Source organism: Bos mutus, chromosome 3 (assembly GCF_027580195.1).
Source record: "Bos mutus isolate GX-2022 chromosome 3, NWIPB_WYAK_1.1, whole genome shotgun sequence".
Classification (NCBI taxonomy): domain Eukaryota; kingdom Metazoa; phylum Chordata; class Mammalia; order Artiodactyla; family Bovidae; genus Bos; species Bos mutus.
In genome coordinates this window covers 23,416,446-23,993,161 of record NC_091619.1, presented here as the reverse complement: position 1 = coordinate 23,993,161, position 576,716 = coordinate 23,416,446, and the positions used below count along the sequence as shown (strand labels likewise).

The following is a 576,716-nucleotide window of genomic DNA, read 5'->3' as shown; positions in this document are numbered from 1 at the left end:
GATGATCCCCCGGAGAAGGGAAAGGCTACCCACTCCAGTATTCTGGCCTGGAGAAATTCAAAGAGTCTCAAAGAGTTAGACATGACTGAGTGACTTTCACTTTACTGTCAGATAAAAGCAAAACTTGACAGAGGAAAATCACACTGCAAACACCATCAAAATAGTCTCAATCATGTCACTAACACAGCTCTGAGTTTCTCTTTCTCTAGATTTTTTTTCATTGAAATTTGTTCTTAGAATAGTTTGGGCAGTTGAGAGTGGTTGACAGCCTGCCTTTCTATAAAGGTAGTCCATGTTCAAGATGAGGAATAAGGAAGCTCAAGCTTGGAAACAGCGTCTGGGTTTGAACAGCACATAATACTCCCTGGTTGTGTTCTCTCTGTGTGCCTCTGTTTTCTGTCTGTGTGTGGAGATAATAACAGTTTCTGGCTCTGGGATTATTAAAAATTGAAAGAACACCTAGTATATAGTAAGTACTCAATAAATCCTAGCTCTCATTATTTTTATGGGGCATCTAAGTATTGGGTACTCACTATGTACCAGCCACTGTGTGTGCATTTGTGTGTATGTGTACATGTAGTTCAAATCCTAAAAGATGATGCTGTGAAAGTGCTGCACTCAATATGCCAGCAAATTTGGAAAACTCAGCAGTGGCCACAGGACTGGAAAAGGTCAGTTTTCATTCCAATCCCAAAGAAAGGCAATGCCAAAGAATGCTCAAACTACTGCACAATTGCACTCATCTAACACGCTAGTAAAGTAATGCTCAAAATTCTCCAAGCCAGGCTTTAGCAATACATGAACCATGAACTTCCTGATGTTCAGGCTGGTTTTAGAAAAGGCAGAGGAACCAGAGATCAAATTGCCAACATCCAATGGATCATCAAAAAAGCAAGAGAGTTCCAGAAAAGCATCTATTTCTGCTTTATTGACTATGACAAAGCCTTTGACTGTGTGGATCACAATAAACTGTGGAAAATTCTGAAAGACGTGGAATACCAGACCACCTGATCTGCCTCTTGAGAAATTTGTATGCAGGTCAGGAAGGAACAGTTAGAACTGGACATGGAACAACAGACTGGTTCCAAATAGGAAAAGGAGTTCGTCAAGGCTGTATATTGTCACCCTGTTTATTTAACTTATATGCAGGATACATCATGATAAACGCTGGACTGGAAGAAACACAAGCTGGAATCAAGATTGCCGGGAGAAATCTCAATAACCTCAGATATGCAGATGACACCACCCTATGGCAGAAAGCGAAGAAGAACTAAAGAGCCTCTTGATGAAAGTGAAAGTGGAGAGTGAAAAAGTTGGCTTAAAGCTCAGCATTCAGAAAACTAAGCTCATGGCATCCGGTCCCATCACTCCATGGCAAATAGATGGGGAAACAGTGGAAACAGTGGCTGACTTTATTTTGGGGGGCTCTAAAATCACTGCAGATGATGATTGCAGCCATGAAATTAAGACACTTACTTCTTGGAAGGAAAGTTATGACCAACCTAGACAGCATATTAAAAAACAGAGACATTACTTTGCCAACAAGGGTCCATCTAGTGAAGGCTATGGTTTTTCCAGTGGTCATGTATGGATGTGAGAGTTGGACTGTGAAGAAAGCTGAGTGCCAAAGAATTGATGCTTTTGAACTGTGGTGTTGGAGAAGACTCTTGAGAGTCCCTTGGACTGCAAGGAGATCCAACCAGTCAATCCTAAAGGAGATCTGTCCTGGGTGTTCATTGGAAGGACTGATGCTGAGGCTGAAACTCCAATACTTTGATCACCTGATGCGAAGAGCTGACTCATTTGAAAAGATCCTGATGCTGGGAAACATTGAAGGCAGGAGAAGAAGGGGTGACAGAGGATGAGATGGTTAGATAGCATCACCGACTCAGTGGACATGGGTTTGGGTAGACTCTGGCAGTTGGTGATGGACATGGAGGCCTGGCATGCTGCGGTTCATGGGGTTGCAAAGAGTCAGACACAACTGGCAACTGAACTGAACCTGTAGTATATCTACAGATCCGCATGCACTTTGTAATACTTGTTTTTTGTGAAAGTGAAGATGTTGGTCACTCGGTTGTGTCTGTCCATGGGATTCTCCAGGAAAGAATACTGGAGTGGGTTGCCACTCTCTTCTCCAGGGCATCTTCCCAACCCAGGGATTGAACCCAGGTCTCCTGCATTGCAGGCAAATTCTTTACTGTCTAAGCCACCAGGGAAGCCCTGTTTACTGTAAGTCTACCCCAATTTTCACCAAAGTAGGTACTTAGACTATTTTATTCACTTCTGGCTCTTTGTACCTGGAGCAATGCCTGGGCAACCCCCAAATATTATATGAGTAAATAAGGGAATCTGTAAATATATACATACATATGTATACACACACATTTACCCATACACACATAAACAATTATATATATATATATATAAATATACACACACACACATACACCCACAATTAGGAATATAAAGTATTTTCTTTCCAGGAATCTTGATACTGACACAGAGGACATGGTAAGCTGGCAAAGAGATGACTGTGAGAGATTTGTTGAGCACAGTCCAATGTCAGGAAATATTTTAGTATACAAATTCTGAGGTTTCCAGAGAAGAGGTTAACATAGAAATCTGAAGGAATCCAAGAAGAGAGAGCAGGAAGTTGTCCCGAACGAGGCGATGATAAAGAGGAAGAGAGCTAGAGGAAGTCACAGAGGAGCCTGAGAATCTGGGGCATCCCAGTGCCGATTGACTGGGTGGGTCTCATTGCCCCTGACTCCCACCCCCAGGGGAGGCTGCCATGGAATCCCATGGGGCTTCTGCAGGGCAGGATTGTACTCTTTCCAGGGCTCCCTCTTCCTATCCCAAAATTGCTTTTATATTTAGGTCAGTTTGCTCAGTCTCCCAGAGCTCTAGGGACGCTATTAGCTGACAAGTCCTGGACATTTTAAGACCTTCACTGAGTCACTGCTTAAGAACTTTTCCTGCAAAGAATTCTGAGACTCCCTTGACTAAGGCAACAGGCTTCAGCATCACAGCCGGAGCAGCAGGCTCTCTAACAGCAGCTGATTTCGAGGTCATACGTGTGAGCACATGGTGGAGAGTCTCAGTTATTTCTGACAGCGGGCTGATTGGGTGTAGACCTTTCTCCATGTGTTCTTCTCCTGGGAGATCCAGGCTGCTGTGACCTCAGCTGGAGGTCTCTGTGGTTCTGCTCAGCTTCTCCTGGAACTTCTCAGGCCCATCCTTTTCTCCATCGCAGTGTCCCCGGAGACAGTCCAGACATGAGTGCTCAGGCTAAAGAATGTGAGGAGCTGGTGTGGATCACTTCCTGTGCTAACTTCTCTCTGGAGAAATAGCAGAGATTCATGTAAAATGCAGTTCAGCAATTGCACACTAAGCCATAGGTCCTTAATAGCGTTAGTCCTCCTCATCTGGGAATTTTTGAGGCTTAGGGAGACTCTGCATAATTCCATTAGTTCGGCATTGGCGATGTAGAAAGAGAGCCCTTTATCCACTTATACTAAACTTAGTTAGTAGCAAGCTTCCATATAACAATAATTAATGAGCACATTACAAATGGTTTTATCTAGTTAAAAAGGGTGGGCCTTCAAAATGAGTTCATTCATTTGAGCCTTCTTCATCCATTAAAAATATAGTGAGAACTTACTAAGCAAAAGGCTGTTAGGCAAGTGGGGAATAGGGAGATAATTAGGAAGGAATGAATATTGATTTTGTTGCACATAATGTTAGGGACTTTGCCGATCTTTGCATTTAATGTTTGCAACAACTCTGTGAAGTAGTTGTGGCAAACACTGGTACTTGCCTCTTCTTAACCATTCCTAGCTGCTTCCTTTTAGTAACATAAGCTTCCCCATCTTGAATTTTAGCATTGTATGTGACTTCCTAGCTATTCCTGAATTGGATAATGGCACAACAATCAGGTACTCAGGGCTGGTAAGCGTTTCCAAGCTTCCCTTACAGTTAGGTGTGATAATGTGATTAAATTCTATTCAGTAGGTTTTGAACAAAATTGATATGTACAACTTTGGGTAAAGTCATTATTAAGGGAGCTATTTCCTCTCGGCTCACCTTCCTGGGCCCTGGAAATGGATGTGGTTGTGGGGCTGGGGAGTGAGCTTTAGCTCATCTGGGCAACATTGGAGCCGTGTAACAAAAAGGACCCAGGCCCCTGGCTGGGCTCAGAGACCAGGGTCCTATCTGTCCTCAACCACCTGCCCACCTATGGACATTACATGAAAGGTCAATAAACTTCTATCTTATTTGCCTTTTTCTATTTGAAGAGTCAGTTCTAATATAGTGGAAAAGAAATCTATTCTAATGGTGAAAAATTAATGTAGGCAAATTTTCTAAAATCAACAAGGTGATAGGTGATATGGCAGAACTCAGGTTCAGGGGATTCCCTGCTGGTCCAGGGGCTAGGGCTTCATGCTCCCAATGCAGGGGGTCTGGGTTCAATCCCTGGTCAGGGAACTAGACCCCATATGCTGCCAACAAGAGCCCGCATGCCACAACTAAGACCCAGGGCAGCCACATAAATAAATAAATATTTTTTTAAAAAAGAACCCAGGTTCAGACTCAGGTCTGATTTTGTTCTGCTATCCCATACTCTTGTTTCCAAAATAAGCAGAGAGACACAACTGTGAAATCCCTGGACTCCTCAAGAAAAGTTGTACTGCAGAGATTTAAGCCGCTGATCTTACAAAAAGCTTGACAGAAAAGGGGAGACTCTAGCATTCACTGAATGCTTGCTACATGGCAGGCACATGGATGTGCATTTTACATATGATATTGCAGTAAAGACACAGATGTTGGTCTCAAAATACACACAACCTAGGATGGTGTGTACTTAAATGACAAGAATTTCCAAAAGGAGAAAGAGAGAGAGAACAAAAGAGTGCTCTCTCCTCACTTAGGAGAGGAGGCATCCGGCTGGTGGGATCAGGAACAACTTCGAGGAGGTGGTGGCACTGGAGCTGCTTCCTGCAAAGTAGGTAGTATGTATTTGGGGGAAAGGGTGTTGCAAGTAGAAAAGGCAGAGTGAACAAAGGAAAGCACCAGAGGCGGCCCCTCAGCTTGGCCAGATGGAGGCTCCAGGAGGGAGGCAGTGACACTGGGCCAGGTCAGATTGGGGACGGTGTCCAGGGACAGGCCAAAGAGTTCAGACACCATGTGTGGGGGTTGCAGAGCACCTTTAGAGTTCTGAATAAGATGCTGGAAAGATCAAAGACTCAGGGTCAGCGAACATCGACTAAGCCATTGCTTGGTCCCAGGCATGGATGAAGACAGACCTATCTGTAACGTGGAAGACGCCATGGAGGAGGACAGACAGGAAACCAAGACAGGGAGGCAGCTAGGAGGCTAATGAGGTAAACAGCAGCCACAGGAGAGAAGGGTCAGGATGGATATAAGAGACAGAGTTGTGTAGTCAGGGCTGACAGGGCTTGGCAGCTGACTGGGAGCGGGAGGTAAGGGAGAGAGAGAAACCCAAGATAATTTGGAGGTCTGTTTTCATCTAGAAACTTAGAAAATTAAAGATAAATTCTGACCAGTTTTAAAAAATTAATACAATGAATGACATAGTAGTTCACAGTAGTTCTACAATGAACTAAGAAGGCCTTCCTTTTCTGAGGAATATGTTGCAATCAGATAAGCAAAAGAGGCATGGTCACAACATATGACATGTCTCTGAAGATGAACATGCTGGTGGAGACTTGAGATTAGTGAACCTTCAAATCTACACTTTGAAGACCAGATTTCATGCTTTGCCTGGGAGCTGTCATGGCTGAAATGATCATGAGCAGTGTTACTGAAGCTCTGGGGTTGATTTTTTTTTCTTTAACCGTCAGATAACTTTTAAATCTGTAAATTTTTTCTAAAGTTTGAAAATACCTTGAAGAATCTTAGGAATCTTAGTAATCGGTGAGTGGACTATCTGTATATCCATGACAACTCCAAGCTTCAAACACACTGTCTCAGCCCTCTCGCTCCTCAGCGTGGGTTGAGATGTTAATATTTTCCTTAAATCTGGCTTCCTCTTTCTTTGCCTTTCTCTCTCATATCTTCAGTCATCTTGTATCACAGGACATATGTAAGTATCTGGGAAGTGTTCAACTCTGACTAAATCAAAATCAGAGACAAAGGCAAGTGTTTAACTTATCGTGGTCAAACACAAACCCACATATGAAGTGTTTTAGGCTCAAAGAAGTCAAATATTCTGCATTCCTGAGAAATCTAAATAGTTTCCCATTCTGATGGATATTTTTATGTTGCATTTTGCTGCCACAAACCAAGTGGGTATACTTTTTGAGAGTTGATTTATCACTAAGAAACCAAATTGAGAAACTGAAAGAAAACATTTGGAATCTACGTATTTTTTTTTTAATCCACCCCTTGGACCTAGAGATTATCATACTGAATGAAGTGAGTCAGAGAAAGACAAATATCATATAATATCACTTATATGTTAACTTTAAAAATGATACAAATGAACTTATTTATGAAACAGAAACAGTATTACATACATATAAAACAAATGTATGGTTACCGAAGGGAAAGGTGGGAGAAAGGGATGCATTAGGAGTCAGGGATTAACATACACACACTACTGTTATAGGGCTTCCCAGGCAGCTAAAGAACCTGGCTGCCAAGCAGGAGACATGGGTTCAGTCCTTGGATCAGGAAGATCCCTAGAAGGACACGGCAACCCACTCCAGTATTCTTGCCTGGGACATCCCGTGGACAGAGGAGCCTGGCGGGCTACAATCCATGGGTTCACAAAGAGTTGGACATGACTTAGCAAACAGATAGCAGCAGCAACATACTATTTATAAAATACATAATTCACGAGGACCTACTGTATAGCACAGGGAACTCTACTCGATATTCTGTAATAATCTAAATGGGAAAAGAATCTGAAAAAGAATAGATATGTATATGTGTATTGCTGAATCCCTTTGCTGTACACCGGAAACTAACACAACATTGTAAATCATCTATTCCAATATATAATAAAAAATAAATGAAAATAATCTATCCCTGAAAAAGAAGCTAGATGTCAGTTTCCAATGGGGTGGGGATGTTCTCTTGGAGTTACCATAAAGCTAATCCCATACACTTCATCTTTTTGTTCTTGAGCAGATTCTCTGGTGTCCAAGTCTTCCTGTTCAGGTCAGGAAGCTCATTCAGTGGTAGTGCAACATCCCCCAGAGGCAACTTGTCTTGTCACCAAGCTTTGTCAATCAAAGCAGAGGTCCTCCCATCTCTCTTTGCCTCGCCATCCACCCTCCTGAGCTGCGATCTTTCAGGTTGACACCTGACCTGCCACAGTACCTGCCTCTGTGGAGCTTATTCTGGTTTCTATCCATCTCACACTTTCCCCACTAACCTAGGCCTTAGTTCTTGCATCTAAGCTGTGGTCAGTCTGGAGCTGGGGCCTCAGCTTTGCTTAGTGAGGACTCCCAGATGTCAGCTCCTCTATGAGGGGAGGAGGTAGTGTGGGCACTTGCAAAATGAGCAATCAGTTTCTTTACTTGGGCCTCATTATTCATCCTACAACCACTATTTTACATCAGCTCTTGAATAGGCCCTGTTCTTCAAGGCACAAAGCTGAATTCAAAAGGGACTCACTTTCCAATATCTCATAGTCTATGGAGATACAGACAGACAGAAATGGATGATTACAACGCAATGTGGAGGCAAGGAGATAGAGATAGGCCCAGGAATGATAGAGGCAGGGCAGCGACAAGGGCCGGCTGACCCCTGATGGCCAATGGCAGGGGCCACCTTGTTTTCCTCCAGCTCACACCAGGAGTGTGTTCAAGTCTTCCTCCTCCCCACAGTACTCAAGACTACTGCGAACATCTTCTGTTTCAATTCAGTTTTTATTTTCATCAAAATGTTCGAATTATGAAACGTTTCAAGCATGTATCAAAATACTGAGAATGATATCCTGGAAGCTCAGGGGTGGTTTTGTGTGACAGTTGGGAGCATAGGCTCTAGAGCTGAGTGCCTGCAATCAGTCCCAGCTCTGCCTCCCGCCGACGGGTGATGGAAGCAGCGAGCTCTTCTCTGACACAGTGACAGTCACGGCCACCTTGTCAGACTGCTGTGAGGTTAAGTGAATTCACCCTTGTAATGCCCTAGAACAGAGCCCAGCAAACAGCCAATAAACGTGTTAGCTTTTATCGTTTCTAGCAGGCATAACAGTAGATGTCGTTTTTGTCATCAAGTTGCCTGCATCTGAATCCCAGCCTGCTCCGTCATCTGGTGATGGTGTGATCTTGAGTAGGTTTTTCACTTTCTGTGCTTCAGTTCCCTTATCTGAAAGAATATAAATAGTACTCAAGCAACCTCATAGGATTGTTTTAAGGAATTAAGTGAAGTAAGACCTGGAAGTTTCCTACAACGGTTCTGGCACATAATAATTTCCACAGATACTATCTACTTATTACTACAGAACAGAAACTTGTCATTTACATTTTATAGATCACTCGTGGCAGCCAGAGTGATCTATTAAAAGGCAAACAAGGAAAGGGAACAAAAGCAATGCAATGGAGCAAAGAGAGTTTTCTTAGCAAATGGTGCTGAAACAATGGGACAACCACGTGCCAAAGGATGAATCTAGACACAGACCTTATACCCTTCTCAAAACTGTAAAACTCCTAGAAGGTGACGTAGGAGAAACCTAGATCACTTGGAGTATAGTAATGCTTTCTTAGACACAACACCCAAGACATGATCTATGAAAGAAATAATTGACAAGTTGGACTTCACTAAACTTAAAAACTTCTCTATGGGGCTTCCCTGGTGTCACAGTAGACAAGAATCCACCCGCCAGTGCAGGGGACATGAACTCAATCCCTGGTCTGAGAAGATTTCACGTGCCACAGAACAACTAGGTCTTTATGCCACAACCACTGAAACCCATGTGCCTAGAGCCTGTGCTTCACAACAAGAGAAGCTGCTGCATTGAGAAGCCTGTGCCCCAAAACAAAGAGTAGCCCCCACTTACCACGACTAAAGAACGTTTGCACTCAGCAGCAAAGACCCAGCACAACCAAAAATAAATTAAAATTTAAAAATAAATAAAATTTTTTAATTAAAAAAAAAACAACAACTCTGTGAAAGACAATATCGAAAAGGTTAGGGGACGGGAAGACAAGCCACAGACTGGGAGAAAATGTTTATGAAAGACACAACTGATTGACAAAGGATGCTATCCATAATATACAAAGAACTCTTAAAACTCAACAATAACAAAACAATCTGATTTTAAAAATAAGCCAAAGACTTTAACTGACACTGCTCCAGAGAAGATATATAGAGAACAAATAAGCATATGAACAGATGCTCTATGTCATGGCATCAGGGAAATGCAAATTAAAACAATGGGGTACCACTAAATACCTGTTAGAATAGCCAAAATCCAGAACATTGCCAGTGCCAAATGCTGATGAGGACGTGTTTCAGCACCAGAAATTGCTGGTGGAAACGCAAAATAGCACAGCAACTTTGGGAGATAGTTTTGTCAGTTTCTTATAAAACTAAGCCTACTGTTACCCTACAATCCAGCACTTCTTGGTATTTACTTGAGGAGTTAAAAATCTACATCCACACGAAAAGCTCCATATGAATGTTTACAGAAGTTTTACTCATGATTGCCAAAATCATGAACCAAGCAACTAAGACATTGTTCAATAAGTGGATGGATAAATAAACTGTGATACACTATTTACAATAGATAGGACATGGAAGCAACCTACATGTCCGTTGGCAGATGAATGGATAAGGAAGTTGTGGTACATATATACAACGGAATATTACTCAGCTATAAAAAGGAACGCATTTGAGTCAGTTCTAATGAGGTGGATGAAACCCATTATACAGAGTGCAGTAAGTCAGAAAGAGAAAGACAAATACTGAAATATTAACGCATATACATGGAATTTAGAAAGATGGACATGATGATCCCATATGCAGGTCGACAAAGGAGACACAGATATAAAGAACAGACTTTTGCACTCAAGGAGTTAAAAATCTATGTCCACACGAAAGCTCCATATGAATGTTTACAGAAGCTTTACTCATGATTGCCAAAATCATGAACCAAGAAGGCAAGGGTGGGGTGATTTGAGAGAAGAGCTTTGAAACCTGTACATTATCATATGTAAAACAGATGACCAGTGCAAGTTCCGTGCATAAAGTAGGGCACCCAAAGCCAGTGCTCTGAGACAACCCAGAGGGATGGGGTGGTGACAGATGTGGGAGGGGTTTCAGGATGGGAGGACACGTGTATACCTGTGACCAATTCATGTTGCTGTATGGCAAAAACTGTCACAATACTGTAAAGTAATTCTCCTCCAATTAAAATAAATGAATTAATTAAAAATAAAAAATATAATTGCTAAGGGAACTATAACTTTGAGTTATTTCACTTTGGGAACTTATAGCTATATTTTTAAACAACAGTGTGAATGAATATCTGTTTTTTGGAGAAGGCAATGGCACCCCACTCCAGTACTCTTGCCTGGAAAATCCCATGGATGGAGGAGCCTGGAAGGCTGCAGTCCATGGGGTCGCTAAGAGTCAGACACAACTGAGCGACTTCACTTTCACTTTTCTCTTTCATGCATTGGAGAGGGAAATGGCAACCCACTCCAGTGTTCTTGCCTGGAGAATCCCAGGGACGGGGGAGCCTGGTGGGCTGCCGTCTCTGGGGTCACACAGAGTCGGACACGACTGAAGTGACTTAGCAGCAGATAAAATGCTTCAGGACATGAGGAAAAGGTGTTATACCATTTTTGCTTTTTCAAAAATGCTACCATTAAAGTAATTTGGAACCTAAAACAAACACATTAACTGAATCCAAGAATGGTATGTTTTCCTTTCATATAACCAAGATGAAAACTGGGAAGCCATCATTTGACTGTCAGAATTGTACAATTTTATTCACTGATACTATTAACTGAATGAACTGAGGTCTCTATTTCAATTTGGCTATGCAGGATTTCATGTTTATATTTTTTTCAACTTATTTTTTTTTAAATCATGGTTTTTAAAAGTTAACACATTTTGGTATTATTTAATACACTGAATTTAATAATGATAAAATTGTATTAGCCAAAATAGAATCCTTAAATCTTTGAATAGTCACTTTTGATTATGGTATGTTCTCAATTCAGAATTGCTAAGGAAAAACTCCATGCAAAACAATTTTGTCACTCAGATATCAAGGTTATTATTAAAAATAAAATGCTATTTGTTTCCATGCTGGGGAAAAAATAAACTGTGATACATCCAGACAATAGAATATTATTCATCACTAGAAAGAGCCATCAAGCCGTGAAAAGACATGAAGGAAACTTACATGCATATTACTAAGTGAAAGAAGCCAATCTGAAAAGGCTGCATGCTGTATGCTTCCAACTCTACAACATTCTGGAAAAGGCAAAACTAGGGAGACTATAAAAAGATCAGTGGTTGCCAAGTGTGGGAGGCGGAAGATATGAACAGACAGAGCACAGAGGGTTTTTAGAACAGTGAAAATACTCTGATATTATGAAGGTGGATGCATGTCATTATACATTTGTCCAAGCCCATAGGATGTACAACACCATGAGCGGTAGACGATGGGTTCAGTGTATGTTCATCTTTGATAACAAAGGTATCATTCTGGTGAGTGATGTTGATAATGGGGGAGATTATGTGTGTGTGGGTGCAGGTGTATGAAAATTCTGTAGCTCCCTCTCAGTTTTGTGGTAAATCTAAAACTGCTCCAAAAAATAAAATCGTTTCTATTTTTTAATGTGGAGCATTTTAAAGTCTTTACTGAATTTGTTACAATACTGCTTCTGTTTTATGTTTTGATTTTTTTGGCCAAGAGGCATGTGGATCTTAGCTCCACGACCAGGGATTGAATCCACCCTCCCTGCATTGGAAGGTGAAGTCTTAACCACTGCACCGCCAGGGAAGTCCCTACAAAATCTTTTTAAAAATTGTAAATCAGTTCCTGTTACTTTTCTGTGCAAAACCCTCTGTTGGTTTCCCATCACACTCAGAATAAAACCCACATTCCAAACTGTGATATGTCATACCCTCAAGATACACTCGCTAGCTTCCTGTCCCTACTTCTTCTTCTTGCTCTTGTCCTAAAGTAAAAGTGTAAAGTGAAAGTCGCTCAGTAGTGTCCGACTCTTTGCGACCCTATGGACTATGCACAGTCCATGGAATTCTCTAGGCCAGAATATTGAAGTGGGTAGCCCTTCCCTTCTCTAGACGATCTTCCCAACCCAGGGATCAAACCAGGGTCTCTTGCATTGCAGGTGGATTCTTTACCAGCTGAGTCATAAGAGAAAGAATACTGGAGTGGGTAGCCTATCCCTTCTCCAGTGGATCTTCCCAACCCAGAAATCAAACTAGGATCTCCTGCCTCGCAGGCAGATTTTTTACCAACTGAGCTATCAGGGAAGCCCTTGTCCTGCTGGACTTTTTGTGCCTTTGAACTTGATACCACATCCCACCTCGGGGCCTTTGCATCTAAAATTCCTTCTGCCCAGAGTCTGCTTGCCCTGCATTCCCTTGTTTCACTCAGGTCTCTGCTCCGAGGTTACATGTGTCACGAGGTCCTCCCTGAATCTCAAAAGAACTCTTTCACCCCTTACCTGCTTTCCTTTTCCAACCAGTCAGAATCGATACTGCGCATAGCTCTAGAGCAGGTGTTTCTGTTATTGGATCTTTGTGAGGTGTTGGGGGCCAGGGAAAGGGGTTGGTGTGACCAGGATGGGCAAGGGGAACAATGGAGGACCACTTAGGGTAGCAGCTATTTGCCTGTTGATAGAGATTTCTTTCCATATTTTAATCAGGAGGGTAGCATGGGTCCATTCCACTCTACCACTAGGGCCTAGAGTCATGCCAGGTAGATATTAGGCACTCAAGAAATGTTGGTTTAATTAAGTAAATAAATAAACATAGACCAGCAAGAGCAACACTTTGGAGTGAGGAAGTCCAAACAGCTTGAGGCATGAGGGAGGAAGGTGGAGAGGTGCTCCTGGATGCTGAACTTGATGGAAGCCAGGCAAGTGAAGAAGGACCAGTCTCCACCCCTTTGGCGGCCACTTCTCATCCACTGCAGCAAAGGGGGGCTGCTCTTGTGTCGTCCCCTGGGAGTTGCTCCTCTGGCCCACTGTGCCTGCTGATGACTTTGCTGGAGGGGTTGGCCTACTGATTTGGAGACCTGGTCCAGCTCCAAAATTCACTCTTCCCTCCACGTGGGTGGCATGGAGTGAAAGTGGGGGAGGGACAGCACTCCCTGACCTGCCCTGCCTGTAGCGCTTGTGCTACCACCCAAGGCTCTGAAGGTGCTCCAGGGTATACTCAGGGCGTTTCAGGGTGTAACAGGGCCCCATGCTCAGAAGGACTCTACACTTGGTTTAATACTCTGCTAATGCCACTTAGAAATTTTAATGATTTTTGAACAAGGGATCTTGTTCAAAAGGTCATTTTGCATTGGGCCCTGCAAATTATATGGGCTTCCCTGGTAGCTCTGCTGGTAAAGAATCCACCTGCAATGCAGGATACCCCATTTTGATTCCTGGTTTGGGAAGATTCCCTGGAGAAGGGGATACCCACTCCAGTATTCTTGGGCTTCCCTTGGTGGCTCAGATGGTAAAGAATCTGCCTGCAATGCAGGAGACCTGGGTTTGAACCTGGGGTTGGGAAGATCCCCTGGAGGAGGGTGTGGCAACCCACTCCAGTATTCCTGCCTAGAGAATCCCCATGGACAGAGGAGCCTGGCAGGCTAGGAGTTGCAAAGGGGTTGCAAAGAGTCAGACGTGACTGAGCAACCAAGCACAGCACAGCTGCAAATTATGTAGCTGGACCTGAGAATATCAGTCCTGTAAAACAGGAAAACAGCTCACCCAAGTTCAGCCCCACCCTCAGAGAAACTAAGTCTTCTCACTGTGGGAGGAAACCACAGAGCCCTGGGCCTGCCTGCAAAGCAAAGTGAAGCCCATCACCCAGCTTCATACCCTCGGGCAGCCACACAAAATTAGAAGTTTTTAAGAACTGGTGAGCTTCTCCTTTTCTTCTCTCCAAGCAGAAAGGTCAGCATCAGGATTTACGATTCTCTGGTATAGAGAGCCTGTAGAGAGCTCTAGGCATGCAGAGTACATGGAGAATGAATGCTCCCTGTGCAAGTGCACCCATACACACCTCAAGGTCTTTGATTTTATTCGTTGGTTTTTTGCTGGTGGGATCTTGACAACTGAATTCTAGCCTCTGAGACTTAGTGTGCTTGCTAAGTTGCTTCAGTTGTGTCTGACTCTCTGCAACCCTATGGACTGTCACCCACCAGCTGTCCATGGGACTCTCCAGGCAAAAACATTGGAGTGAGTTGCCGTTTCCTTCTCCAGGGGAATCTTCCAAACCCAGAAATCAAACCCACATCTCTTAGGTCTCCTGCATTGGCAGGCAGGTTCTTTACCACTAGCGCCACCTGGGAAGCCCAAAGAGCTTCCTCACAGACACTGGATGTTGCCCTGTGAGACTTTCAGGTGAGAGACAGGAGAAGACCAAGCTTGAGGCTGTGGCTGCATGGAGCTCCAGGTCATTCAAGCTCAGGTGTTTGCTTTTTTTTTTTTCCAGGGGTTTGAAGCCTCCAGAGGCCAGGTCTGTTTTTCATTTACCTGGGTACATCTACCACCTGACACAATGCCTTAAGTATAGCCTGGCTTAATCAGTGTTCATTTTAACCAGTGAATTAAAGCCACTGGCCCATTCAGCAGCTGTGCCCTGAGCCCCTGCTATGCGGCAGGCATAGTACTATGGTATGGGGGGCTTCAGCTATGAGGCATGTGAGTCTCCTTTGGGCTGCAGTCTGTGCATCTGGCTCTCTTACTTGATCTTAAACTCAACATGCCCAAAGGTGAGCTCACAGGCCTTGGCCAAACCTGGTCCCCCACTCTAGTTCACCACTGAGTGGACAGTGGCATTATTTAGAGCAGCAACTGGCAGCCCCAGAGCCAAACCGCCTGAGTGTGGGTAGTGGCCAAGCCCTTTGGTTGAATGTGTTACTCTATGCTTAATTTCCTCAGGGAGTTGTGAGGATTGAGTCAGCTGATGCATGTAGAATCATACATGCTGTGACCACCTATTATGATCACCTATACAGGTACTCAGATTTCCCTGGTGGCTCGGACAGTAAAGAATCTGCCTGCAATGCAGGAGACCTGGGTTCAATCCCTGGGTTGGGAAGACCCCTGGAGAAGGGAATGGCAACCCATTACAGTATTCTTGCCTGGAGAATTCCATGCACAGAGCTTGGTAGGCTAGAGTTTATGGAGTCAAAAAGAGTCAGACATGAGTGAGCAACTAACACACAAACACATACAAGTACTCAAGTGAGAAAACCAGGCTTGACACCTCCTCCTCCAACCTATATCCCTATGTCCTATTAGATCCCTTCTCAGTGGCTGAGGAATCCGTTCAGGTCTTTCTCTCTTTGCCAGCAAAGTCCTGGTCCAGTCTGTCAACTGGACCATCTGTCAATTGGACTACTACAATTGTCCACAACTGATCTTTGCACCTCCGCTCTTGTCTTTTCTGTTCTTCATGCTACATCTAGACTGATCTTTCCAAATATTTATCTGTTCATGTCACCCTGCCTACACAATCCTCAGGGTTTTCAGCCTCTACTCACACCACTTTCCCCTTTGCTCTCTGCTCCACCAACAGAGGCACCACTGACATTTTGAACCAGATCATTCTTCGTGGCAGGGGATTGTCTTATGCATCATAGGATATTTAGCAGCCTCTCTGACTTCTGGCTACTAAATGCCAGGAGAATCCCTCCTCCTAAGTTGTGACAAAAAATATATTTCCAGACATAGCCAAATGTCCCCTGCAGATGCAAAATCACCCCGTTAAAAATCTTTGATGTAAAGTGCTGTTTTCTCACCCGAAACGAGGGAACAGGCTGCTCCTTCTGCTTAGAGTTCTCTCTGGGTCTTGCCCTTCTTCCTAGTTAACCACTTCTTGACCTCAGAATTTCCATTCCATCATCACTTCCCCAGGAGAAGCTTCTCTGACACCCCTACCTCCCTGGTCCCCCATCATAAATTCATCTAATGTTGGGTATTCTCCTATGTGGAATATGTTACAAGGCAGTCAAAAGATGGTGCTAGTGATAAACAATCTGCCTGCCGATACAGGAGACACAAGAGACGTGGGTTCAATCCCTGGGTCAGGAAGATTCCCCTGGAGCAGGAAATGGCAACCCACTCCAGTATTCTTGCCTAGATAATTTCATGGACAGAGGAGTCTGGTGGGCTACAATCTATGGGGCTTCAGCGAGTTAGACTGAGCAACTAAGAACACACACACAAAGCAAATAGTTTTTTTTTCAAACCACATAGTTGTAATTTTGCTGTTACTTGTGTGCTTATGTATACTGACATTTGTCTCATCCAACAGACTGTAAACTCCAAGAGGGCAGGTATTGGACTTGCTTCCAGCATCTTGTAATCCTAGGATACATCGTATAGCTGTGACTGATACACAGTTGGTGGTCTATCAGTATTCGATGAATCAATAAATGCATGAATATTCAGCCACTACCCTCATGGAGTTGCTTTCTAGGGAGGAGATAGGCAAATCAACAAGTAAATTCAACACAAAGTTCAGTGATGAAGTAAGTCTTCATGTGAGCACACAGTCTTAGGGAGGCCAGGGATGCTCCTGGAGGAGGTGGTATCCCAGATCCTGTCAGGAGACTAGAAAGGTATTTAGAACTGAACTAAATGAGGGACAGAAGAGAAAACATGGGGAATGTAGGGGGCGCCAGGTGGAAGAATCAGCTTGAGAAGACTTAGAAGTGAGACCACAAGCTTTTCAAGTTCTGCTTCTTCTCTAACCTTTCTGCCCCTTTCTAACTCCTATTAAGTCTCTGCATAGATGACCCCCATCAGAAGCAGGTGGGAATGGAGACAGGATGAACCCCTGCTGGCTCTCAAGTAGAGGGACCAACCAACCTATGTGCTCAGGACTATCTTGAGTTTAGCATTAAAAATCCCACATCCTAGGAAACTCCTGTTCCCTGAACAAATCGGAGAGCTGGTCACTCTGCCCGGCATTTGCCCATGGCCATCCCTTCCCCTGGAAAGAGCAATATGGCATCTGACCACCTGGGAATAATCTCTGGGTTTGAGTCTGGCTCCGTTCCTCACCATGTCTATAATTCTGGGGAGGTTTTGTCTTCCTCTCATGCTCAGACTCCCCTGCCTCATGCATCTGGTGCAAGGGCCTGATGAGAGGATGTCTATGAATAAGCTTTGTAGGCTTTGAAGTATGAGGAATTTTTATGATTATTCCTCTCTGGATCATTCAGGTCTGAAAGTGCTGGAAATCCCTGCAGGGCCCTACTCAGGACTCAGGGAGGCTGCTCACTCACTCCGCCCTGAACCATCTGCCGGCCAGGTGGCCCCTGCCAAGGCCCGTCTGTTTGGGCGGCTGCCCCCTGGACTTCTGGTCTGGCACTCGACCCCAGCTCGCGCCTTCTTTTCCTTTCACTGGGGAAACAAACATGTTTAGAGTTAGAGGAATAAAGCCACTCTATAAAACACTGGTCTGTAGGAGAAAAGCTTCTCATTGCTTTAGAGAGCGTGCACACCACAGAGCATGGCTCCCCAAATGCTTCTCCAAGTGAAACACACAGGAGCCACTGAAGCCAAGAGGCAAGCACATTGGGCGGGCCCTCACTGTAGAAGCAGGAGCCTGCATCCTCTCCTCTAATCTCTTCCTGGAAACTGTCTTTTTCTCCTGCAGCTCAGGGCTGTTTACTCTGGTTTAGCTCCCGCCTGAGTGGTTCACATCCACATGGCCCACACAGAGGCTGCATGTGACCTGTGACTCTGACCACCTCCCAGCTCTGTGGTTCTGGGGCTTCCATGAGGGCTAAGTGGGCTTGACAGTTGCTCATAGGCCTTGGGATAGGCTTGCCAGAGAAAACAACGGGATGCACAAATAGTACTCAGGTCCTACTTACACTAAAAATTTTGTGTTGTTTCTCTGAGATTCATTTTTTTAAAAATGTGAACCACTTTTTTCTTAAGTCTTTATTGAATTTGTTACAATGTCATTTCTGTTTTTTGTTTTGTTTTTTGGGCCACGAGGCATATGGGATCTTAACTCCCCAACCAGGGATCAAACCCACACCTCCTGCTTTGGAAGGTGAAGTCTTAACCACTGGATCACCAGGGAAGTCCCTGAAATTCAACTTTAACTGGGCTTCCTATATTTTTGTTCACTAAATCTGTGAAACCCACCTTGGGAGATCATTTTTCCACCTTGGCAGCCTGTTTTCACTTCCTGGTGGGACTGGTCTATGCTTTTCCTTTCTTGCTGAGATTTCTGGGTTCAGGCTTATTCCTGTCCCCTGCTGATGGGTCATAAAATTCCCAGGCATTATCAGGTGGGTTTTCAAGTGACTTGCTCTAAAGTCTATACCTACTGAATGGATGAGAGAGTTGATGTGAGATGAGAAGGCAACCAAACCAGGGCATCTCACAAGATTGTGAAGAGAACACTTGTAGACACAGAAACTATAACCACAGTTGGCTTCAGTGAGTGAAATAGGTGTGGGAAGATCTTTGGCTGGGTAGCTATCTGTTGCTGAGGTGCTGGAAGTGAAAGGGTTAGACAGTGCCCCTGTCTTTTAGCTTTGGAGTTTTGGCTACTGGGAAGAATGGCGTGTCATATGTCTATTCGTATCCAGGAGTTTGCAAGGGCCCTGGAAGAAAAGGTGTTGCGGTTGCAATCTCTTTTCTTGGACTTTCAAAATATTAGGCCTTGTGTGATGGAGGAAGTAGGCTGGGCTGAGGCCAGAGAGTAGGGAAGGTAATGGGGCTGGAGGTGTGGGGTGGTGGGACTCTCTCCAGAAAACACTCACAAAGGAAGGAGGTGGGAAGAAACGGGGTTAACGAAGGAGTGATAATTCTAGACATGGTGTAGCTGATTTGTTGTCGTTTAGTCACTAAATCACGTCTGACTCTTTGTGACCCCATGGACTGTAGCCTGCCAGGCTCCTCTGTCATTGGGACTTGTCAGGCAAGAATGCTGGAGTGAGTTGCCATTTCCTTCTCCAATGTGTAGCTGATGGTGGAGCCCATTTTGATCCTGGTCCAACTTGGGAGTATTGGAGGGTGAGGGAAGAGTGTGAACTAAAGGAGCTGAGCCGTTAAGAGTTGTACACTTAGGGCCCAGGCAGTTTTTCTGCAGGACATGTTCATTGTGGGGATTGTCTCCGTTCCCTGAGGAACACTAAAACTGGACAACTTGGCACAATCTTTGAGGGCAACTGTAGAGATACCAAGCTGAGCTATGGGAACAACTGGAGAGGTGACTCAGTCAGCCCTTAGCTTGGAGCTTGGCCAGCACCTTGGTACCCTCTCTGATACACCTGCAGGTTGGAGGCAACTGAGGTGCAGATGGCGGTTTGGAGCTCCGAGGGCCTCAGGACACTATTCCGTGATGGCCAAGTTTCTTCTCTTCCAGCAGGTGGCAGCAGGTGAGTAAAGAGAAGCACCAGGTTGGTTTGAGGGGCACAGATAGAGAGGGAGGGATGTGTGTGTGCAGATTGGGGGAGGACACCCTGGGTAAATAACCATACTTTTCCAGTTTGGCAACTGGGGCCTCAGTTATCGTAATTCATTTATTAAAGAAATGGAACCTGACCGGATAGTCAAGGGTGAGGGAGATCAGGCCCTTCTCCTTTAGGAGAAACATATTCAGAAGGAGCTGTCCTTTTGGACACAAGCTGACATCAGATTAAACTTCTTTTGATTAAACTTCTTCCAAAAGAAAGGGCTTTTTCAATTTTGTTATTTGTTATCTTTCAGGAACATTCAACTTGTAAAGAATGAGGGAAAGAGAGGGTTAGGCCTACGTTTAGAGGGTTCCCCTTTCTCTGAGTGGGTACAGCTGCCTCTGAGTTCTAGAAAGCGGAAGGCAGGCTGGATTTCAGGCCCCTGAAACTTCCTCAGCTTTGGGTCTCAGCGCAACCTTGTTGTTATTGAATCATGAAGTCACGTCCGGCTCTGCGACCCCATGGACTGCAACACACCTGGCTCTTCTGTCCTCCACTATCTACTGGAGTTTGTTCACATTCGTGTCCATTGAGTCAGTGATGCTATCTAACCATGTCTTCCTCTGCTGCCCCCTTCTCCTTTTGCCTTCAATTTTTCTAAGCATCAGGGTCTTTTCCAATAAGTAGGCTCTTTGCATTAGCTCCAGCCATCAGTCCTTCGAATGAGTATTCAGGACTGATTTGATCTCCTTGCAGTCTAAGGGACCCTCAAAAGTCTTCTCCAAAACCACAGTTCAAAAGCATCAATTCTTCAGTGCTCAGCCTTCTTTATGGTCCAACTCTCATATTCATATTGACTACTGGAAAAACCATAGCTTTTACTATATAGACATTTGTTGGCAAAGTGATATTTCTGATTTTTAATATGCTATCTAGGTTTGTCATAGCTTTTCTTCCAAGGAGCAAGCGTCTTTTTTAAATTCATGGCTACAGTCAACACCTGCAATGATTTTGGAGCCCAGGAAAATGAAATCTATTACTGTTATACTTTTCCCCATCCATTGGCCATGAAGTGATGGGACCAGATGCCATGGTCTTAGTTTTTTGAATGTTGAGTTTTAAGCCAGCTTCTTCACTCTCCTTTTTCACCTTCATCAAGAGGCTCTTTAGTTCCTCTTTACTTTCTGCCATTAGAGTGGTATCATTTGCACATCTGAGTTTATTGATATTTCTCCTGGCAATCTTGATTTTAGCTTACAATTCATCCAGCCCAGTACTGGATGAGGTACTCTACAGAGAAGTTAAATAAGCAGAAGTTAAATATACAGCCTTGACGTACTCCCTTCCCAAATTTGAACCAGTCAGTTGTTCTTTGTCCCATTCTATTTCTTCTTGACCCACAAACAGGATTCTCAGGAAACAGGTAAAGTAGTCTGATACTCTTTAAAAATTCTCTTTCAAGAATTTTCCACAGTTTGCTGTGACATACACAATCAAAGGCTTTAGCATGGTCAATGAAGCAGAAGTATATATCTTTCTGGAACACCTTTGCTTTCTCCATGATCCAATGAATGTTGGCAATTTTATCTCTGGTTCCTCTGCCTTTTCTAAATCCAGCTTATAAATCTGGAAATTCTTGGTTCATGTACTGCTGAAGCCTAACTTGAAGGATTTTGAGCATTACTTTGTCAGCATGTGAAATGAGTGCAATTGTATGATAGTTTGAACAATCTTTGGCATTGCTTTTCTTTGGGATTGGAATTAAAATTGACCTTTTCAGTCCTGTGGTCACTGCTGAGTTTTCCAAATTTACTGACATATTGAGTGTAGCACTTTAACAGCATCATCTTTTAGGATTTGAAATAGCTAGGCTGGAATTTCATCATCTCCACTAGCTTTATTCGTAGTAATGCTTCCTCAGGCCCACTTGACTTCACGCTCCAGGACGTCTGGCTCTAGGTGAGTGACACATGGCCATGGTTATCCAGGCTGTTAAGACCTTTTTAGTATAGTTCTGTTCATTTTGCCACCTCTTCTTAATCTCTTCTGTTTCTTTCAGGTCCTTGCCATTTCTGCCCTTTATTATGCTCATCTTTGCATGAAATGTTCCATTTGTATCTCTAATTTTCTTGAAGAGATCTCTAGTCTTTCCCATTCTATTGTTTCCCTTATTTCTTTGCATTGATCACTGAGATCAGATCAGATCAGTCACTAAGTCGTGTCCACTCTTTGCGACCCCATGAATCACAGCACGCCAGGCCTCCCTGTCCCTCACCAACTCCAGGAGTTCACTCAGACTCACGTCCATCGAGTCAGTGATGCCATCCAGCCATCTCATCCTCTGTGGCCCCCTTCTCCTCCTGCCTCCAGTCCTTCCCAGCATCAGAGTCTTTTCCAATGAGTCAACTCTTCGCATGAGGTGGCCAAAGTACTGGAGTTTCAGCTTTAGCATCATTCCTTCCAAAGAACACCCAGGGCTGATCTCCTTCAGAATGGACTGGTTGGATCTCCTTGCAGTCCAAGGGACTCTCAAGAGTCTTCTCCAACACCACAGTTCAAAAGCATCAATTCTTCGGCGCTCAGCCTTCTTCACAGTCCAACTCTCACATCCATACATGACCACAGGAAAAACCATAGCCTTGACTAGACGGACCTTTGTTGGTGAAGTAATGTCTCTGCTTTTCAATATGCTATCTAGGTTGGTCATAACTTTCCTTCCAAGGAGTAAGCATCTTTTAATTTCATGGCTGCAGTCACCATCTGCAGTGATTTTGGAGCCCAGAAAAATAAAGTGTGACACTGTTTCCACTGTTTCCCCATCTATTTCCCATGAAGTGGTGGGACCAGATGCCATGATCTTTGTTTTCTGAATGTTGAGCTTTAAGCCAACTTTTTCACTCTCCACTTTCACTTTCATCAAGAGGCTTTTTAGTTCCTCTTCACTTTCTGCCATAAAGGTGGTGTCATCTGCATATCTGAGGTTATTGATATTTCTCCTGGCAATCTTGATTCTAGCTTGTGCTTCTTCCAGTCCAGCATTTCTCATGATGTACTCTGCATATAAGTTAAATAAGCAGGGTGACAATATACAGCCTTGACGAACTCCTTTTCCTATTTGGAACCAGTCTGTTGTTCCATGTCCAGTTCTAACTGTTGCTTCCTGACCTGCATACAGGTTTCTCAAGAGGCAGGTCAGGTGGTCTGGTATTCCCATCTCTTTCAGAATTTTCCACAGTTTATTGTGATCCACACAGTCAAAGGCTTTGGCATAGTCAAGAAAGCAGAAATAGATGTTTTTCTGGAACTCTCTTGCTTTTTCGACGATCCAGAGGATGTTGGCAATTTGATCTCTGGTTCCTCTGCCTTTTCTAAAACCAGCTTGAACATCAGGAAGTTCACGGTTCACATATTGCTGAAGCCTGGCTTGGAGAATTTTGAGCATTACTTTACTAGCATGTGAGATGAGTGCAATTGTGCAGTAGTTTGAGCATTCTTTGGCATTGCCTTTCTTTGGGATTGGAATGAAAACTGACCTTTTCCAGTCCTGTGGCCACTGCTGAGTTTTCCAAATTTGCTGGCGTATAGAGTGCAGCACTTTCACAGCGTCATCTTTCAGGATTTGGAATAGCTCAACTGGAATTCCATCACCTCCACTAGCTTTGTTCGTAGTGATGCTTTCTAAGGCCCACTTGACTTCACATTTCAGGATGTCCGTCTCTAGGTTAGTGATCACACCATCATGATTATCTGGGTCGTGAAGATCTTTTTTGTACAGTTCTTCTGTGTATTCTTGCCACCTCTTCTTAATATCTTCTGCTTCTGTTAGGTCCATACCATTCTGTCCATTATTGAGCTCATCTTTGCATGAAATGTTCCTTTGGTATCTCTGATTTTCTTGAAGAGATCCCTAGTCTTTCCCATTCTGTTGTTTTCCTCTATTTCTTTGCATTGATCGCTGAAGAAGGCTTTCTTATCTCTTCTTGCTATTCTTTGGAACTCTGCATTCAGATGTTTTTATCTTTCCTTTTCTCCTTTGCTTTTCACTTCTTTTCACAGCTATTTGTAAGTCCTCCCCAGACAGCCATTTTGCTTTTTTGCCTTTCTTTTCTATGGGAATGGTCTTGATCCCTGTCTCCTGTACAATGTCACAAACCTCATTCCATAGTTCATCAGGCACTCTATCTATCAGATGTAGGCCCTTAAATCTATTTCTCACTTCCACTGTATAATCATAAGGGATTTGATTTAGGTCATACCTGAATGGTCTAGTGGTTTTCCCTACTTTCTTCAATTTAAGTCTGAATTTAGCAATAAGGAGTTCATGGTCTGAGCCACAGTCAGCTCCTGGTCTTGTTTTTGCTGACTGTATAGGGCTTCTCCATCTTTGGCTGCAAAGAATGTAATCAATCTGATTTCAGTGTTGATCACCTGGTGATGTCCATGTATAGAGTCTTCTCTTGTGTTGTTGGAAGAGGGTGTTTGTTATGACCAGTGCATTTTCTTCGCAAAACTCTATTAGTCTTTGCCCTGCTTCATTCTGTATTCCAAGGCCAAATTTGCCTGTTACTCCAGGTGTTTCTTGACTTCCTACTTTTGCATTCCAGTCCCCTATAATGAAAAGGACATCTTTTTTGGGTGTTAGTTCTAAAAGGTCTTGTAGGTCTTCATAGAACTATTCAACTTCAGCTTCTTCAGCGTTACTTGTTGGGGCATAGACGTGGATTACTGTGATATTGAATGGTTTGCCTTGGAAACGAACAGAGATCATTCTGTCGTTTTTGAGATTGCATCCAAGTACTGCATTTCAGACTCTTTTGTTGACCATGATGGCCATTCCATTTCTTCTGAGGGATTCCTGCCCGCAGTAGTAGATACAATGGTCATCTGAGTTAAATTCACCCATTCCAGTCCATTTCAGTTCGCTGATTCCTAGAATGTCGACATCACTCTTGCCATCTCTTGTTTGACAACTTCCAATTTGCCTTGATTCATGAACCTGACATTCCAGGTTCCTATGCAATATTGCTCTTTACAGCATCGGACCTTGCTTCTATCACCAGTCACATCCACAGCTGGATATTGTTTTTGCTTTGGCTCCATCCCTTCATTCTTTCTGGAGTTATTTCTCCACTGATCTCCAGTAGCATATTGGGCACCTACTGACCTGGGGAGTTTCTCTTTCAGTATCCTATCATTTTGCCTTTTCATACTGTTCATGGGGTTCTCAAGGCAAGAATACTGAAGTGGTTTGCCATCCCTTCTCCAGTGGACCACATTCTGTCAAATCTCTCCACCATGACCCACCCATCTTGGGTTGCCCCACGGGCATAGCTTAGGCAGCAACGAGAGGAGTTACCTGGAGCCGTGGCTGCGCGGGTGCAGGAGGGCCTAGAGGAGCTATCCCACCTTGAAGGTCAGGAAGGGCGGCGGTGAGGAGATACCCTTCGTCCAAGGTAAGGAGCAATGGCTGTGCTTTGCTGGAGCAGCCGTGAAGAGATACCCCATGCCCAAGGTAAGAGAAACCCAAGTAAGACGGTAGGTGTTGCAAGAGGGCATCAGAGGGTAAACACACTGAAACCATACTCACAGAAAACTAGTCAATCTAATCACACTAGGACCACAGCCTTGTGTGATCACTGAGGAAGGCTTTCTTATCTCTCCTTGCTATTCTTTGGAACTCTGCATTCAGTTGGGGTATATCTTTCCCTTTCTCCTTTGCCTTTTGCTTGTCTTCTTTTCTCAGCTATTTGTAAGGCCTCTTCAGACAACCACTTTGCCTTCTTGAATTTCTTTTTCTTTGGGATGTTTTTGGTCATTGCCTCCTGTACAATGTTATAAACCTATGTCCATAGTTCTTCAGGCACTCTATCAGATCTAATTGAATCTATTCTTCACCTCCACTGTATAATCATAAGAGATTTGACTTAGGTCATACCTGAATGGCCTAGTGGCTTTCCTTCCTTTTTTCAATTTAAGCCTGAATTTTGCAAAAAGGAGCTCATGATCTGAGTCACAGTTAGCTCCAGGTCTTGTTTTTGCTGACTGTATAGAGCTTCTCCATCTTTGACTGCAAAGAACATAATCCATCTGATTTTGGTGTTGACCATCTGGTGATGTCCATGTGTAGAGTCATCACTTGGGTGATTGGAAAAGTGTTTGCTTTGACTAGTGTGTTCTCTTGATAAAACACTGTTAGCCTTTGCTCTGCTTCATTTTGTACTCCAAGGCCAAACTTGTCTGTTACTCCAGGTATCTCTCGACTTCTTACTTTTGCATTCCAATGCTCTATGATGAAAAGGACATCTTTTTTGGTGTTAGTGCTAGAAGGTCTTGTAGGTCTTCACAGGACTGGTCAACTTCAGCTTCTTTAGCATCAGTGGTTGGGGCATAGATTTGGATTACTGAGACATTGAATGATTTGCCTTGGAAACGAATTGGGACCATTCTATCATTTTTGAAGTTGCTCCCAAGTACTGCATTTCAGACTCTTTGTTGACTATGCGGACTACTCCATTTCTTCAAAGGGATTCTTGTCCACAGTAGTAAATATAACGGTCATCAGAGTTAAATTCACTGATTCCCATCCATTTTATTTCACTAATTCCTAACACGTTGGTGTTCAATCTTGCCATCTCCTGCTTGACCACGTCCAATTTACGTTGATTCATAGATCTAACATTCCAGGTTTCTATGCAATATTTTCTTTCCATCAACTGACTTTACTTTAACTATCAGACACATCCACAACTAAGCATCTTTGCTTTGACCCAGCTGCTTCATTCTTTCTGGAGCTGTTAGTAATTGCCTTCTGTTCTTCCCCATATCATATCAGATACCTTCCGACATGGGGGGTGGGGCTCATCTTCCAGCATCATATCTTTTTGCCTTTCCATACTCTTCATGAGGTTCTCCAGGCAGGAATACTGGAGTGGGTTGCCATTGCCTCCTCCAGCAGACCACGTTTTGTCAGAACTCTTTACTATGACCCATCCATCTTGGGTGGCCCTGCACTGCTTGGCTCACAGCTTCTTTGAGTTGTGTGAGTCCCTTCGCCATGACAAAGCTGTTATCCATGAAGAGGCAGTGCAACCTTACATTCTAATAAAGGATGTTCTAGAACAGGGGTCCCCAACCTCCAAGATCTAATGCTGATGATCTGAAGTGGAGCTGATGTAATAATAATAAAAATAAAGGGCGCAATAAATGTAATGAGCTTGAATCATTCCAAAACCATCCCTTCACCCACCCCAGGTCTGTGGAAAATCTGTCTTCCACAAAACCAGTGCCTGGTGTCAAAAGTTGGGGACCTCTTTTCTAGAACATAAGCCGCATTGCCCCATCATGGCCTCATTGTAGTAATATAATCAGTGAGCAATGACTGTGTACCAGGTACTACTCTAAGCACTTCACATATTTACTTGAAACCCTTTGTTCCTTACAGCAGCAACTTCAGGTGAGAAAACATTGTAACTTGCCAAGGTAACAGTAGAGGTGGAGCCTGGTTGCTCACTTACACACCTGCTGTCCTGCTAGACGTCGAAGGTTCTGTAGGGAAATTCAGGCAAAGCAAGGAGAAAACGAGAGAAAGGGAAGCCGAACCACAAGCAAAATTGGCAACAAAGCGCTTGGCATGAAGTCCTATTTACTAGAGAGAAGCCACATGCATAGTTAGCTCTTAGCTTTTCTGCAATCAGTGGGGAGAGGAAAATCAACATCATCTTAAGAATCTGAGTATCTCTAAGGTATAAAGTTCAAGTACAGGGGAGAAGCACAACTATTTGTGGAACTAAGATAAAAGGAAATTGTCTCCCGCCGGTCTTTGAAGAGCCACTTATCCAAGGTCTCACAGCTGCTCAGCTAGAATTTAAACCACATGGTTTCAGAAACCACATTCTCAGACACAGCCCCCTCTGCCTCTGGAGCTGGAGCTGTCGCCCCTAGTAAATGTTTCTCAAATGGATAAGTGACCAACCAGTGCTTTCAAATTCAGGAGTGTCTGGAGCAGTGGGAGGGCAGCTGTATGTTATGGTGTCCATTCTTACATAAGAACTGATTATAAATTAATTGTTTATGCCTCAGAGACTGCCTGTATTAATAATAACCTTAGCACACTCCCGAAGACCAAAGCAAACCAACTTCTAAATGCATTCACTCAACCTAGAGGGGTGGGAGGGAGAGAGGCTCAAGAGGGAGGGGACATATGTATACTTAGAGCTGATTCATGCTGTTCTACAGAAGAAACCAACACAACATTGTAAAGCAATTATCCTCCAATTAAAAATAAATTTTAAAAAGATATTTTGAAATAGGAATATCACCAATTTTATGTACTAAATCCCATTGAATATTTTTTAAAAAATTAAAAATAAATAAATGCATTCACTCAGAGAAGCAGCACAGATGGCTCTTGTGTGTCTTCCTTTTCTGCTGCAGAACCTAAGAATTTGCTTGGAATCAACCTGATATGAATGGAATTTCACTTACTCACAGGAGTTTCGCAAAAAACTCACATTCTCTCTCCTGCCTCTCTCTTCTGCCCTCCTTCCCCTACAAGACTTAGATGGGCACAAGGCTGGAAATCAGATACTAGGCTGCTCTGATAGACGGAGAGAATATTATTACAAGTGTAAAAAACTACTTATAAAATTCTTACAGCAATTGGAAAAAGAAATGGAAATATTAACAGCTAAATCCCAGTTCAGCTTACACTTGATTAAATAAAAAATCCTTCAAACATGATAATCAATCCAAGAGGCCCTTACTCAGCATAGTTGAGCAGAATCAAATCCATGGCCAGTGAGAAAGAGGCAGATGGCCTCAAATTCATAAAAATCCCCAAAGCTCCACAGTCAGGCTTATATTTTCCCCAAACAGTGTCTAAAAATCTGTGTAGCACCTCCTACACTGAATGCCTGAAACTAATACATTTTGAGAATCTGCTACACTCTGGCACCATTTTGGGTTCTTTTTACACACATTCCCAACATCAACATCAACCCTGGGATTTAGGTTGGGCAGATAGTTTTGTAGTTAAGAACATAGGCTTAGAGAGAGAAAGGAACTTGCTGTGGGTTATAAGTGAAGAGGGGCCTTCTGGAGAGCAGCAAAAAGCCCAGAATTTAAACTTGGGTCTTCTGCACTCTAACCTCTACTCAAGACATGAACCCCTACCCACTGGAAGGTCAGAGAACTATGAAGGAAAAAGGGATGCCAGGTACCAATTGAGCCCAGCTCCACATCTTCCAATGGACCCACTTTTCCTGCTGATGGGGATGAGGAAAGGTAAGATCTTCAGGCCAGGGACTTTGCTGGTGGCCCAGTGACGAAGACTCTGTGCTCCCAATGCTGGGGGCCCAGGTTTGATCCCTGGTCAGGGAAGTGAGATCCCACATGCTGCAGCTAAGATCTAGGGTAGCCAAACAAACAAACAAAAAGAAACTTCAGGCCAAGCCTTTGCAATCTACTCTGTGGCGCACCATCAGAGCACTCTCTACTGAGGCTTCCCAGGCCATGTTTTGCAGTCTTCCCCCTCCTGTTGTCATGGCTGAGCTCCCTTTGACAGCACTGATGCATTAGCATGCCCATTCCCAGCCTGCAGATGTGGGGGCCCAAGAGGTAGAGGCTACTGCACAGAGGCACGCTCACGCTCCAACAAGCTCTGCCTCTTCTCTCACTACACCTGTGTGCCAGGGAAGTTTCCTAATCCCTCCTGGGGTTCCTGTGAAGGTCAGAAAAGGTGAAAATGTACAGATAGCCCTACTAATCTTCTTCACATGAGAGTTTTAGTGATCCTTAACCTTTCACTCATTTATTGAGTCATTCATCCATGTCCTGGACAATTTTTGTTGAGCACCTGCTATGTGCCAAACACTGTTCTCAGTATGCAGCCACGGACAAAACAGACAAAAATCTGTGCCCCTAAAGAGTTTACATTCTAGGGTAGAAATAGATAAAAAGAAAACAGAATCAATAAATAATTGCAGCATATAATCAATATAGTGAAGAAAAATTGGGTGATGTGATAGAGAATGGTTGCTCCTGGAAGGCCTCCTGAAAAGGTGACATTTAATCTGAATTCTGGAGGAGGAGAGGAGTTAGTTAAGCCATGAGCCTGGACAAGAACTTGCCAGCCCTAGAAACTTCAGCACTGGGATGAGGGTGGAAGAGACCTTAGACTCTCGCAGAGCTGTTGAAAGATCTGTGTGTCAGAAGTTGAGGAAATGAGGACAAGGGGTTCAGGAGGAAGGGTGGGAGAAAGAAGCAGAAGCCACATCTTACCACCCTTGGAGGCCATGGTAAGGTGTTTCTGCACCTGAAGAAAGGCAGGGAGCTACCGTGTGGATACACTTGGCAAGAGAGAGCCAACAGTAGAGGCATCAAGTATGTGGTGGGTGCACGTATGTGTGCACTTGTGTGAAACACCTAGAAATATACCCTCAAAACACAGAAATCAACAACTATCAGAACTTCAGGGAGAAATGGATAAACCAACAGTTGGAGATTTTAACACATCCCACTTGCAAACTAATAGAATGCATAAAAATCATAAAATCCATAGATATAGAAGATATAAAAATTCAGTAAACAAATAAATGCACTATACATACTTTTTTTTTTTAGTGGACAAATTATTTTTGATTACACATGGAAAAAGCTGGCTTGAAGCTCAACATTCAAAATACATGGCACCTGGTCCCATCACTTCATGACAAATAGTTGGGGAAAAAGTGGAAGCAGTGACAGATTATATTTTCTTGGTCTCCAAAATCACTGCAGATGGTGACTGCAGCCATGAAATTAAGACACTTGCTCCTTGGAAGGAAAGCTATGACAAAACTAGACAGCATATTAAATAACAGAGACATCACTTTGCCAACAAATGTCCATCTAGTCAAAGCTATGGTTTTTCCAGTAGTCATGTATGAATGTGAGAGTTGAACCATAAAGAAAGCTGAGTACCGAAGAATTGATGCTTTTGAATTGTGGTGCTGGAGAAGATTCTTGAGAGTCTCTTGGACTGCAAGGAGATAAAATCAGCCCATCTTAGGAAATCAACCCTGAATACTCTTTGGAAGGACTGATGCTGAAGCTGAAGCTCCAATACTTTGGGCACCTGATGCAAAGAGTTGACTCATTGGAAAAGACCCTGATGCTGGGAAAAAATGAAGGCAAAAGGAGAAGAGGGCAGCAGAGGATGAGATGGTTAGATAGCATTATCAATTCAATGGACATGAATCCAAGCAAACTCAGGGAGGTAGTGAAGGAAAGGGAAGCCTAATGTGCTACAATCCGTAAGGTTGCATACGCCTATGCAACCAAGAGTTGGATATGCCTTAAAAACTAAACCACAACATACAAGGAACATTTCCAAAAGTGCCCGTGTACTGAGTCAGTAAAGAAGCTTCAGTAAACCAAAAAGAATCAGCATCATTCAGACTATATTCATCTAAAATATGAAAAAAAAATTAGAAATAAAAGAATGTTCATTTAAACACCTATGAATGGGATCACTTGGGTTAAAAACTAACTTATAAGGGAAATAAAACAACTGAATGACAATGAAAACACTGTAACTTGAAAGGTAAGTGTGTTGTTTAAAATACATTTATCGGGATGCAAGAGAATTTGAAAACTAGTGAGCTAAAGTCATCAGCTCAAAAAATTGGGAAAGAAGCAACAGAGCAAGGCCAAAAGAAATAAGATAGTAGGAAGCCATAAAACCCAGAGCAGAAATCAATGAAATAGGGTGACAATCACAATAGAAATTAGAATAGCCAAACTAAAACTTATTCTTTCAAAAGATTAATGAGATAGGGTTTTGTCAAGATAGATCAAGGGAAATAATGTAATGGAATGTGTGTGCTCAGTCGTGTCTGACTCTGTGTGACCCTGTGGACTGTAGCTGCCAAGCTCCTCTGTCCATGGAATTTTCCAGGCAAGAATACTGGAGTGGGTTGCCATTGCCTACTCCAGGGGACCTTCCTAACACAGGAATCGAATCCTCATCTCTTGTATTTCCTGTATTGGCAGGCTAACTCTTTACCACTGTTCCACCAAAAAGACAATGTACAAATAAACATCATACTGAAAAATATAGATATAACAAAAAATTTAAAGTGCAGTTATGGACTGAATGTTTGAGGTTCCTCTCCCCCTCAAATCCATATATTGAAGTGGTAATACCCAAATGATGGTATTTGGAGGCGGGTCTTTGGGAGGTAATTATGTTTAGGTGAGATCATGAGAATAGATGCCATATAGGATTAGGGACCTCATAAGAAGAGTTGGACTTCCCTGGTGGCTCAGACAGTAAAGCATCTACCTACAACGCAAGAGACCTGGGTTTGATCCCTGGATCAGGAAGATCCCCTGGAGAAGGAAATGGCAACCCACTCCAGTACTCTTGCCTGGAAAATCCCAGGGACAGAGGAGCCTGGTAGGCTACCGTCCATGGGATCGCAAAGAGTCAGACATGACTGAGCGACTTCACTTTCACTTTCTAAGAAGAGCTGGGGACGTCCCAGGTGGCTCTGTGGTAAAGAAATCAGCCTGCCAATGCCGAAGATGAGGGTTCACAATCCCTGGGTCTGGTACATTCCCTGGAGGAAGACACAGCAACCCACTCCAGTATTCTTGCCTGGAGAAACCCATGGAGAGAGGAGTCTGGTGGGCTACAGTCCATGGGATTGCAAAGAGTCCGATGTGTCTTAGCGATTAAACAACAAGAGTTGGAGACACCAGAGCTCACTCACACCCTCTCTCTCTCCATGCACACACTGAGGAAAGTCTACATGAGCACACAGCGAGAAGACAGCTGTCTATAAGTCAAGAAGAGAGCTCTCACCAAGAACCCAATCTGCCGGCACCTTGACCTTGGACTTTCCAACCTCCATAGCTGTGAGACAACGTCTATTGTTTATGCCATGCAGTCTGTCCTATTTTTCTTGAGCAGCCCATGAACATAAGTACATTATGGAAACTCTATATTAAGACATTTGAAAATCTAAATGAATAGGAAATATTTCTAGAAAAATATAAAATAAAAATTGATAGAAAAATTTAAATTTGAAGAGACCAATAAGCACTCAATAAAATGAAACTGTAATTAAAGATTTCTCTTAAAAATCCCCAAGCCCAGGTAGTTTTCATATGAATTTTACCAAATTCCCAAGAACAGATATTTCCTATGTTAGAGAAGCTCTAGACAACAGAAGAAGAATGAAAACTGCTCTACTGTGAGGCTTGTGTAAGCTTGTTTCCCAAATCAGATAAGAATAGTTCAAGAAAATAAAAATAGGACTATTTCACCTTGAACACAGATGTGCAATGGGCTTTCCCAGTGGCTTAGCAGTAAATAATCTGCCTGCAATGGAGGAGACACAGCAGATGTGGGTCCACTCCCTAGGTCATGAAGATCTCCTGGAGGAGGAAATGGCAATCCACTCCAGTATTCTTGCCTGGAAAAATCCCATGGACAGAGGAGCCTGTTAGGTTATAGTTCATGAGGTCACAAAGAGTCAGACACAACTGAACAACTGAGTACACATGCATAAGTGTGTAAATCCTAAACAAAATATTAAACAAAATTAGAAAAGAAGTACATAAAAATCATAATAATCATCAAATATGATTTATCTTAGGATGCAAGAATGGTTCAGTGTTAAAAAAAATTCTGCCAGTGTAATTTTCTGTGCTATGAAAGAAGAAAATAATTTGATTAACTCAATGACACAGAGAAAATATTTGGTAAAACTCATCATTTGTTTATGTTAAAAAGAACTCTTAGAAAATACAAGGAGAAAAGAATTTCCTTAACTTGGTGAAGTCTATGTACTCAAACCTTAATAGTATTCATGCACGCATGCATACGTGCTAAGTCACTTCAGTCATATATGACTCTATGTGACTCTTTGGGCTATAGCCTGCCAGGCTCCTCTGTTCATGGGATTCTCCAGGCAAGAATACTGGGGTTGGTTGCCATGCCCTCCTCCAGGGGATCTTCCTGACCTAGGGATCAAACCCACGTTTCTTATGTCTCCTGCATTGGCAGGCAGGTTCTTTAGCACTAGCATCACCTGAGAAGCAGCAATATTATTCACACCAAGAATTAATACTAGCATAAAGTGTTAATAATATATCTGAGTAACTTCAGCTGTATTTCCTTTAAGATCAGGAATAAGACAAGATGCCCACTAACACCATTGTTTAACATAGAACTGGAGGCCTTTACTACACTTTAAGGAAAGAAAAATAACAAGTATAGATTGGAAGGAAAGAAATGAAACTGTCATTCTTTGTAGATGATTTGGTTTCCTATAGAGAAAAAGCAACAACATTAACAAATATTAAAACTGTAAGGCTGTCAGGTATAAGCTCACCTCATAAAAATCAGTAGCACTTTTGGCCATCATCAGAATTCTTTTTTTAATAGCAAGGTAGCCATTTGGTGTAGGAGCTTCTGAACAAGGAAGTGCCTTGTTCAGACATATATTTAAAGGGTGGCCTGAAACAAAGCGATAATTAATTGTATCCTCTGATCCTGGGGTCAGACCAACCCACAGGCAAAGAAGTATGGATACCAAGGGGGACAGAGAGATGGAGTAGAAGCTGGAGAAACTGTGGCATCAAGAGAGAACTTTTAAGATGGGAGAGATGCAAGGGAATACTAGTCTAACAGGAATGATTCAGTAAAGGGATTAATGATGGTGAAGGAAGAGAAGGATCCAAGATGAGAGGGAATGGGATCCACAGCCCAGATGGTGAGACTAGTCTCATTTGAAAGAAGAGACACATCTTCAGTTCTAATGCAAGGAGGAAGAGGAGCATGTTGATCCCTGGATATCAAAAAACTTGGTGGTGGAGAGAGGACAGACTTCCATTTGCCCAATCAAGCATGAAGCCAGGTCATCAGCTGAGAGAGGGGATGAGGAAGGGCTGGGGAGAAGATATGGGAGTTTTGAAGGCAGAAGGCATGACATAGTCCTCAGCGATAGGATACAAAGCCCAGACTGGCTCTGTAACCCCAGAGCCTAGGGCTGGTAAGTGCTCAGTAAGAGTATGTTGAGTGACTGACAGAATGGGGGATGGCACAAACAGTGGGGTCCCAGAGGGCTCAGTGTGGACACCTGGGCTGGGCGGGGTGTTTGGGCAGGGAGCTTGGGCCTGGATGACCGAAAATCAAAGATCAATCACTAGATGTGGGAGCGAGAGACCTAGCATATCAGTCTGGCTCTACCACATCCCCTCTGTGGGTTCCTGAGAACTTTCTGGGCTTCAGTTTTTCTCCTCTGGAAAACAAAACTCATGGTGCCTGCTGCCTTCACCTCCCAGAGCTGATGTGAAGATTGTGTAGTTTACTTTTTACTTGCCACCTGCTGTCAGATCCTTTCTCACCCTTTCCTGCCCTGCTGTCTGCCCTGGGAGGCTCATCTCAGTGGACTGCAATTCCCAGTTCTTTGCCCTCTGGCTTTTCTTGGGGCTCAGCCAGCGGGAGGCATCAGTAGTGGAGGAGAAGCAGAGATCAGAGCATTTAATGCCCTCAATCCCTCCCGGCCTTGCTATGATTCCGGCGGTGCCTGTACAGTCACAGCTCCTTATTAAGCAACGCCACATTCCTGATTCCAGTTCTCATGGGCTCAGATAACACCCTTCCCTCTTCTTGCCCCTCTGGGCCTAAGACTGGTAATAGCCCCTCCTGCCTCTGGTCCTGGGGTGTTTTCTGACCCTGCCCAGACCCCTGTAAATGCTCCTTTTATTAAGCTCTTATCAGACTCTTTTGAGGGTGCCATTCATTCCTGCCAGGCCTTGAACACAAGAGCCAAGGACAAAAAGGTCATCCAGGTGCCAAACGAAAATGAGAGGAGTGGAGGTGGGGAGGATGCGCAGAGCAAACAAGAATAAACAAGGGCCATCTGTAAAATTGACCCTGGTCTGACCAGAGAAGGATAATTCTGCTATTTCCCCATGGCCTTGGTGCCGCCTCCCCCTTGAACTGGGGAGAATGTTCTGTTCTTTAGGCACAGAAAGAGATCAGATTAATACTGAAGTGTAAGGAGGTTGCAGAAACCAAACCGCCATGGTCCTACCCAACAGAGGGCCGAAGGAACAGGTAAAGACAGCTCTGCCCTTGGGCTCAGAGTGTTCTTGGAAGCCACTGACCTATAACAAAGGTACTCAGGTTTCCACCAGAAAAAAATGGGCTTGCAAAAAATAGGGTAACAAACAAATCATTGATAAGGGGAAAAAAAATCATTGCTGAGACTAGCCATTCATTACATAAGTGGATCTCCAAGACAAGCTTCTCTATATGCTGCTGTCCCGTGTTTATTCAGAGTGCCTTTGAGGCTCTGGGTGGCAGATCAGGGAGGACAGGACAGCTTTAGGGTCCCAGCTTTGTCCTGTGAAGGACAAACCTCTTCATCTCTGCTGTCTCTCACTCCTTCATTTGCAAAGTGAGGAGCTTGAGGGCCATTTGGTCAATGTCAGCCTTCTCACTCTGGTTCTTCTTCCAACTTCACCCAAATAAACCCCCCGGGCCAGGGCTGACAGCCCACACGCTTGTGGTCATGAAGTCTGTTCATCATTCATCATCACTATTATGTCTCCTATTTCTATTTCTAGTGGGACCAGCAGACCCAGCATGCAGGGCTCTTGACATGAGCACTGAATCCCTTGATCTCTCTCCGTTTGCAATCAGCCAGATCCCAACAGGCACCTTGGGAGCAAGGCCCATGAACTGGAATTGAGTGGACCTGAGCTACTCAAACTTAACTCCTTGCCTCTGAGCCTCATTGTCCTCATCAATAAGAGCAGAGTCTAGAACAGCTACCCCAGGCTCCTGCTGAAGTGCCTCACAAGATGTCTAGCACAAAAGACAACCAAGGAAAGGGAGCACCTTCTTTCCTTCATTTTGAGAGCCTCCTGCTGCCTGCTGTGTGAGTCCCAGGCTTGCCCTGTGAATGAACCTTTGTAGTAAGCATAGGGGATGGGCTCTCACTGGACATTGTCTGGACTTCCCTGTTTCCCTCTTAGAGGATGATCCCTGAACCTAGGGTAGGCTACTACCTCACCCTGGCCCAAGCTTCTTTCTTCCTTTTCTCTTCCTACTTTCAGCTTAAACCTGAGTAATAAAACCCGTGAGCACCCAAATTCCTTATTGCTTTATTCACATAAGACAATGAAACTATGTTGAGATCTGTGAGATGTGTGCAAATGGTCTGTATTCACCAATGGCAGAGGGTAGAATGCTTGACATCCTTTCAATTACTTATTATTTTATTTTTTAAATTTTTTGGCCATGCAACAGAGCATATGGGATCTTAGTTCCCCAAAAAGAGATCAAACCAACATGCCCTGCATTGGAAGTACTGAGTCTTAACCACTGGACTGCCCAGGAAGTCCCTGCTTTCAATGATTTATATATGACATTTAAAGATGTAGTATTATTCTTCTAATATTTGACCTAAAATTAACGATGAAGAAAAGAAAAAAAATAAAATTAATGATGAGCTAGAATAATCCTTCCTTTATTATGTATTAACAATCATTTTATTGGACTATATAGAATATTTGTACAAGATTTGGATAGCTCAGGTCTCCCTAAAAAGTTATTCAAAGATATCTGACATGTTTTCATTTGATAACATTTCCCTACAGTAAATGGAAACTAAAAATCACACCATAGCCCAAAATCTGGATAAAACTATAATTCAAAAAAATACATGCACCCCTATACTCATAGCAGCACTATTTACAATAACCAAGACATGGCAACAACTTAAATGTCCATCAACAGATGAATGGATAAAGAAGATGTGGTGTATATACACAATGGAACACTATCAGTCATAAGAAAGAATGAAATAACGCCATTTACAGCAACATGCATGGACCAAGAGATTATCATACTAAGTCAAGTAAGTCAGAGAGAGAAAGACATACCATATGTAATCACTAAAATATGTGGAGTCTAAACTATGACACAGATGAACTGATTTATGAAACAGAAATAGACTCACAGACATAGAGAACAGACCTGAAGTTGCCGGGGTGGTAGGGGCAGCGGGGAGGGATGGGTTGGGAATTTGAGATTAGCACACAAACCATTCTACTTGGATGGATAAACAACAAGATCCTATAGCATACAGCTGCTGCTGCTGCTGCTAAGTCACTTCAGTCGTGTCCGACTCTGTGCGACCCCATAGACGGCAGCCCACCAGGCTCCCCCGTCCCTGGGATTCTCCAGGCAAGAACCCTGGAGTGGGGTGCCATTGCCTTCTCCCCTATCGCATACTACAGGGAACTTATTCAATATCCTGCTATAAATCATAATGGAAATGAGTATGAAAAAGAACATGTGTGTGTATATATATGAATATATGTGTATGTATATATGTATTCATATATGTATGAATCGCTTTGCTCTATAGCAAAAATTAACACAATGTTGTAAATCAACTATACTTCAATGAAACACATTTAAGAAAAATCATACCATAACCCAATATTAGAGTTGGTTCCTAGTGAGGGCCTTTGGGGAGAGATTGCGAGAGGGAGAGGGACAGTGTGAGGAGCAGCATTCCACTCTCATTTCTCATTTGGTACCATTTAAATGATCTAGCCTTACGTTTGTATTACTCTGGTTTATAAGCATGTCAGTAGAGGCTGGGAGTACATCAGTGATATTTTGATTATCTGCTTTGTTTCCTTCATTTAAAAAGATTACAGATTTGTGTGCTTTATGTACTAAACTGTTTATAACACAGACTATGATATATATAGTATATATTTTATATATACCATCTGAATAGAATCTGTATGCAGGTCAGGAAGCAACAGTTAGAACTGGACATGGAACAACAGACTGGTTCCAAATAGGAAAAGGAGTATGTCAAGGCTGTATATTGTCACCCTGCTTATTTAACTTATATGCAGAGTACATCATGAGAAACGCTGGACTGGAAGAAACACAAGCTGGAATCACGATTGCTGGGAGAAATATCAATAACCTCAGATATGCAGATGACACCACCCTTATGGCAGAAATTGAAGAGGAACTCAAAAGCCTCTTGATGAAAGTGAAAGAGGAGAGTGAAAAAGTGGGCTTAAAGCTCAACATTCAGAAATTGAAGATCATGGCATCTGGTCCCATCACTTCATGGCAAATAGATGGGGAAACAGTGGAAACAGTGTCAGACTTTATTTTTGGGGCTCCAAAATCACTGCAGATGGTGACTGCAGCCATGAAATTAAAAGACGCTTATTCCTTGGAAGGAAAGTTATGACCAACCTAGATAGCATATTGAAAAGCAGAGACATTACTTTGCCAACAAAGGTCCGTCTAGTCAAGGCTATGGTTTTTCCTGTGGTCATGTATGGATGTGAGAGTTGGACTGTGAAGAAGGCTGAACACCAAAGAATTGATGCTTTTGAACTGTGGTGTTGGAGAAGACTCTTGAGAGTCCCTTGGACTGCAAAGAAATCCAACCAGTCCATTCTGAAGGAGATCAGCCCTGGGATTTCTTTGGAAGGAATGATGCTAAAGCTGAAACTCCAGTACTTTGGCCACCTCATGCGAAGAGTTGACTCATTGGAAAAGACTCTGATGCTGGGAGGGATTGGGGGCAGGAGGAGAAGGGGATGACAGAAGATGAGATGGCTGGATAGCATCACTGACTCGATGGACATGAGCCTGAGTGAACTTCGGGAGTTGGTGATGGACAGGGAGGCCTGGCGTGCTGCGACTCATGGGGTCACAAATAGTCAGACACGACTGAGCGACTGAACTGAACTGAATAAACAATAAGATGCATATATTTGATGAGTGCTAACATCTCTACACCAGAGAAGGCAATGGCAACCCACTCCAGTACTCTTGCCTGGAAAATCCCATGGACTGAGGGGCCTGGTGGGCTGCAGTCCATTGGGTCACTAGGAGTCGGACACAACTGAGCGACTTCACTTTCACTTTTCACTTTCATGCATTGGAGAAGGAAATGGCAACCCACTCCAGTGTTCTTGCCTGGAGAATCTCAGGGACGGGGGAGCCTGGTGGGCTGCAGTCCATGGGGTTGCTAGGCGTCGGACACGACTGAAGCGACTTAGCAGCAGCAGTAGCAGCAACATCTCTAACACACCCATTAAACTATTACCACAACCAAGATAATGAACATTATCTATGCCCCCCACAAATATCCTTGTGACCCTTTGTTATGCCTCCCTCCCTCTCTCCCACCCGGCCTCATCCATCCCCAAGAAACACTGATCTGCTTTCTGTCATATTATTTTGCATTTCTAGAATTTTCTACAAATGTAATCACATAATATATAGTTTTTGTCTGGCTTCTTTCACTCAGCATAATCATTTAAAGATTTAATGTTGGATATATCAATAGTTTATTCCTTTTTATTGCCAAAGAGTATAGGAATATGCCAAATTTGTTTCCCGTTTGGGGTTATTACAGGCTGTTTCAGATAGAGCTACTCTGAACATTCATGTACAAGACTTTGCATAGACTTTCTTTAAAGCAAATACTCAGTAGGGGAATGGCTGAATCAGGTGGTATATGTATGTTTAACTCTTTAATAAACTACCAAAGTGTGTTCTAAAGTGATTGTACTATTTCCCATTCCCACCAGCAATATGTGAAGGTCCCAACTGCTTCATGTCTTTGCCACATGTGGTATGGTCAGACTCTTCATTGTAAATATTCTGAGAGGTATGTATTGGCATCTCATTGTTTTAACATTCAGAAAACTAAGATCATGGCATCTGGTCCCATCACTTCCTGGCAAATAGATGGGGAAACAGTGGAAACAGTAACCAACTATTTTTTGGGGCTCCAAAGTCACTGCAAATTGTGACTGCAATCATGAAATTAAAAGATGCTTGCTCCTTGGAAGAAAAGTTATGACCAACCTAGATAGCATATTGAAAAGCAGAGATATTACTTTGCCAACAAAGGTCCGTCTAGTCAAGGCTATGGTTTTTCCAGTAGTCATGTATGGATGTGAGAGTTGGACTATAAAGAAAGCTGAGCGCCGAAGAGTTGATGCTTTTGAAATGTGGTATTGGAGAAGACTCTTGAGAGTCCCTTGGACTGCAAGGAGATCCAACCAGTTCATCCTGAAGGAAATCCGTCCTGAATATTCATTGGAGGGACTGATGCTGAAGCTGAAACTCCAGTACTTTGGCCACCTGATGTGAAGAACTGACTCGTTTGAAAAGACCCTGATGCTGGGAAAGATTGAAGGTGGGAGGAGAAGGGGACGACAGAGGATGAGATGGCTGATGACGTCACTGACTCAGTGAACATGAGTTTGAGTAAACTCTAGGCGTTGGTGATGGACAGGGAGGCCTGGCGTGCTGCAGTCCTTGGGGCTGCAACAGAGTCGGACATGACTCGGTTCAGTCATTCATTTGTTCAGTTCAGTTCGCTCATTCGAACTGAACTGTGACTAGTTTTGAGGATCTTTTCACGTGCTCGTCTGTCATTTCTTTTTTAGAACCTGTCTTTTAAAAAATATTTATTTATTCATTTGACTGTCTCAGGTCTTAGTTGGGACACACGGCACAGCGTGCAGGCCTAGTTGTTCTGTGTGGGATCTCAGTTCCCTGACTAGGGATTGAACCTGCACACCTTGCAGTGCAAGCTGACTCTTAGCCTCTGGACCACCAGGGAAGTCCCCATGTCTTTATCTGATAAAGTATCTGTTCAGATCTTTTGCCCATTTTTAAATACTTAGTTGTTTGTTCTCTTATTTTTGAGTTTTAGAGTCCCTTATATATTTCAATATAAGTCTTTTATCAGATATGTAATTTCTAAATATTTTCTCCAAGTCTGTAACTTATCCTTTTATTCTCTTAGTGGTGTCTTTTGAAGAAGTGAGAGTTAAGATCAGTTTATAATTTTGATGAAGTCAATTTACCAATTGGACTTACTTTGGTGCTATATCTAAGAAATCTTTGACCCAATGTCACAAAGATCTTCTCCTATTTTTTCCTGTAAGTTTCATAGTTCTAGGCTTAGATTTAGAGTTTTTATATTTAGATCATTTGGACCTTTTAGATCATTTTGGTCTTGAGTTGATTTTAGCATTAAGTTCTGTATATTGTGTGAGGTATGGATTGACATTTTTTGTTGTTGTTATACAGATATTCAATTATTTCAGCACCATTAGAAAAGATATGCTTTCTTCACTGTTTGTCTTTGCATTTTTTTTCAACAACAAGAAAATACAGCTTTATTATTATAATTAACAGCAATTTTATTTTTTTTAAATTAATTTATTTTAATTGGAGGCTAATTACTTTACAATATTGTAGTGGTTTTGCCATACATTGCTGAAAGTCAACTGACCATATATATGTGGTTTTATTTCTGAACACTCTATTGGGGTTCCATTGGCCTATATGTATGTCTTAATGTGAATACAATATTGTCTTGAAGATTGTAGCTTTACAATAAATTTTGAAGTCAGGAATGTAAGCCCTCCAAATTTATTCCCATCTTCTCAAATGTGTTTTGGTCCTTTGTATTTTCATATAGACTTTATAAACAGCTTGCTAATTTTTTTTACAAAAAAGCTTAATGAGATTTTGGTTGAGATTATGCTAAAACTATAGATCAATTTAAGGAGAATTGACATATTAATAATATTGAATCTTTCATTCCAAGAGCCTGGTATATCTCTCAATTTATTTAAGTCTTCTTTAGTTTCTCTTATCAGCACTGTGGTTTTCAGAGTGTAGGTATTGCACATACATTATACAATTATCCCTAAGTACCATATATTTTTATGCTATCATAAATTCTATTGTTTTTTCATTTCTATTTTAATTGCATGTTACAAATATATAGAAATGCAGTTGACTTTTATATATTGACATTATATTCTGCAAACTTGCTGCTGCTGCTACGTCGCTTCAGTCGTGTCCGACTCTGTGCGACCCCATAGATGGCAGCCCACCAGGCTCCCCTGTCCCTGGGATTCTCCAGGCAAGAACACTGGAGTGGGTTGCCATTTCTTTCTCCAATGCATGAAAGTGAAAAGTGAAAGTGAAGTTGCTCAGTCGTGTCTGGGCCTCAGTGACCCCATGGACTGCAGCCTACCAGGCTCCTCTGTCCATGGGATTTCCCAGGCAAGAGTGCTGGAGTGGGGTGCCATCGCCTTCTCTGGCAAACTTGCTAGGCTTATTTATTATTTACAGTAGCATTTTTGTACAGTGTTTAGGATTTACAGCATAGACTATTATGCTGTCTATTAATAAATCTGGCTTTACTTCTTCTTTTCCAGTCTGTATGGATTTTACTTATTTTTCTTACCTTATCACACTGTCTAGGACCTCCAGTATCATGTTACATAGAGGGAGTGAAAGTGAACATCCCTGTCTATTTTACAGTCTTAAGGAGAAAAATACTCACCATTAAAATATAATATTACCTATAAGGTTTTTAAAATAGATGTTATTTACATAATCTCCTTTATATATATGGATAACAGAGTTTTATTATGAATGAATATTGAATTTTGTTTCATGCTTTTTCCATGTCTACTGAGATAATTATGTGGTTTTAATTTTTTTAATCTCTGTAACGTGGTCAATTATATGATTGATTTCTGAATGTTATGCCAACTTTGCTTTTGTGGGACAAACCCCCCTTGGTCATGAAGCATCATTTTTTTTACATATTGTTGGACCTGATTTGCTAAAACTTTAGCAAATTGCATTTATGTTATGAAGGATATTGTTATTTAGTTTTCTGTTATTATTATGTTCACTTATTTTTAGGTAGGTTTGATATAATCTGTGTCTTGTCTTTATGGATGAAAGCAAAGGACAAGAGTTAAAATCTCTGAGAGATTTGAGTGTGTCACTGACACCCACAAAACTTTAGTACTCAGGATGTTTATCCTAATGTTTTATATCACTTTATGCATAAAATTATACAAATAAAGAAAAAGAAGAAAATTGACCAAAATTTTAATAGTAGCTTCTCCTGGGATCTCCAGACATCTGAAGAAGTCCCTTAATAGGGAAGAGAGACATAAAAATAAACAAATAGAAAATGGGACTTTCAGAGAAAATAGCTGAAGAAATGAACAAAGGATAAAGAAGTTCAAATTATTAGAACAATTGTTATTCTCATAGTGATTTGAGAACATATTTCAGTCAGAAGACAACATCATATAAGAAAAAGACAATAGGGAACAAGAAAGAGGTCATGGAAAATTTAAAAAAATATGATTATAACAAGGCAAATGATCTTAATCTTATAAAGAGGTACATAAGTCTTGTAGGGCTTTCATAACAGAGAATCTCAAAGTGAGTGACTTAAACAACAGAAATTTATTTCTCACAGTGCTGGTGGCTGCAAGTCCAAAACTGAGGTATCAGAAGGTGTGGTTTCTAGTGAATACTCTCTCCTGGTTTTGCAGAAGGCCATCTTCTTGCTGTCTTCTCACATGGCCTTTGTCTCTGGGAGCATGCCCTCTTGGCACCACTTCCTCTTCTTATAGGGACACCAGTCCTATTGGATTAGGGACCGACTCTTAGGACCTCATTTAACCTTAATTACCTTCTGAAAGGCCTTATCTCCAAATATAGTCACCTCAAGGATTAGGGCTTCAACATGAATTTGGGGGGAACACAGTTCAGTCCCCAGCAAGGAACTGAAAAAGATTATCTATGGTCAATGGAAAAGAAAAATATGCATATACATGTAAGGAACTTAATATTCGAGAAACTCCATATACTGACAAATATATTGGAGCATCTAGATAGGAAAAGTTAGAATAGAGACGTAAATCCCCATCTAGGAAAGCAGAGAGTCACAGGATACTACTCTGAGTTTATACATTCAGAAATCGTGACAGAAGCAAAAGATACAGCTAGGATAAACAGCTGGAAGGGTTGAAAGTGGTTATCCCTAGGAAGGAACAATAGAATTTCATTTCATTATGAACCCTCTCCTTACCATTTTAGCCACATCTATGTAATTAATATATATGGCTTCCCAGGTATTTGGGTTTCTCTGGTGGCTCAGACAGTAAAGAATTTGCCTGTGATGAAGGAGGCCTGGGTTTATGGGGCAGGAGGATCCCCTAGAGGAGGAAATGGCAACCCACTCCAGTGTTCTTGCCTGGAAAATCCCATGGACAGAGGAGTCTGGTGGGCTACAGTCCATGGGGTCACAAAGAGTCGGACATGACTGAGTGACTGAACATATATGATGTATTTAACAAAATCTTAGCAAAAAAAAAGGAATTAAATAAAATAAATGTGTGGCTTCTCCATTTGTTCTGTTCTTTTTTCCTTCCAGTTATACCCTTCATCAATATTTCTAAATATAGGGGCTGTTTTGGAAACTCAGGCCTGGGAGTTACGGGCTCAGCTCTCGCTCAGTGTGTCCAATTTCCTCTTTTATCCCTTTCTGATTTTATCTTTGCACATGTTTATTTCAACAGTCAGAATGTAGGTTGCTTTGAAGACTTATCTATGGCTCATCTCCAATGCCTTGAACCAATAACCTGGCACATGTAGATGTTCAGGGAATACTTACTTTACAAACACAGATCTTGTTATCCCTTTTGAGAGCAGTTCTTATCAGCATCTCCTCATCAGTTGTCTCCCAGCCCTTGGAACCAGTGCAGAGAGAGTCTCATCAGGATCATTTTAAGGCAAAATGCCCTTTTTACATTTTAGATTTCCATTATCTGTTACAGAAAGTGATATCAAAAATTGCTATGGGAAATGCTCTAAGGAACCCTCTCCCCCTTTACTTAAACATTAGATTTTTAACCTTTATGTATCTTCTTCACTCATTCATTTATAAATTTGTTCTTAGTGGATTTTATTATGTGTAAAGTTCTATATAAGTGCATAATTTTGCAAATAATGACCCTATCCTCAAGGAAATTATAAATTTCCCTCAAATGTGAAAGTCAGGGTTGTTAGGTAAATATAGAATTAATACCATAAAAACTCAAAAGAGAGCTGAGTAATATTCCAATGTGTATGTATTTATATACCACATTATGAAATAAATGTTACAGGTATAAAATGTACACGGTGAGGAAAATAGTCAATTACTATGTAATATCTTTGTATGGTGACATAGCATAACTGGGCTTCCCAAGTGGCGGTGGAACCTGCCTGACAATGCAGGGGACTTAAAAGACACAGGTTCAATCCCTGGGTCGGAAAGATCCCCTGGAGGAGGGCATAGCAACCCACTCTAGTATTCTTGCCTGGAGAATCCCCATGGACAGAGGAGCCTGGTGAGCTACAATCTATGGGGCTGTGGAGAGTCAGACATGACTGACTCGACTTAGCACATGCATAGCTTAACTAGAGTTATCATGATGATCATTTTGAAATATGTAGAAATATCAAATCACTATGTTATGTGCTAAGAAGTAACACAACTTTGTAGATTATAGTTCAAAAACAAACTCATAGAAAAAAAGATCAGATTTCTGGTTACTAAAGGTAGGAGTGGGGGAAGGGAGGGTTGGATGAAGGTTATAGAAAGGTACAAACTTTCAGTTGTAATCTAAATGAGCCCTAGAGATATAGAATACAATGTGATAAATTAACACTGCTTTAACTTACATAGGAAAGTTAATAGAAGAAATACTGAGTTCTCATCACAAGGAGAAGGTATTTTTTTCTATTTGATTTTTTATTGATATGAAATGATCAGTGTTCACTAGACTCACTGTGGTAATCATTTCATGATGTAAGTCAAACCATTATGCTGTACGCCTTAAACTTACAGCGCTGCATGTCAATTATGTCTCAGTAAAACTGAAGAAGGGCTTCCTGGGTGACTCAGCAGTAAAGAACCTGCTTTCAATGCCAGAGACAACAGTTTGATCCCTGGGTCAGGAAGATCCCCTGGAGAAGGAAATGGCAACCCACTCCAGTATTCTTGTGTGGAAAATCCCATGGACAGAGGAGTCTGGTGGGCTACACAATCCATGGGGTCGCAAAGAGTCAGACACGACTTAGCGACTAAACCATCACCACCAAAGCTAAAGAAAGAGAAAAACTTCAAAGGGTATACATACACATATGCCTCTGCCTTGATAAAGTTCATGGGTTTGTTGAAAACTAAGCCAGAACTTAAATTTGTTGTCAGATAAATCATAATCCCTCATTGCTTAATGCTGCTAGCTCAGGGATTTCTTTCCTGCATTTCTGATTTATGCTAACTTGACAGAAGTTCCTGGGCCTCTTGCTCTAAGTTCTCTGCCAGACCCAAACTCCTTTACATAGTTAACAATCTGGGAAATATGTTCTGCTCATTCCTTTCAGAAAGGAATCCTGTGTGAAGGCCAGCAGGCCTTTGGGGAAGAAGATGGTCATTCTTTGCACAATCTCTTTGGCATAAAAGAGGCCCTGAAGCACTTAGCTTTGGAACAGGATATCCTGTGACTTCTGCCACTGGGAGTGCTCCTGTGCCTGGGTTCCCAACATCCAGATCCCCAGGTTCTCAGGCTATTTATAGAGTCTCCCAGGGACCACCTCAGGATGGTGGGGGGAAGAACAAGCAGTGAGTTAATGATCCGCTCAGAATCCTCTCTGTGGGCGTAGGCTAACTCTAAGTACTTTGTTATTCAAAAGATACTTATTGAGAACTTAGACTTTTAGGAAACTCCATAGCTGGCCTTTCCTTCTGCTCATTCCCCAAGACATGGACTCTGCTATTGAAAATCTTGCTTCAGGTAGACATATAAACACATAAAAAGAATGCATTGCATCCCAAGAAATAACTGGAATAAACACAAGATTCTGAAGAAGCTTGCAAGAGAGGATGAATGATTCTATTTTGGAAGGCCAGGAAAGCAGGAGTGATCAGGTCTGTCCAGAGTTTTGAAAGAAGGGTCTTAAATGAAGTTTGTCAAATACTTAAAGTGGAAGAAGATTCCAAACATGAGAGCAGCCTATAAAAGTGAAGATGATTGTGATCACAAGGCGTTTAAAGGAGTATCTATTGTGTGTCTACCACCAGATCTACATATATACCTGCATCTATGTCCATTTTATTTTCGAATCTCTTTTTAAGCTGGAGCAAATATCCCTTAGGGAGACTAATATCTTTCTGACACTGAAATTTTCTTGATTAACATGGTATACATTTCCACCCATATGGATCTTCTTTTATTGTCATTTAGAAAAATTAATTTTTTTCCACAAAGATCTTACATATGTTTGGGTACCTTCTGCTTTGGGTGGTTGTTGTTGTTACTACTATAGATATTCACTTACTGTATTGTATAAAAATATAATACTTTTGTATATTGCTCCTCTATCCAACTACCATTTAAATTTTCTTCATTCCAGTAATAAGAAAATTATTTTCAATTGACTATGGAGACAATCATATTGTCTGCAAATAATGACCAATTTGGTCTTATATCTTTTATTTATTATTCTTGTATTGTTTCACTAATTATCGCCTATGATACAATAGTGAATTCATAGTATGAGCAGGCATCTTTGTTTTATTCCTGATTTTCAAGGGTTCCATTCATTCTCTCCAGGGTTTCCATGGTAGCTCAGCTGGTAAAGAATCCACCTGCTATGGAGACTCCACCAGTGCAAGAGACCCAGTTTCAATCCCTGGATTGGTAAGATCCCCTGGAGGAGATCATGGCAACCCACTCCAGTATTCTTGCCTGGAGAATCCCCATGGACAGAGGAGCCTGGCAGGCTAAAGTCCATGGGGTCGCAAAGAGTCAGACATGACTGAGCAACTAAGCACAGCACAGCACAGCATTCATTATTTCCTACCTCCATAGCTCACTCCGCTGACATTGATCTTGCTAAGGCCACCAATGACCTCTATATTGCTCACTTCAAAAGACACTTTAAAATGATAGTTTGTTTGACCTCAGTTGCATTGACATCATTAATCATGTCTATTCCTGAAGCATTCTCTTCTTTGACTCTCCAATACCACATTCCCCTTCTGTATCTCTGACTCAGGTATTCTTTACTTAATATCTATCTGTCCTCCAAATGCTGACACTCTCCTGGGCTTCATCCTGTGTCTCTTCTTCACTCTACACTTCTGGTAATTGAAGTCATCCATTTCATGTTTCTATATGCCATTTGTTACACAGACACAGACACACACACACATACACACACACACACACACACACACCTGCCAACTTGATATTCTGCTTAGATATCACAAAGGCAGCTCAAACGTAATATGTTCAATATTAAACTCATTATTTTTCCTATACTAATGGAATCTTCCTGTGGTCCCCCCATCTCAGTAAATAGCACTTTCAACCACTCAGTTACTCGAGACAGAAAATCTGGGTGTTATCTTTTCTCCTCCCTCTCTTTCATCTCCTTCAGGCCAGTTCAGTTCAGTAGCTCAGTCAAGTCCGCCTCTTTGTGACCCCATGAATTGCAGCACGCCAGGCCTCCCTGTCCATCACCATCTCCTGGAGTTCACTCAAACTCACGTCCATCAAGTCGGTGATGCCATCCAGTCATCTCATTCTCTGTCGTCCCTTCTCCTCCAGCCCACAATCCTTCCCAGCATCAGAGCCTTTTCCAGTGAGTCAACTCTTCGTATGAGGTGGCCAAAGTACTGGAGTTTCAGCTTTAGCATCATTCCTTCCAAAGAATACCCAGGACCAATCTCCTTTAGAATGGACTCGTTGGATCTCCTTACAGTCCAAGGGACTCTCAAGAGTCTTCTCCAACACCACAGTTCAAAAGCATCAATTCTTTGGCACTCAGCCTTCTTCACAGTCCAACTCTCACATCCATACATGACCACAGGAAAAACCATAGCCTTGACTAGACAGACCTTTGTTGGCAAAGTAATGTCTCTGCTTTTCAATATGCTATCTAGGTTGGTCATAACTTTTCTTCCAAGGAGTAAGCATCTTTCAATTTTATGGCTGCAGTCACCATCTGCAGTGATTTTGGAGCCCAGAAAAATAAAGTCTGACACTGTTTCCACTGTTTCCCCATCTATTTGCCATGAAGTGATGGGACCAGATGCCATGATCTTCGATTTCTGAATGTTGAGCTTTAAGCCCACTTTTTCACTCTCCTCCTTCACTTTCATCAAGAGGCTTTTGAGTTCCTCTTCACTTTCTGCCATAAGGGTGGTGTCATCTGCATATCTGAGGTTATTGATATTTCTCCCAGCAATCGTGATTCCAGCTTGTGCTTCTTCCAGCCCAGCGTTTCTCATGATGTACTCTGCATAGAAGTTAAATAAGCAGGGTGAAAATATACAGCATCATCTTTCAGGATTTGAAATAACTCAACTGGAATTCCATCACCTCCACTAGCTTTGTTCGTAGTGCTGCTTTCTAAGGCCCACTTGACTTCACATTCCAGAACGTCTGCCTCTAGGTCAGTGATCACACCATCATGATTATCTGGGTTGTGAAGATGTTTTTTGTACAGTTCTGTGTGTCCTTGCCACCTCTTCTTAATATCTTATGCTTCTCTTAGGTCCATACCATTTCTGTCCTTTATCGAGCCCATCTTTTCATGAAATGTTCCCTTCATATCTCTAATTTTCTTGAAGAGATCTCTAGTGTTTCCCATTCTATTGTTTCCCTCTCTTTCTTTGCATTGATCTCTGAGGAAGGCTTTCTTATCTCTCCTTGCTATTCTTTGGAACTCTGCATTCAGATGCTTATATCTTTCCTTTTCTCCTTTGCTTTTCGCTTCTCTTCTTATCACAGCTATTTGTAAGGCCTCCCCAAACAGCCATTTTCCTTTTTTACATTTCTTTTCCATGGGGATGGTCTTGATCCCTGTCTCCTGTACAATGTCACAAACTTCAGTCCATATTTCATCAGGCACTCTATCTATCAGATCTAGTCCCTTAAATCTATTTCTCACTTCCACTGTATAATCATAAGGGATTTGATTTAGGTCATACCTGAATGGTCTAGTGGAGGTGATGGAATTCCAGTTGAATTATTTCAAATCCTGAAAGATGATGCTGTGAAAGTGCTGCACTCAATATGCCAGCAAATATGGAAAACTCAGCAGTGGCCACAGGACAGGAAAAGGTCAGGTTTCATTCCAATCCCAAAGAAAGGCAATGCCAAAGAATGCTCAAACTACCGCACAATTGCACTCATCTCACATGCTAGTAAAGTAATGCTCAAAATTCTCCAAGCCAGGCTTCAGCAATACGTGAACCGTGAGCTTCCAGATGTTCAAGCTGGTTTTAGAAAAGGCAGAGGAACCAGAGATCAAATTGCCAACATCTGCTGGATCATCAAAAAAGCAAGAGAGTTCCAGAAAAACATCTATTTCTGCTTTATTGACTATGCCAAAGCCTTTGACTGTGTGGATCACAGCAAACTGTGGAAAATTCTGAAAGAGATGGGAATACCAGACCACCTGACCTGCCTCTTGAGAAATCTGTATGCAGGTCAGGAAGCACTAGTTAGAACTGGACATGGAACAACAGACTGGTTTCAAATAGGAAAAGGAGTACGTCAAGGCTGTATATTGTCACCCTGCTTATTTAACTTCTATGCAGAGTACATCATGAGAAATGCTGGGCTGGAAGAAGCACAAGCTGGAATCACGATTGCTGGGAGAAATATCAATAACCTCAGATATGCAGATGACACCACCCTTATGGCAGAAAGTGAAGAGGAACTCAAAAGCCTCTTGATGAAAGTGAAAGAGGAGAGTGAAAAAGTGGGCTTAAAGCTCAACATTCAGAAATCGAAGATCATGGCATCTGGTCCCATCACTTCATGGGAAATAGATGGGGAAACAGTGGAAACAGTGTCAGACTTTATTTTTCTGGGCTCCAAAATCACTGCAGATGGTGACTGCAGCCATAAAATTGAAAGATGCTTACTCCTTGGAAGAAAAGTTATGACCAACCTAGATAGCATATTGAAAAGCAGAGACATTACTTTGCCAACAAAGGTCTGTCTAGTCAAGGCTATGGTTTTTCCTGTGGTCATGTATGGATGTGAGAGTTAGACTGTGAAGAAAGCTGAGCGCTGAAGAATTGATGCTTTTGAACTGTGGTGTTGGAGAAGACTCTTGAGAGTCCCTTGGACTGTAAGGAGATCCAACGAGTCCATTCTAAAGGAGATTGGTCCTGGGTGTTCTTTGGAAGGAATGATGCTAAAGCTGAAACTCCAGTACTTTGGCCACCTCATGCGAAGAGTTGACTCACTGGAAAAGGCTCTGAGGCTGGGAAGGATTGTGGGCTGGAGGAGAAGGGACGACAGAGAATGAGATGGCTGGATGGCATCACCGACTTGATGGACGTGAGTCTGAGTGAACTCCGGGAGTTGGTGATGGACAGGGAGGCCTGGCGTGCTGCAATTCATGGGGTCGCAAAGAGTCGGACATGACTGAGCAACTGAATTGAACTGAACTGAACTGAATGGTCTAGTGGTTTTCCCCACCTTCTTCAATTTAATTCTGAATTTGGCAATAAGGAGTTCATGATCTGAGCCACAGTCAGCTCCCTATCTTGTTTTTGCTGACTGTATAGGGCTTCTCCATCTTTGGCTGCAAAGAATATAATCAATCTGATTTTGGTGTTGACCATCTGGTGATGTCCATGTGTAGAGTCTTCTCTTGTGTTGTTGGAAGAGGGTGTTTGCTATGACCAGTGCATTCTCTTGGCAAAACTCTATTAGTCTTTGCCCTGCTTCATTCCGTACTCCAAGGCCAAATTTGCCTGTTACTCCAGGTGTTTCTTGACTTCCTACTTTTGCATTCCAGTCCCCTATAATGAAAAGGACATCTTTTTTGGATGTTAGTTCTAAAAGGCCTTGTAGGTCTTCATAGAACCATTCAACATCAGCTTCTTCAGCATTACTGGTTGGGCCATAGACTTGGATTACTGTGATATTGAATGGTTTGCCTTGGAAACGAACAGAGATCATTTTGTCATTTTTGAGATTGCATCCAAGTACTGCATTTTGGACTCTTTTGTTGACCATGATGGCCACTCCATTTCTTCTAAGGGATTCCTGCCCGCAGTAGTAGATATAATGGTCATCTGAGTTAAATTTACCAGTCCATTTTAGTTCACTGATTCCTAGAATGTCGACGTTCACTCTTGCCATCTCCTGTTTGACAACTTCCAATTTGCCTTGATTCATGGACCTAACATTCCAGGTTCCTCTGCAATATTGCTCTTTACAGCATCAGACCTTGCTTCTATCACCAGTCTCATCCACAACGGGGTATTGTTTTTGCTTTGGCTGCATCCCTTCCTTCTTTCTGGAGTTATTTCTCCACTGATCTCCAGTAGCATATTGGGCACCTACCGACCTGGGGAGCTCCTCTTTCAGTATTCCTATCATTTTGCCTTTTCATCCAGTCTATTACCAGGTATTATTTATTTTAACTTCTAGAAGTATTCCATTGTTTCTTCATGTCATTTTAGTCTAAGCTACTATCCTTTCTTTTCTGACTTATAGAAATAGTCTTCTAACTAACTGATGTTCTTAAACATTGGTTCCTTTACAATCCTTGGACAACACAGTTAGAGCAATACTTCAGAAATATAAACCAGATCATGCTGCTCCTTAGTGTACCTTCAGTGACCTTTCACTGAACTATGAGAAAAATCCAAAACCTCAGGATGGCCTTGAAGAATCTGAAAACTGATTTTTTTTCCTCTCCATCTTTATTCTGTGCTACAAATCTCTCATTCACTGACCCCTAGCCACCTGGACCTTTTTATAGTTTTCTGACAGGCCCAGTTTTCCTGCCTAGCATCTTTATACTGATAAATTCCAAGAGGGCAGGGACCATATCTTTCTTGTTCTCAGTTGTATACCCAAGGATGTATAAATAGTCAATAAATATTTGCTACATAAGTGAATAAATGAACGAATGACTTTTTTTATTTTAGTTAGAATGTCCTTTCCTCATTTATTCTCCTTCATTTATTATCTTTTAGGTCTCATCACTTTAAATATACATTCCTTGAAGATGTCGTCAGATGCCTGTCCCTCACCTCACCCCTCCCTTCTTGAAGCAACAGCCCTCACTGTCTGGCTATAGGGGAAGGTCCTGACTCTGGCTGGACCAACTTCATAGTTTCCCATTCCTCTGGTCAATCAGAGTCTTCTCAGATTTTCCTATCTGGTTTGACAAAGAAGGCAACAGAACCACTTGATTGTGAATCACTTTCTCTGATGTGTGGAGAAAGTTTGTCTGCAATGGGAGAGGGTGAGGCCAACTCAGAAAGACATGGAGAAAAGAGTCCAGATGGTGTGCCAGTCTCTGGATCTCATCAGCCCCCTTGAGGCCTTCTCCAAGCCTGGATTGTCAGCTCTTCCTTGCTTCTCTGAGCTACCCCAATATTTGCTCCTTTTTGCATGCATGTGTGCTCAGTCACTTCAGTCAAGTCTGACTGTTTGAGACCCTGTGGACTGTAGCCCGCCAGGCTCCTCTGTTCTCCAGGCAAGAATATTGGAGCGAGCTGCCATGCCCTCCTTCTCCAGGGGATCTTTCCTCCCCAGGGATCAAACTTGAGTCTTTTGCATCTCCTGCATTGCAGGCATATTCTTTACCCACTGAGCAACCTGGGAACCTTCCCTTCTTTAAACTAATTCAAATTGGGTGTCTATTATTTGTGATTGAAAGATTGCTGAATACTACACATTCTTTGACCTCTCAATCTGTGTTTAGTCCTCCTGTAATACTTCTTAAAACACCCAATGTATTTCCTTCAGAACACTTACCAGAATTTATAAGTATGTATTTATTTGCATATTTGCTTAATGTCTGACTCCCCATATATAGATGATGGAAAGCATTTTTATTTTGTTTACTACTTTCTATCCAGCACACAGTGTAGTACTTTACTCATTGCAAGCACTCAATAATATTTGTTGAATGAATGACTGAATAAATGACTTTACGACTGAGTCATAAATATGAAGGGGGACCAGAAAGAGAAGAAGCTTAGGATAACTCCACAATGTCTGGCTTCACTGAGAGAGCAGAGGATGATATTACTGATTTATACTGAGAACACATGAGGAGGAATCAACGTAGGTATAAAGAACATGAATTAAGTTTGGGGCATGAGTTTGGGGTCCCCTAGCACCCATGGTGCAGTGGAGCTTTCCAGCAAACAGGGAAAGCTGCCTTCAGCTTAGGAGAGGGGGCAAGTTGGAGACCTGATTTGGGAGGCCTTCGGTAATAGGGAGCATTGGAATTTTGGGGGGCAGACGAGATCTTCCCAGGAGCATGAACTGTGGGAGAGATATGACAATTGAGGAGAGGGCCTGAGGAAAAACTGCCCTTCACGCTAGCCTAAATCTAGGGCTGTCCAGTGGTCCTCAGGTTCTGGCTGATTCCTGGCTTCTAGCTGGGGCACAAGAGCTACTGGCCAAGAAGTTTAGCTGAGGTTTTAGGGAATCTCTGGGGAAAAGGAGATATAAGGCTGAATCCAACATCCTTGACCTCTTTGGCAGTTCAGTGACTTCTAGAGCCAGGCAAGTCTTCCCACGTACACATAGCCTCTGTCTATCTGCTCTGAACTCTGATCCTCCACCCAGAACTGTCTTAAGGTATCTGACATGTGCCAGAAACTTTGAAAATTTTCCATATGGGATCTCATTTAACCTTTAACTATCTCAGGTATAAACTATTATATCCATTTTGCAGAACAAGTATCAGGAGATGAGAAGGTAAAAATCTTGCCCTGGATTTGACATCCTGGACACACTCAGGCTCAAACTCCCACACCACAATCTTCCCACCTTCCAGGCTTCCTTTTCATCACAGGTTTATACCATACAGAGTGGGAGAGCAGATATGTCCACAAGAGCTGTGGGAACAAAAGGTCCAGAGGGCAAAGCCTGAATATCAACCAATTGCCAACATTTGCCAAACCCACTTCTTGGAGGAGAGGGAGGGCAAGTCACAGACCCATCTCACGCAGGAACCTCTCTCTTGGTGCTCCCTGTGAGTCTGCATGGTGACGTCCAGCGGCCCTTGCTTCAGGGCTGGTCCCCTGACTGGCTTGCCTTCTCGGAAGTTTACCAGCTTCTCTTTGGCCACTGGCAGAGTAGTACCTCAAGGAGTCTCCTTGATTTTCCCTGGAAGGTCCTGGCAAACGGAGACCTGGCACTCTGAGCTGAGCTGCCCTCCAGATTCTTTTCCTAATTCTAGGAGTAGGATTATTTGTCTGGAGAAGTAAAATGTCTGGAAATCCAAAAGCAACAGACCAAAAAAAAAAAAATCCCCTTAAAATAAAAAAAACAAATTTTTGGAAAAGTGACCATGTCTTCAAGCACTTTTTGGATATCATTGCTGATCTAAAGCCATTTTTATTAATTTGGGCCCATAAAACATATTGTAACTCAGTTTGCTCCAAAAGCTATCACATCTGATGTATTTGGAGACAAGCAGGCCTGAGGAAAAATGGAAAAAGTAGAGGAGAGAAGAGAGGATTTCTGTATTTCTCTTTGAATTTTCTAAGAAAACAAAAGTTTTTCCAGAAAAAAAATCTTCCCTCAGATTTTATTGTGACCCAAGTCTAATTGTGATCCAGAAAAATATACTCACAAAAGCCATCTCTCCAGGTCAATACATGTCATATATTTCCACACTGGAGGGAATATTATTTATCCACATGTCTTATTTTTTTATTGCTCTTTTGGTCTATTTTTTATACTAAAACATGTACTTTTATGTTCTAGTTGACATTTAGTACCATTCAGTCCCTAAACCGAACATGAAATTTGTGATTTGAAAATGTGTTTGTTGACAAGTTATGCCTTTTTGAAAATTAATTGAGTTATATAAGCAGAATCTCTCATTTTCACATGCCTTCATCTGCTTCTAAAGGGTTCATCAGGCCAAAGTTGCAATGCAGGACAGGAAGGTGGGGGAAGGGGTAGTGGCAGCTCACTACCCCTTGTGGTTTGTCTGGCACAACCACACCCAAACCAATGCATCTTGTAGAAATGGAGACAGTTGAGTCCTGAACAAGAGTCATAATCTAAGTTTCTATCTAAGACACACATATAGCTATATCTCCCAGGAAACTCTTATACCTGTTGTATAAGTATATAATTTAACATCATTTCCTAGGCTTCCTCCATGCGTGTGCTCAGTTCTCCAGCCATGTCTGACTCTTTGAGGCCCCATAGGCTGTAACACAACAGGCTCCTCTGTCCATGGAATTCTCCAGACAAGAATACTGGAGTGGGTAGCCATTTCCTTCTCCAGGGGATCTTCCTGACCCAGGGATCAAACCCACATCTCCTGCACTGGCAGGCAGATTCTTTACCACTGCACCACCTAGGCTTCTTCCATGCCAGGAATCCAACAAAAGGATGGAGTTATAAAGCTGAATGAGCCACAGTGCTCTCCCTGGAAGATCTCACAGCCCAGTGGGAGAAATCAACAAGCAAATCAACGATGGGTGAGGTGTACATAGGAGGCTCCACTTGCACTGGCCCTATGGAGATAGGGTGGTGGGGGAAACATAGAAGGGTGTGGTGGAGCATCAGGGAAGACTTCCTGGAGGTAGAAGACCTCCTGAGCTGTGTCCTATTGGACCAAAAGGAATTAGCTAAGCAGATTGGGAGAAGGGCAGTCAAGGTAGAGGGAGAAACACGTGGAAAAAAAGAAACAAATAAAAGGAAAAAAGGAGCATTTGGCATTTTACTGGAGCTAGAAATAGACAGTATGACTTGAGAGATCAAAGAAAGAAAGGAGAGTGGAGATGAGGCTGGCCAGGAAGGTAATTGGCTCATGATGAAGGGATTGGGTTGCTGGATTTTATCCTATAAATCAGGAGTCAGCAAATGTTTTCTGGAAAGAGACAAGTAATGTGTATTTTACATTTTGTGGGTCATGTAGTCACTGTCACAACTACTCAGCTCTCCTACTGCAGCATAAAACCAGTCATAGACAATATGGAAATGAATGAACATGGCTATGTTCCAATAAAACTTTATTTACAAAAATCGGCAGTGGCTTGGATTGGCTTGCAGACTGATGTTTGTTGAACCTTGTTGTAAATCATAATCACCCATAATTGGGTGACTGACTCATCCCGGTTTGCCCATGACTTCAACTTTATCACTGAAGGCCGCATAACCTGATAGATTCCTCAGTCTCCCCGGGCCTGTCTAGGTAAACAGAATAGTTCGTCATCCTACCTCAGAAGATTGTTTAAAAATACAGAATCCTGATGGAACTCGTGACTTGAATCAAAATCTACCAAGGGGACTTTCCTGGTGGTCCAGTGGTTAAGACTCCATGCTACCAATGCAGGGGGCCCCAGTTCAATTCCTGGTCAGGGAACTAGATCCCACATGCCACAACCAAGAGTTCATGTGCCACAACTAAAGATCTTGCATGCCACAATGAAGACAGAGGATCCCTTATGCCGGAACTAAGATGCAGTGCAGCCGAAAGAATGAATAAGTAAATTAAAAAAATATATATCTACTGGGGTTCAGAGAGCTACAGAAGATGCGGCACCATCTATAGGCAAGATATCAGATGGTTTGCTCTCAAGGCAGGAATACGTACCCAAATACCCCTGTCCCAGATGACAGGAGAACGTGATCATAATGGCCCTAGATTCAGCCCAGTAGGAGCACCTGGCTTGATACTGGACATTAACTGGTTTATGCAAATGCTTTTTCTCTTGAGTAATCACTGCCCACTAAAGATAGGGGATGATCCACAGAATCCAACTGACATGACCTCTGAGTGGACCACTCAGGGTAGGAACCAGAAGAGCAACCTCATTCTGAGACCAAGGCTCCGCAGACCAAGGAGGGCCTCGCCATTTGTCTAGAGCAGCCACACCCAAATCAATGCTCCTTCTAGAAGTGCAGAGGGGAGTGAGTCCTGGGCTGGAGTTACAATCTAACTTTCCAGCAAAGGCAAGCATACAGATACAGAAAATAAGCAGACAGGAAGGTAAACTTTTAGGCCTAGATGTCAATCTTTGGAAATTTTAATGGTCAGCCCTTATCAGCAACAGCTCTGAAGAGCCAGGTCTGAAATTTTCCTTTCTGAAGCAACAGGTGTTTTCTTTCTCTTAGAAATGGCAACTGTTTGGCTTGGACAAACAAAAGGTTTGCGCTAAAAAGACTAAGAGTGTTCTCTTTACTTTCCTTAATCAGTTCTTTTCTAATTTAACTTTGGAGCCATGGGGGAATTTTCCACTTAATTACAAACAGTGCTTCCTATCTTCTGGATTGCTCATTTCCAAAATAGCTGGGTCTCGTGCTAAGAAGATCAATATATGAAAACCCATGCTCACAGTAGAGATAATCTGAATTACATAAAAATTCTTAATGTTTAAAATAGGTAGCCCTTTGTACACTGTGGAGTTTGTTTATGAACCATTAAGCCCATTAACTCTTTGGCCAGCATTCTTTAACTATTGCCAAAGGGAGAGCAATCAGAAATAAAAATAAAATCTATTTTACACAAATGGGGAAATAAGTAGCCTTGTAGTTAATCAGAGCTTAGTAATTAAAAGAAATGGCTTTTGAGTCTAAGCGTCTCTTTTGGAAACCTTTTTGCTTCTCACTAGCTTTGTGAGATTGGGCATGTTAATTCATCTTCCCAGACCTCAGTTTCCTCATCTGTGAACTAGAAATACTAATAACAGTTTCCCCATAGAACTGTTGTGAAGAAAAAATAAGGAAATATAAGTAAGGGCTTCCCTGGTGACTTAGTGGTAAAGAATCCGCCTGCAATGCAGGAAATGTTGGTTTGATCCCTGGGGCAAGAAGATCCTCTGGAGAAGAAAACAGTAACCTGCTCCAGTATTCTTGCCTGGGAAATCCCATGGACAGAGGAGCCTGGCGGGCTACAGTCCATGGGGTCGAAAAAGAGTCGGACACGACTTAGCAACTAAACAACAGCAATATAAATAAAGGGCTTACATATAAATAACAAATCTTTCCCAGCATCAGGGGCTTTTCAAATGAGTCAATTCTTCACATCAGGTGGCCAAAGTACTGGAGTTTCAGCTTCAGCATCAGTCCTTCCAATGAATATTCAGGACTGATTTCCTTTAAGATGGACTGGTTGGATCTCCTTGCTGTCCGAGGGACTTGCAAGAGTCTTCTCCAATACCACAGTTCAAAAGCATCAACCCTTCAGTGCTCAGCTTTCTTTATAGCCCAACTCTCACATCCACACATGACTACTGGAAAAACCATAGCTTTGACTAGATGGACCTTTGTTGGCAAAGTAATGTCTCTGCTTTTTAATATGCTGTCTAGGTTGGTCATAGATTTTCTTCCAAGGAGCAAGCATCTTTTAATTTCATGGCTGCAGTCACCATCTGCAGTGACTTTGGAGCCCCAAAAGATAAAGTCTCTCACTGTTTACAATGTTTCACCATCTATTTGCCATGACGTGATGGGACTGATGCCTTGATCTTAGGTTTCTGAATGTTGACCTTTAAGCCAACTTTTTCACTCTCCTCTTTCACTTTCATCAAGAGGCTCTCAATTCCTCTTCACTTTTTGCCATAAGCGTGGTGTCATCTGCATATCTGACGTTATTGGTATTTCTGCCAGCAATCTTGATTCCAGCTTGTGCTTCATCCAGCCCAGCATTTCTCATGATGTACTCTGCATAGAAGTTAAATAAGCAGGGTGACAATATACAGCCTTGACGTTCTCCTTTTCCTATTTGGAACCAGTCTGTTGTTCCATGTCCAGTTCTAACTGTTGCTTCCTGACCTGCATACAGATATCCCAAGAGGCAGGTCAGGTGGTCTAGTATTCCCATCTCTTTCAGAATTTTCCACAGTTTGTTGTGATCCACACAGTCAAAGGCTTTGGCATGGTCAATAAAGCAGAAGTAGATGTTTTTCCAGAACTTTCTTGCCTTTTCGATGATCCAACGGATGTTGGCAATTTGATCTTTGGTTCTTCTGCCTTTTCCTAACTTAGAACTTCACCGTGAACGTGAAGTTCACGGTTCACGTACTGTTGAAGCCTGGCTTGGAGAATTTTGAGCATCACTTTACTAGAGTGTGAGATGAGTGCAAATGTGCAGTAGTTTGAGCATTCTTTGGCATTGTCTTTCTTTGGGATTGGAATGAAAACTGACCTTTTCCAGTCCTGTGGCCACTGCTGAGTTTTCCAAATTTGCTGGCATATTGAGTGCGACTCATGCCTTGTCTCTCATGGACCTACAGTGTGAAAGGTTTAAGTCTGCTAGTTCCAAAGCTGGAGCCGAGACTAACCTTGTTTTTATCATTTCACAGCCTGTTTGGTGCTCTTTTGTCAAAGTAAAGAGCTCAAGATATGTTCTTTTAAAGCCTGAGTTCAAGATCCTAATTCGACAGAATCCTGCCTTTCCCAGAAGCCCCTCAGCTCTGTGTGTCTTGGGTGTTCCCAAGCCGGCAGTTGCCTATTTTCTGTCAGGCAGAGGATGAAACCCAGGTACATGACTTGTTGCTTGTTGCCTTCTTCTGGGAGCCGTTCCATCCACAATTGGCTGAGTTCAGGGTTCCTATGGTATTTTTTAGACATTTGCTTGTTGTAACCAAGTCATCCACAAACATTGGAGTAAGAACCCTAGCCAACATTTCCCCAAACAAGGTAGGGGAAATCTTCAGTCCTTGAGGCAACACTGTCCAGCAGTACTGTTGGACTCCCTGTGTTTCTGGGTCCTGCCGCCAGAAAGCAGACAGCTGCAGTGGTTCTTCTGCAGTAGGAATGCAGGGGAAAGTGTCCTTCAAGCCCAGAACTGAGAACCAGCAGTATTGTCCCACAGTAGTTGTGAGCAGAACATATATGGATTACTGTTACAGGCTGCAAATCTTGGGCTGTCTCACAAATGGCCCTCACGTCTTCGACAATGTTTTGTACACTGCTGAGTTCAGCTCTTTGGGAGGATATACTAGATTGGGAGGGGTCAGAGAAAGCTGCCCCGTTGAGGGGAGCAATGTACCCCGTTGAGGTAACAACTGAGCTGAATTCTAAGGGATGTATAGAAGTATTGTAAGAAGTACAGGGGGACTTCCCTGGTGGTCCAGTGGTTAAGTGGTTAAGAATCTGCCTGCCAGTGCAGAGGACATGGGTTTGATCTCCGGTCCAGTAAGGTCCCACATGTCAACTACTGAAGCCTGTGTACGCTAGAGCCCATGCTCCACAGTAAGGGAAGCCATTGCAATGAGAAGACTGCGCTCTGCAAAAAAGAATAGCTCCTACTCGCAACAGCTAGAGAAAGCTCGTAGGTAGCAATGAAGACCAGTGCAGCCAAATAAAAAACTAAATTAAAACATGTTTTAAATATTTAAAGAGGGATTTCCCAGGTGGTCCAGTGGCTAAGACTCCTTGCTCCCTAGGCAAGGGGCCTGGGTTCGAACCCTGCTTAGGGAACTAGATCCCATATGCTGCAACTAAGTGTTCGCATGCCACAACTAAAGATGCTGTGTGACACGATGAAGACTGAAGATCCCATGTGCCTCAGCCAAGACTCAGTGCAACCAAATGAACGAATAAAAATAAGTATTTTGAAAAGGTTTAAAGAAGTATAGGTAAAAAGGACATTCTTTTCTGAAGAAATAGAATGTCTGTAAGAGATCATAGTGGAACCTTGGAACAATGTAGCATTTCTCTAAACTGGATTTAAATTACAACATAAAGGAATCTGGGGAACAGAGAGATAGACAGAGGTCCAGGTCATTTGGGTCTTATATGAGGAGAGCCTTGAATAAGAACCGTGTTAAGGAGCTTGGATGTTTTTCTTCAGACTAACAGGGCATCATAGACAAGTTTGAATCAAGGGAATGCTATGGTCTAAATTATATTTTAAATCTGTGGCATTGTGTAGGGTGGACTTTATATTCAGTGATAAAAGTCAAAAAGAGATGAGAAATAAAGTAGGGAGTAGCAAGAGGATGAAGTAGGGGCTGTGAATTTGAGTTATGTTAAAAGCTATTGATAGAATGATTCTGCTATGGATTGGATATAGAAGATAAGCAAATGGCCTAACACTAATGATAATTTTGGTAGTGGAAGGCAGAAGGGTAGATGAGCCAGCCCAGGTAGTGTAGGTGGGGTAAGATGAAAAGATGATGGAAGACTGGCTAAAGAGCAAACCAAGAGGGGAGTGGAAAAGAAGCAACCAGAGAAGTTGGAAGACAAACAAAAAAACAGAAGAGAGAGTTACCAAAAAATCAAGAAAGGCAAGGGTTTCAAGTGGGAAGTCAACAGGGTCTTAGTATTAGACATAGCAATAAAAGGGCAGTTATTGATCTAGTCAGGAGTAGCGTCAATGAATGGTAAAGACATAGCCAGATTGCAGTGGGCTGAGGGGTGGGTTGGAGGTGACGAAGTAGAGAGAGTTCATGGGTGGCTTTCTCAAGAGGCTCAGCCATGAGGAAAAGAACAGGTTTTTAAAAATGCCAGAGAGCGGAGGGAGAGATATTTTTTTAAACGAATTTTAAAAACCTTTTTAAAATTTTAAGCCACTGCAATATCTGAAAGCATTTATATGGAGAGGAGAGAGGCTGAGCCTCAGAGAGGGGAGAGGTTGAAGATAGAGACTGGGTGTGAGGGAGCCCTCTTCAACAGTGACCATGCTCCCCTCAAAAGGGCACTAATAGAGCAGATCCACTGTCTATTAGTGCTAGAGAAAGGGCTTTTCTTTTGATCAGTCTAGATGAACCCAATGATACCTTCTAGCCTGTAGATGCCTCAGTGTGACGGTGATTTATTGATCTGTTTGTATTTATATTGCTGCACACCGACCTAGGTGGGACATTCAGATAGACTGAAGCCACCTCTTAGTTTGAATCAGTCAGTTCTGCAGTCAGATGACTTGGTCCCTTTGGCCACTCGCAGTGCCCTGAGATTTGGAAGTCACAGTGAATTAATTCAGGCTAGAGGTGATTGTCAGGCCAGTCATCTCAACAACCTTCCCACACCTACCTTGGGGAAAAACCACGCAAGGCCACTTCTCTCCAACTTCTAAGGCATTATTTGCCTTCAAAGTCTACTTATTTAAATTCAACTCAACTCCATTCAGTCAGTCAAACATCCATTGAGCCTACACTGCTTGCCAAGGTTGTGGGATAACCAAAACAGGCTTCCTGTCCCCAGAAATGCAGTCCTTCCCCAATCATTCATCTTTCCTGTGAATTGGAGGTGAATAGAAAGAAATTAGTATGACAATCGGGGGAGTGTTTTTTGAAGTATATTTACAAAGCCCTTGGATTCGAAGGAGGCGCTCCCTGACCAAGGAAATGGATGGAAGGAGAAGACGCACAGGCTCCATAGTTCCCCATTTCAGCTTCAACTCAAGCAGCTCCACTTTCTTTTTATTTATTTATTTTTAATTGAAGCACAATTACAATATTGTGTTGGTTTCTGCCGTACATCAACATGGATCAGCCATAGGTATACATATGTCCCCTCCCTCTTGAACCTCTCCCAGCCCCCACCCCGTCCCACCCCTCTAGGTTGTCACAGAGCCCTGGTTTGAGTTCCCTGAGTCATACAGCAAATCCCCACTGTCTCTCTATTTTACGTATGTTAGTGTATATGTCTCCATACTACTCTCTCCATCGTCCCATCCTCTCCTTCTTACCCTGCCCCACCCCCGTGTCCACAAGTCTGTTCTCCACGTCCACGTCTCCATTGCTGCCCCGCAAGAAGGTTCATCAGTACCATCTTTCTTCATTTCATACATTTGGGTTAATATACAATATGTGCTTTTCTCTTTCTGACTTACTTCTGACTTGCTGCTGCTGCTGCTGCTAAGTTGCTTCAGTCGTGTCCGACTCTGTGCGACCCCATAGACGGTAGCCCACCAGGCTCCTCTGTCCCTGGGATTCTCCAGGCAAGAATACTGGAGTGGGTTGCCATTTCCTTCTCCAATGCATGAAAGTAAAAAGTGAAAGTGAAGTCGCTCAGTCGTGTCTAACTCTTAGCGACCCCATGGACTGCAGCCTACCGGGCTCCTCCGTCCGTGGGATTTTCCAGGCAAGAGTACCGGAGTGGGGTGCCATTGCCTTCTCCACTTCTGACTTATGCTCTGTATAATAGGCTCTAGGAAGCAACTCCACTTTCATTTGCTTTATATATTCAGGTTGTCATAGATTTTTGTTTGAACCAGAGTTTCAGTGCTAAGAGATGCTGAAAACCCCACTAAAGTCATACTTGCTAATCAAAATCAAGAAAGGCATAACTCTTAATACTAAGAACTACCAGAAAGGCAGATTAAAAGCATTGAATAAAGAGGTTCTTCCAAAACTCTGTTGAGGTATTACTTCATCTGAAACACAAACATGTAGCGGTAGTATATAACACCAGTTCCATGTTGGGCACTGGGGAAATAGAGGCAAAGAAAACCTGCTCTTTGCCCTCACAACTTCATAATCCAGTAATGGAGACAGCCAGGGGAATGCTCGCTGTCTGGGATGGTAAGTGTCACGATCAAGCTGTGGATTAAGGGTGCTGGGGAGACAAAGGAAACAAGAATGAACTTTGTCTGAGAAGTAGGAGGAGAAGATTTGTCAGGAAAAAAAGCTTCACAAGAGACCTTTCTGACCTGAGTCCTAAAGGGCTTCCAGGGGTTTTCCGGGACAGGGAGGAGGATGGGGGTGCACTTAGTCCTATGGGGGAGCCCCAAGGGCAGGGAGGCAACAGGCAGGAGAAGATGAGCTGACTCTGGTGCTCAGTAAATGTGTGCAGGTGAGCTGAGTGAGCGGTCTTGGCAGCTCTGTCCTCAGGCTGCACCTGGGCCTCCCAGAGGCCCTAAGTCCTCTAGAGCCCTTGGCACCAGTCACGGACTTCAGCTCCGTGCCCTTCCACGTACTGCCACCTAGTGGTCACGCTCGATGTCCACGTTTCCCTGGAGAGTTGAATCTGGATGCAGACTAGGAGTCATCTTGATCTTTCCACTGATTGGAGGAAACAGTGGGCCTAAAGCAGCCATCAGTGACTCCTCTGGGAGCACAGGGTTTGTGAGAGCCGGGGATGGAATACAGCCCAGCTCTTGTGACTCCAGGACCAGCCTGGGTGTGATCTAGCTTGCTCACAGCCACACTCTGGCTCTGGCAGGCTTAGGCTGAAAGTCAAGTGAAACTCAAGCTGTTGATTGGCCTCTGGAGTGTGCTTAAAAGCCTCATCTCAGGCTTTGGTGGGACGGGGACACTTTAAGAGAGAAGGAATGTGGCGGTAAGTAGTTGAACTGGAGAGAAAAGAAGATATATTCTCTACATACCCACTGGTCCAGCCTTCAGATCTCTATTAGCAATGAGAAAAAGGTAGCTAGTGATGTTCTAGATGGATAGAGACTATATACTTCAGGCACTGAAAGCCAGCATGTCCAAGAGAGACGGGGAGAGGGCTCTGCAGCCAAGTCCTTCCTGAGGAATAGATGAGGGTGGAGGAACCCCAGAGCCACAGGCAAAGGAGACTAGTTCAGGGACAGGCCTAGAGGCCTCTGAAAACATTGGTCAGCTGCTGAATGTCCAAAAAAGTGCATTCAAGAGGGATTCTCTGTTTAAGCCAACCATTTTCATGCATTGTGTTTCAGAAGCCAATGTGGAATTGCAAAACCCATTAATGTTCCAACCTGCAGTGTGATAAAGCACTTTTTTGCACTTTTTTGATTAAACTGCCTTTGTCACAAGTGCATATGTGTGGTTGTACCTCATGGGGTCTGCATGTATTTTATATTTTATAAATATAGCTGATATGTATATGCTTATTTTATACCCAGAAGCTAATGCAGAATGGATTTTTAAAACTTTACAATAAACATCATAGAAACAATAAGGCTAGTTGGTTGACATAGTCAAAAGAAAATAGAAACTAGATAATTAAGGAGGTGGGAGGAGAACTTGATGTATTGAACAACAATGGTTTCAGGCAGAGGACTCCAAGACTTAACCTACGCTTTGGTCTGAGCATCCCATCAGCTTGGGAGAGAAGAGAATTGCCACTTATGAGCTCTGAATGAGCACCAGGCATCTCATACATTATTACATAACATGCTATCAGGTAGGTATCTTGATCTTCATTTTGTAAAGAAGAAAACTAAGGCTCATGGGGTTATGTGACTTTCATGCATACAGTCATTCTATGAAATAAGAAATGGGAGATCCCTAAATTATTCCACTGGCACCATAATCTGTTAATCTGTTTACTTCCAAAACCCTGAGCTGTCTCCACTCCCTCTTGCTTTTTTTCCCCAAGCATCCTCAGAATAAAGGCTTCTGGCACAAGGAGAGAAAGCTTTCTGGCTGGGACTAAGATGAGCTGGGCTTGCTCATAGCTCATGAGAGAGTCCTGGCCAAGGTGGGCTCACAAGATACTCCCCTCCCAACTCCCAATCGGAAAACTCCTTCAGTTGTTTCTGAACGTCTGATAATTGAGGCTAGGCGGCATGGCCAGGGATCAAAGCCCTGGAACTTCTACTTGCACCCATCACACTGAATTCATAGAGGGAGGGAGGGAAGAGAGATGGAGAGGCTGGAGGCTGCTTCTGATTAGCCTATGTCTTCTGCCAAAGTGAGATGTCCTCTCTCTCTCTCTGCGGACTATTAAATGGGTCTCATGAACCTGCCATCTGGACTCAACAAATGTGAAGTGGCTTGGTGTCTCTCCACCCTACCCCATCCTGGCCAAGCCAGAGAGATTTAGAAAACCTAGCCCTTTCCCCACTTCCCACCCTTCCTGGCATGGCTTCTGCTAACCCAGTCCTCCAGCCACCCTCCTCTCAATGGAGAAAGCCAGCCCAGGAACTGACCCTCTCAGTGGTCCTGAAAAGGGCCAGGGAGCCACCCCTGTCACTGGGTTGGACCTTGGGACAGGGACTTACGGCCCCCAAAGAAGAAAGCGGCATCAACTTCCCAATCACTCCCAGGGATGAAGTTCTTGGAGAAGCAAAGCCCTGACTCAGTCACAGCTTACTAACAACCTCATGCCTTGCTGTGGCTATTACTGTTCCTGTGTTTCCGAGTGAATTGACACATGGGTGGGCCAGGAATGGGTAGTGCCAACAGAAACAGGCTCAGACAGCGTCATCAAGTGGGGAAGGAATGTCTGCCTTCCTTGTCCTGTCTTCTCTGGGCTTATCATCCTCACTTAGTCATCTACAGCCTCAAATCCATGTATTAGCAAACATATACTTTGTTTACTTCCGGTTTACCCGGCACTGTGCTAGGTTCAAACCGTGATATGACCTATTTCTTGGCCAAGGAGGATAAACCACCAGGTAAGCAGTGAGATGACTATTAGGATTACAGAGAAGGGACCATGAGAAACCAGGGTGAAGGCATGAGAAAGACCTCTGAGACAGATCTCAAAGGCTTCAAGGGAGCTTTCTGAGCTTAGGAGACAGCTAAGTGCACGAAAATAAGGTGACTAACAACTGCAGTATGCTTTATTTCATACAATGCTTCCTCCTGAGTTATCTCTTTTGATCCTCAAGATAACGCTTTTAAGTTGGGAAGGGAGACATTATAGTCCTGGCCCACAGCAAGATAACTCATCAATATTTTCCAAGTGCGTCAATCTCCCTGTTTTATATGAGGAAACAGCTTCCAGACAGAGTAAATCTTTCCCCTAGATTGCAGAGCAGGAAGCAGGGAGCCAGGGTTCAAATCCAGGTCTCTGACTTTGAATTCTGGGTGTTTCCCACCACATCTGGGTGGTTTTCAGTATGGGTCACAGACCCTCATAAGTTCTCTGTGAGGATTTTCAAATGTTGTGTTTATTTTGTTGATAGTTTAATGGATTAATGTAGACATATTCTGGGTCACTACGCGGACTCTTTGTAGACAAGTACACATGGGATTTTGGTGCCCACATCTGTGTTTGTATTTACATACAAATCAGAGGCACCATGGATTGGAAAGGAAAAAGTACAACTGTCTTTATTTGCGGATAGCATGATTATCTCTGTAGGGTATCTGATGGAATTCACCAAAAAAGCCACTAAAATTAATCAACAAGTTTATCAAGGATGTAAGATCAACTTTAAAAAGTCAATTGTATACCATAATGAAGAACCAAAACTGAAACGTTTTAAAATACCACTTACAAGATTAGAAAAGAAATAAAAAAATATTTAGGGATAAATCTGATAAATCCTGCACTTTGAATACTAAAACTCATTGCTGAGAGGAATTAAAGAAGACCTAAATAAATGCAGACAGATACTGTATTGACAGATCAGTAATTCAAAAGGTATCAATTTTCTCCAAGTTAATCTGTAGATTCAAAGCCAGCCTAATCAAAATTCCAGTAGGCCATTTTATAGAAATTGACAAGATTCTAAAATTCATTTGGAAGTGCAAAGAGTCTGGAATAGCTAAAATTTTGAAAAACAAGAAAAATGTTGGAGGACTAGAACTACCTGACTTTCAGATTTTTTTTTTTTTAATTGGTTCCACAGCATGTGGGATCTTAGTTCCCCAACCAGAGAAATATGGAGTCTTAACCACTGGACCATGAGGAATGTCCTCCCAAATGTATCTTAAAACTTATAGTAATCAAGACAGAATGATATTGGTGTCAAGACAGACAAATAGATCAATGGAAAGAATAGAGAATCCAGAAATAGACCCACATACATAGGTTAACTGTGTTTCAGCAAAGATGGAAAAGAATTTAGTAGAAAAAGGATAGTCTTTTCAACTGTTGATACTGACATAATTGGTCATGTATGGATGTGAGTTGGACTGTGAAGAAAGCTGAGCGCCAAAAAATTGATGTTTTTGAACTGTGGTGTTGGAGAAGACTCTTGAGAGTCCCTTGGACTGCAAGGAGATCCAACCAGTCCATTCTGAAGGAGATCAGCCCTGGGATTTCTTTGGAAGGAATGATGCTAAAGCTGAAACTCCAGTACTTTGGCCACCTCATGCGAAGAGTTGACTCATTGGAAAAGACTCTGATGCTGGGAGGGATTGGGGGCAGGAGGAGAAGGGGACGACAGAGGATGGGATGGCTGGATGGCACCACCGACTCGATGGATGTGAGTCTAAGTGAACTCCGGGAGCTGGTAATGGACAGGGAGGCCTGGCGTGCTGCGATTCATGGGGTGGCAAAGAGTCGGACACAACTGAGCGACTGAACTGAACTGAACTGATGTTAGAAGAATGAACATTGATTCATACCTCACACCGTGTACAAAATTAATTCAAATGGATGTAAATCTATAAAATATTTAGAAGTTTTACAGAAGGAAACAGCAGAAAATCATAATCTTGGATTAGACAAAGATTTCTTGGCTACAACACCAAAATAAAAGAAATAATTAACCAATTTGGCTTCATCAATTATTAAGAATTTCCTCTTTTAAGAGAATGAAAGACAAACCACAGACTGTGAGGAATTATCTGCAAAACATAGTTGATCTAGAATATAAGAAACACTCTCAAAACTCAAAAATAAGAAAACAACAACAAATAGGAAAACGTGGAAGAAACATTTGAATAGACACAATACAAATGGCAAATGAAAATATAGTTATTACTGATCATTCAGTTCAGGTCAGTTCAGTTCAGTCGCTCAGTCGTGTCCGACTCTTTGCGACCCCATGAACTGCAGCACGCCAGGTCTCCCTGTCCATCACCAACTCCCAGAGTTCACTCAGACTCACATCCATCGAGTCGGTGATGCCATGCAGCCATCTCATCCTCTGCCATCCCCTTTTCCTCCTGCCCCCAATCCCTCCCAGCATCAGTATTTTCCAATGAGTCAACTCTTTGCATCATTAGAGAAATGCAAATTAAAACCACAATGTGATATCACTGCTCTCCTAATAGAATGGCTAAAATTTGAAAGTCTGACCACACCATGTGTTGGTGAAAATTTGGAGGAACTAGAACTCTATACTGCTGGTTGGAATGTTACAACTTTGGTAAACGTTACAACTTTGGTAAACAATTTGGCATATCCTTAAAGTTTTAAATACATGCCCACATATGATCCAGCCATTACACTCCCAGGTATTTACCCAAGAGAAATGAAAGCATATGTTCATACAAAGACATGTGTACCCACATTCTTTGCAGCTCTATTTGTGATAGCCCCAAACTGGAAATAAAAATAGTCCTTAACAGGTGAATGGATAAACAAATTGTGATATACAACTCATCAATAAAAAGGCATGAACTATGGACACACATGAAATGAATGAATCTCAATATAATTACACTGAATAAAAGAAGCCAGGTGAATACAAGAGTACATACTGTAGGATTTCGTTTATATAAAATTCTAGGAAATGCAAACTAATGTATAGCAACAGAGAGTAGATCAGTGGTTGCCTATTGATGAATAAGAAGAGGGTAATGTGGGATGGAGGAATTACAAAGAGTGCCAGAAGGCTTTAACAGATAATAGATATGTCCATTTTCTTGATCATAGTGATGGGATATGTCAAAAATTGTCAAATTTTACACTGTCAGTGTATGTACCTTTTGTATGTTAGTTGTAATCTGTTTAACAAAACTTAAATGTAAAATCTTTTAACTTCTTTGTTTAAATGTCTTATCACCCTTATTTTTATTGTCTGTAAATAGAGTACAATTTTTTATTGAAATATAGTTGATTTACAATATTATATTAGTTCCAGATACACCAGAGTGATTCAATATTTTTCTATTTATACTCCATTTAAAATTCTTATAAAATATTGGCTATATTACCTGTGCTGTGCATTACAACTTTGTATCTTGTTTATTTTATACTTAGTAGTTTGTACCTCTTAATCTCCTTCCCAAATTTTGCTCCTCATCCAACTCCTCTCCCCAGACAAGTCCAAGCAACAGTAGTTTGTTCTCTGCTTCTGTGAGTCTGTTTCTGTTTTATTATATTCATTCATCTGTCTTATTTTTCAGATACCACATACAAGTGAAAACATACTGCATTTATCTTTCTCTGTCTGGCTTATTTCACTAAGCATAACATCCTCCAGGTTGACCTATTTTGTTGCAAATGGCAAAATTTCTTTCTTTTTAATAGCTGAGTAATATTCCATTGTGTGTGTGTGTGTGTGTGTGTGTGTGTATTATACACCACATCTTCTCTATCCATTCATCTATTAATGGACTTAGTTTGCTTCCACATCTTGGCTATGGTAAATAATGCTGTAATGAACACTGGGTTTCATGTATCTTTATGAATTAGTGTTTTTCTTTTCTTCAGATATATACTCAGGAGTGGAATTACTGGATTATATGGTAGTTTTGTTTTCTTCAGAACATTCTTTGTAGTGAAAATAACTACCATATAAACTAAATTTTTATTTCCAGTCAAACTGGTTGTCAATCCAGTTGACTGTGTGGTATAGTGTAGCACAAGGGATGCCCGTCTGATTAGTGGTTTATTGGGGAAAAGAAATGAGTGACTGGGCATTCTCCAGACCAGTACTTCTCCAAATTTAATGAGCTTCTGAACTGCTTTAGACTTGTGTTGTTCAGCACAGGAGCCACTGCTACATGTGCCCATTTAAGTTAGAATTAATTATGATTAAATTAAAATTTTAAGCTAGTTCATAAGTCATGCTTAGTCTTCACAGCCACTTGTGACCTATGGCTCCTGTATTGGACAGTGAAGTCAAAAAACATTTCCATCATTGCAGAAAGTTCTGTTGGACACTGCTGTTCTGGAGACTCGCTTTTCAAATGCGTGGTCAGTGGAAAAACATTACGGTATCCTGAAGTTTGTTAGAAATTCATACTCTCCCCTCCCAGGGGCTTCTATGCTCATGAAAGTTTGAGAAGTCCTTGTCTAGGCAGCCTAGAAACAGCTACAGGATGGATTTTGAGGTATAGGGGGATTTAATGTTGCATATCAGGATAAGAGACGTCGTCTTTCCTCTGAGCAGCCATCATGAAGCTAAACACTTAGGGAAAGGAAAATGAGCTTTCATGAATCCAAGCTGGATCCTGGAAAAAAACTAGAATACTATGGGGATAGTTGCAGAACACAACCAGACAGTGAGATTCAATCATAGGTGACCAGTCCCTTAGCTAAGGTCAGGAAGAGGAGTGGCGGAACCAGGTGTGGCGGTGGATGCACCACAATTCCATTTCACAGGCAGGGACGGGACAGGCCAGAGCCCCAGAACACAATCTGGGGCTGTCATCACTGTTTGCTTGAACACCTGCCTGCCTGCCCCTGGTTCTTTTTCTTCCAATTACAGTGTTCTCAAATCTCAAAGCTAGAGGTCCTTTACTGGCAACTATTACCTCATTATCACTCAAATATCATATTGAATATTGTATTTACACTAAGACTTCTACAGGCTTCCTGCATTTGTTCCACAATCACTAAGCATCTACTATATGTCGGAAAGAGCCTCTGTCCATCTCAAAGAGAACTGTGGAAGAAACCTGGTCTTCCCCTTTGCAGGAATAGTAAGTTTCTGACTATTGCCACTGACTGTGACAGGTACTGTTCTAGGTAATATTCTAAAAGTCTGACTCAGGAGGCCAGAGACACGCACTCTCAGGACTTGAACATTTTGGATAAATGTTTAAAGTCCAGTATGCACAGTCTTCCCCCGTGGTTCAAGTGGTAAAGAATCCACCTGCAATGCAGGAGATGCAGGTTCGATCTCTGGGTCAGGAAGATTCCCTGGAGGAGGAAATGGCAACCCACTCCAGTATTCTAGCTTGGGAAATCCCATAGACAGAGAAGCCTGGTAGCCTGCAGTCCATGGAGTTGTAAAGAGTCAGACACAACTGAGCTACCAAACAACAGCAAATGCATACTCTTACCCTTCCTTGCTTCTTGCAAATATAACCCTGAATAAATGGGCCAGTTATCACTTCACATTTGTTGAAATGCAACCATACATTTAAAACCCACAGTACTGTACCTCTGCCTTCTTGGGCTTCCTCATTTCCCTGTTATGCTGTTAAACATTATTTGCCCCCTGGGACTGCTTTTGGCCACACTTCTGTCCTCTAGCTTTATTTATTTATCCTCCACACTTTATTCCTCTAGCTAACCTCCCATTTCACCTCCGTGCCCCACCCAGCCCTGAAGAGTGACTGATCTTTTGTTTCAGATCACTTTCCTAGGCTGCTCTGACCTAGGTAACTTTCAGCTCCCTTTGCTAATTGCTCTCAGTCCTGCTGGGTAAACTCCTTGGTGGTTGGTGTGCGTAACTTCTCTGCAGTTGGTATGTGTAACTTGTCTATAGTTGATGTGTTTTGCACATTTTCTTGACATTTGTTTGTTCCTGTTTTAAAATCATTACAAAGATGTTAAATAAAACCATATCTGACCTTGCTCTCCAGGGAAGTGCCCTCAGCACCCCATTCCCTTCACTGGAGCTATTTCTGGGTGTTTATATCATTATGCTTCATTTGTGATCTCCCAGCCAGTGGTGGAGTCCATGTGACCACATTCTCATCCAAAGCAATCTGAACTGGCCTTAGAGTAGAAATGGTGTGGCAGGCTGAGCAAAATCCTTCACCCAGGTTCCAAATCCTTTACTAAAGACCTGGCCTCACTTGAATTTTCTCTTCTGCCGAGTCTCTTAAATTCATTCCTTTCCATAAATCCTTTGTTTTATGGATACAACCCACTCCAGTATTCTTGCCTGGAAAATTCCATGGACAGAGGAGCCTGGCAGGCTATAGTCCATGGAGTTGCAAACAGTTGGAGATGACACACACATGCATGCACACACACGCACACTGTCCATGGAGCATGCAGGAAAACTACTTCATTCTTTCCAGATATTGATGGATTTTTCACTGTTAACATCTGTTTTATTACTATGATGATCCAATTTACTGGCCAGTAATTTCCACAATTAGCTTTCTTTTTTAAATGTTAACACCATATATATGGCCTCATCTTATTCTCTGACCTTGATTCTCAACTCTCTTTTTAGTTCTCCAATAATTTTTAAACTCTTTGCACTTTAACCCAGGATGGTGATGCTCAGGCCATCATTCTTGGTGACAGATTTGAGCATTAACAGAGGTGTGTCTTAACCTGAATTTGGAGCTATTAAATTTTTTTTGCCAATTAATTGTCCAGGATTTTCTATAAAAATCACTGAGATAAAAAGAGAAAATAATTTAAACAGTGATATTAATAGTAACTCTACTCATTTAAAAGCCACTTATGTAGTCACTCAGGTATCTAGAATTATAGCAAAAAAGAGAGCAAAAAACATATAAAAATCTACAATGAAAATCAGAAAGAGTCAGAAAAACCACTACAAAGCCAAAATAGATATCATTAAGTCCACATATTGAATGATGCCAATTTTCATCCCTTTTTGCATTCCTAGGAATTATCTAGTAGTTTTCCTGCATGCTCCACGGACAGTGTGCATGTGTGTTCATGCATGTGTGTGTCATCTCCAACTGTTTGCAACTCCATGGACTATAGCCTGCCAGGCTCCTCTGTCCATGGAATTTTCCAGGCAAGAATACTGGAGTGGGTTGCCATTTCCTCCTCCAGGGGATCTTCCCGAAGCAGGGATCAAACCCCCATCTCTTGTATCTCAGTCATTGGCAGGTAGATTCTTTGCCACTGAGCAACCTGGGGATGATGGTTCCATGGACAGTAAGATATGTTATCTCTCAATTTCTTAGGCATCTTCTCTAGAAACACTCTGGTACCAGGTAACTACTTTGGTGTTCTCCAGACCTGCCTACTACGAGGACCTGCTATCTGAAGGCTCAGCACTGTATGATTTTCAGTGAGAGAGAAGTAAATCTGAGATTAGAACACCATTCAGCCTAACCCACTTTGTAAAGTCATAGCCCACATAGCTGATAGCACTTTTTCTAACTCCTGAAATTGTCTTCTCCCCCTCTCTCTCCACTTGAGGAATTCTATTTACCACCTGAGATCCTTTGACTTCCAAGTCACATCAGAACAAATGAGCAAGGGACTTCCCTGGTCCAATGGCTAGGACTCTGTACTCCCAATGTAGGGGACTCAGGTTCAATCCCTGGTCAGGGAACTAGATCCTACATGCTGCAACTAAAGATCTCACATGCCACAATTAAAGATCCTGCATGCCACAGTGAAGATCAAAGGTCTTGCATGCCACAGCTAAGACCCAGAGCAGCCAAATTAAAAATAAAAAGAAGAAGAACAAATGAGCAAGTCAGAATGGGTGGGAAGTGGGGTAGAGAGGTGGAGGGGTTTAGGGTTGCTAATAATGGTTGCTGTAAGTAGTCACTATAATAACAACAAAAAGTGATAGCCGTCAGGGAAGAGATAGAAAATCTAAAAAGTAAACCAAATCCCAAACCTCTGGAGGCTTAGAAGTTTTGGAGTCATTTAGTATAGGGGCAAATAACTCCATACAACTTTAACTTTTTGTTTTTTTTTTTTTTTTTTGCATAATGCTATTTAGGAACAAGGCAACAAATATTATTTGTAGTGATGACCTTGATTCAGAAAGAAGAGTTATACTGGGTTCAGCAACTACATTGAAAGAAGTAAGGAAGTGTGTCATTTGTTTTAAATTAAGAGGTAATGTATATACAAAGAGTTGGACAAGAATGAGCGACGTCACTTCACTTCAATAGATATACATCATTTAAAACTCAAAAGGTAGAAAAGATACATAGTGAAAATTAAGTCTCTGTCTACCTCTCCCCCTAATCTCCAAGTCATCCTCCATGGATACAGCCACTGTAACCATTTACATTTGAACTTTTCCAGAGACATTCTAAATGGCTTTAGAAAATGCATTATAAATCATTTAAAAAATTTTGGATTCTAATGAGTAAGCTCCAATGATTTGGAAAATTCACTTAGATGGAACTGCTTATTTCCCAATGATTCAGAGTAAGTTAGGCATCACAGAGTGTGAATTTAGTTTTTTTAATTTTTTAGATTATTGGATCAAAAAAGCATCATTGTCAACCTCAAAGAGACTGTAGGAGAGACTTGGTTTTGCTCTTTGAAGACTTAGAAGTTTCTGATAATTACCACTGATTTCTGTGGTAAGGATTGTTTTCTCAACTCTATTTTCTCAAGTTTTCCTTAATTCTACCATGAGCAGATGCAGGGTGGCTGGGGGAAAAGCAGAGCTTTAGGGTCAGGGTGAGATGTAAAGAAGAATGAAATTTCTGCTCATGAGATGCTTAGAACTTAATTTTTAAAAAGGTAAGGCATGCATAAAGTGCTTTAATGTAAGGTATAATATTTGTTATAAGAAAATTTAGAATGCTCTGACAAGAGACCCTGCTTACTTGGAGCTGGAAGACTCCAGGAAAGTGTCATAAAAGAAGTAGCACTTGAGATAACCCTGGAAAGAAAAGTAGGCCAAGATGGAAGAAGGCAGAGAACAACCTAGGGAGAAGAAAAAGCATGAACAAAGTTTGGAATGGAAAACCGTTTACAGAATGATTATTCGGTGTCCATTTGCTTTCTTTCCTGAAACACTTTGAGCCTGATATTAGAGCTCTCAGATATTAGAGCTGTGACTGGACATAGGTCTGCAGACCCAAGAGATGTTTTGGGGGAGGGAGCAGTGATCATGTTCAATCAGGATTTGTTTGCAAGAGCAGCCAACAGTCACCTCCGCCCTGACTCCAGCAAGTCTGCTCCTGGCACCTCTTTGCTGGCCTCGTGTGCCTAAGCCATGAGTCTAGTTACAACTCCTTCTTTTCCTGGAACCATCCCTCATTTCTGTGGTAGTACTTGGAGGAATATGCCCAGAACGTTCCCAGAACGCTAGGCCATCTGCTCACTCTGGCTTGGATGGGCTCCCTGGCTGCCTCACTTTCCTGAAGCAGAGTCCCTGAAGTAGCACCGAGAGCCAAGGGAAGGGGACCCATGCCAGAAGGTAAACTTTCCTGGAAATGGGTTTGCATTTTTCTGACATGGTCTCTTCCACACTTTCCCAGAGGTAGGAATGGCCTGAGACCATGTGTTTGACATTTCCCTCTGGCAGAGACCTGCAAGCACACGCATGTACAAAATGGATTTAATGAGAGAGCCAGACAAAGTCTTTTGTTTTAGGCTGGAGGGGTGCTTTCATAGGTGTTGGGTTCTTTATTCCTCTGTATTCAGCCCACCACTCTCAAACCGCAAAGAGAAAAGGCATTTGCCTTACCAGAACACAAAGGTTTGTTTGAAGTATTTTCTTTTCTTTTTTTAATCCTAGAAATACACATTTACAGATCTCCAGAAGAGAACTCCAGGGTCACCTAGTTCAAACCTATGCAGAAATCCCCAGGTACCGGGACATGCTGTCAGATTTGAAGACCCATGAGGACAGACAAGTGCCTTGTTTACTACACTGTATTCCCAGTAGATATTCTGTTAATAAGTGTTGAATGAAGATAGTTCAGTCTCTTTTGCATGCTTTCAGGGACAGAGATTTCAGTCTCTTCTCATTCTTTCTCATGGGGAAAATATTTTGAAACTGATAAAATGATTTATTTTTTATTTCAATCACATATAATCATGTTATTTTTTTTTTTTTTTTTTTTTTGCAACTACCTTTAAGTTTGAGGGAGAGGACAGGACCAAATACTACCTTGAAAAGGAGGATGATCAGAAACAGTATAACTCTCTATTGGACAGATGTGAAAAATGAAAATTAAAGAAAAATATAAACCTAAGACCTAACAGAAGCAGAAGATATTGAGAAGAGATGGCAAGAATACACAGAAGGACTGTACAAAAAAGATCTTCATGACCCAGATAATCACGATGGTGTGACACTCACCTAGAGCCAGACATCCTGGAATGTGAAGTCAAGTGGGCCTTAGAAAGCATCATTACAAACAAAGCTAGTGGAGGTGATGGAATTCCAGTTGAGCTATTCCAAATCCTGAAAGATGATGCTGTGAAAGTGCTGCACTCAATATGCCAGCAAATTTGGAAAACTCAGCAGTGGCCACAGGACTGGAAAAGGTCAGGTTTCATACCAATCCCAAAGAAAGGCAATGCCAAAGAATGCTCAAACTACCACACAATTGCACTCATCTCACACACTAGTAAAGTAATGCTCAAAATTCTTCAAGCCAGGCTTCAGCAATATGTGAACTGTGAACTTCCAGATGTTCAAGCTGGTTTTAGAAAAGGCAGAGGAACCAGAGATCAAATTGCCAACATCTGCTGGATCATCAAAAAAGCAAGAGAGTTCCAGAAAAGCATCTATTTCTGCTTTATTGACTATGCCAAAGCTTTTGACCGTGTGGATAACAATAAACTGTGGAAAATTCTGAAAGAGATGGGAATACCAGACCACCTGACCTGCCTCTTGAGAGACCTGTATGCAGGTCAGGAAGCAACAGTTAGAACTGGACATGGAACAACAGACTGGTTCCAAATCAGGAAAGGAGTACGTCAAGGCTGTATATTGTCACCCTGCTTATTTAACTTATATGCAGAGTACATCATGAGAAATGCTGGGCTGGAAGAAGCACAAGCTGGAATCAAGATTGCTGGGAGAAATATCAATAACCTCAGATATGCAGATGACACCACCTTTATGGCAAAAAGAGAAGAACTAAAGAGCCTCTTAATGAAAGTGAAAGAGGAGACTGAAAAAGTTGACTTAAGCTCAACATTCAGAAAACAAAGATCATGAGATCTGGTCCCATCACTTCATGGCAAATACATGGGGAAACAGTGGGTGACTTTATTTTTGGGGGCTCCAAAGTCACTGCAAAATGGTGACTGCAGCCATGAAATTAAAAGATGCTTGCTCCTTGAAAGAAAAGTTATGACCAACCTAGACAGAGTATTAAAAAGCAGAGATATTACTTTGCCAACAAAGGTCTGTCTAGTCAAGGCTATGGTTTTTCCAGTAGTCATGTATGGATGTTGCGAGTTGAACTATAAAGAAAGCTGAGCACCAATGAGTTGATGCTTTTGAACTGTGGTGTTGGAGAAGACTCTTGAGAGTCTCTTGGACAGCAAGGAGATCCAATCAGTCCATCCTGAAGGAAATCAGTCCTGAATATTCATCGGAAGGACTGATCCTGAAGTTGAAACTCCAATACTTTGGCCACCTGATGCGAAGAACTGACCCATTTGAAAAGCCCCTGATGCTGGGAAAGATTGAAGGTGGGAGGGGAAGGGAATGACAGAGGATGAGATGGTTAGATGGCATCACCAACTCAATGGACATGAGTTTGAGTAAACTCCAGGAGTTAGTGATGGACAGGGAGGCCTGGTGTGCTGCAGTCCATGGGGTCACAAAGTCAGACAGGACTGAGTGACCAAACTGAACTGTGGGTCCTAGAAGCTATTGTGATGGTGACTTAGTCACTAAGTTGTGTCCGACTCTTGGGACCCCATGGGAGTAGCCCTCCAGGCTCCTCTGTCCATGGGATTTCCCAGGCAAGAGTACTGGTTGTTGCTAAGTCACTTCAGTCGTGTCCGACTCTGTTCGACCCCATAGACAGCAGCCCATCAGGCTCCCCTGTCCCTAGGATTCTCCGGGCAAGAACACTGGAGTGGGTTGCCATTTCCTTCTCCAATTCATGAAAGTGAAAAGTGAAAGTGAAGTCGCTCAGTCGTGTCTGACTCTTAGCGATCCCATGGACTGCAGCCTACCAGGCTCCTCTGTCCATGGGATTTTCCAGGCAAGAGTACTGGAGTGGGGTGCCATTGCCTTCTCCAGGGGATCTTCTCCACCCGGGGATTGAATCGTGTCTCCTGTATTGCAGGCAGTCTAGTCTCCTGCATTGCAGGTGGATTCTTTACTGACTGAGTCACCAGGGAAGCCCCCTGTAAGCTATAAATATCTACAAAATTCTTACTAAAAACAACCTAGGATTACAATGGCCATTAGAAGGAACATTCCAACTAGGTAAGATCACTTAAGAAGTGCATTTAAAAGTAAGAATTTCCTAATTAAATAAACAGAATGGGATACACATTTTATTGTTAAACTTCTAGAAGGCTTCAAAATTCCAAAATAGCTTCATTAAAAATTCATTGCAAAAGGATAATGAAAATTTTGACTCAGATTATAAACAAAAGCCCACCAAGTTAATAGCCTTACAGACACTCCCATGTCTACTCCCATGCCCAGATGACACCAAGCAAGACCCTGTGGTGGTCCTGGGCACAAAGCCTTTTTGTGTCTCCCTTTTCTTTGGTTATAGGAAATAGCCTTCATTCAGCCTCCATGACCTTCCCTGAGTTCCAACAGGCAGATTCCAACAGTTGCTAATTAGGGAAGGGAGGGGATATGAGACCAGGAAGAAATAACCAGTCAAGAGAAACAATAGTGCAGCCTTGGGGCGAGGTCCTGGTTCCCCATCAATGACATACAACAATATCTTTGAGCTATTTTGCAGATACTGAAATCCCCTCCAAATGGGAGAAGTTAATGATTAATGTTGGTATGCTGTCCACAATAATGTGGATTCCAGACCAATGGAATCTGAAGGTTGATGCTGACTCCTACTTACCTCACCACTAACCCATTGAAGCATGTCTTTGAGCAGATCATGCCCTCTTTGAACCATCACCATAAAACTTCTCACCATCCTCTCCAAGTGAGGGCACATAGTTTCTGAGGCAGGAGCCCACTGTGTCCCCCTTTGCCTGGCAAAGTAATAAAGCTATCCTTTTCTACTTCTCCAAAAACACTGTCTCCAAGACTTGCTTCAGCACCGGTGTACAGAGAAGCTGAGCTTTCAACATCAGAGAGTTGGTGGGACTCTGAGGAATTTTCTGGTAAGCTAATGACTATGTTATTCTCTTGCATAACCAAGAGGAAATTAAAATTAATTAAAAAAAAAACTCTTGCCAAATTCTACAAATATCAGAGCTGTGCTCTCCACTTTACCTCAGAGCCTGCAGATGGGATCCTGAGAGAGTTTGCAGAAGTCAGTGAAGTGCGAGAATTCTTACCAGAGTTGACTCTCCTAAATCTTCATCTCAAATATGTAGGGAGGAAAATTAAATTTCACATTGTCCCTTTCTTTCCAAATCCAGGCCCATTGGTTATTGACTCTTTTTCTTCTAGGGATAGCTATTGTCTTCTGTCTTGTATCATTTTGTATCCTGAGAGACTGGCTTGGCTTTCTGCCTGCCTGGGACATGTAGGCTGTCAGTTCTTTCTTTTGGCTTTTCTTTGGGAGTGACTCTGGTTATCGAGAACGTAGTACAATCTGCATCTTCCCTGGGGACACCTCTTGAATCCAAGAGGTTGTTCAATATTGCCAGAAATATTTGCTATTCGTCCCAGATGAAACCTGACAAGATATTTAAAAAGATTTAATAATTCTATGATTAGAATTATTATGAAATGTTGCCATTTTGGAAGCTGATATTGATAGTGTGATAGAAAAATATTAGGCCACCTATCCTAAACTAAATATACTCAGAGGGAAAGAAAAACTTTCTAAAGCTCTTACAAAAGGATTTATGGTGGATCAACCTATGATGTCATTTAAGTTGCAACCCTGTTCTTTGAGCCATGAAAAGCAACTGTCTTTATCCTCGGTTCTTTGTCTCGTCAATATAAATCTTCGCAAAGCCAGAAATGCAGCTCCACAGTTCAAAATTTACCTATTCCTTCTACCAACCCCCCAAACCTCTCTTTTTTTATTTTAAAAGGCTTGCAAATGTTGGCCTTGGGAAACCAAAGTCCTTCTTTTGGGAACTTGTATTCCTTCCCTTGTACCTTTGAGGTATAAATATTCAAGAGCACTAATAAATTGGATTAAAATTGAATAAGTGCATATATGAGTTAAAATATAATAGAAATTGGCATCTTCCCTGGTGGCTCAACCTGTAAAGAAACCACCTGCAATGCAGGAGACCCAGGTTCAATCTCTGGGTCAGGAAAATCCCCTGGAGGAGGGAATGGCAACCCACTCCAGTATTCTTGCCTGGATAATTCCATAGACAGACGAGCCTGGGGTACAGTCCATGGGGTTGCAAAGAGTCAGACACGACTGGGTTACTAACACTTTCACTTTCATAATAGAAACTAACCCACATGTTTTCCAAGTTTGTTATCTAGGGTTAATCTTTAGTACATTAAAGTTAGTTTAATGTTGTTGGCTTAATTAAAACAGATATTTGTTTTTAGAGTTATCAACATTGAATATAAGGCAAATATACAACTTTTATACTGCTTGGATTTACTAATCAAATAAAATACAAAATCTGTCAACAAGAAAAGTACCTTGGTATGAAAAAATGTTCATAAGTCATCTAAATCTAATTGTTGAAAATGAGCAGATGTAAGTGGGATAAAGGTTTTAAATGATTTTTTTAAAAACAATAATTGGATCACAGCCATTCTGACTGGCGTGAAATGGTACCTCATAGTGGTTTTGATTTGCATTTCTCTGATAATGAGTGATGTTGAGCATCTTTTCATGTGTTTGTTAGCCATCTGAATGTCTTCTTTGGAGAAATGTCTATTTAGTTCTTTGGCCCATTTTTTGATTGGGTCATTTATTTTTCTGGAATTGAGCTGTAGGAGTTGCTTGTATGTTTTTGAGATTAGTTGTTTGTCAGTTGCTTCATTTGCTATTATTTTCTCCCATTCTGAAGGCTGTCTTTTCACCTTGCTTATAGTTTCCTTTGTTGTGCAGAAGCTTTTAAGTTTAATTAGGTCCCATTTGTTTATTTTTGCTTTTATTTCCAGTATTCTGGGAGGTGGGTCATAGAGGATCCTGCTGTGATGTATGTCAGAGAGTGTTTTGCCTATGTTCTCCTCTAGGAGTTTTATAGTTTCTGGTCTTATGTTTAGATCTTTAATCCATTTTGAGTTTATTTTTGTGTATGGTATTAGAAAGTGCTCTAGTTTCATTCTTTTACAAGTGGTTGACCAGTTTTCCCAGCATCACTTGTTAAAGAGATTGTCTTTTCTCCATTGTATATTCTTGCCTCCTTTGTCAAAGATAAGGTGTCCATGCTGCTGCTGCTGCTAAGTCGCTTCAGTCGTGTCCGACTCTGTGCGACCCCATAGACGGCAGCCCACCAGGCTCCCCCGCCCCTGGGATTCTCCAGGCAAGAATACTGGAGTGGGTTGCCATTTCCTTCTCCAATGCATGAAGGTGAAAAGTGAAAGTGAAGTCGCTCAATCCTGTCCGACTCTGAGTGACCCCATGGACTGCAGCCTACCGGGCTCCTCCATCCATGGGATTTTACAGGCAAGAGTACTGGAGTGGGGTGCCATTGCCTTCTCCGAAGGTGTCCATATGTGTGTGGATTTATCTCTGGGCTTTCTATTTTGTTCCATTGATCTATATTTCTGTCTTTGTGCCAGTACCATACTGTCTTGATGACTGTGGCTTTGTAGTAGAGCCTGAAGTCAGGCAGGTTGATTCCTCCAGTTCCATTCTTCTTTCTCAAGATAGCTTTGGCTATTCGAGGTTTTTTGTATTTCCATACAAATTGTGAGATTATTTGTTCTAGCTCTGTGAAGAATACCATTGGTAGCTTGATAGGGATTGCATTGAATCTATAAACTGCTTTGGGTAGTATACTCATTTTCACTATATTGATTCTTCCAATCCATGAACATGGTATATTTCTCCATCTATTAGTATCCTCTTTGATTTCTTTCACCAGTGTTTTATAGTTTTCTATATATAGGTCTTAGCTTCTTTAGGTAGATATATTCCTAAGTATTTTATTCTTTTCGTTGCAATGGTGAATGGAATTGTTTCCTTAATTTCTCTTTCTATTTTCTCATTATTAGTGTATAGGAATGCAAGGGATTTCTGTGTGTTGATTTTATATCCTGCAACTTTACTATATTCATTGATTAGTTCTAGTAATTTTCTGGTGGAGTCTTTAGGGTTTTCTATGTAGAGGATCATGTCATCTGCAAACAGTGAGAGTTTTACTTTTTCTTTTCCAATTTGGATTCCTTTTATTTCTTTTTCTGCTCTGAAGCAATAAATGCTGGAGAGGGTGTGGGGAAAAGGGAACCCTCTTACACTGTTGGTGGGAATGCAAACTAGTACAGCCACTATGGAGAACAGTGTGGAGATTCCTTAAAAAAACTGGAAATAGAACTGCCTTATGATCCAGCAATCCCACTGCTAGGCATACACACTGAGGAAACCAGAATTGAAAGAGACGTGTGTACCCCAGTGTTCATTGCAGCCCTGTTTATAATAGCCAGGACATGGAAGCAACCTAGATGTCCATCAGCAGATGAAGGGATAAGAAAGCAGTGGTACATATACACAGTGGAGTATTACTCAGCCATTAAAAAAAATACATTTGAATCAGTTCTAATGAGGTGGATGAAACTGGAGCCTATTATATACAGTGAAGTAAGCCAGAAAGAAAAATACCAATACAGTATACTAACGCATGTATATGGAATTTAGAAAGATGGTAACAATAACCCTGTATACAAGACAGCAAAAGAGACACTGATGTATAGAACAGTCTTTTGGACTCTGTGGGAGAGGGAGAGGGTGGGATGATTTGGGAGAATGGCATTGAAATATGTATAATATCATATATGAAACGAGTGGCCAGTCCAGGTTCGATGCACGATACTGGATGCTTGGGGCTGGTGCACTGGGACGACCCAGAGGGATGGTATGGGGAGGGAGGAGAGAGGAGGGTTCAGGATGGGGAACACATGTATACCTGTGGCAGATTCATTTTGATATATGGCAAAACCAATCAGATCAGATCAGTCACTCAGTCGTGTCCGACTCTTTGCGACCCCATGAATCTCAGCACGCCAGGCCTTCCTGTCCATCACCAACTCCCGGAGTTCACTCAGACTCACGTCCATTGGGTCAGTGATGCCATCCCGCCATCTCATCCTCTGTCGTCCCCTTCTCTCTTGCGCCCAATCCCTCCCAGCATCAGAGTCTTTTCCAATGAGTCAACTCTTCGCATGAGGTGGCCAAAGTACTGGAGTTTCAGCTTTAGCATCATTCCTTCCAAAGAAATCCCAGGGCTGATCTCCTTCAGAATGGACTGGTTGGAACTCCTTGCAGTCCAAGGGACTCTCAAGAGTCTTCTCCAACACCACAGTTCAAAAGCATCAATTCTTCGGCGCTCAGCCTTCTTCACAGTCCAACTCTCACATCCATACATGACCACAGGAAAAGCCATAGCCTTGACTAGATGAAACTTTGTTGGCAAAGTAATGTCTCTGCTTTTGAATATGCTCTCTAGGTTGGTCATAACTTTCCTTCCAAGGAGTAAACGTCTTTTAATTTCATGGCTGCAGTCACCATCTGCAGTGATTTTGGAGCCCAAAAAAATAAAGTCTGACACTGTTTCCACTGTTTCCCCATCTATTTCCCATGAAGTGATGGGACCGGATGCCATGATCTTCGTTTTCTGAATGTTGAGCTTTAAGCCAACTTTTTCACTTTCCACTTTCACTTTCATCAAGAGGCTTTTGAGTTCCTCTTCACTTTCTGCCATAAGGGTGGTGTCATCTGCATATCTGAGGTTATTGACATTTCTCCTGGCAATCTTGATTCCAGCTTGTGTTTCTTTTCTCATGATGTACTCTGCATAGAAGTTAAACAAACAGGGTGACAATATACAGCCTTGACGAACTCCTTTTCCTATTTGGAACCAGTCTGTTGGTCCATGTCCAGTTCTAACTGTTGCTTCCTGACCTGCATACAAATTTCTCAAGAGGCAGATCAGGTGGTCTGGTATTCCCATCTCTTGAAGAATTTTCCACAGTTTATTGTGATCCACACAGTCAAAGGCTTTGGCATAGTCAATAAAGCAGAAATAGATGCTTTTCTGGAACTCTCTTGCTTTTTTGATGATCCAGCAGATGTTGGCAATTTGATCTCTGGTTCCTCTGCCTTTTCTAAAACCAGCTTGAACATCTGGAAGTTCATGGTTCACGTAGTGTTGAAGCCTGGCTTGAAGAATTTTGAGCATTACTTTACTAGCGTGTGAGATGAGTGCAATTGTGCGGTAGTTTGAGCATTCTTTGGCATTGCCTTTCTTTGGGATTGGAATGAAAACTGACCTTTTCCAGTCCTGTGGCCACTGCTGAGTTTTCCAAATTTGCTGGCATATTGAGTGCAGCACTTTCACAGCATCATCTTTCAGGATTTGGAATAGCTCAACTGGAATTCCATCACCTCCACTAGCTTTCTTCATAGTGATGCTTTCTAAGGCCCACTTGACTTCACATTCCAGGATGTCTGGCTCTAGGTCAGTGATCACACCATTGTGGTTATCTGGGTCGTGAAGATCTTTTTTGTACAGTCCTTCTGTGTATTCTTGCCATCTCTTCTTAATATCTTCTGCTTCTGTTAAGTCCATACCATTTCTGTCCTTTATCAAGCCCATCTTTGCATGAAATGTTCCTTTGGTATCTCTGATTTTCTTGAAGAGATCTCTAGTCTTCCCCTTCTGTTGTTTTCCTCTATTTCTTTGCATTGATTGCTGAAGAAGGCTTTCTTATCTCTTCTTGCTATTCTTTGGAACTCTGCATTCAGATGTTTATATCTTTCCTTTTCTCCTTTGCTTTTCCTTCTCTTCTTTTCACAGCTATTTGTAAGGCTTCCCCAGACAGCCATTTTGCTTTTTTGCATTTCTTTTCCATGGGAATGGTCTTGATCCCTGTCTCCTGTACAGTGTCACAAACCTCATTCCGTAGCTCATCAGGCACTCTGTCTATCAGATCTAGGCCCTTAAATCTATTTCTCACTTCCACTGTATAATCATAAGGGATTTGATTTAGGTCATACCTTAATGGTCTAGTGGTTTTCTCTACTTTCTTCAATTTAAGTCTGAATTTGGCAATAAGGAGTTCATGATCTGAGCCACAGTCAGTTCCTGGTCTTGTTTTTGCTGACTGTATAGAGCTTCTCCATCTTTGGCTGCAAAGAATATAATCAATCTGATTTGGTGTTGACCATCTGGTGATGTCCAAAGTTAAATAAAATAAAATTTTAAAAAAATAAAGTAAAAATAAATAAATAAATAAAAACAATAATTGTTTTATGATGTGTGTACTTAAAAATACTCATTGAAATCTCTTTGGTGACTTCCACTGTTAAGAGTTTTGCCAAGCTAAATTAAATGATAGAAGTTCATTGAATATGTAGACCATTTCTAAATAAGATAAAATGTTGAAACGCTAATTTTTGAACATAGGTTAATCTAGCTTTGGCTTCCTTTTGCAGAGGAATTAAAGATATTTGGGTATATCAACAAACATGTATTATGTAATTTTCTATAAAAGGGCATATGTTTCTAAAAATTATAAAGAAAATATTGATAAATTTGTAAGCAACAGAATGCTATTACAAAAGACAGTTTTCACAAATGCTTATTTCTTAACTTTCACTAGAAATTAAGGCCTTCTAAGGCCTTTCATTAAAAAACAAAACAGAACTAATACTTGTGATTAAAGCTACAAGAAATAATAAGGAAACTATCTCTGTATGCAGGAACATGGGATGTACGTTTTCAGTAAAAGAAGGTGTAAGGAAGGAATTCCCTGGCAGACCAGTGGTTAGGACTCTTAGCTTCCACTGCAGGGGGTACAGGTTTGATCCCTGGTCAGGGAATTAGGATCCTGCATGCTGTGTGGTGTGGCCAAAAAAGCAAATAAGCAAAAACAAAAAAGAAGGTATGAGGAATAAAGATGCATTCTCTGTTGAAGGAAAAGAAAGTAACTTTCTTCTAAAGGACAACTGAGAAAGAGAACAAAACACAGGACAAAATCTGAATGTAAAAAAAAAGGGGGGAAATATTTAAGGTTTATTAAAAGAAAGGAATCTTGGAAAGGAATTTTGTGCATTGTCAGGACTTGATAAAATCAGAATAAATTTAATTGAATCAGTGAGTTCTAATCTAATATCATAGCTGCTGCTGCTGCTAAGTTGCTTCAGTCGTGTCCGACTCTGTGTGACCCCATAGATGGCAGCCCACCAGGCTCCCCCATCCCTGGGATTCTCCAGGCAAGAACACTGGAGTGGGTTGCCATTTCCTTCTCCAGTGCATGTAAGTGAAAAGTGAAAGTGAAGTCGCTCAGTCGTGTCTGACTCCTAGACCCCATGGACTGCAGCCTACCAGGCTCCTCTCTCCATAGGATTTTCCAGGCAATAGTACTGGAGTGGGGTGCTATTGCCTTCTCCAAATATCATAGCAAGCTGGTATAAAATTAAAATTTGATTTTTCTTTCTGTTAAAGGAACAAAGTATTATTGGACTATGGGTCTTCTCTTGATAAGAGACTGTAAAAGTTGGGTTTTTCTTTTTCTTTTTTTTAATCTTTTAAAATAATCTGCTTGAAAGCAATGGTTCTGTGTTTTGTCAATAATTTTCTGTGTTCAGAAAGCTAAATCTTCTAACTAACAAAACAAAAAGCAAACCAAAAAAAGCTAAGGTTTTTTTTACAACTATTTACCTTTCTGTATTTGCCTTTAACATCTTCTATTGTCACTTTGATTAAACAGTTAACAAAGTATAATTTCACAGTTGCCTATGATCCTACTTGACCAAGTGGTTGAAAACACCAATACAGTATATTAACGCATATACATGGATTTTAGAAAGACGATAACGATGATCCTATATGCAAGTCAGCAAGAGACGGATATAAAGAACAGACTTTTGGACTCTGTGGGAGAAGGTGAGAGTGGGATGATTTGAGAGAATGGCATTGAAACATGCATATTACCATATGTAAAATAGATGACCAGTGCAAGTTTGATGCATGAAGCAGGGCACTCAAAGCTGGTGTTCTGGGACAACCCAGAGGGATGGGGTAGAGAGGGAGGTAGGAGGGGGGTTCAGGATGCGGGGACACATGTGCACCAGTGGCTGATTCATGTCAATGTTTGGCAAAAACCACCATAGTATTGTAATTATTCTCCAATTAAAATTAATTTAAAAAATCTTTCTGATATTTTTAAAACAAACCCCTCTTCCTCAAAATCAAATTTTAAATAAAGTCTTTTTCACCTCAAACTAAATTTGAAATTTTCCAGGGAAGCCCTGGAATATTTCAAAAGATTTGTTCTTTTTCCTTATAAAAAGGGAGACATTAAACTAATCAGGCTAATTTGATAGGTTACATTACATGTAAAGTAAGAACTAATACAAAGCCTTCTTTATGTTATGTTTGTATAGGTATGTGTTGTATGTTTCAGAAACTATGTAATTCCTGGAAATCTGATATGTCCTGGTATAGTATTAGCAATCATAATACCAGTTATCTGAAAATACTGTGTACGACAAAAATGATCACATTTTTACTTCCCTGGTGATCCAGTGGTTGAGAGTCTGCCTGACTATTCAGGGGACATGGGTTCAATCCCTGGTCCAGAAAGATTCCGCATGCTGCAGGACAACTAAGCCTGTGTACCGCAACTGCTGAGCCCGTGCTCCACAACCAGAGAAGCTAGCACAATGAGAAGCCTGTGCACTGCAATTAGAGTAGCCCCCACTTGTCAGAGAAAGACTGTGTGCAGCAACAAAGACCCAACACAGACAAAAATAATAAAACAAAAATAAATAAAGCCAACCTTATTTTTTTTAAAAGAAATAAACACAAATTTCCTTGTCAATTTCATTATAATAAAATCTCAGCAGATCTTTAATAATGAGCATTTTTAAGTCTTTTGCCATCTATAGACCGTTATTGTTTTATTCAGATGCTTTTACAAAAATGTTCCTGCAAAAGGACTTCATTCTCAAGGAAATTCATGGAAAGGACTTCTGACAAGTGCAGGTTTCTGATTAGATCATAAAACTGAACTAGGTAACAAATTATATTTTCAAATATAATTTCAAACAAATGGTATAACAAATTATATTTTCCTCTAAAGGAAAAGCTGATGGCCTCATAAAATTTCTGATAGAAGATCAAGGTCAACAAAAATTAATAACATGGGACTAAATAAATTGAGGAGGATGATTATTTCTGTTTGAAACATTATTTTAAGGAAACCTTTTGTCTCAAGCTGTTTATAACATTATAATTTTCACAAAAATATATTTTTGCAAACAAGAATGAAATATTTTTCTCCTTACCTGATCCCTCCAGAATCTGGAGATATAACTATTCTTTTTATGGCAATATAATTAGTTATTTGCATAAGTTCCATGAGAATCTGTTCTTAAAAAATGACACAATTGGAAACTTTTGGCTGTATTACTAAGGCTTTGACTGGAATGTCATATTTGTAAGAGATAGTCATAGACTCAGATACAATCAGGCAATTTTAAGGAAATGCTTGAACTTTAACTTGGCTTCCTAGCCTTGAGAATTTCTTAAGAAGTTCAATCAGAGGTTCCATATAAAAAGTTTCAGCAAAGTAGTCTTAAAAGTAACATGTAGTCAATCACTATTCTTGCTGCATTTGTGTAAATAATTAGGCCAAGCTTAATGCAAACGAATTAGTTGTATTGTGATTATCCTTAGAAAACTATTTGGGATAATTAGGGAGAAAAAGTATGTTTGCACTTTTGTAGATGCTATTTTCTAGTCCTATTAATTGTCTTTGAGGTTTTGTTGTATGCATTTAAACTAGACTGGATCCTGAATTCTTCTAAGTTTTTGCAAATATCTGGCTATTATTCTCAAAACTAATGCTTCCAATTCTCCCCCACTCTTCTAATTTGGAATGAGCAAGAACAATGATTGCCCTTAAATCTCCTTGTAAGGGACTATACCAGGTCTTCTTCAGTACCCAGTGGCAGCAAAACTTCAGGGATTCAAGCCTTGGGAATACATTCACAGCTTAAGAAGACTCCACTTGACTTGTGGTCCTGTACAGATGCTGGAGACCTCCAAATCAAATTGACTAGGAAGAACAGTAGCTCACATCAAGATAAACTGCTTTCTCCAAAGATGCCAGATCAAGACTTCATACTTTAATTAAACATGAATCCCTTTCTTTTCTTTCTTTTAGTCTGGCATTGGCCTGCAATGATAATTCTATCACCCATGTCTCTTGCCAAGACAGCTAGATTTGTCATCTCTGATTTGTCCATTAACAGTGCCATTCTAATGCGAATGCCTTGTGCCCTGACAAGGTTTGTTTTTGGCTGTGTTGGTTATCACTCTTCTTGGGCCAATCAATATCCAGGTAGCTGGCAGAGTTGGGCAATACTTCTTAGGTTATCTAACTGTACTTCTGCCGACAAACAGACTGAGGTACCTCACTGGTTGACTTCCCTGAATTTACAGTGTCAAGTTAAAAAGAAATTACCAGGAGGCACTCATGATTTAGGATTACTTCCTTTGGCAGGACCCTACTTCCCTGATTAGAAGTAAATATGACGCTATGACCAGAAACCTCTCCTTAGCTCTTGAAAATATTGCAGAATCTGCTGCAAAAGCAATAGGGGTCCAACAAAAGTCCTTAGACTCTCTGGCCAAAGTTTAAGCTGCACAAGAAGGGGTTTGTGCTATAACCAACAGTACTTGCTGCACCTGGATTAACACCTCTGGAGAAGTTAAAACTCATTCCTGTAAGATCACCAAGCAAGCCACTTGGCTTTTAAAGGTGACTCCTTCAGGAGAGTCTTTCTTTGACTTGTTTGATTTTGACTGGTTTAGGTCTTAGTGTTGTAGCCATGCATTCCGGGAAACAAACTCACTCAGAAGGACAATGCAGAGAGTGGAGTGTAGTTTATTACACTGGCAGGCCCAAGGTAGAATCTCCTCTTACCCAAGGACCTGGACCAGTTTTTGTTAAAACCTTAAATACCCTAAGTGTACATGCTCAAACTCACCTCCCCGAATTCCCTGAAACTAGTCTGAACAAAGGAGAAGAAAGATACAAAGTTAACCCGTGATTCATTTGCCTTAAGCCTAGGTAGTTAACAGTGGACAATTATCAATAGGCCTGTGGCCATACCCCAATAAGCATAATAGAATGTATGATTCTATTCAGTTACACAGACAATTAGGGTATTCTTTTAGGCAACAGAGAGCCCTGGGGCTCTTCCTTCTGGGGGCCTGGTTTTCCAGTTGGTATGTGGTTTTCATAGATAGTGGGCTTATAGCTCGAAGTCCACAGTCCGGCCCAAGATGGAGTCCTGCTTTCAAGATGGAGCCTCTTCTATTTCCTCCTTCATTAGTAAGCATGGATCCAAGTGAAAGTGAGTGAAGTTGCTCAGTTGTGTCCGACTCTTTGCGACCCATGGACTGTAGCCCACCAAGCTCCTCCGTCCATGAGATTCTCCAGGCAAGAATACTGGAGTGGGTTGCCATTTCCAAAGTACACTCTAAACGTTGGGAATTATCCTGTTTATTACAATCATAATTTCCTTTATGCATCATATTCCTCAAAAGCTTTAAATGCATGTTCATAGCCACCAACTGCCAAGCAAATGTTCTCCCGAAGACTAGAATATGAGAAAAGGAACAAAGTGAATAACTGACTTAAAAATTATGAACCCAAAGATGTGACCTGTGAATATGTTAGCGATTAAGCAAAAAAAAAAAAAAAATGCCCTTAACTGTGAATTACACACAAATGATGAACCAAAGCTGTAAGAATTATAGAGAAGTAGGTGAAAGTGGTGCTAATGCCTTAAATTTTGATCATATCTCTAAGTTAAGCTGAGAACCTGATCAAAGAGGGAAATTATTATAAAGGAAACAACAGGTCCAAGATAGAGCCACTCTTGGTAGGTCCAATGCCAGCAAACCAAGACTTAATACCTAATCTAATAATTTCAACTAGGAGGTTTCAACTTCCCTAGGAATGTGACCTTCAATTAGTCACTCTGGAATATCCTAATTAGCACTAGGAAATCTGCTGATAGACTGTTTTCATTATCCCTAGGAGGGCAGCCTTGCCTAAAACAATGAATGCTTTGCTAATAACTTCCTTTTGTAAGCTCCTTCTTTGCCTTTAGAAATTTATTTCCTGCACCTTGACAGAACTTCTCTCTGCTTAGTAGGTGGGATGCTGCCTGAGTCATGAATTGCTCAGTAAAGCTAATCAGCTCTTTTAAACGTACCCAGTTGAATTTTTTTAACAGAGTCTGAGGAAAGCACAAAGTCTAGAGAAAGAAAGGACAAAAGCCACCTCTACGTCTGCATTTCAAGCACTCAGCCTCCTGGGGAGATGGATGCAATAGGCATTAGGATTCTTAGGCTCACTCCCTGGTTTGGATTCCATGCTCATCAAATCACTTTCTGATACTAATTTGGCTTTCCATGTAGACTTCCCAACAGAGGAGAGATTCTGCTAAGATGATATTTGATTTTTATTCTTAACTGAGATGAGGCAGAAGATAGATGGGCCGCTGGTGCAAACAGTTGGAGTTTGTTCTCTGTGGACAGATACTCCAAAATGGATAGCAGGACAACTGAGGGAGGAGGCTGGGGCCTGCCCAGATAGAAGTTAAGAGACCACGTATTTCTCAGTCTCACAGTCAGGAGACCTCCTCAGCTATACCTGTGCAGAAAGGCTCCTTGGAGGTCAAAAAGGGAGTGATGCTAAGAGATGCTAACTCCCCATAGGCTTTGTTGGTGGAATCCAACTTGGTTAAGAGATGTGTGCTCTCACAGGGGAGAATCCTGAGATATATCAAATATGGACTCTGAACCAGGCCAACCAAAATGATTGGCCAAAGAGAACTTGGAAGAAATGCCCCAAAAAAGAGATTCAAGCTGCCACAGGGGTGCAGCTTTCTCTGTCTGTCTGTCTGTCTGTCTGTCACATGTTTGTCCATGTGCACTATGCCCACGTGTACTGTACTCTTTTTCCCTCCTAAAAAATACTTTCACTACTCTCACTATACTTTGTGGGAATTCTTCTTCTGCAAGGCCAAAGAGCCAGGGCTTTGTCACTGCCCACTGGTCAAGTGGCTAGGGTTTGGTGTGCTCACCACGGTGACCCAACCTCAATCTCTGGCTGTGAACCGAAGCCCCACTTCAAGCTGCTGCAGGCTGAAACCACTCGAGATCAGGAATATATACACAGGCATCTGCTTTTATGTGGGTTGTTTGACATTGGTCTCCCTAGTCAAATTACCTTTGAGTGAACCAAAAAGCTTCAGTTTTGAACTTTGTAAAGCTGAGAAACAGACCTAGATTATGGTTATCACAGCAAGACATAGCAAGTCTCCTCAGCTACATTTTGGATCGTCACTCTAACTTGAACACCCGTGAGTACTTTAACCCAGGAAGAGATTAAATAATTAATATAGCTGTGTCTGTGCCTCTGTGTTAAATTTCACTGTGTGATTGTAACTTGTGAAAATTAATAACTCTAAATTATATTTTCTATGGTAGGGTACTTAGAACTAAGTAATTATTCCACCTACAAATGAAATAAATGCCAGCAACAGCTATATTTCTAGACTTTTTTAAAAAGCAGCTTTCCTCTCTCTTTCCCTAGTCTCCTTACTTCCCTTTTGGTCTTTCTCTCTCAATTGTAGTAACACTTCCACAACAATAAATGCCTTTAATTTCTGATGCAAATTATTAGATTTGGCTCTGAAGGGTTAAACTGAAGTGAAAGTCATAGATTTCCCGTTATGAACACATGGAAGTTTTCCTCCACAAGGTCTTTAGGTGGGGTCCTTAAACACTCAGGAAGGCAATGCAGATATTGTGTAAACCGAAATGCAACTCTTGAATGGGTCAATTAGCCTACACAAAAGAGTAACTCTGAAATTTATAAACAAAACTGCACATATCTAACTATAGAAACTTAAAAAAAAAAAGAGTTGTTTGATTCAACATATGATGAGAACTTTGCTTCAGGATCAGATGGCAGGTCAGCGTGGCTTGTTCACACCTTGTCTGTGAAAGGACCCCCTCACCCTCCACCATGTGGCTGACTGGTGCTCCATGGTCATGATCTCCTGTCCCAGCAGACTCCGTGCATGGAAAAGCCTCTCTTGGCCTGACAAGAAGCTCAGCCTGGGAGGCTAACCTGGGGGCTGACCAAGAGCAAAATAGAAAAACCATAATCAGATCCAGCTGGAATAAATAACCTCTATTTTGGGAAAATAATGTTATGTCATCACGACACATATCTAAGTCTTGTGTTTCCAACTGAACAGGCCAGATATGCGAGCAGTAACTCTAGCCAGACTCAGCTTTTCCGCTGAAAGACAGATTTATTTGTGTTCATGGTCTTGCTCTTCAGGTGTGCCTTGCATTAAGCAACTGCATTATCAAGAATTTCAAGCACTGGAAATTTAGGGAGGCTGCTTCTCTGACATAAAAAGAGATCAGAGTCAGAAGTGATTTTTAAGTGATAAATGCTGGATTTAATGGCAGCAGCCTCTGTTGCACCTTTAGGAACAATGCTCCATCCTAAGGAGGGAGGGACCAGCCTTTCGATAGGGAACCACTTGGTACCCTAAGCAAGTGAGGCATTTCTATGGTCTTGGTCTGAGAAAACATGAGAGGAAAGAAAGGGAAGAGCTGGGAGGCCACCAGAGCAAAGAGAAGAGCAGTGAGCTATAAAGTGTCATGAAGTAAGTCACCCTGCCAGGAGCCAGGCACAATACCCAGCTTACAGTAGTGATGCTGAAAGCTCAACTTCTCTGTATGCTGATATCAAATCAACTCTTAGAGACAGAGTTTTGGATGAAGTAGAAAAGAATATCTTTATTACTTTGCAAGCAAAGCAGGCCACAGAGAATCAATGTCCTCAAAACCATGTGTTCCCATGGGGAAAATGGTAAGAAGTTTTATAGTAATTGTTCAAAGAGGGCCTGGTCAGCTTGTGGACATTCTTCTGATGGGTTGGTGGAGAGCTAAGTAGGAGTCAGCTGGTCTTGGTTCTATATGCCTGTGGGAAGCATACCATTCAATTCAGTTCATTTCAGTTCAGTTCAGTCGCTCAATCGTGTCCGACTCTTTGCAACCTCATGGACTACAACATGCCAGGCTTCCCTTCCTATCACCAACTCCTGGACCTTGCTCAAACTCACGTCCATTGAGTCAGTGATGCCATCCAACCATCTCATCTCATCTTCTGTCATCCCCTTCTCCTACTGTCTTCAATCTTTCCCAGCATGAAGGTCTTTCCAATGAGTCAGTTTTTTGCATCAGGTGGCCAAAGTATTGGAGTTTCAGCTTCAGCATCAGTCCTTCCAATGAATATTCAGGGTTGATTTCCTTTAGGATTGACTGGTTTGATCTCCTTGCAGTCCAAGGGACTCTCAAGTGTCTTCTCTAACACCACAGTTCAAAAGCATCAATTCTTCAGCACTCAGCTTTCTTTATGGACCAACTCTCACAGCCATACATGACTACTGGAAAAACTGTAGCTTTGACTAGATGGACCTTTGTTGGCAAAGTAATGTCTCTGCTTTTTAATATGCTGTCTCTGTCTAGGTTTTAGTCATAGCTTTTGTTCCAAGGAGCAAGTGTCTTTTAATTTCATGGTTGCAGTCACCATCTGCAGTGATTTTGGAGCCCAAAAAATAAAGTCCGTCACTGTTTCCATTGTTTCCCCATCTATTTGCCATGAAGTGATGGGACCAGATGCCATGATGTTAGTTTTCTGAATGTTGAGTTTTAAGCCAGCTTTTTCACTCTCCGTTTTCACTTTCATCAAGAGTCTCTTCAGTTCTTCTCCACTTTCTGCCATAAGGGTGGTGTCATCTGTGTATCTGAGGTTATTGATATTTCTTGTGACAATCTTGATTCCAGCTTGTGCTTCACCCAGCCCAGCATTTCTCATGATGTACTCTGCATATGACCTCCCTGGTGGCTCAGATAGTAAAGTGTCTGCCAACAATGCAGGAGACCCAGGTTCGATCTGTGTTGGGAAAGTCCTCTGGAGAAGGAGATGTCAACCCACTTCAATACTCTTTCCTGGAAAATCCCATGGACAGAGGAGCGTGGTAGGCTACAGTCCATGGGGTTGCAAAGAGTCAGACATGACTGAGCGACTTCACTTTCACTCTGCATGTAAGTTAAATAATCAGGGTAACAATATACAGCCTTGACATACTCTTTTCCCAATTTGGAACCAATCTATTGTTCCATATCCAGTTCTAGCTGTTGCTTTTTGACCTACATAAAGATTTCTCAGGAGGCAGGTCAGGTGGTCTGGTATTCCCATCTAAGAATTTCCCACAGTTTGTTGTGATCCACATAGTCAAAGACTTTGACATAGTCAATAAAGCAGAAGTAGATGTTTTTCTGAAACTCTCTTGCTTTTTCGATGATCCAGTGGATGTTGGCAATTAGCATACCATTGTTAATCGTCAACTTCTCCCACCTGGAAGGGGTTTCAGTACATCCGAAATATGTCAGAGATATCCTTGATGGGGGAAACAGGACTTTGCCCCAAGGCTGTTCTTGACTGTTTGTTTCTCCCTGGTCTCATATCCCCTTCTTTCCCTAATTAACAACTGCTTGAATCTGCCCAGGGATTCTCAGTATCAGGTACATAAATCTGAGTACCAGTACCAGGGACACTCAGGGATATCAACAACAAGTGCAGATGATATCACTCTAATGGCAGAAAGGAAGAGGAACTAAAGAGCTTCTTAGTATGGATGAAAGAAGAGAGTGAAAAAGCTGGCTTAAAAGTCAACATTCAAAAAACTAAGATCATGGCATCTAGTCTCATCACTGGGGAAAAATTGGAAGCAGTGACAGATCTTATTTTCTAGGGCTCCAAAATCACTAGATGAGGATTGCAGCCATGAAATTAAAAGATGCTTGCCCCTTGGAAGGAAAGCTATGACAAAACTGAAAGTCAAAGGGTTAGTCACTCAGCCGTGTCCAACTCTTTGCGACCCATGGACTGTGCCCACCAGGTTCCTCTGTCCATGAAATTCTCCAGGCAAGAATACTGGAGTGGGTTGCCATTTCCTTCTCCAAGGAATCTTCCTGAACCAGGGATTGAATACATGGCAAGCAGATTCCTTACCATCTGAGCTGCCAAGGAAGCTATGATAAACATAGACAGCATATTAAATAGCAGAGACATCACTTTGATGACAAATGTCCATATAGTCAAAGCTATGATTTTTCCAGTAGTCATGTATGGATGTGAGAATTGGACCATAAGAAGTCAGAGCGCCGAAGAACTGATGCTTTCGAATACCGCTGGAGAAGACATGTGAGTCCCTTGAACTGTAAGGAGATCAAACTAATCAATCCTAAAGGAAATCAATCTTGAATATTCATTGGAAGGACTGTTGCTGAAGCTGAAGTTCTAATACTTTGGCTACGTAATGTGAAGAGTTGACTCATTGGAAAAGATCCTGATGCTGAGAAAGACTGAAGGCAAAAGGAGAATGGAGTGGCAGAGATGGTTAGATAACATTACCAACTCAATGGACATGAATTTGAGCAAACTCCGGGAGATAGTGAAGGACAGAGGAGCCTGGCATGCTGCAGTCCATGGAGCTGCAGGGAGTCAGACACAACTTAGTGATTGAACAACAACAAATTGTGCTTATCTCATAGGTTGTTGTAAAGATCAAGCCAATTAATAAGTGTACTACACTTAAAGTAGTGCCAGATAAATAGTATTATATAAGCATTTGTTATTGGAATATTTTTGTTGTTGCTGTTTAGTTGCTTAGTCATGTCAGACTCTTTGCAAACACATGGACTGTATCCTGCCAGTCTCCTCTGTCCAGGGGTTCCCTAGGCAAAAATACTGGGGTGGGGATATCCTCTTCCAAGAATACTTGTAAGTACTTGCTACTTTCACTTTCCTGACAGCTCACTTGGTAAAGAATCCTGGGTTGGGAAGATCCGCTGCAGAAGGGATAGGCTAACCATTCCTGTATTCTTGGGCTTCCCTCGTGGCTCAGCTGGTAAAGAATCTGCCTGCAATGCAGGAGACCTGGGTTCAATCTCTGGGATGGGAAGATCCCCTGGAGAAGGGAATGGCTACCCACTCCAGTATTCTGGCTTGGAGAATTTCATGGACTGCACAGTCCATGGGATGCGAAAGAGTCAGACACGACTGAGTGAATTTCACTTTCACTTCTAAATGATTTACATATGTTGACTTACCTAATCCTCATAAAAACCCTATGAAGTAGGTTCTGTTATGGTCCAGGTTTTATGAATGAGGAAACCAGGCACAGAGAGCTTAGGTAACCTGTCTAACCTTGTCATATAACTAGTAAGTGGTGGAGCCTCTTCTGGAGTCTGTGACCTCAACTGTCTCGCTATAGAGTAATGTTCTTTTAAATAGGGCACACACTTTTGTTCACCACAGTGCTCAGCACTTTACATTGTATACATATTCCTCTTCTATCTCCCCATACCTCACCCTTCAGCTTATTTTCCTTCCAGTTGGCATTTGAATTTGAGACCCTAATCTAGCATAATGGATATGCTGCATTGCTGATGGACAGTCCTCCATGTGGAGCACCTTTCCTAACAATAGCCAAGCAGAAGACAAATTGTGTCTATCAAGGGCCTACTCTAGTGTGGGTAGTCTGTGCTAGTGAAGTGTGGCCCCCAGAGAAGCAGTATCAGATCACCTGAAACTTATTAGAAATGCAAAATTGGGGGCCCCATGCCATGTCTACTGAGTCAGAAACTCAGGTGTAGAAATCCCAGCAATCAATGATTCACTAAGTCCCTCTAGTGATTTTGATGCAAGCTAAAATTTGAGAATCAAAGCCTTAGAAGGTCATAGTCTTTTATGTAAAATACAGAAGCTAAGACTTCAATGGTGAGGGATAACCATATCAGCTCCTACAGAGTTGCCCAAGAGAAAGATGTAGAAAAATCACAGAAATACTCCAGTGGAAGCTGGGGACAACATAGCTTTCCAGTGAAGCCATCAGGAAGAAATAGTAGCATATTGTGTGCTTAGGCAATTAATTAATGACACTTTTTGTTTATTGTCCTATAAATTACATGCTTCCTACAGGATGAACCAATTAACATTTGGAGACCCACTGTTCAAAACTATGATCTTAATTTTATGGGAGCATTTATTTCCTGGCAATAGATGGACAAAAGGTCCAATTGTGTGCAGAGGCCAGTATGAAGGAGAACACATGTCCACAAAACCTCCTGTGGTGGTGTGCAGAGGCCAGTATAAAGGAGAACACATATCCACACAACCTCCTGTGGCGGTGTGCCTGCATCAAGTCCTGCAAAAGTTGTTGCAGAAAATTACAATCTGTCAGGACTCTGTTATAACTGACAGAAACCCAACTCAAACTAGCTTAAGCAAAACAGGAAAAACATTTTAAAAATAATACTGACCACATTGAGGTTCAGAAGATGAATGTTTTGGTATAAAATATAAACCAGAGGTAATTTTATGTGGGTCAATAACACCTAGGCAGAAGAATCTAATTACTGATCCCAACTTCCTAATAATTGAGTCAACCTTAATTAAACCCCTGATGACTTGACTGGGTCATCGGAGGAAATAATTCAATGAGCGATAAAGCCAATTTGTGAATATAGCCTCATAGGAGAATGTCCAGAAAGACCAAGCCCCGCTGGAGGGCAGTAGAAATAGAGGAAACTTAATACAAATCTGAGGCCTGAACACAGACCAGGCTCTTGCTCTTTGGTGCAACACACAGTCTATTTGGATCGCACCATGACTCAACTCTACTTCCCTAATTATCCTGGGATGGACAATGAGGGATCTTGCAGCTGATCTATTGTCTGGGAAGAGCCATTAGCATGGCACTTGCAGTCAGCAAATTCATATGCAGGAAAAGAATGCCCAAACCTTGAAAGCATCTTGCCCTGGAATTATGGCAAAGGGAATGAGGGTGGGTGTGCCACTTCCTTCTCTTGGAGTAAATTGAGTGGTACCACCCAATAAATAAGTGGATACCTATTGAGTACCACCCAATAAATAAGTGAATCTCCTCCTCTTTTTTTAGTTTGTGGCTTAAAGAATGTTTATTTGAAACTTATGTGTAGGCTATAGGGCATTTGGCTAAGATGGTCCAATTGCTCTTCAGTAATTCCATGTTGAGTTTTTACTTTATCCTGAGGGCAGTGGGAAACACTGAATGATTTTAAGAAGAATGACATAATCAGATGTGAGTTTTAGAAAAATCGACCATGGTTGCTATATGGAGACTAGAAGGATTATAGTGTTCAAGGCAATAGTTGATACTGGCCCGGAAACAGTCTTACACTATCTTTGACAGATTCTGCTCCTCTTGTAAAATATCAGGTTGATAAATCAACACCTATAATTTGTTAAAGAGTAAACTTGCATGAAACTTCTTTGAAATGTCAGACAAGCTAGTAATCTACAGAAGACTGTCCATTTTAAAAAAGTATAATAGATGATGCTTTTGTTTCAAAGAGTTAGATTCAAACCTGTGGAGTTAAGCCTATTGGAAGGAATCAGAACCCAGTTAATACAAACTTTGACTAGTTTGAGAGGAAAAATTTGTTATGATCACTTAATATTTTAAGCAAGTAACCTATATAAAGAAATGTCCATGAGTCAAGGCAACAACCCTAGAACTTTAGAGCTAAGAGAAACAGGCCTTTTGGGCATAGACCTGTATCTGTATTTTTAGGGCCTCTTTCAAACAAAACTGTGCTGTGGACCATGACTCTAAAAGATTCTCATCTATGGTTACAAAACCAGACCTCTGGCTTCTTACAAGTATTTATTGCATGTATGTTAAGTCACTTCATTCATGTCTGACTCTGTGTGACTCTATGGACTACAGCCTTCTAGGTTCCTCTGTCTATGGGATTCTCCAAGCAAGAATACTGGAGTAGGTTGCTCTGCCCACCTCCAGGGCATGTTCCCGACCCAGAGATCGATCCCACATCTCTTAGGTCTCCTGCATTGGCAGGCAGGTTCATTACCACTAGAGCCCGCTAGGAAACCCATTTATCACACCCAGATTTTCTGGAAGCAATAAGTTTAAAATGAGATCTAAATTTGATCAATTCATGGGCCATAGAAGGTAAGCAAAGTAACTTGTTTTCCTTTATGAGTCAGCACGTCCAGGTAGAGTTTACAGTTCATTTCCCTTTGGCTTTCTAACATGCTTGTCAAATCAGGAACTTGCTCAAAAAGGAAGAAGACAATGCTGGACCCAGTTTATCAACAGATCCCCTGTAATAGGAAAAAGGGGATGAGTCTCATCTAAGCAGAGGGTGGAAATCAAATAATTAAGCAATGAGAAGATCATGGTATATTCTGCAAATAGTGGACATTTTTATAAAGAAGGTAAGTGTCAGTCAGTCAATTCAGCTGCTCAGTCATATTTGACTCATTGTGACCCCATGGACTACAGCATGTCAGGCTTCCCTGTCCTTCACTATCTCCCAGAGTTTGCTCAAACTCATGTCCATTGAGTCAGTGATGCCATCCAGCCATCTCATCCTCTATTGTCCCCTTCTCCTCCTGCCTTCAATTTTTCTCAGCATCAGGGTCTTTTCCAATAGTCAACTCTTTGCATCAGGTGGCCAAAGTATTGGAGTTTCAGCTTCAACATCAGTCCTTCCAAGGAATATTCAGGGTTTATTTCCTTTAGGATTGACTGATTTGATGTCCTTGCTGTCCAAGGGACTCTCAAGAGTCTTCTCAGCACCGCAGATGGTATGTGTAGGGAACTTTTAAGTCTTTAGGAAGGGCACTGCTCTTCTAGCAATACCAAAGCCAGCTGCCGTGATGGGTAAAGCAGCCCACTACATTCTTTGTATGTCAGAACCTTCTTGGGTTGAGGCCTTGGCCCAAATTAAGCCAGTTCTGAGCTTTTCAAGTATTTCTAAATCAAGTCCTTCAGAAATTTGCAGTAAAATTTTGTTCTTGCTGTTACCTCTCAGTGATGTTAGCTTTAGGCATTTCCAGACCTTTCTGTCCAGCTGAGTCCTCTAGAGGAGACTTGTACAATTCTGCCTTTTGTTTCTATTTGTAAAAAGTCCTTGCTTCTTCTAGGACATCTGTGTCTCCTCCCTACTGGAGGAGGAAACTCTTGCCCTCCACCCACACTCAGGGCTATAAGGGATAGGTTCACAGCAGGACAACTGGTTTAGTCATGCAACTCAAAATTGCTAGGTACACAAACTAAGCTTAGACCAGGGAAATACAAAATGTGCTCTCATGTTTGGCATTGTATAAGCTTCTATTATCACAGAATTTAGAATTCAGATTCTTGTGGTATGGCATAAGCCACAGAGAAGTGGAGAACTAAAAATCAAAACCAACTTGGCCTGATTGAGGTGTCCACATGACACTCTATCAGCCCAGTGAGGAGTGGCCAGCAGGGTTCTGCAGAGATGAGCTCACACATGGTCTCACCTAGTGGTGTGCATGTAAATGCTGCTCACACTGATGTTAAACTGGATATATGTTTATATCAAAACCAAGAACCTTGAAATAGATCATCCACATGGCATGCCTGTGACTTCCTATCCTGGAGTATGAGATGGCTTCTTTTCAACCATTTATGAGCAACACAAATTTTTAGTTTGCTTTCCCAAGTGAATTGCAACAACTCATGATGGGAAAGATTCCACCAAAAAGAGAAAAACAGTCCCAGTCACAATTAAAAGAGATGTATATCATTTTGGCTAGAAAGGAACAGCATTCCGAGTCTGAAATATAAGAGCCTGCCAACTCTCAATGGGAAGGGGGATTAATGTGACCCAGTAAGGCCTAAGCAGAGAAGAATCTACTAATTCTGAGCTGCTGTCAGACTTATAAAGAAATTGGTGTGGAGGAGTAAGAGCTAAATTGGGAATGCTCTTGGAGATGTTTCCTGAGGCCAGCACTATCATGCTGAAGATGGCGAGACTTGTCCTGATATAAGAATTCAGGATTACTGAGGATTGACATAACCAGTCCCCATTTGACTTGGCAAATGGATGTAGTAAGTAGACAGTAGGAACTGCACGCAATATTTTGGTCAAATCTTATCAAAGTTTGGTTGGATGATATATGCCATGTTTTGTTGACAAAAGACAGTCTAGATTAAGGACCAAAGCAAACATGTGCTAACCCAAACCCTTTCCCTCAGAAGGGGAAAGCAACTTGATTATTCACTGATGGATGAATGGATACACAAAATGTGGTATATGTGTACCATGGAATATTATTCAGCTCTAAAAAGGAAAGAAATTCTGATAAACACAATACATACTTTCCCCTTCTACCAGGTGAGGACACAGTGAAAAGACCACTATCTATAAACCAGGAAATGGGCTCTCACCAGACATGGAATCTGCTGGCACCCTGACCTTGGACTTCCCAGACTCCAGAGCTGTGAGAAATAAATGCTTTTTATTTAATTCAGCCCACCCAATCTATGGTATTTTTATTATAGCAGCCTGAATGGACTAAGACATGGGAATTGTTGTTTGATGGGTAAAAAGTTTCAATTTTGTAAGATGAAAAGTGTCCTGGAGCAATGTAAATATACATAACACTATCTAATTCTATACTTAGGGTAAAATGGTAAATTTTATGTTATGTGTATTCTAGCTCAATTAAAATTTTTTAAACATATGAAACTGCATATTTTATATTGGTGCAGTTTATTGTATACCAGTCATACCTCAATGAAACTGTCTTAAGGAAAAAAGAAAAGCAACTACTCCAGTTCAGTTCAGTCGCTCAGTCATGTCCAATTCTTTGGGACCCCATGGACTGCAGCATACCAGGCTTCCCTGTCCTTCACCAACTCCCGGAGCTTGCTCAAACTCATGTCCATTGAGTCAGTGATGCCATCCAACTATCTTATCCTCTGTTGTCCCCTTCTCCTCCTGCCTTCAACCTTTCCCAGCATGAGGATCTCTTGCAATGAGTTAGTTATTTGCCAAAGAAGGTGGCCAAAGTATTGGAGCTTCAGCTTCAGCATCAGTCCTTCCAATGAATATTCAGGGTTGATTTTCTTTAGGATTGACTGGTTTGATCTCCTTGCAGTCCAAGGGACTCTCAGGAGTCTTCTCCAACACCACAGTTCAAAAGCAGGTGGGGTCAACAGGGATGAGGTCATGTCCTGATGGTCAGAGGAGGCTACAGTGCAGGTCTACATGGGATAACTGTACTAAATGGATGTGAGTAGATTCACGAAGTAAACTTTGTGAAGTAGTCAACACTAGCATTTTGTTGTCTGAATCATCTTTCTGTTTGTGAATCCATGTCTAATGATCCCATGATTCAAGTCCTTACTTTCTCTTAGTTATATTTTTTGAGTAACTCCCTAAATTGCTTTCCCACCTAAAAAGTCATGTCAGTGGGTTTGGTGAACTGTGACCTTTGAAAGTACAATTTCAGTAGAAAAGTAGGATATAAATTATGTCATAACAATCATCACTAACACTAATTGGGCTATATTCTTAGTTGTCTCTTCACTTAACCCTAACAAGAATCCTGTAAAATTACATACATTTTAGAGATTAAATCTGGGGTTCTGAGTGGTTGAGCAATTCATCCAAAATCCCCAGCTATATTGCCGGACAGGATCTTGGCAAGGGGGGAATTTCATTCAGATATTCAAATGAAAGATACTGTAATGAGTGGACCACTTCCAGGGGTATGTGGGCCAGGTTAAGGAAACCAAGAAGAAGTGTCATGTCACACAAAGTCTAATAAAAATGAAAAGCCATTTCTATATGAGAAGAGGCCAAAGAGGAAACAGATGGGTGAAAAATCAGATGGTTATAGGATTGAGATCATATGACAAGGTGAGCTAAGGGGAAGAAAGTGTGAGAGAGGTTGAAAAAGGGAAAACTAAGGAAGCAGGAGGAGACAGGAATGGGTGTGATCAAGAGCACAAGGGGAGTTAGTGGGGACAAGAAAGAACACATCTTCCTAGCAGACAGGAGAGCAGATGGGGAGAGCAATGAAGATCACATTGTCCTCTGAACATAGAGTAGATGGTGAGGATATCAGCTAGGAGGAAGGAGCCTGGGTGCCACAGGATCAGAGAAGAGCTGACACAACAGCTGTTGGGGTGATCTGAAGGAACCTCAACTGGAGATGGAAAAATAATTAGTACATGGTTTTAGGGGACATACAAATGCCTGTGGAACGCAAAATCTGCAACATATTCAGTCAGCATTGTCACAGAGCAAACATCACATCAATTCTTTTATTGATTTCATCTTTAAGAAAATGCTCTAGGGACATCCCTGGTGGTCCAGGGCTAAGACCCCATGCTCCCAATGTAAGGGGCCTGGGTTCGATCCCTGATCTGTGAACTAGATCCCACATCCACAACTAAGAGTTTGCATGCCTCAACTAAGACCTGGCATAGCCAAATAAAGAAGTATTTTCTTTTTTAAGAAAATGCTCTAAATAATAAAATTGAAATGGTAAAAAGGGAATCTAAGAGATACTTGCTGCTGAGTCACTTCAGTCGTGCCCATAGACCCACAGTCGTGCCCGTGCGACCCCATAGACGGCAGCCCACCAGGCTCCCCTGTCCCTGGGATTCTCCAGGCAAGAACACCGGAGTGGGTTGCCATTTCCTTCTCCAGTGCATGAAAGTGAAAAGTGAAAGTGAAGTCGCTCAGTCATGTCTGACTCTTAGCAACCCCAAGGACTGCAGCCCACCAAGCTCCGCCCATGGGATTTTCCAGGCAAGAGTACTGGAGTGGGGTGCCATTGCCTTCTCCAATGCATGAAAGTGAAAAGTAAAAGTGAAGTCACTCAGTCGTGTCCGACTCTTAGAGACCCCATGGACTGCAGCCTACCAGGCTCCTCTGTCCATGGGATTTTCCAGGCAAGAGTACTGGAGTGGGGTGCCATTGCCTTCTCCGAAGAGATACTTCTCTTACTTAAGTAAGTAAGAGATGAGTACTTCTAGAATTACAGCTACTAGTAATCTGTATTAGTCATATAAATATATATATACACACACACACATATACATGTGTGTATCTACCTATAGAGAGTTTTATATATATGTATGTGTGTGTGTGTATATATATATATATATAAAATTGTATATGACACGTAGATTTATTATAAGGAATTGGAGGCTGAGAAGTCCCAGGATCTACATTCTGCACTCTGGAGGATCAGGAAAGTCAGTGGTGTAATTCAGCCTGAGTCTGAGGCTCTGAGAACCAGGGGAGCTGATTGTGTAAATCCCAGTCTGAGGGCAGAAGATGAAATAAGATGTACCAGCTCAGCAGTTAGGCTGGAAAAAGGGGGCGAATTCTTCCTTCCTCTCTTTTTGTTCTATTCAGGCTCTCAGTGGATTGGACGTGCCCACCTTAGGGAGGGTAATCAACTGAATCCATGGATTCAAATGCTAATCAGTCTCATCCAGAAACTCCATCATAGATACAAACAGAAACAGTGTTTAATATGGCACTCCATAGCCCTCTCAAATTGACATAAAAAATTAACCATCACAAGTCCACCCCTGGTCAACTTGACACACCATACATCTCCTTAAATAAAACCACAAATCTGCAAATTGAGACAATAATAGGTCATAATTTCACCCAACATGATACAACTAACCTGCATACAACTGAAAACACACTAACTCCTTCTCTCCAAAAAAGGAGGTAAGGTCCTTGAGTGATATTTACTCTTCTCAATATGCTATAACATAAACACAATGATGTAAAATTAACAATAGTTAAATACAATGATATAAAGTCAATACATCTTATGTTATATGATAAAGGAATAACAGAGGAAAGAAAACAAAGACTATCTATCTACCTATCTATCTATCACTCCATCTATCTAATGGTTTTTGGTTCCAGTCTATTAATAGCGATGTTCTTGGCTAGAACCTGAGGCGCTCACCCCAGGCAGCATTTACTCATAGACAGCCCCAAATTCACTCCACCCCTCACGAAGGCTGATGCTGTGGCTGGGCCAGCCCTTATGGTTCTTATAATCACTGGATATGTTTCAACAAGAATCTATCAGGGAACTTTGAAGAACAAAATTTATTATTCACAGGCCCTAAAGGGTAGATGGCATGCCTGATGGCCACACAGAGTTCAAGGGGAGAGAGAGAAAGAAGCACAGATTTTGAGCTCTGCCTTTTATTAGAATCTGAGGGTGGAGTGCCTAAGGTTTTGCAAGTCCACTCTGCATTAGTGAATTAGTGTATTAATGAATTTTAAAGCAAAAGAGTTGGAATTGGGGCATGAGAAGGGAGAAGCAGGGTCACTCAAGCAGTCAGGTTACTCAGGGCTTTCTAAAAGGGGACCTTCATGGGCAGAGACAGCCTGGTTCCTTAGTTGCTTTGCTAGCAGCTGTGTCACACAGCTGGTAATATGTTTATTCAAGATGAATGTCTTCAAAAAGAATACGTTGGCAATCAAAAGCTTAATGTCAGGTACTACTATATACTTCCGTATCTATCTATCCATCTATGTCAGTAACATAGACTTCCACTCGCCAAGGCCAATCTGACATACCCTGAGGTAGCACAGTACAGATACATTGCTGGCCTTGCCAGCTGAAAGCAAACTGCTTCCGTGGGCTTTATGTACAGCTATGGAGAAAGAGGTGTTTGCTAGATCTATAGCTACATGACACAGAGTTTTGGTATACTGTATTTCCATTTTAATTTTTCTCATGATATCTTTGATTTCCCTTTGACTTCTTTAACTCATTGGTTGTGCTGGAGCATATTGTCTAATTCCATATATTTATGGATATTCCAGTTTCCCCCTTGTTATTGATATCACTAGCTTCATATTCCAGTTTTCCCCTTGTTATTGATATCACTAGCTTCATATCACTGTGGTCAGAGAAGATGCTTCATGTGATTTCAACCTTCTTAAATTTGTTGACTTGCATTGTGGCCCAACATACGATCTATCCTGAAGAACATTCTATGTGAACTGGAGAATATGTATTCTAGTGCTGTTGGATGGGATGTTCCAGATATGTCTGTTAGGTGCCTTTGATTTCAAGTATAGTGTAAGTCCAATGCTTCCTAATTGACTCTGTCTGGATGATTTATTCATTGTTGAAAGTGGGGTATTGGTTGCCTACTATTATTGTATTGTTATCTATTTTCCCCCTCACACCTGTTAATATTTGCTAAATATATTTAGATGCTCCAATATTGGGTGCATATATATTTATAATTGTTATGTTCTCTTGATGTTGATCCCTTTATCATCATATTAAGACTTTGTCCCTTGTTATAGCTTTTGAGTTAAAGTCTATTTTGTCCAAGTACAGCTATGCTTGCTCAACTTTAGTTTCAATTTGCCTGATATATTTTTTCTATTCCTTCACATTCAGTATATGTATTCTTAAAGGTGAAATAAATCTCTAGTAGGTAACATACAGTTGGACCTTATTTTAGTCTATTCAGCAACTCTAAGTCTTTTGATTAGAGAATTTAATGCATTTGTATTTAAAGTTCTAAATGATGCATTAGCACTTACTATTGCCTTGTAATTATTTTCTGAGTATTTTGTAGATCATATATTCCTTTTTTCCTCTCTTGATGTTTTTCTTTGTAACTTGGTGATATTCTATAGTGACATGTTGTGACTCCTTATTAGCTGTTTTTAGTGTATCTACTATAGGTTTTTGCTTTGTAGTTGCCACGCATAGAACATCTTATAGTATACAAGCAACATCTTATAGTATACAACACCTCCTTCTCCATACCTGTACATAAAGCCCACCAGAAGCAGTTTACTTTCAGCTGGCAAGGCCAGCAATAACATGAGCTAATAACAACTTATCTTTGATCACATACAAAAGCTCAAGATTTTTACTCTTCTCCACATATTTTATGTTTTAATGTCACAATTTACATTTTTTAAAGTGTATATTTGCTTACAAGTTATTGTATTCATAGTCATTTTTCATAGTTACAGTCTTTTATTTATAAGATTTATAAGTAATTTACACAGTACCATTATGATATAGTATTCTAAATGTGACTCTGTATTTACCTTTACTGGTAAATTTTATACTTTCACATGTTTTCATGTTACTAATTAGTGTCCTTTTATTTCAACTTGAAGAACTCCCTTTATTATTTCTTGTAAGTCAGGTCTACTGGTGATGATTTCTTTAGCTTATATTTGCCTAAGAATGTCTTTCTCTCTCCTTCAGTTCTAAAGAACAACTTTGCCAGGTAACAGATTCATATTCTTAGTTGACAGGTTTTCTCCCCACCCAGCACTTTGCATTTTGTTTCATTCCCTACCCCCACAGGTTTGGGAAGTTTTCAGCCATTATTTCTTTGAATAAGTGTCTGCCCCACTCCTTTTCTCTCTCTGTGCTCTCATAAAGCATATATTTGTCCACATGATAGTGCTTCCTAAGTCCCTTAAGTTATAGTCACTGTTTTTCATTCTTTCTCTTTTTGCTTCTCTTGTTTTGGGTGATATCCGAAAATTTTGTTGACCTTTTGCTGAGTTCACCAATCCTTTCTTCTGCTTGAACTAGTTTAATATTGAACCTATCTATTGAATTTTTATGTTCAGTTATGGTGTTTTATGGCAAAGCATCTGCCTGCAACGTGGGAGACCTGGGTTCCATCCCTGGGTTGGGAAGATCCCCTGGAGAAGGAAATGGCAACCCACTCCAGTACTCTTGCCTAGAAAATTCCATGGATGGAGGAGCCTGGTGTGCTACAGTCCATGGGATCGCAAAGAGTCGGACACGACTGAGCGACTTCACGTCACTTTCATGGTATTTTTCAGTTCTATGATTTCTGTTTGGTACTTTTAAAATATTTTCTATCCCTTTGTGGAAATTTTCACTTTGTTTATACATTGTTCTCCTGACTTTGGTGAGTATTTTATGACCATTATTTAAAATCCTATAATGAACAAATTAACAAAATTTAAAAGTGAAATTGATAAACCTGTCATCAAACTAGATTTTAACATACCCCTCTCAAATATTATAGAACATATATGCCAAAAGAATATAGCACTGTAGGTGATTTGAACACAATTCATGAACTTGATCTAATATATAGATGATATATAAACACTGCTTTTGAAGACTAGAGAATCATCTTTTTCCTTAACATTCACAAACACTGATTATAAACATGTAAAGCAAACTACAATAAATTTTAAAATGGGTACATAGAAAATAAAACTCTGATAAGAGTATAATTTGCTAAGAGTCAGTACAAAAAGTTTTAAAGTCTTCATATCTGAAAATTTAAAAACACTCTTCTAAGTAAATCATAGGTCAAAGAACAAATTGTATTGGATATTAAATTAATTAGATCTAAATAATATTAAAAATAATGTATATCAAAACTTGCTGCATGCAATTAACAGAACTTTGAGGGTAATTTACAGCCTTAAATGTTTATCTTGGAAAAGAAGAAACCTGAAATAAAATGAGATTAAGAAAATAGAAAAGAACAAGGGAATAAACACAAAGGGAAAAAGATAATGATGAGTACAAATCAATGAAATAGGAAACAAAGATGTAAGAGAGAGCATCTCAAAAGTGAAAAATTAAGTCTTTGAAAAGGCTAATAAAATTGCTAAACCTCTGTTAATATTCATAAGGAAGAAAAATGAAATGTACAATTAAACACTATTATATTGGTAGTGATTAAAAGGAAAAGATACTACAGACTTTATACCAATCAACTTAAAAATGCAGATAAAATGGACATATTTCTAGAACTTAAAACTGACCCTGGAAGACATAGAAAACCTTAATGGCCCTACTCGTATATAAAGAAATATTGAAAACTCTTTCAATAATAAAAACTAGCTGTACAAGTGAATTCTACCAAATTTTCAAGGTACTTATTCCAATCTTACAGACTTTCTTACAAGGCAGAAGAAAAAGAAACATTCCCCCAGTGAATTCTACAAGGCAAGAGTAATCTTAATGCCAAAACCAGACAAGGATGGTAAAAGAAGTCGAATAATAGGAAAAAAACACTCATGAATTTACACACAAATATATTAAATAAAGTTAAATCCATCTGTTCTCTAAAAAGAGAATATAGGGGATTGACTGCAAAGGACATGAGAGAATTTTATGGTGAAAGAAAAGATCTACATGTTGATGGTAGTAACGGCTAATGACTACATATGTTTGTTCAAGTTCATTGACTAGACACCTTAATAGGTGGATTTGGTTTTATGTAAATTATGCCTCAGTAGCCTTTTTAAAAGAGAGATTTTACGGAATTTCACACTCTTTCATGATAATTTTTTTTGTAAATTACCTGAATAAAAGAAAACATTCTTCCTCTGATAAAGACTATCTACCAAAAGTATACATCAAACATCATTCTTAATAAAAAATATTAAAAGTATTATCTTTAAAATTCAAAAGAAGACAAAGATAGCCACTATTAAGACTTCTATTCAATATCATACTGGAAATTCTTGGCAAATGGTAAGACAACAAAAGCCACTAGAGGCATAAGAATAGGAAGAAGAAAGAAACAAAACTAATATTTCCAGATATATGTTTGTCTATAGTGAAAATCTCAAACAACAGAGTTAGAAATAATAATAGAATTTGGCAAGGTGACTGACTAAATAAGCAAGAAAACAGATAAACGATAAATTTGTATTTTATGCCACCAAGAATCAAAACCATTTTTAAAAGGAAATCACTTGGAATAGCAATAAAAAATGAAGTATTTAAGAATAAATTTAACAAAAAATGTGCAAGACACTTGTAAAAATTTAAAAGTTTTCACTAGAAGAAAGGAATGGAGAAAGTTTCTTTGCCTATGAATAGAAGGATTCGATATCATAAATATGTCAAGTATCTCCAAGTTAATTGATTGATTCTAAAGGAGATCAGCCCTGGGATTTCTTTGGAAGGAATGATGCTGAAGCTGAAACTCCAGTACTTTGGCCACCTCATGCGAAGAGTTGACTCATTGGAAAAGACTCTGATGCTGGGAGGGATTGGGGGCAGGAGGAGAAGGGGACAACAGAGGATGAGATGGCTGGATGGCATCACTGACTTGATGGATGTGAGTCTGAGTGAACACCGGGAGTTGGTGATGGACAGGGAGGCCTGGCGTGCTGCAATTCATGGGGTCACAGAGAGTCGGACACGACTGAGTGACTGAACTGAACTGATGCACTTTCAATCACAATTCCAAGTGGTTTAGAATGCAACAAACTTATTCTAAAAATGCATTCTTAAGGGCAAAGCTATGAGAAAGAAAGAGAATACACTGGGGATTTTTGCCCTACCAGTTACCAAGACTTTTTATAAAGTTACAGGAATAAAAAGACAGATAAATTGATTACTAGATAAAAATAGAATAGGCTTACACATACATGGAGCTTTATATAGGTAGCATTGCAAATCAGCAGGGGAAGGAAGGACCATTCAACAAATGGTACTGGGGTTGATTACTCATATAGAAGAAAATGTTATACTGGATCCTCAACCTACTCCATACATAAAGTCAATTCTAGATGTGTAATACAATGAAATCTGCAAGGCTTTAAAAATGCAAAAATATGGTGAATGTCTTTCTGACCTTAGGATAAGAAAGCCTTAAGCAAGACAAAATGCAATAACCATAAAAGAAAAGATTGCATTAAAATTAAAATTTTCTCTTCATTGAAAGACAGTAAAAAAGTAAAAGAAAGTGAAAACACAAACCACACACTGTGGTAGTAGAGAATGATACAACTACTTTGAAAAATAATTTGACTCTTCTGATTAGCTGACATCCTGTGGTCTAGCAATTGCACTCTTGCTTTCATACACTCGGCAAGCAGTGTAAGAACATTCATAGGGGCGCTATGCATAAGGGAAAAACCTGACAATTATCCAGGTGTCCTGTTGCAGTTATCCTTTCCTGTGTAACAATCAGCCTCAAAGGTTAGTCACTTAAAATGACAACACATGAGCCTGCAGCTTTAGTAGGGCCTAGAGGAAACAGCTTCGGAGAAGGCAATGGCACCCCAGTACTCTTGCCTGGAAAATCCCATAGATGGAGGAGCCTGGTGGGCTACAGTCCATGGGGTCACTAAGAGTTGGATACGACTGAGCGACTTCACTTTCACTTTTCACTTTCATGCATTGGAGAAGGAAACGGCAACCCACTCCAGTGTTCTTGCCTGGAGAATCCCAGGGATGGGGGAGCCTGGTGGGCTTCCGTCTATGGGGTCGCACAGAGTCGGACACGACTGAAGCAACTTAGCAGCAGCAGCAGCAGAGGAAACAGCTTAGTCTCTGTCCACCAAGAGTCAGCTAGGGTAGCTGGAAGACTAGGAGCTGGAATCATTTGCAGGTGCACTTACATGTCTGGTGGTTGATGTTTGCTGAGACCTCACTTAACACTGCTCCCTTTCATCTATGAGAGACTCTTCTATTGATACGCTGGCTTCCTCAAAACATTGTAGCTGGGTTCCACATAGGGAGGAGGATGTGGAAAGAGAAAGAGGGAAAGGTAGAGGGAGGAAAGGAGAGAGAGAAAGGGGAAGGGAGAGAAACGTAAAAGAGAGGAAGGGAAAAGAGAGGATTATATAATAAACAACTTTTAGCCTCAGGAATCATGCAGTATCAGGCCTTCCCTGGTGGCCCGGTGGCTAAAATTCTGTGCTCCCAACGCAGGGGGATCTGGTTTGAGTCCTTGTCAGGGAGCTAGACCCCATATGCTGCAACTAAGAGTTTGCATACCACAACTAAGGCCTGGTACAGCCAAATAATAAATAAATATTAAAAAGAATCACTCAGATCATATTTGCTGCATTCACCAAATATATTCATCAAAAGTAAGTTACTAAAGTCAGCCCCTATGCAAGAGAAGAATTACCTTTTGATAGGAGGAGCATCAAAGAATTTGTAGATATGTTTTAAAGACCACTACTTGTCCTATAACAGAAGAATAGATAAAACATTTTAACAATTAAATATTATCTATAGCAGTGAATATAAATAAACTGTAGCTACCTGCCACACTATGAATGAATTCTTGAAATACAATTTAAGTTGATGCGGGGTGGTAAGCCATCCCAGAAGATTACATCAAGTGTAATATGTTTGTACGTGTTTAGTCGCTTGAGTCGTGTCACACTCTTTGTGATCCCATGGACTGCAGCCTGCCAGGCTCTTCTGTCCATGGGATTCTCCAGACAAGAATACTGGAGTAGGTTGCCATACCCTTCTCCAGAGGATCTTCCCAACCCAGGGATCGAACCCGCATCTCCTTCATTGGCAGGCAGATTCTTTACCACTAGTGCCAACTGGGAAGCCCATTATGTTCAGAAACCCCAAAGTCAAATAAAAATAAATAATACATAATTTAAACACATATTTACATAATTGACAAAACTACTATTTAAAGAAAAAATTATATAAAATTCAGAGTCGTCTTTTATCTAAGTGGGCAGGAGGAGGAGGCAGAAGGATAAAATGGGAAGAATAAATAGGAAGCTATCTGTTGCTGAAGAGTTCTGGATTTGATACTGGCTGGTGGTTATTCAGGTGCTCATTATATTACTATACATTATCATATGTGTATATATCTGTTTATAGCCTGCACATTTTTGATACTTTTATATTCAAAAAATACTTTTTTGAATATACCAGGTATTCTATTAAACACAATAGAGGGGATGCTTCAAAAATGAATGAAGAAATAAAAGGCTGAGACGGGATAGTATCTACTCAACTTAAATTTTTGTCTTGAATGTTAAAAAAATTTTGCAGATGTGGCTGCTAAAATCTTGAGGAAAATCATGTGTAGGAGATGTGACAGTAAGTTATTTATTTATAGCTAAACAAATATCCTGAGTTTTTAGAAGCTAAGAAAAGTAGACTTCAAAAAAGAATTAAAATTAACTTATTACTGATTTCTGTCACACATTTCTAACAGATGACATGTTGGCATTTAGAAAAGAGTCCTGTGCTCACCGGGAGCTTCATGGGTTACTGACAAATGTAATTTCCTGTTTTTACTGGGCAACTGAACTTGGAGCATTACTAGGGTAGGCATGAATATAGTGTAACATGATTTTAGCAAGGCTTTTGAGTCTTGTCTGTTCAGAGATCTGCGGGTTCAAAGCCGTAGAATGTTGGGGGTATGTGACTGATTAAACAATCCAAAGGATATTGGTCATTATCAGCCCAAGGTGAGGTACAGTGAGCTCTGTGTTTGGCCCACTTGTCTTTCTACGCAAATGTAAAATGTGGAAGGACAGCTGATGCATTGAGTGCCGGAACTAAGACTGAGGAAGACCTGGACGAGACGGAAGAGACACAGATTCAAAACAAAGCCCTCAATTTAGGTTGAAAACGTACTTGATGATCCAGCAATCTCACTGCTGGGCATACACACTGTGGAAACCAGAAGGGAAAGAGACACGTGTACCCCAATGTTCATCGCAGCCCTGTTTATAATAGCCAGGACATGGAAGCAACCTAGATGTCCATCAGCAGATGAATGGATAAGAAAGCTATGGTACATATACACAATGGAGTATTACTCAGCCATTAAAAAGAATACATTTGAATCAATTCTAATGAGGTGGATGAAACTGGAGCCTATTATACAGAGTGAAGTAAGCCAGAAGGAAAAACACCAATACAGTATACTAATGCATATATATGGAATTTAGAAAGATGGTAACAATAACCCTGTGTACGAGACAGCAAAAGAGACACTGATGTATAGAACAGTCTTATGGACTCTATGGGAAAGGGAGGGGTGGGAAGATTTGGGAGAATGGCATTGAAACATGTAAAATATCATGTATGAAACGAGATGCCAGTCCAGGTTCGATGCCTGATACTGGATGCTTGGGGCTAGTGCACTGGGACGACCCAGAGGGATGGTATGGGAGGAGGAGGGAGGAGGAGGAGGGTTCAGGATGGGGAACACATGTATACCTGTGGCGGATTCATTTTGATATTTGGCAAAACGAATACAATTATGTAAAGTTTAAAAATAAAATAAAATTAGTTTTAGTAAAAAAAAAAAAAAGAAAGAAAACGTACTTGGAAAAACACAGTTTTGAGGAACAGCTAAATTAGCAGCCAATGTCTGAAAAAGGGATGGGAAGCGGCAGAGACAAGAGGTATTTACTCCAAGTTCAACATGAGGAAATGGTCTGCCAGGGCTGCCAAAAGAGCTGTAAGACTCCCACTCTATTTTGCTGATGGTTAGAATGAAGGGCATGGCAACCCACTCTAGTGTTCTTGCCCGGAGTATTTCACGGACAGAGGAGCCTGGTGGGTTACTCTCCATGGGATAGCAAAGAATCTGACATGACTGAGCAACTAACACACACACACACAGAATGCATCAGGAGTTTGGGCCCAATTTTGGGTAACATATTTTAAAATAGAGGGACATTGACCAACTAGAAAGAATCCCGTAGAGGACAGGTTGACTGAGTATGAGTCACACCAGAAAGAGTCAAAGAGATTTTAGAATTTCTTTGATTAAAAAGGAAAATCCTTAGGGTGTGATGGTTACTTTTAAATATTTAACCTACTATCGTGCTAAGGAAAAGGATTAGGGATTAGATTTAGGCTCTAGAAAAGTCTAACTTGGTTTGGTAAAAGGAATCTTCAGGAAGACAGATTTTCTTTCTGGGATGGGGTGCAGAGAGAGAGAGAGAGAGAGAACTTTCTAACAAAACCATCCAAAGACTGAATAGCTGCCTCTCACAGAAGTGAGTTCCCATAACTGGAAGTGATCAAGCAGTTCTGGGTGTTTTACAAGAAGTCCACCACTGATGAAAGGTTTTACTACATGACCATCCAGATCTTTACCAGCTGTTAAGGTTCAGGGATTCTATACATAGCCCTCACCAAAACCCCTTCAACCACGCTACTGAGGTGATATTAGAAAAATGCTATTTGACTATCAGTTGGCTAAAAGTACAATTGCTTCTGGAAGTAGCAAGCTTTAAGCAATTAGCACATAACCCTAACCTAATTTGTCAAAGACTGGCAATACAGCCCGCCTTAAAACTCTGGAGGGAAAGGGAAAGAAATTTAAAAAATATTACTTTTATTAACAAAATATGATCACAATTGTAAAGGAATTTTTATGGCAGGAAAAGAAGTCACCCTTGCCCTATTGTCTTAAAACTGATTTCACTTTGACATTTCCTGGCATTTGTCACTTTGCACACTTAGGTCTTTTCTTTCTATTTCCTTTCTTTCTCTTCTTCTTTCCCTCCTTCCTTTCTTCATTTTCCTTTTTTGGGGAGAACATAGTAGTAGACATATTTTGATGGGATAGATCAAAATATGTTGGGGGGATAGATTTAGACTTAAAAGTTAGAAGCTTGGCTCAGAGCAGAAGCGTCCCAAGAGCCTAAAAGTAAAGGGCTGGGAAGGGTGAAGGAGAAAAGGAACTGACTGGTTAAGGCCCAGAACAGTGCAAAGAACGTGCTTTCGGGAGGTGATTTTCGACTTGCCAGGTCCTGCTTCACTCAGGACGAATGGCCATTCCCTCTTCAGGCAAAGCCCACATGCCCTGCCCACTTCCATTGCTGATAATTCTCTTGTGTCCTCTACTGCTCTGCCTCCTGGGCCTCTTCCTGCAGGGAAGCCCAGCCAACTGAGCCTCCTTTTACTGCAATGTGACCAGATACACTCCCAGTTCCAGATGTTGCTGGCATCAGTTGAACAAACCTCATTAAAGCCATAAAGCCATGCACAAACCCTAGATTAACTGTTTTTGATTTTTTTTTTTTCTTTCTGGGCCAGGGGTCTCAATCTTTTTCATGCCTCTCTCAAGTGAAAGCTATGTGGGGACAAGCAAAAGTCACAGTTTTCATCATTAATCATGATTGTGTAAGAAGAGCATAGGGTCCAGGAGAGACTACTGAATGTTACCAAGGGTTCCAGATATGATGCTGAGGAATCTGGCTCATTCCTGTTCAGCACAGTGGGGTTGTGGTCTAATTGGCCTAGAAACTTCTAGAAAAGCAACAAAAGGAGTATTTCCTGGCTGTCCGGTGATTAGGACTCTGAGCTTTCACTGCTGAGGGCCCAGGTTCGATTCCAGATTGGGGAAATAAGATCCCACAAACCACACAGTACAGTCAAAAAAGAAAAAAGTGACAAAAAGATATTTTAAGGCTTGTTTCCTTACTTAAAGATAATGAAACACATCAGGATGGCACAGAAAAATATTCCTCCATTAATGCAAGTGCCAATTCATGCCAGAGTTGGGTGAACCCATGACCTATGAGTGCTCAGTCCCTCAGTCATGTCTGACTCTTGGCAACCCTTTGGACTGTAGCCCACCAGGCTCCTCTGTCCATGGGATTATCCAGGCAAGAATACTGAAGTGGGTTGCCATTTCCAGGGGATCTTCCCAACCCAGGGATCGAACCCACATCTTCTGCGTCTCCTGCATTGGCAAGTAGATTCTTTACCAACGAGCCATCTGGGAAGCCTACAGCCCTTGTGAGAGGCATTAGAAGAAGAAAGGATAGTGCTGTGATGGTGCAACACCAGGAATCTGTTCTCCCAGGTAGAGTCCAGTCTGGGTTCCATGAGGGAAGCTGTCACCTGTAATGCTAGAATCCTGATAGGGCCTGGAGCCCTGAGTATTATAAGCACATCAGGCCCCAAAAGTTAAGACAAATATTTACTTTTTTAAAATCTCTAACTCACTCCTATGCCTCTGGGTCAATGTGTATGTTATTCCCCCTGCCTAGGACTCCAACCCTATCCTAGATCCCTTTGTCTGGTTTCTGCTCATCCTTTAAAGTGCTTCTCTATGTAACACCTCTGGGACATCTTGCTGAACCATCACTTCCAAGTCCAAGTTCCCATGGCTCTGTGATTGTGTTATATGTTTTTGTCTCTAGTCTGCAGGGTCCTCTGAAGTTCGGGTTGTGTTTTGTCCACTTTGTCCACACAGAAGACACTCAGCATTGTTATTTCAATAAACAAATACAGGAATGGCACCCTGGGATTCTGAGGAGCTGCAGCAATAGCAGCAGAGATATCCTAAAGAGACAACATCATCAGAAGGGAGTAGAGAGACTTCTCTCCGGGACCTCAAGACCAACAGTTCTCATCAGAGTCAAGGATGGGAAAGAGAGTGGAGGTGCAGGGATGGCTTGATGGCCATGACGCTATTAGAATTGGATAGGCAGAATGGTGTAGCAGTTTAGAGGCAACTTCCAGAGCAATGAGGCCTGTTTTAACTTACAAAGTGCCTCAAAACAGCATTGGGAGGGGCCCCCCGAGACATTTGAATATGGCATTGCCTCAGAGCGGCTTCCAGGGCAGGACAGATAGGAGCCCCAGTTAACCTGTGTTCTTTTACCAGATACAGGGCAGCGTGTCCAGACAACCACGGGGATGGTCACTATGGTGTAGGGCCTCGACATGATAAAGCAAAGCATGAGATCTGGCACTACTTTGAGTCAGTTGAGTTGCCACGCATGACATAAAGCTCATAATTCTTGGCAGAGTTAGCTCTGTGTATGGGAGAATCATAATGGCAATTATGTCATCATTATTATCAAGCCAAAAATTAATATGACTCTAACATTAAATGGCCAATTATCTGTGGGTGGAGGGGTTGACTATTTATGGCTCAAATGGTTTCACCATGAGATGAAAGGAATAGGGATTAAGTGGAAGCCAGGAACCCAACTAGGTCTGGGCATCAAAGGCCTTGGGAATATTGCATTTTACCGGTTGATACGTCACGTTAGATAAACATCGCATAGATTTATGCTAATGGGCAACTGTTTGGCTTCCATGACACGTCTTTTGTTTCTGTCCCTGTGGCATCAAGAAGTTCTCACTGAGAGGAGTGGTAAGAAAATTGAGGGAGTTTGCCCTGGGGAATTGCTGCCCTGCTTCAACCAGCAGGTAAGGGCTCCTCACGCTCTCTCTCTCCTGGAGCAGGAATATCCTCATCTCTACAGGGTACTGTGCTACTTTATGGGAAGAGCAAGGTAGCTGTGTCTCCTTTTGTCACTGACTTTTTGTTGTATGGCATTCACTAATATCTTTCAAAGGCTCAAGCACCTTTTTTCTTTAATATTTTGTTTTGTTTCGTTTATTTATTTGGCTGCACTGGGTAATAGTTGCAGCACGTGGGATCCAGTTCCCCAAGCAGGGATCGAACTTGGGCCCCCAGCCCCGGGAGCATAGAATCCTAGCCGTTGGACCACCAGGGAAGTCCTATAAGCAACTTCTGAATAAAACACCCACAAACCACTTCAACACAGCAGAAACAATCTGGGGGCCTTATTCGAACAAGCCTCAGACTAGTCAGGGTATATTCTAGGTCAGAGGCTGATGATTTTCTTTTCTTTTTTTTTTGTAAAAAGCCAGAAAGTAAATATTTCAGGCTTTCTGCAGACCGTGTGATCTCTGTCACAATTACTTTGTCCTTGAAACATGAAAATAGCCGTAGACAGTATGTAAATGAATGCTGTGGGTATGTTTCAATAAAGTCTTACTTACAAAATGGTAGGCCATATTTGACCATGGGCCATAGTTTGCTGACCACCGAGTTTGATCATCAGAAGGCTGTGATTACTGAAATGGTCTTTCCATATTACAGCAGGTTACTGGAGTGTTTCAGTTTCCTCTGGGGAACAAGGATGAGGATGGGTGCCCTTGAGGGCAGGTGGTTCACAGTAGCTTAACAGTCCTGTACTATTGTTCTCAAGGCCAACCTGAGAAGGGAACAAGAGGAGGAGGGACTTTTCAGGAAGAGAGAGGAGGAAGAAGAGAGAAAATTAGAATGCATGGTGAGAAAGAGAATTCTGTCCTCTGGATCTGAAACAGTGGGGCAGAGAAGGGATTGGGGAGAGGTTGGTGGAGAGTAAGACAAGTGGATGAGGGTAGGTAAGGACCTTTGCTTTAGCCAATCTCCTTTCTCTGGGGCTGGGACCAGAAAATACCATTGGTCTTAGCCATAGCTGACTTCTCCCAGAAGCTGCTGGACAAAAATTCCAACAGCTTGAGCTGGGTCAATCCTGAGTTGGTCCATGGTGTAAAGACCTGGTCCATTCTTTCTGCTATCTCACTTGTTGCATCCCTCTCCCCCAAAACTCACTAACACATATTTACTTTCAACTGAATGCAATGAAATAGATGGTGTGCTTAGAGGTGTCCCAGGGCAAATCCTCACTTCCCAGGCCTGCTTCTGCTCTCCACCACTGCAGAGCTAATCTTTCAAAACATTGAGTGCCCAGGATAGTCATGGACTCCCTATTGGATGAGAGGAAATACCCAGTGACTGTTTTCTTTCTTGGGTTTCTTGTAATACTTCTTGTGTTGGGAATTCTGCTCTGTTTGCTGTTCACAGCTCCCAAATAATGGATGGTAAAGTCATGGGACGACTTCAGAAATGGCAGTCAGCTCAATGACAAAGTACAGTCCTTCCAAGGGTGCTTCGGTCATGAGGAGTTCTACATTATGCCTGCATGAGGGCTTGGTAGAGGGATGCATGGGGTGTGTGGCTCCATGGTGAGAAATTTTGAACAAATATTGCACTGGAAGGAAGCATACAGGAGACTGAGTGGCCTCTGGGGAGCCTTTTCTTCCCTCTCCTGGCCAAGACTGTTTTTCACATTGACTGACATAGGGGAGAATAGCAGAGTGCTTAAGAAGGGAGGCTCTAGAGTGTGACCCTAAGTCCCTCCCTTGATTCTTTACCATTGAGCCACTGGGGAAGATGTATTAGTCTGCTAGGGTTTCCATAACAGAATACCTTAAAGTGAGTGGTTTGAACAACAGAAAAGATGTAAAGACATTCCCATAAAACCCCCAGACCTCCTGTTCTGAGCCTTTTCTAGCTACATGAATTCTCCAATGGAGATAGCTTTGAAATAAAAGTAAATCTCTCTAGAGATAGAACAAGGTACATCATTATCTTTATATCTCAGGGAGAGTTGATATGTTCCTCTATGCATTTTTCCTTCATTTCAATGAAACACTTTTAAATACATTACCATGCTCATACAATTTTGGAAAAGTAAGGTCAGGGAGGGATCATTCTCATTTTACTGAGGGAAAAATGAGTCACAGAATCTAAGTCATCCTGCAAGAGCCTGGACAGAAACCAAGTTTTTATTGCACTAGGAGAGTTTCTTGGCGACTGGTCCAAGGATGCTCCCTGGTCCAGAATTATTTTGGAGACTTAGCTAAAAATGTGCATTCCTGGCTCACATCCATGTGAGACCTATTTAATTAGGCTCACAAGAGGTGGGGTCTGGGGATCTGTATTCCTAACACATTCCTTATGTAATTCTGATACATATTACAGCTGTGAAGATCGTTCCTCCAGAGTCTGCACCAGTGGTTCTCAACCCCAGCGGAGACATCTAGATTATCTGTGGGGTTTACTTAAAATATACTCAAGCATGCCTCAGCCCCACATTCCAGAATTCTGATTTAGTAGGTTCAGGGTGGATCTCTGGCATCCACAGTGATTCTGATCCTCAAACTAAAGTTGAAAGTTTCTGATCTAAAACAGCAGTTCTAACTTGGCTGCACATTAAAATGACTTGCACAGGTTGCACCCCAGATCCATGATGCCAGGACCTCTGGGGCTAGAATCTGACCATGGCTACTTAAACATCTCTCCCAGTGTTCCCAATGTGCAGTCATGGCTGAGAACCAGTGGTCTAGATCAGGGGTCAGTAAGCTTTTTCTATATGGTCCATGTAGGAAGTATTTTTTGCTTTGTGAGCCAGGTGGTCTCTGTCATAATCAGTGCTGCCATGATAGTGTGAAAGCAGCCATAGACAATGCACAAATGAAAGGGTGTGCCTGAGTTTCAATAAAACTTTATTTACAAAATTAGATGATAGGTTTGGCCTGGCTTATGAGCCAGAGCTTGCTAACCTCTGGTCTGGATCAATGCTTCTCAAACTATCTATGGTATAGGATCATTGTATTATAAAAATTTCCAGCCTGTGGTAGACCAATTCTTCTGTAAAATACAATGAAGGTGAATTATAACAAAAATGAAATAAAAAAGACAAAAGGTAAGCCCACTGATTAGGGAACTGGTTGTCATAGCAATGTCAAGTCCCTGTCAGTTTCTGAATACTTTCTTTATTTATCTTGCATGAACTGGCAACAAACATTTCAAGACTAGATCCATCCAGGCTATATCTAGAGCTGTACTGGTCAAATCACAGTAATTTTTCTACTTAAGGGATAAAGGAACAGAATGAGATAAATTAGTTGGTATAAACTTTGTAGAGAAAGAGCCTTTGAGTCCAACTTTGAAAAAGGTGATGGGCCTTGATAGAGGAAAGACAAGGCATCTTAACATAATACTTGCCACTTAAAAATCTTTTAGTAAAGTGAGCTGGATTTGAATCAGGGAGTGGAAAGCAAGATTTACCTGTTAAACAAACAGAGAGAAGTGCTTTTGCCACTGTGTACACTGTGGTGTCGAAGGACCCCTAAGTGAAAGAACACTGAGGGGTTTTAAGGATTGAAACCTGGTGTTGTCACTTGTTAGCTGAACTGGGGGCTATCAGTGACTTCCTCTACGAAGGCAAGGCTACCATTAACTCCCCTAGACTGATGAGGGAATCTGAATCACACACACAAAGTCCCTACCTCAGTACTCATGCAGCCATGGAGGACGGTGATTGTTGCTGAGAGCACCAAGCCCCAGAAGAAGACACCATCGCTGCAGTCAGGCAGACTGAGTTCAGATTCTGACTCTGCCCCATGTGTGACATTGGGCCATGTAAATCTCTGAGAACATACATTTCTTTATCTCTAAAACAGAGACATTAATACCCACCTTTCAGGTTACACCAGGATGTAGGGGTTATAAAAAATATGTCAAGTGCTAGCACACACACACAAAAGAAAAAAGTGCTTAAAAGGTGGGAGTTATTATCGTTCTAATTTTTTATTGAGTGATATCCATATATCATAAAACTCACCCTTTCAAGTGTACGATTCAGTGATTTTTTAGTATATTCACAAGGTTGTGCGAGCACAATCACATCTAATTTCAGAATAGCTATGATTCTTTAGTTCATGTGACTCAATAACCCTGAGGTCGCCCTCTGCTCTCACACTCTCCTGAAAGCTTTAGTGTTAATAAATAAAGCTTGCTGATTTGCTCAGTTGTGGCCGACTCTATGTGATCCCCTGGACTGTAGCCAGCTAGGTTCCTCTGTCCATGGAATTTTCCAGGCAAGAATAATGGAGTGGATTGTCATTTCCTTCTCTAAAATGAAGCTTGAAAAGGGACAAATCAGACCACAAACACTCAGTACCAGCACTCAGTACACTTTTTAATCGTTTCTTCCCGAAGTTTCACCTGGACGGCAGCTGCTCCAGTCTAGTTTCCGGAACTCCATTTTGACCGGCTCTCCTTCTCACTCCTCTCCCTTCTCTCAGCTCTTCTGTAATCCTTACCCCATGACTTCCACGTGCTTTTCCCCTGGGAGTGATGTATCCCATTCCTTCAGCTTATTCCTTTTGCACTTCGGATCATGACTTCACTGTGTCAGGGACAGGACAGCTCGCTGTTTTTCTGAGATCCGGGCTCCTCTCTCATAATGAGGCAGTCTCGCGGAGGTTCTTAGGATGGAGCTACATTTCTCAACGCTGCCTGCCCTCCACACCCCTGACCCCATCGCTACCCCACTACCCCAGCATATCTGGGTGGAGCCCTGTGGCCTAGGTAGACTAGACTTCATCACTAGGAGGTGAGCAGAAGTCATGCATGTCACTTCCAGGCCAAAGTGACTGACAACTAGGTATTGCTGTTCTTCTTTCCCTTTCTTTGTCTGCCAGATAAAGGCAAAGGACCCCAAGGCCCCAGGGGATAGCTCAGCCTCAAGCAAGGAACCTGCAGGTCCGTGAATCATAGCGTGAGACTGTCTGCCAGGTACTTGATATGGACTGATGGGAGCAACAAAAAAAAGTTGGTTATGCTACTGACTGTTGGAGGACTTGCTTATTACAGAGGCTAGTTTTGCCTTAATTAGTATACCTGGCCAGCCCAAAGGAAACAGAAGCTCTTTAAATCTCAGAAGTCCCCAGACGGAGAATGGTTATAAATATTTTGCTTTATATAGATTTTTCTGTTACGTTTCTAGTACTCTTATTGCATACCCCATTCCATTTAAGCCTGGTATTTAAACCTGAGAATAATATTAAGATGTCCCTGGTGGCTCAGATGATAAAGAATCTGCCTGCAATTCAGGAGACTCAAGTTTGATCCCTGGGTCAGGAAGATCCTCTGAAGAAGGAAATGGCAACCCACCCCAGTATTCTTGCCTGGGAAACCCCTTGGACAGAGGGACCTGATGGGGTACAGTTCATAGGATCGCAGAGTCAGAAACGATCGAGTGACTAACACTTTCACTTTTTTTTCCCCACTTTGTTGACAAAGAGAGATATTGAGTTGCTCCCCCAGGGTGAGTGCTTCTGGGGTGGTTGGTGAGAGCCCTCCACTAGCTGGGCCCATGAATCTGAAGCCAGAAGCAATTGGCAGTCAAGTACTTTCCAAGGAGACACAAGATCCCACACAGAGAAGAGAACAGGAGACAGGCAGAGAAGACTTCACACTGAGTCAAGGAGTAGCCATAGCTGTTGAATACAGGGAGGGTGACCTGCAAATCAGTACTGTTGTCTCAAGCCTGGGAAGATGGTATTCTGTGGATTGGATGGTGATTCAGGCTTTGGCTCAGGGAGACAGTGGGATGGACATGGGGCCCTGCAGGTGAAGCTCTGAAAGCCCAGAGCCTTCAGGGTCATCCGTGAATATCTTGCCCAAGTCCACATTCCTGTGGCCATAGCAGCAAGGTGGGCATGGGGTACAATCTCTTTTTCTTATATAGCTCCACCTCCTACATGATCCCTTTTACAATGTCTTTTTTTTTTTAATCTCCCAAGGCTGCCTTTCATCCACCTGTGTCCTTATTTCACCTTACTGTTAGTGGAAGAAAACACAGTGTGTGAGTGAGCAGACGACTGGCCAAGAGTTGAGGATGTCAATAGCCCACCTCCCTCCCACCTCTATTCTAGAATGAGATGCTCTAACTCAGCTCCCGACTCAGCTGGTCAGTGGTTTCTGATGTTTATTCATTTGTGCATTTACCTGTTTGTCTACCAGACATTTTTTGAGAGTTTACTCTGCAAACAGCACTATGTCAGGGCATGGAGAAATGAAGAGGTCATCATCCCCATCCTTAAAAAGGAGAACAGAGTAGTGAGAGCAACAACTTGTAATTCTGTCTCTGTCAGTGGCAGTAATCCTCTGGCAGTGTATCAAGAAGGCCTGGGGATTTGGTGGGACTGAGAAAGTTGGAGGCCCACAATGTTCTAGGGCCTGTGGTCAAGAAAGATGAAGCCTTTGGCAGTGACTGCTCCATCTTGCAGCAGGACTAGGGTGGAGCCCATTGGCATGGTGCTAAAGCACAATAATGAGAAGGCAATGGCTGCTTGGAAGTACTAGGGAGTAGGTTCTGACTGACTCCAAACAGAGATGACACCTGGATCCCTGAAGTTGGCTGGAATAGTTCCAGAGAAGAGAAGAAAATCTTCCTTGGAGACTGGCACTTGGGCTGAATTCATGGCTAGGCCTGGCACTCTCCTCTTTCTGCATCTTCAGCCCTCAAGCTCACCAGTCCTTAAACCAACAGTGCAGGTGGAACATTGGCCAGAACCGTCCTGTCCAAGAAAACTCCGTGGTGTGTCACCTGAAGGGAATCCAGCACACCTTTCTCTAGTGTTAGATTAGAGGATGGACCTGCTGTGTGTGTTGGGGGGCAGTGGGAGTCCCCTGCTGATGAGCAGGACCCCTCTGGGCAGGTGCAAGGTTTTCAGGCCACTGCTACCTCTTTCCTCTCTCCCCTAGAAGGAAGTCAAGAGGCTTCCTAAGGCTGGGTGGGTAGGCAAAACAAGTTTGAAATCCACCTGCAATCTGATCTGGGGGCAGCTCTGGGGTCAGGTCACCCAATGGTTTGATCTCTTTGGTGTTGTTGAAATTCACAGCCACACAGAGAAAACACCCACTGTTTCCTCTTTACAACAAGGTGAGAGAGAGAATGGGATCATCTGATCATGGTTCCAGAGTCTTTCCATCTGCCCCGGTGACCAGAGGTCAGAGAGTATGTCACAAATATTTGTGCTACAGGACTCAGGTATCCCCACAAGGAGCCAGCCCCAAGCTCACGGATCAGATGTCAGCCATCAAGGCTTCCCAAACTCCTTCCCAACTGCCCAGTTCTAGACAGAGCATGTAGCTCCAGAATTCTCATTTCCATGGCAAAATATCACTTCTCCAGTGATCAACTCCCTCTGTGTGAGATGTTTCCTTACTGTACTAAATGATGCCTCTGGGAGAGAGAATTGCCCGAGGTTTCCATAGCTGGTCACCAACATCCAGAAGTTAGCTCTCAGCTTTGCTGGTCTGGGAACTTAATTCCATCAGTTTCTCAAAGATAAGCAGGCTAGAGAGAACTGGTTCTCTAAAAAAGAGCATGAATGACAACTGAGATATGGACTTGTCAAAGAGGGGTATCAGGTAGCACCACTGGGATCCAACCTTTCTTCAGATCACCCCTGAATATAATCCCACTGTGGATGCTGAAACATAAAGCAGATATTTTTTTCCAAGAAGACAAAAGTAGAGCAAAGCCTCCAGAGTGAACCCGTTTTTAAGAAATATTTCATCATTCTAGAGTATATGGATAAACTGCCCTTCTGCATCCTGGTGATATTTCTGGATAAACAGTGCTGGTTCTCAGAATTAGAGGGCTCCCACTCTGGCACACAGAGCCATCTCCCCCTGTGATGCCAGCTCTGCCTCAACATAATATGACACAACTGAGTATATAACAACTTTCTTTATAAGTTAGCACTTTCCAGCTTTCTGAGCATCGCTGCACCTTACTGCACCCGTACACATGTCTATATGGCATACTGGGCTGAACTGATAAAGGGACTCCAGTCATCCCAAATCCTGTTCTGCTACCTTAAGGTTTAAAGGAAGTAAAAGCCCGCACACATCTTTGACTCATCGTTGCCCATAAGTGGGCCTTAGCACATAGGTTGGAAAGCTCTGGTGCATACCATACTCTTCTTCACTAGATCTGGGAGTATTTAGTAGAGACAGTAAGTACTTCAGTCTCTAATGAGCAACACACCTGTATTTAGGATCTGATTCTCTTCATGCTGTGTCTTGAGTTGTTTTGATATTACTTTCAGCTGGTGAATTCTTCTGACTCTGCCACCCCCAAATCTGGAATGTCTTCTGTAGAGAATACTTATATTCTCTCCAGATCCCTTCTTCAGGGTTGATCTACCCAGCTCCCAGCTGCTGATGCCTCCCAGCTATGTCCCTTACTAGACAATGCCCTTGGCAGATAACTGCCTGGCACAAAGTGAAGCCCCTCCCAGTGTCGGCTCCAAGCCAATGACTGGCTAATGCAGCGATATAAAGGTTGGGCCTCCTTCCTTCAGTTGGAGAGAATTCTGAAAGCTCATCCCAGCTCTGGAGAAGGCAATGGCACCCCACTCCAGTACTCTTGCTTGGAAAATCCCATGGACAGAGGAGCCTGTTAGGCTGCAATCCATGGGGTCGCTAAGAGTTGGACACGACTGAACGACTTCCCTTTCACTTTTCACTTTCATGCACTGGACAAGGAAATGGCAACCCACTCCAGTGTTCTTGCCTGGAGAATCCCAGGGACGGGGGAGCCTGGTGGGCTTCCATCTCTGGGGTCCCACAGAGTCGGACACGACTCAAGTGACTTAGCATAGCATAGCATAGCATCCTAGCTCTAGAGCTCCCTGGAAGATTGCCTAAGGCCTCAGTTACCATCATGCCAAGGGTCGGTTTCTCCTTTTGACCAATCTTTATATGGAAACACGCCCAGTAAAACTTTTGCACACGATTTTCTGTCACCAAAGCTGCTTCCAGTAAACCACACTGTCTTGGAGGTCTCTTTAGCATTTTAAGCACATCGTGTCATCTACCTTTTACTATAGAAAAGGATCAAATTTATATCAGCACAGATTAAATTGTTAAGTTACTCGATAATGTGAGGATTGGCGAGCTGTTGGAATGTCCGGGAAAGGACAGTAATTCAAAAGGAAAAATTGAGTTTCCTTATGGGAAAGAAGAAGAACCCAGAGGGACTAAAAGGTCATTTGTCTTCTACACCTTCTAGGACAAGGCACCTTTTTTCTCTGGGCCTCAGTTCCTTCATCCATCCTATGGTCAGGTGACCACCTGATTGCTCTGTATTTTTTTTTTTTTTTTGCACCACACAGCATGTGGGATCTTATTTCCCTGACCAGGGATTGAACCTGTGCCTCCTGCATTGGAAGTGTGGAGTCTTAACCACTGGGCCACCAGGGAAGTCCTTCACGTGATTGCTCTGCTCACACTTCCTATGGATCTATATTTCTGTTTTTCTAAAGCAGTAGTTTTCATGCTTGAATGTGCATCAAAACCTCTTGAAAGACCCATTAAAACACAGATTGCTGGGTTCCACCTCCAGAGTTTCTCACTCAGTAGGTCAGAGCGAGACTTGAGAATCTGCATTTCTCACAAGTACCTGCTGGTACAGAGGCTAATACTGTGGGTCTGGGGTCCACACTCTGAGAACTACAGCTCTAATGGCATGGGAAGGGCTGTCTGTTCGCTCAGCTGGAAGAAGGACCATTTCACAAATCGTAATGTAGTGACATTACTACTCCAGTGACTTTAAAAGAGTTAATGCAACTTCTTGATTTGCTTGGTGAGAAACTCTTTGTCAAAGAAAAAAAATGTTCCAAGCCCAACAGAGGCCTAACTATCTAAAGCTAAATCTTATGTGAAAAAAGAGATCACTTTTTCCAGAGGAGACTATGAAGATCATAAACCAAACAGATTTGGATTTAGGAAAAGTTCGTCTAAGCAAGAGGAAGGAGGGAGGGAAAGAATTGTCTTTTAGAGAGGGTCTTCCTGGACCCTCCGCACCCTTCGTGTGCAGAGGACCCTTGCCACCTGCACGCAGTCCGGGATGCTGAGAGCGTCAGATGCTGAACCTCTCGCTTGTGAACAAGATCTCAGACTCCAACCCCCTGAGACTCTGGGGCATGTCCAGTGCCAGCAAGAGTCGTCTGCACAGCGCTGCACTGCTGGAAGCACTCTCCCTTCTCTGGCCTGGGGCCTTGCCACCCAGTCTGTTTTTACTGGACGTCTTGGAGGTCTGAGAGCCCAGGCGTCAGGGCACTTCCTTCTTAAGAGTGTAGTGTCTGGGACGCTGAACCCAAGCCTGCCAGTTCCCATGCACGCCTCCAGGCCATGATGTAGCCCTGCTGGCTGGAGGAATATAGGCTTTGCCGGTTCTCACAGAGTATTCGGTTGGACAATGCCCTGGAACTGTGCTCTGGAGGCACTTGGGTACTGCATGGGATAAGGAAAATCTTCAACTAAATCTTTCCTTTCTCCCCAAAGACAAGTTACCCATCTTTAAGGCATCAGAGAATCTCAGGACTCTGAGGACCCTTTGGAGACCATCTGGTCAAGCTCTCTTTAATAATCATAAAATCCTATTCATAAAGAAGGCTGAGCACTGAAGAATTGACTTTTTCAAACTGTGGTGCTGGAGAAGACTCTTGGGAGTCTCTTGGATAGCAAGGAGACCAACCAGTCAGTCTGAAAGGAAATCAACCTTGAATATTCACTGGAAGGACTAATGCTGAAGCTCCAATAGTGTAGCAGCCAACTGATGCAAAGAGCTGACTCACTGGAAAAGACTCTGATGCTGGGAAGGATTGAAGGCAGGTAGAGAAGGAGGTGGCAGAGTATGAGATGATTATATAGCATCACTGACTCAATGGATATGAATATGAGCAAACTCCAAGAGATAGTGAAGGACAGGGTAGCCTGGTGTGTGGCACTCCATGGGGTCGCAAAGAGCTGGATATGACTTAGTAACTGAACAACAACAACAGCAGTTCATAATAATGATGATAACATTTTACAGTTGGAGAATTTTACAAAGTGCTTCCATGTACATTACGTATATCTTCACAGGCTACATTGAGTCTGTGAGAAAGTCCTGTTGGCTCTTCCTCAAAATTATGTCCCATTGCTCTGTCCACTCTCTCCGTCTTTTCTGCTACTGGTCTAGCCAGTACCTCTTCAGCACCAGCCACCAAATATATTTCTCCTCTGGACTCTTGCTTCTTGAACACCATCCACTTCCTACACAGCAACCAGAATGATCTTTTAAAATATAAATTGGTGGTGATTGTACAACATTGTGAATGTCACTGAAATGTTCGCTTTAGAATGGTTCATTTTACATTATATGACTTTCACCTCAATTTAAAAAACTGTGTGTATATAAATCAGAACATGTCACATGCTGGCAGAAAAACCCTTCAGTGGTTTCCACTGCACTTAGAGTAAAATTCAAATTCTTTACCATGAGAATAGCAGTCTCCCTAATGGATCTTGTAACCTTACCTATGTTGTCTCCTCCTTTTTTTTTTTTTCAGTATTTATTTTTTTGACTGCACTGGGTCTCAGTTGTGGCATTCTGGATCTAGTTCCTTGACCAGGGATTGGACACAAGCCCCCTGCATTGGGAGCACAGAGTCTTAGTCACTGGGCCACCAGGGAAGTCCCCCCTGCCACTCTTTATCACACTCACTTGTTCCCAGGCACACCTTCTTCCCCTCTGCCCAAGCACACGGAGGTCATTCCTAAGAAACAATGTGTTCCCCTGTCTATAGCAATGCTTCACCCAGATTCACTCAATCCAAAGGAGCTTCACCCTTCACTATCAGCTCCCTGTTTTGTATTTATTCACATCACTCCCAGGTATTATAAGGGATTGGCTCACATGATTATGGAGGCTGGTCAGTCAAAAATCTACAGTGTGGGCCAGCAGACTGGAGACCCAGAAGAGCTGCTGGTGTGGATGAAGCCTTAAGGCAATCTGCTGGAGGAGTCCCTCTTGATGGGGGAGGCTGATCTCCTTGTTCTAGTCTAGCCTTCAACTGATTGGATGAGACCCACCCAGATTATGGTGGGCAATCTGCTTCCTCAAAGTTCATCATTTTAAAAGGTAATTTCATCCCCAAACATTCTCCAAGGTGACACAGTAAATTAAGCATCACAGTGAGTACTTTATAGGTGTTTGTTAATTGAATGATCTAATCTGGCACTTGGAAATTCTGTGGTGTAGGGATTACTAGCCCCACTTCATAGGTGTCCCTGGAGCAAGGAGGTTAAATGATTCATTGAAGAACATAGAGTTGGAAAGTGGCAAAGGCAAGTCAAGTCCCCTCTTCCACCACTGAATCTAGAGCTTGAACAATTTAACAATGTTCAGTGCACTCTCTATGCATACTGTCTCATGTGTATTCCTGTTAGGACTGCATCCAAAGAGGTAAGAATCCTCTCAACTCTTCTCTCTGGAAGTTGCTCTGTAAACAGTTACAAAAATCATCCTGCTAGGAAAGCAGGCAAGAAGAGAAGAATCTGAAGAACAAGTGTGGTGCTTTTCCCTAGGATTCAACACACTTTGGTTTCTTGGGCCCTTTGCCCTTCACTCATTCTGCTTTAAGTCAGTCACTAATGCTTCCAAGGGAAAAACTGATCCACATTTCTACTCTAGCCCAGTACTAGCTAAAGTAGCTACCATTTATCAGATGCTTACTATATGACAGGAAGCCTTAGAGAGTAGATATTATTAACTTCCATTTTTAAGTTGAGAACATGAAGGTTTGGAGGATAAGTAACTTGCCAAGGTCACAGCTTGTAAATAGCAAGAGAGATTCAAATCTTGTCTGATTCCAAAATTAGTCTTCTCACTATACCATGGGACCTCTTAAAAGTATTCAGATCTGTGACTCATTCCCCCTGAATCCCCTCCTCACTCCCTTCTCTTCCTCTGCCAAACTGAAGCGGTCTGGTATAGTGGACAGTTCATAGGTCCTGGAGAGAGAAGCATTGGGCCCTTTCCGGCTGTCTGAACAAGTTGTTTGGTGTCTCAATCATTCTATAGTTTACTCATGTATAAAGCGAAAGAAAAAAGTCCCACTGTTCAGTTGAAAAGAGATGCTGTCTGTGATGCTGAGTATTAGAATGCTGTGTATATTAATTAGGATTGTTGTCATCTAAATATGTCACTTTCTTTCTAGATCTGAAGGAAAAACTTAACTTGCAGGAGTCTTTTTCCACTTGACACAAATCCGTTTAATCATTTGCTTGATTTATACACCTTGAGCATTAACAAGTAATTATGAGCTCATTTTCAAATAAATTGGGTGTTTGCTTTTTCTCTTCAAAGGGACTATTAACCAAGGCAGGGATTTAATTTTCTATTTCTGTTTTATCTTCTTATCTTGCCCAATGCAGGGCTCTTCATTTACCAGGAGCTCAATAAATTCAGGATGAAGAACTGACTCAAGAATGAGAATCTGTGGGAAAAGTCAAGATGTCATTATGCTTATGGAGAGTAACACATTTGATGAAGACAAGTCTGGGGAATCCAGAAAGTGCAAGTTAAGTTGGGGAGATATGTCCCTAAATGGATTAGTGAGAAATAATGGGGTCATAGAGAAGGGCAAAGTCCCTAAATCCCAAACTCACATTCTGTGAGGATGGACAGTGGTTCTTTCTGGCTTAGGATGGTATGGTGAAGTGTAAAAATGACTAAACTAGGACTCAACATCCCTGGCTGCAGATCTGATTTAACATCTTTAAATCAGTTAAAAAATCTGTAGCATGATGAAAGTGAAAGTGGAAGTTGCTCAGTCGTGTTCAAATCTTTGTGACCCCATGGACTGCAGCCCACCAGGGTCCTCTGTCCATTGGATTCTCCAGGCAAGAATACTGGAGTGGGGTAGCCGTTCCCTTCTCCAGGGGATCTTCCCAGCCCTAGGGATTGAACTCGGGTCTCCTGCATTGCAAGCAGATTCTTTACCATCTGAGCCACCAGGGAAGCCCTTGTAATACCATAGGCTGAACTAGATTACTGTCAGGTTATTACTTCTGCTTCAAAAATGTTACAGAATCACAAACAAGAGACTGACTTCTAAGTCTTAACATATAAAAACCTTCTACAAATCAAATTTAAAAACCCAGTAACCCAACAGAGAAACGCTGGACTGGAAGAAACATAAGCTGGAATCAAGATTGCTGGGAGAAATATCAATAACCTCAGATATGCAGATGAGACCACCCTTATGGCAGAAAGTGAAGAGGAACTCAAAAGCCTCTTGATGAAAGTGAAAGTGAAGAGTGAAAAAGTGGGCTTAAAGCTCAACATTCAGAAACGAAGATCATGGCATCTGGTCCTATCACTTCATGGGAAATAGATGGGGAAACAGTGGAAACAGTGTCAGACTTTATTTTTTTGGGCTCCAAAATCACTGCAGATGGTGACTGCAGCCATGAAATTAAAAGACACTTACTCCTTGGAAGGAAAGTTATGACCAACCTAGATAGCATATTCAAAAGCAGAGACATTACTTTGCCGACAAAGGTCCGTCTAATCAAGGCTATGATTTTTCCTGTGGTCATGTATGGATGTGAGAGTTGGACTGTGAAGAATGCTGAGCGCCGAAGAATTGATGCTTTTGAACTGTGGTGTTGGAGAAGACTCCTGAGAGTCCCTTGGACTGCAAGGAGATCCAACCAGTCCATTCTGAAGGTGATCAGCCCTGGGATTTCTCTGGAAGGAATGATGCTAAAGCTGAAACTCCAGTACTTTGGTCACCTCATGTGAAGAGTTGACTCATTGGAAAAGACTCTGATGCTGGGAGACATTGGGAGCAGGAGGAGAAGGGGACGACAGAGGATGAGATGGCTGGATGGCATCACTGACTCGATGGACGTGAGTCTCAGTGAACTCCAGGAGTTGGTGATGGACCGGGAGGCCTGGCGTGCTGCGATTCGTGGGGTCACAAACAGTCGGACATGACTGAGTGACTGAACTGAACTGAACCCAACAGAGAGGGTGAAAGATGTAAGTAGAGAGTTCACAGAAAAGAAATCACAGCAACTTTTAAACCAAAAGAGCGATGCAAGTTAAAACTACAAAGAAATTCAATGTTTTCAACTATCAGGAAATAATGAGTTCCACAACACTCTGTGTTCACTGTGCTGCTGAGCGTGACGAAGCCAGCACTCTCAAAAAGTAGTGGAAGTGTACATTGGAATATCCTCTAGGGAGGACAGTTTGGTCATCACCAAATTACTTATTAAAATTAAGGGCTTCCCAGGTGGCACAGTGGTAAAGAATCTGCCTGCAATTCAGGAGATGCAAGAGACACAGATTTGATCCCTGGGTTGGGAAGATCCCTTAGAGTAGGGAATGGAAACCAGCTCCAGTTTTCTTGCCTAGAAAATTCCAGGGACATAGAAGCCTGACAGGCTACAATCCATGGGGTTGCAGAGTCAGATGCGACTGAGCACACCTGCACACACATGCACACACACACACACACACACACACATTAAAAGTTCACATACCCTTTGATGTGGCTATTTTACGCCTACATGTTTATCCTATAGATATACTCACACATGTAAAAGGACATTCACTGCAGCATTTTTGTCCTACCAGTGGATTTAAAACAAACTGAATGTCCACCTATGGACTGCTATTTAAATAAACTATGGTATACTGTGTTTCCATACGATGCAATCATGACAACCTTTCAAAAGAATAAGGCATCTCTAAATGTACTAGCATAAAAAAATCTTCAAGATATATGTTTAATAAAAAAAGATAGGAGCAAGATAGTGCATATAGTATAGTACCATTTGAGTTATTAAACAGAAAACATATTTATTATATAATATGTATATTCCTTTTTACTTAGAAATACTTTAAAACTTACAAAGTTGTAAAAAGATATAATCTTTATTTTTTATCTTTATGGAAAAATAAAGATAAATGACATTCACATACCCTTTACCCATTCACTTACTATCAACATTTTATCCCATTTGCTTTACCATATGAATATATACAGTTTTAATGTCTCTGGAAGCTGTTATAAGAAAGCTGTAACAATGGTTGCTTTGAAGGAGGGAACTGAATGACTAGAAGACTTACTTTTTACTCTATGCCCTCTGGGACCTTTTGAATTTTGTATGACACTTTAAAAATTAAATTTAAATTTATATGAGCATCTCTGCAAAAATTCTGAGGTCTGTAACTTCAGAGTAAAGACCACTATTCCACTGAAGGAAGACAGATATCTGAAAATGAAAGTCAAAAGGTAGCCAAGAGTGACTACACAGAGATGAGGGGTAGTTTCTCTTTATAGAAGTCTTCCAGCTGATAAAGAAAGAAGGGTGATTATTTTATCAGCATTTGTAACCCCTGTTGTGTCAGTGGGTCAATAGCTGTTAACATCAAAAGGACATTTATTAATACATTTGGATGTCCCCTGATGGAAGTACACACCACTGCCTGTGAAGGATTCATACCCACACAATTGATCTTGAATTAGATCAGCTTCCACTGCATGTACTCAGTCGCATCTGACTCTTTGCGGTCCCATGGACTGTAGCTCATCAGTCTCCTCTGTCCATGGCATTTTCCAGACAAGAACACTGGAGTGGGTTACCATTTCCTTCTCCAGGGGATTTTCCCAACCCAGGGATCAAAACTGAGTCTCTTGTTTTCCTGCATTGGCAGGTGTTTTTTTTGTTTGTTTTTTTAACTGCTGTTACCACCTGGGACTATAAAGAAGGCTGAGTGCCGAAGAATTGATGCTTTTGAACTGTGATGTGGAAAAGACTCTTGAGAGTCCCTTGGACTGCAAGAAGATCCAACCAGTCCATCCTAAAGGAGATCAGTCCTGCCTGGGTGTTCATTGGAAGGACTGATGTTGAAGCTGAAACTCCAATACTCTGGCCACCTGATGCGAAGAGCTGACTCATTTGAAAAGACCCTGATGCTGGGAAAGATTGAGGGCAGGAGGAGAAGGGGACGACAGAGGATGAGATGGTTGGATGGCATCACCAACTCGATAGACGTGGGTTTGGATGGACTCCAGGAGTTGGTGATGGACAGGGAGGCCTGGCGTGCTGTGGTTCATGGGGTCACAAAGAGTTGGACACGACTGAGCGACTGAACTGAACTGAACCACCTAGGAAGCCCTCAACTTCTGGACTTAATGTATCAGTTATAGGATACACAGGGATCAGAAGAATGCATCATCCTTGGTAGGTGCATTCCTGTGGGCTGTGCTCACCAGCTCCTGTGTCGGCAGGCTTCTGGTATATTCAGGCCATGGGAGGTTCTGGGAGGTACGTAGGAGGCTGAAGTTGGAGAGAAGCCAGGGTCTTGTCTATCCTGTTGTGCCCTTCATGGAGGCCCCCCACACTGGATACTTCTTTTCTGTAGCTCAAGCTCCCATTAGTTACACCAACATGATTCCTATCTCCACCTCCTGACTTTATCCCTTAGACTCCAGTAAAACCTTCTCTTCCCTTTGTTCCTTGTGGGTTAGGGGTAACAGTTGTTTCCTCCTATTGTAACTTCACTTGTTTGGCTTTTTTGCTCCTCCCATCACCTGTGTAATTAATTCCCCTCTTTTTAAATACTCTGAGTGGTTTCTGTTTTCCTGATTGGACACTAACTGATATACATGGCTTTAATGATTATTTCAAACATATGTGCCTTGGAACAAATAATTTACAAAGTAAGTATTTTTCAGGGCATAGAAAAGAGATCCTCTGGTCTCTATTTTATGAGATTAGCACAGTCTTGAGACAAAACCTGTAAAGATGACACAATAAAACTATAAGCAAGTCATAAGAACTGGTTTTCATATGGCTTCCTGATTTGTGACAAAGATGCCATTACACTGCAGTGCAGGAAAGTCTTTTCAAAAATGATGTTGGGTCAATTAGAACTCATTAAAATAAAAAAGAAACATCGATCCTCTAATTCACACCATATCTCCCCAAAAAAGATTGTGATGACCTATTGGCCACCTCACGTGAAGAGTTGACTCATTGGAAAAGACTCTGAGGCTGGGAGGGATTGGGGGCAGGAGGAGAAGGGGACGACAGAGGATGAGATGGCTGGATGGCATCACTGACTCGATGGATGTGAGTCTGAGTGAACTCCGGGAGTTGGTGATGGACAGGGAGGCCTGGCGTGCTGCGATTCACGGGGTCGCAAAAAGTCGGAAACGACTGAGTGAATGAACTAACTGAACCGAACTGATAGATCTATACAAGCTTCCCTGGTAGTGCAGTGGTAAAGAATCTGCCCGCAATATAGGAGACGGGGTTTGATCCCTGGGTCCAAAAGATCCTCTGGAGTAGGAAATGAAAACCTGTTCCAGTATTTTTGCCTGGGAAATCCAATGGACAGAGGAGCCTGCTGGGCTACAGTCCATGGGGTGTCAAAGATTCAGACACAGCTGAACATGCACACGTAGACCTATATATAAACCCTAAGGCTATAAGTTCCTAAAAAAGCCACGGGGGAATATCTATGATATAAGGTAGACAAAAAATTGTAAAATAGTACTTAAAAATCACTAAACAAGAGAAAAGCTTAATATGTTGGTTCATTAAAATTAAGAACTGTTCATCAAAAGACAACATTAAGAGACTGAAAAGGCAAGTGATAGACTGGGAAAAGAAACCCTCTCTCTGTGTGTCTCTTTCTCTCTGCCTCCCTACCACGCCTACCCTACCCGCCTCCATGATAAGGGACTTATCCAGAACATGTAAAGAAGCACAAGTCAAAGGAAAAAGACTTCCAGTCCTATGGAAAAATGGGAAAAACTGAAATAGGCACTTAACAACAACAACAAAAAAACACATTCAAATGACCAGTAAGTATATGAAAAGGTGCTCAAAGTCATTTGATCAGAAAAACATAAGTTAAAGCCATAATGTGATATCACCAGAGTACTGCTAAAATTAAAAGGACTGGATAAAGCCAAATGTTGGCAAAGATGTGGTAGACAACTAGAATTCTTATACATTGCTGATGGAATATAAATTAGTTTAACCACATTGGAAAATTATTCAGTAGGCTTTTTAGTTTTTAATTGCTCTGAGGTATAATTCATGTATAATAAATTATACATTTTTAATGCATATAATTTGATGGCTGAGTTTTGACCTATGTGTGCAACCATGAAATGACTACCACAGTCAAGAAAATGAACGTGTTCATCATCCCCAGAAGTTTCCTCATGCCTTGTGGAATCCATCCCTTCCTCTCTTCTCCCCTCAAGCCCATCCCTAGGCAATTACTGATCTATTTTCTATCACTATGAATTAGTTTGCCTTTTCTAGAATTTTATATACATGGAATCACATAGTATTTTGTATCTAGCTTCTTTTACTCAGTTATTTTGAGATTTATCTATGTTGCTGTGTCTTTCAATAATACATTTTTTACTGCTGAGTAGTATTCCATTATATGGCTATCCCTCAATTTGTTGATGTAGTCATCTGTTGGTGAATGTTTGGGTTGTTTCTGGTGTTTTGCTATTACAAATAAAGCTATGAACATTAGCGTACAAGTCTTTGTGTGGATAGATGCCTATTTCTCTTGGGTAAATACTTGGAACAGAATGGCTGAGTCATAGGTCAATGTATGCGCAACTTTTAAAGAAATGAGCAGAAGTTTTTAATTGAACTAAATATTCAACGGATATTGAATGGATCACATATTGAATGGATAACATATTCTCTGTGATCCATCAAATCCACCTTGGATATATTCCTAAAAGAAACGAATACATATGTCTGCCCCAAAATACATATAAGAGTATTCACAATAGCCAGAAATCAATCAGATGTCCAAATGTGTACAACAGTGGTCAAGGATCGTCCACCATTGTGGTGTTATAGAATTTCCCTGGCCAACAAGAATACTTTGTTGTTCAGTAAATCTGACTGTCATGACCAGTCCATGACATACACCCTCAGTTCCCCTGTCTCTCTCTTCCATCAATGTTCTTATCTGTCAAACATAACACTTATCAACCCAGATTTCTGCCTGTTTCCTGCCAGTATCCGAGTTGCTGAAGAAAAGCATACCATAATCTTGTGACTGGTCCCCAGTGTTTCTCAATTGGGAATAGATTAGCTCCCTAGAGGGTACTTGGAAATTTTGTGGGGAACATTTTTGATCATCACAATCAATGATATAGGTATTACTTAGGGCCAGGGATGCCAGAAGCTGAAAAGCATGCATTCCCAAAAGGCTAATTGCATCTCCACTGAAAAACACTGCTTGATCAAAAATCTCAAGTGTTCAGTTCAGTTCAGTTGCTCAGTCTTGTCTGACTCTTTGCAACCCCATGGACTGCGGCATGTAAGGCCTTCCTGTCCATCACCAACATCTCACCCTCTTCTCCCTTCTCCCCATGTCCATAAGTCTATTCTTTATGTCTGTTTCTCCACTGCTGCCCTGTAAATAAATTCTTCAGTACCATTTTTCTAGATTCCATATATGTACATTAGAATAGGATATTTATCTTTCCCTTATGACTCACTTCACTCTGTATAATAGGTTCTAGGTTCATCCACCTCATCAGAACTGACTCAAATGTGTTCCTTTTTATGACTGAGCAATATGCCATTGTGTATATGTACCACAACTTCTTTATTCATTCATCTGTTGATGGACATCTAGGATGCTTCCATGTTCTAGCTATTGTAAATAGTGCTGCAATGAACAATGGGATACATGTATCTTTTTCAATTTTGGTTTCCTCAGAGTATATGCCTAGTAATGGGATTGCTGGGTCATATGGTGGTTTCATTGCTAGTTTTTTAAGGAATCCCCATACTGTCTTCCACAGTGGCTGTATCAATTTACATTCCCACCAGCAGTGCTAGAGCATTCCCTTTTCTCCACACCCTCTCCAGCATTGATTGTTTGTAGACTTTTTATTGATGGCCATTCTGACTGGTGTGAGGTGATATTTCATTGTGGTTTTGATTTGCATTTCTCTAATAATGAGTGATGTTGAGCATCTCTTCATGTGTTTGTTAGCCATCTGTATGTCTTCTTTGGAAAAATGTCTGTTTAAGTCTTTTTCCCACTTTTTGATTGGGTTGTTTGTTTTTCTGGCATAGAGTTGTATGAGCTGCTTGTATATTTTGGAAATTAATCTTTTGTCAGTTGCTTCATTTGCTATTATTTTTCTCCCATTCTGAGGGTTGTCTTTTCACCTTGCTTATAGTTTCCTTTGCTGTGCAAAAAGCTTTTAAGTTTAATCAGGTCCCACTTGTTTATTTTTGTTTTTATTTATGTTACTCTAAAAGGTTGGTCATAGAGGATCTTGCTTTGATTTATGTCACTGAGTGTTCTGCCTATGTTTTCCTCTGAGAGTTTTATAGTTTCTGGTCTTACATTTAGGTCTTGAATCCATTTTGAGTTTATCTTTGTGTATGGTGTTAGGAAGTGTTCTAATTTCATTCTTTTACATGTAGCTGTCCAGTTTTCCCAGCACCATTTATTGAAGAGGCTGTTTTTGCCCCATTGTATATCCTTGCCTCCTTTGTCAAAAATAGGGTACCCAGTGGTGCATGGGTTTATTTCTGGGCTTTCTATCTTGTTGCATTGGTCTATATTTCTGTGTTTGTGCCAGTACCATCCCGTCTTGATGACTAGCTTTGTAGTATAATCTGAAGTCAGGAAGGTTGACTCCTCCAGCTCCATTTTTCTTTCTCAAGATTGCTTTGGCTATTTGGGGTCTTTTTTGTTTCCATATGAATTGTGAAATTTTTTGTTCTAGTTCTCTGAAAAATGCTATTGTTAATTTGATAAGGAGCACATTGAGTCTGTCCATTGTGTTTGGTAGTATAGACATTTTCACAATATTAATTCTTCCTACCCATAAACATCTGTTTATGTCATCTTTGATTTCTTTCATTAGTGTCTCATAATTTTCTGTGTACAGTTCTTTTGTCTCCTTAGGTAAATTTATCCTTAGATATTTAATTCCTTTTTGTTGCAATGGCGAATGGGATTGATTCCTTAATTTCTCTTTCTGATTTTTCATTTTTATTATATAGAAATGCAAATGATTTCTGTGTATTGATTTTGTATCCTGCAACTTTGCTAAATTCACTGATTTAGTTCAGTTCAGTTCAGTTCAGTGGCTTAGTCGTGTCCGACTCTTTGTGACCCCATGAATCGCAGCACGGCAGGCCTCCCTGTCCATCACCAACTCCCAGAGTTCACTCAAACTCATGTCCATCGAGTTGGTGATGCCATCCAGCCATCTCATCCTCTGTCGTCCCCTTCTCCTCCTGCCCCCAATCCCTCCCAGCATCAGAGTCTTTTCCAATGAGTCAACTCGTTGCATGAGGTGGCCAAAGTACTGGGGCTTCAGCTTTAGCATCATTCCCTCCAAAGAACACCCAGGGCTGATCTTCAGAATGGACTGGTTGGATCTCCTTGCAGTCCAAGGGACTCTCAGGAGTCTTCTCCAACACCACAGTTCAAAAGCATCAATTCTTCAGCACTCAGCTTTCTTCACAGTCCAACTCTCACATCCATACATGACCACTGGAAAAACCAAAATTCACTGATTAGCTGTAGTAATTTTCTGATACTATCTTTAGCGTTTTCTATGTACAGTATCATGTCATTTGCAAACATTGAGAGCTTTACTTCTTTTCTGATCTGGATTCCTTTTATTTCTTTTTCTTCTCTGATTGCTCTAGCTAGGACTTCCAGAACTATGTTGAATAATAGTGGTGAAAGTGGACACACTTGTCTTGTTCCTGATCTTAGGGGGAATGCTTTCAGTTTTTCACCATTGAGAATAATGTTTGCTGTAGGCTTATCATATACGGCCTCTACTATGTTGAGGTAGGTTCCTTCTATGCCCATTTTTTGAAGAGTTTTAATCATAAATGGGTGCTGAATTTTGTCAAAGGCTTTTTCTGCATCTACTGAGATTATCATATGTTTTTAATCTTTCAATTTTTTAATATGGTGTATCACATTGATTTGCATATATTGAAGAATCCTTGCATTCCTGGAATAAACCCAACTTGATCATGGTGTATGAGCTTTTTGATGTGTTGCTGAATTCTGTTTGCTAAAATTTTGTTGAGGATTTTGGATCTATGTTCATCAGTGATATTGGCCTGTAGTTTTCTTTTTCTTGGTTGTCTTTGTCTGGTTTTGGTTTCAGGGTGATGGTGGCCTCATAGAATGAGTTTGGCAGTGTTCCTTTTTCTGCAATTTTTTGAAAGAGTTTTAGAAGGATAGGCATTAGCTCTTCTCTAAATGTTTGACAGAATTCTGTGAAGCCATCTGGTCCTGGGCTTTTGTTTTTTGGGAAACTTTTGATTACAGCTTCAATTTCAGTGCTTGTAATTGGGTTGTTCATAATTTCTATTTCTTCCTGGTTCAGTCTTGAAAGATTGAACTTTTCTAAAGATCTGTCCATTTCTTCCAGGTTATCCATTTTATTGTTATAGAGTTGTTCATAGAGTCTCTTCTAGTCCTTTGTATTTCTGCATTGTCTGATATAACCTCTCCTTTTTCATTTCTAATTTTGTTGATTTGATTCTTTTTTTTCTTGATGAGTCCGGCTAAAGTTTTGTCAATTTTGTTTATTTTCTCAAAGAACCAACTTTTAGTTTTATTAATCTTTACTACTGTTTCTTTCATTTCTTTTTCATTTATTTCTGCTTAGATCTTTATGATTTTTTTCCTTCTACTAATTTTGGTTTTTTTTTGTTCTTCTTTTTCCAGTTGTTTTAGGTGAAAAGTTAGGTTTTCTATTTGAGGTTTTTCTTGTTTCTTGAGGTAGGATTGTATTACTATAAGCTTCCCTCTTAGGACAGCTTTTGCTGCACTCCATAGGTTTTGAGTTGTCGTGTTTTCATTGTCATTTGTTTCTAGAAATTATTTTTTATTTCCCTTTGGAATTCTTCAGTAACCTGTTGGTCATTTAGAAACATGTTGTTTAATCTCCACGTGTTTGTGTTTCTTACACTTTTTTTCTTGTAATTGATATCTAGTCTCATAGTGTTGTGGTCAGAGAAGATGCTTGATATGATTTCAATTTTCTTAAATTTACTGAGGTTTGATTTGTGACCCAAGATGTGATCTTTCCTGGAGAATGTTCCATGTGCACTTGAGAAGAAGGTGTATTCTTCTGCATTTGGATGGAATGTCCTGAAGACATCAATGAGATCCATCTCATCTAATGTATCATTTAAGATTTGTGTTTCCTTATTAATTTTCTGTTTTGTCCATTGGTGTGAATGTGGTGTTAAAGTCTCCTACTATTATTGTGTTACTGTCAATTTTTCCTTTTATGTTAGTGTTTGTCTTATGTATTGAGGTGCTCCTTTGTTGGGTGCATAGATATTTACAATTGTTATATCTTCCTCCTGGATTGATCCCTTGATCATTATGTACTGTCCTTCCTTATCTTGTAGTCTTCTTTATTTTAAGGTCTTTGGTCTGATATGAGGATTGCTATTCCAGCTTTCTTCTGCCTCCCATTTGCATGGAATATATTTTTCCATCCTCTCACTTTAGTCTGTATGTTAGGTCTGAAGTGGGTTTCTTGTAGACAGCATATATATGAGTCTTGTTTTTGTATCCATTCAGCCAGTCTGTGTCTTTTGGTTGGAACATTTAATCCATTTACATTTAAAGTAATTATTGATATATATGTTCCTATTGCATTTTCTTAATTGTTTGGGGTTGATTTTGTAGATCTTTGTTCTTTTCTTGTATTTCTTGACTACATAAGTCCCTTTAAGATTTGTTGTAAAGCTGGTTTGGTGGTACTGAATTCTCTTAACTTTTGCTTGTCTGAGATTTTTATCTCTCCATCAATTTTGAATGAGATTCTTGCCAGGCACAGTAATCTTGATTGTAGATTTTTTCCATTCAGTACTTTAAATATATCCTGCCATTCCCTTCTGGCCTGCAGAGTTTCTGTTGAAAGATCAGCTGTTAAGTGTATGGGGTTTCCCTTGTATGTTATTTGTTGTTTCTTCCTTGCTGCTTTTAATATTCTTTCTTTGTGTTTAGTCTTTGTTCATTTGATTAGTATGTGTCTTGGTGTGTTTCTCCTTGGGCTTATCCTGTATGGGACTCTTTGTGCCTCTTGGACTTCATTGACAATTTCCCTTTCCATGTTGGGGAAATTTTCAACTATAATCTCTTCAAAAATTTTCTCATACCCTTTCTTTTTCTCTTCTTCTGGGACCCCTATAATTTGAATGTTGGTGCATCTGATATTGTCCCAGATGTTTCTGAGGCTATCCTTAGTTCTTTTCATTCTTTTCACTTTATTCTGCTCTTCAGAAGTTATTCCCACCATTTTATCTTTCAGCTCACTGATTCATTCTTCTGCTTCAAATATTCTGTTATTGATTCCTTCTAGAGTATTTTTGATTTCAGTAATTGTGTTGTCTCTGCATGTTTATTCTTTAATTCTTCTAGGTCTTTGTTAATTCATTTCTGCATTTTCTCTATTTTGTTTTCAGGGTTTTTGATCATCTTTACTATCATTATTCGGAATTCTTTTTCAGGTAGTTTGCCTATTTTCTCATTTATTTGGACTTCTGTGTTTCTAGTCTGTTCCTTCATTTGTGTAGTATTTCTCTGCCTTTTCATTACTTTTTTTTAACTTACTGTGTTTGAGGTCTCCTTTTCCCAGGCTTCAAGGTTGAATTCTTTGTTTCTTTTGGTTTCTGCTCTCCTAAGTTTGGTCCAGTGGTTTGTGTAGGCTTGTCATAGGGTGAGATTTGTGCTGAGTTTTTTGTTTGCTTGTTTGTTTTTCCTCTTATGGGCAAGACTGAGTGAGGTGGTAATCCTGTTTGCTGGTGACTGGGTTTGTATTTTTGTTTTGTTTGTTGTTTAGATGAGGTGTCCTGCACAGGGTGCTACTGGTGGTTGGGTGATGCTGGGTCTTGTATTCAAGCGGTTTCCTTTGTGTGAGCTCTCACTATTTGACACCCCCTAGGGTTAGTTCTCTGGTAGTCTAGGGTCTTGGAGTCAGTGCTACTCCAAAGGCTCAGGGCTTGATCTCTGGTCAGGAACGAAGATTCCATAAGGGGTTTGTTATGGCATTAAGTGAAATTAAAACAAATATCCAAAAATGAGAAACCAAAGATGAACCCCAGACAAATGGCAGTTACAAAATCAGGCAAATAATAATTAAAGTAATGGAATATACACATATACATAAAAACCCATGAGCAAGTCAAAACAGTCCAACAAAAATAAAGTGCAATAGATTGACCTGGTGAACAAAGGAAATAAAAAATTATATTTACCAGTTAAGAACAAAACTAACTAAAGCACAAACTGGAAAACAAAACTAAAGCAAGGTGTCAAGTGGGAAATAAATCAATGAAAACAAAACTAACAAATATGTTGAGAGGAAAGAAAGCAAAGAAAGAAAGGATAGATATACAAAGTTAAATAGAGTTAGATGAAGAAGATTTATATACATTAAAGATTAACTGCAAAGGGAAAAGAGCAGTAGGAAAGACAAACAAAGGAATAAATATAGAAAAAATATAATAGGTTTAAAAAAATTAAAAGTTAAAATTATAAAAAGAGAAAAAAAAAAAAACAGAAGAAGAAATAAAAAAGAAAAACTCCACAGAACTGCAAAAGCCCAACCTAGATGCAGAGGTTTATAACATCAGTAAAAAGTGTGACTGAATATACACATATACATATATACCCATAAGCAAAATCATAACAGTTTAACAAAAATAAAGTACAATAGATTGACCCAGTGAACAAAGGAAACCAAAAGCTATATCTAGCAGAACAAAACTAACTAAAGCACAAACTGGAAAACAAAACTAGAGTAAGGTGCCAACTGGGGAATAAAGCAATGAAGATAAAACTAACAAATATATTGAGAGGGGAAAAAAAAGGAAAGAAATAATAGACATACAAAGTTAAATAGAGGTAGATGAAGAAGATTTATATACATTAAAGATTAACTGCAAGGGGAAAAGAACAGTAGGAAAGGCAAAAAAGGAATAAATGTAGAAAAAATATAATAGGTTTGAAAAATTAAAAATTAAAATTATAAAAAAAAGAGAAAAGAAAAAAATGGAAAAAGAAAGAAAAAAGGAAAACTCCACAGAACTGCAAAGGTCCAATGTAGAGGCAGAGGTTTGACTGACTATACACATATACCTATACACCCATAAGCAAAATCCAAACAGTCCAACAAAAATAAAGTACCCTAGATTGACCTGACAAACAGAGGGAACCAAAAATCATGTCTACTAGAACAAAACTCACTAAAGCACAAACTGGAAAACAAACTAAATAAACTAACTTTATTCCCAATTGGGAAACAAAGCAATGAAAAGAAAACTAACAAATATGTTGAGAGGAAAGGAAAGAAAGAAAAGAAAGGATAGATACACAAATAGAGGTAGATGAAGATTTATATATATTAAAGATTAACTGCAAGGGGAAAAGAACAGTAGGAAAAGCAAATAAAGGAATAAACGTAGAAAAAAATAATAATAGGTTTAAAAAATTCAAATTAAAAAAAGAGAGAGAGAGAAAAAAAAGGAAAACTCCCCAGACCTGCAAAAGGCCAATGTAGAGGCAGAGATTTATAACAATAAAAAGTGTGACTGAGGAGGAGGGTGGGGGGGAAAGCTCAAAAGCTTAGATTTCATAGTGCCAATAAAATCAACAACTACAACAGAGGGGGGATAAAAAGGGAAAAAAATCCAAAAAAATCTACAGAACAAGTCATAACACAAGAATAATAAATGTCTTTCTTGAGTCACTGCCGTCCGAGTTTTCTCCCTCTCTGGGAGTCACAGCCCACCTCACCTCCCTAGGATGCCCTCTAACACTGTGCTGATCTCAACCTGCTGTGAGGGCAGCTCAGATTCTAAGCTGCCCCTACTCCTCTGTGTTCTTGCCTCCAATGTCCACAGCTATCAGAACTAGTGCATTTTCTTTTGTGGGAGCTCTCAATGACCTTTTATATATTCCATAAACACAGAGTCTGCCTAGATGATCATGTGGATTTAATGTGCAGCTTGTACAGCTGGTGGGAGGGTTTTGGGTCTTCTTCCTTAGTCACACTGCCCCTGGGTTTCAATTGTGGCTTCATTTCCACCTCTGCATGTGGGTCATTCACTGGGGTTTAGCTCCTGAGGCTGCCCTGGAGGACTTGGGTCTGCCCCTGTGAGGGCCAGGTGTGGAGGTGGTGCAGCTGCTTGGGTCACAGAGGTTCTGGCAGCACCAGGTACTCAGGGGAGTTGGCAGCTAGGGCAGCAGGAAATATAGTGCTCTATAAGGGTATGGCAACCAGTATTGGCCAATACACTCCAGTATTCTTCCTGGAGAAGCCCCCTCCCTGACAGAGAAGCCTGGCAGGCCACAGTCTGCAGGGTCGCAGAGTCGGACACTGCTGAAGTGACCCTGCTGCAGAGGCACAAGACTTTTTTTTGCCTGTGGTAGCTCTGCTCCAGTGAGAGTTGAGCATGACGGTGGCACAGCTGCTTGGCTTGTGGGGACCCTGGTGGTGCCAAGTGTGCAGGGACATGGACTGTCTCTACAGCAGGAGTTATGGCCCTATCAGAGTCTTTTTTTCCAGCCTCTTGTAGCTAGCCATCAGAAGGCCTCTTTGGCCGGTCTTTCTCCATAGCTCCACCTGTTCAGGCACTTAGAGGGCTTCCTTGCCTGGGGTCCTTCTCTGTGGTTCAGCGCATCAGGCACATAGAGGGGGCCCCCCGACTGGGGTCCTACTCTGTAGATAGGCATGTCAGGCACTTAAAGAAGCACCATGGGGTGCATCAGGCATTTGATGGGCCAGCCTCTCTGTTGTTCAGCTGCCAATGCTGGTGTGCTGGGGGAGAGAGGCTATGGTGATGGCTCCATCTGCTATGTGTGACAGCAGCATCTCCTTGTTTCCATGGCTGCCCAGCTTTCCTCCACAGTCATTTCCCACCACAATCTCCTCCCTCACAGCCCCTTGATCCGTCTTTCCGCAGTCAGCAGCAGCCCTCACCCAGGGAGTGTTCCACAATCCCTGAACTCCAGCTCCCAGCCGCTGCATGGTCTGGGGTGTGTATGGTTGCGGGGAAGGACTGATTCTCATTCCATTTAGGCTGCCACAGATCAGCCTCACACTCAGCCTTAAATGTTTCTTCTCTGACTCAAACAATTGCATTGATATGGGGACTGGACCCCTGCTTCAGTTCCCCCACCCACCAAGGGCAGGTCCACTAAACTAACACTCCTGTGTTTCTCCTTAGTTCCTTTGCCCTACCGAGTTTTGTGTGGGTCTATATATTCTTTTCCGCTGGTCAGGTACTCCTGTCCCCTCTCAGCTGGTGTTCTGCATGTACTTCTGTGTCTGAAGGTGTATTCCTGTTGTATCCGCGGAGAGAGATGCACTCCATGTCCACCTACTCCTCCGCTATCTTGTCCTAAACCTCCCATATTTCTTATTCAATAGAAAAAAACAGAAGAGTTCAGGAAAAAACTTCCACATGCTCTTGATATCTGCCGATATATGTACATATACACCCCCACACTCAATGTCCCCTATTATCACTATGGGTAAACTGTTCAGGCCGTTTTCTAAGTCCTTTATTCAAATACTGGATTCCATCCCCCCCTCACTCAACAACTTCCCTCCTGCAATCATTGTATCATCGATTTTCCTCTCTCTGCTCTACTTAGTCCCATCAGGACACAAATAATCCGTATAATTTCATAACCATCAAATATTTTCCCCTGACACCATGTTCCCCTCTACGTTTTAGAAGGTATTAAATTGCAGGGAGTCAGGGGACCTGGCTCTGTCACCATCTCATCTTGGGTGGTTGAACTCTGGCACGCCTCAGTTTTCCCATCTATACAACAAAAGGGTGATACTAGTTCATCTCCAAGGTCCCTTCCCTGGTTAACATTTGACATCTATGACATGTCACCTTACAATGTATACATGTGGTAAGGCACCGAGGAAAGTCAAGTTGTTTAAGAAAGCTGTCAGGTTCAAGAAGCACCACAAGAAGGGCAGGGGTGGGTAAGAAACACACTTTTCCACCTGAGAAAATGTTGGGGGACCGAGATAAGAACACAATGATCCTGATTCCATCACACAAGAGATGGAGAATGTCCAAGTGAGATTCAGCTCGAACATTTGAAGATAAAGGAAATACTGGTAAGAAGATGAGGCTGCAAAAATAGGCTGGAGTCACATTGTTGGGATCTTGAGGTTTGGATGAAAAGCTTGTATCCTTTAGGAGAAGGCAATGGCAACCCACTCTGGTACTCTTGCCTGGAAAATCCCATGGATGGAGAAACCTGGTAGGCTGGAGTCCATGGGGTCGCCAAGTTGGACATGACTGAGCGACTTCACTTTCACTTTTCACTTTCATGCATTGGAGAAGGAAACGGCAACCCACTCCAGTGTTCTTGCCTGGAGAATCCCAGGGACGGGGGAGCCTGGTGGGCTGCCATCTATGGGGTTGCACAGAATCGGACAAGACTGAAGTGACTTAGCAATTTGGTCAAAAGACATTTGGAAATTATAAACAGAGAATAAATAAGCAGCCCCCAAATATTATTAAAGAACTTTTCTTTCTGATTACTACTATACACTGAAGTCTGGCATCCAGTCTCTCCGAATCAAAAACACTCAAGTCACCATAGGAGAATACCCATTTCTTGTTTCATACTGGGACGTGCTGTTATTTGTGGAGTGGCCAAGACAAGTCTTGTTATAGGAAGGGCAGTTATTTAATGATACGACATACTCAGTTCTAAGGTCAAATATACATTCCCATTCAATTGCTAACATATTCTTCTTTGTTTTGTATAAAGCTCAACATTAAACACTTCAGTGCCTAAGAACCTTTAACACTGATGCCAGTTGCAAGGTTTGTAAGGCTGTCTGAGGAGCCCGAGAGCCTGAATTCCCATCGACCCCACCATCATTCACAGGGTGTCCTTAGGGAAGGACCTGACTCTATTAGTTGGAAAATTGGAAACCTGGGGACTTCAGTACTAGGTTCAAATCCTGGCCCTCTTACTGATGTGACTCAGAGCCCTAACTCTCATTGTGCCTCAATTTCCTCATCTGTAGCGTGGGGATAATAACTAGCTTCATAGGATTCTTGGGAGAATTAAATGTGTTCATAGATAGAATAACCCCTGGCACATAAGGGATTATACATACCGACTGTTATAGTACTCACTTCACCGTGATATTTCAGCCTCTCTGAGGATATCACTGCTTACTGAAGATTTTCAATACAGAAGGCAAGAACATAGTTTCAGTAAACTCAAATGACTGAGAAACAGAATTCAGGATGCTCAGAAATGTGACTTTATACTTCTACTTCTTCTAGACTCACTGGTGTGTATCCTATGATCAGAGACCTCTGGGAAGAAAGAAAGAAGTTCTGTGAGAGTTTTTCCTTTGAGCTGGTCACAGTCATCCCCCAAAATAGCATGTTCTTCAGGAAAACTCTTCCCCTCACCCACCATGTAACCCATTTCCATCTGCCTTTTTCAATGTCTTGTTAGTTCCTTTCCCTTTTTTTCCTTTTAATTGGTTTGCTGATGTCAGTTTCTCTTTCCTTCCTTTCACAGCCCATTTTTCATGTGTGTTTATGCACACATGGCGGGGAGTTGGCGGGGGGGCTTTCCCAATGGCTCAGTGGTAAAGAATCTGCCTGCAATTGCAGGTGACACAGGAGATGTGGGTTCGATCCCTGGGAACCTGGAAATGGTAACCCACTCCAATATACTTGCCTGAAAAATCCCATGGACAAAGGAGCCTGGCAGGCTACAGTCCAAAGTGTTGCAAAGAATAAGAACAACAGAGCAAATGTGCCAGAGGTCCAAGCCTGATAACTTGGGTCAGAATATCTGTGTCTCTCTTAAGAGGGTGATAAGAGAGTGTAGAGCTTCTTGGTTTACACAATGAAAGAGTTTTGGGAACCATGTAGGAGACTTTCAACAGCAAAATTTCCTCTGGAAAATATAGAGAGCATGCATTTTTTATTCCTGTGTGCTTCCCTCACACTTGGAGGAAAGAGAGTTAAAATTTCAACTCATGAGTGCCCGTGCGGATGCTCTTAAGACAAGGTAAAAATGCAGTTGAGTTCAACACACTCTCAGACCTGACCCTCTGGAAAATCTCTGCAAGGTCACAGCTCATCAGTACCGTGACAAAACAAGGACACCCTACATAGTGTGATTACTATGGAGTATTTCTGGAACAGCCTTGAATGCAAATAAAGTTCTAGTCTCCAAAAATGCTCACTTGCAACTGTCATAGAGTCCCAAATGTTTATAAGAAAGAACTAAAACTTTAAGACATGAAAGTACAATATACTATTCTTGTCCATAGGTGAACCCTTGTTCACCCAGAACAAAGGTCAGGACTGACAGTTCTCTGCTGGAATGTGTTTATTTTCAAGTCTTCACAGCAAAGTGGGATTCTTTAAATAAGATAGCAATAATTTGATGAGGAGATGGCCAGTTCTCTTGGCCTTTATCACTGAATGCAACATCCTTGTCTGCCCCCACTCATTCCATGACATATCTGCTTGAGGAATCTTGACATTTTCATCACTTCTTTTGTCTGTCTTCAGGTTGGTTGCCAGCCCTTGCTAACACAGCAGCAGGATGTAATCATCAATCAAAACTTAGAGAACTTTGTGAACTGCTTCTGTCGCACTGTGTTCTTTTCAGGAATTTGCTTTGGCAAAGTCCTTGCATTTATTATGTTAGACTTAAGTGGCCAGAGGTCATTGCTGAAAAATGTAATTCTAGTAGATCCTTACAGTATCCAGAGTCAAAGGGTTGGTACTGAATTTATAAAGGATGTGATGAGGATTCTTTACTAGTTGGATATTGTGCTTCCCAGTTCACAGTTCATCTTCAGCTACATTTTGAGGTGAAGAAGTATAATTATAAGAAGACAATAAGCTTAGAGACAAAGGCCAGATAGATTAAAAAAAAAAAAACTGAGAGGTTGGGGTTCAAACCCAGGTTTTCTAATTTCAGAGCCCATGTTCTTTCTGCAACATTCTACCAAGTTAAGTGCTATAAACAAGGAAGACAAGAAGAAAAGGAATCTTCAGCTCTTAAAACATAGGATACTATCAAGCCTTTATAAATAGGGGCAGGCTCTCTTTCACCAAAGAATGTACTGTTGGTGAAAATATATCCATCCTTTATGTCTTTACAAATAACTCATGCAAGACCAAAAGTCATTTAGATATTTAAGCAGAGCAAGACATTGATTTTCCTGCCTCTTCTTCTTCCTACCTTCTCCATCCCCCAGTTAAAATGCATGGCTTTGTAGATACATGTCTAATTGTTTTTCACGATAATATTACAGTATAAAGCAAAAAAAAAAAAAAAAAAACCCCCACACACACATAAAAATGGGTGTGAAACTGTTAAATACTGCCCATATCCCTGGCAAGAAGTAGGATATTTTAAAAATATTGTATGGGGCTTCCTGGGCAGTTCAGTGGTTAAGACACTATGTTTCCACTTAAGGGGGAATGGCTTCAATCCCTGGTTGAGGAACTAAGATCTCATATACAAAGCAGCCAAACAAATAAATAGGACATGAGTTTGAGCAAACTCTGGGAGATGGTGAAGGACAGGGAAGCCTGGCATGCTACAGTTCATGGGGTCACAAAGAGTCGGACATGACTTAGTGACTGAACAAAAGAAACTCTCTGTATTAAAAAAATAAAATGTGGTGTAGTTAAGGAGTGCATATTTATATTGTCATAGCCAGAAGTAACTATAAAGGGCAGGGCTTCTGATTAATGTGAGAATCCAAAGGGGCACTTAGCTCAGTGTCAGTGAAAAAAAATACTTTCGTGCAGGTGTTGTGCTCAGCGCTGTAGATACTGGGGTTTTTAAAACAGGTCCTGCATGGTTTCCCCTGCTGGAGGGTACAGTCTAGGTGGGAAGCTGTTGTCTTTTGCCAAAACCTACATGGAAGGTTAACACAGTTCCTTTCGTTACTGTAGCAATATGAAGAAAATATTTCATGGCAGGCAGCATCCAGAGGTCTATTTGCATAATTGATGAAGCTTGGCAAATCTGAATACCACAAAGGTTTCCCAAGTTTCCAATAGGTAGAGAGACGACTGCAGTGACAGAAATACAGCTGCTAAAAATCTTACATTTACAAGCTTGAACCTAGAGAAACCACTCATAGTGACAAGTAACTCTCTGAAATTTGTTGCTATGTGAAAGGAAGGTCACCAGTCTCTAACAGACCCCCTGGATACCACAAGCATATGCATGATGCAGACCAGCAGAATCTAAATAAAGACAGGACTCTCATGAATCAGGTATTGGCCTCCTAATGGTGACACTCTGCTGGAAGAAGAAAGTGTTATCAGGGACTGAGTCATCATAAATGGGGAGTTGGTGGTTCCCCTTCTGAGGATGGGCATGTAGTCCCCAAACACATTCAAAGGATAGATGCTAATATTTAAAGAAAGATGGGGGGCGGGGGGCTTGTGATCCAGTGGTTGAGAATCCACCTTGTGGTACAGGAGATACCAGTTCATGGAGCAACTAAGCCTGTGTGCCACAACTACTGAGCCCTCGCTCTAGAGCCTGTGAACTGCAACTGCTGAGCCCACGAGCCACAACTCCTAAAGCCTGTGCTGTGCAACAAGAGAAGCCACTGCAATAAGTCAGTGCCCCGCGACTAGAGAAAACCCACATGCAGAGACAAAGACACAGTGCAGCCAAATGTAAAGAAAGATCTCAGAGTGTGACACGGGAAGTTCTAGACAGGGACATTTCTCAGAATGACGTGGAAGCAGTGAAATGCACAGCGAGAGAGGCTAGAATGATGGTCTGGCCCTGATTAAGTAGAAAGCCCATATATCACCTTGCAGTAAGTGGGTCAATGAGTCTATGTGCTTCCAGACATTCAAATACCAGACACATGGCAGTCATGGAAAACTGGGCAACTACATGGTACACCAACTGTTACTATTAGATTTCAGCATTTTCTCCTGCTCAGCCCAGGAGGACAGCATGGTCATTCTTACCACAGTGATGCAAGTAACTAATCAGAGTTAGTATCCAAAACATAAGCTTTTTGCAACACTCGGATTAAGGTTTTTCCAGACCTCTCTTCTGAGTGGGGAGGGACATACTAACTTGTTGCATATTAAGATTCTCACTGGATGCAGGACTGTGAAGGGGAGCTTTCAGGTAGCTGATCACATTTTAATGCAGAAAGGAGAAGGACTCAGAATATACACTTCTTTAGTCCCTCTGGCTAAGGATTTCGTCCATCTCCTGTTGTAAGAGAACTGGTCATTAATACCAGATTCACATTTGTCCTGCATGTTTACAAAAATTTTTTAAAATTTAACATCCCTACCAGGCTATGAGATGCATGAAGTTTAGAACTATGACCCTCTTGTACAAGATTATATTCCAGGAGCTCAGGGCATAGTTGCTGCTTGACCATTATTTTTTGAGTACATAGTAAACTTGTAACTCCAGTAGGACACAATAGCTTGGGTTCAGTTGCTCACAACTACAGCTGATTCTATTATTTGTGATCCGTATGTTCTATAAATTTGCTGCAAACACTAAACACTGCTTCTAAGAGAAATACAAAGATGAAGTTCCTTTGAGCCTCTGGCCACATTTTCATCAACCAATCAATCCATCACTTTGTTTTATGTGTGTTTCTGTTTAAAGATTCTTTGTATGATATAGACTGTTGATTCATTAACATTGAATTCATGGCCAACAGTACCATAACTGATGCCTGAATGAAGCTTATTCAACACTTCATGGAGTTATTTTCTCCATAAAGCACACCATAGCCTTCTTGCATTTAGCAATATGAGACGGCACTTGAGCACTCTTCTGGGAGCCACTTTAAACAGAGAAATCAATAAGGAGAAAAATTGCCAAGTAGATGGCACCAAATAAACACAAAAAGGAAATGTGCTTATAGTATGAGACCTGAAATGCGTAGGCAGCAGCAGCACCTTGTTTCACATCAATTCTTTTGCTGTCCTGAGGGGGAAAACACAGAACCTCTTTGGTATGATTAAGAAGAGTCATGGACCCAGACGGCAGTCTGTGGTTACCACTGGGTGCCCTGCAGTTCCCCAAGAACACGGGGCCTGATCAAGAGCTATTTCCATCTGGGGATGGTGTCACAAGACAAGAGACATTAGGAAGATGAATGTGGCACAATTTGATTTACAACTTAAACCAAATTGTAAAAAGCTTTGTTTAGCTGGTATTTCTCAAACCTTAAAAAAGGCATTTTTAGAAAATAAAATAGAAGATTCTATATCACAAAGTAAAAATAAAAAGTAAGAGTACAGTTTGGAAACAGCTTCAGAAGTTCAAGGACATTCAGAAGTGGCTTCTGAGGACAGACAGGAAGTGTTAGAAAACTCTAAATCATGTACCACACTAAATTTTGGATTCTGCTAAAATGATGTGAAATGCACATTTCTTCTCTATTCCCTAGCTTGACAAGACACACACGCTGATGTGGTACCCAGGAATGTGCAGGTGAGCTTTACCTGAGAGGAAGGAGAGAGGGGAGACCGTGAGCATCCACTCTTTCTCTGTGTGTGTAGATGCCCAGCTTCCAGGAAGGGTAGGAACAGCTCTGACTGCATGGGCTTTACAGCTCAACTCAGTTATTCTGGGTGACTCCGTCTCCACCAGCACAGAAGACTGCACAAAACTCCTCGGCAAGCCTACCTCATCATCTCAGAGCCTTGCCTCAGGCTTCCATGCCTTGTTGGCTCAGCGTAAGACAATCGGCTGCTGCTTCTCAGGTCTAGTATTTCATCATGAATGAGGCAAATTTGGACCTGAAACCCAATCCTCACTTACATTCACCTTTCCTGAAAAAAAGCAAATTATTAAGAGCTAATGTGGTGAAGCAAGGCTGCTCATCAAAGGAAAGGCCATTTGGCTGAGACCTGACTTGCACTTGACTCATGTCTTTTCTGCTCCCATGCCTTATTAGGTCATTCCCAAATCCTGATTGATCACGTGGTTCTCCTGCTTTAGATCTAACTTCTTTGATAACATAAGCACAAAACACAATATTTTCTTTTAACAATTATTTAAAAGCCTACTACCCACTGGGGACCGTTCAAGGAGATTGGGAATATAGCAATGCATACAAAGGAAATGTTTATACCCCTAGTCATTCATATGTATTCATGTATCTATTCATATACACTATATAGTATATATGAATGGGTGAACTCATACACACACATATATATAATACATACACATACACACAATATATATATATATATATTTATATATATAGTAATATAGTCCACCTAGTGGCTCAGATGGCAAAGAATCTGCTTGCACTGTGGGAGACCCATGTTCAATCTCTGGGTCCAGAAGATCCCCTGGAGAAGGAAATGGCAACCCACTCCAGTATTCTTCTGGCCTGGGAAATCCCATGGACAGAGGAGCCTGGTGGGCTACAGTCCATGGGGTCACAGAGTGGGAAACGACTGAGCCACTAATACATATGGTAATACTCTAGTGTGATGTTTAAACGGGCATGGCATTGGAACTGACCAGTCAGAAGAGACACTAGTCATAGTCTTGGAGTGGGGTTCTAGAAGGGCAAGTGGCATTAACCCTTTAGTTGCTGGATTATAAAGAGAGAGGAAACTGGGGGAGGGATGGGGTAGCAAAGGATACTTGGAGGGCTCAGGAGAGCAGCTATATACCAACGCATACGGAGTATTCCAGTATTTTTCACAGTTGATGTGGCTGGATATGAATCCTGGTAATAAGTGCAATGGGGAGAAACTAAATGTTATGACATGACCAAAGTTATGAATAGAGAGACTTGTCCCAAAAACGCTGAAAGAAAATACTCATATTTCAGAATGGGACTTCTTTGGGAGAATGCAATGAAAGAAAGTAGGAAGGCAGTATTACATGATTGTAGTTCCTTAATGTTTTTAAGTTCCCATAATCAACAGATTTTATTTTTATAACATTCTGTGAAAACAATTTATTCTTAATCTTACTATTTGCCTGGAGTGAGTCATGATCATAAGGTCCTGATGTAAATGATAAGTGTATATAAAGAATAGCTGTCTTATAGAAGAAAACAAAATTCAGTTAACATCTGAATTTAATAATATTGGAGTGTCAATAACCCCTTCTCATCGACTTCACAGAAGGCCGTGGGGTAGAAAGTAAAGCTGTAAGTAACTGACAAGAAGCAACAGCAGAAGGCCTCTTCTGAGTGACTTACTGGATTCAGATCCGGTTGGCCGTGGGTAGTGAGGAACAGACACTGCTCTCACAGCTGTATCCCTGAAGGCAAAAAAGTGCATGTTCATTTTAATAGGGCTTGGTTTCTCCCTTTTCATGTTGAAGCAACTTGGACCAATAAAAATCACTTTTAAGTAACATTTTGAAAATGTGATTTTTAAGAGAATCCAGAGTTTTAAAAAGTATGCCTGGGAGCTATGAGCAACTGCAGAGAAGAAAATGTTTTAGGCCTTAACACTTTTAATATCATGATTTAAAGTTATCTTGACAAGAAGAAACAAGACACCTCCAAATCCTGTTTCCATACTTAGCGTAAGAATTATAATCAGTATTATTCAGAGTATGTGAACAGCATCTTCTTTGAGCAGCTAGCCAAATACTTAAGGCAAAGTTTCTCAGTCTGAAATTTATCTGAAGAGATGGTTCAGAACTTTAAATTATTTCCCAAATGTATCCCTGATCTTAAAAAAGATTAAGGACCACTGGCATAATGGATGAATTCCTTCATTCATGAATTCAGTTAAGTATTTGTGCAATGTTTATTATACGCCAGGTACTAGTCTAGGCACTGGGGGATTTAGCACAGAGTGAGTCCAATGAGGTGCCTGCTGTCACAGAGTGTTTTCTATAGAGAAGCTTAGAGGGTTGATAGGAGTCAGATACCTGGGTTTAGACACTGGTACTGTAATCTGGCGGAGAAGGCGATGGCACCCCACTCCAGTACTCTTGCCTGGAAAATCCCACGGACGGAGGAGCCTGGTAGGCTGCAGTCCATGGGGTCGCGAAGAGTCGGACACGACAGAGCGACTTCCTTTTCACTTTTCACTTTCATGCATTGGAGAAGGAAATGGCAACCTACTCCAGTGTTCTTGCCTGGAGAATCCCAGGGATGGGGGAGCCTGGTGGGCTGCCATCTATGGGGTCACACAGAGTCGGACACGACTGAAGTGACTTAGCAATAGCAACAACTGTAATCTGGAGCAGATTATTTGCCTCCGAGTCTCCATTTCTTCATCTGTAAATGAAGATAAGATTCATCCATCTTTAAATGTGGATAATAAGATTGGAACTAACATGATTCAAGTATAAGCACAGAAGCATAAATTCAATAAATGAATAAATGATAAATATTATTAAACTCCCTTCCCCAGGAAGGAGTAGGTGTGGGTCAGAGAGTTATTACTTCATTTTTATAGATTAAGCTCTTTTAAAGGTTAAGCTCAAAGTGGTTGCATGACTGTGTTAGAGCAGGGAGTGACTAATACAGTTATGACCTGGGCTAGCTAGTTGATAGATCCACTAGCTCTTAATGTTCTTCCTTTGCATTGCTTTTCCCTAGTGAGCACTTTGCTGTATTCATTAACTTTAAAGAATTATTAAATTATTTAAAAAGAGGTTGGCAAAACTAAGGCCAGTCACTGTCTGTCTTTATAGGGTCTTCAAGCTAAGTGTGACTTAGACCTTTTTAAACTGCTGAAAATAAAGAGAATTTTAATATACTTGAAAATGTAAATTCCAGCCCCTGTAAATAAAGTCTTACTGGAACACAGGCACACTCATCTGCTTGAGCATGGTCATGGCTGCTTCCACATTACAGCAGCACAGATGAACAGTTGTGACAAGACAACATATGGCCTGAAAAGCCTAAACTATTTACTATCTAGTCCTTTCCCCAAAATGTTTGCCAACCCCTGATTTAAAATGTCATTTCCTCTGGAAGGAGATACATACCAAATACAGCATACATCTTCTGAACTGGTAATATGACACAACTTACAATTAAGGGTCAAAGGCATCAGTGTGCAAAGGTGAGACATTTTGATCATAGCACTTAGAATATTTAAATGAGAAAACAGCTATTATATTTGAGAATTTTAGAGCTATTAAGTCATTGGATACTCACAACTCTAAGAGGTAAGTACTTTTTACATATGAAAGAACTGAAATTCAAAGAGATAGGGACATGAGTTCAAGGTCATAGAGCTAGTGAACGGTTGAGATACAGATTTGAATAGAAGCCTCTCAAAGAGTGGGACACGACTGAGCACACCTGTACACACACACTATGCTTCTATATACCAGACCGATGTCACTACTGGACAGCCCAAGAGTTTAAGAAAAATGCTTTGTATTGGTAGCTACACAATCTTCTCTGCCCTTCCAAAACCTATTCCCTATGGCCAGTTTCTTCACCTTAAGAATCCCACTCCCCGCCCTCCCCTCACAAAATGGGGGAAATATCTGCTTGCAAGCTTTATCCTAAAGATGAGAGATAATATATTTACAATGCTTGGCATTTTGTAGTTGACAATGACTAGGATTTCATTACTGTTGTGTAGAAAAGGCTTTTGCAACATGCATGCACAGCAAATCTGCTGAGGTAACTCCGGGGGCAGAGGGGAGGTGGCAGCTTTAAGAGAGAAAAAGTTAAATATGGGCCATAGTCCCTGAAAAGCCTATCAATCAGCCTGAGGTTGCCAATTGACCAAATTAGGCAGCTTATCCTCCTAGAGAGGGTTTCTGCACCCCTGGTGATGGAAAGGAGCAATAAATATTGCTGAAGTTGGGGTGAGGGTGTGGTAATCCACCTTGGAAGGTCAGTCTGTCTTTACAGCTGATGGACAGTGCTTGATTCTGTGCTCAGTATGGGCCCTCCGTGAGACTCAGCATCAGCAGCAGTGGAGAGGAAATGGCCGGCAATGCAGAAATGGGAGAGGCCGCAGTTGTGAGGTAAGGAAAGTAATCATAAGTTGCATTCCAGAATTCCCTTTTCTTTGAGGAAAGAAACTGGGGGACTGAGGTCAGGAAAGTGCACTGCCACTACTTTGAAGCCCTCGGGTTTGACCTTCATTAGGCTTCAGAGCAATCTGGTGGCGGGTATTTCCCCTGGTCATCACCCTAGGGGTTTCTCTTTCTTGGATGAACAAATTCATAATTGCCTTCATGGTGTGGGTCGGGTTCTATGCCCAGTGCTTAACTGTATTTTCTCCAATGATTCTCACAACCATCTACATGTCATGGATGTCAAAACTGAGGGTGAGAAGGGCTTGTTGTTCACTCACTTGGTCGTGTCTGACTCTTTGTGACCCCATGGACTGCAGCATGCCAGGTTTCCCTGTCCTTTACTATCTATCTCCTGGAGTTTGCTCAAATTCAAGTCCATTGAGTCGATGATGCCATCCAACCATCTCATCCTGTCGTCCCTTCCTCCTCCTGCCCTCAATCTTTCTCAGGTTCGTGGTCTTTTCCGATGAGTTGGTTCTTCACATCAGGTGGCCAAAGTATTGGAGCTTCAACTTCAGCATCAGTCCTTCCAATGAATAATCACATTTAATTTCCTTTAGGATTGACTGGTTTGATCTTCTTGTTGTCCAAGGGACTAACAAGAGTCTTCACCACACAGAAAAGGGCAAGTGGCTCTAAACCCAGAACAGCACTGCTGGTGAGTATCAGTCAGGATTTAAATCCAATCTTTTGACACGGATTCCACTGCCCTTTCAATTACTCCTAAGTTGCCACCCCCTAGCTGGTGGCTTTGTGGGTCTTAACTTATTCAACGAATATTTATTGAGACTTTCTTCCAATGAGCGCAACACAAAGTATCTTAGAGGCAGGACCCATGGCAGCAAGATCCAGATGCAGGAGGGAGGTTGAAGAAGAGCGGGAATTGGGAATGACAGTACATGGGTATGGAGCTTCCCTTCAGGACGCTGACGACACTCTGTGTGTGCGCTAAGTCGCTTCAGTCGTGACTGACTCTTTACGACCTTATGACTATAGCCCGCCAGGCTCAATGTAGACAGTGGTGATGGCTGTGCAACTTTGAATTTCCTAAAAGCCACTGAACTGTACACTTTAAATGACTGAATTTTATGATACGTGAACTGTGTCTTATTAGTGGCTCAGATGGTAAAGAATCTGCCTGCAGTGCAGGAGACCCAGGTTAAGTCCCTAGATCTGGTAGATTCCCTAGAGAAGGGAATGGCTACCCACTCCAGTATTCTTGCCTGGGAAATCCCATGGACAGAGGCCTGGAGGGCTACACTGCAGTCCATGGGGTCACAGTCAGTCAGTCATGACTGAGCATCTAACACTTTCACTTTCAAAGCTGCTTAAAAAAGGAAAGAGAAAATAAACATACAAAAAAGGATATACGCCATAAGACTGGAATAGAAATAGAAGTCTTTATATTCACAAAGAATATAACATAGAATTATATTATAATTTGATTTTGGTACATGTTACAAATTATAAACATAAACATAATTTATAAATTATAAACATAAAGATAAAACAAACAAAAAAACACTAGATGCAGAGTGGCTTTACACTGTGCCATTTCACTACTGTGACTAAAACACGGGATTTTTGCCTTTTTGCAAGTGTAAGTCCTGTGGGGGTTAGATGAGGTTCAAAACCAAATTGGTTTGTACAACATACCAACAAGACGGATTCAACAGGAAAGTGTTAGTGCCTCTTAGTTCTGGTCTCGCACTAAGTGTTGTACAAAGGAAACAACCTGTAACATTTTGGATCTCACTTGTCAGATGGGCAGGATGATTCCTCTATGACTTGGGAGGCCAGGTCTAAATGCATAGGGGCATATACGAACTTAGACTGAGATGCTCCCATCTGAACCTAAATGCCAGTGGTTCTTGTCTTGTTCCTTTCCTTGAGTGAAAGCCATAATAGTTAGTCTTTCAATTTATTTCCTAGTTTTAAATAATCTGATGAACTACAGTAAGCCACCCATAACATCAATAAGTGTAATTTAATTAAACTGAAATTTTAAAATTGTAACTTAGGAGCAAGAGGAAAAAAATCAAATAAGCTGATATTAGGATCTGACTTTAAAGATGCTTTTACATCTCAGATTGTATTCTTAGAGCAGTACCTATTCAGCCTTAACTCTGATAAATTTCTAACCACATAACCACTAACCACATAGGATTAAGAGAAACAGTTTTAAAAAGATAAACCCAAGGTGCTGAAAGATCTAGATATGCTTTCTAAATCATTACATAAAGCAAAAATTAACTTTAATATGCATATATTACACTTACTAAATGAGGCACAAAGATTATACAAGAAAACACATTTCCAAAAGGCTGAAAACCAAGTTATTTTCTGGTTGAAGCAAATTAGTTAATTTATAAATAAATGGTTTTTCCTGTTTCAATTAATCTAAGGTTACTATATATAACTAAAGTTCCTTAAGAATTTACTGTCTCTCAAGGTTTGGCATGTAAGTAGATCATGTCCGTATATACTTTAAAGTTTACCAAATTCATTGATTGAGATCGTGGTTGCTGTCTATATTAGGGCTTACTACGACAGCTGCCATCTTTGGGGTTGCACAGTCAGACACGACTGAAGCGACTTAGCAGCAGCAGCAGCAGCAGGACAAACACCATTCGCTGACTTTGGAAATGTTTATTTTTTCTGAGCTGACACATTTCTAAGGAACACTAAACCATATGAATAAAAGACCTCTCACCATTTCAAAGGGCTGAAGTCCTAAGGGTTGAAAGAGAATGCGTTCAAAGAGTTAACAGTTCAAAGAGCTGTGTCTCCTTACAGTTGTTTTTTAAAGTAAATACTTAGTGTAAGAAAATATCCAATGCTTGCTGACAGGTGTTATTTAACATTTGCGACATTATCTCTAGAAAGATACCCCGATATCCAATTACCCCCACTCTACAGATGAAGGGAAGGGACAGAGTTGGGACAATAGGGCTAAAGTCACACTAATAAGTGTCAGAGCCAGGATCACAGTGTGACTCTCAAAATTAATGTGGATGCCAATCGCTGGGGGAACCTTGATAAGATGCACAGTTTGATTCCATAGTTCTGGGATAAGGCCTGAAGAGTATGCATTTCTAAGAAGTCAATACTCTTGATCCACAGTATTGAAGTAGTAAGATATTATAAGATGCAGTACCAGGCATCTGGATGCCTCCATATTCTTCCTGCTCTAGAGTATAAGCACATTTGGTGTAGAGGGTCTGAACCAGGAGCTTCAGTTTACAGATATGTCCTAAGCTATGCCATGGGATTTTGTTTCAGGCAAAGTTGTGATCATGTGCCAACGCCCTTCTCTGACGTTTGACATCTGTCTAGTGGAGCATTTCTTTCATTGCAGGGTAATTTATTCCTTCGTGGTTGGAACATATTTTTTATATTTTTTCTAGCATGTAGTAGACTGCTTGGATTATTGCCAAGAGCTGGGCACCAAGTTCCTATGCCTCTCTTCCTGGGCCCAGTTAGTCTATATTCCCCACCTCCTGACCTTGCTGTTAGGTGTAGCCAATGATTAAGTTCTAAATAGTGGAATATGAATGGAAGTGCTATGTGTCACCTCCAGGTCTGGCAAGTTCTCCGTGTTCTTCCCCTTCTGCCAGCTTGAAATGGAAAAGTATGTATCCTTTGAAAGCCACGGGGCTTCCCTGATGGCTCAGAAGGTAAAGAATCTGGCTGCAATGCAGGAGACAGGGGTTCGATCCCTGAGTCAAGAAGATCTCCTGGAGAAGAGAATGGCTACCCACTCCCTATTCTTGCCTGGAAAACTCCATGGATGGAGGAGGCTGGCTGGATGAAATCACAAAGAGTCAGACATGACTGAGCAACTAACAATTTGAAAGCCACATGTTGAAGATGATGGAGCCACAAAATTGAAGGAGTTTAGGTCTCTGAATCAGGACTAGGAGTGCTTGCTCACCAGTAATATCTATTCAGGCTTTATGTGAGAAATACATTTTCTAATGTGTTTAAGCCATTAAGCACGTTCATTGTTGTTACAGCAGCCAGCATTATTTTAATGTATAGATCCTTAGGAACTATTTACTGAACGAGTGGAAGAAGTATAGCATTTCTCTGCACTGTGACCTTGCTCACTGACTTAGGAAGAAGTAGAGAATTTCTATGCTATAAAACTACATGACAGAAAAATGGGCTCATATATAAGAGTTTAGTTTCTCCTGCAAGAGCCTCCACAATGTTAATGCAGAGCCTATTTTAGTGTGCTTTAGCACTTGATAGGGTAGCAGTGCCCAAGTCTGTGCAGTTCTCCAGATGGTAGAAGTTTATCATTTTCAGATTGGCATTTTCTGTGTCTACAAAATAAAATGCGTTAAAAGCTGCTTTCTTGTTCAGTTTTGTCGGAAGGAGGAATTTTTACTTAAGAGGTGGGCAATGAATGCGAGTGAATGGATAGTTGGGTAAAAAACTAAAATCTCACACCTATAACTTCAAGTGAACAATTATCTCCCATCCCCAAATATTTTCACAGTCCCTGAATGACTGATAACCTCTGCCGTTAATTCCTGAACTTGGTCCTTCCCTGGAACTTGGCTAAGTGCAATATAAATAAAAAATGATAAAAATAAAATCTGCTTTGGAGGACATAAGAAGGAATGTGAAAATCAAGCAGCTGGGCAAACATAGTTAAACCAAAGAGCTGCAGCTATAGATGTCAAGGTCACCTTCAAACAATCTGAAATCCACAGGATCTGGTGAGGAGTCCAGGCTGCCTTAACCTGCCTGGGCCTCTACTTCTTCATCAGTAAGATGAGAGAGTTCAGTGGTTCTCTACTCTTTGAGAACCACTACCCCCTTTCACATAAAATTTTAAAAACCTACTTTTAGTACAAGAAATAAAATTCATAGAAAACATAACCCATCTATGTTTAAAAAGTCAATGATGTTATAATTCATAAGTAGTATTTCAGAGTGAAAATGCCAGACACATCTGAACTAGAAGACATAATGAAATAGTCACATGCTTCATGTACCTACTTACAGAGAATAAATCTGGATTTTAAAGAGGCAAAAAACCAGAAGGCATTATATCCAAATATTAAGAGAAAAGGTAGAAAGAACCAGTCTTAAAATTAATACAAGAAAGAGGAGAATAACATAAACTGAGGAAGGACTCATACCCCAAATCAATTAACAGACTGCTAAAATAGAGAAAATCAGGTAGAGCTTGGCCGTATCTGTAACATGAAGCCACATAAAGATTTGTATGCTGTGATATGGGGTGAGGCAGTGAAGTAACACAGAGAACACATCTTTTATCTTGATAACTCACATGGACAGAGAGGCTCACATTCATTGAGCTTAGAGATCTTGCTGATGGGGTGGGGCAAAGAGGCCGGACTGGAAAAAGAATCAGTAATTTCCACAACAGAGATTATCCTGCTTCTATGTACGATGGCATAAAGGGAAGTATTTTTAAACAGATTTTAATGAAATTCAATGACAGCCTCACATTTCATGTGTCTCCAACTAATTCTAATCATTTACGCAAATGTTTACTATCTTTGTTAATAAATGAGTTCCTCTTACAACTCCCTCCTAGTATAGTCTCCCAATACCTAATTAGAGAAAAAAAGCAAAACAAAACAAAAAAAGAAATAAACATCTGGCCAACAGATGTTTGTTTTTTAAAACTCTAGTTTTTTTTCTTTTTTCTTTTTAACAGAAAACTAGGAAATGATAGACGTATCAGTAGTAACTATTTTAAAGAACAGTTAGGACAATTTTTAACAATGTGTTGCACAGGTGAAAATTAAGATGTTTGTGTATTATTTCTCAGACTATCAAGGAATACCAGGATAGTACCATGGGAAGGGGGAATTATTTTCTGCAAAAAAGCTACATTGAGAGATTCAATAAGAATCTCATGTTATATAATACCATTAGTTACAGGTCTTAAATATGCAAGAGAACAATAATGCACAAGTGAAGCCTACTGGACCTAGTATCTTCACTGGACCACAACCTAGCAAGAGAGCCTTTAAAAGAAACTTAAATTTATTATGTGTCAATTTGATTAGCACATCATACAACATTAAAACGAACCTCAGCCATTTCCCCTTCAGGGAAACATCATTAATTTTGTAACAAAAATTTTGAGAAAATACAATTTAACATTAAATAACTTTTTAAATAAGCAACTTAGTGTAGATGTTCTATACTAATTATTTTTTATAAGAGCATGAGCTTTGCAGTCAGACTTGGATTTGAACTCCAATCCTACAACTGAAGCCCCAATACTTTGGCCACCTGATGCAAAGAGCCGATTCATCTGGAAAAGACCCTGATACTGAGAAAGACTGAAGGCAAAAGGAGAAGAAGGCAACAGAGGATGAGACAGTCAGACAGCAAAACTGACTCAACGGACATGAATTTGAGCAAACTCTGGGAGATAGTGAAGGACAGGGGAGCCTGGTGTACTGGAGTATGTGGACACAAAGAGTCGAACACAACTTAGTGACTGAATAACAACAATCTACAACTCAGTATGTAAGATAACATATGCAAAGAGTTTAGCAACATTAGAGGCACAAAGTAAATCGCCAAATGTTACTTATTATTACTTCTAATCAAAGCTATGGTAGCTACCACTTATAAACACTTACTATGCATGTTTTATGAATGATTACATTTATTGCTCTTAATTATTGAATCAGTATTATTATCCCTGTTTAATACATGAAAACAGTGAAACTCAGAAAATGCTGAGAAACATGCCTAGTTCTGAATCCAGGTATGTCAGAAGCCAAAGGACCAATGCTGTTAACCGCCATGAAAAATTCTCGTTGGGAGAGAGGGGAAAGGGGAATTAAGAGTCTCTGTGTGTATGTTTGTGGGATGAGAGACTCAGGAGTTTACTATGAGAATTAGACTGTTTTCATGTTGATGGAACTTCTAAAAAATAATCAGTATTCATGTTCTGAATTATCTGGATAACTGCCTTAAAGCCAAATATGTTTCACAGCCCTGGTTTGCATCATTTAGCCTGGCGTGTTAAAGCCAGGCTCTGCTTTAGCTGTGGAAGCTTATGAGAACAGAGACTAACTTAATAGGGGAACGATGTGCTGAAGCTACATGAAGACCAACCACCACCACTATGCGCTACACAAAGAAACGTTACAGTTTGAACAAAGAGCGGGAGGACTGCGTCACCACACACGTGGTAGCAGGGGCATGCTGAATACGTAACCTGTGGCACAGGACTCAGTACCGTAATCATTCCACAGCTTCACCTTGGCAAAACACCGTCAGCCTCCACACCTAGTCAACGCTATTTTAAATTGCATTAGTTTCATAGTTTGTGTCTGATCTGTAAACTTTCGATTTTATATTTGTGCAAGCGCTATAAGCATAAGGCATTTATATGTAACTTTATATATACATAGATAACACTATAATAAATAAAGTAAAAAACTGAGGAGCTAAGAGAATTTTTCTGTATTAAAAGGGGATATGTGTTATTCAAGTTTGAGAAACAGGGCTCTATACTGCACTGCTTGTGTGTTTGGGCTTTAGCAGCACTTAACCTCTATCACCACATACTCCAGAGGATTTGTTAAGAGGATTAAATGAGATAAGGAATGTGGGAATGCCTAGCCTGCAGAAGGTATTATTACAATGATAAATTCTATCCCTTTTACCAGAAACAGGGACAATATGGAAGCTAAATATAGTCTAGGCTCTTGAAGTGTGGTCTTTCAACCAGGAGCATTGATATCACCTAAGAGCTTGTTAGAAATGGAGAATTGGGAACTTCTTCAGTGGCCCAGTGGTTAAGATTCTGGGCTTCCAAGGCAGGAGGCATACGTTCAACCCCTAGTCAGGGAACTAAGATTCCACATGCCATGTGGCATGGCCAAAAAAAAAAAAAAGAAACTGAAAATCCCAGGCTCCACCCTGACCTACTATATCAGAATCTGCATTTTAATGTATTCCTGGCTGATTTAACATATGCACATTAAAATTTGAGAAGCACCAGCCTAGGTCTCCATAGAGAAGGTTGACAATAAAATTTACTGCATTTTATACTGCTCTGTAGGCTAATTTACGGGATTAGAAAAATGCCAGGTACAGTGGCCATAAAAGACTGTCCTAACCCTGGGGTTCAATATAAACATTACCATTTTACTAACTAGCTCTTAATGGCTGTATTTGTATAGAGGGGGACTCTCTTTAAAAGGGATGTAACTTCTAATTCAAAAAGAACAAAATTTATTTTTAAATGAAAAATATTCAAAACTTTTGAGTTTTGAATAAACAAATCTCAAGATCACATCAATCAAAACTTTGTTAGGTCTCCTTTGCCCAAAAGCAATTAAAATCATTTACATATGTTCAGCTCGTGTTTAAATGTTTTGGTCCACACATCTGGTTTGACAAAGTCTTGGCTCAGTTTATGATGACTGTGATTACACTAACAAAACACACCATCAGAAAAAAAAAAAAAAGATATGATTGTATATGCAAAATGTGTTGGTTTTAACTGTTCAACAAAAATATTAGCTTACATTCAGCAGTTACGATTTTGTCAGTGTAATTTACCTAGAGAATATTTATACTTTTAATCTTGAACTCAGACTTTGTTCATGTTAGTTGCTCAGTCATGTCTGACTCTTGACATCCCATGGACTGTAGCCTGCTAGGCTCCCTTTGTCCATGGAATTCTCAAGAATACTGGAGTGGGTAGCCATTCCTTTTTCCAGGGGATCTTCTCAACCCAGGGACTGAACCTGAGTTTCCTGCACGGCAGGTAGCTTCTCTATCATCTGAGCCATGAAGGAAGACCTGAACTCAGAGGCCCTATACATTTAAATCACGTTGTACTTAAGATTCAGAGATGCTGTTCTTAGAAACACAGAAAACAAAGTTAGTAACTAATATCCAAGGGAGTCACTAATATCTAAAAAGACCTTGATACCATCTTTTCAAGGGCTATTTTGGTAAAATCAAAGCTTAAACTAGGCTATTTATTGCTTTATGTTCTCTACATATGGGCCATTTAAACCACAAAGAATGCAAAACAAACCAGATTACTGTGTGTAAATATAAATATGTATGTAGATATAGATATACACGTATAAATGGTTAGACCCTCTAGGCAATCCTTATAATCTGTGTTTATGATGCGACCTTCAGTTCAGTTTAGTCTCTCAGTCATGTCCGACTCTTTGCGACCCCATGAATCGCAGCACTCCAGGCCTCCTTGTCCATCACCAATTCCCGGAGTTCACTCAGACTCACGTCCATCGAGTCGGTGATGCCATCCAGCCATCTCATCCTCTGTCGTCCCCTTCTCTTCCTGCCCCCAATCCCTCCCAGCATCAGAGTCTTTTCCAATGAGTCAACTCTTTGCATGAGGTGGCCAAAGTACTGGAGTTTCAGCTTTAGCATCATTCCTTCCAAAGAAATCCCAGGGCTGATCTCCTTCAGAATGGACTGGTTGGATCTCCTTGCAGTCCAAGGGACTCTCAAGAGTCTTCTCCAACACCACAGCTCAAAAGCATTAAAACCCTCCTTTATCCTTCTCGTTCTTTGGCAACTGCAAACCAAGAGTCCATCCCATACTGTGAGGTATACTGGCACCTACCCAGGTGAAACACTCTGGTGCTTGTTGATTATGACTATAACCTAAGAGAACCACAATCTGAAAGTCACTGGCTAACTCTAATCTTAAGAGGCTTACATGCTATCTTGTAGTAACTTTTGGTCCTTAATACAATCAACCCGTTACTAGAACCATAAAAATTTTCTCTTTCCAGGGCAAATTCCAATAATTTCTGTTCATATATTAAGCAATTTAAACTATATACATACATACATAGACAATGTACCAGGGGAAACACCAGGAGTGATTTTGTAGCTCATACTGAACCTACATTTTCTGGCTTTCCTATTAACTGCAGCAAAGGAAAGATTAAACCATTATCTATAGTTTGAATTCATTAAATAATATCTGAGCAAAGACAGGTAGAAACAGGCAAGCCATGTTTTGCTACTACAGTGATTATACCCATCTCTCTCTAGAAATGAGATTAAATCATTTTGAACTTCAGACATTTGATAAAAAAAATCTATATCCATTTACCCTAAAAAGTAATCTAAAAATCCTCTATTAGTCTCAACTATTATAGAGGGTTTACTTTAGAAAAAATAAACATAATGCAGCATCAGCCAATGAAATAAGATATATATTAAATAAAGAAAAAAAATCTTTAAGATACGAACCACCTGGTCTCTAAACCTTGAGTCTAATAAATACTGAGCTTTTCTCAGAAGGTCTTTTTGCCATCAAGAAATAGCAAAATAGATGAGTTAAGAATGAATACAGATAAGTTAGGAACCCAAATATATACTGAAGCAAGAAACATACTTATTTAAAAATCATATTATGTCTTCCATGAGCTAATTTAAATTAACTTAACAGTCTATAAGTAGTTTCTACCTCAATTCAACTAGCATTTGTCATGACAGAAATTTAATTAAATTAAGGACTTGATGCTTTGAATTAATATCAGATGCTAGGGGTCATCTCCACCCATTTATTCTCTAATGTGTATATCCTTGAAAGTGGTATGTGTCATCTAGGCAGATATACCCTGAACGTTACTCTATCATTTCAACATCAAGGTCACTATGCTCCCCTCTTAGGATTTAGTACATTGAAAGAACTTCATTACATAACATTTCAGACAGCTATATAAAAGCATGAATCTGGTCCAATACCAAATTCAGTTTCACCGAGAAGAGCAACCTTATCTTTAGTCATCATTAAATTATTAAATGCAGTTGATATGTATATAGCCCCATACCACCTTTACACTCTAGGACATCATTTGAACATTCTGGCTTGTGATTAATCATTAATATATTGCTGTGAATATTGCAAAGGGATATCTTTTATAAAGTATTGCCTATAAGAAATTGTAAAATTTGGTTCCAAACAGCAAAGTAGCTTGAACCTTCTAAGGAAATGATTCAGGCCAGATGCCAACGTAAGGTAGCCAAGTCCAGCTATAACAGAGAAAAGTTGGTGTATTTTTACAACTGGTCCTAGTGAAACGCCACCTCAAATACAATCTAAGAATTGACTAGAGAAGATTAAGCTAATTTTTCAGATTTTTAAAAGTCAAGGTTCAAAGGATTGAAGTAATACTGTTTGAGATGAAGGTTAATACCAGACATCTGACTGGCTGTCTAGACCCGATGACCTAGGGAACATAACAGGAAGTCCTTAACAAATAAGCATATGCGAGGAACAAGTGGTTTTGATTACTGGCAGAAAGCAGATGTGTCCATTACATGCAGAAGATAAGATTGGTTTTCTGAGAAATGTAAAGGCCCTTCTTGTTTATGCAGGAAAATAGAGGATGGGGTTAACACAACTACAGGGCATTTCTCTATCATAAATGAAAAATGATGCTTCTTTTATCTCCACTGAAGAACTAATTTGGACCTAAGGGAGTGGGACCCTTGGAAGCATCAATCCTGAGCGCATTAGAAGAATTCTAATTTGTCTTCTCCGAACTGCCAGTGTACATGATGGGGTGAGGGAGACTGAGGGGTGGGGTGGGGCGGGGAATGCAGGAATTAAAAGGAGTATTTAGAAACCCAGATGGAAATGATGTCAGTGTGACCTTCATTCAAGAAGTAACATTTAAAATGGCTACACATGCCTCTCGCTAAAGTGTAGCGCTGGAGAAGGAGAAGGCCAGAAGATACCTGGACAAAATAGGAGGGGATCCTAAGGGTTGGGATTCTGCACTAACAATTCTTGTTCCAAGAAAAGGGAAGTCACTCAACATGTGCCAAGGACAAGCGGAGTGTCCTGTAGCCCTCCCTCAAGGATATTTATTCTCATTGAAAAACTAACTGAAGACACCCCACCGCACAGCATTTTTCATCCAAAGATATCAAAAGCCCTTTCTGAATGCTATCCTTATGATACCTCTGTGAGGTAGCTAGCATAATTCTAATTTTTAGTCAAGCTAAGGCACAAATAGAGCCTGAGTTGCAAAAGTGGTCTGCCGTTTTGCTCATGTCAACACACTTCCTTCATATTGACGTAGGCAACTCAAGACACACTGCTAGGAAATGTCCGCAGAGGAAGTAGACCTAAGAGCCAAATAGAATCATTCACACTCTGGGAAGGCAGCACTCTGTAAAGTTCCCCGATGGCATCTCAGGAGATACCCTCTACTAAGATTACTAATATGCGCTGTCCTGTTGAATATGGAGACCAAACCACCTCTGATGGTAGGAAAAGGCTGGAGCAACAGCCTTCTTGTTTTTCTTCCACTGTTGTGGCCATAACAGGGACAGTCTTAAGTCATACAAGCTCAGCAACTTTAGTCCTTAAGTCTTTATCTTAACTGGTGCAGGAAAGTTCTAAGACCTGTATCTTGCTAATGATTTCTGACATTTTTGATCAGATACTTTTTTCCCTACATCCTTGATCCCAGATGATTCTTTTATCCTCACCAAATTATCTTTAATAAAACATAATGCCAGGATCTGAAGCAAACAATGCATCCGGTCAGCATACATTGGTTCTATATATTTTGAGAAACACTTGCATATACACAGAAGGCGTGCAATGTGAGAGGCATGATGTGAATGATATTGCAGCTTGTCTAATGGAGAATCCAGTGTCCTTCCAGGAAACTGAAGATACTCAGAAGTTGCTCCCCAATTGCTGTTAACAACCCTCTAAAAGTGAACATTTTCATTTGATACAAATATACAAATTTAAAATAAGTGTACAGTTCAGAATGGCCTATCATTTTCAGATTGCCTATGTGCCAGAAAATATACAGTCAATAAAAAAATACCAGAGAGGTGGGGGACAAAAGGCTCTCTGGAGCTGTACAGCAAAAATGAGCATTGCTTCAACAGGTAGTGGATCTGCGGAGAAAGTGGAGTCTTTAGAAACCAGATGGCTGAATGACAGCAGGTCACAAATCTGGTGATGGAAGATAAGACGTATAGTAAGGCCCATTTTCCTGCAGAAAGGAAAAATGACAAGAACATTAAATACTAAGACCAATGTAACTGGGAATATAAAAGAGAAGGATTTAGAGTCAATGATATAATATATGTGAAATGTCCAGCACATGCCTGGAACACTGCAATTTCACTGGGGTCAGTCAGAATTGCTATAATGTAGGCAGAAGTAATCAGGATAATGATACTTAAAAATATTACCATTTATTAACATTCAATATGCCAGACACTTAATCAGCACTTTTCTTTCATTATCCTTTTATATCCTCACATAATGCCATGAAGCAGGTAACATCCACATTTTACAGAACAGAAAACTGAGGGTCACATAGATTAAATCACCGAGCTGGCAACCAAAACAGCCTGAATTTAAATACATGTCTATTCAAATCTAAAGCCCAGATTCTTTCGTATTAGACTGTGTTGTCCTGCTGTGTGCTGAATCTTTGAGATAAACAAAAATTCTCCTTGAGGAATTTAATAACCAGATCAGCAGAAAACAGCTTCTTCATGACATGCCTGAGTGGCAAGGCTTTTAACAAGGACAGTTTTTAGGGCACTCAGGATCAAGATGGAGAATCAAATGCCAGAATTTTACTGTCAAATGCAGAAAGCAACAAATCAGCGTAAGGGGAAAGTTTTTGACTTTATCTTGGCTAACTTTATCTTAAAAATCAAGACAGTTTTAGCCGGTCTCTAAATTAGATTTATGAGACTTAAGATTCATTTCCTGTTATTAAAGTATTTCTTTGATGAGTAACTTTTTTAGTAAGCTATAAACAAAAAATGCTCAAAGTAAGATAACAATTAGATATGAAGAATGAGGTAGGGTGAAAAATAGCATTGCTTGAGGGTATATTTCCATTATAGTTCTGGAGCATTGAATCTATTCGGTCTTAAACACAGTAGGAAGGTAAATGTTATTTGAGAGACTAAGTCAATCAAAAGTTCTGTATTCTTCAGAGCAGACGCTTTGGAGCAGAAATTGATCTGGGACCTAAACCAGGAAAACAAAGAGAATATCTAGGAAAACTTTCTTTTTTTAAAACTTTCTGATTATAAACCTGACAAGATAGCAAAAAGATTAAAAAAATTTTTTTTGGTAGAACCAAATCTGAAGACTGGCTACATTTTGGGATACTTGGGGGGAAAAAAAAAAAAGGAAATTTTTTTATTTTGTATTTTAGAATTTCCTACCAAGATCTGTTATACTAACCCCACCAGTATCCTCAATATTATGCACAGATGCTATGCTTAAGATACATGCCTGAAGAGAGAAATCCTGAAGTTCAATTAAAAAGAAATGGTTTACTATCTATCTTTAAGATTTCTCCGTTTTATTCCACTATGGTATTTTTCTAAGCTTCCTATATTAACATTAAATTGTGATAAAGTAAGAAGGGAAAATCTAATTCTTAATGCTATGAAATAGATCTTTTATATTAGTCTCACACTGTGGAAGAGCCTGCTGAGCAATCAAATATTTTCTCTATTTCTGGAAACAACTGTAAAACTTTGAAGAATTGTGACCAGGTAAATCTCTACACTCTCTTCTCTGACTATATGAATGCTGACCAGCTCCCTTTCTGAAATGGTCTCAGTACCATTTTGATCTAGATAGATAAAAATTACCTTCTAATTAACATCAAAAGTGACTTTTAATCCTATAAAACTTCTGTTGCTATTCTAAGTCACATAAGATCCAGAAAAATAGAAGCTGACTGCCAATGGCACCCCACTCCAGTACTCTTGCCTGGAAAATCCCATGGACAGAGGAGCCTCGTAGGCTGCAGACCATGGGGTCGTGAAGAGTCAGACACGACTGAGCGACTTCACTTTCACTTTTCCCTTTTCCCTTTCATGCATTGGAGAAGGAAATGGCAACCCACTCCAGTGTTCTTGCCTGGAGAATCCCAGGGACGGGGGAGCCTGGTGGGCTGCTGTCTATGGGGTTGCACAGAGTCGGACACGACTGAAGCGACTTAGCAGCAGCAGCAGCAGCAGCAGCATATCATACATTCACCAAATAATCTACTATGGGCAAAGCATTCTTGAAGATGATAATCAAATTGACCAACAATACACTCATTTCCTTTTCTCTAAGCATATTTTTAATTCTTTCTAGGAAAGGAAAAGCTTTTCTTTACAAGGAAATACCTATCCAATTTCTAGACCTTCACTTCAACGTCTCATTTGTTGTTCAGTCACTTAGTTTGTAACCCCGTAGACTGCAGCATGCCAGGCTTCCCTATCCTTCACTACCTCCCGGAGCGTGCTCAAACTCATGTCCATTGATTGAGTTGATGATGCCATCCAATCATCTCATCCTGTGTTGCCCCCTTCTCCTCCCATGCAGCACCTCAAACCTAATGTGTCACAAACTTAAGAGACCACCTGTCTCCTCTCTCTGAGCGTCCCAGTGCTATTTCTCCAAACTGCTTCTCTGGGATGGTGGCAATAACATTCTCCAAGTCTTCCAAAGCAGAAATGTTGGCAGTTACCTCAGGCTTCTTTCCTCCTTTATTCCTCCCAGTGGTTGGCTGCTTGGTCACCATAATGCTGGGGATTTTATTCCCTAAAATATCTAATTTTAACTATCCCTTAAGATCTTCAAACCTTACCATTATCACTACCACCGCCTAGCTCTAGTCTCAAGCCTCCCCTGACTTTCTTGAATAGCCTCTTACTTGTCTCCTTGCCTAGGGTCTTACTCTGTCTAATCCTTCTCTACATGGTTTCTTTAGCCATCTTTCTAAACAGGAACACAAAAGTTCTCCATGTACAACACTCTCCACTGACCACAAAGGCACCAAAGGACTGCGGCATAAAGTGAAGAGCTCCAGGATCTAGGGATGTGCTCTCTGCCTGCTCTGTCCACATCATCTGCTGACACCTTCTGCTGTTTCTTCTCTCTTCTTATTCCTCTCCTTGGCCTTAGGTATAGAGCACCTAATATTTCAGTTTTAGAAAGCTCTAGTAGGCAATGGCACCCCACTCCAGTACTCTTGCCTGGAAAATCCCAAGGACGGAGGAGCCTGGTAGGCTTCAGTCCATGGGGTTGCGAAGAGCCGGACACAACTGAGCGACTTCACTTTCACTTTCACGCACTGGAGAAGGAAATGGCAACCCACTCCAGTGTTCTTGCCTGGAGAATCCCAGGGATGGTGGAGCCTGGTGGGCTGCTGTCTATGGGGTTGCACAGAGTCAGACATGACTGAAGCGACTTAGCAGCAGCAGCAGTACAGATACAGAGAGATAATCCAGAGATGATGTTATATTGCAGTTTATTTAATTTTGATTAATAAAATTATTAATTAGGCCTGTATTTGATAGATTAAATCTTAAAAAAAAAAAAAAAAACCTAAAAGCACATACATATAAGACAGAAAAACAAAACCAAGCTTGAGGATGGTGTTGATATTTAATGAAAGCCTTCTTTGTAGGCCCTTAAGAATATAGAAAGGGCTCCCCTAGTGGTTCGGTGGTAAAGTATCTGCCTGCCAGCGCAGAAGATGTGGGCTCGATCCCTGTGTCAGGAAGAACCCACTCCAGTATTCTTGCCTGGAAAATCCGATGCACAGAGAAGCCTGACGGCCTACAGTCCATAAGGTTAAAACAGTCAGACATGACTGAGCACACCACCTATCACATAAAGGGAAACAGGAATCGCAACTGCAGTTGGAGAAATTTTAGAGAAAAAATGTCTTGTAGAATATTTACTTTACTATATATATGTTGTACGATAGTTAAGGAAGAATAATTCACTTTAAGTTTAAGATAACCTACATATATATGCTCTGCTTCATCCCCCAAAATATGCAATCAGCATTAATTAAATAAGGCAACTGATAATTGCCTTACCATCACTTGCCTTATTTGGCAAGCATGTTACACTTTTTTAACTACTCAAGTGATAGTGAATAACCACAAAGGACTAGAGCTCAGATGAAATTCTAGAGTAGCCATTTCTTAGTGTTTAATATACTGTGTAAGTAACAATGTTAATATTGTTGATTGACACTCTTACAAACGTTATACAAACGGAACTTTTAGTAGGGTAAAGACTAAAATAGGTTACTTGGCTTACAATGAATGCTGAAAAATGCTGGATATCAACAGATTCTTTTGGTTCTATTTATGTAGATGAAAAGTCATTTAGTCTTAATAAAATCAGGCAGAGGTATGTCTCAGAGGTGGTGGAAAACTGATAACACAAGCAAGGACTGGATTTATACTTACAGTGAAAATGTTTATCATTGAAAAGAGGGGGAAGGCCCTAGGGGGGGGAAGGCCTCTCTTAGAATCAAACATTTTCCTAAAAGTTACCTTAGGAGAAGAATGTCAAATGATATATCCAGTTTACTAAAACACATTAATTGTATTAACAGCATCTTATAATGAAAAGATTATGCGCTTAGACCCACTGCATTATAAAACAGTTACAATAATACCCTAGGTGAGGAAGAATTCCTGGTACTTCTTACCCTGGCATCATATTCAAGGACGAAAGGAGGAAAGTCGATCTGTTCTGGAGAGATGGCAGAAAACAGCTGGTGGAGGCTGTCCACATGGTGGATTTTGTCCTTCAGTCCTGAGACAGAAAAGGTGGTAAAAAACCATGTTGATACCTGATTAATAGAAGAAAAAAAAAATGATTTAAGACTGGCAAGAATCAGAAATACACACATGATCTTGAAAATTTATGTTAGATAAAAACGATTTCAGAATTGAAGTTGGTTTCAAAAAAGTCTTATAATGAGCAGTGTTTTTTGAAATGCAGGTCGCGGTGCATCACTGAATTATGCAATCAGTTTAGTGGACTGTGAACAGTATTAAGAACAACAGAAAGAAACATGCTAGAGCAACAATTCCTAAGGACTGTAGTAAGAATGCGCTTTGTCTCCTGAAGCTCAGCTTCTGTCATATGCCTGTGCCTGTAGTGTCCTGTGATGTGATGCAATGTGCTTTTTGTTGTGGGTAGTGGTCAAAACCACTGCACTCTGATGGAATACTGCCTCACTGGTACTGTGAAAACGTTTAACACCTCCAAATCTCAGAAACACTTTTCACTTTTTTTAAAATGAGATTGAAACTTTTTGCCAATTTTTGAAACATTTATTTTTCAGTGGACACTTGGCATGCGATCTCTCAAAGTGCATTTTCTATGGATGAGCCACTCTTGGTCATTTTACTTCACAACATGCAATTTTTCTATAAAGATAACCTGTAAAATTTGCTCAATGCAAAAAACAAACAAACAAACAGAATTCTTGACAGCAAACAATACTGGCATGAACTAGGTAACAGCTAGAACTTACAAATTATTATTCATCTACCCAAACTGACCACCATAAATAGTCTTGTTTACCACAGGCTTGTACAACAGTTCTGTGAGGCAGGTATCCCCACTTATAGAAGAAGGTAATCTACGTATATGAATTCTCAGTGTACTGGCACAGCACATTCCAAGGTATAACCAGGTACATTATAAATATACTACACGCCACTTTGGGCAACTGCCCATCATTTTGTTAGTCTCTCTGACAGCCTATCATGGTTTTCAGGGCTTGTTCCAAGCCTTGCACATATTCCTAGTCCCTAATGCAAAATATGTCCTTCATGCTCACTTATGAGAAAAAGCGTGGACTAACAGAGCCAACACGGAACTTATCTTTATCAGAATCTCGCCCAAACTTCCAGACTTGGCAGAGACCCATCTCCATTTCTCCCTGACAGCTCCAGATTATCCCATCTATTGAATTCTCACAACCTTATGTTTAAATCTCATGTACAGCACTCATTTCTATTTCACAGGAATATAAACAGTTTCTTATAATTTCCCTAGCACTTGGCAGGCAATCATAGAATGGTCTACAGTTTTAAAAGCTACAGACAGAACCATGCATTCATTGAAAAAGAATGAATGAATGATGATAAGATCTATTTCATAATGAGTTTTATGACCTGGGTCACTATTCTATTTTGGCTGTACTATGAAAGACTGGTGTAAGGCCTCAATATTAACTTTACCCTCCGTACCCTCACCTTAACAAGTTTATTTGGAGGGTGGTGGAGGGGAGGGGGACACACTCAGCCTTTCTAGAACAAAGTGAGTTAATATAAATCAAATTAGGCAGTCATTTAATTACACACCAATCCCCAGTTTTTTTACATCATTTTTTTTTAAATACAGGCTGTTATATACCTAACTGACATAAACTTCTGCAAACTAGATGAGTGAAAATTCTAGATTAGGATACAACCAGCCAAGAGTTAGCTGATAAATTAGTAAGAGCTTCAGAGAGGCCATGGAGATTTTAGAGATCCTAGGAAGAGTTCAAGAGAATAAGACTGCAGAGTCAGAACAGAGAAGTATCTCGAGGATGTATTAGGAGATGCATTTGCACAAGGAGTTACATATTTCCTGGGAATCTACTAAGTTCTAAGCATTGTGCACAGCTTTCAATAATACAGGCTAACAGTGACATGGCCATTCCTCTAATGAGGAATTAGATTCTAGTAAAGGAGCCAGCTCATAAGCAGAATAACAATCTCCTAAGGCCAAAAAAAAAAAAAAAAACCTAAATACAATGAATGGTTCAAGGACATACACAACTACCTGTCCTAGGCAAGGCACCATGCTACTTGGATAAAAGTATAAAATTATGGAGCCAGAAGAAACTACACAGGGAATTTGTGTTCCATGGTCTCTTACCTCAGGACATTTTTACATGCTGCTTTGTTTACTCCTAACCCCCTTTTCTTCAATTCTTTGCCTGGTGAAAACTTGTCCTTCAGAGCTCAGGTCACAATTCACCTCCGTGAGAAAGCTTTCACTGACCACCCTCCACCCAAAGTGCGAGACGCAGCTTTCCTCTAAGAGTTCCAACACCACCGTGTTACTCATATTACTGTGTAACTGACGTTCTCTGTGGTAGTAACTGATTCTTTCAACCAATTCCCCCTGTGGGGATTGTCTCCTTCAATACTGTATTTGTAGGGTCTAACCAAAGCCCAATGTGAAAAGTAAGCAATTCAATATATGTTGAAAGAATTAACAAATAGTTTCTGGACTTACGACTTTACTATGTAGGGATGGTCTAATATTCTTCCATTCTACAATAAAAACAAATGTACTCCAATCTGGGCCCAGTCTCTTCATCTACAAAGTGAGGAAGTTACACCCGAATGATTTTTAAAGTCCCTCTTAGTTACACAGTTCTGTGAAAGGACTCGACTACGCTGCACATACTGACATGGTGAGGGGCGGTGGTAAATTCAAAGAGAAGGTGGGGTTTAGGAAGAATGGGCAGTGATCATATATACACTCAGGATCTGAAGGACAAACACATTTCTCCATTGCATTTTTTCCCCATTACCTCCCTTACATTCTTCGGGCATTAACAAGAGAATGTTACTCAAAGCAGACGGAAGTTGAAACTTAGTTAAAAGTTTTCTGTCAGGGAGACCCAAGAGCATTGTCTTCAGTTTTTGTTTTATTTTTATAAAGCTCAGCTTTTAATTTTTAAATCAGTTCCGTTTAGTAGCTCAGTCGTGTCCAACTCTGCGACTCCATGGACTGCAGCATGCAAGGCCTCCCTGTCCATCCCAACTCCCAGAGTTTACTCAATGTCCATTGAGTCAGTGATGCCATCCAACCATCTCATCCTCTGTCGTCCTCTTCTCCTCCCGCCTTCAATCTTTCCCAGTATCAGGGTCTTTTCAAATGAGTCAGTTCTTTGCATCAGGTGGCCAAAGTATTGGAGTTTCAGCTTCAGCATCAGTCCTTCCAATGAATATTCAGGACTGATTTCCTTTAGGAGGACTGGTTGGATCTCTGTGCTGTCCAAGGGACTCTCAAGAAGCGATGGTGGCAGATGCGTGGGTTGGTGGTGCCTGCTGCAGGGTCAGGGGCACTGAGTGTAGCAGTGCTGCATGGCACCTTCTGAAGGAGGTCACCATTATCTTCATTACCTCCACCATAGTTTGGCCTCAGGTCAATTAACAGGGAGGGAACACAGCCCTGCCCTTCAACAGAAAATTGGATTAAAGATTTACAAGCATCTGCCCATCAGAACAAGACCCAGTTTCCCTCTCAGTCAGTCTCTCCCATCAGGAAGCTTCCATTAGCCTCTTATCCTTCTCCATAACAGGTCAAACAGACTGAAAACCACAATCACAGAAAACTAACCAATCTGATGACATGAACCACAGCCTTGACTCACTCAGTGAAACTATAAGCCATGCCATGTAGGGTCACCCAAGACAGACGGGTCATGGTGGAGAGCTCTGACAAAACGTGGTCCACTGGAGAAGGGAATGGCAAACCATTTCAGTATTCTTGCCTTGAGAACCCCATGAACAGTAATTTTCAATTACTTACAACATAAGCCATACATATACATTTATTTAGGTAAACTTGCATTACTCAGTATCTATTATTTTAAAAAACTGAAGAAAACTTTCCAGGTAAGGATACTGGAGTGGGTAGCCATTCCCTTCTCAAAGGGTTCTTCCCGACCCAGGGATTGAACCCAGGTCTTCCAAACATGGAGGCAGATTCTTTACCATCTGAGCCACCTGGGAAGCCCAAAGAAAACTAAACATTTGAAAAAAAGACTGCTAGAATATTCTGTGAATTCCAGAAATTATTTCACCCAATTATTCATAAGTGCAGAGCCAAGAACATGGGATCACAAAACAACATAAACTAGGAAAAGATTGTTCACATGTGTGCACTTAAGTGATCTAATAGAGCCAGAGTCAACAGTGGGTTTAAATATTATTAGCTTGTGTTCTATTAGGAAATATCAAAAAAGAAAGAAAGTAGTGATTTATACGAGCAGTCAATTTATTATCACTTTGGGTGGAGTGCACTGGAAAAGATCTGAGAAGTACGGAAATCAGAAGAGTGTGATTCAATTGTTTTATTATCCCTTGATTTCTTTTCATCTCATTCTTTTATAATTACAACCACTCCATTTACAGTTATTGACTTAGTATAAAATAATGGTGGATTTCTTTACATATGAGCTTTATTCTCAGTCCTCCAATGGTTTCTCCATGCCAAAATGCTATGGAAAGGTAATGTAATGGTTCTCGCTTCATGCATTTCCCCTTCAGCCTCTGCCCAACCTGTCATTCGCATGGACTCCTACATGAAGCAGTTCTAGTGACAGCCAAAGCGAGTGGCTCTAACACTGAAACTTCTGGTAACGTTTATCCACTGATGTCACAGTGAGGGAAGGAAAGCTGTTCACTGACTCCCTCATGTGTGGGGGAGGAGAGGTTAAGTCAGATCTTAGCCAACAGTGGCTATATATTTTCATAAGTCTGGTGAATTCACAAAGGAATACTCTTTAGATAAGTTTGAATTTGTGGTGAGTAAAAAACAGTTTTGACCATTAAAAAAATTATGAAAGTGTTCCAACATTTACCGAAGTTGAAAGAATTTTACAAGGAACACAGGTATAGAAACCACTCAGACAATCATTAACATTTTCCTTAAGTTTTCTTTTTTTAAATTGTTTTGTTTTATATTAGTTCTGTCATTCATAATAAATTAATAGGATTCAACTTTTTCTAGCTTTATGAATAGATACTGAGGACCACAAAAACATCTTTTAAATTTTAGCCATTCTAGTAGGAAGGTAATATCTCACGTTGCTTTCATTTGTAGTTTTCTAATAACTAATTGTGCTTGATATCTTTTCATCTGCTTACTTGCCATCTGTGTATCTTCTGGTTAAGCCAGATTTTTGTACAAATCTTTCGTCTATTTCTAAACTGTTTCCTTATTACTTAGAGATTTCTTTATATATTCAAAAAACAAGACCTTTATTAGATAAATGTTTAATTTACAAAGATTTTCTCTTAGGCTGCAGTTGATCTTTTCATTCTCTTCAGTTCAGTTCAGTCACTCACTCGTGTCTGACTCTTTGCGACCCCATGAATTGCAGCACGCCAGGCCTCCCTGTCCATCATAAACTACCGGAGTCTACCCAAACCCATGTCCATCGAGTCGGTGATGCTATCAAGCCATCTCATACTCTGTCGTCCCCTTCTCCTCCTGCCCCCAATCCTTCTCAGCATTAGGGTCTTTTCCAATGAGTCAACTCTTTGTATCAGGTGGCCAAAGTATTGGAGTTTCAGCTTCAGCATCAGTCCTTCTAATGAACACCCAGGACTGATCTCCTTTAGGATGGACTGGCTGTATCTCCTTGCAGTCCAAGGGACTCTCAAGAGTCTTCTCCAACACCACAGTTCAAAAGCATCAATTCTTCAGTGCTCAGCTTTCTTTATAGTCCAACTCTCACATTCATATATGACTACTGGAAAAACTACAGGTTTAATTAGATGGACCTTTGTTGGCAAAGTAATGTCTCTGCTTTTCAATGTGCTATCTAGGTTGGTCATAACTTTCCTTCCAAGGAGTAAGCATCTTTTAATTTCATGGCTGCAATCATCATCTGCAGTGATTTTGGAGCCCCCCAAAAATAAAGTCTGACACTGTATCCATTGTTTCCCCATCTATTTCCCATGAAGTGATGGGACCAGATGCCATGATCTTAGTTTTCTGAATGTTGAGCTTTAAGCCAACCTTTTCACACTCCTCCTTCACTTTCATCAAGAGGCTTTTTAGTTCCTCTTCACTTTCTTCTCCTAACTATCTTCAAAAGAGCAGAAGTTTTTAATTTTTATAAAGTTCAATTTCTTTTATAGATTATGCTTTTGGTGTTAATTTAAGAAATAACTTGCTTTACTCAAGGTCACACAGAACTTTTTCTCCTATAGTTTCTTCTAGAAGTTTAAAAAGTTTTATGTTTTACATTTAGGTCCTTGATTCATTCTCAGTTAACTTTGTACATGATGCAAGTCACAGATCAAAGTTCATTTTTTTTACATATTGATATCTAATTGTTCCAATATCATTTGTTGAACAGACTATCCTTTTTCCACTGACCCAACTTTGCACTTTTGAAAAAGATCAGTTATCCATATACATGTGGATCTATTTCTGGATTCTTAATTCTGCTCTGTTGATCAATTTGTCTGCCTTCATGCCCATACCTCACTGTCTTGAGTACTGCAGCTTTAGAGTTAGCCCTGAAAGCAGACAGTGCTGGTCTTCCAACTGTGTTCTTTCCCTGAGTTGTTTTGGCTATTTTAGATTCTTTGCATTTTAATTGGTCAATTTCTACAAAAAAAAAAAAAAAGCTTGCTGAAATTTTGGTTAGGACTGAACTGAATCTATAGCTTCAGCAAGAAATGACAATTTAACAAAACTAAACTTTCTAATTCACACATACAGGATATGTTTTCATTTATTTAGGTCTGTTTTGATGCATGTCATCAATGTTTTACAGCATATACAGTGGGCTACGGTCCATGAGGTCACAAAGAGGCAGACACAACCAAGCAACTACTACTACTACTATTATTACTAACTTGTACAATGTATAAGTCTTTCACATTTTTTGGTCATAATTATCATTAAGTACTTAATATTTTTGATGCTAGTGTAAATTATAATGCTTTTTAAATTTCAAATTATTTCTTTCTAATATGGATAATAGATTTTTGAATATTGATCTTAAACCCTGAAATTTTGCTAAAAAGTTACTCATTAATTCTAGTATTAATAGCTCTTCTGAGGATACTACAAGGTTTTCTACATAGATAATCATGTCATCTGTCAATCAAGACAGTTTTATTTACTCCTTTCTAAATTGAGATGCTTTTTGTTCCTTTTTCTTGCCATATTACACTGGCTAGAACCTCTGGTACAATTCTGAGTACAAGTGGGAAATAGCAGGTGTTCTTGCAAAGACATACTAAAAATCAAGCTAATCCTTCTGTGTGTCTCCATTTAAGAAAAAATTTCAGTAGCTACTGGATGAATAAAAAAGAAAATGGATGATGAAATTGTGGGAAATAGTCAAGCATTACTTCCGTAAGTGCTATAGAAAAAAAGAAAAAATTAGCCACCTGCTGAGCATAATGAAATTAACTTCCCCAAGAGTGGGAAAGTTAATAGTATACTATCTGCTAAGACTATGTAGTCAGAAGTCCATTGAAAGAAAAGCAGGAAAGACAATTATAAGTGATTTAATTGACTGCTCACACATTTTATGTTTTTAAAAAAGCCTGACCAAGCAGTGTTCCCATAAGCATAGCACTTAATACTGTGATGTTGTAACACTGAGGGACCAAAAGGAAATTTGCAGCTTTAAAAAGGATTATTTAAAACACTTCATGCAAAATTTAAAGATGGTATTTCAATGAGAAACAACAATTTTGTAAACAGTGACAAATTTCTCAAAGTGGAAAACATTCTCACGGAAGTCTTCACTCATCTTAGTTATGAAATATAATGAGGACTTTTCACGTCTTATCTTACTTCTCTACAGCACTTTATTTATTTTTTTTTCTACAGCACTTTAAAATAATAACTATTTCTACCATCTCTGATGCTTTGCCTGTCCACTGGCTTCCACAGCATTAGTCAACCTTGGTTCTCCTGCTGCCTTTTTGATTACTTCTTGGTTTCCTTCCCTGATCCCAGTGCTCTGTCTTCAGCTGTCTTTGGTCTAAGTCTGTGATTTTATTCATTAACACTTTTAAAGAGTTAAAGCTCTATTTACTTGATGATGACTCTCAAAATTTATATCTCAATCCATGACTGCTATATCTGATGACTTGTAGGAGTACCTACTAGTGGCAGGATTGGTCAGAGAGGTTTCTTTTTTCCTTTTTTACATAAAGTAATTGTTGAGCTGAGATCTGAAGGATAAAATAGGAATTAGCTAGGAACAGGGGCAGGAAAAAGCCCAGATTAACTAAGAGCTGTGCTTAGTCGCTCAGTCATGTCCGACCTCTCTGCGACCCCATGGACTGTAGCTCACTAGGTTCCTCTGTCCATGGGGATTCTCCAGGCAAAAATACTAAAGTGGGCTGTCATGTCATCCTTCAGGGGATCTTTCCAAACCAGGAATCGAACCTGGGTCTCGCGCACTGTAGGCGAATTCTTTATCATCTGAGCCATCAGGTAAGCCCAAACAAAGAGCACAGAGAGGCAAGGACAGAGGGGCTAATGGCTTGTAAAGGTCACTGACAAAGATATCCGAGTTACATGGGACCAAAACATTAGGACCACAACTTGAGATCACTTAAAAATGAAGGGTAAACAAGGAAATTAGCAGTCACAATGGTAACAGCAAGAATTAGGATGATGAAATATATCTTAATATGCAGGTATATAGCGCACTTAACGTCAAGATTTAGCAGAAAGAAAAATACCTACCTTTGAACGAAATGTTGGATGAACAAAATAAACAGCTTTCAAATTCCTCTTGTACCTGATTCAAAACAAACAAAAAAGGGTCAGTATAAGCCATGCCTAAAACCAATCAAAGTTATGAACAATTAACTCTTTCTCCAGGAGTTTAGAAGCAGGAAAAAGTTTACATATGAATTTACTCTGATACAAAATAAACTGGAATTAAGGGGAGGCTCCTATTATTAAAATACCCAATCTATATATTATAAAAATCTGTTATATGAACTGTCCTTTCACAGAATATACCACAATGTTTGCTCCTGCTTAATACTAGCAAAGGAAAAAGCTATTGTTCCCCTTCAAAATTTGAGAAACTAACTTGACATCAACGACATCATAGAGTTTCTTCAGGAAGTCTGAGTCCAGGTGATTGTATTCGCTGGTCAGTGTGTGAAAATACACTAATACATATTCCTTCACAGCAATGTGGTCCATTACATGGATAAAATATAAGAGAGCCTAGAAGAAAAAGGAATAAAAGTAATGATCATTTTGTATAGTAGTCTATTTCACAGTGTGTGTGTGCACGCACACGCACACGTGCTCAGTTGTGTCTAACTCTCTGAGACCTCATGGACTATAACCTGCCAGGCTCCTCTATCCATGGGATTTTCTAGGCAAGAATATTGGAGTGGGTTGCCATTTCTTACTCCAGGGGATCTGCCTGACCCAGGGATCGAACCTACATCTCTTGTATCTCCTCCACTGGCAGGTGGATTCTTTACCAATGTGCCACTTGAGGCCAAGAGAGAGAAAAAACCCAGGAGCTTAATCTAATCTATGCTCCAGACACTGCAGACATCAGGAACAAGTATCTCTTCAAAAAGATCTTCCCATATAGTTCCCATAATGCTATGGTATGTTCCCTTTCTGTCCTAAGTGATGGAGGAGAATATCTCCATCCTCCCAAACGAGCTCTTTGTATATACAAAAGAGCTCTTCAGTCAACAACCAGGTCTTTTCTCTCTGGGATAATGATTTCAAAACTGTTAGAGAATTTCTAGACTTTTAATCATTCTTGAAGGTTCTACCTGAGCTCAGTGACAAATCTTTGCGGTCTCCACTGAGATACAGACTCATGCCTCACATGGCTCACTTTGAGGGCTAATCTGTTCAGCATCTTTAACATTGAACTGAATGAGGAAAATGAGAACAGGTTTAGTGAGCAGAAGGCAGTGGGCTGGGCAGCACTTCTGCTCTGACTCAAACTTAATGTGACCTGGATCAGTTAGAAAAGTATGCCATTACAAGAAGGATGAAATTTAAGAGAAACATTAAGTACAAAGCAGAGACACAACATGGGCAGGGCCAGCATGACCCACTGGTGTATCTATAAACAATGACACACATGGCGCTGAGAGGCAGCCCCTGAAGGATTACTATCAAACAGGCTATTTCCCCATTTTTGCCTCAAGGGAGTCCTTGGCATTCACATGAATGGACTACTGAGGATTAGTTAGCATGGGTCCAACTGCTACCAGAGCAGACAGAGGAGGGCTTTAAGGAAACACATTTTACTTCCAGTCGTTAGCTGGTTTGGGCCTCACGATATAAATGAAATGATACATCACAAACATTCAGAACACCATGCAAATACACATCAGAATCAAAGGGGTTTACGCTTTTATTGGTATGAATCACATTATTAATGCTGTGAATAAACGTCATACTGATTATTATAAATAGTTGAGCATTTAAAGGGTGTGTGTGTGTGTGTGTGTATGTGTTTATTATTTCTGCTCTTACCAGACTGCTTCTGGTCCTCTTTCTGTCCACTTACTACCTCCTGCCCAGGGCAATTAAGATACCCATTTTCAGCTTTAAATTCTCCATCTTTAACTTAAAGTTTTTCATTTATAAAGAAGTATAGCCACATGACAGAAAAATATAGAAAACAAATTCTCCCTAAAACTATGAAATCCAGTTTAAAATACTGACTTCCAGTTTTTACCTTTATGTTTCAACTCCCATCCTGCTTCCCTCGCCCAAAAAAAGGGCAATGTATACATACTATGTATCACTTTTTCTTCTATTGATACCATATCATAAACATTTCTCTATAGTACTTAACTTCATAACCATAATTTTTTCAGGGTCACAGAACATTCCATTTATGGATGCAAAATAATTAACTTAACAGAATTTGTTATTTTGTGTCACAAATGAGCCTTTGAGTAACATGCCAGATCTAAGGCTTTCCCAATTTTTTCTTCTATCTAAACACCAGGGACCAGGACTCTAAGGGCTTAGCCAGGTGTAATCATCTGCTTTTGCACAATGGTGTTTTATCTTAAAATTGTATGCATCTTTTACACTTTTGAGTACTTTTTTTTTTTTTTTTACTATAGTTAAAAATTATTTATTAAAGTGAGTCTCTTCCTTTGCAGTCAGTTTCTATTACGACTGATGTTCTAGGATGATCTATGTATTTATCTTTTGGATTTGACTGTCCCTTGCCCAAATATTCCACAATTTGGGCAGTTTCTTGGCCAATAGCTATTTTCATTCCTAGGATTACTACCTTAGTAGTTAGTACAAATTCTCAGAAATTACTAGGTCACTTTGATAGTTTTAATTAATCTTTGATGACAATGATTATTATTTAAAAGTAATGGCTACAAAATAAAAACAAAAAAAAGTAATGGCTAATTTTGAAGGTGAAAAAAGATACCTCATTTTAATTCACTTTTTTTTTTCACTACTAATCAGGTTGAACATTTTCTTATTTACTAGTAATACCGTTTCTTCTGCTATGAATCATCTGTTTTTGTCCTTTAACTTCAAAAGAAGGGATTAGGAAATGATGACATCTTGGGTTAACTACATCTCTGGTTTCTTCTCTTCAGATACATTCTCAAAAGTTTATGTTTCTTTTTTCAAGAAAGGCAGATAATACAGAATGAGTCCGACCAAAAACTTGCCATTTATGTCATGTCCAAAACACAGCAGGTGAGTTTTTGGAAATCACCTTGTGGCATTTGAGTATTCTGTTTCTCCTCGGACACAAGGCCGGACCCCTAACTGACGGAAATGGTGTGTGCCAACCTGTAGAACCAGGGCTGCTACTCAGTCACAGACATGCAATTCTGTCTCATCTCATATTCTAAGCCCTGATTCCAAATTCATACCCTACTTATTTTTTTAAAATGTTATTTACAAAACAAAGCCTTTTTATGGCTTACCTTGTCCATATCTATTAATGTTACAGGAATGTTTCTTCCAACTACCACCATCACCGTGCGACCACAGTTATCCACACCTACAAACAGGAAACGTAATCAGCACCCAGAAACTTTATTCCAGGAGTATTATTTGTCCTGGGCTCTGACCGTATAAAAATATTCTAAACAAATGTAAAAGACGAAAAACTAGGAACATAAGCTTTTCAAATTTCATCTTCAGATTTCTTTCACTATGTGGAAAACCACTTTTTCATTTTTTTTCAGCTTCATGAAGTTTTGATGACTGTCCTTGGTTTTAAGGTAAGCCCTCTTATAGGTTTTAAATCTGGGCAAACCAAAGGTAAGGTCACAGGGTAAAGATAATTTTATAAATAGCTTTTTATTTAAGTTAACTAATAACATTAGTGATCTAAAAAAAAATAATGGAACTCAAATCTCTGAAAAAGAAATATAAAGGGGGAATCTGACAACTTTCACAGTCTCTGTTATATATTTATATAACGTTTGAATTCTGTATAAAGAGATTATGGTACTTTAAAACTAGGAAAAAATTTTATAAGACACAAAAAAGGAAGAAAAAGGACTTCATTTGGCCAATATAGAATAACTAGCTGAAAATCTTACAGGTTAATATGATATTTTTAACATATTAATCATGAGCAAAACCTATCTTCATTGTACCAAAAAAAAAAAAAAAAAATCTATATGTAGACAAAATGGGCAAAATCAGAGAAGAATGAAGTCCATAACAGCATACCAAATAATGTCTTTTAATCAGTAACAGAATAAGTTGCCATGTCTTTAAGCTCACCTGTTTGGTATAAGGCTTTTAGAGAAGCAATATCAGATAGATCCTCAGATCTTGCTTGACACAACCAGCGATTATAACTAGGGAAATAAAGGATATGATAATTATAACAAACAGTTGTAAATCTATAAATGAGACCTGTTTTTAGCTTAAAGAATGCTTTATTATAATGAGGAAGGAGTTAAAGAGGCTGTTACACTATGCTGAATCTCTACTGTTATTAAAAAACAAAACAAATGAGTTACTGAGAAAGGAAGATGTTCACACCAGATGACTTTTAAAATTATTTTTTGAGCAAATGAAGACTACTCATATAATTGGCTAAGATACCTAGTACTCAAACTAACATTGTTTTTAAAATACTATTATTTTCCTCTACTTGAAAGAAAATGCAAACAAAGCTTAAAGCAATAGCAGTTTTCCACAAGAGATGTTCACTCATTCAACAAAGACTTACTGACTGCTTACTTCATGAGAGGTATTGAGAATACTCTAGTGAATAGACATGGTCAGACACTCAAGGAACTTACTTTTCAGAAGAAAAACAGCTAAGTGTTATACATGTTTTGCCAGATCACGAAGAAACTAGGTACACTTTTTTCTGGGAAGTCCAGGCTTATTTAATGACTGACTAATCACAGTAGCTCTACTGATACTCCATATACCAGATCATAGAGATTGCATTTTGGCTTTGGCTAAGAGAATGTTAAAATTGGAAAAAACATTAAAAATCTCAAAGAGCTTTTAGGTCTCATCTGGCAACATCCTACAACATGAAAAACAACAACAACAACAAAACTGGTTGGAGAGAGGATATTTGGGTTCTCATCTTATCACTTTCTGTGCAACCTTAATAAAGACACTTCAGGTCTATGGACCTTAGTTTCCTGATCTGCAAAACAGTGTTTCTGCAGAACACCTTTCAGCTATAAAACCACATAACTAAGGATATTTAATAGGAAGTCTATTACATAGGGATTGTAATCAACAAGTGATATGCCTGCTAGGTTCATGGAAATTGTTGCTTGTGAAAAATAAGCTTAGTATTGGGAATTCCCTGGCAGTCCAGTGTTTAGGACTCTGTGCTAGATTCCTGGTCTGGGAATGTAGATTCCACAAGCCATGCAGCATGGCCAAACATTTATTAAAAACCAAAAAAAAAAAAAAACAAAACCACACTTAGTATTACACAGCTCTATAGTCTGCCTTTTTAAATTTAGAAACATACCCACCTGTGCTAACTGAATTTAAAGTCAACAGCTTTTAATGTTAGTTTAAGATACAATGTGCAAGTCAAGAAAAGATCTACGTTTATTTTAGTTCTCCCTATTCATACGTTCAATTCCGTATTTTCACACGGAGCTATTTCCCAGGTTATTTACACTAATCCCCCAACTGTACTGCTTTCTAACTGTTTTATGATTAAACCATCTCCATATCAAGACTAAAGAGAACAGTATATCTTAAGTGTCTTATGAGCACCACAGGTTATACCACAAACATGCAACAGGAATTCAGTAAATATCTGTTCATTTCTATACTCTGTGTATTCATTACCTCATTTTTCAAAGACTTATTGCAAAAATGCAATGCCTGCATCATATCAGGGATTCAAATCTTTGTTGAATGAAATAATAAACATAAGTATTATTCAGGGTATTTTGGAGCCCTGAGAAGAGTAAAAGGCCCTTGGATTCAGAGTTTCAGGCTGAACATATGAGACAGACATATTACAAAGACAACTAACACTGTCATAATTCAGTATGAGACAAGCAATCTAGCAGACATCTAAATGCCTTATCAATCAAGTATGTCTCTAAGAGGGGGACTGTGGGAGTAGGGGTCCGGGCTAGAGTGAGGAGCGGGTGGAAGCAAATTCCAGAACTGTGGTAGAACTGCTTCCCGCTTCGTATCACAAAGATCAGCACAAGGCTTCTTTCCCCACTCACTGCAGTATTTGTGTCCATTCTGCTAGACCTCGAGATAGGGACTATGTCTTCACTGTCTCTATATTTGCAGGAAGTCCCTAGGGTTGTTCCTGACACTCAGTCACTACATATTCAATGAACTCTAAAGAAAAAAAAAATTTTTAACTGGAACTCAGATGCACAGAATAGAACTAATCACCTTGCTTCAAAACATTCTCATGACTGGTACATGCATGGTTCTCTTTTAAAAAGTAGTTATCTAGTTAGTTATTTTTAATGATGTAATAAGCATTCCAAAATCTACCCAAAACAAAAGTCAGCACCATCACAAACCTCCATCTAATCACCATGGTCACTCTGCTCCAATTCTAGCTTCCGCCTCTCCTCACTCATCATCTGGAATCTCAGGTTCCTCATTTTCTAGTTTTCCTTTTTATATCATTTTAATTCATCTACACATATTCCTAAAAAGCTTTTTGGCTGTTTTTAACTATTCAAAAAAGACAAAAGCTTATCACAAAATTTTGGGGGTCTAGTTTTTGGACTTACTGCTAAAATTCCTCTCTAATGTTGGGTATCAATGCTGTTCATTCTCTTTGACTATTACCCATAATGTACTCACACTACATGAACACTGTAGTTTTCATCCACTCTCCTACTGACAGGTATTCAGGCTATTCCCAGGTTATTGCTACAGTGAACGTGCTACAATCAACTTACTTTACATATCTCCTGGTATATGTGTGTTTGATTTCTCTTGGGGACACTCCTAGGAATGGAAGTGGAACATACAGGGTATGTTTGGTTTCAAGGTCTAAACTGTTTTCCACATTTTGTACTGGTTTATACTTCTGCAAGCAATGAACAGGAGGTTCTAAGAATCCATGTCCTCTTCAACACTTGATCTGAGCAAATATTTTAATTGTCAATCAACTGGGTTTGAAATTGTATTTCATTTCCCTGGTTGTTAATGATGCTGAGATCCTGTTCATATTTCCTGGCTTTTTTCTTTTTCTGTGAGATGCCTGTTCATACTGTTTGTCCATTTATCTATTGGGTTGTTTGTTCTTTTCTCACTTGTTTGTAGGAGTTCTTTATATATTTTTGATTTAATCATTTGCATTAGATCAAAAATACAAAGGTTCGTGACACTGTACAGGAGACAGGGATCAAGACCATCCGCATGGAAAAGAAATGCAAAAAAGAAAAATTGCTGTTTGAGGAGGCCTTACAAATAGCTGTGAAAAGAAGAGAAGTGAAAAGCAAAGGAGAAAAAGAAAGATATAAGCATCTGAATGCACAGTTCCAAAGAATAGCAAGGAGAGGTAAGAAAGCCTTCCTCAGAGATCAATGCAAAGAAATAGAGGAAAACAACAGAATGGGAAAGACTAGCGATCTCTTCAAGAAAATTAGAGATACCAAGGGAACATTTCATGCAAAGATGGGCTCAACAAAGGACAAATGGTATGGACCTAACAGAAGCAGAAGATATTAAGAAGAGGTGGCAAGAATACACAGAAGAACCGTACAAAAAAGAACTTCAAACCCAGATAATCACGATGGTGTGATCACTCACCTAGAGCCAGACATCCTGGAATGTGAAGTCAAGTGGGCCTTAGAAAGCATCACTACGAACAAAGCTAGTGGAGGTGATGGAATTCCAGTTGAGCTATTTCAAATCCTGAAAGATGATGCTGTAAAAGTGCTGCACTCAATATGCTAGCAAATTTGGAAAACTCAGCAGTGGCCACAGGACTGGAAAAGGTCAGTTTTCATTCCAATCCCAAAGAAAGGCAATGCCAAAGAATGCTCAAACTACCTCACAATTGCACTCATCTCACATGCTAGTAAAATAATGCTCAAAATTCTCCAAGCCAGGCTTCAGCAATATGTGAACCGTGACCTTCCAGATGTTCAAGCTGGTTTTAGAAAAGGCAGAGGAACCAGAGATCAAATTGCCAACATCTGCTGGATCATGGAAAAAGCAAGAGAGTTCCAGAAAAACATCTATTTCTGCTTTATTGACTATGCCAAAGCCTTTGACTGTGTGGATCACAATAAACTGTGGAAAATTCTGAAAGAGATGGGAATACCAGACCACCTGACCTGCCTCTTGAGAAACCTATATGCAGGTCAGGAAGCAACAGTTAGAACTGGACACGGAACAACAGACTGGTTCCAAACGGGAAAAGGAGTACGTCAAGGTTGTATATTGTCACCCTGCTTATTTAACTTATATGCAGAGTACATCATGAGAAACGCTGGGCTGGAAGAAGCACAAGCTGGAATCAAGATTGCCGGGAGAAATATCAATAACCTCAGATATGCAGATGATACCACCCTTATGGTAGAAAGTGAAGAGGAACTCAAAAGCCTCTTGATGAAAGTGAAAGAGAATAGGGAAAAAGTTGGCTTAAAGCTCAACTTTCAGAAAACTAAGATCATGGCATCTGGTCCCATCACTTCATGGGAAATAGATGGGGAAACAGTGTCAGACTTTAATTTTGGGGCTCCAAAATCACTGCAGATGGTGATTGCAGCCATGAAATTAAAAGACGCTTACTCCTTGGAAGGAAAGTTATGACCAACCTAGACAGCATATTAAAAAGCAGAGACATTACTTTGCCAACAAAGGTCCGTCTAATCAAGGCTATGGTTTTTCCTGTGGTCATGTATGGATGTGAGAGCTGGACTGTGAAGAAAGCTGAGTGCCGAAGAATTGATGCTTTTGAACTGTGGTGTTGGAGAAGACTCTTGAGAGTCCCTTGGACTGCAAGGAGATCCAACCAGTCCATCCTAAAGGAGATCAGTCCTGGGTGTTCATTGGAAGGACTGATGTTGAAGCTGAAACTCTTAATACTTTGGCCACCTCATGCAAAGAGTTGACTCATTGGAAAAGACCCTGATGCTTGCAGGGATTGGGGGCGGGAGAAGGGGACGACAGAGGATGAGATGGCTGGATGGCACCACTGACTCAATGGACATGAGTTTGAGTAAACTCCGGGAGTTGGTGATGGACAGGTAACCTAGCGTGCTGCGATTCGTGGGGTCGCAAAGAGTCGGACACGACTGAGCGACTGAACTGAACTGACTGAGCTGAATCATTTGCCAGTTGTGTGTATTGTGAATACTCATATTCTGCAATTTGCCTTTCACTTACTTTAAGCTTAATTGCCCCACTTTCTGTAGTTCTTATCTTTAATATAGTCAAGATTAATTTTTCTTTTGTAGTCAGTGCTTTTTATATTTTGTTTAAGAAATCTGTTTTTTCTTATTGGTATGAGGAATACTAGCCTATGACTCCTCCTATGAATTTTAATTTTTTAAAAACTTAAGTTTAACCCATCTAAAATTAATTTTAGCCCATAATATGAAGTAAAATAATGTAAACTCAAAAATGTTTTCAACCTCATCTGCAATAAACAACTTGAGACCCTAGGATAGGCAAATCTTTATGAACATGATTATGGAAGAAGGTTATAGCTTACATCAGATTCTTAAAGGCTTTACGATTTAAAAAAGGTTCAGAATCACTGCTGAGACACTGGCAACTGTTATAGTTTCTAAGAACCTTGAGATGAATTCCAATGCAACAACTTACAACTGCCATCTTCATCTGGTTTCTTCTTTATTCTATTTGTCCCCTCCATTCTACAGATTGTGTAAATTTGCTTTGATTATCCCTGCTTCCCCCACCTATTCAAAGAATATTTTAAACTTTCCATTATATTTTTGAAAACTGCACTTCACTTTTGCTAGTTTCCTTTTATTTCAATGAAGACATGGAGCCTTTCATCCTAATCCAACAATTAAAACAAAAGCTAAAAATCAAACAAGAAAAACCACCCCAACCTCAAAAGCTTTTTATTTTGATAGGTAAAATATAATCACTGGTTAACAGTCACACAAAATACATCACAATGGCAACAAAAGTACCCACTACTGTGCTCTCCAGGCAGATACACTGAGTAGATGGTTTCTCAATAGACTGCAGTCAGCTAAGGTTGGATGTTGCCCTCACAAAGCAAACACAAGGCTGTTTCTTCTAGTTAATAAATTACCATCCAAATGCTCAACCAAGAGTTAAATAATGAAGAAAATCCAAGCTTAATTACTCTTAAAAGTCCACTAACTAACCTACTTATTGGTATACCACCAACAGCCCAGGGAAAATTTTCAGTTTGAAATTAACAGAAGCTTTTCCTGACCTCATGCAGCTGTCCCACATTGGACTTAGTTAAAACTCTTGTTATATATACTCTTAATGCATCCTGTAAGTTAAATACATTTTCATATATTAATGGGCTTTCTTGGTAGCTCAGCTGATAAAGAATCCTCCTGCAATGCAGGAGGCCCCAGTTTGACTCCTGGGTTGGGAAGATCCCCTGGGGAAGGGAATAGGCTACCCAATCCAGTACTCTTGAGCTTCCCTGGTGGCTCAGACAATAAAGAACCCGCCTGCAATGTGGGAGACCTGGGTTCGGTCCCTGGGTTGGGAAGAACCCCTGAATAACAGCTACCCACTCCAGTATTCTTGTATGGAGAATTCCACGGACAAGGGAGCCTGGCAGGCTACAGTCCATGGAGTTGCAAAGAGTCGGACATGATTCATGCAGCTGTCCCACACTGGACTTAGTTAAAATCCTTGTTATATATACTCTTATTGTATCCTACAATTTAAATACATCTTTATACAGTAATTAGTTTAACATTTTTTTTCTCTGCAAGACCTTAAGCTCAATGCTGCCTGGGGCTAGATCTGCCTTGCATGTCACTTTGTTGTATTTGTAGCTTGGCACAACAGTAAGGGTTCAATAAATATTTAATAATGAATGAGATAACATTTTTACTGTGAGAAATGACCTAAGAGTTACAGGCAACTGGATCTTAAGCCAATCAAGGAAAAAAGAAAAAGAAAAAAGTACTTGAAAAACAATTTAAGAGTTTTAAAAGCTGGATCTTTGTAAAAGAGTATCTAGATTGCTTGCTAATTTTTGTAAGGAAGCCAACTCCTATCTTATGATACACCCAGATTAGTGTCACAATTGGGTGGAATAACTGGAAATAATAATCAAGAATTAGACAACTTATCTAATTGTTTTAGATGTTAAAGTGAATTATTACACAGAGAAAAGCCAATGCTACAAAAGGAATGAACTAACCCTATAACCTATCCATGTGACCATTAATTTTGTTTCTGAAGCAAGAACTGAAGGGTTTCAAAAAGATATTCCTAACTAAAGACTGCCCTTTGTTTCTTGGTTCAGGCTTTAAGAACCAGAGGTGGTACTCTTCATCAAGCCTGTAGGTTGATGTGTTATTATGTGTTAACTAGACGTCCACAACAACCAGAGCACCATACGTAACACACCCTGACGTCTTACGGTAGTGTGGCTCACTCATGGATTTCTAAAGGGATTACCTTCTTTACCTGTCTATTTCAGTTCTAGAATAGTACCCTGAATAGAGTAAATATCCAATGCTTCCTGAACTGAACAGAAACTGTCAACTCTGAGACTGATTTGAATCTCAAGATCATCACTTTCTACCAACAAGGGCAATGCTTTACATGCTGCATTCATAGTCCTTTCTAACCTACCCCTTTGCTGAGGACCCCTTTCCAGAAAGCATGGGCTCAGTGAATACAGATTTATTTTAATAATACTGGCTTGAACAAGTCATTCACAAATCCCCCCACTAAAAAGAGAGACACAAGACAGGCAAGTATCTAGTCCAGACACAAACAAATGCCAGTTTATCTGTATTACCCACAGAGAAATGAAAAAGGTGTGTGTGTGTGTGTGCGTGTGTGTGTGAGAGAGAGAGAGAGACAGACAGACAGACAGACAGACAGACAGACTAGGGTGATTGATTTGAGAAAGGTGATAACAACGTAATTCTCTGCACGTGCATACAGAACATGTCTGGTCCTTTCCCAGCTTCTCTGAATCTGGTCTCTGTAGGTGGCTGGAGATGGTAGCAGAGAAGGGAGATCAGCTTCAGTGTAGCTCATCCTCAGTTAGTTGTGACCATGGTGAAGTCACTCTTGGTGGTCAATTTACCCTTCTACCCTTCTAAGTTAAAGGGGTCAGACCAGATCAGGCACAGAATAGTCTAAGAAATCATTTAAGAAACCTTAGAAGGATGGACCCTGAGCCCTCCCCACAGAGGTTCTGATTCAAGAAGTTTGGTGTGGGGCCTGTGAAATTTTAGAAAGTACCCTTGGTGATTCTAATGCCATACTACATTTCAGAAAACCACATCAGGTAATTACCAAAACTCCTTTCAACTATAAAGTACTGCTAGGAGACCCAGACCAGTGGTTCTCAAAGTGTGGGCCACAGTCTGAAGACATTTTCAGGGGCTCTGCAAGGTCAAACTATCTTCATGATAAGAGCAAAACATCATTTTTTTTTTTTTTTACTGTGTCGACATCTGCACTGATGGTACAAAACAAACTGCTGCATTAGCATGAATACAGGTGGAAGCACCAGATCATACTAGTAGTTATTGTGTTTTTAACTGTCAAAAGACTCGGGCGGAAAAAAAGCCAGTTTCATTTAAGAATGTCTTCTATGAGGAAGAAAAAGTTATTAATTTTATTACATCAACCCTTGGGAATACATTTTTTTAATATTAAATGTGTCACAAAATGGGCAGAACACACAAAGCATTTTTGCAGACTGAAGCCTAAGGCTGTCCTAAAGTAAAGAACTAACTGTCTGACCTGCTAACTGAACTAACTGCTTTTTTTCATGAAACACCATTTTTCTTCAACTAATGACGGGCAAACTGTGATTATTCAATATGAGTTTTTGGCAGATATTTTCTCAAAAATGAATAAAGTGACCCTGTCATATCGAGAAAAACAACCAACAGTATTTGTTACCAGTGATAAAACTTGAACTTTTATATACATACATACATACATACATATATATATATATATATATATATATATATATATAAAATGCTGGCAAATTTATATCCATCACCAGAAGGTAACCATTCCTAACACTTGAGGACTTTTCTGATGACAGCAGTGGTAACACTAACAAATACAGTATTTTGATATTGCGTAATATAATGTGTCAATATTTGGAACAATTGATTAATTCAGTGAGCCAAAGCACCATGTTATAAATTCATACTATCAACTATTACAAAATCTACTCAAAGTGCAGGATAAAACAACACATTCTAATATAACAATACAAAATTCATAGATATAGTCTGAAATTCCATATTACAACCAAACATTATTAAAGTACCATTGATTGAGTTATGGTGTAATATCAAAGAATATCCCTATTTTAAAAGGCTAGTAAAATACTTTTTCCAATTATGTATCTAGTGAGGTCAGATTTTCTTCATATACTTCACACAAAACAACATATTGCAACAGTCTGTATGCTGATATTAGAATCCAGCTGTTTTCTATTAAATCAAACATTAAAATATTTGCAAAAATGTAGAATGATGCATTTCTTACTAACTTAAAAAAGTTTTTTTTTTTTCCGTAAAAACATAATGGGTTATTTTCCAAGTGAATTAACAAATAATTCTGTTGTTATCGTTTATTTGCTAAGTTCTGTCTGACTCTTTGAGACCCCATGCACTACAGCCCTCTAGGTTCCTCTCTGTCTATAGGATTTCCGAGGCAAGAATACTGGAGTGGGTTGCCATTTCCTTCTCCAAAGGATCTTGACCTAGGGACTGAACCCACATCTCCTGCACTGGGAGGTGGATTCTTTATCACTGAGCAACTAGGGAAGCCCGAACAAGTAATTTATCATATAATAAATATCAGTGGGTACAAGCTGTAAAGATAAAAGCTCTTTGGGGTCCTCAATAATTTTTAAGCATGCAAAGAGGACCTGAGACCAAACAGTTTGAGAACTACAGCTCTAGTCCAAACAAAGGTATCCAAATCTAGCAGGGCATGAATCATAATATGAAAGTTTCAAAATATATATAAAGGCCAAAGTCCCAGACATGTGAGGCAGAGCCCAGTCACTGTATTTAAAGAAAAATGTTTGCCGGATGATTCTTACGCATGGTCAAGTTCAGAAACCACTGAAGCTATCATTTGATGGTGCATGCCTTTGGAAAAGCTGTTTACTGATGCCCCCTAGTGGCTAATTTGCTTTTCTTTATGAAAATAATAAAGGGAAGAGCAGGAACTCAGGAAAAACAAAATTCTAATTCTATAAGGGACTCGGAGATTATCTAGTACAACTTCCACTTTATATATGGAGACTGACAACCGCACATCATTACAGTATAGTGTAATAAATGCTAGGCTATGCTTTTGTTGGTTAAGTATAGGGTGTAAAGAAAAAAGTGTATGGGGGAGACAAGACTTCTGTTCCATCTACTCCAACTTATCTCCAGGGAGCTAAGTTTCTGGAGGCAATCAAGTCTGAGCTGAAACCTGGAGAACGAATTGAAGGACAAGAGTAATCCAGTCAAAAGGGGTGGCAAGTACCCAAGCTCAAAGGTATATAATAGGTCAAAATTTGCTCAGTATTAAAGACAGCAGCAGTGGCCAATTTTAAGAGCTTGCTAGAATTACCAGGTACTGTGCTAAGTCCATTACACTATCTTATTTAACACTCACAACAACCCTAAGAGATGGTACCCTCTCAATCAACCCTAAAAGATAGTGAATATTAACCAATTAGGGTTTATGATTTTTCCTTTCCTTTAAAATTTTTTGAAAAGCAGCTAGTTTTCCAAGGGTAATCTGTTAGTACTTGGACAAACTTACCCAGAAATAACAAAGCTGCTTTTCTTTATGTGTCAAAAAGGGTTTATTCAGAATTGTTTCAGAAAACATGTAAAAGAAATGGAATGACTTCACAAAGTCCTTGGGATAAATCAGGGGGAAATAAAACTCTTTAACCATTAATACGACAACCATAGACTATGCTTTAATTACAAATATAGTAATGTTAAACAAAAACTTTGTAATTCGGCTTCCCCTTTTCCGTACTTTCTGCTGTTAGAATATAATCTAATTTTATAGAGGTACTATAACTGCAACAAAGTGCAGAAGCTCTGAAATCAGAGGTGCATCTGAACGCTGACTTCATCACATATTATCTGTGACAAATTAACTTTGAATTTCTGCATCTACTAAGTGGGGACAGTATCTTCCTTACTGGATTGTCAGGAAGAATAAAGGAGACCACATTATATGTAGACCATTTAGTAGAGGTAGCCCCTATCTTGTTTCTCTAGTCCTTATGTGTCTGTCCAAAGGGTTTGTCTTACTTTCTCTGATGCTGCTTCTGTAGAGCTGCCTCTGATAACTGCCCTTGAAGGATCAGTCTTCTTTGCTTGTCAATATCTCCTTCCATTCGGGCAAAAGCATGAGAGCCAATGAAAGAGAGATCAACTCCCAAGCCTTCGTCCTCCTCTTCCTGGTTATCTGTAACAAAAAAGCTATCAATAGCTTATGGCTATTTATCCATATGATTATTTTATGTTTTGCTAGCAGCCAATCCTTTGGGAATGGATCACCTCTTAATGTGTTCTCCACTGCCTCACCAGATCTTTTTGAGGGGGAAAAAAAAACCCAAGACAAAACAGTTTTTTTTTCAAGAAAGAAAAGCAAACAAACAGAATCCATGGACGATGGCGGGCTTCCCAAGGCAATGCCACCATCTGAGCTGTTCAGTTGGGACTTCTTCACATTTGTACCACTGTTCCTCAAAGTGTGATAGGCAAGATTTTCAGAGTTTGCTTTTATTAAAAAATACCACTAAATGAATCTTCTTTCAATCCCTCAAGCTGATTTTACATCTCCTTTAACAGATTCAATGTTCTACCTGAAAATATTTATGAAAACTACAGCCTATCAAGTGACAATATTTTTTGAGATACTGGTGGAAGTCAAGCAGTGTTTGAGGATGGTGGACAGAAGGGAACCTTGTGGCTAATGACCACCCAGCACTGACACCTCAACTGGTTTTGCTCTTCACTGCTCATTGTCATACAAAATGCATTTTGTGCATTTAAGAAAAATGATATTCTATCATGGCAGTCACAATTCTGAGGATTTCTGAATGAGGCTGGGCATACTTCAAGCCTGTACTCTATTGGAATCTCTCTAAAGTACTCCTCCAGCAAAGCTTGGTTATCAGACATTTTCTGATGCTAAATCATTTATTATTCCTTCCATTTGATTTAAATCTGTGTACTGGTAACAAAAAAGAGATGAGTAGCCTTCAATAGATTTTAACTTGATGCTCATTTAAAAGTGTTCACAGTAGAAATCTCACAGTAATTCTTAAATCGCTTAATTTTGAGATCGGGCCCCAGCAATGACGATTGTGAGGCATGTCTCCAACTATGATCTTGAACATATATCAGTGAAGATCAGTGCAAGCTGTCACACAGAACGGCTCAGAGGGGCTCCCATCCGGCCCTGCTCTATTAACACTTCAATCTCCATTGGTATGTAACCTAAAGAAGCAAAACACGTGGTTACAGCATTCCCGTTTTAGGTATGGCTTTCAGAGGACACAGTTGAATCTGCCGAAAATTTTAATAATGTACTGTTTCCTCAACAGTGTCCTGTGTGAAACCATAAACTTCACAAGGGTACAAATGGTGTCATACCCACCTCTGAATCTCTACTGCCTAACGCAGACTTCACATCACATATATAATTTAAAGAGTAAATCTTAACAAGAATAAGACTCTAAAAGCACTGATGTTGGTCTTGATCTTGGTGTCACACTAAAAGCTTCCTAGAGAACAGGCTGAACTTGCTACGTCTTGGTGGCTGATGCTTACCAGAGCCGCTGCTTCCTGAAGAGGGAAGGTAAGAAAAGGAGAGAACTCACCCTCTGGGGCGCCAGGTTTTTCACTTATTCTAATCTGCCGTTCAGGTACCACAGGCTCCCCTTCTGCATTGCCAATATCTGCAGGTAGGCATGGCAACGAGCGGCTCTCCTCCTTCAGTGACCTTGGGAAGTACAGAGGTAGCAGCTTTTGGTAAGTAGCCTGTGTAAGAAAAGCCAAATGTTCTGTGAAAAATACCGGAGTGATGGAACAGGCATCAGCAGCACTCACGCCACTCCACAGACTGTGAAGAGCCTCCATCATGAACTAAGGCCGCGCCACGCCTAAGCTCAGACTGGATGCTGCCTGGGCCCCTCAGTCAGTTTCTGTGTCAAAGACCAGGATTCGTTAGTCACTCAAGAAGACCCATGAGTCCTGATCCTGACAGCTCCAGGTCACTGAAGCTGGAATGGATATGTCCTGTGACCCCTATCCCCAGCCCCTTCTTCACCTCACTAATGATATCTGTCTTTCAAGATTCAGCTCAGACACAGACACTACTTCCTTAATCCTCAGTGTGCCATCAGGGTCCATGTGACCTAGATTTAATATCTGACAGTTTTGTTTTTAAACAGTTCTCTCTGAAAAGATTGCTATTTCCTGACTTTTATTCTTTCTTAGAGGTTTCCCAAACAATAAAGAGATATCTTACTTTAAAAAAATTAGAATAAAATTCACTGTATCTTATAACTTCCATACAGGTTGGTCCACTGGACTCATTCTAAATCCATGATATATTATGGATACTTAGTGCTCTTATTTTTCCTCAGTCTTGAAGCTTTGGAGGGAATGATGCTAAAGCTGAAACTCCAGGACTTTGGCCACCTCATGCGAAGAGTTGACTCATTGGAAAAGACTCTGATGCTGGGAGGGTTTGGGGGCAGGAGGAGAAGGGGACGACAGAGGATGAGATGGCTGGATGGCATCACCGACTCGATGGATGTGAGTCTGAGTGAACTCCGGGAGTTGGTGATGGACAGGGAGGCCTGGCGTGCTGCGATTCATGGGGTCGCAAAGAGTCAGACACGACTGGGCAACTGATCTGAAGCATTTTGCTTTTTTTCATCATCCTAGAGTCATTTTATCGTTACTCATCAATTATTACCAACTATAACAAACTAAAACAGAACACTAAGAAACCAAAAGAATGATGGAACTATCTAGAAGGACAGTGAAATCACTGAATAAATTATCCGTCAGTCTCCTTACTGTGTCACCCACAACACTGCATCATCTTTCATGCATATAAATATATATATGAGGCATATAGGCTCAGCTGGTAAAGAATCTGCCTGCAGTGTGGGAGACCTGGGTTCAATACCTGGGTTGGGAAGATCCCCTGGAGAAGGGAAAGGCTACCCACTCTAGTATTCTGGCCTGGAGAATTCCATGGACTGTGTAGTCTACGGGGTCGCAAACAGTTGGACACGACTGAGTGCCTTTCACTTTCATTTCATGAGGCATATAAAAAGACTGGATTGTAAGTCAATTTAAAAAAATTGTACCTCAATTTAAAAAAAGAATTAAAAAAAAAAGAAGACTGGAGACACCATCTTTGTAGCCTTTTAAAAAATTGAAATACAATTCACATATCATAAAATTCACATTTTAAAGTATACGATTCACTGGGCTTTAGTATATTCATGAAGTTGTGGAATCATCACAATTAATTCCAGAACATTTCATCATCTCAAAGAGGAAATCTAAATTCATTAGCTAGGTTATTCTCCATCCCTCCCTCCCCCAGCCCCTGGCAACCACTAACCTGTCTGTTGTATGGATTTGCCTATTTCAGAGTATGCATTCCATTAAAATGGAGTATGGTATATGGTTTTTTGTGTCCAGTTTCTTTCATGCGTCGTATGTTTCTAAGGTTCACCCATGCTGCAGGATATGCCATCACTCCATACTTTTTAATAGGCTAGTGACATTCCACTGTTTGTGTATACCGCATCCACCTATCCATTAATGACATTTAGGTTGTTTCCACTTTTTGGTTACTATGAATATTGCTGATGTGAATATTTGTGTGCAAGTTTTTGTGTAGACATATGTTTCCAATGGGCTTCCCTGGTGGCTCAGACAGTAAAGACTTTGCCTGCAATGTGGGAGACCCAGGTTCGATCCCTGGTGGGGAAGATCCCCTGGAGAAGGAAATGCAACCCACTCCAGTATTCTTGCCTGTGAATTCCCATGGACACCGAGCCTGGCGGGTGAAGTCCAAGGGGTCGCAAAGATGTGGACATGACTAAGCAACTAATACTTACTCATGTTTTCAATTTTATTCTGCACATACCTAAGAGTGGAATCTCTGTTTGACTTTCCAAGGAACGGCCAGACTGTCATTTTGCCACTCCTAGCCTCACATTTTGGAGAAGGCAATGGCAACCCACTCCAGTACTCTTGCTTGGAAAATCCCATGGACGGAGGAGCCTGGTAGGCTACAGTGCATGGGGCTGTGAAGAGCCCAACATGACTGAACGACTTCACTTTCACTTTCATGCATTGGAGAAGGAAATGGCAACCCACTCCAGTGTTCTTGCCTGGAGAATCCCAGGGCCAGGGGAGCCTGGTGGGCTGCCGTCTATGGGGTCGCACAGAGTCGGACACGACTGAAGTGACTTAGCAGCAGCAACAGCAGCCTCACATTTTATGCAATACACTACACTCTTCCTGCTATTTCTTACATGTGTGCTTGTACTTACGCTTGTATGACTACCATGATTTGCCCTTTCTCTGAAAATCGTAGTTATTTTTTACAATGATTTCACGTCACATATCTCTTCCTACAGGAAGTTATTTCCTGACCCCACGCCAGACTGGAGCCGTGTGCCCTCATCCTTCCCATGCTTCCACTAGTGCACTTATCACAGTTACTGTAGCTTATCTGACTTCTCTGAACCCACCAACAGACAGTGAGTTCCTTGGGGATAAAGACTGTGACTCACTCACTGGTGTAGTCCCAGAACCCAGTGGAGTAAACCTGATATATGCCAGACATTCAATAAAAGGTCACTGAGAGAATGAATGAATAGGTAAACCAGGTAAAACAAGAAGAGACACAGCAAACATGGTGAATGTGTCTGTCTTCAGCAAATTCAAGACGGTTTATGTTTATATCTCATATACGTACCTATATATACTCTGGATATTTCACACGTACTAATTCATTAATTACAAAACTCCTGTGATATAAGTACTGTCAGTATTCATATTTTATCCAAGCACAGAGAGGTTAAATAACTTGCCCAAGGACACAAAATTCAGAAATCATACAAGCTGAATGGGACAGAGAACACTACAGCTGAACAAAGCTTAGTAAGATTTTAACAAGAGCTAATTTCCTAAAACGGCTCTAAATTAACTTGAAATATAATAAACCTCACCACATACAATGAAACATAAACCTCATAACTTACTCAATACTCGCCACTAGGCTAGGCTGTCACCTGTTTCCAGGTCAGGTAGACACCACAGTTTTTCCAGCAGAGGCTGTTTCCCAACTCTGTTGCCCAAGGGCCCAGTGCTTCATCATAAGGTAATGCCTTGAGATGTCTTGAGAGCTGTGTCAGAGCAGCTATGCCTTGTAAGGTTTCACTATGTGATAACAATTTACCAGTGAAAAATATGAACAAAATGCTTCTTCTTGACTTGCTTTTAGTCTCTAATATAGTCTTTCATCGCAATGATGGTAAGCCCCACTGCCAAATATATGTACAGATAATGAGGATTTGCCTGCTGGCAATTCAGTTAACAGATAATGAAGACACAAAGGCAAACACAAGTAAAAATAAGACTCAAAACAATGCAAGATAATTAGCAAAATACCTCTTCTAGTTCAGAGACAGCAAATACTACTTTTTCAAGAGTCTCTCCATGAATTTCAAGGAATCTCCTTACAGTGCCTAAAGAAAATAACAGAAAGATTATTAATAAATAATAATAAATGAGAAATTACTTATGTGTGAAGAAAAATCAGTCTAAGTTTTATTTTTGTAATGGATCACTCCTCCATTCATTCAGGCCTGTACTCAATGGCACCTTATCAGTAAGGCCTGCCCAGGCCACCCTATCTAACAACTCCTCCTTGATTTTGCTTTCCTCCACAGCAACTATTTTAGACATTTTGTGATGCTTCCTGTTTATTGTATATCCTCCCCCTCTGTCCCTGCCCCATCCAATAGAATGAAAGCTCCACACAACAGCAAGAGTTTTCTTTTATTTACTGCTTTATTGCCAGTAAACAGTGGCTGGCCATAGAAGACGCTGACTCCAGACAATTCTCCCTTATCCAGTATATTCCTTCTGTTCTCTGAGGCCTCTCTCTCTGACCAGAATGTTCTAGCAAAAATGCCTTCCCATTCATCTGTTACAGTATTAGATGCCCTACTCAGCCCTTTTATTGTTGCTGTTCAGTCGCTCAAACGTGTCTGACTCTTTTGAGACCCCATGGACTGCAGCACACTAGGCCTCCCTGTCCATCACCATCTCCTAGAGTTTGCTCAAACTCATGTCCATTGAGTCAGTGATGCTATCTAACCATCTCATCCTCTGTTGCCCCCTTCTCCTTTGCCTTCAGTCTTTCCCTGCATCAGGGTCTTTTCTAAAGAGTCGGCTCTTCGCATCAGGTGGTCCTGTCAACATTCTATCAAACCAAAACTGAATCATTTTTTCTTCATTTCTATCTTATTCTTTCTCTAAACTTGTTAATAATGAGACCGAGTCGCCTTTTCTTAGTCCTTAACTTACCAGCAATTTCGTTCTAGATGCTCATGCCCCAACTTTTAAAAATGTCCTCTCCAGGTTCTGTCCTCCACATTTTTTGTTTTCTTTATATATATATATATTCTCTTGAGCTCACTAATTTGATGGTTAGATAGTGCTCCAAATGTTGATGGCTCCCAAATTTTTATATTGTTTTCTTTTTAAAATTGGAGCAAAGTTGCTTTATACTGCTATGTCAGTTCCTGCTGTCCAGTAAAGTGAATCCGCCGTATGTATATATAAATCCCTTCTTTTTTTTGGTTTCTCATTTAGGTCACCACAGAGCACTGAGTACAGTGTTATACAGTAGGTTCTCATTAGTTATCTATTTCATACATCAGTTCACTTCAGTTCAGTCACTCAGTCATGTTCGACTCTTTGTGACCCCATGAACCGCAGCACACCAGGCCTCCCTGTCCATTGCCAACTGCCAGAGTCCACCCAAACCCATGTCCATTGAGTTGATGATGCCATCCAATCATCTTATCCTCTGTCGTCCCCTTCTCCTCCTGCCCTCAACCTTTCCCAGCATCAGGGTCTTTTCAAATGAGTCAATCCTTCACATCAGGTGGCCAAAGTATTGGAGTTTCAGCCTCAACATCAGTCCTTCCAATGAACACCCAGGACTGATCTCCTTGCAGTTCAAGGGACTCTCAAGAGTCTTCTCCAACACCACAGTTCAAAAGCATCAATTCTTTGGCGCTCAGCTTTCTTTATAGTCCAACTCTCACATCCATACATGACCATTGGAAAAACCATAGTCTTGACTAGACGGATCTTTGTTGACAAAGTAATGTCTCTGCTTTTGAATATGCGATCTAGATTGGTCATAACTTTCCTTCCAAGGAGTAAGCGTCTTTTAATTTCATGGCTGCAATCACCATCTGCAGTGATTTTGGAGCCCAGAAAAACAGTCAGCCACTGTTTCCACCGTTTCCCCATCTATCTGCCATGAAGTGATGGAACCAGATGCCATGATCTTAGTTTTCTGAATGTTGAGCTTTAAGCCAATTTCTTCCCTCTCCTCTTTCACTTTCATCAAGAGGCTCATTAGTTCTTCTTCACTTTCTACCATAAGGGTGGTATCATCTGCATATCTGAGGTTATTGATATTTCTCCCGGCAATCTTGATTCCAGCTTGTGCTTCTTCCAGCCCAGCGTTTCTCATGATGTACTCTGCATAGAAGTTAAATAAGCAGGGTGACAATATACAGCCTTGACGTACTCCTTTTCCTATTTGGAACCAGTCTGTTGTTCCGTGTCCAGTTCTAACTGTTGCTTCCTGACCTGCATACAGATTTCTCAAGAGGCAGATCAGGTGGTCTGGTATTCCCATCTCTTTCAGAATTTTCCACAGTTTATTGTGGTCCACACAGTCAAAGGCTTTGGCATAGTCAATAAAGCAGAAATAGATGTTTTTCTGGAACTCTCTTGCTTTTTCGATGGTCCAGTGGATGTTGGCAATTTGATCTCTGGTTCCTCTGCGTTTTCTAAAGCCAGCTTGAACATCTGGAAGTTCACGGTTCACGTATTGCTGAAGCCTGGCTTGGAGAACTTTGAGCATTATTTTACTAGTGTGTTCAGATCAGATCAGATCAGATCAGTTGCTCAGTCGTGTCCGACTCTTTGCGACCCCATGAATTGCAGCACACCAGGCCTCCCTGTCCATCACCAGCTCCCGGAGTTCACTGAGACTCACGTCCATCGAGTCAGTGATGCCATCCAGCCATCTCATCCTCTGTCATCCCCTTCTCCTCTTGCCCCCAATCCCTCCCAGCATCAGAGTCTTTTCCAGTGAGTCAACTCTTTGCATGAGGTGGCCAAAAGTACTGGAGTTTCAGCTTTAGCATCATTCCTTCCAAAGAAATCCCAGCGTGTTAGATGAGTGCAATTGTGCGGTAGTTTAAGCATTCTTTGGCATTGCCTTTCTTTGTGATTGGAATGAAAACTGACCTTTTCAGTCCTGTGGCCACTGCTGAGTTTTTCATATTTGCTGGCATATTGAGTGTAGCACTTTCACAGCATCATCTTTCAGGATTTGAAATAGCTCCACTGGAATTCCATCACCTCCACTAGCTTTGTTCGTAGTGATGCGTTCTGAGGTCCACTTGACTTCACATTCCAGGATGTCTGGCTCTAGGTCAGTGATCACACCATTGTGATTATCTGGGTTGTGAAGATCTTTTTTGTACAGTTCTGTGTATTCTTGCCACCTCTTCTTAATATCTTCTGCTTGTATTCGGTCCATACCATTTCTGTCCTTTATTGAGCCCATCTTTGCATAAATGTTCCCTTGGTATCTCTAATTTTCTTGAAGAGATCTCTAGTCTTTCCCATTCTGTTGTTTTCTTCTATTTCTTTGCATTGATACCTGAGGAAGGCTTTGTTACCTCTCCTTGCTATTCTTTGGAACTCCCATTCAAATGGGAATATCTTTCCTTTTCTCCTTTGCTTTTCGCTTCCTGTCTTTTCACAGCTACTTGTAAGGCCTCCTCAGATAGCCATTTTGCATTTCTTTTTCTTGGGGATGGTCTTGATCCCTGTCTCCTGTACAATATCATGAACCTCCATCCATAGTTCATCAGGCACTCTATCAGATCTAGTCTCTTAAATCTATTTCTCACTTCCACTGTATAATCATTAAGGATTTGATTTAGGTCATACCTGAATGATCTAGTGGTTTTCCCTACTTTCTTCAATTTCAGTCTGAATTTGGCAATAAGGAGTTCATGATCCGAGCCACTGTCAGATCCCGGTCTTGTTTTTGCTGACTGTACAGAGCTTCTCCATCTTTGGCTGCAAAGAATACAATCAATCTGATTTCGGTGTTGCCCATCTGGTGATGTCCACGTGTAGAGTCTTCTCTTGTGTTGTTGGAAGAGGGTGTTTGCTATGATCAGTGTGTTCTTTTGGCAGAACTCTATTAGCCTTTGCCCTGCTTCATACATAGTGGTGTATGTATACATGTCAATACCAATTTCCCAATTCATCCCTTTCTATCCCCCAGCCAACACTATTTCCTCCTTGATATACGTGTTTGTTCTCTATACTCTGTTTAATGAACAAAAAAACCCTGAAATCCCTACTTGCCACCGTGACCTCAAACTCAACATGTCCAAACCTGATCCCAACAGGTCCAGACCTGACTTCCACTTCTCCCTACACTGTTGCTCCTTTACATTTCAGTTATACAGCAACATCCAACCCCTCACCTAAGCTAGAATCCTGAATTTTCTTGACTCTTCCTTCATTTCTTCCTTCATCCTGTACTTTCAATGGGTTATTATGTACTTTATATTCTATTGCTAACATTTCTAACAGTCATTCCTGCTCTCTTCCAGCTGCTCTCAGTGTCTCAATGCTTACAAAAACTTTGGCAATAAGCTCTCAACTGCTCTCTTGCTTCTCTTTTCCAAGCCTACATATTCACTGTCGCCCCTAGGTTATCTTATGTTATCCACCTTGCTAAACATTTTTGTTGGCTCCACACTGCTTACAGGTTAAGATCCAAAGGCCCCAGCATGGCTCTCCACATTGACCACTAACTACCCTTCCACCTCCACCCCTTAGTTCTATTTCCAACTACAGCATATGCTTCAGCCACTGGCTTCTTTGCTGGACTCAGAATACACCACTTGCTGTGATGTTCCCCTACTTCTGCTTTCATGGTCACCTTTGACTAGAATACCCTTTATCCACCATGACCCTCTCTTAGTGAACGCCTGCTCATTTCTCACTACCCAAAGACCATCTCCTTTGTAGATAACGCCATCCTTCCTTACGTTACCCCTGTAATTGTCTGAATAGCCCTCCTTGTGTGAACTTCTCGCAGCTGTTTATAGCTAGACTGTGAGCTTTCTGAATGTCAAGTAAACTTAACACTAATATTACTAAGGCCTACCACGCCTTAGGAATATGGCAAGTAATCATTCAAAAATAACTAACAACTGAAAGAACATTTTATGGCTCTGGTTACTGATGTAGTACAGCCTGCCTTGTTCACTACTGTACCTCGAGAACCTAACAGAGGAGACCCATTTGTTGAAGGACTGAACAAAACTTCCTAATTCTCTCTCCATCAGGTGACAAATTTCTCATCTCTCCCTCTGTTCTGCTTTAATAGTTAAAAAAAAAATTAAAAAAGGAATTTCTTCCACCCTAAATTCACTTTGACACCAAGTTTTTAAGTTTACATACAATAGTTTCCCAGCATAAAACCGTGGGATTTCCTTTGGAAGACAAAATACAACACTCACTAGTAACCAAATTGAATTCTTTCAACAGCAGAGTTCATTCAGAAAAGTAATTCTGTGAAAAGGAGTGAAAAAAAAGAGTGCTATCATGGCTCCGTGGTTTTAGTGGTCCACACCCAATCAGAATGCCATGTGCCTAACTTTTAGTAAAAACTCTTCAACGGGAGACCCCGGTTCGATTCCTGGGTCGGGAAGATCCGCTAGAGAAGGGACAGGCTACCTACTCCAGCAGTCTTGGGATTCCCTTGTAGCTCAGCCGGTAAGGAATCTGCCTGCAATGTGGGTAGACCTGAGTTTGATCCCTGGGTTGGGAAGATCCCCTGGAGAAGGGAAAGGCCACCCACTCAAGAATTCTGGCTGGAGAATTCCATGGACTGTATAGTCTATAGGGTTGCAAAGAGTTGGACACGACGAGCGACTTGCACTTTGACCATTCCCAACGGGTGAGAATCACATGTAGGACATTAAAATTTCCAACCTGGGAACACAGTAAAGACAACATCGTTGCCTTTTTTTCTCACCATTGTATTCTCTACCACACAGCACGGCTTAGAACACAGTAGTCACTCAGACTTCTGTTGAATGAGTAAATAACCTGATAAATGTATCTAAGTGCAGATGGTTCTTTAAGGTTTCTTCTGGAGAAAAACTAAACTGCACATGAACTAAGGAAAAATAAAAAAATAATGAGCCTTGGTACAACTATCAGGAAGACATTACTTAGACTTCAGATGAAATAAATTTCAATGATAGTTTAATAAGTGAGACAGCTTTTGGAACTAAGGACTTAAGAGTCACATCCTTAGATTTGTTTTTGGCCCGTATATGCTATAAAAGCCTAAAGGCCATTTATTTCCCAGATACTCAGAAAGCATTTGGGCAAAGAGCACAATTGGGTTTGTGTGTGTGAATATATTTTTTAATGAAATAGTATAGTTTTGCTATTAGATTTAAGTTGTAATAAGTCAAGTAGGTCTTCTAAAATACAGGTTAACCTGCTTATCTTAAAGCTTTACATTTCCTTTGTGCTAATTAAATCTCTGGAAGTTGTTTCACCAAAGTCCCTTATGCATATTTTTGATCTTTATCTGCTATTTCTACAATTACTGTTCAAAGCTGACTCCTTTATGGTACTGCATCAAGTAACTTTTCTGGGGGCCACAGAGCTAGAATTAGATTAGTAGAACTGGGACCAAAAACCAGTAGTCTTAATTAGTTTTTCAGAGCCTTTTCTACAAAATAATGGTGCCTCTCTTTAAATTCTAATCCACATGATTATTTCAGTAAAAAATGGAGACACAAAAGGCCTAACTCAAGCTATGAGATAGGGGCACAGGTTAAGTGAAACCAGAGACAGTTGAAACCTGCCAAAAGCCTTGCCAGGAAGAATTATATAGAGGCAGGAACTTTGCTTTGGTAAGGGATCACTGAGAATACATGCAGGCTAGCCATAACACAGTAGTTTCCCACCAAAGCAGTCCTAACTTGAGCATAATGAATTATGTAGTATAATATACAGGCTACTAGACTTGGGAGTCAGAGGCCTGGGTATATGTTCCAAGTCTGCATAACTCTAAGAACATGATAAATTTCTGAGCCTCTTTATTCGTAAAACAGATACTACAATATTTAAAGCTCAGGGTTGATGGAAGAAATAAAATGGAATTTCTTTATCCCTTTTTAAGATATGTATTTCTTCAGCAAGGACCATTTGTAAAGTACTAGAAATACACAGATGATAAAAAAAGATCTCTACTCCTCAAGAAGCTTAACGTAGGTATAATGTATATAAGCTGTAACTATAAAATATATAAATTTACTATAAAATCCTTGCATAAGAAGAATTTGTTTTCAAAATAACTAATCATTAAACACATTTAAGATTGAATATGCTCTCACTCTAAATTTTAGACATATAACCTAGTAATAGCAATAATAATTTCATACATTCACACACTTTTGTAATTTTTTGGTGAATATAAGACTTCCAGCTTTCCATCTTTAAATTCCAGACATAGAAAGGGGTTGTAAAATGATCTCGTATAGTATCCCTCCCAAATAAAATGATATTTAGCCTCAGTGTGAACATTCTAAATGACAAAAAATTCACTTAAAATACCTTTCTATTGCAGATAGTCCATCTCAGGTGGGACCAAATCTTCCTTGGCACTTGGTCTTAGACCTATCTTGTAAAGCTGAACGTCTTACCTACAACCTTTTTCAAGGATGTGTGAACTTCCTGAAAGAGCATGTAAATGTCCTACGTATGTACATTCCTCTGGGAAAGCGTCCACAGCTTTCTTTCATCAGGTGCTCACTGTAGTTTATGACGACTTCCAAAAAGGTTAAGAACTACTGCTCTAAAAATGTCACATAGAATAAGTCCACATGAGACTCCTTGAGATATCTGGGTACCATGCATGCTAAGAGCATGCTCTTCTCTAGGAGAAATACCACTAATGTTTCAGACTGTTTGCCCTCCAATCTGTCAGTCTCATGAGATATGACACGGAGAACTATATACAAAACTCGAGATGTGGTCTGAACCTGTATAAGACAGTAAGATCAGGGACTCCCTAGAGTATCATATTTTCACATAACATATATGACATTCTGACTCACAATTATTGAGTCTAGTCTTTTAAAAACCTAAAGGCAGGGTTTTATATTTAAATAGCACATGTGAAAGCTACTGTTTAAACTGCAAAGGGCTATATCAATCTGATATTATAAAATCTGTTTTGACATCATTGTTCCAATCTGCTAAGATTATTCTGAATTATGATTTGAATACCAAATGTGTCTCAGCTTGGTATCATTTTTCAAACTTAATAGGTAACTTTTCTAAGCCTTTATTCAAATGGATTAAAATGTCAAACCTAGAAAGTAAACTGAGAGCTCTGCAACCTGTCAATACAAACTTCCCTCCAGGGTGCCATGATCAGTTAATCAACAAACCTTCTTTAGCTATAACTATTTAACTAGTGATAAAAAGCTTTTCTTTTTAAATTCAATTTATGTACAGTATCCCCGATCCTACTTAGGAAATGTTATGCTGATTTATATAGTTTCTCCAACATTACTTACGAAGTGCTATGTGTGTTGCGTCCTCTAAAGGGTAACCCCGTTTTGCAGAGTTGATGACACAGAATCCAACAGAAGACATGGACTGCTCTCTGCAATCAAACAGAAAACACAAAAATTATACTACAAACCTTCAGAATAACTAAATAGAAAATGCAGCTTCATTTCTCTTTCCCTGTCCCTTCAACAAATCTGCCATAGTTAATCCAACTGCACTATATAATAATTATATTAATATATAACTTAACTGCACCATTTGGAGGAAATACATTCTGAGGAAAATGGGAACTAAGTGAAATGGGAACAGGTTAAATTCTCAAGTCGCCTAAATCCATTCCTTTTATTCTGTCGAGTTTGAGAAGATGATGAATTCTACTTTCAGGGTCCTCCTAAATTGTCTAAATTCCTCAAAATTTGACTTTCAAAGCTGGGTTTCATTTTAAAACAGGGCCTTTAACAATATATGGCATGCTATGTCTAGGAATTGAGTTAGCCGTACTTTGCCAGCTGGAGTACGTTTCTGTAGCAGCTGTACAGGGAGCTCTCAGCGGCGGTGCGATAGCGGCTCTTGTATTTAGGTCCCACCGTATGAATGATGAACCGGGCAGCTAGATTAAATCCTTTGGTTAATTTTGCTTCACCAGTCCGGCAACCTAGGAATAATGGAGAATATGTAAGTCATGGAGTAGTTAGGAAAAACAACAACAACAAACCAACAGAACAATGCATGAAACAGAGAAAGTATTAAGAACTTTGAGAAATTTCAGTTAAAAATATGGACTGAACACAAACATCTCTAATCACCAAATGACAGTAAAGCAATACAATAGGTATAAAAACAGAGACAAAGAGGGTGGGAGAGAACATGAAGCAGAAAAAAACACCATCAAAATTTTGGAAGGAATAAAGTCAGTGGACTAGAAGCAACTGATTAAGTAAAGCAGAGAAACCTAACTGCTTGCAGAAATGGGATGACCAGTATGAAGCAAACTGGTGTGCTCGGCAAGGCAGTGTTGGAGAGAAGACAGACTGGTCTGATTCAAATCCTGAATCTACCATGTTCCTGCTATGACACTTTGGACAAAGGTTTGGCCTCCAATTTCCTATATAAGAGAGACACTAATAGTACTTACTTCACAGGATTAAATGAGTTATTAATCTATGCAAAGTGAATTCAGAAATTAGCTATTAATATTATTGTTGTTGTTATTACTGAAGAACACTAAAAAGGCTCAGAAATTGGAGGTCCTAAGAACTTCTAAAGACTATAAGGTGAAGTGGGACTAAGAAGAGTCTGAGTTAAAAGTCTGTATAAAAACATTTAATCTGCAGCAACCTCTCCCTCAGCCAGCACAGCGAGGTGATGATTTCTTTACCACCACAGCAACAGGAAGGTTTATTCTCAGGAGATACTGAAGTAGAGAGTTTCTGGACTCCAGAACCCCAGGCACGGCTGAAAAGATGGGATTTCATTGAAGTGTTATACTCAAGAGTAATAGCTCCAGATCTCTGCTCCTAACTGGCTTCTAACACAGACAATCATGCTTATACCCCTGGAAGATTCTCTTTCAGGAAACTAAGAGGCTCAAGCCAAAGGGCCTACAGATTCTGATAAATTAGGGATGGTTCCTCAATGAAACAGCAGGGTTCCTGCTGAAGCAGATGGTGGATCTCCATCTGCTTCTAGATCCACCAAGCAATTAACGATCCCTGCCTATGCACACCAGAGAAGGCAATGGCACCCCACTCCAGTACTCTTGCCTGGAAAATCCCATGGATGGAGGAGCCTGGTGGGTTGCAGTCCATGGGGTTGCACAGAGTTGGACACGACTGAAGTGACTTAGCAGCAGCAGCAGCAGCAGCAGTCTATGCACACAAAGCTTCCCAGTAGCTTCTCAATTCTTCCCTGCTCAGTAAGCTGACACTTGATCACCAGAAGTGAGGAAATGTTTCTGTTGTTGTTCAGTTATTAAGCCGTGTCCAACTCTTCACGACCCCATGGACTGCAGCGAGCCAGGCTCCTCTGTCTTCCACTATCTCCCAGAGCTTGCTCAAATCCATGTCCATTGCATTGGTGTTGCTATCTAACTATCTCATCCTCTGCTGTCCCCTTCTCCTTTTGCCTTCAACTTTCCCAGCATCAGGGTCTTTTCCAATGAGTTGGCTCTTTGCATCAGGTGGCCAAAGCATTAGAGTTTCAACTTCAGCATCAGTCCTTCCAATGAATATTCAGGATTGATTTCCATTAGGATGGACTGGTCTGATCTTCCTGCAGTCCAAGGGACTCTCAAGAGTCTTCCTTCTCCAGCACCACAATTCAAAAGCATCAATTCTTCTTTGATGTTTCTTTGATCAACTCTCAGCCTTCTTTAGGGTCCAACTCTCACACCTGTACAATGCTACTGGAAAAACCATAGCTCTGAATATAGTGATCTTTGTCGGCAAAGTGATGTCTTTGCTTTTTAACACACTGACCAAGTCTGCATAGCTTTTCTTCCAAGGAGCACATGTTTTTTAATTTCATGGCTGCAGTCATCATCCACAGAGATTTTGGAGGCCAAGAAAATAAAATCTGTCACTGTTTCCACTTTTCCTCTTCTATTTGCCATGAAGTGATGGAACCAGAAGCCACGATCTTAGTTTTCTTAATGCTGAGATTCAAGACAGCTTTTTCATTCTCCTCTTTCACCCTCATCAAGAAGCTTTTTAGTTTCTCTTCCCTTTTTGTCATCAGAGTACCATGTGCCTATCTGAGGTTGTTGATATTTCTCCCAGCAATCTTGATTCCAGCTTGTGATTCATCCAGCTTGGTATTTCACATGACATACTAAGCCTCTCACAAATGGAGCAGAGAAAAGGCAGAGGACAAATGCTAAAAAAAAATAAAAGACAACGTTGGGACTTCCTTGGTGGTTCAGTAGTTAAGAATTTGCTTTCCAATGCAGGGGAGAGTGATTTGATCCCTGGTCAGGGAACTAAGATCCCACATGCCATGGAGCAACTATGCCCACATGCCACAACTACTGAGCCCACGCGCCACAACGAGAAGCCCTTGCACCACAACTAGAGAAAGCCCATGCGCCACGACAAAGACTCAGTGCAGCCAGGAAAAAAAAAAGACAATATTGGGAAGGAAAATTAAAAAGAGAGCAAAAAAACTCCCAACACCGTAATTACTGCTCTTGGAGAGAGAAAGAAAACATAGTACATCTGAAAACAAAAGTACAAGGTTATATTTAAAAAAAGAAATATTCAGAGAACAGGAAAAGGCATTTATCTAACTGTTATAGCTAAGTGACAAATATGACAGCAGGCGTAAAAAGTTCAATAGACAAGTTAAACCTAAAGTTGAGGAAATCTACCAGAAAATAAACAGATGGAAGACAAGAGGTAACAGATATAAAACTTGGAAGATGAAACGGGAGGTACAGATTCAATCAGGTTTCTTCAAAGACAGAACAGAGAATACAGCGGGAAGAAAATTATTAAACAAACAAAACAAGAAATTTCCCCTAATGGAAAGATGTAAGTTTCTAGACTCAAAGAGCATATGGAATAACCAAACTAGACCACACCACATCACTTAAATTACAATAAAAGAACATCAGAAATAAAGATGAGATCATAAAAGTTTCCAGAAAAGAAACCAGTAACATACAAAGAATCTGGAACAATAACATCACATTTTTCAATAGCAATAATGAAAACCGATAACAATGGAGCAATGCCTTCAAAGTCTGGAAAATAATTTCTAACCTAGAATTTTATTTCCACCCAAACTACCAATTAAGTTTGAAGGTAGAAATAAGACCTCAATAGTTTTGTCCCCTTTCACCTTTCCCACAAATCTTACGGTGGATTTACTCACAAAAATGAAGGATTACATCAGAGAAAGGCAAGTGATGTTACTGGTTTTATTATTACAGCTTCATAGTACAGTTTGAAATCAGGAAGTATGTTGCCGCAACCTCTGCTCTTCTTTCTTAAGATTTGTTTGGCTATTTGGAGTCATTTGTAGTCCCGTAAATTTTAGAACTGTTTTATCTATTTCTGTGAAAAATACCATGGGAGTTTGGATAGGGATTGTACTGAACCTATAGATGGCTTTGAGTAGAAATTAAAAATATTAAAGTAACAATTTTACTTCTTTTGGATTTGGATGCCTTTTGTTTCATTTTCTTATCTAACTGTTCTGGCTATGTTGAGGTATGTTTCCTCTTCATCAAATATTTTGAGAATTTTTATCATGAAAGAGGTGTTGAATTTTGTCAAATGCTTTTTCTTCATCTGTTGGAAGGATGATATAATTAAATTGCCGATGTGTTTGGTTTGCAACTACCTTGTTGAGAGTTTTTTTATCTATACTTATCAGGGATATAGGCCTATATTTTTCTTTTCTTGTAGTTTCCTTGTCTGGCTTTGTTTTCAGGCCTTGTAAAACAAGTCTGGAAGTATGTACTCCTGAACTTTTTGACTTGAGTTTGAAAAGAATTGAAATTAATTCTTCTCTCTCTCTCTCTATATATATATGGTATAATTCACCAGGGAAGCCACCAGGTCATGGGTAATCTTTGTTGGGAGGTTTTGATTGCTGATTTAAACTCCTTACTTTTTTCGTCCATTCAGATTTTCTATTGCATCATGGTTTAGTCTTGGTAGATTGTATGTTCACTAGGAAGTTATGTTTTTTCTAGCTTATCCAATATATTGGCAAATAACTGTTCATACTAGTCTCTTATAATACTTTGTCTTTCTATAGTATTAGCTGTAATATCGCCACTTGCATTTAGAATTTTGTTTGAGTCCTCTTTCCCTCTTTGGTGAGTCTGGATAAACATTTCTCCTTTTTTAATTTTTATTTTTTTAGTTTTAAGTCAACTCTTTATTGCTTTTTTTCAACTGTTTATTTTCTAATTTTTATTTCTGCTCTAATATGTGTTTCCTTCCCCCTTTGATAATTATAGGTTTAGACTGATTTTTCTTTTTTTCTAATTCCTTGAGGCCTAAAATTAGGCTGTTTGAGATTGTCCTCCTCTTCAGTTCAGTTCAGTCGCTCAGTCATGTCTGAATCTTTGCGACCCCTTGAACTGCAGCACACCAGGCCTCCCTGTCCATTATCAACTCCCAGAGTTTACCCAAACTCATGTCCATTGAGTCGGTGATGCCATCCTGCCATCTCATCCTCTGTCGTCCCCTTTTCTTCCTGCCCTCAATCTTTCCCAGCACCAGGGTCTTTTCAAATGAGTCAGCTATTTGCATCAGGTGGCCAAAGTACTGGAGTTTCAGCTTCAACATCAGTCCTTCCAACGAACACCCAGGACTGATCTCCTTTATGATGGACTGGTTGGATCTCTTTGCAGTCCAAGGGACTGAATTTGGCAATAAGGAGTTCATGATCTGAACCCCAGTTCAGCTCCCAGTCTTGTTTTTGCCGACTGTATAGAGCTTCTCCATCTTCGGCTACAAAGAATATCTGATTTTGGTGTTGACCATCTGGTGATGTCCATGTGTAGTCTTCTCTTGTGTTGCTGAAGAGGGTGTTTGCTATGATCAGTGCATTCTCTTGGCAAAACTCTATTAGCCTTTGCCCTGCTTCATTCTGTACTCCAAGGCCAAATTTGCCTGTTGACTTCCTACTTTTGCATTCCAGTTCCCTATAATGAAAAGGACATCTTTTGGGGGTGTTAGTTCTAAAAGGTCTTATAGGTCTTCATAGAACCATTCAGCTTCTTCTCTTCTCTTACTGTAGGCATTTATTGCTATAAATTTCTCTTATAATTGGGTTTAAAAAATTTTTTGACATCCCATAAGTTTGGCATGTTTTATTTTCCTTGTCTCAAGATAGCCTCCTTACTAGTCTTCTGTGTGGATGCCTCCTTACTAGTCTTCTGTGTGGATGATTTATCCAGTGTTAAAAGTAGGGTACTGATGTCCTCAATTATTACTGTATTGCTATCTTATTCCTCCATTCAGTTCTATTAATATTTCTCTTTGATACATAGGTGCTTCAATGCTGGGTGCATACATATTTACAACTGTTATATCTTCTTGATGAACTGATCCCTTTACCTCCATATAGTGACATCTGTCTCTTCTGACCAATTCTGACAGAAAGTCTATTTTATACAATATAAGTACAGCCACTCCTACTCTCTCTTGGTTTCCATTTGCAAGGATTATCTTTTTTTAGTCTCTTCACTTCCAGCCTGTATGTGTCATTTAAGCTAAAGTGAATCTCTGGTAAACAGCATATTGTTGGAATTTTTTTTAGTCCTTCAGCTACTCTGTGTCTTTTAGTTGGAGAATTTAGTCCTTCTGCATTTAAAATTATCATTAATAGGTAATTATTGTCATTCTGTTAACTGTTTGATGGTTTTTTCAGTCCTTTACCCTTCAGTCCTCTCTTACTGTATTGCTTTTTTTTTTTTTAACTAGTATGCTTTGATTTTGTTCTCTTTATCTTTTGTGTATCTATTGTTACCTTTTGTGTATCTATCATAGGTTTTTTCTTTGTAGTTATCATGAGGATTACATCAAACATCTTATAGACTTAATTGTCTATTTTTGCTGATAACAAACCTTCACTTGTGATGTTACAAAAAGATGCATCTGATACTGTTGGTGTTTTCAGTAGAAATGATGCATTATCACCTCTGAGTCTCTAAGTTAAAATCCCAAGGAATGTCTATTCATTTATTTATTAGCTACTGAAAGGATGCCTTTACTGTTCTTGGTATTGGGAACACAGAGGACAGTAAGACATGCAGTTCCTGTCCTCATGGAGTTCAAAGTTTGATGGGGACATAATCATTACATAAACAATTCATAAAATTATAATTAAGAGCTCCAAGACAAGTACTGCAGGCTGGAAGCATATACCATGGATAGAATGATCAATTCTGAAGAAAAGAAAATAGTGCTTTCAGGAAGAGATGTAAGCAAAGACTTCAGAATTAAGAGAACACTAGTACATGCAAAATTGAAAAGGAGCTGGGTGACAAGGCAACGGGAGATCAGTTTAGTTCCAGCACATTGAGGAAGGTAAAAGGGGACCTGGAAGTGAGTGAGTGAGATCTTGCAAGCCCCTGGAGACCAGTATAAGGAGTCAGGATTTTATTTTAAGCGCAATGAGAGGCCACTAAATGGTTTGAAGCAGGGGAGCAATAAGAAGGGATTTACAATTTAAAAAGAAAATACTTCCTGTATGTGGAAAACAGATTTAAGAAAAGAATGGATGTAGGGAGACCAGTTGGGAGGAAGGCGATGACTATAATCCAGATGGGGATGATGGCAGCACAGGCTGGGATGAAGGCAGTGGTAACATAGAGAGATTCAAGGTTGATTTAGGGCTTAAAGACAGACATATGGGGAAAAAGAAAGAGCAAGTGTTAACCCTAAAGACTTTTGCATGACAAATGCGGTGGTTGATGACAGTGCCATTTTACTATTAGGTGAGATAGCAAATTCTCACCTAAGAAAAGCTGTTAGATTGAGCTTTCCCATTCTGAACTTGGGTGATTAATGTTTTAAACTTACTGCAATACTTTTATATTCATCCCTGTCAATTTTTTCCATTTTTTGGCTCATACTTCAAGGCAATGGCACCCCACTCCAGTACTCTTGCCTGGAAAATCCCATGGACAGAGGAGCCTGGTGGGCTGCAGTCCATGGGGTCGTTAAGAGTTGGACACGACTGAGCGACTTCACTTTCACTTTTCACTTTGATGCATTGGAGAAGGAAATGGCAACCCACTCCAGTGTTCTTGCCTGGAGAATCCCAGGGATGGGGAGCCTGGTGGGCTGCCGTCTATGGGGTCGCACAGAGTCAGACACGACTAAAGCGACTTAGCAGCAGCAGCAGGAGTCTAGAACCTAATGTCTCTCCTCTGTTACTCCATCACCATAATTTATTCTTCATGATATACTTTGTATTTTTTTTCCATTTTAAAAATATTCACTGAGGACAGACTTAAGTATTTATGTGTCAGGAACTTTCTCCAGGTTGGGGATTAATTAATTATCAGGGACTACTATCATCTGAATCTTAGGATGTTTAGAGATATGGAAAAAACAGGCACAGAGGCAGGAGCCTGGGGTCCTGCAGGTCTTAAGTCACATAGTTCGTCAAGGACAGAGTTAGTGTTCTTATGAACCCTGGTGGGCTGCCGTCTATGGGCTGCACAGAGTTGGACACGACTGAAGCGACTTGAAGACTCTCCAAATTTATTCTGCTAAAAATTTTTTATTTTTAAACTAAATTCAGGAACTGATTATTGTTTTTATTTTATTTTTTAGGAAACAGGCACAGAGGCAAAGTCTTAAGTCACATAGTCAAGGACAGATTTAAGGTGTCCAAAGATATGCTGCTAAAAATTGAGTTTTTATTTTGTAAACTTAAATTTAGTTATTTTATTTTTTTAAAAGTCGTAAGTCCAGATTTAAGGTGTAAGTGAGAATATGCGCGCGCGCGCACACACACACACACACACAGGCCATCAGGAATTTTTCCAGACCAGTTTCTGTTACTCTTTTCAAAGAACTTCTCAGCTTTATCCCTAATACATTTTGTAATTTCTACATGTTTTTCATAGCATCATGCTTTTAGTTAAATTGAGGGCTTTTTCCCCCACTTCTCCCCTCCCGGTTAAAGTTTAGTGTCTTGATCAGATAGATTATTTAACTCTTCTCTCTCTATCCCTTCTTTCATGGTCAACATTATAAATGTTCTTGTTCAAATTCTAATATCTTTATTAGGTTAGAAACCAATTGTCAGTGTTAAGTGGCAGAGGTCTAAGAAATGAAGACTTTTATAGAGAAGGGATTTGTTGTTTACATTTTAAGAAAAATTGCTTTATTTCATAAATATTTTTTATAAAATGGGATGACTACATTTCACAATATTCTCTTTGCACTCAAATAATAATAACAAAAAGTTGCCAGGTTGGCAAGTTAAGAAAATAAATGCAAATAAAGTAAACAAGATTCCTCCTATTTCCAATTCCAAAGAAATATTCCAAGAATAACATTCTGGTTAAAACATACAAACAAAAACAGCAAGTACAGAATTAACCCAGAATGCATTTGCTCTTAAAATGCACTTGTGGTTTTTTGCCAGTAATTCAATTTCATTACAGAAGTGCAATACTCTTATGTCCAGGAGGTATATAAAAATTTCTCTGTCAACATCAAAACTCAATAAAAAAAGCTTCAGTTTAGACAGAGCATAATTGTTTTATAAGGCTTATCAGTGCAAGACAATATACAGTCAAGAAAATGTTACCAAAGATCTAACCTGCTATGACAACTGTCATTTTAAAATTCAGGAACACGAGAGAGTTTTACTGAGTAAAAGTCTCAGCATTCAGTTTCTAACACATTGTGGGTTTATCAGAGGCTGTAATTGAACAACACCAATAGAGCTAAATCTACTTAGAATGACACTATACTTCTTCAAACATCAAAATATATGCTTCCTAAGCACTAACAGACCTAAGAAAGTTCACTTGCCTCTAAGTTTCTGGAGGTCCTCCTTCAAATCAGGCCCTGCAAGCATGAAGATACTCTCTGACACAGGATTCTTATCCGTGAGACTTTCATTGCTGGTATTCACAATAGCTGTACAGTTCAGTAATGCCACATCTCCTTTCCTGAGGAAACAATAATTAAGAGCAAGTGTAGGGAAGAGGAGGCAGATGAGAATGTTAGTTTCTGATTCTTTCAAAACATTCTGTCTTCAATGCCTTCACATTGGTTTTACTAGTTCACAGACTTAAGCAATAGTAAAAAGTTGTTCCTAATTCAGAAAGGCTAATAAGGCATCTCAGATAGATCCTGAATGAAAAGTGCTACAAATGTGAAACCCATAAAGCTATCATGTCATTCCTTGGCTTCTTCCATATGCCTGTTACATTGCAACACAAGTCTTACAGAGCTGAAAGTAGGTGGTTTTTAGAGTTTAAACATAGCAACATTATTCATAATAGCCAAAAAGTGGAAACAACCCAAGTGTCCATCAACTATTGAACTGATAAACTAAATGTGGTATACCCATGCGATGGAATATTACTTGGCCATAAAAAGGATTAAATTACTGATTCATACTACAACATAGATGAATCTTAAGAACATTATGCTACATCACAATTGATTCCATTTATATTATAAAAAGTAGATTAGTGGTTGACTGGAGCAGAGAGTTGGGGGTGGGTACATTTATTTACTAGCTCACAAAATTGAGCAATAGTAAAAAAGTTGTTCCTGACTCAGAAAGGCTAATTCTTGAATACAAGTGCTAAAACCTCAAAACTCACAAAACCATTATGCCATTCTTTTCCTTCTTTCTTAAGAGATGTGTATAAGACAGGGAGTGACAGCTAATGGGTACAGGACTTTGGGTTGATGAAAACTGTCCATGGTGATGGTTGTACAACTTTGTGAATGTACTGAAAACCACTGACTTGTACAATCTAAATTAGTGAATTGTATAATATATGAATTGGGGGTTCCCAGCTGGCTCAGTGGGTGAAGAATGTACCTGCGATGCAGGAGATGTGAGTTCAATCCCTGGATTGGGAAGATTGCTTGGAGGAGGGCATGACAACCCACTCCAGTATTCTTGCCTGGAAAATCCCATGAACAGAAGAGCCTGGTGGACTAGAGTCCATAGGACTGCAAGGAGTCAGACATGACTGAAGTGACTGAGCATGCATGCATGATATATGAATTCCATCTCAATGAAGGTTTTTTAAAAACAGCTTTTTATAAACAGAAGTGTACTATTACTACCAATACATGCAACAATATAGCTCAATTCTCAAATAATTATTCTGAATGAAAGAAGTCAGACTAAAAAAAAAAGGATGTGATTCCATTTCTAGAAAATGCAAACTAATCTAGAGTGACAAAAAGATGAATGGTTGCTTGGGGATGTAGAAGCAGGGAGGAGCAGGAGAAAGGGATTACCAAGAGATACACAAAAAACTTTTGGGGGTGATAAATATATTCACTATCTTGATTCTGATGACTGGTTCACAGGTGTATGCATGTCAAAATTTACCAAGCTGTACACTTTAAGTGAAGTTTATTGTATATCACTTATGTCTCTATAAAGCTGTAAATGTATATGAAAAGTAATATTTCAATAATGAGAGGTTTTACAAAAAGAGTTTAGAAAAAAACTATGAAAAAAAGAATTTAGAAGAAATTATCAGAGTATTATATCACGATATGATTTAAACAAGGAATTACCAAAGAACCACTTTTCCATTGATATCCTTATTATAAAGAAAAGGTGATCTAATAGTCTCTTCCTGGTATGTTTCAGCTGCAATCTCAGAAGCATTTAACTGATCTTCACAAGAGTTGCCCCAGCTTGGCAGTGTATCCACATCCACAAACTGGGAAGGTGCACCCAAGGGATCCATGGAATGGAAACTTCAGCTTGTCTTTTCCCAAATTTCTCAGCAATTCAATATTCACTGGGGACTTTAGCTTGAGAGAAAAGAAAGAATCATTTTAATAGAGAAGCACAGATACTACTTCACTTCTATTAGAGCAAAAAACAAAACTCTACTGTGAAATGCTCCAATAGGATATTGTGTGATTACAGTCACTTACATAGTCCCTTAAAAAATCAAATGTACAACAATGAATTACTACAGTTTTTTAAATACAGAAAGAGAGATTATTTAAACATAAATTATTTTCCAAGAATTAGTCATTTAAATAATCACATGTCCCACCAGTTCTACTTTCCAGAAACACAGGACTATTCACTCAACTTTCTTTGAGTGTCTGCTACTGGCAGGGTGAGGGGAGTGTTAGATGTTGCAAGAGATACAGAGACACATATTATGTACAACTTAGAGAGTTCAGTCTAACCTGGAGACTGAGAAGCAGGGAGGTTACTGAAATCAGGTAGTAAGAAATAACAAAGGTCTCTAACTATGTAGAGAAGGAGGAGGAGAGGAAAGCATAGATTTGTGAGGCAACATACGAAGGAAGCCTTAACAGGATCTGATGATTTAGAGAATACAGGGTATGAGACACTGATGAGGTAGGAGGTTGGTTGTAGAGAAATGTAGAAATTAAAAAAGAAGAGTGACAGGAAGACACACAGCGTCAAGTACCACAGAGAACTCACGGGAAATTTAACATGAGAAAAGGATATTTCATTTGCCAATAAGTCAAACAGCTGTTTCAGTAAAACGGTACACTCACTCATTCAATAAATCTTTGGAAGCATCTGTTAGGTGTCAAGCATTGTTTTAGTCACTGGGGACATAAGAATAAGATAGAGCAGTCCCTGCTAAGCAGTCCCTTAGAGAGCTCGTGCTTCCCTGAAAGGACATGAAAAACAAGCAAGCAAGCAAGCAGGTATCTAACAGAATGGCTGGAGGCAATAAGTATTATGAGGAAAAGGTGATATTTGAGCAGAGAGCTAAAGTGAGAGAGCAAGCCATGTAAAGCTCTAGGGGCGTGTGCCAGACCAAGGCAATAGCAAGTACAAAGGCCAAAAGGGCAGGAGGGAAGGTACTCTGTTCCAGGAAAAGTGTGGAGGCTGGTCTGGGTTAGAGTAGAATGAGCTAGATAGTGAGTAGCAGGTGATGAAACTTGGTGAGCAAGGAGAGGTCAGATGAATCAGTCTATAAGTCATGATAAGAGGTTTAGATCTTGACACAAATAAGGGCAAGCTATTAGAAGATCCCTATAAAGATAATGATTAATATAAATAATATTTGAAAAGATTACTCTAGCTACAGTGAAACTGAGTGGGGGCAAGAGTAAATGCAGAGACCGGGAGAAAACAAGTGGAGTAATCCAGGTGAGACGGTGATGAAGGTGGTAAGGAATGGTTAGAATTGGATGAATTTTCAAGACGGAGTCAACAAGACCTTCTAAATGCACCTGAGGGGTGAGGGAAAAGAACAAAGATTACTCTTAGATATCCTGCTTGAGCAGTCAAATAGATGGTAATGCTATTTACAGAGAAAGAGAAGACTGGAGTAGGTTGCAGGTGCAGTAATAATCAAGGTCTTTTTTTCCTTATGTTTCTGCATGTGTTAGGTTTGAAATGCCCATATATACTCAAGTATTTGTATCAGACATGCAGTTGGTTACCTGAGGCTAGAGCTCAAAGAAGAAATCAGGTTAAATTTGTAAAATTGGAGGTCTCAGCATATAGATGCTATTTAAACCTATGGGAACTGGGCAAGACCACAGAGACAGAGAATGCAAATAAAGAAAAGACCCAAGGACTCAGTCCTAAGGCAGAATTTGGAGGTTGGAAAAGAAGAAAAGTGAAAAAGAGAGAGAGAGAGAGAAAAGGATTGATAAGAATGGAAGAAAGATCTGGAAAAGTGTGGTAACATAAAAGCTAAGTGAAGAAAACAACTTTAGATGGGATGCTCAAGAAGGATCATCCAGGGTTAAATGCTACTGAAAGATGGAGGAATAGGACTAAAAATTAGTGCATTTGGTAAGTGAAAGATTGCTGGTAACACTGTACATACAGGAGAGCAGACAGATGATGAGGGAATGACAGTTGGTGTGTGAACTTCCTGAGGAGTTTTTCTGTATGATCCTAATGTTCGTTAAGAGTTAAGGAAAACAAGCATGCCCCTCTATACCTAATTTCTTGATGTTTCTTGCTCAGAGACATGGGATACTAATTGGGATGAACTACAGATCTGATACAATATTCTAATTCCTGTACCAACACTGTGTGGGAGGAAATGTGTTCTTTTATATAACAATCTCAGAAAAGTCTTGCAGATCACGAAAGTAGTGAAAGTGTTTGTCACTCAGCTGTGTGTGACAGCTGGAGAATACTGGAGTGGGTCTCTGCATGGGGATTCCCCTGGAGAATCTCTAGTACATCTTCCTGACTCAGGGACTGACCCCAGGTCTCTCGCATTGCAGGGAGATTCTTTACATTTGAGCCACCAGGGAAGCCCAATTTTGTATCAGAGGATTATTCTCATTTAAGTACTGCTTTGATGTTATTTTGAAATAAAGAAACAAATTCTATCTAGAAGTTGATGTTCAGTCCTGTCCAATCAGCCTTTGAAACTAGAATGTGTGTTTTTGTATGTGTGTGTTCAGTCATGTCCAACTCTTTGCAGCCCCGTGGACTGTAGCCTGCCAGGCTCCTCTGTACATGGAATTTTCCAGGAAGGAATACTGGAGTAGGTTGCCATTTCCTACTCCAGAGGAAACTAGAGGCAACCACAAGTCCTGTTGATCTGTTCACAAGTATTCAGCCTGGAACTGGACAACTGAATAGAGTAAATGTGAAGGCTACATTCACCGTCTATGGCTGAACTGCTTTCAGTTCAACGCAAAGACACCCTGTAGAAATTCATACTTTCCCAACATTATCCAGATTTTTGGTGACTGACTCATGCTGAAACTTAACCAAAATATTTAAAAATCCATTAAAAATTTACTTTCATTTTGCAAACTTGAACATCAAATTACAGGACAAAACCACTTACTTTAAAATAACTTTTTTCTCCAATTCTAAGTAATAATCACTCATCAGTTCAGTTCAGTTGCTAAGTCGTGTCCGACTCTGTGTGACCCCATAGACGGCAGCCCACCAGGCTCCCCTGTCCCCAGGATTCTCCAGGCAAGAACACTGGAGTGGGTTGCCATTTCCTTCTCCAATGCATGAAAGTGAAAAGGGAAAGTGAAGTCACTCAGTCATATCACTCATAGAACACTTGAAAAATACCAAAAAGGGAGAAAAAACTTTCAAAATCTGATGTAGTTCCTACTTTTTTTCTATGATAGGTACATATAATACAATTTGAATCCAGTTTATTTAGTATTTTAAGGTAAAAATTTCCAGATGAAATTGCACTTTGAGGTAGAAGTAGGCTGGTAAAAGCTTGGGCTCTGGGGCTTCCCTGGTGGCTCAGATGGTAAATAATCTGCCTGCAATGCGGGAGACCTGGGTTTGATCCCTGGCTGGGAAGATCCCTTGGAGAAGGGAATGGCTACCCACTCCAGTATTCTTGTCTAGAGAATTTCATGGATAGAGGAGCCTGGTGGGCTACAGTCCACGGGGTCACAAAGAGTTGGACATGATTGACTAACACTTCAGACTTCTGTTATCAGGCCTGAGTTTGGGTCTAAGACCTACCACCTAATAATTTCATGATCATTGACTCTGAAGCAGAGTTTTCTTATTTCTAAAAGAGTCAGAATGACAGTTCTTTTGAGGATTAAATGATTATCATCTGTAAAATTGCACAGCAGACCACCTGGCACAAAGCGAGGCACAATAAATGCTGCGTGTTATAACCTTTTCAGTCAATATGAAAATCACCTGCACCATTGTTGAGATACAGATGCTTTCACATGTAGCAAAGATCAAGACGCTGTCAAAGATTCCCTAACGAGCACCAGATAAACCAGACACAAACTGCTGAACTAAGATACACTGTTATTTGTCTGCCCTTGTAGTGATTTGTTAATCCCTAAAACACCTAGATCAACCCAACATCTGTTTTCTCTGATTCTGCTCCTGTGCCACTAGGGAAAGAAAAATCACAAAGTATTCTCTCTGCTGTCAAAACAAATGCATGTTTTCTTGTGTCAGCTGGGCCCTCCATCAACACTGAGAGAAAATTGTTTGAGTCATTCTTGGATGACTGTGCTACTCCACACAGCATCCGTGGTAGACAGCCTTCAAGATGTCTTTCAATGATACCTGCTTTCTGATATGAATGCCCCTGTGTAGACCTCTTCCTTATGAATAAGGCTGGCCAATGTACCCAACTGGATATTGCAGAAACGACAGCTTGTGACTTTCAAGGATGGGTCATAAAAGATATTGTGGCTTCCGCCATGCTCATTTGGACTGCCTGTTCTGGGGAAGTACGCTCTCGTGATCTGGGGACACACTCATGCAGCTCATGAAAAGGCCCCTGTGTGGAGAAACTGAGTTCCTGCCAACCACCACCACCAACTGCCAGACACAAGAATGAATCACCTTGCATCCTCCAGCCCCAGCTGACATCTTGACCACAACCTCATGAGAAATGCTGAGCCAGAGCCACACAACTAATCAACTTTTGAATTCCTGACCCATAAAAACTGTGAGGTAATAAATGCTTATTTGCCTATTATGTCCCAGGCATTCATTCATTCAAGCACTATTAAGTGCTGAGTCTCTAGTGGAAAAGACAGCCCCACAAAAATCGCACAAACTTATAATCATAGCAATAAATACATATTGCTACAACAAAGAAGGGGAGGCTCTTTAGGCTGAAGAAGCAGAGAATGTCTCTTCCAGAAAGTGAGAGTTGAGACCAAAAGTAGCAGAAGAGTTCTAGAGACAGCAGAAAGCGGACATCTGGGAGCCCCACAGGTACCAAAGGTACCAAAAAGGTATCAAAAAGCCTAAGACACTAAAACAAAAGAAGGCCACTATGGAAGGTATGAGCCATGAGGTACCAGATCTGTTAGAAATATGCTTTCTAATCTTTACAATAATCCCACAAAGTAGGTATTCAGTTCAGTTGCTCAGTTGTGTCCAACTCTTTGCGACCCCATGAATCACAGCACGCCAGGAGGCCTCCTTATCCATCACCAGCTCCCAGAGTCTACCCAAACCCATGTTCATCGAGTCGGTGATGCCATCCAGCCATCTCATCCTCTGTTGTCCCCTTCTCCCCCTGCCCCCAATCCTTCCCAGCTTTAGGGTCTTTTCCAATCAGTCAACTCTTCGCATGAGGTAGCCAAAGTATTGGAGTTTCAGCTTCAACATCAGTCCTTCCAATGAACACCCAGGACTGATCTCCTTTAGGATGGATTGGTTGGATCTTCTTGCAGTCCAAGGGACTCTCAAGAGTCTTCTCCAACACCACAGTTCAAAAGAACTCTTATTTTACAATGAGGGCCTCAAGAACCAGAGATTCAATTACCAGCTCAAGGTAACAGAACTAGTAAGCAGTACCTTGAGATCCAGATGGAAGACCAGTTAACAATAAAACCCATGCCATTTCCATTACATCATACCACATTGCCTCCCTTCTTTTCCTGATGCTCTGAGAAAAGAGAAGTCATTGTTCAAATTACCTTCTCTACAAATCAAAATGTCTCTATCTTCATTCACTCTTTTCAACTTGCAAGGGATTTTCAGTGTATTTCACACTTTTAAGCTTGCCAAATCACCTTCATTTAAGCCTTTTACTGCACCTGACTAGATCTCCTCTAAGGGAAGGTAATAACATCGAGTTTCCCTTCACAACATCTGATTCTCCTTCCCCTGAGTCTCCTACTCCAATTTTTTTTTCTAACCCCATTTCTTCAGAATACCAACAAACTCCACATTTCCCCATTTAACTTTTTAAGAGTAGTCTGTTTCACAGCTCTAAATTCTTTTCCTCCATGTACTTAACCCACTGCAGTTCTGCTTCCATCTTTGTAACACTAAACCTGCTTCTTCAAGGTCAACAATAATTCTCCAAATGTCAAGTTCAAGAGCTAATTAAATTTTAGCTGCACCTGCTATTTATTATTCCCTTCTTGAAACTCTATTATCTTCTTTGATAGTACACTTTGGTGGTTCTCCTATATCTCCAACCACATCTTGTCAGTATAATATAAACAAGTAGTAAGAAATATTCAGAGCTCTTACTGTAGGGCAAAGTTTAATGGCATTATATGAAAGTATCATGGTATTTAACAAAGGGTGAATTCTTTTTCAGTTCCGTCTCTAAACAGAAACATATTTTTCTCATTAAAAAGAGATTTAAATCCCCCCTTCCCTCACCACACACACCTTGGCAATAAAGCAAATGGAAGCAGCAAAGCCAAGCTAGTCAGGACAAACTGATCCCTGATCCTTCAGGAACAGGGGTTCTTAACATTCTTGGGATCATAGACCCCTTTGAGAAAGATAAACACCCTTTTACCAAACTGTGAGTACATGAGCTCATACAAGCACTGATCTGGAAATAAATCTGAGGGGTTTTCCAGACTCAATTAGTAATCCCACTGATAAAAGAATACAGAGTGCTCAGGTGATGGAAAGAGGAGAGAAAGGCTAAAACAATCTATAGCTGTATACAGAACTTCAGAGGGCTTCCCAGCTGGCGCAGTGGTAAAGAATCCATGTGCCAGTGCAGGAGACACAGGTTTGATCCCTGGGTCAGGAAGATCCCCTGGAGTAGGAAATGGCAACCCACTCTAGTATTCTTGCCTGGAAAATTCCATGGACAGAGGAGCCTGGTGGGCTACAGTCTATAGTGTCTCAAAGAGTCAGACATTACTGAGCACACACACACATACAGAATTTTGGAAAGCATTAAAGAAGAGGGGGACTTTCTACTGAAAATCAATTGATCATTTCTGTATTTTAAACAGGTTCATAAGCAAACACAAAACCTTAGTAAAAAGGCTCCTGAAGCAAGACTTTTATGTCCCAGAATCTGAAAGTTTACCTAGAACAAACAGAAGATTCCAGAATCAGACCTACTTCCTTAGCCATACTATCTTAAGGGTTGTCTTCAGTACCTGCTTGCTGCTGCTAAGTCGCTTCAGTCGTGTCCGACTCTGTGCGACCCCATAGACGGCAGCCCACAAGGCTTCCCCATCCCTGGGATTCTCCAGGCAAGAACACTGGAGTGGGTTGCCATTTCCTTCTCCAATGCATGAAAAGGAAAAGTGAAGTGAAGTCGCTCAGTCGTGTCCGACTCTTATCGACCCCATAGACTGCGGCCCACCAGGCTCCTCCATGAGATTTTCCAGGCAAGAGTGCTGGAGTGGGGTGCCATTGTACCTGCCTAGACAGGATAAAGAGAACTCACAATGTATCTTTTATAATTCAAATTTGTAATGAGTATAAATAGTTCTTATTACAGTGTAGCTTGTCTTTTTTCTCAAAACCTTGTCATCTTCTAGTTTAAGAAGTCCTCTAAATAGTGCTTTATAAGAATAACCGGATTGTCTAGAGAGATCAAATTTTTAATGTTCAAGACAGTGCAGAATCAGGCAGAACATCTTAGATCACTGTCTCAAAAAAACCCGATGTTTTGCCTGAATAAGGAGAAAACTATATCATTTAAAAGAGAAAAGAACTCCAAATCTGTCTTCTTGTTCTTCAAAATGCTTACATTGATTAGACAGGCCTGTATAAAAGTACAGAGTTGCTGGTCTGTGCTTTTGATCTCCACTAATTACCAGCTCTATTTCACTGTTTTTACATAAATTATAAGTTTACCATTCTTTATGTCTTTGTATTTCAATATTTTAAATTTCAGGATACATTAGATACTTCTGCACAATACCCCTACCCTAACACCAAATCTATTATATTTAAGAATCATTCTATGCAAATAGAAAGAATGACTTTTTTAGACAAAAGAACAAATGGAAGCAGTCAAATTATGTCAACAATAAATACAGTATAATTCTAAGCTCTGTCAGTGACCCAGGTCAAATCTAACACCATCATTCAAAACCAGCCAAAGCACAAGCTCCAATGGTGAGTTCGTACTACCAACTTTATATTAAAAGAACTTTACTATGTTTCAATTACAATATTAATACATTGAGCAATTCTGAAACTTTGAAAACTAAGTTTATGCTCTTGAAGTAGTGTATTGGGAATTTATAAGATGCATTATCTTAGCACTCATTCATAGTTGATCTTAAAACAACTTTTATTAAAATTATTTTTTCTATTTGTGGTTGTCCCTCCCCATATTTAATAACATTAATTTTTAAGACAGAAAATCATGACTCATTCAAATACAAAAATGAACATGGTTTAATATTTTAACTCACAAAGGAACCTGCCAGATGGCTGATAAAGGGAGGCCCATAAATCAGGCACATTAATAGATCAAGAATACTGAACCCAAAGTATATGAGGCAAAATCGAACATTTAAGAGACATTTCCATGTCTATAGACAAATTATTTAGTATTTACAACTGTAAAATAGATTTCTTAGAATCAGATAATCCAAAGGGTATCATCGAGACTGAATCTAGACTAGTGAAGCACATTTATTTTTCATATATATAAATACACACATTTTCATGGATGTGATATAATGCACATCACCTTAAGACATATTAACCATACCTCCATCCGTCCTAGGTCGCTTCAGTCGTGTTCGCCTCATTGTGACCCCATGGACTGGAGCCCACCAGGCTTCTCTGACCATGCGGATTCTCCAGGCAAGAACACTGGAGTGGGTTGCCATTTCCTTCTCCAGGGGATCTTCACCACCCAGGGATCCAACCCACTTCTCTTAAGTCTCCTGCACTGGCAGGCGGGTTCTTTACCACTAGTGCCACCTGGGAAGCCCAGGTTCCCATATACGTTCACCTAAAGGCTCCATTCCTCATCAAACTTACTGAAATAATAGTCTATTGCTACAATTACTTCCCTCCTCATTCATCCAACCCACAGTAAGCTTCTTTCAAACACCTACACTTTTACATCTATTTACAGCCTGATCATATCCATTCTTTACTATGGCAATTATCTTGAATACAGCAGACTAGGTGATCATGTCTTAAAAACTCAAGAGACGCCTGAAGAAAATCAGATAATATAGGTAAAAGTCTAATTTCGAGGCTGGCTGAAGCTATCCTGTACAGTAAGTGAAGGACAGTCTTATTTTATATAGCTCTATGTTAACTCTAATTTTCCACAGCTACAAACATCAGAACTCATTCCTGTGCAGAACACTTCTAGGCAGCCCAAGAATAAATCGGACGGAACTACAAGAGAGAAAAACTAATTCCCACTTGGTAACAGAGCACCTAAAGCCTCAATTATCAAACAAGGAGGAGTCAGCGCTGGTCACTTCCCCCTCCTGCGGCCAGGGAGCGGAAACCGAAAGCCAGACCAATGTCACTCCAGGGACTGCGGGGATCCAGACAACTCAGCATCCTGGGCTCGGTGCCTACTCAGCCCTGATTCGAGCCGCTTTCGATTCGTGGAACGCCCAGTCCACACGGGCGACCACACAGACTCGACTCTGGGGCTACAGCCAGCAGGGCACCCGGCCGCCCAGTTTCATCTGCACCCCAGGGCGCGCGTCTCCCCGAGGGCAACAGCAGCACAGTTCCTCGTGCCCGACTCTGCCTACCCTTTATCTTCTGGTGGGTAACTTGTCCCTGACAGCGCCTCGGGCGAGAGGAACCCGAGCAACAGCAGCAAAAGAAGCACCAGGCTCTTTTTTGCTGAGAACGGACAGAACCAGCCTTCTCCCGCTCCCACAGCCGGGGCCAAGTCCCGCGCGCCTCCCGCCGCCCGCAGCGACCCCGGCCCGCTCCGCCCCGCCTTTCCTCCCGGCCTCCGTCCCGCCTCTCACAGCATTCCGGTGGTTCCATCCGGGCGGCAGGCGTGACGGGCTAAGTTCCTCGTGGACAGTGGCCGAGCTGCATCGCCGGACAGCCCTTGCCAGGCGTTAGGCAGGTAAGACGAGCCAAAGTCCCAAGAGGCTGGAATGACCAGCTGCAGGAGCCGTGAGCTGCGAAACACCGCCTTCCGCTCCCGGCTGGTGCTCACGAATCGGAGCCCGGCTTTTACGTCATTTCCCCCAGAAGGCAAAGGGAACGTTGGGCGGAAGAGGGTCCGTGAGCGGACCCGGAAGGGGTGCGTTCGGTGGGCGGGTTTAATCTGCTCCGAGCCGCGTGGAGGCCCAGGTAGGTACCGTAGGTGCGCTGCGGTCGAACGCCTCTGCTCGGCTCCTTGGATTTGTCTGGTCCCGGCAGAGGCCTTCGTGGTCCTAGCAGCAGACGAAGCAGGGGGATTTGGGGCCGGTCTTGAGGGTGGAGGAGCACCTGAATTTCTATGAGTGCCCCACCGCCGTCCTGGGAGGGCGCGGACGAACGCCCGAGGTTCATCGGTGAGATGTGGAGCGAGTTGACCGGCACCTGCAGGGCTCGCTTAAAGATGCTCTGGCAGCGTGGTGGGTGTCCGGAACCCCACCTCAGCCTCTCCTGTCTGAAGACTTGGTTTTTAGACGTCTGACAGGTCTGTTACCGCGGTCCAGCCTTGCAGCGCATCATAGAAGCATGTTTTAGGGTACTATGGGTTAGGAAGCAGGGAGAAAGGAGCATAGAGAAAGGTTAAGTTGTGAACTTTTTCCCAAAAGAGTAGAAATATATGCGTGTGAGACACAAGTGACCAGTACTAAGTTGTATGAAAGATCGTGGAAGTATTGATACAATACAAAGACTTTAGCCTCGAAGGAGGTGGGTCTCAGAGGAAAACACTTAGGTAAACGGGAGAATGCACGTTATTCTAAGTACAGTGTGAAGGAAGGCAGGGTAACAGGACAAGGAGGGACACCAACTAGCCTGACAGACAAGGTTATGCGAGATGTAAAGAGGAATAGGTAGGATGAATTCTTGGGAACTGTGGTTTGGCCCTTAAAGGGCTTCGGGGTAGAACAGCATGTTTGGAAAGATTAGTCAGGTAGTATTAATGACTTTTAAAAAGGAAAGAATGAAAAGCATGGAGGTGGGAGTGCTACATAGAAAATTAGTGCAGGAACCCAGTGATAAAGAGCTGAAACAGAAGTGGAAAGAGGGAAAGGATCCTACTTCAGAGAAACAAGTTTCTGAAGAGAGAGGACACAGGCAAAGAGAAGTAGTTTAGTGGTTAAAAGAAGAAATTTGTTGGAATTTGGATTCTAACCTGGCTTTGGCATTTAAAATGAACCGAATGATGTTGGGCTAGCTACTTCGCATCTCTCTGGCTAGATGCCTTGTCAGTAAAATGGGGTAAGAATAGTACTGTGCAAGGTAATTGTGAAGGACTTTTAAAAGTGCTTTACATGTATTAGGGCTTCGCTGATAGCCTTTACTCAGTTGGTAAAGAATCTGCCTGCAATGCAGGAGACCCTGGTTTGATTCCTGGGTTGGGAAATCCCCTGGAGAAGGGATAGGCTACCCACTCTGGTTTTCTCCGGCTTCTCTTGTGGCTCAGCTGGTAAAGAATCCGCCTGCAATGAGGGAGACCTGGGTTCGATCCCTGGTTTGGGAAGGTCCCCTGGAGACGGGAAAGTCAACCCACTCCAGTATTCTGGCGGAGAATTCCATGGACTGTATCATCCATGGGGGTCACAAAAAGTCAGACACAACTAAGTGACTTTCACTTTACATGTATTAATCCACTTAAATAACTCAACTACTATATGTAATTATCTGCATGTTTACTCAGTTATATACATTTTATGTATTAGTTACCAGATAGTAAGCACTCTTAAAGTATTGGTTGCTTAAATAATATTATTAACGAGCCACAGGTTACTACAAAGTTTTGCTCCTAAATGGCTTGGAGAGTTGAGTGTCGCAGAGTCAGAAAAGAAATTAATAGGGTTCAGGAAGCAAGTTAGGTTTGTTTTTATACATACTAAATGTGACACTGGAAGGTATTTGGATGGAGATGTCTGATAAGTTCTCAGAGCTCTGTAGTTAATATTTGTCTGTGGGCAGAACTGGAAATAGAGATGCCGGAGTCTCTGGGCCTAGGCATGCTATATGAAGTCTCCAGGGAAAATACTGTGGTGGCTGGCCAGAGACTACTAAGAAACAATTACAGTTAAGGGGCTGGGGCCAGGAGAATAAGACGAATTGGGAAAGAATTGATCAAATGGCCTAGGTTAAGAGCATTATTGCCATGTTAATATTATCTTTCCTTCATTTTTAACTGCCTTTATGTTGGTTCCTAGAAGAAAAATGAAGCCAGTGGGTGGTCATTAAAATATCATTGAAGAGGAATATTAGCAAAAACATTGAATATTTCCCTGTTAAAGTAGACTAAAACAAGAGGTTGTACTCTGAAAGAGACACCCTGTAGCATTAAACCAAACTGAACCACCACCACCAACAAAAAAATAGCTCTGAAAAACTGTTTAGTATTGTGGGTTTCAGTTGCACAGGTGTTTCAGGGACTACTTTTCACATTTCCAAACAGTAGACAAGCTTGTTATCTCCTTTCCCTGTTGTCTGTTTCCTCCATAATCAAGTGTTTCCAGTGAATTTGATTTAGTGCAGTTGTTACCACACCAAACTTTGATCGCTCACCTGTGAGCACTCAAGCTAATCTCCTGACATGGGGTTGTGGTGAGGGAGAGTGCAACATTTATATTGCGAGCCCAAACAAGGAGAATGTGTGGTGGGGTGGGAGGGGGTGGGGGTGGGGGGCCAGGGGAGGTGATCTGTGTGTGCGCGCGCACGCACACACACATACATACACACACACACACACACACACACATATACACACACACAATTGGCTTTCAGGGAAAGGTTTTTAAAGACAAAATGAGGGAGAGGAGGTGGGATGTGTAATCAGCTGGTGGACATGGTAATTGGGAGTCAACACCATCAACCTGGTCCAGCCAGTTTGGGGTGTAAGTGCTGGTGGTCAGCATGCAGTTAACTTCTTCCTCCTGGTGGGGATATCAATATCTGAAAAATAGCTCAAGGATATGACTCAGTATCATCTGTATAGCCCTTGAGAGGAAACTAAAGGCCCGTGATTTTGTTTAATGGCTAAATTATTAATACTTTGTCTTGATTAATTTCTTTGTTTTTGCATTTTCTCACTTTTGATTAAATTTGCTCTTTGGAACTCAGGGAACTTTAGGAGACTAAAGTTTTTCTATAAACAGTAGGCAGATGGAGGGGAGTGTTGTCTGACTTGACAATTTCAGTCTTCTCTGGTGGCTCAGTCCATAAAGAATCCACATGCATTGTGGGAGACCTGGGTTTGATCGTTGGGTTGGGATGATCCCCTGAAGGAGGGCATGGCAATCCACTTCAGTATTCTTGCCTGGAGAATCCCCATGGACAGAGAAGCCTGGCAGGCTACAGTCCGTGGGGTTGCAAAGAGTCGGACATGACTGAGCAGCTAGCACGCAGCACACACGTAGTGTCCTACTCAGTCACACAGGAACGATGAAATCTGTCAAAAATAGTGTGCAATTTGTATTATTTTTTTGTTCCAAGGGAAGGTGGCTGCCCTGATTTGGAAATCAAGGATCAACCTACACATGTTATATAGTACTTCTGAAAATGAGGAACTGCAGCAGCGTCACCTGGGAACTTGTTAGACTTGAAAAATCTTGGGCTCCACCCCAGACCTACTGAATCAGAAATAGACACTAGGGAGGTGAGGGAGGTGGTTCCTACTATCTGTTTTCATAACCACTTGGGTGATTTAGATACATTCTGGAGTTTGAGAGCTGCTGCGCTCAAAGATAAGTGACACAAGATGAGGCATTTTTGTTTTGCTCAAGACCATATTGCTAGCATCTAGATTAGTGCCTGTCTAATTATTAGTAGGTTCACAATAAATGCTCATTAATAAATATTTTCAGTCTGGGACTGTCAATCTCAGTTTAAAATCTTTGGTAGTTGAACTAGGGGTCAGAAGCAAATTGTTCAGGTGCATCAAGCCTTAACACCTGTCAGATATTTGTGAGGTGGGCATGCAGTGTTACCAGTTTGAAACTTGAGGAATGAGAGATGACATGTTGAGTCACCCCGTGAATAAAAAATGAAGCCGTTCAGGTATTTTATGTCAGTGGTATATTCAGAGTAAATGAAGGTTTAGCAGCCACGGGGTCAAAGACTTTGAAGCACATGATGAATAGCTGGTGTTCACCAACTCAGCAGAACCGAAGTGCCTGAAGTACTGAGTCTTCTTTGTTTGTAGGTGCAGCTGCCTCACTTGCGGTATCAGATGTTAAAACATGGGGCTCACCAAGCAGTACCTGCGCTATGTTGCCAGTGCAGTCTTTGGCCTTATTGGCAGCCAAAAAGGTAACATTGTCTTCGTGACACTTCGTGGTGAAAAAGGACGCTATGTGGCAGTACCAGCCTGTGAACACGTTTTCATCTGGGACTTACGGAAAGGAGAGAAGGTAAGCCAGCAGTCATCCAGGTTCATACTATTTATGGGTATTTGAGGGTGGAGGCAGAAGTGGGAGAGGTCTGTCTTATTCACAGATTTTTTTCTTTACTGTGTGTGCCTCTAGAAATTGTTTTTTTAAATCTTTGGATCTGGATAGCCAAGTATTGTATTGTGAAATAGAACACGATAGAAAAGATTCTTTTGTGTTTTCACACAGTGGAAAAGATTCTATTGTGTTCTTCTACACTAAACTCTGAAAAGCATAACCAAATAGGGGCTTATCTTTTAGGTATTTCTTTGTAGTGATGTTTACAGGTAATTATTTGTAATCATTATTCCCAGCATTGTTTTCCATTTTTATTCATTGTTTTTCCTCTGCCAGTTCTCCACTTTTCAACTTATACTTGCCCTCAGAACTAATTGTGGAGTTGTTATAGTTGTTTTAGTCGCTAAGTCGTGTCTGACTCTTTTGCAACTCCATAGACTGTAGCTTGCCAGGTTCCTCTGTCCATGGGATTTTCCAGGGAAGAATACTGGAATGGGTTGCCACTTCCTTCTCTAGGGGATCGTCCCAACCCAGGGATTGAACTTGCATCTCCTTCATTGCAGGCAGATTCTTTACCCCTGAGCCATCAGGGAAGCTCAGTTACAGAATATTAGGCATTTAAAAGGAATATGTTGACTGAATCTTATGCAGATGAGGCCAAAGGGTTGTTAAACTAGCCTTTGATATTTTGTATAACTCTGAATTCCTAAGCCTACCACTTCTGCCAAACCAAATACAGGCATTTTGATCTTGTCCACTCTCTTTGTGACTCCCAAGAGGTTAATACTTATTGTCCCTCAAAGTCCCTTGGGGATAAACCACTGGAGCACTCTAGTGCCATGCACATTGGTTTCTGAGATGGGGCTCACTTAAAGCAAGGATGTGTTCATAAGCCTTTCTGGAAAGTCATTTGGTGTTGACATAGAACAAGGACTTAGGAATTTATTCCTTTGCCTGGGAAATTTTGGCGTGTATAAGGAAAGTTATGACCAACCTAGATAGCATATTCAAAAGCAGAGACATTACTTTGCCAACAAAGGTTCGTCTAGTCAAGGCTATGGTTTTTCCTGTGGTCATGTATGGATGTGAGAGTTGGACTGTGAAGAACGCTGAGCGCCGAAGAATTGATGCTTTTTAACTGTGGTGTTGGAGAAGACTCTTGAGAGTCCCTTGGACTGCAAGGAGATCCAACCAGTCCATTCTGAAGGAGATCAGCCCTGGGATTTCTTTGGAGGGAATGATGCTAAAGCTGAAACTCCAGTACTTTGGCCACCTCATGAGAAGAGTTGACTCATTAGAAAAGACTCTGATGCTGGGAGGGATTGGGGGCAGGAGGAGAAGGGGATGACAGAGGATGAGATGGCTGGATGGCATCACTGACTTGATGGACGTGAGTCTCAGTGAACTCCCGGAGTTGGTGATGGACAGGGAGGCCTGGTGTGCCGCGATTCATGGGGTCGCAAAGAGTCGGACACGACTGAGTGACTGATCTGATCTGCTCTGATCGATACTAATGTAAAGCTTTGGAGAAATAGTGTAGTATAGCTTTACCTTTTCTTGAATGTTTCATTACCCAGTGCAAATAGTAGTTTCTATATTAAAGAACTTGAGACAGAATGCAGAGTTCCGTTATTATTCAGAAGAGCAATTTGGAATTATTGATGCTTTTAATTTTACTGTGCCTGACAGTCCCACACTTTTTCCTTGATGACATGCTTAACTCCTCTACGTTATTTTCAATTTTTATTATTTCAGATCCTCATCCTTCAGGGGCTTAAACATGAAGTCACTTGCTTGTGCCCCTCCCCAGATGGGCTGCACTTAGCTGTTGGTTATGAGGATGGATCTATCCGAATCTTCAGTCTCCTGAGTGGAGAAGGAAATGTGACCTTCAATGGACATAAAGCAGCCATCACATCCTTGAAGTATGATCAGCTAGGAGGCAGGCTGGCTTCTGGATCCAAGGTGAGACCTTGAATTAGGTGTCTTGACTTTGATCTGGCAAAGGAGCATAAGACTGAACAAGCTGAAGCAGGTTGTTCACAAAAATTGTTGGCTGAAACAGGGCACTCTGTGTACAAAATAGTATCAGTGGTAGTATAGAGTGAGAAGGATGGATTTGAATTGGGTGGTCCGTTTTGTTTCCTGTCAGATTCTCTGAGTAAAGCCTGTAAAATATGGAAACAGGATGAGGCTGTCCATGATAATTACCATGTGACATTGTTGTACATTTGCCTACCCAAAACAGTACACAAGTGGGTGGAGGAAGCATTGGAAAGGCAGAGGATGCTTCTTGGCCATTCATTTGGTAAAATATCTCACTTTCCTATACCTCAGTCATCAGTTAGAAAATAGAATGTAAATGATTCCATTTACAATTGTGTGTTAAATAATGGACTCAAAAATATTGTGAAACTTTACTGAAGAATGTTACAAAGACTTGAATGAGTAGAGACACAAGCCATGTTCTTGAATGGCAAGACGAAGTGTTGAGATGATACTCCTATGTTCTAATTAGTTTATATAGATAAAACGGATTAAATATACCAAAGATTTTTTTTTTTAACATGACCAAATCATTTAAAAGCACATGTGTAAAAACAAATGAATATAAACAGCAGAGTTTTGGGAAAAATTAATAAAAGGGTTTCTGATTCTTTTTCAGGGCTGGATTTTTTTAAGAGGTTTCAAGTATTAGAATGCGTTATGAAGTCACAATTTATAATATGTTATATCAAGCTGGCATTAATACAAAATAGTCAGATTATTGCAACCAAATGGGAATACAAGAAACATATCCACTTGATATACCTAGTTAGTGTGTGTGTGTATATATATGTATATATATTTCCTAATTACTTTAAAGGTGACATTTTTGAGTAGAACAATGATGGATTACTTCTGAAGTAATACTTAAACAATTGGCTCACCATGTGGGGTGAATTTTAAGTTAAAACTTTACCTCATGCCATGTACCAAAAAAATTCTCAAAGACTTAAATCATGGTGTTTTAAGTAAACTAGAAGATACATAAATAAATATCTGATATCAAGGTGATAAAATATCTGATATCAATCTGATAAAGACTTCAAGCCTATGGGTAAGGAAATAAATTAGAAAGGAAATTTTGAATGCTTAATATTTGAATATTTACAATGTATTTTAAAACATTAAAACAATATAAGAAAGTTGTTAAGAGTAAATCCTAAGAGTTTATATCACGTCGAGAAATTTTTTCTCTTTTTAATGGATCTAAATGAGAAGATGGGTGTTAGCTGAACCTATTATGGTAATCATTTCACAATATATGTAAACTAAACCATCATGCTATATGCCTTAAACTTATACAGTCATATATGTCAATCATTTTTAAGTAAAACTGGAAAAAATAAAGGACAATGAAAAAGGGAAAGTATTTAATAGTTCTAGAATAAAAGGCAAATATTAATATCATGTCTTAATAACAACAAGTAAATAAGACCCAAAGGAAGATGAAAGACATGACTTGACAGTTCGCAGGAGGTACAGAAAGGCCAGTAATCACCATAGAGGATGTGCAGAATTTCTCATTGGTATTCAGAAATGCAAATCAAACACTGAGGTAGCCTTTCAACTTGTGAAATTGGCAGTGGTTTTTGAGCAACTGATAATACCCAGTGCTGAAGGGATGAGAAAACTGGTCTTGTCACACACAGCTCCTGTGGACCTTTAGACTGGTGCAACCTTTCTGGAGATCACCCTGAATTTCAGATTAAATTCCATTAAAATTATTATTCTATTTAAAGGTATTAAAATAGAAAAAATACCTTTTAACCCAAGAATGTCCCTTTTTAGTCTTTATTCTGATCAGAGATATATAAAAGATTGATGTACAAGAATGGTCGTTTCCACATATTTATAATAGCAGAAATTGGTAACTACCTAAACGGCTGAAATAGAAAAAAATTTAAAATAATGATATATCCTTAAGGTTGGTTACCACATGAGTGTTAAAAATGAGAAGAGTCTGTAATGACGTGGAAATAGAGAAATATATTAAAGGAGAAAAAGAAGGTTCTAAAATGATAGTAATAGCATGATCTCAGTTAACAGCATGTATGTACACATGAAGACTGGAGCAGTGTACACAAAATATCTATGTTGATCACGTCTGGGTGGTGAAATCAGCTGGTGTTTGTTTCTTCTCTATTGTTCTGTGTGCTTTCCAAGTTTTCTATAAGAACTACATATCAACTTTCTAATAAGAATATTACACCCTGTTTTTTGTCAAGTTAGGCCTTATGTGATAAAGTTCTTCTATATGATTTGATTCCTTTAGGACACGGATATTATCGTATGGGATGTGATCAATGAAAGTGGCCTCTACCGTCTAAAGGGACACAAGGACGCCATCACACAAGCATTGTTTCTACGAGAAAAGAACCTGCTGGTTACAAGGTAAAGTAGTGGAAACAGTTTCGTGTCCAGTTCTTTTTCTAGGTGAATTGACAGTGAGGCTTTCACAGAAGGAATTTGCTTGATTCCTTACTCGTTTCTTCACGCTACACTCAAGCTTATTTGCTAGTTGCCTCTTCTCTCTGCTTTCCTCTGCCCCTGCCTCCCCTCCCCAACAGTATCATGGGTGCTATGCAGAGTTCTTTATAGCATTCTTTAATTCCCTTTTCTGATTTGTCATTATTTCCCCCTGATAACTCTTTGACAGATGCATGAACTGTCTACTTTCTGGATCCCTAGAAAGTCAGGAAAACCGAATATGGAACAGCGGGCAGATGTGACTACTAAATGTTTGTTTTAGCCTGCCTCTTTAAAAGAGACTTATTTACTCCATCCTTAGGGCTCCTGAACATCTAATAGGTTGGACCATTTGTATGGGTTAAAAGTGATATGTCAGATACCAGCAATTTCATATAGTTCAGCCTAAATGTAATAGTTACCATTCCTAAGGAATGGCTACCCAGGAAAGTTTGAAATCCAAAATGTTGCCAGGCAGTACTTAGAAGGACCACAGTAATTAGTAAGAACCACAGAAGAACCAGAAGCGGTGTAGAAGAGCAGCACAAAATGCTGTCCAAATGGTGGATTTGTCCCTGTGGGGTAGGATACAGGGGTGGTAGTGTGTCTTGTTCAGATAACACGAGGCAGTGACTCTACAGTTCCTAGAATATACATACACCTGAGAGCTTAGGGGATGTAAGGAAAAGGAAATGACACCGGGAGGTAGGATTGTATAGGAAAGGTTTTGTAAATTGGGTTTTAGGATATTTCCAGTTTTAATCCTGGTACCAGCATTATGGTAGATTTCTACTGGTGAAGAAACAGAGAACAGGCATTTGAGGCAGGAAGAGTAGAGCCTGTTGGCAGGGAGATTAAGAGCCAGTGAATGGGAGGTTTGGGGAATGGTGCCAAAGAGCTTGATTTTGATTTCATAGAGAATCTTGAGTTGGTGCAAAGTTAGGAAATTGAGATTATCTGCCAGTGGTGTATTGGATGTGATGAGGTAACAGATTCGAATAGACAGAGACCACATAAGTTATTAAAATATAAAATAATTCAGGCAATAGGACTTAGATTCAGGTTTGTGTACAGAAATGGATTGGAAGGAATCAAGGCTTAGAGACTTCCCAGAGGAGGCATTTTCAGGACCTGGAGACTAGCTGAACATTGGAAGACAAGGGAGCAAGAGAGGCTATGCTCTTTCTAGTTAGATGAAGGAATGTTGATGCTATGGCTGTGGAAATGATGTGTAACAGCCCAAGTTTTATGTTCTGTAGCACTCTGAATTCAAGGTTATTTTTGGAACATTTTATTTTCTACCTGAGAATAGCCATATAGAGAATTAGGATTCTTTTTTTCTTTGCCCCCAGCAAAAATGGATTTATTTAGGATCAGCAGAGAATTGCCATTTCATTTCCACTCAGCAAGGGAAAAAGAGCTTTCTCCTTTTATAGAGGGGAAAGGAGGTTGGGTGGCTGTAATCAGCGAAGAGTCCATGGCTTTTCATTGACTCAGTTCTTGCCAGGAAAAAAGAGGAGTGTTTTGAGACTTAGGATTCTTTTTTCAAAAGAAAGGTAAATATTAACATTAGACATCATTGCTGTGTATTATGTCTTTTTAAGGCAACAAATGAGTCCTTGATCTTCATGTTCATTTGATTCTTTCTAATAGGATTTTTTTTCCTATTTCTTCTTTTAGTGGGAAAGATACCATGGTGAAATGGTGGGACCTTGATACCCAGCACTGTTTTAAAACAGTGGTTGGCCACCGAACTGAGGTACGTGTAGGATTATGAGGCCAGGGCAAGAATGGCAAGGCAGAAAGGAAGAGAGCATTTCTTTACTGCTAACAATAATTGGCATATCCTGTCTTGAGAGAAGTTGGGATGGTGGACAAAGTGCCAACCATCACAGCAGATAGAGCTGCTCTGCTGCTGCTACTGCTGCTCTGGCATTTAGTAAATATTGGTCTTACATTAGTTTTTAACCCATGAATATGGGTTTCATCACTTTAAATTATAAGCGTCCACCTTTATGATTGTAGGGAAGTATAGTGATACTGCATGTATAGTGCCTGGCCTGGTGACATGTAAACAGCAAATTATAGCCATTATAATAGTTACCTGAACATAGATGTGTTCCATAGAGATCAGGGAATATTTTACATCTTTGCATCCTCTGTGCTTTGTTCATATTAGGCAGAGGCGAAGGTGAATTAGGGGTAAAAACTTCCAGTTGTGGGATGTAATGCATATACAGGGTACATAGTCAGTAATATTACAACAATTTTGTATGTCAATGGAATGGTAACTTGTCTTACTGTGGTGATCATTTCAGAATATATAAAAATTGAATCACTGTGTTGTATGCCTTTAGCTAATAATGTATGTTAATTATAAGTCAGTTATATAGATTTATATGTGTATATGTATGTGCATGTGTATATACACCCTAGAATGTATGAGGAATATACACATCCTAGAATTAATGAGGAAAAGCAAATTAGAATTTTATGTTGATTTGGAACAATACTGTTACTTTCAGTGTTTATCCATGCATGTTTGAGTCTAAAAATGATACTCTGATAGATATTAATGAGCACCTTTTATTTGTAAGCACTGCTAAAAGCAAAGAAGTGCCAGATTTAAAATTATCACTTGAGTGGCTTCTAATTAGGATTTATTCTGAACAGCCATTATCTAAATTTAAGGATAGGAAATTACAGAGAAACTGCTAGTTACCACATAAACAACAATTCTACCCTAGATCATTTTCTTTCTAAAAGTGGGCTTTCTTTTAGTGTCTTTTGAAAAGGTTGCCCTTAATATTAGACTTTACAGTGCCAAAGTGATTTGACTACAGCATACTTAGATTTTTGGGATGTCATGTCCTACATCCTGGATTCCCTTAAATCATATTATTTGAATCTGTTTATGCTCTGTAGGTGTGGGGGTTGGTTCTGGTGTCTGAAGAAAAGCGACTCATCACTGGGGCTTCTGACAGTGAACTGAGGGCTTGGGACATATCTTATCTACAAGAGGTAATTGCTGATTTTCTGATCACGGGCAGGGTCATGTTTCAGCAGTTTCATAGTTTTGTTGAATTTAGAATCAGAAGTAATTACTGAGTACTTACACGTTGTGTTGGAATTTTCTCTTACTGATAACCTGTGACTTCCACACAATTTTTTTTCCTTCATTCTGTTTTATTTCTATTCTCATTTGCACTTGGAAGAAGGATAGCTTTAGGGTTACAGCTTTTGGTAATGTTAATGTTTTAGTTTATAGGGCTCTTAGCTTGATTGATATTCCTTGATCTTTGGGTGTCCATGGATGGACTTCAGGATATCTGTGACCCTCTTCTCTCAAACAAATATCTTTGTAGAATTTCTGTATGTTTATATAAATATGTATATTTTGAGAAGATCTATAACTTTTTCTCAGATCCTCAAAGATTTTGTGTGGATAAAAGGTCGTGTACCTTTTATCCAGGGTTTAATTGGGGTGAGATATGTGGTGGTGTATCCAGTAGCCATTCTGATGGGTTCTACATTAGTAGGCTAGAGTTTATCTTTTCTTTATATAAGAAGAAAATGTAACCTCTCATATAGTGTGTTTTCAATTTGTAATGCCAATTTGAATCCTTCCTTCTAGAATATGGTGGATCTTTCACCTAAGATTTTAAAATTAATGAGGTCATCATTTTTTCACTTTGTTATGGAACAATGGTCCGTATACTATGGGAAGTTATTAAAACTAGTATGATGAATAATGTTTTGTGTTTGATGTAGTCTGTTTTTAATATGTTCTGGTAAGTGTGCTGCCATCGAAGAGATCAGAGAGGTCACTAAATGGAAGTTATCAGTAGCCATGAAGACAGGTTTCTAAGTCATTAAGGGTAAGAGTCACCTCCTAGAACTAATTATTTCACTTTTTATTTTCCCTTTTTTATAAAAACAGATTGAAGACCCAGAAGAACCAGAACCCAAGAAAATCAAAGAATCTTCTCCTGGTATACAGGACTCACATGAAGCAGAGGATGGTACCCTTGAGATGGATGAAACTCCTGAGGATGTAATTCATTTTTGTTTCTTATGTTCAGTTGAGTTGAGTGCTGGGAAGGTATTCATTTTAGGAATGATCTTTGTTGCCTGCATTTGAAATCCTGTCTTTTCCGGGGTTAACAGAAGTAACTGTTAAGCTTCACCTTTTCTCTTGCTTCTTCTGCAGCGCATCCTTACATGCAGAAAAGCTGGATCCATAATGCGGGAAGGAAGGGACCGAGTTGTGAACCTTGCAGTCGACAAGACAGGCAGGATTCTTGCTTGCCATGTGAGTATCAGGCTCAGGAGAAAATAACAAGGACTCCGCTGTTCCTTTCAGAGACTCATTTAGTATTTGGTGTGGACGTGAGTTTTTCTTTGGTCCTTTTAAGATTTCATTATGTGGTACCTTGTGGATCTATACTCCCTAGCTTCTGTTAGCATAATAGTAATTACTATTATCACTGTTGTTATTAGCAAACACTGATTAAATCCCTGCTTTTCTAAACAATTTAAAAGCATTAACTTCTTATTTAGTCTTCAGAGGAACACTGTAGAAAGTGGTATATTTCCGCTTTACAGATGAGACGACAATTACAGAGAGATTAAATTGTCCATGGTAATACCAATAGGGAAGAAAAAGAAATGTTCTTACAGAGAAAAAGCTGAATTAACAAGTTGCCTCTCCTGGACTCACATCAGCCTTTTCCTTTTCTAGGGAACCGATTCTGTGCTAGAAGTGTTTTGTATCCTTTCCAAAGAGGAAATTCAGAAGAAAATGGACAAGAAGATGAAGAAAGCTAAAAAGAAAGCAAAGTGTGTTTTCTTAATATTTACTACTAATAAAGTACCCTGGGTGGGCCACATTGTACTGATAGAAAAATTGGGGCTTCCTTAAAGGAATATTTACTCTGTTTCCAGTTACTATTAAATGCTAGGGAAGGTTTTAAGGTGTGCTGGTAGTCCAAGTTGTAATTTCTATGTATAGTTTTATAACTTACCATATTCGTAGATCTTGCATTGAGAACCACACAGAACTAGAAAGACAGCACAGATATTTAAACATAGCTTCTGAATGATTTGGCTTCCCTGATAGCTCAGTTGGTAAAGAGTCTGCCTGCAATTCAGGAGACCCTGGTTCGATTCCTGGGTCAGGAAGATCTGCTGGAGAAGGGATAGACTTCCCACTCCAGTATTCTTGGGCTTCCCTTGTGGCTCAGCTAGTAAAGAATCTGCCTGCAATGTGGGAGAACTGGGTTCGATCCCTGGGTTGGGAAGATCTCCTGGAGAAGGGAAAGGCTACCCACTCCAGTAATCTGGCCTAGAGAATTCCATGGACTGTATAGTCCATGGGGGTCTCGAAGAGTCGAACACGACTGACTGACTTTCAGTTTTCTAAAGGATTTAATTCTGAGAGGCTAGCAGTATATCTTCAGTGACAGCAACCTATACAGAAGGGGACTGGATTGCTTGGTGCTGACCTGTGGGACTGTGGGAAAGAAGACTGGTTGGACAGTTACATAATTGAAGTTTAGGACAGTATCACCTTAATTAGGTCATTATAGCTATAGAAATCAGTTTCTCAGTGGTTGAAATTTATCAAGTCTCAAAAAGTCATCCTTTCTTAAATTTTTTATTTGCTAGAGCAGATCTTGTGAGACCTCTGGTTTGTTTGACATGGTTGAGTTCCTAAGTGTAGGCTAATGGATTTTCTAAAAAGTCCCAAAGATAGAGAAGTTTATCAGAAACACTTCAGTGGAATAGTTTGAACTATGAACTCATCGCAGCAATTTTATGGACTACTGCATTTGGAATCCATTTATTAAGGGTACCTGTTGGATGGAATAATACTTTATATTAATTGCATTGTGGTACACGATGCATTTCTACATACACTTCATTGTTTAATTTTCATGGTAATTTCATGTGGTTAAATGACTTTCCCACACGGTTTGTTGGTCTTGGACCAAAACTTGACTCAAGTAATAGCAAAACTTCTAAAAAAGTGATAGGATGATACTTTTTTTTCCTTTTCTCCTTTAGATTAAATTCTTGCAATGAGGAGGAGGAAGACCTTGAAGTCAATGTCAAAATGACTCTGCAAGATGAAATCCAACGGGTAGCTAATATCAAAACTTCTGCCAAAATCAAGTGAGTGAAAATGTAGTAGCTGAAGTATCTGAAGTGTTGTAGAAATAGTAACCTGCTAAGTTGTATCAGCTTTTCATCCTATTTGTAAGCAGTCGCTACAAATTATATCTGGACACAATGGTTGTGGGACTCGGTTTCTCCTGCTCACCATGGCCTCACGTATTCATCGTCTTCTGTGCTTCATTATGATAGCCTTTTATCTTTTCATTTATAGTTCTTTACTGCTGCTAATTACAAAGAAAAATGGATAGCCCGTGTTCCAAAAGGATTTTAGGTCACTTAGAAAATATACACAGAAACAAATCAGATCCAGTGTCTGAGCTCAGGTTTCTTGGACTTGGTCTGTACTTGACTACTGTCCAATATTCAGAGCACTCTTATAAGTAAAATCCTTTACACTTGTTAACTTACAAGTGGAGAGCATTGCAAAGCCTTTCTCCTGAAAAAAAGTTAATGCTGAAATGAAGATGGTTGCTGGAACATTTGAACATATGTGAATATTTTCTCATGCAGATCCTTTGACTTGATTCATACTCCTCAAGGAGAGTTAAAGGCGGTTTTCCTGCTGCAGAACAACTTGGTGGAATTATATTCACTGAATGCTTCCACGCCGGGTCCTCAGCCTGTCCGGACAAACAGAATTACCATTGGAGGTCATCGCAGTGACGTGCGGACTTTGTCATTCAGCTCAGACAATATTGCTATCCTTTCAGCAGCAGCTGATTCCATTAAGATATGGAACAGGTTTGTGAAGTGATGCCCTTCTGTAGCTCTACTCAGTAAAGTTTTCTTCCCTTTGAGTTAGTTTTTAGTACTCTTGATGATTAGTTTTTCTTAGGGCCCTAAATACAGTCCCTTGAAAATGTATTTTTAGTGCATTTTGACTGTAGACCTGTGGAGTTTAGAGTAGGAAAAATTGCCTTTTTAGATTTGGTGCAAAAAATGCAAGTTTCTTCCATGTCTAAAGCTTATTGCTGTACTTCGTTAGACACAAACATATCACCTACTCTAAATTCAAGTAGGCTTAGTGCTTTCCAGTAACTTTATCTTGATTTCTAATTCCTCACTTTCCTAGATGACTCTCACACCTCCTTACTTCTCACATCTCATATCTCTTGCCCTTTTAAGCTGATGACCTTGTTTCGTTGTTCACTGAAGAAATCAGTTCGGTTCAGTCGCTCAGTTGTGTCCGACTCTTTTGCGACCCCATGGACTGCAGCATGCTAGGCTTCCCTGTCCATCACCAACTCCCAGAGCTTGCTCAAACTCATGTTCGTTGAGTTGGTGATGCCATCCAACCATCTTAGCCTCTGTCGTCCCCTTCTCCTCCTGCCTTCAATCTTTGCCAGCATCAGGGTCTTTTCCAATGAGTCAGTTATTTGCATCAGGTGGCTAAAGTAATGGAATCATCCAAAAACATTCATATGCTCCCATTACAATTGGCAATTTAGCTGCATCTGTATCACATAATCTTTCTTCCTATGACTGATGGTGCTCCTAACCAAAAGTTAATCACAACCTATATATCTGCTTCTGGCAGTTTCTCTCCCTCTCTTGCATCATTAATTTTCCTTCTCTGTTGGGTCATTCCTATCAGTATAAAGATCTGAGGTGGCCCTAGTGGTCAAGAACCCGCCTGCCAACGCAGGAGACATTAAAGAGACTCGGGTTCAATCCTTGGGTTGGGAAGACCTTCTGGAGGAGGGTGTGGCAACCCACTTAAGATTTCTTGCCTGGATAATCCAGTGGACAGAGGAGCCTGGTGGGCTACAGTCCACAGGGTTGCAAAGAGTCGGACATGTCTGAAGTGATTTAGCACGCATACGTGCATGCTATAATATCTCCCATCTTAAAAGAATATGCTGTCTCATCCTTACCTCCCTCTCCAGTTATCTCTCCCATCCGCTGATCCTTTTCTTCATCAGGCCTTTATCCCCACCATTTCACCAAAGCAGCTCTTGTCATCTCATCAGTAGTCTTCATGTTTTTAAATCTAGTGACTGATAGGCTTTGTCTGACATCCTCCTTGAATTGGTAACTTTTCTCCTCCTTGAAACACTGAATTTCATTACTTCCTCTTCTTCTTCTGGCTGGTTCTCCTCAGTCTTGGCTGAATCCTTTGTACTTTACTGACCTGTAAATGTTGAAATGCTTCAGAGCAAAGTTTTTGAACTTTTTCTCTGTCTTCACTTCACTTTCTGTGCTCTCTAGTCAGATGGCTGTCTGTGCTAATGACTCATAAATTTGTGTCTCTAGCCTCAGCCTCTCCCTGAACTTCAGACTCTCATTCCAAATCCTTTTTGTGTCACCCCTTGGATGTCTAATTAGGCATCTCAAACTTTTATGTCCAGATCACATTTGTGATCTTCATTTCTTCAATAGCTTCCTCACCCTCTGTTCCTACAGACTTCCCCATCTTAGTAAATAACTACTACTTGCAGTTAAAAGCACAAATCCTTGTAGCCATTCTTGATTTTCTCTCTGATGTCCCATGTCCAGTTCATTAACAAAACCTGTCAGCTCCACCTTCAAAATGTACCTGAAATTTCAACCACATCTCGTCACCTTCACTGCCACGATTGGGTTCAGACCACCACCATCTCTCATCTGGATGGTAATAGCTTCCTGACTGGCGTCCATGCTTCCTTACTTGCTCCCTGTGGTCTGTTCTCAGCGTGGCAGCCAATGTAATCTTTTTATCATGGAAGTTCCATCACTTCCCAGAGCTCCATCTAACGCTAACTGGAAGTCACAGTCCTTAGGGCTGCTGTCTCACCACTCTCGCCTTCTCCACTGCAGCCCCTGGCCTTTTCACTACCCCTTCCAGGCAACAAGAACGTGCCCGTGCTGTGGCCCTTGTGCTCCCTCTTCTTTCTTCCTGGAGCCAGCTTCCCATTCGGCTGCAGGCCATCCTCCCTCTGCTGTCATCACATGGCCACCCTGCTGTTCCCTGCCTCCCCTCGCACTGTGAGCCCCCTTCCCCCAGCTCTGTGTTTCTCCACAACACCTGCTAGCCCCTGAGATACCCATACACATCTTACTTCCGGAGGATGTTAAGCTTTATGGAATTCGGAATCTCTTGTGTTTAACTCGCTGTCTCATCTCTAGCACCTGGAACAGGACCTGGCATTCAGTACATACTGGAGGGAGTGGGTATTTGCTGAATGGGTGAATGTTAATGGTCCACTAAAATGAACTTGACTTGTAGGGATATAATATGCTAATTTGACTTAGTCCTCTGGGCTCACACACTTCTTTGTAGCAGCAGATCGGGTTCTCTTGAACCTAGCAGATGGCTTTTTTAAACTCTGTTTTTGTAGAATCTGTTCCTTAGGATTGGGAACCTCCTATAAAGAAAACAAAGTTAGGGGCCATTTACTGTTTTCTCTCTGACTGTAATTAAGTCAAGAATCTGTCTGCCAATGCAGGGGACATAAGAGACAGGTTCAATCCCTGGGTCGGGAAGATCCCCTGGAGGAGGGCATTGCAACCCACTCCAGTATTCTTGCCTGCAGAATCCCATGGACAGAGGAGCCTGGTGGGTACAGTGCATGGGGTCACATGAGTTGAACACGACTGAAGTGACTTAGCACACACGCGTTCAGACTTTATCCTCTCTTGTCGACCATTCTGTGTGGCTAAGTATGTATTAATATTAAATGTGCATGCTGCCTTCGCAGGTGGAGAAGCAGGCTCTCTTTACTCCTTCTCCCTCACAGGTCTACGCTGCAGTGCATTCGCACGATGGCCTGTGAATACGCGCTCTGCTCATTCTTTGTGCCTGGGGATCGGCAGGTGGTCATAGGGACAAAGGTAAACAGACTTTTCCATGGATTTAGGGGACTTTTCTGCTCAATAGTCTTCAAGTTGTTTAAGAAACCTGCTTCCTTAGCATATGGGAAATGTATTAAAGCTGGATAATATGAGAGTATGATAGTTAATTGCCCTTTTTTTTGAGGTTTTTATTTTTTTTTAAGTTTTTTTTTTTTTTTTGGTAAACCAAACCATATGTTAAATTATGAAGAAAATTAAAATCATGACCCAAAATAACTATCATTAACAATTTGGCGATCAGCCTTTCGTGCATATTTTTATAAGCACACATGTAATTGTGTTTTGAGAAGATTAATAAAATACATTAAATACCAGCATCAGGTGTGGTAGATAGAAGCATTCAGTAAAGAGAGACCAAGTGACCAAATCTTCAGCTGTAATCACATGGGGAGAGAACCTGAGGGAATGCACAAACATGGATTTGGATTCAGATTCTTCCCCCTAAAAAATGGGTAACTTGGAGCAAGTTGCATAAACTTCTCCTAGTGTGTTTCCTTATCTGTTTTAGGACATGATGGCACTTGCTTTTTGACAGAGCCTTTTGTGCCAAATTGCCTGGGTTTGAATCCCAGCTCGTCTACTCAACTAGCTATGAGTTGGGCAAGTTACTCCACCCTGTAAGCTTTGATATCTAAAAGTAAAAAGACTGCCTCACAGTCTGCAAAGCAGTTAGCACAGAGACTGGCTCCCAGAAAATAACGAATAAGAGCTGGCAGTAGAAGTAGCATGAATGGTGATAGTCGGAGTTGTAGTGGGAATAAAGTGTAATAGGTCTGTGGAATATTTTGAAAAGTGCTTTGCAAGTATTTGTCATTATCTCCTTAAACCAATGCCATATGTGCATTTTTATTAGAAAACCTGTTATCACAATGGATATTTTTTTTGCCCACCAAAAAGTATAAAATAAGTTGGAGAGAGTTCAAGAGTCAATGTCACAGAACGTTAAATTTTAGTTAAAAGTACCCTCATTTTTCATTCATTCACCAAATGTTCATCCACTATTAATCGTTTAAAAAACTGTTTGTATGACTCAGAATCCCTAGCCTCGTCTCTGTGCTAGGCCGTTAACATACATTATCTCATTTAATCCCCACAACTGGTTAGAGAGGTTGTTAATATAAACTCCATTTTTCAGATGGAAAAATGGGCTCATGGACATGAATTTACTCATAGTCAGAGTTAGAGAGAGGCAGCCCTGGGAGGCATGTCTTCTGCTTACATTCTTCCCACCGCATGTTTACAGACTCAGCATGCAGCAGGCTTGGCCACTGTGTGCGTTCTGTTCTGTGCTGGCCCCAAGACCACAGCATATACAGGGTCTAAAGAGGAAGTGTGGCTGATAGTTTTCTAAACTACCACGATTTTTTTTTTTCCAAGTTCATTGTCCTTAGCATTGTAGGTGGTATTTATTACTGTCAGTGTATTCTAGAGGGGAAGCCAAAACTAGATGGAGAGGAGTTGTTAGTCCACCTAAAGGACTGATTACATTTTTAAAGGTTTTTAAATCCCCCATTTGCTGTTATGTTTACTCTGATACACCTCTGGCCGCGGTATTTCCCATTTGAAGTTGGGGGACCAGTGGAAGTGACAGGAGTCCTGTACTACAAGGTTGTAGCATTCCATAGTTGCAGAGTATAGTGACCCTGCCAAGATTAGACCGGTATGTCCGTAGGAGATTTAACAGCGCTTCTTCACAGAGGAAGTACAGTGGGTAGACCATGGAAGCCGTTTCCTGAGCACTCGGCCACATCGTTGCTGCTTGGTTATGACACTGTAGATAAGCATCGTGGAGGTTGCGGGTGTGTTCATTTTGTGTCTTCCATAGACGGGGAAGCTGCAGCTTTATGACTTGGCCTCAGGAAATCTGCTGGAGACAATAGACGCACACGATGGAGCCTTATGGTCCTTGTCTCTCTCTCCAGATCAGGTAACTGAACCAGATGTGACGATCTGGACTTGAGTACTCTTGCTGCACTTCCCATCTCTTATATCAAGTTCTGCTGCTGCCTAACAGGAATTTAAAGAAAGTCCACTCTTTGTGTAATCTCTATATATGGTGCCATATTTTGTGCCTGATAATACGAAGAGCTGTCACTATGATCTAAATTTTTGTTCAGCTGCTCTTGATCATGAGCTACATGACATGACAATATTTATCCTCCTACATTACCAGTGATTTGTGATACTTCTTAAGAGGAAATATTTCCTTGGGCAGTGCGGTACAGAGGTTAGAGCAGTCTTTTCTGCTCCCCCTTCAGTCTATATATCCATGACTATACAAGTCTAGTGGTTTTTAGTCAGTTTGTGAGCCTTTTCCAGTCAACAGCAGTGTGTTTCCTTTCAAAGGAGTCACTGGAGACCTCAAGTGGTGCTATTTGTTGCTCAGAACATTTTGAGATTTTTTTTGACAATACCTGAAGGGATTGTGGCCCATTTATTTGAATGTCCTCAGTAGTGGCAAATCTGTATTCCCTGAAAGTAGATATTTTTGGGAAAAAATGGAACCTGGAATTTAGATTGAGTAATGCCATTGGGGGCAGAAATAAAGCAGCATTTAAAATGTAAATAGTAGTTAGCATCTTGGGTTTGTGGAGTGTTCTATTTTCCAAAGTGTTTTCATATCCATCATGTCATTTACTATTATTTTCACAACACCTATATAAACTAGGTAGTCTTTCTCTCTTTAGCAACACTAAGCATCATTGTAAGGTTTTTCTTTCTGTGTTACAGATCTTTGAAACGGCAGAATAGACATTTGAGGTCCAGTTTTTTTACTCCGTGTTCCTTATACTTTACACTAACCCTAAAATGTGATGAGACCAGTTTAATACTTCACAGCAAATTCTTTTGACTGTTGCATTACCCTGTAGTAGTTGTTGAGTCTTTCTTCCTGACACCGAATGAAAGTGTAACTAGAACTTTACATCAGTTGTCATCTGACTACATGAGGCACTGCTAGGAGTTAGTTCTCAAATAAGACCTGTGCAGGCAGCCCTAAAAGAACAAGAAAGGGGGTTAAGGAAAAACCACACATCTTAATTCTTGTCCCATGCCTTAAATAAAAATGGTCTTTTGTATTATTTTGAGGTGTCTTACCAGTTTCTGCATATCAATAGCCTCAGATATGCAGATGACACCACCCTTATGGCAGAAAGTGAAGAGGAACTAAAAAGCCTCTTGATGAAAGTGAAAGTGGAGAGTGAAAAAGTTGGCTTAAAGCTCAACATTCAGAAAACGAAGATCATGGCATCCGGTCCCACCACTTCATGGGAAACACATGGGGAAACAGTGGAAACAGTGTCAGACTTTATTTTTGGGGCTCCAAAATCACTGCAGATGGTGACTGCAGCCATGAAATTAAAAGACGCTTCCTCCTTGGAAGGGAAGTTATGACCAACCTAGATAGCATATTCAAAAGCAGAGACATTACTTTGCCAACAAAGAAGGCTGAGTGCTGAAGAATTGATGCTTTTGAACTGTGGTGTTGGAGAAGACTCTTGAGAGTCCCTTGGACTGCAAGGAGATCCAACCAGTCCATTCTGAAGGAGATCAGCCCTGGGATTTCTTTGGAAGGAATGATGCTAAAGCTGAAACTCCAGTACTTTGGCCACCTCATGTGAAGAGTTGACTCATTGGAAAAGACTGATGCTGGGAGGGATTGGGGGCAGGAGGAGAAGAGGACGACAGAGGATGAGATAGCTGGATGGCATCACTGACTCGATGGACGTGAGTCTCAGTGAACTCCGGAGTTGGTGATGGACAGGGAGGCCTGGCATGCTGCAATTCATGGGCTTGCAAAGACTCGGACACGACTGAGCAACTGAACTGAACCAGTTTCTGTACTAAGATACTTTTCTAACAGAAATGTCCTTTGATTTTCAGCGTGGCTTTGTGACAGGTGGTGCAGATAAATCTGTCAAGTTCTGGGATTTTGAGTTGGTAAAAGATGAAAACAGTACCCAGAAAAGGTGAGTAGACTTTTTTTTTTTTAAATTTGTGTCCATTTGTTGGAGTGAAAATGAGGCACCACTGAATGGGTTTTTGACGCATGTATTTCTGTTGAGCTCTAGAAGGTCTTGGGAGACTTTGCCTCTGTACTCATTTTTCTTGATGCTTTCCATGATGCTAGACTTTCTGTGAAGCAAACCCGAACCTTGCAACTAGATGAAGAAGTTCTGTGTGTCAGTTACTCTCCCAATCAAAAGCTGTTGGCCGTGTCTTTGCTGGACTGTACTGTGAAAATTTTCTATGTTGACACTTTAAAGGTACGATGGTTATGCCTATGGGTATTTTCTTTCTGACTGAACTTGGGTTGAGACTATAGAGTAGTGGCCTTGACTATTTCCAGCAGTAATATCTTTTTGAAAGCTGGTTTGTGAATCAAAACATTGCAAGTGCACTAGGAAGGCTGGATTTCTGAAAGAATCCTTTGGTTCATAAATTTTGTTTAAAGCAAGTTATATTTCACATGTTCAGAAAAATCTGTGGACAAGAAATCCTGTTGCAGCCAGTAGTTTTAAGAGAACTGCTCGCTGTCCTAGGCAATGATCCCACACTTGGCAGTACCTCAGGATCATTTGGGTTGCTTTTAAAAATATGGATTACTGGGCTCTACATCCAGAGTCTCCGTGGAACTGTATTAGGCCTGGAGGTATTGTTGTGAACCAAGTGCTCCCCAGACTCTTTAGCTAAGAGATCCAGAGAACATCCCTGTGCTGTGTTCTGACTGAGGGAGTAGGCCTCAGCAGCATCACAGGCTCCACTCTACTGCAGTGTTCTTGGCAAGAGCATGTAGGGCTTTATGCTAAGTTGTATGGGTACAACCTTCAGTGGTTTGTCGTCTTCTTTGAAACACAGACATAAAAACAATTCAGGACTGTGTTTAGCACTGTATTTAAGGTTATAGTTTAGATCTACATATAATAAATTATGCCTGCATTTTATAGATGGACATAAGTTGTTTATATTCTTTTTTTTTTTTAATATTTAGTTTTTTCTCTCACTATATGGACACAAACTGCCTGTAATATGTATGGACATATCTTATGTAAGTAAAATTTAAATAGTGTCTCAGTGACAAGTTATCTTTTCTAAAGTGCTTTGTTCGTTCTTGGCTTGACAGCTTCACTTCAGTGTTTTTCAGTCTGGTATATAACTGACTATCCTAAAAAATTACAAAAGTATTTATTATAATCATACCTTAAGTATATATTTCTTTAATTGTTTTAGGATGTTTTCACAGATACCTGAATTAATCCTCTTAACTAACTACCTGGTTTGGATTCCCCAAATAGTATTTTCTTGTCTAAAGGACTATAATTGGTAGAATACCCTAAATTGTGAAGGACTTTCAAAAATGCATCCCTGCTTTGTTCTGAAGTATAACGTTCATAAGAAAAATGGAACTTTGCGATATTTATGGTATTTTTCACTGTGTATACTTTTAGTCTCTTGACCAAAGTCATATGTTTTGCAGTGTCTAGTTATGAGTGGCAGTATGGAGGGGTGGGATGGTGTGGGAGGTGGGAGGGAGGTTCAAGAGGGAGGGGACATATGGCTGATTCATGTTGATGTATGGCAGAAACCAACACAATATTGTAAAGCAATTATCTTCCAATTAAAAATGAAAAAAAATCTAGTCTGTGTAAAAGGAATTGGCCCCCGCCCTACCTATCTGCACTCAGTGCATGAACAGAATAAATTGGTGTCAGAAAATATTTTTCTTCTTACGTGGACAGCCATTTGAACTAGGTGCTAAAATAGAAGAGAAACAGCGATAGGAGATATGGCATAAAAATGTCTAGGTCGTAAGCATTTTAGTAGCTTCTTTCCCAGGCTCATTCTTCTCTTTTCCCCTTTTCTCTGCCCCCAGCTCTGTCAAACTCTGTGACAGAGATTAGGGAGTCTTTATCCTATCAATTTAAACAAAGTAAACAGATAACCTACATCAAAGCACAACACTGCCCTGTAGCAGGACCAGAAACACCTGAGCCACACAGTTCTTGCTCACTTAACAAGCTTTTTAAGTAGATTTGTAGGTAAAAGCAGGGATGTGGGTGCTCTTGATACAGAGATGAAATTAATTTTTTGGCACTGAAAAAAATTTTTGGCACTGACATTTTTGAAAGAAATGGGATAAATGTTCTGGTTAACTTTTCTCTATCTAACCAGGGTTTCGGATGAACTAGTAACGTTTCATTTCTCTTCCTTCTAGGATGGAGCACTGATAGCAACTGGCTCTGCAGACAGGAACGTGAAAATCTGGGGTCTGGACTTTGGGGACTGCCATAAGTCTCTGTTTGCACATGATGACAGGTAGATGTCGTCTTTTCAAAGACCTCCTGTTGAGTTACCTATCAGTGTCATTTCCTGGGAGCATCTTTTAGTGTTCTCAGATAGTCAGAAATTTAAAATTCTATTAATAAAACTCTAGAACTAACTGTCCAAAAGCGATTTATGTGTGTTTAAAACCTTAATAATGAGGAGATTGATGACGTTTGAGTATTTCTCTCACTTTTCAGTGTGATGTACCTAAGGTTTGTGCCCAAGTCTCACCTCTTCTTCACTGCTGGGAAAGACCGTAAGATTAAACAGTGGGATGCAGACAAATTTGAACACATACAGACTCTAGAGGTAACCTCTTGCCTACTTTGACGTGCTCAGTACTTCTTTTAAGGTTGAGCATTGATTTCCCACCAGTGTAGCAGTCTATGAATAAGGTATTCTCACTCAGGATTTTTGATTTTGTCTTTACTCTCTGCAGGGGCACCACCAGGAAATATGGTGCTTGGCTGTAAGCCCCAGTGGGGACTACGTTGTATCATCATCCCATGACAAATCTCTGAGACTTTGGGAGAGAACCAGGGAGCCTCTTATTCTTGAGGAAGAAAAGGAGATGGTAAGGACTTCAGGCTTGGTAGGTATCAGTCCCTGACACACTGACTCAGCTGAAGGTTCCTGTCTAGTTCTGCCACACCTCACATTCAGTGCTAGTCCACTGGCCTCCAGAAGATGTTTCCAAGACTGCCAACACCACTTGGGCAGCCCAGTGGAGATAAAGATCCCAGGAGGGGGTTAGATTGTGAAAGAAGCAGCTTCTCACTGCCTTACTTCACATAATGATCATGTTTTATCTTTGAAATTAATTCATATCCATCTCTTGACAGCAAAGGGAAGCAGAATATGAAGAGAGTGTGGCCAAAGAAGACCAACCAGCAGTAAGTAGATCTTCCGGGATCCTCATACTGTGCCCTGTCATTTTCTTACTGGCATTTACTGTAATTTCAAGAATTTCTAATGGAATTAGAACTGGGGCTAGATGCCAAAGTCATCTGCAGCTGATATGAGAAAGAATCTGTGTAGTCCTTCTTAATTTAGCTGTATATCCTGATTTTATGGGACAAATGACTTGGTATTAAATGATTGTCATTCTTGCTTTTTTTTTTTTTTTGAGGGAGGCTTTAGGGAACTGTTTCACTGTAAATCAAAAATCAGAAAGAATTGAGAAATGAAGCAATCTCTTTAATCATGTGTTGTAGAGCAGAGTATTCTTATGATAATGCATGTAACACATTTAACATAGTGACTGGCACTTACTCCTGGAGAAGAGAATGGCAACCCGCTCCAGTATTCTTTTCTGGAGAATTCCATGGAGAGAGGAGCCTGGTGGGCTGCAGTTCAAGAGGTCGCAGAGTCGGACATGACTAACACTTTTCACTTTCTTTCCCTGGCACTTATTAATTTCTCATTTAATGGTAGCTGATAACACAATGTAACAACAGTCATCATAACATAGTATGTCTATTCTTTTCTGGATAGAAGATTAATTTGTTGGTTCTTTAACACCCATCAGTGTTATGTTAAAAGGATCTCTTTGTTTCTGGCAGGTTCCAGGAGAGACTCAAGGTGACAATTACTTCACTGGAAAGAAAACTATTGAAACGGTCAAAGCAGTAAGTTGATATAAAATGTTGTGTCTCATTTTAATTTTTTATTTCCAAAAAGTATTTTATTAAAATCTAAAGAAAAACAAAGGAAATAATTACAAGAAATAAAATAGCATGAAATTGCCCTGTTCCCATATTTGACCCTAAAATCACCAAATAAGCTTTAAGAGCCCCTAGTCTAATCTCTTTACTTGATGGCAGAAGTTCTCAGAGTGGAGCCCCCAGACCTACTGAATCTGAACCACACGGGAGGGGTTAGCAATAAGTGGGGGTTTTTGTTTGCTTTTTTTATTATAGACGTTTTAAAGATCGAAGTATAGTTGATGTACAGTGTTGTGCTAACTTCTGCCGTATAACAAAGAGATTCAGTTATATACATTCAGTTCATATATATGTGTATACACACACATTCTTTCAAACTCTTTCCCATTATGGTTTATCATGGGATACTGAATGTAGCTCTCTGTGCTATACAGTAGCATTCCATATGCAGTAGCTTACATCTGCTAACCCCGGCTTGCCACTCCATCCCTCCCCCAAAGCAGCTATGAATCTATCCTCCATATCCATGAGTCTGTTTCATAGACAGCTTCTTTGTCATGTTTTAGATCCCGCATATAAGTAATATTATATGGTATTTATCTTTCTCTTTCTGACTTACCCAGTATGAAAATTCCTAATTGCATCCATGTTGCTGCAAATGGCATTATTTCCTCCTTTTTTTATGACCAAGTATATATTCCATTTTATATGCGTACCACATCATCTTTATCTATTCATCTGTCAGTGGACATTTAAGTTGTTACCATGGCTTGGCTTTTGTGAATAGTCCTGCTATGAACATAGGGTTGTGTGTATCTTTTTAGATTACAGTTTTGTTTGATTGTATGCCCAGGCGTGGGACTGCTGGATCATATGGTAATTTGATTTTTAGTATTCTGAGGAACCTCCATACTGAACCAATTTACATTTCCACCAACAGTGTAGGAGGTTTCCGTTTTCTCCACATCCTCTCTAATTGTTATTTGTAGAGTTTTTAATGATGCCCATTCTGACCAGTGTGAGGTGGTACCTCGCTGTAGTTTTGATTTGCATTTCACTGATAGTTAGCAGTGTTCGCCATCTTTTCTTGTGCCTATTGACCATCCGTATTTCTTTGGAGAAATGTCTCTTTAGATTTTCTGTCCATTTTTTGATTGGGTTGTTTGTTGTTGAGTTGTAGGAGATGTTTGTGTATTTTGGAAATTAAGCCCTTGTCAGTCACATCATTTGCAGATATTTTCTCCCATTCTGTAGGTTGTTTTTTGTTTTTGTTTTTTATGGTTTCCGTTGCTATGCAAAAGTCTGTCCCATTTGTTTTTTATTTCTATTGCCTTGGGAGACTGACCTAAGAAAACATTGGTAGAATTTATGTCAGAGAATGTTTTGCCTATAATCTTTTCCAGGTGTTCCATGGTGTCATGTCTTATGTTTTAAGTGTTTAAGACATCTTGAGTTTACTTTTGTGTATGGTGAGAGGGTGTGTTCTAGCTTCGATTTACATGCAGTTGTCCAACTGGCCAACACTTGCTGAAGGCTTTCCTCACTGTATGTTCTTGCCTCTTTTGTTGAAGATTAGTTGACTGTGTATGTATGGGTTTATTCTGAGTCTCTGTCCTGCTCCATTGACCATCTGGAACAGTCTTTGTGCCGGTACCACACTGTTTTGATTCCTGTAGCTCTGTGCAAAAGAATTGTCTGAAGTCTGCCTCCTGCTTTGTTCTTTTTCTTCAGGATCGCTTTAGCAATTGTGGATCTTTATGGTTTCATATAAATTTTAGGATTATTTGTTTTATGAAAAATGTCATGGGTAACTTGATAAGGATCACTTTAAATCTGTAGATTGCCTTAGGTAGTGTGCCCATTTTAACAATATTAATTCTTCCAATCCAAGAGCATGGGATATCTTTCCATTTCTTTGAATCCTCGTCAGTTTTATTAATAGTTTATGGTTGTCAGTGTGCTAGTCTTTAATTTCCTTGGTTGGGTCTACTGCTGCTGTTGCTGCTGCTAAGTCACTTCAGTCGTGTCCAACTCTGTGCGACTCCATAGACGGCCTCCTACCAGGCTCCTCTGTCCCAGGGATTCTCCAGGCAAGAACACTGGAGTGGGGTGCCACTGCCTTCTCCAATGCATGAAAGTGAAAAGTGAAAGTGAAGTCACTCAGTCGTGTCCGACTCTTAGCGACCTCATGGACTACAGCCTACCAAGCTCCTCTGTCCATGGGATTTTCCAGGCAAGAGTACTGGAGTGGGGTGCCATTGCCTTCTCCATTTTCTTTATGGCCTTTGTTTTAAAGTCTATTTTGTCTGATATGAGTATTGCAACCCACACTTTCTTATCATTTGTGTTTGCATGGGCTATCTTTTTTATATGCCCTCACTTTCAATCTATATGTGTCCTTTGCCCTAAAGTAGGTCTCTGGCAGGCAGCATATTGTAGCTTTTTTTTTTTTAATCCAGTCTTCCACTCTGTCTTTTGATTGGAACATTTAGTCCAATGTTTGATAATTAAGGTAATTATTGATACATATTTATGGCCATTTTAACCATGTTTTCATATTGATTTTACATTTTTTCTTTGTCTCTTTTTCTTTGTGTTGTTCTTTTGTGGTTTGTTTCCCTTTTGATTATGTTCTCTTTTTGATTTTTTTTGACTCTGGTGTATGCTTTGAAGTTGCCCTGTGTTTCAAGTATGTGGACCCCATTCTATATCTACTTGCTTCAGTTGGTAGTCATATAGGTCAAACCCATTCCGGGAAGTGAAAAAACAAAAAACAACCCTGCATTTTCTTACTCTCCTGTCCCACAGTTTATGATTTTGATGTCCTCTTTCACATCTTCATCCTTTTGCTATTCATTGTAGTTACCATCATTTTCACAAAGACGTTTTCTTTTTTTTTCTTTAATCTGTATGTTGGCTTATTGAAGTGACTTACTTTCCAGTTGTGATTTTTCTTTTTCCTATCTATTCTTACTAATTTTCTATTTACAGAAGACCTATAATATTTGCTTTAGGATGGATTTAGTATTGCTGAATTCTTTTAGTTTTTGCTTGTCTGAGAAATTCTGTATATCTCCTTCTATTCTAAATATAATCTTGCTGGGTAGAGTATCCTAGGATGCAGATTTTTCCCTTTTAGGACTTTGAATATATCTTGCCACTCCCTTCTGGCCTGCAGTGCTTCTGTAAAGTAATCAGCTGATAGCCTTGTGGAAGTTTCCTTGTGATGAACGTTTTTTTTTTCTTGCTGCCTTGAGAATCATCTGTATTTTGCCATTTTTATTATAGTGTGTCTTGGTGTAGGTCTGTTTGGATTTACTTTATTTGGGCCCTTCTGTGCTTCCTCTACGTGAATATTTGTTTCTTTAGGTTTGGGAAGTTTTCAGCCATAACTTCTTCAAATACAGTTTTAATCTCCTTTTCTCTTTCTTCCCCTTCTGGAGCTGTATTATGTGTAAATTGGCACAGCACAATTTATTATTATCCCATCAGTTCAGTTTAGTCACTCAGTCGTGTCCCACTCTTTGCAACCCCATGAATTGCAGCACGCCAGGCCTTCCTGTCCATCACCAACTCCCAGAGTTCCCTGAGACTCACGTCCATCGAGTCAGTGATGCCATGCAGCCATCTCATCCTGTGTCGTCCCCTTCTCCTCCTGCCCCCAATCCCTCCCAGCATCAGAGTCTTTTCCAGTGAGTCAACTCTTCGCATGAGGTGGCCAAAGTACTGGAGTTTCAGCTTTAGCATCATTCCTTCCAAAGAAATCCCAGGGCTGATCTCCTTCAGAATGGACTGGTTGGATCTCCTTGCAGTCCAAGGGACTCTCAAGAGTCTTCTCCAACACCACAGTTCAAAAGCATCAATTCTTCGGCGCTCAGCTTTCTTCACAGTCCAACTCTCACATCCATACATGACCACAGGAAAAACCACAGCCTTGACTAGATGAACCTTTGTTGGCAAAGTAATGTCTCTGCTTTTGAATATGCTATCTAGGTTGGTCATAACTTCCCTTCCAAGGAGGAAGCGTCTTTTAATTTCATGGCTGCAGTCACTATCTGCAGTGATTTTGGAGCCCCCAAAAATAAAGTCTGACACTGCTTCCACTGTTTGCCCATCTATTTCCCATGAAGTGATGGGACCGGATGCCATGATCTTTGTTATCCCGTAGATCTCTTATATTGCTTTCATTTCTTTTGTTTGGCTGCCTATTATCTTGGTTGGGTGATTTCCATCTTTTTTTTTCCAGGTCACTTATTCTGCATTATTTATTCTGCTCTTACTGTGTTTAGTTCAGTTTTTGTCTCAAAAAGTGAGTTTTCTTATTTTTCTTGGTTCCTCTTTATAATTGGTAGTTCCTTTAAGTTGGTGTCTGTTAGACTGAAGAGGTCTATTAGTGTGGTCTTACAGGGCAATTTATATGTGAGACCATCCCTGTGTAGCTTGTGTGTGTTTGATATTTTTGGTGCAAGGACTGTTTTTAGTGTGGATGCCTGCTGCTGCTTTCCTCAGTGTGTGCTGGCCAGTATCCCCTCGATAGGGGGTGTGCAGATACAGCACTGGGTTCTCAGCGGCAGTGGTGTCTCATGCGCACCCCTGGAGCACACAGTGGGAGCAGAGGTGGCTGGCAACCACTCCAGAAGCCTGGGGCATTGTGGCGGCTCACTGCCACTCCTAGAGCTCATGTAGGCAGTGTCCTACAGCCTGAGCAGTCCCTCAGAGGAAAAGGCTGTAGGGTGGACACCATGCCTCCCATCGCACACTGCCACACAACAGCACCTGGCCTCTAAGCTGGCCCAGGCTTCAGGTGTGGTTGCACTAGACTCCAGACCCTTTAGACTGTTTTTGCACAGCCCACCCTGAGGCCCGAGCTTCCACATCTAGCCCTCACATGCACCAGTGGACACATGTCTCGGGCTGGGAGTGTAGAGGGGTGGCACGGACTGTCTGCAGGCCTCTCTCTATTCTAGCTGCTGCAAACCAGTTGCTGTATTCTCCTCTGAGGCTCTGAAGCTCTCCCTCTGTCCTCGCTGACTTCCTCCTAGTGAGGGGACTTCCCAGGGTGCAGGAACCTTTCCTCTTTCACAGCTCCCTGCCTGGGGTACAGGTCCCAACCCAGTTCCTTTCTCACTTTTGTCTTTTGTTCTACCCGGTTATGCTCATGTGGAGATTTTCTTGTTCTTTCAGAGGACTGAAGTCTCTTACCAGTGTTGAGTAGATATTCTATGAGAATAGTTCAACATGTAGATGTATTTTTGATGTACTTCTGGGAGGAGGTGAGCTTCATGTTCTTCTACTCCACCATCTTGATCACTGCCCCATATCTCATTTTTAAAAAGGTCCCAACCAAATAGCCCTTTTGTGGCAACAAGATTGATGAAATTTAATGATGGAGATCATAATCTCTGTTTTCCTCCCTTGTAACCAAGGACATGAGTAGTGCTGAATCTGTTTAATCAGTGTGTGGTTTCTAAGAAAGGCAGGGTTGATCTCAAGTGTACCTGTCAGGTGTACCTGGGAGCTGCCCTGCTGAAGGTGTCCACTTGCAGTCTCACCTGAATTCACAACACTTAGTCTCCTTGTGAATTAAAAAACAAAAGCCAAAGACATCTTTGAATGCTGTTTGGGACGCTCTTGGCACATCTTTATTAAACTGATTCAAGCAGTTTAAGTTGATAACTTTTTGTCAGGCCTTCCATTTGCAGTGTTGTGGGACGATGAGTGTATCGTGATGACTTCCATTCTTTGTCATCGTCTGTAGGCTGAGAGGATCATGGAGGCTATTGAGCTGTACCGAGAAGAAACTGCAAAATTGAGAGAACACAAAGCCATCTGTAAAGCTGCAGGGAAGGAGGTAAGACGGTTCATTAAGTTACATTCTGAGTGACATTTATTTATAGAGATAATTGCTGAGGGAAAAACCTTATTTGTATAGATGTGATAGAATCTCTTCTAATTCAAACATTAGAAAGAAAGAATTGAGAAGCTCTATCTTAATAAAAAGTCAAGGATAGTTAATTTGAAATCGATGTGATTACTGTTTTGAGTTGGAAACTCAGGTTCCTGCTTCAGTTTGGGAGGCTGGTGAGCCATTTTGGATTTCTACATGAAATGTATTACTCAGACTCATTCATAAGCCCTATTGAAACTAAAAATACATTCTTATATAATAATTCTTTAGCATCAGTTTTTAGGGTCTCCTTCAGAACTATATTAATGGACTGTTATGACCCTGCCTGCGATAAGCACTATCAAAGGCTTATTTTTTAATGACTTGATTTAATCATTTCTTCATAGGTTCCTCTTCCCATCAACCCCATCCTGATGGCTTATGGCAATATCTCTGTAAGTAGAATGTTTAATGGTTTCCCCCTTAAGGTTTAACCACCATTCTAAGGTTAAATTCAGGCAGGCACAAGAGGGGAAGTGAAGAGGCATTTGATTTGAGAATTGACATATTGGGAAATACTTTGTTGTCAAAAATCTCTGTTCAATGTTGGAATCCTTTAGGATATTTTGTATTTCAAAAAGACCATTTTAGTGGAACTTTCAAGTCATCTTTTCTGGTTGGACTGGACTGGTTTTTGTTTTTGTTTTCTTTTAGTGCTTATTTATGTTTAGTATCCAAAGCGCTCTCTGAAGGTTCTGTTCATTGAAACTGAAGTTTTTGGACAGCAAGTTGTTACAAATCAGCCAGATAAAAAGAGGAGAGAGGGAGAATCACAGGACAATGTATACTTTAGTAATCTTTAATTACTCAATGCTTTGCTTTCATCCATCACAATAGTAATACATGTCAGTGTCTTCATTTTATAGACAGGAAACTGTCCTGACTTACAGATTGAAGGGAGCATAGTTGGCAAGTGGCAGAGTCAGATTGTGAACCCAGATCTGACTCAGTCTAAGCCCGTGCACGTATTGGCATTTTTAGAACATGGTTTCTCTTGAGAGAGATCCCTGGTTTTTAGGAGATAGAGAGTAGAGAGCTTCAGTTAAGAAAAAGAAGTATCACTAATGCTGTCACACTTCCATTCTAGCCTTCAGCTTATGTGTTGGAGATTTTTAAAGGAATCAAATCCAGGTGAGTGCCAGTGCACGGATTATTGTAAGTTGGCAGCTAACACCATTTACTAAACGTGAGATAAGTACATTTTAATTGATGGTTATTTTCCTTAGAGGATTAACTATGTCAAAACTTGGATGGAAAATAATTCATTATAATGTTTGTTTTGAATTAGAACTAGAAGGCTCCTCCTAAAATATGAAGGGAGATACTTTTAAGGACAAATGAAGGGCAGTGCTACTTTATATCATAGGTAATGAGATAATTTGCAATTCAGTCAGAGGTACCAACTATTAACGTTTTTTGTTGTATATTTCCTTTGGATTGTTTTCTGTGTATGTACAGAGTTGAAATCATGTGTATACATTTTTACATCCTGTCCTTTTTCACAGGATAGTTCCTGAGCATTTGCTTGCGTTAGTAACATTCTTCAGAAACACATCATTGAATTAATTCAAAATATTCCATTGTACATATAGTTACTATGAGGTGTTGTATAAGGGTTTTTGCTATTATTAATACTGCTTCAGTGAACACCTTTACATATAAATCTTTGCCATCCTCACTGATTATTTTCTTAACGGTCCTAGCAGTCTGTTAACTAATTAATGGACATAAACTTTTCAAAGGTTTATGTTGCTTACTTTTCAGAGTGCCTGTAATGACTTTCACCAGGCTTTTAAAAGTTCTTTGCTGGTTTGAGAGGCAAAAAGTGGTATTGTGTCATTTTCATTTTTAATTAACAAAGTTAAAATTTTCTTATATTTGTTGGCCATTTGTATTTTTTCCTGTGAATTTTTACTTTCCCATTCTTGTGCTTTATGGATGTTTTTCTTACTGGTTAAGAATTTTTTTTAATATATCTTTCGTCATTTTTGGAATAATGTTTCTTGTTTGTGATTTATCTTTTGGATTTATTTGAGTTTGACCTACTTAGTTATCATTTTTATAACAAATCACAATATCCGAGTATGTCCCATATAAGAATTAAATAGAACCTAAGATAATGAAACTTTGCTAGAGAAATGTAAAGTAGAATTTAGATTAATGGAGGTAGGGTGCATTCATAGATGGGAAGACTCTGTGTTTAAAGATTTAGTTTTTCTTAAGCTAATCTATAGATTTGTGATCCCAATTCAAAGCCTCTTGAGAATTCTAATTGGAATCGATGGAATGATAACTAGCTCAAGAAAAATAAACAAACCAACCCAGAATAAGAAAGAGATTAAAGAACTATAAAAACAACAAAATTGAAACAGTACAGGATTGTCAGAATCAATCATCAAAACGGACTCTAAAGCCCTGACGCAGGCTCTGTCATATGGAAGGACTCAATCAATGGTAAAAGAAGTATCATACAAAGATAGGATATTCAATAAAAAGCTCTGAAGAAATGAGTTATCTGAAAGAAAAAAAGATTCTCCTACACTCATGGACCAAAATGCATCAACTAGGTTAAAATACTAAATATAAGAAAAATAAAACATGATAAGAGAGAGCCATCCATAATGCAGATGATAACTCTGGATGGGTAAGATCTGTTGAAGTACATAAAAGGAGAAGAAAAAAATTGGAGGGGAAAAGATTTTTAAATTGACCATGTAAAGAAACGTGACATTTTTAATGTTTATTTTTCCCTCTCCAGCGAGCTGGAAGAATCTCTCCTCGTGCTGCCTTTCTCTTACGTTCCAGACATTCTCAGGCTCTTTAATGAATTCATCCAGCAGGGCTCCGATATTGAACTCCTGTGTAGGTGCCTCTTCTTTCTCCTCAGGTAACGTCCTTTCCCAGAAGAACATCATATGTCTCATGAGCATAACCCCTCCAGTAGTGCCTCACCTGAAGCCCTCTCCATGCTTTGCAATTAATAAATGTGACACTTCAGTTTCAGAGACTGTTAGGAATTTCAGTGCTGGCCAGCACAGATTATTTCTTACCCTTTGGTGGTCAGTCTTGCTCCTAAAGTGCCGACAGTGATGACCCACCTCTTGAAGTACCAGGAGGTACTACGCTGCTCAGGATGCCCAGGCAGGCGGAGGTCTCCAAGTTACAGTCTAAGGCAGTGGCCCTGGTTCTGGGTAGGGTGCTGAAAGCCCATCCCTGAATGACCAGTCTCCTTCAGTGGTGTTTCTAACTGTTGAGTTTAAACTAAATGGTTTGGTTTTGTTTCCATAACGGAATTTTAAGGAGCAGTCAGCTTATTTCCCAGGCCTCTACAAATGCAAATGGAAGAGCAGTGGCGTATTTGGAGGGAACTAAGAAACATAACTGCTTCCCAGTAGCTTGGATAATAAAGGATCTGCCTGCAATGCAGCAGACCTGGCTTCAGTCCCTGAGTTGTGAAGATGCCCTGGAGAGGGAATGGCTACACATTCCAGTATTCTTGCCTGGGAAACTCCACGGACAGAGGGCCCTGGCAGGCTGCAGTCCGTGGAATCGCAAAGAGTCGGACGCAACTGAGCAACTAAGCACTCAAGAAACAAAGAAAATGTTTGTTACATTATATTCTTAAATAGAATTTGTATTAAATATGTAACAGAGGAAAAATGTATTTACAAAGGCTTAGTATATTCTTGGTAAAGGAAATGGCAGCCCACTCCAGTATTCTTGCCTGGAGAAGCCCATGGACAGGGGAGCCTGGTGGACTGGACTCCATGGGGTCATGGAAAGTCAGACATGACTGAGTGAATAGCCCACACACACAATACATTCTTATCTCCCACTCTGTCCCCCAGTCTCAAGCCCTTGTATAAGAGAACAGGAATATTGGCAAATTTGAACATTCCCTAAAATGCTGTTAGGAAAACAGTAGAAACTGCTCAGCCAATACCAATTAATTAAAAGAAAATGATGTACTTGGTAAATTGGCATTTTTTTTTCATAAACCTTAACCCTTCATTCCTTTTTTTTTCTTTCAGGATAGTAGCAAATGAAGATATACATATCTACAGTGTATTTCTCATTGCTATGGCATATGTTGAATCAGGGTCACTGATTCTAAGAGAAACACTGAATATTTCTAGCATATTGGGGTTGTAGATGGGTGCTATCTCGCAAGTAGATATGGCAGGTCACAGCTGTGAATGAGGGTGAGTGTGGAAGTTAAAAAGCATGAAGTCATCCAGGGCATGTTGGTACTCTTGGTCAGAGTTTGATCATCTCTCTCTCTTTTTTTTTTTTTTTGCTGAAATATAAATCTTTGAGTTAGTGTTTCTTAGAAGGCTCATTTTCCCTCTGAAATCCCCATAGGATACTGTTGTTAAAAATCTGTGGCCATTTGATAGATTGCTGGGAAAAGTCAGCTTTTTAGATGTTAGGATACTAGGTTTTAAAATTATTAGATAGAACTGAATAGTAGGGAAGAAACTTCTTTAGCCCTTTTTGCTAGAAGCATTTCTATATTCCCATGATGGGTGAAATGATTTTTTTTTTTTTTTGCTTTGATATTGTTTTGTTGCTGGTTCTAGGAGGTGTAGCCAAAACCACTATTCTTTGTGACAATGCTTGGTGTTGTTTTTCTATTAGGATTCACTTTGGCCAGATCACTAGCAACCAAATGCTTGTGCCAGTGATTGAAAAATTAAAGGAAACAACCATTTCAAAAGTCAACCAAGTCCGGGTAAGTATCTTTGTAGAGGTAGCCGTAGAATAAGAAGGGGAAATCCTAGTGTATATGTGACTTACAACTAGCATGGTGTGTTGTGCCCAGTCTTGTGTGATACTGACCTGACGTATATACATATTTAAATGAGGTTTTTGTTGGAGCTGGTAGACATAAGGAAAAAAGACAAGAAAAGACCTTAGGGAGGGATGGGTAGCAACACATGAAGCTTTGGTTCCTCTGACTCACATAGCTATGACACTGAACTGAAGTGAGGGGAAGTTCGTTTAATCTCTCTTCTATTCTTCCTCAGGATGTTATTGGCTTTAACATGGCAGGTCTCGATTATCTCAAGAGGGAATGTGAAGCGAAAAGTGAAGTTATGTTTTTTGCTGATGCTACCAGCCACTTGGAAGAAAAGAAGAGGAAGAGGAAAAAGAGGGAGAAGCTAATTTTAACAGTGACTTAAAACTAAAATGTGCCTTTTCCAACTTTTGCTTGAGAAGGACTTCAAACTAAGCAACGGTAGCGTTGGTGTAATATTCAAGAGATTATCATGTTGTAGAGGTGATATCACATGATGTATTTCCCAGCTCTGCCTGAAGGAATTTCAGCATAGGAGTGTCTTGGATTGAAACAGACTAGTTTAAAATCTGTGCTCTGAATGGGGAGCCCTCTAAGAGGCATGCCCTTTATAGTCTAGCAGGAAGCAGAGAATTTTTTAAATTAGGTATTGTTTCACTAAAGTTGAAACTTTAACATTTCAAAATGTTTCCTTATTTATGTCAGAAGATTTGATGAGTAATTTGTTACCTCTCCAGATTAGGTTTTATAGCCCACTGAGATAGTCAGGTATGATATTGATCACCTTCTGCCCATAAATGTAAGTCTTGAACTTTCAGAGCCAAAAGGGACCATAAAAGTTACCTGGAACAGCCTCCTTAAACTTAACCTCTTGCAGGTTGTTTTGTCGTTATATAAGACGATCCTAATTGCTATTTCTATTCCTCTAAGTACTTGTTTGTAATTAAAGAGCAGTCAACCTGAGATACCTGGCTGTGCTTTTTGGGTGACTAGTATGCTGTATATATATCTTCGTGGTGGGGAGGTGGCAGTGTTTTAGGAAAGGAAATGGACACATACCTTTGGGGCTGGGCTTTTCTTTGTGGGAAGTTTTTAAATCACTAACTGGATCTCCTTGTTAGAAATCAGTGCAGATTTTCACTATCTTTTTGAGTCTGTTTAAGTAGTTGTATGTTTCTATGAATTTGTCCATTTCATCTAGATTACTATGTTGTAGTACTACCATTTTCTTGTCAATCTCGGACGCAGTTCCTATCTCTCCTAAACCACACGCCTATTATTGTTCCTAAGTGTTAACACAGTCACTGAACTGAAGTAAGGAATTGAATAGTACTATTTTTTTTTTAAACAATGAGAGTAAAAAGAATTTAGGCATAGAGTTCCTGAGACTTCACCGTGAAAAGGCAGGAGGATAGACAGTGTGATGGATTCTAGGTGCATTCCACTCTGAGGAATCAACCTTTTAGGCAGTTATTCCTACCACCAGAAAGAGGAATTACTTAAAGTGTTTCTCAATGACAAGTATCATAAATCACATTCACCCCAAAGAAATCTAGCTGAGCACCTAGGGCAGTGACCAAGGAGACAGTGGTGTCTGTCACTGGGATCTAGGGTTCCACTCACCCATCTGTACAGCCTTTCCTGGGCAGATGAGGCAGGAGCTCAGGAAGAAGCACCTAGTCTACAAACAGGCTTCCCTGTGGCTCAGTGAATCCACCTGCCAATGCAGGAGGCACAGCTTCCATCCTTGGGTTGGGAAGAGCCCCTGGAGGAGGAAATGGCCACCCATTGTAGTATTCTGGCCTGGAGAATTCCATGGACAGAGGAGTCTGGCGGGCTGCAGTCTATGGGGTCACAAAGAGTCACACACAACTGAGAATGCACACACTGCAAACAGTATATACAATACATCCCTTTCCTCATAAGAGCCTGGGTTTTGAGATAAGACTAACGCTCTTAAGGATAACATCTTATATTCTAAGTCCTGTCACTATTTCTGAGGTTAGGGGATGGAAGCAGCTCTGATATATACAGCAGTCACTGGCCCATCCCTTGTTAGGCCAAGTGCTAGCTGCCGTTGGATAATTCCTACCCTTTAAGCATAGGCTGGACCTGTTGACCTGCTTCTAAAGAATAGAATAAATGTAATAGGATATCTCTTCCAAGGTTAGGTTATTAACACCCTGAATTATGCTGTGCTCACACGCTCTCAGATCTTCTTGATCGCTCTAGTAAACATAAGTTGCCTATTGTGAAATGCCCTGAGAGCAGTCTCCTGACACCAGCCGTGAGGGACTGAGGTCCTCCTTCTAACTGCCTGCAAGGAACTGCATCCTGCCACTGAGTGAGTGAGCTGAAAGCAGATTCACCCCTAGTTGAGCCACAGTAACAACAGCTATATGCCTGTATTCCTTACCCACACAAGCTAGATCAGGAGTGTCTGTTGCTTTAAGTTACTGAGTTATGGAGAAATGTATAGCTTAGTATCTTAAAGCAATAAGCATTCATGATGTTTTGATAACAGATAGCTGGAGTACTTACCACTGGCTCAGAGTAGAAACACACAGAATATGTTACTTTTTCTGTTTGAGACATATACAATATAAAACTATATAATGATGCCAATAGGTAGAAAAGATTGGGAAGAAATAGATGAAAACGTTTTCTGTCAGATATCACAGAATCTTTACAATAGGTATTTAAAAGATACTCATTGTACTTCCGTTAATATCATTAACTGATAATATGAACAAAGAAGCATAAAGACGTACCATTTAAGACATTTCTATTAGGTACACTCATGTCATTACTTTTGATAGATTGGTGCTAACAGGCATTATGAATATTGGAAAGCTGTGCTGTAGTTTTCAGAATGGTCCAGCTAGAGTTTCAGACTTCATCACTTTTTAGTTTAGGGTAACTTCTGAAAGTCATGGACTAGAACCAAGATAAACCACACCTTAATCAGTGGTTTCTAAAGAATGTTCCCAGACCTTTAGGGTCTGAAGACCCTTTTGAGAATCATCTGCATGGTCAAAAATATTTTAAAATGATAATAGTGTCCTCCAGAAATTCATGTCTACCCGAAACCTATAAATGTGACATTTGGAATTAAGGAGAAGGAAATGGCAGCCCACTCCAGTACTACCTGGAGAATCTCCATGGACAGAGGAGCCTGCTACAGCCCATGGGGTCACAAAGAGTCAAACATGACTGACTATTTGGAATTAAGTTATTTATAAAACATTCTCTAACAAATAACCATGTGCAAAAATACACAAAAAATGTATCAGTCCATAGGCTCACAAAGAGTCGCACACAACTGAAGTGACTTATCACGCACACCCAGGAAACTAGTAACAGATTTTGGTACTGGGAAGTGAGGTGCTGCTTTAACAAATACCTAAAAATGTGGAAATGGCTTTGGAATCAAGCAATGGGTGAAAGCTGAAATTATTTTGAGCTGCATGATAGAAAAGTTCTATTAATAGATTACCTTGAAAAGACTGCTGGTAGAAATAATGGATATTAAAAGCAATTTTGATACAGGTTCAGAAGGAAGGGATAGGGACAGTAAAGAACACTTCAGGCATCTTAGAGAATTTCTGTATTGTAAACAGACTGTTGGTAGAAATATGAACATGAAAGGTGTTTTTGGTAAGCTCTCAGATGGAAACAACATATTATTGGACAGTGGAGGAAGAGAGATCCTTGTTACCATGTGGCAGAAAACTTGGCTGAATTGTCTTCTGCTTTTGGATAAAAAGTAGAACTTATAAACAATGAAATTGTATTTTAGGTTGAAGTTTCCAAGCAAAATATGGAAGATGTGTCCTGATTTCTTGCTGCTTATAGTAAAATGCAAGAGGAAAGAGATAAATTGAGGAAGTAAATGGTCAGCAAAAAGGAACCTGAACATGATGATTCGGGAAATTCACAGCCTGTCCATATTGTAAGATATGCTAAGGTACACTCTGAAGAGTTTATCTAAGGTTTAACTGGAAAGCCTGGTGGAAAAACAGGTTTGTGACCAAGATGAGTACCATCAGCCATCTCAGCAGAAGCCAGGAACAGAGGTGAGACTTGAGGAAAGACCTGTGGAGAGCCCTCACACCTAATGGTGTGGAGCCCCTTGACAATGAAAACTTCAGAGAATGTTCTGTCAGCAGAAACACTGCCTGCTTGGCTTGGGGGCCAGAGGCAGGAAATGAAGGGAGGCTGCCAGACTTCTGGGCTTCTATAAGCAGAAAGCGGGCTGCCCAGAGGATAATACTTTATCGGGCTAAGGACAGAGGGTGGGACCCAAACAGCCTCTGAGGGTCCAGAGGGTGGGGCTGGGTAAGGCCCTGGCCCAGAGCGCAGCTCAAGACATAAATGATTGTGTTCATACTCTGAAACCTCAGCAAATCTGCCCTGAGCATTGCAAACACGTAGCCTGGTGATAGCTTAATTCTTTGCATCTTCTCTTTTTAAAAGGAGAATGTCTTCTTATGTTATCCCAAATGTTATATTGCAAATATAGTATTTTGCAAGCAGACGACTTGTTTCTGAGTTTCACAGGTCTGCAAATGGAGAGGACACCAGGATAGGTGAAGGATTTGGGGAGTGTTGGGATGGACTGAGTGTATTTTGCATGTGAGGTGGATGTGAATTTTGGGGGACCAGAGGGTAGACTATATTGAGTTTGTCCCCACAAAACGCACGTCTACCAGGGACCGATGAATGTGACCTTATTTGTAAATAGGGTCTTTACAGATGCAATCAAGTTAAGATGAAGCCTTATCTTATTCAAGTGCATGCATGCCTGCTAAGTCGCTTCAGTCGTGTCTGACTCTTTGTGACCCCATGGACTGTAGCCTGCCAGGCTCCTCTGTCTGTAGGATTCTCCAGCCAAGAAGAGTGGAGTGGGTTACCATTTCCTCCTCCAGGGGATCTTCCTTATCCAGGGATCAAACCTACCTCTCTTGTGTCTCCTGCATTGGCAGGTGGGTTCTTTACCACTAGTGCCACTTGGGAAGCCCATTCAAGATGAGGGTAGCCCCTTCATCCAATGAGGAGCCCCTGGTGGCTCACACAGTAAAGAGTCTGCCTGCAGTGCAGGAGACTCAGGTTTGATCCCTGGGTCGGGAAGATCCCCTGGAGAAGGAGATGGCAACTCACTCCAGTATTGCCTGGAGAAGCCCGTGGACTGAGGAGCCTGGCAGGCTACAGTCCATGGGGTCGCAAAGAGACTAACACTTTAAGTCATATGACTGTTGATCCTATGAGGAGAGAGGTATAGAAACACAAAGGGAAGAATGCCACTGGAGACAGGCAAAGATGAGAGTGGTGCGTTATAGGCTGAGGAACACCAAGGATTGCGGGGAACCAGCAGAAGTTAAGGTCATAGAACAAGTTCTCCCTCAGAGGCTACAGAAGAACCAACCCTGCTCACACCTCGATTCCAATCGTCTGGCTTCCCAAACTGCAAGAGAAGAAATACCCGCTGTTTTAAGTCACCTGGTCTGTGGTACTTAGTTATAGCAGCCTTGGGCAACAAATACAGATTTGTTACAGCAGTCCTAAGAAACAAAAGCAAGATGTTACTGACCTTTTTCTCTCATGACTATACAGTGGAGTCTTCCAGAGACTCTGCAATGTGTGATATGGTGACAGATTGAAGACAGAGCAGCTGTGAGAATCCAGCTATGTTCTGTTGAGCCAAACATTAAAAGATTTGCCAAAATTTAATCTTCCCCTTATTAACTTTTGTTTGGAAAAGTTATTTTTCATTAACAATTTATTTACAGTAATGAACTTTTTTTAAAATATAAGTTTTAAGGTTTTCCCAGTTTTAATTCTAATATGGTAAATACTGATAAAAAATGACCCACATAAACAAAAGCTTTGGGGGATCCTCATTCTTTTTTTTTTTTTTTTTTTTATTTTTAAACTTTACAATATTGTATTAGTTTTGCCAAATATCGAAATGAATCTGCCACAGGTATACCCGCGTTCCCCATCCTGAACCCTCCACCCTCCTCCCTCCCCTACCCTCCCTCTGGGTCGTCCCAGTGCACCAGCCCCAAGCATCCAGTACCGTGCATCAAACCTGGACTGGCGACTTATTTCATACATGATATTATACATGTTTCAATGCTATTCTCCCAAATCTCCCCACCCTCTCCCTCTCCCACAGAGTCCATAAGACTGATCTATACATCAGTGTCTCTTTTGCCGTCTCGTACACAGGGTTATTGTTACCATCTTTCTAAATTCCATATATATGCGTTAGTATACTGTATTGGTGTTTTTCTTTCTGGCTTACTTCACTGTATAATAGGTTCTAGTTTCATCCACTTGTTCCATTGATCAATATTTCTGTCTTTGTGCCAGTACCAAACTGTCTTGATAACTGTGGCTTTGTAATAGAGCCTGAAGTCAGGTAGGTTGATTCCTCCAGTTCCATTCTTCTTTCTCAAGATTGCTTTGGCTATTCGAGGTTTTTTGTATTTCCATACAAATTGTGAAATTATTTGTTCTAGCTCTGTGAAGAATACCATTGGTAGCTTGATAGGGATTGCATTGAATCTATAAATTGCTTTGGGTAGTATACTCATTTTCCCTATATTGATTCTTCCAATCCATGAACATGGTATATTTCTCCATCTATTAGTGTCCTCTTTGATTTCTTTCACCAGTGTTTTATAGTTTTCTATATATAGGTCTTTAGTTTCTTTAGGTAGATATATTCCTAAGTATTTTATTCTTTCCGTTGCAATGGTGAATGGAATTGTTTCCTTAATTTCTCTTTCAGTTTTCTCATTATTAGTGTATAGGAATGCAAGGGATTTCTGTGTGTTGATTTTATATCCTGCAACTTTACTATAATCATTGATTAGTTCTAGTAATTTTCTGGTGGAGTCTTTAGGGTTTTCTATGTAAAGGATCATGTCATCTGCAAACAGTGAGAGTTTTACTTCTTCTTTTCCAATTTGGATTCCTTTTATTTCTTTTTCTGCTCTGATTCCTGTGGTCAAAACTTCCAAAACTATGTTGAATAGTAATGGTGAAAGTGGGCACCCTTGTCTTGTTCCTGACTTTAGAGGAAATGCTTTCAATTTTTCACCATTGAGGATAATGTTTGCTGTGGGTTTGTCATATATAGCTTTTATTATATTGAAGTATGTTCCTTCTATTCCTGCTTTCTGGAGAGTTCTTATCATAAATGGATGTTGAATTTTGTCGAAGGCTTTCTCTGCATCTATTGAGATAATCATATGGTTTTTGTTTTTCAATTTGTTAATGTGGTGTATAACATTGATTGATTTGCGGATAACACACAAGGGAATTCCCATAAGGATAACAGCTGATCTTTCAATAGAAACTCTTCAAGCCAGGAGGGAATGGCAAGACATACTTAAAGTGATGAAAGAAAATAACGTATAGCCCAGATTATTGTACCCAGCAAGGATCTCATTCAAATATGAAGGAGAAATCAAAAGCTTCTCAGACAAGCAAAAGCTGAGAGAATTCAGCACCACCAAACCAGCTCTCCAACAAATACTAAAGGATATTCTCTAGACAGGAAACACAAAAACAGTGTATAAACTCGAACCCAAAACAAAGTAAATGGCAACGGGATCATACTTATCAGTAACTACCTTAAACGTAAATGGGTTGAATGCCCCAACCAAAAGACAAAGACTGGCTGAATGGAGACAAAAACAAGACCCCTACATATGTTGTCTACAAGAGACCCACCTCAAAACAGGGGACACATACAGACTGAAAGTGAAGGGCTGGAAAAAGATTTTCCATGCAAATAGGGACCAAAAGAAAGCAGGAGTAGCAATACTCATATCAGATAAAATAGACTTTAAAGGCTGTGAAAAGAGACAAAGATGGTCACTACATAATTGTCAAAGGATCAATCCAAGAAGAAGATATAACAATTATAAATATATATGCACCCAACACGGGAGCGCCACAATATGTAAGACAAATGCTAACAAGTATGAAAGGAGAAATTAACAATAACACAATAATAGTGGGAGACTTTAATACCCCACTCACACCTATGGATAGATCAACTAAACAGAAAATTAACAAGGAAACACAAACGTTAAACAATACAATAGACCAGTTAGACCTAATTGATATCTATAGGACATTTCATCCCAAAACAATGAATTTCACCTTTTTCTCAAGTGCACATGGAACCTTCTCCAGGATAGATCACATCCTGGGCCATAAATCTAGCCTTGGTAAATTAAAAAAAATAGAAATCATTCCAAGCATCTTTTCTGACCATAATGCAGTAAGATTAGATCTCAATTACAGGAGAAAAACTATTAAAAATTCCAACATATGGAGGATGAACAACACCCTGCTGAATAAACAACAAATCACAGAAGAAATCAAAAAGAAATCAAAATTTGCATAGAAACTAATGAAAATGAAAACACAACAACTCAAAACCTGTGGGACACTTTAAAAGCAGTCCTAAGGGGAAAGTTCATAGCAATACAGGCATACCTAAAGAAACAAGAAAAAAGTCAAATAAATAACCTAACCCTACACCTAAAGCAACTAGAAAAGGAAGAAATGAAGAACCCCAGGGTTAGTAGAAGGAAAGAAATCTTAAAAATTAGGGCAGAAATAAATGCAAAAGAAACAAAAGAGAACATAGCAAAAATCAACAAAGCCAAAAGCTGGTTCTTTGAAAGGATAAATAAAATTGACAAACCATTAGCCAGACTCATCAAGAAACAAAGGGAGAAAAATCAAATCAATAAAATTAGAAATGAAAATGGAGAGATCACAACAGACAACACAGAAATACAAAGGATCATAAGAGACTACTATCAACAATTATATGCCAATAAAATGGACAACGTGGAAGAAATGGACAAATTCTTAGAAAAGTACAACTTTCCAAAACTGGACCAGGAAGAAATAGAAAATCTTAACAGACCCATCACAAGCACGGAAATTGAAACTGTAATCAAAAATCTTCCAGCAAACAAAAGCTCATTCATTTTTAAGAATACATAAGGAGGGCTTCCTTGGTGGCTCAGTGGTAAAGAATCTGCTTGCCAATGCAGGAGACACAGGTTTGATCCCTGGTCCAGGAAGATCCCACATGCCACAGAACAATTAAGCCCTTGCACCACAACTTCTGAGCCTGCACTCTAGGGCCTGGGAACCGAAACAAATGAAGCCCTTGTGCTCTAGGGTCTGTGCTCTGCAACGAGAGACACCACCACAATAAAAAGCCCATGTGCCACAGCTGGACAGTAGCCCCTGCTTGCCACAGCTAGGGAAAAACTGTGTAGCAATGAAGACCCAGCACAGCCATATATACATATGTAAGTATATGTATATAGGCTTCCCTGGAGGCTCAGACAGTACAGAATCCACCTGCAAGCGGGAGACCTGGGTTTGAGCCCTAGGTTGGGAAGATCCCCTGGAGGAGGGCATGGCAACCCACTCCAGTATTCCTGCCTGGAGAATCCCCAGGGACAGAGGAGGCTGGCGGGCTGTAGTCCACGGGGTTGCAGAGTCGGACATGACTGAGAGACTAAGCACAGCACATAAGGAGTCTTTGAGTCCAAAAAATGTAAGAACCACTGACCTAACTGTAAATTCTCAAGTACAGAAGGGCATCCTGCTGTTGATGTTCCTACCCTTGGAAAGTCAGATCAATGTCAAAAATAGCACTTGAAAGAATAAACTTTAGAATCACACTGAAGTAAGTTAGGTTTTTTACTTCTTCAAGATTCTCTGAGCCTGAGTTTCCTTATTTATAAAGTGGGGGAATATCTACCTTGTAGATAGTATGAGGATTAGATGGATAATGAGTATAAATGGGTAGCTGTTATTATTAGAAACAAGTATTTTAATTCCACCAGACTAAGTGGCTCAGTGGTTGCTGGCTGAATGAAGATGAGAACAAATGTGAGGTCTATGGCCTCAAATTTGAATGGATGACAATCAAATTACAAATGTATTACTTACCTGACTCCTAATGTGGAGAAATTTTACGGGACATGAAGACTCCGAGTGCAGAGGAAGAAATTGTAGAAATCCTCTGGACCGTGGGATTTTCTTTTCCCTGGGGAAAATCTTTTGGTCTCTTATCATAATTGCTGCTTGTTAAAACTGGTAAAATACCCATTAAGGACTATTATTTTCATGAACAAATGAATTGTATACACAAACTCAGGTAATATTTTAGAATTAGAATCTTTAGCATCATCAGATCACTTTTAGGTATTTTCTATTTAATGCAAATTCTATATGCCAAGCTTAGAGGATGAAGGATGGATATTGATCTGGAATTTCTCTGGTGCCCTCTAGTGTATGTTTCTCTGCTACATGACTGGCCTTTCTATAGGCACCATCAGTCACCATAACCAGGTCCCAGAACACACCAACATGCAGATTTCACGCTTTTTTGGTGTGAAGGGGAGGGAATAGATCTTGAGAAATGGGCTATGAACTATCATTGTTGACCCTGGAAGTAGACTAAAGATTTAGTAAAACTCTTTTCCCATCTCTCTGTGCCAGACAGATCGTCTCTAATCTGTAAGCAAGGAAATAGAAATGTTATTAGAATAAATGCAAAATTATTTAAATGCTGTGGTCATCAGCAGGGATTCAGTTATTAGATTCAGCATCTAATAACTTGTGTGAAGAGGACATAATTCCCAGAGGGGGGAAATCCTTCTCAGTGAGAAGGATTTTTAAATTTACTCATTTTAAATTTTAGTCCTTAACACTCCCTGTACTTCCTTTCCTATGTTGTTGCTGTTGTTTAGTCTCTAAGTTATGTTTAACTCTGTGCAACCGCATTGACTGTAGCCCACCAGGCTCCTCTGTCCATCAGATCTTCCAGGAAAGAATACTGGAGTGGGTTGCCATTTCCTTCTCCATGTGCTTCCTTTCTTATGTTACATTTTCTATTTCTTACATTGTACTTATTACCATTAGAGTCCACATTTCACTTATTTTGTCTATTGTCTGTCTTCCTACTGGAATGCAAGCTACATAAAGGCAGAGATTTGTCTCTTGTTCATTGCCGTACCCCTGATGCCTAGCACATTAGGGATACTTATGATCTTTGAAAGAATGAACTATGCGTGCTCAGTTGCTAAGTCATATTTGACTCTGTGACGCCTTGCACTGTAGCCTACCAGGATCCTCTGTCTGTAGGATTTTCCTGGAAAGAATACTGGAGTGGGTTGCCAGGGTATCTTCCTGACCCAAGGATTGAACTTACATCTCTTGAGTCTCTTGCACTGGCAGGCAGGTTCTTTACCACCGAACCACCTGGGAAGCCCATAAACAAATGAATACAACTCCACTTCTATTGAATCGTGATCACCTGACACAATTTCCCCTAATTTCTCTTTCACCTTAGAATGTCTAGACCCTTGGTCATCTTTACTCTCTCCCTTGCCCATCTTTACCCTCTCCCTTGCCAAGATTAACCCTTCAGCTCTGCTCCTGATTAGCTTTTCGCCTTCTTTTGGATATTGCTGCCTCAGTTCTCTTATACATATTTTTAATATTTCTCTTCTGATCCATTCTTTCCAGCCTACAAGCATACGAAATATACCACACTAAACTGAAAATCTCCCCTTTGCTCTGTTGCCTCCCCGAGTCTGAGACACCATATTCTCTTGCTCTTTCCTTCAATAATAAATTGAAAGTGTATCCATACTCAATATTTCTGCTTTCTCAACACTCAGCCATTCTTTATGTTTTGCAGTTTTTTGTCCCCAAAAATCTAGTGGTTCTATTTAAATCAGAATCCTCCTTGACATCTCCATAGCATCTGTCAACTGTGTCCATATTTTCCTTGAAATTCTTTGAGATATTTCACATGTTGCCAATTGCTTGTTCTCTCTCTCCTGGCTTCTCTTTTTTTCTCCTGCTCCATAAACAAACCCAAATTTCTACTCATTTCCCCCATACTTTCTATCACCACTTCTGCAGCTGACAATTACAATTATTATATTTCCAACTCTGACTCCTCCACTGAGACCCAGTCCCGAATCTCCACGATTCATTCCCTGAACCCCAACCCTTGCCAGTGAACTCTATGTCCTCTAACTTCCTTTTCGTAAGGGGTCCCAGCTGAGGTTTTACAGTACCCCATGCCAGAGGCCTTTCACCCACGCCCCTCTTGCACTTCTACTGTTGCCACACTATAGCTCTTGTCCTTACACTTGAAGGCTTGCTGAAGGAACCTTCTACTGGTTTGTTGCATATCCAGTAGCTCTTCTCCTTCAACACAGCCTGTATGATAACAATGAATTCATTTTTATAAAGACATGCTGATTATATCACCCAGTCGATCAGAATTTCAATGATTCAGTGTTGCTTATATAATAAAGTTTAAGCCAAGAATTCAAAATCTCCCACAACTTGATTCCAACCAGCTTTGCCACTATATTACTAATACTCTAAGCTCTCAACAAATTGAACTCCCTGCTTACCCTCCTGAACAATTGGAGCTTTCCTATTGCTACAGTTTTGTTCATTCTTCCTAAGTCTCTTTTCATCAAAAGTTTTTGTATTCTATAAGACCCAGCTCAAATATCAAATAGATATACCTATAATACAAAGTGGTATATGATTCATACTATTGGAGTTACAATACAGGAATCAAGTGTGAAAATTTTATTCCTGCTACCAGCTTATGTAGCTTTTTAAGATAGAGTTCAATTTTCACTTTTATATTTGATAAAATATTTCATACAGTACATGGCATATAAAAGGTTCTTGGTATCTATATATTCTATATACAGGAGATACCAATATGAAGGAATGTATGTGTAATTCAATACTTATTCATTCTGTTTCTATAATAAGGTATATCCTATCCCCCAAGAAGATGACCAGGTTTTTTTCTTAAGACAAAAGACTTGCTTTTTAAAAAATTTCTGACTGTTTGATACCTCAGAGATGGCCAATAATATTGAGATTTATCCAACTTAAAGTTACATGTACTATGTGTCAGGCACTTTGCTAGATGCTTTCAAAAAACAGATGAAGAAACAAGTCTTTGTCCTAAGAAATTTAACTCTGTGGTTTTAAAACTAGAATAAATGAAGCTACAGAGGGCAGATGTGAGGGGATTGGGAAACACCATTTTGACTTCTGTGTTCTCCTTGCTCAAATGTAATTTTTACACTATATGTGGTGACTCAAATTGAACTTTAAAGGATATTTGCTTCCACAGGTAAGAACAGGACATCATGCTCAGTCATAATCTCTATATTGTGAGAGATGTGTGCCAATCCCTTGGCGCCATCCTCCCCAACAGCCATGGCAAATAACTCCACTTTCAGATCTGCCTGCAAACCAGCTGCCACCTGAAATGCACAATGAAGCTTTAGAATCAGACATACAGAAGTTCAAAATTTTCACATGATTTTGAGCAACTTATTCAAACTCTCCAATCTAGCTCCCTCATCTATCAATTTGGCCCAAAGGAATGACTGCTGTTTCAGCACTTAGAAGAATTACTTCATGGATTAGATAGGTAGATTTCCATTGAGTTAGTGGGACCCAGGATAAATTGAAGGAGAAAGTCAGGTGCCATTTAGGAAAAAGCATAAGGAAACTAAATGCCAGGGTGCTGGAGGGCAAACTCCTTATGATGTCTGTAATTGTGCTATTTCTTGAATATCAGTAGCGAGGTTCTATTTATTGTCATCTCTGTAAACAAAGATAAATTTAATCAAAGATAAACATAAATTTAATATTAAATTTAAGAGACTAGGTGAATCCCACAATTTCTGTGTCCATGCCCCATGGTTTAGCATGTTCCTACTGTAGGACTTGTAACATGGCAAAGCCAGTAGAGGGAGACAGAATTAGTTTAAATGCCAAACTGCTTAGATCTGAAAGATACATGGAAGAGGATGTATCAACAAAAAAGAAACCTGATATACCATGAAGGAGAAACACAGCAAGGAATGCGCTTCTTGCCTTGTCCCCTGAAAAGAACACTAAGCCAGGAAAGAAAGGGCTGTTTATGTTTGGAAGCCACCTCCCTAGGAGGTGGGTTAAAAAGGCAATGTGAGAACAGTTATCTGGAAAAAATAAATCAGAAACTACCACACAGAAAGCAATTAGGTACGAATATAATTTTTTTTCTTCGATTGGGTTTTATAAATAATAGAATTGAAAAATGTTTCAGTTTTTTCAGTGCTGTGCTTGTGGACGTCCGCACGCTGGAGGGTATCCAGCAGCTTCTGAGAACCAGGCCCTCAGCCCTCCAAGCCCAACAATCGGAGCAGGGCGGGGGGATGACGACGCTGCACCAGGGGAGCTGGAGGGCTGCCATAACACAGGTCTACCTGGGTTTGGAGTGCATTCATGTAGTGCTGGCAATGAACCAAGCTGAACAGTGGTGAGGTTTAGATACAGAGAAGTCTGTAGGCTACATTTTTCTGCCAGAGCCAAAACTACCATCAGAAAGAAAAAAGGTATAGAGTGAGTTTGGGTTTTTAGTATGGATAAAGGTTGATTTAGCAGTCGTTTAGGGTTTTGGCATAATCCCTACTTAAAATGAAAAAGATTTGCGAACTTCCCAGAACAGTGGGAGAAAAGCTTCCTTTAACTGTGCTTTTTTGTTCTATGTTGTGAAGATTCTGAAATTCTGACATGGGACAGTGATGAAGTGTTTCAGAGAGGTCCTCGTAAATTAGTGGATTGAATCCCCAAAAGGATTTCTGTTTTTGAATTGCGGCCTACATATTACTGTTTTATAGATCATAAGATATTGGAGCTGCAAGAGGGCTGAGAAATGATCAGTCTAAGCTCCTTTTATAGATGAGGAAAGCAAGGCGCAGAGGATTAACCAACAGCATCACAGAGCTGCTTGGTAGCACAGTTACAAGAAACCAGCTGACTTTGAACTACAGCCAACCGATTCTTCTGTGTCAACACACAGCCACCGTGACTGCTTTAAGATCTTGGGATTCAGTCAGCACAATGTGCTGGTTATGGGACTGGATGCGCTTGCTCAGAGTTCCCATGAGCCTGTGCAGTCCCCGTCAGTGATGAATGGTTCATTTATCTACCAGTCTTCCTTACACCATCTGTTACTCAGTCACACATCTCTTGAGTGCCCACCATGTGCCTGCTTTGTATACTTCTTATGTCTCACTCATTTTTAACATCTCCTGTAGCCTGGCACTATTGCTGGCATACGGGAGGAGCTCAAAGCTTGTTAAAGGAGATGACAAGAGTGTTAAAGCAAAAGATGATATACTGACCAAGAAATAAAAGTCAAGGTTGATGAGTGTGATTTTATTATATTTTGAGATAACCTCGTGTTTAATCATAATACACCTCTGAAATTATATTTTGAAGTAAGTGGCAATACACATTTTATACTAAATATAATGTATCAGATAAAATCAGAACAATTTGACATTTTGGAATTCATATTTTCAGAGATTTTTGGAGAAATGAGACAGATGGTTAATTTAAATTTGCTACTATTCTTTACTATTCTCTGACAAATACCAGGAGGGCGGAACAGATTTACATAAAATGTAAAGAATGAAGTATTTATTTTTTCCAATGACTTTTCACTTTGCAGAAGGAGCTGTCACAGGATATCTTTAGGTAATCAGTTTACCAAATGCATGTTAAATCATATTTTAATTTTTTTAAAGGCATTTCCAGACAACTGTATAGAATTGCAGTATTGGGGCAAGTGAAGTGAACTTCAGAAATGGTTCCATAGCTGGAAGTTTAATTCTACTTACACATAGGAGTGCTTATGGTTGTTACATGAAATAAGTGACAACAGCCACAGAGTGTACCAGTGCCAGGAATCTGTGGCTTATGATACTAGAAAAAGTCGACTTACAAATGGCTTAAACCGAATTGGTAGAATGGCACGAAAGCTCACGGCACTTGAAACATAGACACATCTGTACGTACACACATATGGACACACGCAGGACACAGCACATGGACTTACGGGCCCAGGTGTGTAAGTCACTTTCAGCCCAGTGCTGGGTGGAGGCTGCTTCACCCTAAACCTACCAGGAGAAAAAGATGGGGATAAACTAATGCCATAATGAAAAACATGAGCACGAATGAACTGGGAAGTAATAAAATCAGGAAGGTGTTAATATTGGCTACACGGGAGCAGGGGGTCCAGACTAGTAGAAAAACAATCTAATATCCAGTTGGAAGGAGAATCTGGGGCCTGTTTCACAACTGCCTTTCCAACAGTTTTCATCGGCGTCAAACTGACTCCAAACCGGGTTTCAACCCTTTGTTATCGGATGCTGACGAGCAGCTTGGGCCTGGGCAGAGGGTTGTGAATGTTTGGCTGGCGTGTGCACTGCGGCGTAGCCGCCAGCATGAACACAAATGCTGACTGCCAGATCATTAAGCTGAAGAATAAAGGCTCTTTTGGAAAGCAGTGGAGCGTGGGAGCCAGTCTTGCTCTGTCGTGGTATGGGGTTTGCATGTTTGGGGAGAACAGAAACAGAAAAGGCTCAGAAATGGTAGGAGAACTTGAAAAGCCCTGGACTCACACATGGTACTTGTTGATCTCTTCCCCTTCCTGCGGTTTGTGGGCTCTGCCTGAAGGTTAAAGACCTGGAGTGAATTAAAATGCCAAGGGCAGTCTATCTCCATGTTGACCCCAACTGGGTTCCCTCTACCATCTGCTTTGCTATCTGCCCTGTAGTGGCTGAACTGAACAAGCTGAGGAGTGAAATCTATGAAACTAAAATTCTATACTGGACACACAGGGTCTCCTTGGGTGAGTTTAACCAAGTTTGAGGTTGACTCTCCATTTCTCCCCACCCATTTTGTGGCAACAACCCCAAAAAGCAATGATGTCTGATCTGGCAGTGTGATGCCCTCATCAAGTTTTTTCCAAGGAAGTGAACATGATCCCTGAAGTTGAGGACTTGCCTCAACTAAAATGGGACAATGATCTTCTCAATCAGATGCTCCTGTAGCTATGCCCTGTCTGACTTCCAATCCTGAGTCCAGAATCATAAATGCTCTCAAAGGACTTGTTAGTGACACTGAGAATAACTCTGCATTCTGAAATATACATGTATCCCATTTTTATGGGGGTAAAGTTCCCCACAATCCTGATGCTTACTACAAAATAGTACAGAGGAGATTTTGTAATTGGGAATTGTCTTGGAATAGATGTATGGTATATGGACCCAACGGGAAGGACTGATCTCCCACAAGAAGCAGTGACCACAGCTGTGTTGATAAAGCAAGGTGCTCCAATGAACTGGCACTCAGGGTATCGGAGATCTACTCTTGATGAAGCCTACAAGACCTTTTAAGACAAGTTACTCAGTTCCCTTATATTATAACAGTCTCCAAGATCTCTACACACTTTAAGATTCTATTGGTTTTGATCTGGAAACGAAGGACTGAAGTGACTTTCTTGTCACTTAATACCAGATAGAGTATGTTTTCTATTGGGAATACAGACTGTGAGTTAAGTTATTTGCTATTAATTTTGAATCACATCATTAGATGTAATGATAGGTAATCTGAGCATACACTTGGAGCCCTGGCCTCACCTGCAGAAGTCTACTCCAACATTCTTGAGCTTTACAGTGGTGGCATAGGTGTGTCCTTCTTCAAGCACTCCAAATTTCACCACAGGTGGGAGAAGATGGAATCCAAAGGGAGACGAATTTATATTATTAATGGCAGCAGATGCCACAGAGGATGTTCTCACTCTTCCTCCAACAGAATCTTGCGCCTTCATCGAAAAAGAAAAAAAGCAATAAAACATAATAAAATAGTTCTATTTTGCATTCCCAAGATAATAAAGACATAAGTGACTCATGTTTGATCCCTGGGTTGGGAAGATCCCTTGGAGGAGGAAATGGCAACCCACTCCAGTATTCTCACCTGGAAAATCTCATGGTCAGAGGAGCCTGGTGGGCTATATATATATATTTTTATATATATATGGTTGCAAAGAGTTGGACATGACTGAAGCAACTTAGCATGCAAGATAATAAAAAGGCTCAGGCCCTACACACATACCCCCACTGCCACCACCACCACCCCCCACCAAGGCCATGCAGCAAACCAGGCAGCAAGCCTCCCCTGCCCTACAGCCAGCCTTTAGTCACCACACAAGGCATGGCCTTGCAGACAACTGAGTCAGGGCCCGTTTTGCCTCCAGCATGCCCATGGCAGTAGGCCCTACCACAACAGAAAGGCTCATGCAGCCCACAAAAGGACACCCCTCAACTACACAGCTCTGCTGACCAGAGGGAAAAAGGATGCTGGGCCCATGGGATATCTCCTACATGAGCTGCTTCTACAAGATCAGACAATGTAACCAACCTACTTCACACATGGAAATGAACAAAGAGAACTCGGCAAAATGAGGAGACACAGGAATATGTTCCAAACAAAGGAACAACACACAATCTCAGAAAAAGAACTAAACAAAGTATAGGTAATCAATCCAGCCAATAGAGTTCAAGATAAAGATCATAAAGATGCTCACTGAACTCAGGAGAAGAATGAATGAGTCCAGTGGAAATTTTAACAAAGAGTTATAAAAAATAATAACTGGGGGTGAGGAATATAATAACTGAAATAAAAATTGCACTAGAAAGAAAACAGTAGATTGGGTGATACAGAGGAACGGATCAGCAACCTGGAACACAGCAGTAAAAATCACCTAAGCTGAACAGAAAAAAAGCAAAAAAGCAAAAATAAATAAATAAAGATAGTTCAAGAGACTTCTGGGACAATATCAAGCATACTAACAGTTGCAAATAGGGGACCTAGATGGAGAAGAGAAAAGGGGACAGAGAACTTACTTGAAGAAATAATAACTGAAAATGTCACTAACCTGGGAGAAGAAACCAGACATTCAGGCCCAGGAAGCACAGAGTGTCCCAAACAGGATTAATCATAAAAGGCCCATTCCACAACAAAGTAATTTAAATGCCAAAAATTAAAGATAAAGGGAGAATCTTAAAGAAGGAAGAGAACAGCAACTAATTATGTACAAGAGAACTACCATAGGACCATCAGCTGACTTTTCAACAGAAACTGTACAGACCAGAAAGGAGTGGCATAATACATTCAAAGTGATGAAAGGGAAAAATCCACAACCAAGAAGACTCTACTTGGTAGGGCCATCATTCATATTTGAAAGAGAGATAAAGAGTTTTGCAGATAAGCAAAAGCTAAGAGAGTTCAGTGCCACTAAACTGGCTTTACACGAATGTTTAAGGGACTTCTCTAAAAGAAAAGGCCACAACTATAATTACCAAAATTATGCAAGGAAAAATCTCACTGATAAAGACAGGTACACAGTAAAGGTAGTAGATCAACCACTTATAAATCCAGCAGGATAGAAGGTTAAAGGATAAAAGTGGTAAAATTATATATATATATATATATATATATATATATATATATATCCACAATGAGGAGTTAAGGGGTACAGAAAACAAAAAGATGTAACACAGCTGACACCAAAACATAAAATGTGTGCGTGTAAGGGAGAGATGAAGAGTTGTTAGAATGCATTAAAACCCAGGAGATTATTAACTTAAAATAATCATGTGTGTGTATATATATATATATAGAGAGAGAGAGTTATATGTTATAATATATGAACCTCATGGTAACCACAAACCTATAAAATCTACCCACACAAAAGAGAGAAAGGACCAAACATAACACTAAAAACAGTAATCAAAGGGAAGAGTCTAAGAGAAGAATGAACAAAAAAAAAAGAACTATAAACACATGAACAAAATGTCTATAAGTACATACCTATCAATAATCACTTCAGTGTAAATGTACTAAATGTTCCAATCAAATGACACCGAGTGGTTTAATGGATAGAAATCAGGACCCATAGAAATGCTGCCAACGAGAGAGTCACTTCAGATTTAAAGACACAGACTGAAAGTGAAGGGATGGAAAAAGGTATTCCATGCAAATGGAAACAAAAAGAAAGCCAGCAATACCTACATCAGGAAAAGTAGATATTAAAACAAAGACTGTAACGAGACAAAGAAGGACATTATATAATGATGAAACCTATAAATAAAAACATGCTTTTATAGTTAGTCTATGATAAAGGCAAGAATTACAATGGGAAGAGATAGCCTTTTCAATAAACGGTGTTGGGAAAACTGGACAGGTCCATGCAAGATAAGCAAAGTGGACTACTTTCTCACATCATATCCAAAAATAATACTTAAAATGTATTAAATACTTAAATATAAGACCTGAAACTATAACACTCCTAGAATAAAACATAAACAATATGCTCTTTGGCATCAATCTTAGTAACTTTTTTTTGGTATCTGCTTCTTCATGTAAGAGAAACAAAAATAAACAAATGAGACTACAACAAACTAAGCTTTTTGCATATAGTGAAGGAAACATCAACAAATTATACATTGCAGTGCTGAATGGGAAAGGATGTATGTGAACAATATATCAGATAAAGGGTTTATATCCAAAATATTCTTGCCTGGAGAATCCCAGGGACAGAGGAGCCTGGTGGGCTGCCGTCTATGGGGTTGCAGAGTTGGACATGACTGAAGCGACTTAGCAGCAGCAGCAGCATCCAAAATATACAAAACATTCAAACAACTCACATTAAAAGTTAAGCAACCCAATTAAAAGAGGGACAGAGGACCTGAAAAAAAATTTTTTTTTCCAAAGAAGACATACATATAGGATAGGCAACAGATACATGAAAAGATGCTCAGCATGACTAATCATTAGGTAAATGCCAATCAAAACCACGAGATGCAACCTCATGTCTATCAGAATGGTTATCATCAAAAAGACAGCAAATAACAAGTGTTGGCAAGGATGTGGAGAAAAGGGAATCCTCATACACTGTTGGTGAAATTGTAAATTGGGGCAGCCATTATGAAAAACAGCATAAAGGAAATTTAACAGAAGCTACCATATGATCCAGCACCTTTATTTCTGGATATTTACCCAAAGAAAATTAAATTACTAATTTGAAAAATTATATCCACACTAATGCTCATTGAAGCATTATTTATAATAGCCAAGATATGAAAGTAACATATATTTAAATGTTCACTAATAGACAAAAAAAAAAGATGTGATATATATATATACATATATATGAATATATATATATTCTTATATATATACACACACAGAATATTCCTCAGCCAAAAAAAGAAATCTTGTCATTTTCAACAACATGGATGGATCTAGAGGGAATTATACTAAGTAAAATAATTCAAAGAAAAGGCAATACTGTATGTTGCATATGTAGAGTCTAAAAAACAAAACAATCAAAACAAAATGAAAATAGACTCAGATACAGAACACAAATGGGTGGTTGACCAAAAGGAAAGGACTGGGGGGGGACGGAATAGGTAAAGGGGATTAAGAGGTACAAACATCCAGTTATAAAATACATAAGGCACAGGAATGTAACGTAAGGAATACGGTCAGTAATACTGTAATAACTTTGTATGGGACAGATGGTTACTAGACTCATGGTGATCATTTTATAATGTATGCAAGTATCAAATCTCTATGTAGTACAAATGAAACTAACATAATCTTGTATGTCAATTATATTTCAGGTAAATAAAGGCTTTGTCACTGGAGGAAAATAACTGCTTGGCTAGGAGAGGAAATGAACATTTATGGTCTATGTAATCCTTATCACAGCACAGTAAGGAAGTATTTTAGGCTTTAAGGATAGAGAAGTTCAAGTTCAGAGAACTGGAAGACAGAAAACTTGCTCAAGTGGTCAGTGGAAGACTAAAGTTTCAGACTGAAGTTTACCTGGTTCCAAAGTTGGTGCTCTTCCCTCTGTGCCTGTGGTTATCCTATTTTAACTTCTATCAGAACCACCGGGAGGACTGGTTAAGATGCCAGTTGCTGACTCTACTCCCAGAGTTTCTCTATTAGTAAGTCTGGGATGGGGTGGGGTAGAGCAGCAGTCCCCAAACTTTCTGGCACCACAGAACAGTGTCATGGAAGACAATTTTTCCACAGATGGGGCAGGGGTAGATAGGGATGGTTTCTGGATGATTCAAGTGCATTATATTTATGTGCACTTTATTTCCATTATTATTACATGAGTTCCACCTCAGATCATCAGGCATTAGATCCTGGAGGTTGGGGACCTCTGGAGTAGAGAATAGGTAGGTGCAGAGGGGAAGGAACTACAAAGATAAGGGAAACCTACTCTGCAGAGGAGCACTGTCTACTGAGAACAAATTGCTGACTCCACCCCCAAGTTTCTCCACTAGTACATCTGGGATGGAGCCCATGAATTTGCATTTATAACAAGTTCTCAGGTGTTGCCAATGCTGACAGTCAAACAATCATACTTTGAGAACCATTGCCCTATGCAGTTATTTCCCAAGTCAGCAGCATTGACCTCACCTGGGGGCCTGTTAAAACTGCAGAATCTCAGGCTTCACAGCAGACCCAGTGAGACAGAATCTATATTTTAACAAGGTTCCTAAATAACTCACATGTACATTAAAGTTTGAGAAGCACTCCTACCACATGTCAATTATACATATCGCAGTACATTCTCTGACTGCAATGAACACAGTGTGCCATGAAATTTCTAAAGGATGACTAACAAAACTTGGTTGGTGGGCTCTAGGAAAGCTTTCCAACATAGCTGAGATGGATCTTAGAGGCTCTGAGGAAGGAGTTTGGTACTTTGAAAGAACTAATAGAAGGCCACAATGGGGGAAGTATAATGAGTCTGGCAAAGCATGAGGGTAAAGAAGCAAATGGAGCCAGGCCTTGCAGTCACACTAAGTCATCTGGATTTTATCCTAAGAGTCATGAGAAGGGTGCCCAATGATCCCCTTAGCCATCAGTGGGCTGGTAAACTGGCTCTTGGAAAAGAACCTTCATCAGTAGCATCTGCCAATTTCTATGGCAGAAGAACTCCAAGCATGGCTGACTGCAAACTGGTTGTGATTTAGTCGCTAAGTCATGTCCAACCTTTCTGTGACCCCATGGACTGTAGCCATCCAGGTTTCTCTGTCTATGGGACTTCCCAGGCAACAATACTGGAGTGGATTGCCATTTCCTTCTCCAGGAGATCTTCCTGACCCAGGGATTGAACCTAAGTTTCTAGCACTGCAGGTGAGTTCTTCACCACTGAGCCACCATGGAAGCTTGCCAACTATAAGCTAGTGATGGCTTAACAGCTGGCTCATATAATTCCTCTCATGAGCCTATATGAGTTGACTCTAGCAAAGTACTGCCTTGGTTTATCCCTGGTGTGACCGGAAGCCCTTCATGCTGACATGGTTCATATAGCAAATAGCAGTTACATGGTGGCTGGAAATCAGTTACTTCAATCAACCAGGAATACTTAAAACTCTAACTGGCTCTGGCAGATTTATTTTCAAGTCCATTTTACCTTTGCGAGAGGCTGAGACTTGGGCTTGGAACTCAGCAAGTAGTGAGGTAGCCTCACTTTCTCTTTTCTTGCTTGTCCTGCCACATCCTGCAGCAATGACTGGGTTGGAATTTTCAGAGGCATACACGATTCTGGTTCTGTTAGAGAGAACACTGAAATTACACCATGTGAAATTTCCAAAGACATCCAAGGTCATACCAGGGCACAGAAGAACACAGAACCCACTTGGGACATTTTCTTTTCTTCTTAAAAAGCTTGTATACTCTCTGCAGCACCATGGACTGTAGCCTGCCAGGCTTCTCTGTCCATGGAAATTTCCAGGCAAGAATACTGGAGTGGGTTGCCATTTCCTACTCTAGGGGATCTTCCGGATCCAGGGATCAAACCAGTGTCTTCTGCATCTCCTGCATTAGCAGGTGGATTCTTTACCACTAGCACCACCTGGGAATTCCCTTACAGGAATAAAGGCTTTGAATAATTCTACTGTTTGATCTACATTTTACAACAAGACTTAACCTAATATTAGTTCTCAGAATAATCCTATGAGATGAGCAGGGCAGATGCTATTAGCATCACATTTTTTAAATAAATGAGAAAAATCAGATTCTAAGAAATTGAGTGACTTGCCTATAAATCAACAAGGTACAGTTCAATAAAATGTTGACTCTCAGAGATTTCTTAAAACTAATGAGTATAAAAATCTTAAGAATTTCTTTGTTTCAACTAGTAAGTTTAGAGTTTGAAAAGGGGGTGGAGTTATCATAGATAAATTAAGCCAGGAAATTAAATCCCCAGATCACTAAATTTGGTGAAGGAATGAGCCAAAGTAGATAATCTACATAGCAGCAGTTGTGTGTATTTCTCCAAATATCCAGGAGGTTTAATAAAAATTGTGCTTTAGGTCACCTTTTTAAAACACCCTGTCTTGAATTTAAATCATCAAGAGAGGAAAGGGAAGGAAACCAATATCTGAGTGTCCACTGTCTGCAGGCAAGTACCACATGTATGTTAACCATGCCTTGTCTGTATGTATGTCTCCTGCACTGCAGGCAGAGTCTTTACCATCTGAGCCACCAGGGAAGCCCCAGCATTTCACTAGTTCTCAACAAGTCCTCAAAGCCAACACAGAACCTTGACCAAGATATTTCCTGAAGCTAACAGGGATGATCCTATCTTGTTTGCAGGGTTATGGGTCTGGAAGAATCAGAATTTTTAACCTCTCTGGACATGTCCCTGCCACACGGCTATAGCTTGTTCTTTGTAGGAGAGGACAAGACCACACAGGGACAAGGAGGGATGTGACAACATGGAGAATGCCCAGAAAGACAGGCAGTCAGATGTAAACACTCTTGAAAAGCCTGAATGTATCCAGTCATCCGTGGGCTAGCACCATGGCTACTTTTCTTTGGTTTGAGCATCAACAAGCACCAACCCATCCCGTGTTTTGTTGTTGTTCAATAAGTTTGAGTTCCAGTTCTCAAACTGAAGAGTCCTTACTAAGTCCACAAGGAACACACTCCCGATAGTGTGAGATAATAGAAGATGTTTCTTGGCCTCTGTCCCTGGTTCCTGGCACAGTGTTCCCAAATCTCTTTTAATTTCCTAAATGATAAGAGTACCAGGAGCATCTTTTAATATTTTGTTCTTGATCCTGATTCCTGATACAGAGCTCCTAAATTCCTTGGAATTTCTTGGGTGATAGGAGTTTCTTCTTATCTGAATTAAGTGACTTTTGGTGGGCTCCTGGATAGCTTCAGGATGGGGACTGGTCATCAGGAAAAACCAAGCCATGATAAGAAGCTTGGAAATTTCAGCCCCACTTCTCATCCTCTGGGAAGAAGAAGGGATACGGAGATGGAGTTCATTATGTCCACATGATGAAGTCTCCACAAAAATCCTACAGCATGCAGTTTGGAGAGTTTCCAAGCTGGTGAGCACATGCCAGGTGGGTGGGTGCACCCCAGTCCCACAGGGACAGAAGCTACTGTGCTAAAACCTTCCAGACCGGGCCCTGAGTACTTCTTCCTACGTCTATTCATCTGTGCCATTTATCATGTCCCTTATTATATAATAATATCTGAATTCTGTGAATTGTTCTAGCAAATTAGGGAAGCATAAGAGCAGGTCATGGGAACCCCACTTTATAGCTGACTGGTTAGAAGCTCAAGTGACAACCTGGACCTGCAATGAGCATGTGAAGTGGGTGATGGGGAGCCTTGTGAGACCAAGCCTTTAGCTTATAGAGTCTGTGCTACTCTGGTTAGTTTAAGGACTGAATTGTAGGACACCCAGCTGGTGCTGTAGAATTGCTTGGTGTAATAAAAGTTCACACATATCTGGTCACAGAAGTGCTCTGTATGAGTTGTGAGTTTTTCCTACACAACTACCCAGTGTGCCTCCAATTCATCTGTGCATCTTAATCCCCTGGGCTGACCCTGGAAAAATAGAGATTCTCTAGCCACATGCTAGATAAGCTGTATTTCAGGCCAGAACAGAATCAAAATCTCCAGTGATGGGGATCATTGATCAGTGTTCTAATATATTTACTCTCTTTTGTCACTATCGCCTACATAGACAACAATCATGATGGCCTGATGCATCTTCTTGTTTGTATTTCTTACCTTATGCATATTTCTGTCTTATAGCAATGCATTTTATCAGTCTGATGGGGACCAAACAATTGTTCATTCTATTATTATCAATACTAAATGCTGATATGGAGTTTCTCATGAATTAGGCACTACTGTAAGCATTTTACATATATTAAATTTAATCCTCACAACACTGTGATGTATATATCATTCTGTCTGCTTTATAGAAGAGAAAACAGGAAGATATAGAGGGGTTAAAGAGCATGTCACTGGGACTTCGGTCCAGTGGTTAGAATTCCACACTTGAACTGCAGGGGGCATGGGTTCAATCCCTGGCAGAGGAACTAAGATCCTCTAAGCCTTGTAGCTTGGCCAAAAATAAATAAATCAATGATTAAAAAATTAAAGAGTGGATATATGTTATGTAGGGCTTCCCTGGTGGCTCATATGATAAAGAGTCCACCTGCAATGCAGGAGACATGGGTTCAATCCCTGGGTTGGGAAGATCCCCCGAAGAAGGGAATGGCAGCCCACTCCAGTATTCTTGCCTGGGAAATCCCATGGACAGAGGATCCTGGCGGGTGGGGGGCGGGGGTGCTACAGTCCATGGGGTTGCAAACAGTCAGATACAACTGAGGGACTAACACTTTAACTTTCATATATACATGTATAATTGATTCACTTTGCTATACACCTGAAACTAACATAACATTATAAATCAACTACACTCCAATAAAAAATTAAAACAGCATGCTCACTGTAACCTAGTTATTATATGAGGAGTGAGGTAGAGCCTTAACATAAGTTATTATATGTCATATTAGATACATGTCATTATATAAGACATTATATAATTATATATAAGTCATTGTCAGTATATAAGTCATAGTTATTATATAAGGAGTTAGGTGAGCCTTAGCTCTGCTTTCTACCAGGTGTGTTTCAGTTGCTCAGTCGTATTCAACTCTTTGTGACCGCATGGACTGGGGCCTGCCAGGCTCCTCTGTCTGGAATTCTCCAGTCAAGAATACTGTAGTGGGTAGCTCTTCCCTTCTGCAGGGGATCTTTTCAACCCAGGCTTCGAACCCAGTACCAACACCCATAATAGATGAATTCCTATTTACTGAGCCTACCTAGGGCTTTCCTATGGATGGGGATAGAAGAGGGGGTATTCGAGGGGCTTGAAGCAGCAGCTGGTCATCAACTGATACAGAGGAATTTTAGTATTTAAACACCTGGGATGGTCCAACTAGTGGTATCATCTGAAATTATGGCCAGACTTCACACAACTGAACAACCAATAGTGGTTCCCTCCCTGTTTCTACCCTGAAGTCAACCATAGTATTTACACACAATAAATTTTGTTTTTTTTTTTTTTTTCCTCTCAGAGCGTGGCTTTATTTACTTCGTCTCTGAGCGTGGCTTCCCTGTAGGTGGGGCACATTTCTTTGTCCACTGACTCTAAGCTCGGTCTTAGGACTTGCTCTGACCCACAAATGTATGTCTAAGTGGCTGAGCCAGTTCTGAGCAGAGGCTGAGAGGGGCCTCATGGCATCCAGTCACATCAATTCATGGCAAATAGATGGGGAAACAATGGAAACAGTGACAAATTTTATTTTGGGGGGGGGTTCCCAAATCACTGCAGATGGAACTGCAGCCATGAAATTAAAAGACGCTTGTTCCTTGGAAGAAAAGCTATGACCAGCCTAGACAGCATATTAAAAAGCAGAGACATTACTTTGTCAACAAAGGTCTGTCTAGTCAAAGCTATGGTTTTTCCAGTAGTCATGTATGGATGTGAGAGTTGGACTATAAAGAAAGCTGAGCGCTGAAGAATTGATGCTTTTGAACTGTGGTGTTGGAGAAGACTCTTGAGGGTCCCTTGGACAGCAAGGAGATCCAACCAGTCCATCGTAAAAGAAATCAGTCCTGAATATTCATTGGAAGGGCTGATGCTGAAGCTGAAACTCCAATACTTTGGCCACCCAATGCAAAGAACTGACTTATTGGGAAAGACCCTGCTGCTGGGAAAGATTGAAGGCAGGAGGAGAAGGGGATGACAGAGGACGTATTGGTTGGATGGCGTCATTGACTCTATGGACATGAGTTTGAGTAAGCTCTGGGAGTTGGTGATGGACAGAGAAGCCTGGTGTGCTGCAGTTCATGGTATCACAGAGAGTCGGACAACGACTGAGCGACTGAACTGAATTGAACTGACTGAGGGGGCAGCCCACAATCCACCTCTCCTGAGCTCCAACCCTCTGCCCTGAAGGCAGCAGCCACAGAGGGAGGGGCCCCTTCAATGTGGGAGTGGAATACACCCAAGCTCTCCCTGCTGCTGCTGGTGTGCTGGAAAAAAGCTTAACAATTGCCTCCCTGGAGAAAAACTGTCCTGGTTGGTATACTTTGCACATTTGTGGCATTTGCTGATTTCTCACTGTGGCTGACTCAAGCTCTCAATGTGGTGTCACTGAACGTAGGGCTGGGATGAGAGAGCGCCATCAGATCTCAGGGGCCTGGTGCCAAGCCCAGAACACGCCTCCTGCAGTCTGGAGCAGGCTGCACAGTCGGCCCACAGCCCCTGAAACTGGTTTATGTCGCCATAGGATTTTTCACAGTGTTATCACAGCGAATGCTATCAAATTCATTTTTATTTCATCAAATCTAAATCTCCTCTAGCTGATTCTACCGTATTTTCCAAGCATTTCTTGTACTATTACCAAATAAGAATAATCTACTTACATTTGTTTCCAGTTCATTTCTACTCAAGCTTTGAACACATTCTTTCCTTTCTTTTTTTTTTTCAGTATAAAATACTCTTTTCTGTTCCCTACATCTGGAGGGCAGTATAATAAACTACAGAGAATTCAGAGTCAAAAAACTCATTTTCTGGCCTTGGCAGAGTCCCAGATTTTCAATGTTGCTTGACTTTCTCTAGGTTTCAGTTTCCTCAAGTGAAATGAGGGCTGTCTCAGGTGATTCCATTTTAAATCTTAAAACCGATGCAACTCTATTTATTCTTTAAGACCACCTCTCCCATAAAACTTTCCCCGCTGCTTGTGTTAATCTCTTCCTATTCTGAACTTCTTTAAACTTTATTGTTTATATTAAAGTTTAATTTACCACTTATAGTGGAATCACATCATTGTCTCTATTAGTTCAGGTATTTCAGTAGGTAGGGGTGCTGGAAGAAAAGCTGTGACCAACCTAGACAGCATATTAAAAAGCAGAGACATTACTTTGCCAACAAAGGTCCATATAGTCAAAATTATGTGTTTTTCAGTAGTCATGTATGGATGTGAGAGTTGAACCATAAAGAACGCTGAGTGCAAAGAATTGATGCTTTTGAACTGTCGTGTTGGAGAAGACTCTTGAGAGTCCCCTGGACTGCAAGGAGATCAAATCAGTCAATCCTAAAGGAAATCAACCCTGAATAATCACTGGAAGGACAGATGCTGAAGCTGAAGCTCCAATACTTGAGCCACCTGATGTGAAGAACTGACTCATTTGAAAAGACCCTGATGCTGGGAAAGATTGAAGGCAGGAGGAGAAGGGGATGACAGAGGATGAGATGGTTGGATGACATCACCGACTCAATGGACATGAGTTTGAGCAAGCTCCGGGAGTTGGTGAAGGACAGGGAAGCCTGGCGTTCTGCAGTCCCTAGGGTCTCAAAGAGTCCAACATGACTGAACGACTGAACAACAACAAAAGGGGTGCTGTAGGTGTTTCTCTAGTTTCAAAACTTTTTTTTTCCTCCTCAAGCACTCTCATTCTTTTGAAGCTCATGCCATCAGACTATTTTATTATTAATAAAAGATGTCAACTACTTGACATCTCCAAGTAGCTGTCAATCGCTGACTACCTCAAACATTCCCTTGATTCACTGCAGTTCCAACACCTTAGTCAGTCTTCCCCTTCATCTCTCTTGGTGACATCCCCGGATAACTCTGTCCTCTCTGATTTTTCCATCACCCTGTTTCTTCATCTTTTCCTCTTCTCCACCTCAGAAACTCCCAGGGTCATATCTTTGCCCTTGCCAACACCAATCATTTTATCACTTTCCAAACCTCTGTTTTAAGCTTCCCTCTCTAGATCACCATCTTATTATTCTATCATATCTGCTGAGCAATTATTTGACCTCCTGAGAGCTCCAGTCAACAGACACTGTCACTTTAAACAATAAGTCACGCCTTCTTGCTTTGCTTTCCTGTTTCTCTGGAATGGGCTTTCTATGCTCTCATTACATCCACTCCTTTGATGTCACACTCGTTCACCTTCCCAACACCAAACCACAACCCTCCTGCCCGTGTACCTGTATTCTTTCTCCTGTCTCCTGCCACTGTGGATGAGGTGACACTACTCACATCCAAGGTCAACCCTGTCATTCAGTTCAGTTCAGTTGCCCTGTTGTGTCCGACTCTATGTGACCCCATGCACTGCAGCACGCCAGGCCTCCCTGTCCATCACCAACTCCTGGAGTTTACTCAAACTCATGTCTATTGAGTTGGTGATGCCATCCAACCACCTCATCCTCTGTCGTCCCCTTCTCCTCCCACCTTCAATCTTTCCCAGCATCAGGGTCTTTTCAAATGAGGCAGTTCTTCACATGAGGTGGCCAAAGTATTGGAGTTTCAGCTTCAGCATCAGTCCTTCCAATGAATATTCAAGACTGATTTCCTTTAGGATGGACTGGTTGGATCTCCTTGCAGTCCAAGGGACTCTCAAGCGCATCCTCCAACACCACAGTTCAAAAGCATCAATTCTTCAGTGCTTAGCTTTCTTTATAGTTCAACTCTCACATCCATATATGACTGGAAAAACCATAGCTTTGACTCAGGGTCTGCCCCAAAGGTCATGGTCTCCCACCTTTTTTAACACTTTGCTGTCCTGCAATTATGTTCCCTTCTCCTGCATCATAGGTTCTCTCTTGATGCAGAATTATCATCATTTAGCAAATCAACATGTTCTACTAGTATGTCTAATTACAATTTTTTTTTTAATTGGCTGTGCTGGGTCTTAGTTGCAGCACACAAGATCTTCATTACCACATAACGGGATCTTTAGTTGAGGCAAGGAAACTCTAAGTTGTGGCATGTGGGATCTGGCTCCCTGACCAGGGATCATACCTGGGACCGCTGCATTGGGAACATGGAGTCTTAGCCACTGAACCACCAGGGAAGTCCCTACTATGTCTAATTTAAAACAAAACCAAAACCTCTCACTTAGTGACACAGCTCCCTCCACTTGCAGTCTTTCTTCTTTATTTTTTCAACAAAGCTCTTGGTTACAGCTATCCATTCCTGCTGCTGTTGTTGATTCCTCCTTAGCCATGCTATACATAGCGGCTCCAGCTGGCTTCCGTCTCCTCTGTGCCTTGGGGCTTCTCTTGTCTAGATCACCAGTGACCACAATAGTATCCAATTCCACGGTTATTTTTTTATCTTACTCAACTTTTCAGGGGCATTTAATATATTCAAAACACTCAGTGATTTTCATATTCCCATTTTTCGCCTATTTTGCTGGCTTTTTCTTCTTAGTTGCCTTTACTGGCTCCTCCTCTGCCTGATTTTACATTCTAGAGTTTGCCATAGGGCAGTGGTTGTCAATGCATGATCCTATGTCAGTGACATCAATACCACCTGGAAACTTGTTGCAATTACCAATTCTCATCCTCACAACTGGTCACATTAGTTAACCCAGGAATCCCCTTGTTTCTTCTTCTGTTTCAGCCCCATGTCCAATCAACAAGCAAGCCCTGCTGGCTCTACCTCTGATACACACACACACACACACACACACACACACACACACACACACACACTCACACAAACATATACATATATACACTGGATATATTTCCAATTAATTTGCTTCTCACCACCTCTGCCTTGAGCCCCTAGTCCAGATCTCTGTCCATGCTCACAAATATCCTGTTGCTTCCTCCCTGATTCCATTTTCTCCAGTCCTCCCTTTTCCCTTCTTATAAGCCACTGTCCACACAGTTGCCAGAGGGATCTTTCTAAAACATAAGCTTGTCATGTAATGACCCTGCTGCTCAAAACCTTCTGGTGGGGTTTGACTACAACTCCTCTTAGAATGATAGCTCAGTAAAGAATCCACCTGCAAAGCAGGAGACCCCAGTTTGATTTCTGGGTCAGGAGGACCCGCTGGGGAAGGGATAGGCTACCCACTCCAGTATTCGTGGGCTTCCCTTGTGGCTCAGCTGGTAAAGAATCCACCTGCAAATATGGGAGACCTGAGTTTGATCCCTGGGTTGGGAAAATCCCCTGGAGAAAGGAAAGGCTACCCACTCCAGTATTCTGGCCTAGTGAATTTCATGGACTGTATAGTCCATGGGGTCGCAAAGAGTCGGACACGACTGAACCATTTTCACTTTCACCTCTTAGAATAAAACTCAAAACTCCTCATGGGATCTTACTGCAGCCCCTCTCTCTGACCTCATCTTTCTCTGACTGTTCCAATGCCCATTTTCTTCCAGGTCCATGCCTTCTTTTTATTTCTATTTCTTCTCCTCTAAGGGCCTTCATGTTTGCTGTTCCCGCTACCCGGAATTTTCCTTTCCCTCAGTCTTTGCATGGCTGCGTCCCTCTTGTCTCTGTTGTCTCAGCTCAAATGTCCCTTCACAGAAGGGCCTTCTAACCCTCTAACTGAGTGGTATCTCTCTCCTCAGATACTCCCCATACATTATACTGTTACATTATGTGATACCAGTTAATATTATCTGAACTTATTTGTCTACTTATTGTCTAGGTCTGCTCATAGTATGTTCAGCTGCATATGACGTTGGCTTCTTAATTGCTGTACTCCCACGCCTAGAACAGTGCCTGACATTGAGTAAGTGAAGTGAAAGTCACTCAGTCATGTTTGACTCTTTGTCAGTCCATGGACAGTAGGCTGCCAGTCTTCTCTGTCCATGGAATTCTCCAGGCAAGAATACTGGAGTGAGTTGCCATTCCTGTCTCCAGGGGGCAATGAGTAAGTCACCTCCTAAATGAACAAACCTCACAGGAGACATAAGATTAGAGTCAGGAAAGCAAAAGGACTTGCATAAAGTAAATCTCTTAGTTCTGACTCATAAATGAAGCAAGATGTTGCTTCTGTAAGAGGTAACTAAGACCCATCAACTGATCCTCACCTCACTTTCAAAATGGAACATGCCCACAGGAATCAGGGAGTGCAAATTTATCTATACAATTTAAATTATCCCTCCTTCCTTCCTTTCCTTTCTCCCTCCCTCTCTTTCTCCCTCCCTCTTTTTCTTTCCCAATCATATTTAGTTCAACTGACTTCAGTTAAATCAGTGTAATGTGACTCTACAGGAACTAGATATTATTCTGTAGTATTCCACACTTGAGTTTCTGCTACCCCAATAAGATGACACGCTATGTAAGACAGATGTTTCTCTTCCAGCACCTGCAGGCCAAAGAAGTATTGAAATCATAGGTAAATCTAAGTCCAACTACCAAGCCACTCATGGCTCAACAAAGCTACTAGGTACCTGACTTTCAGTAAATCACACAAACTCTTAGAACCACGATGCATAAAATAATAAATCAATCAAAATAAATTGAAGAAATAAAATAACAAATCTCAAAAATTTGTCATTTCTTTCCTTCAATCTGGGACTTGTAGTCATTCTCAAAATATTTTTTGAGATACTCTGATGTGCTAAGAAGCCTTACAAAGTCCTACAGATTCACAATCCATGACCCACTAGGATTTTTTTCTGTAACTGCCAACTGTGCCCCGAGGGCCATCTCCCGTACTCCAAAAAGACAAGATGTTCAGTTTTCAGAAGCAATGAGATAAAGCAATAGGCTGTCATACCTTTGATAGACACTGTTAAATTTTCAGTTTGCTTTTGGCTAGCAGGCTCCTTGGTATCCTCAAGGTTCTCTGATTTTGAAACACTAAGTATATCTGAGGATTCCTGTTTTGAAACTTTATTTTTCTGGGAATCTGAAATAAAAAACCCAAACAAATAATTTAAAGTGTTATTTTGGACAGTGATACAATGACTACTTATGTTTGTATTACAATGAACAAGGTGCTTTCCCCCCCACCCTCTTTAAAGAGAGTAAATGGAAGCAAGCCATTAAGAGCCAGGATTTTTCATTATATGACACAGTGTTTGGCATTAACAAACAGGACAGTGTCTGTAAGACTCACTCCCAAGGAGCTAGCTGGTTCTTTCTGGGCCTTATGACCAGAGCGTAGTTGTCATCTTGGGTTATGAAACAGAGACCAGGTAATTTAACCTACTTTTACCTGGCCAGAGTAACTGAATTGTCATTTCTTTTTTAAAAATGTTTCCAATCTTAAGTCCATTTATTACTCTGAAAATGTAGCTCTGTATTAAAATGTGCTCTAAGAACTCAGTGCAATATGAAACAAAATTTAAATATATATATTTCAAGGACTGGGGATGCAAATACATTTCAACTTTTATTTGCCAACCCTAGTTAAATGGTGGAAACTGCCTGAAGGACCATGCTGATAATATTGTGGCCTTGGCTCCCTTTCAATGGAAAGATAGGCTGGACTGGTTAGTGTCATCTGCTCAGGGTGCCTTCATCCCTGACTGGGCTCCATCACATCTATGAGTCCTTGTTCCAGCCTTAATCTTTGCTTTGCAAATGCCGTGGTAATTACGTGTTTTCCTTGGCTGTCCTCATTCCAGGCAGCCGAGCTCGTGGTATTGCATTGTACAGCAGAAAATCCCTCTGTGTGGTTATTTTAACAACCCAGTTTATTCAAGAGAAGAACTAAATTTCATTTCATCCCTAAATTCTTCAACATGCATCGCCTGAAATGAAGACATGTCCACTACATGTTTATAACACTATCACCATACCCAAGAAAACTTACAGTAATCCCACAATATCCTTTCATACAGTCCCTAAATCAGACTCAACTAATTGCTCTGAAATATCTTCCATAGCTGTTTCTTTCTCAATCCAGTATCTACACGTGTACCCCAATGTTCATCGCAGCACTGTTTATAATAGCCAGGACATGGAAGCAACCTAGATGTCCATCAGCAGATGAATGGATAAGAAAGCTGTGGTACATATACACAATGGAGTATTACTCAGCCATTAAAAAGAATACATTTGAATCAGTTCTAATGAGGTGGATGAAACTGGAGCCTATTATACAGAGTGAAGTAAGCCAGAAGGAAAAACATAAATATAGTATACTAACACATATATATGGAATTTAGAAAGATGGTAACAATAACCCGGTGTATGAGACAGCAAAAGAGACATTGATGTATAGAACAGTCTTATGGACTCTGTGGGAGAGGGAGAGGGTGGGAAGATTTGGGAGAATGGCATTGAAACATGTAAAATATCATGTAAGAAACGAGTTGCCAGTCCAGGTTCAACGCACGACACTGGATGCCTGGGGCTAGTGCACTGGGACGACCCAGAGGGATGGTATGGGGAGGGAGGAGGGAGGAGGGTTCAGGATAGGGAACACATATATACCTGTGGCGGATTCATTTTGATATTTGGCAAAACTAATACAATTATGTAAAGTTTAAAAATAAAATAAAATTTTAAAAAATGTATATATTACAAGTAGTTTTCATGTCTCTTTTGTCTCTTTTAATACAGAACAATCACCTCATCTTTTAACATTTTTAAAATGACATTGACTTCTTTGAAGAGTTTGTTAGTTGTCTTATAAAATGTCTACATTCTGGATTTCTTGGCTTTTTTCCTTTTGATGAAATTCTGGTTAAAGATTTTTGGCAAGAATTCTACACAGGTCCTGCTGCTGCTAAGTCGCTTCAGTCATGTCCGACTCTGTGTGACCCCATAGACTGCAGCCCACCAGGCTCCCCCGTCCCTGGGATTCTCTAGGCAAGAACACTGAAGTGGGTTGCCATTTCCTTCTCCAATGCACGAAAGTGAAAAGTGAAAGTAGAGTCGCTCTAGGAACTCTGTATTGTGCTATATGAGAAAACACTTAATGCTAGGTGGTCTTGCGATTGGTAGGAGCTTGATCACCTGATTAAGGTTGAAACGCCATCTTTCTCCATTCTTTCACCTTATAATTTAGTAGGCAATATGCGAGGTGATACTTTGAGACCACATGAATGCCCCATTCTCCAACAACCTTTCAATACTCCCATGATTTTTATCTTTAGTCAGGTCTTCTCAATACTTTTAGGCAAATTTTAAGCATACAGGATGAAACTAAATTTTATTTACAGCTTAGTTTCCTCATAACTCAGGCAAATCTATAATACATAGGTCACAATGGGTCATATAATTAGCCATTACTGAGACAAAAAGTGGAAGGAAACTGGCTATGTTCTACATGAACAGGAGTAAGAGCTACATGAGCACACACCTGGAGGAGGACTGGATGTATCTTGAGCGGCTTCTTTGCTTGCATCCTCATCTTTCTTTGTCAAAGGAGGCAAGTTTTTGGAAAGGGTGTCCAGATAATTAAACTTAAAGGAAAAACCAAAGACTTATTTTAGACTTAACTCATGGCCAAAAGGCAACTGCTCCAAGCACACTGAGTTGGTGAGCAGTGATAAAAGTGTTTTTTAGGGCCCTGGGAAAAAGGTTTGTAAACTACAAGTTTTTCAAGAGAGTAACTTAATTCTAGATTTTGTTCCCCATAATTTCCCATACTTTCTTGTCAGGCCACCTGTGGTAAATAATAGCATTTGGAATTTTCACAGAAGCACAGGGAGTTCTGAACACATAGCAATACTCCTTTTGCTTTAGAGTTTCAAGATTTCATAGAAGAGGTGAGGCATGTTCTCCTTCCATGGACTTTCCAGAACTCATAATCTCTTAGTGTTGCCTCAGCAGCTGATGAGTGAGGACATTTTTAATAGAATAAAAATTTCAAAATGGGATTTATCAGAGGGTAATCATCAATAGGGAGAATTCAATCCCCCCAAAGGGCTTAAAATAGAGGTGGGAGAATGTAATTAATAGCGCTAATGTAAGGCAGGGAGGTGGAGCTATAGTAATACATTGGCAAAGAACTTCCCTCTCATATGCTTGTGAAAACATGGACTTGAAGAGTGTGGGCTAGTCAGTTGGGCTGATGGTTGAAGTAGGGAAGAAGCAACATCATGATAGGTAGGTTACATTAATAGCGTAGGCATTGTATCAATTCTTACGAGGACTCATTCAATTACATTCAATTACCTGAGACTGATAAAGCTTGCTCAGTTCAGATTTGAAGTAGGGTGATATTACTTTGCTCCTAATTTCCTTTAGATAATTCTGTGTTTTTTCAATTTCCTTCCTGGTAGATATTTCCACAATGATGCAAAAGATGACAAAAAATATTTTAAAATGTTATTTGCTTGTGTTTCAGCTCTAAATCCCACAGAAAATGCAGATCCTGAACAGCAAAACTGATAAGAATTAACGCAGGCAATTTTTTCTGTCAAATTGTTTTAGTTCATTTTCTGCTTCCTCTAGAATCGATCACACTTCCTACATTAGAAATTAGACTTTCAAGTAAGCTAGGAAATAATGACACCAGCTTGTAGTTTGGTTTTACAGTTGATCTCAGAAGGCTACAAACCACATGTTGACCTTTTTTCCTGTCTTTCCAGTTCTCTGGAGTTTGATAGTTAGATTCTACTGATTTCCAAAATTTCAGTAGCAATGGTAATAAACATGGAAACTTAGGGAATGAATGGCTTATGAATAATTAATGATCACAAAGTAAAATAAAAACAATCACAATAATCCTGCTAGCCATCTTTCCAATACTAGAACCTGTACTTGTTTGTTAAATGTAGCTGAACCTAACCCTATCTGAAATAATTTTTTAGTGCTTATTGCATGCCAGGAAAAGTTTGCAAAGCACTTTACATTTACATTTTATTGGTCAAAAAAATCAAGGCATATAGAAGTTAAATGTGCATGTGAGTTTTAGTCGCTAGGTTGTATCTAACTGTTATTGCAACCCCATGCACTGTTGTCTGCCAGGCTCCTCTGTCCATGGCATTTCCCAGGCAAGAATACTGGAGTGGGCTGCCATTTCTTTCTCTAGGGAATCTTCCCAACCTAGGGATAGAACCCAGGTCTCCTGCACTGCAGGCAGATGCTTCACCACTGACCTATCAGGGAAGCCCACATAGAAGTTAAGTAACCTACCCTAAATCACGTCACCAGTAAGAGGTGAAGTCTGAATTAAAACCCAGGTAGTATGCCCTTAAGCCAGTGATCTTGATTAGTGCCCATGCAAGTCAGCTGTTGGTGAACTGACAGAGGTCCTAGACATTAGGCAGTCTAATCATCCTATTTTATAGATAAGCAACTGAAATCCTGAAGTCAATTTTACTGAAGTAAAATAGCCAGCTGGCATCATACATTCTGCAGATAATCAAATGGAAGCTGATTCTAGGTCTGCTGCCTTTAAGATCAGTGCTTTTTCTCTTATATTAGACGGCCTCTCTAGAAATACTGGCTGAATGAAAATTGTCTTATTAAATAACTTGAATTTCTCTTTAAATCTCTACTGCCTCAATGGATTCATTCATCAATCTATGGCAGTCTAGCTACTGCTTACCACTCTCTTAAAACTGTTCTCACAAAAGAAATCAATAAATCTTCCAACTGATAAGCCCAAATTCCTCTTTTCATTTTCCTTTCCAATTCTTCCACAGCATCTGTCATTTGTTGACCACCTTCTATATCCTGGAAACTTTCTCCTTCCTTCACCCTCATCTCCCACCCATTTTCCACGTTGTTAGCTCTTCTCTTTTCTAGGACACATATCTAATTCCATGTTGCATTTTCTTCAAAAACTTTTGTTGGCTTGCCATTACCTAGCTATGGGTTAAAATTCAAAATGTTAATGTTTCAAAAAAATTTAAATGTGAATGGATAATGCATGCACGTGTACATAAGTAGAAAAGAGTACATCATGGAAAGGAAGTTCATCTTACACTGTCCCCTAACCTCTCAGCCTCCTTCCCCACAGACTCTGTCACCAGGCTCTTGGAAATCCTTTCAGGGATATTCTATAGGACAGTATATATCTTCTAGTTTTATAGGAGGGTGGCCCCTGAGACCTAAGGTCTTATCTCACCACTTATCCAACACATTCCACGACCCAGACGTTTTTATTAAGAAGCATATTCATCCTGGGAGCCATTCTGGAGAGCAGCCATGCACACGTGTACAATGGTACAATATGTACTACTGTATACCCAATAAATATATCTGGCTTCCTTTCTTTAGGGCGAGAGGGCTGGGGTTGGAATCCTCAGCTAAGACTGAAAGGAAACCAGCACACATAATGCTGAGAGTACATTTCTCATGTGCATTATAAGAACCCTTGCGAGTTTATGACAATGCTCTACATTAAGTTCTAGAATATTTATCAATATATTAGAATTACCAAAGCACAGAGAATACAAGAGCGCTTTCTTGCTTATGACAGAGAGAGGATCTACCTAATGTTCTAATAATGGGTTTCCTCAAAAGATTACAACATCATTGCACAATGAATGCCCATTGGGCAGAAATGTATTAGCAGAGATTTTAAGAACAGGGGGAGCCTAGATGGTAGGACCTTGCAAACCATCCCATCCTAAAATTCTATGACTCCACAAAACTGGGCCTTTCACACGCTTCTGTAGACTTCAGGGTAGAATTACCTCTTTTGAGCTAGTTTTTCTTTCCAGCGCTTTGTTGTCTCTGTGTGCCTGTGTAAAAGGAAAGGGAAAATATGATATAAAAGGGCAATGCTCTCAGCTTACAGACAATAGAAGAAAAACCACCCTTGCAAGATAAATTGTTAACAGCGTGGAAGATGAAAGGCTGAGAATTCCTAGATATTATCACCTTCAGTATTATACTCTTATCTCCCATTTCCTCCTCATTTCCTTAATACTGATTGGAACACATTATTGGATCATCTTACCTCAATTTCTTTTCAAGGAAATCTGTCTCAAAGGTTTCTGGTGGACATTCCGTAGCATTAGCCAAAGACTGCTTAAATAAATCAGTTAGGTGGGCTGCAACTTTAAAAATAGATGGGTTTAGCTTTTATCCTCACTTCTTGACAGCACAACACACAATCAGCATTCATCTGAGATGTTTTCTAAGAGCCTATATTTAGCCTCTCAAGTGTTTACTAGAATTTCCATGACCAAGTTATAATATCACAGGAAACCAGGTAGCTCTATGAAACATCCCTCTAGAAAACACACACCTCAGAATCAAAACATAAAATGTGGCAAACTCTTCATCTGTCCCACATCATCAGGGGAATCAATGTTCTACCTGAGTTTCTTCACATCTGAAGCACCAAAACTCCACAAAAGTAAATATCTTATTGAAATTGTTTTTAAAAAGATACCTTAGGGTCTGAATCCAAGGATATGAATACAAGATGATGGTTGTTTGATTATTTGGGCAGTGATTCTCAGAGGTTATTCCACAACATGGTCTCAGCAAAATGTTAACAGGAGATAAAAAAAGAAAGGAAGGTTCCCTATCCCATGGTTATATGAGTTTAGGAAATACTGATTTATATAAGGTTAAATATGTTTTATTACTTTAGGACTTTTCTGAACCCTTAATTAGTTCATGTACCTTGTGACTGTCTAAGAAAATAAGGCATTATGCAGCAGTATCCAAACTTATTTTATCATAAAACTCATTTTCCTCTGGAACCATGTAATGCTATGCTATGCTATGCTAAGTCACTTCAGTTGTGTCCAACTCTGTGCGAACCCATAGACAGCAGCCCACCAGGCTCCCCCGTCCCCAGGATTCTCCAGGCAAGAACACTGGAATGGGTTGCCATTTTCTTCTCCAATGCATGAAAGTGAAAAGTGAAAGTGAAGTCACTCAGTCATGTCCGACTCTTAGCGACCCCATGGATTGCAGCCTAACAGGCTCCTCCGTCCATGGGATTTTTCAAGCAAGAGTACTGGAGTGGGGTGCCATTGCCTTCTCCATGGAACCATGTCATAGACTAGTGCTTTAGGAAGTACTTTGAGGGCCAGTGACTTAGGATCACCACTATTAATGCGTCAGGGCAGCTGTAAACATGTGAGACTGTTGATTCCTGCATCTGTTTGTTTGAAAAATACATTTGGTTTATCCTTCAATATTGGGCAACTTGTGCATTTACCTGTTCACTGACTGTTCCCTCACACCAGAGGTTAAAAATTCAAATGCTACAATGTAGGGTTACTAGTGTAGGACATCTAGTCAAATGTGAACTTCAGAGAAGCAGTAACAGATTTTTTAGTATAAGCATGCTCCTTGTTATTTTGGAACTTGCTCATAATAAAAAAAAATGTGTTGTTTCTCTGAAATTCAAATTTGACTGGGTCTTCTGTATTTTCATTTGTTAAATCTGGCAACCCTAATGTAAGAGGCCACCCACAAAAAGAGTGACAACAGACTGTAAGCACCAGGAGACGCTGGGGGCTTTGATGGACCCTTTGGTTCATGGCAGTCCTGGAGGCGCAGCTGCTAATCATCTTCAGCTACATGTCACTGTATGGTAGAGGAAGACTCAGATATACCAAACAACAAACACAGCTGTGCAAGCCAGCACCACGCAGGACACGCAAAACACGCCTGTGGGCTGAACGGAGCCCGTGGCTGCCAGTTTCTGACTTTTGTCATACAGTCAGAAAAGAAAACCCCAAACCACAAAAATTCTCTGCTGCTTATCTTCTATGAACTATGAAACTGTATAACCAAGTTTGCTGGGGTTGTATATGGTCCCAAATAAATTGCTTTCCAAAAGTAGACTGCTTGGGCTACATGTAGTGTAAAACATGGCAAGGTTTTTGTTATATCTATGTAGTTGCTCCAAAGTTTTGTGTATGTGACTGCGTGTGTTAGGGGTAGAGTGTTATTCGGTTGACTGCTTCCTTCCTGTATGTTTGCTATGTTCTAAATACAAGTTGACACTAACTTAAAAGCCAAATGTCAACATTTTTCACGCAACATGCGACAAAAATGAATTTGAGGCAATCATGGTTTTAAGACTCTCACAATTTAGACAGGAAAGCGTATAAAAAAGTCATTACAGTACAACATGGCCAGTATGACAACAAATATGTATACGCTACTTTGCTATCAGATGAGAGAATTTAACTGAGAAGTGTATTTAAGATTGCTCCTTTGAAATCTATAACTATTTTACAGAAAAATATTAAGTACAATTACCTTCAGTAACATGACTTTTTGTAGTTTCCTCCATTTTAGGGAAAGACTGAAATGAAGAGAGAGTTCCTTAATAGTAATTATTATATTACATACAAAATTTACTTTGTTTAGCAAGATTCTTCTTTATATATGCAAATTGATCTTTTATGGAAACTACTGTAAAATGAATTAGTTTTTAATGCTGATACAAAAAGTGATTTTTCTTTTAGTCATTTATTTCATTTAGCAAATTTCTAAAAGTGGAAATCACTCTACACTTAAGCGTAGAAATTGCTTTTTCTTCCTTCTTCCAATTTCATTTATTAATTCATACATTTCAATGAATGCCAGCTTCTCTGAAGACAATAAAAACTTTTATTTAAGAGCCTTCAGAATTATTCATGCGTCAAGGAAGAGACTGTGGCTACTGCTGCTACTGCTAAGTTGCTTCAGTCGTGTCCGACTCTGTGTGACCCCATAGACGGCAGCCCACCAGGCTCCTCTGTCCCTGGGATTCTTCAGGCAAGAATATTGGAGTGGGTTGCCATTTCCTTCTCCAATGCATGAAAGTGAAAAGTGAAAGTGAAGTCACTTAGTCGTGTCCGACTCTTAGAGACACCATGGACTGCAGCCCACCAGACTCCTCCGTCCATGGGATCTTCCAGGCAGGAGTACTGGAGTGGGTTGCCATTGCCTTCTCTGAAGGAAGAGACTAAAACGCATCATATTGGGATTCTCTGGTGGCTCAGATGGTAAAAGAGTTTGCCTGCAAATGTGGGAGACCTGGGTTCAATCCCTGGGTCAGGAAGATCCCCTGAAGAAAATGGCAACCAACTCCAGTATTCTTGCCTGGAGAATCCCAGGGACAGAGGAGCCTGGCAGGCCAGTCCACAGGGTCACAAATGACTAACAGACTTCACTTTCACTTTCTTTCAAAAAGTGTTTACAAAATGTGATACATATAAGGAATCAGGGTTCCACAGAAATAAGAAATTATAAGGAGGGGGAAAAACCTTCATAAAAGTGACAGAAATAGCTGTTATTTACAATATTTTGTCTTGATGCATTGAATACTGAAACAAAAGCAAAAAACACTGGACTAGGAAACATTTCTTTCTCACCATAACCAGCTTGAGGAGATCTGCAGCATTGCCTCTCTCCTCCTCAGTTCTGGAATCTTTAACTGTCATTTCCTGCAACTCATCTTCTTTCTTTAGAATATGGTTTATGTAATCCTAAATCAGTAGAATAAAAGAAATCAATAAAACACAGAAGTATGGTAGAGAGAGATACAAAATAGTTAACAGCAACTGGAAATATTACAAAAGGTTAAGAATATGTAAGTTTACACTGCTCAGCAACCAGCTACTAGTCAAGCAATCTGGAAAGGCTTTTCCTTAATATGTTAATAAGCAAAGACCCGAAAAGCTCAAGAGTAAAGCTGTAAGAGCCACGGGCCATTAGAACTGTCTGCAGACCTCAGATGGAGAAGGCAATGGCACCCCACTCCAGTACTCCTGCCTGGAAAATCCCATGGACGGAGGAGCCTGGTAGGCTGCAGTCCATGGGGTCGCTAAGTGTCGGACACAACTGAACGACTTCACTTTCACTTTTCACTTTCATGCATTGGAGGAGGAAATGGCAACCCACTCCAGTGTTCTTGCCTGGAGAATCCCATGGACAGAGGAGCCTGGTGGGCTGCTGTCTACGGGGTCGCACAGAGTCGGACACGACTGAAGCGACTTAGCAGCAGCAGCAGCAGCAGACCTCAGAGAAGCCCAGCTTCTCACTCAGCGTCCTCATCAATAAAATGGACAGCGCTGGGATAGATGATTTCTAGAGTCCTCTGCAGGTATAGTCTTCAAGATGATACTTATGAATGTAAGTGGCTCAGTTCATGCCTTTGCTGAAAACCATAAATACTTGAATTTTCATGAATAACGGTCCCCTGCTGTATGCCAGGTGTTGGATGTGTAGCCATAAACTAAACACATACGACACACGTTCTGAGATAGTGGACACTCTTGACAGTGAGGCACTGCAGACATGCTTAATAGTGAACTATATATCAGCAAAAGCTTCGACTGTTTCCAAAGACTAACTAAATCCTTTTCTTCCATGGAAGAATGAAGATTATTCAGGGAATCCTACTGCTTCCCATTTTCAACCAGTAACTAGCTGCCACTGATAAATAGACAGCCAGCAGTCTGTCAGAAACGCTCAAGAAGTGTTATATAATACAACATGCCTGGTCACAGAAGGAGAAAAACTAGGAAATAACTTACATTAGGGACAAGTATCAAGTTAATATGCAGTTCTACCTTTTCCCAGAGGTTACTAGATCAGTTTTCCAGAGAGTGAGAAAGGAGGACAACAATACTGCAATCACATTTAAAAGATACTTATCTTCTCAACGTCTTTGGAGCCTTAATACTTCCTCTACTTTATGGGAACCACGAAATATTTTCCATCATGCAACCTCCTACTGAAGATTGGCATTCATGTGTTGCATTAAATAAATATTGGTACAATTCCGTAAGTTCAGGTTCCTTAGGAAACCAAGAGGAATGGTTGCCCTGTTGCTGATTCTTTTGGTCAGGTTACCTGCAATCCCTTACCTTCAGGGAAATCTGCAGTTTCAGTTTCACCTCATTCTTTATGACCTCGTGCTGGATGAACTGGCGTGTCTGTAGCACACTGGGGCTCTTCAGTATAGGGGCTGGAGTGTTCACTAACTGTTTGGAGCCAATGTCGAGACCCTTCCAAATCTGAGTGCCAAATGGAGGTCCTGGAGTTTTTTTCTGTCACCAAAATAAGCAAAACCACCATCAAAGAAATGAGTATGTTTTAATATTAGATTTTTTCTTCCACTGTGTACTTATTATGTAGACACTATGCTCAAACTACCGCACAATCGCACTCATCTCACACGCTAGCAAAGTGATGGCCAAATTCTCCCAGCCAGGCTTCAACAGTACGTGAACTGTGAATTTCCAGATGTTCCAGCTGGATTTAGAAAAGGTAGAGGAACCAGAGATCAAATTGCCAACATCCAGTGGATCATCGAAAAACAGAGAGTTCCCATAAAACATCTACTTCTGCTTTACTGACTACACCAAAGCCTTTGATTGTGTGGATCACAACAAACTGTGGAAAATTCTTAAAGTGATGGGAATACTGGATCACCTGACCTGCCTCCTGAGAAATCTGTGTGCACGTCAGGAAGCAACAGTTAAAACTGGGCATGGAACAACAGACTGGTTCCAAATCAGGAAAGGAGTACATCAAGGCTATATATTGTCACCCTGCTTATTTAACTTATATGCAGAGTACATCATGAGAAACGCTGGGCTGGAAGACGCTCAAGCTGGAATCAAGATTTCTGGGAGAAATACCAATAACCTCAGATATGCAGATGACACCACCCTTATAGCAGAAAGTGAAGAACTATAGAGCCTCTTGATGAAAGTGAAAGAGGAGAGTGAAAAAGTTGGCTTAAAGTTCAACATTCAGAAAACTAAGATCATGGCACCTGGTTCCATCACTTCATGGCAAATAGATGGGGAAACAGTGGAAACACTGAGTGACTTTATTTTGGGGGGCTCCAAAATCACTGCAGATGGTGACTGCAGCTATGAAATTAAAAGACGCTGGTTCCTTGGAAGAAAAGTTATGATCAACCTAGACAGCGTATTAAAAAGCAGAGACATTCATTACTTGGCCAACAAAGGTCCATCTAGTCAAAGCTATGGTTTTTCCAGTAGTCATGTATGGATGTGAGAACTGTACTATAAAGAAAGCTGAGGGCCAAAGAATTGATGCTTTTGAGTTGTGGTGTTGGAGAAGACTCTTGAGAGTCCCTTGGACTGCAAGAAGATCCAACCAGTCCATCCTAAAGGAAATCAGTCCTGAATATTCATTGGAAGGACTGATGCTGAAGCTGAAACTCCAATAATTTGGCCACCTGATGCAAAGAACTGACTCATTTGAAAAGACCCTGATGCTGGAAAAGATTGAAGGTGGGATGAGAAGGGGATGACAGAGGATGAGATGGTTGGATGGCATCGCCGACTCAATAGACATGAGTCTGAATAAATTCTGGGAGTTGGAGATGGACAGGGAGGCTGGCATGCTGCATTGCATGGGGTTGCAGAGTCGGACAAGACTGAGCGACTGAACTGAACTGAACTGGAGACACTATATGCTGGGAACCTCTCATTAGTGAATATAATAGTGAAAAAAAAAAGGGATCCCTGCTCTCAAAATTTTTGCAAATATAAGGAAAATTAGGAATGAACTGGACAAGTTTTCCTCTTTATATGTGTTACCAAAAATAAGGACATTTTAAAATCCTGTTGCCTGATATCCTACTGGATAGCATTTAAGGGAATGCTAAGCCATGCTGTTGCCATGGTGATGCAGCAGAAGCTTTGTTTATGCCAAATGCATGAGACTACCTGGTCTTCCTAGGTGGCTCTAGTGGTAAAGAACCTGCCTGACAATGCAGGAGATGCAAGAGACATTGGTTTGATCCCTGGGTTGAGAAGATCCACTGGAGGGGGAAATGGCCTCCCACTCCAGTATTCTTCCATAGAGAATCCCGTGGACAAGGGAGCCTGGTGGGCTACAGTCCATAGGGTCACAAAGAGCTGGACATGACTGAAGTGATTTAGCACACACACATATTTTTATACCCACAGAGAGCCTAAAACATTTGGAATTAAGCTCGGAGAGATCCTTTGAAGGAAAAATCAAGCCATAGATCTGGGTGGTCTTTGACCTCACTCTAGATTAAGCATGCTGTCAGAATCTTCCCAGGATCTCTTCTGCAGAAATGTGTGCCTTGTGTCGATGCACATCTCTTATGTTTTTTGGAATTGACTTTCAGGAGTTGTGTGGGCTTGATGTGTTTCATTTTAAGTTGCTCTTCATGTCAAATGCATGGTCAGTGACAGCTACTCAGGAGCTTGCCTGGGCTGGGTCACTCCACTGGTCAGAGGTCACAGCTATAGGAATTTTGGAGGAAGAGAAGGAACTTCCTTCATTCATCTCAAATGTGGTATATTATTTTTCATAATGCAATAAATACATTCAACTTGGAGATAGCCTTTGTAAACCATTTGGTATGAGCTTTCAATTTTCAGATAAGGAAGCAGAGATCAAGGGTGACTTGTCTCAAATTCCATATTAATAATTGATAAAGTCAAGATTAGAATTCAGATCACCTTCATTCACCATGTTGATTATAGGTACCAAACTGAAACAGAGGGTTAGGCGATCTTTGCTATCTTAAGAGTTCATTACCTGTGCTTCCACAACTATAAGACTGGATAAAGAAACCAAGATAATCATAACTAAAAAACATTATCCTCCTTACTTCACAGTACTATCTTTCCCTGATCATGTTACCAATGCCTTCACTGATTTAACAATTTAACATCTGACAGTTTGCTGGACATATTACATAAACTGCTTGCAAAATTAAATGACAAACCTGGCAAGATGCAGGACTTTATGATTTCTTAAGATATTTTCTTTCATTCTTTAAAAAAATCTTAGGTGAGGCTTCTCTAAGCTGACACAATTACAATGCTTACTTTTTAACACTGAGATTCCGAGTCCATATATTTAATGTTTCACGTTATTCTTACATACTCAGTTTGTGCATTAATAAATTAAGAACAAAGGGAAAGTGAAAGACCTCAGATTGTGCGTTAAAACTAGCAAATATTGGGAGAAAGGAAGATTTCTATATTGCATAGTATCAGTAATGGGTTACTCAGACTAGATATTTTTATATGATAGGAAGATGTTCAAACCAGCAATGTAGACTAAAAAAATAAAATTGAGATTAATCAGGTATATTTCTCCAAAATCTACAAATGTCAAAGTATTCAAATATAAAACTCCTTGATCCTGTTAACAATTTACAAAAGAATGAAAAGAGGTGAATATACAGGAGAAGACCTGAGCTCTGATCCATGGATGGATGGATATGCATATATGGTGACTTCACAGCAGGAAAATTTATACCTGAACTGAGGGAAAGGTCTCCCATGTCCTTGACTGGAGATTAGGAGGAACAATCGTATCTAATTCTTTCTTCACTAGCCATGGTGACACTTCATGGAAAGGGCGAAGGACGGTGATGCTCAGGGCACCTGGGTCACAGAGAGTTAGCAGAGGGTCATGTCTCTGTCAGAAATACTGGGAGAAATTCGGCAAATATTAAACACATTTGATAAGCCAGACACAGCGATCATGCTTAAGGACCTCGGGGTCTAATAAGGAAAGTCTTTTAGTCAGAGTAACATCTAAAAGCTGCATTCAGACCACTTGAAAGCATTAATTGACACTTCACTGTCCTTCAGAAATCAGACGCAAGTCCTGTCAGTTCTACCACTAAGCATCTCTTGAGTTCATCCACCTTTTTCCCCTCCACTGACCCAACCTTAGACTATTTCCCGCAGAGAGATCCTGTTTTGGACCTCAGCAACAATGAACTTTTCTTCCCACCTCTACTCTGTGAATGAACCTCCTTCCACAGGCAGGGTGACTGACTGTGTTAGTCCACCATGTAGACTTTTCTTTGACTTCCCATCGTTTATATGATAAAACTGAGGCCTTCATGTTTTCTCCTGCCTCCTCAACTTGGGCTATTTTCCCTTCTATACTTTGGCTCCTTTGGCCTTTTCTCCTCTGTTCCAAGCTTCCTGCTTTGTATTCCCTCTTCCAAGAAAGCTCCTCCTCCTATTTTAATTAGTGCCTACTTATCCAGCAGTTCTTGGCTCCAACGTTTTCAGGAAAGCCTTCTAGATTATGTCAGGCTCCCCTGTTAGATGCTCTCATGGAACCATATTCCTTTACTCCATACGCCTTATCCCAATTTATAAGCATACAGGTATTTGTGTGACTATGTAATTAACGCCCATCTCTTTCCTTAGACTCTAAGCTTTGTGAAAGCAGGGTTTGTTGCTCTCTTAGCTCACCATTGTATCCCTAACATCCAGCCAAGTTTTGGTACATGGTGGGTTATCATGTAGATGCTAAATGACTGACTAATGAAGCAATTTGAGATGAATTCTTATTCTCTCACAGTTCTACACACACACTGTACAACCAGTCAGAGCTCCCCACTTTCCATATTCATAGAGAAAAAGCAAATTTATTATACCACACACATGTACATTGATGCATTCAAAGATACAACTGCATATAGAGGTGGGCATACTCATAAATGAATACAAAATATACCCCACCTATCAGAGAAAAGATAAAACAGGAAACACATACATAAACCTAGATAGACACAGCATATTGCTTTGGTGCATGGATAACATGGAAGCTTTTTTGTTTTTTCTGTGCTTAAATACACACGTTACATATACAGTGGTTCTTACCTAATGCAATGTATGTCTCTATTTTTTGGTCATACACTAATTTCTTGAAATTAATGAAAATATGTAAATGCCCAATGAATATAATACATAACTTATCCTATATTTCAGGTTGGATTTCTAACTGACACATCAAATCTACTTTATTCTCTTGTTATACTAAATTCATCAAGGCAACACCTTCAAAATGACAAAAAATGAAGTTAGGAAATATACCTCACTTTTGTTTTTTACTACTAAGATGAAACTGACACATAAGTAGGAACCTAGGTACATAACTAAATCTACCTAACAAGCCTAAATGCAGATACAGATCTCCTTATAGGTAGGAAAGGGACTCACACAATTTACACAGGTTGGTGCTTAGATAAAGCATAGTACAAACATACATCACTGCACAACCAGGCTGACACGGCCAGGTGGAAAGCAGAGTTGAAAAGTGAGCAAAGGGGAAAACATAGCAACCACATCAGGGTAGACTGGATATGGAGGATGAGAGTTGGTAAAGGACACAGCAACTTCCAGTCTGGCTCTCTACCTGGTTGTTCCTGTACTGGCTCTTGAAGAACTACAGTAGTTGATTCTCCATATGCCAAGGAGAGGTACTCTTCTATGTCACTGTCCCGAAGAAGCTCCACTCCTGATCCATCAGCATAGATAACAAAAAACCTGTTTGCAGAAATAAAAATCAGATCCCTTGACACATTCAGCTAAAATGCTCCTTAAACTTGGAACTGAAAATAAAAGTCATGATTTTATTCTTATCATATTACCTGGGGACATGTTCACCATAGATTTGCAGATGATTCTTATGAAGGTGAGTGGATGACAAACTGTCATAACCTTCAGCTTTTGCATTTAAATCATCTTCCAGGTTGTTTTCAGGTAGGATGGTTGATGCACTACCATCAGCCATGACCTAAGGGACACAGTAGATAAGCAACTAAAAAAAAAAGCCATAAAGCTTACATTTTTGTTGATCTCACTTGAGAAAGCAGGTAATCTTTTGGATATTCAGAAAATCAAAGATATTTACTTATAAGGTATTATTCCCTAAGTATTTTGTTGTTGTTTAGCCACAAAGTCATGTCTGACTCTTGCAACCCCATGGACTGTAGCTCACCAGGCTCCTCTGTCCATGGGATTTCCCAGGCAAGAATACTGGAGCAGGTTGCCATTTTCTCCTCCAGGGGAATCTTCCCAACCCAGGGATGGAATCCACATCTCCTGTATTGGCAGGTGGATTCTTTACTGCTGAGCCACCAGGGAAGCCCCAGTAGACTGCATTAATAAAAGTGAAAATGTAGTAGCACATCTTCACTGACAAACTACACCGAGAATGTGAAAACAAACGGGAAGACAAGCCAGAGTACAATCAGAGGAAGGCGACTAGTATGGCAGGGGACACACCAGGGGACAATCTTATCTTCTGAGGATAAGTTCAGGGAACTGGGAATTTAAACATGGAGGAAAGACTACTCATGTGACAGTTGTCTTGAAACATTAAGAGTGACAGTATGGATTCTAAGCACAGAATTAGAGACTCATGGATAGACCACCCTGGGAAACAGATGGAGGTTCACTCTGAGATGTACATTCCTAGCCATTGCTACTGTCAAGATACAGAGTGTGGTTTAGGCTGAAAGGCCACTGAAGGGAAGGCACAAGAAGAACATCAAAGCCTAGAGTAATGCTTGGCTTAGATGTTTCAACTTGGAGGGTTTGGGCTTTAGGTTTCAATTTCAGTTCATTGTAAATCAAAGTCTCTTAGTAGCCCGAACTCAGGCTGTGAAGAGTCTCACTTACTTAGCACAGAAAAACAAACCTGGATCAGGCCCAGTCTGCACCCCATGCAAAGCTGGGGACTCTTTGTCAGGGTTTCAAATCTAAAAAGTAACTTTGCCACCCACTAGCCAACACATGAAATTCCACCAAGGGGTGAGGAGTGGGAAAAAAGTGCCTAGAGAAAGGGCTGGTGGACCTCTCCTTGTCAAGGGCCAGATAGTATATATTTTAGGGTTTGTAGGCCATAGAGTTTCTGTTGCAACTAGTCAATGCTGCCATTATATGCAAAAGCAGCCACAGGTAATATGTAAACAAATGATCATGGCTATGTTCCAATAAAACTTTATATAATGACACTGAAATTGAATTTCCTATAATTTTCTGTGTCATAAAATTCTCTTCTCCTTCTGATTTTCCCCAACCGTTTAAAAATGTAAAATGTAGTCAGCCTGCATTTTTAACTCAAGGGCGCATATAAACAAGTGACCATGGTTTGTCACTGCCTGGCTTAGCAATAAGAGGAAGGACAGAGAAGCAGAACACAGAGCTCTACCATGGACCAGCTAAGCACCTCACCAGGCTTCCCACCTCCCCATCCTCAGTCCTCCTGGAACCCGCACGCTGATAATATTTCTAAGGATTCTCTACCTAGTCAAACAGACTTGCCTGCTGTCCTGTGTATTTTCTCTCACTTAAACCCAGATACAGAGCATTCTTACACTGTTCTTCGTTGTTGACATTATTTTTAGATGTTTAGTAACTTTCCCCCCTTTTTGTTCTAATTATTTATTTGGCTTTACCATTTCAACCATCCTCATTGTTGGGTTTGCTATCCCCTGCTGCTGCTGCTAAGTCGCTTCAGTCGTGTCCGACTCTGTGAGACCCCATAGACAGCAGCCCACCAGGCTCCCCCGTCCCTGGGATTCTCCAGGCAAGAACACTGGAGTGGGTTGCCATTTCCTTCTCCAATGAAGCATAATCGAGAATTAAAGCTACTGACATTAATTGCTGTTGTCCAAAGCACTGACAGTAAGTAGATAACTAATCCCAAGGCAGCTAAGATAAAAAGCTATTTGGGAGCTCTCTAGGGTGAAATATCTCAAAAGCAAACCCATCGCCTCTCTCTCCATACTAATGATGCACTTTACCTGAAAGGTATTTCCTTCGGGATCCATGACCTCACAGATAACCTCTGATGTGTGTTTCATGATGTACCTGCTAGCTCTCAGCTGCTCACGTTTTTGAAAAGGATGGTATATGTCACTGCTTGATTCATGGCAATATATAGCTGAACAGTCCCTATCAATATGAAGACAGCCTGTGTTTGGAGGTAACACCTGAAAGGGTCACACACAGAGATAAATTATTCAAAATTTCTTGATTGATTTGAGAGATTTAGAAAATCACTTAAGGAAAAAATACTATCCATTGACTTGAGACACAAACGTATTTTCAGGAAGAAAACAAAAGAGGATGTAAGTTTGGGGAAAGACTACTTAATAAGGAGGCAAATAATGATTAGGATATAATTGTTCCTGCATCTCATATTTTATCTACTCACTTTAATACTTCTTCCAGTTAATGCAATCTACACCCCTTCTTTTTTCAGATATTTAATTAAAGTATTAAAAGCATATGTTAAGTAAACACACTTGACCCTATTCAAAACTCTTGGAATCCTTTAATGTTTTTGGGCAAGGAGCATCTTCAAAGGGGTCAACAGCAATGGGACAAATGCTTTCAGAAGCTTTTATTTTTCCTCATTCCTCTGGTGGCTGACACAGACCTTAAGTAATAGCTTTTGTATAATGACTTCTGGTTTGGATAGCCTCTTTGAGATATAATTCACATGCCATATATTCTCCCCTTTAAAGTGTTCATTCAGTGGATTTTAGTATGTTCAAAAACTTGTGCAAACATGATCACTAATTCCAGAACATTTCCATTGTCCTGCAAAGAAACCCTGATGCCATTAGTCATTCTGCACCTCTCCTGTCTCTGGCAACCACTGACCTGCTGTCTCTGTGGATTTGACTATTTCAGACATTCTGTAGAAATGGAAGCATGTGATACTTGGCACCTCTTGTGCCTGGCTTCTTTCACTTGGCATAAAGTTTTTAAGCTTCATTTATATTGTAGTGTGTATCAATACTTCATTCTGTTTATTTCCACTTCAGTTTAGATGTGTGAAATTTAAAAAGTTTTTATGCTAAAATGAACTCAAGTTTTTTCAATTTAGGTAGTTTGGGGAGATTTGAAACTGAAATCAAGCCTACATTTGCTAAACTATGCTATGCTAAGTCACTTCAGTCGTGTCTGACTCTGTGAGACCCCATAGACGGCAGCCCATTAGGCTCCCCCGTCCCTGGGATTCTGCAGGCAAGAACACTGGAGTGGGTTGCCATTTCCTTCTTCAATGCATGAAAGTGAAAAGTGAAAGTGAAGTCGCTCAGTTGTGTCCGACTCTTTGCTAAACTGAGGAGTTCAAAGTTCACAAATTCGGCCATTAAGTCCTCAATTTGCCCATTGTTTGACTTGCAATTGCCCAGGACAAGTTCTCAAATAGCTGCCAGAGTCTGCTTCCTCAGCTCCAGGTAGATCCTTCTCTTCATGGCCATGTTTCTCTCTTCCCCTACTCTTCAAACTTAACTTTCTGTGGCAGGTGGTGGCAGGGGTTGGGGAGAGGTGTCCCAGCCTGTGCAGCAAGGGCCAATGGAAGGGGTCTACTTGCAGCAGACGTATGAAAACCACAATGAGGTATCGCCTCACACTGGCCAGAATGGCCCTTATCAAAAAGTCTACAAATAAGAGATGCTGGCGAGGGCTGGAGAAAAAGGAGCCCTCCTACACTGTTGGTGCGAATGTAAATTGGTATGGCCACTACGGAGAATAGTATGGAGGTTCCTTAAAAAATTAAAAATAGAGCTACCATATGACCCTGCACTCCCACTCCTGGGCATATATCCAGAGAAAAACATGGGAAAGGATACATGCAATAGCCAAGATATGGAAGCAACCTGTGTCCATAGAGAAATGGGTACAGAAGATGTGGGACATGTATACGATGGAGATATATATTACCAGCCATTAAAAAGAGTGAAACATGCCATCTGCAGCAACATGGATGGACCTAGAGACTGTCATACTGAGTGAAGACACACAGAGAGATATGACATTACTTACATGTGGAATCTAAAAAAGTGGTACAAATAAACTTACTTATAAAACGGAAACAGACTCACAGAGAGCAAACTTATGGTTACCAGGAGGAAAGGGTAGACAGAAGAGGTGGGGAGTTTGGAATCTACATGAACACACTGCTATATTTAAGATGGATAACCAACAAGGACCTAGTGTATAGCACAGGGAACTCTGCTCAATGCTATATAGCAGCCTGGATGGGAGGGGAGTTCGGGGGTACAATGACTACATGTGTGTGTGTGTGTGGCTGAGTTGCTTTGCTATGCACCTGGAACTATCACAACATTGTTAACTGGCTATACTCCAACATAAAATAAAGAATCAAAAAAAAAAGATTTGCATTTTCCACTTTTCTGTATGTCTTATGTCTGGTTTCCCTTCTAGTCATCCATTACTGCCTTCTTTTGTTTTAAATAGATTATTTTCAAGTGTGCCATTTTAATTCCATTGTTTCTTTTACTATATATTTTTGAGTTACTTTCTTAGTGTCTTTTGGGTATTACAATTAACATCTTAATGTATTACTGTCTAGATTGGATTGATACTAATGATTTCACTATTATACAAAATCTTTGCTCCATGTAGCTCTATTCCTTATTTGTGTTATTGTCAAAACTTACATCTTTATACATTTTATAATAGTGGTTTTATGTAGTTGCCTTTTAAATAAAAAAGGCCACAAAAATACATGTATACTGTCTTTTATATTTACCTATATTGTCATCTTTACCAGTACTATTTATGTATAATTGAATTGCTGTGTAGTGTTCGTTTCAGCCTGAAGGATTCCCTAAAGGGAATCTTTAATCTAAAGATTTTCTTGTAGGGAATGTCTAAGAGCAACAAATCCTTTCAGTTTTTGTTTCCCTGGAACTATATTAATTTCTTCATTTTAGGATAATTTTACTGAAAAGAGGGATTTTTGGTTGATGATCTTTTTCTTTAAGCATTTTGAATATGTCATATCACTGCCTTCTGACTCCATGTTTTCTGATGAGAACATAGCTATTAGTCTTATTGGATACCTCAATTTAAAAAATTTTTTATTATGATATAGTTGATTAACAATGTTGTGCTTTAGGGTTTTTCTTTTCTTTTTTTTGAGATCTCTCATATTTGATGAGCCTTTTCTCATTGCTTGTGAGACTTTGTCTTCACACAATTTGACTGTGATGTGTCTAGGTGTGGATCTCTGAGTTTATCTTATTTGAAGTTTGTTGAGATTTCTTGCAATTGTAGATAGTTTAATCAAATTTGGTAAGTTTTAAGCCATTATTTCCTCAAATAATCTTTCAGCCCTTCTCTCTATTCCTTCTCAGACTCTCATTATGCATGCGTTAGTATGCCTGATGGTATCCTCTGAGGCTCTGTTCATTTTTCTTGATTCTTTTTTCTCTCCCTCCTCAAGCCTGCTTAATCTCAATTGATCTATTTTCAAGTCAGTTCAAATAATTGCTGATTATTTCTTCTGCCAGCCAAAATTTGATATTGAGCCTCATTAGCAAATTTTTCATTACAGTTATTATGCTTTCCAACTCCAGAATTTCTATGTGGTTCTTTTAAAAAATAGTTTCTATGTATTGATGTTCTATACTTTATGAAGCATCATTCTCATATTGTGCTTTAGTTCTTTACACAAGGCTTCTCACTTTTTAAAACATAACAGCTGATTTAAATTTGTCTCTTTAAATGCAGAGTCTGGGTTTCCACAGGGATGGTTTCTATTGATTGCTTCCTCCTTTCCCATCCCTGTTTATGGGCCAAAATCCCCCTCTTCCCCACTCCCCCATGTCTTATAATTTTTTGTTGAAACTAGATACTTAAAAATAGTATTATGTACAACTCTGGAAATTAGATCCTTGCCCCAGGACTTGTTATTGCTACTTTTGTTGTTGTTGCTCTTTGTTCAGTGATTCCCCTGACCGTTTCTTTAAAGTTTATATTGTCATGCGTGGGCCTAATCTGCTTGTTAGGCTTAGAGTTCTCCTCATAACTGGGCAGATACGTTCTTAAGTACTTTACACTAATAGATCTTTCAGCCTCTGCTGAGGGCTGTATGGGCTCTATGTGCATACTGGCGAATGCTTTCAATGCTGTAGTAGGAAGTTTGTAATTCCACCTTACCCTTCACTCCCTGCTTGTGCAGAGCTTCTTGATCAGCAAGAGTGAAAGATCAGGGCTTTCTGAGGCCTCTTATGGGCATGTTCATAGCCCTTCACAGGAGCGTGGCTTTCTAGATTCCAGAGAATATGTCAGAGCTTTTGAAAGCCCTCTACGGACTTCTCATTCTCCTTTTCTTTTTGACTCTTTTGTTTAGCCTCTTGTTTTTTGTCACTACTTCAACAGCTATAATGTTCAAGTATCACCCCCCTTTGGGGAAAAGTCTATTTGTAGGGAGTGAGTTCAAAATCAGACCAAATAAAGACAACCCCTGTTGAACAGAGGTTTCTAGAAAATGGACAGACAGGTCAAATGATGACATCTTGTGATGGATCTTTTGGGAGCTCTAGATCTATTCTTCTTTCAGTGGCTGCAGGCCTGCTGGTTTTCACTGCTATCAGGCATGTGCCAGTGTTGATGTTCAGGCTACCTTGGAGCTGGGGGAGGGGAGAGGAACGCGGCAAGCGAAATCACCACAATTCTTGCTGTTCTTCCCAAGACTGTCTTTTTTTTTAAAATAATCTTCATATCATTATAGTCATTTAGTTGATTTCCAGACTTCTAAAAAGGTTGATTCTGTCAATAGTTCCAGCTTTCTAGTTGTTTTTAGAGAGCAGTAATTGGATTTTTGAAGGTTCTTACTCCATCATTCTGGAAGTTTCTCAGATTCACTCTTTACTATTACGCAGGCCAGAGAACTCTCCCTGGACCTTGACTAATTCTGAGGCTTCTCTGTGGTTTCAGGCATATTGTAGCATAGACACTGGTTGAATTTGTAATTTTCCCAGGCTCCATAGGTCCTCAATAAAATAGACTCAAACTGTCAGTTCAGTTCAGTTCAGTTGCCCAGTCATGGCTGACTCTTTGCAACCCCATGGACTGCAGCATGCCAGGCTTCCCTGTCCATCACCAACTCCCAGAACTTGCTCAATCAAACTCATGTCTATCGAGTCAATGATGCCATCCAACCATCTCGTCCTCTGTTGTCCCCTTCTCCTCCTGCCTTCCATATTTTCCAGCATCAGGGTCATTTCAAATGAGTCAACTCTTTGCATCAGGTAGCCAAAGTATTGGAGTTTCAGCTTCAGCATCAATCCTTTCAATGAATATTCAGGACTGATTTTCCTTAGGACTAACTGGTTGGATCTCCTTGCAGTCCAAGGGACTCTCAAGAGTCTTCTCCAGCACCACAGTTCAAAAGTATCAATTCTTCGGTGCTCAGCTTTCTTTATAGTCCAACTTTCACATCCATACATGACCACTGGAAAAACCATAGCTTTGACTAGATGGACCTCTGTTGACAAAGTAATGTGTCTGCTTGTTAATACGTCAGATTGACTGTAATTTACTAAAAGCTGCTCTGGATAGAAAATGATGGCCTAACATTCCCAGAACTGAGACATATACACTAGGTGAAGCACCATCTAGAAAAGCCAAAAAGAAAACCTGTAAAAAGGAGATGGCTTTCCTTCTAGGAAGTTAGCCTGGAAAAACAGCTATGGTGGTTCAACACGACAAATATATCAATGACTTATATACATACGTACATAGTGTCTTCAATAGAGCAGCCAGTTGGCAAATAGAATTCTCGTGACTTTACATATCTATACTGCTCAGAGTTTAATATAAAACTTTCCTTTTTCAACTGATTTCACACACTGAGTAGAGGATAAGCCTCCCTCCATTATGACATTTGTTTACGGTACTGCTGATAAGGAAAAGGACCTTTGAAGCCCTTTTCAGTAGTATTCCTAAGAATGCTTATTACATTTCTTTAACTTCTCCCAAAGGAGTCAAGTTCAGATTGGTATAGAAGAGTTGTCAAATCTTATTCCAGTGTGCACATGCACAAGCACACACACCCCTGTCCCCAGGAAGACACTCAATCTTCTGGTCTAGGGAAACAGCTTTCTGTTCCTAGACCCAAGGACAGAGGAAGATTTCCCATGGGAGACAACAGACCCATTATTTGTCATCTTGTCTCTCTGAAACCTTCCAACTGGGTGGATGTTCCCACCCCCAATTGTGAAACACTATAATCATAGACAATAATAGCTGTTACACCTACCTCCTCCTTTATGTTTTCATCAATCTTTTTAGTGCTGCTAAGGTATAGCAGTGGCCAAAATCAAGCTCTCTCTCTCTTTCACATTGCCTAAAATCCAGCCTCACTCATCACACTTCCCAGTGTCTTCATGCTGGTGAGTCAGTAAGGACACATGTGCCAAGGCCAATGAGGATGGGCAGAAGGTGATTGTGAATGCCAGCTTTCAGATGGGCAGAAGGTGGTTGTGAATGCTCTATAAAATTATAGAACTATAAAATAAGTGTTGTTAAGCTTATTTGGAGTTTTTTTCCCCAACTGGGAGCTAAGATATGTGTATTTCTCAATGAGGTGCAATCAGTGTTTCAGGAGATGTGGGCAAACATGCTTCTACACAATTGTATCAGACACTGAATGTCTCCAGGTTGGATCTCCTTTCTGTTACATCTCTTCCTTCAGTGGTAACTTACATTGGTGCTAAAATTTCTTTGCCTTTATAGTTGTAACCAGCAGAGTCCAGGGCTATGATAAAAATAAGGCCTCATCACAGCATCACAGATTTTTATGACCTCTGGTAGGACATACAGTACTGAAATACGATGCTTTCTTAAAAAATGAATATTCTGATAGCACAGGAACTCTGCTAAATGTTATGTGGAAGCCTGGATGGGAGGAGAGTTTGGGGGAGAATGGATACATGTGTATGTAAGGTTGAGTCCCTTTTCTGTTCACCTGAAACCATTACAACATTGTTAATCAGCTATGCTAAGTCACTTCAGTCATGTCCAACTCTGTGTGACCCCATAGACAGCAGCCCACCAGGCTCCTCTGTCCCTGGAATTCTCCAGGCAAGAATACTGGAGTGGGTTGCCATTTCCTTCTCCAATCAGCTATACCCCAATACAGTCAGCTATACCCCAATACAAGTATACCCCAATACAAAATAAAAGTTTTTTATCTTTATTTTTTTTTAATTTTATCTTATTTTTAAACTTTACATAATTGTATTAGTTTTGCCAAATATCAAAATGAATCTGCCACAGGTATACATGTGTTCCCCATCCTGAACCCTCCTCCCTTCTCCCTCCCCATACCATATTTTGAATGTTATGTAGGGAAAAAAAGCATCCATTTCTCCAACTGCAGCCTTTCTTGGTCATCTCTCACTTTCAGCACCTTGCTCGTCCCACAAGGATCTGCACAGCACGAGGGAGTATCAAGAGAGAAGGGAGGGATAAACCGGCTCCAGTAGCTTCCACAGTAACAAACATTTGTTATGGAAGTCTTTGTCCATTACCTTCTGCCTTTGCACCCTCAGTATCCTGTGACCTTAGATGTGACATCCTGGCACTTGTGTCCCTTCTCCAGCAAGTAGAAAGGCAAAGGCAAATCCCTCTAAGACTGGAGGGACTGCAGGCTGAGCTTGCGGCATTGTGTTTAATGGGGAAATGCAGGAGGTGGAGGAGTTGCTAACAGCATTCCTCCCCAGCCCTCCAAAGACACAGCTGTGCTTCACTAGTTCTCCTCCTAGATCACACAGAACACATGTGTCCTTCTATCCCTCGGGGATACGAGGTAAAGTGGGGACAGACTGGAGGTGGGAAGGGTAGGAAAGTGAGAATGAATAAGAGGAGGCAGGAGGCGAAGCTGATCTGGAAGGGACAGGGCAGCACCGAGTGCTCCTAGCACTCACAGTGCCCATCACTAAATGATCCCCAGCAAATACACTCCAGAGTATAAATTTGATCCCCAGATACCAAAGCACTGAAAGACAGGGAGGACACGGATTTTCTGTGATGGATTTTGAAAAGAAAGTAAATAAATGAAAAGATATTGAGAAGTGTGTTCTAAGATCAGTTGAGATGAGAGCAACAGCCATGCATGTGGCAGGAATGTTCACTGCCCCAGATGGGTGTGCTTTCTTAGTCACAAACACACTTCGACACTTGCCTTTGGCTCCCCTCGTTTTGCTCAGACCCACCTGGTACGTTCCCTGTGGCTTTGCAATGATGGACGTCCCGTCCCCAAAGGTGGCGCAGCAGCTACTGTCCTCGCAGTTGGTGATGACAGTGGCATAGTGCGAGCTTTCAACCCGCATGCACTTCACCTGCCTGGCGATCCTCTGAGGACCTTCGGCTGTGGGCAAATGCAAAGGAGTAGGTCTGACGGGATGCACGCAAGGGCAACACGCCTGCCTGCTGACTGCCTGGCTGAGAACTCACTTCACGGGGCTGCTGTATGGGCTACTGCTATATCAACTCGGAGCCTTTGTTTGAGAAGGCATATTATTTAGTGTGCTGGTTTTGTCCTCACCGTTCTTTTTGAGAAATTGAAAACATCCAGAAAAGCACAAAATATAACTTAACTATACATGTTTGCCAATCAGAATTTACACTCATTAATATTTTGCCATATTTGCTTCATTTTTAACATGTATATAAGAGAGAAATTACAGGTAAAGTTCACATCTCTCCCTATCTCTGACTTTATTTCTTTTTCTCACAATCCACTATAATACTTTTATATAAATGTATATATCAGAAATACTTTGTTGCTTTAAATTTACATAAGTTATATATCACCCTGTGTATCACATTACTGGGCTTCCCTGGTGGCCCAGACAATAAAGAATCTGCCTGCAACGCAGGAGGCCTGGGTTCAATCCCTGGGTCAGGAAGATCCCCTGGAGAAGGGAATGGCTACCCACTCCAGTATTCTTGCCTGGAGAATTTCATGGACAGAGGAGCCTGGTGGGCTATAGTCCATGGGGTCATCAAAGAATTGAACATGACTGAGCAACTGATACACACTTGAATTTTTCACTTTATGTTTTGAGGCCTTTAGCTATCTTGATATATATGTGCCGATGTAAACAGGTACATGTGTGGGTACTTCATTTATTTTAATTGCTACATAGTATCCCTTTGTAAGAATAAACCACATTTTACTTTTCTGTTCTGCTGTTAATGGACATTTATGCTTTCCCAATATTTTAATATTATACTCAGTGTTGCAAGAAGCATCTCTGTACTTGTTTCTTTGTGCAAATGTATGAGTGTCTTTCCCAAGAAACGGAAAAAGCTTTGAAAGCTATCCCAGGACAATTAGAATGGATATTTCTCTAGTGGGATTGACTTGCAGAGATATTTCCCAACCCATCCCCTATAACCCAATAAAAATAAAAACAAAAGAGTATCTTTCTATATATACCCAGATGGAGAATTAGTGTATCACATGATATGCACTTTTCAATTCACCAGATATTTTAAAATTGCCCACCCAAGTGACTTTTTAAATTTTCACTCTAACAGGGTATAAAGGTTCCTCTCTTTCTACTCACTCGCCATTTTGTTGCATTTAATTTGGCAATGAATCGTTTAATGCATTCAACAAAGAAACCCCAGAATTAAACAAAAGTGAATTAGGGAATAATTTTTATTTCACAATCTTGTTTAAATGTAGCTTAGGAAGGGCGTTAGGCTTTTAGATAATATGAACAGACTCCAGTTCATTAGCAGCTGCCACTTTCTTTTCTGAGAATTGTCAGACAGAATTGAAGGAGGACATATCTGAGGTCTATGTAGGAAAATTAGATTCCTTAAGGATCGAAGGAAACAGGTCTGAAATCTAATTGCTCAGTACAGTTGAGTCATGATTATTAACTTTTAGTTAATACCAATCCAGGTTGTAGCTTTTTAGTGGTAAAAATAAGGAAAGCACTATTACTATCCATTAGCCAACTAGAGCTGTTATCACTCCCATGTCAGCTGAGGATAAAGACCATAATAAAGGTCCTCATTGGTTCTGGTTTGGATTCGTTGGTTGATTTGAGTTCTTCCAAAAAAAATTGTTTTTCTTACAAGTGTTTTGAAAAATCAGTGAAGTTTTTACCTATCCTATCCTAAAGACATAGAATATTGTCATCTACTTGAAAAAGAATAAACACATGTATATGTATAACTGAATCACTTTGCTGTGTACCTGAAACACAATATTAACCAACTATCTGCTGCTGCTGCTCAGTCGCTTCAGTCGTGTCGAACTCTTTGAGATTTTACGTAGTCTGCCAGAAAAATTAAAGCTTACCTGTCTCTTGATCCTCTGAAGAAATAGTCGGATCTTCATAAACTTGATAAAAGGTTGTGATCCTGGTACCATCAGCATGATCCACTATCCGAGTACCATCTTTCTTTTCAATGATGATCACTTTGTCTTCTCGAGTTGTCATAACCTGAACATACAAAGGCAGAGCATCATCATTTGCTCAGGTGGTTGGTTAATCCCAAGTTTGCTTATTTTTACACCCCAGTGATTACCATCAAAAGCCTGATTATTTAAAAATGAAAGTTTTATCTCATCTACTTGATCTAATCTTTATAACAATCCTGGAGGAAACTCAGGCTTAGAGCAGTTAAGTAACTTGCCCAAAGTCACTCAGCGTGTGCCAGAGCTGATGCTGGACTAGGACTGTCTTATTCAGCAGTGATGCTCCTTCCATGGTCACACATTTGTGAGTCAAAAGCTAATGTCAGGAGTGATATGACCCAGGTATATGCAGGAAGATGACCCCAGGTCCTGTTCCCTTAGAAACTACAGGTTTAAGATAAGCCAGGGACCACTGGTGTCTGTAGTGAGGGTTCTGATTGGTCTGCTTCCCCTGAGGATGCAATGCCAGAGCCTGGATTTTGTGTGTTGGTACAGGGAGCCATGGGTGAAAGGTTGATACAGGGAAGCATGGATGAAAGGTGTGCTGGACACAAGGGAACTCAGAGACCAATGGGCAGAGTGGTGGGAGCAAGGCTAGAAGGTGAGGGACCATACTGGGAAGCTTGTTAAGTCATATTAAGGACCCAGTTGTTATCCAAAGAGGGGCAAAGCAGTAGAGAAGAGTTTTAGGTATGTGGACTAGAGCTGGAAACACAGAAAGAATTTAGTCCTGGTAAGTGCTTCAATTACTTTGCCAACAAAGGTCCGTCTAGTCAAGGCTATGGTTTTTCCTGTGGTCATGTATGGATGTGAGAGTTGGACTGTGAAGAAAGCTGAACACCGAAGAATTGATGCTTTTGAACTGTGGTGTTGGAGAAGACTCTTGAGAGTCCCTTGGACTGCAAGGAGATCCAACCAGTCCATTCTAAAGGAGATCAGTCCTGGGTTTTCTTTGGAAGGAATGATGCTAAAACTGAAACTCCAGTACTTTGGCCACCTCATGCGAAGAGCTGACTCATTGGAAAAGACTCTGATGCTGGGAGGGATTGGGGGCAGGAGGAGAAGGGGAGGATAGAGGATGAGATGGCTGGATGGCATCACTGACTCGATGGATGTGAGTTTGAGTGAACTCCGGGAGTTGGTGATGGACAGGGAGGCCTGGCGTGCTGCAGTTCATGGGGTCGCAAAGAGTCGGACACGATTGAGCGACTGAACTGAACTGAACTGAACTGAAGTGCTTCAATTTGAAAGAACAGTGAGACCTTTGTTTCCTGTAGCCAAATGGTTCAGAGGAGCTCTAAACCCCCAGCTGCACATGTGTGTGTGAAGGTGTGGTGGGCATGGAGATGCATTGCCCAGGTCTCTCTTCAAGACAGGACTTGCTCCCCACCTGTGGGGAGGGAAGTTGACAAACAGCCTCCAGATGTCAGTTCTTCCAGCACCTGCTTCAACTGCAGAGAGATGCCTTGCCTGACTTCCACTGTTCTGCTGAGGCAGAGACACTGATCTGGCTCCTGCTCCCCGACTTGGGACACTGGGGCAGATGACACTGGCTCCTGAGCTCCTGCCAGTGGAGCTCTGTGGTGTCTGCACCATAGCTCGCCTTCTCTCTCTGCCCATTCCTGCTCCCCCTCTGCTTCCTTTCACAAATGGTGTCTCTTGAAAACATCTTACACAAGCAAACTTCATCTGTTTGCTACTGCAGATCCCAACTGGCAACAATGCACTCCAGTTGTATAATGCATATTATAGGCAAAAGGAGAGGAGGGCGGCAGAGGATGAGATGGTTGGATGGTATCTCCAACTCAAAGGACATGAGTTTGAGCAAACTCCAGGAGATAGTGAAGGACAGGGAAGCCTGGTGTGCTGTAGCCCATGCGGTCACCAAGAGTTGGACATGATTTTGCGATTGAACAACAATGCATATTTTTAAATCATTGGGTATTTTCTACCTTGTACTGCCCTAACTGTAAGAGACACAGTTTCACTAAAGAGTCCAGATGAATATGAAATTTGCTAGCTGTTTTCTGACTCGTGTCTAGGGCTTTTGGGAGGAGATGATAATTATATTTGTATCTTTTTATGGTAAGCAGAAAACAATATATTTCAGAGAGAAGTCCATGCTAATCTTTAAGGTCTTCTCTTTCACACTCTCAGCCAATGATACAGACGTGTATATCTATATCTATCCATCTACTGAATGTATCTAATGAGGAATACTGCTGTAGAATGCAGGATTGAGAACATGAGCTCTGGAGTTAACCTGCCCAAGTTCAATTTCTGACTCTACAGGTGATTTAGGCAAGTTGCTTACCTTCTCTGTGTCTAGTTTCCTCATCTGCAAAATGGAGACAACATCAGCATATTTTTCAGAGACATTATATGGATTAAATGACAGAATGCTGGTAAAGTGGTTCAGATTTAATTGGTCAACTTAGCAATGCTAAATGCTAGCTCTTTATCTAGTATAGAAATTTACAGATTATTACTTAGAACTATTCTAACATTTCATGACATCACATAACATTGACATTTTCTGGTCATCATAGGCTCAGGAAATAATCATTTTTGCAAGAACACAACAGCAAGAATATTTCCTGAACACCTGATAGTGTTAATCTGGTATTAATCTTCCCAAGTAATTTAGGTAATGACCATAATCTTCATTTTAGGAATAAGAAAACCTAAATTAGAAACAATCAAAGTCATGCATCTTGTAAGAAGCATGGCTGGGGTTCAAAGCCATGTCTGCCTCACTGCAAGGTTAGTGCCACTCCTGTAAAATGTGCTACTTCATGTCACTTTTGATCTTATTTCATATGATCATTGGCTTTTATTTGCATAATGGTTAAGCACATGAGACCTAGAATGCAACCAACCTTGGGGTCCACATTCTGAATCTACCACTTGCTGAGTGATTTTGGAAAAATTATTTAGCCTGTTTGTAGCTTGTCTCGTATGTAAAATGGAAACAGCAATAGTTTCTTGTGAGAATTAGATAAGTTATATCTGGAAAGCACTGAACAAGGCCTGGGATGGTGCTGCTGCTGCTGCTAAGTTGCCCCAGTCATGTCTGACACTGTGTGACCCCATAGACGGCAGCCCACCAGGCTCCCCCGTCCCTGGGATTCTCCAGGCAAGAACACTGGAGTGGGTTGCCATTTCCTTCTCCAATGCATGAAAGTGAAAACTGAAAGTGAAGTCGCTCAGTTGTGTCTGACTCCTAGCGACCCCAAGGACTGTAGCCCACCAGGCTCCTCCATCCATGGATTTTCCAGGTAAGAGTACTGAGTGCTCAGTAAATATTGTTACCTTTGTTGTGATTAGACTGTTGGGTGTCTATGTTTGGATCTAGGCTCCCAACTGTTGATTTGTGCTTCCATAATGGTCCTAGGTATCAGTAAAGGAAGGGGCTTCCCTGGTGGCTCAGTGGAAAAGAGTCTGCCAATGCAGGAGACCTGGGTTCAATTCCTGGGTCAGGAATATCCTTTGGAGAAGGAAATAGCAACCCACTCCAGTATTCTTGCCTGGGAAATCCCATGGACAGAGGAGCCTGGCAGGCTACAATCCATGGGGTTGCAAAGAGTGGGACATGACTTAGTGACTAAACCACCACCACCACCAGTAAAAGAAAGTAAGGGTCATTAACTAAGAAATATCAAATTTGCATATTAAAGCAAATAATCTGTATTGAGGCTGAATTAAAGTGAGGTATTTGAAGTGACCAAAGCCATCCTGAGATAATATGTATTTTGAATCTCATAAGAAAGAACTAGCAAACAAGGTAGAAGAGTATGCAACTGTTACAGAAGCAGGCTGAAGAAGAAAGGAAAACACGTTTGGTAAGATGATGAACTTTATCTCAATGGGAAGCAGACATTCTGCTTCTGACTAGCAGTTTGTGGTTGTAAACAAAGGTTGGAAGTCCAAAAACTAGAGACAAGGCATGCAGGAAATTCTTTGTCTTGTTTAGATTTAGAGGTGCAAAGCTCCATATAAGATGATAGAGGAATAGCTGAAGAATGGAAAGAGCCCAGTTTCTAGTCACCAATCAATGACGACAAACCTGGTTCCAGCACTTTCTGGCCACATTACTTCATTTTCTGAGGCTTACCTTCCTTGTCTGTATAATATACACTGGTGTGAGACCTGAAGAGAGAATGTATGCAAGATGGCTAACAGAAAGCCTGGCCCATAGAAAATACTATTGTACATCCCAGGGGTTTAAATTTCACATCTGCTTCACAGATAAACAAAACTATTATTTTCTATACCACTCATATATCACTTTTTCTTAGGTTACAAATAAAATCTTTTTACAGAGGCTTTATGGCATTGTTGAATTTTTGAGTTATTTGGTATGAGCCTCTCATTAAATATACTGTAAATTATTCGAAGTCAAGGATCATGAACAAATTTCTACAATTCATGTCAGGTACATACGAGAAGTAGAAGCAAGGCAGAACCTCACACGTCTAGAATATAAGACATACAGACAAATACATTTAACATGAAGAAATATAGGATATCACTAATCATATGTCTTAAAAGTGGAATAGAAAATTCATCATCTGTCTCTTACTTCAAGAATTAGTATTTCATGATACATTACTCTGGGTCAAATAAACCACACAGTAGTTTTAGATTTGGGAAGATGAATCCATCTATTTATACATAAGTCGGCTACTTAACAGATAGTTATTGAAAATTTATTATTTGCCAGGCATTCTTCCACATGTTGTTTTACAACTCTAATGATTTAGAAAAATTTATAATATACAATAGTTTGTCATACCGTTCCATTGACAGGATCTGTGGCTTTAAAGAATAAAAACGGGGCCAAGTCTGCTATTCTTTCTGATCCTTTGGTGCCAATCCGATTTCCTTGAGGTGTAGTTGTAAACCAGGTGCCTAAGTGAACATCCATAGGGGTTATTGTTTGAACTGTTTCTGGGGGAGGTTCATGGCTTTCATTTTTATGTGCCATAGGTGACTGATTTTTCTGAATTTTTCCTGTGGGAGTTCAAGTATATCAAATACAACAATTTAACTATAATATCACTTACATAGAATTATTCATTAAGTTTTAATATAGTGTAGGCTACCTCAGACACTGTTGCATAGAAAGTCCAAGTGGTGGTCATCAGTTATATTATTTCTCAAGTAGGAAAAAATCAGTTTATGAATATCTTATTCTTGGCACTTGAACCTTGTCTGGATTCCCATCACCTCCCACAAATATACACATGCATAGAAAGTTCACTGTCTATGGAACAATACACACTATTATCAATTCTCTACACTTTTAAGTCTTGCTTACCTCTCCTCAGATTCCAGGTTTGGAGCCCTGTACCCAGCTTTTTAAAGTCTACATTTTCTCCCATGTATCTGTCAAGCTTTCAGATTCTTTTTCTTTGACTTATTATATACTCTAGTATGATAGAGTATAATTTTAACTCTTCATTCCCCTAATTTTGTCATATTTCAGTTCCAGGAAACATCTCTCTTCAGCCCTGGATCTGGAGAACATTACCAATCAAGCATATCATTGGCCTCTCATACAGACAGGATTTGTCCAGTTTAATTACTGCATTTAAAACCATCTGTTATGCACATCCTTCTCAAACCCTCCCCACCACCATTAAATTGGAACAAGAAGACAGAACCAAGGAAACTCACGTGGAACCCTGTAAATATTATCTCAGTTCCTCTATCAAGGTAGATTTACTCTATTTGTATAAGTAACAAGTAATCTCTAGACAAGATCTGCCTGTACTGTCAAGCCTCAGTGATGAAGTAAATTCAGACTGAGAAAAAAAAAGTTGCAAAAAAGATAGTGAATGATTGTTGCCTCCAGGGAGGTTGTTTAGATTTAAACCATGAAATGTGCAACAGGCCATGGATCTTGGTGTAAGATGCTGAGTCAACTAACAGGGGGAACCAAAGGAGAAAGATACATTTAGATATATTTAAGCCTTTCCATTGCCCTAAGACTTAATTTGGACATATTAGTATTTCCAGAGGATTAAAAGAGAACTGAAAGATAGACATGTAGAAATTATTTAGAATGAAGTTCAAAGAGCCAAATGTAAAGAGAGGTAAAAGTTCTCTAACATAAGTTTAATTGGAATTATAGAAGAAGAGGAGAGAGAAATGGATCAGAAGCAATACTTAAAAAAATAATTATTGAGAAAGTTCCAGAATCAATGAAATATACTAATCTACATATTCAAGAAGCCCAATATAGTCTCATTTGGGTAAATAAAAAGAAACCCATACCACTGCAGATGGTGATTCCAGCCATGAAATTAAAAGACGCTTATGCCTTGGAAGGGAAGTTATGACCAACCTAGACAGCTATTAAAAAGCAGAGACATTACTTTGTCAACAAAGGTCCATCTAGTCAAGGCTATGGTTTTTCTAGTAGTCATGTATGGATGTGAGAGTTGGACTATAAAGAAAGCTGAGTGCAGAAGAATTGATATTTTTGAACTGTGGTGTTGGAGAAGACTCTTGAGAATCCCTTGGACTGCAAGGAGATCCACCCAGTCCATCCTAAAGGAGATCAGTCCTGGGTGTTCATTGGAAGGACTGATGTTGAAGCTGAAACTCCAATACTTTGGCCAGCTGATGTGAAGAGCTGACTCATTTGAAAAGACCCTGATGTTGGGAAAGATAGAAGGCAGGAGGAGAAGGGAACTACAGAGGATGAGATGATTAAATGGCATCACCAACTCAATGGACATGAGTTTGGGTAAACTCCAGGAGTTGGTGATGGACAGGGAGGCCTGGTGTGCTGCCGTTCATGGGATTGCAAATAGTCAGACATGACTGAGGGACTTAACTGAACTGAACTGATACCTAGTTAAATCATATTGACACTGCATTAAAAAAGAAAATGTTTTAAAGGCAGCCAGATTATCTTCTAAGCAACAATTAGATAGACAACATTTCAACAGTAAAAATCAAAGCAAGACTAGTATGAAGAATTATTGTCCACATCAGTCAGTTCAGTCACTCAGTCATGTCTGACTCTTCCCTGTCCATCACCAACTCCCAGAGCTTGCTCAAACTCATCAAGTCAGTGATGCCATCCAACCATCTTATTCTCTTTGTTCCCTTCTCCTCCTGCTTTGAATCTTTCCCAGCATCAGGGTCTTTTCAAATGAGTCAGTTCTTCGCATCAGGTGGTCAATGTATTGGAGCTTCAGCGTCAGCATCAGTCTTTCCAATGAATATTCAGGACTGATTTATTTTAGGATGGACTGGTTGGATCTTCTTGCATCCAAGGGAGTCTCAAGAGTCTTTTCCAACAACACAGTTCAAAAGCATCAATTCTTTGGTGCTCAGCTTTCTTTATGGTCCAGCTCTCACATCCATACATGACTACTGGAAAACCTATAGCTTTGACTAGATAGACCTCTGTCAGCAAAGTAATTTCTCTGCTTTTTAATATACTGTCTAGATTGGTCATAGCTTTTCTTCCAAGGAGCAAGTGTCTTTTAATTTCATGGCTGCAGTCACCATCTGCAGTGATTTTGGAGCCCCCAAAATAAAGTCTCTCACTGTTTCCATTGTTTCTCCATCTATTTGCCAGGAAGTGATGAGACTTGATGCCATGATCTCAGTTTTTGAATGCAGAATTTTAAGCCAACTTTTTCACTCTCCTCTTTCACTTTCATCAAGAGACTCTAGTTCTTTATTGTCCACATACTAAGAGGAAATACCTGTCAGTCTATAATTCTATACCTAGTGAAATTACCTCTCAAGAATGTTGTTGTTTAGTTGCTAAGTCATGTCCGAATCTTTGCCACCCCATGATCTGCAGTACACCAGGTTCTTCTGTCCACGGGATTTCCCAGGAAAGAATACGAGTGTGTTACCATTTCCTTCTCTCAGGGATCTTCCCGAATCAGGGATCTAACTTGTGTCTCCTGCATTGGCAGGAGGATTCTTTACCACTGGGTCACCTAGGAAGCCCCTTTAAGAATGAGGACAACATAAAGATATTTTCAGAAAATATGGTATGTAATACGTAGCCTAAAATCTCCAGTTAAAACACAGAATCATCTAATTTAAAAATATACACCTACATGAGTTTGAGCAAACTCTGGGAGTTGGTGATAGACAAGGAAGCCTGGCTTGCTGCAGTCTATGGGGTTGCAAAGAGTCAGACATGACTGAGTGACTGACTGATATTATGCTCACAAGGGGGTTTCCCAGGTGATTCAGTGAGAAAGAATCCACCTGCCAGTGCAGGAGTTGCATAAGATGGGGGTTCATTCTCTTGGTCAGGAAGAGCCCCTGAAAGAGGAAATTGGTAACCCACTCCAGTATTCTTGATGGGATAATCCAACGGACAGAAGAGCCTGGGTGGATTATACTTCATGGGATTGCAAAGAGTCAGACATGAATGAAGCAAATGAACACATATGCACACTGTTCATAAGAGACATTTTTAAATATAAACCACAGAAAGTAAAATAAAGTGTGAAAAACATTATACTGGGAAAGTACTAAACAATAGCTGGTGTAGCTATAATAATATAAGCAAAATCAGTATTAGGGCAAAAAACAGAATCCTGGAATAAAAAGTCATTGTATACTGATAAAATGTTAAATTGCTCATAAAGATAAAACAATTCTACATTTGTAAGTATCTAAAATCATATTTTCAAAATATACAAAAGCAAATCTGAAAACAATGAAAGGACTTAAGTATTTCAGATTTAAAGAAATAAGGATTAAATGATAAGGAGTGAAGAAGCTATTCTACCCTTTCAAAAACTTTAAATATACTTCTACTGAATAAATTGACATTGTACATTAAAAAGTCTGTAAGGATATAGAATAAAAACGGTCAAAGTTTGAATATAGGGCAAATATGGCCTACTGTCTGTTTCTGTATAGTCTGTGAAGTGATAATTCTTTGTACATTTCTACATAGTTAAAAAAACCAAAGGATATTAATTTTTATTTGGAGGAAAACTGCTTTACAATGCTGTGTTGGTTTCCGCCATTCAACAATGCAAATTCACCATAATTATACATGTATCATCTCCCTCTTGAGCCTCCCTCCCCTCCCCCTACTCCACCCCTTTAGGTCATCACAGAGCATCAGGCTGAGCTCCCTGTATTATATAGCAACTTCATGCCAGCTATCTGTTTTACACATGGTAGTGCATATATGTTGATGCTAATTTCTCCAAGCATCCCACTCTTTCCTTCATCCACTGTGCCCACAAGTCCATTCTCTCTATATATCTGCATCTCCATTCCTTCCTTGCAAATAGGCTCATCAATACCATTTTTCTAGATTCCATGTGTATATGTTAATATACAATATTTGTTTTTCTCTTTCTGACTTACTTCACTCAACCTTCACAAAATAGGTTCTAAGTTCACCCATCTCCCTGGAACAGATTCAAATTTGTTGTTTTTTTTTTATGGCTGAGTAATATTCCATTGTATGTACACACACACACACACACACACACACACACACACACACCACATCTTCTTTGTCCATTCATCTGTTGATGGACATCTAGGTTACTTTCATGTCCTAGCTACTGTAAACAGTGCTGCTATGAACACTAGGGGTACATGTGTCTTTTTCAATTATGGTTTTCTCAGAGTGAACGCTCAGTAGTGGGCTTGTTGGCTCATATGGTAGTTTTATTCCTCATTTTTTAAGGAATCTCCATACTGTTTTCCATAGTGGCTGTTGCAGTTTACATTCCCACCAACAATAAAAGAGGGTTCCCTTTTCTCCACATCCTTTCCAGCATTTATTATTTGTAGATTTTTGGATGATGGCCATTCTGACTGGTGTGAGACGGTATCTCATTGTAGTTTTAATCTTCATTTCTCTAATAATTAGTGAGGCTTCCCCAATGGCTCAGCAGGTTAAGAACCTGCCTGCAATGGAGGAGACACAGGAGACGTGGGTTTGATCCCTGAGTTGGGAAGATCCTCTGGAGGAGAAAATGGCAGCCCACTTCAGCATTCTTGCCTAGAGAATCCCATGGACAGAGGATCCTGGTGGGCTACAGTCTGTAGGGTCACAAAGAGTCAGACATTACTGAAGCAACTTAATGAGCATGCACGTACTCTGCATATAAGTTAAATAAGCAGGATGACAATATACAGCCTTGTCATACTCCTTTCCCAATTTGAACCAGTTTGAATTTTGAACCAGATCATTCCACATCTGGTTCTAACTATTGCTTCTTGACCCACATGAAGCTTTCTCAGTAAACAGGTAAGGTGGTCTGGTATTCCCATCTCTTTAATAATTTTCCAGTTTGTTGTGATCCACACAGTCAAAGGCTTTAGCGCAGTCAATGAAGCAGAAGTAGATGTTTTTCTGGAACTCCCTTGCTCTCTCCATAATCCAATGAATGTTGGCAATTTGATCTCTGGTTCCTCTGCCTTTTCTAAACCCAGCTTGTACATCTGGAAGTTCTTGGTTCATGTACTGCTGAAACCTAGCTTGAAGGAGTTTGAGTAAAACCTGGCTAGTACGTAAAATTAGTGCAGTTGTGCAGTAGTTTGAACATTCTTTGGCATTGCCTGTCTTTGGGATTGGAATGAAAACTGACTTTTCCAGTCCTGTGGCCACTAATGAGTTTTCCAAATTTTCAGATATAGTGAGTGCAGTACTTTGACAGCATCACCTTTTAGGATTTTAAATAGCTCAGCTGGAATTATGTCACCTCCACTAGCTTTGTTCACAGTAATGCTTCCTAAGGCCCACTTGACCTCACACATTTGTCCAGCTCTAGGTGAGTGACCACACCATCATAGTTATCTATCTATCTGGATCATTAAGAATTTTTTTTTTTTAACAGTTCTGTGTATTCTTGCCACCTCTTCTTAATCTCTTTTGCTTCTGTTAGGTCCTTATCATTTCTTTATTTCTTCATTGTGCCCATCCTTGCACGAAATGTTTCCTTGATATCCCCAATTTTCTTGAAAAGATCTCTAGTCTTTCTCATTCTATTGTTTTCCTCTATTTCTTTGCATCATTCATTTTAAAAGGCCTTCTTTTCTCTCCTTACTAAAAGGAATATCTTTCCTTTTCTCCCCTGCCTTTCACTTTTCTTCTTTCTTCAGCTATTTGTAAAGCATCCTCAGATAACCACTTTGGGCTAAAACCCAAAAACTAACAATACCAAATGCTGAGAAGAACAGGGGGCAACAGGAACTCTTATTCATTGCTGATGAAAGTGCAAAAATGTGCAGCCTCTTTGGAAGAGGCCCTGGATGTTTCTTATAAAGTTTCTTACACAGTTGCATGAATGCAGATGTTCATAAGCAGCTTTATTTATAATTGCCCAAAACCTGGAAGCAACCAATATATCCCTCAATAGGTGGATGGATAAACCACTGCACATATATACTACTACTGCTAAGTCACTTCAGTTGTGTCCAACTCTGTGCGACCCCATAGACGGCAGCCCACCAGGCCTCCCTGTCCCTGGGATTCTCCAGGCAAGAACACTGGAGTGGGTTGCCATTTCCTTCTCCAATGCATGAAAGTGAAAAGTGAAAGTGAAGTCACTCAGTAGTGTCCAACCCTCAGCGACCCCATGGACTGCAGCCTACCAGGCTCCTCTGTCCATGGGATTTGCCAGGCAAGAGTACTGGAGTGGGGTGCCATTGCCTTTTCTGCACATATATACAGTGGAGTATTATTATGTGATAAGAAATGAACTACCAAGTCATGAAAAGACCTGGAGGAATCTTAAATGCATATCGCTAAGTGAAAGCAGACAGTCTACAAAGGCTGCATGTTATCTGATTCCAATGATGTGATATTCTCAAAATGGCAAAACAATGGAGAAAATAAAAAGATCAGAGGCTGCCAGGTGTTCTAGGCAGGGATGGGTCAGGGTCAGGGAAAGGGGAAGTTTGAATAAGTAGAGCCTAGGGGATATTTCAGATAGTGAAACAATCCTGTATAATATTGAAATGATGGATTCATGACATATATTTGTAATAATTCATAGAACTGTACAACACAAAAAGAGAACCTTCATGTAAACTATAGGGACTTGAGTTAATAATAATGTGTCAACATTGGTTCTTCAGTTGTAACAAATGTAGCACACTTTCGAGATGGGAAAAATAGGGGAAAACTGAGCCTGAAAGAGAGGGAGACTTTGGGAATTCTGTCTACTTTCTGCTATTTTTTTTTTTCCCAGTAAAACTAAAATTGCTCTAAAAAATAAAGTCTGTGGATGGTGACAGCCATGAAATTAAAAGATGTTTACTCTTTGGGCTTCCCTGGTGGCTCAGAGGTTAAAGCATCTGCCTGCAATGCGGGAGACCTGGGTTCGATCCCTGGGTTGGGAAGATCCCCTGGAGAAGGAAATGGCAACCCACTCTGGTATTCTTGCCTGGAGAATCCCATGGACTGAGGAGCCTGGTGGGCTATGGTCCACAGGGTCTCAAAGAGTTGGATACGACTGAGTGACTTCACTTTCACTTTTCTACTCCTTGGAAGAAAAGCTATGACAAACCTAGACAGCATATTAAAAAGCAAAGACATCACTTTGCCAACTAAGGTCTGCTTAGTCAAAGCTATGGCTTTTCCAGTAGTCATGTACAGGTGTGAGAGTTGGACCATAAAGAAGGCTGAGTGCTGAAGAATCAAAGCTTTTGAACGGTGGTGCTGGAGAAGACTCTTGAGAGTCCCTTGGAAAACAAGGAGATCATACCAGTCAACCCTGAAGGAGATCAACCCTGAAGATTTATTGGAAGGACTGATGCTGAAGCTAAAGCTCCACTACTTTGGCCACCTGATGTGAACAGTCAATTCACTGGAAAAGACCCTGATGCCACTGAGGGCAGGAGGAGAAGTGGGTAACAGAGGATGAGATGGCTAGATGGCATCACTGACTCAATGGACACGATTTTGAGCAAACTCTGGGAGATAGTGAAAGATAGGGAAGCCTGGCATGCTGCATTCCATGGGGTCACAGAGTTGGACACAAATTAGTTACTAAATGGTAAGTTTAAAAACGAGAGATTGTGTCACCTTAGATTTAAGAGCTGTGACGAAATCTGGACAAACTGCTCTGGAGACAGAAGACTTCGGAATCAGGCAATTAGAGAAGCAGCTATGCAGACCACCCTTACAATCAAGTCCTCTTGTAGACATAAGAGAGAGAGCTATTGAGCTGGGAAGTCTAGAAAGCTATAGGAATACTTTCATCCACTTCTCCAACAAGGAATCTTCTGCTACTATGCAAGAAAAATCTATTTCATTGTTTTTTTAATTGAAGTGCAGTTGCTGTGCAATATTATATAAGTTACAGGTATATAATATAGTGATTCATGATTTTTTAAAAGGCATTGAAACATGTATAATATCATATATGAAATGAGTCGCCAGTCCAGGTTCAATGCACGATACTGGATGCTTGGGGCTGGTGCACTGGGACGACCCAGAGGGATGGTATTGGGAGGGAGGAGGGAGGAGGGTTCAGGATGGGGAACACATGTATATCTGTGGCGGATTCATTTTGATATATGGCAAAACCAATACAATATTGTAAAGTTAAAAAATAAAATAAAATAATAAAAAAATAAAGGCTATGTTTCATTGATAGGTATTATAAAATACTGGTTATATAACCTGTGTTTTACAATATATCCTTGTAGTTAAGTTTATACCCAATATTTTGTACCTCTTAATCCTCCACCCCTACACTGTCCTTTTCCTCTTTCCTCTCCCCATGTAACTACTAGTTTCTTCTCTATACCTGTGTTTGCCTCTTTTTTGTTACATTCATTAGTTTGTTGTATTTTTTAGATTTCACATAAAAGTGATATCATACAGCATTTACCTTTCTGTATCTGATTTATTTCACTTAGTATAAAGCCCTCAAAGTCCATCCATGTTGCTGCAAATGGTACATTTTCATTCTTTTTTTATGGATGAGTAGTATTCCATTGTATATATGTACCACATCTTACCACGTCTTCTTTATCCATTCATCTGTTGATGGATGCGTAGGTTGCTTCCATATCTTGGCACTTGTAAATAACATTGTTATGAACATTGGCATGTATCTTCTTGAATTACTGGTTTTGGGTTTTTTTTGGATATTGCATAGTAAAGGAAACCATTGATAAAATGAAAAGACAACTTACTGAATGGGAGGAAATATTTGCAAATGATATGACTGATAAGGAGTTAAAATCCAACATATATAAATAGTTCATACAACTCAATATAAAAAAAAACTGATTAAAAAATGGGCAGAAGAACTGAATAGACATTTTGCCAAAGAGGAAAGGCAGATGGCCAACAGGGACATGAAAAGATGGTCAACATCCCTAATCAGAGAAATGCAAATCAACCACAATGAGATACTACCTCACACCTCTCAGGATGGCTGTCATCAAAAAGAATACAGGTAACAAATGCTGGAGATGGTATGGAGAACAAAGAACTCTTATACACTACTGGGGGAAATAAAACTGATACAGTCACTGTGGAAAACATTATGGAAGAAAGCAAAATAGAACTACTATAGAGACCAAAGGAATGAGTTGCTTTTGCAGGGGGCTTCCCAGGCAGTGCCAGTGGTAAAGAGCCTGCCTGCCAATGCGGGGAGTAAAAGAGATCCCTGGGTTGGGAAGATGCCCTGGAGGAGGACATGGTAACCCATTCCAGTATTCCTGCTGGAGAAGCCCATGGACAGAGGAGCCTGGTGGGCTATAATCCGTGGGGTCTCAAAGAGTTGGACAAGACTGAAGCAACTTAGCATGACATAGCTGCTGCTGCTAAGTCGCTTAAGTCATGTCCAACTCTTTGCGATTCCATGAATTATAGCCTGCCAGGCTCCTCTGTCCATGGGATTCTGCAGGCAAGAATACTGGAGTGAGTTGCCATTTCCTTCTCCAGGGGATCTTCCCAAACCAGGGATAGAACCCAAGTCTTTTAGTCTCCTGCACTGGCAGGTGGGTTCTTTACCGCTAGCACCACCTGGGAAGCATGACCCAGTATTTCTCTAAATTTTGAGTTACAATAAAGAATTCACTTTGCCTTCCTAGGAGGGTTCCTGGATACCGTGGTGAGCTGTAAACTTGAGAAAAAAAGATTAACTCTCAGTCTCACAGATTATTGAAGGCATATGAGAAAGCTGAGCACCGAAGAAATTGATGCTTTTGAACTGTGGTGTTGGAGAAGACTCTTGAGAGTCCCTTGGACTGCAAGGAGATCCAACCAGTCCATTCTGAAGGAGATCAGCCCTGGGATTTCTTTGGAAGGAATGATGCTAAAGCTGAAACTCCAGTACTTTGGCCACCTCATGCGAAGAGTTGACTCATTGGAAAAGACTTTGATGCTGGGAGGGGCTGGGGGCAAGAGGAGAAGGGGACGACAGAGGATGAGATGGTTGGATGGCATCACTGACTCGATGGACGTGAGTCTGAGTGACCTCCGGGAGTTGGTGATGGACAGGGAGGCCTGGCGTGCTGCGATTCATGGGGTCGCAAAGAGTTGGACACGACTGAGCAACTGAACTGAACTGAACTGATGAGACATTAAGAAAAACTTGTAATGCATGACAGTGTAATTTAGGGATTAGTTGCCCTGACTCAAATCCCAACTTTACCACTGACAAGCTGAGAAATCTCAAGGAAGTTCCTTAACCTCTCTGTGTCACAATTACCTTGTCTGTAAATTGAAATTATTAAGATATATATATAGATATATACCTCACAGAGCCGTTGTGAGGATTTGCTGATTTAATATTTTAAAGTATACAGAATTGTGCCTGCTACATAAGCACACATTTCCTATATATAAGGATTTCTTAAAATGAAAATGATGAGCATCTCAACAGTAAACCAAGGAAAGATGTGAATAGAAAATTCACAAAAAGAAAAAAAAAAAGCAATAAGCATCTTTAAATGTTTAATCTCACCAGTAATCAAAGAAAGGCAAAATAATATAATAAGATGCATTAATTCCCTTTCACACTGAGCGAGATGAGAAGACTGACCATAGCTTTGGCAAAGATGTGAGGAAGTAGACATTTTCATACTGTGCTGGAGGTAGGGTATACACTGCAATTGTCTCAGAGGAGAGCAAGTAATTTAGATCATGACAGACACTGTTGATTGCTTACCCAGCTCTTCTCCACCTTCCTTTCTCCCTACTAGCAGTGCTCATCTCCTGAGAGAAAAGCCAAAACTGCCGGATGCTGTTTCCCCAGCCTAGGTCCCCATCCAGGTCTAGTCAATGAGATATAAGAGGAGACCTGGGCGGGGAGGGGGAGCTGCTGGTAGACTCTGGAGGCATTTTTCTCCCTGATAAAGAAAGACGTGAACTTTCAGCATCAAACTCTCAGAAATTAATAGAATGAATATACAGAAATGTAGAAGGATTTGGTAGATCTGAAAAGCACCATGAACCAATTCAACATAATCAAGATTTAAACAATTTTCGCACAATAGTGGGATACAAATTATACTAAAAATCTTAATTTACCTACTTAAAAATAATTGCAATATATAGTGGAACTGTATGTAAATTTGTTCTGTATTTTCCAAGTTTCCCGTAAATGTGCTATCATACTTTCATAATTTAAAAAGTAAAAAAGAAAGAGGAAAAAAAGACACGTGAAAACTCATATGTTCACCCTCTTCCCTTTCATTTTAAAATTTACTTTTTTAAATTGAAGTATAATTGATTTACAATGTTGTGCCAATCTCTGTCATACAGCACAGTAACTCAGTTACACACATTATAGGCATTCTTCGCCCTCTTTCCTTTCTGCTTTGGAAGTTACGACATGAGGACCTCATACCTGGAGCTGACGTCGTCTTCTTGCTATTCTGAGGAAAAGAGGACAGAGAAGCCAACCCAGAACCTTGATATCACTGATTGTTCATCTAACCCTAAAACAGTAGCCCAGGTGTTAGAGCTAACATCGTCCCGGTGGCTCAGTTGGTAAAAATCTGCCGACAGTGTGGGAGACCCAGGTTCAAGCCCTGAGTCGGGAAGATCCCTTGGAGAAGGAAATGGCAACTCATTCCAGTATTCTTGCCTGGAAAATTTCATGGACAGAGAAGACTGGCAGGCTACAGTCCTAGGGTTGCAAGAATTGGACATGACTTAGTGACTAAAACACCACCACCACCATTTCAGAGTACATAATGACATAGAAAAATGTTTGCTATTTATTACAAAAAGATCAAAGTGATCAAGAAATGTGTAGTGCTGTGATTCCTGTTGATGCATTTATTCAACAAAAAGATAAGCATAATAATAGTAATGATAATACCAAGCATTTATTAAGCTATTGGATTGATTAAATCCATTATAAATTGAGAGGCTTCAGTTACTACCTTTCTTGGTGATGACAGTCTCCGATGGTGCTGTTTCCGATTTCTGCTGGGAAATCGTGTCCATCAAGTCAGCACTGTGAGCACTGGCGGGCATGTCAGTAGGAAGACTGACAGGCCCTGAATTGGGACTACTGCTCACAGTCCCATCTGCAAAGAGAATCTGAAGAAAAAGCCAAAGGGGAGCATTCTAAGAAACGAGGAAGAACCTAGTTAACAGCACTGTGTGTCAAACTGCAATAGGTTAAAAATAACTCAGTGACGTGCAACTTGCTGACTTGCAGATCCAGTAGTATAAAGCATGTTATGATTTAGAGATCTGGAGCTCAGAGACCACAGAGCCAATAACACTATAATACAAAACAATGATATTACTTTGTTTTCCATTTACTTTCTGTTTTATTTTCATTTCATGTATTTCATCAGTTTGACTTTACGATTTTCCATTCTTCTCCCTTCCTCTCTGTAACTGGGAAATGATTCACCCTATTTCAATTTTTCTAATGACTACATTTAAAACTTCATCACATTCAGACACTTAGCTTCTGTCAATATCTGTCTAGTAGGTATACCATCTAAGGTAGTGTTTTTCTTCCCATGATAACATTCATTGTCATTTTTAAAGCATCATTCATTTTTCAAATGAGTTGTTTCTCTCCCCTGTCATGGCACTATGACCCACCTCCAGCTTGTTTGTATTTTACTTTGCGGCAGGAAAGAGAAATTTAATATATTCCTTTACCTGTGTGGATCCATCCAGCATGTATTTGACAACAGTGCCTTGACTGGTGATAACTCTCGATGCTTCCTGCCTCAGCGGCGGCATCACCGTTTTATAGAACTCATAGTGCTTCACCTTCTGGGGGTAGGTCTGTCGGACCATGATATCCCAAGTGGGTTCCTCATCTACAATACACTGATCTTAAAAAGAGAAGAAAAAAGGCTTACTGTGAACTGGGCAATGCTGTGTGGCTGGAATTTCATCTTCTGAATGTTTTTCATTATTTTGTTTCTATCTGGATACTTAGGACAGTTTTCAGGTCATGACAGATGGCCCAAATACGGGTTATTTGCTGCCTTTAAAAAAACTATTTTCTTATGGCTGTGCTGGCCTTCTTTGCGGCTTTGGCTTTCTCCAGCTGAGGTCTGTGGGCTTCTTGGTGCGATGGCCTCTCTTGCGGCAGACCGCGGGCTCTAGGTGTGGAGGCTCGGTAGTGTGATGCACAGGGTTAGCTGCTCCATGGCATCCTGGTTTTCTCAGACCAGGAACCTGCGTCCTCTGCACTGGCAGGCAGATTCTTAGCGACTGGACCACCAGAGAAGTCCCTTTTTGCTGCCTTTCTTACTGTCATATGTAGTAAATAAGGCCATGTACTTAACAGGTACTTTCTTCATGTACTAGCCATTCTCTCTACTGATGTTCAGGACATTTCAGGACAAAATTAGGAAGGGAGCAGGTATGTTGTTTTAGATATTGCCTTTTCTTCCTGTTGGTATTTTCCTCTCATCCTCTTCTTTTCTCTCTCTTCCAGGGATGCACAATGCTCCCTGGCAGTTCCCCAAGTCGCCTGGAGCCCCAGGAGAAATCATTCACTCAGGCCCGTTTTTTTTAAATCACTTACCATCTTTCAAAATTAACACAATCCTCTCATCTCTAACCAAGTCCAGATTTTTCTCATGGTTCTACTCTTAACTGGCAATCAAGGAGAAAAGCACCTAATCAATCCCTCCAAAGGAAAGTACTATTATTGAGAATTTCTGGCACACAGCACCTACTCAGGTTTTGCTAATTGAATAATTTCCTCTTCTCCATTTAAAAAGTCATTTACTAACATGAAATCCAATGTCTATCAGTGATGGAGTACATTAAAAAATCACAGTCTCTTCATTTAATTACATGTTATCTACATTTTAAAATAAAGCTATTTGATACATGTGTATCATCTTGGATATCCAAAATAGAGATTGAATAAAAAGGCTATTTGCAGAAAAATATTTACAATATAATTTGTGTAAATTTTGCATCACTCACATTATTTATTATTATAAAGGCATACATATAGCATATTTGTACAAACCTACTTGCACAAAAATCTAAATCTTGTTTACTATAGGAGAAAGAAAAGGAATAGAACATAGTGGGAAATTTGGGGTTACAACTATGCAATTTTAAAAAATATTTTTATTAAAGTATCACAGAAAACAATCTTTATTTTGTCTGGCTGTCACATGAGTATGTTCTATTATCTATTATATTTTTCTGTATTAAAATAAAATGCTATTGGTTCTGGAGGAAAAATAAAGTGGTTTACTAATACGAAATGATGGCATTTCAAGGACTATGTAGGGCTAGTGGGAAAATATTTTTGAAGGAGCATCCTTCATGGTACCCTTCAAGTCAAAGAAGGAATAATAAAAAACTAATAAACATCTGTTCATATATTTCTACATGTTAAATGTTTTGATATGTATTTTGTTCAGCCTACCTCAACAATGCTTTAAGGCAGACACTTTCATTTTCCAGAGTTTTCAGATGAATTAATGGAGGGAAACTTCTTTAAGGTCACAGCTAGTAAGAGCTAAGATCTGAAAGAAAGTCTCTGTGCTCAGCCTTTCCTTTATACTGCAAAACAGCCACTGCTACCACAACTAAAATCAAGCAAACGAAAACCTAACACTGCAGTAATAGTCTCCAGATCAGAAAGTATTTTATCATTTAATATTTATAACAATCTTGTTTAGTAGATAATGTTATTTTATAAATGAAGAAATTCAGGGTGGCGGGTTATAACTTGTTCAAGGTCACCCTGGAAAGAACTCGAGTTTCTAGGCTCTTCCTTCTTACACTATGTCACCTTCTTTCCCTTGCCCTACTGCTACTACTCACTTCAGTCGTGTCCGACTCTGTGCGACCCCATAGATGGCAGCCCACCAGGCTCCCTGCCCCTGGGATTCTCTAGGCAAGAACACTGGAGTGGGTTGCCATTTCCTTCTCCAATGCATGAAAGTGGAAAGTGAAAGTGAAGTCACTCAGTTGTGTCTGACTCTTTGCAACCCCATGCCTACCAGGCTCCTCCGTCCATGGGATTTTCCAGGCAAGAGTACTGGAGTGGGGTGCCATTGCCTTCTCCATTCCCTTGCCCTAGGCTGATCCTATGAAGACAGTGCTACTTTGATGTTTATGTTGTCATTATGTTCAGACTTGAATTAGAATATACATAATACATGGGCTTCCCAGGTGGCACTAGTGGTAAAGAACCTGCTTGCCAATGCAGGAGATGCAAGAGATGTGGGTTCAGTCCCTGGGCCAGGAAGATCCCCTAGTGGAGGGCATGGCCACCCACTCTAGTATTCTTGCTTGGAGAATTCTATGGACAGAGGAACCTGGAGGGCTACAGTCCATAGGGTAACAAAGAGTCAGACCCGACTGAAGTGACTTAGCACGCAATACATGGAACATTTTAGAAAGATTATGTGTGCCAGGCAGAGTTATTATTAATTACATTGTCCACTCTAACACAAAGATGAAAACATCAGACTAGGAAATGAAACTAACAGAAAAGACAGGTAAAACAAGTATTAAGCTGTGGTTTGATAACAGAATCAAGAAAACAAGCAGCAAACAATTATGTCTCTGAACTTGAAAACAATATCCCTCAGTACATTCATAGCATGTTTGACTTTGGAAGACCCTCCAGGACCTTCAGTCTTAGTAACACACACAGTTGATCCCATCATGGAAAACACGGACCACTAGGAATTCTCAGAAATAGAAACAAAGGTCCAGAGTCTATTTTTAATAATTCAGAAAGCCTAATGAAAAGTAAAACCGAGACATAATAGCTACAATATTGTTTCTTCTTATTTGGCTGGCAAGTGAATATACCATTCAATTGTTTTTCAATTAGCATACTCTTTATCTTTGATGGATACACTTTTCAAATATGGAATACATAAGGGAATTACAGGGGGGTGCTTCCCAAGTGGTTCAGTGGTGAAGAATCCTCATGCCAATGCAGGAGACACAAGTTTCACCCCTAGGTCGGAAAGATCCCCTACAGTAGAAAATGGCAACCTGCTCCAGAATTCTTACCTGGAGAATCCCATGGACAGAGGAGCCTGGTGGGCTACAGTTCATGGGGATGCAAAGAGTTGGAGTTGACTGAGTGACTGAGTGCATGCACACATACACACACACATGAATTATATAAAGAAGGTATTTGGTTGTGAAAAAAATGTGAATCACTGATACAATGTAACATTTATCAAGTGGGGAACTATGGCCCTGAGGCGGTAAGCTCTTATAAGGGCTATATAATTAATTAGAACCCGAATCCCAGCTCAGCAGCTTGCTTTGTTGCCTCTCCTAATTCTACTGCAATAGTGGGTCTCCATTTAAATGATATTCAAATCAAATCACCACTATGGATGTCCTCCCTGCATTGGATTAGTTAAAGAAGTCCTATTGTACTTATTCATCTTAATAAGGTGCCATAAACTCGATAAAAAGTATGGGCTTCCCAGGCGGCGCTAGTGATAAAGAACCCACCTGCCAATGCAGGAGATGCAAGAGACACAGGATCGATCCCTGAGTTGGGAAGAACCCCTGGAGGAGGGTACAGAAACCCACTCCAGAGTTCTTGCCTGGAGAATCCCATGGGCAGAGAAGCTTGGCGGGCCGCAGTCCTTGGGGTCGCAAGATGTCAGACACGACTGAAGCAACTTAGCGTGCACACGCCCTCTAAAAGTATATGCTGCTCCCTGGAAGCAAGACCGGTTTTCCTCATCTATTTAAACTGCACTTATCTCTGTCTACTCTGTGCTCACTGTCCTTTGCTTTGATTAGATCAGCAACGTTCTGTACATGTGGCCCTTTGTAGAGGCAAGAGCACAGAGACACATTGTAGTTATGAAGAGCATTAGCTTTGCCAGCACTGGACCAGGAATGGCATTTTATCTCTGCCACTTAGGAACTGAGTGACACGGGGAAAGACACCGAATCTTCTGCTGTCTCCATTTATTTTGTGAAGTGAAACTATTAGGACTTAGAGTACAGTAGTTGTATTCTGTCATGTATGTTAAGTACTTAGATAGTGTCTGGCCCAGAGTAAGTGCTCACAAATGGTGGTTACTATTAGCCCATTATTCATTATCAACAAACATATCTAACTGGCAGGAAAGTACACAGTTGCAATGGTGATTCAAGTGTTTTCTATGTAACTTCCCTCCTCCCCTGCCTCCTCATCCCCCTGGCCAGCACTCACCTGGGGACTCTTGCCCAGTGAAGGTCACTTGGAGCCCATTGGGGCAAGACACATTCAGGTTTTGGAAGATGGGAGCACGAGGACTCTCTTGTAAAACAGGCTCTGGTTCTTCTGCTTCCTGTAAATCATTCAACATGTGAATAATTTCCTATCATTTTCTAAATGAGTTATTGATTTATTATGACTAAACAAGGACTTGCTGAATACTTAGAATATGACTTTCATAGGACTATAGGGCCCTGCAAGGGAGCCTAATAAGGATGTCTCTCTACTGTGCAACTGATATTTTTCTTGTAGCATAACACACAGACATGTGAAACAGCTAAATACTAGTACCAAATGGTTGGCATCTTTCCTCAGAAAAGGGAGATATCAAAGTTAATAAGACTGATTAGGAAAGGATGATAAAGAAGTTGGGACTTGTACTAGGCCTTTAAAGATGCCTCATATAGGCATATAGGTGTAAGGGCTGACCAAGATCCCCAGCACCTTCTGTTTGATTCTCACAGTTTGGATGCTAGAGACATAATAGCTAGAGCTATTAGGATATACATCTTTTTTTTTTTTTCCTATAGTGAGCATGCATGGCTTTTGTAGTAAGTAAAAACAATAAAAGAAAATAAAGACAATAAAAAGGACTGTAAGTTTTAATGAGGGCTTGGGTGTGTCTACTTAACAAATTGTAAATGATTTTATGCTAACTGTGCCTGAATTCCTTGTTTGGTTATGTGTACTCTAGGATAAAAGTTATTTGTTATCTCCAACAATAATCATTTCAGTTTTTCCAATTGACTTTCTTAGTGGCTTACCACCAAAATCATTCCAACGGATCCCCCAGGATTGAATCTTTAATTTACTCTCTGTGGTCTTCTATTACTGATCATTTAGGTGGTTCTGCCTTTGTTACTAGCAGAGAATAAAATCTGAATTGTCAACTAAAGATCAATTAATAACAAACACAGCAGAATTAAGAGGAAAACGCTTATGAACTTCTGTAAAATGAACAGTATTGTTCAAAGACACAAACACGCCATGACAAATCTGTCATTACATTCAGAACCATTATCCCCTATTCCTTCATTATAGTTATTTAAAAAAAAAAAATGTTGGGTAGACCAATTGGTTGGCCACCAAATTGCTTTCAGCTAAGTTGATGAATTACCTGGGACTATTTCCAACACTTCAACATTTTCACTTAACGAGGAGCATCTGAGCTTGAGAAAACTCATCCAGTAAAGCTGTGTAAATATGGTGTAGAGGCTCAGTAACATTCAAACCCCATAACTTTCAACTTTTATTTATTCATTTTTATTGACTTACAGCTGTGTTGCAGTGTTATGTTACAATATTATGTTATATAGCAAAGTGATTGAGTTACACACATATATATTCTTTTCTCACATTCTTTTCTATTATGGTATATCACAGTATGTGGAATATAGTTCCCTGTGCTACACAGTAGGGCCTTGTTATTTACCCATTCTATATATACTAGTTTGCATCTGCTAATTCCAAACTCCCAATCCAACCCTCTCCCACCCACTCTCCCTTGGCAACCACCAGCTTATTCTCAACGTTCCTGATTCAATTTCTGTTTAATACATAGGTTCATTTGTGTTCCACATATAAGTGATATCATATGATATTTGTCTTTCTCTTTCTGACTTCACTTACCATGATAATCCTTAGTTGCATTCACATTGCTGCAAATGGCATTATTTTGTTCTTTTTTTTTTTTTTTTTGGCTGAGTATTATTTCACTGTAGGTGTGTATGTATATATATATATATATATAGTGGCTCAGATGGTAAAGCTTCTGCCTGCAATGCAGGAAACCTGGGTTTGATCCCTGGGTCAGGAAGATCCCCTGGAGGAGGGCATGGCACCTCACTCCAGGACTCTTGCCTGGAAAATTTCATGGATGGAGGAGCCTGGTAGGCTACAGTCCATGGAATTGCAAAGAGTTAATGACTGAGCAACTTCACTTTCACTTTCATACATATAAATATATACATATGTAGATGTGATATATATAGTAGTATAGTAATATTTCACTATACACACACACATCTTCTTTATTCATTCATCTGTCAATGGACATTTAGAGTGTTTCCAAGTCTTAGCTATTGTGAATAGTGCTGCTATAAACACAGGAGTGCATGTGTTTTTGAATTATAGTTTTGTCTGGATATATGCCCAGGAGGAATTGTTGGGTCATCTGCTAGTTCTAGTTTTTTGAGAAACCTCCACAGTGTTCTCCATAGTGACTGCACTAATTTACATTCCCACCAATAGTGTAGAGGTATCCACACCCTCGTCAGTATTTGTTATTTATAGACTTTTTTTTGATGGCTGTTCTGACTACGGAGAGGTGGTAACCTCATTGTAGTTTTGATTTGCATTTCACTAATAATTAGTGATGCTGACTGTCTTTTCATGTGCCTATCGGCCATCTGTGTTTCTTCTTTGGAGAAATGTCTCTTTAGGTCTCCTGCCCATTTTTCAATTAGATTGCTTGCTTTTTCTTGTCGAGTTGTAGGAGCTCTTTTGTGTGTTTTGGAAATTAAGCCCTTGTCAGTTGCATCACTTGCAAATATTTTCTCTAAGTAGTCTTTTCATTTTGTTTATGGTTTCCTTTGCTGTGAAAAAGCTTTTAAGTTTGATCAGGTCCTATTTGCTTTCATTTTTTATTTCTATTGTCATGGGAGACTGACCTAAGAAAACATTGATATGATTTACATCAGAGAATGTTTTGCCTATGTTTACTTCTAAGAGTTTTATGCTATCTTGTTTTATGTTTAAGTCTTTAAGCCATTTCGAGTTTATTTTTCTGTATGGGGAGAACGTGTGTTCTAGCTTCATTGATTTACATGTGGCTGTCCCACTCGCCCAGCATCACTTGTTGAAGAGACTGTCATTTTCTCACTGTATATTCTGGCCTCATTTGTCAAAGATGAATTGACCACAGGTGTGTGAGCTTATTTCTGGGCTCTCTATTCTTTTTTTTTTTTTTAACTTTACAATATTTTATTGATTTTGTCATATATCAGCATGAATCTGTGTACAAGTGTTCCCCATCCTGAACCCTCCTTCCTCCTCCCTCCCTGTACCATCCCTCTTTAACTTGAAGTGGATTGTCCTTTAGTCTTGCTGAATTCCAAACACATCAATTGCCCAGTTGCTCAGTCATGTCCAACTCTTTGCGGTCCCATGGACTGTAGCCCACCAGGCTTCTCTGTCCATGGGATTTTCCAGGCAAGAGTACTTGAGTGGGTTGCCATTCCCTTCTCCAGGGGATCTTCCTGACCCAGGGATCGAATCCAGGTCTCCTGCATTTCAGGCAGACGCTTTACCCTCTGAGCCACCAGGGAAGCCCTTTAGTATTCAGGATTGTCCTTTAGTCTTGCTGAATTCCAAGCACATCAATTGCCCAGTTGCTCAGTCATGTCCAACTCTGTGTGGCCCCATGGACTGTAGCCCGCCAGGGTCCTCTGTCCATGGAATTTTCCAGGCAAGAATACTGGATTGGGTTGCCATTCCCTACTTCAGAGGATCTTCCTGGCCCAGGGATCGATCCCATGTCTCTTGCACCTCCCGCATTGGCAGGCAGGTTCTTTACCACTAGCGCCACCTGGTAAGCTAAAGCTCATCAATATCTAAGTCCAAATCTACCAAATAGAAGTGTTTCCACTATTTAGTTAAAGATCCTCCTCTTCCAATTGTTGTTTATCTCAATGGAACTAAATGAAGTATTAAAAATAAGGAATGGTAGGAACTTTATAATCCTAAAGCAAAGAACCTCCAAGATCCAATGTGGGGAAATGGTTGAATTAGTTATTCTAAGTTTGGAATGAGTGACCTGAGACAGTTTGTAGATGACTGACAACATGTCTCCCAGTGTGGGAATTCAACTCCTGTGTGCAGGCCTCTTTTGTCCATTTAAAATAGAAAGTACAAGGAGTGTTAATCTGAACAGTGAAATATATGCACTGTAAGAACACTATTGGCATAAATCATGATCTTAAAAAAGTTAACAATGAGTCAGAAGCAGAATCTGGGAATCCATGGCAAGGTCCACTTACCTTTTTCTCTTCTTCTTTTGGGTGCTCCTCTTCTTTAAGAGATTCTTTGGGTTTTTCTTTGCCTTTTGTTTTCCCTTTTCCTTTGCCTTGAGGAATACTCACTATAACAGGAATTACTGTTGGAGTATGTACTGATGGGATATTCAACATAGATTCCAAGTTAGGATCCTTATCCTCTATAATAAGAGAAAGAGGAAAAAAGCAAGCAAATTAGACATTTATATTTGATATATTTGTTAAATAAAATTTACATCTCAAATATTTATACAATTTGACAATTTTTACCTTGCTAGTAGCATTTATCAATTGTATAGGTTTCAGGGGGTAATGTAGTTGATTTGAAGATCAAAATCGTAGTTTAAAAATTTGAGGCCCTTAATACTTTGACACATTTGATTGAGTCATTATTTCACACGTTCTTCCATCCCCATCTAGATTGTAAACTCCTAATGATAGGGCAGTAACCATCTCTTCATTTATTTGAGAAATATTTATTGATAGATTCTTATATGTAAACGTGTGGAGCAGTGAACAATAAAGGGAAAGACAGACCTTAGGAACATAATAAGTGATACAAACAAGGAAATTTAGAAAAGAATAATTTCTAGCTGACATGATAAAATAAGTTTTCTTGCAGAAGACTGATTTTATTCTGGATTTTAATGCAGAATTGTGAAAGGAGAGGCAATCCATGGAGGAATTATGTCAGAAACTTCTGAGCCTCCCTTACGTCTTGAGTTATATTTCCTGGGTTCCTGAGTAACACCCCCACCTGGATATCATCTTATCTCTCTGGTCATTTTTCCTCAGTCTCCTTTACTAACTCTTCCTGTTGTTGAAAGTTGGTAGTCCCAGGTTTTCACTCCTCTTCTCATCACACAACAGATATTCTCAATCCTGGTTGCCCATAATAATTATTTACAGAATTTAAAAAAAATTCTCAGACTCCCACCTTGACCTACTGAGTTAGACTCTCTGGGGAGGAGGCCCAGGCATTTATAGTTGTGAAACACCACATGTGATGGTGATAAGTCAGGGCTGACAACCTTTATTATCTGTATTAGAGCTGAGTATCTTGCTCACTACTGGGGCTCCAGCTGTCATCTACATGCTAATACCTCCAAAGTTTACATATCTAGCTCCAGATCTGTATTTCCAACTGCTTTTAGATATCACCCCTCTGCTTGTGGTACTGGAGATATTTCAAAATCAATAAGCCTCTATTCTTCCAAGCAGATAACCCTCCTTCCTATGTTCTCAACCTCAGTCAATGTCATGATCAATTATGTACTTTGTTTCTCAAGTTAGACATTGAGATCATTTGCATTTTCTCTTTTTGACTCACCCACACATCCAGCCGTTCACAGAGCCCTCAGATATTGCTCTCATATCATGCCTCTCATATCCATTCCTACCACCTTAATTCAAATTCTTATTCTCTTGCTTTTTTGGTAGCAGTTTCCTAATACCACTGCCTCGGTGTATTTCCAAACTATCACTATAATTATGTTAAATAAAATCTTTCATATCATTTTCTTTTTCTTACTTAAAAACCTCCAGTGCTCACTAATCTTAAAGGACACCCAATGCTCATCCATTTCCATTCTAGTCACACTCAACTTCTCATCTTTCTATAAAGAGGCCATGCTTTTACACAGCTGTATATTTATACCAATGGTTCTTACTGTCCAGAATTTCCCTTCCTTGTTCCTTTGGATAGTTCCTACTCAGCTATAAAGTCCTATCTCAGGTGCTATATACCTTCTCTCTCAAGTATTTTTTGGCTGTCCCCAGTACTAGGTTTATATATAATTTTTAGCACTTATGCAGTTATCTAAGTATTTATGGTTTCTCTTCCCATTAGACAACAAGTTCTCTGAGTAGATGTAACCAGATGCCTGACTCATAGGAAGTATGGAATATCAGCAGTGAATGGCACCTAGTTGGACGCAGCTGGAAACTCCTCCCTCTCATCCCCATCCTTTTACTCAATCAGCAAATATTTGCTGAGTACCTATTACTATGCACCACGAATTGGGTAACCAGTGATGAAAGACACAACAGGAACTTGAAATGGCAATTCAGATCAAGAGAGCCTCAGGTGTTCACTGTTGCATGTTAAGCCTGTGTTAGCAAAAGCACAGAGCACTGTGGGAACCTAGAAGAAGGGCATTTGATACTAAACATTTCATACAAGCTGTACTTTATATGGTCATCCTTCAACTCCACAGGGGTTGGTTCCAGGACACCCTCATGGGTTGCCAAAATTCCGTGGATGCTCAAGTCCCATATAAAATGGTATAGTATTTATTTGCATAGAGAGGTGTAAGATCAGGAGGCTGGGGTCTTTCACACTGTCCATTTCAACACCCAATCCTCTTGGTATGTGAAGGAATCTGCTGCCTGTGAGCCTGAGCACAGGCTGTTGAAGTGTTGATATTCTTTCCCTTTAATTGAAAAATCATCTACATTTGGCAGTGTTTAAGGCCATTTTGGGGTTTCCCTGGTAGCTCAGCTGGTAAAGAATCCACCTGCAATGCAGGGGACCCTGATTTGATCCACGGGTTGGGAAGATCCCCTGGAGAAGGGATAGGCTACCCACTCCAGTATTCTTGGGCTAATAACAATATAAAAACTTACTGGATACATCCCATCCAGAATATTCCTAACCTTTGGGTTTCCCTGATGGCTCAGACAGTAAAGAATCTGCCTGCCATGCGGGAGACCTAGGTTTGATCCCTGGGTAGGGAAGATCCCCTGGGAGAGGGCATGGCAATCCACTCCAGTATTCTTGCCTGGAGAATCCCACGGACAGAGGAGTCTGGCAGACTATTGTCCATGGGGGTTGCAAAGAGTCAGACACAACTGAGTGACTAAGCACGTGGATATTTTCCCATATACTTTAAATCATTTAAAGATTACTTACAATACTTAATACAATGTAAATGCTGTGTACAAAATTATTATACTGTATCATTTAGAGAAAAATGACAAGGGAAAAAAGTACGTTTATGTTCAGTATAGTCACAACTATGCAACCATCATAGGCTTAACTGTATGGTACACATCAACAATGTAACCTTTTCTTTCAACAGTTACAGATTGCTTTTATTTAATGATGCAAAAAATATTAAAATACAAGTATATATAGAAAATATAATTATAGAGAAACTATTTATTCATTCTCTCTCTTCCTCTCTCTCTCACACACACATACACACGGTGCTAACACTCCCCATAACCCTGGTTCTTCTCTCGATTCCCTTGGATGATGATGATGATGACTATGATGATGATCGCTATATCGTGTCTATGGTACCAATGTGGTGAGTTGATGAGGTGTGTGGCCCTGTTGGTAAGTGGCGAGGCATCAGGCTGAGTTAAGCCTTATGACAGGATGTCAGAAGGTATTCAGTCCAGATAACTGAGTTCCAGTTGCAGACACTGACACTTTGGAGGAGGCTCAGTAACACTAATGTCAGGATCTCTGGAGGTTGAAGGCTGAGGATCTTCAAGTGTTGAAGGTCTAGGCTTCACAACTGCAGATGCTTTAGTTAGAATCATTGCTAGAGGAAGCTGTTTATTCCTTCTCTATGTATCATCAAACAAGTCTTGCAGTGGTTATAGGTCTGCTGTTATACCTTGGGTGACACAGAGGCTTCAGTCCAAAAAACGATTGTATTTGTGGATCACATCCTTTAACACTTGCACCTATTGAAAAGTCAATGCCATTTTTTCAAGTGTTCAAATTGATGGCTCTGCTTCCTCTAAATTTTCTGCATCATCACAGATCTGCAGAAGACTTCAGCAGATCTTTGAGTTCCTTGTTGCTAAGGATTCTTTTATCTTCTTCTATACGTTCTTCGACATCATTCTAGACCATGTCAGAGGAGGCACCCCCCCCCATCTTCCCTTCAACATTCGAGATATTCAGATATTTGAGATATTTGATGATTTCTACATCAATAGTGGGGGAGTTGTTGAAACCATCAACCACCTCATTCCATAATGGCTTCAAACATGCACTGATTGTCTCAGGCTTCAGGGTACCTACAGACTCTGCAATAAACACAGTTCAAACCGCAACTGTGGAGCTCTTCCGTAAATCCATGATGCTGCAGTCCAGGTTAGCACCAAGGACAGCATGAATCTCCCCCAAGGTAAGGTGGATGTAAGTTGTCTTAATGTCCTTGATGATGCCTTGATTGAGTGGCTGTAATGGCAACCACTCCAGTACTCTTGCCTGGAAAATCCCATGGATGGAGGACCCTGGTAGGCTACAGTCCATGGGGTCACAAAGAGTTGGACATGACTGAGCAACTTCACTTTCACACTTTCTTTCAGCAGTGATGCAGCACTAGGAGGCAGGAACATCACTTCCACTTTCTTGTCAATGAGGCAGAGAAATTCAGTTGGTTGGGAGCATTGCCAATTAAGAGGAACCCCTTGAATGGCAGCCCCTTCTCTTCGAGGTATTTCTTCGCTTCAAGAATGAAGCCTTGGAGGGACCACTCCAAGAACAAGACTTCTGTCCCCCAAACTTTCCTGTTGTGCGGCCAGAGCACAGGCAGACAATTTTTGTTCTTGTTCTTCTGGCCCAGGAGTTGTTTGCTTATGGACTAGGCTTGATCATGTTACCTGCTGTATGGCCGCATAGCCCCAGAGTAAGGTGAACTTTCTAGGCCTTGAACCCCAGGGTTTACCTGGCACTGTTACAGATGTAGATACGATTGGGCATCTTCTTCCAGAATAAGCCTGTTTTGTCACAACTGAAGGCTTGCTCTGGAAAGTGAACTTTCTCTTCTGTGAGTTTCTCGAGGTCTTCTGGAAACACCAATGCTGCTTTGGCATCGGCTGATGTTGATTGTTCCATGACCTTTAAGTTTTTTGAGGGACCTTTAACACTCTACTACCTAAGCAGCCATCTCTTAAGACCCTGAAGCCCCTTCCTCTTGATCTCCTCACCTCCCCACAGCACTGCTCACAGAGGCTATGTGCTCTTTCATCCATAATTTCGCTACCCCCAGGGACATGCTTCACGCCATGGCCCTTAGCTACACACAAAATGCTTTCTGTCTTTGCAAGCACTTTGGCATGAACCAGAGAGACCATTTTTGCCATTGTAGGGGCAGATCTAACACTTCTATGAATTTCAGCTTCTTTCTGCATTACTGTGAGAATGTTGCATTTGTTCTTAGTGACCTTACAGCCCACTTCAGCAAGGCACTTGTCACTTTTTAAAAGATCTATCTTGAAAAAGAAGAAGGGAACTGGAGGAATCAACCCACCTGACTTCAGGCTCTATTACAGAACCACAGTTATCAAGACAGTATGGTACTGGCACAAAGACAGAAATATAGATCAATGGAACAAAATAGAAAGCCCAGAGATAAATCCATGCACATATGGACACCTTATTTTTGACAAAGGAGGCAGGAATATACAATGGATTAAAGACAATCTCTTTAACAAGTGGTGCTGGGAAAACTGGTCAACCACTTGTAAAACAATGAAACTAGAACACTTTCTAACACCATACACAAAAATAAACTCAAAATGGATTAAAGATCTAAATGTAAGACCAGAAACTATAAAACTCCTAGAGGAGAACATAGGCAAAACACTCTCCAACATACATCACAGCAGGATCCTCTATGACCCACCTCCCAGAATATTGGAAATAAAAGCAAAAATAAACAAATGGGACCTAATTAAACTTAAAAGCTTCTGCACAACAAAGGAAACTATTAGCAAGGTGAAAAGGCAGCCTTCAGAATGGGAGAAAATAATAGCAAATGAAGCAACTGACAACCAACTAATCTCAAAAATATACAAGCAACTCCTACAGCTCAACTCCAGAAAAATAAATGACCCAATCAAAAAATGGACCAAAGAACTAAATAGACATTTCTCCAAAGAAGACATACAGATGGCTAACAAACACATGAAAAGATGCTCAACATCACTCATTATCAGAGAAATGCAAATCAAAACCACAATGAGGTACCATTTCACACCAGTCAGAATGGCTGCGATCCAAAAGTCTACAAGCAATAAATGCTGGAGAGGGTGTGGAGAAAAGGGAACCCTCTTACACTGTTGGTGGGAATGCAAACTAGTACAGCCACTATGGAGAACAGTGTGGAGATTCCTTAAAAAACTGGAAATAGAACTGCCCTATGATCCAGCAATCCCACTGATGGGCATACACACTGAGGAAACCAGAAGGGAAAGAGACACATGTACCCCAATGTTCATCGCAGCCCTGTTTATAATAGCCAGGACATGGAAGCAACCTAGATGCCCATCAGCAGATGAATGGATAAGAAAGCTATGGTACATATACACAATGGAGTATTACTCAGCCATTAAAAAGAATACATTTGAATCAGTTCTAATGAGGTGGATGAAACTGGAGCCTATTATACAGAGTGAAGTAAGCCAAAAAGAAAAACACCAATACAGTATACTAACACATATATATGGAATTTAGAAAGATGGTAACAATAACCCTGTGTACGAGACAGCAAAAGAGACACTGATGTATAGAACAGTCTTATGGACTCTGTCGAAGAGGGAGAGGGAGAGGGTGGGGAGATTTGGGAGAATGGCATTGAAACATGTAGAGTATCATGTATGAAACGAGTTGCCAGTCCAGTTCGATGCACGATACTGGATGCTTGGGGCTGGTGCACTGGGACGACCCAGAGGGAGGGTATGGGGAGGGAGGAGGGTTCAGGATGGGGAGCACGGGTATACCTGTGGCGGATTCATTTTGATGTTTGGCAAAACTAATACAATATTGTAAAGTTTAAAAATAAAATAAAATTAAAGAAAAAAAAACTAAAGGTTTATATTTTATTGTTGAGAGATAGCATTTTGTGCCCCCTCTTGGCCTTTGTGGGATTGCTTTGACCACTTAATTGCTACTGGGAACTATTTGTCACAGAAACCAAGTATACACACATAACATGTGTAGCAAACAAGCAAAATGCCAGAAGAACAATGCTCACACAATGAGCACTGGAGAGACTGTGGATCTGTGATATGGCGGGAGGTCACAGTAGGGAGGGCCTACACATCCCATCATTCACCTGACTTCAGCACAGTGCTCGGCATATGGCCAATTTGGGAGCAAAGTTTTGCTCTTTGAAATTTTCTTGAATTTTTTTAAAGAATATTTTAAACCTGAGGTTGGTCAAATCTATGAATACAGAACCCATGGATATGGGATATGGAGGCCTGACTATACTGTGCAATTGTTTTTCTACAAATGTGCCACACTTTTATATTACTAAGATTTTGCATATGCTGCTCCTGGTATAGAATTCCCTTCCTTTGATTCTTTGCCTAAGCAAGTTCCACTCACTTCCAAAGACTCAGTTCACATGAGTGAAGCATTTCTTAGAGCAAGTAACCTGTAAACTGAGTCCTGAAGCATGGGAGAAAGTTCACTGTTGAAAGTGGTGGTATATATGGCAAGAGGAAGAGTTCTGAGCAAGGGGCACAGCATGGGCAATAAGAGATAACATGGATCATCAAGGAACTGAAAGGCACAAAAAGCATAGGGGAGCCAAGTTGTGGAGATAATACAAAAGGCCCATTGACAGATGAATGGTTCGAGTGTGATGTGTACTTACAATGGAACACCATTCAGTCTTTAAAAAGAAGGACATTCGGTAACGTGCAACACTGTGGATGATCCTTGAGCACATTATGCTAAGTGACATAAAGTGAAAGTCGCTCAGTCGTGTCTGACTCTTTGCGACCCCATGGACTATACAGTCCATGGAATTCTCTAGGCCAGAATACTGGAGTGGGTAGCCTTTCCCATCTCCAGGGGATCTTCCCAACCCAGGGATCAAACCCAGGTTTCCTGAATTGTGGGTTGATTTTTTTTTTCCAGCTTAGCCACAAGGGAAGTCCAGGAATACTGGAGTGGGTAACCTATCCCTTCTCTAGGGGATCTTCCGAACCCAGGAATCAACCAGGGTCTCCTGCATTGCAGGTGGATTCTTTACCAACTGAGCTATCAGGGAAGCCCTAGCCAGTCACAAAAAGACAAACACTGCCTGATTTCGTTTATGTGAGTATCTAAAATAGCTGAATTCACAGAATTGAAGAGTAGAATGGTGGTTGCCAGGGCCTGGGGAGAGAAGGAAATTGGAAGCATAAAGTAGTATCATCATCAGTGGGCATAAAATTTCATTTAAGCAAAATGAATAAGCTCCAGAGAGCTGTGTATATTGAATTAAGATGGGAGACTTGAGTTGAAAATTTGTTTAGCCATTAGTAGATAAATGTTCTTAAATATTAATATTGTATACGTCCTTAAGGAATTTATAATATTTTTTTTTACAAAGACCCATGCCTTCAACTTTTAAAAAATCTACAGAAACTAAAACAATACTTCTTATCTACTCTATAAACATTTTCAAATGCAATATCTATAACCTAAAACGAGGAACATCTGTATTAAACAGAAAGATTACATATGAATTTAAGGATTCATTGAGAATAAGGAAATAACTTCAGAAATAGCAGTATAGTTGATAGAGAGTAGAATGTAAATATCTTAATGTAAAAAATTGATAACCTTGTTCAGAAGGGGTGTGGTTAGTGATTGTATGTGATCATGGATTTTAATACATAATTTGCTAGGCACCAAATGACTTCTCCAAACGGATTAAAAATAAATCAAAATGCAAAGTTCAAGGTCAAAACCCAAACAAAAGCAAAAGTACTAACAAATTTAATTCACTAAGGGACTAAAGGTAAGAAACGTGGATTAATGATCCATAGGAATCCTGTCTCTAGAGAAATGGATCTACATGGTCAGGCAGATAATTGATCACAGAGATTCCCACATAGTGTAAGGAAGCACAACATCAGGATTACCTTTTGATTTTATAAAGCTTTTTTTTTTTTTTTAACATCTTGTGGATAGATCCCTATAAAATGCCTGAGAACCCACAAGTTCTCCTAATTGGTTCTTGGTAAAGTGACAGGTTATTTTGCGGTTTGTAAGGAAATAGCTTCCAGTTGGAGAATTTGTTTATTGAGAGTAGGGTAAACAAATCCTTCAAGATGTTTAGTGAATGGCTCCTTTAAGACTAATGTTCTGAGGCACAGTGAGAAGTTCCACAAACACAGGATTCAGAGAAATATTATTCTGAAGAAAATCAAGAGGATTCCTCAGCCAATCATGCTGGTTTTGTCACCACCTAACAGACTGATTTTCATGGGCTAGTTCACAAAGATAACTCATATGTATGTATATGTGGTTATATGGGAGATTATACGTATGATCAATGCTGTTTAAAATGCCAAACCACTGTTATTTTCTATGTGTGAAAGATTATATGTGTACATACACATATATATGTACACACACAATATTCCCACTGCTCAGGAAATGAGGGGCAATAAATCAGACCATGTTTATCAACAAGTGAGCAGATGGAAGATGGGCAGCTGCCCTTGGTCACGGGACATTTATCCTTTCTGTTGTGTTTAATTCACCTGGTGCTGATCCACTTGATCCATAGTAACTTATTGAGAGGCAGATTCCATTTTCCAAGGTGGCAGAAAAAGATCCAAACTTGCTGACAGCTTTATTCTCTGCATTTGATCCTTCTAAAAGATAAAATTGAATCAAGGACATTTCTGTTTTATCAAAAAAAAAAGTAAGGAAAATTCAGTGAGAAGTGGAAATCATCTAAATATGTTTAAAACAAGGATATGATTAAGTAAATTATATATATAAATATACACCAATGAATTATTATGAAATCATTGAAAAATTGTATATTTAATGAATAGGAAACTGCTCATTATTCCTTGGAGAAGGGAAAGGCTACCCATTCCAGTATTCTGGCCTGGAGAATTCCACAGATTGTAGAGTCCATGGAGTCGAAAAGAGTCGGACACGACTGAGCAACTTTCACTTTCACATCATGATAAAGAAAGAAAGAAACATACTGTGAATAGTGGTTACTTCTAGGGTGGTAGACTTACGGGCAACTGTCATCTTTTAAAAATATTCCTATATTTCCTAATTTTTATACTAAACCATGTATTTTTATATCTGGCAAAACACAGGAAAGTCATTAAAATTTCTTTATTTTTAAAACTAAAATGTTCTTGGGTACATTCATACTTGTCAAACACTGTATTCTTACCTTGAATTTAGAAAGTACTGAGACCGTAACTAAATTTGTTAGCAAGATTTAGTTACTGATCTTATTACTTATTATTAACTTGTGTTTAAAGCATTTTATTAATTAACTCATCTTCGTTTGCAGGTATAACCCACACTGGGTGAGAAGCAATTGATTTCTCCAGTCAAAGGTGCCTGGAGACGTTAAATGGTGTAATTAGGAAGTTTCATGGTGTATGATTAATGGACATCCATTTGGAACTCTCACCTACAAGCAGGTAGAGACGCTCATGTTCAAATTTAGGATTTTTTTTTTGTCCTTGCAACTTGAGAAACCTGAGACTACAGGGAGAATGAAGTGATAAGAGCACAGATAAAAACCCCATCATTTGCAATCAACATTGAAGAGAAGCCAAGCCTTCAAGTAGGAGTTTATTAATGAGGACCTGACTCCCAGAGACTGCACATGGTATAGTGCATAAAATAAAATTCATGCCAGGATGGATACTGCAAACTCAGTGTAACTGCATAAACATAGCTAGGCGAGGTAGCCTGCATGTCAGCTGGAATCAAAAGCTGGGTTCCCAGAGGAGGCAAAACCAAGGAAGCAACCCACTATAGATCAGTTATGTATACAATGTGTTATGTATACACATTATATTACGGAAAATGTATATATAGAAGATAGCAAAACACTTCAGTTATCATCTGGAAAAATCACACATGCTACCAGCCGGGGATACCTGTGTTTCTGCTAGGTGGATGCGGTTGACCTATTGAAGTACTGATACACTGCCACAGAGACGCAGCTGTTTACCTGCTTCAAAGTTTTGCTCTCTTTCTCTCTCTTCTTTCTCATCTTCTGAAAGATAATCCCCTTCTTTTTCCTCCTTTTCCACAATTTTCCTAGGGTCTCTTAAGTGAATTAAAAAGTTGTGCTTGTCCTTTTTCACTTTCACTTTGATAAATGTTGGACCTGGGGAAGAATCATGGGATAGAAAGTGGGCTGATGGTGATGCCCCATTAAACTCTGTAATAAAACCTCGAAATAATGCAGCCAATTTACATAATAGAATGTAAGCCAGGGCGGGATATACCTAGGGATATCGCCATTTTTATAAAAAGATACCTAAAGGAAGGAGGGAGGAGGGTTCAGGATGGGGAACACATGTATACCTGTGGCGGATTCATTTCGATATTTGGCAAAACTAATACAATTTTGTAAAGTTTAAAAATAAAATAAAATTAAAAAAATAAATTAAAAAAAAAAAAAAAAAAAAAAAAGATACCTAAAGGAATAAAGTAATGGTAGGATTCCAGGAAGAAATAGCAGGTGGATCAGGGAAATGTTTTCAGATTTTCTGCTCACACCTAAAATCAAATTACAGAAGGGAGAATACATTGGCTGAGCTAAGGTTATGTGTGTGCTAAGTCGCTCTTCAGTCATGTCTGACTCTTTGCAACCCTATGGACTGTAGCCCGCCAGGCTCCTCATCTATACTCAACTTTATGATCAATCACGTGCGAGGGTTAATGTGAAAAGATTTTGCAGTTTACAAAGAACTGCATGAATGTTAGTTACAGTAGCTGTTATTAAGAACGCATAGTGAAAGTGAAATCACTCAGTCGTGTCCGACTCTTTGAGACCCCATGGACTGTAGCCTACAGGGCTCCTCTGTCCACGGGATTTTCCAGGCAAAGGTACTGGAGTGGGTTGCCATTTCCTTCTCCAGAGGATCTTCCTGACCCAGGGATCGAACCCAGGTCTACCTGCATTGCAGGCAGATGCTTTACCCTCTGAAGAATTTCCCAAACATATTCTTTCTTCCAGTGTCTTGACTCATTCCTTCTTTCCTCTTTCAGCTTTTTTCTTTTTTTTTTTTCACCCAGGCTTTTCAACTTTCATTGAATGATCATCTTTCAAAATTGATAGGATTAAGATGAAAATAGTATACTTTCAGATAGCATATGAACTATCTGAAACTTATATACGTTAAACAGTCCATGGAATTCTCCAGGACAGAATACTGGAAAGGATAGCCTATCCCTTCTCCTAGGGATTGAACTCAGGTCTCCTGCATTGCAGGCAGATTCTTTAACCAGCTGAGCCACAAGGGAAGCCCAAGAATACTGGAGTGGGTAGCCTATCCCTTCTCCAGCAGATCTTCCCAATCCAGGAATTGAACCAGGGTCTCCTGCATTGCAGAAGGATTCTTTACTAACTGAGCTGTCAGGGAAGCCCACTTTCACATTTCTCCATACATTATATGCATATGAAAATATTGATGAGTGAAGAACAGTTACTGAAAACAGAACATAACATTATAAAACTAGAGTCTAGTGCTCTTCTCAGTTATGTGATTCTGAGTTTCATCTTTATCACTAATTATACTCTACACCTAGGGATGATATTCAAAATACTAAATACTGAAACATATGGTAATATAAATACATATGTATATCAATCTATTAATGAGAGAAGGAAATAGCAACCCGTTCTAGTATTCTTGCTTGGGAAATGAGGAGCCTGGTCGGCTACAACCCATGGGGTCGCAAGAGTTGGAAATGACTTAGCAACTAAACAACATCTATAATAAAAATCCCTTTCATGTTTTAAATAAACAAATTTTATATAGTAAAAAGTCTGGCATTTGATAGAAGTTGTATCACAACCATTCTTTAAATAATTTGAATAACTTTCAGGCCTTTTTATTTTAAAAATCATTAGTATGATCTTTTGTTTGATGTGGCAATTACTACCTAATGATGCTTGAGCCATGATTCCACATAGGGAGTAGCATTCTCACTCTTGTAATAATTTCCTCATTAAATTATGGTCATTTGATGACAAGGAAGGGAGGGAGGAAGGAAAACTAAGAGAGGAATGGCAGGTGGAGGAAGGGTAGGAGGTGAGAAGGGGTGGCTGGTGTCATAGGCAGAGCGTAGGTGGGAGCAGCCTTGGTGGCCCTTGTTGGGTTGCATAATCTTGTGGACATTAAACAGGATCCTTCTCACATTCCCTCCCACTGAGTCTTCCCAGCTCTCAGCAACCATTGCTCCCTACAAGATGATAAGTTGTTTAAATAAAGCCCAGGTCCTCAAACCCATCCTAAGAAATCTTTAAAGCACAGTAAAAAGAGAAGCTCTACGAGATATCCTTGATAAGTTTCCTAGAGCCCAGATCTGCTCTTCCCTTTCGGGGAACAATGTATGTCCTTTTCCTAGGACATGCCTAGGTCTGCCTCAATTCATTCTGCAAGATCCCCTCTCACCTAATGACTTCTGAATCCAGAGGCAATTACTCTATATCTAAAATAACTGGATATCAGAGGCAGGGCCCCAAGCTCTGTGCTCCAGAAGACCAAACCAGGAATTGGCTCTAAATTTACAGTATGTGCTTGGTTTCTGAGATAACACTGTCTGTTGTAATTAACATTATTAAGTAATGATTAGTTTATTGCAGTTACTATTATTTTCCAATCCTATAGCAATATTTTCATATCATGGAACGTTTGTCTTAGTATGTCCCGCTAACCTCGAGGCAGCCTGTGCCTTGCAGAGGCTATTATAACAGAAAAGAGTGAAGTCTGAAGATGGCAAACGTGGTGCATATATGAGCTACTGGGGGCACATCACTACTCTCACCCATCACAGTCAGGAGGACAAGCCCCCACAGTGATCTGAAATGGGCTAATATCTTCCAAGCCATTAACCAGCTGCTGTCAAATGGTACCTTTTTCAAATGTTGTCTTTTCTACTTCAATTTGCCCTCCGTCAGAAGGATACAGATAATAATTTGTTCCTGAGATTTGCACGGGTATTTCTCCCATGTTGTATCCATGAAACTAGAAGAGAAAACATCATGCTTTGAATGTGGAATGGCCATTGACAAAGATTAGGTCATCTGTGTGAGCCACTTCAAGTTGCCATAAGCCTTATTTTTGCTAAAGGATTTGTCTATTACTTTTTAGACTCAGAGGCCAGTGTCCATCTTATCTTTGGCCTCTTTATCTCATGATTTTAAACTCTATTCATTGGGTTATCTTCATAATACCATAGGAAGAGAAACCAATTTCTTTCATTGGCTATTAACTTTCTGTTTAATGTGAACTGATATATTGAGGAATATTAATAACTTTACACTTTTTTTTTTTTAACTTTACACTTTAGAAGGTCATGTGTTAAAGACTTTTCCAACTTTGTGGCTAATATAGCTCCAAGTGACACTGATTACATACTAAAGCTTGAGAACAACTGGCTCAGAGTAGTAACTAGAAAGGATGAGGACTATTACTTTTCCCCTCATTTTTGCCCATTATGTTTTTCTCATAAAACTGCTTGAGGGAGAGACTGGGAAAGGTAAAAGCTATAGGCAAGAAATGTGGGTGCCTACAGAGAGACAACCCAATGCCCCCAGCAAGTCCAGTCATCTAAGTCAGATAAAACCAACCTCTGTGTGCTCAGGACCCTATGAGGCCTTCTCAGGAGAGACTGCCTCCCTCAAATCCTCTGCTTTAGCTCCTCTTAGTACCTAGATAATAGTATCTCATGCACACTTCCTGAGTTGTTTTATAGATGCTAAAACTCCCACTAAATGGAAGAAATTAATGACTTGATGACAATAAGCACAGTAGCCCCCAGACCTATTGATATCTAAGGATTGATAATGTTAATCCCTGTGACTCTGTTACCCCTAAGACCTATTACCTCGCCATCAACTAGAGAATTGTGCACAGCTGATCATGTAGCCTGGGACTCCCCTCCCTCACTTGGCCTTTATATCTGCTTTCCTGAAACCCACTGGGGAGTCAGCTACTTTGAGTCCAGGACTCTCTGCTTGGCACCCTGCGATAAATGCTGCACTTTCCTTCACAACAACCCGCTGTCAGTAGCTTGGCTTTACTGTGTGTGGGTAAGTGGACCCAAGTTCGGTTTGGTAACATTTTGACCTATCACAGTTGCTTATTTACATATACCTAAATGAATGCTTTTGTGCCAAAATTCCATCTAGAAAACTAGCTTCATGGCACTCAAGAAAAACTGGCCTGAGGGTGTTGCTGTCTTGCCAGTTGGCTGCAAGGAAGGTTCCAGGTATCAGAGGGTGGATTGCAGGTGTGAGATCACCCAAACTGGCAGAAACCCCAGGGCCTCTCTGACGGCAGTGAAGACTGAAAACCTTGTTTCCACCGAAGCTGAGTTTTCCCCCAAACAATTAGGAATAACCCAAAGGGGCTTTTTAGAAAATTGATTCTACCGGGTAAACTCTCTCAGGTTCTGGTTCCTGGAGGGGCTCCTCTGTTACTTCCAGGATCTTCATTTGCTCTTCTTTCAACTTCTCCTTTATAAAAGATTTTTTCTTGAAAATCTTACTATCTTCTTTTTCTACTTTTTCCTTGCCTTTCTTTTTAACAGCCTCCTTACTCTTCTTTTCTGCTTTTTTTTCTTCCTTTAAGCGTTCCTCTTCAGCTAACCGATCTTGTTCTTCTTTCCAGGCCTGTAAACACATTTAAAACATTTAACAGGATTTTGAAACAAATTTGATCCCATTCAGGTTCACTTTGGAGACCATTTTACGTGAATTTTTATAAGCTATGTCTCTGATGGATCAAAATACTGAACTAGAGACTGTCATACAATCCTTGATTCTCTCACTGCAGCTTCTTCACTCACCTCTGTTGCAGTTTTTTCTTTAACTTCAGGTTTCTTTTTATCTTTAACCTGAACTACTGCATCAGCCTCTTAGCTGGTTTCCCTGCCTCCTATATTTTCCACATGAGTCAAATCCCCAATTTAGGTTCTAAATAACCGGCAATATGATAGACTAGATGTTCAAAGAAACATTCCTAACATAATGTATTTCAAAAATGATAAGGTATTAAATCATCATTGTAATATAACATATAATACTGTGTATCAACTAAATTTAAAAAGCCAACATAACCTTAATAGTGATGCATGCTAAAAACAATATAAAAGCCTATAATTTCAATCATCTTAGACACAAAAATTTTAGATAAAATACTATCAGGTCAAATCTAGTTATTTATTAAAATAATAATATGCCATGAAAAACTGGTGTTATAATTTTCATCAATAATGTACATAAAGATGGACCCAGGAGCTTACTAAAAATTAAAATTCCTAGGTTCTACTGCCAAAGATCAGTTAGGATGGAACAAAAACATACATATTTTAACTCTCTCCTCTTCCAGAGATATTTAAGCAATTATGGCATATGTGGTTTTGTAGGATAAGGACTAAACTTTAGGAAAAGCTGAAGGGAAGTTTGTTTTAGAAATGCAAAGGTTATTCATACTGTTAAATCAATCCCCATAATTCAATGTATCTCCTAAATAAAGGAAAAAGCCCCAAGAGATATTAGTTTCAATACCAACAGGTACTTTAAAATTTAGTATAAGCAGCAAACATATATTTTGCCATGTAATTTATCTTTACCATTAATACCAAGAAGCCAGGGAGGCTCTCCAATATTAACCAACAACATTTTGAGGGTAACTGCACACTGATGGAGATGGGGAAATCAATTCCTGCCTACCCAATGTATAAGCTTACCACAAAGCTAATGTAATTAAAATAGTATGGTACTTGTATAGGAATAAATAAGTGGGTGACTGAAACAGGATTCAGCATTCAAAAATGGATTAAAATACCTTCACATTGTGATTAGATTTTCAGCATATGAATTTCAAAGGACACAAACACTAAACACTCCAGTGTTCAGAAGAGCTTAGAATATGTCTTTTATCATTTTATAGGGATTTTTAAAAATAGATTTAAAAATGGGTACCTAATATGTGACATATCAACATTCCAATTTAGTTTAAGAGGTGGGCATTAATATTACATTTAATCAAATGGTACTAGTGAAATGACAGTCCATCTGGGCAAAGAAAAATTAAGACACTTACATTACACTACAAAAACGTATTTCAGATCATTTCTAATGATCTCTGAATATGAAAAGCATATCTATGAAAATATTCTAAGAGAGTGGATGAAAATTAACATAAACTCAGGGTAGAATCAACCTGATGGAATCAAAAGCATAGAAGTCCTAAAAACATTTTTAAAAATGACAGATATTTAAAAAACTTTTTTTTTTTGATAAGCTATAGCATACATTGAAGTGACACAGCAGCAGCAGTACCATACATTCAAAAAGAGCACAAATCCTAAGTGAACATCTGAATGAATTACCACCAAGAAGGAATGATGCTAAAGCTGAAACTCCAGTACTTTGGCCACCTCATACGAAGAGTTGACTCATTGGAAAAGACTCTGATGCTGGGAGGGATTGGGGGCAGGAGGAGAAGGGGATGCCAGAGGATGAGATGGCTGGATGACATCACTGACTCGATGGACGTGAGTTTGAATGAACTCCGGGAGTTGGTGATGGACAGGGAGGCCTGGCGTGCTGCGATTCATGGGGTCGCAAAGAGGCGGACACGACTGAGCGACTGAACTGAACTGAACTGAAGCACTACTGTGGGCTTCCCTGATGGCTTAGCAGGTAAAGAATCTGCCTGCAATGCAGGAGAAGATGCAGTTTTGATCCCTGGGTCAGAAAGATCCCCTGGAGGATGAAAATGGCAACCCACTCCAGTATTCTTGCCTGAAAAATTCCATGGACAGAGGAGCCTGGCAGGCTACAGTCCATGGGGTCACAAAGAGTCAGACATGACAGAGCGCCTGATGCATGTATGTAAGCACTCCTGTAAAAGTACCACCAGGTCAAGCAATAGATGATCTCTAGCTCCCCAGGAGCCCCCTTCATTCTCCTCAACTACTACCCACTTGACTGCCCCAAAGGCAACCATCATCCTAGTTTTTAATACATTAGCTTTAAGCTTTGCTGTTGGGGGCCAGAGTGAGGCACTCGGCCCGTGGCAAAGGTCATGAGGAAGGAGGCTCGACATACACAAAGGTGGGATCGAGCCTCAGGAGTCCCCCTGGAACTCCTCGAGCATCTACCCCCACAACCAGAGCCTGCCTACTTTACTACTTTGTGCTCATCTACACCTCTGACTTTACGGGGGGCTGTCCCCCACCACCTCTTTCGGAGAAGGAGTTAACTTAGAGCTCCAGTTAATAAAAACTCCTGGGCGTGACAAGAGTGTTTTAACCTACAAACTCCTCTGAAGGTTCTCTAGCCTGCCTGACAGGCTTGTCCGGCCACATGTGATTGCTCACAGCCTCCCAACCATGAGAGGCATGAGATGCTTTAAACCTTCTAAAAACAGGTTCCTTAGAAAAGTTAGAAAACTATTAGTATAAGTATAATGGGCTGATTAGAAATTGTATTGGTGAAGGGTTTTTCATTTGTTGAGCCAATGCTTGTTGCTAAGTCTCCATATCCCCTGCCCTTACACACATTAATGAATATATAGAAGAAATAAGTATTAACCTTTGATATTAATCACGTTAGACCTTAGGCTAAGTAAATTCTTTCCTTAACTAAAACCCACTATACCCGCACCCTATAGGAATGTAACTTTATTTGGGTGGTGTCTGTTTTAGGAATAATCACCCCTGGAGAAATAAGTGTCCTGGTTGACTGACTGCTGTCACAAGGAGAGGGTCATAAATTGTCAGCAGGCCCCCTGGCCAGAAGATGATGTAACACCTCTAAGACCTCTGTATATATTTGTATGAAGCACCTGACGTTGATAAAAGTCAGGACTGCTGACCCCGCGTGACTTTTGCATAACATCTCAGTGTATAAAAATAGACCATGGAAAATAAAGAATTGGGATCAGTTTCTCGAAATACTGGTCTCCCCATGTCACTCTCTCTCTCACTCGGGCTGAGTCTCCATCTGGAGCGCAGAACCCGCCATGCTTACTAATTATGCCTGGGCTTCTAAGATCCGACCAGGGAGGCCTCAGTGTCTCCTCTCCTTCGGGAGAACGGAAGGACACCTGCGGCCTACGTAAGTGGTGCAAGCTTCTTGTCTTGAAGTTTTATTGGTCTCCCGCGTAAACCAAGCTACTCAGCCTCTTTTCTCCACTGAATTTTCCTGCTGAGCTATCCTCATTCTATTACTCTTTACATCTCTAATTAATATCTAATTGAAGCTATTGTATCCTGATCCTCGCCGACACCGTCCCCACTTCGAATACCCTGGATCAGCCGGGGCTGGACTCTGGCACTTTGCCATTTAAAATTTTCTATAAGTGAAATCTTATATAATGTATCAATATATAGTCTTTTAACTTTCTCTTCTTTTTCTTACTATGATGTTTGTGAGATTCATACATACTTCTGTAAGCTATAGGCCATTTCCAGAGCTGCATAGTATTTCATCACATGAGTAAACCATTCTAGACTTTCTATTGATGGATATTTGAATTGTTTCCAGTTTGGGAGAGTTAAAAACAACACCGCAAGAACAATTGTGTCCGTATGTCTTGGTGCACCCGTGCATGCATAAGTATATCAGGTATGTACTTAGGAGTGAAATTATTAGGTTCAAAAGAAATCGTATGCCTAACCTTAGTAGTTATGCCCAATTTTCCAAAGTGAAAGTACCAACTTATACTTCAGCAGTATAGGAGAGTTTGCTTTACTTCACATCCTTGCCAAAATCTGGCAGTGTCTCCTAAATTTTGGCCCAAAATGATTGATTTGACCAGATAAAAGTTGAGTGTTTCTGTATATAAAAAATGGGCATTTATTAATAAGGAAATTGTTTTATAAATTAAGGTACATCCAAATCATACACTAATATAATGCTATGAAGATAAGTTAGATCTCTCGATACTGTCTGGAAGTGATATTCAGGATGTATTGATAAGAGAAAAAAGTATCTGGCAGAGTTAAAAAAATATATATATATCAAACCTAAACCAAAACCAAACATGAAAACTTTCTTTACATTTGTGCATGCATGCTTGTATGAGCATAGAACAAACCAAACTTTTACTGTTTCTGATTTCAGGAGCTTAGGCCAGCCAGGTTAAGATTTCTTGTAAAAGCATGTATTACTTTTGTGATTAAAAATCCCAATAAAAATGCAAACAAAAACAAACCACTGCCACAGAAGCAGCAAGAATACCAACTATGAACAAGGGGCACTGCTCTGGATTTTGGCAGAGTTCCCTAAAGGTTTATCATCTGGTGGAGGAGTGAGCTTGGTGGAGAGACTGTTATTTCCTTGAAGATTCAATTATCTGAGAGTTTAGCAAAAAGATCATTTCCTGTGATACTTACACAAATGCTCTAGAACAAAATAATTTTGAACCTGTAATTTGTCAATGTCATATTTCTTTCTTTGGATTACCTTGAGAGAGCCTTCTAAAATAAAATTAATCTTTTCCTTCTCTTTTTCTTTGTCTTTTTCTTGATCTGATATTTCTGTCTTGCTCATTCCTTTGTTACCTATAACCAGAGAAAATTAAACTTCTTGGTAAAACTCTCTAATTTTCATAGAAGGACCAAACATCTGAGTTGTAGGAGAGCCCTATTCACTCATATCTGAATTCTTTTTTTTTTTTTGTCATCTCTAGAGTGGACATCTGAAGTAGAAATGAAATCTTTTAGGGATGAACGACTCGCCATCAGTGGAGGCAGTACATTCCATTCTCAATGTGTTGAGATTCTGAAGCTTTTATTGAGCTGGACTTTCACTAGAGTTTTAATCTAATTAATCCTAATTTAACCCCTTAAAACCACACAGGACAAATTTATCTTTTCCTTCCATACTGAAGACCTCCTCTTGCCATTACAGTTATTTTGTGGTGAAGATTTACATCTGTCCTGACTTGAGAGGCCTCAAACAGAATGTAATACCTACCAGGTGCATTCCAACTCTGATTTCAAATCGACCATTTTCTGAATTTGGTCCACAGACACCCAGATAATTGTTGAGCTTTCGGTTCTGCTCAGAAGCAGAATAAAGAAAAGGCAGTCAACCCACAATCCTTGGTACTAGCAGATAAGCGTGACCTAGATACAACTGTAAGGGCAGCCCTACCTGTCTTATATAGTCCCATCGAGTATTCGAATTACTTGGTGCTGTCCTGTGCTGCCCACCTGGAGGAAGGCTGAACTGATGGACAGATTATGGAACCATTTTGGTGAAAGGTGAATCGTTGACTTGGTTTGCCAAGTTTTATCTTAGAATCAAGCCAAGCACAAATTCCTCTGGTACTTTATAGAGGTTGCAAAAACTTAGGAAATTATATAGTTTTGCTTCTTTATAGGAAATCACTCTCAACTTAGTTACCAGAAATAATGAATAGTAATTACACAGAGTTCATTCCCTTTGTCTGAACCCAGTAAAATATCTTTATTTTCCAGATGAATTACATCAACATTTCATTCATTGATCAAGTGTCCTTTTTCTTTTCATCACCTTCTTCTCTCTGCTTGACAGCATCAACACCATGAAAATAACAAAAACAAAACTGTATATTGATGCAACATCCCATCTAATCCATGTCACAGGCCCCCCAAAATTCATTTTCCCTTCATTTGTTATTCTAAGCCCCCCAGCTAGTCTCGGGACTCTTCTGTTTACTCTTATAAGGAAGGTCTTGTTTTATTCTCACTTTGGAAGCCATAATTATTCTTACAGAGACATACTATCTCTGAATTTACTTCATATATTGCCAACAAACCATAGATAGGCGAACCTATCAAGCCCACCAAAATAAAGACATGTGGCATTTCCCTAACATCACATTTAATCTCAACAGATTGACTCTTTCAAATCTGGCAGGAAGTGGGGTCAATATAAGACAAGTATCAAATCAATATAAGACAAATATTCTCATCATATTTAGGAAGCAGCTATTCTATTTTATAGGGAAAGTGAAGAGTCACAGAAATATTGTGGACAACTCTTTAATCCTGAAATAGTTACAGACTTGATATAATTAGTAAACAGCAGAATGTCTTGGGATTTTATATATAAGTTAAATTGGTTACTTACTTTTAGATTTTTTAATAGAATAAATTTTGCTAGTAGAGGAAACTTTGGTAGCAACAGAAGATTTTATTTCCAGCTCATACTTGGCTTTATTGATTTCATCAGACATTTTAGTTTCCTGATATATAGCTTCTTCTTTTATGATCCAATCTTGAATGGATTTTGCAACAAGTTCCAAATAATTTCTAAAAAAGGAAAAGATCAGCAGGTGACACCTGAGTTAATAGGCAGCTCACATGGTAAACAATTTGCCTGCAATTCAGGAGACCCGGCTTCAATCCCTGAGTCTGGAAAAGGGAATGGTGATCCACACCCGTATTCTTTCCTGGAGAATCCCATTGACAGAGAAGCCTGGTGGGCTACAGTCCACTGGGTCACAAAGAGTCCGACATGACTGAGCAACTGACACTTCACTTCAAAGTCAACAAGTGCATAAGATACTGATTGTGCAAATGAACTTTTCAAAAATTAACTGATTCTAAACTGCCACTTCATGGGAAATAGATGGGGAAACAGTGGAAACAATGTCAGACTTTACTTTTTGGGGCTCCAAAATCACTGCAGATGGTGACTGCAGCCATGAAATTAAAAGACGCTTACTCCTTGGAAGGAAAGTTATGACCAACCTAGGCAGCATATTAAAAAGAAGAGACATTACTTTGCCAACAAAGGTCCCTCTAGTCAAGGCTATGGTTTTTCCAGTGGTCATGCATGGATATGAGACTTGGACTGTGAAGAAAGCTGAGTGCTGAAGAATTGATGCTTTTGAACTGTGGTGTTGGAGAAGACTCTTGAGAGTCCCTTGGACTGCAAGCAGATCCAACCAGTCTATTGGAAAGGAGATCAGTCCTGGGTGTTCATTGGAAGGAATGATGCTAAAGCTGAAACTCCAGTACTTTGGCCACCTCATGAGAAGAGTTGACTCAGTGGAAAAGACTGATGCTGGGAGGGATTGGGGGCAGGAGGAGAAGGGGACGACAGAGGATGAGATGGCTGGATGGCATCACTGACTCGATGGACGCGAGTCTCAGTGAACTCTGGGAGTTGGTGATGGACAGGGAGGTCTGGCGTGCTGCGATTCATGGGGTTGCAAAGAGTCGGACACGACTTAGTGACTGAACTGAACTGAACAGAAACTGCCCATGTAACAAACATAATATAGAGATATATGCTATAATATATTTTGTACAAAGTAGTCATTTATAAATATTCAATGAAGATATGAAAAATCTTCAACTTCCTTCATGATTAAAGACCTACAAAATTAAAAATTAGATATTTCCCTCCAAATCAAAGATTAATGCTTGATAATACCAAAAGTTGATGACAGTTTGGAGAAACAGTCATTCTTAGTACTGTTAATTGCAGAGTAATATGGTAAAATGTCTTTATAGGGCAATTTTATAGCACAATAGGTACCATCTGAATTGACCACCAACTAACTGACTCACTGGATTAGTTGAAACACTGTAGTCTTGCTATAAACTTATCAGGCTTGTGAATACCCTCATCCTAAATACTACAACCTAAGCTGCTTGTGCATTTATGTATATGTCAGCATCTTACTGACCTGGAAGAGGTCAGTTTTCATTCCAATACCAAAGAAAGGCAATGCCAAAGAATGCTCAAACTACTGCACAATTGCACTCATCTCACACACTAGTAAAGTAATGCTCAAAATTCTCCAAGCGAGGCTTCATCAGTATGTGAACCGTGAACTTCCAGATGTTCAAGCTGGTTTTAGAAAAGGCAGAGGAACCAGAGATCAAATTGCCAGCATCTGCTGGATCATCGAAAAAGCAAGAGAGTTCCAGAAAAACATCTACTTCTGCTTTACGAACTATGCCAAAACCTTTGACTGTGTGGATCACAGCAAACTGTAGAAAATTCTTAAAGAGATGGGAATACCAGACCACCTGACCTGCCTCCTGAGAAATCTATACGCAGGTCAAGAAACAACAGTTAAAACAGAACATGGAACAACAGACTGGTTCCAAATCAGGAAAGGAGTATGTCAAGGTTGTATATTGTCACCCTGCTTATTTAACTTATATGCAGAGTACATCATACAAAATGCCAGGCTGGATGAAGCACAAGCTGGAATCAAGACTGCCAGGAGAAATATTAATAACCTCAGATATGCAGATGACACCACACTTGTGGCAGAAAGAAAGTGAAAGGGGAGAGTGAAAAAGTTGGCTTAAAATTCAACATTCAGAAACCTATGATCATGGCATCTGGTCCCATCATTTAATGGCAAATAGATGGAGAAACAATGGAACCAGTGACAGACTTAATCTTTTTGGGCTCCAAAATCACTGCAGATGCTGACTGCAGCCATGAAATTAAAAGATGCTTGCTCCTTGGAAGAAAAGTTACGACCAACCTAGGCAGCATATTAAAAAGCAGAGACATTACTTCACCAACAAAGGTCCATCTAGTCAAAGCTATGGTTTTTCCAGTCGTCATCTATGGATGTGAGAGTTGGACTGTAAAGAAATCTGAGCGCTGAAGAACTGATGTTTCTGAACTGTGGTGTTGGAGAAGGCTCTTGAGAGTCCCGTGGACTGCAAGGATATCTAACCAGTCCATCCTAAAGGAAATTAGTCCTGAATATTCATTGGAAGGACAGATGCTGAGGCTGAAACTCCAATACTTTGGCCACCTCATGTGAAGAACTGACTCATTTGAAAAGACCTGATGCTAAGAAAGATTGAAGGTGGGAGGAGAAGGGGACGGCAGAGGATGAGATGGTTGGATGGCATCACCGACTCAATGTACATAAGTTTGAGTAAACTCCGGGAGTTGGTGATGGACAGGGAAGCCTGGCATGCTGCATTCCATGGGGTTGCAAAGAGTTGGACACGACTGAGTGACTGAACTGAACGGAACTGAACTCACAGTGTCTTACTGCTTACTGGGATTTAGTAATGTTATTGTTCTTCAGTTGCTCAGTCATGTCCAAATCTTTGCAACCCCAAGGACTGCAGCATGCCAGGTCTCCCTGTCCTCACTATCTTCCAGAGTTTGCTCAAACTCAAGTCCATTGAGTTGGTGATGCCATCCAACCATCTCATCTTCTGTGTCCCCTTCTCCTCCCGCCTTCAATCTTTGCCAGCATCAGGTCTTTTCTAATGAGTCAGTTCTTCACATCAGGTGGCCAAAGTATTAGAATTTCATCTTCAGCATCAGTCCTTCCAGTGAATATTCGGGACTGATTTCCTTTAGGACTGACTGGCTTAATCTTGCAGTTCAAGGGACTCTCAAGAGTCCTCTCCAACACCACAGTTCAAGAGCATCAATTCTTCGGCACTCAGCTTTATTTATGGTCCAACTCTCCATCCATACATGACTACTGGAAAAAACCATAGCTTTGACTATATGTACTTTTGTCAGCAAAGTAATGTCTTTGCTTTTTAATATGCAGTCTAGGTTGGTCATAGACTTCCCTGGTGGCTCAGATGGTAAAGTGTCTGCCTACAATGTGGGAGACCCAGGTTTGATCCCTGGGTTGGGAAGATCCACTGGAGAAGGAAAATGGCAACCCACTCCAGTACTCTTGCCTGGAAAGTCCCATGGATGGAGGAGCCTGGTAGGCTACAGTGCAGGGTTGCAAAGAGTCAGACACAACTGAGCGACTTCATTTCATTTCACTTTCTTCCAAGAGGCAAGCATCTTTTAATTTCATGGCTGCAGTCACCATCTGCAGTGACTTTGGAGCCCAAGAAAATAAAGTCTGTCACTGTTTCCCCATCGATATGCCATGAAGTGATGGGACTGGATGCCATGATCTTAGTTTTTTGAATGCTGAGTTTTAAACAAGCTTTTTTTTTTTTTTTTCACTCTCCTCTTTCACTTTCATCAAGAGGCTCTTCAGTGCCTCTTCAGTTTCTGCCATAAGGGTGGTGTCATATGCATATGTGAGGTTATTTATATTTCTCCTGGCAATCTTGATTCCAGCTTGTGCTTCATCCAGCCTGGCATTTCATATGATGTACTCTGCATATAAGTTAAATAAGCAGGATGGCAATATACAGCCTGGATGTACTCCTTTCCCAATTCGGAACCAGTCTGTTGTTCCATGTTCTGTTTTAACTGTTGCTTCTTGACTTGCATACAGATTTCTCAGGAGGCAGGTCAGGTGGTCTGGTATTCCCATCTCTTTAAGAATTTTCCACAGTTTGTTGTGATCCACACAGTCAAAGGTTTGGCATAGTCAATAAAGCAGAAGTAAATGTTTTGCTGTAATTCTCTTGCTTTTTCTATGATCCAATAGATGTTGGCAATTTGATTTCTGGTTCCTCTGCCTTTTCTAAATCCAGCTTGAACATCTGGAAGTTCTCAGTTCACATACTGTTGAATCCTCACTTGGAGAATTTTGAGCATTACTTTGGTAGTGTGTGAGATGAGTCAAATTGTGTGGTAGTTTGAACATTCTTTGGCATTACCTTTGGGATTGGAATGAAAACAGACCTTTTCCACTCCTGTGGCCACTGTGGAGTTGTCCAAATTTGCAGGCATAATGAGTGCAGCACTTAAACAGCATCATCTTTTCTGATTTGAAATAGTTAATCTGGAATTTCGTCACCTCTGCTAGCTTGTCCAAGTAGTGATGCTTCTTAAGGCCCACTTGACTTCACATTCTAGGATGTCTGGCTTTAGGTGAGCGATCATCCCATCGTGGTTATCTGGGTCATCTTTTTTGTATAGTTCTTCTGTGTATTCTTGCCACCTCTTCTTAATATCCTCTGCTTCTGTTAGGTCCATACCGTTTCTGTCCTTTTATCATGCCCATCTTTGAATTAAATGCTCCCTTGGTATCTCTAATTTTCTTGAGGAGATCGCTAGTCTTCCCCATTCTATTGTTTTCCTCTATTTCTTTGCACTGATCGCTGAAGAAGGCTTTCTTATCTCTCCTTGCTATTCTTTGGAACTCTGCATTCAAGTGAGTATATCTTTCGTTTTCTCCTTTGCCTTCTGATTCTCTTTTCTCAGCTATTTGTAAGGGCTCCTCAGACAACCATTTTGCCTTTCTTTTTCTTGTGGATGGTTTTTGATCACCACCTCCTCTACAATGTCACAAACCTCCATCCCTAGCTCTTCAGACACACTGTCAGATTTAATTCCTCAAATCTACATGTCACTTCTACTGTATAATCATAAGGGATTTGATTGAGGTCATTCCTGAAAGATCTAGTGCTTTTCCCTACATTTTTCAATGTAAGTCTGAATTTGGCAATAAAGAGTTCATGATCTGAGCCACAGTCAGCTCCCAGTCTTGTTTTTGCTGACTGTATAGAGCTTCTCTATCTTTGGCTGTAAAAAAATATAGTCCATCTGATTTCGGTAATTGACCATCTGGTGATGTCCATGTAGAGAGTCATCTCTTGTGATGTTAGAAGAGGGTATTTGCTATGACCAGTGCATTCTCTTGGTAAAACTCTATTAGCCTTCGCCCTGCTTCATTTTGTACTCCAAGGCCAAACTTGCCTGTTACTACAGGTGTCTCTTGAATTCCTGCTTGGCCTGTTAGTTGGTGGTAAGTCTACACTTGTTAACATGTTGAGTTGAACAGGTCAAATACCCTGAAGTTATCTTGACTACTCTTGTTTCTCAAGTTCTTCTTCCAACTGTCAGGAAATCCAAATGATTTTTTAAAACATATTTAAATATATTCAAAATCGTATCACGTCTCACTCTGCTTACTGCCGAATCCTGGTCTAAGTCACTATCATCTTTTGCTAGGATTGTTGCCATAGTCTTCCAACAAGTTTCCTTGTTCTTACCTTCGAGTCCCTGTAGTCTATTCCTAACAGAGCAACTATAAAGATCCTTTTAATCCTTAAATCAGATTATACTCTCTTATTCTTAGAAACTTTTAATAGTTTTAAACAAAACCCAGAATGCTTACAATTGATCTGTGATAACGGAACACAGATATGTATATTTCAAATGAAATGACAAAATAAGAAGCATTTCAGCACAAAGTGATTCAGGAAGTTTGCCACCTAGGGATACTTCCTGAAATAATTACTCAAAAATGTATTCCAGAGCTTAAAAGAAAAGTTGAAGAAAGACAACATGGGATATAAGTAAGAGTTGAGAAAGAATAAAATTAATAGTTAAATGTAAGTAATTATTTATATTCAGTTCTATTACTTGTTATCAAAAATATTACTTTACGATTAGAAACAAAATTTATAGACAATTTCTAAATGGGAGGTAGGAGATGCACTGGGAGCATGTGAAAATATGTTAAACATTTTAACATTTCCTGGGAAATGGTATTAATATTCACTGCATTGGAGAAGGAAATGGCAACCCACTCCAGTGTTCTTGCCTGGAGAATCCCAGGGACGGGGGTGCCTCGTGGGCTGCTGTCAATGGGGTCACACAGAGTTGGACACGACTGAAGCGACTTAGCAGCAGCAGCAGCAGCAACCCTATCTATTATATAAAAGTATTTAAATGTGATTTAAAAGGATAAGTGTAACTTCTACAAAAATATAAGTAGAATTTATGACTTTTAAAAAATCACATGCTAAGAATGAATTGAGTCTAACAAAGGAAGAAAGGGATTAATCTTGAAGTAAAAATATGGGTTGTATAAATTTAATGGTAAGAATGAGGCCAAATATATTAACAAATAAAGTAAAAGTGAATATATTAAGTTATTTTAAATGTAAAAAATTAACATTGTTATTATTATTAGAATATTTTAAAAGACAGGAGATCTCAGAGTGGCTAAAAAACTCAAGTTGATATTTAAAAGAGGTGTATCTAAAACAGAAACAAAGTCAAAAGACTTAGAGAATGAATTTATGGTTGCCTGGGGGAAAGATGGGGGGAAGGGACAGTTAGGGATTTTGAGATGGACTTGTACACACTGCTATATTTACCTGCTATGTTCATAGATAATATAAAATGATAAAATGTTTTTATCCTTCAAGAAGTATATAATCTAAAATCTTTATAAATGTAAAAATGTACAAAGATAAATAATAAAAGAGATAAACATCAATCCTACAGAAAAATGTAAGTAGTAGTATCAGCAGTATATACTTTATCGCAGTAATAATAGAAAATTCAGGTCCGCTTTGATATTGGAAGGCTCAGGTTCAAATCCTAGATCTGCCACTTACTTACAAATAATCCTCAACTTCTTCATTTGTATAATGTTGTGATAACAAAGTGAGATGATATATGGAAAGCGTTGAACACAAGTCTGACACATCATAAGCATCAATAAGTAGAAGCTTCACTATTATTAATGACAGTAAAATAGAATTCTTAAATAGGTTGTAAGCTTTCTAATATAAAGATGATTTTTAAAATATTTGTTATATTGTATGGTGTTCAGAATGCTGTATAAATAGTAATGCCTAAAATTTATCAACATAAATATTTTCTCAAAAGTATCAATTAAGAATATGCTGTAAACACAATTATTCACCATTTCTCATGAAACTCATAGTTTAGTAATGATATGTACAATTTTCCATCAGTTCTTTAATATAGTTTTAAAAATATTATTCATACTTTCCAAACTACTTAAATATTTATGAATTATGACTAAACTGAGCTCAAGAACAAAGGCCTATTCATGTTTGTAGAATCTAAAATAGTTTTCACAATCCTTTGTATAGCTAAACAATGACAACAGATTTGTGTAAATAAAGCATTGAAATAGAATGGCTGACCTGTATAAATGTATAAATTAAATAAAGAGACCATAGTATGTCCATTAAAAAATAAATAAAAAATAAAATGGATAACCAACAAGGACCTATGGTATAGCACATAGAACAATGCTCCGTGTTATGTGGCAGCCTGAATGGGAGGAGAGCTAGAGGGAGAATGCTGCTGCTGCTGCTGCTGCTGCTAAGTCGCTTCAGTCGTGTCCGACTCTGTGTGACCCCAGAGACGGCAGCCCACCAGGCTCCCCGTCCCTGGGATTCTCCAGGCAAGAACACTGGAGTGGGTTGCCATTTTCTTCTCCAATGCATGAAAGTGAAAAGTGAAAGGGAAGTTGCTCAGTCGTGTCCAACTCTTAGCGACCCCATGGACTGCAGCCCACCAGGCTCCTCCGTCCATGGGATTTTCCAGGCAAGAGTACTGGAGTGGGGTGCCATCGCCTTCTCTGAGAGGGAGAATGGATACATGTATATGTATGGCTTAGTCACTTCACTGTTCATCTGAAACTATCACAACATTGTTAAGTGGCTATATCCCAGGAGAAAATAAAAAGTTTAAATTTTAAAAAGAGAGATATATCTAAAAATCAAATTCAAGCAGAAGAATATAAAAATGGCAGAAATCTAGGTCCTCAATTTTTGTGAGCAGCAGCACTATCCCTGACACAATGCCCAACTACAGATTTTTTTTTGCTACAGGAGAAAAATAATTCTCTTACTAGTTTAACCATTATAATCAGTTTTCCATGAATATAGTGAAACATCATTCCTAGTTGACATGCAAAATGACTGAGAACATTACATCAGTAAATTATTAATATAAAAGAATTTCCAATAATATTAATATCAAATATGGTTAAATTCAAGGTGAAAAGCATTAAAGGGAAGATAGACGTGTTATCATGTTGATAAGTTACAATCCTTTAAGAAGGATGTATATAAAAATAGAAATTAAAAAATAACGTTATGCATATACACATACGCATACAGTACACATGCAGAACAGGAAGAAGAAACAGCTATAATCATAAAGACAGACATTAATCTATCTCTCTCAGAAATGGATGTTTATTTGGGGAATACTGATTAATTTTATTTTAATAGACTGGAAAATCTAGATGTCATGCATGATTCCTTAAGAAAGTAAAAATTTCCAAAAGTAATTGAAGAAGAAATAGAAAAGCTGAATAGAGAATTAACTTCAGAAGGACTGACAAGGTTGTAGATTAATCTATTCTTCATCCTCTGACCTACTCTCTCTCCCATTGGGCCCTGCTACCCAGCCCCTTGGAATCCACTAACTCTAAACGGTTTTCCATGTGAAGTATTCTTACTCTCCACAAAGTCAGGTACGTACTGTGGAAGCTCCTGTATGTGTAAGCAAAGGGTCTTGGAAAATGACTTTGTAGTCTAACTTCTAACAGTATTGTTTTTTCTACAGAGTTAAAAGGTGGAATATTTTGACTGCCTTATGTGCTGTGAATCCTCAGAGCTGTGGGCTCACACCTTAACGAGACAAATGGGAGTGGACTGCAGGCTGTAGCTTCTTAGGTGAAGGGGGGAACACGGCACCTTGATGCCCATTTCAGCAGGTACGCACAACCAGTGTGGGGAGGGAAGCAAAAGAAGTGGTGCCCTGGGGCAGCTGCTGAGCCCCCTGATGGGATGAAGATGGGGTCATGCTGGGTCTCCTGCACTGGGTTCTTGCAGAAAGCTAAGTAAGCACAGAATTGGATTAAATTCTACTTACCATGTGATTCTGGTTGTTAACTTGAATCCACAATTATCTTGGAGAATCAGGTCATAAAAAATACACATAATTGTCAGTGTTATCCATAAGGTTAGTGTAACACCAATACATCTCTAAGTGATATATTTTACACACTTGGGAGAATAATATAAACATCACTGGAGAAGTAAATTACAGAACATGTCATAAAATAGGTTACTGAAAGAGAAAAATGTATCTATTTTATTAAGTTATAAAATGTATGTAAAGATCAATATGTTGGGTTTTATTATTTAATTTGTAATATCTGAAGCCAAGTATATCTAACATTTTCACTTGGGAGGGGAATGGAAAAAGAATGATTTTCTTTGGTCAAAGTGTGGGTGTAAACAAGCCCTAGGTTTGCCTTTTTTGGGTATTCTAGTTTTTGTTTCTGTTGTCAATGGTGTTTTTTCCTTTTTTAAACATCACATTTTCTAACAATTTCTTGTAGTGCAAAAAAATGCAGTCAGAGGATATGCTGCTGTTGTTATCCAGTTGCTAAGTTGTGTCCAACTCTTTGTGACCCCATGGACTGGCATGGGGTCATGCCACAGCATACCAGGTTCCTCTGTCCTCCACTATCTCCCGGAGTTTGCTCAAATTCATGTCCATTGAGTCCGTAATGCCATCCAACCATCGCATCCTCTGCTGCTCCCTTCTCCTTTGCCTTCAATCTTTCCCAGTATCAGGGTCTTTTCTAAGGAATTGGCTGTTTGCATCAGGAGACAAAAGTGTTGGAGCTTCAGCATCAGGGTTGCTGAATGAATATTCAGGGCTGATCTTCAGGTAATTTCTCCCATTAATTCACATTTTTAGATAGATTGTTTGGGATTTTCCTGTGTCGCTAATAACCTCAGCTGCCAATAATGGCAGTTTCCTTTTGGGTTCCTATACTTTAAAGATACTTTTAGTAATTTTTCTGATTTAGATCTTCATTAAATGTTGCTTAGAATTGGTCATGGTAGTTACCTCTATTTTGTTTCTAATTTTATAAAGATGCTTGTAACATTTTTTATTAAGAATGATGTTTACATCTTAATAACTTCAAAGGCATTCAGAAGACAATGGGATAATTTTCTTCAAAGTGCTGAGAATTTACATGTCAATCAAGAACTATATCCTAAGCAAAATTATCTTTCATGAACAAGGCTAAAATGAAGATATTTGCAATAAACAAAACTGATTTTACTACCAAAGATCCTCACTATATGAACTTTTAAAGCTCTTATCTTAGGAAGAAGGGAAAATAAAATAGTAAGCATATATTAATTTACAAACACTGGATATGAAAACAATAATGTTATTATATTGTGGGGTAAAAACATTAAGATAGAATTAAAGTGTTCTGCAATAATAGAAAATGTGGACTGGTGATAAGAAGTTAAAACACTCTATTGTGCTTATATTATTTGGTAGGAAGGTAAAGGCACGGTCTTCTGCAGGAGATGAAAGCAGTCGATCCTAAAGGAAATCAATCCTGAATATTCATTTCAAGGACTGATGTTGAAACTCCAATACTTGGCCACTTGATGTGAAGACCCGACTCATTGGAAAAGACCCCGATGCTGGGAAAGATCGAAGACAAAAGGAGAAGGGGGCAGCAGAGGATGAGATGGTTAGATAGCATCACTGACTCAATGGATATGAATTTGAGCAAACTCCAGGAGACACTGAAGGACAGAGAAGCTTAGCGTGCTGCGATCCATGGGATCACAGAGTCGGACGTGACTGAGTGACTGAATAGCGTAACAAAGGTGCTGATGACTTTGTCAATTTTCAAGTGAATATCACAGTTTCTGAAGAATGAGTTGAGATATAGTGTATAACTGTCATTCTGGTAGTAGTAATAAAAATGAAATTAATTCAAACCAAATAAGGAGAAATAAAGAAACTGAAAAAAAAGAGCAAATAAAAGGACAAAATTAAATGGTTGAAATTAATCCAAATATATGAACTAGGTTCTCAAGAGGTAAATATTGTCAGATGAATTTTTAAAATTTGGCTATATATATATTTTGCAAGAGGTAAATGGATAGAAAAGGATATACAAGATAAAATATAAAAGAGGCTTGTAAAGTTTATCACTATCAGATAAGATACATATGATAAAGTCTGTTCAGATATATCAATATTGGTCAATATAACCTTGAAAGCAAAGAGCAATCCTAGAGATAAAGACATTGCATATTGATAAAAGCTTAATCAGGGAAACAACTCAATTCTTGTTTTGCTTATTAACATAATCTTAACATCATTTCAGTCAGTTAGTCATGTCTGTCTTTGCGACCCCAGGCTTCCCTGTCCATCACCAACTCCCGGAGCTTGCTCAAACTCATGTACAAGTTGGTGATGCCATCCAACCATCTCCTTTTGTTGTCCCCTTCTCCTCCTGCCTTCAATCTCTCCCAGCATCAGGGTCTTTTCTAAAGAGTTAGTTCTTCGCATCAGATGGCCAAAGTACTGGCGTTTCAGCTTCAGCATCTGTCCTTCCAATGAATATTCAGGACAGATTTCCTTTAGGTTTGACTGGTTAGATCTCCTTTCAGTCCACAGGACTCTCAAGAGTCTTCTCCAACACCACAGTTCAAAAGCATCAGTTCCTTGAACTCAGTGTTTGTTATAGTCCAACTCTCACATCCATACATGACGACTGGAAAAACCATAGTTTGACTAGATGGACCTTTGTCAGCAAAGTAATGTCTCTGCTCTTTAATATGCTGTCTAGGTTAGTCACAGCTTTTCTTCCAAGGAGCAAGTGTCTTTTAATTTCATGGCTGTAGTCACCATCTGCAGTGATTTTGGAGCCCAAGAAAATAAAGTTTGTCACCATTTCCCTTGTTTCCCCATCTATGTGCCATGAAGTAGCAGGTAGGACTGGATGCCATGATCTTAGTTCTTTGAATGTTAAGTTTTAAGCCAACCTTTTCATTGTCCTCTTTTACTTTCATCAAGAGGATCTTTAGTTCTTCTTCACTTTCTGCCATAAGGCTGGTATCATCATAAGGGTGGTGTCAATCTTAACATGCATGAAGTCAAAAACTGACAAATTTATAGGAATAAATCTACCAGGTTCCATCACACATTGAGTTTTTTAAAAATCATTTCTCATTAGTTGATTGACCAAGTTTTTAAAAATCAGAAAGAATAGTGAAGATTAAGAAATACAAACCTGTATTCAAAAACCAAAGAATAAACTTCCTTAACACACAAACTTGGAGTATTTATAACAACTGACCACATATTAAGCAACAAAGTTGATCAACAAATTTCACAGCATCAGTATTCTATAGAACATGTTGTCTGACTACTACTTTTGAAATTATAAACTATAATAAAAATGTAACTCAGCCAAATGTTTAAAATAAAAACTCACATTTCTATGCAATCCATGGGTCAAATAAGAATGATGGAAATGAGAAATGAATGATATAGCAGCATTGTTCAAAATAGCCAAGATATGAAAGCAACCTAAATGTCTATCAACAGATGAATAGATAAAGATGTGCTACATATACATAATGGAACACTGCTGCTGCTGCTGCTAAGTCGCTTCAGTCGTGTCCGACTCTGTGCGACCCCAGAGACGGCAGCCCACCAGGCTCCCAGTCCCTGGGATTCTCCAGGCAAGAACACTGGAGTGGGTTGCCATTTCCTTCTCCAATGCATGAAAGTGAAAAGTGAAAGTGAAGTCGCTCAGTCATGTCCAACTCTTCACGACCCCATGGACTGCAGCCCACCAGGCCCTCCGTCCATGGGATTTTCCAGGCAATTCCTATTCAGCTATAAAAGAGAATGGAATTATGCCATTTGCAGCAACATGGATGGACCGACTACGTTTAGTCAAATAGATCATACAGAGAAAGACAAATACTGTTTGTTATCACCTATATGTGGAATTTAAAAAATAAAGCAAATGAATGAATATAACAAAACCAAAACAGACTCGTGGACACAGAGAACAAACTAGTGGTTACCAGTTAGGACAGAGAAGAGGCAAGAGGCAAGATAAGAATAGGGGTAAAGAGGCACAAACTACTAGGTATAAAATAAACTAAAGGGATACATTGCATAGCACCAGGAAACGTAGGCAATAATTTATAATACTTTAAATGGAGTATAATCTATAAAAATATTGAATCACAATGTTGTACACCTGAAACTAATATAATAGTAAATCAGCTATAATTCAATAAAAAAGAATTATGTGTTCAAAAAAATGAACAACAATAAAATTCCATCAGTCAGATATTTTGTAGTGCTAAGGTGGTATTTAAAAAGAAATTTTTGCCTTAAATACTTGTAAAGCAACAAAAATAACTCAAAATCCTGAGATAAAATTCTAATTTGCAAAGTTAAAGGACACTGGAATAATCCAGAGAAATTGAGAGAAAATAAAAAATAATAAAGATGAGGGCATATTTTTAAAAAATAAAAAGGAGAAAGGATCAAATGCAATAGTTGCTTTTACAAAAAATTAACAAAATTGGCAAACCTTTGGCAAGACTGGTTCAGAAAAACAGAGAAATCACAGATTAAAAGCATTAGGAATTAAAACAGATATGTGTAACACAAAAAGGCAAGAGCATATTGTAATCCACTTTATGCAATAATTTTGAAAACAGGTAAAATGGTCAAATTCCTAGAGAAATACATATTATCAAATGTAGTTCAAAAATACATAGTAAACCCAAAGTGTCTAATAATCATGACAGAGGTTAAATCAGTAATTAACCATCTTCCCAGGTCCAGATGGTCTTATTTTCAAGTTTTACCAAATGCCAAAGGAATATACATCTTAGTCTTACATAAATTCTTTCAGAAAATAAAAAAATAGAGATTAAAAAGGGAGAATACCCACCCATTAATTTATGAGGCTAATAAAAATCTCAATCTCAAGCCAGAAAAGAACATTTAAAGATGGGAAAAATTATAGCTGAATCTTACCCATGAATACAGATTGGACATATTCTAAAGAATATATTAGCAAGCCAAATGCAGCAATTTATAAACAAGTAACATAATGGACAAATTGGATTTTCATGGGAAAGTAAGTTCAAACATTAGAATATCTATTAATAAAATTTCACACTTTAACAGATTAAAGGAAAAGAGAGAACACCTAAATTGATGCAGGAAAATCATTTGATATTATTTAATAGTCATTTATAATTAAGAACCTAGAGCAAACTAGCAACATAAGAAAATTTTCTAACCTAATAAGGAGCATTTACCTATGGCAAAAAACTGAAAAAATACTTAATAGATGAATATTCAAAACCTAGAATAAGACAATAATGTTCTCAAAGTTGTACTGAAGTCCTAGTCAACAAAGAAATGAAAAGCATAATTACTGGCAATGAAAAACAGAACAAAGGAAAGCACAGTTATATTAGCTTGGTATACCTATTGTGTATCCTAATTTTAAAAAATCATTTTATGACTTTAAAGTGTGTGATTCTGTGTATATGTATGCACACAATCCATTTCTCCAGTTTTCTGTAGGTCCATGTTCATCCTCTCTGTATCCCTTAGGACTAAATTCTATATAAATAACAAATACTGAATATATATTAACCAGTACAGAAAAATAATGAAAAGTTCTCATCATTAATGAGAAAGGAGAGAAAATTTTTAAGATAGCAATGAAATAATTAAGGAGCTGGGGAGGAAAAACAAATTACTGATTCCTAGAGGTCTCAGTTTGCTGGGAAGCTGAGTGCATGTGTCATTCAGTTACCCTACGTCTGAGTCTTCCCTAGATCAAGTGGAGTTACCCAAAACCAGCATATGGAATGCCATGTTTTGTAGTTCCTACTTTAAACCTTTCAGAGGCTGTTATATTGGAGTCTAAATGAATCAAGTATAATTTAATAATATCCCCACTAGATTCAATGGGGCCAGGAATGATGTCTACCTTCTTCAGTGTATAGTTTCAACGCCTATCACAGTGCCTGGCACACAGCATTCAATTTGGTGAACTTCACTGAATCTACGGAACTTCACTGAATCTACGGTACTGCACAAATGTTTTTATTGGGTTGAACCACTCAGCTTAGGCTAAGGAATTAAAAAAGCAAGTAACAAGCTAACTAAGATAACTAACTAAACCATCTAAGTTGGTTACCTGAATCCAACATTAGAGTGAAGGCCAACTTTCCAATATTCATGACGCAGACGTTGTAAATTCATCGGATTATGAAAGACCAACAGTAAAGAGTTGTCTTGTGTATGGTAATACGAATCAATACACCTGTATTGCTGATTAGCTTCTTGAAGAACCTGAAAATCAAAATGAATGCATTGTTTTGTCTTTTTTTCCCCGAGAGAAGGGTCTCCTGCTAGGGCCTTTCTCTGCTTCCTCCCTTTTCTTCCCTTATCTCCATGATGCTGGTCAAGGTGAGAGCAGGGATGGCAGATATTTTCAGGAGCATTTTAGTAACTCTTATAAGAAAAACAAATCCTAGGCTCCAAGCATAGAGGTATTTGCTCAAGTGTTTTTCATTAATGCTGGAAGATAATAAAGTCTAGGAGTTATTTAGCATGTTCCATGCCTTCTTTTTAAGCTTCTCTGGTAGCTCAGCTGGTAAAGAATCCACCTGCATGCAATGCAGGAGACCCTGCTTCGATTCCTGGGTCAGGAAAATCCCCTGGAAAAGGGATAGGCTATCCTCTCCAGTATTCTTGGGCTTTCCTGATGGTAAAGAATCTGCCTGCAGTATGGGAGACCTGGGATCGATCCCTGGGTTGGGAAGATCACCTGGAGGAGGGTATGGCAATCCACTCCAGTATTTTTACCTGGAGAATTCCATGAAAAGAGGAGCCTGGTGGGCTACAGTCTATAGGATTGCAAAGAGTCGGACACGACTGAAGCGACTTAACATGCACACACACACACACACACACACGCCTTCAGATAAATCATCTCATTTTATCATAAAAACCTCAGATACATTGGTATGATTATTTTTCCCATTTCAAAATATTAAAAGCTGCATTTTTCAGTATTGTTTGTGGCCAAGAGAGAATAAGAGACTTGTCTAAGAGTATGGAGTTCCTAAGTTCTGGTACAAGGGCTTATACCAGTCTTTTGACTCTAAATGTCACATTTCACACTCTACACAGAGCTCTCCACTACACCACGGTGTGGTACAGAGACATACTGTGAGTGGTCTTCTTGATACATACTGTTTCTACACAACTTCTATCCCTGATCCTTTCCAAAACATTTTATCCTCAGCACTGTAACTGCAGCCACAAACAGAGGGGGCCTGTGGGCAGCTGCCTTTTCCTTATGCCAATCAACATAAAGAAATATGTCCATAGGGAAAGAAATTAGACACTTGCGGGGTTTTGTTTTGTTTTTTTTTTTCTTGTCCATATCAATTTGGTGGAGGCAGCTTTCTGTTCTTCACTGTCTGGATGATCTAAAGGCATGGAATTGCATATTATGTCAGGAAAGGACTATTTTACTTTTGCTGTCAATTGCACACTGGTAGTGTAACTAAAATAATACATTTACTCCCCAATCTAATCCCCTATATGCCTTTATGAAGCGGCATTTGAATTTTTACAACTGCTCCCTGAGAGCCAATACAAGAAACACATATGTGGTAAATTTGTTTTCTTTCTCTCTTTTTCTAGGCTGCACAGTGCAGCTGTGGGGATCTTAGTTCCCTGACCAGGGCTCAAACCCATGCTCCCCTGCAGTAGAAGGATGGAGTCTTAACCACTGTACTGCCAGGGAAGTCCTGACATGGTAAATATTTTTGCATTTAAAACATTTTGCTCTGTGGGGGTCCTATCCATTACTTTTTGGGGCAAATTCCTTTCAGATTTTAAATTAGAAAAACAAACAAACAACCAAACTTCTATTTTTGATGAACGTGTAGGTGTTCTCAATCAATATTTGATAAAGTTTCATACATTTCTTTTCCTTTTTAAAAATTTGGCCACAACACTGCAAATCAACTATACTTTAATACATTAAAAAAACTTGGCTTTTACCTATTATCATGTATTGATATTTTTCTCATTAATTAAGCTTTTCATTAAAAATGGAGACCTACCACATTCATAGAAAAACAAAACGAACAAGATAGCTAAGACTTTTCTTTAAAATATGATTACGATTTTTACAGAGGATTCTGGAGTTCAGAGATGTGTGTTTAAGAAGCAATTGATGGAACACCTGATACGGAGAGAAGGGATTAGAGTGGAGAGAGAGTGAAATAGGCTGATGATATTACAGTAGATGGGGAGGATGGAACTTGGATTAAAGTAGCAGCAGTGGAGATGGTGAAGAGCCTCAAGAGGTATTTTGAGGTATACCCTCAAAACTCGATGATGGACCAGATGTGTGCGACAAAGGAAAAGCTGAAGTAAGGAATGACTCTCAGCCTTTTGGCTTGACACTGACGTTTTCTGAGATGGATGAGGGGAGAAGCATGCTTAGGTGGGAAAATTATTTGCTTCATGTGGGACACAAAATATTTAAGGTGTCTATCAGAAATTCACTAATGTGGAACTCAAGATGGAGATAATTTGGAAGATAAACTTTTATGAGTCATCAGGATTAGACATATGTAGTAGATGAAATCATTAAAAGAATGTTTACAGAGGAGAGAAGACAATTCGAGACTGAGGCTTGAGACACTTCAATATTTAAATGGTAGGTAGAGGAGAAGTACTCAACAAAATTCCAGATGGCACACTGAGGAGGAATTCGGTATGGTGCTTTGGAAACTGGGAGTGAACAGTGTTTTGTGGGGAAGTGATCAGCTTTGTGAGGAAAAGGTCAAGGAAGATATACAAAGAAATGTTCATTAGGTTTGGCAGGACAGTTACATGTGACCTTGAAAAGTGAAGCTTCAGGACTTCCCTCGTGGTTCAGTGGCTAAGACTCCAGGCTCCCAATGCAGGGGGCCTGGGTTCGATCCCTAGTCAGGGAATTAGATTCCACCTGCTGCAACTGAGAGTTCACATGCCGCAACCAAGACCTGGAGCAGCCAAATAAATAAATAAATACATATATTTTTTAAAAGAAATAAAAGTTAAGCTTCTATGGAGTGAGGAGGAGAGGCTAAAACAAAGTAAAATCTGAAATGAACTTCCAGTTAAAAAATGAAAGATTAAACACATGCACTTCCTAACCCCTCACTAAAGGAATAGTCAAATTCGAGTTTTAATATCACAAAGTTGAAGCCCAAGGGAGATGAGACAAAAGAAACATCGTGGAGGCTAGAAAGCAGGAGAATAAATGGTAACTGATTTAGCAGAACATGGAAAATCAAATTCCAAGATTAGTTTTAAGAGAGACCAGAAGGAACATTATGAGCAGAAACACAGAAAGGCTCTGGAAATGGCAGAGTTAGGTACCTCTGAAAGTGGAATGAAAGGGGCAATGAAAATAGGAAGATTAATGTCTTTTAAGAAGCCTCAACCATTCTGAGCAGCCAGGGTACTGCCCATCTCTCTCATCAGCAGAAGAAAGGAGGATTATTACTATAGAAGCTGACCCTGTGGGTTTTTAAAAGGAGGGACCCTGGGCACCACTGAGGGAGAGCTATACCACAGAAAAAAGAGAATTATGTAAAACTTGAATTGGCATGGTCTAATAGAAATATAAGGGAAGCCACAAATGTGAGCCATGTGCATAATTTTAAAATTTATAGTAGTCATATTTTAAAGGTTAAGGTAAAATCAAACTATACATTTTATTTAACCTAATATGTCAAAATATATTATCATTTCAATATGTAATCAATATAAAAATTGCTAAGTACTCAGAAGCTACATGTGACTAGTGGCTACCACATTGGACAGTGCAGATCTAGACACTGGGTGGTAAGAAATCTGAAATTCCTTTCCTCCATCATTCAGCTCCTAAAACCCTGACAAGTTATGTCTCGGAAGAGAAGAGATCAGACTTTTTTCCCTAGAGACTCTAAATGGCCCAAGAGTATAGAATTAATACATCAACATTCACGGGTCTTTCAAGACCCCCCACCTCCCTGCAGCCAAATCACCCAACGACAAGGTCAGGGTATTGACAGCTTTCCCCCACTTTGACTTTACGTAGCACTTCCTATCATATTTTTTTAGTGTCTCATTATGAATATAAACAGAGGCAAATATCACTAGATGCTATTCTTCAATGTGAAAAATGAAGACACCTCCTCCACAAAAAAGTAGTTAAAACCTGGGGAAAGGAGTTTTCAGAGAGAAGACTTCAAAGGACTTCAGTAGATCCTCATAGAGATAAGGGAAGATACGGTACCAGGGAATGTGAAGAGTATGTTTTATAAATGTAATTTGTAACTATAAATATAACCTTATGATATTAATATTATAACAACAGATACAGAAGACTCGATAGAAAAATTCGATGAAAGCAGAGACATATTTCCAGAATAAGAAGAAAAGCTGTTGAAAACTTGGAAGGAAAGGATAAGGAAATTGGAAGTTCAGTCTAGGAGTCCAATACCAGAACAACAGGAGTTTCAGGAAGAAAGACTAAAGAAAAGGGAGGGGAGGGGATTATTAGAGTGAGGATTGTATAATATTTCCCAGAATGTAAAGCTCAGAGTTTCTGGATTATACTGGGCTCCCTGGTGCAGTATTAGGAATAGAACCACACATCAAGGAATATCAACAGGAAATCCACAACACTGGAACAAAAAGAAAATCTTAAAGACCTTACAGAGAGAAGAAAAAACACAGACTCGACTGACCAGGAATCAGAATTTCATTGTTTTTTTCTTTCTCAAGGACAATCTGGAAAGCTAGAAGACTATTGAGGAATGGCTTCAAAATGTTGAAGGAAAATACTTTTTAACTTAGCATCTTATATAAAGCCAAACTGGCAGTTAAAAGTATAGAATTAAGGTATTTTCAAACATCCATCACCTCAAAAATTTCCCTGCCATTTATGTTAACTCAGGAGGCAACTTGAAAAGACAGTCCCCTACAAAAAGAAAGTAACCCAAGAGACAGGGCAACGTGGGATGCAGAAGACAGTCTCTAACTGGAAATAGAGGCAAAGGATACGGCCAGGATGGCCGCAAGGGGGATGGCAGGACCGTCGCTGTGTAGAGTGCTCTCTCTGAGAACTGGTAGGATTTCCTTTGCTGCTTTGTATAGTAGCTTCTGACAGTGGTCATCCATCCTTGGTGAATTTTAGCTTGGATCTGCATCATTCTAATCTCCACCTCTCTGGTTACAAAATATTCTCCCTGTGTGTCTTTAGTTGGTATTTTCTTCTTCTTACAAGGACATAAATCACATTTGGTTGGAGCCTACTATAATGACCTCATCTTAACTTGATTACATCATTTAGACACCCTAATTCCAAATAATCCACTTTCAGGTACTAGGTGTAAGGATTCTAAAAAATCTTTTGAGGGACACTGTTCAACATAAAACAGTTCAGACTGAAAGTGAAAGTTGCTCAGTCAGTCTGACTCTTTGTGACGCTAGGGACTATACAGTCCATGGAATTTTCCAGACCAGAATAATGGAGTGGGTTGCCCTTTCCTTCTCCAGGGGATCTTCCCAACCTTGGAATCAAACCCAGGTCTCCTGCATTGCGGATTCTTTACCAGCTGAGCTACCAGAGAAGCCTACAGTTTATCTTGTAGCCTCTCAAATTCATATGTTTCCCATGTATAAAATACATTCACCCACCCAACATCCTTCAAAGTTTCAACCCTTTCCAGCATCAACTCTAAGGCTCAAATGTTATCTGAATATCTTCTAAGTCAGTTATGGGTGTGACTCAGTTTCTGGTCCATCCTTGGGCAAAATTCCTGCTCACCTGTGACCCTGTGAACCCAGAAAACAAGTAGAGGGCAAGCAGAGGTTCAGAACACACAGGAAAGATATTACTTACAAAACACAACTGATGGAATATCTGTTAGGTTTGAATGTACTGAGCAGAGATTTACTCTTAAGTAGAGAATTTGGGGGAGAGTAATGACAAATGTTTATCAAACTAAACAAATAAAAAGGAAATGTATCCAGGATATTACACAGTGCAGCTATGAATCAGTTCAGTTCAGTCACTCAGTCGTGTCTGACTCTCTGTGACCCCGTGGACGGCAGCACCCCAGGCTTTCCTGTCCGTCACCAACTCCCAGAGCCTACTCAAACTCATGTCCATTGAGTCAGTGATGCCATCCAACCATCTCATCCTCTGTTGTCCCCTTCTCATCCTGCCTTCAATCTTTCCCAGCATCAGGGTCTTTTCCAGTGAGTCAGTTCTTCGCATCAGATGGCCAAAGTAATGGAGTTTCAGCTTCAGCATCAGTCCTTCCAATGAATATTCAGGACTGATTTCCTTTAGGATTGACTGGTTGGATCTCCTTGCAGACCAAGGGACTCTCAAGAGTCTTCTCCAACACCACAGTTCAAAAGCATCAATTCTTTGGTGCTCAGCTTTCTTTATAGTTCAACTCCCACATCCATACATGACTACTGGAAAAACCATAGCTGGACCTTCGTTGGCGAAGTAATGCTTTTGCTTTTTAATATGCTGTCTAGGTTGGTCAAAACTTTTCTTCCAAGGAGCAAGTGGCTTTTAATTTTATGGCTGCAGTCACCATCTGCAGTGATTTTGGAGCCCAAAAAGATAAAGTCTCTCACTGTTTCAATTGTTTCCCCATCTATTTGCCATGAAGTGATGGGACCAGATGCCATAATCTTAGTTTTCTGAATGTTGAGTTTTAAGCCAACTTTTTCATTCTTTTCTTCCACTTTCATCAAATGGTTCTTTAGTTCTTCTGCGCTTTCTGCCATAAGTGTGGTGTCATCTACATATATGAGGTTATTGATATTTCCCCTGGCAGTCTTGATTCCAGCTTGTGCTTCCTACAGCCTGGCATTTTGCATGATGTATTCTGCATATAAGTTAAATAAACAGGGTGACAATATTCAGCCTTGATGTACTCCTTTCCCTATTTGGAACCAGTCTGTTGTTCATATTCTGTTCTAACTGTTGCTTCTTGACCTGCATACAGATTTCTCAGGAGGCAGGTCAGGTGGTCTGGTATTCCCATCTCTTTTAAGAATTTTCCACAGCTTGTTGTGATCACACAGTCAAAGGTTTGGCATAGTCAATAAAGCAGAAGTAGATGTTTTTCTGGAACTGTGTCACTTTTTCTGTGATCCAATGGATGTTGGCAATTAGATCTCTGGTTCCTCTGCCTTTTCTAAATCCAGCTTGAACATCTGGAACTTCACGGTTCACGTACTGATGAAGCCTGGCTTGGAGAATTTTGAGGATCATTTTGCTAGCGTGTGAGATGAGTGTAATTGTGCACTAGTTTGAGCATTCTTTGGCACAGCCTTCCTTTGGGATTGGAATGAAAACCGACCTTTTCCAATCCTGTGGCCACTGGTGAGTTTTCCAAATATGCTGACAAATTGAGTGCGGCACTTTCACAACATCATCTTTTAGGATTTGAAATAGCTCAACTGGAATTCCATCACCTCCACTAGCTTTGTTCATAGTGATGCTTCCTAAGGCTCACTTGACTTCCTTTGCATTCTAGGATGTCTGGCTCTAGATGAGTGATCACGCCATCGTGATTATCTGGGTAATGAAGATTTTTTTGTATAGTTCTTCTGTGTATTCTTGCCACCTCTTCTTAATATCTTCTGCTTCTGTTAGGTCCATACCATTTCTGTCCTTTATTGTGCCCATCTTTGAATGAAATGCTACCTTGGTATCTCTAATTTTCTTGAAGAGATCTCTAGTCTTTCCCATTCTGTTATTTTCCTCTATTTCTTTACACTGATCACTGAGGAAGGCTTTCTTATCTCTCCTTGCTATTCTTTGGAACTCTGCATTCAAATGGGTATATCTTTCCTTTCCTCCTTTGCATTTCTTTTTCTCAGGGATGGCCTTGATCACATCCTCCTGTACAATGTCACCAACCTCCATTCATAGTTCTTCAGGCACTCTGTGTATCAGATTTAATGCCTTGAATCTAGTTGTCACTTCCACTGTATAATTGTAAGGGATTTGATTTAGGTCATAACTGAATGGTCTAGTGGTTTTCCCTATTTGCCTCAATTTAAGTCTGAATTTGGCAATAAGGAGTTCATGATCTGAGCCACAGTCAGCTCCCAGTCTTGTTTTTGCTGACTGTATAGAGCTTCTCCATCTTTGGTTGCAAAGAATATAATCAATCTGATTTTGGTGTTGACCATCTGGTGATGTACATGTGTAGAGTCTTCTCTTGTGTTGTTGGAAGAGGGTGTTTCCTGTGACCAGTGCGTTCTTTTGGCAAAACTCTATTAGCCTTTGCCCTGCTTCACTCTGTATTCCAAAGCCAAATTTACCTGTTATTCCAGGTGTTTCTTGACTTCCTACTTTTACATTCCAGTCCCTTATAATGAAAACATATTTTATTGGGTGTTAGTTCAAGAAGGTCTTGTAGAACTTCATAGAACCATTCAACTTCAGCTTCTTCAGCGTTACTGGTCAGGGCATAGAGTTGGAGTACTGTGATATTGAATGGTTTGCTTTGGAAATGAAGAGAGATCATTCTGTCATTTTTGAGATTGCATCCAAGTACTGCATTTTGGACTCTTTTGTTGACTATGATGACTACGCCATTCCTTCTAAGGGATTCTTGCCCACAGTAGTAGATAGAAGGGTTAGCTGACTTAAATTCACCCATTCCAGTCCATATTGGTTCGCTGATTCCTAAAATGTCGATGTTCACTCTTGCCATCTCCTATTTGACCACTTCCAATTTGCCTTGATTCATGTACCTAACATTCCAGGTTCCTATGCAATATTGCTCTTTATAGCATTGGACCTTGCTTCTATCAGCAGTCACATCCACAAGTGGGTGTTGTTTTTGCTTTGGCTCCATCCCTTCATTCTTTCTGGAGTTATTTCTCCACTGATCACCAGTAGCATATTGGGCACCTACCGACCTGGGGAATCCATCTTTCAGTGTCCTATCTTTTTGCTTTTTCATACTGTTTCAGCTGTGAATAGCACTTATATAATTGAAATACGATAAATCTTGAAATCTAATAAAAATTATGATATGGCTAAAAGTTTCAGAGAATGACAAGGTTTGAGTTTATGAGTGTGTATATGGATGTATAGGAGTAATGAGTGAGTATATGTGCATGTCTCAGTGTGTGTTATATGGGGTTGGGCAAGCTGTTTTTTCAAGAGGGAGTCAGTTGATGATGGTAACTAAATATCTTGTTATTTAGAGATAACTGAGTTAAGTAGCAAAAGAAACAGGTAAATACGTTGAAGATTTTTACCTCTGGGAATTGTGTCATGGCATGGGAGTGTGCATGCTCAGTCATGTCTGACTCTTTGTGACTCCACTGACTAACCTGCCAGGCTTCTCTGTCCATGGAATTCTCCAGGCAAGAATACTAGAGTAGGTTATCATTTCTTTCCTCCAGGGGATCTTCCTGACCCAGGGATTTGGCTCCTGCATTGGCAGGCAAATTCGTTACCACTGAACCACCTGGAAAGTTCCATGGGCATGGGAGGGAACTGGTATTTTTCACAAGACTCTTTACACAATGTTTTGGCTTTAAAAAATAAGTGGATGTAAAATTTTAATTTAAATTTTAAATTAAATTAAATTTAATTTAAATTAAAAGGATAAAAGAAAAAAGAGTAAAAGTTTTTGTGTAAAATGTAAAATTGACAAAAAGAGCTTGCCTTAGTATTACTCATTATTTTGCGTAGTGGTTAAGAGCACAAGTTCTGGGTCTGATTTCTTGGGTTTGTTTGGATCTTGCTTCTCTCACTCATCAACCAGTGAGACCCTTTCCAGTGTGACCTTGGACAAAAGTTACTAGTCGTTAAGGTGCCTCAGTTTTCTACTATTTAAATAGTTTCTACTTCATAAGATTACTGAAGAGATTAAATAACCTAGTAATACATTGACTAGCAGCAGCAGCATATGGTAAGTGCTCAATAAATGTTAGCCATCACAGTTTACATTGAATTGTTAATTGCATCAGAAAATATTTAGAAATGTGAAAACTGAAGAGAGCTAACAGGCAATATGGGGAAATATAAGGTTGCTTCCCAATAACATCTTACTTTTATTACTATGTTTTTTTTTTTAAACATGTGCAGCAGTCATGCACATATCTTCTTTCTTTTCTTAAGAGACTTCATTAAAAAAACATCCTTTAAGAAAGTATATTTTAAACTATTTTGGGCATGCATAGCACACAGTCTGGGAATAAACTCACTTTATAGCTGAAGTAAATGGGAATATTGATCTGAAATAGATCTGAGAGTGACCTAGAAGTGAACTGTTCTAAATCACACTGAGCCTCCCCAGACCAATCTGATGAGACTCATAGCCCATTAATACCTGAAGCAGAACTTTTGGTTTAAAATGTTCAGTAAAACTCCAGTCCATTAGATTGCGTTGCTGGGTTTTCTTTATGTCCTCTAACTCGGCTTCTACAGTCATCTTCTTTGGTTTCTTAAAAAAAAAATCAGAGGAATACAATTTCAGCTTTAATTTGTTTAAGTCCAAATGAAGCCCTCTTGGACTCCATCAACTAACCAGCATGCACTCCATCTAATTGGGGGAAATCTGCATATGTATAAATCCATATGGCAACATTTTAAGAGAACTGCTGCCAGAAAAAGTATGCCTTTGACTTTTTTTTTTTATGGGCAACATAATCTAAATATTTTTATTGTTAGGTTATACTCTTCTGAGTCCTGTTAGCAATTATAGGCAGGTTTTCTGAACTCACTTCAAGACAGCATTAGTTCTACATAGCTGTATGGTCAGCAGGTGTTCGTGACGTTGCCAAGCCACACTGTCTAGAGAGAAGCATGGAGCCTGGAAGTTTTGCTTGAGCGGCTGGTGAAATTAACTCCTTTCTCTCCAGTTGGAACTGAGCTGGGGAGGCGGGGTGTCTGAATAAACCCTTCTCCTCTAGTACCAGCCCCTTCCTGCTAAGTTTCTTTTTTTAGTTACGGTTTTCTCAGATCTTACTGGCATCTACACTTTCAGGGCAATAATTCCCTACCTTTTCAAGAAGATCAGCATTTGTGACCGCTTCATCTTTGATCTCATTGTTCATGGTCTGCTCTGTAAATCAAAGACATCAACATCCAGTTGTGTTTGGGCTTTGTTCTCTCTTTGGTCAATGCTGTGCCTTTTTGTTGCCATGTGATCTATGTTTCTGTGCTGAAAAGGTAATTCCTGAAAGGCATGTTTCATGCCTCCAAAAAGGTGTTTTTGTCAATAATTCTAAATTAGTGTCTACCTAGAAAAGTTATACTAAGTCCTTTGAAAAGAACCCAGCTCCCTATATAATACATTCCTAAATCATATATTAGATATTCTGCCTTCAGACTGTATGGCTCGCTTCTGACAATGTACTTTCATCTTACAAGCTGCAAATATTTACTGATTAAACTATGTCAGCTGCTCCCCACACAGTTGTCTGTTATGATGCTGGTACTATCACAAAGCCTGTTCAAACTTGTATCTTGTGAGTGACAGACTAGGACAGGGGCAGGGATGTATGGAAAGAAGAACCCCCTGACAAAAGCACCTCCTACTAGAAGAAGCAATACCACACTCTATCCTGTTAAGCTCTTCCCCCATTCATTAACAATGTATTAATTTAAAACCCATTTAATGGGCATCTTCAGATTTACAGAATTTTTAAAAGTTAGTTAAATGAATAAAATGAATAGGGAGCTGGGTTCCACGGGGCCCCTTATCATGGACACACTAGCTCTCGCTGTGACCAAAGAGTATACTTATATGATAACTGGGACTGTGATAACCTCCTTGAGTACTAAGCACACAGCCATAAATGGAGAGGGAAGAAACAGACTGATGGTGTTGATTTCTGAATCATCCTGTTTCAGTAAATCTTAAAGTTAACAAATGTGTTATGTAGAGGAATTCCATGGTATATGAGTTTCACATGGATAAATAGACACTTTACTGTGAAAGTTTCAGAATTTGTAATATGCTCTTGTGACTGTGAATCTCTAAGAAAGAAAGAAATCAAGGACATAGCATATTCCAAATCTGATCAAAGTAATAAAGTTGAGGGGGGGCGGCACATTAAATCTTGTAACATATCTGTCTTACTGCTCAAAGACAGCCAGTCTGACTTTTTATCACCCTCTGAATAATAGCAGATTAATCCCGAGGAAGTCATATAAAAATGGCTCCAGCTTGACTCTCCAGCCACACCTCCTTCTACTCTCCCTGGCTCATTCCACTCCAGACTCACTGGCTTGCTTGTTGTATCTTGAAGTTTTTGAACTTGATTTTCTCTCTGTCTAGCATGCTTTGCTTTTAGAGAGTCATCTGTTTCAAACCCTTCATTCATATTGCTGTTCAACTGTCACCTCCTCAAGAGTCTTCTGCTTCTTATCCTGCTTGATTTTTTATCACGGCATTTATCCATGCCTAATAATATTTGTCTGTCTCTCCATCTCAAATGTGAATTCCTGGAGAATAAGAACTTCTATTTTCCCTAACCTTACTCTTTGCACGCAACACATGGTAGGAAATCGGTAAATACATATATATATTTTTTTGATTGAATGAGAGAAATCTACATCATGTATTAAAACTGGAAATAAATATTGAGCCAAATAGAGAGTGCAGAAATGTGGAAGAAATCCTACAACAAAAGCTTATTTGTGGGGTAAGCATAAGCTCAGCTGGTAAAGAATCTGCCTGCAATGTGGGAGACCTGGGTTAGATCCCTGGGTTGGGAAGATCCCCTGGAGAAGGGAAAGGCGACCCACTCCAGTATTCTGGCCTGGAGAATTCCATGGACAGTCCATGGATTCGCGAAGAGTCAGACACGACTGAGCAACTTTCACTTTCACAAGATCTAAATTTTCATTGTGTGGCAAAGAGAACCACATCTGGGCTTCTAGAGGGACTAGCTAATCACATCTAAGCAAGATAGGCCAAATGTTTTACTTGTCTTTAGGAGCATAGCTACTTATATTTTTGCTACTAGTTCCATCTCACCTTGGGCTGGTGAGGGTAACAGCATGAATGTTCCATTTTGATTTAAAGAAAACTATAAATTCAATTCAGTTTAATATTTATATAACACAGACACTCAAGAGAAAACTCAGGCCAACTATAACTCTAAATAGACCATTATGTCCCATGTGTCCTTGAAGCAATTGATATGCAATCTGTGGAATAAAAATTATTCTATTCTATGGGCTGCCAGATTTCCGGGAGACTTGATATTCCCTCCTGTGTCTAAGGATCCAATAGAAAAAAAAGTCTCCAGTTTAGAAAATATGTTTTAAAAAACTGTGCATCAGATATTTTGTCAAAGGGAAGAACATTCTAAGACTAATCTGAACTCTATTTAATAGTAGAGTAAAAGTCATTCTTTTTCTTTCTTCCTGATTTCTTCCTTCAACCACATAATCCTTTGACAGTGTGATTCAGTAGTTTTTGACACATCTGGAAATGGATTCATTCTCATCTCTTTGAAAAACAGCTTTCCTAATCTGTTTTACTTTAGAGATAACAAGATCCCTCTGCAAAGCAGTTACTTTATTAAAAAAACACTCAACAAGCATAAAGGGCACATCTAAACCTATAGCCTCATGGTTATCAACTCTCAGGTTTTTCATAAATATCCAATAGGCCCCGTCAAGTTCAAAACCAGTCTCAGATGGAAATCTACTGTTTGGTTGAGAAAAGCACAAGTATTTAGCCCTTCAAGTCCAGGAACAGGCTTTTCTATGTATTTGATGCTAAGATGGTTGTGCAGGAAATACATGAACAATTTCTGCTTTGTTTAGAGATTTAAAGTGGCTGCTTCAGAAATGTGACTCAGTTAGGGGAAAAATGCAAAGACAAACAAAAGATTAGCAACAACAAAAATTTCCCTTACATGTTAATAGCCTCAGTGAGGCACCAAGGTTCATCTACCCATCTCCATCCAAATGTAACAATTCCTTGACAGAGGCCAGCCTACATCAGGTAGAATCCCTCACAGGCCATGGGTTCAGCTCTCAAGATTGCTTGGCCACTAGGATACACCATCCATTATAGCATTTTTAGCCATGATGATTTAGGGAATTGCTATAAACATTTACTTTGCACCAGGACTCAGAACACAAATTTATGTGGTTTGACCACCAGGTGGCAAAAGTTGCCTAAGGAAAGCTATGTACCAACTGCTCTTTAAAAAAAAAAAAAAAAAAAAAGGCAAAATAAAACAAACAAACAAAAAACCCCTCAGGCCTTATCTCTCTCCTGGCTTATTCTGGCTCTATATTAACTCAAAATGACTTCTTTGTCATACATTTATATTCCAATAGGACTCACTAATGCCATAATATCTCAAGTTAATTTTTTGCGAGTAAGGCTAATAGGTAAGGGTATATAGAACAGGGAGATAGAGAACCAACCCTAAAGGTAAGGCACCTGCCCTGAAGGTAAGCAACCAGCCCTAGGAAGTCCCAAAGGCAACAAAATTGGGTATGTATAACGATGAAGAAGAGAATATGAATATGGTTAAACCATCAGATGCATCCCAAGGCATTTCTTAGAACTGAGGAAGCCACAAGACACAGTGGAGGAAGCACTGCTTTGGATCCCTCTTTGGAATCCTGACTTCCTGCTCGTATGTGGTTGAACAAGTTACTTAACCCCTCTGAGTCGTTGTTTCCTCATCTTCAGGATTAGGCTATGCTCATACTCACTTAACATCTATTCTTTTATAGCAGTGACCATTTTTTAGAATTTTGAAATAATACAGAAAAGTACAAAGAACTTAAATGCTTGCTATAATGAATAATGATAAAGAAAAGTCCTAGCACTTCAGACAACTTACTCATGTTATTTCACAATCACATTTCTTTATTAAACCTTCATATAATTTCTGACTTTTTTTTTGGATTGTTCTGGGTTTTTTTACACACAATTTACAAATAATAACAGTTTTGCTTCTTTTCAACATTTATAGCTTTATCTCTTTTTCTTACCTTACTGAGTTGGCTAGCATCTCCAAAGTGATCCTAAATAGGAGAGTTTACAGTGGATAACCTTCTGATCAAGGGAAACCTTTCAACTTTTCATCTTGATAGATAATGTTTCTTATAGTAAGTTTTAAAACACACTTTATAAGGTAGAGAAGTTTTTTCTCCATTGCTAGTTTGTTTTTCATAAATTGCTATATTTTTTCTCCATCCACTGAGATTACATTTTTCTTAGTGTGTTCACTGATAAATTATATTGATTTTACAATGTATGCATTTCCTTCTTACAAAAACTTGTCTTGACTATTATGATTTTGTATATTGCTAGATCAGTTTGCTTATGTTTTATTCAGGATTTTGGCATATATGTTCATGAATAACTGAGTTTTAATTTTTGTTGTTGTTGTTGTACTATCCTTGACAGTTTTATTATAAGGCTGATGCTAGTTTCATAAAATGAGAAGAGAATAATCCTTCTATATTTCCTGGAATTAATTTTTGCTAAGATTGGAACTATATTTTGAGTGTTTAGAACTATTATTTTTTGAGTGTTTAATATCACTAGTCAATGAGATTATTTGAATTTGGCATGTCTTCTTTGGGGAGTTTTTAAATTGACTTAATTTATTTAAATAATTATAAGATACTCAGGTTTTATATTTCTTCTTGAGTGAATACTTTTCTAGTAATTTACTCATTTCATTTTTCAGTTCAGTTCAGTCGTTTAGTCATGTCCGACTCTTTGCAACCCCATGAATCGCAGCACGCCAGGCCTCCCTGTCCATCACCAACTCCTGGAGTTCACTCAAACTCACGTCCATTGAGTTGGTGATGCCATCCAGCCATCTCATCCTCTGTCATCCCCTTTTCCTCCTGCCCCCATCCCTCCCAGCATCAGAATCTTTTCCAATGAGTCAACTCTTCGCATGAGGTGGCCAATGTACTGGAGTTTCAGCTTTAGCATCATTCCTTCCAAAGAAAACCCAGGACTGATCTCCTTTAAAATGGACTGGTTGGATCTCCTTCCAGTCCAAGGGACTCTCAAGAGTCTTCTCCAACACCACAGTTCAAAAGCATCAATTCTTCAGCACTCAGCTTTCTTCACAGTCCAACTCTCACATCCATACATGACCACAGGAAAAATCATAGCCTTGACTAGACGGACCTTTGTTGGCAAAGTAATGTCTCTGCTTTTGAATATGCTATCTAGGTTGGTCATAACTTTCCTTCCAAGGAGTAAGCGTCTTTTAATTTCATGGCTGCAGTCACCATCTGCTGTGATTTTGGAGCTCCCCAAAATACAGTCTGACACTGTTTCCACTATTTCCCCATCTATTTCCCATGAAGTGATGGGACCAGATGCCATGATCTTTGTTTTCTGAATGTTGAGCTTTAAGCCAACCTTTTCACTCCTCTCTTTCACTTTCATCAACAGGCTTTTTAGTTCCTCTTCACTTTCTGCCATAAGGGTGGTGTCATCTGCATATCTGAGGTTGATATTTCTCCTGGCAATCTTGATTCCAGCTTGTGCTTCTTCCAGCCCAGTGTTTCTCATGATGTACTCTGCATAGAAGTTAAATAAGCAGGGTGACAATATACAGCCTTGACGTACTCCTTTTCCTATTTGGAACCAGTCTGTGGTTCCATGTCCAGTTCTAACTGTTGCTTCCTGACCTGCATATAGGTTTCTTAAGAGGCAGGTCAGGTGGTCTGGTATTCCCATCTCTTTCAGAATTTTCCACAGTTTATTGTGATCCACAGTCAAAGGTTTTGGCACAGTCAATAAAGCAGAAATAGATGTTTTTCTGAACTCTCTTGCTTTTTTGATGATCCAGTGGATGTTGGCAATTTGACCTCTGGTTCCTCTGCCTTTTCTAAAACCAGCTTGAACATCTGGAAGTTCACAGTTCACGTACTGCTGAAGCCTGGCTTGGAGAATTTTGAGCATTACTTTACTAGCGTGTGAGATGAGTGCAATTGTGCAGTAGTTTGAGCATTCTTTGGCATTGCCTTTCTTTGGGATTGGAATGAAAACTGACCTTTTCCAGTCCTGTGGCCACTGCTGAGTTTTCCAAATTTGCTGGCATATTGAGTGCAGCACTTTCATAGCATCATCTTTGGACATACTCAAATAAAGTTGCAGATTCTTTACCAACTGATCTATCAGGGAAGCCCCTTATATCCTTTTACTCTTTTAAATTTCTATAGCACCAAAGGGAAATCTGATTCTTTATTTCCCCAATGATTTTTATTTCTGAAACAATTTTATTTCTAATACAGTAATTCATGTTTCTTTTTGTGATCAGTCATTTACTAAAAAATTTTCAATTTTAAAAATCTTTCAAAGGGCCAAAATTTTCATTTTATTTGTTCTTCCTATTGCATCTATATTTTCCATAATTTCTTTGTGGTTCAAGAACATACTCTGTAGTTTTGATCTGTGAAAATTTATTTTATGATGTAGTATACAGTTAAGGTTTTTAATATAAACATATGTACTTATGATCTCTAAGAAGCTACAGTATTAAGGAGGCTTTAATATAGGCATATGAATAACCATTATAAGTAGTAGGAAATCCCTGGGAGCTCAGCTGGTGAAGAATCCTCCTGCAATGCAGGCGACCCCAGTTGCATTCCTGGTTTGGGAAGATCTCCTGGAGAAGGGATAGGCTACCCACTCCAGTATTCTTGGGCTTTTCTGGTGGCTCAAATGGTAAAGAATCAGCCTTCAATGTGGGAGACCTGGGTTCGACCCCTAGGTTGGGAAGATCCCCTGGAGGGAGGCACAGCAACCTACTCTCGTATTCTTGCCTGGAGAATCCTCATGGACAGAGGAGCCTGGTGGGCTACAGTCCATGGGGTTGCAAAGAGTCAGACATGACTGAATGACTAAGCAAAGCACAGCACAGCACAGCAGAGTAGGAAATAACTGATGCTATAAAGGAAGCATATATTAGTTATGAGCATGGGAATGGTAAGAAAGGCAGTTCCAGATAAATACATCTAACAAAGCTTCATGGGTATGTCATGTGAACCTCAGTATAATCAAAAAGACAACTGTAGTGGGAGGTTATTGTGGGGAAAAGTTAGAGATAGAAAAGAGCAGGCTGCCTAGAGGAAATAGGGTCTAATTATATTGACTACAGCATGTGATAAGAGAACAAAAGTGAAAAAGTGGAAAGGGTTTGGGAAAATAATTTGGTACTGCTGAAGAAGTGTATAAAGCAAGCCAAGAAGTTGGGTTCTATTTGTAGGTAGTAGGAAGCCACTGATAGCTGAATGGTAAAGAATCTGCCTACCAATGCAGGAGACACAGTTTTGATCCCTGGATTGGGAAGATCCCTTGGACAAGTAAATGGTAACCCACTCCTGGAACACACTCCAGTATTCTTGCCTAAGAAATCCCATGGACAGAGAGGAGCCTGGCCAGACTACAGTCCATGGGGTCGCAAAAAGAGTCAGACTTGACTTAGCAACAACAACGAGGGAGTCATTGAAGGTTATAAGCAGGGTAATAGCAGAACCATATTTTAAGTAAGTAATCTGAGAGCTGTGTGTAAAACAGCTCAATAAAAATTTAGCCTGATATTCTTCTATGCTTATATATCTCTTAATGTCACAATATTTATTATGATTTATTCTACAATGAGAATAATTACCTGAGCAGGAGAGTGTTCAGGTAAACTGATGTTCATCGAGTATTGATTTTGTACCAAGCTCTGTACTACACAGTTCATTGCTATTGGGGGTGATTTTGGATAATTTTTTTTGCATATAATCACAATAACCCTATGAAACACTAATGATAAAAGTTTTAATTCTGGTCACTGTATTATATTTACAAAGGTAGTACGAGTCACTTAAGAGGCCTTATGATACATTGAAAAACAAGGGTTGAAATAATGAGGACTTACTCTACAGATAATAAATGCGAGAGAGGGTGTGGAGAAAAGAGAACCTTCCTAAACTATCGATGAGAATGGAAATTGGTAAATAAACCCACTATGGAGAATAGTATGGAGGTTCCTTATAAAACTAAGAATAGTTACCATATGATCCAGCAATCCCACTCCTAGGCATACTATCTAGGCAAAACTATAATTCAAGAGATGCATCATCCCTATGTTCATAGCAGCACTGTTCACAATAGCCAAGACATGGAAGCAACCTAAATGTCCATCAGCAGATAAATGGATAAACAAAACACACATATATGCATATATATAATATACACAATGGAATATTACTCAACCATAAAAAGTATGAAATAATGTCATTTGCAGTAACATTGATGAACCTAGATTATCACATTAAGTGAAATAAGTCAGACAGAGAAAAACAAATATATAATGTAACTTATATGTGGAATCCAAAAAATGATGCAGATGAATTTATTTACAAAATAGAAATAGATTTCCAATATAGAAAAAAAAACTTGGGGAGAGGAGGATAAATTCAGAGTTTGGGATCAACAGATACACACTACCACATATAAAACAGATAAATGACAAGGACCTACTATATAGCACAGGGAACAATATTCAGTGTCTTGTAATAACCTATAATGCAAAAAAATATGAAAAAAATATATGACTGAATCAATCTGCTGTATAATAAAAGCACTGTAAATCAATTCTACTTCAATAAATTTTTTTTAAATGAGTAGTTACTGAATAACACTCAGTAACAAAGTTTAATTAATAAAACAATATGAACCAGTTTTTCAACTGAAATAGGGAGGCATTTAAATACTGTATCTTGAATGTTTTTGGTTTATACATTCTATATCAGTATCTATACACACACACACACACACACACACACACACACACACACATATTTGCTCACCCAGAGTCTCAGGTTGGAGCTGAGACTTCAAGTTTCTCTCCTGCTCTGTTGGTTCTCTATTATCAGAGTCTAAGGATTTCTTGTTACTACCAGGCTGACGACAATCTGATGGTTCTTTGTTGAGCGCATCATCTGGCATAGGTGTTGACCAATTCTGATTCAGAAATAAAATTCTGTCTTTGGCTCCATCATCTAGGCAGAGTAAAGAGGATCCGTAAGATATAATACTAGACAAATCAACAATCATACAATGCAAGAATGCCTTTTGCTCCCTCCAGGCAGTGTACCTGTTTGCTGTTTGGCTTCTTGGGTATTCATTTTCATGATGTATTGTTGCCTTATCTGTTTAGCAAATCTGGCAGGGTTGTCCCATGGTATGTTGAACATCTCAGAATCTGTCCCATACATCATCTTAGAATGCTTTAGATTCCCATCTTCATCAACCTCAGAGAGTTTCAGGCTCTCAAATGTAAACACTTTGAAGGCTCGTTCTACTTCATTCCAGCTCAAGACTTCTGTAAGAAAGCAGACCCGTGCTTTTAGAAATGCTCTTTATTACCATACAGTACAGGGGCAATGGGGTGGGGTGGTCAGTCCACCAGAAAGACAAGAGTCACGCCAGAATGCGTGTTGACCTGACTTTACACATGGGCACCCCAATTCTGCAACAAATATTACAGGCAACTAATAAGAAACTTATACAATTAAGATGTATCAAGATGATGCCCACAAACTGCTTCATAGATGAATGAACATGAGGTGTCCAGATTGATTCACACTGACTTTCCAGAGTATTGGCTGAATATGTTTAAAACTTGTCATTTTTTTCATAGAGAATAGACTTGTGGTTGCCAAAGGGGAGAAAGATGAGGGAAAGATAGTTTGGGAGTTTGGGGTTAGTAGATGCAAACTATTACATATAGAATGGGTAAACAAGGTCATCTTGCTTAGTACAGGAAACTGTATTCAGTACTCTGAAATGGAACAGAATGCAAAAAAGAATGTATGTATGTATATAACTGAGTCACTTTTTCTGTATAGCAGAAATTGGTACAAGATTGTAAATCAACTACACATTTATACATTAAGAAAATGTCATTTTGGCTAACAAACACATGAAAAGATGCTCAACATCACTCATTATCAGAGAAATGCAAATCAAGACCACTATGAGGTACCATTTCACACCAGTCAGAATGGCTGCGATCCAAAAGTCTACAAATAATAAATGTTGGAGAGGGTGTGGAGGAAAGGGAACCCTCTTACACTGTTGGTGGGAATGCAAACTAGTACAGCCACTATGGAGAACAGTGTGGAGATTCCTTAAGAAACTGGAAATAGAACTGCCTTATGATCCAGCAATCCCACTCCTGGGCATACACACTGAGGAAACCAGAAGGGAAAGAGACACGTGTACCCCAATGTTCATCGCAGCACTGTTTATAATAGCCAGGACATGGAAGCAACCTAGATGTCCATCAGCAGATGAATGGATAAGAAAGCAGTGGTACATATACACAATGGAGTATTACTCAGCCATTAAAAAGAATATATTTGAATCAGTTCTAATGAGGTGGATGAAACTGGAGCCTATTATACAGAGTGAAGCAAGCCAGAAGGAAAAACACCAATACAGTATACTAACGCATATATATGGAATTTAGAAAGATGATAACAATAACCCTGTGTACGAGACAGCAAAAATGACGCTGATGTATGGAACAGTCTTAGGGACTCTGTGGGAGAGGGAGAGGGTGGGAAGATTTGGGACAATGGCATTGAAACATGTAAAATATCATGTATGAAACGAGATGCCAGTCCAGGTTCAATGCACGATACTGGATGCTTGGGGCTAGTGCACTGGGATGACCCAGAGGGATGGTATGGGGAGGGAGGAGGGAGGAGGGTTCAGGATGGGGAGCACATGTATACCTGTGATGGATTCATTTTGATATTTGGCAAAACTAATACAATTATGTAAAGTTTAAAAAATAAAATAAAATTTAAAAAAAATAAATAAATTACCTTAAGGCATGGGAAAAAAAAAAAAGAAAATGTCATTTTAAGCAAAAGCATCTTTTGCTGCTGTTGTAATTTAACACAGAATTTACTCATTTGTGTCTAATATAGGCTGTTAATTTAGTAGGCTTTTCTGTTCACTCAGGCTTAGAAAAGGCATCTTTCCCCCCAATAAACTGGTATAGAACTTTTCATAATTTTATTTCAAAGGTTATCAGCCTTCAAGGGGCTATATTAATTTGGGTATTTAATATTTATAGAATTTGTATGTTCACTTGCTCATGCATTCATTTTTGTTTTCTATGTGCTAGGCTTTATGCTCTATTTTTCTTTGCCTGACATTGAAAGAAAAGATTTGGTTCAGCACTTCAAAAGTTCAAGACAGAGAGGTAGGAGGTAGTATTAACAAACAATCATGGAATTCAGTGAGGGAAAGTGAATGACAGGGACAGATCAAAGAATCAGAGGTCACCTCTCTTCTTCCCCTCCAACAGAGAAGAGTGTAGCGGGGAGGTGACTTTTGGAAAAAACCACAAGGAAATTCAGGAGAGAGACACGACAAAGGCAAAGGTGACAAAATTGAGTTTGTTCATTCATTCATTTCACAAACATTTTTTGAGCACCTACTAGTGGTCAATGACTTTAATAAAAGGACTACAGGAGCAAACATCAGTGAACTCCTAACTTTATAGAGTATCTATTTTAGCAGTTGGGAACACAGAATAAACAGGTAATTGTATACTCTATCAGAAACAACAAGAAGAGTAAAGCCAGATGAGGGGATAAGCAGTAATAATGACTGGGGAGGGACTTTATATTTTATATAAAGAAGTCAGAGCAAGGGCTTCCCAGGTAGCTCAGATGGTAGAGAATCTGCCTGCAATGCAGGAGACACAGGTGTGGTCCCTAGGTAGGGAAAAATGCCCTAGAGAAGGCAATAGTAACCCACTCCAGTATTCTTGCCTGGGAAATCCCATGGACAGAGGGGCCTCGTGGGCTATATTCTGTGGGGTCGCAAAATAGCTGGACACAACTTAGCGACTAAACAACAAATATCAGAGCAGAGTCCTGTAAAGAAGTAAAGCAAAAATAAGAAAGAAGTGGGGGAGTCATAGCACTGTCTGGGAGTAGAGTGATGGAGGCAGGGGAGGGAAATAGCTAGTGCAGAGGTGGAGGCAGGGGTGTGATGGACTTGTCCAAGGAAGCACAGTGAGGTCAGTGAGATGGAGTGGAGTAGAACAACGAGAATTTGACTGAGGATGGGCTTAAAAAGTTTAGATTTTACTTTGAGGGAAATGGGTGATCACGAGGGGTTTTGAGCCAAGAAGGAACAGGATCTGACTAACCTTTTGGAAGGGTCATTCCTGCTATTATGTGAAGGAAAGACTGTAGGTAAAAAGGGGAAAGCTTGGAGACCAACTGGAAAATTACTGAAATAGTTCAAGTGAGAGGTGGTGCTGGATTGGGCTGGGCTGGTAGCGAGAGATGTGGTGGGACTGGTTGTGGGGCATAAAAAAAGAACCAGGGATGACGCTAAGGTTTTGGTAGAAAAGAGTTGCTATTTACTGAAATAAAGAGCACTGTGAAGGAAATTAAGAATTTGGACCTATTAAGCATTAAGAAATCTGCCTGCAATGCCAGAGACCCCAGTTAGATTTGGGGGTCAGGAAGATCCTTTGGAAAAGGGATAGGCTACCCACTCTAGTATTCTTGGGCTTCTCTTGTGGCTCAGCTGGTAAAGAATCCATCTGCAATGTGGGAGGCCTGGGTTCAATCCCCGGGTTGGGAAGATCCCCTGGAGAAGGGAAAGGCTACCCACTCCAGTATTCTGGCCTGGAGAATTCCATGGACTGTATAGTACATGGGGTCGCAAAGAGTTGGACACGACTGAGCAACTTTCACTTAAACATGAAGAAGGATCAAAGAGGAAGGAGAGGTGGAGGAACAAGGCTTCAGGACGGGACATACGAGCAGGATGTATATATGGGCAGTTTCGGCGATGGCAACAAAAATAAGAATCTTGTGTACTTTACAATGTGGGGAATACAGCCAATATTTTATAATAAATATAACTGGAGTGTGACCTTTGAAAAATTGTATAAAAAAGAATATTTGTTACACATTTTCCCCATAAAAGACAAAAGCAAATGTTAGCATACTAATCATCCTCTTCTTATCCTTGGTTTCCTTTTCTTTTTAAACTTAAATTATCTAGGAGGCTGTTCCATATCATGATAGAGATAGCCCTCCAGGTTGTTAAGATACATGATCTTGTACCACACAGGTGTCTGATATTTTAATGAGAGATTTTGATGGGATGGTTTGTTTCTAATATTTTGCTACTGTGAAAAATGATTTAATACATGTACTTTTTAATATTAAAAAAAAAAAAAAGAATCCTGTGCTGTGTGTAGAAGCAAGGTAGAGAGAGAATGAGATCATAGCACAAGGCAGAAGGAGAAGAGGAAAGGTCAGATGCTCTCAGGACACCAGGAAGAGGATGATTATGGAAATAGATGACACACCCAGGCCCACTAGGCAACACCCATTTCCATGAGGTGACAGCAAGACCGTATTAAAAATTTTCTTTTTTTTTCAGTCTCTTCAGTAAGTGGTGCTGGGAAAACCGGACAGCTAATGTGTAAAAGAATAAAATTAGAACACTTCCTAATACTATACACAAAAATAAACTCAAAATGGGTTAAATACCTAAATTATAGACCAGAAACTATAAAACTCTTAAAGGAAAACATAGGCAGAATACTCTTTGACATAAACGGCAGCAAGATCCTCTATGACACACCTCCTAGAGTAATGGAAATAAAGACAGAATAAACAAATGGGACCTAATTAAACTTAAAAGCTTTTTTTTTTTTCTCTTAAATGTTTTAGTATATAGATACATAAGGACATTAATAACTTCTAAGCGTGGCCCAATATTAGCTCATCTTGGTAAACTATATTTATAAAGTATGGCAAAGCCCTATCTTTCCATCTTCCTAGAAAGAACAATTTCTAATTCAAACAACACTTATTGGTCTCTAATAAAGAGATTTTGCTTATAATAAAAAGCTTTTGCACAGCAAAGAAAACCATAAACAAGATGAGATGACAACCCTCAGAATGGGAGAAAATAATCGCAAACAAAGCAACTGACAAAGCATTAATCTCCAAAATACACAAGCAATTCATGTAGTTCAGTATTAGAAAAGCAAACAACCCAATCAAAGAACTGAGCAGAAGGCTTAAGCAGACATTTCTCCAAAGAAGACATACAGATTCATAAATACATGAAAAAATGCTCAATAGCACTCATTATTAGCAAAATGCAAATCAAAAGTACAATGAGGTATCACCTCACACTGGTCAGAATGTGCTGCTGTGTAGTTGCTAAATCATGTCCAACTCTTTCTGCAACCCCACGGACCGTAGCCCACCAGGCTCCTCTGTCCCTGGGATTTCCCAGGCAAAGATAGACATTTCTTTCTCCAGGGGATCTTCCTGACCCAAGGATCAAACCCGCATTTCTTGCATTGGCAGGCAGGTTCTTTACCACTGAGACATTGCCTCACACTGGTCAGAATGGCCCACATCAAAAAATCTACAAACAATTAATGTTGGACGGGATGTGGAGAAAAGGGAACCTCTCTTGCAGAGTTTGTGGGAATATAAATTGATACAGCCACTATGGAGAACAGTATGGAGATTTCTTAAACTAGGAATAAAACTACCATTATGACCCAGTAATCTCACTACTGGGCATATACTCTGAAGAAACCGTAATTCAAAAAAACACAGTCTACAAGCAATAAATGCTGGAGAGGGTGTGGAGAAAAGGGAACCCTCTTACACTGTTGGTGGGAATGCAAACTAGTACAGCCACTATGGAGAACAGTGTGGAGATTCCTTAAGAAACTGGAAATAGAACTGCCTTATGACCCAGCAATCCCACTGCTGGGCATACACACTGAGGAAACCAGAATTGAAAGAGACACGTGTACCCCAATATTCATCGCAGCACTGTTTATAATAGCCAGGACATGGAAGCAACCTAGATGTCCATCAGCAGATGAATGGATTAGAAAGCTGTGGTACATATACACAATGGAGTATTACTCAGCCATTAAAAAGAATACATTTGAATCAGTTCTAATGAGGTGGATGAAACTGGAGCCTATTATACAGAGTGAAGTAAGCCAGAAAGAAAAACACCAATACAGTATACTAACGCATATATATGGAATTTAGAAAGATGGTAACAATAACCCTGTATACGAGACAGCAAAAGAGACACTGATGTATAGAACAGTCTTTTGGACTCTGTGGGAGAGGTAGAGGGTGGGATGATTTGGGAGAATGGCATGGAAACATGTATAATATCATATATGAAATGAGTTACCAGTCCAGGTTCGACGCACGATACTGGATGCTTGGGGCTGGTGCACTAGGACGACCCAGAGGGATGGTATGGGGAGGGAGGAGGGAGGAGGGTTCAGGATGGGGAACACGTGTATACCTGTGGTGGATTCATGTTGATGTATGGCAAAACCAATACAATATTGTAAAGTTTAAAAATAAAATAAAAAAAACACATGTACCCCAATGTTCATTGCAATACTATTTATAATAGCTAGGACATGTCCTAGATGTCTATCAACAGACGAATGGATAAAGAAGTGGTGGTGTATATTTATATGTATGTATGTGTACATATATATATGTACACACACACACACACACACACACACACACGAGAATATTACTCAGCCATAAAAGGAACCAATTTGAATCAGTTGTAGTGAGGTGGATGAACCTAGAGCCTGTTATACACAGTGAAGTAAGTCAGAAAAAGACCAAATATCATATATTAGTGAATACATGTGGAATCTAGAAAAATGGGACTGATGAATCTATTTGCAGGGCAGGAATAGAGATGCAGATGTAGAGAACAGACTTGTGGGCACAACAGGAGAAGGAGAGGGTGGGACCAACTGAGAGAATGTCATGGAAACATATGCATTACCATGTGTTAAAACAGTTAGTGGGAAGCTGCTATGTAACATAGGAAGCTCCATCCAGGGCTCTGTGATAACCTAGAGGGGTGGGATGGGGTGGGAGTTGGGAGGGAGGATCAAGAGGGAGGGGACATACGATACTTATGACTGATTTATGTTGTTGTATGGAAGAAACCAACACATCATTGTAAAGCAATTATTCTTGAATTAAAATTTTTAAAAATCTGACTATTACTAAGGCTACTAAAAAAATGAAAAAAGAAATCAAAGTACAAACATTTCATAATTGTCTTAGAGTTAGATGAAAGGAGAAGGAAGAATCTGCACATTTTTTTTTATCTAGATCAAATCAAGATGTCTATGTAATTTCCTATTTCTTCTTATAAGCAGCAATATATCTGCCTATTGCTTCAGCTGGAAATAAGATTTGTGTTTCAGGAAATGATTGTCTTTATCTTAAAATCCCCATGAGCTCTGCAATAAGAAGCTGATTTTAGATATTTTTAATGACCCTTCTTTCTACTATCCTTAAAGAACAGACAACACACCTTCCTATTGTGAGAGATGAACTGGAGTTAACACTTAGCTTATGGCTCAGCGAGTAAAGAATCCACCTGCAATGCAGGAGACACAGGAGACATGGGTTCAATTCCTGGGTCGGGAAGATCCCTTGGAGGAAGAAATGACGACCCACTCCAGTATTCTTGCCTGGGAAATCCCATACACAGAGGAGCCTGGAAGGCCACAGTCCAAAGGGTCACAAAGAGTCAGATGCCACTGAACACACGTGCATACACACCACACCAAGGCGTACATGCTACCCACAAGGGGTGCTCTCAGCTCTCCTCTTAACTAGGATGGGGACTGCTATGTCATCGCCAATCATGTTAATAAGTAGACGGGGCGAGGGGGTGTTGGGAGGCGGGGAGGAGGAAGAAAGAAGGGGATTACTCTTGTCGTAGAAACACAGCAGAATGAAAACCCAGGGCATCAAACTGAAGAATGTTATAGTTATCATCCTGCTGTTAATGACATTATTCAAAATAAAAAGAAACTGTACTCAATCAAAATACTCCCCAGCTTCTGAAAGGACAAGAATAAAAATCTTTTTGCAGATGGGTGTATAATCATTAGAGGCACACATGACCATCAATGAATGGGTTTAAGCTACAAGGAAGCAATGTACTCACCACTTGTACAAAAGTGCATGAGCTCATGAATTGTAGCTAGACGCTTCGTGCTATTCCATGGCGGGGGCAGAGGGAATTTAAGAAATTCCCACAGTGGCAGCTTGGACTGCATCTCTTGTTCAATTTGAACTGGATCAAAATTCTTTAGGTCCTGATGAAAAAGAGCAATGTGACAGAAGATGTTAAAATAAGCTGTCAACTGCCTTATGCATATGGAGAAGGCAAAACATGATACCTTTGCTCTCATTATCTGGGAACAGGGGAAATCAGTGGTAATTGGGGAAGACAAATTGTTGGTATTTTGCTGAAGGTCAAAAAAGCTACTTCTCACTTTGCCAGAGATTCTTGGTGCACAGAAATGATGGATTCCTTATTCACAGGGACAAACTGCCAAAGTCTCAAATATATTCCTGCCTCCCTTCTTAGACTCTTTTCTTGCCTCCACTAGTTTTTTTCTTCCTTTCATATTAGCAGATATATAAAGCACATAACTATAAGGTTTTAATACATATTTGGCGTAGCTGCAATGAATTTAACGGTTCATTGGCCCTCTATACGTGGGCCAGTTTTCTTTGCTGATGTACTTTTTCCTTCATTCATGTCCAGTTTCCAAGCTCTTACTTTGCAGGTATCTACTTTGTAGATTACTTTTAATTAGCATTGGTAAAGCTATCCAATTAAGATTTCTACCACTGAATAATTGCAAATGAGCTCCCTTGCATCAATTATCCTCTGGGTAACTTGGTCAATTATTACCTTTAGCATGTACTTCTTGTGGGCGTGGGCATCGTGATAGTTAAGCAGGAGAGGGCCTGTGGGCACTGGTTTGCTTTCATTTTCTTCTTCAGATAAGAATATTTCATGGAGATTCTATTCAAATTAAAATAATGATTTTAAGAGAGAATTCATACTTTTCAAAGCATGCATACTTTTTGGATTTCTCATACCATCTGACCTTTTTCTCCCTCTCTGTCAGACAGAGAGAGGGCAGGATGGAAACAATGTGAGCTGCTATTCTGTAGTCCAACCCATCTGCCCTGGGAGGTGGCTCTACCAGACTTGGTGGGACAAGATCTTCTTCACTTGCCACAACCTGTTGATATAAAGAGTTGGGAGAAAAGAAAGTCACTCAGTTGTGTCCGACTCTTTGTGACCCCATGGACTATGTACAGTCCATGGAATTCTCCAGGCCAGAATACCAGAGTGGGTAGCCTTTCCCTTCTCCAGGGGATCTTCTCAACCCAGGGATTGAACCCAGGTCTCCCACATTGCAAGCAGATTCTTTACCAGTTGAGCCACAAGGGAAGCCCAAGAACACTGAAGTGGGTAGCCTATCCCTTCTCCAGTGGATCTTCCTGACCCAGGAATCCAACCAGGGTCTCCTGCATTGCAGGTAGATTCTTTACCAAGTGAGCTATCAGGGAAAAGTTGGGAAGTATTAGTTTTAATGGTCAGCCCTTTATTGATATTTATGTATTTTGTTTTTTTTTAGTAAAAAGAAGGCAGTTTCTACCCAAAAGTATGGTGATTATACAAAGTGGCTATATAATTAACCAGTGACTACCAAAATAAAAGGGATCATGTTTATAACCTATGTACTGAAATATAATTTTAATGCCTACATTAGAATAGACAACACAAAATCCAAATACTAAAAAAGAAAATTTACCATAATAGAAATCAAAATAACAATATTAATATATTTTTAAATGATTCATTCTTTCTCTTAAAGCACTCAAAACCTTGATTTCATATCTTTGGATTCAATAAATATTTATTGAATGCCTACCACATGCCAAGCATGTGTGGGGCACTTTCAAATACATTATCTCATTTAAGCCTCACAGCAATATTGCCAAGCAGGTATTATTTCCTATTTATAAATGGAACTAGGGTGAGTGAAATTAGGGGCCTGGCCCTAATTAGTAGTTCAAAAACTAATTTGGATACTAAAAAGTAGTCCAAAATTACTTAGTGGGTGGAACTGGGGGTTCAGGTTAAATCCCCAAGATAGAAAAGTTATAGACAGTGAGATCAATTAAGGGTAATATTCCGCTTTTTATGGGGAAAGTGAGGTCTAGAAATATTGATCATCTTGTTCAATTTTACATGGTAAACAAAAAAGTTGAAATGTAATCAAGATCGGCACCTAATTTATAATTGTTCTCTTCACCTTAGATACTGAAATCACCCTCTGATTTCACGCCCCTCTGCAGGAGTTCTCAACCTTGAAACTTAAGGCATTTGGACTAGATGCTTTTTGTCATGGGGGCTGTCTTGTGCACTATATGGAATGTTTAGCAGCATCCCTGGCCTCGAGCCATTTGATGCCGGTAGAACACCTTCAACTGTGGCAACCAAAAGTATTTCCAGACATTGCCAAATGCCCCTTTTGAGGCAACTCCCCCTGTTGAGAACAACAGCAAGACAGTCTTACACTCTCACTGTTTATCAACACCTTACTTATCAAAGAGTCACTCCTGTCTCCATTTCCTCTCTTCCTACCATCTCTTGGACCCACTCCAATCACATAAGACCATACAGAACTGTTCCACCTCTGAAATGTAAAACATTCTAATATCCCCTCTTATAATACCCCACCCAATTCCTCTTATATTTTACTTCTTCCTGCCTTTATTATTAAGCATGTGTTCAGCCAACATGCATCTCTTATTGGGGCCTATGTGTCAGGCACTGAGCTCATCCTCTGTCACCTTTGGCACCTGGAAAACAGTAGGTGGTTAATAAATGTTGCCCTTAGTTGAAAAAAATAAGGAAGACTAAGATAAATAAAATGATACTCTAAGCTCTCTAGGGCTGTTGAGCTTTTACAAATGTATTGATATAATAAAATACCGATCTCCTCAAAGCATTATGGGGTAATTAAATGCAAATAAACATAAGTGTGTTTACCTAATTGGTTAGAAAACTAAAGCAGTCAACAAACAAAATATATAATGCAGGTAACAGAGATGATAGAGTCTAAACACATTTTAATATTCAGTGAGATAAAGGAATATGTTACATACATGAAGCAAGAACAATAGGCAGTTATACGGGAAATTAAAGAATTTATAATTTCAAAAAGTTACTGTTGAAACAAAATTTCAATAGCAGACCGGCCTCCATGGAAAAATGAATTAGTTGGAAATCTTAAGCTGAAAGTCTCAAAGGGGTAAAGTTGCAAGAAAATTTCAAATACATGGAGGAAAAAAACAGAAATTCCAACATCTAATAATAAGTGTGTGTGTGTTCAGTCACGTCCAACTCTTTGCAACACTTTGGACTGCAGACTGCCAGGTTCCTCTGTCCCTGGGACTTTTTGGGCAAGAATACTGGAGTGGATTGCCATTTCCTCCTCCAGGAGATCTCCCTGACCCAGGGATCAAATCCGCGTCTTCTGCATTGCAGGCAGATTCTTTATTGCTGAGCCATCAGAGAAGCCCTAATAATAATTAGGATAAATAAACAGAAGTAATATTTGAAGACATAATTGAACAAATACATATTGTGTCTACTATGGGTTAGGTTATTGCATGCTGAACAGAGAGCAATGAACAAGACTAGATTAGGGACTTCACTGGTGGTCCAGTGGTTGTGAGTCTGCCTGCCAATGCAGAGGACATGGGTTCAATCCCTGGTCAGAGAGGATTCTATATGCCTTAGGACAACTAAGCCCATGCACTGTAACTCCTGAGCCCATAACTCCTGCGCACTATAGACCTCATGCTCTGCAAACAAGAGAAGCCCCTGCAATGAGAAGTGATGCACTGCTACTAGAGAGTAGCCCCCACTCCCTGCAACTAGAGAACGCCTGCAGGGAGCAATGAAGACTTAGCGCAGCTGAAAACAAATAAAATAAAAAACTAAGTTAGGTCCCTACTCACATTCTAGTGAGAAGAAGGAAGACATACAAACATATTTTTGAAAGAGCAATTGCTGTAAGAAAGTAAAATAAGGTGAAGTGCTAGAGGACACTTTTTGTTGTTGTGGGCCTTCTTTAGACCAAGTGGTCAGAGAAAGCCTACCTCAGGAGCACTGTGTTCGCTGGGGACGGAATGACAGGGAGTATCCAACAGGCAGACATGTGGGAGCAAAACTTTCCAGGAAGAGAAGTTAGAGTGAAAACACTAAGGTGGAATTAGTGTATGTAAGGAAACACTAGAAGGTCTATGTAGATGACCAACAGCATGAGTGTGAGCATGGTGGGGGGCAGGAGATGACAGAAGCAGCCCAGAACCATATTTTTAGGGTCTTTATGGATCAGCATAAGGAATTTTGATTTTACTCACAATGTTATCAGAAACCAGACTTTAATCTTTTCAATTGTAAAGACAATGATAAAATAAATCCATATCTACACACAGCCTTGTGTTATCAATTATAAAAAGAAAACTCTAATAGCTGCCAGAATGAAAAAATAGATTACCTATAAAGGAAAATATTCATTGGAAGGGCTGATGCTGAACCTGAAGCTCCAATACTTTGGCTATCTGATGCAAAGAACTGACTCATTGGAAATGACTCTGATGATGGGAAAGATGGAAGACAGGAGGAGAAAGGGACAACAGAGGATGAGATGACTGGAGGGCATCACTGACTCAATGGACATGAGTTTGAGCAAACTCAGGAAGATAGTGATGGACAGAGAAGCCTGGTATGGTGCAGTTCATGAGGTTGCAAAGAATCAGACAGGACTTAGCAACTGAACAACAACAAAAATAAAGGAAAAAGTATCCGATTGATGTCAGACTTCTTATCAGCAACTTGAGAAGGAAGACCACAACAGAGCAATGCTATCAAAATACTTTTCCACATAGACTGATAAGATTCAAAACAGTTTCTGTCATTTACTACTTGGACGAGTTACTTAACTTTTTTTCTGTCTCAGTTTCCTTATCTGCAAAATGGGACTAAAAATGGTTCCTGCTCCCTAGGGTTGTCCCAAGAATTAAATGAGCTAATAACACTCAACTGCATATACAGCACTCATAAGAATTGACCATGTGTACCAGGTCATACAGGAAGTCTGGGAAATTAAAAAAAAAATTTTAACACCCAGATCATGTTTATTGACCATAACGAAATAAAATTAGAAATGGACAATAACCAGTGGAAATTAAAAGACTTAGAACTGAGTACATTGAATGCATTATGATGTGTCCAAGAAATACTCAAAATGCACAGGCCTAAGTAAAGTGAAATAGTAAACCAAGTGAACCTTCAATTAAAATGAATTGCTAAATAAACCAAAGAAAGTAGGAAGAAGGAAATAATAAAGATAAATGAAGAAATTAATAAAGTAAGAAGGAGTAGATCAATGAAAAAAATGCTGGTTCTTTGAAAAGACCAACAATCAATAAACCATTGACATCCATGATCGAGAAAAGAGGGCACTAATAAGTAACATTGGTCATTGAAAGGGACATAACCGATACAGAGAGAATTTTTAAATGTATATTAGTGAATAAAGGGCTTCTAGGATATTGAAAACACAAATAAAATGGACATTTATTTAAAAAGATGAATGACTAAAATTGGCCTCAGAAATAGAAAAGTCTGATTAAATCTACAAGAGTAAAAGAAACTTTAAATGCAGTTGAAGACCATTAGCCACCCTGTCCACCTGCTCAACTCCTTTCCCTTTCATTAAAATGATGCCTGATAGTATTTAAACATATGCCTACCAAAACTTCAGGGTATGTTATATAAATGGTTCTAGAGCATAGCAAAAGAAAGATGATTGAAGCTCATAAGAAAATTTTTGCTGTATCTAAAATGTCCTAATCTTTGTAAAGGAGAATGCATGCAGGTATTATGAGCCTATTTTTAAAATAGTTTTTTAAAAAAGAAAGGGAGATGAAGTACCTGACTACAGGTCACCCACCTGGGAAGAAAGCTCCAGGATGTATCCCACCTACCTGTTCCAGCATACAGTGCAGTATCAAGGGCACAGAAATGAACTCTTCTGGAATTGGATTCAGCAAATCATTGTAGTATCTCATGTCTACTTCATTTGTGATGACGGAAGCCACTGTGAAAGACACAAAATATTGTTGTTCAGTTAAAACGTGCTCTCCATTTCTTCCATCCACAGATTCAAACTCTGATCGTGCCCTGATAAACCAGGGGCTAGGGGTGGAGACAGATGCGAAAACAAGCTGGAGGACATTCATCCCCTAAAGCGCCAGCTCCTGACACTGATTCCCAGCTGTTCCATACATGCCTGGTAGTGGTGGTAGCAGTGTTGCTGGAGGAGGAGCTGGAATCTGTGGCTCTTCATATGCTTGTGTTTTCTTCTTTCCAGGGACTGCAACAACAGGTGGTGGGGGCTAAAAGAACAATTAAAAAGGAACACTTGAAACATCCAGTTGAGAGATGCTTTCATCCAGTGCTGGTATGATGGGATTTCGACGGGACTCTGAGGTTGTATGATTCTGTTCACACCACAAGATCATTTGCTAATATGAGGGTCAAATAAGCAAATTTGGTCCACAGAAGGAAAGAAGTTAATGGGTATGGAGATTTCTCATTTTTTTCCTAATAGAACCCACTAAGCAATGGAATTCCAGTTGAGCTATTTCAAATCCTAAAAGATGATGCTGTGGAAGTGCTACACTCAATATGCCAGCAAATTTGGAAAACTCACCAGTGGCCACAGGACTGGAAAAGGTCAGTTTTCATTCCAATCCCTAAGAAAGGCAATGCCAAAGAATGCTCAAACTACTGTATAATTGCACTCATCTCACACGCTAGTAAAGTAATGCTCAAAATTCTCCAAGCTAGGCTTCAACAATACATGAACTGTGAACTTCCTGATGTTCAAGCTGGTTTTAGAAAAGGCAGAGGAACCAGAGATCAAATTGCCAACATCCACTGAATCATTGAAAAAGCAACAGAGTTCCAGAAAAACATCTATTTCTGCTTTATTGACTATGCCAAAGCCTTTGACTATGTGGCTCACAGTAAACTGTGGAAAATTCTGAAAGAGATGGGAATACCAGACCACCTGACCTGCCTCTTGAGAAATCTGTATGCCGCTCAGGAAACAACAGTTAGAACTGGACATGGAACGACAGACTGGTTCCAAATAGGAAAAGGAGTATGTCAAGGCTGTATATTGTCACCCTGCTTATTTAACTTCTATGCAGAGTACATCATGAGAAACTCTGGGCTGGATGAAGCACAAGCTGGAATCAAGATTGCCAGGAGAAATATCAATAACCTGAGATATGCAGATGGCACCACCCTTACGGCAGAAAGCAAAGAACTAGAGAGCCTCTTGATTAAAGAGGCTTCAAGTTCAACATTCAGAAAACTAAGAGCATGGCATCCTGTCCTATCACTTGATGGCAAATAGATGGGGAAACAGTGGCAGAGTTTATTTTTTTTGTTTTGACTCCAAAATCACTGAAGATGGTGACTGCAGCCATGAAATTAAAAGCCACTTGCTCCTTGGAAGGAAAGTTATGACCAACCTGGACAGTACATTAAAAAGCAAAGACATTACTTTGCCAACACAGGTCCGTCTAGTCAAGGCTATGGTTTTTCCAGTAGTCATGTATGGATGTGAGAGTTGGACTATAAAGAAAGCTGAGTGCCGAAGAATTGATGCTTTTGAACTGTGGTGTCAGAGAAGACTCTTGAGAGTCCCTTGGACTGCAAGGAGATCCAACTAGTCAACCCTAAAGGAAATCAGTCCTGAATATTCATTGGAACATCTGACGCTGAAGCTCCAATACTTTGGCCATATGATGCGAACAACTGACTCATTTGAAAAGACTCTGATGCTGGCAAAGATTGAAAGTGGAAGGAGAAGGGGACAACAGAGGATGAGATGGTTGGATGGCATCACCAACTCAGTGGACGTGAGTTTGAGTAAACTCCGGGAGTTTGTGATGGACAGGAAGGCCTGGCATGCTGCAGTCCATGGGGCCACAGAGAGTTGGACATGACTAAGAGACTGAACTGAAGTACTTATCAGGAAAGGGATGGGAAGATGGGGCACCAAGAGTCAAGAAGATTTTCTTCCCTAGGATGACTCAGAATTGTGCCATTCTCCCTCTGAGAATCCTTGAATGGTTCCCATTGATTTCAGGATAAAACCCAAACTCTTGAGCTCAGCACTCAAGAACATCCTGGCTCCCACCTTTCCAGCTTTTGTTGCTGTTCTCTACTCTGTATGTATGGCCTGAAAGCACTGCCCCACCCTGTGGTGTGGTTCTGGCCATAATACTTCTTTGTTTTGACCTCCTTGTCTTTGCAGCATCTTTGCCCCTTTCTTGAGAGTACCACCCTGTCCCTACCCCCAACCAGGCTTTACCCAGGCAATTCATCCCCAGTCTTCAGCCCATCACTTACTGTGCCTGGTAAGGTCTTCTTGATTCCCGTCTCTCTAACCTCCTCTTCTCAGGAGCAGGTTAGGTGCCATATTTATAGCTTCTCCTGCAACCTCAGCTAACTATCCTCCCAGCACTCATCATGCTAAATTGAAACCACCTTTGACTTGACTGCCGTTCCCTTTAAAGCTTAATCTCAGTGAGGAGGACAGGGGATGGGTCTTGTTCATTATTGTACTGCCAGCACCTGGTACAGTGTCAGCACAGAGTAGGTGTTAAATAACAATGGTTGGGCTTCCCGGGTGGTGCTAGTGGTAAAGAACCTGCCTGCCAAGGCAGGAGACCTAAGAGATGCGGGTTCGACCCCTGGATTGGGGAGATCCCCTGGAGAAGGGCATGGCAACCCACTCCAGTAATCTTGCCTGGAGAATCCCATGGGCAGAGGAGCCTGGGAGGCTACAGTACATGGGGTCTCAGAATCGGACACCACTGAAGTGACTTAGCATGCACATAAGCATGGTGATTAAGTTATCAATAGCCCTCCTGGTTCCAGATGTTATTTATTGCACCATGGCTAAAAAGTAGGTTCTATCATCCCCTCTGTGGAATGATAGTTGGAAGGTAGTTGGGGAGCCTCATAAAGTCCCTACCATATGGATACCTTTAATTCTGTGCCTGGGGTCCTTGATCCCACCCTCATCCATTAAACGGCAGCAGGCAGAGTCCCCTTGCTACCAATATTTGTGATTTTTTTCTTCATGTGTTTTATAAATGTGAAAATTAAGTTGTTTAATGAATCGTTCGGCCCACTGAAGACACTCCAGCATGTGCCTACCTCAGGAATCAATGTCACTTCAAAGATAGGCTTCTCACGAACCACCTGTGGGACGTTAATAAGCCGCATGCTTTCCAAATAGTGCTGGTGCTGCCTTTTCCAATCCAGGGTGTCGTACATCAGACAGGCAACATTTTCAAAAATGTCGGTGCCCAATCCCAGCTACGGGTGAGAATTAACAACAGTTAGTTCTTAGCTTCATATTGTTGGAATCAGATGTATGGTTTGTATCTCCCTTAGAGCCAAACCTATGATTTTCACAGGGAAGCCCTTCCCCAGCTGGTCCCCAAACCACTGAACCCTTCTGGCCCTTCCTGTTCACCACAATGCAGACTGTTCCCTTTGGAGGGCCTCTGGCTGCCTAATATTGTAAGAGTCTGATTAATGCTTCAACAAGGTGGAAAATGCTATATTCATTCGCTTCAGCAGAGAGGCCTATTTTCTAGGCATCTCCGTTCGTGAAGCAACTCATGAGATAGGTAATTTCCACATTCTCAGCCCAAGGCAAGCTGGGGCTGAGCTCCTGCTCGGCCACACAAGAATTGCAGTGGAAATCTCCCATACTCTCCACACAAGCACACTACAGTGTGTATGCCATCAGGATTTCTTCCTCTCCTCACGTGTGCTACCTTTAGGGAGGAAACCCTAAGAGATCCTGATAGACCAGCACTACTGTGATACCTGCAAGTGTATGATCTGGCAAGCAGGTCATAGATCAGATATCTCTATTACCTTGGCTTTCATTTCCAGAAGTGGAAAAGCAGTTATCATTAAGTCTGCTTGAAAGCAAAGGAGGTAGGCTCCTCCTGTTTCCAAGTTGAAGTGCTAAGGTAGAGGGAGAAAGCTCCTAGCGGGGCCAGTGACTCAGCCTGGCAGGAGTCCAGAGACAAGCCAGCTTTGCACATCCTTACAGCACACCTCTTAGTCTGGGCTTCATGGGTCCCCTCCAGGGCTGAGAATTCCTCAGTGAAACTTCAACCTGATATTCTCTGCCCACATTCTGGCACAGAAACATATTTTTGTGTGCTTGTATTTATAAGAAATAGAGTAAAAGCTTCTGGTCAATTATCCCTTAGCTTAACTAGCTAATTTCTTTTTAAATCAAACAGCAAATCACATGCTTAAAGCCAGAAAATTATTTCAGCAACCCAGGGCTTAACTTGAGATGTTGCAGATGTCGTTCATAGGCAGTTAGCACTTCTTGATGGGCATTTATTTGATGTAAAGCTTTCGTTACCTGGGTTCAGCAGAAATACAGCCTGCTTGTTTGCAGCCAAAGGTACTAATGCTTTCCTTCTTCCAGAGAGAAAGACGACTACTTGGCTGGCTCCTGGCTTGGATGTGAGGCCATTATCAACTTACAGATAGAGCTGAGAGTATAATACCGTCTATCTACAGTATGTATGTAGGCTACTTGTATTAGAAATAGGTTTATTACTTCTATATTTTTCAAGTGATCATAAGGTTACAATTAATTTTGATTTTCAGTATTAAACCCAAAGGCCTTTTCTTCTGAAAACCAACTCTATTACTGAACTGCTTTTAAGGCTTTCTTTGTCCATCATTATTTGTGCTGGGTTGCTCACTCACAAACTGGACCTTGTAAAGGCATGCCTTGGCTCTAAAAGTCTGCTGCAGTTGGACCCAGATCACAGCTCTGGCATGAAGCTGATGTTCAATAAATACTTGCAAAGTGGCTGATAGAATTGATATGTCCATTCGGGCAGCACAGTTGATTGATCTCATTTCCTCGTTTACCTTCCTCATTCACCTTCCTCATTTACCTCATAGCCCAACTAGAGACTCTAGACATTAATCTTCTGGTTCTGAAGTCAGGAGTATATGTGCATAAGGTACATATGTGTGTAAATGTGTTAGTCTCTTAGTCGTATCCAACTCTTTGCTACCCTGTGGACTGTAGCCTGCCAAGCTCCTCTGTCCATGGAATTCTCCAGGCCAGAATACTGGAATGGTAGCCATTTCTTTTCTCCAGGGGATCTTCCTGACCCAGGGATTGAACTTGGGTCTCCTGCATTGCAGGCAGATTGTTTACCGTCTGAGCCACCAGGAAAGTCCCAACAGTATTTCAAACTGCTATTATTTTTTCAACATGGAAGTTCTTAACTTTAATTGCCATTTAAACTCTTCCACTCTATATTTTTTAAAAGGGAAATATAGCCACATTCACTTTCTTTAAAAAATGGAGTGATTAGGGACCTCTCTGATAGTCCAATGGTTAAGATTCTGCACTTCCCTGCAGCAGATACCAGTTCGATCCTGGGTTTGGGAATGAAGATTCCACGTGCCACATGGTGTGGCCAAAAAATAATAAAAACTGTTTTTAAAACAGAGTCATTAAAATCTAATGAACAGAAAGCATTTTCTGGCATAGGAAACAGGATGCTGTGAATGGTGCTGGGTCTTTTGGAGTTGCAACTGTGTGTCTTGATGTTCACATCTATGTACTGAGGATGCAATGGAATGTCTTCTACCTGAGTTCAATGCACATCAGCTCCTCTCAGCCTCTGTCTGGGGAGGACAGAAGACACACAAAAGGGAGCTCTAGTTAGAGCAGGAGCAAAATGTTCTTGGTTTGAGGCTGCCTTAGAAGACTCTTTGTATTGCCTCCCCTTAATTATGATTCATCTTCCCCAATGCCTCAGCAGGTAAAGATTCTGCCTGCAATGCATGAGACAGAGGATATACAAGTTTGACTTCTGGGTCAGGAAAAATCTCCTGGAGAAGGAAATGGCAACCCACTGCAGTATTCTTGCCTGGGATATCCCATGGACAGAGGATTCTAGATCTATATGGCTGGGATCTCCTGTGCTCTATTAAGTCAAAATTGCACAGAAGTTCTTTTGCAGGTATGTGGCCAAAACTTGGCCCAGATGAGAGGAGGACAGTTTCCACAAAACTTACATTTGTGGATGTGAGTTTTAAAGTTAGGATAAATTTTTAAATTCTTGGAAGAAGAGCTGGTTTATCATCAAGATAGAGTAGACAGCTGCCTTTGAAATGGTGTTTCAGGATCCCAGGGCGATAGCCTCTTTCCCAAACACATCTCACATTTGCTGGGAATAATCTAGAACTCCAAGAAAGTAGGATGGAGTAGTCACAGTACGACAGTACCTGGAATGCCAGTGTCTCTGGGATAGAGACACAGGGCCCTACTTAACATGAAGCAGTGAAGGACGGGAGGACTCTTTTCTGAGCTCAGGTTTAGGAGGCAGTTTCTTTGACTGAAAGACAAAGCAGGACCGAGGAAGATATCTAGATGAAGGAATGGGGTGACGCAAAGCAAGGGATTTCACAAGAACCAGCTTTGCCTTCAGCCACAGATTTGCTGCGTTCAGCTTTGTTTCCATGGATCTTAGTGAGAGTGAAAGTCACTTAGTTGTGTCTGACTCTTTGCGACCCCGTGGACTGTCGTCTGCCAGGCTCATCTGTCCATGGAATTCTCCAGGCCAGAATACTGGAGTGGGTAGCTGTTCCCTTCTCCAGGGGATCTTCCCATCTAGGCTAGGATTTATTCTTACTACTGCCAAGGTAGATTTCCCTGATGGTTCAGTGGTAAGGAATCTGCCTGCCAATGCAGGCGACATGGGAGATGCGGGTTTGATCCCTGGGTCAGGAAGGTCCCCTGAAGAAGAAAATGGCAACCCACTTTAGTATTTGTGCATGGGAAATCCTATGGACAGAAAAGCCTGGTAGGCTACAGTCCATGGGGTTGCGAAGAGTTGGACACAGCTTAGTCACTAAACAACAATAACAATAGTTGCCAATAGTATGAGACTTAAGTGTTCTGTTTCTACATGATAACATCTAATACCTTACGTTGACAATCTTTGTCACTCAACCTGATGTATCCATCGCTACTTATTCAAATCCTTTCTGTCCTTCAAGGTTCAAGTCTAGGCTTCCCTCCCCAGTGTTTTCACGTAATTCAGCCAGTGCACATCCATCTCAAGGTAACAGAATCAGCGATTCTCATAGTGCGAACTGCCCATGTGGCAACCCATGGTCATGAGCAGCCTACCCTTTGGCTCAGAAACTCCAGGATTTGATGTCATTCTTTGCCTCTTAGATGGTCAGGTTTGCATTTTGTTTGGGAGCTACCCACAGTCACTGTCCACAGACACTCATCCTCCCTTCCATCCTGTTTCTCCCAGCTTCCTTCAGGACACACTTGATGTGGTCCTTCTCCGGGACTCTGCTTTCAGTTCAAGTCCTTTCAATACTGACACATATTACCCTGTAAGGGCTTCAACACTCCTGGTTCCCTGTTTGTTGGGACATGTGGTCAGCCAGAAAGAGACCTGAGAGGTCTCTTTTTCAATAACAGGAATGCCTGGATATGGATATCTTCCCCAACATCTGTGATAAGTAGTTGTTCAACATTCTTTTTTAAAACACCCTCATATAGATAGATTTCATTACTTTTCAGAGCATCCTAATTCTTCTTTTTCTGAATTAGTAAGAAACAGAGTGTTTCATACAACAGAGCACGCAGATGTGTGGCATCTTGAACACTGCTTCTCTGTTTCATGATTTTGGTCTTGCCTTTCTGCAAGTACCTCAATAGCAGGGGGCCAACAAATGCCAGGAAATGCCTGCTAATTGTTGGCTGGGGGTCAAGTCATTCTATTAAGATAAACCTTGTCAGGCAAATAAATTAAAAATACAATTTTGGCAATAAAAGCAAAGACCTAGAAGAACAATGTCTTGAACTAATACATAAAAAAGAAAGACAATATAATTCAACAAACTGTAAAATTTAGTATTTTCATAATTTATATATATTAAGACTCTGCTGCCTAGAGCCTTAAGGTATGAAGCAAACCCACACATCACCAAATAAAATAATTACCATGCTTTACCTTCATCTACATCTTATTCCTTTGACATTAATTCATACACTAAAAACCGAAGTATCAGGCTATAGCCATTATCAGACATTCAATGTGCCCATTGTCTTGAAGATAAACCAGCCTAGCACAAAACCGTCTCTATAAACAGTGATCAATAAATATCTGTGGAATGAACAGATGGGGCAAATGGAAGCACAGTGTCACATGTTCAAACTAGTCAGTCTCACTAATGCATGTACTAACCAACATCTCGCTGTTTGACCAGTCAGAAGGAAACTTGTCAGCCTTGACCGTGTATTCAAGCTGAGCGACATCAAAGAGATTTGTTTCTGGTTTCTGGTTATTCAGGATTGGCTCCAAGTACTTCCAGAAGATTTCAAGTTCTTTTATGCCATTCTCTTTCTTCAGTTTTTCAGCTTCTATTTCTAATAAGAGCAACATGTTTATACTGCAAAATGAGAGTGCTGAATTTCACCCCACGTGCAGTGCTTGTGGTGAGTCATATACATTGCCCAGTGTCTGTACAGCACCAGAAAATACAAATAAATTTTGAGAAGTGTTTGGACCTGGACTATATAATTAAACATAAGAGGATTTTACTGCTGAAATTGTTATTAAATATGAGCTTTCCCCACCCCTTTATTTTATAGTTGAAGCCTAGAAAGATAATAATAAGGTCACACATGTTGGGAGCTAACTATGGCCAATATTTCTAGCACTCCTACACTGTATCTGTAGAGGAGAAGTTTTCCTGCCAAACCACTTTTCGACCATTTTAGCATTTGTTTGATGCATAACTGCAGGTGATCCAGTTCTCCTTCCTATGTGGCTAAAAACACACTGGGTCCATGATTTCTGCTTCAGTTAACTTTAGGCCACATTGAAATGGCTACTAGCTTCTCCGGGCATTTGTACTCTGACTGTAAAATAATGGCAGTTTTCCATAAAGTTACACTTGAAAATTTGTCTGACATGTTTTGTTTTTTTCTTTTCCATCTATAACTAAATAGGTCCTACTACTAAGATCTCATTATTCTAAAGTTTCTCTTTCTGTGATTTTATTTTTATATATTAAATATTTTTTAATAGAAAGACTCTGAAACTTATGGGTTTCTCTGGTGGCTCAGATGGTAAAGAATCTACCTGTAATGCAGGAGACCTGGATTTGATCCCTGGGTAGGGAAGATCTCCTGAAGAAGGGAATGGCTAACCACTGCAGTATTCTTGCCTGGAGAATTCCATGGGCAGAGGAGTCAGCATTTTCTCATTGGGTTCAATAATAAATATTTAACGTTACAACTAGCCTTTGAGACAGGAGTAGCTGGATTTGAATTCTGACTCTTTTACTTAATAGCTGCCCCTAGACTGAAAGTCGTTTCCTGTAAAATGGAAATAATAAAACATACTTCTGAGAGTTGTCATGGAAACTACATGAATCAACACACTTAAAGCCTTCAGCATTAAGCCAAGTTCCGAGGCCTATGCCCAATAAATGGTAGCTATTATTATCAGGGTTAGCTATTTCTAACCTGGAATGGCAAATTTTTAAATGTCGTGTTATAGAAATTGGGATGTGGCTGTGTAAGTTACAAAGTCCTGTGCAAAAAATATTACTAATAAATAACATAAAAGTGAAATAGCATATGGCAAAAAGAGCATGAACTTCCAGGTCACAGAAGCTTATGCTGAATCCTAATTCTAGTACCCACACAGTAGAGTTTTGTTCCCTTCCCATAGAGGGCGTCTGGTTCAATTCCTTTAGAGGAAGACCCTGAGGCTCAGAATAGCTGAAGAGCAGTGTAGGAAGAACTTCATCCTATAGCTTCCTGGTCCAAGGCCCGGAATATACACGCCCCTTCTGATTTGTCGCAATACACCAGTAGCAAAGCCAAGCAAGAATCCAAAGTGATGACCACCCCCCAGGGCCATTTGGTGACTGTGGCTGCTGGCAGAAGAGATTCTTTACAGTTGATCCACCCAGCACATGCTTTGGGTAAAAGTTATATATCAAAATTCCTGAGAAATGGAGTTGGATAACCAACTCTATGTTCTCTGTGGCTGAACAGGGATAGAAACACAGGGTATGATTTGAATTTGCAAAATTTACAACACCTGGCTAGTGCAAGCAGCATAAACAGCAAATCAGTCTCAAAAGGATTTAATAACATATGTATCATAGGACTATGTTTTGGACAGAAAGTTGTATTTGTTCTTTAAGGACAGTGGGTAATATTCAAGGATTCGGTAAGTTGCTTAGCAGACTGCATACCTTCTGGCTGAAGAAAACTTTCCTGCTGTTGGCTAACTGCTGCCAGGTGTGTCTGCAGAGGTTCATAATTCTCTGAAGATATTTTAATCACGCTGCTTATGGGAATGCCAAGCTCCGTCATGATCGCTAATAGCTGAGGATTGTTGAAGCCCACAACTATAAAGTAATGCTGGGCACCGTCATCTGGCTCATCGTCTGTTCAAAAAATACCATAGAGAAGAGCAGCCATCATTTTAAAAGAGAACAGGTTGCACGCAGCCAGTTCAATGGCTCCATACATTATGCATGCGTTTATCATCCCCGGGGCTTGCCAAGAGCAGTGGGGTTGGCTGGAATGCAGTCCTGTTGACTGGTTTTCATTATTGCCCTTCCAGTAAGAAGGCCGTGGCCATTTTACAAAATATTAAATCACTGTTGCAAATGAGACAAAGGCATAATAGAAAGGCAAACATACAGAGGGCCTGTCGTCATGGAAAATGTGTTTGGATTTTCGTGGGGGGAAAAAAAAAGTCTAGGTTGTAATTTTTCTTGGTTCTAATCTCTTGAGCAACATCTGGCTTTACTCCTGAATTACGAGTAGCTGAAGCTTCGTGATATTTTATAAGTAGAGGTGTTTACAGGAGAGGGGAATATTGAATATGAACATACTCCCTACCAAAGCATTCTGTGTGTTTATGTCAATAGGTGTGGATGCAGAGTATGGGTTATGTAGCAACAATATTATTTATTGCATTCAATTTTAAAATATACATTGTGCACATTCCTAAAATTTTTCTCCTTGATTTAATCCTGGCTACATTGTTCTATTAGTGTTAGAACATGAATTTATATTAGAATGTTAGATTCTGAGGGGTGAGAAAAATTGTCATACATCAATACTAGATGGTGCATGAAAACATTACATCTCACAATGGTTCACTAAGATCAACTTAAAAATACAGCAACAGATGCACAAACTTTTGATCTTCAAGTAGTGATTTTTATTCAGTTACTAAAACAAATCAGTATTGATACTGCCCATGAAATCCATAATATAATTGCTCCTAAGTAAGTAGGTTTAGAGCAGAGATTATGGGAGTCAAATTGGCAAAGAATGAGAAGACCTGCCATCTTATTTAAATACAATGTGCATAACAACAGTAGCTCCATTCAGATTCACGGGAAAGGAGCAATAACTCATAGCTGTCTAAGTTGAATAGTTTTTATGTAGACAATCTAAATGAAAGAAAATTCTCATTGCTCTATCTAGGACAAACAGATAGTGGGAGAAGTTGAGGTCGGGAAGCTACATGCTCTACATGAGTCACAAATTAACTGGTCTGATTTTATTGGTATTGTATTTCATTTGTGACAATAATTACTTTTGCTTTGCCTTACAAGTGTCTCTGACTTTCTCAAAATGTTCCCAAACAGACACTAAGCTGCTTGGTAGCACAATAAGCTTGTGACTTCATCTTTTATTTGCACTGTGAAAATATGCCTATAGCAAGACACATGCTAAAGAAATATTGGCTGAAAACATAAATGAATTGCAAGTAGAAATATTTTTCTACCAAGGTGTCATGGGGAGCATGGGATTTATGGTTTTAAAAAAGGGGAAAGCCTGGGGAAGATTAAGCATAGTGATTGGAATGATTTCTCAAGTTCACAGGTCATAGGGCGAGCAGCGAAAGCAGCATCTCACTGACCAATGTATTGTTTGGTGTCATCCTCTTCCCCCCTCCTCACTAACTGGGTGGTCTTTTTCACGGCGATGTTTGCCTCTGGCTGGTCCTTTCCCTTTCCTTTGGCAACCTTGGCAGATGGGGACTTCTTCTCCTTGGGAGATTTTGCTTTCACTTTATCCTTTTCTATCTTAAATCTGTCTTCTATGACCTGGCAAGACAGAATACTTTTCATTAAACCATATAGTGAGCAGACAATGGATTTTCTACTATCAGGTAAATTAATGCTTTATCTCATGCAATCACTGCTTTACTCATTTATTCATTCTTCAGGCCAGGAGAGTGGAGATTTCAGGTTGAGTCTAAGCTGTGAGAAGGTACATCAATTCACCAAAAAGGGTGGATGCTAAGAGACTGTCATATACACATCCCTCTTGAAGGGAATTCGTCTTAAAGGAGCCAAGCTTGACCTAATAAACAGCCAACTGAGGTTGTTGGTGGTGGCTCTTGAATACATTGTGATGGCAGGGACTTAGGTTTATCATGTTGCCTAAGCTGGGGGTCTCTTTTTGTCTTACAGACATGTGGGGTTGCTAACAAAACAAAAATTTTAAATAAAAAAAATTTTTATGATAGTTTTTCCTGGTTTAAGTAGTGTGTCAACCACTTTTAACTGTTAAAGGATTCTTTTGGGAACTTAGCAAAACAAACTATTTTTGGTATGCTGCTGCTGCTGCTAAGTCGCTTCCACAGTGCTGCTTAAAAAATATGTAGATGGGATCAATGGCTGCTATCTGATATGTTCAAAGAGATCAACACAACACTTCGGTTGGCAATGCTAATTCATTATACACTGCTCTGGGGCATGCTGAGATTGTCACATACCAACTAAAGACCTAATTTTTTTTTTTAAACCATTTTTTCTTTCCAAACAATTGCTAAAACCTCTGTACATTATTTCATAATGTAATTACAATTTTCATTCATGTGTTATAAATACAAATAGACTGAGTTCATTGAAATGATGTGGTAGTATTGGATAATACAGAAGACCCAGAATATGTTTACGTTATTACATTATTTCATAATGTAATTATAATTTTCATTCATGTGTTATAAATACAAATAGACTGAGTTCATTGAAATGATGTGGTAGTATTGGATAATACAGAAGACCCAGAATATGTTTATGTTATTACATTATTTCATAATGTAATTACAATTTTCATTCATGTGTTATAAATACAAATAGACTGAGTTCATTGAAATGATGTGGTAGTATTGGATAATACAGAAGACCCAGAATATGTTTATGTTATTCACTTTCCCCATGTTCAACAAAATAGCACACAAACATAACTAAACAAACCACTGTAGCAACAGTGGGGGCTCTGTGTTTTCCTGGGTTCTTAGAAGCAAATTTGAAGAACTCTGTTCTAAGACAGTAGAGATAAGAAAGTAGAAGATATATTGTTTTGGCATCCAGCTAACAAATCTTGGCACAGGAGGGGAAAGGAGTGTCTGCCTCCTCCACACGGCTTCTGGATGTTGATGGTTCCAGAGAACCTGGTTTAGCTTTAGCACCCGGAGGCTGTGTCAGCGATGCCCATGGACTCTCCACACATGCCTAGCACTTGTGCTGCTCAGTTCAGTTCAGTTCAGTTAAGTCACTCAGTCGTGTCCGACTCTTTGCAACTCCATGACTGCAGCACGCCAGGCCTCCCTGTCCATCACAAACTCCCAGAGTTTATTCAAACTCACGTCCATTGAGTCAGTGATGCCATCCAACTATCTCATACTCTATTGTCCCCTTCTCCTCCTGCATTTAATCATTCCCAGCATCAGGGTCTTTTCAAATGAGTCAGTTGTTTGCATTAGGTGGCCAAAGTATGGGAATTTCAGCTTCAGGATCAGTCCTTCCAATGAATATTCAGGACTGATTTCCTTTAGGATGGACTGGTTGGATCTCCTTGCAGTCCAAAGGACTCTCAAGAGTCTTCTCCAACACCACAGTTCAAAAGCATCAATTCTTCTGAGCTTAGCTTTCTTTATAGTCCAGCTCTCATATCCATACATGACTACTGGAAAAACCATAGCCTTGACTAGATGGACCTTTGTTGGCAAAGTAATGTCTTTGCTTTTGAATATGCTGTCTAGGTTGGTCATAACTTTTCTTCCAAGGAGCAAGCATCTTGTAATTTCATGGCTGCAGTCACCATCTGCAGTGATTTTGGAGCCTGAGAAAATAAAGTCTGTCACTGTTTCCACTGTTTCCCCATCTATTTGCCATGAAGTGATGGAACCAGATGCCATGATCTTCGTTTTCTGAATGTTGAGCTTTAAGCCAACTTTTTCACTCTCCTCTTTCACTTTCATCAAGAGGCACTTTAGTTCTTGTTCACTTTCTGCCGTAAGTGTGGTGGCATCTGCATATCTGAGGTTATTGATACTTCTCCCGGCAATCTTAATTCCAGCTTGTTCTTCATCCAGCCCAGCATTTCTTATAATGTACTCTGCATATAAGTTAAATAAGCAAGGTGACAACATACAGGCTTGACGTACTCCTTTCCCTATTTGGAACCAGTTGTGCTAGTGGTGGGAAACTCAACCTCCCCACACCTGCTCCTCGGCACAGGGAAACACAGCGGAGGCTGGAGATGTCACTAATAGCCTTGGGTAAGGCAGCAAGGAAAGCACAAGGGAAAGTACAGAGATACGAAAAGCCTCTGCATTTCCCTCTGCACCAGATATAAAGAAAGTGAAAGTGAAAGTGAAGTCGCTCAGTCGTGTCCGACTCTTTGCGACCCCATGGACTGTAGCCTATCAGGTTCCTCTGTCCATGGGATTTTCCAGGCAAGAGTGCTGGAGTGGATTGCCATTTCCTTCTCCAGGGGATCTTCCCAACCCAGGAATCGAACCCAGGTCTCCGGCATTGCAGGCAGACGCTTTACCGTCTGAGCCACCAGAGAAGCCCATATATAAGGTGTTCCATAAAATATGGCTGGGCTCTGTTCCCTTGAGTTTCCACTCTCCTGGGGAAGAAAGAGGGGGAAAAAAAGCACATGAACAGAGAGATGTTCATGCATTTTATGAAGGATAAAACCTGATATAGTAATAGACACACAGTTCACCACTCTCTAGAAGCTAGTGCTGGAAGGCCTTTGAGGAAATGGCATTTGAGTGAGGACCTGAAGGATGAGGAGTCATCCAGGTGAGAAGTGGGGAAAAGATGAATTGTGTATGCAAAGGCCCTAAGTCATAAAGGACATGAATGTGCTCAAAGGCTTGAAAAGAAGTGAGTATAGCAGGAGGAGAGTGGGCAAGGGAGAGAGTAGCCAGAATAAGGAGGGGGAAGCAAGTCATAGGTCAGGTCATCCAGGGTTTTGGAGTAGGGGATTCACATATTTACGTCCTATTAAAAATGCAATGGTAAAGACCATAATGGTTTTAAATGGAGGCTTACTGTGAAGTTGCCACATAGGAATGCAGGAGATCAGTAAGTAAATTCTAGAAATAGTCCAGATAACACTTAATGGTAATTCAGATTAAGGTGTTGGCAGAGTGGAGAAAAGAGGACGATTTAAGATCTGTTGCGCAAGTTGAAATTACAGGGTGAAAGATTAGAGACGAGGAGTGAAGGAGGAGGCAACAACAAAGATAACGCCTAGGATTTAATTTGAGTAACAGGGTGGTTGATGGTGCCACTCACAGAGACAGGTGTTGGGATGGGAAATTGCTTTTAGTTAAGGTGGGCAGACTATTCAGAATGATCTTGTTAAATCTGAGATGCTCCTGAGATGACAAGGAAACAGTTGACTGCAATTGTACTCTTCCCAGAAGAAAAAAGATTTGACTGGAGTTACAAGTTCAGGTGTGGGTAACATAGAGATAGTAGTTAATGGCATGGGAAGAGATAAGACTCTTGGGGAAAGAGTTCTCAAGAAATATGAGAAGTGAAGCTGGGGTCATGCTGGAAACTCCAATACTTATCAGTCAGGTATAGGAGGAGATGTTGGCAAAAGATAGAAATGACTTAAAAAGTGGGAAAAAGTACAGAGTGTGCAGCTAGAGAACCAAGGAACTGAAAAGTATGGGTGGTTACAGGTGACGTCATGGGAGCAGCCTTGGTGGAGGGCGGAGGCAATGAATAGGGAGGCAGGAATAGTAGGGTGACCACTTGTGTGGACCACTGTCTCAAGGACTTTCCTTGTGAGCACTATTCACAGTAGCCAAGACACGGACACAATCTAAACGTCCATCAACAGACGAATGGATAAAGAAGATATGATATATACATATACACATATATACATACACACGATGGAATACTAGTCAGCCATATACAAGAACAAAGCTATGCCATTGTAGCAACATGGAAGTACCTAGGGATTATCATACTAAGTGAAGAAAATCAAACAGACAAGCCAAATACTATATATTACTTATATGTGGAATCTGAAATATGACACAAACGAACCTATCTATGAAACAGAAGCAGACTCACAGACATAGAGGATTGACTTGTGATTGCCAAGGGGGAGGGGCCTGGGGTGGGGATTGAGCAGGAGGTTGGGGTTAGCAGATGTAAACTAGTATATACAGAATGCATAAATAACAAGGTCCTACTGTATAGCACAGAGAACTCTATTCAATATCTTATAATAAGTCATAATGGAAAAGAATATCTTAAAATGCATATATATGTAAAACTGAATCAATTTGCTATATAGCAGATGTTAACACAGCATTGTAAATCAACTATACTCCAATAAAAAAGTAAAGCATACAACTAATCTAAATGTATTAAAAAAAAGAAGAATAAAAAGCGAAAACCCTTAAAAAAGAAGTTAGCTTGTGAAGGGAAACTGGAGCTCTGAGATTGTTCAATGGATGAGTGAGCAGGAGAGGAGTATAATATAAAGCGATGTGTGTATATATTAATATGTACATATGTAAAATCAGGAGATGTTGTGTTTGCAGGCTGATGGAATGCTCCAGCAGACAGGGAGACATTGAAGTCACTGGGGAGACTCCTTGAGGAAGCAAGGTGGGGTAAGATCAAGAGAACGTGTCAATAATTGGACTTTGATAGGAAGAAAGGCAATTTCTTAGTTTAATAAAAGGAGCAAAGCTGGGATGGGTGGCTGGGTGTGGGTACAAGGAAGAGAGGGGTCTTGATGTGTTGAGGGAATGTTTCAATGTTTTCAAGCGAAGGACGAGGCAAAGTTATCTACTCAGGACGGGCAGGTATGAGGTAGGAGGTTTCACTAGAGAAGATAATGTGAGTCATCTCAGAAAGTGGGGAAGAAAGCTCACTCTCCGCCAGTGTGGAGAGTTTATTAGAAATTTTGAGAAGGCTCATTTAAAAAGGAACCAGAGCCCAGATCAGTGGCACAGAGTCCAATTAACTCAGAGGCGTTGGTAAAACTTGTGCACGCTCTCCTAACCATGCCTCTGATCATGGTGAGTCCACTAGAGTGAAAAACTCCTGTGCAGCTCTGAGGTGGACAGCTAGGCTCATCACAGAAGAGTCCCAAGTTGGCCAACAAAATCTTCCAGAAACTTCTACAACCATCATTTCAAACAAAATCGCAGGGTGATCTTCAGAACAGAAGAAACTGTTTTGGGTTAAATTATTCTGAAGTTCACCTTCATTTCTTTCACTGACCTTTATACATGTATTAATATTCCATCATTCCAAAATCACTTTCTGAGTGTGGTGGTCATTTGTGTCTCAATAAGACCATTGTCGTTGTTTAGTCACCAAGTTGTGTCCAACTCTTCTGCAACAAAATGGACTGTAGCCTGCCAGATTCCTCTGCCCATGGGATTTCCCAGGCAAGAATATGGAGTGGGTAGCCATTTCCTTCTCCAAGGCATCTTCCCAACCCAGGGATTGAACCCAAGTCTCCTGCATTACAGGTGGATTCTTTACCATCTGAGCCACCAGGGAATGCATTCCCTTAGGAAGGCCAAACTTGATACCCTGGAGACAAGCATCTTTTAAACTTATTTCCATTAACACTGAAATGACCAGTACTGATCTCCCTCCTTTCACAAAAAAATTCTTCCTGATTTACTTCCTTAGGTAACATTTTTAAATTATGAAAATAATCATAATTGAAAAATTAGGAAAAAATTGAGGAGTTACCAAAAAAATTCACAGTTCCACCATCCAGAGAAGATGGGTAAAGAAGCTATTAATGCCTTTTTTCAAATTATGTTTTGGCGTCATTTTAATGTAATCATTACTGTCACCTCTACACAAGCTCTGCATTTTCCATTTAACAATGATGTACCTTTAATTGATAAAATATCAAACAGTATTGCTATGTAAAATATTTCTCATAGTAACTCTATACACGCTTTTCTGGTGTGCAGACACTAATTGGTAAAGAACAGAAGCAAGTGAAAACACCTGGGTCTTTCTGAGGTGTCAGAGGCAGGCAGAGAAATCCTCAGTACATTTCTGAACATGTTGTTGTTTGCCCTACTCAGTCCCCACTGCTCCCCTTGGCTGACTCTAGTGATGGTCTAATTGCTCCTCTCCTGTGTCCTGTCTGTATCTCCTTCCCTCCACACCCGAGCTGAACCATGGCAGTCCCTTTGTCCCTTTTTCTGAACAATGATTGACTACTTGCCCCCTAGGAATCTACTTTGGTCAAAAAGTTCATCCTCTTCCACCAAGCCCTAATCACAGGAAAATCACCTCCTATCTATACCTTCCCTTTCCCTTTCTTTTCTTCATTCTGAATAAGCCCCTCCCCGCTATGGGTTTATATCTTTGGATCTGAGGGCAGGAGTGGGGAGAAGTAAACCAGGTTTGCTGAGCCTACTCCTAAATCATAAGCTAAAACTTGTTTGCACCAACCTCTTCTGGCTTTCTTGCTTCTGAATAACATGACATGCATGTTCCCATTCTATGGTCATCTCCTTACAACTTGAAAAACTCAGAGGAAACCCTTGCCAATTTAAGACAAAAAATTCAGGAGGGGGGTGTATTCAATAGCCCTTCTTTCTACAATGTGAGGGGAACACAGGCTCCCCTGCATATGAAGGAGGAATCAGGTTTGTTACAGAGTACATTTTCTTTAAAATGCAGTGGTTCCAAAAGGCATCTGGATGCCTCCTATGGTGAGAAGATCTTGGACAGGCACAGAGGTCTCTTACCAGTTAAGCTATGTAGCAGATGCGGGGCTCTTGTCCTAGCAATAACCAAAAAAAGAGTCTTTGGGTTTCACATACTCAGCTGAGTATTAAATGACACCCACCTAGAATCCTTAATCTTGTTATTCTCACTTTTTAAAGGTTAAAATACAAAATTCTCCCTCTTTGGAATTGGGCAGACTAGTTATTTGACACTTCAAAAGTATTTTAGACTATATTTTATTTCTAAATGATTTCTTAATACCAAAATTCAAATACTTTTCTGGGTATTCATTCTGTTGTTTTTCACAGTAGAAGGGAGGGAAATGGTAAAAGTCAGTGGGACTGATAAATATCTATACTTCATCTTGTGTGTGCATGCTACATTGCTTTAGTCGTGTCCAACTTCTTGTGACCCTGTGGACTATAGCCCACCAGGCTCCTCTGTCCATGGGATTCTCCAGGGAAGAATACTGGAGTGGGCTGCCATGCCGTCCTCCAGCAGATCTTCCCGACCCAGGGATCAAACCCACGTCTCTTAGGTCTCCAGCATTGGCAGGCGGGTTCTTTACCACTCGTGCCACCTGGGAATACTTCATCTTACTCTTACATCTACATATTTGTGTATAATTTGTGTTCAATATATGTTCTATCATAAGATTCTCAAGGTAATATTATTAAGGATATTGATAAGAAAAGATGTCATAGAAGTTAAGTGACTAAGTCACTCCATTATCACGTGACTTCTGAGAAGCAGGATTTATCTTCAGAGTGCTACTCAATTCTCTTTCAAAACATCATTCTACGCATCTCGTAAACAATCTATTGACCACAGATGATGAGAGGACAAGACGGACTGAAAGAAATGTACGGTGTCAAATAAGTTTGAAAGAAACAGATTAAACAATATTAAAGAGATTTGTTTTCATGAAACTCCTCCATCTTTAAAAAGCGAACACAAAGTTCATTTAAACAGGGCATTATTTATGATTTCTTTTAATGGAGAACTTGGGACTAAATGGTTCTAGAACCTACTCTGGAGACACAAGGTTGTGGGAACATTTGGTGGCTCAATTAATCCATATCTATAAACCTAGGCTAGGGCTGCCCTGATAGCTCAGATGGTAAAGAATCTGCCTGCAATGCAGGAGATCTGAGTTCTATCCCTGGGTTGGGAGGATCCCTGGAGAAACAAATGGCCACCCACTCCAGTATTATTGCCTGGGAAATCCCATGGACAGAGGAGTCTGGCAGGCTATAGTTCATTGGGTCACAAAGAGTTGGACACAACCAAGCAACTAATACACATATGAACCTATACTAAGGAAATTATTCAAAATATGAAGAATTTTACAAGATAAGATTGTTCGTCATGACATTGTTTATTATGAAAGAATACAGAAATAATGGAGATGATGAACAATAAAGGAATTTTAAGTATGGTAGTCAATAGGATGTCACCTAGCCAATAACAATGGTAGGTGTGGATGCTGTGGTAATGAGAAAAAATTATGGTATATTTTAACTGAAATAAAACTGGATTAAAAACTTTTAAAATATTACAGCTGTGTAAAGAAACACATCCATAGAAAGAAACACAGCAAATATACCAAAATGTTAACATTAGTTGTAATAGGGTTGTGGCGTTATGAACATTTTGTTATTCCTTTTCTATACTTTCTATTTCTTTGCCCTCCCTGCATGCCTGCCAGACAGAAAAGACAATGCATGGGATTGAGTCAGGACCTTGCTTTCCTAGAGAACTGCTGAGGTGTAGGAAAGGTAAGCCTACAAGTGTCCTGCGTTCACTTGACCAAATGATACAATCTAGAGATTGCACAAAGTCCTGGGGTGCCATAGTGCCATCTTCAGGGTGCAATTCTTCACCCACAGAATCAGGACATAGCCATGTCTGTGTGGTGGTGGTGATGGTGGTGGTGGGTAGATCTAGGTCTGATGTCTATCTGATGTCTGTCTCCTGCAGGATCCTTTGTGATTCGGCCAATGCTATCCTACATCCAGAAGGGAAGAGAGAAGGGCTGAGGACGTTTGGAGGAATCCCAGTAAATCTAGTTCTAAGAGATTCCCCCAAAGACAAGCTCATTTCTGGGCAGGGTGGCTGGGTGGGTGGTGAGATTGGATAAGAAGTCAGGATTCCCTTGGGAATAGGCGGTTTCTTTGAGCAGTTCCCCCACTTAACCTCAGAATGTTGTGCATGCGTGCTAAGTCGCTTCAGTTGTGTCCGACTCTATGCGAGCCTATGGACCGTAGTTTGCCAGGCTACTCTGTCCATGGGATTCTCCAGGCAAGAATACTGGAGTGGGTTGTTGCGCCAGGGGATCTTCCTGACCCAGAGATCGAATCTGTGTTTCTTATGTCTTCTGCATTGGCAGGTGGGATTTTTTTACCACTTGTATGCAGTGTAATTAGCAAGTTGGTAGATCCCACTGAGTAGTCATTCGTTCCTATAATGAGGCATTTCTGGGAAGTTCTCTACTGATTGCCAGCCAAAAGTTCTATTTTGCATAATTATTGAGACACAGAAGGGGTTTGTACAGTCGTTAAGAACGTGATCTTAGAGTCTGACAGTTCTGGATTTAAATCCCAGATCCATCTCCATTCAGCCACTGGAAATTTACTTAACTTTTCACACCCTCAGTTTTGCCATCTGCAAATTGAGAATAATACTCTGTACCTCAGAGTCATTTAAAGGATTAAGTGATGTAATGGATGTAAACAGCTTAAGTATAGTGCCAAGCAGACAATAATAGTAGCTAATTACTGTTATTAGCTCCTGTAACAGTAGCTATTTGTATTTCAAAATACTATTCTATTTTAAATATGTATATTTCTTTACATTTTTCCCAAAGTCTGTAAAAGGTTTCATTAATTAATAGCATCCCAATTAGGAAAGCGCTGCTCTAGTTTACAGATAAACCGCCAATGATTTACCCTGAATCACTGAATTTTGTAGCTCTTCAGATCCAACAGTTCTGTTGGTAGTATCCTCATTTCGATTATCCAGCCTCAAAGAATTCCACGCAGTTAGTGAGGCAAGTTATTCCTTTCCAGAAACCACACGGGTCCCTCTAAACTGAGTTTCTGCTCTTCCTCTGTTTGATTTCTTAAAATAGTTTCTGAAGATTTTAACCACAACTGAATCAAAACTAACCAGCCTGTAATTTCCTGGTATGTCCCTATGGCCTTTCTTTTAAAACAAAACACACATACAAAATGGCATTACATTGGCTGGTTTCCAGTGTTTCGGGGTTTTAACTGGAGTAAGCTGGAAAACGTCAATGAAAGTTATCCTAATTTCTCCTTGTCAGTCCTTTGGAGTAGGTTCTGGGCTGTTGGGGCTTCATCATGATATCTTATCAAATTTAGGTGCTTTTAATTTGGAGTTATTTTAAGAAAAGTTTACCAATACCAGCCGTCCATATTCCTAACTGCATGTCTTCCTTCTCTTCAGTTCTAGGACATCGAAAAATAAGGCAACTGGTATTAAGTAGATAAGTCAGAAAGAGAAAGAACTGCTCTGCTTTTATATAAAAGATATGCCAAAAAATATCTAAGAAAATATGGACTGGTTATTTGAATTCACAACTTAAAAGCACAGTTAGAATATATTTGAATCTTTCCCCAAAACCTATCCAAAGGTTCTGAACTCAGCTCAGATATACAGACTACATTTAGTTTGGCTGATTATTTAAATTAGTTAATTTTTTTGTTTGTTTTATAGTCATTTAAATTTTTTCCACGATTAAATGTTTTCTTTTAGCTGAATTCTCAATATATTTTAAATATTTTGATTCACAACGAAGTGTTTTGGCTTTTAAAATGTTTATAATTAATATATAACCTAAAAGTTGTAATTAAAAAGAAGTAAAAATGTGAATAATATTGTAATATTCAGATAATGACTAAATTAAAACCTGGTTCAGAATAGAAACCAATCAATTATTTTAAAATTATAATGAACCTTATGAAAATATATGTCCCAGTAGATTGTTTCTCTAAATGCTTGTTTCCATAAATGTTTGTTAAATTAACAATTAACAACAAATTGATAATGATATAACTAAAAATGCACAATAAATGTTCAGATAATGATATGTGCAAGGAAAATTCAATTTCAAGCAAAACATTCTCCTATTCAGATTTTAAGATAAAATAAAATCTAATTTGGGATTAATTATATGAAAGAATCATATTCAGAAGTTCTGAAATGTTAAAATACATTTCTAGAAATAAAGTATATTTTCTTCATGATATGTATGTTTGGAAATAACCAACAAGATGTTTCCAAACAGATAAAAGTTTCAAAATATATTCAACTTACTACAATTAGAGGCAGGAATTTGTCTCCTAGAGATTCACATGCTAAAGGGTTCTAAACTGTTCTTCAAGAAATATCTTCCTTGTATTATTTTTTATAATATTAATTATCCAGCATACTTTCTTCATAGACAAAGAAAATGCAATGTTAAGCATAGTCTGAAGTATTATAAATGATTAAAATTAGTGGAATCTAAAATAATGATATTTTACTGTATCTGGCTATTGGAACTATATTATTAAGCATAGATGGTTAAAACAGAATCAAATATGTAGTGTACATACATTTTTTTCCATTGGAGAAAAAGGACAGGGACCTAATTATATTACTTTTTTTTGTCCACATAGTCTCCCTAGTATTTTCTATAACTACTGCTATGAATAATTGTCAAGCATTTGTTTTAAAAAATGCAATTCCAAAGATTCAACAAAGAAGAAACAAAACACTCTGGGTTGTACAAGTGTAAACATATAGCTAGTATTTGAGAGAAAGAAACTATATATCATGTTGATGTTAAAAAGCTAACGAGAGAGTCACTCCTTGCAGGAATCTCAGAATCTCACCAGGGGTTCAGAAAGAAGAAACTGGATAAAGTCCTCTTTTCTTTTTTTCATTTTCTAATCCACAACGTAGCATCAGTTTTCATGCTTTATACTTATTTTGCTATCTGCTCAATTCCCTGGCTGACAAGCATTAACCTCAATTGTTTTAAGTGACCTGCTGGGCAGCATTGTTGAAATGAACATAGATTATATCACCCCTCCAACAACTCCCTTAGTCTTGCCTTCACTGAGATAACTTTTCTGGAGAGTACTCCCTTCCTTTCAGTTTTCATCCATTTATTTAGCACTGGCTTGTGTGTTTTCAACTCAGAGATTTTGGGGTTGATGTTTTGGGAATCCAATCTAATGAAGATACCGATTAGATTATGTAATTGTTGTCTCTTAATTGCTCAAAGAGTTCTTTTATGCATCTATTACTTTCTTATTTTTATAAATCTAAAATTCCTTAAGATTCTTAAATTTTCAACAAAAAGATTATTTCTGTATCTTAAGAATTTTATAACTGCATTATTATTTTGTTCACATTTCAAAGAAATAACAGTGCAGAAATAATTTTATACTGTTAGCTGTAAAAACTTCCTCGGCTTCCAGGATATCCCATTTATTGTTACTTAAAATTTGTTGACTGAAATCTAAAACCTACTCCTATCACAACTACTGACTCAAAACAGGTAGTAAATAAGTAAATCAACACTCAGCAAGTAACTTACATTTGTAGGTGCTGTGGGAAAGCACAAAGCTAATAGAAGGTGTAAGAATTTTCGGAGGACTCAGAGTCTACTTTTTATAATTCAGATTCCCATGTGACACTGGAATTTTAAAAAGGCAAGAAAAGCTGTTTCTATACTAGTTTCAAATTTTCCAATTTTTATTCTGCCAAGTCTTAATATCCCTGAGTTCCCTGAGTATTGCTTGAGGTACAAATCTCCTGTACCCGATAGAAAGAGCTTCATACAGATGGAAAACTGTACCATCAACTGTGTCCATTTAAGTAGAATTTTCCTGGGAACAATATATATCACCCTAGTAAGAGGCTAAATAGGGAATCTCTTTGAAAAGCATAAAGCCCTTTATTACAAATATAAGGTGGTATTATTATTTTTTTTTCTGTGATTATCCCATCAAGAGTTCAGTGGAAACAGGAAAGCCAAATTTGGGGAGGTGGGTGGTCTTACAAAGAGGAAGTAGGTATTATTGGAATGTGTTCACTTTTCTCTTTTTTTCTTCCATGACTTCGTTTTGCCGCTCCCATTTAGAGGCATAAAGAAACAATTTACTTATAAATGCATTTCATACAAACAAATGCACACATACTTATTACACATGTGCAAACAGAAGCATTTGACTTTCCAAAAATATTTCAGCATAATTTGGAAAATAAGAAAAACTTTTCTCATTTTGACAAAGGGTTAAATAGCAAATGGGTTTGCAACTGGCATCACTTTGCCAAAAGGACTTTAAAATATTTTTTTTTTCAGATGAAAAACACAAATTTTTGGAAAACACACAGATTGACTTCATATGCAAATGAAAAATCTATATGTGAAGAAATAATCAGGTACATAATATGGGAGTAGAAGTGATGGTTTGCTGCTGAAATATTTAGATTATTAGGAAGGTACAGTTGTAGCCTATTATTTTAATAAGTACTCTATTGAATATCACGTAAAATATTTAAAATAGTTAGACCCTGACTTTGCGGGGGTTTCTCACCTTTTTATATTCTCCTGACTCCGTGTCTGTCCTCTGGTTCCCTAATTTGCTCCTAGCGTACAAACAGACTACCATAAAAATGACCTCAGCCACATGCCCTGGAATATTGTCACATTTCAGGGGAACTTACTTTTAATGGGTTTGTCTTTGAGAAAATGTAATTCCTCCACTAGCTCTTTGGATAGACTTTCCCCTGGAAAGTTGAGGTGACGGTTAAATGTGCTAGGTAACACTTCGTGGCAGGCTTACGGAGAGAGGAAGTGCCCCAGAGAACCTGGCTGCAGCTCAGTCACTCTTGCTGGTTTAGAAAACCCACCACTGCCCTCCCAGTACCTTCTTCTCGCTTTCCCGGCGCTGCTGGTCTTTTAACTTAATCTGAAGAAGCTGAAATTTCAAGAGTTTCCCTATCAGTGGTAAGGTTAATTTCTCTCCGCTGTCCATAATTGCTTTTGCTGCCGTTAACACCTATGAAGAAACACAATTATTAGGAAAGTGGCATTTTATAACCTTTGGCATGTCTGTCAGTGATGAAAAGACAAAATGGTATTCTGAATTTTGTAATATTTGTCTTACTGCAAAGGTGCCTCAATGCTGGCCAAAAAAATTAGGGAAAAATGCCCCAATGCCATAAAGCGAGGCATTTACCCTCTACCCGAAATATATTGGGTTGTCTGAAAATGAACTTTTTCCAATAAGGGCTTCCCATGATGATGCTTGACTCAGACTCCCAAAGAGGGGTGGAGGAAAGACAGGCGGGGCTCGGTGTCAGGATGACCGGCGGGTCAGTTTCATGCTACAGAAAGTCTATTGTTTGGCACAGCCAATAGCCCAAACTGTCAAACCTTGACTTATTAGGACGCTATAAATTAAGTAGGGTTTTATAAAAAGTGAAATGGCTATGTTAGCAGTCTTTTATTTCTTGGTGACCAAAGTCAAATGAAAGATAAAAGCTGTTTGACACAGAGGCGCCATGCGAATGTTGCTCCCCTACCCCCACTCCCTTGCAATTTAATGTTGATCCTGTTGGTATGCAGCCTAATTGGGGTGAAATAAGGTTATTGAGTTTTCTTTGGGTGACGACAGCCACTAGGAACATACAGCTGTATTGTCCAGATGTGTGGCACTGACAGCCTGTTTTATAACTATGCTTTTTACAGCTTGTTTCCCCTAAATTTCACACAACTCTAACATCTGGGCCCTTTTCCTTGGAGCCCTATAACCACTTTATTTACTGCAAAAAAAATAAAATCATGTAAAATATACCATAAAAAGTTGTTACGTGTTTCTCTTTCTTCATGTTGTCTCCCTAATAAAGTTCACCGCGGCCGGAAGCACTGTCACAAAAGTAATCTAGTCAAAGTGTTTCTCGACTTTTGTTTTTAAGCAAGTATCAGATTTATTTATAATCTCGGGATGAATTAGGTGTTACTAAAATGTTCTGACATGTTGCTTTTCTCCCCCCTTGGAGCAATTACTCCTCAGGGCGCATATGGTGTCAATTTCAGAGCCTCCCGTCTCAGACAATGACCGCGCACACTGCATCTCATCAGGCTGCGTCTTGTCTGAGGTTCATACCAGTCCTTGGTCAGGGCTTTCCTGACCGATCTGGTTCCTTAGGACTTTTCACTTTGCCAAGGGAAATAGCTGAAAGGAAGGGAGATGGCTATTTTGCTTCTAACTGCAGATGGCCCTGTGGATTATCATAAGCCAAAATGTAACTGGACCGCCTGGAGACCACGTCGGGGTTTCCTGCCTTGCATCGCAGGAGGGGAAAGCCAGGGGGAGGACTCCTTTAAAGCTGCTGTTTCCAAAAACCAACGGAACAGACCAAATGTCAGAAAGCTTTGCGTGTGTCTAAGCAAACACTCTCCGTGAAACAGAGCTCTTTGCTTTTTATGGCAGTTCTGCTCCTGCTAACACGATTTAGGGAAAGGGACATGATGGCTGTGATTTCTGGGAGCTGGAAAACATAAGGGTACACCTGCAGAACCTCACCATTTAATGATGACCAGACTCGAGAGACAAGGGAATCCTGAGCGGTTGGACAGTTAGTTACATATAAAATGAAAGCAGTCCGATTGGTTCCAGTCTCAAGGGTAGGTGTATCTGGTTTGAAATGGTATGTTTCAATAATACCAGCTAAACACTGTGCCGACAATCAGGCTTCTTTGTGACATCTGGTTCAAAATATACAACTCTGAGTTTGTAAGGCTCAGAGCAGTCTAGCATGGGGTGTTTCCCTGTGATACAAATATAATGACAGTGTTGAAGGGAAGTCAACACTGGCCTGGGTCTCTTTTCCTGATGATCTGTGAAAACAGGATATTTACCTACGTCTGGGGTGGTGTGGGTGAAGCCTGCCTGGCGTCACGGTGATGGATGGGATGTCTCTGGAATTGCTTTTTATCCCCATGTCCCTGTGAATGTTACCTCATGGTGTTAAAATGTACTCAAAGCACAACAAAACTTCCCAAGAGAAAGGTATTTTTCAGGCCATAAATGTTATTTCTGGTTCATCAAAAAACTGTCTGTAGAGAGCTGGATTTAAAACAAAAAGCTGGCAAAGCCTCAAAATAAGAATGATATCCTCCTGTGAAATGGGGAGATGAGGAGCTGCAGGGCACCCAGGTTCTCACGGACACAGAGCCCATCAGAGCAGTGGCAGGGCGAATCCCAAGGAGGCATTCTCCTCCCTGAACAGGCCCAGTCGGAGGGAGACTCAATGCTGATGCCCACACTCCTGGAGAAGGACACGGCAGTGCACGTGGCCTCATGAGCAACCAGTAAGCTTGTCCTTTCTGGAAGAGATGTGACTCCCACACGTGCCACTGTCTTTCTGTGCTTCCCCCAAAGGGAATGATCATATGACTCCTGGGGGTAATTAAAGTAACTAAAAGTCTCTTCTGAAAAAAATCTTAGACTGAAAATGTTTATGGTATGTGAGTCATCCCCTGGAGAGGTAGAAACAGAAAATTATTTATAAATGAATTTCTACTGAAAAATCTTTCTTCTCACACCCCACAGTTCACACTTCCACCCACCAGGAACTGGATCTTAGATGAAAAACCAATCCTCAGAAATCTTTGTCTGAAGGGTACATCTTTGAAGGAAGAAAAAAATATGTGTGGATTTTAAAAGGTGGTGCAGTTTCTCGAGTAACGTTTGAGAAAAGCTTCCCTTTCTTGCCTCACTTGTAGTAACTGAAGTAGTAATCAAAATGTCAACCTTTCAGAATTTTAAGCATTTCTTGTCTAGTATCTGGGCTTCCCTGGTAGCTCAGATGGTGAAGAATCTGCCTGCAATTCAGGAGACCTCAGTTCAACCCCTGGGTTGGGAAGATTCCCTGGAGAATGGAATGGCAACCCACTCTAGCATTCTTGCCTGCAGAATTCTGTGTACAGACCACGGGGTAGCAAAGAGTCAGACAAAACTGAATGACTACCACTTGTCCAGTATTTAGTCCATGTGTGTGTGTGTATCTGTGTGTCTCTCTGTATATATATCTGTGTATCTGTGTGTGTGTATTTCTGTACGTCTGTGTGTGTGTGTGTGTTGGGGAGGTAAGATGGCAAGGGCTGTCGGTCTTGGGAGGATGAGGGATATAAGAGAAAAAGGACACAGTGAGCTGATCAGAGCTATGGTGTAATTAGACAAAATCCCGTTTCCAGAACTAGGCAGAAAAAGTCCTCAGTGGGTTGAAACCTGGGTACTCATCAAGTCAAAATACCAAACAAATGATCCTGACATGAGTCAGAAACTTAAAATAATGAGTCTTACAGGCAAGTGAGACTTGTTAAATAGAGAAAAACTGCTGCCAGACAAGGCCTGTGTGTGTCTCCTAGACCTACTCAGGCCAGGCCACGGGGCCTGCCAGGGCTGTGAGGGATGTCCAGGTCAACGTACCCGAGGTGCTCAGTTCTGGAAAAGTCTAGTGGAGGAAATTTAGCTTCAAAGAGTGCAGCTGAGGCAGGAAGACACATCTGTGTTTTACTGTGTGAAGGTCTGATTTTGAAGGTAGATGCCCTTTGTCTTCTAGGAAGTTTGTGATTCTGAGCACACTAAGAAATAAAAGCATTTCACTGTATATCACTGGCCTGCCTCAAAGATTTATGTCATATTTACTGTCTAATGATCTGATCCAACAAAAACACACCAAATGAGCCAAATTCTTTGCTTTCCTGGGGATCAGGCCCACCTACAGCCCTCTCCCCCGCTCTTCATCCCGTTCTGAGGATCCTCCCCACATTAGTAGTAAGCACGGCATCAGTCTGGACAACACTTAGAACTGCTCCAAAGGTTCCCAGGGGAACTGAATATATGCATGTGTGCAAATGTATGTGTGTGTGTGTATATATATATATGTGTGTGTGTGTGTGTGTGTGTGTGTATAGATGATAGATAGATAGATAGATAGATAGGACTTCTGTGGGGTCTATAGATCTGCTGCCTGGCTTCCCTGGAGTGCTTATAGAACAGCTTGCATTGTAGCTTAACTTGCTGCATGTTCAATCCAGGTGAGTTCTAAGGAAGGTTAAGACTTTGGATCTGCATTTCTCCTGCCTGGAGCAAGCCATGGGAAGGAGGTGGTGGGGAAGAGGGAAAGGTGCTTATGTTGGCAGAGAAGGGAGGGGTGATGAGAGAGGCATAAGGTGAGGGAAGACTTTCCCTGCAAGAGTTCCAAATAGTCACTCTTTCTCCTAAAAATCTCTTGGTTTCAGGGTCTTCTTTGAGTGTCCATGGTATTTGCTAGAGTAGCTGTAAAAATGCTTAAGGCATGATTTCACATTTAACCCATTATTCCTGCATCAGTGATTTAGGGTTGGTTTGGAGATGTAAAGACCTCAGCAAATAGGAACAGAATCCATAAACCTGACTCACTCCAGACTAGCCCAGGGCTGAGCAAATACGTCTTTAACATGCTAATTTTATTTGTTCATTTGTTTTTTCATTCATTCATTCATTTGGTATCACATTCTCTTGTTTCTCTCATTTCTTTAATACATGACTGAGTATAACACTTCCTTATCATGGTACAAAGTCCAAACAGTACCAGAAGGACATACAGTGGGAAAAACATGCTTCCCCAATCTCCTCCATTCCATTGACCAATTCTTGTCTTAAAATAATTTCCTATGCAAATATAGACATACATCTTTTTATATTTTAATACAAATAGTATCACACTTTAATATTGTCAGGTGGTTTGTGTTTTTACATCCACAGGTAGCCAGGACAGCTTTCTAGGCTGACATATATTGTTTGCATATGCATTTTTAAATTATTGGCATAAACCTCTATTGTATGGGTGTTTGGTCATTTACTTAATCAGTTCCCAACTGATGGACATTTTGGTAATTTCAGGTTTTTTTTTTTCTATTAAGCTCATGTATATTTTAAATATTTATTGATACTTCCAAATTGACATCTGAAAAGTTAGCAGCATTCTTGTTTCCACAACTGAATGAAAGGATATGCTCCCACATGGGCCCTGTTAACTGGATATTCTCCAACTTTTGTCTATATTCATGCTGACAGGTCTGTGATTGTGGAAATGTTCTTTATCCGTGCTGTACAACAGAGGAGCCACCAGCCACTGGCTGTTATTGAGCACTTGAATATTGCTAGTGTGACTGAGGAACTGAATTTTTAATTTTATTTAAAACTAAAATGTAAAGAGCCACGTGTAACTCGAGGCTTCTGTTTTGGTCAGGACATGTCTGTGCTGCAATAAAAAGTGGAAAAATTACTATTTCATTTAAAATTATGATTATTTAAGACAACAAGGATTTATTGTATAAGCACAGGGAAATATAGTTAACATCTTATTATGACCTATACTAGAAAATAATTTATATATATATGTATAACTGAATCACTTTGCCGTACACCTGAAACTAATACAATATTGTAAATCGGCTATACTTCAATAAATAAAATAATGTTTGTTTAATCATCCCACCACTTTGTCCCTTTGATTTTACCCTTAAAACTGAAAGAAAAGATATTCTTATGGCACCATCCTTGGCAAAGTTGATTAATGTAGGAATACTCATATGCATTATTAAATATAATGGTACACTCAGATATTACCCAGTGAAAAGTAATGGAAATTTATGACTTCCAGGCTAAGATATTTTTTTCCGCTCATTTAAGAAATACGCCCTTGAACAGGTGAGGATAAATGGGACTTGCCTGAGGCATAATTTAGAAAGATACAGAGTGCCTTTTTGCTGTCTAAATCACTCCTGCCACTAAAACAGAAAAGATTTAACTTAGTAACTCACTCTGAATGAATTTTACTATGCCAGTGCGTAAGCTGTATTATAAGGTTTTATCCTTTAGTTATAGAATGAAAGGGACTAGCAACTGATGATATAATTTCAACCAATAAGTAATAGGTGTGACAACTGAGAATTTAGGGTGGGAGGTGACTACTATCTTTCACCTGAAAGCCTGAAATGCTTGAGGCTGACTCTGAAGATGAATATAGTTTCGCTTTTGTGCCCCCAGAAGACTGCCCCCAGAAGACAACAGCCTTCCGGCCATGACTAGCTTCTCCTCTACCCACCCTCAAGTTTCACTGCCTGGAGTTCTTACACTCCACGACTAAGTCTGCAGGGGAAGAACCGTGAGGGGAAAATGGAAATAACCTTGGGGCAGGGTCAGAGGAGGAGCATCTGAGAGGACGAGAAGGTGGGTGGGGCAGAAAACCAGCAAGCCAGCAGCTCTGTGCTGTGGGGAAGAATACAGGCAAGGAAACTGCTCTGGGAAGTAAGACCTGGGACTTGTCTGTGTGTGACTGTGTCTGAGTGTGTGTGGACATGTGGTGTGTGTATGCATGTATCTGTGCCTGAATATATCCGTGTGCATGTCTGTGTATGTGTATATGCATGTCTGCACAAGTATGTGTGTTCATGTGTTCAGCTGCCTTTGGGGATGGTCAAGATCATTAAAAGATAGTTTATAAAAACACTGGCAAAACTGAAACAGCAGATATGAAGAATTGGTAACAAGAGAAAACTAACATCTTTAATTGGTACCTTAAAAGTAATACTGTTGATTATTTACCATTTCTAGCTAATTATCCTGCAGAACACAAGTTCCTATGTTTATCAATAACACATGTCAGAATATATATCTATATTTTCATCAAAGTAAACTGTAACTTTATGTGCCATCTTCAAAGTTTCAGTTCAGTTCAGTGGCTCAGTCGTGTCCGACTCTTTGCGACCCCATGAATTGCAGCACGCCAGGCCTCCCTGTCCATCACCATCTCCCAGAGTTCACTCAGACTCACGTCCATCGAGTCGGTGATGCCATCCAGCGATCTCATCCTCTGTCGTCCCCTTCTCCTCCTGCCCCCAATCCCTTCCAGCATCAGAGTCTTTTCCAGTGAGTCAACTCTTTGCATGAGGTGGCCAAAGTACTGGAGTTTCAGCTTCAGCATCATTCCTTCCAAAGAACACTGAGGACTGATCTACTTTAGAATGGACTGGTTGGATCTCCTTGCAGTCCAAGGGACTCTCAAGAGTCTTCTCCAACACCACAGTACAAAAGCATCAATTCTTCGGTGCTCAGCTTTCTTCACAGTCCAACTCTCACATCCATGCATGACTACAGGAAAAACCACAGCCTTGACTAGTTGGACTTTTGTTGGCAAAGTAACGTCTCTGCTTTTGAATATGCCATCTGGGTTGGTCATAACTTTTCTTCCAAGGAGTAAGTGTCTTTTAATTTCATGGCTGCAATCACCATCTGCAGTGATTTTGGAGCCCCCCAAAATAATGTCTGACACTGTTTCCACTTTTTCCCCATGTATTTGCCATGAAGTGATGGGACCAGATGCCATGATCTTCGTTTTCTGAATGTTGAGCTTTAAGCCAACTTTTTCACTCTCCTCTCTCACTTTCATCAAGAGGCTTTTGAGTTCCTCTTCACTTTCTGCCATAAGGGTGGTGTCATCTGCATATCTGAGGTTATTGATATTTCTCCTGGCAATCTTGAGTCCAGCTTGTGCTTCTTCCAGCCCAGTGTTTCTCATGATGTACTCTGCATAGAAGTTAAATAAGCAGGGTGACAATATACAGCCTTGACGTACTCCTTTTCCTATTTGGAACCAGTCTGTTGTTCCATGTGCAGTTCTAACTGTTGCTTCCTGACCTGCATACAGGTTTCTCAAGAGGCAGGTCAAAGTTTGCTGCTTGTGTATTCTGCTTTTGTCTTATATATGCTATGCGTGTATGTGTTCATTCACTCAGTTGTGTCTGTCTCTTTGCAAACCTATGGACTGTAGCCCACCAGGCTCCTCTGTCCATGGGATTTCCCAAGCAAGAATACTGGAGTGGGTTGCTGTTTCTTCCTCCAGGGGATCTTTCCAACCCAGGGATCAAACCCATGTCTCCTGCATTGGCAGGTGGATACTTTACCACTGAGCCACCTGGGAAGCCCTATATATGCTATATATACTTTTAAAATGACAAAGTCAGAGGACATACTGCCCCAGTGTAAGTGTGTACATATGTGTGTGTTTTTCACAAAATTTTCAATGTTTAGAGTGAAAGGTGGGTGAAAGGTGAGTGAAAGTGAAAAGTGGGAGTGATTCTAAATATTTGATGAGAAGGATGGATGAGCAGGTGATTTCAAATAACTGAAAAGAGCCACTTATATAGAGATTCTCTCATAGGAAAAGATTCCTGTTGGGAATTTAGGTCCTTGGGTTCAAGGGATGATGAACCAGCTGCTGAAGCCACAACTGCACATGGGCAGCGAAGTAGAGAAGCACAGGCTGCGTTTGTATCCCGGTCTTCTCAAACAGTACCACTGGGTAGCCTTGAAAAAGTTCCCTAATGCCTATAAACCTCAGCTTTTTAAGCTACATCCGGGTTTCTCAACGGTGGCACTACTGACAATGAACGCCAGGTAATTCTTCATTGCAGGAGGTTTTTGTGTGCACTGGAGGCTGTTTTTTCCACATCCTCTGGCTACCCCAATGGTGACAAGCAAAGTTATATCCAGAGATTGCCAAATTTCCCCAGGGAACAAAACCATCCCTGGTTGAGAACCACGGATGTACATAAAAAGGATATGAACAGTGCTTATTTCACAAGACTATACTGAGAGTTGAATGCAATAGCGCACAGAAAGGGCTAGCAAGACTTAGGTGAATGATATACACACAGAAAACTTTTACTAAAATGAGCTCTTACTGTTCTTACGCTTGCATCCAGAGAAGGATTAGAATTCTTGAAGACCTTTCAGTTCAGGTTGGGGGAGAGAGAAAAGGAGCGGAGCAATGTGCATTTGGGCAGGCAGAAGGGGACCTTAATCTGTTACCAGATGGTGGCAACCTGGATGTGCCTTTCACTTAACCCTTTCTCTGTTCTGACAAGGACAGGTCAAGGTCCATGTAGAGAAAGCGGAGATAAAAGCAAAAGGTGTAAAGATAGATTTCATCATGGTGCATAATGGGAGTATATAATGGGAGAGGGGAGAGAAGGAGGAAGTCTGCTATTCTTAATTTCTTCTAAAACTAGAGGAAGGAATGATCCGAGTGTTCTGCAACTCCTCAGCTTCCTTTCTGTTCCCCCCACTCTCTTCCCTCCTTCATTCCTCCTGCGTTTACCGAGTGCCAACTTCATTGCATTACTTGATCCTTTATGTGTCAAGTCTATCCAGCTCACATTCTTTAAGTAATGAATAATTTCCAATGAGGCATAATTGGAAAAACAGCTGGAAGGAGCAGGGTTAGCAGTGAGAGAAGGCAATGGGGAGAGACAGAGAAAGAGGAAAGAAAAGGAAGAGGAATGACTGAAAAATATTTTCTCACTTTGAGCAGAGGAAAAGAAAATAATCAAGCGATACGAAGCTGTCCCTACATAAATTTCAAGGTGACGGAAGATCTAGGTTCCATATAGATCATCCTGTCTGTCTCACAACTGGAACGTTATGAAAGGGCTCAGACCACAGCTTAGTGAGAAGTTCTTAATGATGATAAATATCCAGAGCAGGTGACTCCTGGATCATTTTCAGCTGTCCATAATTAAACTGGTATCCATCTCTCGACAATGTCAGGGCTGTAAAATAATTCCAGTCATTGGACCCCTTACATCTGTGCTGAAATGAAATAATATTTGGCAGTAACAAGGAGTCACTGAAACTAAATAAACAACCCCTTTCAAGACTACATAAAAGTCGGTAACATAATAACATTTGACAGGGATTAAGACCTCTTTGGGGCCTAAGGAAGTGTCAGAAGCAGGAATAACAAATACATGGACGGTAGAACAGATCTATGCTCTAACAGACACGTATAATTTGAAATGTGATGAATTTCCCAAGAGAGATGTGTATTTGGAACACCTAGTTTGCACATGTCAGAAAGCACAGGACTTATCTTAGAAGCCTTTGTTGGGGTTACTCTTCCACAGAAGGACAAAAGCAAAGCTTCCCCTTTTCATTAAGGAGTGTTCGGGTTTTTGTATACTTGTGCAATATATACAGGCTCATGAAACTGAATGTGATATCATGGGGAAGGATGGTGAGAAGTTCAGATATATATTAGCTTCAGGTATGTATTACTAACATATGAAACTATTACCTTGGTAATTTTTGTTTTTTAGATCAAGCTTTTTTCCTCAGTCCCAAGATGCCCCCACCCCTCTGATGTCATTCTTGGTTCTTCCAGCTTGTAGTGAAAGCTTCAACTGAACAACCTTCTGATTTTTTGAACCTTCCCTAAGGGAGTCAGCTCTCTTGTATCGGAGTTACTTGTGTCCAGGGTTTGTAATCTCTAGGAGCTTGGAAGGGCAGATCCTGATCTGATTTATCTTTCTCCACCCCTACACAGAATCTTATGCATATGTCATTCAATAATTCTAAAATGGGTCTTTGGAGTTATTTCTTCCTTGATTTGAAGGTAGGTGTTTTCAAATGTTCATAGCTACTGTGATAAAGCTCCACGAGTAGATTGCAAGTATCAGTAGGTTCCCAGGCAGAGTAACACACAGATGGTTACACAGCACACACTATGTGCCAGATAAGGATTGTTCCAACAGTAGCACTAGAATAATTTAAGGATTACACTTTAGATGGGCTTCACAGGTGGTGCTAGTGGTACAGAACCTGCCTGCCAATGCAGAAGATATAAGAGATGTGGGTTCGATCCCTGGATCAGGAAGATTCCCTGGAGGAGGGCATGGTAACCTACCCCAGTGTTCTTGCCTGGAGAATCCTGTGGACAGAGGAGCCTGGTGGGCTACAGTCCATAGGGTCACAAAGAGTCCGACACGACTGAAGCGACTTAGCATGCATGCACTTTAGATAGTCTAACATTTAATTCTCACTTTCCCTTTGAGGTGGTGACTCATCATCCCATTTTACAGATAAAGAAACTGAGGCCTGGCAATCACATAAGTAGTGACTGTGGGATTTGAACTCAGGTTACCTGGATCCAAGGTCCTGTTCTTCATTACCACATTCTGTGGCCTCACAGAAGCCTTTTTACCCTGGAGCTGGAGTCACTGAGCTCCCATCTAGTATCCCAGCCCCTCCCCATCTCTATACCCAGTCCCCATCTTAGCTGGAGGGATGTAGAGTTTTGTAACTTTTTTTTTTTTTAGTTTAAATACTCTTGACTCTCTTACTCATTTTGTCTTTACCTGGTGCCTCCACTCTAAAGAGCTGTATTTCTTTTTTTCCTCTGAGACCTACTGGGAATCTGAGACTGGGAACCCTCAGTCCTAAAATAGCTCTGAAGGGTGGCAGACCATGCTATTTTGGGATAAGAATTATTTTGAACTAAAGATACTTGAAAAACAGATCCCTCTGGGGACTTGCTGTTCCAGGGGAGGATCCCTGTGCACTAGAAATAATCCTAAACTCCCTGGTCCAGGATTGTTTCAGGATGAGCTTGTGACCTACTTCAGCCCAATGGGATATGAGTAGTTTCCTGAGGTGGCCAGATCCTACCTCCTCAGTCATGACAGAGCTTTGGGAGAAGGCTGCAGCCATCCCACCTCTCTGGGAAATGGGTCGCCACACAGATGGGGGAAGGGTCATTCCTCATATACACAGGAAGTGGGGTTTAAGCCCATGGGCTAAAGCTGACCCCCAAACCTGTCTAGACTTCTAGTTATACAAGCTAGTACACTCCCTTTTGTTTAAGCCAATTATAATTTTTTTTTTCTTGTGAAGTAGAAGTGACCAATCTGGTACTGATATGGCATGAAATTCATGCCTTCAAATTAACAGAGACTTAAACACACACACACACACACAGTGATTATAAGGTGTGTCTCTGTATATTCAGCTTTCAGCCTTGTTAGAGTGTCATTTGCTTCTAGTGCTGGAGGCATGTAGGCTGGTCAGAGGTGTTCTAATTTGCTCAGAGGCTAAAGACCAAGAAGTGGACAGGCAAGCAGTACCATCTGCCTTGATGAGCAGGGGAATGAGCAAAGCGTGAACATTCTCTGGCCCTTCTCAGATTACTGTTACTTTGGCAGAACTCAACAGATTGGAGGATGTAAGTATCCTAAACATTTTGATGGTACTTCTGTCCCTCCAACTCCAATAGTACCTGGTACAAGTGCTCAGAATGAAAGAATGGATGGATGGATGAACACTGAACAACAGAGAATGTGAGGAGAGGAGAGAATCAGTGGGTCCATTGTACAGTTCTGGGTGGGTGGTAAGCGCGAGGCAGAGTATAGACGGAGAGAGTTCATCCTCGAGAAGGATGGCCTCTTTCCTGACCCTGTGAATAGCACGTGGACGTGAGACTGTATGTCTTCAAGCCCAGGCTCGGAAGTACCTGGATGCTTGTTGAGAAGGTGTGTTCCTGGACTTGTCTGAAGATGCCCCTGATCCCCATCACTGGCTGAGATTTCGAATAGGCATTTTTAAATGAGCTCTCCAGGTGATTCCGAGTCTCCCCACTTTGAGGACCACTGACACAAGATGGCAAGAAGAGGTTAGAAATCAGAAAGACTCACACCAAAGACCTTCCTGCAGAAACCTTCCCAGATCCCCATCTGACACCGTTCTCCCTGGCCCGACTCCCCAGCCCTTGTTCATATTTTCAACCAGGCTCCTCCTGCAGCTGTGCCTTTAGTAGCAGTCTTGCCTGTGTGTCCTTGTGCAATGGACCTGGAGCTTGGGCAGGGCTCTGATGATGGCTTCTTTCTTTTTGTATCCCTCACAGCATCTAAAATCTGCTTTGAAATCACTTAAAGCAAATATTCCCTGTTCTGAATTTAGACAACAGCGGGTCTCCTCCCATTATCACAAGAAATCTGAAAATGACATTACATAATCATTTTGCTTTAATGAATTCCACAATTACAAAGCACAGCCAATAAAAATATGATTAAGCATTCAACCTTAACAAGTTTTGTATATCAAATAGATTAAGATAAAAAATACAATGTTGCAGAGGGTGTGGTTAAATTGGAACTGTTAGAAGGAATGGGAATTGGCACAAATTTGTCTCGAATGCATTCTGACAATGTGTGTCAAGAGCCTACAAAGATTTACATACTTTGATTCAGTAATTCTACTTCTTGAAATGTTCCATAAGGAAATAATCAGGGTCCTAACTATTGGTAAACAGTCTAAATTTAGCAAAAGGAGGAGTGGTTAAATGAATTATTGAATAGGCTTTCTATTAATATTATGTAGATACTGGATATGGTTTTAGAAAGAGGCTAATGTCATAATATGTGAAAAGGATATGATAGAAAGCATAGTAAATTCCTATTTTTTTAAACCAGTATACATCTCTGAATGGTGGAGTAGTCTACAGATACTTAAGTACTTACTACTATATGGGCTATGCTCTTTCTACGTTTCCCAAATTTTCTACAGTTACCATGTGTTACTTTCACAATAAAACAGCTAATAAATAAAATATACAATGTAAATGCTATACAGACTTTGTAACAGTGCCACCCCTCCATCCTCTTGCATAATTTTTCCAGCACACCGATTCTAGTGTCTTCACCTCTCACATTACTTTCCAGCCCACTATTCTTCAAAGGCTTCCATACTGAAAGGATAAAGTTTTCACTCCTTAGCAGGTCACATCAAGTCCCTGATGACCTGGCCCTGACACACCAGCCTCGTGCCTAGCTGCTGCTTCCACTTTCCCTCCTATCCTTCCGGGATACCCACTATGCGGAGTGTGTTGATTATGCTATGCTGTGTATATATCTGCCTGATTTTGCCTGGGCTGATTCCTGTGCCTAGAATTTCCCTTCTTCCTTCATTACTTCATAAATTCCCCATTCAGCTTTCTATCCATTTTCCTAAAACCTTTTCTCCAAAACTTTTGAAAGATTTAGGCATTGCTCTCTGCACTCAATGCACTTTCAATAACTTCTTTGTTATCACATGGTAATAGAACTGCTCATTTCCATCTCCGTCTTTTGGGTTGAAGGGTGAAATTAACTTTGTAATGGGCAGAGGGTAAACAGCCAATACGATACATGCTGAATGAAAGAATCAGCATACAAATCACACAGCCCTTCACTCACATCGTGTGGGTTGTCCCTTGTATAAGGGCACCCTGCAATGCCAGTGTGTCCGACATCCAGCCAGCCCTCCTCTCGCCAAGCCAGGGTGCTCAGAAGCTGGGAAAGCACTTGGAGCCAGTTCACTAATTGAGAAAGTGACTGGTGTCAGGGGAAGGGCCTGATATGCCAGAGACTCATTCCACAGACCCATTGCACAAACATTTACAGTGTCCTGCCAAAGTGTGAAAATCAGTGGCTTCAGTTTCCAAATGCAGCCCTGGGCATGTGCAAGACTATCCACCAGGAGGGCAAAAAAATTAGAACCTCTGATGACATTTGCCTTTATTTTTGTCCTTTTTAATCCTTTTATTTTTTTTGATAATGTTCTATGATATTTGTAATTCATATTCTTATACATACCCCTCTCTCTGTATACACACACAACATACATGGAAAAAATGTTGTTTTTTTTTTTTTAACTGATGGGATATGTGATGAAAATAACTTGGGATTGCTAGCCTAGAGCACTGGGGTTTAGTAATGAATAACACATGTCCTCTAATGCTTATGCTGTTCACTACGAAGCAGGGGGAGACAGATAAAAACAAACAACCACAATACAACACAGCAAGATTAACTTTGCCTACAGGAATCCAAGATTTCACAAAAGAGATGGCACTGGAACAGGGTTATTTGGCTGTGAAATGGGAACATCTAAGTCTAAATTCTACATAATTCTATTTAACGGGGTGCACTTGGTGAAGAAGGAGTGTAAACTGAATTAAGTGCAAGATGGCTGAAAAAGAACGAGCTAGAGCTGTGACAAAACTGGCTTCATCACCCACAGTGATGGAGATGTGTGTGTTTGCTTATGGAGCAAGGCAGGTGTGGCTTGATACAGACATTCTAGATTTATAGTCACTTTGTCATGCCTGATCAAGTTCTACCCTGATTTTTTATCTATTCAAAGGGTTCTAGAGAAAATCCTAAGTTAATATCTGCCAATTCATATTTTTATTTTTCCTGTATAATTGGTTTATTACATTTTACGACTTTGTGCAGAGGGGTCAGTATTCTAAGCAGGGAATGTCTTTAGCCCTGGAAATGACGCAAATGACAAAGCCTAACTCAAATGTCTGAAGCCAAATGCATGCCCTCAGAAGCCTGTGTTTGGCACAGTCCTTTTAGAAACTTTAAGACCAGGGAGAAACACTTTCTCAGTAGGGACATTAGGGAAAACTCCCAGAGCTGGCTCTTTTGTTCAGATGAATTACTAAGCTGGTTAAATTTAACTGTTAGCTCCTTGACTGTAGAGACTATGTCTCAAAGAGCTTGAAGTAACAGGGTGAACCCTGAATTTGGAGTCTAGGTTCCAACATGGGGCTCTGACATTACCAGCTGTGGGCACAGGGCAAGTCTCTTAACCTCTGTGAAACTCATGGCTCATTTGCTACTGGAGAATAATAAAAGGTAAGTCAGCCTTATAATACTGTTGCGATCAAATCTGACATTGTGTGTGAAACTATTTTATACTCTCAAAGGCATCTTCCAAATGTGAATTGTTGTTATTATTATTGTTAATAAGGTCCCAGTAAAAAGCACTGCCTGTTTATAAAAAGCCACATTCCATAAAATATTGATTCAAAAAAGACTGACTGAATGAATGTGGAAGAGGTTTAGTTTCAACAAACTCACTCAGTGGTGATGCAGAAATTATTTCTGGGGACTCACATCCTTACCCAAAGCCTGGGATCCTGTTGACTCCTTCCCCCACTGTCCCTGCACAAGTGAAAATCCCCTCAAGGGCCCAGCTTTTACTTCTGATAAATAAATGCATGCTGCTAGGAAAATGGTATAATGGGTTAACATTCTGAAAAGGCAGTTTCATTTCATCTGAACCAAGGTTTTACGGACACTGTGCCTGAACTCAGGCGTTGCGGGGGCTGTTTTTGGACAGGCAGGACTTCCAGCACCTCTTAAATCACATCGCAGGGCAACTGCCCGCTCCACCTACACATAGGGCAGGCCTGCATACATAAAACAGGACTCGCAAACCTCTACCATCTGATGACTCACCCTTGTCTCTGCTTTCAGAAAGTACCATACACAGACTTTACCAGTCCAATACATTTTCCTTTGCTTGCTCCAAAAAGGGGAGAAAATATGTGTGTGTGTGTATGTGCGTGTGAGTGTGTATGTATGTGTTCCTCCAATGACTGAGGAATCCTGAAATGAACCTCTATGGGAAACCCCTGACAATGTTCTGTGGATGGTTTTGTACAGGGGATTGAAACAAGTTGGCAGGAAGAAGAATTCTTTCTGCATAATTCAAAGCAGACATTTTATGAGGGGAGAAGCAAATCAGAAATTTGCTGTCAGTCCTTGAAGTTTTAGTAGTTACAAAAAGTAATATATTAGCTCCTTGCATTAAATCCAGATAGGATCTATCCTCTTTCCCCCCTCTCAATAATATTCCTAAAATGAATCCTTGAGAATGTAATACAAGACTAGCTCCTCATAAATTAGTAGGACTCAGCAGTGGTGGCCTGTGACTAGGTTACATGGTATTAGCCTGTGCTCTGTCTCTCTGCAGCTCCAGCAATAAACGGAAGAATAATACTGTAAGAGTTGAGAATACCTAAACTAATTATGCATTCCCATCATCTTCAATATCATCTAATTTAATATTTCCCAATGAGTGAGTGAGCCTAGACTGAATTTGTCTTTTTCATATAAAGACTTGATAAAGGCTAGCACAAATAATAATAAATTTGTTCATTTGGGAATGTTTGATGAAGCACACGGTACTCTGCAGGGTATTCTATTGGCCTTGCTCATGATAAGTACGCTATAGATTTCAAATGGTAATGAGCATTGTTATCCAAATAAGGACGAAGTTGAAAGATGCAATTTTAAAGGACTAGATTTATTGAACAATTTCACCTTTTATAGGAAAGAATTTTTGTAGGACTGGTTTTCTATTTTTCAAACCTTTAAACTTGTAATTGTGTATTTAAATATATTTTTGAAGCAATATAGAAATTATATTTTAGATAACTTACATGATCAGGATACTTAATTGGTTTTGAGTGTTTTGGGGTTTTTTGGCCAGTCATGTTTGTGAAATAGAAGAATGGATGGATTTTAATATATAAATAGCTATCTGAAATCCACTTATTTAAAATTAATATTCTTTGAGTTAATATGTGCGGTTGCTTTTCAGTAAATATATATGAATTTCTATTAGTCTATTCTATCACTTTTAGTTTGGTATTTGTTCCTTTCCTTGCTACCAAGGATCCAGGAGAGAGAATTTCAGAAATGGAGGTCACACTAAAAATATGTAGAAGCATGAAAATTGTTACCATACTTCAGTTCCAGCTACACATTCTCCGCCTCCAAGGAATCAAGGCTGTCTGTATCTTTGGTGCGTCTTTGACTATTTTGGTGACTGCTCCGTCCCTCCCTCTTTCGTCTTTCCAACATACCCTGTCTGGGGACCATTACCCTTTTGGCTGAAAGTCGTGAACAATAAGTGAGGTCAGCCATAGGTCTCAATGAATAACAGATTCATTATAGCCAGGGATTAAATCTATAACTTTTACATCAGACTTGCTACAAGGTATTAAAATGTCATGAAATAGCAAGAAACAAACATATTGTTTACAGCATGATGGACTACCAGCTCTTGAGGGAAGAGCCCAGGCCTAATTTGCCATTTATCCAGACTGTAATAGACATTCTGTAAATGTCTGCTGCATGAGGACTGAGCTGGGATGAATATCTACCATCATCTTCAGTCTAGGGAGATGCAAAAGGAAGGAAACATGAAATGGGCTTAGAGAACTCTAGCGTCTTATTTTATTCAAATTTTTCGGACCTATATTTATAGCAAGAAGAAATTTTTACAACACAAACCACATACATACACACAGTTGCCACCAACTAAATATCTGTGTAAACCGCTAGGCTGTTACCCACAGTTAGAAAACCACTGTGTGGGATACGGAACCAAAAAAAAAAAAGAGGAAATGGAAGGGCCCAAAGCCTCTAGTACCCAGGAAATATTCCTGAACGATTGCTGTTGAAATGGTCCATTGTGTCTTATTTGTGCCTTCCAATAACTCTCACTAGTCCTTCATTAACGAGTTGGTTTCTTCAGACCACAAACACCTCTTCAGTGCATCAGCACTGTGCTAGACAGGCAAAGATACAAAGAATGAAAAAAACTAAAAATGCTGACTTCCTCTTTGACTTCTCCTCTATAACATCTCTCAGACACATAAAATTTACTCCAAACTGTACTTCCACACTTTCCCCAAACTTAATCTTTTTCAATTTTTTATATTGAAGAAGATATTTTTACTCAGCTTCTCAGTTCTGGGCTTTGAAATCACCCTGACATCTTCTTCTCCCTCCCACCTCCCATCTCAGGGACCCATCCTGCAGATTCTTCCTTCTTAATATACTCTTGGCCCAGATGACTGAAGTGACTTAGCAGCAGCAGCAGCAGATGGTAAAGAATCTGCCTGCAATGCGGGAGATCTGGGTTCAAACCCTGAGTTGGGAAGATCCCCTGGAGACAAGGACCTATCAATTCCTTCAGAGCCAGCCTCTGCCCACTTCTCTATCACACTTTCTCTCTTTAATGAAATTCTAAGCACACTGGCTTTTCTTATTCCTCTGAGAGGCTGACATTGTTCCCTTCCTGCCTCCAATTCTTTGCACAAGCTGTTCCCTCGGCCTGAATAATTTTCCCTGACTCTTATCACTTGGCTCTTTTTCATCTTTCAGTTTATCTCCAAACACTCAGTTGAAAGTATTTTTCCATGTAATTCCTTCTGATGTAAAGCAAGTATTGCAACTTATGCTAGTGTATGTATTTGTTTGCTTATTTGATTCTTGCTTAATCTCTCCCTTCCCATTCAAAAGTAAACTCTCTGAGGGCAGGAAATTATATCTGTTTTATACATTAAGATACACTCAACCATAGATTTGGTACATGATAGACCTTGAAATGGGCTTCCCTGCTGGCTTGGATGGTCAAGAATATGCCTGCAATACAGGATATCCAGGTTTGATCCCTGGGTTGGGAAGATCCCCTCGAGAAGGGAATGGCTACCCACTCCAGTATTCTTGCCTGGAGAATTCCATGGACACAGGATCCTGGCAGGCTACAGTCCATGGGGTTGAAAAGAGTTGGACATGACTGAGCAAATAACACTACTACTAGAAATTCAAATATTTGTGCAATGCATAAAATAAAGCATTTCTTAAACCTTAATTATCACTTGATCATTTAGCCAAAGCTGTGTCCCTGTGTACCATTGATTGAGTGGATAAATAAAATGTGGTAAATACATACAATGGAGTATTACTCAGCCTTAAAAAATAAAGAAATTCACATTTGCTACAATATGGATGAACCTTGAAGACACAATGCTTAGTGAAACGACCCAGTCCCTAAAGGCGAAAACAATCATACTATATGATTCTACCTATATGAGGTATCTAGAGTTGTCTAATTTTTAGAAAAAGAAGATAGAAGAATGATGATTATCAGGAGCTGGAGGTGGGAAGTGAGGAGTTGTTTACTGAATACAGAGTTTCAGTTTTATTAAGATGAAAAAGTCATGAAGGTTTCCTTCACAGCAATGCAAATATACTAAATACTACTGAACTGTACACTTAGAAATAGTTAAGATGGTAAGTTTTATGTATTTTTTACCACACAAAAATTAAAAATCCCTGTTTATAGGTATTTCAATTCTTTCATGTTTTCTGGAATACAAAACTGCAACAATCACTAAAACCGAGGACAGAAATGAAAAATAATTATAACAGCTAACCCTTATTGGATCATTATTCTAGATCAAGCACTATGCTATTTTCTATTTCCTGTTTCATTTAATCATCATTACAGCTTTACGAGGTAGACAGCATCATCCACACTGAGTTTACAAAGAGAAAACTGAAGTACAGCAGAGTTATATAATTTGTCCAAGATTACATAGCTAATGAGTAGTAGAATCTGCATATGAGCCCATGCAGTCTGGTTTGGATCAGTGCATCTAACTCCTGGGTACAGGTCTCATCAAACTAGTAAGAAACACTCTGGAGATGAATTTAAGCTCTCAGTAATTAGTTTGTTGTTAAGTCGCTAAGTCGTGTCTAACTCTGCAATCCCATGGACTGCCACACATCAGGCTTCCCTGTACTTCACTATCTCCTGGAGTTTGTTCAAACTCATGTCCACTGAGTTGGCGATGCCATCCAACCATCTCATCCTCTGTCGCCCCCTCTCCTCCTGCCCTCAATCTTTCCCAGCATCAGTCTTTCCCAGCATCAGTCTTTCCTGACTCATTTTCTAATGAGTCGGCCCTTTGCATCAGGTGACCAAAGTATTACAGCTTCAGTTTCAGCAGATAGATCTTTTTTCTGCACTTTCATCTCTGATTAATTTGCACTAAATTCTCTCATTTCCCATCTTTCCTTCTTTCTTCCAAGGAAAAGACTCAGTCACCTTAACCATGTAAATCTTAGTTGTAAGAATTAAAAATTTCTCTTGATCCAAACATTTTAGCAGAAGCCACTCATCAACATGGCTCAAAATAACTAAAATTGTTCAGCACCTTCATTACCTGCTAATATATCTTCATTGTTTTTGCCTGAGTAGTAGGAAAAGTAATAAACACAGAACTACTTCAGAACTACTTAGAGGTTAATTCTCACTACTGACAGTAGCTTGTATTCAAGAAATGTGCAATCACAACTACCCCCTGTAGAACCTAAACTAATTTCAATTTTTGTGTAAGACAAGCGGAAGGAACAAAAAGAAAGCGAAGTCGCTCAGTCGTGTCTGACTCTTTGCGACTCCATGGACTGTAGCCCACCAGGCTCCTCCATCCATGGGATTTTCCAAGCAAGAGTACTGGAGTGGGTTGCCATTTTCTTCTCCAGGGGATCTCCCCAACCCAGGGACTGAACTCTGATCTCCCGAATTGCAGGCAGGTGCTTTACCGTCTGAGCCATCAGGGAAGGAAAAAAGGCTTCCAAATTAATGAGGTACTTAACCTGCCTGAGCTTCACTTTCATCATTTTCTCCTTATCTCCTGGCAAGTTTTTGAGAAGATTAGGCTAGTTAACAGATACTAAACACCCAGCACACAAAGCTTGGTACAAATTAAGTGTTCGATGGACAGTAACTACTATTACCATACATAAAGGGGGTTTACTGGCAGTCTTAGATACAAGAATTGGATGAGGTTGTCTTTATGATTCCTTCTCCAGTATCCTTCCAATCATGGTAGGCATGTAGTATAACATGTTGGAGAGGCTCCAAACCCACCCAAGCAAAAGCAATGATGGCCACTCTTTATCACTCGAACCTTGCTTTATTATTGTGGCTGCTCCTCCACTAATATCTGTGCCCTGGAATCCTTGATTGGATTCCTGCCTTGCCCAGCAGTTCTCCCACTGACCAAGGTCCTAACCAGCACCCCAATCCTCACACATGTGCATTTCATGCTGATGGATCCCAGGGTCCTCAGCTTTGGGTACCACTCTTCCCCAGTGACTACCTGCCTCCTCCTCGACTTCTGACTACTTGCTACACAGGCTTGGCCAGCTGCCTGGGCCGCGGGGTGGGAGAGAGCTGGGGGCACGAATTGCATGTCTTTGCTTGAGTTGTGCTTTGTTTTGAAAACAGAACTTCAGGTTTCTGACGTGAGAAGCAGACATATTTTCACCCCAGGAGCACTGACCTTCTGCTCCTCAGTTAGCAGCTTGGCCTACCTTCTCTGCTGGACTGCTCTGGCCTCCAAAACGCGGAGGCTCGGAGTTGATAACCCATCTGACTGTTTTTCCCCATCCTAACAAAATTCTTGCAGTTGTAACTCTTCATAACTCTTTATAAACATTTCTAGTATTGTGATTTCTCCTCATTTTCCCTTCTTTGGGTGAGAAATGCCTCCAAAGCTCACATTTTGGCACCAGAATCCCTAGATTGTTTTTATAGTCCCAGCGTAGCACTTCTTTGTTACAGCTCAATATTCCTAAATTTTGTTCCAAGTCATTATTTTACATTTATAAAGATCGGGTTGTATTAATTGGTTCCAGCTTTCAAAATGTTCCATCAGAGGTTATTTTCTGCTATTTTGATAGTGGTTTCTAAACCCTAAAGTGCCAAGGCCCTGATGTGGGCCGTGTTCTCTAAGCATCCCTAAAGGACTGATGTGGGACAGAAAAGATACGCAGACCCTGGGCCTCTCTGTGCTCTTTGAAGACTATACTGGCCATAATAGCTTCAAAGAATTTCAACAAGTTCCTAAGACATGACCTTCGCTTTCCGAAAACCACGTTGGCCAGGCTTGTCTTAATCAAGCTGTGCTTTTCTAAGCATCCTTTTACTTGATCTCCTGCAGCAGTTTTTAATACTTTCCCTACAAGTGAAGTTAAACTAACTGGCCTGTAATTTCCTGGTGTGTCCCTAAGCTCTATGAAATAACGGCATTAGGTTGGCTACCTTCCAATTCTTCCTGAATTTTTTAGTTTTGTTTTAAAACACAGGATTGAAAAGGCCAGAGAATGCTTCCTGTCTCGCTTTCCCTTCGTTCCTTCCATGACATACTGCTCTCTCTGTTCCCAGTAGATCTGCCATTTTAATAACTTCAAACCTCTTAAATGTGTTCACATATTATTTGTTCCTATCTCTGAAGCATGAGTTTTCCATTTTTCATTTTGACAAGGGCCACCCCCCAAAACAAGGGCTTACAATTCTATCGAATAGACTTAATTGGAGGCACTGTTTAAGGAATGAGTTTCACATTAGGAATCTGGAAAAGTGTGGAAACTAGATAATAATTAAGCCTCTGTCCTTACTTGTGAGTTATTATGAATACATGTTGGGGAAAAATTTGAGAAATATGTCTACACACCCAGGAGTAGGGATCAAAAAATGGAACTATTACCTCTGGGGGTTCTAATCCAATGTACTAGAAAAGTGTCTTTAAAAATGTGGTGAAACTAATTAGATCTGAAGATATAAAAATTTGCATCCTATACTTGTTTAAACTGCATTTGGTTGATAACTCATATCTAATACAAAAGTCTTTCCACATTTAATGATCTCCCAAAATTATTTCCTAATGGAGAAGCCCATCTTAATATACTTTGAAAAAAGGTTTTGTTTTTTACTGATGGGGTAAAGAGGAAAATTAATAATTATTTCTATTTGTAAAATTGCAATGTATTATATGAAGTTTAGGATTGTCCATGTTTGTTATTGTATAGAATTGACTATTCTTTGAAGTGAGCCATAAATGAGGATATAAAAACCTTTATTCTTTATGCATGACTTTGTTTCAACAGACTGTTGGGATTTTGTTTGTATAGTGACCCGATTTGTCTTTTCTGAATAAGTCAGAGACAGGCACATAAACCACAGTCTGTGTGTGGACAGAGTCTCGCTTCCCATAGTGAGGTACAGTAATCACCATTGTGAAATAAGAACTACGGAGCGCAATATAAAACTTTTAAGACAGCTGACTCTGATTTCAGATAAGTTGGGTAAATGATCCCTTTGCCCAGTTGGTACTTTTTTCTTTCTAATTTATCAAAGCCACAATGTCAAAGTCTGAAAATTTTACATCTAAGAGTTTCAGAAAAACATCTATTTCTGCTTTATTGACTATGCCAAAGCCTTTGACTGTATGGATCACAATAACCTGTGGAAAATTCTGAAGGAGATGGGAATACCAGACAACCTGATCTGCCTCTTTAGTTACCTGTATGCAGGTCAGGAAGCAATAGTTAGAACTGGACATGGAACCACAGACTGGTTCCAAATAGGAAAAGGAGTATGTCAAGGCTGTATATTGTCACCCTGCTTATTTAACTTCTATGCAGAGTACATCATGAGAAATGCTGGGCTGGAGGAAGCACAAGCTGGAATCAAGATTTCCGGAAGAAATATCAATAACCTCAGATATGCAGGGATATGCAGGGAGAAGGCAATAGCAATGGCAACCTAGTACTCTTGCCTGGAAAATCCCATGGATGGAGGAGCCTGGTGGGCTGCAGTCCATGGGGTCACGAAGAGTGGACATGACTAAGCAACTTCACTTTCACTTTTCACTTTCATGCATTGGAGAAGGAAATGGCAACCCACTCCAGTGTTCTTGCCTGGAGAATCCCAGGGATGATGGAGCCTGGTGGGCTGCCATCTATGAGGTCGCACAGAGTCGGACACAATTGAAGCGACTTAGCAGCAGCAGCAGCAGATATGCAGATGACACCACCCTTATGGCAGAAAGTGAAGAAGAACTAAAGAGCCTCTTGATGAAAGTGAAAGAAGAGAGTGCAAAAGTTGGCTTAAAGCTGAATGAACATTCAGAAAACTAAGATCATGGCATCTGGCCCCATCACTTCATGGCAAATAGATGGGGAAACAGTGGAAACAGTGGCTGACTTTATTTTTGGGGGGCTGTAAAATCACTGCAGATGGTGATTGCAGCCATGAAGTTAAAAGATGCTTACTCCTTGGAAGTAAAGTTATGACCAACCTAGATAGCATATTAAAAAGCAGAGACATTTCCTTGTCCACAAAGGTCCATCCAGTCAAGGCTATGCTTTTTCCAGTAGTCATGTATGGATGTGAGAGTTGGACTATAAAGAAAGCTGAGCACCGAAGAATTGATGCTTTTGAACTGTGGTGTTTGAGAAGACTCTTGAGAGTCCCTTGGACTGCAAGGAGATCCAACCAGTCCATCCTAAAGGAGATCAGTCCTGGGTGTTCATTGGAAGGAGTGATGTTGAAGCTGAAACTCCAATACTTTGGCCACCTGATGCAAAGAGCTGACTCATTTGAAAAGACCCTGATGCTGGGAAAGATTGGGGGCAGGAGGAGAAGGGGACGACAGAGGATGAGGTGGTTGGAGGGTATCACTGACTCAATGGGTGTGAGTCTGAGTGAACTCCAGGAGTTGGTGATGGACAGGGAGGCCTGGTGTGCTGCGGTTCATGGGGTCGCAAAGAGTTGGGCACGACTGAGTGACTGAACTGAACTGGACTGAACTTATAAATGCTCAGATACCTTAGTCACAAATGGGAGAATTTTTGCATGTATCATACACACAGAGCTTTCTCATAGATAACATTTCAGTTGGCTTTGAATGTCCATCAATATTTTCCTTTTGGTTTTTGTCAGAACTGAGTATACTGGCCAATGAACAGGTCAGATTCTCTCTGCGGACCATGAATGAGTGAGTGAGTGAAAGTCACTAAGTCGTGCCCGACTCTTTGCAACCCCATGGACTCTAGCCTGCCAGGCTCCTCTGTCCATGGAATTCTCCAAGCAAGAATACTGGAGTGGGTAGCCATTCCCTTCTCCAGGGGATCTTCCCAACAAGGGATTGAACCTGGGTCTCTTGCATTGCAGGCAGATTGTTGACCATCTGAGCCACCAGGGAAGTCCATTATGTGGACCATGAAGCAACACAAAAATATTTGTGCACATTTAGAGAATAAACTTAAACGCAGGCATGAATATTAAAGCATAGATTTTTCCCCAGTGTTTTAGATGGTTTCACATAAAATTCCACCTTTAGGATTTTAAAGTTGTAATTAAGCTATGTACAGGTACATACACATACACATTCCTAATTTGTACACATGGCACCATGTAAGGACAAATTTAGTACATGTGCAGTCTGTCTTCTCTTCCCTTCCTGTTCCTTTGCTTGAGCTGTTTGTTCCCTTTACATAGAATGTCCCCACATTTGAAAGTCAGGACCTATCTCTACCCAAGGGTGGGCAGCTTTGATCCCAGTGAAAGAAGACTGGGTATGTGGCAAAGTGCAAAAATCTGAGGCTATGTATTTAACTATGGTAAATTCATCAAATCCAATTTCCTCAAATTTTCTAATTTCTAAAATTCCTACCTTCTTTATGCTTCCATTGCCCTCTATGTAAAATGGGGATATATATGTACGTATATATACAGCATATAATTTTAATTGTAGTATGGGTCAATTGGGAAAACATATTTAGAAGATGAAAACTGTCAGCTCCACTTCCTTTCCAATGCCACCTTCTCTGCAAGGCTCCTCTAGCTCTCACCACCTAGGCTAACCTAACCTCATCTTCTGTGAAATGCCCAGAATACTCCATTTCTCCTTCATAGACTTCACTGACAATTTTCTGCATTGTGTCATACAATTTAACAAACATATACTGAATACCTACTCTGTATCAGGCATGTCTATTTTCTTTTTTTCCCCCTAACTAATCCTTAAACTTCTTGAGGTTAGGATCTGTATACTATTCATATTCCACTCCTTCCACTGTCTAGATAGTCTGACACCTAGTGCTTGAAGAAGAATGTATTTATTGTTTGGCATTTAGTAACACTGGCTACTAAAAATGCAAGAAATGTCTGTATATCCGTTCTCAAATGTGTACACATCTTCATATAGAATTACATGGTGGAAATTATATGCAGTGCCAGTATTTGGGATCATAACCATTTTCATCCTCATGATGAAATACTACCACTACTACTAGAATGATGAAGTGATAGCTAACATTCCTGAGACCATATACAAAGGGGCAAATTCTCTTTCCATTCCCACATGGGTCTTTGGAGTAGTTCCTTCCAGAGCAAAACCAGTTTCCCAAAGAGAAGGCGAAAGAACACGTGGACTGCTGTCTCTGTGGAATCACATTAGCAGAAACCTAAGCATGTTTTCAAAGAATGATAATTTATAAATAAAGACTATCTCACAAACACAGTATGGTGGCTAGATGAAATTCTCAAGTTTCAGGGGGAAATTACATAATTTCAAAACGAGGCTGTGTGTACATAGCACCGAGCCATCCAAATGAAAGCTTGAGCAAATCACTGTGGAATGCGGTCTTTGCTGGCCCAGACATTTCAAGTCGTTATTGGAAATATGTAATGTGGTTCTGACACTCTTTTACTACTCATGGATCAACTGCATTAGAGTGAAGTTTCACTTGAATGCTCTGCTCCTAATCGACCGCAGTTTGGGAAACCAGAAAGCCAAATAGGTTAGAATTGTGTTTAAAGTAAGAATGAAGAGGCTCTGACTTAAGGCTGATGAGAGTATCCTACAAATAGAAGTCAGGGTCAGTGTATAGCCTTTATATTATCTATTTTGAGCTCTCCCTCCTCCAAAGTAGAGATTTAAAAGGAGACAGAACTCTATGAATTTCCCATGTAACAGAAGCAATTTTGTTGGATTATCTTTTCTTCCTTTGAGAAGAAAAATACAAGACTTCCTAAACAGGCTCTTGAGGAATTCACCTGCGGCCACTGTCCCAGTTGCTACCGACCATGAAAGGTTTTAAGCAGAAGTAGAGCTAAGAGCGGGCTGTCTGCATGCCTGGAAGGTCCAGTGGTCCTCAAAGAGTTTGGCTTCTGGGCCTCTTTCATGGCCACCACTCCTAACTGCCTTGAGACTCTCAGTACGCACTGGTTGTAGCATTTCACTTCTCTTGGGAAGAGGGGCCAAAACAGGTCCTGAGTGTGGAGGGACTGAGGTTGGAGATGTGCTCTCTTTCCCAGGTGTGCATGCTGGCCTTGGCTGATACTACCCAGGAGCCCGCATTGGATCCACTTTTGCTACAGTGACTACATTAATGTAGGTCTGGTGCATTCCAGGTCCATCTCTGTGGTGCGCATCCTGCCTTCCCTTCTCTTCTGAAACCATTCAGAAGAGCGTCTGTGAGCCGGTGTGGGAAGCTTGTTGCCCAAATGCTCCCCTGGAAGAATGTGGGGGAGCCAGATGTGAGATGGACCTCCTCTGAGTGAAGGCTCCTCAGAGTCATAGCACAGATTGGAGATGAATGGCTTTCTAATTGAACTCTGGGTCTGTAACATCGGGCTATCCCACATCCAAGTCAAGATGCCTGTCCACATCAGATGTAAAAACTGGCCCGTTATCATCCCTGATTTTCTTTGAGCATCTTTGAAGAAGAAAGAGTCCTTTGGGTGGAAGGGGGAGGGGGGGCTAATTGATCCCAGGCCTGAGAATTGGATGTGGATTTCTATGGCTACTTCAGAAGAAAACTTCCAATATTTTAAATCCAGGTATCACATAATGTTTCAACTTGGGCACACACATGTGGGACATCCTAACAAAAGATAGAAGGCATGTTCTCTGACCTTAACAGTGTAGAACGAGTTTTCCATGACAGCAGGGGTAGCGCAGCAAGAGTTAATGCTACAAAACCCACAGTATTGGCAGTCGTAAATAAATCCAGGGGAGCCCATTCAGATAGTACTCAGGCAACACTACAGAGCCTATTATGAAACCATCCAAGAACCGAGACACATAAAAACTTTTATTAGTCATCACTGAAATAAAGTGCAAACAAGTTTGTTTTGAAAGATCCCAAAATCTTTATGCTTTTGGTCTGCAGAGTCATAAAAATAGTGCCTGACAAATTTTAAGCGATATTCTAATTAATTGTTGGATTTTTATAGTTTCTTGTAAGATGGATATTAACAAGGCAGGGTAAGAGGAAAGCCCCTGTACTGAGCCTGAGTTCTAAGTCCTTTGCACAAACCCACTGGCCAGCCAGGCCAGATTTTTGCATCTGCTAGAAGCGGAATGGATCATTAATCTGAAGATTATTGTTATTTTCACACTGATTAAAGTAGAATGTGAAGTGTACACAAAGTTCACAAATGGATGGAAAATTATTCCAGTTGTTTCTCTGTCATGTGCAGGAAGCACTTTCTGGGGCATTTTTACACTGTTTCTTTGATGAAACTAACACTTTGTAATACACCGATAACACGACCCCCTTTAATACCATCACACACTCAGTAATTACCATAAAAAAGTATGACCCAACACTTTCATATATACACATTTCTGATTTATAGTCTTCAATTGGACACAGTGATAGTGTAGACAATGTGGGACAACTTTTTTCCTAAAAGGGGATTTTGTTAAAAGGGAAATAGATTTTTTTACATGCCCATCATTAGTAACAAACAGCCCCAACAATGAGAGGGGATTTACTATCAAAAAATGAATTAATTTTTTAAAAAAAAGTGACTATAAAATTATTACTTCAATTCTTGTTTTTTAAAAAATTACAAAAGTCTCTTCAATCAATACATTTACCTACCTCATAATATAAGGGAGCATTATTACCACCTACAGGTTTCTTTGCCTTTTTAGATGTACTTCCAAAAAGTGCACTTGATCCATTGACCTGTAAGAAAATTCATTCATAAGGAAAAAGAAGGGCTTACTTAAAGAATACTTAGATAGATGTTCCTTTCAAGTACCTAGATGACTTGAGGGATTGGGGAAGAGATAGCCATCAGTTAGTTCAAATATTTATAGCCACTTTGGTAAGCCATTAGTAATCGTATGAGGACGTGCCATCTGACAGAACTTCTCTGCGTTATCGTTCTCTCCAACCTCTGACAGCTAGGATTCTTTGGAGGCTTCGTTTTTCCAGTTAGTTATGGCCTTCCTTGGAACATTAGTTTAGTCTTTTATTGCTATTGAGACCTTTATTAAATAATTCCTCACAAAACCTAGCATGTGGAGCCTAGTATGACCTCAGACATTTTTGTTGAATGAATGGATGCTGAAAGGGCAGCATTCACGAACAAAAAACAACCCCTTCCAGATTAGATCTTTCCAAATTTATTCTAGCTAAGTGTTTCAGCAAAGCCATGCACCCAAACTTACCAAACCGCCCAAGAATGTGTTAGTTTTATTGATTTCATTACTTTATTATTTTAAGAATGACGTCTCCAACGGGCGTCGGGGTGAGAAGGGACAGGTACCTGCTGGAAGATGTCTTGCCAGGAGACAATACTGAAGAGTCTGCGCTGAGGGACTTGGACAGCGAGGGTGAGAGCACGAATGAGAACCTCGTCCTCGATCCGGTTTCCAACGACAAAAGCGATGGAGCCCTTCCAGTCGTTCTGTGACAAAATCAGAAGGAATCAGGTTCTAAGTACTCCTGGCGAGGTAATTTTGTGTCAGAGGCTTCCACTGACAAACAGGGTAACAGTCCTAGAAACCTTACTTTAAAGACAGGCTGACCTTATGGTGTATGTGGGTTTTTGATTCAAGCAGCCACAAGGCGGCAGTATTGTGCCAAATTTCATGCAACTTGCCCAAAAAGCAATTTCCCTGAGAAACGAGACCTATAGTTTAAGGAAGACAGTTTTTAATTTTTTAAATGACACATTTTCACTATAATGCTGTGCAATAATACTTTGGTATTAGAAAGCAATAGTTCATCTGTATGTTACATATGTGTATGAATGTACAATTTCCAATGCAGGAATCTTTGTTTTGTTCCCTGATACATCTTAAGACTCTAAACACTGCTAGGAAAATAGGAGGAGCTTGATAAATATTTTTTGATTGTTTGGTAATATTGAGTGAGTTGCCAAATAGGCTTTTTTTACATGAGGTAAAATTCAATCCCAGAGTTTTTGATATAAAATATTTTTCACTATTCACCATCCATGGATCTAGTTTTTGTAAAGCACCTAACTAGAACACATATTCTCCTCCTAATGTAAACACAACACTCTCATTGCTAATTCATATGCGAGTTCTTTTCACTCTCAAGAAATAGGCTGCAGTTTTAAACTTGAACATGAAATGTTTCATCAAATAAAAAAATAAGTTACTAAAAAACAATATATTTATTCAGTAATCCCTTTCTATTATAATTTTGTTGGGAAGAAGCAATTCTCTGGAGGAAAGGAGGAATGGAATTGACTGACTTTCCCATGATGCGGTGCTGCTGCTAAGTTGCATCAGTTGTGGCTGACTCTGTGCGACCCCATAGGTGGCAGCCGACCAGGCTCCCCCATCCCTGGGATTCTCCAGGCAAGAACACTGGAGTGGGTTGCGATTGCCTTCTCCAATGCATGCAAGTGAGAAGTGAAAGTGAAGTCACTCAGTCGTGTCCGACTCTTCGCGACCCCATGGACTGCAGCCTACCAGGCTCCTCTGTCCATGGGATTTTCCAGGCAAGAGTACTGGAGTGGGTTGCCATTGCCTTCTCTAGGAAAGCCAAACTCATGCAAATCAGGTCTATTGCTTTTGAACACTCACTGCCTTGGGGAGATGGACCAAGCAAACGTGATACATTCATCAGGAAAGGGAGACAATAATAAGGGAGGACACCCTGGCCCTGCGACCTCTTTAGACCTCAGTTTCTCCATTTATAAAATAAGGGGGTTGGACAGAGGCATATGTAAGATTTCCTCTAGCTCCATTCCAGAGATCTGATAAAAATAGAGTAAAATTCACCCTTGGTCAATTCCAGAATATTGTCTAAGAAGATCTGGAAAGATTTTACAGAAATTTAATGAAACACATACTTTTCCATGGTTCTCTGGGTTTCTGTCCAATTCATGCGTCAAGGTAATGATAAGAACTAGAGTACAGATGGGAGAAAAGACAAATTCTTCTTTACCATCAAAGAGTGACTATTGTTAAATGTCTCTTACTTCTCTGCATGGAAACTCACTAACCCTAACCACATAACAAAACCCACACAATTTTCAGTGTTGTCACCAAAACAAATAACACACATAAAAGCATAAAAATGTCTGTTTAATCTACAAAGTGTGTATTTGTGTTTGTGTACATGTACAAGCATGCATGTAGGTGCGGCTCTGCGTTTCCTTCTGTTAAACTGGATTTAAAATCTTTTTTTGTTGACTAATTCACCATAGGAAGACTGAGCATCTGTTTTTCAAATAGCCTGAGTCTGAAAAGCAAGTGTGATATTTATAACTGGAAAAAAATTCCATAATCACCAAACGACCTTTCTCCACATTGGATGACTTTTCTTTCCTCTCGTCTGCTCCCTCAGTCAAAACTGCAATGACAATCATCATTAAAGAAGAAAAATCTTTCCTTCCTTAGGAAAGTAGATGAAGTTCCTGAACAGGCAATGCCTTGATGTTCCTATGAGTTATAGTTTCTACACTGAAGATTTTAATGGCTACATTTACCCGCTTATCCCACACCCTCTTACAGATTTCCTAGCCAATTTTCAAAAGCTAATGGTGACGAGAAATGGCTGCCTCTCAGCTCTTTGGGGACAATTCACAAAGAGGGCATCGTAATCCACCATCTACCCATTAGTGTCTGGCATTCGAGACAGGTGTTGACTATTTCAGATTGGAAAAAGAAAAAAAAAAGGTGAGGGAAAGAGGAGGAGGTAGGAGGTAACAATTATTGAAATCTGCCATGTGTCAGGCATATGTTATCTCATTGAATCCTTAAGTAATCCCTTTAAATAGGGGCACTAATACTTTATAGATGGAAAAACAGAGGCCCAACGAAGTTAAACAGCTTGTTTCAAGGTCATTTTGGCAGAACTTTATGGAGACCACATACATGGCTCACAATTTTGTGATTATTTCAGAACAGTTTTGAGAGCAAGCCTTTAGGTTCAGAGCGCCTTTCCATAATCCTTAAATTGCACCTAATGGCTATTTTGGCCACAGTATACCTAATAGAGGATGATTTATATCACATGTTCAAGTATATAGAGGTTTCAAAATAGATGATGTATTAAAACTTTAAAATGTCTAAGATTACTTTTTTTTTTTATCAAAGACTATTTTACAAAGGCTAAAAGAGTTTGAGGAAATTTTCCCAAGCTTGTCTCTCTCTCAAAGCCCATTGTTCTTGTTGCTTTGCACTGTAGGAGTGCATCTTGACACAAAATCTTTTCCTCTGATTATTGGCGAGGTGCTGAGACTCCTGGGGTCCCAGTGGTCACCCTGTGACAGACTGCCTGCACTAGAGCAGGAGGAGATTTGTTCACGTTCAGAATTCTCTACAAGGTCCGTTGGGAGCTAGGCCAAGTGTCTCCATTGGAAGGGGTCTCAAGAGTTCAGTTGAGGTCTACTTTCTGCACTCTCAAGCCCACCAAACACCTACTCTAAAAATTGAGTCTATTTGGCAAAATAGGACCGACCAAGGACTTTGTTGGAATCATGGATTGGTGTCTGATTACCTCACCAGAACCCAGGGAAGCATGAAATGGACTGATCAGAGAGTAATAACACAAAGATTGCCTGCCCAGAAGGATGCTCTCACTGGCATTCTGCACTAGGGGGCAGCGAGATGCCAGGAAACACACAATACTCTCATTACAGAGAGCAATCATTTCCAACTGTGTCTAATTAGGGAGACTCGTTAACTAAGTGATGGTTGGCAAATATAATTTTTGAACTTCTTTCTTAGTATTTCAGGATAATGGTAGATTTCAAATCTCTCCAATCTGGCTGCAGTATTAAAAACAGGAAATTAATTTGGAAAAAAAATTAAACCCAATTTAAATTTGGCAAAATACTGTTAAAATGCACCCTTCCACTGGTATCCCACCCTAACACGCAACTAAGCATAGTCCTTAAATTTGAGTTCACAGGGCAGCAAGCGAAGTGAGCACAGAGAAAACGAGTGTTGACCAGAGAGGACAAATGAAAGTGCAACACACCGAACCTGATTCATCACACTCCTGAGTCCTGCAGGGCTCCTACCTGTGTGCGAATTTGATTAAGACCGTTCAAGAAGCTTGGGTGTAATTAGCAGCATGAGCCTAGAGAAAGAAACCATTGACCATCTTCAGAAAACTACACTAGATGTATCCAACCGTGAAGGAAGAGGGCTCCAGTCTGGCACATCTCAAACACCTTAGGAAATAAAATCAGCTTTCTATTGCCGGCAGACGTCTACTGAACATGCTTACTGCCAAGTCTTGCCCTCGAGTAGTTACTGATAAAGTCATTCCCAGGATGGAATGAAGTCACAAATGGACACAACCCATTACCTTCTATTTACTCTATCAGCCTCACCTAATTTGAAGCCTGGCAGGAGGGTGCCCTAACCCAAACACATGCCCGACTCCTACGGCAAGAAAGTACTCAAGTAAATGCAGAGAATCTGGCTGCTCGCATAAACCCACTGTCCCAGAGACACACGGTAGATTCATAACAAATTTTCTTTCATACATTGAAAATTCTCCAACTTTTACTTAGGCATTCCTATATTCTAATATAATTACCAAAACCCTTTCAAATGTAAGTGAAAAGTAGTACAGTGTAGGGCACTTAATTCAATATGCTGTCATGAACCATAATGGAAATGAATATGTAGAAAGAATATATGTGTGTATATATATATATAAATATATATACATATATGTAAAACTGAATCACTTTGCTGTATAGAAGAAAGTAACACAGCATTATAAATCAAATACACGTCAATAAAATAAATGGAAAAAAATAAGTGAAAAGTAGCTTTTCCATGATGAGAGTGAGAGTTCTTCCTTCTGTTAGCACAATTAATTGGCTGGTACAGGGAATACAAGGGCAAATATGCATGTGCTCTCTTCTGCGTCCTTTGCTAGTGTCAGGGGATCTGCTGCCCTGGATGATCGGGGTGAGATTCCCTCAGTCCTCTACCCAGAACTGATTGGAACCTGTGGAGCTCTATGAAGCAAAAAGCCCTATAAAGCCCCAAATAAAATCAATGCAACATTGAAAAAGTCAGGTTTTTGTTGAGAGTTATCTAACACTGTGCAGATATGCAAACCTGTACTTTATGTCAATACTCTGCTGAAAGGATAACCTTTTTGTTAAGTAGATTTACTGCCTAATGGACAGGGATTTGTGAATGTCTTTTTCATACAGCGTTTTTCCTTCAAAAGGAGTCTTGGATCTCCATCAGCAAAGGAGTGTTAGTATGGGCTGTTGGCCAGAAGAAGAAATATTTTTATTACATTGAACTGGCTGCTATAATCGTATTTGTTAAAAGGGTATCCTAACTGTAAAATGAGTTGGAAATATAAGTTAAAAATTGGGTACACATTGCTATGTAACAAACAAGAACAATACAAAGGACCGGGATGCAGTCTGACTGTCTTTACTAAATAAGTTCGCTTCCCTGGTGTCTCAGATGGTAAAGAATCTGCCTGCAATGCGGGAAACCTGGGTTCGATCCCTGGGTTGGGAAGATCCCCTGGAGGAGGGCAGGGCAACCCATTCCAGTAATCTTGCCTGGAGAATCCCCACGGACAGAGGTGCCTGGTGGGCTACAGTCCATGGGGTCGCAAAGAGTTGGACACCACTGAGTGGCTAAGTACAGCACAGCACATGGATGCTTCTTTAATTATAGGTTTCTCACAATTTATTATAAAGGCTACAGTTTGGCATCTCATCACCATGCTGTTATAAGTGTTCCTTATTTAGGAATTATTTCACAGAACTGTCACATTTTCTCAAGGAGACTGTAAGCCCTTTAGATTGGAAACATTGTTTTATGTGCTTTTGGAGCTCATAGTGCCCAGCAGTGAATGTAAAACAGAGCAGGGCTCTCTCTGTGTAAATATCTGTTAATCAACAGAGAAGATGCTTAGAAAGAAATCTGACCCCGGGAATCATAAAGCCCTAGAATGTCAGGGCTGAGCAGGACCTACAGTCCCTAGCCTTGAAGTCCTTTGGGAGGAAAACAGACTGGATCTGATCTAACATGGTTCATATCAGGGGTCAGTAACAAGGGTGTGGGAAGCCAAACCCTGCTAAGCCATCCCCCTGCTAAGACCTGTTTCCTGGGAGTGACTTAGACCAGTAGGCAGACTGGCAGCTAGGGGAAGGAGGCAGCTCTTTCTGAGAGGAGGGAAAAGCCAGAGAATCACATACACGTACGTGCTGACTAAAAAACGACTCCTCCCACCTCTGTCCTTCTTCCTACTTTCTCCCATCTCCCATCAAAAAGGCCATTGGTGGGCAGTTCCCGCTTCCCTTTCACCTATTGCCTATGGGCTGCAAATTCTATGCTTCCTTTCTCTTTTAAGATGCCTTTGACATTCTTAGGGGCTTGATTTTAGGGTGGAAGGTATCAGAGTAGGGTGGGGAGAGAAGAAACCACACATAAAATGGGTCATCTAAGTCCAGAATGTACACCTGATTCTTGTCTTCTACAGTAACACCACCCTCTCTGAACACACTCTGACTTCGTCCAGGAGTGTGGTCGTCATCATTGTTGTTCAGTCGCTCAGTTGTGTCCAACTCTCTGAGACCCCATGGACTGCAGCACACCAGGTTTTCCTGCCCTTCACCATCTCTGGACCCTTGCTCAAATTCACGTCTATTGAGTCAGTGATGCCATCCAACTATCCTGTCCTCTGTTGTCCCCTTGTCCTCCTGCCTCCAATCTTTCCCAGCATCAGGGTCTTTTCTAACAAATCAGCTTTGGCTGAATTTTCTGACTTCATCCAGGAGTGTGCTGAATCAGATTGCCCACCGCGCTTCCTGACTCTATTCAGTGAGGCTGTGTTGATAGCCTGAAATTTGCTGCGGTGGGAGCATTTACACTATGGCACTAGCAATGCTACGAATCAGAGCTTCCCTCCTGAAGAGCAGGTTATTAAATATTTAGCAGCACACTGTGGCCCCATCCCAGGAAGGTCTGTGGGTCTGAGACTGACTTAGAGCTGATCTTGACTTAAAAGGCCAAGGCTGTCGCTGAGAAAATACTGAAGGGCAAAGCAGATTTTCTCCATCCTCCCCCTTCCTGCCCCTAATACACATTGTGCAGCCATGTGCCATGTGAATTCATAATTAAATGTCTGTTGATGCTGGTTCAGTGGTGGCTGGGCCTTTAGCACTATCCTTCAAAATGGGCCTATAAAAAGCCCATTTTGGTAAGGACAGAGAGGCCACTGTGGTAGAAGCAGGGCCAACCCACTCCAAGGCTCTCCTTTCCTCTTGGCCATCTCAAGGGTTACTTCCTCACTCAGGACCCGAGCACTGTGGCTGTTGCTGTGGGAGGTCCCCACTACTCCCTGCCCACAGGTGATGAAGCTCCCTCATACTCTGGTGGCCCCTTGGAAAGGCATTGGTCATTGTGGCATAGTGATCTTTGAGCCTAGCCTCAGGATACAGAATGCCTGTTTTTGAAGCTCATTGAACAAGCTGTGCATCCTTGGGCAAGTTACTTAACTTCTCTGTGCCTCATGTATAAATAAGGGCAAATACAGTACCTTGCTGCTAAGTCACTTCAGTCATGTCTGACTCTATGCGACCCCATAGATGGCAGCCCACCAGGCTCCCCCGTCCCTGGGATTCTCCAGGCAAGAACACTGGAGTGGGTTGCCATTTCCTTCTCCATTTAACTCTAATCCCTGTCTTTTCAAAGCTGATGATGGGTTGACATCTCTGACAGATCTGCGCTTGGGATTGTTTTAAAGATTGAATGAGAAAATCTATAGAGAGCCTTTCTCGGCACAGCACTTAGCAATAATCAAAGCCATCATGATGGATATTATTTTGGGAGTTTTCCTTGCATTAGTCATTAGAACAAACATAGTTATCCCATACATGCTGTTTCAAGTGTGGAAAGCTTATGGGTGAACCAAGAAAAAAATCAAACAATATCAACAGCTGCCTCATGAGTGACAATTTGTAAAACAGTTTTCTTTTGATAACAATAAACTTGTTAATATATTTTAAAAATATTTTAGGTCTTTGGAAGAGATGGTAAAAAATCATGAACACAGTATATTTAAAACTCTACAGGTATAGAATTTTGGGAGCTGTGGGAGAGAATGTGAGTGTGAGGCAGGAGAAGGCTTTAAATCATTTTGTACTTGGCGCAGATCTGTCAGAGATGTCAACCCATCATCAGCTTTGAAAAGACAGGGATTAGAGTTAAATGGAGAAGGCAATGGCAACCCACTCCAGTACTCTTGCCTGGAAAATCCCATGGACAGAGGAGCCTGGTGGGCTGCAGTCCATGGGGTCGCTAAGAGTCGGACACGACTGAGCAACTTCCCTTTCACTTTTCACTTTCATGCATTGGAGAAGGAAATGGCAACCCACTCCAGGGTTCTTGCTGGAGAATCCCAGGGACGGGGGAGCCTGGTGGGCTGCCGTCTATGGGGTCGCACAGAGTCGGACACGACTGAAGTGACTTAGCAGCAGCAGCAGCAGAGTTAAATGAGTACAGAGGCTGACGGAGAACAGGATGAGTTCTGAAACAGCCATACACAGAAGACTGGGTACCAGGCTAGTTTTCATTAGAGATGGGGACCTGCTTACTTGAAGAACTTGGATCAAATGTTTGATATTTGCATTGCAAATACTCACCTGGTTAATCTTATGGATCCAGATCTGAAATACTGATATCAGGTAGGACTAGATCTTTAAAACAAAAGCAAAGTGAGCTTTTCTGGTAAGTGGCCTGAGCTGACCTCTAAAAATGGTGCGCTATTCACTTGACCCAGAAAACGCCACAAAATCATGCAAATCAAGGGTTCTTTGTGTTCACTTTAAGAACACTCATGAAGTCACCCAGGCCATTAAGGGCATGCATATCCAAAAAGCCACCAAGTATCTGAAAGATGTCACTTTAAAGAAACAACACGTGCTAGTCCATTGTTCGGTACTAGTGACTTTAGCAGCCGTCCGTTGTTACAAACGGTAGAGTTGGTAGGTGTGCACAGGCCGAACAGTGGGTCTGGATGGGAAGGGTTGGTGGCCCCAAAAAAGTGCCGAAGTTTTACTGCACATGCTCAAAAATGCAGAGACTAATGCTGGACTTTAGGGCATAGATGTAGATTCTCTGGTCATTGAGCAGGTCCAAGTGAAACAAAACCCCGCGGGTGCAGGATTTACAGACCTCCTGGTCGGATCAATTCCTCCATGAGCCCTCCTGGCCACATTGAGATTATCCTTACAGAAAAAGAACAGATTGTTCCTAAACCAGAAGAGGAGGTTGCACAGAAGTAAAAGATAGCTCAGAAGAAACTGAAGAAACAAAAACTTATGGCCTGGAAATAAATGCTGCAAAAAATAGATGCAAATAAAAGTTAAAAAAAGAAAAAAGCAAAGTGACTGAAGTTTAGTCTGGATAGAGACCCTTAGGGCAACCCTCTCTCTGGATAAGACCTGTTGCTGCTGTATTCTGGCTCCCCTGTGTCCTGATGGGTGAATTTCTAGAATTCCCCATCCATTCTCTTGGGTAGAATAAAAGTATCCACATCACTTCCTATTCAACTCAGAGTCTTAATAGTTGATTTTGCTAACTGGATAAATAAATATACCCCAACATTTTGGTAAAATTAAAAGAAAAAATTTTAAAGTATTTTCTTCTTTCCAAGCTACCTACAGTTTTCAAAGGAATCACAGTGACTCCTGGACTAACTCAAAGGGATGCCCTGCTGAGGAAGGTATTTTAGGCAATGGGCTGGGGCAGTGGAAAAGGCTTCGCTAGAATCATATCACCTAGATAACTTCCTCCTGTGCCCATGTGCCTGGCATATAGTAACATTCAATAAATGTTCCTGGAACTTAGCAGCCAAAACCACACACTAAAGAGAATTTTCACACATTCTTAATATGGGAATGCCAACTAAGTACGTGGCATTTTATCAGCTACACTTAGCACTTTGGAGGGAACCATGTCTCTGGATTAATGAGCATTTGAATGAAAGGAGGAGTATATTCTCTTGCAGTTTAGACAACACTACAATGCCTTATGGAGAAGGTGATGGCACCCCACTCCAGTACTCTTGCCTGGAAAATCCCATGGATGGAGGAGCCTGGTGGGCTGTAGTCCATGGGGTCACAAAGAGTTGGACATGACTGAAGTGACTTAGCAGCAGCAGCACAATGCCTTATATTCATTGATAAGAACTCAGCAGTCCAGAAACATCTTTTCTGTGTATGCACAGTACTTGTCTGGTGATCCTTGCTTCATGAATTAAATATGATCACTAATTAAAATTATTGAAGTTCTGGTGTAAATATGCAGAGCTTTGAGATGGTATCCAATTCCGCCTCTGTAGTTTCTCAGCCAAACGACCTTGGATCTATCTTTGTGACAGTTTTCTCATTTATAAAAACAGATCTAATAACACAAACTTCCAAAGATTGTTGTATATACACAATAAATAAATGTATATATATATATATATTACATATATACACATATATTATATATATATACAACTTACAAAATGCTTCATATATACTGAAGCATTTTGTAAGTTGTAAAATTCCATGTAAAATAAAATATTAATACCTGTAAAGAAAAAATTCAAAATTTCCTTAGAAAGTCCTGCAAAAATGGGTTAAATCAGGTAATCATGTCTTTAATTTTCAACTTGGATATGTCCTGAAGATCTTCTGACAGCCTCTGAGCTTAGGCTGTTTGATTGTTGCTCTTTTGTCTCTCTGGTTTCTTGGCCCATCCCAGCAATCTAGCACGTGAGTCTAATTCAGTTTTGCTCCATGCATCAGAGAGTTTTAAGACAGCTATTAAAACACCACATGGAAAAGCTTTGCAGGGAATTCTACTCCACACAGAAACCACAGAAACCACTACACACCTTAACTATCTCCCCGCCCCCCAGAGTTGGCTAAAATTACGGCTCCATTATGTTAGTACAAGCCAACCAGTTTTATTGCTTGGAGCAAAATCTGAGGTCCAAAATGAACTTCAGAGCATAAAAAGTAAGGCAAACCTCAAAAGGAAACAAGCTTCTTTGGGTTTTGAAACAAATATTACATATCAGAGGCATTCTTCTAACAGAGGAGACCAAGCAAAGCCAAGAGGCGTCCTGCTAATTGCTCCACAAATGTAAAATTGGAATCAGGGACTCACCCGAAAGAAAGATCTCTTTTCATCATCAGATATTAAAGGCTACAACCTTTCATCAGTTCCCTCCTCAGACATGAGACCCTTATGTGCCTTCCTTGAGTCCCTTCAGTGTTGAGTTACTATCTTCCACATTAAAAACTAAGATATGTGTGTGTGTGTGTATATATATATAATATTTATTTATTTACTTGGATGCCTTGGGTCTCATTTGTGCCACCCGGGCTCCTTTGCTGCACAGCGCATGGACTCTCTAGTTGTGGCACACAGGTTCGAGAGCATGTGGGCTTCAGTGGTTGCGGTGCTCAGAATTAGTTGCTCCACAGGATGCAGGATCTTAGTTCCCGAACCAGGGATCAAACATGTGCCCCTTGTATTGCAAGGCAGATTCTTAACCACTGAACCACCAGGGAAGTTCCTAAATATTAAGATATATTTTAAAGATGTATTTTCGAGACTCAATATGAGCTCATTAGTTACTCAGTTTTACTTTTTTGGCCTTGCTGTGTGGTCTGTGAAAATCTTAATCTCCTGACCAGGGATCGAACCCATGCCCCCCGGATTGGGAGTGCAGAGTCTTAACCACTGGATCACCAGGGAAGTCCCAGTTACTCTACTTTAGCCCTTTCCTTCTGTTTTCTTTTTCCATTTTCCTTTCTCTAATTAAATGCCATTTATTCCCTAGGCATCAGACCTAATTCATGAACTTGTATGGATCTGGCACTAAGACTTCAAAATAAACAGCTGATGCTCTTTCTAATGAGATATCCATGCCCCACATTTGCTTCTTGGTTAGGGTTATCTCACTTATTTGTTCACTACAAAGTCACTAATACAGCTTAATTTCTATGTCCCTCTTGAGTGAGTGCAGAACATCTAAGGATGCGTCTGATTATCACAAGGATATAAGACTGTCCTGATTACCAGCCCTCTATCCTATTTGACCCCAAATTCAAGAAAGTGTCCAAGAAATGTCAGTGTTGTGGTAATCAAATTTCATTCCCTGTATGATCTCTGATACCTAGAAGCAGAACAAAAATTCTCTGACGACCTGATCTGATTTTTAAGCCTAAAACTGTGATCTTCAGATTATGTTATGGGAAGAAGGGGTGTGCATGGATGATCCTGGCTGAGATCAGATCTTCTAGTGCCTGAGTTTTTGTTATGTGAGGAGGGAATGTTGCATCTATCTGAACACTGGGGGTGTCAGGAAAACTGTAAGAGTGCATCTTGAGCAAGAGGTGTGGCAAACAATCTGTGTCCTGACTCAATTCAACAAAAAAATAGGCAGAGTCCTCCTCAACAAGCGTTTGTTAAATTGGTATGGTTAAATGTCCTTTATGTGGGACTGCCTTTGTGGCTCAGATGGTAAAGAATCCGCCTGTAATGCAGGAGACCTGGATTCGATCCCCGGGTCAAGAAGATCGCCTAAAGCAGGGAATGGCTCCCCACACTTCGGTATTCTTGCTTGGAGAATTCCATGGACAAAGGAGCCTGGCTGCCTACAGACCACAGGTTGCAAAGAGTAGGACATGACTGAAGTGACCAACACGCTAAATGTAACAAGTTGTAAAGGATGCCCCCAAATGACCAAGGTATGAGTCTGAAAGTGAGCTAATAGTGCTTATACTTCAAAATAAGTTCCTTAAAAGGCCTTTTTCTGTGCAGACTGACCACCCAGTTGCTCTGTCAGGGGAGTTAGGGTGCGTTGCTCTCCAGAGCTGGTTCTTTGCAGCAATCCCAACTTTAATAGGAGAAGGCAATGGCACCCCACTCCAGTACTCTCGCCTGGAAAATCCCACGGATGGAGGAGCCTGGTAGGCTGCAGTTCATGGGGTTGCTAGAGTCGGACACAACTGAGCAACTTCACTTTCACTTTTCCTTTCATGCATTGGAAAAGGAAATGGCAACCCACTCCAGTGTTCTTGCCAGGAGAATCCTAGGGATGGGGGAGTCTGGTGGGCTTCTGTCTATAGGATAGCACAGAGTCGGACATGACTGAAGCAACTTAGCAGCAGTAGCAGCAGCAGCAACTTTAATGGCTGCCCAGGACCCAAGAGTTGTTCCAGGAAGGCAAGAGGTGATGGAGACCTGCTTCTGAGTGAGGAAACTGGGGTCAAACCTCCAATTCATGTTAAAAGTATCAATCGATATTAATACAGACTAGAGAGAGGACAGATTAGAGTGTGGGGGGTGTCTGAAGGAGTTCCTGAGATCTTTTTTCCTAGAACTCTTGTCATTTCCTTCAGATCTCCTCTCAACTCTCCCTGTTTGAGGGAAGGGTTTCTTGGGAGATGGTCAAGAAAGTGAGGGGGAGGAGAGTCAGGAGCGGAGGCATCACTGAACCCAGAAGGGGAGACAAACACTAGTATGTCATCAAAGGAAATTAGGTTACCAGTATCCTCAGCAAAAAAGTCATACTTTAGTAAAACTGCTTCCTGCCTAATCCTTCACTCCTGTAATCCTGTACGTCCTCATAACTCACCTATCTCCTTTACCATATGGATCTCACGTGGTTTAATGACCATGTGATAAAATAGAAGAAAGTTAATGCTCATGATAAATTTCAAGGCCTTACACCTGGTTATGGTTATTAATTTTCCCCTTACACAGGTACTTGGAGTCTATTTATTGGTTATATCAGGGCAATAATTCATTATAATTATTTCTTTCCTATTGATTTCCTAATATAGGCCTTACAATAGCTCTTTCAATAGTAAAATGAAAAGACCACTGGATTTAGTATCAGAAAACCTGATTATTAGTCCTGATTGCAACCACATGGTCTTGGAAAAACATTTATGTACTCAGAATCTAGACTTTCACAAAATAATACTTACAGTAAAGAGTCACTCATTCAATCACTGTTTACTGAGCAGTTACAATGGACTTCCTGATAGCTCAGTTGGTAAAGAATCCACCTGCAATGCAGGAGACCCTGGTTCGATTCCTGGGTTGGGAAGATCCCCTGGAGAAGGGATAGGCTACCCATTCCAGTATTCTTGGGCTTCCCTTGTGGCTCAGCTGGTAAAGAATCCGCCTGCAATGCAGGAGACCTGGGTTTGATCCCTGGGTTGGGAAGATCCCCTGGAGAAGGGAAAAGCTACCCACTCCCGTATTCTGGCCTGGAGAATTCCATGGACTGTATAGTCTACGGGGTGGCAAAGAGTCGACTTTCATGACTGAGCGACTTTCACTTTCACTACGTGCCGAACAGTGAAGTAGGCATTAAGAATAGAATGCACTGGCATAAGGCATAATTACTCTCCTTAAAAAGCATTAGCCTGGGGAAGAAAATACACAATGACAGAGAAAAGAGATTATAGTTAAAAGTATTTCATAACAAAGAGCTATACAAAGTATCTGTTTCTTTTATGATATTATTTGCCCTAATTTATTCCCTAATAACATTTGCTATGTGGGTACCTATGCTACCCTGGAGATGGAGGATGCAAAGATTAATAAAATACAAGAAATTAAAGGAAAGGAACTAAGACTATATTTCTCAACATGGTGAGACTTCAAAACTAATTTTAAAAAAAGAGATAAATTGCATAATTGGCAAGCATAATATGAAACCATTTGTGTAAAATTTCAAAATCATACAGTAAAAGTATTATAGAATATTAATGGATACAGATAAATAGATACACAGGCTGAGGGGATGTTCATTCATGATAGTGTTTGCTTCTAGGAGGAGAGAGAAAGGAATGGAACAGGAGATGAAAATAAGGACAAAGTGTTTCTCCATTCTTTTCCCAGTGTTTATTTAAAAAAATAAAGAAAGACAAACTAGAAACCATCACGATGGTATAAATGTGCTTTTATATCACGCTGTGTGCTTTCTTGCACTTCAAAAAGTACTAGAAAGAAGTCTCTGCCTTCAAAAGACCCATAATCTAGTAAGGGAGGCAGGCATGTGAACAGTCATTATGTAAAATGATGTGGGTTCTATGATGCATCACATCCTCCCTGTGTCTTATCTCCCTGCCTCATGGGAAGCTGCCATTTGAAGAAATGGAAGGGATTCTTTGTCGGTGTCTCTTGCTCATTCACTTTCTATCTACACAGTGGCCCCACTTCCACCTCTTCAGAAGACCAAGGCTCTCCAAGTTTCTTCCCCTTTTCATATTTTTGTCTCAGATCTTCCTTCACCAGTCTTGAGGACTTGCTCCTTTTCTTGGGCTGAGAGAGAGATTCTGACCCTTTCTCTCCTGTACTACAGCAAATGACCCCCTTTCCTTTTACCTGTTTTCGAACTTGGTTCCTTCAATCCTCTTATCCCCCTTCAGTTTTCAATCCCTTCTTCCCAATTCCTCTCCCTCCCATTTCACAAATGCATAGCTATCTCCACCTAATCCCAGTCTTCCCACTAACTATTTTGTGGAATCCTATCCCAAGGCCACAGGTGCAAGGCCTCGCATCAAGGCCACAGAAGCGGAGCCCAGAAGAAAGGTCACCTTTAAAATTGTCTAAGCCCCATTGCAACCACTGCCAAAACCCCTTGATCCTTACCAGCCAGCTTCCTGACCCCAAATTAGGCAAAAATGCCCACCCCTGTACTCACCCTGTAGCACCCAACCAATCATTTAATGCTACCCTTCGGGCAGGAATTTTCTTTGTCTTGAGGCTATAAAAATTGGCTACTAGCCCACAAAAAATGTCAACTCTCCCTGGTTTTTCAAGAGGTCAGCCTGCTATGTTCGCAGCTTCCACGTTATCTCTGCTCTTTGTTCTTAATAAATTCACTCCTTTCTGTAATGCTCTGTGTCTGGAAATTCTTTTCCAACCTGCTTTAGGACTGCCATACACATTTTCCATATGATCTTCTTTTATTCAGAGTTAAATTTTCCCAAACATGGGACTTGAGGCCCACCTCCTGATAAGACATATGCCTCCCATCTTGCTCCCTCCTTCCTCCTTCTCTCATCACCACCACTACCATCACCACCACCAACTCTATTGAAATTGCATCCTTGAAGATCACCAGTGGTGTTCTCATCACCAAGTATGGTTGCCTGGCCCTGTTCTACCTAGATCTCCATAGGGAAGGATTCAAATGCCATTTTGTGTCCCTTTCTCTGACCTGATTCCCATGATACCACCCTGTCCTTACTCTGTCTTTCTACCTTTGGCTGTTGCTTCTCTGGCCACCAGGCTCTTTCTTTTCTTTCTGTCTCATAAATGAGGACCTCTAGATATTTCATAGAATTCTGTGCTCAAACGTCTGTGCTTCTCTCTGTTGGATATTCTAGCTTCTCCCATGGCATCCACTTCATCTCTCTACTGACAATCCCTGAGTCAATGTCTCCAAACATGGCCTGTGAACTACAGTCCATATTTTGGATTTTCTGATGAATTTCTACTTTGATGTTTTACAGTCATCTCAAACTCAGGATGTCTAAAAGCTGAGTTCTTTATGCCTCTTGTTGTTCTGTTAGTTGCTCAGTCATGTCCACCTCTTTGTGATCCCATGGACTGTAGCCTATAAGGCTTCCCTGTCCATGAAATTCTGCAGCCAAGAATACTGGAGTGGGCTGCCATTTCCTCCTCCGGGGGATCTTCCCACGCCAGGGATCAAACCCAGGTCTCCTGCATTGCAGGTGGATTCTTTACTGTGTGATCCACCACAGATAAAATTACTCCCTCTCCTGGCCCTTTCACAAACAATAAAAATCACCTAAGTTCAATTAGCTAAATTTGTCAGTTTCTGAGACTTGTCATTTTCCCCAGTCATCCTACTTCAAATCCTCCTCCATTCTCCTTTTGGATATACAATCAGTTACTTTCTTTCTAGAAACTCTTGAATCTGTCACTTCTTTTTTTATTCTCATGACAATTCATCTAGTTCAACCGATAACTACCTCAAACCTAGACTATTGAAAATACTTCCTACTGGGTCTATGCAAGCCTCCAAAACCTTCTTCCATTTATAACCTATTAATTTTTTTCAGAGACATCAATTTAATCATTTCATGTTTCCCTCACAGTATTTTAATTGTCTAACTCTTAGACTGCAAATTCTGTTCCACATGATCAAGACCTTTGGTCTCTAGACATGATTGCTCCTAGTTACTAAACACCAGAGAGATTAAGCTAAACAAGTTTCTTCAGAAAAACAGATCATTGCTTTAAATATATTTTAGAGCATATACCCTTCTGAGCAAAAGTGACATCTTCATGTCAAAGAGTAAAATAACACATCCACAATTATCTCCATCACAAAGGCTGAAAATCTGGTCCTAATAAATCATTTTTCCACAAACATTTTCCTAGGTTGCTGCTAAATTTATAAGGTATGCATGACAAGTTGAATAATAAACACTATCTAATGCATTATTGTGATTACAATAAAATGTGTGAATAATGAAACTCTATCCCTGTTCAGTCACCTAAATACTTATGCAAAGACAGAGGTGGCTGACATAATGAAAAAAAATATGAAAAAGAATGTATGCCAATGTATAACTGAGTCACTTTGCTGTACAGCAGTAATTAACACAACACTGTAAATCAATTATACATAAATAAAATTTTTTAAGACAACAGAGGTAGTTGAAGACAATATTCCTAACCTTTAACTAGTTTAACCAAAAGTCAATTATTAAATACATATATGGAGTCATAAGGGCTTCCCAGGTGGCTCAGTGGGTAAAGAATCCACCTGTAATGCAAATGTAGGACCTGGATTCCACCCCTGGGTCGAGAAGATCCCCTGGAGGAGGGCATGGCAATGCACTCTGGTATTCTTGGCTGGACAACTGCATGGACAGAGGGGCCTGGTGGGCTACAGTCCATGGGGTCTCAAAGAGTCGGACACGACTGAAGCAATTGAGCGCGTACACACACACACCACACACACACACACACACAGAGTCATATGCATTTTTTGATATCAGATGATTTTTCACTGGTATTTATACAATTTGGGGGGTTTACTCCCCACACGTCTATTCAACATACCCTGCCTGAGAAACTGGTATGTTAGCTGTAACACGTAGGGCCACACACCATAGTAACATTTAGCAGAAAACAAAGAGGACTAACACAAAGTATCAAGGTTGTGAAGGGTAAAGAAGAGGTAAGGTCAGGAAACAGGACTGACTTCATTTTAGAAAGCATTTCACAAATTTTCATACTAAAAATACTGACTTACCTTGGAAGTGGAGGAAATGTTTCATCAGAGTTAGAAAACTTGCTTAAAAACAAAGGTAAGGTTAAGCAGACACTTCTCTTGATGGAGAAGCATTAACAGAGAGGAGGACCTTCTTTGTATATATCTTATTTAACCACCTTTATGCAAGATGTGCAAACAGTTACAGTGAAACAAAAGCTTTTAGAATTTGGTGCTAGGCGGTTTCTTTCATTGCCGTTTTGTCTAATTCCTTCATTTTGCAGATGGGAAAAGGAATCTATAGCATGGAGACTTGGTCAAGGTGTCACATAAAGGAAAAAACACATCCTGATTCCCAGACAACGGGCCTTCCTCTACCACTCTGCCTTGCCTTCACTGGCAGACACTGACAGTGACGCTGTGTGCCAAGGGAGTAATTAAACACTGCAGGGAGACTTGACAAAGCTTTCTGAATTGAGCAGGCACGTGTGTCAAATGACATTCATTGTATAAAATGTAAGTAGATGCATTGAAGAAAACATAATCTAAACTCTAGTTAGAAGTTTAGAGGCTTTATATAATGCAGCAATCCCACTCCTGGGCATACATCTAGAGAAAACTAATCCAAAAAGATACGTGCAGCCCTGTGTTCATGGCAGCATTATGTACAATAGCCAGGACATGGAAGCAAATTAAATGTCTATCGACAGATGAATAGATAAAGAAGATGTGGTACATACATACAGTGAAATATCACTCATCTATAAAAAAATAATGAAATAATGCCTTTTTTCAGCAACATGGATGGACCTAGAGATTTTTATCTTAACTAAGTCAGAAAGAGAAAGACAAATATCATATGATATCCTTTATATGTGGAAACTAAGAAGATATGATACAAATGAACTTATTCACAAAACAGAAACAGACACACAGACATAGAAGACAAACTTACAGTTACCAAAGGGGAAAAGGGCAGGGGAGGGATATATTAGGCTTGGGATTAGCAGATACAAACTACTGTATATAAAATAGATACGCAACAAGGTCCTACTGTAGCAAAGGGTACTATGTTTAATATCTTGTGGAATAGCATATGACAAAGACTATAGACATAGAGCTGAACTACCTCACTGTATACCAGAAACTAAAACAACACTGTAAATCAAATATACTTCAATTTAAAAAAAAGAAATTTCTTTTATGAAACGTTGAAAAAAACCTCATAGGCTTTGATGATCAGTTATAGGAAGGGTGACTGTTTAATGCTTTCCCATAACTCTCAGCTTAATGTGCTGCGGTTCTGGTTAAAAGGCCTTGGCTCACCAGATCTAGAAAAAAAGTGGGAACAAAATAGAAAACATTACCTTACAGCTGTACAAAACTAGAATATCTTTGTACTTGGAAAGCTGTGTTGAGTTTTAAGCGTAAAACCTAGAAAGGGACTGAATAGCTGGAAAGAGTCACAAAATGGCAAACAAACTGGCCATAGGGTAGGAGGGACTTCAGTGGGGATGAATGACTGGAACAAATTTAGATCAGAGAGGGAGAAAACTATTATAGTATGTCTTAGTCTGTGTGGGCTCATAACAGAATACCACAGACTTCGGGGGTTTTAAAAAACAGAATTTTGTTTCTTATAGTTTTGGAATTAAAAGTCCAATATCAAGGCACTTGCAGGTTGAGTGTCTAGTGAGAGTTCACTTCTTGGCTCATGGAGGCCCTCTTCTCACTATAATGTAACATAGCAGAAAGAGGAATCTCTCTGGAGTGTCTTTTATAAAGGCAATAATCCTCTTAATGAGAGCTCTACTTCCAAGGACCCATCTCCTAGTACCATCACATTAGGAATTTAGTTTCAACATATAGATTTGGTGAAGGACAGGGAAGCCTGGCGTGCTGCAGCCCATGGGGTGGCAAAGAGCTGGACACGGCTGAGCAATTAACAACAACAACAATATGAAGTACAGTAGAAATACAAAACAAAAAAAATTATGGAATTAAAAAGAGTGATAAGTGACTTGGAACTTCATATATTACTAATGGGGTATAAACTCGGAGAAGGCAGTGGCACCCCACTCCAGTACTCTTGCCTGGAAAATCCCATGGATGGAGGAGCCTGGTAGGTTGCAGTCCATGGGGTCGCTAAGAGTCAGACACGACTGAGCAACTTCACTTTCACTTTTCACTTTCATGCATTGGAGAAGGAAACGGCAAGCCACTCCAGTGTTCTTCCCCGGAGAATCCCAGGGACGGGGGAGCATGGGGGGCTGCCATCTATGGGGTTGCACAGAGTTGGACACGACTGAAGTGACTTAGCAGTAGCAATGGGGTATAAATGGGTACAATCCTTTTAGAAAACTCTGTGGTTGTAGCTACTAAAGCTAAACATAAGCCTGTCCTATGACCAGCTTTTCCATCCCTAGTTACATACTCAGGAAAGTGAGTACATATGTCCAAAGAAAAATCCATATAAGAATTTTATAGTAGTATCATTTGTAATATCTCAAACTGCAATGTCCCAATGTCATTGAGATGACCCAGATGTCAATCAGCAAGAGAATACACAAATAAATCACAGTACGTTCATACATGGAATACTGCAGTCATCAAAAAGAACACATGATTTATAATGCAACAACATGTATGAATTTCACAGACTTTATGTTAAGCATAAAGAGTTCATGTGTATCATTTAAATAAAATTTAAGAACAGGAAAAGTAATTGATGATGGTAGAATAGTGTTAATAGTCAGAACAGAGTTAATTTCCTTGGGGGTGTAGGTATTGTTTGGAAGAGGCTTGAGGAAATCTTCTATATGACTGAAAATGTTCTAGATCTTGGTGTGTACATATACCAAAAGGCATTAGAGTGAACATTTAATACTGCCATTTGTTTGTTTTACCTCAGCAAAAAAAATACGGAAGGTAGGAAGAATGTGATTTAAAGGTGGGTGGTTGTGGTATAACAGGAAGAATGACTGCATTTGTTTTCATCATTCCTCCAATTATGAAGGACTGAGTGTATTCAACAGAGGGGACCCAAAGACAATATGACTCACTACTTGTCCCTGAGAAGCGCACAGTCAAGTGAGAGAGCAGATCCACCAATAACTCTAATATAATTACCATCATCAAGGCATGCATACGTACTGTGGAAATATGGCGAACTTAAATAGGAAATAGGAAGTCAGTCTTAGTTGTACAGAGGAGGTACATCTGATTTATATAGGACTTTTTTTAGAAGGGCATTCTAAAAAAATCCTATATACATGAAGGCACAGAATTACCTAGCAGGTTTGAGTTGTGGAATTGTTAGGTATGACAGGGGCTGGGACAGAGGAGGGACGATGAGGCTGGAATGGAGCCCGGAAGAAGGGCCAAGTAAGTAATAGTAAGGGTTGAGATTGAAGCAGGATGTGACATGATCATATTGGCAGGACAGAAGGACAAATGGGTGGCCATGTAGAGGGAACACAGAGGGGAGAAGAGGAGACAGTTCTGATACCTCCTGGATACACACAAGTATGCCCACCTAGTGGGTGAACTGGACTATAGGCTGGATGGTAGGAAAAAATTGGTAAAATTAGGAATGAAAAATATAGCCTTGTTAGTACAAACTGATCAGTATAAGATGTTGCTTTGATCATTGATACCTGAGTTCCTTAGCAGTGTAGCATGAGGGGAATTTTGCAGCATGGCTTATGGTCTAGACTTTGTCCTGATAGGCAGCAAAGGTAAATTGTGCATCTTTCCCTAAGCACTCTGGGCTTCCAGAGGACCCCCAGTCATCCTCCTCAAGCTCAAACTATTGCTTCTGACTTGCTTAGTTTTTACAGTTTGTAAATGATAGTGTAATTCAATTCCTGTGTACATAATTTTTATTTATTATGTACTTATATTAATAACATGTTATGTTTATATAAGTTTATAATATAAACTGTTTAAAATGGAAATCCACAGTGAAGAGGACTTCAAAGTTGGATAGGTTTTTAAAATTTTTTTCAAGTATCATGAATAGATAAGTATTCTGACTTTTCAGGAGATCAAAGAAGAAAAATATAATCAATATAATCTGAGGCATATTCTGATACTATGTAAAAATAATTATGACATTAATAAATAGCTTGTATTTCTGAAGTGCAAAACAACATAATTCTTTCAACATAAACATATGATTAATTAAATTTGATTATATTGCAAATAATATAAATGTTGGGTGGAAATGGAACTCTTAAGTTTGTGTTGTTAAAAGTTGAATGGGCAAGCACATTTTTTTAATCAGAATGGCAAACAGGTTTTGCTAAAGCTCACAATTTCAAAAAGGACATTTTGAAATAATTAATGAAGGAAAATTTAAAGAACATAATATATAATCAGTTTCATGCATTAAAAAAACTGAAACAAAATTTTTAATCAAAATGTGTCAATGAAGTAATTGCAAAACATTTAAAAACATATCATCAAAGCTTTTAACATAACCTACTATGTAGTTAAACATAAGTGAGCATTTTTAGACATAAAATACTCAGCTGAACTTCAAAAAATAATATATGGGTGTACCACTGCAATGTAGATTTACAGCTTTGACTATGGCAAAGCATTTATCTACTGAAGGGAGAAGGAAACCTTTAGGAAAACATATAAATCAAAGTAGCACATTCAATTACTATTGCTAAAACTTTGTATGTTTCATGTAAAAGTGCTTTAATAGTACCTTATTTGCAAAACTCAAGATGATAAAACACTAGAATTCCCTGGTGGCTCAGATGGTCAAGAGTCTGCCTGCAATGTGGGTGACCTGGGTTCGATCCCTGGGTCAGGAAGATCCCCTGGAGAAGGAAATGTCAACCCACTCCAGTATTCTTGCCTGGAAAATCTCATGGAGCCTGGCAGGCTACAGTCCATGGGGTCGGCTACCGTCCATGGGGTCGCCAACAGTCAGACACATCTGAGTGACTTCACTTTCGGGTCTTTTCTTTTTCTTTTTCCTGTTAAAGATGCTAAAGATATTAATAGTTAAATGTTTTTTGTTGATCTGGGGGTGCCAGTAGGACAGCACCTGTGATATCTCAAACTATTTGAACAGGTACCAAGAAAGATGGCTTCACTGAGAACCATTAACATGAAAACAGTGCCAGAGTGGTGAAATGGAATTTCTGGAGTTTCAGCCCACAGTTTTTTGAAAAAAGTTCCAAATGTTTTGTTTCGGTTGTAACTCACTGTAGACCCAGTTGCATCATTATACCCAGATGATGCAATAAAAGATGTATATCAAATAAATCAATATAAATATTTTCTTTTCACTACCATGTATTAAACATAAACCAGAGACAATTAAATTAATTGAGATAATTAAGATAATTGAGCCCTTCTAAATGTCAGGTGCTGGTGATGTATTAATGAGTGAGACATATCCCTGCCCTCACAGAGCTTACTATCACAAGAGGGAAAACAGACACTAAGACAAATGAAGTAGAAGGTCAGGAACTGAACGAGAGTTGAGTGAATAGAGAGTGAAGATGTAGTTTACATAGGGAGGTCAGGGAAAGCAATATTTGAACAGAATTCCGAAGGACAGTTGGGAGTGGCTCATGTGACCATCTTGAGAAGGGTCATTCTAGGCAGAAGGCATAGCAAGAGCAAAGGCTGTAAAGTAGTAGTGTTCTTGCTGATGGATTCAAAGCCTGCCAAAAGGCCAGTGTAGTTAAAAGAACCACTGTGGTTGCTGTATGAGGACAAGACTACAGGGCAGCGAAAATGGGAGAAAGAGGCTAAGTTCTGAAACTCTTGAGCTGTTTGTAGCTAAGCAAGATAGCAGTACAGGTGGTGCCAAAAGAAGAGATGATCTAGATGATAAGTCAGTTTCAAAGGCAGAGCCAACAGGATTCAGCAAAGCTTGATTATGGGATACAGGAAAGGAGGAGGAACAATGAATGCAAGGGCTTTGGCTCTAGTGACTTGTTGAATGAATGGTGACACCCTTCAATGAGAAGATGAAGACTTGGGAGAGAACAGGTTTGAAAGGAAAAATCTAGAGTCTGGGTTTGGATGTGTGAATCTAAGATAACACGATAGAAGTTTTTAAATCTTCTCAACAATCTTTTTAATATCTGCAAAGGAGGTATGACCACTGTCTCTGTTTTATGGGTATCAAAACTAAGTCTTTGAGATTTTCTCATGAGCAATGAGTTGGGACTAATTCTGGAGATCAAAAAAGGAAACAGGCCAGGAAATTGAGGCAGTAAAAGCCAGTCAATGAATTTAATTCAGTAGGTATTTGTAGAAGACCACTATGTACTAATCACTATTAGGTGCTGTGGGCAAGAGGGAGGGAATTAAAAATATTAATCTTTTGCTATCCTCCAGGGATTTGCAATGTTGTAAGAGAATGCAGGAACAGTAGGTAACACTGAAAGTATTGTACCATAGCTCAAAGTAGGATAGCATTAAAGATAACAATCACTGAGGTAGCTTAGTGGAAGGAGGAAAGTCAATAAGGGCCAGAATAATGTGATTAAACTCCTTTCTGGAAGATATGTTGTTGTTTAGTGCCTAAGTCATGTCCGACTCTTTGCAACCCTATGGACTCTAGCTCACCAGGCTCCTCTGTCCATGGGATTTCCCAGGCAAGAATACTGGGATGGGTTGTCATTTCCATCCCTTCCTCATCCAGGGATCAAATCCATGTCTCCTGCACTGGCAGGCAGATTCTTTACCACTGAGCCACCAGGGAAGGCCCTGGAAGATATAAGGGAGGGTTTTAATGAGAAGAAGTTGGATGGAGGCAGGGAGATCTTCAGGCCAGGAAACTGCATGAGAATAGTCAGCATGTGCCTGGGGATACCACAAAGATCATTCAACTGGAGCAAAGGAAGATAAAGATGTTTGGGCAGAGAAAGACCAAATTAGGCAGGGTTGTGAAAGCCAGGCAGACTATCTCACATTGTACCCTGTGGGTAACTGGAAGCTAATGATGGTTTCTATGGCTAGAGCTGAAACATGATCAACGTTCACCATTTCTTAACTAACATTTTCCTAGTACGCTGCCAAACTCATACTGGCAACACTTAACATTTTACTTGTATTTAATATTTTTCATTTGCAATAAAAATGATCACATATAACATCCAGGTAGATATTTTGACATGCAAACTCCCTTTGGTTCCAAACTCATTCAAATAATACATTTTTGTCCAAAAAGAGAAATTATAATGTGAGGTTATGAAAAGTCCATTTCCCTCTTAACATTCTTCCTAGCAACTCAGTTGCTTTCATTGGCTTTTATTAAAACAACCTTTGTGCGAACTGGCAATTTGTTTTGTAAATATCAGTGAAAGCATATTTCAGAAAATATTGTAATAAAAACCAACTCAATTTCAGAAATATGCTTGCTGCCAGACATCAGTCTTCAGCTCATATTATGAGTATTTCCAGTAAGTCTTAAATACACATTAACATGAGAAATAGGTTACTGTTGAAGATCAAAAAAGTTGAAAAATCCTGCACTGCCTCTCAAAAATTATTCAAGGGTTCTGTCCAATAAAACATATTTCTCTTTTGATAAACTGCATTCATAATGGTTTCGAGCACAACTGAACATTTTTCCTCCCAAACCTACTTAGACTGTTTATTATCATCCTAGCATCTCTATACTTTATAACTTTATTTAAGAGGTCTGGAATATAAACATTTCAGCAATACCTGTCCAAAACCCTTATCTACTTTCCAAACCTTTACAAGGTGTAAGCTTTGTTCCAGACTCCCAGAAATTTCATTACTGTTTTTTCCAGTGTGTACAACTCAGCAATTGTCACTAAGCTATGTTTAATAAGAGACAAGTATTATTTCCCAACTGATGTATAATATAATGAGGAGTAACCGCTAACTTGGAGAAGGCAATGGCACCCCACTCCAGTACTCTTGCCTGGAAAATCCCATGGACGGAGAAGCCTGGTGGGCTTCAGTCCATGGGGTCGCTAAGAGTCAGACACGACTGAGCGACTTCAATTTCACTTTTCACTTTCATGCACTGGAGCAGGAAATGGCAACCCACTCCAGTGTTCTTGCCTGGAGAATCCCAGGAACAGAGGAGCCTGGTGCGCTGCCGTCTCTGGGATCGCACAGAGTCGGACACAACTGAAGCGACTTAGCAGCAGCAGCAGCAGCAACTGCTAACTATATGTTCTAAAGAGCTTTCACTTTAATGCCTCCTGGTTGGCAGAGAAATATCTCTGTGAAGTGAAATGGAATCATTGCATAACATTTTTGGGGGTACTGCTACAATCAGCCTATTTATCTGCTGTGATACTTTTTTTTATATAAATGTTTTCTGTCCCTTCCTCTTCTCTTGGAAACAGCTCCTTAGTCTACTAACTGTCCTGTCCTGGTTTCTACAATAAAAGTTTCTTCATATTCCAAAGTAAGTCAGTGAATTAATTTTGTACAGATTTTGAGTATGGGTTTGTGTGCCTAGAAACATGCTAGTCATTGTGGAGTAGATTTAAGGAGTATAAGATATGATTTTTCTGTGAAGCAGCTCACATGATACTTAATGCTCTATAAAACATGAAATGATAGCAAATAATTCAAGGCATACTTGCAACCAAGGACTGAGCTGTAAAAGACAGGGCCAAGAGCAAAGGTGAGGGAAGATAAATGTGGGTTAGGGTAGTTAGGAAAGCTTACTGCAAGGCATGGCTTTATGAGAGCCTAACTTTCTCCAGCAGCTCATTGGCTCCTTCGTGTGTCTGTACTTCAAGGAGACAACTGCCTTGCCTGGAGCAATTCAATTTGATAGTTAAACGGGGACCAGTTTAAAGAGGGTTGAAGAAGCCAGGGTGATTAGGTTTTGAGAGTACAGACAGTCGCTGATGCTTTCTGATGGAGGAGTGAACACGGTGTGAGCAGTGTTTAGGAAAGGTACAGTGGCCACTGGTTTCACACACAGGCTTGGTGTGACAAAAATAGATGACTCCATAATAAGTAGAGGTGAGGGGCTACTGTAAAAATTCAGGGATCAAAATGAAGAATGAAGGCTTGAGAAAAGAGAGGAAGAGACAAAAGTGAGAAAATATTAAAGGAAATATTAAGAGAGCTTTGAGGCCAGCTGAAGAAGAAGAGCAATGACTCACTCTTGATGAACTTCAGTGACTAAGGATTCCAGTGCCACTGACAGACATTGGAAAGTGGAGAGATGAAGGTGGTCTGAGACACTGAGGAGCCAAATTTCCACAGGCACAACCAGGAAATGTGGCATATTTCTAGGTAGTAGAAGGAGGCATTTTTTCACACTTAATAGCATTTTGTATAGATCTTGAAATTTGAAACAAAGTATTTAAATTTCTCCTTAAATTTGGTTTCAAATATATTTTTTAATTGCAAGGTCTATATTAAATGCTATAGTTATATCATAACATATAGTTCTATTAAGGAAGAAGGACTAGAGAGAAAATCTGTAATCTGGTCCCTCACGTGCCAATTCATTGCATATTTTTGGACCAGAATTTAACCAGAACTTAAAATACTTGAATCCTCAGATCTCTTAAAGAAGCAGGTTAGCCCAAATACCCCAGGAGCCTCAACCTCTGAGTGAGTATTGTGAAGGACAGCATTACCATGTATATTATTAATCTGTGCCTTTGATGCAAATATTATTATTCATTTGAAAGGGATAAACATACACCGATAATGAAAATATATAAATTTTAAAAGCAAGACCCCATGAGTCTCAGTAAAGACCTAAATATATTACAGTAGATATTTACAAATGTTTTAAAATATGTGGATATTTATATTAAAGAAGGATCAAAAGCTTAATCAAGAAGTAAAATCTTATGAATGTAAGGTAAATGACAGTAAGTGTCCAATACCTAAGTAGGGTATTAGGGACCTAAAATCATCTTTACAAAGTGAAATCAGCAAATTTGATCAGTTTGATTAGTGAGGCTGGCTGGGTTAAGGTATATGTGGATTGCCAGAATTTTTTTTTTTCTGGTTTTTAACAGTTTCTATGGTGGGTCACAGTAAGCAAATGAAATAATTGCTATGCAAATAGTTGGTCTTACAAGTTATGGCTGCCTTCTTGCCACACCTAAAAATGAGACCTTAAACTTGGAATAAATGAAAAGATATAATCATCCAAGGATATGAAAGTATTTAAGAATTGCTGGGAGGGATTGGGGGCAGGAGGAGAAGGGAACGACAGAGGATGAGATGGCTGGATGGCATCACCGACTCGATGGACGTGAGTTTGAGTGAACTCCGGGAGTTGGTGATGGACAGGGAGGCCTGGCGTGCTGCAATTCATGGGGTCACAGAGTCAGACACAACTGAGTGACTGAACTGAACTGAACTGAACTGAAGAATTAAGATTAACAAAATCTCAAACCACACTCTACCTATGAGATTTCTAAATCAACTCAAACTTTTGGAGACTCCTCAAATTCTGAAGACCACATTTTTGGGACAAAAATCCACAATTAAAAAAATGGGTGTTTCCAGGTGCTGGGTGGGGGAGGGAGGTAGTGGAATTAGGAAATGGATATAGTTTCAGTTGAGGAAGATGAAAGTGTTTTGAAGATGGAAGGTGGTGATGGTTGCACAATAATGTGAAGATACTTCATGCCATTCACTGAACGGTACATTAAAAATGTTTAGAGTGATAACTTTCTTGATATATGTATGTTTTACCACAATAAAAAATACAAATAAAGATATCTTAGACCAAAATGCTTCCAGATAGCACCTTTTATCACCGAGGACCTGGGTTAACACCTGTTCCTCACTGTGGCCAGTAGAGGCTGCCTTGACAGTTGCATGAAAAGATTTTAATTTATATAACACCAAAGCATCTCTAACACTTAATGCTGCTAGATACCATAAATATAATGTCTATGTCATATACAAGACAACATTAAGATGCATTTTTATAGTCTTGTCCCTAAATATTTCCAATTTACCTAATTTGAAGTGTGACAGTTCAATACACTAATAATGTAATATATTCATATATAACAATATTATCTATTCACATATATAATAACAAGCTAAATGTTTGGATAACAAAGTTAGTAAATGATCATTTGGTTGACAGAATTAATTTACGAGCAATGTATACCTAGAAGGTATCTAACCTGCATTTTTTCCTCTCTCAATTTAAGTGTCCCAGGTTCATTTAAGGCACATATTGGTCTCCTTTCTGAAAATAAGTGTCCTCCTGCTTTCTACCTATTCAAACTTTACCTATTCTTCAGAACTCAGATAAAGGTAAATATCTTAAAAAGCATTTCCTGGCTATCTCAGCCCCCTTTGATCTTCCTAACCTCTAGACTAAATATAATCATCTAATGCTTAGAAAGAGACTGCCTTGTATTATTTGCTATCACTTTGTGTTTTAGAGCCAACTAAAATGTACTGAAAATTTGATGATTATTCTAGCCTCCAAGAGACAGCCCAAAATACTGATCCAAAGTAAATTTACTAAAACCAAGTTGTGAACCTATTTATTTTCTGTAAACTCTAGTGCTGGTCCATGCAAACAGGACTTCAAACTTACTATTGATTAGGACTATTTAATCAGTTAATTCTAAAAACTGGCTTATGGAAGACTGAGAGGAAAACTTCCCTCTCCCTTCACACACAATCACAGAGTCACACACACATACTCAACCATATATAATGGAGCACAGTTTGCACAGCGGTAGAACTCCATAGAAAGAAACCCTGGGAACTAAAGCAGTAACATTTTTTGCACACCCAATATGTACAAATAACTTTGCTAGGCCCTATGAATAAGGAATTCACACATCTATAGTCATCTTTAACCCAAATTCAGTCTATTACATTGTGGTTAGGGCATGCCTCTGGGCACTGGACTTCAGGCTTAATTTGGGAATTTTCCTCTGGGATCAGACATGAAACCAAGCTGAGAAAAAAATATGAGAGGAGGTGGAGGGTAGTTGCCTTCCCTCTGCAATAAAAAACCTTCAGTTTGTTGTATTTCAACAAACTGACCAAAGTTTACTTGTTGTAGTTAAAGTTACATATTTCTTTGAGTCCAAATTCTTTCTATTACATATAAGATTTATTGAAATTATATTGTTTAGGCAGGAACAAGAAAGCTGAATATTATTTCAGGTTTTCAAATCATAAGGGAAAATAGTGCCTTTAGGTTTTCCATTCAACTAGGAAAATTATAGCTTCATATTTGCAACACTAAAGCTTAATGCAATGTCAGCAGCTCCATCAAACTCTGTTGTTCAGCAGTTTATAATTCAAGCAGAAATGTTCTCTCCAAGCCCAAACTTGGCCTACACAATTTCAAAGAAAATGGAGAAAAAATTATTTTGGCTAGTACTGAATTATAAAAGCAAAAGAGAGGGTGCTTTTATAGACTATTTTAAAAAACATCTTTGAGAATTTGAGAACGTAACTGGGAATTACTGAGTTGACATCCTTCATTCCTAAGGTTATAGAAATAACCCCAATTTCCATGACATCATGTCAGAATCGGCAATATCTCAATTACTTTCACAAAATTCTTCATCTGGTGGAATTTCATATCAGACAGGATCACTGTTCACAGGGAAAAACAATAATAGTGGAAAATAAGGACAAATAGAAATCTCTCATGAGAACATCATGAAACTTCAGATGTATTTTTCCTTTAAGTACTCACTCTCTAGTGCAACAGATATGCATAGAAAATGAAAAAAATTTTTTTCCAGTTTTTTAAGGTGTTTTTGGAATAGCAGCCCGGAATTCCCAGAATTCCTCCTTGCAAATGTTATCTTTGACTTAGAAACAACTTAGTGTTGAAGTGAATTTCTGGCAGCAGATGACAGGAGGTACTGGGCTGCCCAACTCACTGGAGGTGGTGGGTATGAGTAGAGTGGAGAACTGGTCAGTGATGGATGGCAGGTGGGTTATAGATTGCCTTTGTGTCATCCTATGGATGAGTCTAGCAGTCAACCCCTCACTACTCTGATCTCCTAGACTACCTTCAAAATACATCAAAACGTTTGATACTGTGGTATTAGGGCATTGCATAAGAAAGTCATCCTTTCCTATCTGTAGAAGGCTCCTTTGTATTAAATACACTGATACCAAATGCATTGATACTCCATGTCTGTTTTCATACAGCTCTTACTGAAGCCGTACTATGTGCCAGGCTACAAATGAGTCAGCAGGATTTTTACCTCAGGAGAAATCAGGAGAAAGTGAGTAGTTCATAAAGACAACTCCAGTACATTTGCGGAGTACCTTCTGGATGCCTTCACTGAAAAGGATGGTGAGATGTCAGAGCCTCTACTCTTCCCCCACCACTCACTTTCATCCCCTCTTGAAACCCAAGTCCCCTTTTCTCTTCCCTCAATGCTCCCTGCGGGTGGGACCCTAGGATTTTTGTGAACAAAACCATCAGTCCTGGGAGAGCGGTGCCAAGTACAATTTTCCGAGGGGGCAGCGGTGATGTCTAGAAGAGAAGGCCAGCCTGGCAGCGTCGCCTGGAGTCTGGCTCGGGCTTTCAGCACTGGAGTCGGGGTAGGGGGGTGGTCAGAGAGGATTTACGGGGTTCCGGGCATACCTGGTTGAATTGTGCAGCTATGAGCGAGGGTTCCCATATCTTAGAGCCAGTGGTGGTTGTCCCGCCTTTCTCTTTCTTGGGTGCCATGCAAAGAACGGGAGGAGCATTAGCCTCTAAACTGGCCTCAGGCCCGGACTAAGCGTCCCCGCTGCCACAGTAACCGAAGCCACGCCCAGTTCCTGAAGGGATTGGCTGCCCTCTGCTAAACCTGTTCTAAAGGCTCTGGTCAACCGCTTCCGTCGCCACGGTAACCGGCAACTTGTGGGCGGGACTCCAGTCCCCAAGGTTAAATCAGAAATTCCCAGTCGTAGAAATGTGCAAGTGGAGGAGGAAAGGATACAACTAGCCTCGAGCTGGTCAAGCTACTTTCTTTTACTCCCACCCTCTGCTGCTTCTTTAGAGCCTTCTCTGGTCCGAGGAATTGTCGAGAAATTCAGAATCCCTAGAATCCCGTCCACGACTTCTTTACCAAGATTTCTTCCACCTTGGGAAACTCAGAATGAAGAACTGACTCCACTCAGAGGACAGCCCATGCTGTTTTCTCTTCCTCTCTAATCTGCCCAAGATGCTTCTCTATGTGAAGCCAAATTTGTCTCTCCCTCCATCCCCTGCTTTGGTCTAGGTTCTGCCTCCCAAGGCCTTACTAAAACAGGTCCAATTACTCTTGCACAGGATCCTTGATATAACTGTAATCAGAAAGAGTGTCTATAAACTGTTTTCTCTTCCTGATTAGCCCAAGTTCTTTTACACTGTGCTCCACTAAGTAGTCTTTTCCCTCTTTCCCTCACATAGCACCAATATCTAAAGTATCCTGATCAGAGTTCCCAAAGTAATAATGAAAGTTATCATAATAATCTAACAACTCTTGTTTCTTGAGCACTGGTTATATGCTGTACATTGTTACATTATTTACTTAAAAACAATCTTGCTCCAAGTCTCACAGTGTATCACTGATGGCACTAGAATTAAAATCCAGGATTATATGAATCCCAATTTCAGTGTGCTTAAATTCTACACTACTATTACCACTGTTTTAGGCCTGCTAAAATGAGAGATGTCTCTCTTTTAGACTTATTTTTATTTAATTTTTATTACAATGGGACAACTTTGAGGACAACCAGGGGCAGAGTTCAGCCAAAGGTATTTTGCTATTTCTTTAGTCTTTAGTCTTTTTCACTATATAATGCAGTGTGACCAGTGCTTACCCATTCCTCCCAGCCCTGCACTTGGCCTGGAGGTGAGGTGTTTCAATTATTCCGATGGGCCAGGGTAGCTAAGATGATGCATGTGACTTGAAGCTTAACTTCATTCAGCACAACCTGCAGATGATCCTTCATTGCAAGAAAGTGTTCTGACACTTTTTATTGCTTTTTTTGAGGAAGAAATTGTGTTTGAATGGGATAATGATACCTATTTACTACTGTCTTACTTCATCTGAGGTTTAAAGATGATGCTTCTTTTCAACTATTGTTCATAATTTGGATCAATGAAAGGAAAGTTTCTCCTCCTACCCCACTTCTTTACAACAGATATTAAAGAGAAAGTATAATTTATAGAAAGTCTTTCCACAGGAAATTTACAAAAAAAATTCCACTTTTATTTTCTTGTTGAAATATGAATGGTTTATCTTTTGGGAGAGTAGATGCATGCAATCACAAATCACAACCTGAATCCCTTTCTTCTTGTCATAAGGATAAAATATCTGATGCATAGTGATGCCAGAGGTATCATGCCAGAAAGGGATTTTCCTGAGGGTCTCCAGAGCAACCACCCAGGCCACCATTGACTCATTATCATAGAATTTTCTCCAAAATTTGATTCTTCACTAAAATTTTCTATATAAGATGAAAACTGTCTCTGGATTATAGCTTGAATATAAAGATTCAAGCTTTATATTGAATATATAAACACTTATAAATAAAAAAATAAGTAATAACTGATTACATCATTCTGAATTTTGATCATAATTTTTCCTATAGGTTTTTATTGTTTGGGAAAAAAAAGTCCTATGTCTTTTCTAAAAAAGCAGTAAAAAAGCTTGTTGTCCTTCCAGTTATGTTTTATAAGAAAAAATTGACTAGATGTTTATATATGTCATACCATGTTATCAATTTTCTTTCTTCTTGAATGTGAATGCATATTTCAAATAAAACATATTACATACAATCAGTTCAGCAAGATCACTAGCAGATGATTAATAAAACAGACTGCAGATAAGAAAGAAAAACAATGGAGAAAAATGAAATAGGGAGAAAAGAGTAAAATTAAGTGTTATTTTATAATCACAGAGAAAATGTCACTAGCTTTGTCTTACAATTTAAAGTTGTAAGTTACATCTTCCAAGAATTGTTCGTTCTCTTCCCATATTTGCCTGTTTATTGGGGTGACACAGAAATCCCTGAATCTCTGAATGATTGCTGTGACGCAAAGGGCCCCTTTTCCCTTAGTTTTGCCTTGATTTCTCCACCAAAGGTATTTGCTTGAGAACATTAAGTATATGATTAAGTGAATGAGAAATAGGCTTTTATTTTCTTAAGCTGCTGAAATGTTGGAGTTTGCTATAGCAACTAAAGTTACTGTAACTATTCCAGTATTTTTAATAGTTTTCATTTGAGAATCAGCTTTTAGTAAATCTAACAGTAGTCGGCCTTCAAAATGGCATGAGAAAACAGCCTTGTTACTTTCAAGTAGGCAGGGTGCAATCTGGCTACTGTGAACAGCACAAAGATCTAATTCCTGCTGTTCGAGAGACTTCATTTAGTATTACCAATGAGAGCTCATCCTTTGCCTGGACTTCCACCTGCTCATACAGCACATTCTTTCACCTATTCACCAAGTAAACGCATTTCTTACTTTAAAATAGTCTGCATATTAGAGTGATACAACAGACTAGTCTGCCCATGTCACATATACTTAGAATATTTGCCCATTTTTCAGAAGATGAATCTACAAGATCCTTTGCTAGACATTTAAACACACTAATTGTAATTTAGCAAGTGATTTTTTTTTAAAGAACTGAACATTTTAAAATTCAAAAATAAAGATTTCAAGAAGGAAGAATCCACTTGCAATATAATTTTTAGTAGTTCCATTTGTAAAGTCCTACCAGAATAAATTTAAATATAGGTTTTCCAAAATTGATTTACAGAATTAAAGATAAAGATTTTTATTACATAATATTTTCCCCTAGTTTTGGCTTATTTCATTATTCTAGAGAAAGTGGTATGCTAGATAATTTATGATACAAAAGGGGAAGACACTATATAGTAACCAAATTTATAGGGAGTTTCATCTTAGAATTGGTCTGTTTAATTTCAGAAAATAGGTGTGAATGACAATGTTCATAGTTTTAAGAAGCAAAAGCCTTTCAGCTAAAAGTGTACCCTGCCAAGAATAGAGAAAAAGAAAAAAAGCATTACCATCTGTCATACATTTATGCTCTTTTGGTATAATAAATTGTTTCCCCCACTAAATATAAGTTGAAACTTTATAAGCATATACTTTACTACATAAATTTTCCCATATGTCAGTGGCTAAAACAAAACTACACTATTCAGAGAATTTTCTTTCACATTAACAGTCACTCCTGGTTTGTTTTAGTTTTTCCAGTAAGATTTTGCATTTAATATTATTTAGCTCACCAAGGACTGTCTCCTTTAAGGGTTGCAGTTTCTTTAGGATACTATGGTTACAAAAAATTATTTTTTTCAAGTTTTATGATTTGCTCTTACAATAAGTTCAATGAATTCAGGTGTAAAATCTAAGGCATGAAAGGGTCTGATACCTGACCCTTTCATATGTGAAAGGGGCTAGCCAGCTATTGATGTGTCCAGTTTTTCCACGGTTACCAGGTAGCATCAGAAGCTATGGACAGATTCACCTGTAGGCCAAGACTGCAGGTATTCAAAGTACATGGAGATGCAGCAACTTGCTTGATTTCGGCTCAGAAGGCCTCACAGATGACCTCTGGTTTCTCAGACTGGCATCCTACATCTAAGAACACCTTTCACTATCTGGTTGTGCTATTTACCATCACGATCTTTGTGTTGCTAACCTTCCAGATAGCATGTTATAACGCATTGTCCTGGAGTTTTTATTGTGTGTGATGCAGAGGGCTTGATCTCTTTCAGTGACAAGGTCCAAAACATATGGAGAATATTACACCTGCATTCAATGGTCAGCATTAGCTTCCTATTCCATCCTGAGTGCAATTTAAAGTGTTGACTTTAATCTTTAAAGCCCCTCATTGTTTAGAAGCCAGTTACTCCAGATATCACATCTCTCCTTATGCATCATCGTGGCAATTAAAATCAGCTGCAGGCTTGCAGTTCCTAATCCCTAGTGAATTGTGGGGAGCCTGGGAGTAGATCATTTTCTAAAGAAGAACTTCCCTAGGAACCCTGTTTCCGTCAGTGATAAAAGCAATATTCGAAGTTTACAATTTTGGCCTTGAATGTCTTGTCATATAACTGCACGCCTTTGGAACCATAATGAAGTGCTTTTGACTTAATTTTTATGTTATTTTATGTAATTTGTGGCCAAGAGTTAAGAATATCAATCTACTTTTTAATGAAACAGATAAATAACAGTTGTATATATTAAAAATAGAAAAAGCTAAAAATTCATCTGTTTCATATTTGTTAGTGTGGGAGTTTTCACTTGAATATTCTCTCACTCAAGTTTTTCTTTGAATCTAATTTTAAATGTCTTCAGTGAAGGGATTTGTGGTAAATCCTTTGGGGACGATTTCAAAACCCATAACTCATGGTAAGTCATTTCTTTAAATGCTTATCTAAATGTTTGATTTTTTAATGTTTTATCAGATATCTGTTACTCATACATTTGTGCTATGTTAAAACTTTTAAAAATTGTGTACAAAGTTCAGAATTTATGGTTGAGGGGAACCTACATCGAAATGTATTATGCTGATCAATGAGTAATCTTTTGGGGAAAAAGATGATTGGTCATAAGGTTATGAGGAGCTGTGAGTATTATACACGGTAGTGTAGACAAACAGTGGACTTCCCTGGTGTATCAGATGGTAAAGAATCTGCCTGCAGTGCAGCAGACTGAGGTTTGATCCCTGAGTCAGGAAGATCCCCTGGAGAAGGGAATGGCTACCCACTCCAGTATTCATGGCTGGAGAATCCCATGGACAGAGGAGCCTGGCAGGCTACAGTCCACAGGGTTGCAGAGTCAGACACAATGGAACATCTACCACACACAAAGGCAAAGGGTCTGCTACCTTTGTTATCTCTCCTTCCTTAACTTCTCTTTTCCAGCCTGACACTCTCTGACTCTCAACCTTCCTAAAAAATGCAGGGTACCACTAGGAAGATGTCTGAATGACGTCCAAGGAAGTTTGTCTCTGACTATGATCTTGTACATCTTAAATGCAACTATGCAGAGTTGCCTTTTTCTATTTTATAGATGCCAATCCTTGTTTCCATGAATTAAAATTTTGCTTTTGCTGGCTTCCAACTTTTGTGTAACATTCTGCTGTCAAATGAACCCAAATTAAGACTATCATAGGATAAGTCCACTTGCTGAAGGAAGGGGGTATTGTTCAGTAGAATGCAGCTGCTTCCTTTCCTATTAAATTTCAAATTCATATATATCATTTATTTATTCAATGTCTTTTAGTATGCTTGCTTAGGTTTCTTATGCCCTCCAAATGTGGTATTTTATGTTGTCATTGTTCAGTTGCTAAGTCATGTCTGACTTTGCGATCCCATGGACTGTAGCACGCCAGAGTCTCTTGTCCTTCACTATCTCCTGGAGTTTGCTCAAACTCATGTCCATTGAGTCGGTGATGCTATCTAACCATCCCTTCCTCTGTCGCCCCTTCTCACTTTGCCTTTAATCTTTCCCAGCATCAGGAAGGTAGTATTTTATACTATATCCATCTATCTGAAAAAGTATGAATTTCTCTGATTAAATATAATTTTATTTCACTGGTTGATTGGTGGTGTTGTTTATAAGGATAGGGAATACCAGAAAAGAAGAGTCTAGGAGTGGGCTAATGAGGAAATTAGAACTTTGGTTTTTAGATAAATTCAGTTTGTACACACTTGAGACATCCAAACATGTCAAGTAGGCAAATGGTGGGCCTGGTGCCCAGAGCAGGGGTAGATATGGGTGAGTCATCTACTCATACCTAGCAGTGAAGCCTGGGTGGAATCTGCCTGGAGACACCACGCATTGAGCAGTGGAGCTAGGCCTAGAGCTGACTGAGCTTTGGGAGTCCAACAGTCAATGGCTAAGAGGAAGAGGACAGGCCTGGGAGTGGAAGTATGGTCCGATGTTCCGAGAGGGAAGAGGAAATCCCAGTAGAGTTCCTGTCACTGAAGCCGAAAGGTGGGGGTATTTCTAGAAGGAGAGCGTGGCCAGTGGTTCTGAATGCTACTGAGAAGACAGGTAAAAAAGTCTGAAAAATGCTTGCTGGATGTAGAAACAAGAAGGTCAGTTGTGGTTAGCTGTTTTACCTTAAAGTCTTTGGAAAAGTACATTGGTAGATGAATGGATAAAGAAAAGGATAGATACAAAGGAATATTACCCAAATGTAAAAAAATGAAACCTTGCCATTTGCAACAATATGGATGGATCTAGAGGGTATTATACTAAGTGAAATAAATCAGAGAAAGATAAATACCTTATGATATCACTTATTTGTGGAGTCTACAAAAATAAAACAAAAACACACTCATGCATACAGAGAACAAATGGGTGGTTGCCAGAGAGGAGGAAGGTGAGGGGGTGAAACAGGTGAAGGGGTGATTAAGAGATATAACCCTCTAGTTACAAAATAAATAAGCCACAGGGGTGTAATACACAGCAGAAGGAATATGGTCAATAATACTGTAATAATTTTGTCTGGGGACAGATGGTTACTAGATTTATCATGTGCTAAGTGCTAAGTCACTTCAGTCGTGTCCGACTGTGTGCGATCTCATAGACGGCAGCCCACCAGGCTCCCCTGTCCTTGGGATTCTCCAGGCAAGAACACTGGAGTGGGTTGCCATTTCCTTCTCCAATGCATGAAAGTGAAAAGTGAAAGTGAAGTCGTTCAGTCATGTCTGACTCTTAGCAACCCCATGGATTGCAGCCCACCAGGCTCCTCCGTCCATCGGATTTTCCAAGCAAGAGTACTGGAGTAGGGTGTCATTGCCTTCTCCGAGATTTATCATAGTGACCATTTTATAACATATGCAAATATCAAATCACTAAGTAGTACACCTGTATGTCAGTTAAACATTAATATAAAAAAGAAAATAGGAGCTTGAATGCAACTCCTATGTAGATAATTTTTCTTGCTGTTCTTTGGTCAAACTAATTGTGGTGGTTGATTTCCTGTGTCAACTTGGCTAGGCTAAGGGATGCTCGGATAACTGGTCAAATACTATTTCTGGGTGTATCTGTCAGACTATTTCTGAAAGAGATTAGCATCTGAGTCATTAGACTGAGTGAAGATTGCCTTCACCAATGCTGTGAGCATCATCTAATTGATTGAAGGCCTGATTAGAACAAAAGGCAGATGAAAGACAAATTTGCTCTTGGCCTGAACTGAAACATCTATCTTCTGCCTTTGAATGCCAGTGCTCCTGGTTCTCAGTCTTTGGGTTTTAGACTCAAACTGCATACCACTGGCTTTCCTAGGCTTCCAGATTTCAGATAGCAGATTTTGAGACTTCTCAGCCTCTAAAATCTCATGAGTTAATCTCTCATTTTTATATCTATCTATTGATTGCACTCATCTCACACGCTAGTAAAGTAATGCTCAAAATTCTCCAAGCCAGGCTTCAGCAATATGTGAACCATGAACTTCCTGATGTTCAAGCTGGTTTTAGAAAAGGCAGAGGAACCAGAGATCAAATTGCCAACATCTGCTGGATCATGGAAAAAGCAAGAGAGTTCCAGAAAAACATCTATTTCTGCTTTATTGACTATGCCAAAGCCTTTGACTGTGTGGATCACAATAAACTGTGGAAAATTCTGAAAGAGATGGCAATACCAGACCACCTGATCTGCCTCTTGAGAAATGTGTATGCAGGTCAGGAAGCAACAGTTAGAACTGCACATGGAACAACAGACTGGTTCCAAATAGGAAAAGGAGTTCGTCAAGGCTGTATATTGTTACCCTGTTTATTTAATTTATATGCAGAGTACATCATGAGAAACGCTGGACTGGAAGAAACACAAACTGGAATCAAGATCGCCGGGAGAAATATCAATAACCTCAGATATGCAGATGACACCACCCTTATGGCAGAAAGTGAAGAGGAACTCAAAAGCCTCTTGATGAAAGTGAAAGTGGAGAGTGAAAAAGTTGGCTTAAAGCTCAACATTCAGAAAACGAAGATCATGGCATCCGGTCCCATCACTTCATGGGAAATAAATGGGGAAACAGTGGAAACAGCGTCAGACTTTATTTTTCTGGGCTCCAAAATGACTGCAGATGGTGACTGCAGCCATGAAATTAAAAGATGCTTACTCCTTGGAAGGAAAGTTATGACCAACCTAGATAGCATATTCAAAAGCAGAGACATTACTTTGCCAACAAAGGTTCGTTTAGTCAAGGCTATGGTTTTTCCTGTGGTCATGTATGGATGTGAGAGTTGGACTGTGAAGAAGGCTGAGTGCCGAAGAATTGATGCTTTTGAACTGTGGTGTTGGAGAAGACTCCTGAGAGTCCCTTGGACTGCAAGGAGATCCAACCAGTCCATTCTGAAGGAGATTAGCCTTGGGATTTCTTTGGAAGGAATGATGCTGAAGCTGAAACTCCAGTACTTTGGCCACCTCATTCGAAGAGTTGACTCGTTGGAAAAGACTCTGATGCTGGGAGGGATTGGGGGCAGGAGGAGAAGGGGACGACAGAGGATGAGATGGCTGGATGGCATCACTGACTCGATGGACATGAGTCTGAGTGAACTCCGGGAGTTGGTGATGGACAGGGAGGCCTGGCGTGCTGCGATTCATGGGGTCGCAAAGAGTCGGACATGACTGAGCGACTGATCTGATCTGAATGATAGAGATATATGGATATATATCTCTTAATGGTTCTGTTTCTCTAAAGAACCTGAATACACTAATGTTTAAGAGTGCATTTTAAAAAGTTACATTTCCTATAGTTTATATGCAGAGTTCTATTAAAAATCATATCAATATGCAATTTTTATCGTGTGCATTTTATTTGACATCATTTTTTGATATTGATAAGCATTGGCTTCTATGTGAGGTATAAAGAAATACTGATATTTACAACACTAGCATCTTTAATGGAGAAGGCAATGGCACCCCACTCCAGTACTCCTGCCTGGAAAATCCCATGGACGGAGGAGCCTGGTAGGCTGCAGTCCAAGGCGTAGCTAAGAGTTGGACATGACTGCGCGACTTCACTTTCACTTTTCACTTTCATGCATTGGAAAAGGAAATGGCAACCCACTCCAGTGTTCTTGCCTGGAGAATCAAAGGGACGGGTGGGCTGCCGTCTCTGGGGTTGCACAGAGTCGGACACGACTGAAGCGACTTAGCAGTAGCAGCAACAGCAGCATCTTTAAGGTTTTGAATAAGTTAGAGAGGATTTCTTGGAAACTGAAAGATTTTTTCTAGTAAGACTTTAACAGAAAGAAGACTGTCTTACTGAAATCTACTTTGACTATGTTCTGTGAAGATGTCAGTCTATAAAAGGAAGACATATTCTCTGATATTAAGGAAGAGATCCTACACTCCATTTCTGTCTCCTTCCAATATGTGTTCTCAGAAAACTTCCACTGAAAGCTCCACCTTAGGGCTGATGCAAATGGATATAAGTGAGGAATAAGAGGAAAAAGAAAACATTTGAAGTCAGATAGTAGGAAGAAAAGGATGACTATAACACCCATTCAAAAATAAAATAATTTCAGCTGATGCACAAGTCAACTAGCAGAACAAATACTGCTTTAAAAGGTCATATCAGAGGCTGCTCCCTCTGCCTCACTCCATTTCTGAATGAATCTATTCAGTTCTTCCGCCATTTCCTTCAGGGGAGTCAACTATTTCTAACTTCACCTGCCAAAACAATGGTTTCATTGACTCTTTCTTATATTTCAACTCTTTAATATATTAAACAAAACAAATCTCATTTTCTGTCTGCTATGCTTTGATTGTCACACTTCACCTTTTCTTTTGTGCTTAGCAGTGCCTTCTTGATGTGCCCATAGTTTCTTGTTTTATTTCCCCCCTTTAGGCTGGCTATTAATCCCTAAGCTTCTATTTTTGTTGACAATCAAGTTATACAATTTGTCAACCGTCCACATTTTAAAACTTTTATGATTGTTTTTGCCTAATGGTATGCCCACCACCTGAGCCAGCTGCCTTAATCCTTAAGAGTGTAGCCATTTTTCTCCACTATACTTTTGGGTAATAACCATTGCCAATTTATCCCACTAAGTAAATTTCTCATTTTATTGAAATTGTTTTTACAAAGCTTAAGTTACTCACATGTATGCCCATAATCTCTTCTCCCTCGGCCTTCACTCTCATAGAAGTTTGAAATCCTATTACTCTATTTATTATCATAGTTTCTCAAACTCCTCCACATTAGCTTTCAGACTTGCCATAACCTCCTTCCTCTTTACAACAAAGGGTTATTAAAAATCAGAGAATCAAACCTTAGTGCCGAGAAGCACTTCCAGAGATACTCTTGTACTGAGAGGACAAAATTCTTTCTCCTGATCCAGTTCCCCTGATCCAGTCCTTGCTGGCTTACCAGTTGCTGGCTGTGTGACAAATAATTTAATCCTTCTTTGTTTCAGTTTCTTTTTGAAATGCAGATAATTATGCTTACATTATGGGGTTGTTATGAAGATTCAAACAGTTAGCAGATATAATTGCTTTACAACAGTTTATGGCATATACTGTGTTCTCAATATATGTTAGCTACTATTTTTCAATTATACTTTTTATTTTAAAATAGTTTTAGATTCACAGAAAACTGGCAAAGATATTGCACATTGTACACACCCAGTTTTCCCTACTGTTAACATCCTGAATTAGCATGTTAAATTTGTCACAAGGAATGAATCAATATTGATATGTTCTTACTAACGCTTCAGTCGTGTCCGACTCTGTGCGACCCCATAGACGGCAGCCCACCAGGCTCCTCCGTCCCTGGGATTCTCCAGGCAAGAACACTGGAGTGGGTTGCCATTTCCTTCTCCAGTGCATGAAAAGTGAAAAGTGAAAGTGAAGTCGCTCAGTCGTGTCTGACTCTTTGCGACCCCATGGACTGCAGCCCACCAGGCCCCTCCATCCATGGGATTTTCCAGGCAAGAGTCCTGGAGTGGGGTGCCATTGCCTTCTCCAACCTCTGCCAATTTCTCAAACTTTCCTTGATTTTGATCACGCTGACAATTTGGGGTGGTAAGATATTTTGCAGAGTTTTTGGTTTGTCTGATGTTTTTCTTAGATAGGAGTCATGGGACTGGGGAGAAAGACTAAAGACACCAGGTACCATTCATGAGGATCACATCAAGAGTACTCGCCGTCAACTTCACTTCTCATGAGGATGGTAACCTTGATCCCTGGCTCACGTTTTCCCCTATTAAGTGTTCCCACCCCCAACTTTCCATACTACAGACTTTGTGAGAAAGTTACCATGTGGAGCCACAGCCCCTCATTTAAAATATGGGGAGTTATGTTATGGGGGGCAGTATCTATGAAAATATCTGAAAGTCTTCTGTATTAGAAAATTTCTACTCTATTTATTTATTCAATCAATCATTTACAGCAGAAAGGATCATAAATATTTATTTTATCATTTGGTGCGTAACCCAATACTACTTTCTTGATTGTGTCACTTAACTCAGTTGTTCCGTGCTTTGACTGTTGGGAGCTCTTTCACTTGGCTTCTGGGTCCCCTTGACATATCCCTTCATTGTTTTGTTTGCTTTTTCCTGTGAGCACTTCCTTACTTCCTAGCATTATAATATGTTTCAGGCTCCTATTGTGTATTCTTGCCCCAGTCTTTTGAATCAGCCAATTTCCAAGGATCCCTGGTTCTTTTATTGGAGAAATGTATTAAAAACCAAGAACTGGGCATTGGGCATGCTCTTTGCTACTGGAGTGTCTTTTGTTTCTAGGCTGTCTCAGTAAAAAGAATTAAGAAATAATACATCTATACTTGCATATACACAATTATTTCTATAAATACATATATGTCTCTATTAAGGTAAACATGTGTTCATAATGATGTTTACCACTCTAATACAACACCATACAGTTCCTTCTAGCCTGCTAATATTTTATTAGCTACTTATTCATTCAACAAATTTTGTTGAGTGTCCATTATTTGCCAGGCCTTATGCTCATGACTGCACAGAAGCACGGTCGAGAGGAGCTACCCTACGCCCGAGGTCGGGGCGCCGAGGAGAGCACCAGGCTGCTACCGCACAAGAGCGGCCGAGAGGAGCTACCCCACGCCCAAGGTCAGGGGCGGTGACGAGAGCACCAGGCTGCCAAGGCACAGGAGCGGCCGAGAGGAGCTACCCCATGTCCAAGGTCCCGGGTGGCGGCTGAAAGGAGCTACCCCACGCCCAAGGTCAGGGGCGGTGACGAGAGCACCAGGCTGCCAAGGCGCAGGAGTGGCTGAGAGGAGCTACCCCATGTCCAAGGTCCCGGGTGGCGGCTGAGAGGAGCTACCCGACACCCGAGGTCAGGGGAGGTGGCTGAGAGGAGCTACCACACGCTGGAGGACGGGGGCGGCGGCCAAGAGGAGCTACCCCATGCCCAAGGTCAGGGGTGGTGGCGGAGAGGAGCTACCCCACGCCCAAGGTCAGGGGCGGTGGCCGAGAGGAGCTACCCCACGCCCAAGGTCAGGGGCGGTGGCCGAGAGGAGCTACCACACGTCCGAGGAGCAGCGGCTACGCTGGTGCAGGAGGGCCGAGAGGAGCTACTCCACGTTCAAGGTCAGGAGGGGCAGCCATGAGGAGATACCGTTCTTCCAAGGTAAGGAGCAGCGGCTGCTCTTTGCTGGAGCAGCCGTGAAGAGTTACCCCACGTTCAAGGTAAGAGAAACCCAAGTAAGACGGTAGGTGTTGGGAGAGGGCAGACACAATGAAACCATAATCACAAAAATCTAGCCAGTCTGATCACATGGACCACAGCCTTGTCTAACTCAGTGAAACTAAGCTGTGCTGTGTGGGGCCACCCAAGAAGGATGGGTCATGGTGGAGAGGTCTGACAGAATGTGGTCCACTGGAGAAGGGACTGGCAAACCACTTCAGTATTCTTACCTTGAGAACCCCATGAACAGTATGAAAAGGCAAAATGATACGATACTGAAAGAGGAACTCCCCAGGTCGGTAAGTGCCCAACATGCTACTGGAGCTGATGCTGGGAGGGCTTAGGGGCAGGAGGAGAAGGGGACGACAGAGGATGAGATGGCTGGATGTCATCACCAACTCGATGGACATGAGTTTGGGTAAACTCCGGGAGTTGGTGATGGACAGGGAGGCCTGGCGTGCTGTGATTCATGGGGTCGCAAAGACTCAGACATGACTGAGCTACTGAACTGAACTGATGCTCATGACTGGGAAATAGAGAATATGGTGGATGCTACCCCTAGTCTCATGTGACTTAGAATTCAGGTAATAGTTTAAATTTTTATTTTAGTTTTTTGGTACTAATAAGGATTGACATCATTCATCATAGTCTATTTTCTCATACGTCCATTCCACACCCCTCACCATCGTACTTCATTCCCCCACTTCCAAGACTGTACCACTTTATATTGGCCATCTATTTCTTTTTCTCTACCCTCATTTCTCTTCTCTCAACTCATTGTCCTCTGGGAGTTTTCATCTCCCATAAAACACACTCCAGCAGAAAAGTAACTGTAATACGATAAGCATATTACTACCTCCATTCCAAAGTTCTTTCACGTCTCATTTTTGACTACAGAATTCCTTGAAGAAGATAAGGTTATTGCTAAGATGCTTTGTCTATAGTGGCATCTTACGACTGCTACTGACTGAACTTTTATGGGATGCTTCAAGGAGGAGCCCCTGCATGGTCAGCTACAGCTGTCAGAAATTGGAGGCCATGGCCAATAAACACAAGAAAAAAGGCCCAACATCACTCATTATTAGAGAAATGCAAATCAAAATTACAGTGAGGTATTATCTTATACTGGTCAGAATGACCATGATCAAAAAACTCTACAAACAATCAGTGCTGGAGAGGATGTGGAGAAAAGGGACCTTCTTGCACAATTGGTGGGAATGTAAATTCATAGAGCCACTATAGAGAACATTATGGAGATTTCTAAAATATCTAGAAATAAAACTATCATATGAGCCAGCAATCCTACTACTGGGGATATACCCTGAGAAAACCATAATTCAAAAAGGCACATGTATCCCAGTGTTCATTGCAGCACTATTTACAACGGCTAGGACGTAGAAACAACCTAGATGTCCATCAACAGATGAATGGATAAAGAAGTCATGATACATACATACACGATGGAATATTACTCAGCCATAAAAAGGAACCCATTTGGGTCAGTTGTAGTAAGGTAGATGAACCTAGAGCCTGTTATACAGAATGAAGTAAGTCAGAAATAGAAAACAAATGCCATATATTAATGCATAAATGATACTGATGAACCATTTTCAGGGCAGGAACAGAGACTCAGACATAGAGAACTGAGGTGGACACAGCATGGTAAGGAGAGAGTGGAATGAACTGAGAGAGTAGCAATGAACTATATACATTACCATACGCAAAATAGATAGCTCGTGGGAAGTTGCTGTACAACACAGGAAGCTCAACCCAGTGTTCTGACGACCTAGAGGGGTGGGGAGGAGTGGGGGCTGGGAGGGAGGTTCAAGAGGGAGGGGACATATGTATATTTATGGCTGATTCCTGCTATCATATGGCAGAAACCAACACAACACTATAAAGCAATTAATATAATTAAGCAATTAAAAATAATGGATGTTTCCCTGATAGCTCACTGGGTAAAGAATCTACCTGCAATACAAGAGACACAGGAGACACAAGTTTGATCCCTGGGTGGGGAAGATCCCCTGAAGAAGGAAAGGGCAACGCACTCCAGTATTCTTGCCTGGGAAATCCCATGCACAGAGGAGCCTGGTGGGCTACAGTCCAAAGGGTCACAAAGAGCAGGACACGACTGAGTGACTAAGCACAGCATAGCAAAAATAATAAATAAATAAAATTAATTAATACAATAAGTTTAAAAAAGAAATTCTATCAGATCAGTTGCTCAGCCATGTCCAACTCTTTGCGACCCCATGAATCACAGCACTCCAGGCCTCCCTGTCCATCACCAACTCCTGGAGCTCACTGAGACTCATGTCCATCGAGTCAGTGATGCCATCCAGCCATCTCATCCTCTGTTGTCCCCTTCTCCTCCTGCCACCAATCCCTCCCACCATCAGAGTCTTTTCCAATGAGTCAACTCTTCGCATGAGGTGGCCAAAGTACTGGAGTTTCAGCTTCAGCATCATTCCTTCCAAAGAAATCCCAGGGCTGATCTCCTTCAGAATGGACTGGTTGGCTCTCCTTGCAGTCCAAGGGACTCTCAAGAGTCTTTTCCAACACCACAGTTCAAAAGCATCAATTCTTTGGCGCTCAGCCTTCTTCACAGTCCAACTCTCACATCCATACATGACCACAGGAAACCCTTTGTTGGCAAAGTAATGTCTCTGCTTTTGAATATGCTATCTAGGTTGGTCATAATTTTCCTTCCAAGGAGTAAGCGTCTTTTAATTTCATGGCTGCAGTCACCATCTGCAGTCATTTTGGAGCCCAGAAAAATAAAGTCTGACACTGTTTCCACTGTTTCCCCATCTATTTCCCATGAAGTGGTGGAGCCAGATGCCATGATCTTCGTTTTCTGAATGTTGAGGTTTAAGCCAACTTTTTCACTCTCCACTTTCACTTTCATCAAGAGGCTTTTGAGTTCCTCTTCACTTTCTGCCATAAGGGTGGTGTCATCTGCATATCTGAGGTTATTGGTATTTCTCCTGGCAATCTTGATTCCAGTTTGTGTTTCTTCCAGTCCAGCGTTTCTCATGATGTACTCTGCATATAAGTTAAATAAACAGGGTGACAATATACAGCCTTGACGTACTCCTTTTCCTATTTGGAACCAGTCTGTTGTTCCATATCCAGTTCTAACTGTTGCTTCCTGACCTGCATACAAATTTCTCAAGAGGCAGATCAGGTGGTCTGGTATTCCCATCTCTTTCAGAATTTTCCACAGTTTATTGTGATCCACATAGTCAAAGGCTTTGGCACAGTCAATAAAGCAGAAATAGATGTTTTTCTGGAACTCTCTTGCTTTTTCTATGATCCAGCAGATGTTGGCAATTTGATCTCTGGTTCCTCTGTCTTTTCTAAAACCAGCTTGAACATCAGGAAGTTCACGGTTCACATATTGCTGAAGCCTGGCTTGGAGAATTTTGAGCATTACTTTACTAGTGTGTGAGATGAGTGCAATTGTGTGGTAGTTTGAGCATTCTTTGGCATTGCCTTTCTTTGGGATTGGAATGAAAACTGACCTTTTCCAGTCCCGTGGCCACTGCTGAGTTTTCCAAATTTTCTGGCATATTGAGTGCAGCACTTTCACAGCATCATCTTTCAGGATTTGGAATAGCTCAACTGGAATTCCATCACCTCCACTAGCTTTGTTCATAGTGATGCTTTCTAAGGCCTACTTGACTTCACATTCCAGGATGTCTGGCTCTAGGTCAGTGATCACAGCATCGTGATTATCTGGGTTGTGAAGATCTTTTTTGTACAGTTCTTCTGTGTATTCTTGCCATCTCTTCTTAATATCTTCTGCTTCTGTTAGGTCCATACCATTTCTGTCCTTTATCGAGCTCATCTTTGCATGAAATGTTCCTTTGGTATCTCTGATTTTCTTGAAGAGATCTCTAGTCTTTCCCATTCTGTTGTTTTCCTCTATTTCTTTGCACTGATCGCTGAAGAAGGCTTTCTTATCTCTTCTTGCTATTCTTTGGAACTCTGAGGCCATGGCTTATTCTACTGTGCAGGTGGAGGATCTCTATTCATGCAAAACACTATAGGAATCCTGATTTTAGAGGCTTTCTTTGCTGCTGACTGAAAAAATGCATTGACATTTTTATATAGTGTTATATTTGGTAAGAATTTTGATTCTTTATGTTAAATCCAACCCAATCCTTCTCACCTAAGAGAAAAACTAAGATTATTTCTGTCCCTGAAGAAACTCACTTGTAATTTTCTTTCTCATACTGTCCTAGTGTTGTTTGGATAACAAATTTACACTAGCCTGGAAAATGGACTGAGCAATACATCTTTTTGTTTGCTGATGGAGTTTATATAAGATTGGGATAAACAATTCCTAGATTATTTGGAAGAGTTCACCTACAAAACTATATGGGCCCTGTGATTTAAATTTTTTTTAATTGTTAACTACTGATTTGATTTCCTTAGTGACATTAACATTATTTAAGTTTTCAAGAACCAGTACAATATTGTAAAGTAATTAGCCTCCAATTAAAATAAATAAATTTATATTAAAAATATCCAGAAAAAGTTATTCTTGAGCTAGTTTTAACCAGATATACTTTTCTAACAATATTTTCATTTCCTTTGTATTAAAATTAATGAAATAAGGATGTCTTTTCTCCCCACTTTTATTCAACATAGTTTTGGAAGTCCTAGCTATGGCAATCAGAGAAGAAAGATAAATAAAAGGAATCCAAATTGGAAAAGAAGAAGTAATACTGTCACTGTTTGCAGATGACATGATACTACACTTATAAAATCTAAAAATGCTACCAAAACCTACTAGAGGTCATTAATGAATTTAGTAAAGTTGCAGGATACAAAATTAATACACAGAAATCTCCTGCATTCCTATACACTAACAACAGAAGATAAGAAATATAAATTAGGAAACAATCCCATTTACCATCATATCAAAAAGAATAAAATACCTAGGAATAAACTTAATTAAAAAGACAAAAGACCTCCACTCTGAAAATTCTAAAATGCTGATTAAAGAAATTGGAGATGACACAAACAGATGGAAGGATATACCATGTTCTTGGAATGGAAGAATCAATATTGTCAAAATGACTATATTACCCAAGGCAATCCACAGATTCAGTGCAATCCCTTATCAAATTACCAACAGCATTTTTCACAGAACTAGAACAAAAACTTTTCAATCTATATGGAAACATGAAGATCCCAAATAGCCAAAGCAATTATGAGAAAGAAAAATGGAGCTGGTGGAGAGTCCTTGACTTCAGACTATACTACAAAGCTACAGTAACTGAAACAGTATGGTACTGGCACAAAATCAGAAATATAGATCAATGGAACAGGATAGAAAGCCCAGAAATAAAATCACACACCTATAATCAATTAATCTATGACAAAGGAGGCAAGAATATACAATGGGGAAAAGACTGTATCTTCAATAAATGGTGCTAGGAAAAGTAGACAGTTGCATGTAAAAGAATGAAATTAGAACATTCTCCAATATCATGCACAAAAATAAACTCAAAATGGATCAAATACCTAAATGTAAGGCCAGACTGAGTAAAACTCCTGGAGGAGAACATAGGCAAAACATTCTTTGACATAAATCATAGTAAAATCTTTTGGGATCCACCTCCTAGAGTAATGAAAATAAAAAATTTTCCCTTGAAGTCTATTATTCTTTATGTTAGGCTATTCAGACTTTAAATTGGTTACGATTTGCATGGCTTATCTATTTTCATCCTTTTCAAGCTTTTTTGTATTCTTTTTGTTTAATAACAAATGGTTATTTAAGAAATTCAGTCTAGAAGTCTTTGTCTAATTTTTGGTCGTCAATGCTTGTTTGCTTAGATACTTAGATTTATCCACTATTTGGGTTATTCTTTACCCATCATTTCTTCTTTCAGTTCAGACCTTTCCTCTTCTATAATTTCCCTTCTTTGTGCAGTTCAACCCTTATAATTTACTTTAATAACAATCTGTTGGAGATAAAATATCTTAGATTTTATTCATGGGAGAAAGTATTTATGTTACTAAATTCTTAAAAGATAATTTCACTTGGCATATAATTCTAAAATAATAATAACTTCCTTTCAGAATGCTTAAAAAATTATTCTCCAGTTTTCTGATTTCTATGGGTACTGTCAAGTTGGCAATAAGTTTTTTTGCTTTTTCTTTGTGTGTAGCTGTTACATTCTCTTTGGTTTTATCAGGATCGTCTCCTCATCTTTGGTTTTCTACAGTGTCATTATGATGTATCTAGTAATGATTGCTTTTTATTTTTCCTGCTTGGGATTCATTCGGCTTCCTGAATCTGTCAATTAATATCTTTAATAAATTATGGACATTTTTCTCAGCAAGTATGTCTTCATATATTTCCTGTCATCCAATTTTTCCGTTGTTCTCACTGAAAACTCCAAAATATATGTTTGATCTTCTTTCTCTGTCCATACATACAGTACTTGTCATATCGTTTCCATGTCTTTGTTTCTCTTTGCAGGCATACCACAGAGATATTGTAGGTTCAGCTCCATACCATCGCAATAAAGCAAATATTGAAATAAATGAGTCATGTGAATTTTAAAATTTCCCAGTGCATATAAAACTTGTGTTTACACTGTACTATAATCTAATGTGTACAGCAGCATTATGTCAAAAAAAAATAATGTACACACCTTAATTAAAAATAGAGCTACAGTATGATCCAGCAATCCCACTCTTGGGCATATATCCACAGAAAACTGTAATTCAGAAAGATACATGCACCCCAGTGTTCATTGCTGCACTATTTACAATAGCTAGGTCATGGAAGCAACCTAAATGTCCATCAACAGAAGAATGGATCAAGATGTGGTAAATATATACAATGAATATTTGTTGTTATTGCTGTTTAGTCACTAAGTCATGTCCAATTTTTTTTGTGACCTCATGGACTATAGCCCACCAGCCTCCTTTGTCCATGAGATTTCCCAGTCAAGAATACTGGAGGGGTTGCCATTTCTTTCTCCAGGGATCTTCCCCACCCAGGGATTGAAATGTAATGGCAGGTGGATTTTTTTTACCACCAATCCACCAGGGAAGTCCCACAATGGAACATTACTCGGTCATAAAAAAGAATGAAATAATGCCATTTTTATTCACAGCCACATGGATGGACTGAGATGTCATGCTGAGTGAAGTAAATCATACAGAGAAAAATATCCTATGATTTCTTTTATATGTAGAATCTTAAAAATGGTACAAATGAACTTATTTACAGAACAGAAACAGAATCACAGATGTAGAAAACAAACTTATGATTATGACAGGGTAAGTTAGGGAGGGAAAAACTGGGAGACTGGGATTGACATACACACACTACTATACATAAAATAGATAACTAATAAGGACCTACTGTATGGCATAAGGAACTCTACTCAATATTCTGTAATGACCTGAAAGTGAAGTCACTCAGTCGTGTCTGACTCTTTGCGACCCCATGGACTGTAGCCTACCAGGCTCCTCTGTCCATGGGATTTTCCAGGCAATAGTACTGGAGTGGATTGCCGTTTCCTTCTCCAGGGGATCTTCCTGACCCAGGCATTGAACCTGGGCCTCCCACATTGTAGACAGATGCTTTACCATCTGAGCCACCAGGGAAATCTCCTGTAATGACCTATATGGGAAAAGAATCTTAAAAAGAGTGGATATATATGAATATATATATACATATATATGTATATATACACACATATAATATATATAACTGATTCACTTTGTTGTACATCTGAAACTAACTCAGCTACACTCCAATAGAAAATTTTTTGCAAAACTTCATTGCTAAAAAATGCTAACCAGCATCTGAACCTTCAGTAACTTATAATTTTTTGCAATAGTAGCATCAAAGATCATTGATCACAGATCACCAAAGAATATGACAATAAAAAAGTTTAAAATATTTTGACAATTACCAAAATGTGACACATAGACAGGAAGGGAACAAATGTTGGAAAAATGGTGCCAACAGACTTGCTCAACACATGGTTGACACATATTTTCAATTTGTAAAACACACTATTCCTGAGAAGCACAATTAAGCAACGTGCAATAAAACAAGGTATGCCTGTACTAAATTTTCTGTAATTCAGATTTATCTTGTAGTATGCTAATTTTCTCTTCACCCCTGTCTAGCTTGCTGTTTAATATTTCATTTATATAAGAATAAAAAAATATGCATTTCTTTCATTAAAAAAACTATGTGAATTTTTGTTCAAACGTGCCTGATAATTTTTCTTTGAGTGTCTTATTTATGCCTTGATCTAGTCTGTGTTACTTCTTTTAACATACCAAGCATCCTTATTTTATATTCTTACCTGATAATTCTACCATTTGAAGTAATAAACACCTCTTGGATACATCTTTTGTCACTCATGGAGCATCATTTCTTTGTGCATTTTATTATTGTTTTCTTAGAGTACATATTAATGAAATATTTAAGGCCTGGGTTGAAAGTATCTTTCCTTCATAAGCAGGTATATATTATTTCTAGATTTGAAGTTTTGTGAATCATAAAACTACAACATATGAGGGTGGACTTGAAGTTTTAAAGTCTCAGAGAGAGCTTGTTTTCACCCTCTGCCGATGCTAAGACAAGCAAGGTTCTTCCTGTCGCTCTCCCTGGAGTGGAATTTATGTATGCATACATTTGGGCTACTGCCACCAAGGTGCACTCCGCGTGGTTTTGGCTTTACGTGGGGACCTACTATCAATGACCCACCTCAGGTTAGCCCTAGGCGTTCTCTCTTGTCCCTCCACTCTTCAGAAGATTGTCAGATCAGAAGTGCACGGTCTTTTTGGAGCTCTCCACCCTCCCAGTTTCCTGTTTTTACTTTGTTTTTGGCCCCTGAGGATTTCTCTTACATTATTATCGGCTCAATAGCATACTTAAATATATTTTAAAATATAATTTTAGTCAGAGCTTTAAAGTTTTTGTAAGGAGAAGGTCACTTGTATTTAGCCTATCATACTGTCAGAAGTGTTATAATCCATTTTAATGCCTATTCTAGACAAGACAGCTTTCAAAATGAAAGTTCAGCAGGTCACCTCTTTCCTCTTAAATTTTCCTCACACTTAAGAACTCTTGTCTGATCAGTTTGTAGACATCTGGGAATTCTGCTTCAACATATGCAGGCTCATTAGTATTTATATCTTTTAGGAAAAACATGTTTTATGTGAACAGTTTTAAGAATATTTTTTCCTTAAATTGATATTTATTGTTTGCTTATATGTACCAAAAATGAACTAAACCTATTCAATAACAGAAACACTTGAATATAAAGGACAGAACCTATGTGAGGTGGTAAAATCTCTAAAAAATATGACCATTGGAATATTCTCAGGAACAGCCAAAGGTAATGTCCTTTACCCTAATCCCCCCACAAAGACTTTGAAAACTAGTGTAAGCCAAAAATGCAACAGAAGGATCTTCTGAGAGTGAGACGGAATAAATCTTCCAAGCATGGAATAAATGTCATTGCAATCAAAGGCATTGTCTACCACATGAGAGGGATACTCAGCACATATGCAGAGCATAGGAAATCCTCCAGTCAAAGGTCACACATTAATAGGCAACAAACTGTACAAAATCACTTACTGGGGCAACAGCAAAGATATAAAATGCAGATCTGAATGGAACCACACCCTACATTTACTCCTTTTTCCTAGTGTATGAGGCCCTACATTGCCCCTGGGAAATGAACAATGCACTAAGAAATATTAAGGAGGGGCTTTATGGATGGAAACAGATGGAGTGGGCTGCTGGCAGTATAACAGCTCTGTGAATTGCATTTCTCGAGCGTTCTGAAGTGGGAGGGAGTAGAAGAGGAAAGCACGAAGAACAAGAGGAAGAAGGTATAGGGCTTAGGTTTTCAGAACAGAAAGACAAATTGTGGCAGCCAGATGGGGAGAGGTCTGCAGCGCTTGTTTGGATTTTCTTTGGTTCAATAAGGGAAAACAATTTTGACTTGATTCAGAGTCCCTTTATAATTGCAACCCCCCCCAAATTTATATCCAGTGACAATATGGAGTAATGGAACACCTTTATATCTAACTGTCTGTCCAACTTCTGTAAACAAGAGAGATCTGATTTCTTACAATGAGCTCTATTTCCAATGCCCACTGAAATGCTAGTGCAAAATATCTGTTCTGAAAATAATCCACTTGAAAGTCATATTTATAATAAGAAGAGTTTCTTTAATTAAATTAAATTAGTTAAGTTAATTAAATTCTATTTAGCAGCCCAAGTGAGGAAGAGGGGTAAATACTTTCCAAATTTCCTAAGTTAAAATTAAAAATGTTACCAGTTTTACATGAAGCAGAATTTGGTTTTGTTTTACTTATCTTTTTCATTCTCAATGGACCCTGAACATAGGCATTTGTCTGAAAAGATGACACATACTTCACACAACTTAATCCTTGATGATTGGAAATCAAGCTGAGATAAACACATGTGCTAAAGCTTAGCTAAAATTCAGAATACTTAGATTCACATAAAACATCCAATCTAGAAGGTTGTGGCTCTGAAATCAAGAGTTAATCATCCCCTCCCCACGCATTACATATTGACACCACGATTCTGATTAAGATAATTCTGATGACGGTTAGCAGTTACAGCAAGTTATAGCAGTTACAACATTTTTGTGTTGGCAGAAGAATAAAATCACCAAAAAAGAGACAAACGTGACTGATTCTTGCTTCTGTAATTATTCCCACAAACACTCTGAAAAATATCATGTACTCGATGATACCACTAACAGAGTATAAGGAGTTTCTGTAAAATCAGCATTTGCAAGGTTATTGACCCATAGAAACATCAATAAATGGTAGCCATTATGGACTTCATTTTCATTATTACTGGCCTTATAGAATAGATTTTACCAGTAACTTAAAACATCTTTATTCTGATGGTCTCTGATAAACAAACGCCAACTCATTCATATAAAATGCCGTGGCTGTTTTCCCTATTATTTTAATCTGGCCACTAGTGCCTTTGGTAGGAGAGGGCAATGGTAACCCACTCCAGTGCTCTTGCCTGGGAAATCCCATAGACAGAGAAGCCTGGTAGGCTAGAGTCCATGGGGTCTCGAAGAGTCAGACACGACTGAGTGACTTCACTTTCACTTTTCACCTTCACGCACTGGAGAAGGAAATGGCAACCCACTCCAGTGTTCTTGCCTGGAGAGTCCCAGGGTCGGTGGGCTGCCGTCTATGGGGTCGCACAGAGTCGGATGTGACTGATGCGACGTAGCAGCAGCAGCAGCAGTACCTCTGGTTCATCCGCAGTATTAGGTAAGGACTTTGCATATTCAGTTCAGACTGAACTGAACTGAACTTGCATATTCTATTTTCTTATCTAACCTCTCACCCCCATCAGAATCTTTATCTTATTTTTCTGTTGCTGATGTTGTCTCAGTGTTAGGAGACTGAGTCCTCTCCCTTCTTCAGTTCAGGAAAGGAGAAAGAATGGAAATACTACAAATCTCTCAAGTTGAAACTCAGGATGAATTTCCCTTAGAAACAAAGCCCAAGTGGAACTAACCAAATAAGTCAGCGACATTCAGGCCTCTAAAACGTTCTCTGTGCTAGGACAATGAAGATGCTAGTCATTAGGAGGAGCAGGTGACTCTGCCCTCTGATTCAGAGCAGGGGGCCCTTAAACCTGACAATTTCAGAGAAGAGCTGGAAAGGACTTGGATGAAGAGAGAGAACATTATAGGTGAGAGAGTTGGCATACACAAAACCTCGAAAAGGAAAAGTCTATGGAATGTGTGTGTTTGTGTATGTGTTATGTTGGGGTGGATTGGGGGGCTATAGGAACAAGATCAGTAAGATTGGAATCAAGAGTGTGTTAAAATGAAGACAAGCAGGATATAAGGTTGGTAGCCAGTGTTAAGGAGAAGGCAATGGCACCCCACTCCAGTACTCTTGCCTGGAAAATCCCATGGATGGAGAAGCCTGGTAGGCTGCAGTCCATGGGGTCGCTAGGAGTCGGACAAGACTGAGCGACTTCACTTTCACTTTTCACTTTCATTCATTGGAGAAGGAAATGGCAACCCACTCCAGTGTTCTTGCCTGGAGAATCCCAGGGACGGGGGAGCCTGGTGGGCTGCCGTCTATGGGGTCGCAAAGAGTTGGACACGACTGAAGCGACTTAGCAGCAGCAGCGGCAGCAGCCAGTGTTAAGCCAGATTATAGAGGCTCTCCTTAGAAAATACTGACACTTTCACTTTAGAAAATATCAGAGACGTCATCACAATGGGTTTGACTCCGGGGTCTTGAATCTCATTAGATTTTTTTCCCCAATAAATTAGTCAAATCTCCACTCAGAGGCTCAGTCCCCACCCATGTCAAGGCACAGGCAGTCATGCTTTTGGGACCAGCCTGATTTTGTACTGATTCAGTCATCAAGCTTTTGTATTGCTTCTGGTTCTGAAACCTGCCTCTGTACCCTGATCCCAGTATTTGTGTTTCTACCGTTTCCCACTCCTGGGTTCTTGCCTTGTCCAGATAATGTCAGCATCCTTCCTCTCCACTTTGGCTTCTCTGCCCCTTATTCTGGTCCCCTTAGTCTCCTTATACATTCAGTTTTTTTCCTTGACAGCTAGTTCTTGCCACTCACACCAGAACTTTTTCATACAGATTTCTTTTTGAAAATATTACCTGTAACCTGCCCTAACCAACCTGCCACCTAACCCACTCTGCCCTAACCTAACCACTCTGCCACCATGAGGGGTCTATAATATTTCTCTTGCCCATTTGTTTCTTCTCTGTCTGCAGTTTAAAGAGATTATAGCTACATAGAGATAAAATTTTATTTTGTCACTGCCTTACTCAAGGACCTTTCATAACTCCCTCTTGCTTATGGTGTGGAATCCAAGTTCCCAATACTGGGAGCAAATACTTTTGATTAGAAGATACCATGATTTATTCATATTTATTTATCCCTAGGATAAGGCAATGGCACCCCACTCCAGTACTCTTGCCTGGAAAATCCCATGGATGGAGAAGCCTGGTAGGCTGCAGTCCATGGGGTCGCTAGGAGTCGGACAAGACTGAGCGACTTCACTTTCACTTTTCACTTTCATGCATTGGAGAAGGAAATGGCAACCCACTCCAGTGTTCTTGCCTGGAGAATCCCAGGGACGGGGGAGCCTGGTGGGCTGCCATCTATGGGGTCGCACAGAGTCGGACAGGACTGACTCGACTTAGCAGTAGCAGTAGCAGTATTTATCCCTAGGGCTTAGCACATAGAAAACATGCAGTAAATTTTTGTTAGAGCGATGGCTTTTGCTTGCTTTCTAAGTCATCTATAACCTGGATTCGTTCTATCCACCCACTTTTTTTTCTTTCTTTTTAATACAAACACTAGACAAGTTAAACTTATCTTTGAGGGGCTTTCTCCACCCTCCTCCTCATCCACTCACATCACGACTAGTCATTAGTTCCATGTCTTTACTCATTATGACCTACCATGGGCAATTATCCATTCTCTTCTGTTTTTCTTAGATAGGAAGTGTTAGTGGCTCAGTTGTGTCTGACTCTTTGCAACCCCATGGACTGTAGCCCACCAGGCTCCTCTGTCTATGGAATTTTCCAGGCAAGAATACTGAAATGGGTTGCCATTTCCCTCTCCAGGGGATCTTCCAGGGATCAAACCTGGGTATCATTAATTCTTCTAGCTAACACTAGTTACTTAATTTCCATAATTGTTTCACGCATTTTAATAAGGTACATGCTTAGGCAAAAGACTCCTCAGATATGTTCTATTTCTCTTTTAGTTTCCATTGCGCCTAGGTCAGTGTTAGACACACATTAGAACATGACACTTACTATCTAGTTATTGACTGCTAAAGGCTTTTGTCCCAAGCACAGAAAAGATAGCTTGCTCCCCACTGGACTTACATGCACTCTCTCCAAGAAATTTGGACTTTCATGTCTGCCTTTCTGGCAGTGCATTGCACTTAGTAGGTGCCAGAGGATTTTGAGTCAAGAGTCTGTGTACAAATTCCAGCTCCAGCTATGTGTATTGGTCAGTGTTGTTCAGAGAAACAGACCAATGGGGAAAAGATATGTGCTGTATACATGTATATCATATATCTCACATTGAGGGACTTCAAAAAGAGCACAACAAATACAGATAAATATGTATATGTTTGATGAATATATATATATATATACACATTATATATGGGGCTTCCCATGTGGCTCAGTGGTAAGGATCTGCCTGCCAATGCAGGAGACGTAGGAGTTACGGGTTGATCCCTGGGTGGGGAGGATCCCCTGGAGAAGGAAATGGTGACCCATTCCAGTATTCCTGCCTGGGAAATCCATGAACAGAGGAGCCTGGTGGGCAACAGTCCATGGGGTCGCAAAGAGTCAGGTACAACTGAGCACACAGCACACATACATTTTATATATATACATATATAATCTGCCACATATATTAATAATATATGTGAGTGTATACACACACACACACACACACACACACACACACAATTGCCACACGTAGCTCTAGTCCATGCTGGAAGGCCTGAGAACCAGGAAAACAAATAATAAAATATAAAAGTCCCAGTCTGAGGGCAGGAAAAGACATATCCCAACTCAATCAGGCCAAGACCACAATTTCTCTCTTTCTATTTTTGTTTCATTCAAGCCCTCAGCAAACTGGATAATGTTGTTTCACCCCCACATTGGAGATGACAACCTGCTTTACTCAGTCTAATGATTTAAATGCTAACCTTTTCCAGAAATGCAGTCACAGTCACATCTAGAAATGGTGTTGAACCAAATGTCTGGGCATTCCATGACCCAGTCAGGTTGATACATAAAATTCACCATCACAGAGTATGATGTGTTAAGTAACAGAGTTACTTAAGCTTGTTAGGCTCAGTTGACTCACAAATAGTAGTTAAGTATAATAATAATTGCCCCCATATTATTATTATTTTTAATTTTAATTGGAGGCTAATTACTTTGCAATATTGTAGTGGTTTTTGCCATACACTGACATGAATCAGCCATGGGTGTACATGTGTTCCCCATCCTGAACCCCTCTCCCACCTCCCTCCCCATCCCATCCCTCAGGGTCATCCCAGTGCAACGGCTCTGAGCACCCTGTCTCATGCATCAAACATGGACTGGCGATCTGTTTCACGTTTGGTAATGTACATGTTTCAATGCTATTCTCTCAAATCATCCTACCCTCGCCTTCTCCCATAAAGTCCAAAAGTCTGTTCTTTATATCTGTGTCTCTTTTGCTGTCTTGCATGTAGGGTCATTGTTGTCATCTTTCTAAATTCCGTATATATGTGTTAATATACTGTATTGGTGTTTTTCTTTCTGACTTACTTCACTCTGTATAATAGGCTCCAGTAAGCTGTGGTACGTACACACAATGGAATACTACTCAGCTATTAAAAAGAATGCATTTGAATCAGTTCTAATGAGGTGGATAAAACTGGAGCCCCCATATTATTATTAGAGGATAAGATGTGATAATGCATATGAACAGAGCTTTATAAAGTGCATGGTAAATATTAGTTTTAGGGGTTTGAACGAATGTGTCAGAGAATTACTCATCATTCCTCGTGTGCTGCCAAGATGAGGACACTCTAAACTTTATGACAAAATGGTTTGATAGAAAAAGGATACCAGCCACCCCATCTGTATTTGAGATGTTCTTCTTAATGTGTTGTTTCTTAAATTTCTTTATTCTTCACTTTCATTAGCATATCAGCATCTTAATAAATAACTAACATACTTTTCTGTTTATCTCTAGTTTTTCTTCACTTGGGTTATTTTATGTGGTCTCCCTATCCTAAGCGAGGTTCACCACTTTCTGTGTGGCCACTCTACTTACCTCCTCTCCTAAATTCTCCAGGGAGATTCTATGTTGGTTGATGGGCAGTTTAGTTTAAAGGGGAGCTTATACCTCTTCCTTCAGGAACTTTCTGCACCTCCCCTTTTCTACCATCATGCCTTTAGTAGGAATTTCAAATGGGAAGGGCCCCATGTTGGTGAGACCAACTGCTAATCTGCAGATGATAACTCATTCTGATGTGGCACTGATAGAGGAGAAAGGCTGATGGCAGCATGCACCTGAGCAGCAGGTGGTGGTGCTGGTCCAGGGCAAGAATCTGGACACTCAACGGCACATGCATGGCTGAGGATTCTTTCTTCCTTCCACTTATTATGATCAGTTCTAAGAACAGGGAAGAACTTGGCAGAAAAGCCCCAGAGGGAAAGCTGTTCTACTTAATATCTCTCAGTTCAGTTCAGTTCAGTCACTCAGTAATGTCTGACTCTTTGCGACCCCATGAGCTGCAACATGCCAGGCCTCCCTGTCCAACACCAACTGCCGGAGCCTACCCAAACTCATGTGCATTGACACATGATGCCATCCAACCATCTCATCCTCTGTCGTCCGCTTCTCCTCCTGCCCTCAATCTTTCCCAGCATCAGGATCTTTTCAGATGAGTCAGCTCTTCACATCAGGTGGCCAAAGTACTGGAATTTCAGCTTCAACATCAGACCTTCCAATGAACACCCAGGACTGATCTCCTTTAGGATGGACTGGTTGGATCTCTTCGCAGTCCCAAGAGACTCTCAAGAGTCTTGTCCAAAACAACAGTTCAAAAGCATCAATTCTTTGGCGCTCAGCTTTCTTTATAGTCCAACTCTCACATCCATACATGTCTACTGGAAAAACCATAGCCTTGGCTAGATGGACCTTTGTTGGCAAAGTAATGTCTCTACTTTTTAATATGCTGTCTAGGTTGTCATAACTTTCCTTCCAAGGAGTAAGCATCTTTTAATTTCATGGCTGCAATCACCATCTGCAGTGATTTTGGAGCCCAGAAAAGTAAAGTCTGACACTGTTTCCACTGTTTCCCCATCTACTTCCCATGAAATGATGGGACCAGATGCCATGATCTTAGTTTTCTGAATGTTGAGCTTTAAGCCAACTTTTTTACTCTCCTCTTTCACTTTCATCAAGAGGCTTTTGAGTTCCTCTTCACTTTCTTCCATAAGGGTGGTGTCATCTGCACATCTGAAGTTATTGATATTTCTCCTGGCAATCTTGATTCCAGCTTGTGCTTCCTCCCAGCGTTTCTCATGATGTATTCTGCATATAAGTTAAATAAGCAGGGTGACAATATACAGCCTTGACGTACTCCTTTTCCTATCTGGAACTTAATATCTCTAATGATCAACAACTGAGATACAGTATTCCTCCATCATACATTATGGGATATGTTCCAAACCCCAAGTGGATGCCTGAAACCACGAATAGTATCAAACCCTATACATACTATGCTTTTTCCTAGACATTCACACCTATGGTGTTTAATTTGCAAATTAGGCACAGTAAGAGATTAATAATAACTAATAAAAATATCCAACCATTCTAAAGGAGATCAGCCCTGGAATTTCTTTGGAGGGAATGATGCTAAAGCTGAAACTCCAGTACTTCGGCCACCTTATGCGAAGAGTTGACTCATTAGAAAAGACCCTGATGCTGGGAGGGATTGGGGGCAGGAGGAGAAGGGGACAACAGAGGATGAGATGGCTGGATGGCATTATCGACTCGATGGATGTGAGTTTGAGTGAACTCCGGGAGTTGCTGATGGAGAGGGAGGCCTGGCGTGCTGCAGTTCATGGGGTCGCAAAGAGTCGGACACGACTGAGCGACTGAACTGAACTGAATAATAAAATAGAACAATTATAAAAAGACAGTGTAATAAGAATTATGTGAATAGGGTCCCTTTCTCTCTCAAAATAACTTTTTATACAAATTTAATGCCTTTTCCATCTTAACCTCAAGCTTAACAACCTTAAGCTATCCCAGAATATGATTTTATTCCTCTTCCTTTTAAAGTCAAGAACTTTCACCTTTTCACTTAAAGGAAGCATTTAGAGCTTCTCTGTGGCACATTCGAGTTCTGGCATCACCACTCTTGTGCTTTGGGGCTTTGATTAAGCAAAATAAAAACTTGAACACAAATACTGTGAAACAGGACAGTTGATCTGATAACCAAGATAGATACTCAGTGACTAACAGGTGGGTCGAATGGGACAAAAGGATGGTTCACAGCCCAGGAGGGAGGGTGTGAGATTTCATGGTGCTACTCAGAATGATGCACAATTTAAAACTTATGAATTATTTATTTCTGGAAGTTTCTATTTAATATTTTCAGACCTCAGTTGACTGGAGGTAACTGAAACCATGGAAATCAATACCATGATGAGGAGGGATCTGCTGTACAATCCATTTGCATTTGAGCTACACTGGAGGGTGTGCATGATGATCACATGTAAATGTCTTAGCTTTTGGCCAAGTGATTTAAATTCTAAGTTGTAAAGAAACAGTAAGTTATGATATTCATCACTGTGTGCTTATAATAGATTGGAAAATAACTTTCTGCCAATATGAAATTGATTAATTCATTAATAATGGTTCATCAATGTGATGAAATATGCACCTGTGAAATATGCATCTGTTACATGATGTTTCAGAAGAGTATTAAATTACATGAAAACTTTTCAAGGTGTATAATTACCTATGAAAAAGCAAGTTACTAACATAGTTTATACAGTCTGATCTCAAGTTGATGTGTGTGTGAATCAATGTATCTTAAAACAAAACATATTCTTAAGAGTTAAGCTATTTTGGTTCAAATTCCAGTTCTTCCATTCAATATATGAGTGGCCTTGGGCAAGTCAGCCTGTCCTGCCTCAGTTTTCCCAAATGTTAAGTGTAGATAATAATTATGCCAACCTCATGAGATTGTTCCGGAGAAGGCAATGGCACCCCATTCCAGTACTCTTGCCTGGAAAATCCCATGGATGGAGGAGCCTGGTAGGCTGCAGTCCATGGGGTCGCTAAAAGTTGGATATGACTGAGCGACTTCACTTTCACTTTTCACTTTCATGCATTGGAGAAGGAAATGGTGACCCACTCCAGTGTTCTTGCCTGGAGAATCCCAGGGATGGGGGAGCCTGGTGGGCTGCTGTCTATGGGGTCGCACAGAGTCGGACACGACTGAAGCGACTTAGCAGCTTAGCAGCATGACATTGTTCTGAGGGTTAAAATTAATCCGCATAAAGTGCTTAGAGCAGTGTCTGCTCACAGCATTTATGGAGTAGAATATCTATTAGCTATGCAAATAGACAAATTCACAGAGGAGAGAAGTCTTATAGAGAACTCTGGAGAATCGTAGAAGGGAGTTACTTGGTGCTATGAGCAGAGCCAGGTGGCAGCCATAGCAGAGAATGAGGGTCTTTGTGCTGAGTGAAAAGAGAAGGGACTCACATGATATTGTAAGTCAACTATACTTCAATTTTGTATTTAAAAAAAAAGGGAGAAAGAGAGCTCAATCACATCTTTGATAGAGAGGGGCGATCTTGGGTTAAGTATGGGATGGTAAGAATTTCGTCCACTTTGGAAACAGAAAGTCCTGGGTTCAGTTAGCCTTATTATCCTGTCCCTTGACTCCCTTTCCTTTTTCTCTCCCTTCCTCTTCTTTCCCCTTCCCTTCTTTTACTTTTCTCATTCTTTCACTTATTCAACAAACTTTCTGAGCTCTCTTTTAGGTATTATGGTAAATCTTTGGGAATACTAATGTAATGAATAAAATATGTTCTGTGTTCTTAAAGAGGGTAGGGTCTGAAGGTGGTGACATTTACCTTAATAGACAATTGCATAATGATGTCCTCAGTGCTTTGGTTTATATGTTCATCAGGTGTTGCGATAGTCAGAGGTAACTCTGGTTCACTGATGAAGGGGTTAGTGGCAGGGTATGTGGGGGCAGGGAGCTTCCCATGAAAGGGGCTACCTACTATGCTGTAGGAAAGTAAAGGTAGATGAAGATGGGAAGAGTGAACAGCACATACGATGCACATGGTGTTGAGACAGTGGCCTGTGGAGCTGAAAAAAGCTCCATCTGACAGAAGAGGTTGGTGGAAATGTGGGGCAGAAAGGTGGGCAAGAACCAGACCATGATGGGCCTGGTGTACTAAGATGAGGATTCACTTGTATTCTAAAAGCATGGGAAGTTCTGAGGAGCTCTTTATTATTGAAAGTCATGGAAAGCAACCGATAGATTTTGGGCAGAAAGCCTCAGAATCATTTCTGCATTTGACTATGTAATGTTGGGCAAGGTAACCTTTATGAGCCTCATTTCTGTACCTTTCCCAAGCTAACGACACTAAAACCTACCTGGGTAGGCTATTGTAAAAATGAGACAATGTCCATAGGGCACCTAGTATAGTACGTGGGTTTATGCTTATCATGTGGTGTGTGTGTGTTCAGTCACTTAGTCCTATCTGACTCTTTGCGGGCCAAGGACAGTAGCCCACCAGGCTCCTCTGTCCATGGGATTTCCCAGGAAAGAATACTGGAGTGGGTTACCTTTCCTCCTCCAGGGGCTCTTCCTGACCCAGAGATCAAATTCATGTCTCTTGCATCTCCTGCATTGGTAGGTGGATTCTTTACCACCAGCGCCATCTGGGAAGCCCCTATGATGTGGTGAATAGCTTCAAAGACAAAGAATTGAGGGCTAAACAAATCAGAGAGAATGCTGGGCTTGAGATAACAATCTGTCTTGGTTCTGCCCCATCCTGGCTCTGTGACCCTGAGTGCCTCACTTGACTTCTCTGAGCCTCAGTTTTCTCATAAGATGCAAATAGTATCTCCCTCACAACATTAAGTCAGGATAGTGCTTCCCATTTAAAAACTTCCCAGTGCAAATGATTTCTCTAATTTCTCTCTCTCTCTTTGTTCTCTCTTGATGCTGCAGGCTTTTGTAAATCAACCCTCTGCCTTGTGAGAAAGGACACCCTCAGGTGGGATCTCACATCACTGGGACCTTGATTAGTAAACCGGAATATTGGGAGCACCATCTGGAGGTGCCTGCAGCCAGCCAGGGAAGGAGAGGAGCTGGCCTGCCTGCCCTGGGGGTGGGGGTGTGCACAGAGCTTGACCTCGCCCAGCCACCCGCTGAGCCATAGCTTGAAGGCCTACACAGGTGTAGACCAGAGTCAAGGCCGATATCAAGGCAAAGTATTACCACATGTTCCTGCAGAGACTAAAAAAGAGGGGGCTGCTCATGGCAAGGTGGGGAGGAGGGGAGAGGTGGGAGTGAGGAAGCCAGAGAGGAAGGGAGAAAAACAGAAGAGCTGCCAATATAAAGAATTCATTAGAGGAGAGTCACGTTGTGACCTCCAAGATGAAGATGAGTGAAAATTCTTGTATGATTTAATATTCCCTGGAAATATGCCAAACCACATGCTCTCTGAGCAGGCTGCAGTCTTCTACCTTCATTTCAGGGAAGTCCTACTCCCCACCACTCTGCATATTGCTTACTGAGTCTGGGTTTTTTGTAAGGTGCAGGCAGGTTAGAGGGAGAGGCGGTCTGATGGGAGGGAAGCGAGCTAGCAGAATATCACATGGGCCATCAGGCGGCCTTACCTCTGTCCCCGACACATCCTCTGTCATCCGTCCACGTCAGTTTCTCCAACTTTCTCAAGTGGTCAGATGGAGTCCAGTGGTTTTCAAGTGTAAAAATAAAAAGTATGAGAAACATCTTTAAAAACATGAAGTAGTGGCCCTCTTTTGGGAAACAAACAAAAAAACAAAACAAAAAAATCTGCTCTAAAATCTAATACATTAAATATACATCTGCTCTGGTTGGAAGGTAGAATACGGCTCTGGGGCCCTACCCACTAGCCTTTTTTCCCTTGTGCAAATCAGTCTGGAAGGCTTCACAAAGGATGTGTTCTCACCGTAGTTCCAATCCGACTCCTTCAATGTGCGAAAGAGGAAATGGAGACACTAAAGGTGAAGAGGTTTGTTCAGCTGCTGCTGCTGCTGCTGCTAAGTCGCTTCAGTCATGTCCGACTCTGTGCAACCCCATAGACAGCAGCCCACCAGGCTCCCCTGTCCCTGGGATTCTCCAGGCAAGAATACTGGAGTGGGTTGCCATTTCCTTCTCCAATGTATGAAGGTGAAAAGTGAAAGTGAAGTTGCTCAGTCGTGTCAGACTCTGAGCAACCCCATGGACTGCAGCCTACAGGGCTCCTCCATCCATGGGATTTTCCAGGCAAGAGTACTGGAGTGGGGTGCCATCACCTTCTCCAGGTTTGTTCAGCACTGGTAATTAATTAGGGGCTGAGTTAGGGTTGAAATCACACTTTCTCAAAGCAAACGGCTTTGCCTCTGGGACTGGGAAAATGCAGTGAAAAATAGGTATGTAGGTATGCATTTCAGTGCATTTCCCCAGCTCTATAGGCAAAGCTTTTTGCTTTGAGAAGAGCAGTGGTTAAAGTGATCTTGCATCTAATCAGCTAATACAGATCCAGGAAGGAGTGGGAGATGGGAGGAACCTCTACAGGAACCTCTGTAGAAGCCCTGGGGGGAAGCCTCCACACCTGGGTCTCCCTGGGCACAAAATCTACATCTGTTGAATTAAAATGAAATGCTGTGGTTTTAGGTAAAAGTCCCTGGGAGTCCCTCCAGCCTTAGAGGATCCTCGTCTCCCAGACCCTTGGACTCTGAGGACCCACTTCTTAGGAATGCTCAGGCAGAGAAACCTCAGATGGTTGGTTTACTGTTTAGACAGGTAGGTTCACAATTTGCAGCATCTCTCAAGTGTGGCAAAGGTCAGAGGAAAGCCTGCCTGGGGATTTTATTCAGCTATAAGTCTCCTTCCTGGTCACAGAAGAACTCTTGGTTTGGCACAGTAGTGTTTATTAATGGGAAAAAAAATTGTTTGAAGATTCTTGTTGAGCTTCGGATTTTCCCAAGGCATTCAATCAGTTCCTTTATTTCTCCTTAACACCTTCCTGGGTGCCCTGAATATGGTATGTCCTGAACCATCAAGAAACATTGATGCCTGCTGAAAACCACCATGGGTGTGATGAGACTGTGTGTTTGTTTTTGTCAGTCAGTCATGTCGGACTCTGTAGCCTACCATGCTCCTCTGTCTATGGGATTCTCCAGGCAAGAATACTGGAGTGGGTAGCCGTTCCCTTCTCCAGGGGATCTTCCCAACTCAGGGGTCAAACTCCAGTCTCCAGCATTCAGGCAGATTCTTTACCATCTGAGCCACGAGGGAAGCCCTGATGAGACTGTGGTGCTCACTAAACATTCCATCGGCTTCCTCACACTTGCCAAATCCTTTTCATTTAGGTGGTGCTATGAGACTAGTTCTGACTAGTGTGATCTAAGCCAAGATGATGAAAGCCAAGTATAGATCTGCAGGCTCTCTGTCACTGCCACCAGCACTGTCCAGATGGTGAGGCCCAATCAGTCTGGAACCTCGGTTATGTTGGTAAAGTACCCTCCTACTGAGGACACATGCTGGACAGGCATCATGAATGAAACAGAAACCTTTGCTTTTTAAAGCCAATGAGATTTTAGGGCTGGTTTGTTGTGTAGCATATCCTTGCTAATCATGGCTAGAATAGAGGAATGTGGATTTGAAGCAAGGAGGGTCTGAAGATCTGCTTTGGTAGGAGTGAACACAGTACTTCTCTTGAGATCAGGTGGCCCAGGGTTTCAAGCAGTAGTTCCCTGGAGCTGGCTCATGCTGGCTTTGAAAAGCCGACTGTGTATACATCTTTCCCCAACTCTCCAATCGGTGCCATCACCTTGGTGACTTGTAATGGGCTGTGGTGGGAGTATTTACACCACAGAAATTGGCAGTTGTCACAGATCATGGCATTTTTCTTCTCTGGCAAACTGGCTATTAAACATTTTCAGCATACCACTGGTTTCAGGTTTCTCCAGAGACATTCATGGTGGGAGTAGGAAATGGGACAGGAAAATCTTCAGTAAATAAGAACCCATAAGATCCTTAACTGTTTCAGAGTTTCTCTAAGGGGAAAATTTGGTAGGGAGATGCCCTGCTAGATACTGTTTTCTCCAAATCATATAAGAAACAGTGAAATAAGGTTTTAATTCTGAGCTCATTTTATCTCAATGGTTACCTTTGCACAGGATAGAAATAACCAAGGTCATCTTTTACCATTAACTGACAACACAGAGCAGGATCCTTTAGGATTTCCAAGCAGCTGATAAAGAAGTTTTAATTATGGCTTTGCTAATTACTGGTACACTCTGGAGAAAGGGGCTTCCCTGGTGGCTCAGCGGTAAAGAATCTGCCTACAGTGCACAAGCCACAGGAGACACAGGTTAGATCCCTGGGTTGGGAAGGTCCCCTGGAGGAGGGCATGGCAACCCACTCCAGTATTCTTGGCGGAAGAATCCCCATGGACAGAGGAACTTGTTGGGCTACAGCCCATGGGGTCGCAAAGATTAAGACACAGCTGAGCAACTTAGCACACATGCGCTCTGGAGAAGATTCCCAGTTCAGCATTGCACTTTCTCCAGCATTCTGGAGCATTCTTTTCTAAAAATATACTTTCCATGTAATTCTTTCCCCTTTCTCACCACTATCTTTCTTCATGAATACAAAACAAATAGATTCCAGTTTGATTTGTTTGGAGTTTGATATTAAATATCAAAGCCTAATTAATTATCATCTTATTAAGTGACATTTAGCATAATTGCTTGATGACTCCAAGTATGAATAATTTAATTCCTTAATAAATTACCTATAATTTCATGTACAGAAATAAGAACAATCTAAAGAAACTCCATGCCTTGAGTGTGCACTCATGACAGTCCCCACTCTTTACCATGTTCATGGCTTTAAGAACATTATAGAGGAGGTTATGAGACTGGCAATGCCATCTGTCTCCTCCTCCTCAGAAGGTGAGGTAAAGGACTTGCTTAGTAAGCTACACAGTATCACAAATTAGTAAACGCTTCTTTCTAGTAGCATTTCTGTGTGCTGAGTCACTTCAGTCATGTCTGACTCTTTTTGACTCCGTGGACTATAGTCTGCCAGGCTCCTCCGTCCTTGGGATTCTCCAGGCAAGAATACTGGAGTGGGTTGCCGTGCCCTCCTCTAGGGGATCTTCCCGTTCTAGGGACCGAACCTGCATCTCTTATGTCTCCTGCCCTGGCAGTCAGATTCTTTACCACTAGAGCCACTTGGGAAGCCTAGTTGCATTACTATATACCCATATTCTTTCTAACATTTTCCCAGTTGTTCAGCTGTGAAACACGGGTGGCTTGGAGAAGGGAGGCTAACATACTGACTTAAGAAAAATATCTCATGCAAACTTGATTTATTTTATAAGAGGTTATAAAATCATTTTGATCACCATATTACATTATTTGGCTTGAATATTAAGTATCATTGGTGAATAATTTATGCTTTTCTGCACTGGCAACTCATATCTACTAAAAATAAAATACTAGAATACTTTTCCAGCTTATGTCATTCTGAGAAACAGTCTTGCCCTGAGTTTCTTCATTTGTAAAATGAGGGGTTGACCTGATGATTTACTGAGTCCCTTTCAAGTCAAATTTTGAGTATGCTGTCATATCAGAGTCATATGGGCATGCAAGTATATTCATTTATGCAAAACACATTAATTGCCTATTATTTTCAAGTACTATGACAAAGACAGTTAAACAAGGTTCCTGCCCTCAAAGCAATTATAGCTGATGGGGAAGGAAAACAAGCGAAAAGCAATTACAGCAGAATAAATGCTATAGTAGGGAGAACCACGGATACAAGTGGAGGTAATAGGAGAGGCACCTAGTCCATTTTGAGGAAAGAAGAAAATAGGGATCCGAAATGAAGTGATATTAAGTGAATGCAGGACTGGAACTAGGGTGAGGCAAGAAAGGCCCTTGTGATGTAAAATTAAAGCAGGTGCCCACCCTTGGGTTCATGCACAGGTACTCACTCACCCTAGTCCCAGGCCCGGAGTATGTCATCTCAAGTATGTATGCTTGAGTTTACCTTTAGGAAGACGACAGAGGCTGTTTCAGGCAAAGAGAACAGCCTGTGCAAAGGCTTAAGAACGAGAGACAGAAATCTAGGAAACTGCAAATGCCTTCATATGTCTGGATTTGGGAGTTATAGATATGAAAGATGAGAGGTAAACAGGGACAGCTCATGAAGTATCTTGTAGAATATGTTAAGGTATTTGAACTTTCCTCTTAGGTTAATGGGTACCCATCAGGGAATTTTAAAAGGGATTAGTATGACTAGACATGCTTTTTAGAATAGTCTCTTTGGCAGCAGTGTGGAGGCAGAAATGGAGAATTAGATAGGGACAAAGACTGGAGGCTTTGTCTACCATTTGGGTGGTTGTGGAGGTGGGAATGGAGAGAATTAAGTCAAGCAGCTTCTAGAGGTCCTTATGAGTAAGAACCATCTGGAACTGATGACTGATTAAGTTGGGTGTTGCAAGAGAGAGAGAGATAGGATGCTCAGAGTTTCTGGTTTGAGAGTTGAGGAGAAAGTGGTGCCGGCTGCTGAAATATGGAGCACACCAGAATGAACTAGGTTGAGAGAGAAGGTGTTGAGCTCAGACTTTGGTTTGTAGGGTCTGACACCTGAGGGGAGATTAGGGAGTTAGGTGGTTGTTGTTGGTGTTGGCACTTAGCAGAGAGACAGGGGTGCAGAGTATGGATTGGAGTGACACTTGCCTGTAAGTGATAAGGAAAGCAATGGGGATGGAGGAAGCTGTCCAGGGAGGGAATGTAGAATAAGAAAAGAAGGCTTAGCAAAGGTACTGAAATCTCCTGACCACCCTTCATAAAACCGTTACAAAATAAAAGCACAGCTTTGGAGCCATCACTGGAACGTGAGCGAGGACAGGCTACATAAGCAGCTGTGTTGGGATGTCCTTGCTGCGATGGATTTCCAAGACCGCTGGAGAATGTGTGTTAGTTTGTGGAGAGACAGAGGTTGTTTGCCGCAGCTGGTGAGTCTGTGATCACCCGGCAAAGGAGGAGCCTGGGGCCCTCTCGGCCTTGTGGTTTTGGAGAGCACGCCACTGCTCATTCCTGAGGGGAGGGAGGAAGTTGGGCAGATTTAAATTTCTCTTTCCCTCCAAGTTGCAAAAGCACAAAAATTAGTGACTTTTTTGGATGCCCTCGTTGAAATGTTCACACTTGAGAGAAAATTGCTCTCTCCAGGAAGTAAGTAATAAATCTCTCTCGCCAATGGAAGTCGCTACATCCTGAAACAACACTCGTCAGCTGAAAAGGAGAAAAAAAATAAAACATTCCTTCCCACCATGAAACCCTCTTTCTCCAAACATGTGTCCCTATCGGACTATAGAGAGCACCATTATGCAGACACCTCAGACTTCTTCAGGACTTGCCCAGAAACATAATTGGCTGTGACCAAATGACCATGGCGAACTGCCCAGAGTGTGAAAATGTTTAGTCAGGGTCACTGCGGGAGGGGCTCTGTTGGGTGAGGCAGGTTGAATGAGCAAACCAGGCTGAGCAGACGCAGATGTGGCCAACGATTAACGTGAGGAGAGAGCGTCTGGGGAGGGGAGTTGGAGGGAGATATTTGGACACATGCCCTTTAAATCATTTACATCTTCATTTTGCAGGCCTTTGTGTGTGTGTGTGTGTGTGTAAAACATCTTAGAGTTTTGCTCCTTCTCCTTTATCTGTGTTTTATACTTATCAAAACTGTTAGTCGCTCAGTCACGTCTGACTCTTTGCGACTCTATGGACTGTAGCCCACCAGGCTCCTCTGTCCATGGAATTCTCCAGGCAAGAACACTGGAGTGGGTTGCCGTTCTCTTCTCCAAGGAATCTTCCCCAGCCAGGGATCGAACTCGCTCTCCTGCATTATAGGCAGATTCTTTACTGTCTGAGCCACAGGGAAGACTTTGTCCTTATTATCAGGCTTTCTAAATTTCCCCTGTTTCTGGTCTTGCTTCTTTCTTGTTTATCTTCCAAACTGTTGCCAGAATGGAATGCCTCCTAGAACCTGCCCCGGATTTTGCCAGGGCTCTGCTGCTCCTGCTGCTGTGGGTTTATATACCCTGAATGCAGAAGAGAGGACAGGTCTGACTCACAGGAGACTTCGGACGATTCTCCCCAAAAGGGAAAATCTCACTTTTATTTTAAAACTTCAAGGAAACTTCGATTCACTCAATAGAATACTCATGTTTGTTTTAACAAAAATTATTCTTTTATACTACCTATCATTGAGGAAAAAAGAATGTTCCCCAGGAAGATGCACCAACTGTGTCCTCCAAGAAACTGGGCCCTGGGGGAACCATTCTCAGCTCCTATCCAGGGCTTCTTTGACTGACCTCCTTCTACTTGAAATTCTACAGATTAATGCAAGTTTCTACACAGACATTTGGTGAAGTATTTATTTTCTGATTAATCATGTCTATTATCATATTTGTTGTTTAGTGGCTAAGTTGTGTTTGACTCTTTTGTGACCCCATGGACTATAGCCCACCAGACTCCTCAGTCCATGGGATTTCCCAGGCAAGAATATTGGAGTGAGTTGCCATTTTCTTCCCAGGTATCTCCCCGACCCAGGATTAAACCCATGTCTCCTGTGTTGGCAGGTGGATTCTTTACCACTGAGCCACCAGGGAAGCCCCTATTACCATATAACTGATTTACAGATGAAATCATTCTATTTGACATTAATGTGAGTAGCACAGAAGTTAGGAGAGAGTTAAACAGTTCCAACTTGATCACTTGTTCTGTCATTTACCAAGTATATAGAGCCTTAGTTTTCTCATCTATAAGATGATCATTATAGTGACAGTTGACTCCTGGGGCTGTTGTGAGGATTCAGTGAAAGGTCTGTAAAGTATTCAGCATATGCCCATCACACAGTAAGAGCTCAACACATATAAACAATTATGCAGTGGAAATAATTTTAGAGGTAATTGAGATATACAGTCTGTTCTCTGTATCTTAAGATATCATATACTGATGCAACCAATTCTGGATCAAAAATATTTGGAAAAAAGTCCAGAAAGCTAAAAAGACAAAACCAAAAAACTTGGCTTTACTGCACACCAGCTTCTATTTTCCGAACACTTACACTGTATAAGGTATTATACGTAATTGAGGGAGGATTTAAAGTGTACAGGAGGATGTGGGTAGGTCATATGCAAATATGACATTTTATACAATGGACCTGAGCATCTGAGAGTTTTGGTATCTGTGTGTGGGGGGTGCTGTGTTGGAACCAATCTCTCTGGATACAGAGGAAGGACTGTAGTGATAGGCACTAAATGATCACAGATACAATTGGGTTGATTATACTAGACAATTTGCAGGAGTGAAACAATTTTAAAAAGGCTACTTTGCATTCTGCTAATGGATGCTTCAAGACATACTAAGAATATTAAATAAGAAAGGATTTAAGAGCTCATTATAAGTATGTATTTAAGAAATTATATTAATAGAACATATCAGTTTTTTTGTTATGTTCAATTCTGGTGAGCACACTATTTTGACATCTTGTGTAATACAGTTTATTGTACTAATATGTCTTTCCCCAGAGCAGAAATATCTTAAAAACTTCAGCAAAGAATATAAATAAATATGAACATCTGGTAGAGGAATTGAAGCAGATGTGCAGATTTGGTACATCAAAGCAAAGCTCCTTATTATCTTGGTGACGGACTAGTCCTGCATAATATAAACAACTTATAGAAATGGAAATTAATGGTCCAGAGGTGTCAGCTCATATAAAATATATTCTCAAAGCAAGAAATATTATTTAAACAATAAATAATTACAGTGTCTGTAGTCAATGCTCAGATTGATAAAGGGCATCAATAGAAGATGCATTTAAGACACAGAAATACCAAATGTTTGGTTCTGTGTACAGGAAAATGGTTTCCTTCAATGTGGAGATTGGAGCATCTCTCTGAGATTGTCCCACACAGTATTGTACATACTGGATAGATTATTGTTCCTGAATTGATAGGTTACATATGGTGATTAACTGACACATTTGATGCTATTGTGTATACACAATTCTGTGTCTGTGAGACTGCAGAGTGAGAATGATCATGTGACATGCCACTTTTTAATTCAGGGAGCAGTGGAATGACATTATGACCAGAGTGATTCTATCTGATGTCATGTAAGATAGAGAACTTCAAGTCTGCCGTTTGGTCAGAAAATTGGACAGAATAATAACAGGATTTTAGATTCACTGATACAAATCCAGATATATTCTTTGACATACAGCAAGACAGGATAGGGTGGTGGGCTCACTGCTCTGAGTAGTTTCTCTAATGTCTTACTGATAACCTTTATAAATTCTTTCTGAAATCCTTAAAGATAAGATATGCAACAAGTACTTAGGTGTGATATCTTTCTTCTGATAATATTAAAGGTGACAAAACGTCCATTCAAATATTGAACTTTGTGTAGGTGGAGAATTACCTTCAAATGCACTGAGTCTTCACTGCAGAGGAAAAATAAAAGTCATCCCTTTGAGAGAGTCATTTCCTAGGCAGGTTGATAGGGAGTCTAGGGGTCCCCAAGGAGAAAGGGGTCTGGAATTCTCTAGGAGGAAGAAAGGACAAACTTTTTTTCTTTCTCCACATTCCTTAGGATTATATAACAATAATGTATCCTGCCTAAGGACAGTCTTTGGATTAAACCTTCTGTTATCTTAAAATGTTAATTATGGGAGTAGACCTGGTCTTTACAAGGATGTATCTTGCCTGAGGACAGTGTTAACTTAAAATATAAATTATGGGAGTAGGTCTGATGAGGTCTTTACAACCTCCAGACATTCTTTGGAGTATATAACTTCATTGTTAACACTAGCAAGCGGGTACTCTTTCTGCCCCCTTCTGATGCCTATGTCAGAAGCTTTCTCTATCTCCTTTATACTTTAATAAAACTTTATTACACAAAACCTCTGAGCGATCAAGCCTCGTCTCTGGCCCCGGATTGAATTCTTCTCCTCTGGGGGCCAAGAATCCCGGTGTATTGGCGTGATTCAACAACAACCTTTCACCTTCAGCATAAATTCTGCAAGTTCTGTGTTAGGGGTTAGCAAAAGAGTCTAAAACTTCTTCAAATGTCACAATCTGACTGGAGAGACTAAGCACAGTCCTAGGAAGTATTAAATAGTACAGTTGCAATCGCTGAGTCATATAGCGAATTCCCACTGGCTATCTTGGATGGGAAGGGAGGTGGGAAGGAGGTTTAAAAGGCAGGGGACATGTGTATACCCATGGCTGATGCGTGTTGATGTATGACAGAAACCAACACAATATAGTAAAGCAATTATCCTTCAATTAAAAATTTTAAAAAAGAAAAAATATAGTTGTAATCCAAGTAAACTTGGGTACCCAGAGGCACAGTGCCACAAGAGACCCCATAAAACACTGAAATATAGCAGGAGGCTTTTACTGAAGATATCATGAACAGGTAGCAATGGAGAGATTATTTTAAATTCAGAAAATTTCCTAAAATCTCCTTTACTTATCTCTCTCTATCAGACTCTAGACCAGTTGGCTCTTCTATTTAAATACCAGCCCCTCTTTCTCACTGTCTTTTTCCAACTTTCAGGATCTTTCCTTGTGTTCTCAGGGTATAACAACTCTTTTTCCTATGTAGCATGACCTACAGCATCTCTCTGGTTTTTAAGTTCTGCTATGACTGTGCTCCGGAGAAGGCAATGGCAACTTGCCTGGAAAATCCCATGGACGGAGGAGCCTGGTGGGCTGCAGTCCATGGGGTCGCTAGGAGTTGGACATGACTGAGCGACTTCACTTTCACTTTTCACTTTCATGCATTGGAGAAGGAAATGGCAACCCACTGCAGTGCTCTTGCCTGGAGAATCCCAGGGACGGGGGAGCCTGGTGGGCTGCCATCTATGTGGTCGCTCAGAGTCGGACACGACTGAAGCGACTTAGCAGCAGCAGCAGCAGCAGCATGACTGTGCTTAGCACAGTAAAGTCTCAACAGTCAAGCAATGCAACTAAGGATACTCCTGGGAAGGGAAGGGAAGGAAAACACTGTAATACTTTGTGTGTGTGTGTTTAATGTCACTTATTAAAACAACAGAAAAAATGCCACAAATTCCTATACAATAAGTGTCAAAAAGGTGGTCTAGGCAGGCAGCAGCAGATTTAATTCTTCACTTTCAGCCAGGATGATCAAGAAAGAATTGATGGCAAGGTGAACAGGAAGAGGGTTGAGATTCACCTGGGGAAAAGACCTAAAAGATTCCTTCAGTTCAGTTCAGTTCAGTTGCTCAGTCATGTCTGGCTGTGTGTGACCCCATGGTCTGCAGCATGCCAGGCTTCCCTGTCCATCACCAACTTCCAGAGCTTACTCAAACTCATGCCCATCGAGTTGGTGATGCCATCCAACCATCTCATGCTCTGTTGTTCCCTTCTCCCACTTTCAATCTTGCCCAGTATCAGGGTCTTTTCCAATGAGTCAGCTCTTCACATCAGGTGGCCAAAGTATGGAGTTTCAGCTTCAGCATCAGTTCTTTCAATGAATATTCAGGACAGATTTCCTTTAGGATTGACTGGTTGGATCTCCTTGCAGTCCAAGGGACTCTCAAGAGTCTTCTCCAACACCATAGTTCAAAAGCATCAATTCTTCAGCGCTCAACTTTCTTTATAGTCTAACTCTTACATCCATACATGACTACTGGAAAAACTATAGCTTTGACTAGATGGACCTTTGTTGGCAAAGTAATGCTCTGCTTTTTAATATATGCTATCTAGGTTGGTCATAGCTTTTCTTCCAAGGAGCAAGTGTCCTTTGACTTCATGGCTGCAGTCACCATCTGCAATGATTTTGGAAAATAAAGTTGCTTACTGTTTCCATTGTTTCCCCATCTATGTGCCATGAAGTGATGGGACCAGATGCCATGATCTTCATTTTTGAAGGTTGAGTTTTAAGCCAACTTCTTCACTCTCCTCTTTTACTTTCATCAAGAGACTCTTTAGCTCCTCTTCACTTTCTGCCGTAAGGGTGGTGTCATCTGCATATCTGAGGTTATTGATATTTCTCCCAGCAATCTTGATTCCAGCTTGTGCTTCATCCAGCCTGGCATTTTGCATGATGTACTCTGCATATAAGTTAAATAAGCAGGGTGACAATATACAACCTTGACTGTATATGGTCAGGGTTCCAAATCAAGGTTCTGATTTGGAACCCGTCTATTGTTCCATGTCCAGTTCTAACTGTTGCTTCTTGACCTGAACACAGATTTCTCAGGAGGCAGCTCAGATGATCTAGTATTCCCATCTCTTTAAGAATTTTCCAGTTTGTTGTGATCCACACAGTCAAAGGCTTTCACATAGTCAATTAAGCAGAAGTAGATGTATTTCTGGAACTCTCTTACTTTTTCGATGATCCAATGAATGTTGACAATTTGATCTCTGGTTCCTTGGCCTTTTCTAAATCCATCTGGAACATCTGGAAGTTCATGGTTCACATACTATTGAAGCCTGCCTTGGAGAATTTTGAGCTTAGAATTACTTTGCTAGTGTGTGATGTGAGTGCCATTGTGCGGTAGTATGAACATTCTTTGGCATTGCCTTTCTTTGGGACTGGAGTGAAAACTCACCTTTTCCAGTCCTGTGGCTGCTGCTGAGTTTTCCAAAAATTCCTTAGGTAATCAATTTTAGAAATGTACCCTCAGCATAATGCATGTAAGCTCCTTGAAGGCAGAGGAATTTGAAAATTCTTGACACATAAAATAGTAAAAAATAAATATTTGTCAAATGAATGTAATCTGCATTTGCGGAATGGATATAGTATGTGAAATAAATTACATGTTTGTGGAATGTGTTATTTGAGTATGATCTTAAGAAAGATCTTAATCCTTCTGAGATAGCATCTAGAACAGTGTTTTCCAGACATTTTGGACTACCACCACAATAAATACATTTCAAATTTGTACATATAGTCTATGCACAGGCATGCATGCATGCTCATATACATGTGCACAAACAGGTGTGCACACAGGAAAAGGCTTTATAAAATAGGTTTATCTTTATACTTGTGATGCACTATTAACTTCTATCTAATCTCGTCTATGGAAAACAATGCTGATCCCAGACCCACTGAATAGATTTCATAACTTCTAATGATTGGAGACTGTCATTTTAATAAAATACTGAGAATAGAGCTGCCATATGACCCAGAAATCCCATTGCTGGTCACACACCCAGAGAAAACCAGAACTGAAAGAGACACATGTACCCCAATGTTCATTGCAGCACTAGTTATAATAGCTAGGACATCAAAGCAACCTAGATGTCCACTGGCAGATGAATGGACAAGGAAGTTGGGGTACATATACACAATGGAATATTACTCAGCTATGAAAAGGAACACATTTGAGTCAATTCTAATGAAGTGGATAAACCTGGAGCCTATTATACAGAGTGAAGTAAGTCAGAAAGAGAAAGACAAATACTGTATATTAAAGCATATATATGGAATTTAGAAAGATGGTACAGATAATTCTATATTCAGGGCAGCAAAGGAGACACAGATGTAAAGAACAGACTCTTGGACTCATGGGAGAAGACAAGGATGGAATGATTTGAGAGAATAGCATTGAAACATGTATATTACCATATGTAAAATAGATGGCCAGTACAAATTTGGTGCATGAAGCAAGGCACCCAAAGCCAGTGATCTGGGACAACCTGGAGGGATAGAGTGGAGAGGAGGTGGGAGGGGGGTTCAGGTGGGATGGGGACACATGTAAGCCTATGGCTGATTCATGCTGATGTATGGCAAAAACCATCACAGTATCGTAAAGTAATTATCCTCCATTAAAATAAATAATTAAAAAATATAAAAAGAAAACTGCTCTGGAATAGAGATCAAAATAAAGACAAAGTAAAACAAAATAAATCTAAAATGTATATAAGAACCCGTTACTATAAATGTATTAAGTTGCCTGGGTATGAAAAATAGCTAGGTTGTGGATAAATTAATATAAAGTATGATCCTTGTAAAGACATTTAAAATGTCTTAAAAATATGAACAATCATAAATGCAGCAAAAAAAAAAAAGCAAAATAAAACAAAATGTACTGTGTAAGCCAAATAAAGCTAGTTTGGTTCTAATTTGACCCATGGTCAGTTGGTCTGTCACTTTTTGATCTAGAGGATAGAATGCAATTTTAGACATTTTAAACAATTCACAAATGTCTTAAATGTGAGAGTGCAATTTCATTCTTAGTCATTGAGTTTCCTCATCTACCTTCAATTTCTTCTCTCTTCAGGCATATTAGCAGTGATCAAAGAAATAGGCCCTTTCAATAAAATAGAAATGACTATTACAGTCTCAAATGAGATGCACAGATCAGTTTACCCAATTAGATGCTACCCACTGACAACTTTCCCATTCAGTGGTTGTTCAGTCACTAAATTGTGTCTGATTCTTTGTAATCCCATGAACTACAGCACACCAGGCTTCCCTGTCCTTCACTATCTCCATGAGTTTACTCAAACTCATGTCCATTGAGTCAATGATGCCATCCAACCATCTCATCCTCTATCGTCCCCTTCTCCTCATGCCCTCAATCTTTCCCAGCATCAGCGTCTTTTCCAATGAGTCAGTTTGTCGCATCAGGTGGCCAAAGTAGTGGAGCTTCAGCTTCAGCATCAGTCCTTCCAATGAATATTCAGGACTGATTTCCTTTAGGATGGATTGTTGGATCTCCTTGCAGGCCGAGAGACTCTCAAGAGTCTTCTCCAACACCACAGTTCAGGAGCATCAATTCTTTGGTGCTCAGCTTTCTTTATAGTCCAACTCTCACATCCATACATGACAACTGGAAAAATCATAGCTTTGACTAGACAAAATGTTGTCAGCAAAGTGATGCCTCTGTTTTTTAATGTACCATCTAGATTTGTCATAGATATTCTTCAAAGGAGCAACTGTCTTTTAATTTCGTGGCTACAGTCACCGTCCTCATTGATTTTGGAGCCCAAGAAAATGGCATGTGTGTTTAAGTGTGTTGTTGTCATTATCATATTATTACTCTGCCTATAGTTCATTTTTTGAAAATATTTGAAATTTCTATATCTGAGTTTGTCCTTATGATATGAAAATATCTTTTCCTTTTTTAACGTTCAATGAGAGCTACTCATGATCTTAAATTCTGCTTTCTTGTCCTACACGCATACTCCTTTTTATTTTGCACAGAAATAAATTTTAACTTAAAATAATTTCCACACCTACTCTGTTTAGTTAAAGAAGAGCTACGAAACATTAAATTTAATTTATGAAGCCCTCTATTTGTGTTCCAGTTCTCTGCACATACACATCGTGGTGATGCTGTGTCTCTATATGCCAATGACATTAGAGTTCTGGCAAAACTCAATATGTAATCAATTATCACCTGTCATGAATAACTTTTAAGATCCAGCCAGATATTTTAGAAATAGTGCTTAGCTCCACTGAGAAGGGAAATCTCCCTCTGAAAGTAGTATGGCCCTCCTCCTTAAATCTCTTACTCAAAGGAGTTTGGACAACTTTCAGCTTAGTCAATGTGAAGTAAGAGTCCAGCAACTTACATCTTAAAAAACATTTTAGCTATTTCAAAACTGCTTCGAAGAGTATGCTTGTTGCTTAGAAAAGAAACGATAACAAATCTTTAATCATTTTTTTTCCCTGTAGGGAGCAAAAATCTTAAATACACCAGTTACAGGCCAGCACCTCTTTTTTTCTCCTTCCTTTAATGCTTGTTTTGATTTCAAACTCACCCATTAAGAAGTACTGGATTCTGTCTCTTAGGATTCCCATAGTGTTGTACCTTCTTTTCCTTTTCTTTACTTGATTTTCTCACAAAACATAAAAATAAATGGCTATACTACCGTCCGGAGACAATTGTTAATATCCTGACAAAACTGCTTTTCTAGGCTTAGACACATATTTTTGTTTTCTCAAATATTATCAGCTGGCTCTGTGATCTGCTTTTCTCCTAATTAATAACATAATGTGATCATCTCTTTGTGTCACATTTAATTGACTCCTAACTATCTCTACCAATGGCAGGAAGCTCTAATGAGGAGAATTTCCACATGCTCCCCACCCTTAAATTGGATAGGTTTTCACATGAAGTGAGATAACTCAGGCTGGTCCATGGTCGTCACTACGTACTCTCTCAGCCTCACACACTCTTCCCCACATATTCAACAGGTGCCCAGCCAGGATCATGAGCCATTTGACCCTACTGTGTGTAGCTGGGGGAATCAGTTCTAATGAATTGAAATTGATTGTGTAGAGACACAAAAAACATAGCCTATTTACCTGCATTGCTTCCTATAAATCAGAGGATTACGGCTTTAAACATAATCATTGTCATAGCACCAGAAAGTTGAGCAGTTACTCTGTATAATTTCCTGAATTTAGGTATATTGGGATTAACAGATCAGTTACCGTGGTCTATGGATAATGCTAAGCTCCTTGTCTTACCTTCAGTAGATTTCCAATACGTGCCATCAAGACATAAATGGTCTTCCTGAACAATCTGGATACTAATAAACTTAATGCACTTTTTCCCCAGTTTAAGAAGGTGCAGTAAGTTTCCTGATGAGAAACTTTCTATAAATCTCACCGACCTGCATTCCTGGGAAGGATTTCTGAAAATGACTGCATCATGCCAACTGATTCCTAATGTTGAAGCCACTCTAACCTATTCGAGGGGTTGGGTTATCTCTTCTAGACTCAATATGTGAAATGCCTCTAGGTAGATCTTCTGACCTGCCTTTAAGGGAACAGGCTTTCTTAAACCTCCAGGGGGCAGCCCCATACCATCTGTGATGAGGTACAGGGTTGGACTGTTGGGAAGAGGGCAGAGTTTCTGTACCTTGTTCAGACAGACAGCAGGGCCCACAAAAAGCTGCTGACATGGATATTTGCATGAAATTCATAGCACCTTCCAGGGACACAGCATGG

General features: G+C 40.3%; 3 protein-coding genes across 11 annotated transcripts; 1 reads left to right on the top strand and 2 right to left on the bottom strand.

Annotated features, from left to right (window-relative positions):
• Window positions 1-163,728: 163,728 nt before the first annotated feature.
• On the bottom strand, window positions 163,729-239,108 carry GDAP2 (ganglioside induced differentiation associated protein 2). 4 transcript variants are annotated; one of them, XM_005895282.2, is made up of 14 exons: window positions 238,942-239,101; window positions 228,850-229,092; window positions 227,110-227,249; window positions 218,102-218,255; window positions 217,606-217,694; window positions 209,330-209,406; window positions 205,504-205,663; window positions 203,927-204,083; window positions 192,726-192,802; window positions 191,915-191,991; window positions 189,052-189,191; window positions 188,697-188,751; window positions 179,878-180,021; window positions 163,729-175,392 (listed from the first exon to the last, which is right to left on the bottom strand). In XM_005895282.2, exons 2-14 carry the CDS (start codon window positions 229,023-229,025, stop codon window positions 175,345-175,347), a joined length of 1,494 nt encoding a protein of 497 aa, XP_005895344.1. In that variant the 5' UTR covers window positions 229,026-229,092; window positions 238,942-239,101; the 3' UTR covers window positions 163,729-175,344. The 4 variants fall into 4 exon arrangements, with proteins under 4 accessions (XP_005895344.1, XP_070223519.1, XP_070223518.1 ...); XM_070367418.1 differs by lacking the exons at window positions 163,729-175,392; window positions 238,942-239,101 and adding exons at window positions 178,725-179,035; window positions 237,702-238,320; XM_070367417.1 differs by lacking the exon at window positions 163,729-175,392 and adding an exon at window positions 178,727-179,035 and having other exon boundaries at window positions 238,942-239,108.
• On the top strand, window positions 238,910-277,759 carry WDR3 (WD repeat domain 3). 2 transcript variants are annotated; one of them, XM_070367416.1, is made up of 27 exons: window positions 238,910-239,045; window positions 243,300-243,507; window positions 245,299-245,508; window positions 247,862-247,980; window positions 249,736-249,814; window positions 250,981-251,076; window positions 251,996-252,109; window positions 252,266-252,367; window positions 252,797-252,894; window positions 254,122-254,229; window positions 254,743-254,973; window positions 257,949-258,042; window positions 259,889-259,990; window positions 261,946-262,031; window positions 262,193-262,328; window positions 263,054-263,110; window positions 264,278-264,378; window positions 264,585-264,696; window positions 264,827-264,961; window positions 265,230-265,280; window positions 265,950-266,015; window positions 271,810-271,902; window positions 272,346-272,393; window positions 273,086-273,129; window positions 274,757-274,885; window positions 276,637-276,730; window positions 277,026-277,759. In XM_070367416.1, the coding sequence occupies exons 2-27, from the start codon at window positions 243,337-243,339 to the stop codon at window positions 277,179-277,181; spliced, it is 2,832 nt and encodes a 943-aa protein (XP_070223517.1). In that variant the 5' UTR covers window positions 238,910-239,045; window positions 243,300-243,336; the 3' UTR covers window positions 277,182-277,759. The 2 variants fall into 2 exon arrangements, with proteins under 2 accessions (XP_070223517.1, XP_005895343.2); XM_005895281.3 differs by lacking the exon at window positions 238,910-239,045 and adding an exon at window positions 239,178-239,275.
• Window positions 271,073-525,939, bottom strand: SPAG17 (sperm associated antigen 17). Of its 5 annotated transcripts, XR_011463620.1 has the most exons (50): window positions 525,806-525,939; window positions 494,246-494,386; window positions 493,573-493,659; window positions 464,240-464,371; window positions 450,170-450,356; window positions 448,482-448,676; window positions 446,456-446,637; window positions 441,342-441,503; window positions 438,394-438,499; window positions 438,089-438,201; window positions 433,123-433,260; window positions 432,924-433,037; window positions 432,168-432,318; window positions 424,231-424,458; window positions 423,944-424,135; window positions 415,135-415,196; window positions 414,462-414,575; window positions 404,219-404,373; window positions 388,633-388,814; window positions 386,980-387,077; window positions 381,934-382,173; window positions 380,413-380,524; window positions 377,497-377,655; window positions 376,043-376,156; window positions 366,521-366,696; window positions 362,439-362,556; window positions 357,917-358,095; window positions 357,178-357,337; window positions 344,603-344,718; window positions 339,688-339,832; window positions 337,583-337,737; window positions 329,345-329,533; window positions 327,185-327,330; window positions 326,950-327,080; window positions 325,048-325,175; window positions 321,633-321,815; window positions 320,136-320,249; window positions 319,036-319,081; window positions 316,766-316,865; window positions 316,500-316,547; window positions 314,029-314,128; window positions 313,211-313,313; window positions 310,676-310,807; window positions 300,234-300,370; window positions 294,373-294,557; window positions 292,788-292,848; window positions 290,016-290,160; window positions 286,796-286,942; window positions 282,387-282,488; window positions 271,073-271,852 (listed from the first exon to the last, which is right to left on the bottom strand). XR_011463620.1 is itself a non-coding variant. In XM_070367411.1 (49 exons), the coding sequence occupies exons 1-48, from the start codon at window positions 525,890-525,892 to the stop codon at window positions 286,803-286,805; spliced, it is 6,588 nt and encodes a 2,195-aa protein (XP_070223512.1). In that variant the 5' UTR covers window positions 525,893-525,939; the 3' UTR covers window positions 271,073-271,852; window positions 286,796-286,802. The 5 variants fall into 5 exon arrangements, 4 of the variants coding, with proteins under 4 accessions (XP_070223512.1, XP_070223516.1, XP_070223514.1 ...); XM_070367411.1 differs by lacking the exon at window positions 282,387-282,488; XM_070367412.1 differs by lacking the exons at window positions 271,073-271,852; window positions 282,387-282,488 and adding an exon at window positions 282,920-284,039.
• Between the last annotated feature and the right edge of the window lie 50,777 nt (window positions 525,940-576,716).

Bases quoted from the DNA above. Each gene is read 5' to 3' on its own strand.
- SPAG17 (XM_070367411.1), bottom strand. From the start codon at position 525,892: ATGGCACCCAAGAAAGAGAAAGGCGGGACAACCACCACTGGCTCTAAG. The intron at 424,136-424,230 runs GTACACTGCCTG...TACTCTGCCTAG, and splicing joins AGAAGCCAAACAGCAAACAG to ATGATGGAGCCAAAGACAGA. The intron at 339,833-344,602 runs GTATGACAAACT...TTGTATGTTCAG, and splicing joins CAGATCCTGTCAATGGAACG to GTTATGACAACTCGAGAAGA.
- GDAP2 (XM_070367417.1), bottom strand. From the start codon at position 229,025: ATGGATCCCTTGGGTGCACCTTCCCAGTTTGTGGATGTGGATACACTG. The intron at 227,250-228,849 runs GTAATTCCTTGT...TTGTTTCCTCAG, and splicing joins AATGGAAAAGTGGTTCTTTG to GAAAGGAGATGTGGCATTAC. The intron at 180,022-188,696 runs GTAGGTATTTTT...TCTATTAATCAG, and splicing joins ATCCAACATTTCGTTCAAAG to GTATCAACATGGTTTTTTAC.
- WDR3 (XM_070367416.1), top strand. From the start codon at position 243,337: ATGGGGCTCACCAAGCAGTACCTGCGCTATGTTGCCAGTGCAGTCTTT. The intron at 254,230-254,742 runs GTGAGTGAAAAT...TTTCTCATGCAG, and splicing joins AAAACTTCTGCCAAAATCAA to ATCCTTTGACTTGATTCATA. The intron at 262,329-263,053 runs GTACGATGGTTA...TTTAATATTTAG, and splicing joins TCTATGTTGACACTTTAAAG to TTTTTTCTCTCACTATATGG.